The following is a 502,477-nucleotide window of genomic DNA, read 5'->3' as shown; positions in this document are numbered from 1 at the left end:
CATGACTGATAGCATGCTTCCTGGCCTGTGAAATGCGCAGGCGCACAAAAGTTCTTCCCCTGTCACAACATTAGCTTCATTCATTCATTAACTGCATTTATCACAACAGCACTCTTTTTTTGAAGACTATGACAAGATACAGTATGTGCAAATTCACCATTTTTAGACTGAATAATGATTCTATCCATTGCATCCTAACCAGTCTGTAATAAAGAATGAGGAGGAGAAATGTGCATTGGGAACATACAGTATGTGACAAAATCATTAAAAACACAAAATGCATGACAGTAACTTTCTCATGCATTTACTAAGTACATTTGTATCAAATAATACTATCCAATGTATTTATAATGCATTCTAACCCTAACTCTTACCACTGGTTTGTGTGACATCCTCCATGCGGCTCAGAGTCACATGTCAGGTATTTGGGAATCACAGCAACCACGACTGCATTTCTATTAAAGGCTGGTTTGGACATCCAGAGTTCATCATCTATCATGTAAAGCAAGTGTCATTCATGTTGCTTCCTTGACTCACATTATTTGTAAATATTTCCAAGGGAAAGCAAAACACAAAAAGGTACTGAGCAGTGAGGTCAAAATCATTTTAATAATAGCCTACACTGTATTCATAACTTTAACTCATACGTAAGGTCAAATAGTTTGACTCGATCTTCTCTGTATGAACCAGGCCAATGTTCCATTTCTGTAGCTGCCATGTGCTAATGCAATGCTCATGTGATGCATTTGGTGTTGTTACAGCTTTTTAACATCTATAATTAATTACCACAAATTCATTTTGGCATGGAGCTACTGAATACTGCAAACAGTTAAGAAGACTGTCATCCCCACTGGCATCTACAGCTCATTTTTCAGCTTCAGATTAAACAAACCAGATATAACATTCCTGAGCTTCAGAGTGTATTTTGACTTTACAGAGCAAGGCTAGTTGTTTCCCCCGCTTCCAGTCTTCATTCTAAGCTAGGCTAACCTATCCTGATTCCAGCTCTATAACACACAGACATGAGATTGATTCAATCTTCTCATCCCACTCTTGGAGCAAATACGTGTATTTTCCAAAATGTTGAATTATTCTGACAGAGTTTCCCTTTTGCACCAGTCCACACAGCTGCTGATTTGGGTGTGTCATATCTGCCCACAGTGTTCATCTTGTATGTTATTACTTCTGACAGCCAATTCTGTCTGGAAGTCTGTACTGGTTAAATCCATCTGAAACGTGTTTTTAGCCATGCCAGAGGCATGGCTCTAGGATGGCAATGTCTGTCTTTTGGTCAGTTGGTCCACCACTTTGGCCCAGACTGAAAGCTCTCAGCACCATGAACTTTGGTACAAACATACGTGGTCAGAGAATGAATCTTAATGATTCTGGTGACTCAGTGAATAACCAGGTCAGCGTTTTAACTTATTCTATGAAATATCTCTACACCCACTCATTTCCACCATGAGGTTGAGATTTGTGTGTTTTAGTGAAATGTAATTTTTTTTGTTGGATGGATTATCATGAAATTAGGTTCCGAAATTCATATTTTCCTCAGGATGAATTGATGATCCCACGTCTTTTCATGCAGCAGAATCATCACGTAAACATTTCAATGAACAAATAGCCTAAATCAGTCACATCTGTACTTTCTGTTTAGTGCTATTTTGCAAATGTTACGATGTCAACACTCTGGAGAACATGGTAAATATCACTCCATTGCATTGTGAACATGTTAACATGTTGATAGCGTGGCTGTAGAATCGTAGTCTATAGATCAATAGATTTTCTGTTGTTTGATGACTTATTTACAGCCCATAATTATCTTGGGTTCACTGGATGACACAGCTAAAGAGTCCTATGGCCATGCTAGCACAATGAGAAGCATTGCTCCTTCCAAATCAGTTTGGTAGTGCCATTCTTCAGTGCTCTGTGTTCTAATGAACTAAGTCTGACAGTAACACAATGTTACCGAGATCAGGGAGCATTTTACATCCGTGTGCTGAGCTCAGACATCAACCTGCTGAGGCCACCAGCAGGCCAGCCGGCATGGGAGGGCAGGACGTTGAAAGGCAGACCACCAACTCTCATATGTCTGTACACTAACAAGCCTACAATGGCTTGACAAACCCAGACATAGCATTATATTGATTTCTTTCTTCAGGCTGATGTTTTCACTGACAGCTACCAAAGGCTGATGGATGTCTCAGCTGCTGCAGGAGGAAAGGAGGACCATGCAGGTTACATGAGGGGAAGCACTATTTTGTGTTTCAGGAGAGCTTTTGTTCTTTATGGCATTATTGTATTGTATTCTATATTTCTATAAATCTGTATTTAATCTCATTTTAACTAGAGTCACTATGAAACAAGATGCCCTTAAAACACCCTTTGCTAAACCCCTCCTCCTACAGCAACTGTCCAATCATAGTTTAGTAAGAGTAACCAGGCACAGCAGGCCTGTCAGTCTTTGCATTTCTCTACGTTAATGTGGTGTGAGGCTCTAAGGAGAGCAATACTTAGTATCTCAAGAGATTGGAAGGTGGCGTCTATTTCGTTGTCTTTTAAAAACCTAAAACACAAGAGCAAACGTGAAGAATAGATTAAACTGTCTTTATCTGCTTCAACGTAAGATGCAAACTTTAGCATGTCTGGCTGACTAGCTTAGTAATTTAATTTAAGACTCTTTTACAGAGTTCTCATTGCCACTGTCATCAGCTAGAAATGAGAAGCTGGGGTTTGTTTACGTCTGTGAGAAATTGAAGAAGCAGCGTTGTAAATATTATTGTGATTGTTGATGGTGCATGGCTTAGCAAAAGGGTTGATTATTCTTTAATTTACCCATGAAAACATATCAGCACCTTTGACTAGATTAAAGTGTTTGGTATGATGGCCAGAGATCCCTTAATTTGGCCAATAATTTGAAAATGTAAAAACTTAACCCCTAATTACAAAAGTCCTGACTTTTTCCCCTTTATTTACACATTATATTTGAAGTCTTTGACAAATCCGTCAATTGTCACCTCTCAAAAGGCCAAAATGAAAGCACTAAATGGTAAATGGATTGTATTTATATAGCAATTTTCTAGTCTGGCGACCACTCAAACTGCTTTTTACAACACAAGTCTGTATTCCCCCATTCACACACACATTTGTACAATGGTGGCCATCTGCTCATTATGAACATAAAACATTCACACACAGTCACACAATGATGGCACAGCATTGGGAGCAATTTGTTGTTCAGTATCTTGTCCAAGGATACATGTAGGTTGCCAAGGCCAGCAATCAAACCACAACCTTCTGATAAATGGATGACCGTACTACCTGCTGACCCACAGGCACCCTTGCATATAAAAAAAACCCCTTAATTGACAACTTGGCAGATTTGAGGTTTTTTAATTCATAAATGACACTTCCCTTAATTAACAATTATGTTAAGGGATTAATAGTTTAATTCTTAATTCTTAAGAAACAAAACATTGTCAATTTACCCCTGAAAACACAAAAAAATATTTTATTCATATTACCGTATTTAGGATATTGATTTAATTGAGTCAATTGCAGGGTTAAAATAATATTACACTGTGCAGAAAACAGATTACAATCTATTGTATAATCCATTATGTCCCCTGTTAAAATCCAATTTAAAAAAACAATTGAAGGTCAAAAATTAGGGGACTGAGTTTCAGTTGGTGTGAAAAATGATCACAAATAAATAAAATAATTAAATATTGATGCTTTTTGTATGTTGTTTATCATTAAAAAAACAACAGACACCACACCTGTAATGACTTGTCTCAGTTAATTTTCACATATTTTAGGAATATTAAGTGTGCACAGACTATGTAGGTGTGTCCAAGCACACCTGCGGTTTTGGTTCATGTGTTTACTGCTGTGCAAAGTGCTAAGGGGCTAAACAGTTCAGTGTGTGGTGTGTGGCATGGTGATTAATAAATACGCACTCAGCCAGTCACATCCCTGCTTTCACAGCTCTGCAGCAGTTGAGCCAAAGACAGAGGCACATGACAGCATCTCAACAAATGCAGCTTCTTCAAGACATCATATTGTTGTCTGGATGGTGCAGAGCAGCACAATGTGAACACACAGGATTACAAATCTGTTGCCACTGTTAATTAGTACAAGGACGATAAAAATAAATAATGTACATGAATGTTGATATATGACTGCACCAGTCCAGTACCATTTCAGTTTTAAATCTCATGTCATAATTAGACATAATATATGACAACAGCATCTGCACTGTGACGCATGTCAAGAATAAAATCTGAAACCCTACTTTTACCTAAAGAATGTTTAGTAAGGAAGCAATGTTGCACAGGACTACTTAGCTGTCTGATTAGAGCCTGCATAATTTGATGTCTCACGCATAAATTTTAATGGACTACTCGAATGTTTGTGTGGAGAAGGAAATAATTATTGGGTGCACATCAGTGAGCCTTTTCACCCTGGCCATGAATATGCCGGACAAATCAGCAGAGGCAGGGTGCATAGGTCCCTTGTCCAGATCTGTTGTCCGCCAGCCACCAATACGTGCATTTATTGACAATCTTGCGGTGACGACTACATCAGTCCCAGGTTGTAGATGGCTGCTGAGAGGTCTGGTGAAACTCATCTTATGGCCACAGATAAGCTTCAGACTAGCAAAATCCAGGCCCTTAGTGTTGGGGAAAGGAAAGGTGGTTAACCGGGGCACTCCAGTTCCATCTCAGAGCCTGTAAAGAACCTGGGTAAGGTATTCAACAATTCATTGAATGTTAACTAAATCCATCAAGGCAACAAGAACTGGAGAACCGTTGTGTCAGAGTATCTTTATTGATACCTTCCCTTTTCAGGTACGAAATTAGTGTTAATGCTCTCAAACTTTGAAACATGTTTGCTAAGTTGTTTTGTGTGTGTTTTGTTGAGGTGCTGCCGAAATGTTCAGTGTTTTAGAAGCATTATTCCGATGTTTAGAGTCTTAATTGGTTCTAACTAACTAAACTCCATTCCTCCAGTGGCTGACAGAGAGCGGCATGAGGCTAGCATATGCAATGCAATACACAGCATGTGCATCTTAAACATGTTTAGACCAAAAAAAACAAATGCAGAATATAAGGTTACAAATGTACATGTGTGGTTAACTTTTACTGTCTTTGTCTGTGTTTAATAATTTCTTATGAATTTGTGCAATTGCTAAAATAATTGTTTATGATAAAAAACAACAAATACAACAAATAGAAGAGGCACATCACGATTAATGTTGTACATATTTTTATTATTTATTTAATATATTTCATGTTTGATCATGTGAGTTTGTTTATTGATTAATGGACAATTTTCTTAAATACTTACCTGTAAAAGAAAAGTATATTTAAATTGACTGAAATTGAGAGAAAATATATGTTTGTTTTGAAATATTGTATATTGAAAGAAATTTTGTACCTATGCAAATAATTTTGGAAATAACTCATTCTCAATGAAGTTGCCAGAGAGGAAGCACTGTATCCAAGCATCCTTATTGATAACTTCCTTTATCTGGGTATAACACATGCAATCCATGTCCCATGGATCCTGTGGCCCTTATTTGTATATGATAACCCGTTGTCAACAGTTGGCTTTGAGTGGAGGATTAGCCTTTACCTTCGCAGGTGGCTGGGGCTTCCCATGTGTCTAAGCTGCACATCTCTCTAAAGGGTGGAAGAACAAGCTCATACTTTGATTTAGCAGTGTGACGGAGGGTCACTTGGACAAAAGAGGTGCTGCAGTATAAACAGTCTAGGGACCCCAAAGTATCTGATATTGAAATCAGGTCATGAAGGAAGTGGAATGCTCAAGCTGCGGTGGAGCAGGCCTGACTTTGACACAGGACGATTGTGAGCCAGGTGGTGTCTGAACGGGCTGTGTTAGGCTGCAACCCAACAACGAGCTGTAACAAAGCTAGCAACAGGAGTAGAGCCAGATGGCACTGGGTACAAAGGAAGTGAGAGCAAGTGTGGAGGAGCTGTGCATCACAGGAACTATAGGGGTGTGTCAACAAGGAGCTTGGATGTAATGGGACCAAGCACTAAACAGAAAGACATCTTGGTCCAAGCTATGGCGAGCCGAACCTCAATGTATAGGGTTCCTTGTCAAGTCAGTCTTTGACTGACTCCCAACTCCATCAAACCTCTTCTTTGAGTTGAGACTCCTGCTTGCTCGCTGTGTTCTCAGGCTGGGACACTAGAACACATTCTCAGCTGCTGCCCAAAAGTCCTGGTAGAGGACCGCTATAGTTGGCGGCATGACCAGGTGCTGAAGACCATAGCTGAAACCATCTGCTCCGCCATTGCCCATTCCAGACAGCAAAAACCACCACAGCGATTCAGTTGTTTCATTAAGGCTGGGGAGAGACCTAAGGCATGCCAAAGGGCACCGCCAGGGCTCCTGGCATTGGTCTAGGACTTACAGCTGTTAGTTGACCAGGGAAGCAGCTCTGCTTTCTGAGTCCACTACAATGGACCACTATTGTTCCCTATCCTTAACAAGGTGTTTATTATTGTCACCGTGATGACGAAGGTCCCCTAACCTTAACAAAGTAATCATTTCAACCCAAACAATAATGCTAACTTAAACCAAGTTATGTTTGTACCCTAATGAAACCTTAGGAATAGTGTTTTCACGTCATTAAACAAATGTACTTTTTAACAGTGGTTTGTGACAGTTTGTAACAGGTGATGTTGTCCTGCCGATGGGGAGGATGACACAACTGAATCGGAGTGGTATTTGAGATAATGTATATCTGTGATAGTGCATATACAGCACGCACACAGGGATTTTGCATTTACAGTGAATATTACCTGTAAATATTCAATGTGGCAATATTTGGCCTCTAGTTGAAACTGTCATCAGAGGCAGATTTCCATTTGAAATGTGGTGCTGAACTGTCAGATAGGTGAGCCGTTTTAGGTTGCCACTTCCAGGTGTCCAGAGTCACTGCTGGCGTCATTATCTCTGAGCAAACAGCCCTGCTGACTTAGTCTAATGTATGCAAATGCTAACATTGTTGCACCTCTGACAACAGCTGATAATGATGGTTTTAGCTGCTGTTGTGTCATTTACACTGGCATCCTCTGGCTGTGAAAGAACCCTGTGAATTCACTGCACTCCAAGGCAGATACACTACTGCAAAAAACAAAATTAAGTTAGCGCCTGTTGAGAGGCTTGTGTCTTTTTCATAAACTCACATATTCACGAGTGTGTGTCAGCAAAACATTTTGCCACAGGCTTCATCAGGCTCACCCTACAGTAACAGACACAAAGAACAATACATACTCTTGATCGAACATCCAACCCACATCAGTAAATTACAGAGGAATACAATGATGAGGTAGGTGAAAAGGGGCTGCTACTATTTTTCTGACCACTATGTGGTGCTCAGAACAAGATTTCTACACAAATTTAGCAATGAATATACTGCTGTTTCAAAGAGGTCACTATATTGTTATTGTATGTCCCTCAAATTGTCTATAAATAAAACTATGAAGTGAGTGGTAATTCAGTGATCACCTATCTTAGAAAGCCAGATATTTAACCTCTCAACCATAGATAATCCATTGTGAGGCAGAAATGTGTGCTTCAACACTGGACTACTTTGATGCAGTGCTGATGCAACCGGTCGTACATAAAATACAGTCATATCTGTATTACTTACAAAATATGGCAAGAAATGACTAAATACATTACTAAAATATAGATTTTTTTTAAGCACAGTGCAAAAACTCTAAAAAGCTATCAATGTGCTGAAATGCTGAAAATAACATTTTAAGGGTAATTTGCTAAATAAAAGAAGAAGCCCTGTAGAGCTGAGGGGTCATCACTACAAGCATCCAGCTTGATTAATTGTTATTACAGTACTTGGTGCAGCATTTGTTTAATTTCCAACAGTAATTTCCAACTTGTCTTTGTTAGGCTTTTGCCACAAAATTTGTTTGAACCAAAGGATGCAGACCCGGACACAGGACTTACGAGAAACAATGATTTATTAACAAGAAGGAACAACAGAAAGCACACTCGTACGAGTGGATAACAACAAAACTAAAGGCGCACTCAAAAGGAGTGGAAATAAAAAAAGGAGCTCCGACGAGGCGGGTTTGAAGGCAACGCACACGTGGAAGTGGCAGGTAGGCACTGAAACAAAGGAGCACACTATAAGTGGCAATACTAGACCATGGAACATTAGCTGAGACTCTGGAGGAGAGGAGGAAAAGAGACATAGTACTCACGCTAAAACGACCAGACACCGTCATGGAAGGATAAGGAATAAACCAGCACAGGTAGGAGAGGGCTCTCTCCTTAAATACTGTGCCAATCAGGAACAATGCCTCTCAGGTGAGCCCCTGAAGGGGCGGAGCTGACTGGGAGTAGGGAAACGCCCAGTTGCACAGACAGGGGAGAACAGACAGACAACAGATACTAGGAAAAAGGGCAAGGAGACACATTAGGAGAGACAGGTAAGCAGGAACCTAGCAGACTGGATTTTTGCATTATATTATTCTATTTGTTTTACTTGCTTTAACAAAATGTTTGTCAAATGTCTGAATTTTTATGCCTTCCATAATGAAAATGAAGGCATAGTGTACTATAACAGTGCTTTGTGTCTTGTGCCCACAAAGTCAACATGAGGGTAAGTGTTTATAATAATATTTGGTCTAGATAATGGAAAATGTGGCCTCAAAGTATATTTCTGTTGTTTTTTTCTAATCTCTCTCTATTTGTCTTTTTGTTAGTCCACACCCAACCTCCACCCATCCCTCATGTATCAGCAAATCCCAAGAAAACACTGCTAAGAGGAAGTTAACCACCATTATTAAATATAGTCAAAGTGAAATATAAATATCCTGACAGAAGCAGGTTATGCTGTAAAGTAAAACAGCAAGTGCCTCTGGAGGCTCTGCACCGCACGACCCAAGGGGATTAGTATTCTGCCAGCACACCATAAACGCTGTCACACACTGAGTATAGCAAGAGGGAGGAATCATATTAGATTTCACAGAAAGCATAGAAATGCCTGTATGAGAAACAGCTTGTCTTTGACCCTCCACAAATCTGATCTGATTTTGACAAGAATGTGATCATCTGAAAGCTATCTTCTTGTTTGTTCACTCTCTTGTGTATTCCACTGATAACAGAAACCAAATAATGTATTTGGAAATCTGAGTGTGGATAAAACTTTTGGTGACAATCTGCCTTTTGTTTGTAAAAAATTACACAATACACTTCGGTTTGCACAGGAGGATCCAGGAGTAGTCATTTGGCTGTTGTTTTACATGTTATACAAGTTTTGGCTATGATAAGTTTATAATTATCTGTTCACAAAAGTGCTGAAACTTGTGCCTTAATATTCCAAAAAGTTACAGTGTATTTAATGTTTTCCCTGATCAACTGCACTGAGCCTTCACAAAGATGAACAATATCATTTGAGCGAGTTCAGTTTTGTTTAAACAAGCAGTGAGACCCATCACGTCATCATCATGCTTGTTTCAACATCACAAAACCTGCAGTGCTTTGATAACTGCACTCAAAGTTCCGTCATTCCTCCCTTCATCAGAAGTAAAGGAAACTCTGTGTGTATGTTCGTTCAGGAGACAGGGTGAAACGTCTCCAAAGAGTTTAATCAGGATTGCTCAAATTAAGTTATGCTCAAGTATGTGATAGGCCACGCTCACTTGCACCAATCAATATGATACTTCAGGTTTTGGTTAATACCTGTTCTAAGAAGATGCACAGCTAAATTGATCAAATTTTGTCTACTGTGTTTTGAGGTACACTGTATTTTTTTTGTATGTGTGTGTGGTGCCCCCTATTGGTTGGGCTCAATATGCCTCTGTAGGTCTATTTCCAAACACAGCCTGAAAATTTGAATGATGATGACTGGACAAATCGCTAATGAATTATAACCATTTTCCTGCTAAGCCCCGCCTCTTGCAATTTGTTTTGGTTGATGGCCATGTTTTTCAACTGATCTTGATCATTTATAATAGAAATGTGTATCTCCTGCAATGCTGTATACCCATTTTGGTGTTGATACAGTCAAAATCCAAAAGGTAGATGTCACTGTACTGTTTTTCAGTTTATGCTATTTAGAAAATAATCACACAATAATCACATTGAGCTGGACAAGTGTTTCTGATTTCAAGTTCATTGGACTTAGTGATGTGAGGGGAGTGGCCTTTCCTAAATTGAATTTTTGGGCCTTAATTGACTTAGACTTAGACTGCTTCTTTATCGATCCCAATTTGGGATATTATTTTGTTGCAGTAGCAATTAAGGCAAACACAGGATGTATACAGAATTATTTAGAAAAAGTAACAAAAAATATAAACAGGAATAAAAATAAAAATATAACTAAGTAAAACTAAGTATATGGTTATATAATATGTATTATTATGTATAATACATATTATATAATATTCTAATAATACAATAAAAAATGCAATATAACAAAGTATATAAACAGTATTTACAGCAAAAAACAGCAAAAAATTTGTGCAGTTTCAGATGATAAGTAAGTGTAAACCGTAGACCTTATGTGCATATGTAAAAACAAGTGTTTGTGAGGTTGGTGGATTAACTGTTTAAGTTACTGTTGTACAGTGCGATGGCTCTAGGCAGGAATGATTTCCTGAAGCGGTCCTTGTGACAGCGGAGCTAGAGCAGTCTATTGGAGAAGGAGCTCCGCTGTCTGTCCACGAGGTGGTGAAGAGGATGTTCAGGGTTATCCATGATGGATAACAGTCTGTCCAGTGTCCTCCTCTCCACCACCTCCTCAGAAGTGTCTAGTTTGCAGCCAATAATGGAGCCAGCCTTCCTGATCAGTTTGTTCAGTCTGTTGGTGCTTCTTGCTCCAGCACACTGCAGCAAGAAGAGTGCATTAGCAACAACAGACTGGTAGAAGATCTGCAACATCTTGCTGCACACGTTGAATGATCTGAGCCACCTCAGGAAATAGAGTCTGCTCATCCCCTTCTTATACACAGTGTTGATGTTAGTTTTCCAGTTCAGTCTGTTGTCGAGGTGCACTCTGAGGTATTTGTAATCCTCAACCACTGCGACATTCTCCCCCAGAATACACAGTGGTTGTGTGGTTGTCCTGTTCCGTCTGAAATCAATCATCATCTCCTTGCTCTTGGCCACGTTAAGCAGCAGGTGATTTGTACCAGACAATTCCACAAAATCCTCCACCACTGCTCTGTATTCCTCCTCTCGTCCATCCTTTATACACCCCACCACCATTGAGTTGTCTGAAAACTTCCGTAGGTGGCACGATGAAGAGTTGTACCGAAAGTCTGAGGTGTACAAGATGAAGAGAAAGGGAGACAGAACAGTTCCCTGTGGTGCTCCTGTACTACTTTCCACGGTCTCACACAGAATGTTGCCCAGTCAGACGAACTGTGGTCTGTCTGTATGGTAGTTAGTAATCCAGGATTTAGTGGGTGCGTCGACTCCCATCACTCCCAGCTTCTCACCCAGGAGCAGCGGCTGAATGGTATTAAATGCACTGGAGAAATCAAAGAAAGTGATCCTCACAGTGCTGCCGCTACAATCTAAGTGGGAGTGAGCATGCTGCAGCAGGTGTATGATGGCGTCGTCCACACCCAGATGGGGTTGGTAGGTAAACTGTAGAGGGTCCAGTGATGATTTCACTTGCAGTCGGAGGTGGGCCAGGACCAGCCTCTCCAGCAGCTTCATCATGAATGATGTTAGGGCAATGGGTAGTCGTTGGGGCCAGATGGAGATTTCTTCTTTGGAACAGGAACCACACTGGATGTCTTAAACAGCACCGGGACTATCTGCAGGCTCAGGCTCAGGTTGAAGAGGTGTCCCAGGATCACGGACAGCTGGTTGGCACAAGTCCTCAGGACTAATGCCATCAGGGCCAGCAGGTGCAGCATCTCCAGCTCTCCTCTTACCTGGCCCGCAGTCAGGCAGGGGATGGGGGGGAATGTGGGAGTTGAGTCCAAGGGAGGGATCACCAGGGAGGGTTGAGGGTTGAAGGGAGAAAGCTTGGGCAGAGGGGGGTTGTGGAGGCCATTGTGGATCGTGGAGAGGTGTGAAGGGGCGGAGAACTGTAGGGCCACTCCTGGTTGTGAGCTAAACCTGTTGAAAAAGTGGTTTAGCTCATTGGCCTTCTCAAGGCTGCTGGCTGCTGGTCTGTCTCTTGCCTTGAGCCCTGTGATCTCCTTCATTCCTGTCCACATTCCTTCACTCTGTTCTGCTGGAGTTTTGCCTCCAGCTTCGTCTTATAGGCATCTCTGCTCTGCCTCAGCTTCTCCCTCAGTTCTTGTTGAACACTCCTCAGTTCTTTTTTTGTCCCCTGACCTGAAAGCTTGTTTCTTCTTGTTCAGCAGACTTTTCAGTTCACTTGTGATCCAGGACTTGTTGTTGGGAAAGCATCGTACAGTCCTGGTTGGCAGTATGGTCTGTTCACAGAATTTGATGTACTCTGTGATACACTCAGTCAGTCTGTTGATGTCCTCCCCATGTGGCTCACACAACACATTCCAGTCTGTTGTCTCAAAGCAGTCCTGCAGTGACTAATTAGCCTCCTGAGTCCACCTCTTTTCTGTTCTTGTGGACACAGGCTGCCTCTGGACAATAGGGACATACCGAGATGTTAACAACACCAGGCAGATTACACCACTTCTCATTCACAAACAGCGCTATCCCTCCTCTCTTCCTCTTACCGCTCCGAGCCACGTCTCTGTCCGCCCGCACACAGCTGAAGCTGTGTACCTCCATGCTCTGGTCTGGGATGTCTGAATGCAACCTCGACTCTGTGAAGGCCATTAGGCTGCACTGTCGGTAATCCCATTGAGTCCCAACCAGCGCGACAAGCTCGTCCGCCTTATTTGCTAAGGACCTCACATTCCCCGTGATGGTCACCGGAACGGATGGTCTGTATCTCCATGCCTTTGCCCTCCGTTTGGCTCCAGCTCTGCAACCCTGATTGTCGTCTCTTCAGCTCGTCCAGGGCCACAATCCTCTCTCCGGGCAGCAGCGTGGGTTTACACAACTCGATCCGCTGCTTGCATGTGTAGACAATGCCCCCACTCCCAACTGTATGGCGCTCCCTTACAAAGAGTGTAAAAAGTAACAGAAAGGCCATGAAAAAAGTTGTAAAACTGGACATGAACATTGCAACACATTTACCAAAAACACATTTAAGAAATAGAAGTTAAAGAGATGGAAAAAACACACTAAATTAACAAAAAATGAACGAAAACGACAGAGTTACTGCAACAGGCTGCCACCTAGCACAGCGCCATCTTGCAGCACCACCATCTGGCTGATTGTTTTCATATTTCTTGGGAAAGATTGTTTTTTTTGTCATTTCCAGTTACTGCTGCGAGTTTCATGATTCTGGCTCAACCCAGCTGACAGCAAGTGGCAATTGCCATTGATTGAACCCCAGTGACAGTGAAGGTGAAAGCTTGTGTAAAATATTTAGTTATCTCCAGTGAGATAACATATGTGAAAGTGACAAGTGCAAGGATTAGATAGGATTAGATGAAAGATGTGCAACCAATATGACAATATCACAGTGGAAGTGAAATGTAATGTGCAGTGCAGTCCTGTTTGTTAACAACAGTTCAGCTTTTTGCAGGACAACTGCTTCTGTGTCTGCTTGTGGAAGTTTTTATGGGTCTCAGTATTTTGCCTGGGAGCAGAAGATCAAAGAGTCTGTGATCATGGTGGGAAGGGTCGGAGACAATCTTGTCTGCACATTTCTTGGCCCTGGTGGTGTGCAGTCAATCAATGGGGATCAGTTTACAGCCAGTGATGTTTTAGGGTGAATGAATGATGCACTGCAGCCTCTGAATGCCCTGTTTGTTTGTAGCACTGTACCACACAGTGATGAATGATGTGGGGATGCGCTCAGTGCTGGAACTGGATAAACATTGCCTGTCGATCCTGGAGTCTATTGTCATCTCTCATACTGGCTTGATATTGGGGATGTTATGTGTTTCTGAAACGAAAAACAAAAGCCCTAAAAAAAAGAAAAAAAATTCTTGAAAGATTGCAGGACTGCAGAAAAGGAATAATTTAAAAACACTGTACTCTACTGTGTACTTTACTAGAATGATTTTTCCCTGCAGCAGAAAGAGAAGCCTGTCGAGATTATAAGACATCATTTGTACCCATAGATGAGGAGCAATGCTGGGCATGCACAGAGACAGCTCTCTGTGTTCATGTCAGCGGGGTTTCATTTTCAAGATAGCTCTGTAATGGTAAGTATATGTGTTATTGCCTGGTAAAGGCCTTTGGAAAGGTTGGCAAAATGGCCCTATCATTAGCTCCCAGGATGCTGTTCAGGAGACTCATTTCAAGTGCTGACAGTGTTCTTTCTCTTGCAATATTTGCAAGCATGTACATGTAGACTTTTCTGCTTTCTTTCGAGAACACCATGCTTCACATTCATACTATTACTATTCATACTATCCTTAGAACTGCCCAGTGTGACCACCTATTTCTTCTGCTTCTGTGTTGCAGAAGCAGTAGGTCAGGGCTGGATGGGAGGATCAATAAAATATGGGACTTTAACATCACAGTAACATTTCACTTCCTGCTACCCCTTACAGTCAACATTGTTTTGTACCAATGATGAAGCCTGTAACCTTAACAAGACAGCAACTTTAACTACAATATTTCCCTTGAACAAGTAGAAGAAGAATCGGGGGGAGACATTCCCCTTTATTTGGACACTGCACACGAGGTGAAATTTGACTTCCGCCTTTAACCCATCCTGGTCGTCCCTCCTCCGCAGCAGACCAGGAGCGGTGGGCAGCCAGACCGGCGCCCAGGGACCCATCTTCGGCGTCACCATTGGTCAGGTGGTGATCTTCTTGCATGTTTTTAGTGGGGGTATATTTTTAACGGAGGACACTTGAACACTTGAATTTTTGCCATTAAATGTGATTGAGACATCATTCTTTTTTAGCATTAGCTGTGCTTTCATGTATTGAAAGAAACAATGAAACTAAATGCTAGTCAGATTCAAATTCAAGAAAAGGCTTAAAGTGATCGGGTGTAGAATGCTTTTTAAGTTTGCCTTAAGGCTGCTGCCCTCAGATAACACTTTTGTGGTGGAATGTGGTGTCATAAACTTTACAGCTTCTATGGATCAAGTGGGAATTTACACTTTGAGCCTTCTGCTTACCAAACTGAAGTATGATATATTTAATTCAGTTACACATACTGTCATGGGGATGCCCGGTGCCCTATAGTAATATCGGCAAACATTACATGTACTAACTGTCGTGTCTTACCATAAGAATACATCTGGGCGCCACTAGACGCTAGTTAATTCAGTGTTACTGTTTTGGTTTTGATTCTTTCATTTTTCATTGTAGTCTGTCTCTATGCGGTGTTTTCAGCCATACTGGGAGACCTACTGGCATTGGCGTTGTTTAACATTCCCGCCGGCATTGATGACATGAGACGTAACCATTTACACATAATATAATTCATCCAAAACATTAAATAAGGAAGCTGAGACATTTTATAGTTTAACACATTTAATGAATTATTTGCATGTTAATGTTTACCCCCTTGTATTTTTGTCTTCTCCTACTCTTAGTAATTCAGTCCTAGCTTGTGAAACTGAGGTGGAGGAGTCCATCCTCATTTATGGAGAGGGGACTGTGCCAAGTATGGTTGAGAGAAGGGGGGTCCAAATAGAATAGTGTATATATGTATTCTTTTATGCACCTAACAGCTCACAGGGTCATTGCAATTTATTATGTTTTGTTAGATGTTTTTAGTAACGTCATTATGGTTATATTGAATTGGACCTATGATGTATTGGGGTATTAATTGAGAATTAATTATGTTTTGTCTCTGTAGGAGGGGCTATGAGTATATAGGTGGCCAGCACCCATGGATGCAGGCCCACTCTGCCTAACTCCAGCCAGTTGTTACTAGGGCCAGGACTGCTGGCCTAGTGCATAGGGCCCCTCCAAGGGCTTAGCCTATGCTTTGGTTTCTAGCTTAGTTCTGTTTTTGTCATTGTTTATGTTGTTTTCTTGAGCCATTATTTAATCCTTTATTTTTCTTTTCTTATCTTCTTTTTTGAAGACATTTTTTGCATTTTAGTATATATTTTTTTTACAACCTGTAAATAGTCCTGGTTTCTGTACAATAAATTACCACGTGGAGATACTACAGCCTGCATCAGCCTATGCCTAACACATACATGGCACTTATTGTGTTCTCATAGGAGTGAGATGACTGCACATCAGTTCAAGCGATCAGCTGTTTTTCTGTGAGCAACGTGCTTGACATAATGATATATAATCGCAGTATTTTAAGTAAAGCAATGAGACTTTCATTTTTCCAGTTTAAATACTTAAAGTTTTATGATTCAGAGGAATGACTTACAACACTGGGTTTCTCTATGAGTCTCAGTTTCTTTTAAGAATTGAAGAGCTTTTGATCCCTGAACAGCAGATAGGCTTTAAGACAGGAATGATAAAACGAGAAGTATTTCACAGGGAGGACACAGTGTGTGCAAAGTTTTGAAGCTGTAATCTGTGAGCCAAGTCACTGGACAGTTAATTTAGAGCTAAGGTCAACTGCAGGTTGAATATTCAATATTCTTCATGCTACTAGGAAAGAAAGACGAGTAAAGGCTTATAATGGAATATTCTGATTAATGATGTAATTAATGATCAGCATGAAAAACTCTGAAAATAATGGATTATCTTTGTATGTAAGAAGTTGTTAAAAAGATATTCTATAACACTTTGGATTACAGCCCACAATATACAGCGTATTGACTTCAGAGCTAGGGTGTGATCTTTTGTATTAATGGTGTACCAGTACAGTACGTACCAAAACATATATGTAGGTACTGGGGAACAAGATGTGAAGTTATGGAATAAGGCACAACCTATTCAGCTGTCGCTTTTCAGGCTGTGATCTTGAAATTATAGGGGGTTACCTTGAGTGTTGCAATATTTGTTCATTCATTAAATCTGGAAGTTTTATATGGTCTGAGGTTGAATTGAATTGTACTGTATTACTACTGTACTGTATTACTATTATATAAAAAAAACAATTTTACCATATTAGTGTTATTAAAGATATGTATATTAGATAAAATATTTGATGTAATTATAATAAAGCATTTGTTCAACCCCCCAAACTTAAAGAGTCCTTTTTCAGTCCATGAAATGGTAGCACTGAAACAGTCTTCAATCCAAGGCAATGATTGTCTCTTCATTAGGAATCCATTAATAGTCTTTAATTGAGAAATGAAATACCGGCCAGAAAAGCAAAACTGTATATATCAAGAGCTTTGTATGGGAAAATGTAGATATTAGTATTTTGTTAGCAATTCTCAAGAAGGTCCAGGAGGTTGTGAAGCAGCAGTTGTTACGTCCTCTCCAGTAGCCACAGGACAACAGCAGCACTGACTCTTCATCAAAAATACACCTCAAAGCTGGCAGGAAAATATCACACAAGCAGGCAGTTTGAGACTAGTGAGTACAGAGAGTGGACAACTGGCTCTCAGCTCCAACCACCTAAGCTTGCTTTTTAGCGCAACAATAAACTGTGCTCTAGGTTTAATACACAATACAAACTATAACTGACTCTTTATTAAATGTAAGACACATGTTACTTCTTAAAATAAAGAGTAATCTAAAACAACATATTCCTATGGCAATTACGTTAAAACAGCCTAAACCATGTCAGTTTACATTCTGAACAGAGGTAACTTGTACAGGCAGAATGCTCACCAACAAGAGATTATCTCACAACAAGGTGATTTGAGGCTAGTGAGTGCAGAAAGTGGGCAACTGGCTCTCACAGGCTGCCATATCTCGAGCCTGTGATCTGTTAAGATCCCAAGTTACCCCTGTACAGGAACTACTGGACCTGTTCTCTGTCTAAAGGGTCAGTTTTACCCTAATGAGAACTATTTAAGCTGGTGGCAAGGAGATATGTCTAGCTTCTAATTACCTACATACTACCCTGCATCCTCTGATACTGATACTACACACCTGACTGAATAGTCCTTGTGTCAGGAACGAGATATCAGCCACACCTCTTAATGGCAACTCTCCTCTAAATGATCTGGGCTCTTGGTATGGTGCTATGATAAAAGTAAGTGGCTAGGAATAAGCCCCAAGGGTCTGTAAATTTCTTTTGGCTAGAGTGATCTTTATGAACCTTTAAGATGTAAGTCACACAACCAACTGCATTTTGCTACCATCAGAGAACTATGAAATTAAAGGATTGTCCAACACTTATATTTTGTATTGTATTATATCACGCTTTTCTAGTCTGACAACATCTGCATTCACCTATTCACACACACATTCATGTGGTGGTGGTTAGGCCACCTGCTCATTATGAGCTTTAACAATTCACACTCACACACAGATGGCACAGCATCAGGAGCAATTTGGGGTTCAGTATCTTGCCCTAAGATACTTCGACATGTAGACTGCTGAGGCCAGGGATTGAACCACTGACCTACTGAGAAGAGGATGACCCCTCTGCCTTCTGAGCCGCAGCCGGCCCAAGCAGAGAAAGTCAACAAAGAGCCTTTCACCAGAGTCCACAAAGACTCAGATATTTTTCTTTTGCCCTGTCCCACCACTAGAGCAGAGCCTAGCTACCATACTTCTTTCCAATCCAACTTTCTTTGGCAAGCACAAGCCTCTATGGCCACTAAACCTGGGGCTTTTTCCCAGGAAGGCTATGACAACTCGATGGTTGCATCCAGAATTATGATGGACCAGATTATGATACAGAGAAAACATGCTTCCTCTTCTCATGCTGAATGGCCCCATATCCCCCATTGTACTGTTTGGAACACTCCAAAATGCCACATCTCACCTGCATTAAACAACGGAGGAAGCGGAGAGGGTGAGGAAGCACACTTTCTGGGGCACAACCACACCTCAGCCTTGTCAGCAGTGCCAACATGCTCGCTCCAGGAAGAGAAATCAGTTACAGATTGCATTGATCTAATCAAAAGTTGTTAAGGAGAGCTACACTACATTCAGAAATACAGAAAATAACTTTGATAAAGTAATGACTGAAAAGTGTTTATGAGAATTTCTGCTGCTTGCTTGCCTCAGTCAAACACCTTTGTTGAGAGGGCAGTGCACAGCCTGCCTGCACACTGTTTTTCATTGCTGTGGAAGATAGGGAACATTAACTGTTTATACAGCAGCTGAAGAGAAGGTCACAGCAGACTGGGTCTTTCCATCATTTGTTGAGGTATTCCATGAATGCCCCGGTGACATGTTTCACGAAATGAATCATCTCCTACAGGAGAACTGACTGAATCATTGGACTGTAATAAAATAATTTCAGTGTTGAACACTAAGCCCCATTGTTTCCTGCTGTAATCATAAAAGATAAGCTAATTTTTAATTTTGGATTGTAGTAGCCTATTCCCCATTTCAGTATAATTGTTTATTGAGTATAGATTTGTTGGTTATACAATTGGATTTTATGCTATGTTGCTGCGTCTGCAATCTGTGTGTGTGTGTGTGCATGCGTGCATGTGTGTGTGGTTTATGTCATGCTGTGCCAGGCTATGTTCAAGTGTGATTTTTAACATACCTGAGCATGTTGGTGTACCTCTATTTATACATTTGATTAATGATTGTAACAGGGATGGTAAGGACCCAAATGACATGAGACTGTCAATGTTCTGTCCAGAACAATGGTGAGGCTCAGGAATTGTTTGGTGGACCAAACAGGTCACAATCACTAGCAGGATTAGATCCAGGAAATGCAGGGCAACAGAAGCAGTCAAACTCATAAGGCTAAGGTATTTACCAGGGAGCAGGCAATTAGGGGAAGTCAAAGGCAGGCAGGTCCTGTAACGTGAAATCAGTCCGATATCAAACGCCTGAGAGTCTTGCATGCTGCAAAGAACAATCTGGCACTGATTGTGTGTGGGAGAGCCGCTTAAGTACTGGGTCGATTACAATGAGCTTCAGGTGCGTGATCAGGTGAGTGGACAGGTAGGCATGGTTGAGTATGGAAAACTACTGGCAGAGCAGGTGATAGATGAGATGACACTGGCTGAGGCTGAGTGAATGTGACAAACGATGCTGTTATGTCAGTCACCTGTGTGAGCGCAGTTTACTTTGGAATGCAGCTGTCAAGGCTTTCGTCATACCAAAGTCACCATGGTTTCATCTGCAACATGAGAACCACTTGCAGTCTGTCCTCTGTTCCTCTGTTTCTGCTGGCTACTCTACCTCTTTCACATCTTTGGCCGCAAGGAAGGGGAATTACACCATGGAAGTAATGGAACATGAATAACATTGGAGATGTTACCTTGCCAACTTGCTATGAAAATAAACAGACCTCACATTCTTTCCCTTGGAGTTGCACATCCTTGTGTTACATTACTGATTGAGGCTAACTTTCCCTTGGGCAGCAGATGCTCTGGATTCTACCATATGTCTCTTTTGGTCAGCTAGTCCAGTTGTTAGTGTTGTTGCCTTGTGGGGCATAGCTCCTGAAGGAGGACTGAAGGGAGAAGTCAATTTGTTTAGCCGTTGAGTTCAAATATCAACAGTCTTTCCCCAGAATCATTTACTCCACTTTTAAAGGAATGGTGAAACATTGTCAGAGAGGTAAATTAAAAACACACAAAAAAATTGAACCTCTGTACCATACCTGCCAAGCATGCATTGATAAGGAGAAAAAAATATTCCCTTTTCTTTCGTGGAGAAAATTTGCAAAATATCAACATCTATTACCCTGAAAATGTCTTCTTATCACTCTGCAGTGTAACGATGGCTGCTTATTACACTGTTCAAACACTAACTTTTTGACAGCCAACATGAAAGACATGTTGCTATCTGGGATTAAGTAACTTATCTTTCCAGCTCTGCTGTAGTAAGGGATGGTACATTTAGGACTTAGCAGCCTAATATTAAAGAACTCTTCAGGGCAAAGAATGAATGTCACAGTGGTTAATCAGGGGCATCATGCAAAAAACTGGGGCACAACATTACAACTCAATGGCTGTGTGATCACGGTGTTGGAGAAGGGGTCACAATGTCCTACACTGTATATTGTCCAGTTGCTTGTGAATTAAAAGATAAGACTGGCTAGATCAGAGGTGCCCAAACTTTTTTCCCTCAAAAGGAGCAGAACTGAAGCTTAATGGGGGGCCACTGTCCAAAAGCTATCATCTATTGTATTGTAGTGTTCAGATGCAAAATGGTAGTCCCTGCACAAAGTGTCGCTCTGCCCACCATCCTCAGAAAATAAAAATAATAAGTAATTAGATACAAGATATTTAAAGTGCATTTTACGACACTAAAACTAAAATTAAAACTATGATAATTGTATTGATAATTTATTTATTTTTTCACTAGAACCTTGTGGCAGGCCATGGGTTAGATTCTAAATATTTCTTATTGTTAACAACCATCAGTCAATACTTTATGACTTTGATTTCCTTGCATTGGTTTCTACTAAAGATGTATATATTCAAAAAACAACAAATAATATATGGCTTCATTTTTTTTTTAATGTCTGAAAAAGCTGATCACTGTAGTTTTTTAGCAAACATTACTCAAACAGAAGGAAATAGTGTGTTTATGGGGCATTATTTTCAGCAGGTATAACATTACACTAATGCAATTAGTGGGAGGCCCTGAATCTGGAGACCGGGAATGGGCAAATGAACTGAACCTGTTTTTCAACAGATTTGGTTCTACCCTTCTCCCCCTGTTCCTCCCCCCACCCACCTGAGCCCAGACCTCACGCCATGACTTCTCCACACCCCCTCCCTCCCCCTCACAGCACTCCTAACACCAACAGCACCCTCTTCCCACCACTTGGTGGGCATCAGCTCCAGACTGCTCAGGGACTGCGCAGATCTGCTCTGCGGGGTCCACCTGCACATCCTCAACATGAGCCTCAGTCTGCAGAGAGTTCTGACCCTTTGGAAAACTTCCTGTGTGGTTCTAGTCCCAAAGACCGCGCATCCCAGGGAGCCCACATCCAGAAGTTCTCAGACGATACAGCCATTGTTGGACGCGTATCACAGGGGAATGAATTGGAATACAGGGAAGTTGTAACCAACTTCGTTGACTGGTGTGGACTGAACCACCGGCGCATAAATGCCAGCAAGACGAAGGAGATGGTAATTGATTTCCAAAGGAATATACCACAGGCTACACCAGTGAAAATCCAGGGCTTCAACATTGAGATCGTGAGGGATTACAAATACCTAGGTGTTCACCTCAACAACAAACTGGACTGGACAAATAACACAGATGTCCTGTACAGGAGAGGCCAAAGTCGTGTGCACCTGCTAAGAACACTGAGGTCCTTTGGAGTATGTAGGGCACTGTTTTTTCACATTTTATGACTCTGTGGTGGCACCTGCAATTTTCTACGCAGTGGTCTGCTGGGGCTGTGGAAGTTCTGAGAGGGACAGGAAAAGACTTAACAAACTGGTTAGGAGAGCTGGCTCTGTCCTGGACTGCCCTCTGGACACCATCTAGGAGGTGGGTGAGAGCAGGATGTTAGCCAAGCTGACATCGACAATGGAGAACCCATCCCATCCCCTGCATGAGACGGTGGGGGACTGAAGCAGCTGATTCAGTAACAGACTGCTGCATCTAGTCTGTAAGAAAGAACGCTAGACCGCAGGTCCTTCATCTCAACAGCTGTCAGACGATAACTCCAGCATCATGTAAAGTAGCACTGTGTTGATGCTGTCTTTCTTAATTCTACATCATAAACCCACTTTTGTTTTGCACTACTGTTATCAAGGATAATATCTGATCACATTTATCCATTTCACCTGGTGCAATTTTTAAGTTGTATATTTCTCTCAACTGTGCAATAACACTATTGATTATCCATATTGGCAACTGTATTTTTATAAATTGTATATATTGTGCATATACATAGACCTAGTATTTCTTAAGTGAAATAGCATTTTCTCAGGTGCAATGCAATATATGTCATGTCAGTAGTTAGTTTTCTCATAATACTTCTAGCAACAGTACTTTTTTATGGCAGTAGGATTCATTGACATTTACATTTTTATAATCTGTACAAATGTACATATACATAGTTATTTTTTTCTATTCTGTATCTGGTATATTTTTCATATTTTCATTTTGATCTCTTTATGCCACTGTGCTTGCTTTTTGTAACTTGCTGGCTATAACAACTAAATTTACCCGGTGTGGGATCAATAAGGTCCTATCTTAACTTATCTTATCTTAATTAGTAAATAGAATGTTTACGATATTCACCAACTTAGTTTGGCATTGTAGCATACTAATGTTAATTAACACTAAACATAATCCTGCTGAAAGGGCAAAAACTGACTTGCAGTCATAAATAGCTTGTGGATGATACTATGGCATTCTGAATTGTATTAATGACCCCCTGTGATAGCCCAGCATGTCTCATTCCCATTCCTGCAAAGTTAAATGGAAATGCCTATCCAAGGCACACCCAAAGTCAATTGAAAGCTGTTCTTGAACCATTTGGAGTACATGCATGGTTTTGGTTTCTTTTGAAATGTAACACTCTGAAGTTTTATCACCGGCAGTCAGAATCACTGTAAGTGCTACTGGCACTGAGTAATAGTGTTAAGCTTTTGCTTTGAAAATTTGACTGGACTCAATAATGCAGACCAGCCGGCAGAATGAGAGTAAAAAAAAGGAAACAGTTTATTAACAGATACTTCAACTAAAGGCGAACTCTTGGTGAGCCGTTCAAATAAAAAGCTGGGAGCAGAGGCAGAGCAGGATACTGAGGCTGGACGTGGCAGGCAGGCACTGTAAGAAAAAAAAAAACACACAGGAAAGTCCTAAAGCAAAAAAAGGCAAAACACCAGCACTGTCCAGGCTGCACTGACTAGGCAAGGTCCAACTATAACAGATTATCATTATTAGGTGTGCAGGTGATTAGGCAGGAGACAGATGAGAATAGGGAGACCCCAGCCTCAGACAGGCAAGGGAACAGACAGACAGACAGACAGACAAAAAGCACAAAGGGAAAGGGGAAAAGGAAAACACTAGGGACAGACATGTGAGCAGATCCTAACAAGTAGATGTATTTAATCGAACAGTCTGAAGTAGAAGGGTTTGCATTTTTCGCCTGAATATATATATATTTTTTTGCAAATAGATGCCTGCAGATGACTAAATTTGGGCCTTATTAGCTGGAAAACACAATGGGACCACAGTGTGAAGCCTTACCCTAGTGTCCATGTTCAGTAAATATTTATTACATACCACAGAAAATTAATTATTTAGATGTTTTTTTTTTCTAATAGTATGTCTTGGCATTCTCTTATTATATTTATCTAGAGAAATGTCTGTATTTGTATTCAGGCAATCTATATTTAAGTCACCTATATTCATTTTTAGGTATACTTTTAGGTATGCAGTGTAGGCACTCACATTTAAGTTATTTATCTTTCCTTGGTTTGACTGTAAACCCACTTTTGTTGTTGTGTTATCATGTGTTATCGGTTGTTGCATCACTATGAGACTTTATCACTGAGTTGCCTCAATTTTATAATCAGCTGTTTGTTGGATGTTGGTGTTGATTGTACCTGCTGTTTTAATTATATTTTGAAACGATTTACATCAATCAAATCACAAGAATCTTGGCTTTCCAACGATGTATGGCATGAGTACACAATACCTAAACATAGGCACTGTGAGACAATCAGAACACTGAACACGCTGACAGCCTGTTGATGGGCTTTGGAGTGTTATGAGGTTTTAAATTAAACCACTCACAGGCAAGAACCATAGGGCAAGACAACCTGGGTGGAGGTGAAATATCTGCCGATGTGCCTGAGAGAGAAGGTCCCTGCGCAACAGGAGGGGCCACAGATGACCACAGAGGAGCTGCTTCACTTCCAATGTATGCATGGCTGGTAAGGAGCGATTAAAATAAGGGACAGCCGATTCCCCCACACCCTGAACAGTGTCAGGGGACACTATATAAAGTTGTAGTGACAGTAAAGAATGTCTTTAGGGTCCAGCCAATTAAAAACAATGATATCTTTATTTTTATTCTGTATTTCTCCCTTCAACATGTTCCTAACTGTTTGTTACATAACTGAAGCAGTATTTGTGAGTGGATGACTATAGTCAAAGTGAAACTGACAGTCTTGACTGAGGTATGAGACCTTAAGTTACAGAATGTGGAGAGGGCCAGCAGTTTAAGGACAGCATACTCACAGAAGCTTTTCTACTGTATGCTGTGCAATGTTGTGTCTATCTGCTGGAGGATTATGGGTGAAGGGGTCACTGATGGCTGCCAGGACTGGAATACAGTGTTCTGGGCCTCAGAAGTGTAATAGTTTTTAATGCTTTTTCAACACTGAACTCCAATTCATTTCTGTCCTGATAAAATGTGAGGGAACCTGATCATATCTGGTAATTGCTTCTTGACTGTTTTTCAAACCCTGCCTTTTAAGCAGGAAGCTATTGTTTGCCAGGAACATGTTCATAAGGTGCTTGAGCATTTATGTTCTGAAAAAAGATGATTACGTCTTAAATGCAGCACACTGTTGCTGTTTTTTTGGAATGGTTGGAAAGGCCTCTGGTTTTCTGCTCAGCTCTGGAGTTTAGGTTTGTTTGTGTTGCTGTTGTATTGAACTGCATTGTAAAGTTTGCACAGCAAACATTGACAAAATGACAGAGGGATGCAGTATTTACTGTGTGGCTGTTTCATTGAAGAGCATTAAATACTCACTGAACAGCAGAACAGAAACCTCTCTATACTGTCATGCAATGAATGAACATTTAGTAGTCCTTTGTTATACTTATTTTCTATGGAACTGGGGAAATTTACACGTAAAGCCTCACATTTTATTTGTGGGGTCTTCATTTCTTGTTAGGCCAGAATTGTTTCTATAGTTGTTTTCCCCAATACTTTCTGCAGTATTTTAAGAAAACTAATGACAAATCCTCCAATTTAAATGAACCATTGCACACTGGATATCAGAGAGGTCTTGCAACATTTTTTTGAAGCTGAAGTTTAAATCTAATATCTTTATTTTATTTCTCACTCCAGGAAAAGCGTACCAAAGTCTCAACAGATAAATACCCAAATGTCCCAGATGTAAAATGAAAGAGGAAACCTTTCTGCACCTATTTAGCGATGTGAAAAATTAAGTGTTTTTAGAAAGCTAGTCCACCAAGTCAGTGACAGTGAGCGAGTCTATGTCTGTATCTTTTAACCTTTCCTTATCTTACTCTAGATAACAGAAATGTACATCACTAACTGTGATTAATTTGCAATGAGACGTGTTTTGTTGTCTGGGGAGGAAAATGGTCATCTTAAGTAATTTCTTCATCCATATTTACAATTCTTACCATACATACAACCAGATAGAGACCAGCAGAGCTGTGGGGATGTTTTTGAAGAACTTAAGCCTTGTTTTCTTTCATACTTAGTTCATTTTCAGTTATGACGACTTTAATTGTGGAGGGGATGTTAAATTGTACTACTACTATTCATACTGAGTATGATGTCAGATTGAGTATGTAGTGTGTTTTAACTGCATGGTATATGCATTTTGTGTATGATTCATATTAGATAAGCAAGAATTCCTGAGTCTGCAGTGTGAGTATGCAGGATGTTTGGACATACCCAAAATGCATTGCGTCTCTTCAGACTGTCCAATGGCAGGCTGCGAAGTAGACATTTCTTGCACAACACTTTTGTTGTTTTTTGCAATATTTGTATGCTATGTCATCTCTAATTTCATTACTGAGTATTTTTGTGACAAAAAATCATCTGTGTAGATTTATGTTTGACAAAAATGGCAAATGGAAGAATGTGCTGCATGTACTTTCATAGTTGAATAGCTCCACCACCTATGGGGTTAGCTCAGTCACACACTGCTACAGCCACCGCAGCAGATTACTTCAGCAACATTTCTATCCACTGTATCATATTTATTCCTTATATTTCTTTATTATTAAAGCACAGCTTTAAGTAAACTTTATAAGATAAGACACCGCTAAGATAAGGCCTCCTCCTCAATATCATCATCCCTTCTTGTCTCACTTGCAGTTACCTTCTCCTCTGCTTCTCAGTAAAGAATACCAACAGTAGCTGCTAACATTGCATGCTCCAGCTTTGATCTTAATAGTTATTTTACCCCAATTCTTTATTCTTCTTTAAATCAAACACGAACCAAAACAGTAGCCTTTATCAGTGGTTTCCTCTGTTTCTCTAATTTGCATTAAAATAATATTGGAAAATGTTGCATTGAGTGTAAGTGGTAATATTAAATTACATTAGTGATTTTAGTAATTTTCATTCAACAGTAGCTGTAGGAGCCTGTGATGTTGTGATCAATACAGTCGTGATGCAGAAAAGATTGTTGCTGGAGTATACCTTTCTCTGGGCTAAAACTGTTTACCCTTGTGCTCCACATTTGCCCTCAGTAGCCGGCTCTCATTCAGCCCAGCAGCCACCTGCTTACCTTCACTCTCTGCTGCCATACCCTACTCATCATTCCTGCCCACCTCCATCCTCTGGAGCTCACAACCTCAAGTCCCCATCTGCCATCATACACCCTTCTGAGTCTCAGTTTTACAATAAATCTTTCAGACTTCCTGAGTCAGTGTGCTGTGTTTTCCGTTACTTACTCACAGCAGATGAGTACATGGACAGATGTAGGGTATGCATTGGTAGACAGATTGGTTTTTCAATGGTTGATTTGTAATCTTCGTGTGACAGTTTAATATTTCAACTCAATATTCATTGATTGCTGTCTGTTTTTCTTTTTAGAGGATTTTGTACAAGAAAGAATCAGTTTTATCCCTAAATATACAGTGGTTATGCTTACCTGGCAGCTTGTGTTTCTTTCCCCATCATACTTAGTTGTTATTATATTACTGAGTTCCCAGAATCTCAGTAAATACCATGCTAAATACACTGGTATCATTACTGATAGACCTGTTTGCCAAACCAACAAAAATAAGAAGATAAATCAGAATGATCCTTTAAGCCAAAAACGTGGGAGAAAGTGACACATAACCATTTTTGACTGTCTCATTCTATCCATACCTACTCCTATTTTTTGCTACCTCAAACTTTTACAAGTCCAAAAAGCAATGATCTGTATTAGACACCAGGAGAAGTATTCTCCCCATCTTCTCCTCTCATCTCAGACACCTCCACATATACTCTGCCTCATCTTTTTGCAGGTGATTTTGTCACCTATTCCTGTGAAGAAAGCTGATGACATCCAAGGGTTTTTCTCTGAGCTCCTCTCAAGCTCTTCCTTCAAGCCACTCACTCCCTCCTCGTGTCATCTCTGTGATGCCGGCTCACAGTAATGTCTGCCTCCTCAGTTCACATGTGCAGTTGATTCTGCAGATCTTGAACTCAGCTTTGACAACAAGGCTGAGCTGCTCTTTTTTCTCAGTAAAGTGTCACTATTCCAAGACCTCTCTGACAAGATCAAGGGGACTTATGCTCAGGCCATTAAGAGTCTTGAGGTGCTTCCTCTTTTCCTGGCTACTTCTTTCTTTTGTGACTGTCTTATTTTAGTGCTTTCATCCTGTCCTTTTACAAAAGCAATTAAGCTGTGTTCCCTGCACTCCTAAAGCAGATACAGAGAGCATATAATATTATATTAGATTTAATATTGATGTCAACTGCAGTGTCACTGTGGATACCAAATCAAATCAAAGTGAGCTTTCAAAGTGTGCCACCTAAAGTGTCAGATTCCTACCATCACAACACACTGCTTTAAACAGCTAATCGTTTAGTCTGAAAAACATCAGAAAATTGTGAAAAATGTACATCACAAGTTCCAAAAGGCCAAGGTGACATCTTCAAATGTCATGTTCAGTCCAATCAACAGCCCGAAAGCCAAAGCCATTCAATTGACTGTAAAGTAAGATGAGGAAAAGCCACAACTTTTCACATTGGAGAGGGTGAAACCAGTGAGTGTTTGGCATTCTGTCTTGAAAACTGACTTTAACAATTATTATTTATTATTATTGTTGTAGGAGCTGTATTTAAGTTTTTTATGGTGTACATTGTTCACTTACATTTGTTCTATTTTATGGAATTGCGTGAGTGTGCACCCTCTACAGGTGGTGACGGTGCCACCCTTTAATTGGCTGCTGGTAGAGCATGACAGGGAGAAGGCGGGCCAGCAGATACCGTCACTGACTGGCCGGTCTGTGAACTGACCCGTGCGTGGCGTTTGGGCCTGAAACCTGCTGCGGCCTGTTCCCTTTGTCTTGCCCATAAAACAACAAATCTTTATTTTTGTATTTTATTCAATTTACAATAAATGACCGGCAACTCTCTCTGGTTGTGCAGGGGAAAAAACAGACTCTCTCCCATTGGATTCTTTTTGGACACAAACTGCGAGTCTGACACTATATCACCTGCTTTCTCCGTCTGGTACAAACAGGGTTCTAAATTAACTTTTTTGATCACCAGCCAATGTGGCTGGTGACCTTTTAAAGTTACCAGCCAATCAGAATTTCCACTAGCCAAATTTTTTCCCGGTGAAAACAAGAGAGATTATGAGTGCCACTGAATGCATTTGATCATTTTATTTACATTGTTGGCATGAAAAATGCACAGAAAGTACAACACATGAAACAAAATATACACAGAAAGTGCAAACATTTAATTTATACAAACAAAAAATGCTGTCAGATTTATTATTTTATAAAAGACATTTTTCCAGTATTTAGTATCATTACATTCCTAATAAAATGTATTTTTCCTTTCAACTTAAAGTGTTTCTGCTTTCCTTCTTTAATAAGAAATATATATAAGTAACAGCCATGACTTAAACACTTGCAAAAAATTGCAGTGGTAATAAATTGAATTATGTATGTACAACTAGAAAACACAAATAGTGCAGCAGTCAGTACTGCAGACTCCTTAGGCTCTCCTGATGACTTCGGGCACTCTCATGGTCCTTTACTGCCTCGACTTTAAAATTATTAGTCCCCACCACAAAATTATTTGTCTTGTTTTTTTCTTTCGTGTACATGCGGCAATCCTTACAAAACATGACGGCATTTTCGTGATCAAACACAAGCCATTCACGACCTGTCAGCCATTTAGCGTTAAACTTTCTTTTCTTCGTTTCGCACGCTTTGTCGACATTCTCATCCCCTGCCTCCTTCCTCTTCTCGCCCCCAGACGTCTGTCCCAACCACGCATTTAGTTTAACTTTACTTTTTACTTTTAGCTAGCTCAGTCTCCTTTTTTACAGTTTATACGCCGCCGTTCATTCTTCTTCTTCTTCTTTGTGTTTGCGTTTCCGTGGTTTCCGTGGAAATGTAGGACGGACTGTCCGGGGGACAAATGACCAAGAACTGTAGAGCGGCTCTGACTGACATGATTGCCTAATGCATTACCGGCCAAATTGGCTAGTAAGTTTTTATTTACACCCGCCAATATGAATTTTAACCCGCATTTGGCGGGTTGGCGGGTGTTAATTTAGAACCCTGGGTACAAACATATAGGAAAATAGGATTTAGGGGTTAAAGGAAAAACCAAAAACTGTTTTTACCACTACAGTTATTAATAATAAACAAAATAGTTGCTGATTTGTTTTCTGTCAGTCGATTTAGTAATTATTCAACTAGTTGTCGCAGCTGCAGACAGATGTATGTGAGAGTGGTGATTGACATGAGCAGGGGGCTTGCAATGGAGGTGGCTTTGTTCGATGTGTGTCACTTATCAGTCTTTGTTCCCACCAAACGCGATCTTGCGACATCGCGTTTGGTGGGAGTTTGTTGACTTCTGAGAAGACTTACCTGTCTTGCTCTTACCATCATTAAATGGGAGCCTATGACCACAGTCCAAGAGTTGGATAATAAACTAACTTTTGGGGCCAACACTGGTTGTATTTATAAAAAGGCAAAGCATAGATTATTTTTCTCAGTTTTAGTGTTATCAAGTCTTCTATACTTGTTGGGGTAGTTCTAACATAGTTGCTATGATTTGTAGGTTTGCTATCTCAGTGTGACAAACACTTGCTGTTAGAAGTTGAGTGTGCTTAAAATCACAGGTATAAATTAAAATGATCTCTGTCTTCTACCAAGTCAGATACTGTAGACATAAAGCTCTGGCCATCTTAATTGGATTCCCATTGCCCTCTACACAGTGAGTTTAATTTGCCAGGTTGTCAGGTTGGAGGTTTTAGCTGTCTTCAGGTGCCACAGACAGATACATAAGGTCAGCTATTGACTTTTTAAACAAAATGTGATTTGGCCTGTCACAGCTGCAGATGTGACAGGTTGTCTGGTGGTTTCTGGCTTCTTCTTCTGGCTGCTTATTTCTCTGAAGCTTTGGGTGACAGGTGACAATGACAACTGTGCTGCTGCTAAATTGTGTGTACTTGTGTATTTTCTTGTATGGAATACTGCATTTATTCATTGTTGCATTCTCCTGTATTCTTGACTGCTGTCTGTAAGCCAAATTGCCCCACCGGGACTTTAAAGCTTTACTCAGCCTGCTTCAGTCTTTAAAAACTACAGTCTCCACAGGCACTGGACATTTGTGGGATAAAACACAGGCTGCCCAAGCTACACAAGCTAGTTCTTGTTGTCTGTTGCTACATTTTTGAGGATTTGCACATCCGTAATGCACATGTGTATGTGCTCTGAAGCCATTCCTCTCTGCAGTCATTAGTTAGGGGTCAGTGGATACCAAAGACCATCTTTGAACAGAAGCTAGTGTTACAATCTCCAGTCCACAGTAAGCTTTTTTCTTAGCAGACATTTTGACTTGTCATAGTAAGAAAAAGCATAGGTGTTACTAATAACGTTACCAATGACTCTGTTCTATTCCAGTGTCCCAGTAAACCATGACAGTGTTACAGTGATCCAGCGTGAACATACCAGGATCCTGAAGGTGAAGCAGTAGAATGAGATTCAGCCATCATTCATTTTATTATTCCCACCTGCTTTTCCTACTGTGATGCGAGAATGTCTGCTGTATTAAAGTTGGCAAACCCCTTATCCCAAGATCAAGAGTGATCTTAACACTCGGTTTAAGTCTAATTTTGCCAATCTTAATCTTGTCAAGAGTAATTTAACTGATCTGTGAATTGTGGATCCACCTGCATGGTGAACCTGAAGTAGCTCAGCTTGAATGCAATTGTTGGGTGAAAGCCTCAGAACATGAAAACAACACTTTACCCATTCCTGGAGTTCACTTCCCATCACAGACCTGCAAATAATGTTAAGAAATACTGTCATTGTATGTAATCCAGGGTTCCAGTGATATCAATGATGATCATAGGGTAGGTTTGAAGACATGAAAAAAAAAAAAAAAAGCTCAACATATTCCAGATGAAGTGACAAATCTGATGGCATAAAGCTTCTTCGGTCTGTTTTAGATCCAAAGTGTGACTGTTTTAGGGGAATTAGGTCATTAAAACTTTGGGTTTAATGTTTGCACTCATTAATATAAAAAGGGGCACCAACCTTCCTCAGCTTAGAAGGATTTTGTTTATTCTTTTTCTTTTAATGCTGATTTAATAATAATTAATGAATTAATGGTCTCATCATCTGAATCGTAAGCTCTTGTACAGTGATCGTCTATTTCCAGCTCAAAAGGACACTGTTGGACAATGACTTAAATGAAAAGCATTATTTATTTGGCATAATAATGAGAATGGATATGAATAATGAATGATATGATGAATAATATGGATTATATGATGTAACACAAACAACTGGATGAAGAAGCTATAAAAGAGATGGGTTTGGCTATAGTGAGAAGTAGTTTTGAAGAGAATGAGGACGCAAATGTAGTGTTAATTTCTTTAAATAATAACTAAGCGAGGCTAATGAAAATTGAGATTGTTATAGCCTACGACACCAAGTCTTATTTCAAATGCAGCATGGAAAAATTCCTACTTCTGTGCCAGCAGCACTCCGATGATGGCCTGTCCTGAATGGACACAAAGGGGGGGCCCCAGGTTGTCGCTCGTGGCTCTGATCTGCGCTGCGGTCCAACAGGGAGAACCAGTTGAACTGCGGTGGAGAGCCAGAGTTGGGCAGAGATGCTTAAGGGGCTGGAAGGCCTTTGGTGTTGGTAACAGACGAGGAGCGGCTCTTTCGGTGGCTACTTGTCCCAGACCGATGGGTTGAGGCTGGCTGCAGGACTTTGGTCCAAAGAGGTTGACGACCGTATGGCAAAACTTCTTGGTTGATAATAAAGTTGAGAGTACTTTTGATGGCCGGTCGAAAATATCTACAAAAATTATTATTATGTGATTCGGCTTTAATGGTTAAGAAAAAGAAGACTTCGGCTTTAACTCTGAAAAAGTTATGCAGTTTAACGTGATGAGCAAAAGTAGACAAAAGATTACAATAACGTGCCAATAGGCGGGCAAAAGACAACCGACAAGCAAAAATTGAAGCCGCAAGAACTAAAGAAAACGAAATTGCTGAAGAATTGGCATGAGTAAAGAACTAGTAAAGAGTGAGTATATAACAAAGGAGAAGAGACAAAAGAAGTCAGCGCTTGCCACCGGGAGTATACCCTCTGGCGCTCCGGGGCGTGTCTGTGACAAGCAGGCCTTCACTCGCTTTAGAATGATTTACAGGTGTACACTGTTATTTCGTCCTAAAATAAAAAAAAAAACAAAAATGCATTAACTAACGATTGTGTGCGATGGACTCATCTGCTTCTCGCTATGGTCAATCACAGAGTTTAAATGATCGATTTTCAATCACATTTCAACATTCTTTACAGCATGTATCTTGACACCGATATACATGCATCAGACACATTTCATTGATTAATGGCAACATTCCTCAATACTAATACTAACATATATAGTATAACTAACTAATAGAACAAAGGAGAGGCAGATTATATTTGCCGAATTATACCCTACTAATTATAATTGTCTCATGTCACGTATCTGAAACCTAACTGCTACTAGTCTCTAGGTGGCAGTATGGTTCAATGGTAGAAACCCGGATGAAACTGCTTATGAGAATTAAGATCATAGTTTTGTCATTTTACAAACTAGAAACACGGGAAAAACATTGATGCCATACAAATTGTGATTTTAGTGCTGTGGGAACATCCAAAGTTGAATCAAACATATCGTTTGCATTATCCTGATGTGGTCGAAAAGAAGGCACACAGACACACACAAAACAGTTTGCTCCAGGAATGGCTGAGTTACAACTTGACTGAGTCTGGGGGCCTCTTGAGACCTGTTGATTGTCCATTCAGACGGTTTATCTGGTGTGGAGCTATAAAGAAAACATTAGCATCTCCATGAAAACAGTTTAGCTGATAGGTAACCCTTTGTAGCTGAAATGTCTGTCCACCCCAGCCCTCCTGAAGGAATGCAAGAGGGAAGGGTGAGATAAAGGGTGGATAGAGGCCTCTTGTTCTCCTACACTATATTTTTGTGTATGTTGGGGTTCATAGAAAAGCAGATGATACATATCATCGTGCGACTGACACAGGAGAGAAAGCATAGCTCGTCAGTGATCTCATTTTACTTGGATTTTTCATACAGAGCTGAGAAATGAGTGGGGAGGGATGATAACACAACAGTTTGCGTGGAAGAACAGAAGCCACGTTTCGGCTATGACCCTTGAGGCTGCTTGAGGGACATGTTGACAGGATGATTTCAAGCCAGTGAACTCTGTCAGGCATGTCATCTATTGGCACTGCCACATCACTCCTCTAGAAAAAATAAATGAGTGCATATTCATTCTGACGCTACAGAACTGCTCAGCTCGGACATTTTACAGTGCACTAATGTCCACACGTCACTGGAAGGCTGTTGTGTTAGAGTGTGTTCATTAAACTTTCGGCTGATTACTCTCACAACAGTCCTGCTTATGGGCAAGTGGGGGACATTCGCTTTTACACAGACTGCGTCCCCTTCCCTTTGCATGTGAAATGAGATTGGGCATCCAGCTGATGGCCTAACAGTCTGTTGGCTGTAAGCAGTGCGGCCTGGGGACAGCAGGGGGAGGCCTCCATGGGCACTGAAGCAAAAGGAACACAGCCGCAGTTGTTCGCTGCTGTGCACAGCTGTAAATGACATGTCACTAGGCCCTCAAACAGAACAAGGTGTCGCTGTTTGTGGCTTTGTGGTTCGGCAGCAGCTTTTCATTCAAACCTTTGTTTAAAACACAGGGAATCAATGCACAATGACATCAAACAAACAATCAAAAGCCAAACAGTTCTAACAAATTAATATAAAGATACAATAAGTGCACCAGTTGAAACAGAAATCCAAACAAACCAAAAGACAACAGCATCAGTTCAAACACTTACAGGCAGGTCGTCCATCTCACATCATCAGCTGACTTGTGACATACAGCAAGTGAGTTTATTTGATTACTAAAATACATGATAATGACACCCATCAAGGATTAAAGCACAATATTTCATCAGCCATACAATGACAACACAACATAACAGAAAACCTTAACACGTATTCCTAATATAAATTAGGCTACAAATTACTGGGAAAAAGAAAAAGCATTTGTTGTGCACCCTCTTGTAGAAAAAAAAAATCTATAAATAGAGTGACACAGCATTCAAAATATTTGATAAGAAAGCCAAATGTTAAAAACATTGACCCTCTTCTCAAATGTTAACCAGTTAAGCTTAATAAAATGCTCACAGACAGTTAGAACAGAATTAGCTTGGCTCCCGACGCTGTGCTGTTGGTGTGCTTGTGTGTGTGAGTGTTTCATCTACGCTAGCCCTGCTTAATGTTTATTCATCCTATAACTCTGGTTTCTGTGAGTGGCACTTGGTTGCCAATTCCTATTTTGTTCTCCCCCAGTTTAAATAGGAAAAGAAGAATAGTCCACTAAGTAAATGGACTTGATTTGTATAACACTTCTCTAGTTTGACGACCACTCAAAACGCTTTCACAACACAAGTCTGCATTCACCTGTTCACACACACATTCGTACAGTGGCTAAGCCACCTGCTCATTACGAGCGTTACCAATTCAAACACACAGTTTTTGGGGTTCACTATCTAATCTAATTTGCAACTGACTCATCAACATCCTCCTGACAGAAGTGTCATGCTTCAAGGAGTGAATTCACTTGTTAACCCTGCCAGTCTGCAGAGCACTGAGCTGTGCCTAACTGTGAACCCAGAGAAGCATTTGGTTAATGGAACGTCCACTCCTGGGAACCACAGTCTGCTGAAAACTAACTTCTCCAGACCACAAGTAGGCTGCAGGCAGCATCTGCTGTTCTGTCTTACCAACCCCACAGCCACATGTAGTGTGCACCCCTTTCATCATCACTGCAGTGTTGTGAACAGCGACAGAATCAGAACTGTAGTTTCTATCAACATAGAAAAAACACATTATGATGACACTGATTATTCTGTTAGCAGTTTAAAAAAGAATTACTGGCCCCTACTGAAATTACCTATAGTGGGAAACCTGACGTGTACGTTGTATATACAGCTTTCCTAAACACAGCATTATTTTTCAATGCTAACATCTTTACAGGAGGACACTACAGAATAATTACACAATGGCACCTGTAAATCAAATCTGATATAAAATCTGAATTTGGAAATTGAGGTCGGCATGCTCTCACCCACAGTGGAAATTACATCCTGTGAACAGTAGCTCCTTAACAAATCAGATTGATTAAAACATATGCAACAGTTCTCCTGTCCATTTTGGTATTTTTTTAAACTGATTTTACCCCCTGTTCCAGGTGGACATAGGTCTCTATGTAGGCGGCCTGGCCTGACACTGTTTTGCTATGAATTCTGCGTTGTGTTTGTAGTTGGTGAGGTTTGAGACAAGGGCAACTGCTGCCTTGCCAGCTGATGGGGATTTATTCTGTGTAAAACACAATAACATCAGTGCAGCAGCTCCACCAGGCTTCTACATGCACATCCTCTCCCCAGCAGGGCCTGCAGCTGACTGAGTGTGCCACTACATTTACAACATTGACTCTTCCATTAAATCAATAAATTCTGATCGCACAGTTACAATTACAATATTTGTTTATCTTTTTTTTTCTTCCCCCACCAGCAGCATATTTTATATCTTATGAATTGATATGAATTGATATTAAATGTGAACAAAACATACGTAGAAATATACAGCGCATAATAAAAAAATCTAAATTATCAATAAAAAACAAATTCACATGACAAAATACTAAAGGGAGAGCTCTTTCACACATACCTGTGGAAAACACAATAACATCAGTACAGCAGCTCGACCAGACTTCGACATGCACATCCTTTAACGAGAACAGGAGAGAACGGCAGACTGCATCACAAACCATCACTATGCTCCGCTAGTCTAGTTTAGCCAAGCTTGAGATTGGTAAAGTAGCATATTACACAATTAAAAATACATATACACGATAAATAAACACTATGACAACAAGGAACATTATTTGTGACCTGCATAAAATAAGATTTGCGCCACTTATGGAATATTTTTGCCATGTTTTAACTTGCGAACAATGGGAGCACTCGTGTGGTCTTACCCCTCCTCCTGAGGAGAACGCGCAAATCCAGTGACATCGCCGAAATGTCAAAGGTCACACAGCAAACATACAATTAACAAAATTAAAGCTCCCCCAAAGTATAACAAGAACAGAAATAAAAAAAATTGATTATTGGTGAAATATAAACCTATGACATCAGTTACATCTATGCATTTGAGAATGGCATGAAAACCAATTAGCACACTAACTGAAAGATGCTTCTTGGTGAAAACAAAACAAAAACAAAAAAAAATCACAAAATAGTATCGTTTAACTGCCATTCTAGAAAGGGGTCATGCTAACGCAAAAATACATAATTTGGCTAACAAAACTATAAGGGGTTAAAGAACTGGGATCAACCGTGTGCCATTTGTATAACAGTGGTATTTCACATTATAATGACTCACCTGTCAGTGATGGAGAAATGAGAGGAAGCATGTCTTAGGAAAGTTCAATTAGACCCAGAATGCTACTTAATCAGCCTGTACTTACAAAACTTTCTTTGTGACAAGTACCAGTGAAACCATTCAAGGCTGCCTCCCATGCAGTGGATGAGATGGTCCCTTTTGGGGCTAACAGCTGCTAAAATGGTTTGTAGAGTTGAGAGAAATTGCAGAGTTCATGTAAAACATGGATTAGTGCAAGTTTCAAATTAGTATTTACCCCCAAATTCTTAGAAGTATTTCATTCCTCTGATAAATATTATTAGTGAGCATGATGTCAAATATCTCTGTTACTGTTGCAAACAAATTGAACCATATGAGCGAAAAATCTCTTTTAATTTGGGATAATCTAACTTTGTCAGCTCTTAAGCATTTATCTTTGCTATCTATATCAATTCCAGTTGGTTATATTGGTATAATTTTTAAAGTTTAATTGTATTGTTACTGCTTTTTTTGTTATTGTTTTTGTACATTTTTTGTTTTGACCTAGCATTCCATTTAATCTTGTTTTGCAGAGCTCTCTTAGGCTGCATCTCTGCTTGTAAGCTGCTATACAAATAGTTATTATCATTGTTGCAGATGCTTTTTCACAAAAACAGTATGAAAACCATTGTGTAGCAGAGAATGAATCAGCTCGCGAGCCAGATTTCAAACAACAATGAGAATTCAGAGCCCACTGGGAGGAAATCAGTTTTGCAGAGTGGTACAAAGAGAACAACTTACTGCTCAATGTCAACAAAACCAAGGAACTGTTCCAAAGGCACAGCCCTCTGTCTACATCAGTGAGCCTGTTGTTGTTGTTCCTTGTTGGGTGGTGGGTTTAAGGTTACAGGGGATGGCCCCAAATGCAGATGACAGAGGCAGATCTGGTGCAGTGCAGTGATCATTAAAAACATAAACTGAGGAACATACGACAAATGGAAAAAGAGTGACAGGCAGAAGGCAGTCCAACACAAGCAAATAAATCCAACAAGGAGCAGGCAGGAATCCAAAGTCCAATAAACAGGCGAAAGGTCAAACACTAAAGTCAGGCAAGAACAGATACAGGTAGCTAGGCAACAGAAGCACATGGAACTGGCAAGGAACAAATGAAGTAGAACAATACATAGAGCGAGTGGCTGATGATGGAATGAGTTGCAGGTGAGGAAGTGGGCTGGGAAGTCGAGGCAACTACAGAGTGGATGAGGGAACGAGAACGGGTGTGAGGTTGGAAGGGGCAAGTCAGGTGATGGAGAAACGAGAGAGTCCAGGGGCATCTGGTGGATGAGTGAGAATACCTCTGAAGGGAAAGACAGGAGACAGGAAGGAGGTCAAGACTTTTACTATATTTAACAGTATTGTCATCTCGTCATCTCACGTCCAGAAAAAAAGAAGCCAATAAGAGAACTATTCCTTTACCTCTAACACTTGAACAGTGTGTGACTGTGCTGGCATGTAGAGCACATTAGTGTTGTGATTAAAAGTTTAGCCAACAAGTCAGGCAACATGACCCCTGGTTAACAATCATCCGTCTTTATGGGGCACAGCGTAAAATATAAACATTGGACATTAGATGTTAGCTACTTTGGAGCGATTCAGGTCTATTTCTGTGTGAGCTGTTAAGCATTTTTTGGTATTGTTATGATTCCGTAGAATCGGACTTTAGTTGGACCAATGTAGCGGAAGAAGCAGCCGGAAAAACAAGGAGTCGAAATCAACAATGACTTTAATAATAATAATGCAAAGAAAACCCCGAACACAAAATCAGCCCAATAAAACAAAAGCGTCACTACACCGTGGCGAGCGGGTAGGAGAAAACAATCACTCTCGCAAGTGCAAAGAAAATACTAATTGCTCAAAGAACACAAAATCAGCCAAACTAACAAAGAAATCACTACACTGTGGCGAGCGGGTAGGAGAGCTAAGAACAACGAACAACCAAGAGTATAAATACCAGAATACAGACACAAACTAAACAAGTGCAACTAGGCAATAATCAAATAACGACAAGACAGGTCTAGGGAAACAGGTTAAGGCACAACGACAAGGAACAGAATGGCTGGAGAGTCTCAGCGAAAAGCATCGACAATCTGGCAGCGTGGCAACGCTGCCAAGCTGCTTAAGTGTAGGCGCAATCAGTGGAGATCTGCCCCAGGTGTGTTCGAGACCCGCAGCACCACCAGGCCACACCTCCACTGCAGGCGAGGAGAGAGAGAGAGAGAGAGAGAGAGAGAGAGAGAGAGAGAGAGAGAGAGAGAGCCATTAGCCAACATGCAATAGAAACACACAAGGGAACAAGTACAAACTATGACAGGTATGTTTATTTTTCCTCATTGTTTTTTCTGTTGTAATGAAAACTAATTAAAATATGCTCAAAAATAATGAGCAGGACTTTCTGTTTAAAAGTTGTTGAACTGAAATTCAATATGCTTTTTTGATGCTCTGTGCAGCTGCAGCTGCACCCATTTGATTTATGGACCAATGAATCATGATTATGATTTAACTTTGAACTGCTTGATTTAACTGCTTTAATCTATATATCTGTATCTGTTTAGCTATTATTTGCTATTCAAATCACATTACTAAGAAGTCTCATACAACCAAACACAAGAACTATCACACTTGAAAGGAAGTGGATCAGCTGCATATTATGAAACTGGTTAAATTTGCTGTTTACAGACTTCCTCATTGCTGCCATGTTTTATTCATTTGCAAAGCTTTATTCTCATGACAGTGTGACAAAATTCAACAGTCTGACCAGTAATTAGTGAGTGAACGTCAGGCCAATGTTGCGTCTGGGTAGTGGATAATTAGCGGCACAGTAAAACTGCAAAAGGACAAATCTGGTTAGTATGAAATATATATTGAAACCAGGAACAAGTAGTGTTTATTCTGAGGTAGTTACTCTATAGTAGCATATGTACAAATGTCATTTTCGTTTGTGAGACTTTGATGTTGTTGATAAGCAATTTATGCCTGCTTTTAATGTATCACATGCCTTTATCCCTTAGCATGGTGTGACAAGGCTGTAGCCACAAGGATGACTGGAAAGGTAAAAAGCATGGACAGAGCAATTCCAAGGCTTTGACCAGTGTTGATTGATCTTTCACTTTAATTTGGCTTTTAAGGTGTGGAATGAACAGATAACCATGTGTGCCTGAAGGACAGCAGCACTTAGATAAAAAGCTGTTCCTGACTATATACACCCTAAGAATCAACTGGAGGAAATCACCTCAAAGTCACACTGAACAAAGTCCTTGACGGTTATGGGAAAAAATGTTCTTTTGTTGTAGATGATATTTAACCAGTGTTTCCTGCTGTTTTCATCATTTAATGTGAATGTTTATCCTGAATTCAAGTGGCAAATAATTATTGCCACAAAGTTCTTCACTGTGTACTTTGATTAAATGTTGTGGCCATGCATTAAAGTCTTTATTGCAAAAATATCTTTGTAAAATTAGAAAAGTGTCACCAGCTCAGACATTCACCTAAAGCCTCAAAGGCTTCTCCCACAGGAACTGTTGTCACTGATTTGGAGCCACAATCTCAATGTTTTTTTTTTGTGGTTTGTAAGGCAGTGACATGCTGCAACAAATTGTTCCCAGTATCAACACATCAACTCTCACGAAAACAATATTTTCATCTCATCCAGTTCCCACATCAGAAGATCCTGATCATTGTACCTTGACTCTTTCTTTGGTTCTACATGGTCAGTGTGTACTACAGATGTCACCATATGAGGCTCTGTAACATGGTCGACTTGTGTTGCTCTTACCATGCATAACACCATTGCTACACAGTTAATGGTTTAAGAGAGTGTTGTTAATGACTACCATGCCAGTGAGCCTATGTAAGTGCATCTCAGGCTGTACAGTCATTTGCCAACTTTGGATTTACAGTTGAAGTGATGCTGAGCGCTAGGCTCTAGGGTCAGTCAATGGCAGTTGGTTGGTTGATTGCTCCGTCACTTTGGCCTAGACTGAATATCTCAACAACTATCAAATAGATTGTCACCAAATCTTACTCAGACATTGGTGCTCACTGAAGAATGACACCTACAGACTTGTCATCAGATCAGGTTTTTAATCTCCCCAATACTTTGTTTTATGACCAAATACCTGCAAAACTTCCCATCAGCCTCTCTCTGTTTAGAACTAATTAGCAAATGTCAACATTCAAACGTGCCAAACAAATACGGTAAAAATGACCTGTTAAAGATCAGCATGTCAGCATTGTCACTGAGCCTAAGCAATCAATTTTAGTCCCGTGCCCAAACATTGAACAAAATATTTAACTTAGCAATATAAGTTACATTTCCTTAAGCGTTACACTCATACTCTAACTACTCTACTCTACTCTAACGCCAACTAAACAAAGGCTGGGCTCAGCTGCTGTCTCTCAGGTATGTCTCAATGCATGTAGAAAGCACTGCAGGAACTTTCAGCCCCTTTTTATCATCTATCCTTTGCCTAGTCCTAATGCTAAACCACATTACCTTTCCCTCCACACACCTTTTAAATGTGATAGCAGGTAGAGCACTGGTGCTAAATACATGCTATCACTGTTTTAATTTTACTGAAATATCCACAAACCCTAGTATTTTTTGCACTTTTGATAACCATCTTCAGAATTACTTCAAGGACAAGCTTAATTAATTTCCCTAAGTCTTTTAATATAAGAAGCCTTTTCATTTACCAGACAGGATTTCAGTGTCTGTATAATAATGTTTTGGCCCACTGCACTCAATTGTTCCATTTTTCCTTGTCTTGACGGGGATAATATGCATGCCCTTCATGTAATAGCCCTCATTCTGAGTGATGGGTTTGTCATGGTGGCTGTGTGGATGAGTTAAGGTCACAAAACATGAGCACAAATCATACACATGAATTCTTCTGAGAAACTGGCAATTGTGGCTCATCAGTAAATAAATAAAATTAAAAATCATACAATATACTGAACTATTTTGCGGGTTGTGGATATTCCAATTTAACTACTGCAGATTTTACTATTAGCTTGACTGTAGTAGTTTCAATATTCAGATAATGTTATTATAGAGAACTAATAAAGAAGTCTGAGGCACTCAAGAAGGTATCCCCAAACTGAAGAGTACCAGAAGAACACCATCCCCCCCCCCCCCCGAGCAATTCTCCTTGTACAACATGCAACATAGTCTACTGATCTCCCCACAGCACGTGTGGCAGCACCAGAGACCCAAAATAACACCCCAAATCCCAGAACAAGTGAGTTTTTCATGATATGGGACCTTTAACGACAAGTGGTTGTCGCATGGATCATTGAAATGGGATCTCTTCCGCACAGAAAACATGGTGACCAGTGGATCTTCATCATAAGGAGACATCATCTGCTCTTGGCTATATATTTGAGCTTCTATGTTCATATTGAAATCTCTGCATGTCCCAGACAACAACATATTTCTTCTGAGGAAAACTCTCTACATGATTCCCAAACTGTCAGTGCATAGTGGCAGGGTGAGGCCTGTGTGTAAACAGGATGAAAGCAGTGATTGGCCATGATTGTCACAGCCTCTAATGTACCACCTACTGTAATGTCTGATGATGTGTTCTTGCTGATCCAACCCTGTGCCCAAGTCTGCCACAGGTGTGCCACGTGTGTTTGGCACACTCCTTTGTGCTTGGCAGGGCACGCCAATCTGCCCTCACTGCTGGGTTCACCGAAATGTAGCCAGCAATGTACACAGAGCAGCAACCAACCCTCTAGTGACTGAAAACTGAAAAGACATTCCTTCTGAGTGTATGTTGTGTGTGTAGATTAATAGTGCTTTGCGTATCTCTTGGACTTCATTATCTTACTGCTGAAAACTATAGTAAACATTTCCTGATAGAGAGATGTTTTATTCCATAAAGATCATCCCCTGTGCAACATATAATGGTGGCACTGGACTTACACATACATCCCTACATCACTAAAAGTGGGCCATGATTCTACACTGTCAAACTTTGCTGTCATTTTGTAAATTAATAAATAAATAATATAAGGTCTTTCTTGCCAAGAGCAAAAATTTCTTTAAAAAAAAAAAAAAAAAAAAAATGCCTAGAGGGGTCCTGTAACCCTGACTGATGTCTAAGTTTCAAAGAGGGGACCTCCATGGCCTGCAGTGGAACTATGTGCGGTGAACACAGAAAAAGGAAGTGAATAACTACAAATACTTTTTTTTTTATTTGTAAATCATCAGTTACTTTGCTACAGGCACTAATACCATAAACTAATGAAGAAATCAGTATCAGAACATATACTTATACAGTACACGTATCTTAAATATTTTAATTTTATGAAGATTATTATTTCAATTCGTATATATTATTATTAGTATTATTTCAATTCATAAATGATATCACACCTCTGACCTTATTTTCTTTTCTATTCACATTTTGATGTGTGTACAAAAGTGTGTATGTGTGTATGTGTGTATATTATGGCTTGTTTGGAGTAAAGGAGCATTCATTTTAAAGCTGCAATAGGTAACTTGTATAAAAGTAATTTTTTGTCATATTTGCTAAAACTGTCCCTATGCCCAGACAGCACTACATGAAACATGTAATCTGTGAAAAAACCCGGCTCCTGCTGCGATTTGCAAGAATCCACCGTGCCCGACAAAAAACAACCAATCAGAGTCAGAGGAGCTTCTCAGGGCGTGTCTGACATCTGTCAATCACTACTCACACACACCGCCCCCTCCCTCCCCTCATGCTGCCGGCTGTCACTCAGTCAAACAGCTCTGTGAGCAGCATCAGGAGGCTAGTGAAAGCTATGGTGGAGCAACAGACACCCGCAAAGGACAAACTGTCCATACCGCCACTGCCAACAACAGCATGTACGGCTAAGACAACAAATAACTGAGTGATTGTTACAGTAACACCCCGCAGAGCATACGGTATGTTAGCGACTGCAATGTAGCGGCTGGGCAGACTTAGCTTGTTTCCGATGCTAAGGCTAACATTACTGGTTTTCATGGCAGCCGTGTAGACGCCGAGGAGAGGCTTGAAGGCAGGACATGAGTGCAGCGGGAGGGGGAGTGATGTGGAACTTGTGTTGGTTCAAATTTTCAGGCTAAGTCTGCTCTCTTCTCCATCTCACCTACTGCAGCTTTAAGTAGGACAGCGTTCACCCTGTGATTATCTTTAATTCTCAAAATCAAAAAACATTTCCCTGGTCTCAGGGTATGTTTTGACTCATGCTTGAACTCAAGTTTATTGTGGTTGCTTGAGCATCTTTAGAGTATTCATTTTAAAGTTGTAGTGTGAATCAACATGGATGCTGATGAACATCAGAAATTTTTTTATTGATCAAATTATTAGCCCCTGCACTTGTCATTGATGTAGCCTCTGAGTGGAGGAGCAGGCAAGATTCATAGAGGATGAGCAGAGGAATAATGAGCGCCAGAGTGTGGGAGAAGCTAAGCCATTTTATTAATTTATGAGCTGCTTTCACAGATCGGCCATAGCGCTGACCTGCAATTGACCCTTGTCAGAGTCAGTATGCCATGATCTAGACTTCATCAGTGACTCACACAAGGAAGCATGGACAAAGACTTTGCAATGCAGAGCTACATGTATATCAGTTCATACATATGTTTCATTCACCTCATGAAAGGAAAGTATAAAGTTTTGATCCAACATGCTGACATTGGATGCAGAGACAAAAAAATCTGTGAACTAACTGGAACTGTTTCCTTATAAACCTATTTTTCAATAACATTGTTGATGATTTGGGAAACAGTTTCATTAGCATAGACTCTTGCGTCAACTCTAATGACATTATTTCAAAGAATATTTTTAAACAGTTTCCTCTTAACTTGCTGCTCCTGGGTGAGTTGCTGGGAGTGTTGGAAGTCGACGCGCCCACAATCTCCTGGATTACTGACTACCTGACAGACAGACAAGAGTTTGTCCGACTGAGCAATGCTCTGTCTGAGACTGTGGAAAGTAGTACAGGAGCGTCACAGGGGACTGTTTTATCCCCCTTTCTCTTCATCTTGTACACCTCAGACTTTCAGTACAACTCTTCATCGTGCCACCTACAGAAGTTTTCAAACAACAACTCCATGTGAACGACAACTCAACGGTGGTGGGGTGTATAAAGGATGGACGAGAGGAGGGATACAGAGCAGTGGTGGAGGATATTGTGAAATGATCTGGTAGAAATCACCTGCTGCTTAATGTGGCCAAAACCAAGGAGATGGTTGTTGATTTTAGAAGGAACAGGACGACCACACAACCACTGTGCATTCTGGGGGAGAATGTCACAGTGGTGGAGGATTACAAATACCTCAGAGTGCACCTCGACAACAGATTGAACTGGAAAACTAACATCAACACTTTTTACAAGAAAGGGATGAGCAGACTCAGGCTCAGATCATTCAACGTGTGCAGGAAGATGTTGGAGATCTTCTACCAGTCTGTTGTTGCCAGTGCACTCTTCTTTGCTGCAGTGTGCTGGGGGAGCAGCATCGGAGCCAGCGACACCAACAGACTGAGCAAACTGATCAGGAAGACTGGCTCCATTATAGGCTGGAAACTAGACACTGCTGAGGAGGTGGTGGAGAGGAGGACACCGGACAGATTGTTATCCATTATGGATAATCCCAAACATCCTCTTCACCACCTCGTGGACAGACAGCGGAGCTCCTTCTCCAATAGACTGCTCCAGCTCCGCTGTCACAAGGACCGCTTCAGGAAATCATTCCTGCCAAGAGCCATCGCACTGTACAATAGCAACCTAAACAGTTAATCTACCAACCTCACAAACCTCAATATTTCAGCGTTATATATGATGCAAATTGGGCACTATTGCACAATACTGTTTATTGTTTTTATTTATCATTTGCAACTTGCACATATTTTTTCTGGTATATAGTTTGTAGCTCTGGCTCGCTCTCTCTGTTAAAAACTGCTGTTAATACTTGTTTATATACTTAGTTATATTGTATTTTTATAAAACTATCATAATATCATATAATACGTAATATATATTATAGTATGTTTTATATAACTATATACTTAGTTAAATTATTTTTATATTTATATTCTGTTTATATACTTAGTTATGATTTTTTAAGAACATTCTTTTTCTCTTAGTTTCATTCTCATCCTTATTCTTCTTTATTGTATATATTTTATGTTTATGTGTATGTTTAACCTGCTGCTGCAACAAAAGAATTTCCCAAATTGGGATCAATAAAGTAAAAGTCTGAGTCTGGAGAGCATTGACAGATCCTCGCTCCCTGGAAGACTGAAGCTCTGGAGGTTTCAATTTGGCCTCCTGCCCTGACTGATGTGACCACTAGCCATCTATGAGGTCCCCTTGTGCAGAGTTGAAAGGCTGGAAAGGCTGATCAACTCATATGCCAAGAAGTGGTTGGGCATCATCATATCACCTTACCAGCAAAAAGTTTGTCTGTGAGGGTGCAAAGCAAGCCAGGGCCCGTCCAATAAGTTCAGACCGTGGCTACCTAGGGGAGGCATGAGATTGGACCTTGTTGGTTGACCTAGACAAGAAGTTGCATTTTCCACCAGAGATCGGCAACACAAATCTTAGGCCAGATCTTGTGCTTTGGTCTGCCTCGCTTCGCAGAGTGCACATGATTGAGCTTACTGTGCCCTGGGAGGATGCAGTGGAAGAGACCTATGAAAGGAAGTCCCTCAAGTATGCTGAATTAGCAGCTGGATAAAAAGGCTAGACCCCAACTGGGCCACCAGGTGACCCCGGTGCCAGCAGGAAGAGCTGGTGGTAAGGCAGAGGGGGGCGCACCTGGGACGCCAGGTGTTGCAGATGAGCCCTCTAGAGGTGTTGTGGGCCTACCATCGAAACACCAGTGAAGGAGGGCACCCACCTGATGAGCCCAATGATGCTAAGACACACCTTAGCCCCCAAGGACATCTTCTGTTTTCCCATCAGAATACAGGATCATCCCCAACTCGTCTCATTAGGTGTAGATAAGGGATTGTATCATCTAGTCCTATGCAGAACTAAATGTTCATTGATATCATTATGATGTGTATGATAAGTTCATTATGTCCTCAATCCAGTTATTACTGCTTAGATTGTGTGTGTAGACTCTTTTTGTAGATAATGAGGTGAAAATTGACCACAGCCCGTAACACAAGCTAAGATAAAGGTGCAAGCAGCTTTTTTCCCTCAATTGTTTAAAAAAATAAATAAATAAATAAATAAATAAATCCATGTTATTGAGCACTTATCCTTTGTCAAAACAATCCATCTACCTAACAGGTATGGACTGTCAAGATGTGAATTAAACAGCATGATTATTACATAGGTATGCCGTGAGCCAGTCACAATAAAAAGTCAAAGTCTAAAATTTGTAGTTTCATCACACAGCACAATGTCATATATGATGTAAGTTCTGAGGGAGTGTGTGATTGACATGGTAATTGCTGGAATGTAGCTGTTGCCTGCAAATTGAATGTTCATTTCATAAGCCGTCTTGACTTATGGTGTTGGGTGTACAAGCAGTTTGCTCATGTCAACAGTGTGAACAGACTGCCCCATGGTGGCAGTGGGGTTATGCTATTGACAGGCATAAGCTGTGGACAACTAACACAAGAGCATTTTACTGACGGCAATTTGAATACACAGAGAAACCGCGATGAGATCCTGAGGCCCATTGTTGTGCCACTCATTCAAAGCCATCACGTCACGTTGCAGAATGACAATATGTGGCCCCATGTTGTTCCTGAAAACATCCTAGGTCTTGCATGGCCTGGCCTGCATACTCAAAAAACATGCCAGCCATTGAGCGTGTCTGGAATGCTCTGGATGACAGTGTACCTGTAGCTCTAGTCATGCTCAGTCCATAGTTCAGTGCCTACTAAGCACCTTTTCGTTGTGACTGGTCTGAGACACACCTGTGTATAATCATGCACAGACACCTCTCAGGCGAATGGATTATCGTTGCAAAGGAGAATCACTCACTAACATGGATTTAAACAAATGTGTGAACAAAATTTGGAGGATGCAAGCGTTTTGTGCACAGGAAAAATCTGAGAGCTTTTCATTCACCTCATGTAAAATTTGAGCTGTTTGCGTTGCATTTATATTTTTGTTCAATGTATAAAGTAGCATAAAGTTAAGGAACTCAAATACAGGTATCTCAAAAGTGTACTTAAATACAGTACTTGAGTAAAGTGTATTAAATACAGTATATTGTACTTATTTACTGAATAGTTGAACAATTAATTACTCTACATGAACCTTTGATGCCAATACTGAGAATAAATTATGTGGTGTGTATATTCAGAATCAGAATCAGAATCAGATGCCTTTATTAGTCTCCCGAAGGAGAAATTCCATTTCAGTTACATCCCGTCCAAGAAACACAAAAAAAGACAGTGACACATAACAGGGGAGGACAGGAGCGGGAGAACTGTGGGTCGCACACATGGAGAGCGCCCCGTTTACTTAGATGTGAAAGAGGAAAAAACAAGAGGGAAGAAGAGCGTAAAAAAAAAGCAACTCCCAAACTAAGCTCCTGTGGGGGGGGGGCACAGTGTGGGATTAGGAAAAAAAAACACCTTGGCACATAAGCAACATAGTAAGACATTACAACAAAATCTCAAGGACTTGCACATGTGGGAAGGGTGGGGGGAGTTGGGGAGGGTAGGTGTCGCCGTACAGACACTGGGGGCAGAGCTGGTTTAACACAATTTCCAGTTGTGTAGAACATGGGCATGAAGGGGAGCACTTTGACCTCCTCCAGAGCCTCACAGGAGGGAGAACTTCAGCAGCATTTTGACAGAAATCATACAAATTGATTCATATTTATTTTGATAGTTTAGAAAAAAAAAAAAAGAGAGCAGTGGTGAGTTAAAGAATTCTGAGAGTGAGGAAAAAGGGTGTTTTCTGTCTCATAGGCTGCATCACTGATGGACTGTAAAACTTATTTTGCTGTTAAAACCTTAATGACCATTGCAAGTGTGAAGGAAACTACAGATTGATTTTCATAATGTTATTTGAAAGCGAATTCCGCTATAATATAAATGATATAAATAACAATAATAATAATATAAATTATGTTAAACTGGGACTTTTATTTAACTGCACATGCAAATCCACACAGTTGCATGAATGAACGGTGGAAGTACATGGATCGCTGTTGGTAGGACTACGATTGTAAGATGGGTTTTCAACCTCTTCTCCCCTAGTCTCACTGCCAGGGGGAAATAGTTTTCATAGACTGATCTGATGTGATTACAGGTTGATTTAGGACCCAATTGCAGCACCACCAGTACACGGAAGTCGCTTTCACTGACTTCGATCTCAGGCGTGACAGAGACAGATAAGCTGTAGTACAGATCAATGATCGTTCGGAACTACTGTTTCACGTAGTACGAGATGCAGCAAGATCAATGTTCTGTTCTGAAATGTTTGGTGAACCAAACATCCAACAGTCACAAACAGGCAGAGATCCAGGAAGGGCAGGGCAACACTCTTAGTCAGGAATTGAAGGCAGAGGTATTTACCAGAGAATGGAGGATCAGACACAGTCAAAGGCGGGCAGTCCGGTAATGACAAATCAGTGCGATAACGAACGCTGGAGAGTCTTGCATGATGTGAAGAACAATCTGGCAAAGAGTCAGTGTGAGAGTTGATTTGTAATGAGAATCAGGTGAGGATCAGGTGAGTGGGCAGGTGGGCATGGCTGGCAAGGGAAGTGAGGGTGGAGAAGTACTGGCTGGTCAGGTGAACAGATGAGGAAATGGTAGCAGGTAAGAGACTGAGAGGTAGGGTTAGACTGTGACAGGTATACAACATTACCATACCTGATACCCAGTTTGCACATATAGTCACTGTGATGTCTGCAAAAAATTGTGAAATCTACAACTGGTCGTGCTCAATTGTGAAGCGTTGTCTATTATGCTTCTTAATCTGTGACTGTGTGAAGAAATCCTATATGCCCCATTATTTAAGACTGATGTAGAGGTGATGTAATCCCGGTTTAAGGTTGCGCTCACATTGTCTTTTTTATTCTTGTTCAAACAGGACTGACTTCTTAACTGAACCCTAATCCTGACCCATTAAATGGGCATCTGCTTGTTTTTCGCAGGGCTGACTAACTGAAAAAATGAGCTAGCATTGTAAATAAGTCTGTTATTAGATTAGGAGCTATGCATGCAGACCAAGGAGACTGGACAACTGACTAATGTCATGGCCCAGCACTGGGATTCTACAGGAGATGAAAAATTTAGAACCATATATTTGAGCAATTTAAAAAGAAGAGTTAAGTCTTCAGTAGCTCAGATTGTTGCAGATTAATGTCGTTTGTACCAACATGTATCAAACACTTTGATGATGTGGGATGCTTATCCAGCAGGTTGGAGATTTTATCAACTAGACACTGATGGTTGCTTCAGGAAAACAGTAGGTTTTCACCACCTTTGCATGGAAATTCCTTTTTATGGAATCCTCGATGATCTACATTGTTGGACTTGGAGATGGAAAAACTGCATATTGTGTGAGGTGGTCTGGGGAGTTACCTGTGCTTTTCCCTGAGGAGGAGCAGGTGTCACTGGAGAAATGCCGCCTAGAGACTCAGTTACTAGATGTGTGTGGCAGCTTGCCCTCCGTGCTCAATTATAGTAATGCTAATCTCACGCGAGACAACAGTTCTGGGTCTCCCACCTCTCATCAGTATTCCAACACACATACTCCTCCTCATTCTCTGGGCCACTGTTCCTCATCTGTCCAGCATCTCTGTGTCTGGCCAGGTCCATGTTTATTGACAAAAAATAAATCCAAACATACACTGCGCATATGGCATAAAAATGAGAAGCATAATCACTGTGGTAGATACTCAGCTAGATGGGGATTCAACTGTGGTTGGTCTTAGTATCTGGTTCCCTTTCCTTTTTTGCCTGCAGCAAAGCTGGGCCAGCCACATAAATGTAAATGTATGTCCCTGACTCAGTGGGTGAGTGATGAAACTGCATCGGTGGTTGGTCGAGTGTTGGAGGTTCTTCATTGACCATTGCTCTTTCAAAATTGGTCTAAGGCTCTTTGAGTATAATTAAAATAGCTACAGCTGGAATAAGTTCTCTTTCAAATAAAAAGATCTAAAGGTAGTGGAAACTGCATTCATAACATGTTTTGACTCAAACATAGTGTCATGTGATATGCTACTTCAGTACACTTTAAGAACAAATATTACTAAGATCACTACAGAAAAAAGAAGATGAACATTTAATATTTCACTGATTATTCAATTAACACATTAACCTTACACAGTTCAGCCATACCGGGCTTCGACCTAGTTTTGTTTTAAGAAGTAAATGTAGCAAATTGTAGAAAAGTTGTGACATGCTAGGTTTTGAACAGAAATTGCTAAAATAGTGCGAAAACATACAAAATGTAGTGTAAATGCATAGGGGATTTGGTGGTGGCTGAGTTTCAGTGAGATAAATGTGATCTATTTTCAGAGGTGTGAAAAGTGACCAGCAGTAATATACGGAATGTCAGTGCGTGCCAATATAATACGGGATAATACAGGAAAAATAATTAAAAGTGGAATAATAATAAATAGCAGGACAGGCTTTATTTACAAAAGACTTTTTGACACATCATAGCAGGAACAGCACAAGGCGATAATAATAACAAGGGATGCATTCTACTTCCACCTCCACGGCTCTGGTATTGTGCATGTTGGCTTACTGTATACTTACTGGCTTAATGACTCACCTAAAAGTAATGGAGCCACCATTAATCTGAATGTCCATGTCTATTGCAGACCATATTGTGTAATTTTCTGATAGTTAAAAGGCTGTTCAAAATGATGAGTTCAATTACTGAGGAGCACAGTGAAGATTTCATTCCCCATCTCCACCTGTAAGTTAATAAAGAGGAAACAAAAGGGGAAAACTGGATGTTAAGAGGTTACATAACAACTGCTAGAACTAATTCTAATCAATAATACCAAATTATATTGGGAAAAGAATGTTATATCATTTCATTTCTCATTAATTTAAACCTTCGTATGATTCAGACTTACACTGTTTGTAGGGTTATTTAAATCAGAGTTTAAATCTGTCTGGAGACTGAACACATGTCAGGCTAATTACAGCTTACTGAAATTAATTAGTTGGAGCAATTTATTGGCTAAAAGCCTTTAAGAATAACTGACAGCTAGCTAATTTCTCTGATATCCTGATGTGGCTTCCAATCAAAACAGAGGGGCTATAGAGTTCCACAGCCAATTAACTAAAGACCAGACTGACAGTAATAAAACAGAAAATGGAGCCAAAGGAGCCTTAGTTGAGGAACAGGAACTAAGATTAGGAAATTATTTAGCCAGTTTTTAATATTACACCTTCTTCCCTAATTTTCTGTTATCTTTTTTAATCACATTTTTGGAACATACATATGGCATGTGAGCAACTACTCCAGACCCCAAACGTCTCAAAGTCACTGAGTGATAATTGATTGTAAATTTTTGTTAGAGAATATGAACCTAATGAAGGTGGGTCCTGCATGTAGCCCCTTTATGCAGAGGGGCTCTCAGATAAAATATTGTTGTAATAGCATTATGTTAAGAAGATTTCCAGTGTTTCCTTGTGCGTTTCTGTCCCTGTGTTCCCAGTGCTCCCATGTCTGTTTCTGTCTTTTTTATGTTTTGTCTTTGTGTGTTATCATTAAGCCCATCATTGTCTGTGAAGCTCCCCTCTCACATGAAGACCTCCACCTCACCTTCCATGTTTCCTTTGTTAACTGTTCTCTCTTTGTGTCTCAAGGTCACCACTCATCACCCAAAACCCTAACTCCTCTGCCAACCTGCCTACAACCTCCAAGCCTCCATGCCATGCTTAATCCACTGCCTCTGGACCTCATTCCTCACCACTATCCCCTCAGCCTTATTCCCAGTTACAATAAAAGCTCTTTTACCACCCAACCCACCTGTCATCTGTGTCCTACACTTGGATCCCACTTGTGGTCATAACAACATGGACTGAATACAGCACATAAATAAATAAATGAGCCATTTAAATGTAAGAGTACATATACTGTATAGATCTCCATGCATGTATACATTAAACAAATAATACCTAAATTTACCTGTGTTCTATCTATGTTTTGTCATTCTGCAAGCACTTTGAATTTCTTTTGTATGAGATTGTGCACTTAAAATGAACTTCACCTGACCTGACTGCCATAAATTCTCAAATATTTATTTACTTCATTGGCCTTATTTCTTCTCTTTCTGAGTTTATGTAGACAGTTCCTCCATGTTTGCCTGGTGTCTTGATAAATTTAGTAGAGTGTCCATTTCCGCAGCACTAATTCCATCAGTAAGAGTCATGTGTTCATAGTCAAAGTGGCCTGAAAGATCATTGATAATTAAGTCAGTCCGTCTCTATTTAAGAGAGCAATTTCAAAACCTGAATCATTTCACAGTAGTCCTCGTCATCTGCTGTATGGAGAGTTTGAGAATCTCCTAATCGTGATTGTTAAACATACAGTATTCAAGGTTTGATGTTGTCGCTTGATTTATACATGTTTTATATATTACATTACATTTCTGTACATTAGTCTCTGTGCCTAAGTATCTGTACATTTTACCTTGCTGCAAAACAAATGCTTCGATCCACTTCATCTTTTTAATGATGATACATTTGCATGAATTAAACTTAACACCTCCTTCAGAATTTACACATTAGAAGTCTTGCAGCCTTCCCTGTTGTCCCTGCTAATAATGTGATGTAATGTGCAAAGAAGAAACAACTGAATTAATTTGTTATTGATTAATTAATTAATTTCGGCTGAAAAAGAGAAACTCACATCAGCAGAGTGGTGAGAATGACATGACACTGTTGTTGTACTGATAGAATTAGTGCTGTGGATAGTTGTAGGTAATTCCAAACTGCTCAGTTTTTTTTTTTTTTTTTTTTTACACTGCCTTGATTAGTGACCAGCCTTTATCTGAAGACCAGCTTTTATAAGAGAATTTATAGAATTTAGTAAGGATTGACAGTTAGGTTAACTGTAATATATCACTAAAATGGTATTATAAAACCAGACTCCCCTGTCCAAAAATCTGGGGGTTGTCTGTGCAAGCTGTTTGTTAGGACCCATATTTACATTTATTGGCAGGTAATCATGACAGTAGCAAAGAGGAAGTCAGGCCACACAGTATAAACAGTAACAAAGTCCGATAGTGACTGAGCCCTTTCGAGGATGGCCCTTTCATACACAAACATGAGACTTCATGCCTTGTTACCAGTGAACCTGTTTACCAGTGGAATGTTCCAAACTGGTGTTTTTTGAGCCTTCCAAATCTTTCCCAGTCTTTTCATTTTTGTTTGACATGTGTTGCTGGCAGCAAATATAGAATAAGCAATGAAGTTGATGAGGTAAAATATTTAACGTATTGTCTTAGTTATCACATTCTGTGTTACTTATGCTTTACACAGTGTCCATCTTTTTAAGAATCAGGTTTGGATACTCCATTTCGAAATGCTCAGTATTGCATACTGATCAACTGTACTTAAGCTTAAGATGTCACGTACAGTAAGTTTAAGTTACATAAAGCTTTAATCCCAACACATGCACATTATCGCTGTGAAATCAGTGAAACACCACAAACAAATAATTAAGTAAAGAATTGAACAAAATATGCTTTTTAGTGGTAACACATATTACATTCTATTATATTTATGTTTTACACAGCATCCCAACTTTTTGGAATTAAGGTTGTATTCTTGGCAGGCATATAAACTAGCATTAAGAACTGAAAGTGTGGCACATCTACAAACCATGGATAGCACAATGATCCAGCAAGGATTTGCCTTTGGTGCAGGGTTCTTGTAGTGACAGCCTGATGGTGGGCAGGTGTGTTGAGAGAGACAGAGGACAGGGGTTAGAGCAGACAGACAGACAAACACCAATCCCACCCCAATCACACTAAAAAGACTGATAATAACAAAAACATTCAACAAGCAGCTATATGTCACAGGCAGTTGTCACAGAAGGTGGACAACTCAAGGCGTTCCACTGGGCTTGTCTGGATTCTGATCGTGGACATCCCAGATGAGGGCAGGGTCCAGGATGAGGTGACGATATATCCAACATAGTCTCCTCTCCAGTTAATGAGTCCACAGTCATAGTAATAAATTAATCTCCTTTGGAAAATGGTAAAATCTAGGAATCTCTGAAGTTGCTTACATCGGGTAGGGTTTTGCCACTTACAGGCCTCTTCTATCTTGCCGGGTGTATCTTTACCTGTCCTTCAGCAATGAAGAAGGGAGCAGAGGGGGAAACTCACATCTCTCCGCCCTCACAAACAGGCAGTTCTCTAGATGCTGTTGGAGGACATGGCAGACGTGCTGAACATGCTCAGACAGATATTTGAAAAAGATCATGATATCATCCAGGGAAACAAACAAAATGATCCAACATGTCCCGGAGGACATTGTCTACTAGATTGGTGAGCACAAATGGCATAACTAAATATGCAAAGTGGCCCAGGGGAGTGTTGAAGCTGGTCTTCCAGTCATAGATCCATGACTCCCTGATATATTTCTCTATAGCCTCCCGTTAAGGCAGTTGTGGCGACAGGGGGAGGGCTTGCTGTTTTCCAAACACAGTCTGAAGGTCATAATATGCAAAGGGGACCAGGGACACGTTAAGGATCTAAGGACTTGAAGCCTGACTGGGGGCCATTTCTCAGGAGGTGTCTGACACTAATTTCTAATTAACTCACTTAGACAGAGAGAAAAGCTTGGAACAACTCCTCTGTCTCCCCTGTCAGGAAGTCAGTGGTGTACTCCGCAACACTCCAGGGACCCTGGTGGAGAGAGGAGTCTCTCAGAGCCATCCTTAACCCATACTGAATGATTAAACACCATCTCTGCAGTGAAGTCAAAATAAAACATGTCACTGTTGCCCTGGCCAGAGCCTTTCCCTGGCGGAGACCCATAAGGAAAGTGATTTTTTTCCCCACCAGTGCATTAAGACCAGGACTGCTAATCAAAAACAAAGCCACATTGAATTATAAATGATCATCCTAAGCCAAAATCACCATCATAACATTCAATGATATGTTCATGATGTCCATGATGTCCCGAAGAGCTTGGCTATGGTGGGCAAGGAGAGCTGCCTGTGTGGCTACTACCTGGCAGACACCGTCATCTCTGCTGGGGTCATAGAGGCATAGAGGCTGGGTTGCACTGTCAGGAATCAAGGCTGAACACAAATGCAGAAACTGCGGCTAAGCAGGTATGGTGCAAATATAACACTTCTTTTTTGTCAATTAGGGGCCTTGGCAGAGGGGAGTGCAAGGAGGTGAGCTGGCTGGTGGGCTGATGGGCTGGCAGGCTGGTGAGGCAGGTAGACAGACAGAGGCAGACAGGTAATCCTGAGACAAGGAAAAGAGGTGTAAGACTAACAGATACATGTGGCAGACAGTTAAATTCACATAAGTGCTAGAAGCATGGCAACAAACTGTGGGTGGCATAATTTGGCAGAGACTGGCTTTTGGTGCACTGTTCTTGTTGAGAAGTGGTGATGATGGCAGGTAGGTGTGTTGATTCTCAATGATGAGCAGGTGTGCAGAGAGAGACAGACAGCGCAGAGGGTGGTATTTCAAAGACCACTGCATATGGTGAGGGAAGCTCAGTACGACTGGTGTTATGGGCTTGTTTGGGATTAATATCAGCAGGATACTTGTTCCTTTGGGCTCTATTGTGTGAGCAACTGGGACAAGTTGACTTTGACCAAAGGTAAAAATACAATTTCAACAAGATAGTCAAATCTAGGTGCACCTTTTTTACATCTGACATGTTACAGTAGAAGTAGTACAAGCATGAATGATAACGCAATAATGACATCTGAATTCCATTTAGCTGCTTAAGATTTAGGGTCCTGGTGTTATTTACTCTGGCTTGCTCACTGTCACACTGACATGGCCCAATAGTCAAAATATCTGCTATAAAAAATGCCTTTAATGGGGAACTAGGAAATGTAGGCTGCTGTAAATGTAGTTTTTAGCATATATTTTTTCAATGTTGCCTGATTAGCTAGAGTCCTGCATCTTTACTCTCTTTATACCAAGAACCAAAATGGAAGAAATTAGCCTTGGACTTAATTGAGTGAACATATACATATTAGCCAGTGCAGATTAGTTTTATATTGATAATTTGTAGCAGTTTGCAGGAGAAGGATATGTTTGTGATAAGAAATTGGGACTGCTTCAGTATAACATTCTAAATGTGTCCCATGGGGAACAGCCTTCTGCTGAGCTGGTGGTACTTTACCCAGGCAACTGAACATCAAGGTGAATCCACTAATACATACATACATACTTTTTTTCATAAAGAATGCCATACATTTTTTTCACTGTCAAATCACAACCTTCATTCACATTCCTTTACATAAGAAATTGGTTGCATATCTGCACCAATGTTAATTTGTGTATAATCATTCCATTTCCTGTTCTAGTAGCTCCAGGGTCAGGGGTGTCCCTGCCCAGGAGATATGCCTTATAATTAACTCCCACCGCAAACCTCTGTTGTGCAGAAACACATATTACTATTCAAAGCAAGCACACCAAACTCAGTTCAAAGGGGAATTAAGCTCAATTTCCTGTTGCTGGTGACCCCACAGAGATTACTGTGACACTGTAGTGGCAAGATATGTGCAGTGTGCTGCTAACAGCTGCATTTCCACAGAGATTAGTTCAACATGCTCCAGTGACCAGGCCTGAACAGATACAGATACTGTTCTATCTAGGTGATCTGTGCAGAATGACAGGAAACAGAAAGGTAGGATTTAGAAAAAAAAAAATCACATTTTGTTACTCTCTCAACATACAGTACAAGTAAAACACATTATTGCTCAAACGTGTTGATGCAGTCTTATTGATGTGAATGTTTTTACACACAGTTAATGTTTCTAAAAATATCAGATTTTTCATAAGGTAGAACAAATAATGAATTATGTTATAATATCAGTAACAGACAACAGTCAGTATTTTTAACCTAGACTAAGAAGTGAATACTGTTGATATTGCAATAATAATATCCATCTTGACCAACATGAGCTTTGGTAAAAATTCAAATAACAGTTAGTAAATAACAGTTAGTAAAAGAAAAGATAGTTAAACAATTTGGCAAATAGACTTGTTGACTTTATTCTCTTGTAGGATGTGAAGATGGATCTCTGCCTGGTGTCTGTGTTAAGTGTGGAGTCAGGATGTGCTCAGTTCAGCTGGGCTTAAAAACTGGTAGCAGGAGGAAACAGCTAGCGTGGCGCCTGCAAACATGCACCTGCAAATGCCTCTAAAGCTCTCTGATTAGCATGCTATACACTGTTTGCTTAATCCATACTCAGTGGTTTTCGGAAGAGTTATGTGCTTAAACTATTTCTTGTGAAACAACACCAGCTGAGCGCAGTACCTTTGTGCAGCTTACTTAAGTGGTCACAGTGAGGATGTCAGGTTTGGTACTTTACAGAGACCAAAACCAAAACCTGGCAAACTATGCTATAGGTAAAGACGACACACAGTGCTGATAAATGTCATTTCTACATTTCTGTTTGTGTACGGATTAAAGAAAAGAAGGATCAGTGACACAGATAATGCTTCCACAGATGGAGCTCTGTCAGCAGAAGCTGATCAGTGTGTAGTATCCAGTACCTCAATTCCCAAAGAATTAAATAGCAACAGAATGCAATCATTTGCAAATGTACTACAGTTTTATGAAGTGTTTCTTAGCCCATGTAGTAATATTCTTTACACAATCATGTGTTCATGAAGGCTGAACCTCGCTTATGAATGACTGAGCCTTTCTAGGACGCCCCTTTCATACCCAATCATGATACTATCACCTGTTATCAATAAACCTTTATACCTGTGGAATGTTCCAAACAGGTGTTTTTGGAGCATTCCACATCTTTCCCAGTCTTTAGTGGCTCCTGTCCCAACTTGTTTGAAATGTGTTGCTGCATCAAATTCAGAATCAGCAGATATTTACAAAAATCAATGAAGCTGATGAGGTCAAATATTGAATATATTGTCTCTGTAGTTTTTCAACTAAGTACATGTTAAAAAAGATTGAAAAATTGTCACATTCTCTTCTATTTATGTTTTCTAGCTGTTCAGTATCACATTATATGTATCAGTCTACCACAGTATTATATTTCATATAACACTTTTCTTATGGAAACTTCTGCACGATTTTACGTCTCATGTCTTGTTGAAGGAAGCCTGAGAACAAGAATTTCATGGCTAACAAGTGCTTCACTGTGATTATGACAAATAAAACACTTGAACTTGAACCATATCATTGCTGACTGATCACAGTGGCCATGGAAATCGTGCCTGAGAAAAACAGTGCCTGTTTAAAAATTGTAGAATTTGCAAAACTGTTCCACCGGGCACACATGGGATAGAGACTGTAGCAAGACAGAAGGAGAAAGAGACGGTGAGTGATTAGTCAACTTTCTCCAGAAATAGTTCAGATAATTGACAGCAGCAATGAATGTTACTACAAATTCAGTGTCACTTTACTGGAGCTCTCTGTTCAGCATGGTACTCATTCAACATGTAACAGATTGTTATTTTTCACATGATTTCATGTTCCATCTGTTTCTTTCCGTGGCCTCCTCCTTAAATATGCATTTTTCCTGACTTCTAAAAGCTAACAACAACTCCAGTCTACTGCATTGTGATTGAAGCAGCCAATTAAAAACATCTTAACACATATGTTTTCAGCAAAAAGCGAGTCAAAGGAGTTTAAAAGTTTTAAGACATACCAAAACACTCCCACATTCATTTGTGGTGGGCTTGATGAGCATCGGTGTGTGAAACGGCCCTGCTTGTCACACTCATCATCTGAATTTTGGGGATGTTGACTCAGCCGTGCAGTTTAGAGTGAACCAAAGAGATTTCCCTGTGTTCAACAGCATGTGAGCACACTTCAACATACAGTTAAAATCCAGTTAATGAGGGCTGTGAATTAGTGGAGTACAGTCACATGGTGAAGCCAAGACCAAATAATGCCTTCAACAAGCTAAACTGTGTCAACAGACTCATGATCAAACATACTGCAGAGCCTGATGTCTTACTGCCTGTGATCCAATAGTGTGTCATTGAATATTAGATTTTAGTCCCAAAGAAAGCTCTTGTCAGACTGACACGGACTTTCATTACAAGGACTTCACATAAAGGCTAAACTTCTCCCCATTTTTCAAACCTTATGTGGACCATCCCCATGCTTATCCTCCTAGGACCTGGCGTACACATATGTGGACATCACATTTTAGGTTGTTTAAATTGTACAAAATTTTGCTCTACAAATTTAAAATGAATGTCTTCATATGTGGACATCATTTTTCTCAGAAACTACATCATGTAAAAAGATAATTCTTTGTTTTTACACTCATCAGGTCCCAATCAGCCCAAATAGCAGAAAGAAATTAAAAATACATGCCACGCATGAGTTTGGGTCTTAGGAGGTTAAATGTTGTATTTTACCATGATTTGATATCATATGAGACATTTGGTCGAATCATATGACAGGCAAGACCCCTTCACATCCAAGAAAACAAGAATGATGCATGAGGCACACAGCACCTGACTGCTGTTTGCTAAGCATGACTTACAGTAATTAAATCTTCATATTACACTGAAAGGTCAGCCAGTTTTACTGTAGCTTGCTGTCACTCCTGCCTCCAAAGCTTATCCATGAACAGGAAAAGAGCTGCAAAACACACATTTAAGTACAGACTTCTTCAGTTAGTTATTGAAAATGTCATGGCTCATCAAAAATGTGTTTCTCATGCTGCTCTGTACTTTGTACTTTGATGAATACTTGTCATTTTAAAAATGTATATGGTCTGAATCACTTCAGCCGATGTTTATGAACTTCACTTCTGGATACAAGACAACTAATGTGGGATATACCGTATGATAATATGATGAAGACCCATAACTCCAACCTGGAACTGATTTCTAAAGCATGAACAGAGAAGGGTGAGCTCAGGGCTTAGGGGTCAGCATACTCTGTCAGAAGTGCTTGTCCACACTCTTCTGAATGAGGAAAAGGGCTTTGTCTGACCATTTATCCAACTTTCTGAAACTCAAGTTCACACTCACTTCACTCTGTGATTGGCCAGCTGTGTGAAGGTGAGAAATGAACCAGATCTTTCCTCTTGCTCTGTTTTCTTGATACTGGAGAGACTCTGAAAATGTGCTTGGTTATTCCCATATTTAAATAATATCCCACCTCCCCAGTCTCTATGACAGCCAGCGTTCCACCCTGCCTTCAAGTTAGTAAATCTGATCAGTGTCATTGAGTCAATAGCCATTGTGATTGGATGTCTAATGTTACATGTCATAAAGGCATGCAGAAAAAAACACAACATTGTGCCCAGTAGTGATGGGAATTCCGGCTCTTTTGGCTCCCAAGAGGCTCCTCAGATATTTTGTTGCTTAAATTAATTTATTACCAAAATAATGTTAAATTATGTGTAAAATTAATTACTAATGTACAAAACTTATACTTTATATCAAACTTTACTGCATTTCCTGCAGTCACTCATTTTCTCACCTTTCCAGCATTTTGTCTCTGTCACGGCTGTGTGCGTGTGTGTGTGTGTGTGTGTGTGTGTGTGTGTGTGTGTGTGTGTGTGTGTGTGCGCGCGCTGTGTCTGTAACCCCCACCCCTCCCCCTCCTGCTCAGTGTGTACACACAGTAGCCACCTCACAGCATGTAGCTGACCAATCACGTATGGCTTAAACAAAAAAAAAGTTGAGAAAAAAACAAACAAAAAAAACCCACTTCACACATCACAGGTGCCCAGAGATAAGACTCATTGATTTTTTTTTTTTAACAAGTTGCTTATCTGAACAGATAACTAAGTATAATTTGGTTTGCTTTGTTAGCTAGCCAGTGCAGCTGACTTGTATCTGCTCGTCAGTGAGTCCACTCGTGTATCCTCTCTTCACCACCATGTGGATGGATAACCTACAGCTGTGGCAAACATGGTGTGGCTTGCAGAACCACAGGTAAAGGGACAGAAATATCCTAAATGGATGATTGTCAGGCTAGTTAGAACAGAGGATGTACTCTTACTACCACTACATCCCAATAAGTCAGATTTCCCACTAAATACCCCAATTAAAGAGCCCCTGTGAGAGAAGGGCTGAAGTAGTGTAGGACATCATCATGACATCACATGTGACAGCTGTGGGGAATATGCCATCAGTGAAACAGTGAAGACCCTGGACAAGAGACTGAATGAACACCAGAAACATTGACATAGTCACATTGACATAGATACAACCCTATGTGTTACATTAACGCTCAGCTTGGACTTTTTTTCTGAAAAAACAGACTGTGTTTCCAGAAAATAACAAACAAACAAAAAACAGACTTGTGTATATATATTTATATTGTTATATTTTGTACTCTTATTTTTTAGTAGATGTGTCATACACCAACTTCACCACAACAAATTCCTCGTATGTGTAAAATCGTACTTGGCAATAAAGCTTTTTCTGATTCTGATTCTGAAATACAAATCAGCTTTCTCAAGGACCACTGTGGAGAGGTCAAAGGTCATTAAGCAGGTGTCAGTGGATGATGGAGACAGATTAAGCAGGACAAACACATCTGACACCAGAGACCATTTTTGAGGAAAGACAGAGGTTACCACCTCCACTCATATACAGCCACCAATAAACCTGTCTGAATTTAAAACGAATGACGGTGATGACAGCCACATCATCTCCATGACAGCTGAGTAAACTTCACTGATGAGGATCGTCAGATGCAGCTGGGGAAGCTTAGGGAAAAGCTAGTAAATAGAGCTTATGTAAACATTATTTTGTCAAGTATGACTTGAAATATGACCCTACTAACACCTATTTTCCAAATAGGAAGCACACAAAAAAAGAAAACACCGGTACCGGTCCATGGGCCATTTGGTACTGGGCCGCACAGAGAGACTGAACAAAAATATTTAATTGATCATCAGAGTCTGAAAGAAGTTTTATTTTGAAAATCACGTGCATCCGCTCGTCTGAGTCACGTGACACAGTAGTAAAAAAAGTAAGCCCACAAGCTAGCAAAAATGAGTCAAAAACAAAAGTCTTTGGAGAGCTTCTTCAGAAAGAGGAAAAGGCCAAATGATGAGACAGAAGAAGAAGAGCCTACAACTTCCAAGAAAAAGAAAGCTGCATTTAAGAGACAATATCAGCAATCCTACTTAAAATACGGGTTTATCGCTTCAGGTTATTCTCACGTACCAAGCTCGCTCTGCATAATATGTCAGGCTTGCAAATGAGGCAATGAAGCCTTCTCGTTGAAGAGAAACAAGTGCAGGGCTCTCACTAATTACAACAACTACATTCAGGGTAATGGTGAGTTGTATTTTTAATTATTTGTTTTTATTTGTTTCTATGCCGGTCTGTCAAAATATTGCTTTACATAAAACCGGTCCGTGGTGCAAAAAAGGTTGGGGACCACTGAGTTAGAGGCACGAATTACCGAGGTGGAGACCAGGAAAAATGTATTGTTTGGTGGTTTGTCCATCGGCATTAGAAGCAAATATCACAATGGCAGACAATGCAGTCGGCTCAGACAGATGGTTAAAATCTTGAAGAATGGTCCGATATCAAAATGGATGTGAAATTACACTTTACACATTAATTAATTACTCCTCATCCCCATATCAGTTACGCATCACAGATGACTTATTCCAAGTGCATTTGCCCAGTCAACACTGTGTTTTCCTCCCAGGGGAGATAAATCTGAGCACCTTGCCTCCAATGCATCATGGATGTCTGTGTGCCTGGGCAACTGTACAGTCCCTGATGTGTATTAACGTCTTCATGTCACATGAACAGAAAAAAAAACTGTCCCATTTAACGGCAATCTTGTTTTTGGCACAATGAGAAAGGCATGTCATCTGTGGGAAATTAGTTTCATTGGGTTTATCATTGTACTTCAATAAGCCAGACCTACTTGATGCAAGGCCGAGGACACACAAAGCATTGCAGCAATATAGAGGATGCCTGTACCTGTACCTACCTCTCTCTCTCTCTCTCTCTCTCTCTCTCTCTCTGTCTCACTCTCTTTCTTTCACCCAACCGTTTGAGGCAGATGGCCGTCCATCCAGAGCCTGGTTCTGCCTGAGGTTTGTGTCTGTTAAAAGGAAGTTTTTCCTCGCCACTGTCACCAAGTGCTTGCTCATGAGGGAATTGTTGGGTTTCTGTAGCTAAAAGAGCTCGTCCTGTACCAGCTCTATATGGAAAGTGTGATTTGGCACTATACAAATAAAACTGAAATTAATTGAATTGAAAAATTTAATTGTACCTACTTCCTGAGTGACTTTTTAAATTCATTTGACACCTTTATATGCAGGACAAGTTAGGGAGAGTAGAATTGGAAATGCTGATGCCAATTGGGTTTTGACAATTGCAACGTTAAACATTATGAACATAAATGATCACATAATTGGTTTGCTGTTTGTGGTTTGTCATAGACTACTTCATAGACATAGCACAGTAACTGGAGTGGAAATGTTATTTTGAAACATTAGGCGAGTTTCAGTACTTTGTAGTTTGGTGTCCCAAAGTGACAGACGAGGGTTTGCAGGACAGGCTGCACATTCTTAAGTCACATTCATTTTTATACATCTGTATCTTTTGTTGAACTGCTGAACAAAATTAACATTATTAAACATTCATAACATTGCTATTATTTTTCCTAACAAAAAGTTTAACTGAATTCTGACTCCAATTTATGATTCCTGACATGTTCATAAACAAGAAAATATATTATTACCATAGTTAAAAAAACAATATCTTAACAATATTTTACTTACCTCTTCTCTTTTCCTGGCATTCGTGTTTTGCTGCGGTCTCCATTTTGTCTCAGCATGAAAACAAAAGTTCCCCTCATCCCACCCAAACACGTGAGATATCATTGGAAAGGCCAGGATGTCCTCTACTGAACACGCCAGGACCTAGTAGGATAGCTCAAATGAGTCAAAAGATATAGACCAAAACCAAATGTCCACTACAGAGGACACAAATGAATAGGCTGGGTCTCAGGAGGATAAGGCTAAATCTCAGGGGTCATCATGGGTGCAGAGGTAATAAAAACCAGGAAGAGACATTTGACTCCAGGCCGGTGTTAATTTTGTCAATGAAAATTCCCACAATAAGTATTTGTTTATGTCATTTTATTGCATGACTAAATTGTAACGACAGTGTAAATAAATATAACATATATGTGAATCAATATAAAAAAAATATTCATAACAAAAATGATCTCTGTTCATTCTGCCCTGAAGAGTGAAGACGCCAGACGAAAAAATTGTCTGTGTTCGGGCGGACAACCTGGTTGTTATTTTCATTTTTAACCAAACACTTCTGCAAGTGCAAGTCAGATTCTCTCACTGCCCCGTCTCATTGGATGTTTTTTGCCCCCTGCTCGGCAAGCTAATGTTCATGTCGTCCAAACTAGCTGTCTTAACGCCGAAAGAAACTATTTTAGCTGCTGCTGGTCACTCAAAGATGAGTGCCTCATCTTCAGCATGTCAGGTGGGAAGGAAGAGGAGAGATGACCTATAAAAATATTTCTGTTATATTCCACCTGAAAAAAAAAAAAAAAAAAAAAAAGACTATGTGTATCGTTTCCAATGAGTGGAAATTTGGTAATAATTTGTATTTCAGGGGAGTCCTGAATGCAAATGACGAGGGCAATGTGCCATGTCTACAGGGTCTGCTTCACTTTTACTGTACATCCAGTCACAGTGCCATGTTTACAGAATATAAATAGGATGACCTGTGAGGAAACATAACTGTTTTATTTCACTTTTAACTGTCTGAGAAAATTATGACTACAACATTTTGACTAAAATTAAACTGAAATTTTGATGAAAACAAAATAAAAGGCTAAACTCATTTTTCATTAAAAAAATATATGGCAGTAGGCTGAAAAGAAAAAAGTTATAATCCAGAGAAATAGAAGCACCCAAATGCAACGAGTGGATTCAGGACCAAAGGTCTCAGTGTGTTCAGTGAAAACACAAAAATATCTTAGAGCTGAAGCAGTGGGCAGAAGAAATCAGGAATAATATAACCTGGATTTCGTGATCAGGATAAGGCTCTGCTTCCTGTTTTACTTCCATAAGGAATTCTAATATGCAGTTAAAGTACTCATAGTATTTTGTCTCTGTGCACAGCTCAGATCTCATAGAACTTCATGATAGGGGAATTCAATGACAGGAGAAAAGCCTGTAAAATGAATTATTTTTTGAATTATTTTTATTTCTGTACTCATCAGTCCGAATTCTAATCTTGCACTACCATGTTGTTGGTAAGAGAGAAATGTAAAAACACCCAACACCTGTACAATGTAATATAATGCAAATGGATCTGCAACAAATACCAGTTGCCTGACTTATTAGTGTTCAGTTTTGTTGATAATAATACTACATAGTTATTGTTTGTGACTCTTTGTATGTTGTTGTAATTTGAGAATGTATTTTGGTGTGGTGGTGTTGCAGTTTTTACTTGGTCTGCCTCACAACTTCATAAATACAGCAATGACTCACCGTAGATTCTGAAATGACACAGTATACTGCACAATATAAATCAACAACCAATCTGACATCAGCTGTATCATTGCTGGTGTACCTCCAGGTGAGTTTTGGTGGCCTGGTCCAGTTTTAATTTTGGCAAGAATTTTAAATTTAGTTTTAGTCTTAGTCGCTTAACTGAAAATTATAGTTGGTTTGCAACACTCAGCTCAACTGCCAGCTTGGCCAGATTCTACATGATGTAAATGATGCTTCTACAGAAATTGTTTAAGGGAGCTGGGCTATAGGACCCTGCCAAGTAACCAAATGTGGAGACAACAAGTATTTAAGAGGATGACAGCCATCCAGAAGCACAAGCCTCTGTCTCTCTGCCTTCTCTCTCTATCTCAGTTGTGTTGTTTTTTTTTTTTCTTTTTTCAATGTATCGAAATAAAGAGGCATCACCCTCTGGAAAGCATGAATGTGTTGAGTGAATTTCATGTTGTCTTGCCCAGTAGATTTTAGTATTTGTAAGGTATTTGTAAACATTGCCTTGTGTACATATTTTAGTCTGGCAGCGGTACTAAAGGAAGAAATCTGTCTTTCGAGTAGTTGACAAAATTTCTTACTTGAGAGCTTTTGTTCTTTGCATACACAATGGAAACATTTCAAATGCTGTAGTAATATGTTTGTTGCACACAGTTGGATCTCTAGCCTTGGACATAGAGTGCTGTGAATATGGCTTTGTGTGGTTAGATTTCATTCACATTGTGCTGTGAGTCAGAGATGCTTTTATGCCATCTGTTGGTGTAAGTACCTTGAGAAATGCTCTAATATGTCTAATATTAGCTGCTTTTCCCAACGTACATCCCCTCAGTGGCTGTATCCTGGGGGAGACCATCTGGTGGCTTGTTTAAGGACAAGGGGGGTGGGGGGATCCAACACTTTTAGGACACTAAAACTCTCACTACACATCTATAGCTTGCATTCTGAGTGCATACAAAACCACTGTACACATTTGTTGTGCATATATAAAAATATATATTTTTCCATTGTCTGATCAAGCCTTTTAGGTAAAAAATAGATGCATTTGCTCCTGTTTCTTCAACAACATTCATGAATCTATATCACTTAGCATTTAATGTATTGTGAATCTTTGTGTACAAGGGTAGACTGGGTGAGCAAACATCCTAAATTTCCATAAATCTGTTGAAACGCCTAACAAACTATGTTTGTTAGGCGCTTCAACAGATTTAAAAGGCTCAGAAATTTCCTAAAGCACAAGCAGGCCAATGTCGTCTTCAGCAAATGTTACTCCAACAGGAGGAAGTAGTATATTTGTTGGGAACCATGTGTTTGCACATGATATTTGTTGATGGTAAATGGCACATTTCATCTTTCATTGTCTGACCATAATAAGCAATACAACATTTGAAGATGTCATTTGGATTTATTTGGGTTTGTGTGATTTCAATCAAACCTGGTGTCAACTCTAGGTATGCAAGTTTAAAACATTTCTAAATACACTGTTAAGAGGCCACAAACTGCATTTTATATCCAGAGCATGAATGTATCTTCTTTTAGAGTATGGTGCATGTCATCCAGCCTCTTGTTTACAATGTATTTGACACAATCTGTCACTGGAACCAAAGAGTAAAATCCAGCAGCACAAAATAAAGCTCTAATTGAGATGTTAGTGTCTAACGATAGAAACCCCAGAAACTAATTCACTTCTCTTTGCATATTTGTCAGTGAAATATTTCACATTTAACATCAACTCTTGTAAACTTAATGACAACCTGCAGATAATATCTCAGTGCACCTGGTGCCATATGATGTTCATTTGTGCTGGCATATGGTCTGCTTTATCTAATTTACATAACGCCTCCTCTGATTCCAGCAAGTTAGTTCTGCTTCCAGAGAGGATTACACCTCAGCAATCAATATGGCATGAAGAAGTTTATTTTAAGAGAGAATATACATACACTAGCATGTATGACTAGAGATTTATAGATACATGTGAAGTGCAAAAAGAGCATACCTACTATGTAGCTAATATATAGAAGGCATAGGGAATATTAGAACACTGCACTATTGCACATACATTTTCATTTATGTTCGATGAGCTGGGGTAATCTTCTTTATACAGTGCTCTAATCTGATTTATTTGTTAGTTGCATTTTTATTTTTCCTATCTGGATTCTGTTTCAGCCTGTCTGTCTGGTTTGTTTGCTGTAATACTTATCTCACAGCCGATAAAAACATTGGATAAATTATTCATAAAGACAAAATTCGGAACATAGTCGAGTAAAAGTCTTCATGGATCCACTTGTATCCTACTAGAGTTGGAACAAGTAGTTGATTAATCAGCAGCGATTTTTAAAACTAAATTATTTTTCATTCATTTTTCAAGCAAAAACACTAAACATTTGCTGGTTCTCAGATGTGATTTTTTTTTTTTTTTTTTTTTAATTTCCTTCACTTTCTTAAAAAATACATTTTCTTTGAAAGACCTCAGTTAGTTCATAACTTAAAATACTGAATGTGACACAGTCCAGTTAAGACTGCTGTCTTCGAAGAACAACAGCATCAGTCATGTTAGGGCACGCCCCAGAATGACATCTAAGTTCAAGTGCCATTGCAAAGGAGGAAGTCAGGTGTGGATCTCCAAACCTTAACCATATAGTCTCCAATTCATTGTTGCTACAATATCGGTGTTTGCTGTTTAGAGCCCTGATAAAGAGCTAGTCATCGAAACATCTTAGTTTTTCAATGATTTGCCTTTTTCCAACATTTCTTTCCTTGTTTCTTATATTTGCTGTACCTGGATTGCCTTGTCTGCTTTTTTAAAGTGCTTATTTTAACCCAAACCACTATCTTTGCCGAAACCTAACCAAACCTTAGAGTGTTGTCAGATCATAAAATGGATTCATTTTTCAACAGTAATTTGTAAAAATTTTGGAATGCAGTGAGTGATTTCATGTGTGGTTGGAGAGAACATGGACAAAGGACGTATTTTGTCATTTAACTTATAGGTAACAATGTGTGTAAAGTAATGTAACTCTGTAACAATATATATCCAACAGGCTCTCCAAATTAAATGTCATAATGCATTGTTTGCTCATTCCCTCTCGAAAGAAAAAAAGTGTTGATGTGAAACCCCTATCAGCAGGACCACATCACTGTTTAAAAAATACAACTGTGCCGTAACCTTACACCATTGTGAAGGTTTGATCAGGTTTAGGCACAGAATAACCATGGTTTGGGTTAAAATGATTAATTCTTTATGGTGAGGAAAACCAAATGAAGACAATGAACATGTACTTGGGGGAATTAATCATGATTAAAAGAGTCTAATGATGACTATGGTTAAAGTCTGAAATTTTGTTGACTCATTCATCCACCTTCTGTCCCTGTGGACTTTGCAGCTCCGTAGCAACATCACTAAATTTTCCTCGTTCCCCCTTGTTACTTGAGGGCTTCATCACTTGGACATAAAAATATGTCATTCTGGGGCATTTGCTAAATTGACTGCTGGTCTTGTAATTCTTGGGTGGACAGTCTCGACCAATGTGAAGCCATCCAAACATGTCCAGTTCACTAAAGTGGAACTAACAGTGTCAAAGTGGTTTTCAACTTTCAGGACAACATATAAGGTAAAATTGAACTGGTATGTACTGAAACTTAGAAATACATTTCAGCTTCAACTTATGTAAAACACTGGAATTAAAATATAAAATGCCTGTTAAACGTTTTATGGAATATTTTTTCAGATTGCAGTTTACATTTACATTTGAGTTAACAGGGTTTACTCTGCACAATCAGCCACTGCTCTACTCTGTGTTTTGATGTATCCTTCTAACAGTTTGAAAAAACACAATTTCCATACATTGCCTTTACCCCGACAATGCATGCTCCAGTGGGAGAGAATTAGCATGTGAGTGAGATTTTAATGCATCAACTGTGGGGATGTAAAGTGGTCCCAGAGCAGCCTGCGGTGCCTGCAGCACAGCCGGGCAGGCTATCTGAATACAGCAATGCTTTGTGCAGGGCAAACAGGTTCATTCATGGAGAAGCAGAAGTTAACTTTAATTGCTGCTTCTGTTTTCCAGCAGTAACTCTCTGACTTTTAGTTGAGTTAATATGCGTCAAGGTTTAGAAGTCAGACACTTTTGTGTGTCAATAGAAACTGGTTTCTTAATTCACTTTCATGATTGTTCTCATTTAGATGGCAGATCTAAATAAATATTAAAGATTGGACACTTGCAGTACTGCATTTAGCATTCATAAATAGTCTCTTTACTTTTCATCTTTAGATTCACTGAAGAGGAAAATTCTGAATTTCACTAGCTGTTTTTTTTTTTTTTTTTGCCACATACTGACAGAAAGCTCTGTTTGGTGTCAGAAACGTGGATGAAAAAGGCTCATGGTAAGATGAAGTTTCTTCTTCAAGAATGGTTTGTCCTTCCTCCTTTCCTTTCTGACTGCAAGATTAAAATGTCTTTGTGCTGATGTCAATAGTAATATGAAGCTAGGGGTAAATACTGGAAAATGAGATCCCAGGTATTCTTCATCTATCTTCATTTTTTTCCAGGGAAAATGTCACATTATTATTGTATGTACTGAATCAAAGACTTCTCCAAAACAAGTGGCGTAAAGGACAAGTCTTTGATTTTCCTTATTTTTCTTGGGCAAAACCAAACCAACACTGAATGTATCTGCAAACTAAAAAGTATTGTGTCTGTTTCAGAGCCAGATATATCTTCTTCTGTGCTGTAGAGCTCCACTGTAGTCCAAGAGCTATTAAAAACACATCAATGAGCCGCACTGTTGCACTGGGTGCCATGTTCCTTCATTACCATAAACACATAGACTTTACAATTGTAGTTCATGTTGATTAATCCCATGAATGTGGATTAATCTGCGGCTGAAAATACTCCCCAATAAATGCACTCTTCCTTCTGATTGAGTAACGTTTCCCATATCAGCCTCACTCTTGTATTACACATGCCGGCCTCAGAGAGCAGAACAGCAACTGAAAGATGTCACGGAAGCTGCGTTTGATGCATTTTGTTCCCCACCACTGCAGCAGTAGCAGCCTGAGATCAGTGTTATAAAGATGGTCATATGCTCTCATAGAACCCCCTGAACTTTTAAAACTGATGAGGATATTATATATATATATATAAAAAAAGAAAAGCAGTTCTCTGTAGCATTGTGTTTTTTTCCACCTCAAAACCTGTACCTTTAAAAAAAGATTCTTGTTCTGCTAAAACATATACCTCATAATCTGATTTTTATGAAATAAAATTACACATTTGTAATGAGTATATTATATATATATATATATATATATATATATATATATATATATATATATATATATATATATATATACTTGTAATTTCATGAATTACTTACAATTCACTGATTATAGTATAGTATATAGTATAGTATTATAGTCAAAAGCAGTCTGAAAAGCAGTGTTCCTGGTTTGAAAGATTTTAAAGCTGTTACACGTTTGAACACGTGCAGTGTGGGTGTGGTCCAAGGCTCTTTGCAGCACCTACAGGGACACATCCAACCTCTCTTCAAGTACATCTGCTGTTCAGAGTGCATAGTAATGAGCACACTGTCTGAACAGCCTGGTAAACATTTCCAAACTGGAACTAGAAGCGGCCAACAGAGAGGACATTTTCCACCAAAAGGCTTGTTTTGCAGTGAAATGGAGTCTGGTGATACTGTACCCACCAGAGAGCAGCCCATCTCCACACCCTTACCCTTCCACTGAAGTCTGCAAGGGGATATCTTATCAGAGCCATTAGGATGCCACCTAACAGAGCATGGATCTGCTTTCAAGTAATTAAAAATTAACCAGGTCATTGTCTTATTTTGTGCTGTCTGCTGAATAATAGGTTGAAAAAATTCCCTCTGTGAACTGAGATAGAAAGAAAGACGTTGACAATAGAAAATAAAACTTTAGACTGACTGTAAAGGAAGGGATAATAAGTAAGGCATAAAGCCAATTATAATTATAGAAAAATCTAGGGTGACAACAAGTCAGTTTCAAATTTAGTAGAAAATGAGGGCACATTAATGTACTGTGAAAAATGGACAATAGTGGTTGCCAACAGCTACTAAAGGTATAGGTTGTAGTATTATTTCTGTTCACTGTAGGTCTACAGAGTGGTAGCAGGCTGTGCAGAGCATGTAGTCTCCGGTATGTTTATCCAATCTCTGATCTCTTCCAATTAGCACCAGAAAGCCACCATGGGATGTGTGCTCGCACCACAACTAAGCATTTGTTGACTTTTGTCCCCTGTCAGGGGGCGATGCCCTGCTGTTTTTCTCAGCTCACTTACTCATTGATCGTGCTAGGTTCAGTATCAACTCATGTTAAGGGTCACTTTTATTGCAGAACACACTTTAGTGTGCTTTTTGTTTAATCTTTCTGTACACTTCTTTGCTCAAGTAATTCTCTTGTCTTACTCACCGTCTCACCTGGCTGTGGTGAGTGCTTCTGGTTAGGAGGTGGATTGCGGATCTGGAAGAAAAGTGTCCATTCTATGCCAGATCAAAGTTGATGAATAGTTAATTGACTCTGTGATAAATGTGAGCCACTGGTGGTGGTAGCAGCACTTGACTGTACCATGGCCCATTCCTGCCAGTGCTTTTCCTGCCTCTGGAGAAAGCAATCACATCATACTCTGCCAAGTGCATAACCAGATAGTGCCTGGGTACGTCTGGGGCCAAATTCAAGGCCCCAGTCTGTTCTACCCCATCCGAAAACTGGTCCTTGGTCTGCAGAGACAAATCAGGTAGACTTCATCCACCTCGGCCTTCTCCAGCTGTTAAAGAGATTTGACATCCTGGACATTGACAAACCAAGGTCCAATGTCAGCTGTCCATCTTCCCTAGTTTTTGTCTCTTGCTAATTTCACCCCATGTCCACTGTGCAATTTGGATCAGGTTGCAACCCTATTTGTATCCTGATGTGTTTCTGTTGGGGCTGAAATTTGTTAACCCAGTGCCCAGGTATCTCATATAAACTCACTGCTCGCAAACATTTTTCACAATCATCCCGCTGCATCTACAGTTCCAACTCATATTGGATCAAACATCTCAAATTACAGCTGTTGGAGTGGTTATGTTTTACAAATTACAAATTAGGACAGGATACAAATTATGACAGGAGGCGAAAAAGAGTTTTAATGATGACTGATAACTGAGATCTTGGAGGGGGAGTAGACAAGATGAGTGCAGATCCAACCCTCTCCAAAGACACAGACAGGCAGGGCATGGACGGAGACATGTGAGGGAAAGGCACCTGAGCACACACAAAAAGAGTAAGGAAGGCAGGCAAGCAAGCAAAATATTTAGGTGTTCTTCAGAAATCTCAGTCGTTACCACGTGGATGAACACATGAACACATGAGCACATGAACACATGTTCACCTGTCCATGCTCACAGCCAGCAAAGGTTTTGGTCTTGGGCCGATGACTGAATGCCTCATCAAGTGATACAGAGTTGCTGGGGTTGCTCTTACTGAAGTACTATGGCTGTATTCAAAACCAACTGCTATGCTATCTGTGAGTACAATTTTACCACTGAGTTATAATATCCAATACATTATTTTATTGATTTTTAGATGAGCTTATTGGAGTGGAATATCTTTATCAGCAAACCTGTAAAATTCTGCAGGACTATAAGCTGGTGTTTGAAAATTCAGAGACCACTGATGAATTTATGGTGAATGAAGGTTAAACTGAACTTTCAAAAAAAAATAAAAAATAAAAAAATAATTCAAAACATCGCTTTTCTCACCTTGGACACAGAATGAACACCTACTGCCTCCTTGCAAGCATTGGTGCCCCAGTGGGTGAGAAAAGAAAATAGGTCAGGAGCAATAGACTCTATAAGGTGAGGGGGGATAGGGCCAATAAAGCAGGTCATTGGGGGCTGGGAGGTAAAGTTACTATCTCATTGGGAGAGAGGGGTAAAGTAAAACATGAGGAAGGGGATATAGGGCAGGTGGCGTTGGCTGGTGGGTGGGGAAATGAAGAGCATATGTCATTTATCTTTTTTAATATTCAGCAGTTACTGGGTAGAATGGACAAGGGAGTTGGGAGAGTGGGAGGATCAAGGAGTGTAGAGAGAGTTTTCGAGAGAGTTTTTTGTGGTTAGATGAAGAATTTATTTTGGTTTGAAAGCAGGAGTGTTTAGCTGCAGATAATACAGAAAAAGTCAGGAATGGACAAGAGATGATGTATTACATAACCTTAACCACAACCACAATCTTTCCCTAATCTTGTCCAACTTACTCTTGCTGGCTAAACTTTAAACTCAAGACAGTGGTGTCAAGGCCTAAACTTTGTGTTCTTAGCATCCATCCACATCACCTCCCTGCTTTTGCACTAGAAAAAAAGGTTGAATATGAGTTTAATCCAGTCAGCAACACATTTGAAATGTAAATGGAAAACACATTAGTACTATATAAACATCATTTTGTTGAGACAGCGCTACATTCTACACTCTCCTTCTCTCCACTGGGACCCATTCATATCCAGTGACAGCAACTGGAATAATAGTTCCACACTAACGACACACTTGGCCTTATGTAACTACTTCCAGATTAGTGTTATAATTTAATCAATTTCAATTAAAGTTTTGTTCACTTTGCTTGCTTCAATACAAACATAATAAAGCCTTAGATTATCAGAGTGAATTGAAAGCATCTCAAATTAGTCACAGTGATTCAATTAGAGACCGGGATTGTTGTCACTGTGACCTTACTGAAAAGGCAGGATTTTGTTGGTAAGAAGACTCTGACACCATTTGTCAACGATTACATTTTAAATTAGCAGTGTGAAACAGAAATGTGGTTTTAAACAAGAGGAGTATTGACTGTGTTATCAGTTAGTGGAAATGACCCCTTCTTCACATAAAAATTGTCCTGTTTTAAAAAGAAAGTGCTAATAACAAAAGAAAAAACAAATTGTGTTCAAATGGAAGTCAGTGACTGTGTCTTCAGCCATTAAAAGTACATAAATTAGTTCTTTCTTTCTTTCTGCCTTTCTTGGTCACACACTCTGTTTGTAAGGTAATTTTTTTTTCAAAAAGGTTAATAGAATGTCGAATAAAATAAACAATACTGACACATTTTAGCTAGTACCATGTACATTTTGTTGTTCAAACTGTGTTTGTGACATCATTTAAAATTCATCTGAAGATTTTTTTTTCTGCCAACAGCAGGTCAAAGGGTTGATGATGTAGGTCAGTGGGCCTTGCCTTTCATCTGCTGTCCAGATCGCCATAGGAAGAATGATTCATAACAAGACTGGTGACCTCTACACCTTTCCTGGAGTGGCACCATCACACAGAAGCACCCACATTTCCAAAAGAAATGTCTAAATGTAATGAGAAAACTTACATTAAATTTATTTAGTATATAGAAATTTAGTATTTTTAACATCTCATGTGTTTCTATTTGTAGTAAACACATTTAGTTAATTTAGTACAGTCAGTTAAGCTTGCTTGGTCCTGACCTAGTGAAGCCCCATTGTCGACTACTCAGATAATTCAACACCGACATACGCACTACACACAAAATGAGGCTTGATGAGAAACATTTCAGGTGATGGTTAAAGTTTGCCTATTCTGTGATGTTTCAGCACAAAACTACTTGGTCAGGTTTATTGAAAGATCATGATTTGCATCCAGTCTGTAAGAAAAGAACACCACTGCAGGTCCTTCATCCCATCCTTCAGCTGTCAGACTGTTTAACTCCAGCATCATGTAATGTAGCACTGTGTTGATACCCCCCCTTCCCCCCCATTTGTTTTTGCACTACTGCTATATACTACTAATATATATATATGCTCACATTATCCATTACATCTTGTGCAATTTTTTCCCTGGTGTGGGATCAATAAAGTCTTATATCATATCTTAAAACAACAATTTTCTTAAAACAACCAACAGTGACTATTGGTTCAGACAGGAATGGAACCATAGTCTACTGTGCGACCACCATTCCACCCCAACCTCCACCCATAGGTGGATTTTGTTGACCTTTGTATTATACTTGTCCTTCGTACATGTCATCATCGCCCCCTGCTGGTACTGCACCTTCATACACACGTGTAATTATCACCCATAGGCAAGGCAAACCGTCACACTGACATGCTATCTTGGAATGGATTGGTGGGTCTGTTACATGCATTGACAAGACTAGGCTGCTTCAATAGTTGTGCATACCCCAAATCTGTCCCACATATCATTCAATTTCCTGCAGACATGGCAACACCTAGCAATGGGAAGATTGGGGTCAAAGACCTCTCCCTTAAGAAGTGCACTGTCATGCACACCAAGTCACCATAAGAACACTTACAACATCAGTTCTTTGGTATCTTTCCATGCAAAGTTGGTACAGTATTTATAGAATGTGGTGGTTGACATATCTCACACAAGTACATTTTTGTGCCTTCATCTGGTCAGAAAACTGTAGTAGCCTGAAGATCTAAAATTTAATGTCATTCATAGATCACTGCATAAAACATAAAAATATACATATGCATGACTGTTTTCAAGTAATAACTTAGTAGGAGAATGTTTACATGCTGTCCGTCAAACTGTACATTAACATGCCAGGTAGAGGAACACTGGACTAGACAGTAAACACCTATATGTCTGTAACATACATTATACCTACTAATGGTGTGAGTCAGCACTAAAATTCCAACACTGAGCAGTAATCACTCCGTTAAGGTCGAGTCGGTACAGTACATGCCAAACAAAACCAACTGAACACAGACGTCTGTTAGTCTAGTCATTATCAGTGCTTTTTAACATTCCGCTTCTTTTTTGAAGTTGAGTTTTACTTAGTTTATAAGTCCCTCAGGCCAAATACCCTACAGCAGGAACATTAATGTAAGCAGCTTGTTTGACATGGTGTCAGACAGAGAAAGAGAGAGAGAACAGAGCGATAACAAGTCAGAGAGACAGAGGCAAGATGGACGAATATGAAACATGACACAGCACAACATTTGCATTCAGTGTGTTCTAAAATATGAAAATACTTAGAGTATAAATAAATTCATCTTAAAATGACAAATGTCATGGACTTGAAAACACTGTGGTTCTTTGGCTCTTTGGCTGTTGAGATTTAAATCAACAATTAAAGTAATTTGTGTGACAGTTGTTTTTAGAAAAAAAAAAAAAAAAAGAAAGAAATCCCACCTGTGGGGAGTACATTGTTATCATACCTGACAAAAGTGATGGACAAAACTACATAAACACTAAAAATGTAATAACTGGAATTATCTGTTAAAGTTGCAATAGTTTATGAAGATTGTATTTCATCAGTATCCAGTTACAGTATCCATGCATTGGTATTACTATCAGTGAGTAATTAATACCACCCAATGTCAAATTAAAACTGCAATATCCAACAATTACCTCACAATCACCATAAATGTGTCAAGTCAGCAGAGTCAAATGTTCGTGACTTGCTTATGACTGACCTTTCCTCAGTGCACCTAGCTTCTTATCCAATATATGTTTGATTATATAGATCCAGCATGATAAGAAACAATAAAAAGACTGGGTGCTAGATCAAAGAAATATCTAGCAGAGTTGAATCCACAGAATGAAAGGAGGCAGAGCATGGGTGGAGCTGAGGTGGGCTGAGTGAAGCGTGGTTGCTGAAACTTGTTATTGGTTATTTGGTTTATGCAGATGACACTATTACAGGACACAATTACAGTGGAATACTTCTCATCTGATTCAAGGTGGGAGGCTCCAGTGTGCCTCTCATGACAGGTATCCAAGAGGTGCAGGTTGTAAAACGCGTAATGACTGAGGTGATATCATTTCACGTTGCATATCTGAGAGGTTGTGTTTTGCCAGTCTTGTCCCTGGTCACACCAGACTGAAGTTCCGTGCTAATGATTCCTTCCAATCCCAGTCCGAGGATAACAAACTGACCTGTATTTGGAGGAAGGCAATAGAGATTGCACCACAAATTTCCAAACCAATAACATGTCTGATGCTGAGACAGATGACTCTGAAGTTGTCTTTCAGAATATTCAGAGTAGGTAGTACTGACTATTCTAAACAAGTGTGGCAATGGGTGGGACAGTGATAATGGGCAGAAAGTTGGCAGTGGCCAACAGTAGCACCGCAGAGATGAAACAGAGGGGGTGTGATTACTGACCAAAAACAGATTGATGTGATTGTAGCATTTTTAGGATGTAGCAGAATATGTGTTAAAGTTTGCTTTTGATGTCAAGATGGAAATGTTTGGCGATAAGATGTTGGTCCCCAAACCTGTTGTTCTGGGGCAGCATGAGGAGTTGATACTTGGAACAAATGTTACAAAGCACACCCTGCATCAGTCTAAGCTATGTTAGTCCTATTGGAAGACAGTGTTCATCTCCTGCCTAACCAGAGACCCAGAAATTGAACATTTCCTGTCTATGCTATCTGGTCTGAGCCACTGGAAAGTCATAGATGTTCCTGACAAGGTAGGTACACTTAGGTGTAACTCTCCTACCTGCCTCAAACCATGCTGTGAATATCTAATATGGGGAAAACTGCCCAAAAACACTTTTGCTATATACATCTATATACTGCTATTTCCCCAGGAAGCACCATCATGACAGAGCCCGCATCATCCTGCCTAGCTCCCAGAGGTGTTTTGGCTGTAAAGATTTTAACTCCACTCTGAGGAGACAGATGGGTCCCACCAAAGCTCATTGATACATGTGACAGGCCTGTGCTATTTAGATGCAATACAAAGCTGGTTGATGTGTGTCTTGTGTAGTGCTTGAGGACATGGATATTGCTGGAGAGGTTTCCTTGGTCATCTACACAAATCAGCAGTGTCACTAACTACTGATGCGAATTCTTCTAAAAAAAGATAAGCTGAGTTGAGTTGGGTTCAGTACCATTGATACCAAGCCATATGAATTGTAGACTGTAAGAGGAGGATGGCTGACCTTGTTTTGCAATGTGAAGGCTTCTTTTCATGCCACTATTTTGACCATGGGGAGGTGAAGGGCTCTGTGCACTGCAGTCACTTGTCAGACCCCAGATCATTCTGGCTTCCATGCAGAAATGTGCCTGCTTGCCAGTACCAATAGCTAGGTAAGGTACTGGCAAGGTACTGAGTGAGATAGAGGAAATGGATATTGTCAGGAAATCGACCAGTGAATATGCATCACAGTGGGGGCTTGTGGAAAAAAAAATTTGTGATCTCCACATCTGTATAGATTTTCACTGGTTGAACCGCCTCTTCAGCACAACAGATCTGACTTCCATGTTCCTCAATACGTCACTTTATGAGGACGACAGGAAGTACTCTGCCTTTACCCGTCCTTGGGCCCATATGAGTGCTTTTTGTGCATGATGACCACCATTTTCTTGGGATCCAAAACTATTTGAGTCTGCTATGCCATTTGGATGGTTTGTTGGTGTTTGCATCTGATGAAGAGAATGCTTTGCCGTGCCTGGAGATGATGTTTGACAGACTGTGGCCATAACTTGAAGTTTGTTCCTAAAAAGACTCCAATAAGGTTGACAACACCACAAACATGTAATGTGCTGACCTCATGTCAGCAATGCATCATCAGCAAGATAGTGGAGTCTGCTGGAAGGACTTTCCTGGACAGCATAGCATCACCTAGACCAATGGAGCTGGTAATGAATGCTTGTCAGCTAAAAACTCTAGAAACCGAGGTGGCACACCACAGCCCAAAGGGAGATCTGGGGCCCGTTTCACAAAGCAGGTTTAGTGAAAACTCCGAGTTTGTTAAGCCTGAAATGAAGGAAACTCTGAGTTTTCCGTTTCACAAAGGGAGGTAACTCAAACCAGAGAAAGAGGGGTAACTCTAGCCTGTTTCACAGAGAGAGGTAACTTAAGCTCTCGTTCAGTTACCATAGTAACAGACTCTATGAACCTAACCTGGTCGGGACCAGGTTTTTCTCAATGAACCTCGAGTTTCTCTCTGTCTCCGCCCTCTCCGCACACGGTATTTGATTTCCTCATTCATTCGTCAGCAGGCGAGTTTTGGGATAACATAGTTCTGCCGTCAGTAGGCACTTTTTTTCACTAATATGTCCTTTTGACAACGATCCCGTGGATGAAGGTGCAGCATTACTGCGCAGGGAATTAAATATTCGTCGGGAGATGGTTATCAGACCGCGCATAGATGTTCTGGCATTTCCAGACAATTATGTTTTTGAACGGTACCGTTTCACGTCACAGTCCATCATCTACATACACAACCTAATCCGTCCTTACATTTGCAACATTACCAGCCGGAGTCATGCTCTCACATCCCAGCAGATATTGTGTGTTGCGCTGCGTTTCTTTGCGCAGCATTATGTTGGTGATAAAACAACTACACAGTCAAACAGCCACTTAATATTTACTTTACAATATAACACATGATCAAAATGAGGTACCCCCATTAAATTATGCCGTGTCTTACCTGTTTGAACAATGTTTTTATGTTTTATCTTGAGCTGCTACCAAGTGCACTTCTCCCCCGCGGGATTGCACCTACATGAAATAAATTAATGGGCTACCATTCAAGCAGTTTTCCCCTGTAATATTATTGTGATTGCAAAGGACTACATTTAAACTTACGCATTGACCCGAGCAGCAATGTTCCCCCACGCCGCCTCCCTCTCTTTTGCAGCTGCAGCGGTGTTACACTTTTTTCTAAAAACATGCTCAAATTCGTCGTATGAGCGCATTAAGAGTTCGAGTTCCAGTGTGGTAAAAAACGCAGCCCTCCTCTTCCCCGTCGCCATGGTGACTCGTCGAATCGGGGCTCCATTGATGTTGGCTTTTTATAGTCATGGTGCACGCGCTTAATTCTGAGTTAACCTACTCTGAGTTGACTGAACTAACTCAAATCGGAGTTTGTTGAACCTCCTTTGTGAAACGGGCCCCTGGTTAGGAAGGGAGTTTTTCCACAACTGCCTTTCACTTCCTCTAACTGCTTCATGTTCCTAATGGATATGACCTGGCCCATCTTGGTAATGTCTATTGGACCTGTATTGGCCTCTCTACACATGGTTGCCCACAGAATGCAGAATTGATTTTGAAATACATTTATTCAACTACAAAGCACTTCACAGGATGGCTTCACTTTATATTCCAAGTTACTGTGTGCCCTGGCCATGGTCATATTACTGAGGTCTTCTGACCAAGGACTATTAGCTGTCCTGAAATCTAGGCTTTGAACCAAAGGTGACCAAGCTTTTGCAGTTGTTGTCCCCCCCTTCTGGAAACACCATTTTAAAAATGGCAGAATCAGTTGATAGTTTTAAGAAGCTGTTAAAAACACACTAATTTCAAAAGCACTTCATCCTCTAATGTGTGCTTGCCTTCTTTGTAGTTTTTCCATTGATGGTTTGTGTGTTGGCTATTGTGTTTTCCTCTTTTCCGGTGTACTTTTGTGTTTTGTTTTTTTTTTAATTTAATTTGTTTTTCTGCTTTAACTACTGACTGTTTCTTCAATGTTTACATTATGCAGCACCGTGTAAATCTGGTTTTAAAAGGCACTTTAAAAAGTTAACTTACTCACTGTACAGATTGATGACACCTGTGAGGAAATGGATGTCGTACAGTGGAAGAGAAGATGATGATAGCTGACACATTTGAGGGAGTGTTCATGAGAGAGAGGACAGACATACAGAAAAGTGTGTCAAGAAGAATGTGTCTGAGCCAAATTGAAAATAAAAGCCAAGCAAGTTTGAATCCTTTTTGTCTACAGATGCTAAGATAATTGTAGCCAGTGTGTTTGATTGTGCTTTTTGACCTTCTGGCTCCTGTTATGTGGAGAATCATATTACTGGATCTTCATTCTGAAGTGCTGGCTTGCACTGTTTTCTAATGCTAAAGACTACCCTCTTTAAAATTTCTCAACTGCCAACCAAGAAATAATCTTTTTCCTTTTTCTCTTTCTTTCTCAAGAAAGTTAACCCCTCTCTGCTCTCCCCCCTTCAAGAACACAGGCATGTCTCATATTTACCTCTACTCTCAGACATTAACTTTTTTCCCAGCCTGCATTCTCCTCTATCATATACATTCTTGTCTCATCGATTTGAGAGTGGATTCCCCATTGACCTGGTCATTTTCTTACTTTTGGGGTTGTCTGTTAGACTTATCTTTCAGACCTATCAACCTTCCCCTTTTCCCCAGGATTCTCCTGTATGTTACTCTTTTATTATGAGTGAGCTTCTTATTTGAGTGACCTCAAGTAAGAAGCTGTTGTCTGGGCAGAGATACTTTAATGACAGTCTGTTACTGTAAGCTTCAATGTTGTATAAGCTTTACTTTATTGTTGTTGCTGTTTGAAATACTTCAACCATTGTTCTTGCTGCTTCTTTCTGTGTGCCTAACACATTGCTTTCATTGTGTTGTCCCAGGATGTTGGGCTTTGCCTGAGCTAGCTTCTGCCACTGTGCGTAAAGCCACTAAAATACCTCTTATTTGGTGAAAAAACAGTGCCACAGCTGACAAATCCCAGTTCACATGCATGAGTGATGAAATGACAGTTATTGTGGCTTTCCACAGTGGTTAGAATCTTCTTTGTCTAGCTTTGAGGACTTTTTTTGTCTCTATCCTTTAAGAACCCATGCACCTACATACCTTTACATGCATCCACATACACCTTAAATACACAGCTAACTTGGTAGCATAACTCAGCTTTGCTCCATGCCATCTTATTGTCAGAAACGTGTAAATCCCCTCCCCCATCTTGCTTCTCATTTCATATATGTTCACCTTGTAAATGTAAGATATGCCTCAAATTCAACATTTAAAGTAAACACCCCATAGTCAGATTGCATTGATGGTTCAGTTATTAGTCCCTCAAGTGAGAACAAAAGAATCAGATCACCATCGGGTCAGAAGGCTTAAAATGAAAGTGATGTTCTGCATTGGTTTCTATGCTGAAGTGGCAGTGTTTGTATATGAACATTGTTCTGCCTTCAGTCAATACCCTAACATTAGAAGATCGACTGCTACAAAACTTACATTAGGTTGAGTTTTATTTATAAAACTGGCCATTCCCACCCTGTCCAGCAGTACTCCTTACTGTGTTCCTGCTTGCAACACCTGCCCTTTGGCCATAGCTTTTTGCCAGACCTAGATAGCTTTGTTCCATCCCAGCTTTAGTGTTCCAGCCTTCTTGTCCTTCTCCTGCTTGCCTTTTTTGACTTTTGCCTGCATGCTTATGCCCTTTTGAACACAGTTGCCTATTCTAGCACTGGCCTTTGTCAAATAAGTTTGTCTTTACTTTTCTTGTTCTGTCTGTGAGTTGTGCTGTTGAGTCCATACTCTGTGTTACATTTGTACATATTGAAACTTGTATATTGTGGCTTCCTTATGAAAACCTATGCTTACATGTTGTATTACAGCTTACCAAATAAACAAAACACAATTTTAAAGGTCCGATATTATGAAAAATTCACTTTTTCTGGGATTTGGGGTGTTATTTTGGGTCTCTGGTGCTGTCACACCCATACAAACTGTGAAATAAGACTGTCCATGCTTTTTGAGTGAGATACGGCTTTCTGAAAGCACCCTTCCTGCAGCTTCCAAACGAGTGAATTCGGCACCAACTCTTACGTAAGAAGCCAGCACATTTGCATATTCTCATCCACCAGCCACCACCCCCCTCCCCATCTCCCTGGTGTCTCTCCACCCACCAGATACAGCCCTACCTTCTCACAGATCCATCCGCCATTTCGTTATCGAAAGCACCGTGTTGGGACTCATCACGTCAAGGCGCCACACTCTGTGTTCTGTTGTTGGCTATAAAGATGAGTACAAATCGCTCCATCGGCTCCCAGCCGCAGAGGACAAAAGAGCAGTGTGGATTGAATTCATTTTTTTAGGGAACATCCCTGCTACAGTTGGCAAAAACCTGTTGGTGTGTGCTAGCCAGTGCAAGGCAGGATTGCCAGTGAAGACTGAGGCCACATTCGTAAGTGTTAACTTCTTTTTTTTGCACAGGGTATATTGATGATTTGATGGAAATGATCATGGAGAAGGTCTTTGTCAACCTATCGTCGTACAGAGCTGAGATTCTGAAGATAAATATCCCGCCGGACGTGTCTTCACAATATGAGCATCCAGACAATGATGAGGTCATCGCCAGCTTCATGGGGGATGGGGTGGTTGAAGCCTCCGTATTATCCCTGGGCATCAGGAAACTACATCGTACATGATGGGATGACTACACATATCTTCCGCCCAAGGAAACCCCAGCACCAGCTCATAAAACTCATGTCAGCTAAATGCCTGTAACGACTGAGAAAATTGAACATTATGTTAATCAACAGGTTCTATAATGCCAACATCTGTATTCACATTTTTCTAATTTGGATTCAGTGAATCCTTCACTTGTACTGTATTTCCATGTACAAATATTCATGACTGCAGTCAGTTAATATTTATTGTATATCTGTATAATGTTTCACATGAATAAATGTGTAATATACAGTATTTGCTTGGGAAAACTATCCTCCATAGCTGTAAAGGACCGCAGTCAGCCCCGTAAATGTTGTATGTGTTCTGCAGTGAGAACACATTTAGGCAAACAGGTTCTTAACCTGGATGGTTGATCATGCATGGAGACCTTTCATCCAGCTGCTGCAGCCGTCTTGTAACCTATTATGCATAACATAAGGTGAATATCTGCAGTGACATGTTGTCTGCAATCATACACTGCGATCATAAGTGCAGGTAAAGATAATGTGACCTGTGGCACCTCCTGGCACCATATGTTCTCAGGCTCTGACTGCATTGTTGCACAATTTCCACATGTGCACTGATAGAAACAAATAAAAAAAATCATGCATGTATAAAGCTAAAGAAAAAAGAAACATTGCACACCAGTATTTACAACCAATAATAGCACAGACGTTTTAGATTTGAATGTGCCTGCTCTAGCTAGCTGCTTTTTCTCAGCCTGAGGTGAATGGCCAGTAGTGCTGGTCAGCAGTGTGTCTGTGTGCGCTCTGTCCATTCATGTGTAAATGAGAAGGAGCGCTGAAACTAACAGCGCAGTTAGATCGGTCAATGTCTCAACCCTGTGGTCGCATTTGATGATTGACACCTCTATTGACCAGTCGAGAGATTAGACGGGCAGCACCCAAGTTCACCATAGAAACACCAATGACGATCCAGAAGGAAGTAACCCCAAAGACAGTATATCCCATGAAGAGCGCTCCCTCCACTCTAGAAACCCCCTCCTCTTTATGTAAACAGCCAGGACCTTCGGACTCTCCGCTTTCATATGATACCAGGCTTGTGTGGTTTGCGGGACATGGTGTTAGCCCTGATTCTTTTGTTGGAAGCTCAAGAACAGACCGGAGAAATCTTCAGTTCACAGCCGAAGTATTTATTGAAGTCACAGGTAAAAGCATAGCAACGCTGGTCTCAGAATGACAGAGCTCTCGCAGGATCTCCGTCAGAATGAGCAACAGATTTCTGATAAAAGTTCACATTTATCTTCTTGGGTTTGACCCAACCCCGTACAATAAACAGACATACATTACTGAATGTAATTGGCCAGTTTCTAAGACCATGCTTTGTCCATGCCTTATCCTTGACATGTAATAAACAACCTGTGCGTGTGTGTGTTGTCTTAAGCTTGGTTTACGCTTCGGCGTCGCGGCGACGCCGTACCTACGGCGTACACCCTACGCCGTCACTGAGCGTTCATAGTTCTGCGTCGAGGGAACGCGTTGCTCTGCAATTCACCATCAAGCCGCTAGGGGGGTGTGGCTGTGTCTTTGTATGGTTTCGGGGGCTCTTGCTGCCGCGAAGAGGAGTTGTAGAGGTGGTCGTACTTGCGTACCTCCTCGATAATTCTTTCTTCGGCTTGGTCCAGTTTTTCTTGTAGGTCTCACCACAGAAACTTTGAAAATGGCGGTGTTGTTGTGCTGCGACCATAGGGCTGCGACTGAACTGAAAATTACGTTCTGAACGGACCAATCACAGTCCTCGACGTTCACGTCACTACGCGTCGATGCGACGCGTAGTCAGGATTTTTTGGAGGTGCGCGTCAGGCTACGGCGTAGGGTCCGCGTAGGGGTCTGCGTCGACGGCGTAGGTACGTCGTCGACGCGACGCAGAAGCGTAAACCAGGCTTTAGGTGTGGACCTAATGCAGTGAGTCATCACAGAGGTGTCATCTGTCTCCTGTTATCCTAACTTGTTTTTGCCAGTTCTGTTATCTTACAACGCTGACCAAGGACAAGGACATTCAGTGGGTTACACAAGTGCAAGAAAAGATCACAGGATGAGAACACATAAAATCACTTGAAAGGACCAAATCGTTACCGTGGTGAAATCAGCAGACCAGTAAAGTGGACATACGCTTTCTGTGTTTTCGTTACATGCCCAGATAATTTCTTGGGGTATGAATTATGTTTCATTTGGGTGGCAGTGTTTGGTAGAGGCTTTTAGCTGAGTTTGGATTGGTGCTTCCTAGTGTGAGCATTGACCATCTGAACTGCGGGCATCTCATGCTGCCCCCCGTACAGGGGGCTCTCTTATTGAAGAGAAAAAAGACGTTTTTAGACTAATCTTTCAGAAGTGTCCTACTGAATTCTCTGAGTCTGGAGTTCTGTAGGAGTCTCACCTCCCTTCAGGATCCGATTCAGGTTCGAACATGTACGGTTGAACTACTGAAGTACTTCCTGTTCACTGCCGCCATGTCCGCTACTTTCACACGGGTAGTGCTACGTGAGTCTACGCTCTCTCCGTTACCATGGTAACATGGGTTGGACAGCAGCAGCTCATTTGCATTTAAAGCTGCAGACACCAGAAACAGCCCATTCTGAAAGGGACTGAAACAGAGGGAAATAGAGGGGGGCGAGAATCTTTTCCTAAAAGCTATTTCCAGCAAACAGCTTCAAAAACATGTTTTATGGAAATCATAGACCTATGTAACTTATTGAAAAAGCTTCATAATATGGGACCTTTAAGAAAAGGCATGTAGTTTTCATTCAGCAGCTTTACAAATTACAGGTTTTTTCTTATGAATATTTCTTTGGTCACATTTAAACATCATTCAGACCAACACACTCACTGCCAACCCATAATTAACACTGGATTCACATATGCTTCAAACTCTGTTTTACTTTTCCATCAAAGAGGACAACCTCAGTTTCAACCTGGTAATGACTGGTTCTGTAGCTCCAGGCTGTGCTGCAAAAGATTTATGTTAATGCTAGGAAGCTGTACTGTTTCCAACGCTAAATATGAATCTCAAATAGAGTATAATCAGCCAACATGTGTCTTCTTTATTTTTCTCCCTAAGGCAATACCATTATTATCCCCAAGAGCACAGCATACTTTCTTTTATTAGGGTCTGTTAATCTTAAACATCCTGCTGTCTAATCAGAATCCCCTGAGTCTGATTAAGAAAACCCTTCAACCAATACCAAATTAATCACACTCATAAAACCAGTATAGTTTACTTTTATGTCCAATGTAATCAATATTCTATACACAATATTATTCAACATTTTAGGTTGCTATAATAGGTAAGATATGTAATATAAAATGTGTATCCATTGATCCTTCTCATGAACACTTATTTTATACATCTTAATGTCTGAACCTTGGAATTAACATTTGATATCATAATTGCTCAAATATTGTTTGGTTTCCAATTTTTTTGTCCACTCTCTCTATATATACTGCATGTTTATATGTAGTACAAAATTGAAATGACTGAGGATACTCAGAACCATTTTCTTAAATGACAAGTCAATGTCTTATGCTCTTCACACTTTACTTATTTATTTACTATCATTTACTTTGAGTAGGTTCAAGGTTTTTTACCGGCACATTGTCCAGTGCGGTGTACACCACAATGACAGGCAGGCTCTAACAATTATATAAAAAGACAACTCAAGGAATAAGATTAGCATAAAGATCAGAATAAAACACACATTAAAAATAAACTCTGTAGTGTAGTTGTGTAATTGCATATTATAAAGGTGCATGTCATCTAGGTACACATAGGCTCTTCCACTGCACTATAACCCTTAAACAAACAGTGTGTTAGCATTGTAAAATACCTCAGAGTTGTATGTCTTTCTCTGAGGAGTCAAAATGCTGGAGAGGATGAAAAATGAAAAAAGTGCATTTTGAAATAAATATGAAGTCTTCAGCACTGTTATTATGAAAATATAACAATTGAATTTTAATAACTTCTCAGATTTCTTCACAAATCTTTGTCATTATCTATGTTCCACAATTTATTCATATTTATTTATTTATTTTTTTTCAGAATTATTTATTTAATATTGAACACTTTGGAGCTCCGTACTCTACTCCATACGGGACAACAACATAGTAGTAATTATTGCAAGCCTGTCCTGTGGACCAATTCTATTTCATTTGCTCAAAGGCACCGCAGGGTGAGGGTGCCCTGCTCAATGCTGGAATCGAACCTCTGTCACAGCCTTATATCTTTTACAGTTCGTGTAAATTATTTTTGCACCATTTTCTATCAGTGCAGAATACACAGCCTTTTTTCGAACATGTAAAACATGATCAAAAAGCAGCCTGCTCGTTGCTGACAGTCTATCGCCACACTGGAGTCCTTCCGGAAACAGTCGAACGTGACCGACACTTCCCGAATGTGTATATGGACGAACTGTTGGGGATGTTGCTCCTTCAGAGAGAAGACACCGCGGACGGGCAGGGAGCAGACGGATACCAGTGGCTTACCGGGAGCACGAATCGGCACTGAGTGAGAACAACTCCACAGTCCCAGCAGCTGAGCGGAGGATTTACCTGACACTGCTCACGGTGCTTTTACGGACCTTTTTTACTCTTCATCTCGAGGGATTAGAGCAAGTGTTGCGGGACTGGAGGAATTGCGAGACTCTTTTCTAAAGTGCGTCTGACCAGGGGACCCCCTGCTCTTCTTGTCCTCAGCATCCTTTCCGAAATGCAAACATCCAGGAAATCCTAGAAAATGGTAAGTTCCCACATCATTTTTATAACTGCTTTGCTGTGTCAGAAATGGCAGCGCTGACATCTGTGCCGTTAGAGGAGCGTCCTGCAGACTGGACACGCAGTCATTTAATCCTAAATTTCTATGAAGAAAAGTCAACTTCTATGGGATTTATAGGCTTGCCGATGACCTGTTCTGCTGACACAGCTGTTAGAGCTTGTGATAATGAGTCAGAAACCCACTTGGGTCACAGTTTTTCTTTTGGTTATGCCTTTGTGATTATCAAACATTTCGTTAATCTATCAGATATTTAAAGGCAGTTTGTTAGAGCCTCCCTCCGTGCAAGACATAACGGCTTGTGCTGTGCATTGGAAAATCAAAGCGCTCCCCATGTCTTTTTACTTGCAATGGCATTTGTGGATCAAAGCTGTGCAGAACCGAGACACTTGCTTCATTTATTTATTCATTGCTTCTTTGACAAGACTCAAGTCTGAGCTTTCTATTCAGACTCCGCGATCACGTTATGCTGTTCACATATCCACTGTGCATGTACATTGGTCAAAATCCTTCAAAATGCTTGTTGCCTGTTTGATGCATTTATTAAATCTTAAATGCATTTGTGACATTTGTGAAAATAGTAGGACTTGTGGTCTGCAGAATATTCTGTAATACAGCCTATTCATGCTTTAAGAATGTAAGCCTAACGTTACAGTATCTGCAACACCAACAACACATCAGGTTAATGGCACCTTTTATTTTTTTTTTAGAATTAACACTATATATCTGGAATGCAGTACTTGTGTATACTATATGTGGGTTGCTGTCATGAAAAATATCAGACTATTGCTGCTCAAGTGTTTCAGCATTCTCCTCTGGACTCAGATTTATTCCCTGTTGTGTTGTCTGTGTGCCAGCCAATGTGTTTTCATTCTTATTATTGGCCATGTTGCACGCCTTAGTAGTCAGCGCTTTATTCTTCTGGCAGTTTTCTGGACAGCGAGCTGTCCTGTTCATGCTCTGGGTGCAAAAATCCCAATTCTTTAATACTAAATAAAGCAGAGGAAGAGGAAGAAGAGTGCATGACTTTGTGTGACTTAATTGGCTGTCACTATACCTGGATTTGACAGAGCCCCAATTAGGTTGGATGGAGAAAACAGAAGGAGTGAGACAGGTAGAGTGAAGGAGTGCAACAGATGGAGAGAAGAGGAGTGAGGGCATGGAGGCTGGAGATGAGGTGGAGTCAGAAGACAAGATGCAGACAGAGAGGAGGTGGAAGGAGTGTGGACTGTTGTATGTGTTCATCCACCTTGATAAGTGCATCAGCTGAATGTCAGCACTGTGAATGTATGATGGAAAGAGCAGTGTGTGTGTGTGTGTGTGTGTGTGTGTGTGTGAGAGAGAGAGAGAGAGAGAGGTTTGCTCTTCTCATCCTGCATGAGACTCACCCAAATGCTGAATGTATCACTGACACACACACACACACACACACACACACACACACACACACACACACGATGTTTTCATCACTTGTGGGGACATTACATAGACTTACATTCATTTCCTGGAGACTTACCCTAACCCTAACCACTATTTGCCTATTCCTAACCCTTTACCTACCCTAACCTTACCTAACCTGTAACCCTATCCTCAGTCTTTACCCTAAAATGTAATGATTTAAATTGTGGGGACCTGTATTTTGTCCCCACTAGTAAGGTGAGTCCCCCCAGTGTGACTGTGTAAACAGGTTTTTGTCCCCACAATGTGAGTAATACATGGCCACACATTACACACACACACACACACACACACACACACACACACACACACACACACTGCTGATGCTGCACCCTGGCAGTCAACTGTATTTTAACACACAGGATTATTCTCCAGTGACATCCACTCAAACATATTCTGGTAGCCTATTGGTTAAAGGGTCGGTTCACCCAAATGACTAAAACGTTTTCTCTCTTCTCTCTAATTAGATCCATCCAGACAGCTTCATTTGTCCTCGACAGTGACATACAGTATGTTTCTGTCAGTCTGTTTCTTCCTTGCTTTCAATCCAGTGGAGGTGAATGGAATTTATAATTAAAAATGTAAACAACGACAACAACAACAAAATACTACGCTGCCATTAGAGACTTCGGTTGATTTAGCACAGGTCTGGTTCCTATATTGAGCCTTATCATCAATCACATCAGCATGTACACATCAAAGTAGTTGCATAAAAATCTCAGATGTCACCTAAGTATCAATCAGTAGTGAGCAACTCAGTACATCACACCCTAATATGAACATAGTGATAAAGTGAATAGGCTTTCACCATTTTTCAACAGGTAATTTAAAAAAAAATCTACAAATGCACATGAGGAAACAAATGTACTAAACAATAATCAATCATTTACCTTCAGTAATCTGTGTCCTGTACCAACATTCAGTGAGTGGTCAGTGAATCTAATCTGGGGTATTATTGTATTTTCCAAAAATAATTACTTAGACCAATTTTAATCTTCATCAATTTATATCTGGATTTAATTTCTTGTAATACCTAGATCCACATTGGATGTACAGTAGTCATGCAGTGTTATTTTATATAGAAAATCCACATGTGGTGCAGCTGCTGGTCAAAGTACTGGCACCTGTTTTAATCCACTTCAAGAACAGGTTCACAGTGAGGTCTATGGATTATCCACAAGTGCTGTTACTTTGTGTCGGGAACAAATGCTGCTGCTGAATTTTCTAAATGTCAATTCTCAATGCTGTTAGCACCAAAAACAAAAAAATCCATCCGCCGCTATTGTATTGGGGTGGAGGCAGAGATAGAAATCTCAAAACCTGGACACATGAATAACAAAATGTATCTCCAGTGTACATTTATGTATCTCTAGATATAGGTGAGGGGATATATATATATATATATATATATATATATATATATATATATATATATATATGTGTGTGTGTGTGTGTGTGTGTGTGTGTGTGTTTAATAATGCCTGATGAATCTATCACTAATGTTTGCACACATGTTTACTACAACTTTTACTTTAACAGGATTAAGAAAGAATTAAATGTGCAAAAAGGAGTGTGACTTAATGTGTATTTTTGTTTAACTTATCCTTCACACTTTTCCTCCCCGTACCTTAGAATCTTACACCAGTACGGTGCAGTATGTTTATTTTCCGTTTGCTGAACCAGAGATGTTTGATAGATGTAATTTAATGACTGCAGGTATTTGACTGTAAACTTGTGCTTGTTTGTGTTGATCACAGTTCCCTTGAAGGCTCTGGCTGCTGTTATCATAGCGGTATGTGGGCTGGCTTCCCTTCATCTCTGCTCACACTCAGGTGTCCTCTCCACATTGATAAATTGTGTGTAATTTCAGGGATGAACAAGCATGAAAACATATGGGTGGACAGGACTGCTATATTTTTGCATTCTGTGTATACAGCATTTTTATCCAGGTTCTAGTCTGCGCATTGAGACAAGTGCACTACTACTGGAACCAGTCCCTTGCTCACATGGTTCTACACCGGACCTTAATAGTTCTATAATTAGCCCTGTTAGAAAGGTTCCATAATATCACGTAGATTGTGGCTGCTTCAATGGAATTTTGAGGCTGATGCGATAACTGAGAATAAGAAAAATCTGCTGATAATATCTTAAAGATAATCTTTTTTTGTTTATGTCAACATGTAACATAAAGCTTTAGTGACAGATATATCTGTGCCAAAGTTACCGTCATGTTAAATATCTTGCAGTTAAAATGTGTGGAGTTCATATAATCTTAAACGATAACTGGAAAGTTGAACTGAAATTAAGCTGCATTCTTTTGTCTGCTACAGCATACCAGACCATTCTCATTCCCAGGTCATCGAATGAAGACATTTTGTCATGCCCCTTGGCATCTCATACAGACGCACAAGGTATCCTTCAGCATCTGTATGGGAAGCACTAGGCTTTTAATTCATTCCAGTGTAAGCCCATCCATGGCAATAGTAGACACTCAGAGCAAGGTAACCAAATATAAAGAGCAAAAAAATACACGTAAGGAAGAGGTTGGGGTGGATAGATGGATAAAACACAGGACTTTCCCCCAGGTTTCTGTCCCATTTGAAACCAAAAATCATTGTAGTTTTACACAAGTACATGAGGTAATCTACATAACATACTTAAGTTAGGTCACATGCGCAATGTCACATAGGTTATGTTCTTAACTTGTGCCATGCATGCAAGTGTACTCAGGTAGGCTGTGGCATTTAATCGATGCTCAGTTGGTACTAAGGGGCCCAAAGTGTGCCAAGAAAATATCCCCCACACCATTACACCACCACCACCAGCCTGAACCGTTGATACAAGGCAGGAACCATGCTTTCTTGTTGTTTATACGAAATTCTGACCCCATCATCTGAATGTCACAGCTGAAATCATGAGACTTATCAGACCGGGCAACGTTTTTCCAATCTTCTATTGTCCAATTTTGGTGAGTCTATGCGAATTGTAGCCTTACTTTCCTGATCTTCGCTGACAGGAGTGACATCCGGTGTGGTCTTTTGCGGCTGCAGCCCTATCTGCTTCAAGGTTTGATGTGTTGTGCATTCAGAGATGGTATTCTGCATACCTTGGTCGTAACGAGTGGTTATTTGAGTTACTGTTGCCTTTCTATCATCTTGAACCAGTCTGCCCATTCTCCTCTGACATCTGACATCAACAAGGCATTTTCATCCACACAACTGCCGCTCACTGGATATTTTCTTTTTTTCGGACCATTCTCTGTAAACCCTGAAGATGGTTGTCTTTCTGAAATACTCAGATCAGCCCGTCTGGTACCAACAACCATGCCACGTTGAAAGTCACTTAAATCCCCTTTCTTACCCATTCTGATGCTTGGTTTGAACTTCAGCAAGTTGTCCTGACCACGTCTACATGCTCAAATGCATTGAGTTGCTACCATGTGATGTGTGGCTGGTTAGCTCTTTGTGTTAAGAAGCAGCTGAACAGGTGTACCTCATAAAATGGCCAGTGAGTGTATATATCAGGGAGGTGGAAAACACATGAATTGAAATGACTGAAAATACAATATGCACAAATTAGCAGGATGAAAACATGTGAAAGACATGTTGACATTGTTATTGAGTACAAAAAGGAGGTGAAACAATTAGTCGATTATCAAAAGAAAATTAATTATTGTAATAGTCAATTAACTGTAGAGTTGTTTTTTAGCCAAAAACACCAAACAATTTGCTGCTTTTCTTTGTCTTTTGATAATAAATTGAAGATCTTTGGGTTTTTTTAACTGTGGTAGCACCATCCACTGTCCACCTACAACTGCAAGAACAAGCAGCGATTAGCACAAGCAACTACAATAACGAGCATAAAAACAGCAAGCAAGCATGTGGCATCTGTGACTGTGTGTGTGTGTGTGTGTGTGTGTGTGTGTGTGTGTGTGTGTGACAGAGAGAGAGAGAGCGAGAGAGAGAGAGAGAGAGAGAGAGAGAGAGAGAGAGAGAGAGAGAAACAGAGAAATAGAGAAGGAGGAGAGAGAGAGAAAAGTGGATATTTAGGATAGATGTAGAGCCAAGCTGAGTTATGCTACCATGCTTTCAGTGCATTTCAGGTGTGTGTGCAGATACATGTAAAGGCAAGTGGATCTGTGCTTGTGAGGTTTAGTGAAAGAGAAAGAGAGGGACAGGCCCTCAAAGCAAAGCAAATGAGATCCTAATGGCTACAGAGACGCACAATAAGACTCCCTTAGACTCTTTTAACTGATGAAGCGCAGTTTACTGGCTTAAAACCCAGTAGCAGAAACCAACACAGCCCAACAGTGTGAGACAACACAATCAATGCAATATGTTAGACACACAGACTCAAGCAGCAAGCACATTGATTGAGGTATTTCAAACAGCAACAATAGTATTTGGTAGTCCATTAATTTCACAACAATAAAAAACAAAAAAACAAAAAAACAAAAAACTTGTAATGTATGTAAATATAAACATGTATAACATTATCTTTCTTTTGCAAGGTGAAATTGCTGTTTATGTGGTAATCTTTCCCATTATCCAAACGTTTTCACTGAACACAAGTTCTTGTCCAGTGAACTGGGGATCTGTTGCCTAGGCTACTTATAGTATGTTAAAGCTCTGTCGCAGGGATTCCTGAGAGTCCTGGTGGAGCTTGTCCAATATGAAACCAGGATTTGGATTCAAAGTGAATGTTGCACTTAGGTGAGACTTGCAAGGCCTGATGGGATTGTGGTGCTGTTTCATTTTTCAGGCTTTTGCATTTACATTTGGGCCTTTTTGTTTACCCACATGATGAGGCCCCAACATGCTGAACATCTATTTTAGTTTTAAAGGAATAAACTACGTTATTTGCATTCTCTCTGAGTGAGATGAGAAGACTGAATTAATCTCATGTCTCTGTGTAGATGTGCCCTCTGTACAGAGCTGGAGTCAGGATGTGGTTAGCATAGCTTAGCATAAACACTAGAAGCAGGGGAATATAGCCTGGCTCTGTCAAAGTTTAAACCATACACAACTAGAAATGTAAAATACAGTTTAAGGGAATTATGTTCTCAGATTTTGGCCTTAGTGTCTGTACAGGTGCAGTAGTATCAAGACTGCACCGACTGTTTATCACCAAGAAATAATTGCAGTATTAAGAGTAGTAACTAGTAGTAACTAGAGCTGTTTTTGTTCAGTAGTTTTTGATGCCTGTACCAATACCATGACTTCAATGCCAGAACAATACTTTTTTCCAATACCAATTTTATAAAATCCATTTTAACATAAAGACAATTACTTCACATTACAGTGCAATTACTCTTTTCAAAAGAGGAAACTGTTCAAAGACCTGGGAGTAGATGGATAAACTGTTTTTACTATGCATACTTTATTCAACCTGGATAATTGGATTCAAATGATGAATCTGATTGAATGTCTGTATAGTGTTGGGCTACATAGAAAATAGAACTATGAAAGGGAACATTAATAACGAACAGTACGTCAGGAATACACCATTGTAGCATCTCGTCTACCAAATCAGAGAAAAAATGGAAAGACTCTGAGTGACATTTGTGATATGGGGAAATAGTGAGACATCTTACTTTCTCAGTGCTAAAGAGCAGCTAGCCTGGGTCTGACAACTGTCCACCATGTCAATTTTATGTACATTCCTCTCCTTTTACCTGTTGATCTGTAAAGCAGTATTCAAACATGCTACCCTGAACTTTTCTGGAAATCAGCGTTATTTGTGAACGCAAGTGTATGAATGAGTTGAACCAGACATTAAGTAGACTTTACTGCTACTTCTGTGTAATGTTTTGCACAGAGTGTAGCTTCTTCTTACTACTCCTGCTGCTGAAAAAGCTGTAAAATGCTCAGTGGGATCATAAGCAGAGGAGAAACTGTTCTTTAGAGAAAAATGGTAGGCCCTGAGGAGGGCATTTGTGTGTCCTTTGCTCAGCTGGACTGAGACACACTTTCCCTGTATCCTGTCATTGGCACTCACATTCTTGTTTGTTAGGTGGCTCTGTGGGTTGGCTGGGCCAAGAGGATGCTGGCTGAAGGCTGTTGTCGCAAGGGGTGGAGCTTGTTGGACTGTAGCTGATGAAGGAGGATATAGCAGCGACACAGGGGCAGGTGAATGTGGAAGTGGAGCATTGTAGTTTGCCGGTGTCAGAACAATGCTGCCTCCATGAAAGTCCGGAGCTCCCTGGAGTGAGTCAGCAACAAGGGGCGTCTGATCTTTGGCTCCTGGTGGTAGCCAGTAGTAGATGTCCATGCCTAAGAGGCCACGAGCAAGTGCATGTTGTTCCGCTAACATTGCTCTGGCCCTGAGATTTGATGCCTTTCTGATGATGTCCAGCCAGTTGATGATGAAATTGATTATGTCTAGCACATGGCTGGCAGACTGATGTGGAGAAGACTCCAGGTCACCTAATGGAGAAAGAAGAAGAACCTGGAGGAGAGCCAGAGATGGCCAGAGAAGAGTCTTCTTACATGTGCCTACGGTCCTGAGGTCATGGCTGAAGATTAGCTGGAACCTCTGGAGGCTTGCTGCCATGCTCAGCCCTGCTTCTATTATCACCACCGTCCGGAAGGAGCTACATGTGTCTGCTCACCTGGAGTTCATCCGCAGGTAGATGTATATAGTACTGACAGGTGACCCACGGTGTAAGAGCCAGCCTGGGGTGCTAAGCACCAAGGCAAGATCTGCTGCCATGATGTAGCTCGTTTGACAGGTGGGGCACAATCATACAGATTCAGAGCAGCTGAACGTCTTCTCTTCTGTTCTTCACTTGTTGCTGTTGATGAAGAAGATTTGATTTGCGATTATGTTATATACTTTGCATGAGAACGGTAAAGAAAATTTTTGTAATTGCGCAATAGTGACAGCTCTTAGAGGGCCTGTACGAAATAGAACATGCTGACCTGGAAATGTTGAAATCCTTAACTGTTGACCAAAACACAAAACTTGAAGGGAATTTTTACCCTGGGGACCACTGCTTTTGACATTTTCGACAACCCAGTATCATAGGAATTATGTTCATGTTGGACTATTTTGCAGTGCCAGTGCTGATGCAAGACATAGTGTTCCCACTAAGCAGGCAGTAAAGTAAGCATGTGGAGGCTGTGGTGGATCTAACCACAGAGTTCACATTTGTTCACAATTTAACAGTTTAGGTAACCTTTTTTAAAGCATTATCTTTCCCTAATCTAAACCAATGGTTGTCACATGCAAGTATTGTAAGAAGAAATTATTTTTAAAATTAAAAAGAACAATTTATCATTATTCAGGGTTTTGCACAATATGAACATTCTGTCTGGTGTTGTTCCTGGCTTGATTGACCTATCTGCAGAACAGTCCAGCTCATCTCCTTTCATTCCCACAATGCATCAGGACTATAATAGCCAGATTTTCACTGAGACTGTCTATTGTTTGCTGTTCAGAGTGATGTTGTTTCATCTTACCTCAGAGTTAGGGCAAGATCCTATCATCACTGACAAGACATGTGATTTCAGCACTGTGACACTGTGTATCAAAAATTATCTCTGCGATGGGTATTTGGCCCATACAGGTTTTGATAGTGTCATAATGTAATGCATTTGTAGTTGAAACAGGATGTTTTGGTGGTACACAACTTGCTGAAGAACTGTTCAATATCAGAGGTATTTGACTAGAACACAGTGCTATATCAAGTACACCCAGTTTCCACAAGCAGTTCAGCCCTGTGTAGTTTGATTGGTTCCTGAAAACATATTCTAGATAAAGTGAGAGGCTTGAGTGTATTACCCTGTTTGGACGCCCTAAGGCAAACCTGAGAAAGTTTAAATCCACATATACTGTATGTATGTAAACTCTTGTATGAATTTAACTGCTCAAGACAGAAAAAAACAATATGGAGAACATGTTTGAACCTTGTACGTGGTGCAAATCACTATCAGAAATAAGAATGAGAAATGGAAAAATGCATGTCAGAAAAGCTCATTGGTCCATATTCATGATGTTTCTTTATATAGGAGGGTGTGCAGGCCTAGATTAATACAAAGGCTTAGTTTCCATGTGTCTATTATTGAAAAGTGAGAAAGCTATTGACTGTTGTGCCATAATAGCTTCTTCTTCTTCTTCTTCTTCTTTTTTTTTGGCTATTTGAGTTATTGAGTGATTTGATTAGATAAAAACAAAACTGCCATGCTAAAGGCTGCTAAAAACTGAAATATTTAATCAACAAAAAAAAAAAAGGAAGAAGAAATGACCATCTCTGTAAGACATATTGAATGAACTACAACAATACTGTAGAAGAAGGTTTAGAGCTGCAGTGATTAGTTAATGAATCGATTAGTCAACCAACTGAAAATCAAACTCTATGGAAACCATTGTGGTCAATTAACCGTTAATGGAATATTTTGTGCAAAAATAAAGGAAGATGATTCCAGCTTCTGTGAAGGGAATTTTTGTTTTTTTTAAGAGACAAAATAATAAATCAATTAATTGATAATGAAAGCAATCTTTAGTGGCAGGCCTAGTAAGGTTATGTTCCAAGGCTTTTCTGGAAGAGAATGTTGATTTTCTAATGAGGCTGTACCCATTTTCATCCCTCACCCATCAGACACTTTGGTCACACACTTTCCCTCCTTTCTTTCCTCAGTGTAAAGACAGTGTAGACTGATTTTTTTATTTGTTTGGCTCAATCTTCCCACAGTGTGTGGTCATGTTACAGTTACTGTACACCTGTTGAAGCTACAGTATTTAAACTGTATTTCAAGTTGCTGAACTGTGTCTCCATCACACGGCTCTCCTGCTCGCTTCCCTGTCAGAATTATAAGTGTGCTATTTACTGCAGTGCATCATTTGATAAGACTTCAGAGCAGAATGCTGATAGCTGAGCTGTGGGCTGATGCCAGATATACTTTGCAGATGATTAAAGGCAACATTTGCTGATATTTGAAATCACTGGAAGAAATGAGGTGTAAAGTTTAGAGCACATAGAGAAGTGAAGTGATTACCGAAAGAACCACCACCACTCCTTGTGCATCTCCTCTGTGAAGTCTCCCTTCCACTCTGCTCCAAATGGCTACATGTTACGGATGAATAGATTCCAGTGTTAAAAGAATGAAAAGCCAATATTTCTATCATTGCTTCCCCCACAGTTGTTTTTCTGGTCAGTGCATGAGTACCTTTTAAAAAACCATTGGGCAATTAAGCTCTCTATTAGAATTTTAAAGAAAAAAAATAATCAAACATATACATTTATGTGGAATCTAAATTAAGCGTCTCATTGGATTAAATTTGTCTTTATTTTGTGTAACATTGCTAGCTCAAGGTCCACTGACTCATTCTACACTTTTGCCTGCATCTCATGGTGCATTGATTCATTGATCTTCACTTATGTAGATAGTAACAGTACTATTTCTGTAGTATTTAGAATGAACATACCCAACATAGTATATTCCTTTTTCCTTGATGCATGGAAAATAGCTGCCATGATACAATTTTATTTATAATTTTGTAATGCTTTAATTCATAAAACATGACATAATTATCACAAACCCTAAAGTTAAAATATTAAGTACAGTTCTGCCAGGCTCCACAGTTCTATATTATTGTATTTTATACTTGTGCTGCACTTTTCTTGGCCCATGCTACAAAAGTTTCAACCTCTGTAGTACCTATGTGCAAAAAAGTACAGCCCTGTATGGGTCCTTGAAAAGTCATGGAAGAGTTTTGTGTGGGAACCCTTTAGTGGCTGTTGAAATATTTTGTTCTGAAGCAGTGGGTTGGACAGATAGAAGGACAGACACACATTTTGCACCGTATTCGGCTGTTCACATGGTGACGACAGTGTAAGCTGTGCTATCATTATTTACCTTTGCCTTTCTGGATGGAAGGTTAAACAATATCCTTCATAACAACTTGCCACTTATTTGCACTTGAATCCTCAAGTTCTGAATGAGGGCTGGAGTCCAACCACAAAACAGTCCTGCTGCTTTAGCTGTGTTCTAGCACTCTGCAGGGAAACAAATTCTTCTGACAAGCAAACATGGTCACCAGCAGCTTTTAGAGAGTCAGAGCTCTCCTCTTGTGGAAACACCAGAGGAAGATTAATTTACATAAATGGAGCATTGCATGAATAATTTACATGTTTCCTTTTTTGGGGTGGAATACTGTTGATGTCTAATTACACAAAATTGTTTTTTTAAGATGCTTCATTTTCTTTCTTGTATCAAATAGGGAATTGAGGAAATCTCTCTTGATTTGTGAAATGTCTAATGTTTCATTTAAAATTGAATGACTAAAGTTTATCTCACTTGGGTGGGGCTGATATAGATATTAAATGCCAATATTTAGTATGAACTAAAACCTCTTCATGCTAAAAATAACTGTCATTCACTGTGCTCCTAGAATGTTATTTTCTTATCTAAAAGAGCATTTAGGCCACCCTGGAACATAAAAACTAAATAAACAAATAACATGTCAGATTTTCCAGCCTGTGGTCAAGGAGGATGTTGCATCGTAGTACTAGGCTTGATTGATTAGTTGAGACTGATCCACTGGAATGGTAATGGTAACTGGTACAAGGTCTGAGGTAATCAAAGAATAAGTAAATAGCTGAAAGTTAAGGCAAAAGATAAGTGTGTAGGATTTAGTGGCATGTAATGGTGAGATTGCAGATTGCGACCAGCTGAATACCCCTCACCTCACTCCTCCCTCTCCAAGTATGTAGGAGAACATACAGTGGCCACAAAACTCACTAAAGGCCATCTTTTGAGCCAGTGTTTGGCTTTTCCATTCAGGGCTACTGTAGACACATGGTGATACAACATGGTGGGCTCAGTGGAAGAGGACCCACTCCCTCTGTAGATGAAAAGAGCTCATTCTAAGACAACACGACAATTCTTATTTTCATGTGATTCTACACTAATGAAAACATGTTATGATTATATTACATTTCTGCCATATTCTGGCAATAGATCCCTGAAATCTAACACACTGGCCCTTTTAAACACATCAAAACCTTGGATTGGGTCTAATTATCCCCAGGTTAATTCTGGATAGGTCTGACTGTTCTCAGATAATTGTGGATCAGTTACAAAATGAATCTGTGCTTGTTGGTTGGGTCTGACCTGACCCTAATCAGACACATGGAAAATCTCTCAGATGAAAATCAAACATATGTGCTGGATGAGCCACTTCCATGAGAATTAATTGCGTGCCATCTTTGTGAAAAAAAGAAACAAAACAAAACAACAACTTGAAAATAAGCTCCAATTTGTAATAAGCTGTACAAAGTAAATTGACAACTGTTTCTGTCATCAAAATCTGCTTTTGGGTTGCATTATGAGGAGTGTAGGATTTTTGAGTTTTTTCAGTTTCACCCATACTGGGTATCAAATGTGGCCCCACTGCCACTGATTTTCATAATTCTCTGTATAATTACTTTTTATGGAAGTGCTATACTAAACTGGAGTAACCCTTTGATAAAACATTTATATTGTAAATGTGCTGTATTCAACTATGATTATGTTGACAATACGAACTTAACAGGACTTTGCTTAGGGACTCCTACTATGAGCTCTACAGCTGTGTCAGAAGACATGAAACATAGTGTAATGCTACATGTGGTATATCATGCTGGGCTCTAGTGACTCTAGTTCTCTAGCACCAATCTTACTAATTGCATTAGATGCCTCATGAAGAATATTTCAAGTAAAGCATTACCCAGTCACTCACAGAGACACAGTCCATTTTCAAGGACTTGTTATATAATAAGGATTGATATTTATGAATGTGCAGTACATACCCAATGGTAGCAGTATGAAAGCTGTAAAGGCAAGTGAATGGAGTGTCTTTTATAGGGCATTTATGGTGCCTCTCTCTAACAGGACGCAGATAGGTGTTGGAGTGGCCAGTTGTAAAGGAGAGAAAGGACAGAGCGCTCTATCAGGCCTTGACATGGCCACTAGATTGGAGCTGAGGTGACAGACTGTTAAAAACAATATTCTGTCATTGCCACAGAGAAGCTCATGCAGTTTGTTTTCTGGACAGACGATCCGATTAGTGACCCAGTCATATTCAGCTAACTTGAAGAACTTCAAACCTTCAAAAGTAGTGAGCCCATCACAACAAATTGCTTTGATGTCAGCCCGTTTCATGTGATGCAGGGATTAAAGTGGTTTGAGTGGGCTTTACTTTTTGAAACAGTGGAAATCTCATATTAAGAAGGTTTTATAATAGCTTGTCTTGTTTTCAGAAGGACAGAATAGAGTAACTTCAGAAATAATTTCATGGAGGTCACATCTGATTGGGATTCTCTGCTTTGACATAACAAACAGTCCACAACATTCTCATGGATTATAGAAAGGTAGGAATCCATCTGAAAAAACATTTCATAATGTCATTATTGTCTTTAAGCACAAACTGTACTTTAAATGTATTTTTATATATATATATATATATATATATATATATATACATATATGTATACACACACACATATATATAGTTAAATACTGTATACCATAACACAATAGAAGTATAATTTGAAAGTATTTTTAAGTATAAGTATAGTTTGTCACATTTTAGTAAGAAGCCTCCCTGTTTTATAATCTCCCAAATTTCAGTATGTTGAGTCTTTCTATTGTCAATGGAGACAGAATCAAGAATTAAGAGACATACATTCTTTGGTGGAAGTTAAGCAATCACAGAGGAGGACAGTTGATTCAGATTATTGGGTTCAGCAGACAAATAGACTGTATGACACATCTTGAAAGCAGCTAAACGAGTGACCCAGAGGACGCATATACAATAAAAAAAAAGATTGGTGCTAGGAATGGCTTGACTTGGACATTAAAATATCTATATGTCAAATAGGAATGAAACCATTTTAAAGCTATACCAGACATGCCAACGCAGTCAACTATCAAGTAAAATGATGTGATTGGTGTGACAACGGCAGCTGTCAGATATAGTAAGATCAGAATGGAGTAATTACTGTGCATGCATAAGAAAATCATTGAATACTCTCAGTAAAGCCAAATTGAAATTTGTCAAAGGTTTTATGACCCTCAACCAACTTTAGAAGTTTTTCAAGGATTTTGGATAAAAAGGGTAGCTCGGACATTGATCTGTAGTTGTGGCTGAAAAGTGACTATTTTAAAATAGTCAGAGACAGACCTGGATCTGAGAGAGTGGACGAAATAGGGAGCAAGCAGGGACCTAAGACAGAAAAGATGGATATTAGGAATTTTGTAGGAATTCTATCTCATGGACGACAGGTGGGACACATATGAGATACAGAGCTCTATTTTGGTTTCCGCCATCGGTGTGGCGGAGGCGCGGCACAAAGTCAGGTCCGCTTTGCCGATGGGGCGTGGTGGCGCAGACTTTGGAATTGTCGTGCACTGCGCTGCGGGCACAACTACTCCCCCTTCTCATCTCAGTCCCACCCAGCGGCGCAACTTGGAAGGAGGGAGGGGAGAAGGCGTGGAGTGGGTGTGACACAGCCGAGTCCAATGTTCACCAATCACACCAGCTCCTCGCCTCACCTTTAAAAACGCCGCTGGCGAGGCGCATGGCAAGTTTCGAGGATGACTGAGCCCGTAGCCGGGAGAGCGCAGCCAGGGTGGTCATCGGAGGCCACGATGTGCGCTACCACGTTGATGACCTCCCTTGGCAGATGTAATTTGTTCCTGTGACATGCAAAAGAATAGATGATTAAAGAATATTGCATAGCCTACAGAGTTGAAGGCGTTATTCTCGTGGCCCACCTGCACTCCTGCTCATTCATTCATTCATTCATCTTCTTTACCCGCGCATCCCATTTCGGGGTTGCGGGGGGCTGGAGCCTATCCCAGCTAGCAATGGGCGAGAGGCGGGGTACACCCTGAACCGGTCGCCAGCCGATCGCAGGGCTACATATACAGACACACAGACAGACAACTCACACACTCACACTCACACCTATGGACAATTTAGAGACCAATTAACCTAACGAGCATGTTTTTGGTCTGTGGGAGGAAGCCGGAGTGCCCGGAGAGAACCCACGCATGCACGGGAAGAACATGCAAACTTCACACAGAAAGGCCCAGAAAGGTTGTTCGAACCAGCAACCTTCTTGCTGTGAGCCACGCGCACTACCTGCTGCGCCACCGTGCCGCCCCACTCCTGCTCACTCCTGTCTAAATATGAGGTCCTTAGATGGTAAATCCTCGGCCTCCTCCTCCTCCTCCTCCTCCTCAAAGCAGTGATGTACTCCATCTTTGTAGATAACGTTAAGCATTACAATGATAACATTTGTACTTGGAATGAAATGACGCGGGTAATAGCGGACGACAATCATCACTTACGTTTTTTCCGTGTGTCTGTCTCTCTCTGTCTCTCGAGTGCTCTGAGATGCAGTACATATGCTCTGTAGGATGCCACTGTTTCTGGTTGGCACAGCGACATTAATTGATTAGTTTGCATCCGTGTTTCACCTGTGTACATTTGGTCAGGTTGAGTGACCATTACGCATGCCGAACACGCTTACGATGTGGTCAGATGAGATACTGATCAAAATACATAAATTTAGGTCTGACTGTATGTGCTGACTCAGATAGTTGCATTGAATCGTGGCTTTTGCTAATTATTGATCGCATGCCAGACACTGTGGAAACCTGCCTGTGAGGTATTGGTGACATGGGCGCACGACTCCACCGGTTTACGAAAATCCACTTGCCCAGCGGCAAGTTGACCAGGTCTGGGGTGGCACACCCGTCTGTGCTGCACGAAAATACCACTGCGCGGGGTTCGCACCCTGTGCTCTGCCAGCGGCAGGGACAAAAATAGAGCCCACAGAGTTTATAAGGATCTGCAGGGAGATACGAGCTGATTCAGACAGTAAAGTAGCCTGAATGGTGTGGATGGTAAAACTGGGAAATTGGACCTCAGGCCATCAATCTCACCTACAAAAACAGTCTACATGTTCACAGTCAACAGAACAGGAAGAAGGGGATTTAGAAGCTTGTTAATAGCGTGTGTATTTTACTATTAATTAATTACTCTTAATTAAACCAGGAAAGTAGGCAGCTTGTGTATCTTTAATAGCCTGGTGCAGTTTAAGAAATGGCTCCTTCATACAGAGCTGATGAACTTCAAGTTTAGATTTTTTGCGTCTGTGTTTGGCCTTCCTATATTCACTTCTTTGCTGTCTGATGTCTGTATTATTGTAGTAGGTAGTAAGAAATGTTTTAAAAATCTGTGGCAAAAGAGTTAGAAGTGTTGTCAATGTGAATCAAATTTAAGCACAACAGAGGACAGTAACTCAGAGAATGCATTGAGAAAACCCATATTTGATTTGGGAGTAGATAAATAATTGCACAATAAACTGGATTCTTAGACATAATTTTAAATTTCAAATGTCAAAACTGAAAAAAAAAAACATAACTAAAAGGATGACAAGTAATATGATTCTTAACAGCTGCGAAACCCGCACCATGGCTCAGAAAATTGTAATTGGGTGGACAGAGCTCCATTAGAGGGGAACCCTTCCTGGGTTTCAGACAGGTCTCAGTAAGGAATAGGAGGTCCAGGTTATGGGATGTAATTAGATCATTATAGACTGTTGATCACTGAGGATAAAAGATTTATTTGACATAGACTCAGTTTAAAAGAGCAAAGACAACTGGAATTACCTGGACTGGAATTACTACAGAAGATCAGATATTCTGACCTAGAAACTGAAAAAACAGAATGTATAGCGTAGTGGGTTTTAGAGTGAGGCATAATCCCAACAAGAATATTGTATAAGGCCAGGAAGATACCGTCGGGTGGTCAGGTCAGTACGTAGGTAAACATCACAGGAGTGCAAGTCAGTTCAATGCTTGATAAAAGGCGTGAACCTTCCTGGGATGGATGGAGGTCATCTGGTCTGAAAAAGTCCTGTTTAAAAATGCAGCAAAATTGTCAACAAAGAGGATATCTCAGTTCCTGCACTAACCCTTTCTCCAGATGTGGATATGGAGTTGGCATTCACATCACCAACATAAGGAGAGGTGAGTGGAATGGGAATAATTACTTTCTTTCCACTCACCAGCAGAGTGAGGTGCACAAAATCATTTTTGAGAAATTCTGTATGAGCTGTGAGTTCTAATCAGCTGCAGAGTGGTGGGTGTAATGTCCTTCATGCAGACACCTGGATAGCAGAAGGTTCAGCCACCACGTACCACTACATGCCGGACCATAAAGGCACTGACAACAAGGAATGTGCGCTCAGGGGGACAAAGGCAGTGGGTTCCTGCGACCTGGCCGAGCTGCGGAAAAGACTGAGACTCCTCCATTCATTCTCCACAGTCCACGATAAAAAGTATTTTTTCTTGTGTCACATAAAGGGACTGTAACCTGAATTTTGTTATGCAACCCTGTGTTATAGGGTACAAATAATGAATCTTGAATCATATTAAGTCAATCTCATGTGGCCTCCTGAACTCCTGATGCTGTGTTTGGGCTTATTATGTGGCACAGCTGGCTAGTAGTGCAATAATTATAATGGCCTTTGTATTATAATGACCCATGAGTTCCACTCTATGTTGTAACTTTACAGTACACCGTCCTGGTTGTAGGTAGGCAGTTACGGGGGGAAACTTGATTGTGAAAATGGGTGGGAAACATATGGATATAAAGAGTGTAAGTACAGTCATTGGTGGATCATCTTGTCTGTGCCTCTTGGGCACGTCCACGCTTGATTTGTAGCTTGTACTGTGTGACATTTAACAAAAAACTTGACTTTGACTTTGCTCTTCATTCATCAGAGGGGTATGTAACACATTAAAAAGGCGGTTATGCCAAATAGGATGAAATTCACAAATACAATGTGGCTCGCAAACTGACACAAAGTAATCTGCAAATAGGCAAAACCTGTTTCATGTATGCAAATCAATACACAAATGTGTTTATATCACTTTTTTACATGTATTTTTTTTTGTAGTGGAACTAGTTACATTTGTAAAACGTGTCATTTTATGTGAAATTACTCTTGTTCACAGAGTAAGTTATGCATATTTGCACTTCGCTCTGTATTTTTGTGGAAAGTCCAATAAAAACATCCATATAACTGCTTTTTAAGTTATCAGTAGCACCAGATCCATTTGAGTTGGTGATGATAAGATAGTTGACATGTCTTGTATGTGGTCGCCCACAGCTGATGTGTACATGAGAAAGAACATAACTTTTTATCACATGATGGAAGTCTCAAACTCTTTTGATATCATGTGAAAAACAGTCTTTCTCCATCATCTTTAATGGCCAATATCCTGCACTGTTTTCCTGACACTTAGCGGCCAGCTGAGGGCTTCAGCTGGAGGACAGAGCAGGTCTGCTTATTCATGAGGGATCTGGCTGTGGCCCCTGGAGGCCTGCTGGAGCAGCAGCCATTATCACTGGTAAATGCATCTGAAAAGGCTTTGGCCAAGACAGGCTCACCACTGCCTGATTTATGGCTGGTGATGCAACAAACAGTTAGCCATGTTAGCGGCTCAGATATAAGCATTTTCATGGCCACAGTTCAAGTTTATTTCAACTATAAATTCTGAAAGATATGGAAGAAAAACAACAAGCCAATTTATGACACAGAGGGTGTTGTTTGTGAGCTGCTAGGAGAAAGCTGTGTTTTAATACCCTGTGGACAAGGATGAACGGTCATTCTGCTCTCTTATCTCTGCTTTTTGTACAATGGAATCAAAATAAATATTCTTATCCTACAATGCAGCACAAAGTAAAACGTCTTTGTGTCAAAAGAATGGTGTTCTCACATTTACGTCTAAGGTTTTCCAACATGAACCTTTTAAAGCTGATATCAATAAGAAGGTATGTTAAAATACAAATGTGAGAGTAAGTTAGTCTCTGTTGTACTTATTCATCCATTCATTCACTTATCTTCCCCCCTCAGCCCATTAGAGGTCATTACGCATTTGGACATCTACATGTCAGTCTGCACCAGCATCATTGCCTCACTTCTTTTCTACATTATTATAACTAGAGATGCAGTGTTACTTTTTTTGCACTGGTTTTTGTGCCAGAGATGCTCTGTATTTTTAGCAAGATGGCCATTCATGTCAAGATGCAAAAGAGAACAAGCCTAAGTCTGGGATGTGTTGGTGACCAAAGGGTCAGGGACCAAAGTAATCCTCTGAACCCAAAGCTCTTCACCGTGGTTTTCACTTCCTTTATTCACAGGCTTATTCGATTACATTTTCAATTTCATAGGCAGTTATGTTGTATCATAATAAAAGACAATTTTAGGGAATGAAATGTAAAAATTATTGTGATATACAATATTACTTAATAGAATAAAGTTGATAATGAAGAAAATGAATAAATTCAGACAGACAGACAGACAGACAGACAGACAGACAGACACACACACACACAGTTTAACCTGCAGGAGCTTTTAAAGGCTCATGTAACCTGTTTTGCTGCCACAGAAGAAAGAAACAAATCCAAAGTGTCTCCTGATGTCTTTACTGCAGAAGCAGACCGTGGAATGAATCATATGTCAAGAAACAAAGAATTACCACTGTCACAGATAGTGAGGAGCTGAAAAAGATGCTAAAGGCTGGACAAAATACTTCTGACCATTTCCAAGAGCCTGACAGGAGAGTGTGTGGGTGACTTACCATTTGACTGATAGAGAATCTATAAGAACGTGGGATTTCTGGCCTGCTTTAGTGATATGATATCATGTTTCACTTTTAGGAGAGAAATGGCTTTCAGGATGAATATTTTCTTTGACTAATAATATTTCAAGGAAACTTTCTGAACAGGATGACTGTGAAAGTGTGTTATCCTCAAGAACTCTTCTTCCAAAAAGAGATATTGGTGGACAGAATATGCTAATACTACTTGATCACTGTCTAATGCTTTTGTTTATGAACAAATAGCAGCAGAACTAATGACATTCAAATGGTCCTCAGCTATAGTCTACTTTGTGATTAAAGTTATTTAATTTAAAATGCTAAACCTTACTGATTGGTCAGCATTACTGACATCTACACATTAATGTCATTGTGAGCATGTTAGCATGCTGACATTAGCATTCAGCTCAAAGCTAAGTGCAGCTGCACAGAGCTGCAGGCGTCCCTGTAGCCTCTTAGTCTCATTATACTGAAAAAGAATCAATGGAGGGGAGTGTCAGTACTCCAGGGATAGGGACTATGGACTAAGGACTATGTCAGTGATTTTTAGCATTAGTCTTTACCGAAGTGCTTAATTAAACATTTGTAATAATCATGAATTTTATCACTCCTATTGTTTTTTTTTTTTTTTTTTTTTTTAATTTTGTTTCCATTTTGCATGAATATGTTTTGAATTTTGGCACTACAGTTCCCATGCTGAACCTGAACGGGTGGTTTTCCAGGATATTTTTCTGTGGCTCTGTTTAGAAAGGTATCTGTATAATACACTGACTTTCTCACTAAGAACTCAACTCAAACCAGCAGGTGTCTGTTTTATAATCAAAGCTTAGCTTGGATACTGAATGCTTCAGCTGTTGTATAATTTAGTGTATCTGATGAGGGGACACAGTGAATATTCTGTGTTTCAGGAGCTGCTGGGTCTGGTGGAGTGTTTTCGACCTTCCCTGTGGAGAAGCAGTAGATCAACGAAAGTGGTTAGCCTCAGTGTGTATGACAAACAACAGGCTGGATAAAGGGAAGTGTCAGGGTCTGAATTCAGCATCCCTGTGCTCTCTCTTACCACTCATTTGGGACCACAGACTGTAATCAGTTCCTGACATTAATTGACCACTGCACAGTCTGCTGGACAGGATCACATTTGTGCTCAGATTTCCAGTATCCCTGAGGTCTGGTGAGGTGGATGGAGTGAGGCACTTGTTCCACATTAGACAGGAAAATGAATTGTTTAATTAGTTTTCCTTCACCTCGTTCAGTGTGCCAGGCAGTAGAGACAGCCACCTGGATCTCCTCTGAGAAGAGTGCTTCCGATTGGGTTTGTGCTGTTCTACGTCAGTGATGAACGCATTCCAATGTCCAAACTGTGCCCTTTGTCATCACATTTTTTTCATTTACCCAGATAGCTGCATGGATAACAGCGCCATACTGGTCACTAGTTAAACATTCTCGCAGACATGTATTCTTGTCAAGGTGGGAAAACCTTTGGTAAATTTTACACAGTGGGACTCTGCTGTCTCACTGTCCACCAATCTAGCCGGTGACTGGAGTGTCTCACTCACTGCTCAGTGGTTCTTTTCCACGCACTGCTATCTTTACATGTTGGGTCTATTTTTATTGGAGCAGCTCACTTCTGAAGCATGAAATTCACTTGTGTTATATATAATTACCTGCATTTATTGGCAATTAACTTAAAAATCAATTCAGCTGACATTTGGCTCCAGAAGAACATATGCTCCACTTCTGAAACATTTTTGTTGTAGCTTGAAACTGCAGTGGAGCCATGGCTGAGCCAGCTGGAACAAGGCACCACTGGATGCTGTGTTCATCAGACTCCCAAGAAAAGGAGAACACAGTACACTGATTTTTCAGCGAGGACGTCACGTGACTGCAAACAACCTATTCACTGTTGTAACCAGGGATGATGATGGACACGGTTCGTGTTAATGATATAAATCACAGACAAATATGAAACCTAAATAGTTACAGGAACACAATGGAACCCAAGCAGGCATACAACAGCTTTGCATCAGTACAATACAAGCTGCTTCACTCATTTATGAATCACTTATAAACACTGATTAATCATAAAATAAATATTTATTGTGTCAAATTTCAGCATGTCTATATTAGACATAGAAAGAAGGGCTATATCTATTCCATATGTTACCATAAGCGCACTGTGTATTCAAATAGTCTCTGCTGTGGAGACCAGACAGTGAAGAACACAAAACACAAGCAGTTTTAGGTTTGATATGTCTGTGATTCTGTCTGTGATAAAGGCTGCTCCGCAGGTAGCAGGGCTGTGGCTGCTCATGGTTGAATCGTTGAATTTTCTTAAGAGGAAGCTGACAGTTGTTGTGAGCCTGTTCGTGACTGATAGCACACTATTGAGCTCTGAAAGCTCTGTACAGAAACAGGCCCAAATGTCTCCCTGTTGCTGCCAAATATTATGTTCCTGCAAAGTGACAGCTCCCCCAGAACAGAGGCACCCTGAATGTATCGCAAAAGAAAGGAATCTCCCGGCAGAGCTCACGCCTCTCATTTTCACTGCTGCTTCTCTGCAATTTCTTCATTTATTTTTGGTGATTTGGCTGATACTCAGCACTGTTCTGTCTGTCGGGCCAAAACGTGTTTCTCCTGGGGATTGCCTTGACTTCATGCCAAGCAAAGTAAAACATAACGCTATTGTTTTCAGTTTTTTTCATTTCAAATGTGGTGTCAGCAGAGAAACGATGCAGCTGTACATCTTGCCTGAAGTTGCCCCAAGTTTGAATTACTCTTTTAGCTCGTAGGCTATACATTAGTTTGAGCGCTTGATGTCATGAAAGTGTATGTGTACACGTTATAACATCTTGTTGAAAACTGTCATTTTCTTGGCTGCAGGATTTCCTCAGGCTTCTGACTACTGATGGAAATGGCCATTTCATCTTCATGAGAAATTACCCAATTCATGACATAATTCAAATGCAAACTGACAGTTGGTTTATATTAGTTTAGTTCAAGCTTAGATTGCACCAGGCTCTCAAGTCACTTTCACCATAAATGTCATTATCATTAGCAAAGGCTTATGCTTAGGGGCTGAGTCTTCAGATTAAGTTTAGTTTTGGAAGTAATGATGATGATCTCTGATATGATGATGAAAGAATTGATTTTCAAATGTAAATTTTGTAATAAATCATGCACACATAAATGAATTTCAGTTTTGTTAAAATATATCATTTTGATATTCGTAGCTGCAGAGTTAACACCAGATGTTAAGAACAGTAAAGGAAAATGTATCCTAATCTTCAGTATTATTTTTTACACTTATGCCACAATTTATATGTTTAATCATCGTAAAAATTATAGATTAGAAGTACAATAAATAATTAAATAAACCTGCTGTTAACATAGCTTATATCAGTGCAGCATCATTAAACTGGAGATAAAATTGTGCTCATATTGTGCTCATAGCAACACTGTACAGTGCTGTTGGATTAAAGTGACCCAGCTGTCCTTGTTATCTCCCTGACAGCTCCCCCACACCAGCATTACAGGAATTGATAATGCTAAAGAGCATTATCAGACCCTATTTACCTGGAGTGTACTATGACATCATGATGCATTACATTTATATTGCAGAGCTATGTGAGTTATAATCTGCTTTTACAATTGAGTTATCTGATAAACAAAAACACGACATTCACTTCATGTCATCATGTATGTGATTGTACCGTAGAGATTTCAACCTCCTACATTTTTACAGAATGTAAAAATGAATGTCAGTCAGATGCCAGTATTCAATGCGTTACACTTTTGGTACTCAAACTAACTTTAGCTTGTTGTCTGTTTACCAGTAAGTGTTTTTTTTCACACACCAGCATTGGACGGTGACTTGTAAAAACTCAGAGGGACTTTTCTCCCAACATTGACATATCTTGCTCTGATAAATATCCACAAAGCAAAAGTACAATGTGAGTGTTGATTAATTGTTGTCACACACTGAGCTGTATCAGACAGATCCTGACACATCTTGTTTATCTCAATGGAAAGTTTAAATAGTCTCCTCAATTATTGAATAGTTGACCTTTGCTGTATGAAGTTGCTACTGAATTGCTGAAGCATAAAAGTGTAAGAATGTCTTGCTGCAGGCGATGCAGTGCACCTCCAGTATAAAACGCTGCAAGAATCCCTATTACAGTGTACCAAAAAAAGAATGGACATTTAATACCAATGTAACTGGTAGCGGGCAAAAATATCTTTGTTCCATGTGAACCAAATGTCTTGAAAAGGTTAAAGTGATCATTAATGATTTTTTGGCCATTCGGTGGCAGCATGCCAAAATGTAAACACTGATATTACATTGGCATATTATCACCCTATAAAGTTGATATACATACAAAGTTAACTTTATGGACATATTAATGAAGCATTGTTTATTTTTACATGTAGCAGACATGCAGTCATGTTTGTGTGGTCTATATTCACTTTCAGGTTCAGGTTTGGTTTTCACCAACTCTTGAAGATATCTTCCTCTTCAGCTGCTAGGTGCTCCGCTATGTTCACCAGCTAATCTCTAACTGTTGCTGGGCATGTAGTGTACAGTGGGCTTATCAGAGCTTTTTCTCTGAAAACAGAATCCTGCTGCTGCAGGAAACTCAGCTGATGAAAGTGGCAAGACTGAACCAAAACAGTCAAGTATGGGCCATAAAACCAAAACAATGAGCTGAAAGATGCTAAAACGCACCATAGTGCTGAGGGGAACTGCCAAGTTGCTGATAATTGTAAGCTGCAACTGCAAGCAACACATTTCACATTATTCATCCATGATCCATTGTCAATATAAAAATATTGATTAATGCAGCCTGAAAGAAAATGCTATTCAATTCACTTTTTATGACAAGCAAGAGCTACAAAAGGACACAAAGAGGCACAGATCTCTTCAGTACTTTTTCTATTGTAGCATCTCTGTCAGATGACATACTGTGGGAAAGATGGAGAGATAATGAAGGGTCTATAGCAGAGACAAGAAAGAAGGCATTTGGTATTTCAGCACCTGAGCTCACCTTAACAGCACCAAAGACCTTTGATTGAATCATTTTATTTTCATATCTATCAAAACCTAAAGCCTCAGATGTTGATGGTTTTAGAGCTTCATCTGTCAGCAGCAGTAACAGGCTGCTGTGAAAGCTGCTTGATCGGCGGATCTTTATCTTTGAGTGCTGCAACACATGGAAGTGTGAGCGGCTGTGTTGTTGAATACTGATGAGTCTCTGTTGCTTTCTGTCCAGATTTGTTTTTAATTAATGTTTAACTCTTCTGGCTTGAATAAGAGGCTCACTAATAACTCTCAATGGATTTATTTGCTCTGTGTTGAAATATATTTCAAAGTTCACACAGTACAGTGTATGTTTTCATCAGCAACTCTTTTCATCAGCATTCAAATGGAGGAGGGGAGCAGGCAAACAACACTTTGCTGTGGATTTGAGAATAACTAATTGGTCATTTTATATTCTAAAGAGCATTTATTTCTTTCTTGTTTCTACAGTCACAGTGCTGGTGCTGGGTTTGTTTAACAAACTGCTTAAAGTTTTATGAGAGGCTGTGTTAATAGCAGTGGTGGTGGATCATGTTATTCCTGAATAAAATGCTGTGGGTGACATGACAGACAGACACTGACATTCCTCTGCATATTAAATGCTCCCTAAAGGGACATTTAGGTTGGCTTGTCTTGATTTCAAATGGATTTGCAGTGTCATCCTAGCAGCCTCCATTACCACCTTTACTTCAGCAGTTGTTGTCTCCATTAGTCACTTGGACACAAAAGCATGGGCAAAGAGGGTCCATAAACACAGATAATATCTGACTGGAATTTGTCCCATTTGTGTGGGACACTGTAATTTTTCAAAGGGAAAGTCAGAGATGCAGTCTCAAAATCAACCAGTTAGTTCCTAAAGGGTGTCAGGGTACTGAAAGCAAAATTAAACCAAAATCCCATTTTTCATTATGTTTAAGAGTGAGGTTGGACAGAGTGTTGGCAACATAGAACTCAGTGGAGGAGGTGTGGTCACACCCACCAGCAGAAGAAACCACAATATTAATATCTATGAAATTTCATATTTCAAGTATGAGGCAAAAAACTACTTACTTTTCTCTGAATAGCGGAGGTCAGCAGGTTTGGTCTAAGAGGATTAACTAGTTTACTATTGTGTTTGTACTTTCACTCTTACCACATTCCTCCAAGGTGCTATTGTTTTACCAGAAATTAACCTTTTGTACTTGCAATATCATCTATAATTTGTGTCACTGAAAAGTTATCAAACCAGACCAAAATCAGACTCTTTGTATATGCACAAGTGCAAGGCAGGAGGTCTCAGGTGGACAGACTGCGGGTGTCTCCCTATGTGATTTGGTTCATGCATGTGCAGCAGTGCAATGTGAAGTTCAAAAGGGGTGGGCAAAGTGGAATACAGATCAGAGGGTGTGGTGATTAATAAATATACTCTCAATTAATCACATTACTAATGTCATCTGGCTGGTTGCCCCAACAGGGGTTACACCTGGTCTTGACCTAAGCCGTGATTTAGCCCAGGGAATGGTGTTTTCAACTTCACTGGTGCAGAAGTAGCGATGCAGTGCATCCACCAACACATAAAAAGCTTAGAAAAGAGTTGAGAAGCAGAATGGCTTGTTGACCATTGCAGGGATATGCTCTTCTTCATATGTCATTTGTACTTTATAGCGAGCAGCCATTTAGCAAGACAGTGGGAGATTATTAACCATGTATCCTAGCAACACATGCTGATAGGCAATACCCATAGGCACATGGACGCACATCACTAAGGCCAGACATAGTTAAGACTAGGCTAAAGTTTGATTAGTGACTGGTCTAAACAAAGACTGATCAGTTAGGGCCAGGCTGAGGAAAGACCATCCAAGGCTGTTCGTTTGAGTGCAGAAACAGGGAGGCACTGACTATTGGCATCTTGTCAGATTCATATTTTTGTTTACCTTTTCTTTAATCAGCTGAGTTCTACCGCAAATATAAAGGCAGATGGTGTGTTTTCATTTAATTTGCGCAGTGATGACAGAAATAAACAATAAAGAATGTTGTTGAAACTGTTTATAAGACCACATCAATCCAATGCTATTTCAATTTGTCACAAATGGTAACATCATATTGTAATCCATGTAACAAACCAACATTTTCATCATAATGCATTTCAAGAATAAAACATGAAATACCAGGTTTGATTAAAAAAAGAAAAAGAAAAGAAAAGGTGGCAATCACACACAGGATTAATGAGTTGCTGTAATCTGGTGTATCGAGTCACAACTGCTCAGTGAGATGTGTGTGGAATTGTATGGGATTATTCTGTAGCAGCCTGGTGTCACTTGCATGTGATTTAATGAAGGTAAACAGTGCACAGACGTGTGTGATGGCACTGAGCTGTGGCACAGCACCTCTCTAATGAGAAGCTGCAGATTTATCAACATATGTATCGTGCTGCCTTCAGATGGCTGCAGGGATGTATGAACTGAAGGAGAAGCTTTTCATACAGTATAAATCAGCTGTGGAGAACAGATACAAGAAGAATCACTCATATTCATTTATAGATAAATGCAGACTGATTCAGTGCCGTTCCAGCTTTAACCACATGAAAAATGAAATCTTTCTTGCCCATTTAAATGCATCTTCCAGTAGGAGATTGATTAACTGAAATAGCGTATTTAAATTTTTAGCATTATGCCGACATTGCTGCACATTTGCTCCAAGTATTTTGTTTGACACAGCAGACTGACTGAGGGAAATCAAACCAGAAAATTAAAAAGATCTAAAAATAAGATGAAACAATACCCAACAATAAAGAGAAGAATAACAACAGCAATAAATAAAACTGATTAGACATGTAGGAAATAAAACATAGTAGTAGAGTAGTAGCCATAAGAAAAGGCTTTTTAAGTTTTGAGAAGTGATTTAAATGATGTCACAGATTCTTCAGGTAGGGATGGAGGAGCTGAGTGGCCTTGACTGTCTGGGACTTCAGAGCTGCCAGCAGAGCCCTGCCTGAAGTTCTGAGGCTGAGCTCTGGCTAACAGGGGAGCTAAACCATGAAGTGAATTCAAGGATAATCAGTCAAATCTTGAAATCAATTGTAGCACTTACAGGTAACCAGTGGAGAGGCTTACATGGGGCTGAAATGTATGATCTTATTTGTCAAAAGCAGAGCAGTGTTTTGTATCAGTGTTTTTTTTTTTTTTTTTTTTCTAACTTAACCCTGAGTACAGTGAGTTGCAGTAATGTGACCAAGATGAAATAACAGAATGGACAGGCTTCTCAAAATCAGGCTTAGAAAGAAAAGACCAAACCAAAATGGCAACAAATCTCTTTGCTTTGCCTCATTTGAATAAACCACCATGCTGTTCCTCTCCTACCACCTGCGCACTGTGTGCTGGCCACCAAAATGCTATAAAGACAGGCAAATGATTGGTGATTGGTGAATGATTAATCTCGAACACCTGTACAGAGGTTGTTTCACTGATGATGAACAAGCCAGACGACAAACTCTTGTCAAATAGCTTCATATAATGATCCTGGGGAAAGTGGATGCAAGTAGTGAATCAGCCTGAATAAACTTCAGCCTGTCACCTAGACTCTTGTTATCTAGCACTTCATCCAAAGACTGCTTGGGTAATTTTAAAGGATGGAAATATTATGAGAAGAGGTGATATAACTATCTCTTTTTTGGTAATGGAAAGACAAATGGGATTTTAATATGTATGCTGAAACAAATTGAATGCCACAGTCTGGAAGTGAGATAGATGTCAGTGCCAGGTTTATAGGGAACTTATTCTGACTGAATTTTTCTGTCGTGATCAGGTGTGAGCTACATTCCCCTCCGGTACAGCAGGTGGCAGTATGTAGAACATTAGCCATAACTATATACTGTATCTATTGATAAGGAGTCATTTTAACTGTAATGGCACTCACCAATGAAACAAGAACAAGAAGGATGAATGTGAGAGGAATGGAGTACCTACCAAAACAGTTCAAAGAATCTTACCAAATGGGAGTGGGCTTAAGTCATGCATTTTGTAAAATATGTCACGCGCATTTTAGTGTATCACACAGAAGGAAAAGCAATGTGAGCCAGTATGACAAAACTGCCAAGCAACAGAACCCTCAAGAGGCTCAGAAACATACTCCCCCAACACTGTATTTATACTATGTCAACCTCCCATTGTCATAATCACCCTCTCATACCAATCGTCTCACTCTCCAGTAGCCTCTCTCAAAGTCACAACTGAAGCATAATGTGTAAGTGATGTGTTCATATCCTTCAAGTAATACATAAAATAACTAAGCAGCATTTCAACCAGGTGTCTGATTTTGACCACCTAACTGTAGTCACTTAATGTAGGAACAAGTTAACTGAATCGTTGTTGCTCTGAAATTTTAGGATTCACAGTGTGTAGTCTTGTCTAAATTTAAGGGGTATGTGGACAGTGGCAAGGGTGGTGGAACAGCCCAGGGTGGGGCACCAGAAAATTTCCCTTACATTTCATCAAACATTTTATATCTCCATCTTCTTTTTTAGGGAATAGAAGAATGTACAAAATACTCAAGTGAAATGAGCAGGGTTTGGCTGCACTGACCACTGCGTGCACCGGTTCAAATGACGCAAGACTGCTAGCAGACTCCATCAGCGGTCGCTAATCTTCCAGTTAAACTTTATTTTTTATCAATAACTATCATAAATCAAGACCTCCAGTATTTGAAGCGTCTTGTGAAAAATAAGGTGTGCAAAGTGCGTAGACCTCAGGTGTTACCCCTGTTATGTTTCAGATACATATTTAATCAACATTTCATATCGTCTGCTGCTCATCTCATTTCCTGGTTGTAGCTACAGGTTGGGAGCCTTAATTAGGCTGCTGTTTCTGCCTTCTCAGTCAATTAAAGGCAATTACAGATGTAAACAGAATCTTTGAGTTTTAGTGATGAATTTAGTGACTAGTAAGTGTTGAAAGCTAAACCTAATTAGATTTAATCAGCGTATTCAAGTTGCATTGAATTGATAAAATACTGTACTATCAACCCCTAATCGTAGCCATAACAGGCTTTCTAGTCAATTTGCTTACATGTACATGCACTGATTTGTAATTTCCAAAGAAAACATCAGTTTTTTAGATGTTTGAAATGAAAGCAATGACTGTCTGCTATCAAAATCCAAATTGTGTCAATTTAAATTTGAGCCCAGTTGCCAGTAGCTCTCAAATTTACAGTAAGATACAAATATAGACATGCAACTTAACAAAGACAACAACGGCAAAGAAAAATAAGCTGACAAGTTGTCAGGCAAGAGGGAATGTGGATTAATGAGTTGCAGAAGATGGAACTAATAAACAGAGAGAAACAGTTTCTTGCATAGAGGCAAAGCAGCCATCTTGGCTTAAAAGAGAAAAATATCAAAAACTGAGGGAAAATTGTCCATGGTAAGAATTAGCTGTATTCTTAAAATGTTAGAATATGAAAAAACACCTTTAATTTGAATTTACTAATCAGTAAAATCAATTCTTCTTACTTGTTTCGTTATCATCTCTCATTTTCCAACTCCCCAAAACCAAAGAGCACCTTCAACAAATTTCTCCAAGCACATGAAGCTAATAGAGTCCACCTTCTGCCCCCTCCTCCTTGAATTAGTGACATGTCAGCTTGGATGCTCCTTTATTGGCTCACAGCATTGACCTCTTCTTTGTCCTAACCTTGCTTTACCTTTAACTGTGCTCCCCTGGATTTGGCTCCCCCTCAAATCTGTATGTGGAAGTCAAGCCAAGTGATTGTGGCTCAGGCTAAGATCACTGCCAGCCATTTTGATTCTTGTGCCCATTTTTAGACATTCTGTGCCTTAAGCAAAACTATTATTGGTGTAATGCTTATTCACATTTGAAACTGACAGGCCCCTGTGAAAGGTAATTTTTCTCAGATCCTTCCTGAAATCAGCTGTATGCCACATATTCTCTCTGTATGGTTGTGGCATTGTTCGTAAACTGTTGAGGATTTTTATTGATTCAAAATCATTTTAAAAACTTGTTCTATCTCACACAGGCTCCCCCTTTACTGAACCCTTTGGGTAATACCCACTTTCACTAGCAATTGTGTATTTGCCCACTGAAATTTACATGTGTATAGATGGCCAATCATGCCTATCAAATATGTCTGTCCCGCACAGAATAAAAGGCAACCAGCCCTTTTTCCTTCAGCGATGGCAAACCTTGCCCACTGCTCCACAGCTGGTTGCTATTCTGCTGACGCATTTTTACAGGAAGTGGAAGCGCAGCTGCACGCTGACAGAATGGATGGACAGGACACTGTGACTGAGAGATGCTCTCTTCTGCTGTGCTCTGACTAAAAGATGTGTACTTTCACTTTGAGCAAAAGCAGCATGTAGAGAGTATTGTCACATCGAACTCTGCAATTATTTTCACCTGACATTATGAGAGATTTAAATTTAAGGGACAATTACTGGATATTGGAAACTCTGTGTTGTGTGACTCTTGTCTGTCATACAGTACATTCAGTGCAACAGCCCAGCTCCAGTCACAAGTTAAAGGTGTCTCTGAAGATGTCCACGACACCTTTATTTTATGCCCCTGTGCCGGCGACTAGCTAATCAGTTTTCCGACGTGTATTTCCAGGTTTCCAGGTACTCTGTAGGTACTCTCTTTAGCTCATAACTCACTACTACTACTCCTGGACCAAGCAGCATCCTCCTCCAGCCTCCTGTTGTCCACACGACACACATCCACACACTGACTGGATGCAGAGGGGGAGAGAGATGACAGTGTATTTCATTTGTCCCTCTAGACGTAGTCTACCTGTTGCGTTGCTTCTTGGGAGTTCTTTGTACTATTCTGTTGATTGAACAGACTAAGTAAAAGCATGTTGTTGACAAAATAAGAAACCAAAAAGATCATTGGTGTAGTGCTGCCAGAGTACAAAAGCTACTGGCAGCTACTAGCAGCTTTTAAGCAGAACAGTGAATTAAATTAGTTTCTCTCCAGTCTATAGCTAACTAATGCTAAATAGTAAAGATTAAATGGCAGCAAAACATCCATTCATTCATCATCCCCTCTCTGACAGTTTGTTCTTTTTGATGCATTTGCAAAGACACATTATAAAGCCAGCCTGTTACACTTGACCAGCTTGTGCCGCGTATACAACACCTGCAGGAAATGAAAGCCTGTGTAACTACGTTTTCATAGTCTGTTAGATGATATTGACATTTGCAGCCTTCCCTCAGAATAAATGTTTCAAATGCAGCTTTATTTGCTCAGCACAAGCATATTTCACATTTGCTCAAATGTTGAATTGGTTGAAGATGTGTGGGAGCTTCAGGTTTTGCACTGTGTGATTAGAGTTTCTCACTGGAAATCATACATGTCAATATACAGCAAAAAATACATTTAATACTTTTCATTAAATTCTGCAGCTTGTCTGGTTGGCAGAGGCATACTGCTGCATACTGCAGACTGGAGCTGCTATCCTGCTGTAACCTCCCACATTGTCACCAATGACTTCCAACCCTTTGTCTTGCAGAGCTCATTCTCATGGGTCACTGTTGTCTTGTTCCTCGCTGTCTTTACTTGAGGTTTTCCAGCTTATTTTGTCACATGAGCGATTCCTTCAGCGGATATGAATCATGCCCATATGTCCAGTACATGATGTGCCCGTACGGTCAGCTGTGAGCTGAATAAGGAGAGGAATGGCAGGGTGCTGGCTCTGTTTCTCTGGGAGCGTGACGTCCCCGGTGGCAGGAGGTTTGGCTTCTGGCTTGACGGCAGCCTGGCCTGGGCTCTGAGGGGATGTGACCCACTGAGCCTGGCAGAGCCCTGGGCCCCGGCAATCTGCTAGTCCCCTGGATCCTGCTGGGCAAGGCTGTAGAGCAACGCCTTATATGTTCCAGAATCAGGAGAAAAAACAGATAAACAAAACATTACAATGTTAAATTTGACTCCAACTGGGTTAAAATCCGCATAAGTCTGTGTGATTTTATTAGGCCGCACCCTCGTTAATTTAAGATTTTTTGATAGTTTTGAACAACTGCCTCGGTGCCATATCACTATTTTTAACCTTTTTCAACTCCAAATTTCACTGACAAATAAACTTTTTAGGTGCTGTAGTCCAGATTCTCTCTCGTTAACTCATTAGATCCACAGAATGTAGAATAACATAATCATACTGTAGATGGACAAAGAAGATGACATCACCTTCAAGTTTCTAAAACTATAGTTTTAAGATTGGCAGTTGCTACAAAAGAAAACAAAACAAAAAAACAAGTCCGGTCAGGACCATTTCAGTCAGAATTAATTTATTAATACAGCATACATGAATACAGCATACATTACATTTGGCGGTTTGGCTCTGAACTGGGAGCTCCCTGCCCTTTCACACACACATCAGCACGGAGAGCAGCATTTTAAGCACTTCTGGAAGGGTTTCTTGACACAGTGCAATATTACTTTGTTCATTTAGCCAGGTAAAAAATATATCTCAACATTTAGTGGCAGCTTATTAAGAAATTGGCCCCTCACCCACACCAAAACCTTAGTAGCTCACCTGGTAGTGTGTGTCTAACCATAACCCTAACCCTCATATATTAAGGGTAAATAAGGCTGAGCCCTAACCACAGCATCTTGGGTTCGATTACAACCTGGGCCCTTTGTGGCAGGTTATGTCCACTCTCTCCCATTTCCCATCTCTCTTTGACTGCTCTATCAAATAAGGTGATGGTACAGCTGATTACACACCACACACACACACACACACACACACACACACACACACACACACACAGTAACTTGTGACTACAGCGGCATCAGAGTAATGATTACAGTGACCGGCCTGACTGGAAGGTTGCCAGATTATCCTCGGGCTATTGTGTTTTCTCTGCCTCTGACAGAGCTACTGAAACTCGGTTTGCTCACGTTTCAGTTCTCAAATTCTACCTTTTGAACTTCTCTCTCAAAATGGTTAAGAACCACAGCAAAGAAATGTGATGGGTTGCTCATTCTTCAGCGTTAAAAGCACATGATCTTAAACCTTGAACTGACTCTGACCTGGCTGAGGTTGGAGATTTAGAAGATAAAGATGAGCTGCATAATTACCAGGTGTGACTGAGATCAGTGTGTGATCAGGGACAGCAATGCAGCCAATTTATTGGAAAAGGTCAATCCAAAAACTATGTGGACTCCTGCAGCAGCCTTAGTTTAGAACCAATATGATACAGTACTTCATGGTATAGTGCAGCACAAGTGTCACTAGTGTGTTTTGACCCAGTGTTGTTGCCATTTTTACATTACTCATCAGTTATTAGATCAAAACAATCCATCTGTTGGATGGTTTTCCATCCATTGCTGCTGGGTAAAATTAAACCACTTTGGTGTTCGTGACCAGTGTCATTTTGCTACTTTTACTTAGATAAATGATCACAATAGTTCTTTCACCACTGCCTATATAAGGGTTTTTCCTCAAATTTGCCATTTCTGACGTTATACTTAAGAACCCTTTTAATATTGTACTAGCTGCTATTTGTACAATAGCAAGTTTGTAAAATTAAGCTTATGACTGGAGGTCTTTACAATGACTACATTTCTGATTGACACCTTAAACTGAACTACAAAATTCCAATTTTATGGAATGTCAAATGAACAGTGACACAAGAGGGAGCGCTTACACTGTGACACACGTACTACAGCTCACACTGAATGTTGCTATTACACACTTTCACTAAACCTTTTGTATTTCAACTGTATTCAACTTCAATTTCCAAGTCTCATACTGATCGCAGCAGTGAGTCCAGAGTCATACTGATATTTGTATCATTACTTTGGATCTTTTTGTACCTTTGAATCTACCTTTTGAAACAGTTCATGAAATCTCAGTAGAGTAAATCTTTGTGTTGTTGTGTTATTAATGTAGAATTTCTGTGTTGGAGGGGAGAAGTACATGTTGTATGCTGTCATTTATAAAAAGAAAGCAGTTCTAAGATTATAAAAGCCCAGTAAAAATAGATGTTAGTAAGACATAGTACTTCCCATGTGTAATTGCATCTGACAGTTCCCCAGATCAATGGGTGGCACCGTACTCCCAGGTGCCAACAAAACACACAAGTACTGGAGAGGAAACACTGTGTGCTCAACCATTTTTTGCTAATCCAGCAAATCAATTACGCTACAGGTTGAGGTACTTTACCAGAAACATATGCTACAAACATAGAAAGCATACATAAACTAGTTTTAGGACATGTCTGTCAGAAAACGTTAAATACATTGGTTAAAGCTGCACTGATCAATTTTTGGCTACTAGGGGGCAGAAGAACTCTAAAATGAACTGACCAACACACAGTGGGATTACCAAATATCTCAGCTTCTGCTTGAAACATAGTGAATATACCACAGATGAAGGAGCAGCAGTTACTAGAGGTAGACAAAGGCAAGGAATCCTATTAACACAGGACAGCTTTTACTTTTAGCACTGAACTTGTCTCTTAGTTTTCACAGAGATTTGAACTGGGATTGCTGAACTCAAAGTCCAGAGTGGTAACCAATATCCCATTGAACCACTGCTCAGAATTGACAAACTGTTGTGGAACAGTGTATCACATAACATCACGGTGCACTGTCCGCACTAATTACATTGTCTTTCACAAAACTGAGCTCAATTATATAAACAGTATTTAAGGGACACAAATTCCAAGTGACGATAAATGAGCAGACCCAAACCAGGCATAGTAGCTAATGTAGTGTTCACAAACAAGAAAAGCAGTGACCACAAAGGATTCATCATTAAAATGTGTGTGAGTTGTACACTGTGGGAAAACCACCTACCTTCATCAGATTTTGTCAGAGTGGAATCTCTGATGTAAGTGAGTTTGTATTTGCAAACAGCTGCCTCTGCTTCCTGACTTTCTTGTCTGTGAACGCATCATTAGCCAGCTATTTCGGATTTGTGTGTGCTCCTCTGTGGTCACTTGGTCACAATGTTTTCCAATTCAGGGTCTAATTAAAGCTGGGACTGAAAACTGCTGGGAAAATCAATGATCACCTCCCAGTAAATATTCTCTGCTTGTGTCACTGTGCACTGTGAATTCTAAACATTACACAACACTAATTTAATTCATTTAAGACACTATTCTGAGAAGGCCACATAGTTTATATCTCAAATTTAGTCAACTGTCTCTATGCGGCAACATTTTTAAAAAGATGAATAAAATCATTTTGTCTTGAGGTGGACACATTTTTTTTATATCTCCAGCCGTATAGGGATATGCAGTGTGCTTACAATCACCTTGGAGCTCGTTTAAAAATAATTATTATATTCATTTAATGTATTTTAAATTCCTACACAGGCTTCATTGGAGTTTTTCTATTTGTCCTTTTGTTATTCTGCCTTCTATTGTCAAACATATGTTTATGCATAACCATTTTGTTTTCCTTTCTTATTTATTTATTTAAGAAAAAAATGGATGAGTAATAATTTCTTGAAGGTAAACGAGGACAAAACTGAAATCATACTAGCTCGCTCTGAAACAAATAGAGAAATGGTGTTTAATAATCTGGGGAAACTAACTCCCTGGATTAAATCTGATGTTACAAGTCTTGATTTTATCCTAGACTGAGATCTTAGCTTCACATCAACAAGGTGACTAAAAATGCATTTCTTTTCAACTTAGAAACATAGCTGAACAAAAAAAAGATGCTGAGAACTGATTCATGCCTTTATTTCAAGCAGACTTGGTAACTCTAACGCATTATTTACTGGCCTCCTGAAAAGAAAAAAAAAACAAACAAACAAACAAAAAACACTGAGAGACTTCAGCTCATTCAAATCTCTGCAGCTCATCTATTAACCAGAACCAAGAGGAGAGAACACATTCATCCAGTTTTAGCTGCTCTGCACTGACTTCCTGTAACATTCAGGATTGATTTTAAGGTCTTCCTTCTCGTATATGAAGTCCTTAATGGACTAGAACCAAGTTACATCACTAACTCCCTCATTTATTATTTGCCTTCAAGAACACTGTGATCATCTGCTGCTGGTTTATTGGAGGTTTCCAGCAACAGTTTAAAGATAACTGGGGACACAGCCTTTGTCCATTACACTCCAAAGCTCTGGAACAAAATAGCTACAGATATCAGGGAAGCAGCTCACTGAATATTTTCAAAAGAAAGCAAAAACTTCTCTTTTCACTTTTAGCTATGACCTCCTGATATAGGTCTGAAACGTTTATGCTTTGCCTTGATCTTACACACTGTTGCATTTCTTTTTAAATGTTGCTTGGTTTTATGCATTGTCTTTATTCCTTCTTATTTTACATTCACTTTTTACCTGTTTTTATGTCCTTCCTGTTATCTTTATTCCACTCTATTTTTACCCACATTTTGATATTTTATTGGGTGGTTTTATGCATTGACTTTATGTTCATTTTCATCCTAATTTCAATCTTATTTTGCAATCATTTTTATCTGTTTTTATGTCCATCCTGTCTTTTTTATGTAAAGCACCCACTTGGTGCATGTGATTTCATCTATCTATCTATCTATCTATCTATCTATCTATCTATCTATCTATCTATCTATCTATCTATCTATCCATGTTTGTTTCCGAAAACAATCGTCTTAGTTGTGTGGTGGTCCCATGGTGTAATGGTTAGCACTCTGGACTCTGAATCCAGCAATCTGAGTTCAAATCTCAGTGGGACCTAGTTTAAGATAGATGAAGTAATACGTCTACAAGTTGTTAAATATTATTATGAATGAGAACCGACATTCAATCAATTCAGTCTGTATGATTAATGAAAGTCTCTAATGAACATTTCAAGCACTTTGTTCAATTTTTTGGACTATATATATACTATACTTGAAAATATTTTCTCAAGCAATTCAATTGCTCTCATCAAATTGCAGAATTAATAAAAATGCCACCAAAGCAGTCAGGATGGCTGAGTGGTCTAAGGTGTTGCAGCCAGGTTGCAGTCCCCTCTGGAAGTGTGGGACTGAATCCCACCTCTGACATGCAATCCTTTTCAGTGGAGCAATACCTGCATTGTGCTGCTAATGTGGGGCCAGATAGGTTCAGGTAACTTAGCAACGCTTCAGTAATTACCAGTAGTCCAAGAGTCTGATGTGGAAGGTTTTTTTGGGGAATTTTTGAACAGTGCACAAAATGCTGAGCTGGTCCTGGGAGCAACTGAATCATAAACAGAAATTACACTGATTTACACATACTTCTACTTCTCCAAATGTGGAGCTCACAATCTAAGGCCATTCCCATCAATATTTACTTCTGGTTTGTCATTTCAAAGTGCTTTACAAAGGCAACTGGACTTGCTTGAAGTTCTAGAAAATAAAGAGGTTCTCCAGTTCTGACTGGTCAGGAGGGATCTCAGGACTGCATTACAAGTGGCTGATAAATGGTGTCATAGACCACCTCCTCTGTTCAGTGATGGTTGTTCCAGTTTGACATGGATGCCTTTTTTCACTCCTGTCAAACTATCAGTCTTCCTTGGCCCAAATATGTGCATTATTGTCCTTAAATGAGTGTCCCTTGCCCTTAAGATGTAGGTGGACTGCTGCGTCTTGACCTGAGCTGTTGGCTTTCGTGTTGTGCCGGGCACTTGTGAAGCGGTTGTTTTGTTTTGTTTCGCTATTGTTTCACTGTCAGTACTTTCACTGCCCTTTGAAATTTATTGGCGTCAGCTTTCCCCAATATGTGGTACTGCCATGGTAGTGAATCAAACACACTCCTTTACTAGGTACGAAATACCACTGTAGTCGAAGGCACACTCACAGTATCACACATTTTTCAGTCTGCTACATTCTGCAGTTCACTTAAGGTCACAACAGAATGAATAAATACATAAAGAAACTGCATAATACATAATAGTTTATATCCACATTATTTCAGTTGCCTGGACCCCGGCTGCCTGCAGTCTTGTCAGAGGAAAACACAAAAGTATTTCAACTGCTAGTGAATTTTAGTAACCGAAACATGAGTACACATGGCTTATAACACAAGGTGCATACAGGAAATTTTCAAAATATTGTGCAGGACTGTGATTTACCTGAACCCCAGTCTGTATTGGAGACAGGCTGAGAATAGTAATAGTGATAGTTGTTGAGTTAATTTACTCTAGACAGACCAACATTATTGCTGGCATGCTTGGCTAAATACTGCCAATTGTAGAGCAGCCTGTTCCAACGCCATGATAAAGAGGTGTGAAATGCATCACATCTGGCTAATTTTTGGCTTTTGAACACAGGATGCTGAGATTTAAAATGTTGTTTCATGGGACTAAACTCCTAAGCAAAAATATTGATACTGAACATATCAGTAAAATGTTTACTGATGACGCATTTCATTTGTTTTCCTCCAAAAAAGGCAATCTTGTAGTGGACTATCCACACGTCATGACTACAGCATTGTTCAAATTTTATGTATGTTTAGGCGCTGACAGCACTTGGTTAACATTAGGAAAAGATCATAGTCTGTTCTAACCCAGAAGAGGTGACATGATCTTTCCCTAAATTTAACCAAAGTGCTTTTGTTGTCTAAACCTAACCACAGTCTGTGCGTGAACTGCACTTCATACACCCGCCATGCACCCCAACCACCTCCCTGTGACTCCAGCACAGCACATGAAATGTAATATTTAACTCACTTAAACAAACGTTGACTCTGAACATTTTCAAAGCCGTGATTGCATTTGTCACCACAGCCCAACTATGAATACAAATTAGTTGTATGTAAATGTTATTTCTAGAAGACAGTGTTGTTTAGAAGGTTTACAGTGGGTAATATTTCTGTTACTGTGAATAAACAAGTAAAAGATGACCTGATTTCCAAACAGCATAAAGTTAACAATGATTTTTAATAATCAAAGCAAGAGTTCTTTTTTTATTTTTATCTTTAACAACTTTGAAATAACAAGAATGGAAAAGACCTGAAGCAAAAGTTTGGGCACCCTCCATGGTCACTACTTGGTAACATCCCCATTGGCACAGCTTGTAAGGTTTTTGTAGCCAACTAGGAGTCTTTCACTTCTTGTTTGGGGGATTTTCATCTATTTTTCCCCAATTCTGTCTCATTCATAGCCATCTTGCATGCACTGCTCTTTTGAGTTCTATCCACAGATTTTTGAGGAGGTTTAGGTCGGAGGACTGTGAAAGCCTCTGCAATGCCTCTTGAGGCAGAAGCCATCGTCTTTTCATCATTGTTTTTACTGATGGTGAGATGCTTGATTGCAGAATGTGCTGGTATTTCATTGAATCCATTCTTCCCTCTACCAGTGAAATGTTTCCATTGCCACTGGCTGCAACACAAGCCCAAAGCATGATTGATCCACCCCTGTGCTTGACAGTTTGAGTGATCTTATCATGAAATTCAGGCTAACATATCTTTGCTCATTATGGCCAAAGAGTTGTATTTTAAATTCATCAGTGTACAGGACTTCTTTACAAAATGCATCAGGCTTGTTGAGATGTGATGTGCAAACTTCTAACTCTAATTTTGTGGTGATGATGCTGGAAAGGAAAGGTTTTCTTCTGATGACTTTTCCATGAAGGTCTTATTTGTGCAGGTTTTGCTCCACAGTAGAACAGTGCACCACCACTCCAAAGTCTGCCAAACCTTCATGAAGCTCTTTTGCAGTCAAACAGTCCAGTTTCCCCCCCCCCCCCCCCCCCAGAATCAAAAAGCTTTGACATCAGACTAGCAGGATTGATCATTTCTAATGATTGTTCTGCAGCATCATAATTACATGTGATATCAGATCATGCTTGTTACAAAAGCTTCAGCAATAATGAATCTTTATGTTTGTGCTCTGATTCAAATGGACAGAAGTGGCTTTACCAGACCTATATAGCACATACTTCATCTCTGTTTGAGGCTTCATAGCTAGCTGATTCAGTTGATTTGCATTGTGGGGAATGTAGGCTGGGTTTTGACAAGAAAGAAAAACGCACGGAATAAAAAAAGACAATATCTCTGGCTGTGCTGCATCATGTAAATAGTGTTCATGTCAACTTCCAAGTTGTAATTACAAAAACAGAACTTCTCTAAAAACTGATATATCCAACTTGGCCCTTAATAACTTGGAAATCCTTGAAGTAACAAACAAATACTGATTTTTCACATAAGCCAAAAAATGTCTTTCAGTGTAATCAAACTACGCATATGGTGTAATATTGTTAATGCACATTATTCTAATCCTCAAACACCAGCTCAGTAGTGCAACTGTCTTGATGACGTGAACACTGGCATGACATTGGAATCTTTTCCATCTTTGCCATCTGTCACATATGATGTGAACGTGGCATAAGGTGCCAGCTAGGCAGGTGTTAATTTCATCACTAATGAGATACACAACAAAACATGATTCAAGTTATTGTTCATGATGAATCTCAGGTGAACATGTGTAGCCTGTCACAGGCGATTAACCTCAACTATCACAAAAAATATGAGTATATTCCAAACCTTACCTTTAAACTGGCAAAAATAACAGTATGCTGCACTTTGGACATTGAATTGTGATGCGTTTTAGATCTTTTAATTAAGTAAAACTATTATTACCACAGTGTAAAAATCATACTGTGTTGCACATGTTTTTATGGTTCACTTGCACTACCTGCACCTACCTCATACCGTTTATACTGTTTATACTTCATGCCACTTGCATTACTGACATGTATTTCTTTTTTTCTTTTTTCTTTTTTTTTGATATTATAACTATTTGCACTTCTAGTTAGATGCTAAACTGCATTTTGTTGTCTCTTGCACTCTGACGATGACAATAAAGTTGAATCTAATCTATCTAATCTAATCTAATCTAATGCATTGAAAATGTTACACAAGTAACAGTATGTAAGTACAATCAGGAAAATATGTTAAAAATATTAAAAGAACTCCGTCATGCATTAATGTAAAAGAAAGATCACACATGTTGATATAACGATAGCTTCCAACTTCTATTCTACTAAATACTTTTTTATTAAATTTCTTCAGTCTTCACTGCATATATTTTATGAGTCTGAACAGACATGGACATCAGTGTAACTTGATGTTTCAGGGAGGCAGACAACTGCAAGGTGTTAACTATAGTTTTCACTCTGGAATAATTTGCTGGTTATTTTCTCCATTAATTGAGTGATTGCTTTGTATTAATTCTGAAAATAGTGAGAAATGCCATCACCATCATGCAGAGACCAAACTGACACATTCAAATGATTGATCTTCTAAAATAAGGTGTTGGAATCCAAAAGATGAACTAAGGCAGTGCACCTGCAGCTGGACATATTCGTCTTTGAGGAGCGGGATGTCCTCTTTCTTCTCTGCTTCATCATAGTTTCAGATCTTTTGCTTTATGAGCAGCACCTCCTTCAGCTCTCTCTGTTCTGTCAGCCACTGCAGTGGTCTCCTTTCCCAGCTCTCAGAGAGTTTAGAGAGCGCTTCCAGAAAGCACTCTCCTTTATCAGTGAGCTGCCTTCCTCATGCTCTCTTCACTGTCAGAGAGCTCCTTCTTGAAGCTCTCTGCTCTCTCCGAGAGCTCTTTCTTCTCACTTTCCTCTGTCTCAGCCAGTTGTTTAAAGAGCTTTTCCTCGAGGGCCTCACACTTCAGTTGGCTCTCTTTCAGAGCCGACTGTGTGCTGCTCAGCAGGGCCAAGGTGAGTTCTGGATCAAGCTTCTCTTTTCTTATTGGTTCTGCTGATCTCCTCATGTTTGTCACTGAGGAGCTCTTTAAGCTGGCTGGTGTCTTTCTTCCACCTCTCTTTTTCACCATACTTTTCATTCTGAGGGAGTCTATCCTTTCATGGACATAGGTTGTCTTCATTTTCTCACTCTGACCACGGTGGCTCTGATTAAGAGAAATGATCTGCTCATGCTCTTTTTTCAACTCTCTGCAATAAACTAAGGCTTTGGCATATTTTTCCTCCAGAGCAAGGAGACGTTGGTGAAGAGAGTCCATCTCTTCTTCACTCCATCCAATCGCCTCTTTTGCCTTGTGGAGTTCAGCTTTCAGCCTTCTGTTTTCCTCTTCAGGCACTGACAGCTTCTTCTGCATGTTCTGTGTTTCGTCAAGAAACACCTCTCTGTCAATTCTGAAAGACTCTCCTCTCCTTCTGGACCACAATGTTCACTGTGGTCCTTATATTTTCCTCCATATCTTTGCTTTCATCCTCTGTCTCTTTACGTCCTCAACCTGTGTTTCATATCCAGTGATGGAGAACCACATTACTGTAATTCCACTAATTTTGACTCAGTACAGCACTTAGCATGCTCGATGGGAAATGTTTCATTTGGATGATGCTTCGCGTTCTTTACATGTTATGGATGCAAGCAGGAAAGACTTGGAAATGACCTGCAGCAGGATGTGAGAATTTGGTCATATGGCACAGCACTATTGGCAATGGCTGCATTTCAAAGTCGATCTTTAAAAAGTAGGTAAAAAGTTACTTATCACAGTGATACATTACTTTTGGATGGAAATAATAAAGTAATGTTGTTAATTTTTAATGAAGTAACTAATAACTAACTAATTACTATTTTTCATAATAGCACAAATAAGACAACTGTTGGTGTGTTTTCCTTACAGGAGAAGATTCATGTTTTAAGAATACTGAGTGGAAATATTTCACATTCACATACAGGTCTGAATACAAAGTTTACTTAACCATTAAACAAATCCTTTATTTATTGTATATGAGATAAAATGCTGTAAATCATGAATTAAATAATGAATATCTGATATATTAGTTGTCTGTTGGAACAAAGCTAGTCTTCACTCTGTAAGTGCAGTGGTGTGTAAAATGTGTCCAGTGTCTCCTGGTTTGAACATCTGACCCTGCTGGCTCTGCTCTCTCTTCTTGTCATCGTTGTTGATGATATTCACAGTAGGTCCAAGATGAAATAACTGAACACAGATATTGTGTAAATGTGACACATTTTCTTTGCTTACACAAATGTTTCTCAAATCAGCTGGTGGGTCATTGAGAAGTGTCTCTGGGTTATTGGCTCTGGGCAACATAATATACAGACGGTTCATATTGTAGAATAGATTTGTCATCAGTTATTACCATCATGACAGCCTCACATTCATCTGAGGAATGTCAGTCATGAAGCAAAATGGCTGAATGGATTTTATTGATCGTGGTCGTTTGACAGTGAAAATAACTGGAGCCTAAAGAAATACTGCAGGGAATGTTGATCTTTAGTTAGCTTATAGAATCTGGCCGGACTTCTGCTCCTGTTCTTGAGCTTGCAGACAGAATGCAACATACACATGTCTCTAATGAAGTTTTCATTATCATTATTAATGATATTATCATTTATAGCATTACAACCACACTGATAGAAAATGAAAAAGGTTTCCTAATCACAACCATGAGTTCATTCTGTATTTATATTAATGATTCTGGTGTTACCCACTCCTTGTATGTAATGTAACCAGGGAGGCCCAGCTTTCATCTACTGCACACGGTTGTTCCTACTTAAAGATCCTTATAGTCTAAAATATGGATGCTTCTGGATTAAACCAGATCGGACAGCTAAAGCTATCAGCAGCAATATGTGTGTGTGTGTGTGTGTGTGTGTGTGTGTGTGTGTGTGTGTGTGTGTACATATTTGTGACAGAAAAAGCAGAAAAAGGTGATTGAAAGTGGTTGAAATTACCCTTTAGGGCTTTCAGTGTGACTACTACTAATGTAGTCTAAACATGCAACTTTTTGCTGCTCACACTGACTAGAAACCATCAGCTGTGTGTCTGCAGTGAGAGGAATATCCAATCAGGATGCCCTGTGTAAACAGAAGACAGGGTTGAACCTGCTAATGATTTAATGTGCTGCCCTGTGAACCGCTGGCAAGATAATTTGTAGCAATTAGGAACTGGTTTTCCCATTAAACCTGAGATAAAGAGTTGTAAATAATGAGCCAGTCATTGTCCTCCCTGTACCCTTCAGTCCTGTTGCCACTTACTGTTACTTTGAGCTTTACCTTTAGCCCTCCTGTGCCTTTCTGACTGTCTCTCTGTCCTTTTAGTTTGATGTAGGTTTTAAGAGGCTCTCCTGGGAGTCTCAGCTGAAGATATTATACTTTTACATCTTATCAACTGGGTTGCACATGGGTTACAGTTGTTGAACTCTTGCATTTTGGCAGTCCCCTGTAGTACAATTGAATAAGTGTACAACATAATCTAATGCAATTGTCCTATAATTAATACTGCCTTACATGCAATGTTTAGTTTTTGTTGAGATGAGGGACTCTATTTTCATGCAGTCAAGTGCACCCGGCCCAGTGTGTAGGGGGCATGCCAAACACCCTTTTGGTAAATTGGTTGCAGGGTTTGCTGCTGCGCCAGTGTAGCACATGGATATGGAGGGGGACCAGGAGGAAAGCATAACCATACATTACAGGTGGGCATGTTAGGGGCTGTGACAGTCATGGCCAGTCACATTCCTTACTTTTGTGCAACTTAAACACAGGGTTCTGCCCGTCATGATCCACTGATAGTTTTGATCATTTTTCTCAGAGGAAACTTGTGGTCATGGATCCGCAGGGCTTTGGATATAAATACAGCAGCTTACATAAACTCTCTATATGAGCAGATTATGTCGCTTTTAGTTGCATTCACCTGTTCCAATGGTCACCATGTTTTCTCTGCACATTATTTTGTGAACCAATAAACTCATGCATACTGTCAATGACTATAAACGGCAGTAGAAAAACTGAAAGTACAAAATCATACAGTGTAGACAATATCCAATTGCTTCCGGGGTTGACCCTGATAAAGTTATTTATGTGAAATAAACAAAAATACATAGTTGCTTTGCATTATATCCTCAGTGGGCAGCTGATGTACAGTATGTTGGTGCACACTAAGCCACAAGTTACAGGTGAAACACACACCCTGCTGCCTTCAGAATCCTGGGAGAATTTCATCAGTTCAAAGAGAAGCAGTCTGAATGACCCTAGAAGAAGCTGTTGAAGCAGCTTTTAAATTGCAGCATTATAGCAGTGAGACATATGTTTGCCTTGTTTGGGTAAGGGTGTGGGGGTGTTAGCCACTTTCAATCCCTGAAGGATTTAAGGTTTCTTCTCTAAATGAATACAGCAGGGGGAGAATTGGTCGCTGGCTTTGAAGGTCTTAAGCTTGAAATTGTTTCCGGCGGGATGTTGCCATTCAAACACCTGCATCTCTGTTTGTTTTGTTATTTGTGCTGACAAAAGGAATAATTTTGCACTCATCTTACATACAGTATACTGGAAAATGACTACTACAGCTGATGAAGCAGTAAATCTAGCCTCACTCTAGCAAACACAAACCAGAAGTCATGTTTCTGAGTGCACTGCAACACAAGAAAGAGCAGTTTAGTCGTTGTGTTTCAGCGGTCCCCAAGCACTGGGCCACGGACTGCCTGTGGACCATTTGGTACCAGGTCGCACAGAAAGACTGAACAAAAAATATTTTTTTGATCATCAGAGTCTGAAAGAAGTGCCTCTGTACACATGTCAAACCGCTCGGTCACGTGATACAGTAGTAAAAAAGTAAGCCCACAAGCTAGCAAAAATGAGTAAAAAAAAAAAGTCTTTGGAGAGCTTCTTCGGAAAGGGGAAAAGGCCAAATGATGAGAAAGGAGAAGAAAAGCCTACATCTTCCAAGAAAAAGAAAACTGCATTTAAGAAACAATATCAGCAGTCCTACTTAAAATACAGGTTTATCGCTTCAAGTGAGTCTCAAGCACCAAGCTTGCTCTGCGTAATATGTGGCGAGAGGATCGCAAATCTATGCTGGTCCGTCAAAATATTGCTTTACGTAAAACCGTTCCGTGGTACAAAAGAAGTTGGGGAGCGCTGTCTTAAATGATAAATTTCAACCCATTTGGCCATTTAGCAGTGATCCAGGATTATGGATCTGGATCAGTCAATCAGCCTGTAATAAATAGGTTTCCAATAGTAATGGTACCTTGAAGGTGGTCATCAGTATCCATCTTGCAACACCTCAAGGTATGTGACGTTAGCGAAGAACGGCCAGGAAGGACAGTGTGTTTTGCTGTGTGGAATGAATCAGAGCATTATTAAACACAGCTGAGTGTTCCCCAAATGTTCTTCTTCCTAGTTAAGTGTCAAGCAGGCATTACATGGTGTCGAAGTGGTGTGGGTAACAGGAACAAATAGACATGTTGACGTTTAATCCTCAGGAGGAGTTTGAGTTCACCTGCCTGGGAGAATGGCCAGAGTGGAGCCATGAAACTCAACAGAGTGGAGGGGGTAATCCAGGTCCGCTCGGTCATTTATGGCATGGGTAGCAAAGCCCAACCCATCAGAACTGCAGGAGGCTAATGTTAACATTGATTGATGGTGAGACAGTGACACTGGGAGGGAAACACAGCACAAGAAGCGACAAGCTTTGCTAAAAATGTCCAGAGCTGTGGCAGGTGTGGCACGCAGAACTACAATAATAAGAAACAGGAGTTTCTGGGGAAGTCGGTGGGGTAACAAGCCCTGAAAATGGATTGTTACTGTCAACATTGGAAATACATCCTTAACCTTTAAGATAGATACAGGGACAGTTGTGACTGTCATTACTGAAAAGACATTCCTGGCTCTTCTTGAAGCCTATAGACTGGATCCTGCAGACACACGTGTTGTTGGCCCAGGGGCGAGTTCGGATGCACTGGCTGGTTCAGAACTAAATGGTCTACCTCTCTGTAAAATAAAGAAGAGAAGAGGGAAGGGTTTTTCCACACCAAATGACATTGACACTCCAATTCAGACCTGTCTCAAAATGAATTACACCCAGTGATACTATATGGAAGTGAGGGGTCTACTAACCAGCCAAGACCCCCCAAACTGGGAACAACATCCGCTGGAATCCCTGCAGAATTGTGCAAAATCATAGAGGTCACTGACACATTGCCAATAATGCATGCAGGGCATATCTTGGCTAATAGCCTTTAATAACTAAAATTCAAAAGTGAGTCATCAAATTTTATGAACACCTTCCATCCCACTCCTAGGAAAACAAGGAACCGTCAGTGCCAAGAGTTGAAAAAAGCTGAGAGTCCTCTCTGCCAGCTGATCCTGAAGCTCTGCACACACAGACCAGGGCTTAGGACAGACAACAATTTGGCCAAACCAAATCATCTCAAAACCAAAAAAATATACAGCAAATATTGGACCAAAAAGATCAAATCACAAAGTAAATTGGAATTCTGTTTGATCCTAAACAGAGAATACACGGTGGCAGAATACATGACTGATAGAAAACTAAGGAAATCTCTGACAATGTACAACTTGAGGGGACACAGGTAGAACAGGCTACCCAGGGAGGCCAGGCTGTGTTCACTTTGTCATAAGTGAGAAGTTGAGACACAATCTCACTTCTTGTTATAGGGTGAGAAATATAAGCATTTGAGATTTGAGGTTTTCCTTGACAAAATAATTAATGTATATCCTGGGTTTATCCCTATGTGGAGAGAACTTCTGTGAGCAGTACTATTTGCAAAATATGTTCACTGCTGTCATACAATAAGAGAAACAAGCTTTGTAGTAAGCGATTGAAGTGAGTGATTACATCTGGAAAAGAGTGTGAGTTTAAAATGTATTTGGTATTATGTGTTCATTTATTTAGTTTTCTTATGTGTGGCAAGATTAGATGAGATTACATGATGATGAGATGTGATCTGTGTCTGGATATGGATGAATATGGTATTAACACGTGTTCTTGTTATCTGGATTCTGTTGAAAGCAAAGGGATCTCAACATGCAAATTAGGCAGGCAGTATGGTGGACTTGAAAAATCGCACATCTTAGCTTGCATTGATGCTATTTGTGGCTTACTCTGCAATTCAAATAATATAAAATCCTAATATATCTGCTATGTGTTCATAGTTCCTTCTAATAATCTATTTGTCTTGTCTCTGAAATGACAAAAAAGGGTATTACTGATGTATTTTAAGAAATACTCCTGATCTAGAGTCATAAGAAATACTCAACTGCTAGACTGTACTTACAGTACAGACTGTACAGTCTGTACTGTAAGTACAGTCTAGCACAGCACCCACTCCAGACCAAGACATACACCTACGGTATTGTAGCACTCATGTAATATCTCTCATTTTAGTGCCTTCACTGGCATCTAACAGTATTGTTGTCTACCAAGTGAACATGCCAGCTTTCCCCACAGCCTCACACTGGATGGCAGCAGTCTGTAGTTGTTTGGCAGTTGTTAACCTGACCCCACTAGCATTCAGGTTACACACCAGCAACATGCAGAGAGGTTTGTCTTGTCTCACTCACTGTGATGCAGCAGCGTTCTCTACACAGTGACTTTGTGGGGAAATAAACCAAAGAAAAAACAAATCTGGACTCTCCCTGGATGTATTTGGGGCTGTCAACACCAACATGGCACAGCTTGCTTAAGAAAGGAGGAAGAGGCAGAGTTAGGTGGTTAGTCAGGCTGATGTTTTGTTTGTTTGTGGACAAACTGGACAGGTGCTGTTTACATGGGGCTGAAATTAAACCACCTCTAGATGTAGTCTGGCCAATCTGGTTGTATACTGATTGCAATCAGTACAAAGTTCTTTGTACATGTGTACCTGCATTAACCTGATTTTCCTGATCCAAATGAGACATCTAGATACAGATTGCATGTTAATATGAGGTGCAAATGGGGCCAGTAAGTGAAAATATTGTGCCTCTATTAGTGGAGATGAGGCTGTCTTGTCTGTTGCAGCCTGGCATTTGAGATTTGCTGATTGAGAGAAAATTCTTTGACTATTTTGATCAAATTCCTCATTTAAGTCATTCCATCAGTCAAACAACTCACAGCTTCTCTAATCCAAAGATTTTCGTGCTTTTCTCTTCTCAAACTGAACACAATAGTGCCATCAATTGATGAGCTGGAATAAGCAATGTTAAGGACTTGCTATGGTCTTCATTAGTGTGTAATGTGTGTGTCCATATTAGTGACATTTGACTGAATGAGTCAATTTCTCAAAAAAAAAAAAAAAAAAAAAAAAAGTTATCAGTTCTTATGTTTAAAAAGCTCCTTAATCAGTTCTTTACACTCATTATAGATGTGCTTCCTTATAATGCTCTTTATTGTTTGTCACATCTTTTGTGTTCCTGTTTGTTTTATGTGCTTATTAAGGAAAGTAGAGTTATTATGAAAATAACAGATTATGAAAGACACACTGCAATTTCCAGATGTCTGATATGCCTGTCAGCAGATACAGCATACACACCAGAACTGTGGAAAGTTTCCATGTATGTCTGATCACAGTCAGTAAATTCTTTTGATGACAAGTTGTTTCACATATTGCTGTACTGTTAAATGTTCTTTAACAGTTATACTTGTTATGTTTGACATTTAAAAAAAGAACCAAAATGCAGGACACCCAGGCAGGCAAGCAAGAGACAAAAACACAAGCTTTGACAACAACTGATTCCTATAAAAAAAAAAAAAATAATAAATCATTCTGGGTCAAAGGCCAAGAATAAGGAAAAATACAGATTACTAAACAAAGATCCAGTATGGCACAAGGAACACTAACAGACACAGGACAAGGGGAAAACACATGCTGACAACTGAAGGAAAGAAAACACACTGATAAGAAGGAAGACTAATGAGGGACAGATGAAACTAACCTGGGGTGGGAAAGAGACGACAGGAAGTAAAACTACAGATAACATGGAGAAATTCTTTCAACATAAATCTGTTAAGAGTTTTGTACAGAAGTAAACGGACCCAAACGCTGAAACTCAGACTTGGATACAAAGGATATGTAAAAAGGCAATATTTTAATGGACAGTTCAAAAATGGGCAACAGACGAGCTTAGGACATCCACACAAAGAGGCTGGAGAGTCAACTGAGAGTGAACAGGCAGGGAGAGAGTCCAGAGAGTTCCAAATGACTCATGACAACAGGCTGACAGGGCATCGTCAGGAGCACGAGGGTGAGCACCTGGGCGCAAGAAGACAGCAGTCAGGAAGGCAAAAATAGTCACTGTAACAGGTAGATCTCAGGAGTCACAGTGTTGCTACGAAGGTAAATGGACAATTCGACAAATACTGGGTGAAAGGCTGGCGTTTTTCTACTGTGTCAACAGATGGGTCTTGATTGAATAATTGTATCAGGTGTGTTCATGTTATGGGCGCAGCAGGTAGTGCGCGTGCCTCACAGCAAGAAGGTTGCTGGTTCGAACCCTGGGTTGGGCAGGGCCTTTCTGTGTGAAGTTTGCATGTTCTTCCCGTGCATGTGTGGGTTCTCTCCGGGCACTCCGGCTTCCTCCCACAGACCAAAAACACGCTCGTTAGGTTAATTGGTCTCTAAATTGTCCGTAGGTGTGAGTGTGAGTGTGTGAGTTGTCTGTCTGTGTGTCTGTGTATGTGGCCCTGCGATCGGCTGGCGACCGGTTCAGGGTGTACCCCGCCTCTCGCCCATTGCTAGCTGGGATAGGCTCCAGCCCCCCGCAACCCCGAATTGGGATGCACGGGTAAAGAAGATGAATGAATGAATGAATGTTCATGTTATGACCCCTAGCTCATGGTGGAAAAAGGGAAGCAACATAGACCAGTTAGAATTGGTTAAAGCAAAGTTATTTATTATAAAGGTAAGGAAAATGATGATTACAGACACGACCTGAGCCAACCCTAAAAGGAACTGGGCCAGCGAGTGCTGACGAATCAAAAAACAATCAAAACCAAAAAAAGGACTTTGAAACTAAAGCTAATTAACGAGAAACAATCCAAAACAAAACCCTCTCTGATTAACTATAATTTAACATAAACAACAAATCAGCACCCCTTATTCCTAATGTGGCTAAACACTACCTCCATGTACAATATCAGGATCAGAGTTGAAACTGGCCCTGGCCCAGTGCCCCTCACACCAACAATACAGTCACACACAAAAGACACGTCTGCCGCGCTGCTCTACAGCCGCCCCGACTGCCGGTCTGCTCGAGCCTTTCTGCATCCAGTCCTCGATTGGCGCCTGGGGATTGGTGAACGGGCCCCGACCTTGCACCAATCCAGTGAGCGGACAGCCAGGTGGGAGGAGGAGGGAAACCACGCCTCCATGATGAGCCAATCTCCGATGCACGGCAGGTTAGATGAGAGGGGGGAACGTCGGTAGCTGTAACAGTTCAGGAGAGGAGGTGTCGGATCAGGCACACACACACACACACACACACACACACACACACACACACACACACACAGGGGAGAGACAGACACGCGACAGAGGGGAAGGGAAACACAAAGACACAATAGGAAATTGAAAATGAAATGTAATGTTTTCTCAATGAAGGACATAAAGTGTTTGAAGATACATCTTAATAAGGTAATTGGCAGACATTTTTAATAAAAACAAGAATCATCTAAAAAAAATTAAGTTTATACTGTCGTGTTACTTTTGACCCACCCATGTGTTACTTTCGTGGGGGTCAAAAGTAACAATGTGTTCAGCGTTTGTACAAAATAGCGCCTGGTATTGATGGAACACATGAGCTGTACACAGATCACAGCGACTCTCTGTCTGTAATATTATCTCTTAAAATCTTTTAAACTGAAAGTGTAGCTTGTAAAGCGCCTCAATGCATCAGGTTGACTCAAAGCAGTGTTCTTCCACAATGCTATTTTTTCCACCTTGTCCTTGTTTCTGTCCCTCTGTTCTCTCTGGTATTTGTCATGGGGATGTCTCAGTCAAGAGGGGCCCTGGTGCTCAGCCCATTACTCAAAGCTGTTGATAGCAGTTCAGAGTTCAGCTCCAGCCAGCCTATATCATCACTGTGAATCTCTGTGATACTTCTTTGGAGCTTGAGATACAGACCAAAAACACTGTTGTGTTCTTTGTATCTTTTGTGAACTACAGCCAAGTTAAACATCACAGCACACAGACTTCTGTACCACCTGTATGATAGCTAAGCCAAACACAGGGGAAAACAGCGGATCGGAAAGATAAGTTCCCTCTTGGCTACGTGCCGGAGCCACAGTTTAATACAGTGGCTGCTGAGCGGAAACTGATGCTGAAATTTGAATTAACGAGCCTCACAGTTCACCTCCAGGCTTCATGCCCCTCAACAAAGAGAAACATTGAAGTTACAATTCAAGATCAATTCATAGACATGGTTGTGTGGTTGACGTCTCCTCCAATGATTTTGTTAAACATAAGTTTACAAGGACTCACCTGCACTGCTGTACTATACCTCTGCAATCTGTAATATAGGATTCAACAAGTAACCAACATGACAGGTCTGTGAACAGTTTCTTCAAGGTCAAACACGAGTCCTCGGGAGTTTGAAGTAATCAAACGCCCATGGACGGGGGGCTGCTGTACAATCAGCTGCTCAAGCTCAGGTGAATATGTGCCGCAACCACTGAACACCCATCATGTTATGTGGACCTTTGAGCTGTGTTTTGCCCCAGAAGAGGGTCCTCAAATCTCAGTAAATGTCTGAGCAAATTTTCTATCAGTCATCATCTTGATAAATCAACCTCATGTTCAAATCAAGTATAATCTGGAGTAGTCCAGTTCCAGAATTGTTGCCTCATTCTTATCAAGACAAAGAGCTGAAACAGTCTACAAAACAGTCTGTTTCCCTCACCTCATCTGTTTTGTTTGTTTGTTTGTTTGTTTGTTTTTCCCGCTAAGATCGCACAGTTAAAATGGACACAATTTGCTGCTCCTCTGGACTTGAGAGGAGCTCTTCACAGACAGTATTGCTGGTTGAATTGTGCTGGTTAATGGCATGTGGGCAAACAACCTTTGCAGTGGCAGATTTAGAGAGATGCTGTTGGTCTGGTGTGCCTTCTCTACCGTGCACCCAGAGGACCTCTCTGTATTAGCAAAGCTGCCTTCATGAATATAAATGCATCGCCGCTATTATAACACACTAACACCTGATGTCATACACAGAAGCATTGCTGAGTCCAAGCTAGTAGCACCAGGCTCACTGGATGACATCCAGGAAATGAAGGTGTACTACACTGTCCAGTTGTTACGCCCGGCCTAGGGGTGCACAGACACAACACGAAAAGCGCCCCCATCTTCCTCAGGTCCCAAGTAGCCACAGATCCAGAGCACAAGTGTGACAAAGAATTACTACATTTATTTACAAAAGAAAATGAATGAACAAAAGGTTCAAGGCAATAATGGCTTCAGGGTGGCCAAAGGCCAAAACAACAAACAAAACAATTCTAACTGGGGAGGATATAACTTACCTAACAAAAACAAAGGAACCAAAAGACATGAGACTTACCTCCCTAACCTAGCAAAAACAGAAGAATTGGTTTAACACAACTGGCAGTCCACCCCTACTAAAAGAACATCACTAGATTTACTAGAAAAGCAAAGCAAAGTGTGGCTGGATGGGAGAAAAGTGAGATGAGGAATGCCTGCTGCTGTCCAGCTGCCGACCGCCATCTTGGACCCTTCTATAGCAGGTACCCTCCAGAAACAGCCAATCCACCAGCCAGGATCGAAAACAATTGACCAATCACCTCTCAGCAATGACACACTCTAATCTGCATAAAGAAAACTACATAAACACAGACAAGGAAACACAGAACATTCCAAAACTAACAAAAATTACGACTGCAGTTGTAACACCCCCACGTCCAAGAATTAACATCTCCCCATAATGTTTAATATTCATTGGCTTAGAGAAATCTAGACAAAGCGTCCGCTATCACATTTTCTGTGCCTTTATGAACAATCTGCAGGTTAAAATCCTGCAGGGGAAGGCACCAACGCATGAGTCGCTGGGTTAGGGTCAGTGAAAACTTTGACAGGCTGTGAACTGGAACCGAGATACGCTTTCAAAATATTGCAAAGCAAGCAGAAGAGCGAGGGCCTCCTTCTCAATTGTGCTATAGTTTTTGATGTTTCCGTGGTCATATTCTGTCGTTCTGTTTTCTGATGTGCTCTTGTTTTCATTTTTTTGGTTTTTGCTCATGGCTTATTTCAATGTTCTAATTTATTTATGAAAATTACAATTTCAGTCTTTGTCAGGGATAAAAAGATAAAGTCTTTAGTGCCCATGGTCTTTACACAGTCCACCAACATTTGTCCAGAGAGAGACACTGGTTCAATGTCTAAAGATAGATTAGGAAATAACAGCAAAACAAAACCAAATCATGTGAATAATAATGAACAGGTAACCTTGTTTTACGCAGGTAAAACAAGGTTCAGATGCACTTTAATATTTATGAAAAAGAAAAAAGGAACATGGAACCAGTATACAGAATGGGATGATTTGCTGCAGTAGCCCTGGATTTCCCCCACCTTCTGTGGAATCCTAAAAGCAATTTTTAATTGAATATGATGAGCTTGGTCCTTCACTGGAAGCCAGTAAAGCCATAAGCACCGATACCTGCCAACAAGACTCCAGGCTCAGGCCTGAGGATGACTCTCACCAGTTGGTTGAAGTCAAAGCAGACTAATAGTTTCAGACCACCTTTGTCCAACAAGTCTACCTTGGCATTTATCTTGCTTATCCAGTTTACCTGTTGTCGTGATCACTCAGGTTATATTCACCATCTGCTGCTCTCACTTTCCCTTCCGTGAAAGAAATGTTTTCACTCACTATTTAATTCCAACTCTAACATTAGCATCATGTCATTTAAACAGCTTTTAACAGGATACTTATAATTTGAAGTATCTGTGCAGTGTCACTGACAGTTTTAACAGCAGTCAAAGCAGTTTTTTGTTAGAGAAGAGAAACTCAGAGAAGCAGCGTGGTGAGGTTCACATGACTTTGTTGTTCTAATGGAATTTGTGCTGTGGAAACCATGATTGCACAGATAATTCCACCCTTCCACTGCATCCTCAGTGTGTTTTACCCAGATCTTACTTGTAATCGGCCTGTATTTGTTCTTGCTACCAACACCTGGCTATTTAAGAAATTACATTAAGTGAATGGATCATAATCGCAAACATAGAAAATGCTAACAACAAAAAAAAAAGTTAGTGATGTTAATGAAAGTAAATATAACTAACTTGCATACTCAGCAACTGTTTAGGAATTAAATAAAGTGAAACACCCAGTGAGGACCATTTGTGTTTAAATATTAAGCATACTATTATACATACACATGAGAATTTACAAACCAGCTGTGTAGGTTTTTAGAAAACATATAAGCACATGTTTGAACAAGGTCTGGATGATATAACCAGTTGAGCAAAAAGTCCCAAATCATTAAATGGCTGGTGCACAGGTACACATTTTAAGGTGATGGTGGCACAAGAGGAAAAGTATGGTGTCAGCAAGATTGTTAATAAGATTGTTAGGTTAGGAAAGTTTTTAAGGGAAAGACCAACTGAATGACCAAAAGCTCTGCTCTCACCCTCCCACAGTAAATATAATGTGTTGCTCACTCTAGGAAATGACATGTGATGTGATGTGAGGAGCAGCAGAGCAGAGATAGTCATGTTCTGAGTGAGAAAGAGACACCTTTGTGCATATAGAAACAACACAGCACTGCAGAGCTTTTGAGTCACTCATAATGTGCGCAGATAAAGAGAGAATATGGCAGCTTTTTTCCCAGGAGGAGGTTTGGTATGTTGCTGTGAGCAGTGATATGGTTGATTGTTACGGCTGACTCTGCACTTCTATGACAGCACCTAGGGACAGTATCCTTGCACACACACACCTCAACATGATGCTGGATCATTCAACAGGCCTGGTGAGAACACACACAAGCATACAAGCAGTAACGCGAGCCAGGACATGTCATGCACACACATGGATGCACAAATAATGCAAATCTTGGCACAGCATTGCATTTAGCATCACTAAATAATTGGAGTAACAAAACAAAAAGAAAAGATTCTTAGAAGCCAATATGAAAATTCTACTAAATACAAAATATGAAATGTAAAAATAGAAGATAGCTGTGATTAGTTAAGCATGTTGAAGGGAGGGCTGAGCAGTGTCACGTTACAGCAATGAGATGTGTTTTGTATTGGGGCTGGAGATCGATGAGGGCAGCAGGAACACATCCCTCATCAGGTGCTGTTGGGTGAGTTTATTGAGCGGCTCGTGGCAGAGGACATTAATTTGACAGGTGTTGGCCTCCTGGCCACGCGGCTCTCTCCTCATACCTGTCTGCTCTCAGTCAGCTGCCTTGTTAGACACATCACCGATGATAGATCACAGGAGGTGACATGACCAACCCCAGTACAATGACCCTGTCTGCATTCTCTTTGATTTTATCTCAGCCACCTCACCCCAGCTGTGTCTACAGGAAGGGACTGGTTTCAGGTCTGGGTCCAATTAGTTTGAAATCCATCAACAGCAAAAACAAGATGTCCTTGCACTGCTGATATACTGCCCAGTGTGTGAATACTGGATATGAGCTAGGATAAATATACAGTTTACTCTCATCTACTATTACTATTGTTTTGTCTCACACTGGGTTATCTGGGGTAAACATTTGAAAAGACTAACTATACAGCAGAGAAACGCATGATTACGGGTTCAAATTAAAAAAAAAAAATGTAATGCACAGAAATGCCTTCGATTTGTTTTCTCTCCATTTTGTTAAAGCCATTTTAAAGCTGACAGCCCTGATAAAGCTTGATCCATCACAAAAGGAAAATGAAACAGATGGAAGGTATGTCTGTCCATTACATTTGTTTTTAAATTCACCTGTAATCTTGTATTTGTGCATCAAAACAGACACAAATCTCCCGAAAACAGCAGATTTGGCTAACATTAATTAACCAAAATTAGGTCGGAGATTTTGGGTTATAAAGAAACTTAATGGAGCTTTTTGGAATATTTCATGCCATTAGTCAGACAGTCTAAAGTGAAAATTACTAGAACAAGTTGGCAGCTGAACTAATGCTGAACCTGAAATATAACTTAACGTCATATGACAAATTTAACTTAACTGTTGTTTGATTTCAGTTAAGATGCTGACTAAAGTGAAGTTACTATAAGTTATTGAAATTGATGCTTACAAATGGACATACTGGTCCTATCATCACTCTAACAGGAAACAGTTTGTCACCAGCCCTAGTCAACCAAGGCATGCCCTAAGGCTCTGTGCCTGCACTAACTGTAACCCAAAGCCCTCCATTTTACCATCTTCATGCTCCCTCTCAGTCAGATCTTCCGCCACCACGGTCTAAGATTCTACTGCTTTGCTGATGACACCCAGTTTCTGCTTCAGGGTTAACTCTCTTAACTTTACCCAGTAGTAGTTGGGAAAAGGGGAAATAACATGCGGGAACCATGCAGAGTTCTTGAGGAGTTCTAAACTTTATTCTCCATGAAGTATGGCCTACACTGTTCATCAGATGCTAATCTAACCCTTCTCTGCTCTGCTCTGCTCTGCTTTTCACTCACACACTTCTCTCGCTCCTTGAGCATCAGGCTGAGAGATGAGTCTGTGACAGACAAGATCTGTACTTGGTTTTATTATGTTGAGAGTGAATATCCCCTCTCACAGGCCACACTGCTCAAAGGCAGTGTAAGAGATAACTGAACCACCTTGATGATGTGTAACATTTTGGATTGGTTGTATTTACTTTTTGGACCAAGTCATACATAGAGGTAGCTGCCGTGTGCTTTTCTGCTTCCTTCAAGTGCATCCATTCTGTAAGGTGGTTTTGTGATATTGTCTGATTCATCAAAGAGCAGCAACATTCTGTGGACTACACCTTTGCATTACATTACATCTCACATTAACTCCCCACTTATAGTTTGTACAATGTTCTGCATTGTCTGTGTTCCCCCTTCACATCAGTATGCACCTCTGACATTCACTCCCAAGTGCTTCAGTAAAGCAAAATCCTTATCATAGGAAGACATATAACATCCATGGTTAGTCCTATGAAATGCTAGGATATAAACATTATGCAGTGCTTGCTATTGTTCTACATTCAACGTGCTTTTAGCAAGTGGTTGGACTTTTCAACTTAACTAGCTTGTTTGTTAGCTGCTAGCTAGCTACAATCCCCAATTACATACTTCATGCAGCCCATTTCCTCGTGTATTGTAGTCTGCAAAACAAGCAACTGTATCATGAAACCAGGTGATAGATTTAAATTCTTCATACTAAATTTGGTGCAGTATCAGCTTAAAGGTGGCTCTATAGCAGCACAACAACTTTAAATGACCATACAGTAAATTCTTGTCTGATTGATTTGAAATCTTCCACCAGTCTCTGGCTTTAGTCACAGATTCTTGAGATTTATACCTGGACAGCGTGATGCCATTGTCCTTCATGGAATACGTTAACATCTGCTGTCTCTAACTCGAAGTACAACTTCTGTTCATCTTATGATAATTAAAGGTCTGTCTAAAGGTTTCCTGGTAACTCTCAAGCAGCCACACACTATGCTCTATGTGCTGCGGTTGGATCTAGGGAGGCTTGACAATCTGTCCAATCACACCTGTTTTCCCAACTCTATGTTTCCCAGAGACCGTAGTTCTACAAAAATTTGTTGGAGACAGAGCTGCTCTGGACAAGAAATCTGAACACATAACATGCACATAAGAATATGATGATTCTGAGTGGTCTATAACTATTTGAAATGGACGTGTACTAAGCTTGTGGTAATTGTTAATCATATATCAATGACTGAAGGGATGATCAATAATTGGTTGATAAGGCAATTTTAACTAACTACCAGAACTAAGATGTAAAACTAATCTGTAGTATCTGCACCCTACTGTGCATTCAGCAATTTTTCTGGTAGAGTGACATGTCCACCTGCTGAGCCCCATCAATCAGCATGAGTAACGAGTGAAATTTTAAATCCTTATTTACAAATCAGTTTCTCATCTCATTTCCATGGAGAGTAATTAAGGTTATGGATATGATTTGGATTTTGACAATAAAGACAATGTTAAATGGAACATGATGCTGTGATATTTTTGCACCGAGACAGACACAGAGTTTTACTTTGTTTGCAGAGGTGTAATATCCTTCGACTCAAAAAAAAAAACACTGCCTCATCAGGTCATGCAGCTTACACCAGCTGCATGACCTGAGTGTAAACTGTGTCTTTCAGCAGACGAAGCTTATGCTTGTGATGTGATCCTGACTACTGTTTTAGACAGTGAATACCTCGAGGTATGTTTATAACAGCAACTCATTTACAACTCCAATCAGCATCAGCCATTTTCTGTCCAGCAAAAACCAGCGGGGCCCATCCAAACCCAGCTTAGACTACTGTACACAGCAACAACAGATTTCCTCCTGCAAGGCAATTATTCCCTAATGTACACTTCAGCATGTGCCATAAGATACTAACCTGATATTAAGAATCTCTGTGCTCCATGCGTGTTAGCTATGTGTATTACTATTTAGAAATTTGACATGTCAGCAAATGTGAGGGGCAGTGAAGCCCACAGAATCAGATGGCCATAAGCGTGATGATAGCCCTGATGGGTAGAGAGGACGCAGCAGACTGACGATGTGCTCCACTGCTAATGCTCACAATCTAAGCTTATAAACTGCCACATGACTGACACAGTGGGCCCCTGTGTAATTCTTCTCACACGGTCAAAAGCACTCCTAATATCCACAGGAATCCGAATGTGTTCATCAGTGGCAATCAGCAGACCCTTCTACACAATATGCCTCATGATCTGTGCTGATGATGTTTTCTAGTGCTTCATAACACCCACATACTCCATGGATGTGCCATCCTCAGGGGTCACAATAATGAGGTGATAATAACCCACATATTTGTACGAGCTGATGCTGCAGGTGGGCAAAGTCACAGTGAGCTCCACATCTACACACACCTGTCTTGGCTATCTGCCACACCATGAGAGGAACTGTGTTTATTCACCAACGAAATGAGGTCTGTTGACAAGAGCAGCTGCAGCAGTAAAGCATATTCTGAGGGATGTTCCTCTTCTGATGCTGATTGCTGACTCATAATGCTGTGATTAGCTGATCATTGGTTTCATAGCTGTACCCAAGGTCAGAAGAAACCATACATTGTCATTGTAAATAAATAATTAATAATAATAATAATTATAATAATATTTTACTGTGTGACTGATGAGGATGCCTTTTGTTAAAGTTGAACAGGCTCGATTGCACCTTCTGTTTTGTTTCTGTTTTCCTCACACAACAAAATAACATAAAATAAAATAAAATAAAATAAGAAGGGCAGAGGCACTGTCTGATGCATGTCAGAACCAACGCAGCCTTTGTTTTCTTTGTAAGCATCTTCAGTTGACATGCATCAATACTCTACAAAAGTAGTAAACTCTAGAAAAATCCCCAGATTGGCACATCTCAGCTACTGTATCTGCTGCTACGGCTTCTGCTTGCATGCTGCAGGTGTCAGTTGATGGTACAGCACTATATGAAGTGGCAGTGTGTTGCACTTGAAGAGTATTTTGCTGCATTTTCAGCTCTGTGAGGCTCTAATACTCACTGTTAAAGAACCCATTGCTAAAATGGCAGGAGAGTGGCAGGTCACACACTGGCAGTGAAAACTCACATGAACACAATCTTGCCATGTCTGTGTTAAGGTCTCAAGAATGAACAGACAAAAACAGATGCTTTTATTATTGCACATTTCCAAAAGTGATAAGTTGTAACCATTAAATTTGTTGCATGGACTGTAGTTTAGTGAAATAAAAATGCTTGAATCAGATTCTTTCCAATTAAATTAAATTGACTTTTATTTTCTGGGCCTGTGGGGAGCTTGACAGAAGCCTGCAGGTTGTCTGTATCAGCAGTTTTAGAATGGATATTGATGTCTAAAAGAAATGCAATACATCACTGTATTGATATTTTTTACCAGGGCCTAAAATGCTTTATGTCATATTTATGTGACAGTCTTCCAGAGCAAATAGAGACAGTCAATACATAGTGGATCTAAATGTCTGCTGTGCTGTACTAATACAACAGGCTACATTAAGGAATATCAAGTCGCAATGAAAGCACTCATGCTAAAAAATAGAGAGCAGCCAAGCTGAATGAAAATGTAAGGCAAATAGATTATAGCTACTTTATGGCAATTTGAAAGACTTGATGACAAACTATTAGAGGGTAAAGTTGCTAGTGATCCCATATCAATGAACTGTCACAATCAATGGATTATGCAGAGTGGAACGGACTGTCAGACTCTCCTCTCCTTCGAGCTCTACTGAATCATGCTAAATTACGAAAGCAGCGTTCAACATTCATGCATGTTCAGCAAATTCCCTGATTAGTATTGTTCAGTCTGGTATTTCAAGCTGTTTTCGAATTCATTTCTAATTCTGGAATTTAGTTACTAAATACTGGCAAATGTTACAGGGGTTCAAATAAGGCACAAAGAGACAGAGCAAGTACAGTAAAAATCAGCATAGATTGATTGGTTTCTGTAATATATATATTTTAAAATAAATAGGAAACTGCAATCTTGCATCTTGTGTAATCCATCTCAGCAAACATCAGTCTTATTTTGTCATTACAACAAATTGAACACTTACACATACTACTGGCAGCAGCATAAACTACTTTTAACAGTAATAGCAGTATTTCTGATGTCCATTGAGGGTAAAAGTCCACAATTCACTTAGAAACTCTATCAAAAGAAGGGGCCCAGATCTTGCCTAATAATCATGAAATTTTCTGTATCAAAATTAATCCAGTGACTGTATTCTATACATCCATGGTTACAGTGCAAACATGAAAAGATAGTAGCTACTGCAGCATGACTTTCCATGGTGCATATTCAACAAAATGTTGACAATAGTAATAAAAGAAATCATTACATGTCCATTTTTTTAAAGCAAGACATGAAAGATTGCTGGTGGTAAAATTATAACCTCAAATGGAAATAAGAAAAAGAATCAGCTAGTTTAAAGGAACAAAAAACGAAGAAGTTTTCCAATGAATATCATGAAGGAGATTGTGTTGAATGTGGGTGTGATTTTCATGGTATATGAAGGCTGGGAGGAGGGAAGGCGTAAATGGCATCATCTGTGAATCTGTTGGCTCTGAATACAAACTGGTGAGGGTCAAGGCTTGCTGGGATGTTTTGATGTGCTGGAAAGCCAGTTTTTCAAAGCACTTCATCAGAATGGCGGTGAGGGCCACAGGGCAGTAGTTGTTTAGACTAGACACTGCTAGACTACACGTTGTTAAAATCCTCATCAGCTACAGTGAAAATATCAAAAGAACATATATTACAATCCCAAAACAACATAAATGACCGTTGGAGAGTACAAGAGATGTTCTGGACCTTCATTAGGTTTGCCAGTGAACCTACTTGGTTAGATTTAGGAAAAGTCATGGTTTGGGTTAAAATAAGTATGTTACTATTACATATGTGATGTAACGTATGTACATCATGTAAGTTAAAATGAGTCAATGTTGACTTTCGGCTTTGCACATGAGCAGTGATCTCCTGGGTGAAAGTCCTATGTTTGCTTGACACATCCATCCACTCCACTCTGTCCGTATGCTGACTTTCTTTGTCTTCATACTACATTGCCTGACTTTATCCTTTTCTCCTGTCATGATTACTGCAGCCACTAGAGGTCACCACCTAACAATAATTGTAAATACGAGTCATAACAACCTACTTGCACAGACAACTTGTACGGTTGTTTTTCTGGTAAGGATGGGCTGGTTCTGCTGGCACAGAACATGGTCCAGGGTACTATGATTGAGCCAGGTTTCAGTAAAATGTGGGCACCACAGTCTCTGCTTTCCCATAGCTAAGTTAGCCTAAATTGTATTTCATCCATTTCGTTTTCCTGCAGCCAATCATTAACCAGGAGTATGCTGGGTAGTGGAATAGCCTGAGGGTTGCTGGGTAGCTGGGTTGGCTTAGCTCTTATCTTGGCTTACTTCCCTCCCTTCCTGTGGTTGTCACACTGCTTGTGGCATTTAGTCTGGCTCATCTGGCTGGGTGGTTGGAAGGTGCCATTGGCAGGGATTGTGTCAAGGTCCACTGTACTTAATCCAGTCCCTGTAGTTAGTTTTCTTATGTTGGTTTCTATCATATTGAAGCACCCATCTTCATCGTGCTTCAATAATAAAGATAAAATGATAATAAATTGAAACCACAATGTAGCAGCATTCATGGGAGCTACTGCCGTCTTCATGCACCACCATCACCATGAAGGAAAGTTAGTTAACCACTAAGAATTCTGGTCCAGTAACAACCAGAGCTTTTTGAGAACTGTGTAGGATGTTGTGCAGCAGAACCCAGAGATTGCTTAATGTGCCATGCCTAATAGGTTAAACCCCCTCAAGATGCTAAGGACACTTGTTCTTGCCTTACATCTGTAAAAGACCATTTGGTCACTTCTAAGTACACACCAAGACAAAGACTGGTATTGACATCTAAGAAGATCAAAGCTCTGCTGGAAGAGACAGAAGAGAAGAGTGATTAGTTACTGACTGTTAGTGGCCCGTGCTAAAGTTACACATGACTCGCTGACAGCAGAAGAATTAGACCACTTCTGTTCCCAGCTCCTAACAACTAAGACTTTGTTTCTGACCCACATGGAATTTCTCAGACAGAACAATGGAGGATTTTTCAAAATGAGATTCAAAAGAAAAAAAAATCCAATATTACTGCTGAAATAGAATCAAACTGAAACTGAAACACTGGAACACACAACCTCATGGCCATTCTTGGACTATTCCTTTTGACACCTAAAGAACTCCCTCTGTCTTCTCTTTTCTTAAAACATTCATACTTTCACAGTGGTTGTAATGATTTTTGCCTTATTGCTTTTCTCAGTGTTTGAATCTGTCCCTTTGTATTCTTGAATATTTTAGAAGTTTTCTATCATGTATAACCAATTGCTCCAAGTTAAATTTATGATGACTTATGTATGGACTGTTACAGATGTATACAGCATGTCCATATTTTTCTTTGAGCATCAAATTCTGAGATCTGTAGTCAGATCTGTAGATCTGTTTGTTTAGCAATGAGGTATTATAATACATTTGAATACATTGTCTTGAAAGTAAATTCAAAAGGAAATTCAAAAGAAAGGTGGCTAGCACCCACTTGGTGCATGTGATTTCTTTATGTAAAGCACTTTGATTTTTATTATTATTATTATTATTATTATTATTATTATTATTATTATTATTATTATTACTCAGACAGGGCAGAGAGTTTTTGAATCTCCTTGCTATGCTTTCTGTAATAAAGTCTGTCACAAAACAGGCAAACACTCCACTTGTCTATACATCCATGAGTGCATCACAGGATGCAAATTAAAAATGCCATCAATATTGCCTACAAAATGACTTCTTCTGCCTCCCCACCAGCAATAGCTATGGCCAGAGGCATTGTATTTTTCTTTTTCTTTTAATTAGGCACAACCACTCGCTTGGACTCAAGGATGAACTGTTTAAATTTTAAAAGATTAAGGTCAAAGGTCAAGGTCACTGTGATCTCAACTGGTGACTTCACTTGGTTGACTTGGTTGTTGGAGGGATAAAATAGCAAGTTCTAGTCTTCCATTGTTGGGCCAAATAGTGGTGTGCAAGACTTAAACATCAATTTTGACCTAATGGAAATTTCATTTCTTAGATGTAAAAAGGACATAGGTAGAAGCTGTAAAGACTTCAGTCAGGTGATACCAGCAACACCATTAGTGTGGTAACTGTGTTTGAGTACCTGGATCAAATATGCTTTATGGTTGATTGCATTACTTAGCTTCAAATGTCCTGATCCGAGAATTTGTGTATGTGGTAGGCATGTGCAGGCTCATGTGTAATGGTATGTGTGTGTGTGCATGTGTGTATATGTAATATACCTGTACCTGGCTATGTGTAAGTTTGGTGAAATGGACAAAATTTAGATTTTTTTTTAAATTTTATTTTGTTCTTATTTTTGTGGAGTTTTTTGGTATTGATTTGACTGGTTTGGCAATAGTTTGGTCTATAGCCAGACCAACAGAGTTATTATTCTGGTGCTCTCTGGCGGACAAACTAACTGGAGTTTAAATTACTTCAAACCCAGTTTAGCATCCCTTTACCAGCATTTTGTGTTACTTACCAGCCAACATATACACCGACACATATATATCTGTGACAAGCTAATGTCGGCCTGGATATCGGATGGATCACTCAAACTGTAGTTTGGTTATCTATTGTTATGTGGTGATGAGGCGGTTCTTTTGAATAATAAACTGATTAACCTAACGTTATATGCTGATTGCTGGTTTTTGTTCAGTTTGTTTGCTTTATATATTCATATGTTTCAGGAATTCCTGGACAAAAATTGTTATGCCATATATGGAATTTAGAAGTAGCCCAACTTATCAATATATGGCAATTTTAGCTAGTGACTACGCCGTAGCATAGTGTATATACAGGAAGTGAAAACAAAGCAATAACAGCCATTGTTTCAAAAGGGTCAGATATAATCACCAGAAAGAAATGTACACTTTAATCACATGCTGACTTAAATTGTCAACAGCCATACAAAGAATAGATGAATACAGTTAGAAAAGTGCAACCCTCAATCAATCAAACAAACAAGCAAACAAACAAACAAAAAACAGTGAAATGAAATCTTGCTTGCAAGTTGAGTGTTGACCACCGATCAATACATAGAGCAGGTACACTCAGCCCATTAAGCAGCGTGGAGAGTGGAGACTGCTACTACCCTCAGGTTTTCGGTTCAGCTTTGGGATTTAAACAAAGAACCTTGCACTCACAAATGTACTTCTCACAGAATTTTTTGTGGAGCAGTCCTGCAGAAAAGCAGCATTATTCTGTGAACAATGTGCTCATTTCTGAGAGTAAAAGTGTTTTGCTGGAAAGTGCATGTGTGTTCTTAGCATTCACTGAGAAGTTTTATATGAGCAGCTTGCCCCTAAAGGGTGTGTTAAAAAGTGATGCATTGTGCCCTGCAGCAACAATGCATCAAGCCTCAATGTTTCCTCAAGAATCTTTCTAACCAATTTTTTTGAAGTTCAGGAATTAGTTCTCTCCAGTATTACTCACTTTCAGCCTGACAAATTTTGTCTCTGAATCTATGGCTTCAGAGGGTTGTTAACAGGAAGCTCACGTCACTAATCAGACACCAAGGGGCTCTTTGTAACTGAATGAAGGGAAAGGAATTACAGCCAGTTTCCTGGCCGCTCACTTTCTAGGGGAACTACAGCCTGTTTGATGTGTCTTTTGACCCTGTGAAATTGCAGGATTTAATTTTGCTGAAATGATAAATCTTTATGAGAAACATGAGCTGGAAGGCTTTTGAAAATGTGCCCTGTGATGTTAAGTTGAAATAGATACCCCCTGTCATAGCAGCCACAGCATAAGTAAAGAGAGAGTTCTTTGTGCAAATAGATTTCAATGCCATTGACTTGCTTGTCTGTCTTGAACTAAGCAGATGGAAGGTTCAGCCTTATTCATAGTTTGTTAGCACTAATAAATAAATAGGAGGTTGTTTTTCTTTAAATTGCACTCAAGTTCCTTTTACCAGTGCTCAACTGAAGCGCCATGGAAGAAGTGGACTGAGTACATGTGATGCCATCCATCAAATCAATCAAATCCTGATAAAAAAAAAAGTTTAATTCTGGACCAGATCAATACCAAAACTAACTAACTATTATTGTAAGAAATCCTACCAACCTGGTTGATCCTCTGATCAGCTGTCTCCATCCACAGGTCAACAGCTGGCTTTGGGTCAAATGTCCCTGTTATCTTTGACAGGTGAATATGCGTCATGGCTGAGACACAAATATGTAATATACACCTCTGACATTCACTCCTTGCTGTGTCTATCAAGCAAAATTGTCAGCATGGGAAGACATAGGATGTGCATGTTTAGCCTTAAGACATGCTCGGAAGAGGAAACAAAAACAAAACATTTGAAAAAGAAACAACACAAAGCTTTGACTTGTTTTTTATTATCAAGGAGGACTGAATCAAGGGCAGCCCTTTGGCCTCTCATCCAAAGGGCTTCTTCAGTTCTACCTGGCTGTTGCGTAGTCCCAGGGATGTAACCTCTGCGGGTTCATTATCATGGTCATTGAAACCACTTGGGTGTGGCTGTCTGTGTAAATGACTGTTGTTAAGGTTGTCACATGAGGCCAATTGTGAATAGTTATTAAATCTCCTGGGAAGAGATGAAAGGACATTGCTGTAGGTGTGGGAAAGTGGTGTTGTAGTCGCAAATAGCCTCCTTTACTCCTCTGTCAAACCATCTGTCCTCCCTGTCCAAAATATGCATGTTGCTGTCCTTAAATGAGTGTTTCATCTAAATATCTCTCGGGTACTTACTCTTTCTGTTTTGTTTATCAAATAATGGTTGATTTTAGCCTGAACTAAATGCACCTGTTTTTTAGCCTGTACAAAATGCACCTGTTTTTACATGTGGATGTGAATGACATATCTTGCACCTTGCTGTGATCATCATTATCTTCATGGCACATCTTGGAGCCACTTTTCAGAGACAAGTCTTGTGCTTGAGTTCAGTGTGATGTTCCTCTGTGGGTGCTACAACACCAAAGCAGCCACTTGATGTCCACTGTTTTCTGGACATCTCCCACAGTATGTTACTTCCTTGGGTCAATGAGCAATTCATTTTGTTGATTTGTTTCAAATGAAAATAAATAAAGCATAGATGCAGACAGACAACAACAGACACAAAGACGGACACACACATAACAACACTTGGAGTCTAAGTGAGATTGAAATGTGTTGTATTGATAACATGAAGCATGTCAGACATGAGTCTCATTATGAACAATTTTTTAAACCAGGAGGAGAGTCAGCTCAACTGGAGTGATTGAATGATGACACAATTTGGTTTTGTTCTGAGTCAAGTTAATTTAAATATTGCGTTAATCATTCAAGTGTGTAACAACATAACAACACTAATATTCTATTCTATATTTGGAACATACACTGTATTGAAAACTCTGTATCCAATAAATTGAGTTCATATACAACATAAAATCAGTGACAACACTTCAGCGCTAATGTTTTCTTCCAGGGAGTGATATTTTCTAGAATCTAATGCCCATGAATGATTCTGTAACTTTCTGTAGTGCCAGATTTGCTTCAGTTATTGGTTATGGTCGTGTCTGCCTGACAAGCAGTGCTCAAAACATGCTGGCTAGTCTGATTTATTCAAAAAATGTGTTTCAAAAGCATGAAAATTAGTTTCAAAAACAAGTGTCCATCCACATTTGACTATGTACTGGAAGAAACTTCAGATGTGACAAATGCAAAACGGTTGAAAGGGTAAAGTTGTAATAAACTCCAATTGGTGTAATAAACCAGCAGCACAGTATCAACAGTGTAATAATAGTGTGGATAACACAGTGCTAGTAATCCTGTTAAAAGGAAACAAGTTCACAAGTGTTTTAATTTGTATTTGAGAAGGTTATAGGTGATGCATTTTACTGATACCTTCTACCTAATCTTAATAAAACAATCATGATAAAAATTAATAAGGATTATAGCGGAAATAGACAACTTTTCACTCCCCCCAAGAGCCTGACCACCAACAACACAGGGCGCATATTTGTTTCCAATTTTCTGTGAACAAATTATCAATGCCAATTTGAAAATAAGAGAGAAGGAAGAAGCACATGTAAGAAAGTGTAAGTTCACTCATTCCTTTAGTCTATTATGGAGACATGAAAGCAGATAGAAATGCTGCCAGCTGGACTCCATCACCAGTCAGCCTTCACAGAAATATTAATTTGTCAATATTAATTGTCAGTCTGACCTTCTCATCAGTCATGATGACTCCTCACAACCCTGACTAACATGCAAATATGCATTCACATATCTTTAAGTCTTCTACCTCCCATAGTGATCTAGTAGACATGCAGTTTGAAACAGTTTTAGATTTTTAATGTGAGATTTTATCTTACATTTGTAGCTGAGACATGAGGTAAAAAGTCATCTGTATTTGTGTTCTATTCTTGATCTCTTCCTTTCACATTCCGAGTTAATGGAGGTACTTGTAGCTCATTTATATCGTAAGCACTGGACGTTCAAAGGTCAGGAAAATATGTGTCCATACTGTGCCCCTTCTTTAAACCCCCCACGACTCCAAACTCACTGCTTTTTTCTTTTTTCTTCGAAATTTGACTGCATGCATGTTGCTCCATTTGTGGAGCAAAGGTTGTGACCCAAGGAAAGGCATTAAAACCACTCTATAAACTCAAAAATAGGAAAAGTTAGAGCAATGCTCATGCTTTAGATATTTTGCAGTTTTTATGATGCATTCATGAAAAATTCTTTCTTTCTCTATTGATATAATTGTTTCTTTCAAAACATTTTTGTATGTTTCAAATTAGTAGTGTGTAAACACCTCTTTCAGAAGAGAGGGTCGTTGTTTGTAATGTAGGGGGAAAGACGTTTCATTCAACAACTTCTAACTTTTTCTGACAAATGTGTCACTACAGTGTATTTCCCGTGGTCTGGGTGCTTGTTCACAAACAATTCTAAAAACACTTTTCTAACCCTATTAAGTACATAGATTTTTTTTGAAAACCAAGATTTAGAGATTTTATTCAAGAAGCATTTAAATATAAATATATATATATAAAGTATTCAGGTACATTGAGGGGCTCTTAAGTGCAATTTACAATCAGAGGCTTAGTCTTTTTCCTCCTACTGCTCCCCTCTGATCATGCCAGGTAAGGCATGTGGGAGGGGTCTGTCTTACCTGTGCTGGGTTAAACCTTCAGCATAGTTTGTCTCCAGAGCAAAGCCCGCCTCTCAGCCTCCAGCTGAAACCCAACACCTGTGACATCATCCATGTAGACATTGCCTGGCTGGCAGGCACTGCTCACAGAGCTGCAGGCTGTTCACTGCTCTTCACTCCCAGTAGAGATCAGCAGCTCTTACCTCCACTACCAGCCACAAGGAGCTGATCTGCATTCAGATCAATCACACTGTTGCAGAGCTCTGAAGCCTCCACCTGTCACTTACCCTGGTAGCTGCAAACCTCTCCCAGGCTCATTGCTCCTTGGACTTGCAGAGGAATTGTTTTATGGCCTTTGTAGGGGAATTGTTTACTTCTGAGGAACAACACTGAAGACTGCCAACACTAACTCTCCTCATGATACCCTTGTTTTCTCCATGGAGCTTGATGCAGGTAAGTGCTCGCTGAGTGTGGCCACCTGCTCACAGGCCTTTTGAAACTTTTTTTTTTTTTTCATTTTAACTTTGTAAGTGACTCTCAAATCTTATCTTTTCATGGTCTCTTTGAATGTCATCCTGTCACTGCTTTTATTGTAGGATTCATGGATTGCACTTAACAACAAAAGACCCTGATGAGTATTTTGCTACAAATGAGGGTCTGTGCACTTACACACACATGCACACTCACAAATAGCAAGCAAGGGAGGCAGGGAGACGAGAATGAACAAACAAGACAGAGTGCAGACTTTGCCTGTGGCATCAAACTTTGAGTCCAGTGTGATTCAGTGCGGAAACATAAAGAGTTCTACTCGCGGTCCTTGTTTGATGCTTGCCTTCCTACATGTTTCATGCAGCCTCTACTCTAAGAGTTCAGCTAAAGCAAATTGAACAAAGCCAAGTGGTAGTAGTTATATATATATTTTTAGAGTATCATTCCAAATAAAATTAAAGTGCTTCAAGAAAAATTTGATCCACAAATAATTAAGATGCACATTACGTGAAGCCTGCGAGCAAAAATCTAGATGATAATGTAATATGGTGTTAATCAGTGTTAATCAGTCATTCAGGTAAATCATTCAGTCTGTAAAATGTCAGAGAATGGCGAAACATGTCCATCACAATTTTCCTAGTCAATGGTGCCAAATGTCTGACCAATGTCTGACCAACTGTCCAAACCACAAAGATATCTGGTTCAAAATACAATACAGAAAAAATAAAAAAAATCCTCACAAATCATTGATTGATTATTGGCGGATTATTGGTGGCGCAGCAGGTAGTGCGCGTGCCTCACAGCAAGAAGGTTGCTGGTTCGAACCCTGGGCAGGGCCTTTCTGTGTGAAGTTTGCATGTTCTTCCCGTGCATGCGTGGGTTCTCTCCGGGCACTCCGGCTTCCTCCCACAGACCAAAAACATGCTCGTTAGGTTAATTGGTCTCTAAATTGTCCGTAGGTGTGAGTGTGAGTGTGTGAGTTGTCTGTCTGTGTGTCTGTGTATGTAGCCCTGCGATCGGCTGGCGACCGGTTCAGGGTGTACCCTGCCTCTCGCCCATTGCTAGCTGGGATAGGCTCCAGCCCCCCGCAACCCCAAAATGGGATGCACGGGTAAAGAAGATGAATGAATGATTGATTATCATTTATAATTGTAATTAATTTCAGTTGATAGGTCAATTAATGGACTAAAGTTCAGTCAGTGTGCCATGCAGGGCCATAGCCAGAAGTTTAGAAATACCAAGGTCACGAGTCCACTGAACACACTCCCCAGCACTGACCACAGACAACTTTCTCCAGATAATCAAAACAATTCTGTAAGATTTTTCATATTTTATTTATTCAGTTAACTGTTTTGGCAAATTTTATTTCCCAACATGAACTCTTGGTAGTGTTTTAAATTATTTAATAATCAATTAAAATAGCAATTCGTTATCTATTTTTTGTTTTGTTTATTTAAGAATTAGCCTAAAAAGCTGCCAATAGCTTATATAATAATTACAATGACTATGATTTTACTTAGAATACACAAACTCCCCTCTGGTTACAAATTCACAAAGAATCATGCGGTGGATGAATAAAATTTCAATCAATCAATAAGAATGTATACAAAATTTAATGAATATCAATTAATTTGATGTAACACAACATTGCACGATATTTCATCAAACAGATGTTCTGCAGGACAGTGTAACGGTGTGTCATCCACATAACAGTGATATGGCACATCTTGAAAACAGCTAAACAATTGACAGAGGAAGGATGTACAATAAAAAAATTAATTAGTCCAAGGACTGAATCCTGAGGGACACCACATGGCAGGGAAGTTGAGGACACATGGTTGTAGATACAGACATTAAAATATCTATATGTCAAATGAGAATGAAACCATTTTAAAGTTGTACCAGACATGCCAACACAGTTACGTAGTAAAATGGCGTGATCAGTGAGGCAGCTGTCAGGTCTAGTAGTATGAGAATAGAGTACTCACCTTTGCCTGCATGCATAAGAATATCATTAATTACTCTCAATAAAAGCAGTCTCAGTACTATGCTTGTGACAAAAGGTGGATTGAAATTTGAGGGTTTTATGACCCTCAACCAACTCTGCTCTGTTGGACTAGTTTTTGAGTCATTAATGCCGACGTTTACAACAACTCCAGAGGGAGAGTTGTGAGTTTTAATCAGCTGCAGAGCAGTTGGTGTAATGTCCTTCATGCAGGCACCTGGATAGCAGAAGGTTTGGCCACTACGTACCACTACATGCTGGATTATAGAGATCACGACAAGTACTACAGGTAGACACTGCTCCAGGTGCTGGCAGAAGGCAAGACACCGGGTGGAGCAGCAGCAGTGGTGTTCTGGCAAATAATAGCAGCAGCCAAGCTGGAGGAGCACAGACCCCCCCTGAAAGAGGAGCAGACAGACGGTTGAAAAGAATAGCAAGAGGTCGTTCTGGAGAGGCAGCACTCCCCTGGTGGTGTGGAAAGCAGATAGTGGCTGGTTCAAGGTGAGGTCTGTGGCCAGCCAGCTTGAGAGTAGAGACCTAGACAGAAGATGGATGATTGCTCAGCTGGTGCCTGACTAGAAAGCACAGTCCCTCCCCATTATCCAGTGCCTGGAGTTTATTGTTTAGCTGAAGAGGTTTCAGATGAGAATGGTGGAGCATTTAGCATGATCCTGCCACTCTTGACTAAGACCCTCGACTCTGAGTTGATGGGAATGGAACAAGCTTTACACTTGGGTTTAACCCAGAGGAGGGGCCACATGTTGTTGCCCAAAGCCATGACCTTAGCTGAAAGGGTTGCCTCTTCTCCAGTGTTGGCAGAATCAGACCATAGAAGAGTGACATTATTGGGTGTGTTTGGCTTGGGCAGTATAGCAATGGATGAAATGGATGAAAACCCTGGATTAGCTCATCCTTGTATGTGAGATCCCCCTTCAGCCATCTGATGTTGTCTTGTAACTGTACTTATGGCGGGTCGCAGTGTCTACAAACTGCTGTGGTGAAGTTAAGCTGTTTCAGAGAACAGGAAGCATTTAACAGTAGCAACTAAAAACAAACCTAGCTAAGATAGCTGGGCAAAGTAGCAGTCACTCACTCGTAGTCACACAATGAAGGCTTCAGGAGCAAATTGGGCTGGTGTCAGTGGCAGGTAGTATATGAGTAAATGCAAAGGTGCCAGTCCACAAGCAGCAATTGTTATTGCCGATCATTGCAGATTTCTGACTTGAATAAAAAGTGTGAACATGCCCTCAGTTCTAGTGTTTTAAAGAAACCAAGAGAAAGCATGGGAAATGAACACATGGAGCAGTGGAATGGGAATAGGAAAAGTAAACTCCCCTCTTCCACTGGGTTCATGTGGGCCAGCATTAGCTGTTGCAAGAGGTCATCACCTCATCACTGCTTTCTGCTTTGCTTTTGACCCCAGCATTGAGAGCTTTCAAGAAGTACACCCCCACCACCCCATCCTCCCCCATCACTCGTCCTCCCTGTCATCCTCCTGGTCGTCCTCCCATTCTGCACCATATGCTGGAATCTGAGAAAGGGCTTTGCTTATGGCAGGTTAATTGCCTGTGCTAATGGAGCTAATCCCACCATTGTGTACTTTGCACTCTGGATTTGAGTTTGTTTACCAGGTTATTGTGTGAGGTTACATGCATTAATTGAATAGCACTGCGGCTCTGTGTGCTCTTGTCTTTCTGATGAATTCTTCACAAGGAGCTCAGGGATGTGTCGTGTTTTCACCAAGACACAAGTCTACTACTGAAGACAGACTCGAGGAAAATGTATTCTTAGAAACACACAAAATACTATGTGAAACCTTTCACCACAGTTGGATAGAGATCAAGCTGAAGTTGCCATTAACACGGGTAAATTCTTTGCCTTATGAAGAGAGCTGTTCTCCTTCCCTCTTTGATCGAGGAATTCAAACTCCCTTTTCTCTCCCACAAGCCTCAAAAGAGTTCAGAAAAGATGGAATTTATTACCATTTTATTTTCCTGCCTCATTTATTTAGGGTGTCATCCATAACTGGGATCTGTGTGGAACCCTCACATGTCTTGCTCTTTGTGGAATGACATCATCACGTTAAATAGATTTGTTTGTTTGCCTTGTCCCGTTTCAATTTCTTTATATAATGTTAGAAGTGACTTATGTGTTGCCAATAGGAAGTGATCCATATCTGATCATGAATAAGAAATGTAAATATTCTGCTTTGGGGTTACTTTTATTAAATGAGCCTGAAGTAATCCTCTTTTCCTGTGGAGCAGTCGGTGATATACTGCCTTTAGAGGCCAGTAACAGACTCCCTGCTGCTTCTTCTCAGAGTCTACTGCTCATCAAGGGGCCTCCCTGATTCTGAAGCTGCAAAGAAAATCCTTAAAGGGATTTTTCTGGGTTTTATAAAGTCTATCTGATTCATAATGAACTTCAGATTCTTTCAAAGAGCTGCTGAACCCTTGTCATTTTTAGTGTTATGTCAACTGTGATGAAAACCATTTCTTGTACAATACTTAACCAAGTCTGTCATTATGTTGTGGCACATTGGATTTCTACGCACATGTATTTCAATCAAAAATCAATTACCAGATGTTGCCTCTACTAGCACATAGCACAACAGAATGCAACTGAACTGCTTGGTCACACCAGAAAAGTGGCACAGCAACATGCTACTTCTGTTCATGGAAATTGGATTTGAAGTGGGCAACCCTGTTGATGTTGTGTCTCATTCAGTAGAGATTGCACCATTTTGGACTCTGTTGTCTGCTCCCTCAAATGTTAGCACTTTAAAGATAGTTTGCAACTTCTCCATTGTACAAAAAAAAAAAAAAAAAAATCCTCAGCGTTGAACATACAACAACATGACATTGATCATAATCAGAGTTTTGCAAAGTGTCCAGTATCAGGTTCTTGTCCGGCAATAGGGTTGGAAATTTTGCCATTTTAAATGCCGGTGTGACCGAGCCCTAAGAGCATGAATGATGAATGAGACAGAGCTCTTTTTAAAGCCCATCACCGTAACATTGTTGAAGCAGTGAGCGCAGGTATGACTGTGCAGCCTGTGGACCTCCAAAGCAGCTTCACAACGCTGCTTGTGTGTGAAGTCAGCAGGAAAGGATGAGTCCCGACATGCCTGTTGAATGCAACAGAGGGAGTCCACCTGACTGGCTGTTATGACAAGAGTTATGGTCTAAGACAACCACTCTTTGCCTTCATTTCCATAAGCCAGGCTGAATGGGACAATAAAATGGAAAGTAGGGGAGGGCTAGGATTCTTTGAATATATGTCATCATTCATTCACGAAGGGGAATATTTATTATCAGACAGAGCTGAGGGGCCGCCCTCGTCTCAGCCAGCCTGTCTGTCTGCAGATACATTAGTATGCTGATGACTGATGCAGGGGGGAAATGATGAGTGGCTCAGTGATACTGCTGGGTATGGGCAGATATTTGAACTCTGTAAACCTGGATTTGTATTTCCTAGTATGAATGTGTGTTAAAAATAGAAATCCAGTGAAGTCAAATTTGTTTTCGACATACAAAGTTTGTAATGGACTGTAAAAAACATTGTATTGCCACGTCAGCACACGAGATCCCATCAGCACTAGTCTGTAATACACTTAGACTTTTATTGTTATTATTCTTTCACATGTAGATTATTGTGCAAGTTTTTGGTCATACACAGTTTCTACTGTAATCAAGCCTCTGAAGATTATAGGGAAGTTTAAAAAGAATTTGTTAATCTTGGACTGGTCCATGAATGCCTAAATAAATGTGCTCCTAAGGTGCTCACAGTTTCCGGCTCAGTAACACAGGTTACATCTATGGGGAATTTTGATGTGCCCTTTAAAGAAACCTCCACTCGATGGACTCACTGATTGTCTGTCCAGGGAATCAATATGTGGAACTCCTCATCCAGAGAACTCAGAAAGAATCCTGACTGGTATCACTGTGTTCTCAGGTAGTGATCGTTTATAATCATGTCCTCATGAATAAGTAGGAGATTATCTGTACTTTTTAATGGTATTTCTGTTCAGTGTTTGCATTCATAATGCATTTTCCTTTTGAATTTTCTGTATATGTATAAAATACCATCTACACTAGTAAATTTAATCTGGAATCCAAAGAATGCTATAAACAGTCAGCTTCAGGTGGTCGTTATTGCATAACCGATTCTAAATTACATATTCAAAATCACAAAAATGGTAGTATTAGCATTTGTGTGAGAATTAGTGTGATCGCTGTGTAACTACAAAAGCTGTCTTGCATACTTCTTATTGCTGTTCTTTCTGTCTTACTCAAAAACATTTATGAAACATAAACCATTCATATATTGATAAGCATATAATTTAATGTAGTTTCCTCAGTTTCCGTACAATTTTTGCTAATTTTCATAATTAATAGAAAACATTTACTGACTTTTTAAGGACACAGCTCCTTAAGTTTTTTTTTGTTGTTGTGCTACTAATAAAACGATTCATATGTCAAGTAGCTTTACAGTCACAAACATTCAATATCTTACTCATTAAATACAATAAAACCCATACTATTTCACATTCGTGCATTATCTGAGACATGCAGTGTGTGTATGTATAATGCATTAAAGTCATTGTAACTCAACACATGCATACAGTACATTTATACATATATACAGTCATTTATAATCATATCAACATTTATAAATCGAAATGTTCTGTATGCCACACCAATCAGCTGTGAATACAATAATTATGATGACATATACAGTTAGTTACACAGTGCATTTTTATGCCCTACTCCCACTGCTTTAGTACCTCAGCCAATATCAACGTCAGAGGCTCAGTACTTGCAGCATTTGCGCACATTTTAATGAAATGCTTCTGTAATTAGTCTTATTATTTTTAGTCTCTCAACTACAATTAAAATCAGTTGCAGGTTCTTGTAACCAAATTGTTAACAAACACTAATGTGAGGCTAAGCATGATTTGAAAATAAATTTCTTTATTTTATTTTGGCGATAATGTGTAATGAAATAAATATTGACCATAGACTAAATGAAGTGAAGCTATTATTATAAATACAAACTGTCAGCAGAATATCTGTAACGCACACATACACACACACACACACACACACACACACACACACACACACACACACACATTCTGTTCATGCCATTTCATTGCGTTTCTCTATACCAGTTCACCACTGTCAAACAACAGATCTGAATCTTTTGTGGTTGGTTGTTCAGCATTCATTCAGCCATGGTCATCCTCCACAGACATAGTCTTATTGACCTGTCTGCTGACACACTTTTGTCTCCAGTAGTGAAGGCGTGAGGGAATGTGACTATCTGTCCACGCAGCCTGCACACATGACGGATCAGTAGTGTTCATATTTAATGGTGTTTATGAAGGCAGTCAGTGCGCAGCTGTCCTGTCAGGAAGTGTCACCTTAAAAGCTCCAGTTTGTCTGTGGCCTTGTGGTGACATGTGAGGAGACAACAGCTCCTGTCTTGCTGATGGTTTGACTCACACACATTGGAATCTAACAAAAATTCCTTTTGCTGCCATTGCAAAATCTCTGAAATCTCAATGAGAGGCTTCACTGTCGTTGAGATCTTAGAAATCAGCAACAGAACGTATAGACAAATAATCTGTTTTTTTTCCTCTGTGCAGCTTTGGTTGATTCACTGACTCGTCATTTGTTACAATATAATGTATTGTTGCTGTCCAATTACACCATAATTATAAAAAATAGGAAGTTGTAATTCAAAGGCCCACCCCAAAATGTAACCAGCAGCTTTTCTGCTAAAGGAACATTTTGATTTTATCCTTTCTAACAGTAATACCAACCTATCTTAGTGTCAGTTCAAAGGCTTTCATTTTGCTTTAATTCATTTCATTCAGTTTCATTAAAAATAATTGCATTTTCTGTTTCAAAGGAAGTGAAATGGAAATAATGTTGATGGCTTCATATGGCTGGAATTGTGATGTACAGTATAATGATAGAAATGTAACAAAAGATGTTAGCAGCAATAGGCATGTACTGTGCAGGCATCTGAGATTAGAGAGGATATATTTAGGTTCAGGCTGCTCAATCACTTTGGTTAAGGTTCAGAAAAGCTTATGTTTTGGTTAAATTTAAAAAAATAGAAATGTCCTGCCTCATGTCACTGTTAACATTTTCAATACTAAGACAACTATCTTTCCAAGTGATGAAACATTACTGTTATTACTATCATTAGCATTAATCATGTTTTAGTTGTTACATACAGATAATGTAGGAAAACAAACTAAATACATTGTCAATGGATTCAGCTCGTGCATTCAGAATGAATTTTGAAACTTTTCAGATTCCTATATCTTGCTAACGTTTGCAGGTTCATCACAAACATTTCTTCATCATGTTGATTCAAAAATGTTCAGATGCCATTATGTGTCTTTGAAAATATATTTAGCATTTGGAGCAACAAATGTATCTATTCTAATGAAACAATGCTTGAATGTCCTGTAAACAGTTTGATACTGTCTTGTTTGGAAACACTTATAATTAAGATTGCTTCATGCTACTCAGGAAACTTGAGTTTTATTGGCTTAGGGTGAAAAAATGTTTTGTTTTGTTTCTGTGGTACCTGATGCCATGGAAACTTGTAATTTGTAATTTATTACTGCATTTGGTCATTAACAACTGAAATATGTGAATACAAGTCAGGACCTGTTAAGGCGTATTGTGCACAACGAGCTGCAGTTATGATGGGCCCCAGTAGAGATTTTTATATTGGTAGACACTATGTTGGATTTTATAGGCTACATTTGAGAACAGTGGACCAACTCAAACATACAGTCACAAAGACAAACAACAAACTGAGATTACGCTCGCATCAGTAACACAGGATCAGTTCATCAGACTCAGAGATGCACACAAGTCGTAACCCCAACCTCTAACCCTAAACGTAACCTTAACCCAGTATTTTAAACACCAGCTGTATTGGTATGTTGGACCATAATGCTGTGTTTGGGTTCCTGGAGATACTAGGCATCTGTAACAGCCCAGAGCTCAAACATCTTGATACTTTATGTCCTCTGGAATCAAACTCCAAAACCAAGTAAGATAACCTTCATCAAATCTATAAGCCCAGGTTGTGGCAAAGAGAAGAGATATCATTCCAACACTTATTGGGTTTCAGTGAGGTCATGGAGGGAAACGGTATTTAAAGGGGGACAGAATATTGATTGTTATTTTTTTTATACATAGAGCAGTGGGGTCCATGAATAGGTTTAGAGTGTGAAAAGTCATTCTTGACCTCTCTCTTTCTTTTGTCATGGAACAGTAGTGTGACTCAGTAATATTAGCTCAACTTGTTTTTGTTTTTCAAAGCTTTCAATCACATCTCTTGGTCTTTATCAGCAAGTGGAGTTTGCTCACTTGTCACGGAATTGATTTAGACCTAAGAAGGGAAATTAGGCCACTTGATAGCATGAAACCTCCAGAAAGAGGTTGCAAATGGACCTTGAGTTAACATTTGTTTCGATTTGTTGTCCCTCTTCTGTTGTAGTTGTGTGGCAGATGTTAATTTTCCAGCTTACTTAACGTGGTCATAATTCTCAGGAGGACAGCCTGCTGTTCGTACTGGGCCCTGCGAGGTCCCAGGCCCCACTTGCTTTTCCCACCCCTGTTTCCGTATGTCAAGGGTGGCATGCTCTGTAGGTTATCACTAAAGGACTTCAGAGGTTTTGGGTGAAAGCACACAGGCTGTTGATGAAATTGGGCTGCTCTGGCAGTAATTGTCTGAGAGATGGCTTTTAGAAGGACATAAATTATTCACCCGAGCCATCTCTCCATCCTCAACACACATGCAGGAAATTGACTGATGTTGTACTGAAAAACTGTTCTGTTTGTTCTTCCAACTTTTCACAGTGCGATATGTTCTTACTTATTTCTTTTTTCCGCCTTTTTTTAAGCTTTTTATCAGCATAAAATTTGTCTCTATGATGTTATTTTTTGGCTACAACAGAAAGCCCTACAATCACTGACGAGGCGGTTGTTTTTCACTATAATTGATTAGGGCAATGGAAATCAGATGTGTGGATTAATGGAAAGACTGAAATGATTGGCGATTGACGAGTTCAGTTTTTCATCTCACCGCATTGATATATCAAAGCTCTCTGAAGGTTGCTTCTCATCTATGTGCCTCGGCTGTCAGTTGACAGCCAGTCTTTCTTCCTGCCAGCTGCCTGGGTCGTGAGTGAATAACCTCTTCGACAAATAGCCTGTATAGTATGTCTGAGTCCCCACACAGTGTCGAGGGGAACTAATCAGTGTCTGCAGAGGAGCATTGTGTGGCTGCAGGGAGAGCCATGACAGGAGATAGGTTGGGTATTGACTGTCGGCTCATCTCCCTTCTTATATCACATCTCATTTAACAGCTGACAGTGGCTACAGTGAATTCTTATTTGGGGTGAATCACCACACTATGATGCTTTGCTGTCTGTGAAGTTATTGCTTGTTGACATTTGATATAAAATGTATTATTGGTATTTTCTTATGCAGATTAGTTGTGTTTTATTACTCCTGGGACATTCTAGCAGTCTTAATTTTCACCAATGCAATGGGTAAATCTCTCTCTCTTGTTTATGCATTCTTAGATAGACTATTGTACCGCAGAAGTCTAAAAGTGCGACCTGAACCAGGACCCGTATTCACAAAGCTTTTTAGAGTCCTCTAAGAGAGGTCCAAACTTAGCCTTAAAATTCCTGGCAAGGAATCTTAGCTTAAGAGTGAGTCAGGAAGTGTCTGAGAGCAACTCTGAGCGAGGAGGGTACAGAAACTTTTATCTTAGTGAGGAGGTGTGGTTGACCCCGTTGCTAGGTATGACACAGTCTTCTAAAAGCTGTGATTGGTTGTTTCAAAAAGGGAAAAAGACAAAAAAAAAAAAAAAAGAAAGTGCTCCGTGCTCCTAGTAATGAATGGACAGTAAAATCAACCGATCATACAACTTGGACTGTATTAAGAAATGTGTAATCGTGACATTAATTTTATGTCATGATGATGAAACTCAGCAAAATTAAATGAATTGTGACACAGCTTGTTTGAACATACCTCATTCACATGCTGATTATATTGATTTGCTTATTGTTTTGTTTACTGTCCATGCTGGTAATTTTACTACTTAATGTATTTGATATTAATGGTGGACGCAGACTCAGCTGTCAGCAATTCCTGTGATTGCTGGCGTCCTTATAAAAAGCAGTTTGATTTGGCAGAATGACCAAAACAAAGAACGAAATGGATAAAAAGAGAACAAGAAAGCCAAACTGGACACAAGAGCAGTGTCTGCTGCTGGCACAGCTCGTGGATGAAAATAAAACAGTATTAAGAGGGAAACTGGGTCCCAGGATCACAGCCCAAGGGAAGAGGCAGACTTGGGAGCACATTGCCCAGCAGATCAATGCGTCGTTCCCTCTCCTTTTACGCACGAGCGAACTAACTAAAGGCACATCAGATTAGGCCAGGGTTGCAAAACTCCTACCTTGAACATTACAAGTGAGACAGATGGAAGGAAAAATGAGTAGGTGAAGTTTCAAATATTTAATTTTGCTCAAATATAATGCACAATTGTAGGCTTGGAAAATTGAAGTTTGCACTAACTACTTAGCTAGCAAGTTCACTACTGTGATGCCAGTAACATCCAACAGTTTGTGTTGCATGTTACATTGTGGATCTCAGTCATATGCCATGTTATGTTTTGCATTCTGTTATTCACTTCTTTTAGATAATGAATGATCAGCTGTTCAATTGCATGTGTGTAACTGGCTTAAAGGACACCAGTCAGCTCAGCGCACTCACAGCTTTCAGCTTTGTTTAGTCCAGCTCGTGATTTTGGCACCTACACCAGTACCTCCTTCCTCCATCCTGCCGAGATGACTGCAGTCTTATCTCTGTGGACTTTGGATTTGAAGGAGAGAGGCCAGACTAAGACACAATAAAAGAAAGCTTTTAGCAGTACACCAAGGCTGGGGATGTAGACCTCAAACCAACTACTGAATACTCCTTTATATGTTGTAGAGAAGAGCTCATTACCATTGCACAATGAAGGCATTCAGAAACCACTCTCTTTTCAACCTCTTTTTGTCTCTGAGGTATCAAGGCTGAGGTCAGTTATATTACTAGGTTCTAATATCGAGTCCCAACACTGTTGGTGCTGATCTGATAACAAGATTTAAAGAAACTACTTAGGAATTCAATTACAGCAAAACTAGCCTCAGAAATCTGGGTGAAGTTACAACTAAGTAATAGAAATATTGATTATCTTCTGTTCTTTACGGTATATAAACAGTCACTGCAACAGTACCAATGATTTAGCAGAAACTGAGCTGAATAGTTGCTGTGTTGGCCAAGCAAGCTGACACCTCACATTACTGACGACAATAATAATAATAATAATAAGAAGAAGAAGAAGAAGAAGAAGAAGAAGAAGAAGAAGAAAAAGAAGAAGAAGAAGAAGAAGAATGACACATATTTCATGAGCATTTTCCCTTCCTTTTAGGTGTCTGTTGGCTCATTTTAGTATCTGTGGAAATCAAGTCACAGAGACATTAATGTCCTTGTGTTTTTAAGACAGTTTAAAGCACTGTGATCAAAAAAATCTTTCTTGTGCTGCATTCACATGCTGGGGTGACACCACAGCTTTGAGGTTCAACTGCCAGTCAGCAGCCAAATATGTCAGTTCTTTGTTAAAGCTTTTCCAGTGTCTTGATGATGCCATTGTACAGCACGTTTGTTGTTTTCCATGTGCTTTTTTGTTCTTCTCATTTTGGGACAGGCATTGTTTTCTAATTGACTTAGGAGGTACAGATGACCAAAGAATTTTTTTTATTTGGTTTCGTCTATTAAATTAGTTTTTAGATTGATTCTGAATTCACCCACATCTCAAACCACAGTTTGACCAAACTCCCTTTGAACCATGACAGTTCATTACCCACTCTTTCCTTACTTTCTCTGAGACTGAACACATCATTTCCCATTTAAAGCTGATTGCATTGAATGTATATTAACCCAAATGAAACCCATTTCTGTGATTTACCACTGCTGGTTTTAGCATAATTACTGAAAGAGTACAATAGCAGTCCTGGAGTACTTTATGTGAAGTAATAGAAAGACAAATCCAGAAACTCTTGGTAATTAACTCTTATTCAGAATCAGAAGGGATTGATAGAACAAAGCTTTAGACAATGTCTCATCAAGAAAAAATCCCTGAAGTTCCAAACCTGTCCTAAATTATCTTGCTCTTGTTCTTCTGTACTAAAGGGATTTTTTTAAAACATGCACAGTCAGTCAGGTTTGCCTGATCTATTGTTTAGTATTTTGTTGAAGTCTTCTCTTCTCCTCATGAATGGAATGAAAGGAGTTCGCCCCTTGTCTTAATCTGCACCTGGCTATATGACACTAGCTGGCTCACCTGGAGGAAAGGGGGTTGTTTCCTTATCACAAAGTAAATCTTTAAGGTGTCTGCTCTCCATTGGCTCTGCATGTTTGTTGATGATCTCATGTGACACATACATATGAATAACCGTATACGAAGTGACAGTATTAGAAGTGTTCATTCCCTGGTGGGAGGAGAGGCACAGTAGAGGATGTGGTGATGTTAGTCCAGGAAGATACTGCAATCTCACAAAAAAGAGCGAGCAGTCGACTACCTGTTCACAGCAGGTTGACAGCTCAGTGCACCTGTGTTCAGAATATTTTGGCCACATTGTTTTGTGAATGCACACTCACATCTCATGTTTTTATCTTTCTACTGTCATTCTATGGTTTGCAACCAGCTGATAAGTGATCTGCTTCACCGCTTTAGGATTGTGGGCGGTACTTCTGTCTCACATGCGGGAAGCTGGGGTTCGCCTCAACGTAGCTCAGAAAGTCCCCAGGGACTGGTGACTCTAATAAAAACAGTGGGTGGCTGTAGCTCAGGAGGTAGAGCGGTCATCTGCCAATCAGGAGGTCGGTGGTTCGATCCTCGGCGTTGGCAGTCCACATGCCAAGTATCCTTGGGCAAGATATTGAATCCTGCCCCTGATGCTGTGCCATTGCTGTGTGAATATGTACGTCGCTTTGGATAAAAGTGTCTGCCAAATGACTGTAATTGATCACATAAACCGTTTTATCTTTCAACTATAGCATTAATGCCAGCACATAATTAGGGCTTGTTCGCTCTTTTTACAGGCATCTGAAGGCAGCAGGTATCTCGTCAACCTGCACTCTCTGATTCGAGTGCGCGACCAGACTGTTGTAAAATAATCACATAAACCTCCATGCTCATGTGCACATCAAACTTGTCATTTTGATCAGTTTCTGTACTACAAATCAGGCATTTTGGATATTGATACAGCAATAACTGTGCACAGTCTGCATTTTTAATTGCAATACAGTTAAAGATGTGGCTATGATGACCTTGTTCAGACTTTGTTCAGATTAAATTTTATAGTTGTGTTCCCAGAAACAAGAGAGCATAATTTTTTAAATCCAATTTATGCCACAACATGACAATTTTGGCATTTTTTTCCTTCCCAGACTGCCAGCCATTATTTATTATGTAACAGCCAAACCTACCTGAATAAAAAACAGGAATGGAATTGTACAATATTTCCAGGAACTGTCTTATGACATTTACTTCAAGTCTCTTCAGAGACTTTCAAAACAACACAGGAAAAGTTCATAGTTTCTGTGGAGATGAACTCCATGTGAATTTAACATTTTCACAGCAGTTTGTGGGCTTACCTCGTGGATTCAGAACATCGTATTAGAAAAAAGAAGAATAAATATCCAAGTGAAATATTTCAAACAGACTTTATTTCAACTGATGTATCTTAGCAGTGTCTGGTTTTAAATTGAATGTGAGAGCTTATTTGTGAGAATCTCACTAAATTAGTTCTATTTTGTCCATCCAGTAGTTATGTGTCTCTCATTCATTTCCACTGCATCACTCTGAACAGGTATGTGCTGGAATGTGTGATATCGTTTGGCTTACTGTTACATATGGCTGTCGGTGGCAGGCTTGCTGGGCTGACTTTGGATGACTGGTGGTAGAGCCACCCCCCAGCTCTCCCCCTGTCGAACTTCATGGTTATAGATACAATGAGATGAGATGAGATCTCTGGAAGTTGCACCAAAATTCAAAAAAATGTGTTTAATTAAAATGTTAATTTTTATCAAGGATAATGATCGTAAACAGTAGGTGTTATATAAACTTAAAACAAAATTATATTGAAAAAAAAAATCACATCTAAATCATGTTAAACAAAAAAAAAAGTAAGGTAAAGTTCTCTAAGATTTAAGTTAAAATAAGGCACTACTTTACTTAAAAACATCTGTTTATTCACAAAAATTTGTAGATTTTTAATTTATAGACAGGCTATTCAATAGTTTTGGTATTTGATCATTTGATGACTTCATCTAAATAAAATCAGATCATTTGTGTACACCTTTTGTTCTCCTAAAATCAATTTTTGACATTTGTGGTACTTTCCTTGTCTGTCTATCTAGCTCCAACTACATATTGAATTTAATAGAAATCAAGCAAAAGTTATTTAGTAATTAGTTTTGGCACTTTTTCCATGTGTGTTCTGTATTGGTTCTGATGCTGTTGTAAGCTGTCAGTAGTAGTTGGATTACTGTTATGAATAAGCTATCACTTTGACTCTTTTATGTTTGCTTTGTGTTTAATTTTACAAGATGCGATTTGTATTTTTATTATTTATTTATTTATTTTAGTTAAAAACGAAACTTCTACATAAATACAATCAATTAAAAATCTACACCGCTGTCATAATGTGTCAAGGAGAAACATGGGATGGAACCCAAATGCAGACCAAACAAGAGGCAGAGCTACTGCAGTTCAGTAAATTTATTCAGCTAACGTGCCAAACAAACAAAGAGTGGTGGAAGGTTGAGGCTGGTCAGTGTCAAAACCCAAGTAATAAATCCAAAAGCAAATGAAATCCAACGAAACAGGGAAAAGAGTCCATAAATCCAACAAAAGCAAGCAAGCTCCAGAGAAACAAACAGAACAAAAAATCCAAAATACTGAAAAGACCATAAAATTCACAGGAAGGGTAGGAATGCTTGACAGAGGAAGAATAATGGATGAACTGACAAAGACTGAGGAAAACACGCAGACTTCAATACACTGGGAGGAAAGACTAACGAGGCACAGGTGAAAACAAATGAGGGACAGGTGACACAATCAAACGATTGCAACTGTGGGAAAACACAGGAAGTGAAACAAAAGATGACATATGAGTTAAACTTTCAACATAAAGCAGGAAATAACAAAACTAACACTCAAAACCATGACAGCTGCACTATTCAAATAAAATGTTTATCTTATTATCGTATAAGCTAACTAGCCTGAAGAGGTTGAGAACTGGTAGTAGAACTAAAACACAACTTTTAACGAAACTCAATGTTAATTTATCTCAGCCTTCAAACCCCACTGCTTAAATCAGTGGTGGTCCTGTTTCCTGCTGGATTTTATACAAATGTGACATGTCATAACTGCTTAGATAGATAAGTCTCTTAATTGATTTGTCCTGACAGCTTGATGAGAGGACTGTAAATGCAGTCAACACATCCAGTAATCAATATGGTGGCCCTTGATGCTTTAGGATTGCACAGCATTTATTGGTTTCCGTTTTACAGTCCAAACATTCAGGAGTCTGGAGACTTGTAAAGCAGTTACAACATGTAGTCATGTTATCTCATACATAGTTGCCCTCAACGCTTCACACTTTGAACATTTTGTTTTGTTACTGAAACTGTATTATCATAAAAATACTATAGTACTATAAAAGTACTATAAAACATAAAACTCTGCTGTACAGTCTAGCTGTCTGCATTAGGTGTGTCTGATACTGTGTTTAATGTGTATTACTTAGTCACTCAGACTATTTAGCTGTGGGACTTTGCTTTGATTACCTCAGTTACACAGTAAACATTGTATTATTTTCTTGGCCAAGTATTTGAGTCTTAATAAGGTATGTGTATGCAGCACTTCTCTTGTCATACTGTGACTGTTGTCAAACAGGGCTTACAAGGACTAAAAATGGCAAATTGGTTCTTTTTTTTTTTTGGTTACTTCTCAAAAAAATGAAATACTAATCCAGCAATAATGGATTTTTTTGTCCACTTGGGGGCAGTGGAAACACCTTGTCACACAACATTGACCTATCATCACGTTGACATGGTGGGCTTTGCAAGCAGTTAGGTTAGCAGGCAATTGGCAATTAACACATCCAGCAGTTACGGAGCAATATTATCAGTCATTTGGAGTTTTGTCCATCTGATGAATGTAAATTCAATATTTACCCTCTAGCTAAGAAATGCTTCATGACATTCACCTGCTGCTCTCTGTGGCTGTCTGCTGTTTGTTGTTTTACTTATTTTCCCCGGTGTGGGAACAATAAAGTCCTATCTTATCTTACCTTATCTTTAAAGCTTTTACACTGAAAACAGCTTCCTGCTCTGGACAAACACAACACTATGACAGCGTTGAGAGTGAACCAAAACAATTAAATTTGTGGACCAGACAGCTATACAATGAGCTCAAACTCAGTATAAAGCTCCATAAAGTCAAGGGGAATTGCAGGGACACGTTCCATACTGTCACATTGTCATTTGATACATTATTAAAAACACATAAAATGTAGGCTACAAGATAAATTCTGCTGCAACCCCATATGTCCAACAGAAATATATGTCAGGCGTGCCTTGATCCTGAATTTGCGTGTGGTGCTGACAAGCAATCTTTCTGTTTGTATGAGTTAGCTGTTATAGATGACTTAGATTACCCGGCCACAATTTTTGTTATTGACCAATCCTTCATTTCCTTTTGTTTGTTTGTTTTCAACTATCCAACAATTGTGCCTACTTTACCCAGGGATTGGCAACATGAACCGTGGAGTGAAAGTATTGTGGGTTTGAAAGAAAGGGAAAATGATACCACAAAGCTGAAGAGAAAATATGTTGTTATTGACAAACTAAATAAACTGGAAACATTTCGGTTGTCTTATCAGGGAGTTGGATTTTTGAGTGTGATCATAATTGGTTTACTCCATTTAATTTAGTTTAATCCACCATTTTACACTAGGAAGGTTAATAACTGATTTTTTTAAAAAATGCGAGCATTTATCTGATATGAACAGTTTTTGCAAGGAGTGGACAGCATTGCAAAGATATTTGGATGTATCTGTTTGGTTAAGTCAAGGTCTGGTCACTTCACAACAGAGAATTATTAGTATCCGCACAGTGTACCAAACAGCTACAGTAATAGCTCCAAGAGTCATTCTGTGTGACATAGCCAGTGTGTGTGCCCATATAATATTGTTGCTTTCCACACAAATCAGGTCTAAGTGTATCTAAAGTCTCTAAAATGAAGCTGACGTGTCCCAGTTTGCATATGGCTGTTGCATACTATAGCTGCCAAAGCAGGACTTACATGTCATTAAGTATAATGGATGACGGCACCCATAGCGTCTGCTGGATGTGTCCACTGCACACACTGCCAAGGAGGTGTTTGAACGCATAGGTGAATGCCTGCATGCTCCTGAGGCGGGAGGTGCTCCGCTTCCCAGCTCCTCAGTGCTGCTCTGTCTTCAAGGATACTCAAAATAGGGTTACACACCCCATTTTCATGCTATACTGTAGTATGAAAATTGAGCTGTACATTTGCTTATCCATGGTAGTGAAATCAAACGTATTAGTGCTATTGAAAAGATATTTAACTCTACCTTGTAACCATGACAACAGCAGGGACCACATCAAGTGTGCTTAATTAAAAGACACCTTCTCATTATTGTACATATATCAATTTCAAAAATCTGTCATTATATATTTTGTCTCAGCTTTTACTGACTGCATCTATACCCATATTGGAGTGAGATCTCTGTGAGATAAACAAGTCAAGTGCAGTTAAATGCAGTCAGTTATCTGAATTTGCTTTTTTTTTAGATATACATTAATTCCTTCCATCAAATAAATTCAAGTAACAATCACAGGTTACATTTCACACAGAGCAATGCAAGCTGTTTACCTTGTTAAATCGGCCCCAAAATATACTGAGTTTTGAAAGATGCATAACCTGAAATAGCCCTTTTTCACAGCATGTATTTGACTTGTCACAGCAAGAAGAGCACAGGTGGAACTAATACCATTAACCATGCCTCTTTTCAGCTGAACTCTCCTAGGAAGCCTTACGCACAATACAAAAGCCATGGGACTGGCAAAACTAAGGGATAGAGCTCTTAACAATGTTTTCAATTACACCTGTGCCCAAGCACATTGGATGATGTTTTAAGTAAGGGCAACTGAACATACAAATGTGACAACATGTATTTTTAGTGCAGAATAGGGGCTCTGTGGCAATGTCACTTGTGACAGTAACAATGACAATGGCAACAACACACACAACAACAACAAGGCTCAAGTGCAGCTTCTTCCCAGAGCCTGTTAGGCTTATGAACTGTGACTTTTTTGGTTTATTACTTTTTTAGGTTTATTATCTATTGTGAATATATTTATTATTGTGTTTTTAATATTTTATTATTGTGTTTGCTGCTGGTCCGGAGAGACAACTTTCGTTCCTTCATGTCAAACATGTTGAAATGACAATTGAAGAACCTTGAACCTTGAACACAACCACTCGTTAAGCTTGCAACCAAACACCATGCACACACTCGCTCACACAAAACAATGATTGTGTTATCATTTGGAAGTCTGTGTAACCTATTAGCCATTGCGTTCTGCATCAAGTTCTGATGGTATCAAGTTCTAAAGCAATGTCAAATGTGAACAATTGAGAAATTATTTCCTGTTGGCCATTGGCTCATGGGCATGTGCTTTTCCTGCTATGCCACATTGTCTTTGGAAAAGGTCTGCACCTCAACTGATCTGAACTGATCAGCAAACTTATCAGGTATCTTCATTTTGTACTATGTTATGAGGCAGAAAAAGTCTTGATTTCCACTTAAAAAGCTTAACTGGTTTTATTTCTGTCAAATTGAAATCTTGCAAAGAAGGGATGTGACGCAGCAAATTTTCATGCTATGATTATTATGGCCAAAAGAAAATCATGGTAAACAGTATTAAGATATTATCAAACTCTACTGAAACACTACCATTAGATCTAAACTTGAGACGTATATTGTAGCTCTGCAAAATAACTACTATATTCGTTTAAAACAGCATAAACAAAAGAAAAAACAAACAAAAGGTTGTTAAAAGTTTAGGACAGTGGACAGGAAATTACTTAAAACGAAGCGCACTGTACTCACACTCTCTCTCTCTCATGAATGTTGACACACAGCACATATATGCTAGCCGCACTTCAGTTGATTAAACAGATAATGTTAGCATAACAAGACTAGCTAGAGACAGATGATAAACCAGGTTCTCTGGCCCTGCTGCTCATGCTGTCTTTGACCAGTAGAAAGGCAAAATAAGCTGCTACTGGTAACTGTGCTGTGTTCATCATGCCCTCTAAGAATAATGAGAGAGTTGCAGAGGTTGTTATTGTCTAATGCAAAGTTGATTTTGGTCCCACAACTTTTAAGCTGTTGTTGTTACCTATGCTGAGGATGGTTTACACTTGTTGATGTTGTACACTCAACTTTTGAACAAAAAAATAAATCCTATTACATATATGCTAAAACACTGCAGAGCTGCAATGTAAATTGTAACCAAGGCTGAGAGAATGAAACGGAATCCCTCTGATCGATCAGTTGAAAAGATCAAAGTGCTGTAGAATGGATTCGTTGTGATCTGTATGATGGGACAGTGCACATGGAAGTGCAACCGTCTCTACAGAAGAAAACTGTGATCCAGCACTTAGTCTCCTCCCTGCCTTCCTGTCACAGCACACCTAATGACATGTCAAGATTTAGAAAATTGCCCCCAAACTTTCTCTGAACCATTTCTGTCAGACTTTCTGTAATTGTTCAACTTTCAGACTGAACGTTGAAAGTGGATTTTCAGTCACACTGTGTGGAAACATTCAAAGCTTCCATTAATTGTGCATGTTTCCTTTTCTTTGAAATCTATTCCACAAGATAAAGTTTTTAGGTGTCAAGTTGATTTCACCTACAGTATATTGAAAGGCAGATAAATTGAATGAATGTGTCCAGTTCGAACTGTCGACTGTGTGCATCTGCGCGAATGGCGAAGTTGATGGGATTCATATTGCTCTGGGTTTCATTCCAGAAGGCAGGGAAATCCAGGGGAAGTACAACCTGACCACTGCTCTTTTTGTAATTTGCTTGTGTACTGAAGCAGAAGGGAGTGGTTTGTATCGCTCTGATCCCTGAACTCACACCGTTCTATCTCAGCACATATTCTGCCTTGATGTGCAATCAGTGAAGTTGTGAAGCCTGGGCTGGACTTGCGTTCCAGGTGCATGCATTTCAGTAACCACATCGAATCAGTGGAAACCACAAGAATAATGAAAGGAATAATCCACAACGAGTCACAGCTTATTGTGAAATAATGCAGCAGGCAGAGTTGCCTGTGGAGTGCATTACTTTTGATAACCACAGGGGTTGGAATGAAGAAATCTTTTTATATCTGTTCAAATACTGTTAAGACATATTTTGGGTATATTCTGTTGAGATGTCCCCAGGGCCCAGTAGTGTAAGACGCTTACCATGTAAACACAATTTCCCTTTGATAACCATGACCTGGATGAGCGTTTTCACAGATATCCCCAGTTCATTTTGAGTCTTTGTTGCATGTCCCTTGCCCGTCTGTACTCTCAAATGTGAAGTAAAAGCAAAATTAGCAAAAACAAATGAATTGATTAAAATTAGAATTAGAAAAAAAAATGGGTCGACCATATATTGTATCCATATATACATAAAACCAAAATACTGAGCTTAATAAGTCGCTCCAGTTGAGGTTGATAATTCTCTGTGTTTGATCGACATCTTTGGCATTGGACACAGACATTTGAATTGAATATATAAACATCTTCATGCAGCTTTAAAATCTATAAACAATAGTAGAAAATGAAGAAAATTTTGTGAATTCCCTTGGGGATGAATAAAGTATCTATCTATCTATCTATCTATCTATCTATCTATCTATCTATCTATCTAAAAGCTGCTTTCTCGCTCCACCAGAGCTGTGCAGTTATCTGGAAATAATGTAACCTCCCTATCAAATCAAAATCACATATTCCCCATGTATCAATGTAAGCATTCCATTTCTGAAATATTACTAAATCTGTTAATGCTAATCAAAAATGGACATTCATGGACTGGGGGATGATTTAATACAATTGAAAGCTGTAAATGATTGCATGCCTTATTTTATCCTTAAGAATTCTACAGAGCTGGTATTGAAATGCCACAGCAGAAACATGAATGTGCCATCTGGCTCAACTCTGTGACAATCATGTTACATTTTCTCCAAGCTGTGGTTTAGCAGTGATGTGTGTGGAACTAAATCACAGTCTATGTTTGAATGAATCAAAAGTAATGTTTTGACTTATCAGCCTATGATGGTTGTGTCCAGGGGCCAGTGCTCCTGTTGTAATATGCCTGGATGCCCTTGTGCTCCCACTAAAATTCAGTAGGATTTTCTGTGAGGAACACTGAGTTTGTTAAAAAATATTTCAGCCAGTGTGTGAGTATGATACTGGACCACAGACTCCAGGTGTGAGGAAAGGTGAAAACATTTCACAAAAAGGAGTTGAAGGAAAGAGTTAGCTTGTTCTTCAGTGTTGCTAATGATACCAGTTCTGTGGTTTGTGAAAGACTTGTTAGTTGACATTAGCAGTGATCTGTCACCCCCCCCCCCCCCCCGAATATCTTCAGGCTGTGTCTGTAACCTGCTATAGGTTGTGTGCCCAAAAACTGAAGGTGTCCGTGGACTCGGCCTATAAGTTGCTTGTAGGGAGGGGGAGTTTCAGTATTCAGAACTGATCAGTACCTGTGTCCTCAGTTTAGTTTCACAGTAGGGTTTAACTGGCCCCTCTAAAACAACAGCTGGTCCCATTTGGCGCCGGCGATTTACATGAGCCAGAACTGCCACTGAGTGTTGCTGGTTTAGGAGGTCATGTTTGGCTCAGGTTGATGTAGACAAATAGCAGGAAAGTGAGAGTGGAAGCAGGTGCTATGTGTTACTGCAGGTCCACTTCATTTCTGAGTAATTCTCCCAAGATATTACTCTCGCTGAAAATGAAAGTAACAATCATAATTGCAATGTTTTTGTCTCAGACATCAGGTCCCCACATATACTCAGTTTCCATTATGGCTGCTGGTTATTTAGTCAGTTCAGGTAATGAGTTTAGAGTGTGCCTCATTTGGCATGCTGAGTGCATGTCATTTAATTCTTTAATTTTATAAGAAACTTGATTCAGGATCTAATTTCTTCTGCAACTACAATACATATAATACATATGATGTACTGTGTAAAGCATTTAAAGTTACAGCAACCATTAAATAACAAAAAATCGCCAGTGAGTGTTTAAGTAGTATTTCAGTAAGGTGCAGCTAAAATCACTGATGGTGTGTTTAATATTTAGTTTACCATTACTGATAAAAAGGGATAGGACAGAATACTTGCTATATACAATGCAATATAATTCAACAGCAGTGTAACTGTAGCCGCTAAAATGATCATACAGTTGAAACAAAACCTCTCTGAAACAGAACAAAAATGGAAGATTCTAACTTTCATGGAGGAAGGATTTATCGCAGGGCTGTTGCATTCGACTGCATTATGACCAAATAAACTGGCAACTGTTTATATTTTCACACTGCAGGTGAGACGAGTGTGGGGCAATTGCTCTGCAGCTGTGCTAGACGTCACTATAATTGGGCAGAGGCACTGAATAATATAGGTAGAGTGTGAGGAAGAAAAAACATCAGTAATAAAATTGAGTATTTAAAAAAAAAATAAACATATCTATAAACATATCATCAAGTTAGACATAACAAAAGCCATAAGTGCTTGACAAATGGAAATATCACAGTCAACCTGTCAACCCAACCAGATGTTTAGAGCAGCAAGTAGGGATGCTTCGATAAACTTTGCTGAAGTGTGTATTCACAGGTGTCACATGACCACGCACCCAAAACAATGCACAACCTCGATCATTAACATCAGCTCTCTTGTCCTTTTGCAGGTGTCACTCTTTGATTTTGTGAGGTCGTAGCCAATCAGCAGCAGTGTCAGGACCAGAGGAGAGTGTACCAACAGCCAGAGGATGGACCTTAGATTCAGACGGCTGTCGCCTCTCACCAGGGGAGCTCTTCATCTCCTGCTGCTGGCCAGACTGGTTCTGCCTTCTCACACAGAGAGTGAGTACTAATATTATACAGACATTGTTAACACTTTAACAGTTTCACAAGATCCATTAGCTGCCACTGAGTCTGCAGAGACAGCTTTTAAATTGGGTTTTGTTATGTGACTGAAACACTGCACTGCTCTTAAGGTTTTATGCAAAAAAAAAAGTTATCTCAATACATCATCATTGTTGTCAGATTAATTGCTGTTTATTAATTACAAGAGCATCACTGAGGAAGTTGGTAACCCCTTCTTCTGTTTTGATGATTCAAAGATGCATTTGGAAGTTTTAGCAAGCTAAATTGGAATGTCGAGGTTTACAGAGATGTTTGTTGAGTAGTATTAGTATTTTGAAAGTTATGCAGAGCATTCCTTGCTGCTCATTGGTTTGGGTTGTTCAGCAGCCTCACCCTTAATTTTGATCTGAGTATCTCCACAGGAGTCCCATTCAGAGACAAAAGATTCTCATCACACTGTTGTTTCACTGCATTGTCACCCAGTCTGTCCCATTGTAGTGTTACACATTGTACAAGACCTCCTCCAGTTACAGTTTCTTTTACAGTATCTTTTACAGCATTAACACTCCAGACATTGTTCCTACTGCCCTTTATTATACACATAAACTGTAAATTCATATTTTCACATTGTATCACCAAATCAAGAGTCAAAGTGAAACCAGAACTTCTGGGGTGTGTTCCAGAAATAAGAAAACCTCATTCAAAATGACACTAAACTTTTCACTAAAACTCCAGCGCTACAACATAGTCTTAGGAGTATGCCATGTAGTTCACTCCATTTCTCTTGACAGGGATATAACATTTATGAAAAACAATGTAACGCCTATGTGTGTTTAATGTTTCTCGTTTTAGCTGCCTTAAATGAACACCATTCCTGTCATGGGTTGAATGTCACCAGCTTGACTCCGGCTGAGGCCAGTCGAATACAGTACTGGCTACAGTGTAATAATGGCTGGAGAGGGCCCACGGGCATAGATGTTTTTTTAAAGAGTTACTTAACACCAGCTTATCTGGTGGAAAGTTACAGGTACGCTTGACCAGCATCAGTAGTGGGTATGGTTGGAAGGGGTCAGAAGTATATTTCCTTGCACCTGTAACCATACAGATGTCATGGGGTCCTTAAGACAACATGTATTACTGATTATGTCAACACATTGTCAGCCAAGCAATCTCCTAACCATGGCTGGATGCAGAGAAGAAGGTTCTGGTTTGATGAACAGGTATTATCACTTGCAGATTAATTCAATGTTATCCATGTATGAGTAGAGTATGAAAAATAAAAGAACAGGTGCTGCAGAAAAGTTGCCACTGTGAGTGATGTGTTATTATTATATACTGTGAAACAGTGTTAGATAAAAACTATATTATGTCTTGACTCAAAAACTCGAGCCCTCATGCTTGCACAACCATTCAACTTGCTTTTGTTACATTAACCAAATGTTTTTCATATGAACTTGATTATGCATGGGGATTTTGAGGGACCTAGAGGCACGAGACCCTGTGCAATAACACCCTTTCACCCCCCTTGCAAGAGCTCTGATTGCAGCTGAGAAGTTAGAAACATGTCTGAGAGTGTTGGTAGATATCATGAATAAGAGGGAAATAAAGGTTCATGTTCTTATAGCCAGTGCTGTAGCAGACACTTATAGATGGTAAAACATGGATAGTAAAACCTAGACACTTGCTGTTGCTAAAAAACAATAAAAAGAACAATAGAAGAAACCCTAAAAATGACTTTTATTGAGAGATGCTAGTGATCAGAGGCTGGCCCAACAAAGAATAAACTGACCCAAGGTTTGGTCATGGCTGCTAGATCTGTCTAGCAACTGTGCCTTTTAGTTACACTAGTCTATTTGTCATGCCCTGCATCTGTAATGTGAAGAGAACACTAAAAACAACATGCAGCCACCATTATGAGCACTGACTCAGAAAGCGGGTCATCCCTGGGTTTAGCGACTAAAAAAATGATCTGCATGCATTGACCAGACCCTAGTTAATACAATGATGGTTCTGTGGTTCTCTCATGAGAATTCCATTGAACCAAATCAGCCATGTGTAATGAGTACAACATTACATTTGGGGAGGGGATTGCAGGTAGAAGTGAAAGGTTGAGTAGGATCATTAAGAAAATGGAATTTCATATTAGTGTAGCCAGAAAGGGAAATGAGATTGACATATACAGCAGGAGTTAGTTAATCAAGTCTGCGACTGAGAAGCCAAACAGTCAAACATGATAACACAAAGAAAAGAAAGAAATAGCATTTATTTAGTCATAGCATTCCATACAGCAACATCAGATCTTAATTATCTGTGTTGGTGTCATCGCTGACTGCTTTTATGCAGGTACGGGTAAACTCAGTTTAGGAGAATATGGTGCATCAGTTTCCTCAGCATAGTTTACCAGATGTTACGCCCCAGTCTAGGGGAGCCAAGACGCAACATAAAAGAGTGACAAAAAAAACAAACTTTGTCTCCAAATCAACAAATATTCTACGACCAAACCCAGGTTCAATAGTAAACAATCAATTTATTGGTATTAACAAAAAGAGACCTGATGTACAGGTAAAAAAAAAGGCCACAGCCAAAACAAAACAAAATAGTGCTAACTATATACAGTGTTACAAACGACCAACCAAAACCTGAAGAAGATCCAAAACCCACCACCAGAAACCACACTACCAAAACTAACTCTACCACAATACACAACGGAGATCTGGGGACAAAGTTCTTTAGTTCAAAACGCCAGAAACATAGGAGCCACTGCTGTCAAGCCGAGTCCCCCGGCGAATGAGAAATCCCTGGTTTAAGAGAGCTGGATGCTGCAGCAGGGACCAGTCGGAGAGCGACACCACTTGGCTTACGGAGGAGGGCAGGACCAGCACAGCTGCTCAAAAAAAAAGAAGAGCACACACTCACACACAAAAACATGAACCGGACAAAAAGACGCCACAGGACCACACAGGAACAAACACATAGCACAATACGGCCAGGGCCGTAACACCCCCCTTCCTAAATATCAGACATTCCCCTACTATGTCTGATACCTCAGGAAGAGACACGAGACAGAGCATCAGCTAACACATTTTCTGTGCCTTTTTTATGTTTAATTTCCAGGTTAAAATCCTGGAGCAACAGGGACCACCTCATGAGTCTCTGGTTTCCGTTTCTCATCCGGGCCAGAAACACGAGGGGATTGTGGTCAGTGTAGACCATCACAGGCACAGGACTGGAGCCTACATAGACTTCAAAGTGCTGCAAAGCTAACAGCAATGAAAGGGCTTCCTTTTCAATGGTACTATACTGTACCTGATGCCTATTGAACTTCTTGGAGAAGTAGCAAATAGGGTGGTCAATACTGCGGTCATCTTCCTGCAGCAGCACCGCACCTGCACCGCTGGCGCTTCCGTCCACCTCCATCTTGAAGGGGCGCTCAAAGTTAGGAGCAGCTAGAACAGGTGTGCTACAGAGGAGGGCTTTGGCTGCCTGGAAGGCTTTTGTGCAGCCAGAGGACCATTCGAATGGGCGGGAGGTACTGGTTAAACTAGTGAGTGGAGCCACAACATCAGAGAAATTCCTACAGAACCCGCGATAATAGCCAGCCATCCCTAAGAAACGGCGAAGCTCGCGCCGCGTCTGAGGCACAGGGAAGTCGAGGATGGCCTGGACTTTATCAGCAAGGGCCCGCACCTGACCCTGACCTACCTGCCATAACACCAGACACGTAGTGTTTGACGTAACATTTGAGTTGTCAGATGACTTGTCCAATCAAATTGTACATATTTTATCATTCCATCAGAAACAATGAGTCATTTACAAATGGACAAAAAGACAAAATCACCTCTAGTGTCCCCTAGAGGCTGCAATGTTCACTGAAAAGAAACTGTTACTTGGTATTAAATGTTGGTCAGAATAAAAATCGTATAAATGATTTTGCATTCATTAGCTTTAAAGAGTTTGTTGCCCCATTGGACAGCAATTTGGTGAGTACAATGTTGTCATAACCAATAGAACTGCTGGTCAGAGCCATGAAAGTTACAAGGTTGTTTTACTTGAAAGGTAATTGAAATGAAAAGCATTCTTCCACCAGCCCTGTCTCCTAGCAGTTATGTTTATATACAACTAATTTAACTAATTTGCAGCAGTAAATACATCTTGAGGGAAACTATCCATTCATAATGACTCCAGCATTATTCAGCTTTTTTATGATTATGTTTAGGCAGTCTGCACCTGGTTAAGATAAAGAAAAGATCAGGGTCTGTTTTAATACAGAAAAGTCAGCAGTGACTTAAGACGTAACATTTTTTATTAACATTTAACTGAAATTCCAATCTTTCTCTAACCCTAACCAAGATGCCTAAACCCAACCACAGGCAGGAGTCTGGACATGAACACTGGATTCTGGTGTCACTGTCATGCACCAAGAATACCCTCCATCTACTGCAACTACCTCCCTGTGACTCCAGCGCAGTACATAAATGTAGAGTTTCAGTTGGAGCCTGAATGTGTTCATCACATTAGAAATCCTGCCTATAAACATCCCTGACAGACAAAGCCAAACTAAAAGGAGCACCAATAAAGGTTTTGCATCATCTCACATCACCTGACACTTTGAACAAACAAACTCTTTACCCAGTGATTGCCCAGGTCTGCAGAGGTGTGAAAGAAGGCAGGGCTTGAAATCTTTTTTTTAAATGTCGCACAAGTTCTCCTCACGCTTTTCTTATGATCAACCAAGTGCAAGGTCTCCCAGGAGACTGTCTGAGGGTGAGTATGCGGGATAAATATTTTCCAGAAAATTTTCTAGAAAAGGCATTTTCTATCCTGGTAACAGGAACACACTACACTGGGAATTCCAGGAACTGCACTTGTTTTTAAGAAGTAACTACAATCAAAATGCACATCATATTTCAAGCAACCGTTAATGCAACAAGGAGAAATATGCATAAACCTGTGGGCTCCTGACCTGCCCACTTCAGTGTATTATTTGTTTATGTTAATAATTATTAAGTCAAAAGAATTCTATTTCTGTTAATCAACATTAGAATGAACATAAAATAGACTTTGTATGCAGTTTGAACTTCACTATAGCTGTGAGGAAACTATTCTGTTGGCATTGAGAGGATGCTGGTGTGAGCCATCTGTAACAGCCAAACAATGTCAGATGCAGTAATAAAACCACTGATCACTCAAAGTTAAAAAGCCATGCTCTCAAAAAGCTTTCAGATGGATTCTTTGAGAGATTATGGTTGTCCATATTCAGTGTTGCTCTGAGACACATTTCACTATGCTGTTGCATATCATTAATTACAATAAACTCTCAGTGTGTTCCACTGGCGCATGCACACAGCTGTTGCCTATGTTTTAAGACAGTCAACTGTAGCCTACATATTATCTAAAAATACAATATATTGTATTTTTTGTAAGTTTTTCCTGTTTCCAGTTGGAAATGGTTCAGATGAGCATTCCTGGGAGTCTTATTTCCTGGGACGAGACCCTAGTGTGCACTGCTACCCCCATTTGAACAGTTATTGTCTCCTAACACTCACCGGGATGGCTGCCTTTGCGCCCCACTTTGAAGTGTGGCTGTTCAGAATAGCTATACAATACATTTGCCTTGGAATAGCATGTTATTTGAAATAATTCCTTGAAGCATACCAAGACCTTCATCCCTCTATGCATCACTGACACATGTCTTTTGATAGCAAGAAGTTATTTCTTCAAGGCACACATTTGGCACAGAATTGTAGAACTGTCTGCTCAAGGATATATAATTCACTGCTTATTCACTTTTAATAAAAGAGGGATCCTAGAAGTTGTCATAGAGTGTTACATAGCAACAATATGCACAAATCAAGATGCTACGCAGTCCAGAACAGGTTCCATTTGAGGTATGGTGAAATGAAATGTGAGAATAGCCTGAAACATGTAAGACAAGAAGCAGAGCAGGAAATGGATAGTCCATTGCCTGCTTTGCATGTACTGTATGTAGCTGTTGCTGATGCAGGATTTAATTTTACTTTGTACGAGCTGTGTGCCCCCAAGTGTAGTAACTGAACTCCCAAATGTACCATTAGATCACAGAAAAGGTAATAAAATATAGGCCTATAAAACATGAGTTAAATTTTGTGGCAGAATCAGAAGCTTGCAGTACGTTGCTCTATGGGTATCTGTCCATCTGAAAGTGAACACTACTTCAACATCTGTCAGTCATTTGAAACACTGTTATGCAATATTTTTAAAGCACATTTTTATAGTACATTACTAATGTGCTGTCAATAGCAAAATATTAGTCTCTCACAAGTCCGGGAGGAGGCCTCTAATCCACAGAAGTGGAGGTCCTCGGAGTGCAATGTTTCTGATCAACAGGTTCATTATCGGGACTAGTAGCTTTATGGCTGCAATGAACACATTTTGTTGTAGAATAGGAGCAGATAGGAATTCATCGGGGGGGACTGTGTTAGCAATTAACTTCCAATGTGAGCACTCTGCACTTTGTTGAAAATGAGAATCATTAATTCCTCAGTCAGTGTTGAGATTTTCACAGATTCTTATAGAAAACCCAGCTAATCCCTTTGAACTTGATTGTTTTTGTCAAAAATTGTCTCCTTTTCCTCAGAATTATTGCTCAGTTAAATTAGAATATGTAGTTTCTTTTCGGAATGTATGAGTATCGTTATTGTCCCCTGGCAATGAAAGTCTATAAATCTACTGAGAAATCAGTTAAGAAAGGCACTCCTTATTGCCACCTAATCAAAAAATGTTGATGTTTTGTTTAGTATCTAGGTAATCGAGTGGTCGCTGTGTGTATATCCATGTGCAAACAGAAATTGCTACCAGCTAAAGCAGCATGACTTTCCATGGTGCAGATTTCCCATCTCTGCCAAAGATGGCATAAGCAAAAAGCAAAACAAAACATAACAAGAAAAATCCAAATGATGGGAATTCTTGGAACCCAGGTGGTTAAAACAATAGCACAGACAACAGAAAATAAGTGAAAATGATAGCAGTGGCAAAGTCTGTGAAAATAAACATTTTTTTCATTCTACACTATCTACCTTACAAATGTTTATGACAATACTAAGGCTCAGAATGTCCCATCAACATGGTTCTTATATCCCTGGAACACTGACACTGTCATCTATCAACTTATATCCACTGGACATAGAGGCAAATAACTGAACAATGTCAAGTTGTTTGAAACATGTTTTTCTTTCTTTCTTTCTTTCTTTCTTTCTTTCTTTCTTTCTTTCTTTCTTTCTTTCTTTCTTTCTTTTTATTTTTGACCTGCCCTTGATCATTTTATAGTACCACTAGCATGCCCAACCTATAATAACAATATATGGCATTTCTAGCTAACCCATGTAGTGACTATGTCATGAGTCTGTCAATAAAGGAAGAGAAAGCTTAACAAAAATACTGTAGCATTCTGCTGTGGACGTTTGGTGGTTGGCTCGCAGGCAGTTATTTGTAATGTTCATGCCTTGATTGCTTCTTCATACTATATTTTTTGGTGATGTTTCTGTCCACGCACAGTTCATCATGCAGTGTGATGCAGAAAAGTGAAACTGAAAGTGATAATTGTTTGATGTAATTCAGTGTAATTCTCTATTTTATCAGTGAAGTGTATCGAACTACACGACAGACTGGAGTCTCAGCTTACAGTAAGGAGCAGGGTGACACTTGTCTCATATGAATGGAAGAAATGATTACCACTTGATTTGATGCAATGAATCTCCCTGCTGATGCAAATATGGCAATGTGAGACGTTGTGAATGAGATGAGTGAATGTAAGTGATAATTTTGATGCAATTAATCATGAAGCATCCATCAAACGCTTAAATGTCCCCCACATGTACTGATGGAAATGACATCTTCAGAATATAAAAATAATTAACGAAGTGAACTTATGTGTCTATGTGAACTGGTTACATGTCAAATGCCAGCTCTCCACAGGGAAGTTGTTATCTGTCAGAGGGGGTGCTTTCCAGTCGTCACCTCTCTGTAGCTCAGCTGTCACATAATGCGGTAGAGGAGAATTCTTTTGAGTCAACTCATCACATAAAAATAATCCCTTTTCAGATATTTTTTGGACAAAGGACAGATTAACACTGGTCTAATGTCCATTCCTTGTGTTTCTTGACCCAAACAATTCTCTTCTTCTTCTTGTTTTTCCTAAGAAGTGGTTTCTTTGCAGCAATTCGACCATGAAGCCCTGATTCACACAGTCTACTCTGAACAGATGATGTTGAGATGTGTCCACTACTTTATATGGGCTCTAATCTGAGGTGCTGTAATTTTGCAGTTTCTGAGGCTGGTAACTCTGATGAACTTATCCTCTGCAGCAGAGGTAACTCTTGGTCTTCCTTTCCTGTGGCAGTCCTGATGAGAGTCAGTTTCATCATAGCGTTTGATGGACTGCACTTTAGGATACATTCAAAGTTCTTGAAATTTTCCAGATTGACTGGCCTTCATGTCATAAAGTAATGATGGACTGTCATTTCTCTTTACTTAGTTGAGTGGTTCTTGCCATAATATGGATTAGAACAGTAGTCAAATAGGGCTGTTCGCTGTAAAGACCTTTATACCAACCCTACCTCTGCACAACACAATTGATAGTCTCAAACACATTAAGAAGACAAGAAATTGCGGAAATTAACTCTTGATAAGGCACACCTGTTAATTGAAAACTAATTTGAAGAATCTAAAATATAAAACGTTCTGGTTTGTTTAATACTTTTTTGTTTGCTACATAATTCCATATGTGTTCCTTCATAGTTTGGATGTCTTCCGTATTAATCAAAATGTAGAAAAAAAAAAAAGAAAGAAAGAAAGAAAAAACATTGAATGAGAAGGTGTGTCCAAACTTTTGACCGGTACTGTATATATATATACACGATTGGTTTTGCCTGAGATTTTCAGATTTTTCCTACTTACTTTCCTACGTCTCACACAACAGATGCACTCATTTTAATCTCATGTTTCAGCTGCAGCCTAGTCTCAAGGGTGTAACAGTGACCTGGGCACTAGTGTCCACACTTCTTATATTTGATTTGTCAAACTCAAAATTCAAATAGTTGTCATGCACAAATGGCTATTATGGATGATAGATTCTTATCAAGGCTGTCAGATATAATGCAATCTGGGTGGCTGTGGCTCAGGAGCTAGAGCGGTCGTTCAATCTCTGGCCTCAGCAGTCCACATTCCAAGTATCCTTGGGCAAGATGCTGAGCCCCAAAACTGCCCCTGATGCTGTGCCATTGGTGTGTGAATTCATATGTACGTCACTTTCGATATAAGCATCTGCCAAATGACTAATTGTAATTGTAATTGCAATTGTGACCCAAACATGAGGCAGAGGTAACCAAATTAATGTATCTACTATCTCTGTGTAGTCTTACATGACCAGCACTTACCTCCCACAGTAATTACAAGATAAAAAGAATCAGATTGGCGTTCATTCTGGAGAGCCAAGTATAAATGAAGCACTAAGCATTTCCAGTGATCCATCAAGTCCTCAGAGTTTTGAGTGTAGTTCCTATTTAGGATTCATTACCTCTAATGTTGGGATCACTCACCTTTTATTGTGTCCAATAAGGCCGTCATAGTGCCCCAAATTATTGGCTTGACTTATTTTAGAGACATGGCAGGCTACATGTTACATCTGGCCAATCAGACCTTGCCATCTTTCCCAATATGCATGGTGTGCTAATGTATTGTTCATAGAAAACCATGGTGATGGAGGCGCATGCAGATGCAGTAGCAAGTACCTCCTCAAACCTTGCTATGTTTTTGTTTTAATTTGGTAATTTTTCACCTTTATTACTGAAACACACATTACTTACCAGACCAGCCAGACTAAATGCCACCGCAAGTATTGTGATCACCTCAAGAAGAGAGCTGAGATCAAAGCTAAAATAATCCATCATGGAACAAAGGCTATTCCACTACCCAGCATACTTCTGGCTAATGTCCGGTTGCAAGAAAATAAACTGGGTGAAATAACACTCGGGCTAATTCAGCAATGGGAAATCAGAGACTTGTTCCTCTCTGTCTGACCATTGTTCTTCTATACAGACACCTGGCTCCATCACAAAATTAAGCTATTAAGCTATTAGGATTAAGCTATTGCACTCTGTGGGTGTCAATCAGACAACTGGTTCAGGCTCAGAGGTGCCACCACCCAGGAGAACCATATCAATCTTGAGAAATATACACCAACAATGAGATCCAAAACAGCTGCCTTTCGGTCATGTGAAAAGGAAGCACACAACACTGCTAGAGCGAGACTGAAAGCTGGTATCAAAGAGGCAAAGTTGAGACATCAGGAGAAACTGAAGAGAAACCTCAAAATCACTGGCTACAAAAACAGGTGTGAGGCCACGTTGCCAGATAAGCTTAAGACATGACTTAAACCCAGAATTTTCTTTGACGGTTTAAATCCTGTTGTAAATGAGCTATTTCTTCACTGTTCTACTGAGCCAGTTAATAGTTTAATTTGAGGACACAAAAATGTGTATTCAAGCACTCACAATGTTCTGATTCAGTCAGGGCTCACATTATGGCTAGTATGCTATAACCTTCCATTTCCCCTACCCAGCTTGTCTCTGGATTTGTAAGTCACCAGGGTCTCATACACATAATGATCTGAAAAATTGAAAATTGAATCAGTTTATTCCTGTTTCTTTGCCTCCCTCCTTCCAGCTTTCAGGCATTTTGTGGGTACTGCTACAATACTTGTGGGGGAGGCAATTTTGCGGGTCATGAGCAAGGAGCAGGAGAGAACAATGCATTATTTATAAGAACAAACACAAGTGGCAGCAGTGTCTCTGCATCTAGCTCTCCAAACAGAAGTTAAGACTACTGGGTCTCTGCAAGGCTGACTGGCTGTTTGTTTGTATAAAATGATAAGGGAAAACAGGAATTTAACATTGTCTGTAAAGTCTACACTATTCAGTTGGGCTGTTTGGACTTAAATACATATCTTAATGGTGTCTGTCATCCAATGTCTGAGCGATTATGCTTAGTCAGTCAAGATTTCCATTTGAGGCTGTACTGAGGGCAGCTAAAAGAGTCTACCATTACTTAATATCTAAGCTAAGCTGAGCTAAACATGGATGGCACTGGTAATGGCGACAGGTAGCAGCAGTGGTGTAATGTCTGCATAGTATCATAAATGAGTGTAGCAAGATTGCTGAGGCTACCTTAAATGACCTGCCATCCATCCATAAGAACAGAGCCATTAAGAAGGCATGGTCCATCCTGGATGATCCCAGTCACCCCCCTGCATCCAGAGTTCAAACTGCTTCCGTCTGGCCGTAGATTTGTGTCCAAGAGATGTAAGACCAACAGATAGAAGAACTCTTTTATACCCACTGTCCCTAGTTTTTTAAACACTATCACATGAGTGTTTCAGCTAGTTCTATTTATTGTTTTTGTTGTTTTATTGTATCATGTTTTTTATATTGTATTATTATGTCCACTGTCTGGTGAGTTTTCATGTCATATTTAAGTCTATGTATGTATGAATGTGTTCTCTCTACTGGCTGCATAACAAATTGCCCCATTGGGGATAATAAAGACACCGTGATACCTTGATCATACAAACAAAAGGCATAGAAGAACACCTCAAAGCAAAACTCCACCAGTAGATTTGGGAACATCGTCTCCAATCATTCATGTTGAATTAATTTCATAAATGATTTTGTGATGACTTGTTGAATTGTTGTCATCTACTATTCAGCTGTTCATAGCTCCATTCAGCCAACTACTCTGGCTCAGCTGAATATATTGGAATTGCAGTGTCTGTGCTGGCAGACTGCTATTGACAAGTGCATAAATTGATTGGCCCGTGAGAATGTAAAGCTTCAGTTTGATTAAGATGAGCTGTTCTTTGCAGAGGTTTGACATATGGATTATCATGTCATGAAGTGGAATTGGAGAATGATTTGTTTTTCTCTTTCGGAAAAATGTATTTTTGAGTCTAGATGTGACTGTAAATATACAGTGAGCTAGTTTGTTCATCATAAAAGGATTGAAAGGACTCTGTGGTTTCATGTCACTGACTTATGAAATTTGTAAAAAGGCTTTTTGGTTTTTGGAGGGCAACATTAGAATTTCTGCCTTTCATTAAAAATATACAGGAACAGGATTTCGTACATTTGTGTCAATCTGTGTGTATATGTCCGAGTATGTTCTTGCATTGTAAGTGTGAGAAAGAGTCTCTCTCCTTGTATAGAGGAGATTTTATGAATATGGTTTTTTTTTTTTTTGTTAAATTAACTCTTGATTTGTTTGTGGGTTGACACCATAATAACCTCTCCACATTCTCAAAACAAGAAAGTACTGAATGTGTCAGGGATAAAAAGATACTTTCAAGGCCAGAGGCCACCCTTCTCAGTAAGAGCCTGTATTGTTCATTGTATAGGTGTACTTAATGAAGTGGCCAACACGTGTATTTCACATGCTGCTTTTCAGATGTTTCTGTGCTGTGGTCATCTGATCACGACAGTTTTGCTCATTGATGTCCTCCTCCCATTTTATTTATTAGTTTATTGTCAATAGATCATTGAGTGAAATTTAACAGTCATTTTTTCCCCCTGATGTGTGTTCTTAGCTGGCTTGCTAGCATTAGTCCTAGGCAGTTTCTAAACTTCTAAAGAGCTTTGTGTGGTTAAGATGCTGCTGGATGGTCAGTGAATCTATTCAAACTGTAGGAGCACAATACATCGTTTTAAACCACAGTTTGTTTTCTTTGTTGACATAAACACTTGTTAAATAGAAAAAATGAGACGTGGTGTGGAGGATTTGGAATTATTTTAAGCCACCTTTGATTGAGTTGGCCTGAGTAATGAGAGTAAAGTAATGAGTAAAGTAATGAGTAATGAGTAATTGATTACAGTTTTCACATAACTTGCCCAACAGTAGTCACCATAACCTGAAATAACTTGCCCCCACTGAGTAACAGTTGGTGGCGATAATGCACCTCCTAATGCATCTCTGTTGTTCTCATTTAGAAACTTTCAGTCTGAAAGAAAGTTAGTCTTTTAAATTAAGTGTTGTCTCATGTGAGGCAGTTGTATGGAAGCTCAAATAAAAGAAGAAAATAATCACATGTACAGTATGGTTGTCTCAAACCATTTCTTAATTGAATTTACAGAACAATTCCTATATCATGATATATTCTGTTACAATGATATAAACTTGCACCACCCCCATTGTCTGATATGGTCAAACCATTTATCCTGTTGAGTATTGGATGCTTGGCCTAACTGGCTGACTAGTGGTTTGAATAACAATAATAATTGGAAAAGGGGAAAACAAAAAAAAAAAAAAAAAACGCTGGCTGCAGAGCTAACTAGCTTTAGAGTTTACCGAAGACCTAATACCAAAAGTATTTCCACAAATTGCCTGATAACAAAAATGAGAAGTATAAAATCTGAAATGTCACAGTGCTTTGTAGGATCGTCTAGTTCAGTCCCACTGCGTATCTGAGCTGTGAATGCAGTGAGCTACCTCTTCAGAGACACTTTCACTCTTCCCTCTGTGCAGCCATGTATCAGCCTTCTGCCTGCTCTCTCTGTTACACCATGGAAGCAAGAAGTTACCAGCGGCGCACGGCTGACAGTTTATCCTGACAGGCCCGTCAGAGAGCAGCACTGGGGAACTGGCAGGATTTTCTGTATTAGAGGGCAGGAGAGTTGTGCTGTGAAACTCAATGAGCAAACCTTTGCTCTTCCCTCTACTCTCTATAATGTGTTTTCACTTGTTAGGCCATGTAAATATGCTATTCTATACATAGAATTACTTTTCCTAGTTTGTGGAATGGCATCATTGTAAAACACTTGGGAAAATCATTGTATTTAGTGTACAAGGAAATAGTGCATTACGAGCATTTTACTCTACCTGGATGAGTATTGATGACCACTATTTCATTCCTGTTAGAGGAAACCTTATTGACCTCCGCATGACGAAATAGATTCCTTTTTCCATGTAAGCCTCTCTTGTTCTGAATTAGAAGCTCTCCACTCCTCGGTGGAAGGCTAGTAAGAGAAGTGTGAAAGGCCCTGCAGTGTTTCTACCTCGGGTGTCCAGGAATAGGGAGCCAGATTGTTTATATGTCACTTTGACTGATCAGAGGTTGATTTGCATGGCTGCTCCCTCTCAACTCCACAGCCTAATGAGTCTCTGTGAGGAGAAGACACTTTGTGTGAAACTGTTGTCACTTGTCATTGTGAATTGCCTCTGAAACACAGCTTTATTCCACCTCACACAACATTTGACTGCTTGGCTGCATGCCTAGACACCATTAAATTCTAGAGTCCAAATGAGAAATAGGGCTTTAAGACAAGTGTGCTGCAGTGGGTGACAACATGATGGGAAACAATAGGTGCAGGAGTTGAAAAATGAGTTTGTTGAAAAATAGTTGTGACCTAGGAATAGAATTAAGGCCAAGTCATTTTTGGAATGTCCTTTACTACAGTCATTTTACACCTTTTTACCCTTCATCAAAGTTAGACTATCTACAAAACTCTAAACACTTGCCTGCAAAGATGTTTTTATGAAGTCGGTAGTTACTTTAAAACACTAGTTGGTGACATGAACACATGGAAATTCAGCAAGTGAGTTTCCAGTTGTCTTCTTTTCACAGAATGATTATTTTTGGTGACTAAAATACCAATACAGCTTCCAACAGGTAGTTGAAATGGAACTAGTTGAAATGTTATCAATAGGTAATTAGCAGTAATTACCTTGAACAGACACTGTAGTTATTTTGATTCAATTCCACATGCACTGTCCTTTTGCTCCAAATACTCACTACAGAACCAAATGTAGATTAATCGACTGCTGAAAGTATTCCCCAACAAATGCAAAAGTTTTACTCATTTGCATGAAATAATCCCAGTCAGTCCTATCCAGTCACATAGTTTTACAATGCCCTTGACAGAACTGTATGCCATTGTTTTGAAAGACTTGAAAACTAATAATTTCCACAATATCTGAGGTGCTGTAACAGCAATGACAGTTTCATTTATTCATGTCAAAACTGTGATTCATGAGAGACTGAAATCATGCTGATGGGTTTGAGGCTACATATTGCTCAGTTGTGTCAGGATAACACCTGCTATAAGATCTGCTCAACTAAGTTATCATTATGAGTGACGTTTAATTGCCATCATGGTGTACATGCTGTTTCATGGGCTTTTCAACCGGATAACACGTAAATTCTGGAGAAAACCTGTGGTATTGTATATTTTATTAACTAGCATACAAACGGTCAAATTTAAATATAACAATTTAACACAAAATATGGTGTGTCAGCAGCTGTAGCTCAAACCTCATAATGCCTGAATTCATATCCTTGAGTATAAGACTTGAGAAACCCAGTATAAAGTGAGACTGGTATGAAGAGTGACAAGCACCAGTACAAGGCAGTTAGTGTTGCATGTAAGCAGCTTAAAGCGCTGTGTGGATGGATTCCCGGGCTGGTGTCAGGCAGCCGTCAGAGTGGAAGAGGCTGTGCTGCCACAGGTCTCTGCAGCATGTGTTGAAAATCAGCATCTCCTGTTTACTGTGGCATCATTTACCAGAATAATTGAATGAAGGAAACGCTCTGTTCCTTGGGGCTAAACCACCCATGAAGAGATGCTCTCATAAGCTATGCACCAATTATTCAGTAGCCTGGAGGACAAGGATATACAAGGCTGGTCTGAGAAATACATTCTGAGTTGGTGGGCTTCCAGAGCACACATACTGTAACCAGGTTACCATGCTTAGAGCATCACAGACTGCTCCTTTGATGTGTGATTGACAGTCATTAGGCAAATTGGTGACAAGACTGTTTTGCTGTGTTGAACAGTGTTTGGTGGCTGTTACAGCAGAAGCTTGTACATTTGACGGATATTTTACTATAATAATGTGAAGGAGCTTATGGTAATTATCAAAGAACATTATTTGTGTGCAGCAATGAATTATGGCCAGACTTGGATATGAGGCAAACTAATAAACAAGATTTAGTGCAAATAGCTTTAAGGCTTAGCTGTGAGTTTTTCTCCTATTTCACAATGAAATTGTAGCAATGTATATTTCATACCTGCGTGTTTAAAACTGATTTATTGTGCTTTGTGTTTTTGCTGTGTGTTTCTTTATTTGTGTTTTCTGACTGCAGTGCTTTTTGTTTAATTTTAAATGATATGCACGTAGTGTCACATTCATAATGTTTTTTTTTTGTTTTTTTTTGGTATTATTGGCTTGTGTTTTATCTAGTTGCATGTCCTTTCTTAAGTTGCAGTGTGTCAAGCTCTCAGGGCCACTGCACAACAAAGCTGTCTGGAATCCTTAAAGCCCCTGAAAATGTTTTTGTCCGTTCCATTGATTATTCAAGACTAAAAAAAGCAACAATCACAGTTTGATCAAACTTGGTTGGTAGTGCTGGCAACAAACAAAAACCCCACCAACTTTCAGACTGTGTACTGTACTGTACATTGAAACACTGCCAACCTCTTTGGTGTGGTGAAATACATGGTACACCTTTTTCCTAACTGAGCTTCAGCCACTTCAAAAGTGAGAGAGGAAAGTACAAAAATACAGATACAGAAATTTCTAGTGTCAAATAACCAAAATGTTGGAACATTGGAAGAAAGTGTCCATGTATGAGTCCATCCTTCATACTGACAAGCAGAGTAGCAGATTAGACACACACTGAAATACAGAGCTTGTTTTATCATTCATAGGGTTACTGAGGTTGTTTAGGTGATTTTATGTGATGCAGAAACTTGTCTCAGTCCTCAGGTTATCAATATTTTGTGAGTGTCCAGCACAAGCCAAATTTCCATTAAGGCCACTTTTCCAACAAGGAGTCTGGATCAGTTCAGTTTTTTATATACAGTATTAGAATGGTTATTTTTAGTTTGCAATGCCAGAAGTTGAGGATGATACCACTGGAATCATTCAATTCTATCCTGCTTTTTTCATAACTCCTCTGTTGAGGTACCTTGCACACTGATCCAGTACTATAACAGAATAACTAGCAACACTGCAGTCTGTCTATTGGTCAGAGAGAATCAGAGCAGCCAGAGTCATCTCATCATCTGTGCTCTGATGAAGGATTTCCCATGTCTCTTGTTTTTGTCACCTTCTGTCTTGCTGCCTGCAGCCCCTTCTCAAACCGAGCTTGTCTACTTGTTGCAATAAACAGCCACATACTGTGAAGAAAGAACATGAAACATTTAATGTCCTCCATTATGTTCCTGTTATCAGAGTAGTCTAGCTCAGTGCTTAATGTGTGTGTGTGTGTGTGTGTGTGTGTGTGTGTGTGTGTGTGTGTGTGTGTGTGTGTGCTGACAGTCTGTGGTTGAGCGGGTAAGAGAGCGAGGAGCAGAAAAGTGACGGTAAATGCAAGCAGAGCAGAGAAAAAGGTTAGCAGTAAATGTACAGTATAGGTTACAGTGTGTCAGTTAATAAATGCTGCAGTTTCACAAGACCAAGAAGGGTCAAGAACCCTGCCTGCATTAAAGAGTACCGTCTGTGTAGGAAACACTAACAGATCTAGGGTTTAGGTACATGTAGGTATGTATGGGTTAGTTACAGGTTTCAAGGGTATTATACGTAAAGACTGCTTACTTTCACAGAATGCTATGTTTGTGTATTGCCATACAAAAGCGCGGCACATTTCTTTGCTGGTTTTTTTTTCCACATCTAATAGAAACACTTATACTACCATTGTGTCTGGATTTCTGTGCAAGAAGTCAGAATAAAAATGTATCATTTTTAGCTTTAGATATTGATGATGTGCGTATGCATACATATAGATAAGGTAAAAACATGAAATAATTACGTGCTTCTTAATTTTATTGATGGAAGTAGATCCATTAATGCAGAAATACTCATCTATTCATTTTTTAATTTTCAAGCAAGCAAATAAAAGCCCTTAATTGCAGAATATTAACCTCAGTATAATTATTCACTAAACAGTTAGGATAACACAGTGAACTGTCAGGTTTTTAAATCTATTTTGCCTCCGTTAATTTCCCTACTTTTATTTATTCATTTATTTTTTGTTAAAAAAGATAAAAGCAGCAACATGACCCAAACAGCATAACAGTCAGAAAGGAGTCAAATATGTATTCAATTATGACTAACTGCTGTAATTTTCGGCATTTTATCAGGTAATGGTATTTGCTGAATTTCTGTTCCTCCACATACTACAAACCACTTTAATGGTTATAATTCTTAATAAATACATGTAGAATGAGTATGAAGAAATTTAAGTGGCCTTTCCATTATTAATGAGAACAAACTGGGCTAACCCCAGTCTATTTGTTGATTTCTGCTTTAAATTGCCTCTTGTGCTTGCTGTAAGTAAAATATAGTTTCTAATTCAGTTTTAATACAACTATTATTTCCCCTCAGTGTCTATGAACTTAACAAACAAGCAACAGTCAGCTGAAAAGAAATCTCTTACAGCCTGCTATCCTCCCTAGTATGCTGTAGACCATGCAAGAATTTGCATATAGAAACTACCATGACATGTGTTGGTGAAAATGATGAGTCCACCAATGTTGTGGATCATTGTAGGACACTGGAAAAGTTGTAAATGGCGTGCAGAATTCTAAGTACTTTCACAATTAACACAGCTTTGACAAAAAGATGTTCAAGTGCAGTATCATGTAAATGGTCCACAAGACCTTCAGGCTTTAGTTAAGACTTCCTTTAATAAGAATTGAGACTCTGACTTGTCTCAGATGACTTGAGACTTCACTCAAGCTTGTTTCCATTGTCTTGACACGTGACTTAAATTTGCTCTAATTGACTTAAATAGCCACCCTGGAAGAATATGATTAGTGTTCGTATAAAGCTGGGCTTCTCAAAGTATACAGTCTCTACAAATAGTAAAAATGTCGTTAGTCAGACATAAATATGGACTGCCTCTGATCTTCAATTAAAATCAGACGTGTCCTTTGAGTACTGAGTTTGAAAACCTCTGATATAGAAGGTGTGTATGAATTATGTCAGTTAAAAACTTTTTTAAAAAACTTTTATATATAATTTGATGTCTGTTATATTCATGCCCTTTGGTGGCACGGTGGAACAGTGGTAACACTGTCGCCTCACAGCTAGGAGGTCCCAGGTTCAATTCCCGTCTGGGGCACTGTGGGCATTGGGGACCATGCCTTCGGTGCCTGCTGCCCATTAGGGGGGGCCTTTCTGTGTGGAGTTTGCATGTTCTCCCCGTGTTCACCTGGGGTATCCTCCATTAAAAAAAAACCCAATAAAAACATGCAAGAAGATCACCACCACCGAATGGCGATAAAAGGAAACTGGGTCCCCGGGCGCTGCTGTCGGCTGGCAGCCCACCGCTCCTTGCCTGCCACGGAGGAAGGACTAATTTCACTAGGCATAGCGTGTGTGCAGTCTCCCCCTGTAGCATGTGTGTGTTGTGATTAATAAAAGTATGTCTTCTTCTTCTTCTTCTTCTTCTTGCCAAATGAGTTGTGTATGAAATGTGGTGTCTCTGGTGACATTCCAGTGCTGGTACAATGTTAGTGATGCCTTTCATGTCAACAATGATTGGTTTGCCAGAGCTGAAGTGGGACCACCTGTAATACTACCCTGAATACTGTTTACGTTATAATCATCTCATATTTGTCCATTGTACAAAAGAAGATTTATGAAACCAAACTGCATCTTAATTAATCCTAACATTCATCAACAAATTCTTTACCCTTTCTCAGTGAACAGAAAGTCTTCTACCTGGAGGATTTGAATACATCATAATTCCCATAGAAGCATGAATAGAGAACCAGTTTATGTCTTCTGAGGGCTGCTGCTTCTCTCTACCTCCTTCCTGACTAAACAACATCCCCACTGTGGCTCCAGCCGTGCATGTCCTCTGTGAGAATGGCTTAATGCAATGAGCAGCCACTAAATGAGCATAGAGGAGTGTTTGGCCTTTAGCACATGCTAAGTCATATTGTATAATATTCAAACTGATAATTATTTTTGCGTGTCAGTCAATGTTGAATTTCTCACCTACAGATGACATGACATACTGGCTGTCCAAACATCATGAGTTACGTGATGTATGAGGTTTTCAGCAGATACTGTGCCTTTGCTTCCTGCTGCTGCATTTTGATCTCCAGTCAACATGATCCAACGTTAAAGGTTTTTGGTAGACTTTTACTTAACCGAGTACCCACCAGATTCTTCTTTTGTGGAAGATCATTAGTGTCTCCATGTAAACTTTAACTAATTTGGAGGTGGCTCAAGATGTAACTCTTTAACTCTTTAAATCAACAAACATTTTTTCCCTAGAAATCAGTACACTACTACTGCTACTACTCATACTACTACTACTACGACTAATAATAATAATAATAATAATAATAATAATAATAATAATAATAATAATACACTCTTTCCCTGATGCAAGGTTTTCTTCTGTTTGAAGGATAAATGCCTATCCTTCTGGATTATATGTTAAAGGTGACATGGACACATTTCTAAGGAAATCTTTTCAAGAGAAATGGCAAACACAGGGTCAGAGAAGCATGCAGTGAGTGACAATTCACAGCTGCCAGTGAAGTGAGGCAAGTGCTCCAGCTTGTTCAATGTCAAACCTCGAGGTCAGCCAACAGCAGCCATGGGAAATAAATAGCTTAATAATGGTACGATCCACTCACTTCTTCTCCACCCACCTCCTCTGCCTGCTTGAAACCTCTGATAAAACCCTCTGTGTTGGCTTGACTCACACACACTAATTTCTTTTTGCGTCATGTGGTATAGGGCAGTATTTCCCTGCTGTACACTGACCATCTTCAAGACCCTACTGTAACTTATGGTACAACTTGTATGACTGAATTTCCATGCAAATGTACCTGGGGAGCAACTCTTGGTTCCTACTGTACAAATGGGTTTGGAATCACATTGAACTTTAAAGAGCAGACTTATCAGTTGCCAAAAGTTACTGTGAAAATGTTATCCCTTTACTGAAAAAAAAAAAAAAAACACGTTTTCCTGCTGGAAAAAATAGAATTTAACCCATCTGGAACCTCTTTATAGCCTGCCATTTTGAAAACACTGCTGCCATATCATACCATCAATCAGTGTTGAGAATTGATCAAGTCAACACATTCCATTTTGCACTTAAAGTCAGTAGGACCATCCTGAAATACTTTGTAGAATAAAGGTCGTGCACATCTGTAGTGTCTCTGCCTCATTAATGATGCAGTACGGCAATTGGGTTTAAAAAGTCAGCAGCAGTTTCCCAAATCTGCTGTATGATCCAAAATGTTTCCATGTATTACTTCTCAGATGGTTTGATATCATGATTATCTGTTCAGCATGGCTGACTAGTTTTCTCCATTTTGCGAAGGGAAGAAAAGAACAATTGCGTAGTTCACTGATATGAAAACAAGTCATGCAATGGATTATACAGACAATCTGCTGCTCTTATCATAGTCCGCATTAGTATTATTGTAGTATTCTGAAATAGGACAGGCAATTAGAGTTGGAATATCTCTTTTGTGTGTTTGAACAATAGTGTGGATTTCACATCTCTAGCCCTAACCATAACTGAGTGCTTTGAGTTGCCCCAAGAGCACAGTGTCAAGAGCCCATTAGACTGATACTAGACTTAAATGATTGTATGAAGAAATGACTGTACACATAATATAAGTATAATGTAATATCAGTCTGGATTTAGTTTGAAGTTTGGCTTTAACCAGGGTAGTTTCGTTTTCGTAATTTTCTTTTTCACACATATCCTGCCTCCCCCTGACACAGTTGCACACACTCACACCTGAAGCTCCCCAGCACAACCACAATCTGATGAGTTGGCCACTGAACAGTTTGGGACTCAAAGGTTCAAGAGGGAGGGTCAAGTCATTGAAACCAGCAAACTCCCTGCCAGAAGCCAGCTTCTCAAAGCTCTCTAACTCCAACATGTATGTCTGTGTCTGTGTAGCTGCCTGAATCGAATTTCACGCTAATTTGTAAGTGTGGGTGGCCTGCCACAATATGCATGTTTTTTGGATATTGTATGGAACAGAGCCATGAACCACAAACCACACAAGAAGAGGGGAAGGCAAGCAGCAGCCTGCGAAAAAAAAATGATCTTTGGGTTCTTCTGCTTTTCAAAGTTACAAGAGAGAAACAAGCTCTTATTGAAGGACAAGTTCTAACAGGGGACAATTTCAAGGTAGCAAATAGGCAGGTGCAGAACTGCTGGATGACAGTACTTTGATGCCTTCAACCATCAACATTTTAAGTGTCATCCACTTGTCTCAGCCTGTGACCTTTCCATTTTTGTTGTCTGTGGAGCTCCTACATTGAATATTAAATTATTTGTCTAACCCTCCTAGGTTCAGTAATGGTAAATGGACTATATTTATATAGCACTTTTTTTAGTCTTAACAACCACTCAAAACGCTTTTACAGCACTAGTCAGCATTCACCCATTCACATACACATTGATACGTAGCCACCAGTGAACACTCATTGTGAACAGTAACCATTCACACGCACACTCACACACTGATAAACACTGCATTGGAGACAATTTTGAGTTCACTATCTTGCCTATGGGTACTTCCACATACAGACTACAACTACAGGACTCAGACTCTACCTCCTGAGCCACAGTTGCTCAAGCAAGTCAATTTTATTTATAATAGCGTCAAATCTTAATTGTGTTTGCAGCATAGCGTAAATGCATGATCTGATATTGCTGTATTGGTGTTATTCCTATAACATCATAATTATGTTACTCGAGGACCATCATTGCAACTAAGCAATCATGCTGTTTTGATGTCAAAGCTTTGTGACTTGGGCAAAAAGTCCAAAAAAAATATGTGTATGGGAAAAGTTAGCCTGTTCTAGCACTGGTTCCCAAACCTAACCAAGTTGCTTTGTTGATAAACCTAACAAACTAGTTGTGATGCCTAAACCTAACCGAGTAATGTTGTTACCTATACCTAACCAAACTGCCACAGAAAAATGGAAATTGAAAAAACAAAACAAACAAACAAATAAACACTGGAAATCACAACTGAACTAAGTCGAAAAAAATTCAACAATGTAACAATATGTTCCACACGGGACACAACCCCCAGCCTGAAAGTCATGTGCTTGACCCATTCATCCACTGTGACCTGCTCCCTATGCGACGTTGCCGCTTTTGGGTCAGTTACAATGATGGTCCTGCAACAGCATTAATTATGATGTTGAAGGAACAACACCAACATGACGATGGCAGATAAGCCAGTAGTAATGCAAGGTGCTGAGCATCTATTCTGCACTGAGTGCTGCATGTTTGGTGTTTTTTACCAATTGCTGTGAGTTGCACAATGTTCAATTTTGAATGAAGTGCCTTACTCACCACTATCACTTTTTACCTGGTTGTCCAAACACAGTGGAGGATGGGCATGACAAGTACCACAAAGACAATCATCAAATCCTACATGTACAAGGGCTGAGCAGTGATGGAGGATAAATTAATACTGCTGTACTAATACTGTTTTTGCATTAAATTTCATCTCCATAACAATTACTTCCACAGATATTCATATCATAGCAACCAAAGCTGAAAAAACCCTGTGCCTCTAAGGCACTATCTAGTGCTACCAGCTCAGGGCCCCTGAGGAGAAATAAAAAACTGTTCACTGTAACACCCCCTGGTGATGTAACAGTTCGTGCTGATTCATTTTGAAAGAGTAACGGCCAATGAGGAAACTAATACACGGCCAACTGCACCCGTGCTGTAACTTCATCACTCAGCTATGCAGTCACTCAGTCATAGATAAGCTGGCAGCGCTGTTGCAGTCCAGTCACATCATCTTTCATGTTAATTATGGAGTTGACTTTGAATATAAGAAATACACGTTTCATCACACTATTTATGCTTTTCTGAACAACATTCAGAATCAGGTACATCCCAGATAAATAACACCACAGATAACAAGCTTATTAAACTAGACCAATTATCTTTTGGAGCAGTAATGAATAGAAAAATTAAATTTAACTGTGATTTCAAGAGAAATACAATTGATCCACATTTGTTATTAACATTTCCTGACATTAATATAGCAACACAGTGAGAGGATGAGTAAATAATGAACTCACCTACATTTTTTTTTTTGTTGGTTTGTTTGTTTGTTTGTTCACAAAAATGGTCTTTTTGTCAATGAATTACAACATGGGCCTTATTTTTGAAGTTCTGTTCATCATTCTTATGTCTAATTCCTATTACTAGTCCAGCCACTTTGTTTACCAAAGTCACTGATGGATCCGGAAATGTAGCAAAATTGACAAGAGGATGTTTTGCAGGGCAAGAAACACAGACAGACAGTCACGCAAGTTTTAAACAAGCCTCCTTATTTGGTAGAAAGAGGTCAAACATGTCAAATATAACTTGACCTCTCCTGTAAACGTGTTACAGTTTATCACGTCATCACACAAGTTCACTAGTCAGTACTACTGAGCCTGTGAAAACATACTGTGCAGTGTCTGAGCCACTGCTGCTTTGATTTTGACTATTCTTTGTTTAATGTGTCTCTAAGAAGTCCCCCAACATTTTGAAAATGCAATACTGAATAAGCGGAGTAGTCCTTTAAACACACATTTATTTAATAATCACATTTATATCGGCAAGCAGTCTTTAACTAGCACAGTGCTACATTTCTTATCAAGTTATACCCATCAAATGTTGATCAGTGAAACTGTGATATTGAGGAATGCTTCGAAGTTCTACTTTACATTACCATCCTCTGCAGTTGGTAGGGATATGTATTGAGTCATCTATGTGTTTGTGAGTATATATGTACATGCAACCTTGTGCCTTTGCTAGTAGAGCACCACATATAACAAAACAGTGGCCTGCTCATCAAAACCACCACCAGTGGCCAAAACCACACAGGGTACCTTTAACGTAAGCTTGACCATGACATGACAAGTAAATATGACTTCTTTGTTAAGCAACATTACTATACATGCGCAACACTTGTTTCAGGTTTTTATTTTGTGATTATGTTACAGTGATTGTTATTTTGGTTCCAGTGCACATCTTTTGTGAATGTACACCTCAGTGTAGGTTTATGATGCATGTTTATTCATGCATTCAAACTGAGTTTTCAAGGTTTCTCTGTTCATTCACATCTGCCAGCTCCCTGCCACTGTTAATAAGACTGACAGGCACTGCTTATTATCAGGGTAAGGATGTGCTCAGCTGTTTTTACTGGCATTGCATTTGACTAGGTGTGGCTACAGGCATGAGACAGACTTTGAAAGAGAACATTGTTATTGCAAGAAGTACAGCAGATGTAGTGTGGTAAAATCCCTGTAACTTGCCTGTAGCTGTTTCTCTGTCAGGGCACTTCATCTGATACTGGTTATCTTCTCTTCCCTCCTCTTGCCTCTTCCTTTCCTCACATTTGTCTCACTGTCTCTCTCCCTTAGGCATGCCCAGCTTCATCAAGTCCCCTGACGATCAGACAGGGATTTCAGGAGGAGTGGCCTCGTTCGTATGCCAGGCAGTGGGTGAGCCCAAACCTCGCATCACCTGGATGAAGAAGGGAAAGAAAGTCAGCTCTCAGCGCTTTGAGGTACAACTCGGTAGCAGACCTCAAAGCTCCCTGTCTGATGTGTTAGAATGTGCAGAACCTTCCTTTCTCACACCATCACAGCTCATTAGCTCTTTGCGTGAGACACAGTAGGATAGGTTGGGTGCTGTAATTCTATACTTGCAGTTACAATGTGTCAACATACCTTCTCAGGCAGATGAGTGTTTAGCAGCAGTGAGGCTAAGATGTATGCTGGGGTTGTATTTGCTAATTGGCATCATGCTCAAAAAGCTATACAGCAACTCCATTTAGTGTCTGTTTGAAGACCACTGAATACAAATCAGGTTATGTGCAATATTGTAAAAGGAATACCTGAGGATCAGCATCACAGTGAGTGCAGAGTTCAGAGTCTGCAGGTTAAAGAGTAGCACTGACAGGTTAGAGAGCAAAACTGTGATAACACACTGTCACTGAGCCAGAGGCCAGCACATGATACGCTGTCAGGTTTATTCAGTGTTTGTGTAAGAGCAAGTTTATTGAGGTGCACCATGACACCATTACTTACATTTTTTAAATGATAAACAATTGCTATTAAAATACAAAAACCAACATTGAATGTGTCCAAATTCTATCGACAAAAACACATGAAGAAAAACACGGGCTATTGTTTCAATGAGACATGCTCCTTTATTGTGATGTACATTAATGTGCAGTCAAACAAGCAAAGCTGGGAAAATATAAAACATGCACAGTGATGTCTGCCTGACAGCACAGAGATAGAAAAGGCAGTTGTGAAATGTTGTAGAATACATTACACTGATGATGGTCAGGCACATGTCACCCAATAAAACAGTATAGTTCAGTTGTTGAAGTAAGGCAATAGCCTAACCAGGTCACAAGGTATGCTGTCTACCCCCCACAATTCAGCAATTATTGCTGTTTGTCCCTCACAGGACACTGTAGTCCTGAAAAGCTTTCTGTGTGTGATGGAATGCTTTTCTTATTTCACTTGTCCTACTTCAGAAGGTAACCCTGGCACCCTACAACATCCTACAATATTCAAATTAAAAGCACCCATTCAGTCCATCTGTTCAACTAATGTGTTGATTAAGGTGATGTCTTACACTGTGGGTGTGAGAAGTTATGGACCAGTGGCAGAGGTATCAGCTGTCATTTTGAGCAAAGAAGGAACCCCCAGGTCTCAACCACAATCCAGAACTCCTGTCTGCTGCTTTCTTCTCTCAGCACATTGCCCCATCACACACTAAGAAACATAACACAGTCTGAGGATATGTAGAGAAACTCCAGCTCTTATGGGTTACATTTCCTTTCAAAAGTATCTGATGGCAAGTTTATCAGGCTATGGCCACACAGACAATGCATATTAGTAGCACAAACTGTATTGTTGGTTTTGGGATTGCAACAGCATTATCCTTTAATAACTCACTGTTGCTGCTTTTAAAGTACTTTATTTGCAGCATGTGGGGGCAACCGCTCAGGCCAGTGACATGTTAGAGATGTTAGTTAAGACTTCCGTCACCTGTCCAGCACATGCCCTGAGTTTGCATTTAGGGATGCCAGGAGGGCCTGCAACCCTACATGTATGAATCCTGCTCACTGGTGGGGGCTGGTTGTTTGTAGTCTATGATGGCCTGGACACCTTGCTACATGCGTTGGGGGTCAGCGTTGTTGAAATGCTCTTCAGACCTTAGCTTTTGGTTATGCTTGGCCCTTTTGATGCTCCCAAATGAACTGTTCATCCACAGCTTCTGATTTGGGACAGCTGTAATCTTTTTGAGGGCAATTTTTGAGGGCAACACAATCCAGTCTATCTGCTTAAAGAGGTGCTGTAGTACAGTATCTGGTCCGTTTGGCCACACCTTAACTATTCTCACTAAAAGTTTAAGTGTTTGATAAGTGGTGTGTAGAGACCAGAATCCTGCAACTGGGTCGGATACCAGCCAGCTAACCCACAAAAAATTTGTTTGACAGGTAAAACGTATCTTTATATGAATTCATAGGTATGAGTGCAGGTAAAAATGGACAGACAGGCAGCTGGTTGGAAGAGGGTGAGAACGAAAGTATGTTTGTTGTTTGTTTGTTTATTTGTTTGCTTCTGGAGAAATCAGAAATGAAAACGATTGTGCAGTATTACCAACATGTTTTTTTTATTGTGAAGGCCAACAACACAACCTTTGTCCCCTAAATTCACCTCTGACCATATAATTGATGAAAATGACTTTGAGTGAAATTGTTCCATTTCTGGCATGATTCAAGGACACCAAGGCATCTAAAACCCCAACCATTCACCTGACCATGGTGTGATTGGAGTGCTTCAGACGTTACCTGTAACAGCACGATATCTTGTCCAAAGTATCATGTGTGCTTGTAATAATATTTCTGTTTAGAAACATATATTAGAAAATGAAAAAATAACTATATACATACTTTCTATACAAAAAAGAGCGGGAGGGGTATTGAAAATTAATATTGCTGGGAAAAATTTTAAATTGCACAAGGATTGAAAATTGCACATGGTTTAAGTACAGTGTTTTCACTATTGCACATTAGATAAAACAATATGTAGCACAGTGTATGAAAAGAAAATATGTACAGTATTTGCATAGACTGGATACAAATAAGATAAATATGTAATATTGTATGAGATATTGCATGGATGTAATGGCAAGATGATGAAACATAAAAATCATACAGCTGTGCAAACACAGTGCTACATTGAACAGTTGTAGAGTTGAACAGTCTGATCGCAGTTGAATGAAGGACCTGTGGTAGCGTTCCTTCTTACAGAGTGGATGCAATTGTCGGCTGCTGAAGGTGCTGCTTAGGGCCCCCACCGTCTCATGCAGGGAGTGGGATGGGTTGTCAATGATTGGTGTCAGCTTGGCTAACATCCCTCTCCCAGAGGCAGTCCAGGACAGAGCCAGGTCTCTTGACCAGTTTGTTCAGTTTTTATCTGTCCCTCCCAGAGGTTCTGCAGCTCCAGCAGACAACTGCGTAGAAAATTGTTGTAAAACATTTTTAACAATGTCCTACATACTCCAAAGGACCTCAGTCTTCTTAGCAGATGGAGACGACAGGCCCTTCCTGTACAGGAAATCTGTTTTGTTTGTCCAGTCCAGTTTGTTGTTGAGGTGAGGTGGACCCCAGGTATTTGTATTCCCTCATGATCTCAATGTCCAAGGCCTGGATGTTCACCAATGTAGTCTGTGGTACCTTCCTTCAGAACTCAATCACCATCTCCTTTGTCTTGCTAGCGTTTATGTGCAGGTGGTTCAGTTCACACTATTTGACAAAGTTGGTGATGACCTTCTTGTATACCAATTTGTTCCCCTGTGATACACGTCCAACAATGGCTGAATGATCAGAGAATTTCTGGGTGTTACAACTGTCAGTGTTGTGTCTGAAGTCCGATGTGTAGAGGGTGAAGAGGAAATGGTATAACACTGCCCCCTGCAGAGCCCCCATGCTGTAAACTACTTAATAATGTATAGTGTGATGTTTGCTAATAGCAGCATGTAATTCTTTAATTGCCAATTTTAGCATCAACATCCAGGAAGGATATATGCTGCCACAGCACTACATGTAAACTCTCTGGGCACATAGATATTTCTACACTTTACCATGAGATATTCTAGGCTAGCAGAGGAGTGAGTCATGATCATAGCAGTGTCCATGCACCAAGCTTTGATTACATAAATGAACAGTCCCCCACCTCTGGTTTTACTGAAACTATTTCCTGTTCCATTTTCTCTGAGGATGTAGAGTCTCGTTAGCTCACTAGTGTTATCTGAACATGAATGTGGAAAAACATTGAGCCTTGCTTTGTGAACATTCTGCAGCAGTCTGGACTCTCAAGTTCAACTGGCAAAGTTTGAATGCCCAAGAACATGAGTGTGAGTGGGGCATACTGTGCTCTGACAAAGGCCTAAGTGGTTCCTTACAACAAAAAAAAATCAAAATTAATATCTGCAGGTGAGGAGCATTTTTAAAAGTCTCCTTGATGGTCCATTCTCTGGTCTGTTCCTAGAAAGTGTTGCTTTGGATTACATTGTTGAAACCTTTAGTACAATGTGAACTTAATTATTTAATTCAATGTTGCTGGTACAAAATATTCAGTGGGATGGATTATCTAATATAAATTCTAAGTAATACAAATGCATTGGCCCAGATCTTCTCAGAGTCACCTGCTGAGTCTCATCTACATTTGAATGTGCAGAATCTTTGTGCACTGTGATAAGATGGCCAGAATCTAGACATTTTATGCATACAGCTGCAGTAATATACACTGCAACTGCTTAGTAATTAAGATGACTGTATGAGCCTTCCTGCAGGACTCTGGAGCAGTAGGAATGCTCATTAGCTGCCAGCCAGCCCAGATGATTTCAAGTGAAGTGACTCAACATGAGTCCTGTGTGGATGGAAACACTTGGTTCATGTCATCGTGAGTAATAGGAATTATCTTCCACCTGTCTGCTCAGCATTACTCAAAGTGATGGCTACCCTGTGTGTGGGGTGGGTGTAACTCCTCTCAATGCAGGGTGACAGTCCAGCTCTCTCCTTCCTTCTTAACTACCCTTTTATTGAATTTTATCCAGTTGAACACGGCTAGAAAGAGAATCTTTAATACTACAAAGCATCCATGTCATATGTCAGTGCAATATTCCTTATATGCCTATGCTTGAATTAGTCTCGTTCAGTGTAGAAGGGATGTTACATATATGTTCCATATATTTTGCTGTTACAGTTAAATGTCTATTGATTGATAATAATTTTAGGTTTTAGATGCACAGGAAATCTCGTGTATATCTCTTCAGGGATAGAAAATGATTCTGAAATACAATTAGCACCTGATATCAACATGTCATCTGTGTCTGTATACATTATCTGGATAATGTCATGTGACCATGTGTTTAACCAGGCTAACACTGTGAAGTCAATTTACACTGTCACTGCCACTCTCCTCCTGAGCATCAATAAAGTGCAATCTTATTGTCAATGCATATGACTGTAACTTATAGAAAATATGGTTGCATGGGCAGGATTAATACTATTTACTCCTCTCAGTTTTTTTCTCTGCATAACACTGAGCTTCTTGTGAAAATTGCTCTTTTGATGGTAAATTCTTCATCATGCAAGGTTTCTCCTGGAATTAACTTGAAATGGATCAGGGTTATGGTTATCCCAAACCTGGCTCTGTTTTGACATGAACTTAACTAGTTGAACTTAACCCTAGTGTGATGTTTGGTGTGAAGATAAGATAAGATAAGAATTTATTGATCCCACACTGGGGAAATTTAGTTGTTACAGCCAGCAAGTATTACAAAGAGCAAGCACAGTGGCAAAAAGAGGTCAAAATAAAAAGTGTACAGGATACAGAATAGAAAAACAACTATGTATGTGTACATTTGTACAAATTATCTATATCTATATCTATATCTATATATATATATATATCTATATATATATATATAAATGCCATAAAAAAAAGGTCATAAGGTTTTCCACAGTCTTGGTCCTTTTTCTATTCCCAAGCTTCTTTACAATGGCTAGTTCCTGTCATTCTGAGTAGGAGGTTTCTCCTGTGTTCTTCAAACTCATAGCTTCCCTGTTTGCTGGGTTGGTTGACCTCCTACTATGGCAGGAAGAGAGTGCAGCTCTGCACCTCTTTCATTAGAGCAAGAATGTGCTTCTTGCCAGTCAGCTTGTTGAGTCACACAGTGCAGTGGAGCAGAAGTGTAAGGCCCAGTGTCCTGACCTTTTAGTCTTTACCCCCCTAAACATTCCTAAAGCCCCTCACATACCTGTTATCCAGTCAAGCTCATCACTTTATACATCCTCCTTCAGCTGCTCTGAGGTCAGTACTCAGGTCTCTCCAAGCAGCATGATCAAACTTGGTGAGAACTTTTACTTTCACCATCTCAGTTGCTGTAAATTTGAATAATTTGTCATGATTTTTGTACAAAGTGGGTCATTTTCATGGTTTTGGCAAAAATTCCTATCCATATATTCTACTCAACATAATTGAAGAAATTAGGGGGAAAAAATCATCAAAATGATTTCCCAGTCTGGGTTGTGTGGATTCATTTAACTTTCTCAGCTGTACATTAAACAAGGCAGCAACTGTTGCAGACAGAGTCATTACTCTGAGCTATGAAGTGTAAGAGAGAGATGATATTCAATAATGACCATGTCCACTTATTAAACTAAGCACCCACATACTATAGTTGTGCACCTTCACAGATTTTCTGTGCTGTGTGTGGGACTATTTGTGGCATCTCAGCTGTGCCAAGTTTCAGTTTGACCTAAAAAAAAAAAAGTGGCTAAAATAATCTGGGTAACAGATCTCAACAGGGCAATCATCTGTATTTTCAGATAGTCCGATTGTTTTTGGATTTGATTACCTCTGTAGTGTGGTGCTGTACATGTACTTATACAAGCAAATGACAAGAGACAGCAAGAGCAATGGAGACTGACAACAGTTAAGCCTATAAATGACAGCACAGTCTCAGCTGGAATAAAGTGATGCAGAGTCTAATGTAATGAAAATTTTTAACATCTCAAAATGTCAGAAACAGAAGATTTAACTCGTTTACCTTGCAGCTCTGGATAAAGCTCTGGATAACACAAATTCCTTTGCAGTCCCTCACACAAAGCAAGGCTTTCCCGTCTTTATTGATTTTTTTTCCCAAAGTTAATTTTACAAAACCAAGAGGACAAATCACAGTTACGTAAATTACACCAACACAATGTTAAAGAAACAGAACAACTATACAAATGAAGAAACACACAGACACTATTGCTGCAAAATAAACAGTATTTCTTATCATTCTCTTACATTATGCCATGTCTTTATTGACTAATTAAGTTAAGCAAAAGCAATATGTGGAGTGGCTAATGCTGATTAATATGACGTTCATCTTGCTTTTCAGCCTTGTAAGGATTTTCTTTCCCAAAAAATGACCTCAAAGCAGTTTGTAGAATTTGTAGAGCAGACAGAGCTGAGTGATAGCTGGTCACTCTATCGGATGTACCAAAACAACAATTTTAGTTATAAAACAACACATTTAGTAAATTACCATTAGGCATTATTTCCACATAATACAAAAAAAGCTACCAATTATTACAGCAGACTGATTCAGATTTTTTTGCAGTTCATCAAAACATTACACCACATTAGCCCCAAAACTAAAAACTTGCTGCTTGATATGATCATCAATCAGTACAAGAACAGATATCAGCCACCTGAGTGCTGAGTACAGTGTTGATGGGGGTGATGGACAAAACCTCAGAAATCATGACTGGAATTATCCTTTAAACAGTCTTGTGTGTAAAATCGGTCCTCTGCTGAGTGATCAAATCAAAAAGTCTACTGTCAGAGACATATTTAGAATTGCACTGATCAAAGACCAAAGAGTTGTAGGCCCAGCTGTTATTAGAGTAAACTGCACACTATGGGTGAGTGAATGACTGTCTAAAGTTGGTGGAGTAGCTTACAATAATTACATTCTAATTAAATTCATGTGGTTGATATGATTGATTCATGTGTAGCATGCATGTGCATTGTTTTTACAATTATGATATTGCAGCAACATTTGCACAAAAGGACAATGACAGGTGCATCATTTGCAGTGGCTCACACCAGATTTATAATGCAGAATAATGCATGACAGATGCCTGTGGGACCCTGTGCTCTTTGCAGAACCCTTCATGGACTGCTGAAAAGTTACATAAATATGAACATGTCATGTAATATGGATATTTGGTATCTTCTTCTTAATCACTGCCGTTAATGTTACAGTAATTCATATACAATGCATGGCTGAGGAACAAAAGAATATTCAACATTTGGAAAATATGTTTCTTTTTTTGCTTTCTCTCCAAGAGTACAAGTGAAGCTGTCAGGACATGGTTAGCATAGCTTAGCATAAAGACTGGAAGGTAGAAACAACTAGCCCTCTCTCCAGAGTTCAAAACTACACTTACCTGCTCGTACACTTGTATGAGAGGGGTCATTGTGTGTGTTGTAATTTTTATCTATCTGGACCACATTCAAGTTGATGGGTGGTAAAGGGTTAGAATAGGAATAATTCTGATATATAGGCTTTCTATATACATTCATACGAAGATGTTCTTGAAAGTCCTTTGTTCTTTTAGCAAATGGAAAGCTTTATCAAAGTTAAAATGAAACACTGCTGTGTTAAAGGGGTCAGTAACAGAGAGTAGCAAAACAGAAATAAATTTGAATGGAAATGTCACAGATGATTACTTTAATCCTCCTCTCCTGTTGTCTGACCAGGTCATTGAGTTCGATGATGGCTCGGGCTCAGTGCTGCGTATCCAGCCTTTGAGGACCCACCGCGATGAAGCCATCTATGAATGCACAGCCACCAACAGTGTAGGAGAGATCAACACCAGTGCCAAGCTCACTGTCTTGGAGGGTAAGACCTGACTCCCTGTCTCACTAATCATCCACACATGCCACATGCCTTAGCTGTTTTACTTCTACAAACGCCCTTCCCCGGCCTGTCCTCACCCCTCTGACTCTCTGCCAACTGAAGGGGTTTTCATGTTCATGTGTCCCTGTGTTGCCCTTACATTAGATCTGGTCCTCATGAGTACGGACAACACATTAGGCACTGTTCTTGCTTTACTCCCACATGCCTGTCTGTGTTCATTGTTAACCATTTATAGTTCAACTGAGAACTGTTGCCTGGTCCCACAGCAGGGCGTAACAGTCTGTCTGTCTGTCTGGATAGCTAGATAGATAGATAGATAGATAGATAGATAGATAGATAGATAGATAGATAGATAGATATTTCTCTTACTTCTTCACTGACTCTTATGAGTCTTGTTACAACATGCAGGGCTTGACGATCAAGGCACCAATAATAAATATGCAATGTTCAGCTAGCGATGTCTGGTTAGACTTTCAAAATAAAGCTTGCTGAGAATAATAATGAACACAGGTTTAGGCACAAAAATTACTTGGTTAGATTTAGGAAAAGATCATAGTTTGGCTTAAAATAAGCATGTTAGTTATATTACTTCACTTACAGAATAAATCCACCTTCATTTTTGGTTCCCCATGGGACAAGAACCCCTGTCTCCTGTGTGAAGGTCCTGTGCTTGACCCATCCAATCACTCCAACCTCCTACAGAGGTGAACTTCATATGTGATGAGTTTGGAGGAAGAATGACTTGGTGCTTGGTCGTCTTAGTGAAGAGGAGAATGCATTGCAAGTTTGAGACATAGCCTGCTGATTTGTTTCTGCTAATTTGCTGGATCCTGGATTCAGTTCTATTATTTTGGTTTATAGGTACCAACCATTTACCTATTTGGAATGTCCAATCAAAAAAAAAGTCAAAATCAATAGAAGCAATTGCATGTCTATAGGCTCTTAAAATCCTCTCTTGGAATTTTAGCTTGATCTTGCTGTTTCAGGGATATCAAATAACACTGTTTTTTCATCTAGGAGCCATTATAAGGTGGCTTTGTTGATTTCACTGCTTAAATTACCTCAAAAAAGTAAAAGTCTTTTTGATAAATTGAATGTTTACTAAGCCAGCGATGCACAGAGGTTTCTATTGCACTGTACAGTACTGTATGTACTGTATGTCTGGAGACAACTGTGATGGGGTTTGTGGGAACATTGTAAACCAAGTATGACATCTTTTGAAGGCAGTGAGAAGAAAATCAGCTCTTATCAACAGTGTCCTACTGACATCAGGTCTGTCTAAATTACATCAGCCAGCATGAGTAAAAAGCCGTCAGCTGTAAAATGCATAGCTATGTATCACATTGTTCTTGTGGTGTAAATGATTGAGGAGCTGCATGTGGCCTCTGCTGCTCTCAGCTGAGGCAGTGCCGTCCCAGTGGGTCTCACGTGGAAGCAGTTTGCAGCTTTGGAAGCACTGATGTTACTTTGAACATCTTCACACATGGTAATTGTAATTGTTACTGGACAAGCGTTGCTTCACTTGCATTGCCACTTCTGCTCAAGACACTCAAAATGCACAAACTAGAGGACTGAACACCTGTGGGTGCAGCTTTATTAATCAGGTTAACAAACCACAGACTCTTGTTGCAAAGTTTCATGCTTTGCTGAACGACTTAGTGTTTCTGATCTGGTGTCCCTACTGACAGAACAACATTGTTTGTCATGGCCTGATATTATAATGATGGTGATGATGATATAATGATATGTCTGCCATGGCTATGGTTGAGGTTTGGTTAGGTTCAGGTAGAATTTTTATTTGTTTTAATTTGTCATGTGCTGATGGTTCCTGCTTTTTCTTCTATGTATACAAAATGCATTTGTCATTATCAGTGATGCTCTTTTCTTCAATACACCTCACCTACAAATACAAGAAATATTTTATTCATGGCCTCTGCCCAGTTACCTGGTCCCCCCAACAATCTGTATGTGGGGAGGCAAAGGCAGCGGGTGCCTGTGACTACCCCGGCTGCTGAACAGCTGCCCCACACTGACAAACACAAGTGCCAAATAACACAGTTCCTTGATTAGCCACTTGGGGCTGGCTCTAAAAATGAGTCCATCTCCATCTCCATAAACATGTTTACAGCCTGTCACAAAAAAAGGGTTTTGGTCTCCATAGCTAATTTCCCCATTCATGACATCTGTTGGGGGTTGAATTTTTATATAACTTACTCAAATAGATTATATTAAGGTTTAAAGTTACACATTATTAAGGGCGGGGCAGCTTTGAGTGACAGCTAGCAACTAGGTTTCTGTAACCACATTTCATGCCGCAGCTCCACCCACGCTCCACCTTGTTAGTTATTTTTGGAGTTTGACAGATGGCTGTTCAGAAACCTATGGGTGATGTCATGGAGACTACGTCCATGTTTTATACAGTCTATGCTTTGAACTAAGCCCCCTGTTTGATGGAACAAAATGTCAGAATGTTGTTTGGCTGTTAGAGATGTCTGAGTCTCAAATTGAGCCGAGTATTTCTGTGTGATGGTGTTTTCTGAGCAGGAATGTGTTGAAAGTGATTTTGGCTGGGAACCACCTTTAGGTGTGTCTCTAGACAGCTCTGTTCTTTGCCAACGGCAAGATGGAGCCCAAACACATTTATTTAATCGACACTCTAATTGGTAGACAAACAGCCACACACAAAAAAGGGCTGTCTCTCTGGCAGCCTTTTCCAAATCACTCAGGAACCCATTATACTTATTCTGCTATGTAGATATTGTCAGCAGTAAACACAGCCTGAGGCTCCAGAGCCTGTTGCACCAAACAAATAGGCCTTTTCTCTGGAAAACCACTCAGGGTCTTGTTAAAGGAGAGTGACAGGCCAGACTGATAATCACTGTTAACAGACTAATATTTAATGAACAAAGCTGTGAAATACAGAATAAGCTTTGCCCTGATGTGCATATCAGTCAGAAATAAATTTTAATTTGTTTTGGCATCATATTTTTGCATAATAACTTTGTTATTTTTCTCCTATTCATAGACATATTCAAATTTGACCACTACTTAATATGAATATACTGAAAACTACAACACATTCTGATAACCACTACTTTGTGGCTTCATAAAACAGCAACCTGACACTGTCTCCTGACACTATTCATTCTTCTTGTTGAAAGTCAGTGTTGTAGGCTTCATAAATAATTCTTAGTCCTTCTGTGAGGTAGTAGTGTTTTAGTTAGATAGTTTAGTTTTAGTTAAGTTAGTTTCAGCACGATTCCCAGGAGTGATTCTGAGATGTCTGAGGAATTACATGAAAACACATTACGGGAGCTATGCTAACAGTTTCCCCCTGCTTCTAATCTTTGTCTATAGTGAGCTAGTTAAAAGTTGTACTGAGGCCATCTTTGTACAGAAATTAACTTCACTCTTCTCGTCTGACTCGTATGACAACAAACAACTGCATTTCCCCAGTAGTAGTAGTAGACTATTACTTTAACACCTTAAGTCTTCTGTGTAAATTAGATTTTCCCTTAAAGGTTGTAATGTTGCTGTACCATTGAATGTGAGTAGGTTGTGGATGTTGCTCTTTGTTAACGAACTTGTTAGTTTTCAATGAGGCTTTACTGCCCACATAGAAATTACATTCTGGGAGAAATATGATATTTAAGAGAGACTGTAAAGCTGCTTCATCCCCAAAAAAAATATTTCTGTCAGTAGTCAGAATTCATAAGTCATAGTGGGCCATACCTGTCAACAATCGGATTTTAAAATAGGGTAAATTTTCTGGTGCCACACATTGGACAGTCCCACCACCTTCCCCACTGTCCACATACCCCAGTGATGTGCAGTCAGGGAGGCGGGGGAGGCAGTGCCTCACCTGTTAAAATATAATAAAAAAAAAATAAAAAAAAAACTTGCTGTGGTTTATAAATTCAGTAAGAGGAGGAAATTCAGCCTTAAGCTCATGACTGTTCCATAAATTTGTTTTCTGTATGATTTCAACATTTCTATGGTCAAAATCGCTAAGTTTACGCATTGCCTGTTCGTATACGTGGGAGAAGGTGAGGTGAGGCAGCAATGAGCTGTGCCTCATTTCTGACGGCTCTGTGCCACACACACTGACTGACGCAGGCAGTTGGCGCATGCCCATTGCTGTCTTTCTTTATATCAGTCATGAATGTGCAGTGAAAATGCTGCGGGTGAGGCAGAAAGTACCGTGCCGCACTGATAGGCAGTGCTGAGCTCCATCGGCACAATGCACGTTGCTGCGTGCTCTCCTACGCAGAGGGTGATAGTGAGTGTTCAATTTTAATTAAAAAAAGAGAGATCAGCCAAAAAAAAAACCATTTAAATTTTAAAAAATTGAATTTCACCTTATATTAAATATTCTTTTGTTTTTCTTGCTATCGTATTGTGAACAGTGTGGAATTGATTAAAGCATAATTAAAAGCTTTTAAAACAACTAAATGTTTCAATTAAGGTCAAAATTGAAATTTAAGCTTCCATTTTGGGTTCATATATTTTTACATCTGACTTCAGAGGAGTCAGTGCCTCACCAGTCATGAACCTCACTGCACGTCACTGACATACCCATTGCATTTAGACAATGCTATACACAGTAAAACACCACCACAAGGCAACCACTTACTTTAAAATATCAGAGCTGTGAATATCCCTGTCTTATATAAATTGGCATGTCTCACATTCATCGTTCTTCTTGTTGTTGTTTTATCCTTTGAGTGAATGACTTCTCGTCACTACCAGCTTATGTTCTATATACTGCCACCTGCGTTACCACAGGGGAATGTAGCAAACACATTAAATATGTTTAATGGTTATGCTTCCCGTTAACATTACAGCAAACTGTTTTGAGGTTTTTTTTCTATAGAAAGGATAAAGATATTTAAATGGGAGGTCACCAAGAAAGAAGAGGAGAATATGTTGGAATCCCAGGAAAAACAGGAGGCTTGACAGGTTTGTGGCTTACAAGTGATATGCTGGTTACATGAATACGTGTAAATCGTATCAATGTGCTCCACAAAGCTGCATATCCATCTCATTCTTTTGCAAGTTTAAATGGTTTTATCCTCCAAATAGTAAAAGCTGAAGAAACTGCAAAGCTTTCAGTATATTTCATAATGATATCCACTTCCATTCCAGTCACCATTTTGTGTCACAATTTTCAAAATGTGAGTTTGTCTTTTTTGAAACAAAACTCCTCAGTGATGCATGAGAGCTAAAGAGAGAATAGAAATACAAAACAGCAAAAGCAATAAGAGAGAGTGGGCAGAAATGAGAGATGAGAGAGTGAGGGGGAGAGGAAGAGGATGAAGACGCGGCAGAGTCGACAGCAGGACTCTGGGTAATGAGAGTGCAGCATTAGTCATGAAGTGAACCGACAGAGAAAGCTTAAGGGGATGAAGGGAGGGAGACGGTGAAGACAGCTGGAGCTGAAGCCAGTGCAATGCAGACAGAGATGAGAGGTACTTCTCACGCATGGGAGTTATATGCCGTTCTACAGAAAACATCATATACTTTTCTCTTTTCGTTGATTGTGACACTCAAGCGGCACATCACTCAAAACAAGCCTCCTGCACTTGTAATGGCCATGAGTGGTAGTGCTGGTTGCACTGAATCAACATCAGTATCTTTTAAAGTGCTAGATTTCTTTCCTGCTGTTTCCCTGTCTGCTGCTTGCTCTGTGTCAGCAATAGAGAATCTCTCTGTGGTGACTTGAATTTTCTTGTTTTTTAATATATTTTCCCCTAAGATGCGCTGCCTAAGAGCACTTTGACAGTGAATGTGGGGAGTGTAGATAGAGCTCTCCGTCTGCTCTGGCTGAATGCATATTTGTGTGCATGATGGAGACAACACTGACTAGAAATGGCTATGTACAAAATCATAAACCCTGTGAAGTCACAACTTTCAGTGACAACTTCTTCACATGATACGGTATTTATGAATAAGTCATCACTTATTCATCCATCTGGCAACCTTGTGTCTGAGAATGTATGTTCATATACAATTAATCAGCAACAGCACGTAAGTTTTGAAACAAACTTAAATTACATTCATTATATTTCAACACAAATAGAAAACGTTGTTAATTAACATATAAGAAACACAAATGAAAGATCAAACCATCAAGAGTGGTGTAACTTTGGAATCGAATTGGAAGATGGGATTAGCAGCTGAACTGGGAACCCCCGGGAATGACTGTGCTCCGACAGAGTGCATGCTCTCTGAAAATCCCTGTCATATTTTGGCACTAATAGGTTAGACAGCAGATAACAGTTGTATGACTCAGCAACTTAAACCAGCAGATTCTCAAACCTAAACTGCTTAATAGGTCGATTGCCAATGCTCCCAAAATTACACACACTCACACACACACACACACACACACACACATATATATATATATATATATATATAAATACTGTTGGAGGGCACTAGCAACAAGGTGGTATATCCTTTGTCTTCACACCTCTTAACATTGTAAAACAGTTGTAGCTTGCTTAGGTTTAAGCAACAAAACTAGTTGATTAGGTTGAGGAAAACATCACGGGTCACAAGTAATGTATGCAATGTGTGACGGCCTGTTTAATATGTTGCCTTGTTTCTCTCCAGTTGACCCTTTCCTGGAGTGACAGCAGTCCAGGGGCCGTCAGAGCTGCTTGGTTACACCTCTAGTAGGTGTGGCATTAGTTATAAAAGGGGCTGGAGGAGTACATCCCTTTCTCTTCTTCCTGATGAATGAGCAGCATGCTGTCCCCAGGGCATGCAATCTGGTTTCTTGGTTTTGTATTTTCTTTATAATTTAACATGCATACACCCTACTCACCCATACATGCAGTACATGACTGACAAGCCACATAATTTTTCCTTCAGTTGTCTTTATATTGAGTTAAATAAACGCTGAAAATGACTGACAGAATGGTTGGCTCTCTCCTTTGTTACAAACTTTGAGCCAGGTTTGTAACAAATGTAATGTAAGTATATTACTTAATGTAATTTTAAAAGGGTCAATGTTTACTTTTGGTTTCCCATGGGATGCAAACAGTGGTTTCCTGGGTGAATGTCCTGTATTTGTTTGACCCATCCATCCACCACACCTTCCTCCAAATACAGATTTCCTCCTTTGCTCCCATCATAATCACTGCAGCCACTAGAAATTGTCACTTAACAATAAATGCAAATATCGGTTGTAATAACCTACTTGAAAAGTAGGAACAGCTCATCTTTACTATGTATTTCCTCTAATTATCCGCATTGGATCTGAGTGGCCATAGATCTGTTCTCTCAGAGAGTCTTTCTTAATTTCTGCTGTCATGCTCAGGTGTGTTTTCCATGGCTTAGTTTCAGATTGAAACATGAAGACCACTACCAAATAGCTATCCACACTTACTCAGCAATGTCAGTAGGTCTGGCACTGTGCTCAGCAGCTATCACAGCAAGAGCTGGAGTAGAAAAACAACCATAAAAATGGCCACAAGTGTTAATGAGATCAGTGCAGCTGTAAAGACTATTGGAAGATAACTCACGGAAACTATAAGAAAATCAAGCCATATTATCTCTCTTTTATTCTTTGCTGGCTGTAGATGTTACCTTGGTAACTACAGTATGTCACTGTATAAAATATTACAGGAAAAGTCAAATCCTTGAATGCAATTTAGTTCTTTTTTTTTTTTTTTTTTTACCTCTGTTTACTGCTTCAGATTATCTTGAGAGTCCTTGGGGAGGTCATAGACCTCATGCTGGGAACCACTGACTAAAAACACTAGAGGGCATCAACAAAATAACTAAGCAATTTTGAAATTGCATATCTTAAAACTGGTCAATTAGGTAAGAACTGAATCATATCAGGGATCAGTTCCACTGTATATGTGAGATACTCACAGTGGATCATCTGGAATCAATTGTTGAAATCACTGATATTAATGACTTCCTGGCCTCCAATGTTACTTGCTGATCCATATGATCCACTGTGAATCAATATACCAATGGTTATGTACATATTCTTGTTCATCAGTTTTGGAGGGATTCCAATGGGAACGGCTGTGTCACATTCTGGCTGCAATGTGGTTATGTTCCATCCTCCACACAGGTTCAAACCCCACCAAGAGTGCTTCAGAAGTAGAGCATTTTACCTGCATGGTTTTGCTGACTTGCTTAGATTTTGTTGATTTTGTTAGTTTGGGACAATTGCTTCACACAGTTCCCAATTTGAGTGTGTCATATGTTGTTGAGATTTTTAGTTATATGACCAATGCAAACCCTGCAATTTAGCCAAATGACATGATAAATGATGAGTCTTTGCTAGATTTATCCTGTTGGTTTGAAATTGCTCAATGACATACCACATGCCACTGGTAGTGTCCAATAGGTTTGGATGGTTCAGATTGAAAATAATTATGCCACACTTTCAACGTGTGACTTTTTTTCATTATTATTCCATATTAGCATTATTCAGTATTATTACTGACAATGGGTGGGGTAATTCTGCTTCTGAGACAGGTAGAGGTTCAGTATTTTGCTCAAAGATACTTTGGCAAATATTGTCTAATGGGGGATTAAACCCAGGATGACTTCATTAAGCAGGAGTCCACCCTGTGGCCCTGAGACCTGATATGACTAATTAGTTTTCTTATGTTCTGTTCCTGCACTCTCCATCTCCTACATGGAGTCCATCTTTCCCTTTGGTCATTTAAGCACCAAAGAGGCTCCAAAAGTATTTAGAGCAGAGAGAGAGAGGGGGAGACAGTGGAAGAATGCTGTCTGAGAGGAGTGAGATGAATTGGCAGTGATAAATGACACATTATATAAGATGAATGTTAGGTGCACTGCTGCCACACACCCAGCAAGTTTATGAAGCTGAGCCTTTGATCTACAGGGACTGTTGCACCATGACTCAAGCAGGGAAAAATGAGACAGCGTCATGGCAAAGTTACTTTGAAAATGTCATAAATCTTTCACTTACAGATGTAATTACTGATATTTAAATTACTTCACCTTAGAAGTCCTTAAAAGAGTGATTTATTCACACTAGACTGAAATTTAGGAATCCACAATCAGAATGTAAATTTTAGAACTTATCAATGCCCCAAATATTTGGGGAATTTGAAGAACATAGCCATCATGGATATGCCCAACTGTGGACTGTGATCATTAGTTTTCTTTAGATAATTTCACTTTATATTATGTGATATCAAGTGATGTTATCAACATCTAAAGTTTCACTGTCATGTTGGCTGAAAAGTTGAGGTTTGGAATACATTTTTGACCGGTTTCCAGGGTCAAGAAAGAATTATGAGCCTTTGTCGTGGAAGGACTGTCTTTGCCAGCAGTAGCACACTCGGCGGCACCTCTCTGTGTTGTTGTAGGGATGAGGGTCAATTATCAGGATGAAGACATATGACAGAAGTTCCAAACTTCCAAATGTGCATATGCCTTTTTGCAGCTGTTTAATGCGATGCAGAACCAACGTCATACACTGTGTTTTCACCTTCACTGGCTGTAGTTTTAATGGCTTGTCTGACCTTATTATGGTGAATACTGCTGGTATAGAAACAGCTAACTAAAGCAGGAATAGCAAAATTATGTTTTCATTTGCGGTCATCCAGTTGTAGAACTGCCCTTTGATGCATCAGGGTACTCAAAAGCAACACAAGCAGTAGACTATTGGTCTAGATGTAAACAGAAAGAATTCTGATTTTTCAGATTCTCAAACAGTATGATGGATACTGTGTCATACTTTTTATGAAATTGTACAACACAGTCAGCTGTCATATTGAAAGCAATCAATTTATGATAATGGAAACATTTTGGTTTACTTGCACACATGTAGACATTATCATTCAAACTTATATACTGGATTTTCTTGTCTAGCTTTTATTTTGTCATGAATCTGTGAAAGTTAAAGTTGAAATATTGAATATTATAAAGATACAATTTTATTAAATCACTGCCAGGAAAATTAGGGTGTTACAGACCGCAGGCAATAAAGGGGACATAGAAGGGAATAAAAAAAATACAAAATACAACTTAAAAAATCAAGTATATGTAGTTGTAGAAGGGTTGTCTGGTGTGAGTTTGTTTAACCACATCTCCGTGCGGCACATGATACTACACTCCTACTTCTCCCTCTGCAGTCTGGTTAGCGGCGTTATTAGGGAGACATCTCATGTTCCCCGTAATAAAAGACAATATGGATGGTTTATACCATCTTTTCTTGTCATGGCACACCTTCTTCTCTTTATTTCCAAGTTGATCTCCAGTCTTTCCACTGGGAGTACATTCGTGTTGCACAGCACTAACAGCTGTTCCCAAGTGTGAGCCATGGCTGAATGGATCTCATGATGTTGTTTTAAATAGTCCAGGAAAGCAAATCACTAGTCTCACTGGTTGTACACGCATACATGCGCACAATCAACTGAGACTAGTGGTGGAAGAAACACAAGAATAACATAAGAACACACTAAAATATAGAAAAGTGATCGGAGCTGGTGTAACTAGCTGCCACTCTTGCAGCGCCATCTTGAATACAGTATAATTAGAGCAACAAGTCTAAGAAAACCTATGCTGGACAACCAGCATCTTGGGCAGCTGGGATATTTTCATGTTTATGCAGAGATGGATTTCTGAATATGGTCAAAACATGAGGAAATCATTCAATTAATTCATAGCTGTCCAAGTGACATAAATCTGCGTGCCCAAGTTTAAGTAGGTCCACATGGAACATACACATGAAGCTCAAACTTCACAACATTCACCCATGTTCTTTGAGCTGTATAGTTGTATGAGCTTCATGCATAGGTTCCATGTGGACCTTCATAAGATGACTGATCACGTGGTAATGTTAAGGAGAGTACTTGGGTAATGAACCAATATCTAACTGGGATTTTAGTGTTCTCCCTACTTAAATGACTGCAAATTTATGCACTGTGATGTGCATTTTAATATTGACTATATGAATGTGGAAAGCAAGCAGGTTAGATTCAAAGCATATCTTACCTTAGTAACTGACCCACAGGTAAGGTGATCTCTGTTTCTGAATTGAAAAAACTCTGAGTTTCCCCTCAACACAGGGTTAATATACTCAGAATTTTCACTAAACCTGCTTTCTGGAACAGACGCCTGGAGGAGTGTTGTCAAGTGTGACAAATAACCCTGATGTTCTCATCAGTTATCTCTGTTTGGTCTTGGCTACAAGGCTACAATTTTTTAACAGAAGTCTGCATTACAAAGTTGGAGCCTTAGTTAGACGGGGTTGTTTATCAGGCATGGGTGGCCTAACAAAAAGATGCTGTTCATTTATATTATGGGAAGAGAGAGATGTCTTTTGTTGGAGAAACTGTACACTTGCAATATGGGATTTGCAGGATCCAGGATTTTGAGAACTTGGCCCATACTAGGTACTACAAGTCAGTATATGATTGCCTCTGCTGCTATGATTTTGACTGCCTTTTTCCATCTGTCTCTCATAAGTCACCTAACTTCCTGAACCTGTGATACAAAAGCTAGTCCTAAAGAAAAATATCGTCTGGGCCTGAGCAGGTCATAATTACATGCTGGAATAATGCCGTTGAAATATTGTGTGAAATTTCAACAAACAAAAAAATATCACTTCTTCTGCGAGACACCATCCTCATCTGCTGTATGTAGAGATCTGCAGGTCTCTTTCTTGCTGCAGTGTTGAGTGATAGTCCAGCACACAGGTAACTCGGTTGTTCTTCACTGAGCTACATCATGACTGAAAAGTGTGACGAGGTGATGCACAGCACCTGTGTGTTCTAGCTGACGGTGATGAAAGCTGCATGATTGGTTGTGTGAGTGAGGACTACAGCATGGCTGCCTGCTGCAGCAACTGTCTCTGCTCCCTGCAGATATCCTGCCCTTTCTGTGTCTGCAGCTATATCTTGACTCCACATACACAAAGAAGATCCGTCTCATATGCTGCCCTCTGGCTTTGAGTAAAGAGGAGGCTAATAGAAATTATCCTCGAAAACAAAAGTCAAAAAAGTGTGATATTCCAAATTGTTTCTGTCTCTGAATTTGCCTCTTGATGACTATGGTGCTACGGCAGATATCACAAAAAGTCAAGAAGGAAAAACTGTGAATTTGACATGGTGCCACATCCCTGCTGTGTGGACTAACAACATTAGACTGCTTAACATCTTCAGTGGTGGAGCTTATCAGCCATGCATAAAAAGCTTTTTTTGCAAACAGTGCAGTTAACCATTATTGGGGAAATCAATTGTCAAGCCAGTGTTGTGAGCCAGCCAGCATGCCTGTCACAACTTCAAACACTGAAAAGGAGTTGAAATGGTGTAAAATGAGAGCAGGAAATCTCTGGAATTACTCTGTAGTGGAGCAGAACAGTCTAAAAGGTCTCTCATTTCTCAGGCTGCGTGAATGTGGCACTTAATGTTACAGCATTACAAGGATATAGAACAGAGCTGTGCAAGTGACCTGTGACCCTGCAGTTCTTTGGGTAAGAAGGAGGTCAGTAGGGTAGGGCGCCTGACCTGACCCTGGCTCAGTAGTCGGGTCATTTGTTGGCTTTACACACCTGTTTCCGGAGGAGGACGTGATCTAATGGCCATAACTGTCAGTTTCAGTGCAAGTCAGATGCTCCTGTGCATGCTTTCACGCACTGCAACCTTTTGTCACTGAGCTTAAGCTGAGAGAAAAGTTACTCCCTCTGAGACACTGAAAAGAAAACCAAATAAAATAATCAACATAAAATGGGCTTATATTAGGTTTATTTGATCCAAACAGTCAGACTTTTCAATCCTACCGTTATTCTCAGGATTCTCCCATATTTTACTCTTCTCTCCCACTGTCTTACATGTATGGTGATAAAGTTTACTTAGTTTGTTTTGCAATTAATTACAGCAATGTTTGAAGACTGCCAGTTTCATTTATTTATTCATTCATTTTAACATAAAAACTGAATTGAAACATTCTTAGAATCCCTTACATTTGTGTTTTAAAGAATTGTGACTAAAATGCTTGGTCAAGATTAGGGAAAGATGGTGGTCAATGATAAAAAGAACCCAGTTGACAGACTGTTGTTAGGAGACATGATCTGGTCTCCAGTGTGACACTTTGAATGCTGAAACCTTGGTGCCAACAAGCAGCTTTGCAGTGCTACAAAGTCACAACACTTTGCCTTTTACTTCTGGGAGAGAAAAGACAATTTACATGACCACAAGAGGTCACTTTTCAGGAAAATGTAAACCTTGTCATTTTAAGTATTTGAATAAATCACCTATGCTGTTGCTCTTCTGGTGAGGATAGTCTTGTTTTTACTCTTCGTACTCTCAAATAAGTTGAAAGTTCCAGCATGTCAACTAACTTCACCATTCAAAGAAAATTCAGTGTGAGGTTTTAACCTGTCTCCATTTATTAAAGCCTGTATAGAGGTGTGTAAGTATGCAGGGTGCATGCGTCTGTTTACATATGAGCTGGTCAAATTGTGTGAAAAGCGTGTGTTTATGCATATGGTCTCAAAAACAAGCTTGAGAAGGCCTTGTTTTTAATCTTGATCTGTTGTGTTTTTTTTACAAACATTTCCTTCATCTTTAAGCCCATCATCACATTACCTGACTTGATTGCTTGTGTCCATGATTAGATTTCAGTGGTTCCCTGTAGTTAACACTCTTATGTTGGCTCTCCCATCTCTATGTGGACTACTTTCAGACATGCAGCAGACAGTGCTGAATGCCACAGATAAATGTGATGGAATTCAATGCAGTGTTTTGAAGTTCTCCCCCGCCTTATGGTCTTGTTTTCCTGCCTAAGTACAGGCTATTATGTTACAGATGGGATTACATAAATGGGGACCATGATACACCAGGGCCTCATGTTCACACACTGACAATATATTATGAAACTTTAGACAGAGCAGCCTTCGAGTCTGTGGTTCTCCCACGACCTAGGCCACTGAGGTGAATGGACACACAAGTCATTAGAGAGTTGTCTTGGTGTTTTTCAATGCCAGGGGGGTGTTTCCTCACCAGCTCCTTGTTTAAATCAGGAAGTTTTTGTCACGTCCTTGGGTTGAGTAGAAAATGGCAACCTGATGCCCTGTTAGGATTCCTAAGTGGAGAGTGACAGGCACTGCCAGCAGCTGGCTGGCTCATTGGTTTCTGTCTAAGCTGTGACTACTGGATTGAATACGAAATACTGGCACTAACAAGCTGTCTCATGAGTAGCCAGAGAACAAATGCAGTAACGTTTCCTTACACTGTAAGGTCAAGAAGTAAAATTGAATGAAATTCAGATTTCTCAGTTATATCTAACTAAAATGACATTTCAGAGTGTACAATTTCTGGAGTCCTGGCACTTTCTGTGTAACAAGACATGTTGGTGTGAATGTGAGCTCCATCAGAAGCCTTAATTATCAGTGTCATAGAGGAGAGGTGAGCAGCCCAGTGAGAGACCACAAAGTGTGGAAAACTTGTGTCCATGCTCAGGGGAATTCTCTTTATAGACCCAAATCTGACATTTGCAAATTTTCTGGTGTTATATTTCTTCACACAGAACTTTAAACAAGAAAAACAGCCAATAGAAGAGCTTCCATCCTTCTTACTGCTGCACAAAAGTGTCCTGTCAGACCAAACCGTGGCATGGCAAAAGTAGTCTGCCCATCTTCACAAAACAGATGCTTGGTGACTATTCACTACTTGAAAGGCTAGTTGGCAACCTTTGTAGGTGTCTGGCTACCTGGTGTCATGCTAGCTAGCTGATCCATGCCAGCCCTAGTGAGAGAAAATAGCCCTCCAAGCCCTCCATCTGGCTTACTAACTGCCGGTTACAAATCTAGCTTTGGGAGCAAAGCAGACGAAAAGTTGAAAGTTTATTTAAGAGACTATTTGCATTATCATATCCTGGTATTTTTGACATTTTTAACATTACATACATAAATTGTGCAATACAGCTATTATGATGGTGTCTTCCATTTCATCTGTATCTCAAGATGGTTTGCTATTGGTCAACAACCCAAATTTGTGTGTCAACCTTCTCTGAAGTTGTACTCCAAAGTTTCGTGCTGATTTGCAAATCGACTAATTACAGTGATTGAAAGTGAAATTTATTGATTTTGCTGCAAAATTTTGATTTAAATGCTAAGTCCCTAAAATTATACTCTCTAATTTGGCTGATGAGATCTGGGAACACAACTGCACTGGTAAGAAGAAGTCAGATCGTGTTAGGAACACCAGGAGATGATCAGAGAGACTATAAACAAACCTCCAGGTTAGTCAGACTTATTTGGAAGACAAAGACACAGGTGAGCCATGAAGCAATTACCCAAACTGTCAGTTGTAAACATTCACTGCAGTTTACAGAATGACTGTTTGCTTCAACTTTGACCTACTGCACGACAACACAGATGACAGATTATTAAAGCCATTTCAGGTGAGCTCACATCAAGTCTGACCTCCATAATAAAGTACTTACTGATAATCTGGATAAATGCTCGATTTGTTTACGACCTGTCTGACTGCTCATGTTTTCTGCCTCCTCAGACTTCATTATAGTAACGTCGCTGTGTTGCCAAACCTCAGCAATTACTTTGTTGAGTACAATGTTGCTCGCATGATAACTGATAGTAATGATGGTCAAATGTACAAAGTTAAACAGTGGTCAAGTAGTCAGAGTAATCAAAATCTGGAGCCACCATTTAGTGAGAAAAGGTTGTGTGATTTGGTTAAGGGAAAAATTGTGATGCTTAGAAGTGGTAATCAGAAAGGGATAGAACATTTGTTCCTTGCATATCAAGAGATCTTGATACCAATGTGAACTCTTAATATATTCTCAATACTTTTGATGAGATATTGAAGCCACTGAGTGGGAAAAAAAACACCACAGCCTGACCATGTACTGTGTCAATGTCACATAATTGAGATTTGGGTGAATATATAAATCTCTGATGACATTATAGAGAAAAACATGACAAAGCCTTTCTGAGGTAGGTCCCTAGTTCAGTGTGTATCAAGATGCCCTGGCACAAACATCACCAGCTCTAATTATGAGTGTTTTGAGAGAAAAGGCAGAGGGAGAAGCCCTGTCTGTCTGGCAGGGATAGACCTGCTGCCTGCATACCGCAGCCAAGCCTACAGCTTTCAACAACTCTGATCTCCAAGGACAGGGTGCAGCAGGCTGCTCCAGGTCAGGCCAGGTCAGGCCAGGGAGGTGGGAATGTATGAGCAATGAGATCAGAGTTTAATGGTCAAGTTGACATCGTTCACAGGTTTATCATTGTCACTAAACATACAGCAACCCAGACACGATGGCTAGTAAAACAGACTTATTGAGACTGATTGAAAGTTGGGAAAACGTCAGCTGGATTGAGCTGAGGTGGGAGGAGCAAGCCACAACCACCACAGCTGATTTTCATAAGGTGGAATATCTGTCCACCCAAGCCAGATGTACTTTCTCCAGCAGCCTAAAATTTGTCAAGTATTATTTTAGCAAAAAAAAAAAAAAAACATTTTTGAAGAGTAACTAATTCAGTAATTCTGTCTGCTAGTTCCCCAAAATATCTGGGAAAAGTCTATGATGTTCATTGAGACCTTCCTTCCTTCCTTGATATGTTTAAAGATATGTTTAAAGTCTTTTATTTTATTTTATTTTTTTATTTTCTTTTAAAACATTTCCTACTTTAGCAGCCTTTAACAAACATCATGTCCAATAAGATACAAATTTCATGGGTCAGCAGAAGAATCTGGTCCATGCAGCTATAGGAGAGAAGTGCAGGATTTAGATGAAAACACACCCAGTGTTTGTCTTTGGAATTTTGTTTCATCTGGAAACTGCATGCGGTGACATGTAAACTTCACTGATTTGATATAATAGAATGTTGAGCTGTGATAAAGGTTCATGACATCAATAGCTGCTACACAGACAACACATGCAGCTCTTTAGTTTTAATTAGCTCCACGTCTTCACTTCGTTGGCAGCAGCTGGACCGAAACTGATTTCCTACCGAGCTTTAGTAATATCAATTAGCATTAATGTTTCCTGCCTTCAAACTCCAGACCCTGGTGTCAGTTAAGACTTTCCAAATGTAATGGCAAAGAGAGAGCAGTGTGTTTGTGCCATTCATACAAATATCTTTAGAGATGAAGGAATGCGTCTCCTTCAGAAACTGAAGAAAGTGAAGACTAGACAGCAAATAAGGAAGCAAAAGAAAAGGAGGAACTTGTAGATCATCACTTAAATTCCTGCAAGAAAATAATAGAAATAAAAAAAAAAAAATGTAAATCCCATTTCAAGAGTGGTTCAAAATTCTTCCAATTGAATAGACAGTGGGTGGAGGATGTTGAGGTTTGCAGGGCTGTTATGATAGTCTTTTACCCCTGAAGAGGCAGTGATGACACCTATAGACAGCAGATATTGTCCTGTCTGCTGTCTGTCTGCTGCCCTCTCTGCCAAAGAAAACAGCCAGACAACCACTCGCAAAAAAATAAAATATGTTATATACTATGAAATATTTATTAATATTTTACTTTTTAATCTTTTTTTTCAATACGTCATTTTCTTAGAATCCATGAGTCTATCTTTCGTGAAATTGTCATCATTTGACCATGATGAGTCTTGTGTTTGGTTTGTTGTGTCATTATGTCTTAGAACTAAATTTTTAAAAAATGAAGTACAAATTACATGCATATACGAACATACTCCTTCAAGTCAGAAAGTCTTGGTAAAAATTCATTTTCGTTCACTTGATTCTACAGTTTACACACATATAAGCCCAAAACACAGACATGCACACACTGGACTAGGTATTAATATTTATCCCACAAATGAGATAATTTCTATTCTGGGATCAGAAACACACTATCCCAGGAATCCCAGTAACTGCTGTTGTTTTCAAGGTATGACTTCAGCTACAGTCAGAACACACTGGTCATATTAAAAGCAACCCTTAATGCAACAAGAAGAAATGTGCATAAACCTCTGGGTTCCCAACCTGAGTTCTTTAGTCTATAATTTGATGGTATTAATGATTATTAATGGAAAAAAATTACATTATGTTAATCAGCATTAGAACAAACAATATAATCTTTGCATGCAGCTTGAACTTCATTATAGCTGTGAGGACCAAGAAATGCCAGGTTCATGGATGATGATCTGTCTGCTCAGAAAAGCCTTGTGGAAGTAATATTTAACAAGTCTTCATTGTGTAGACCTAAACAAATGAAATTCATTACAGCAGTGTCATTCTACTAACCTCAGATGGATCCCATACAGAGTTTCTGCTCCAAAAAGTCCACATGTCCTTGAAGATTTCAATGTTAAACAACAAACATCAAATATCATTGTGTTTATGGACCCTATTTGACAATGTTTTTTGGTCCAAGTGACTAATGGAGACAGCAATTTTTGAAACTAGTCCAGTATTGAGTGACAGACTGCAATGTAATCCGTCCATCCGTTTTAGCACTGTCAGTGTATGTCCATCAAAAGTGTTTTGGCAACAGACTGTTATTCTATGTGTCTGACACCATTATGGAAAGGATCCCTACCGTCACACTTTTTTTGTTAAAGAGTAAGATGCTTTTTGTTTAATAAGAGACAGCAGCTATATTGGTCTCACTAAAGCCACCAGACTCCATTTACAGAAACAATAATTTTATCATCATAAACACAATTAATTAAATTAAACACATTAAAAAAAATAAATAAATAACTGTAATTACTGGACAATGTAGTGCATTCAGTTGAATCACTGTGGCAGTGCTGCATTTTTTCCCCACAACCAAATATTAATTTTCATAATCAAGTTAGTTGGATTTTTTTTGCAACTCAATTATATATTTGAATTTAGAATATTCATTGACAGCCCTAAGTTGTGGTAGTAGTTGTCAGTGTAATGCCTGAACCATACTAGAGATTCTAATTTCATTACACCAGTCAGTGTCAGCATTTCCTGCTAATTTCATGTCCTTATTACAGGCAACACTTTGGCCAGCTGCCCTGCTTTCCCGCAAGCCCGAAGGCTGATGTTGCTGAACTGTATTGTATTAAAGCCAGGCCTTGCTCTGGGGCCAGGACCCCGCCTCCTGTAGATGGCTAAAGGATTGGAGACTGAGGGCAGTGGTGGTGCGGGGTGATGGAGTGGACTGGGTCCCAGAAATGAACAGGCATGCTTCACTGTTATTATATCACATGAACACCAGTCTCCACCCCACGCTACCTCTGCACAGGCCCCCTTCACCGCACAGCTCATGCCATACAAGTAGATGTTCCACGTAATTATTCTCATCCATCACCAATACAGGCCAGGCAGAGCCCAGCTGCCATCAGACGCTCTCACTCAGTTGCAGGAAGCACACACCTTTCTTCTCTCTCTGTCACATAGATGTGATGGCAGTGCTGGAGGAAACCAGCAGTTCTCATTGTGCTGCATCCCTCAATTTTGACCTCCATGTCAGTACGGGCACCATCACGTTACTTTAGCACCAAGTCAAATACGACAAACCATGAGTGTCACATGACAAAATGAAATCCCCTAACACCACAAGCCACTTACAGTATGTCCTGTGCTGAGCTTGTTGCAATCTAAATTTTGTTCGGTGTACACTTGCTGTCTACTGAATGACAATAAAGTTTGTCTAAAGTCTAAAATCTAAAGTTATGGCTTTCCATATTGCATTAACATCCCATAAAATTGGGACACTGTGTAAAACATATATAAAAACAGAATGTTGTGATTTGGAAGCAAACTGTGTTTACTGGCAAAGGTTTTACAAAGTGATCCTGAGAGATATCCTTTATACAGTCATGTGTTCACAAAGTGGTGAACCTCACTCCATCCTTGCTTGTGAATGACTGAGCCTTTCCAGGATGCCCCTTTCAAACCCAATCATGACACTGTCACCTATTACCAATGAACCTGTTTACCTGTGGAATGTTCCAGACAGGTGGAGCATTCCACAACTTTCCCAGTCTTTAGTTGCTCCTGTCCCAAATTCTTTAAATCATCAAATTCCAAATATTCGTATACAAAAGTCAATGAAGTTGATGAGGTAAAGCATTAAATATAATATATTGATATACATATATTGAATATATGTCAAACACATTTTTATAGTACTACTTGTAGTGATCTTCAAATTTAATTTTTATTTTTTATTTTTTATTTTGCCTCTTACATTTGCTAGTTCTCTACAGACAAAATCAGAAATTATTTAGCAGAGTGTGTGATTAGGTAAGATTTTAACCAACAGTGTGCAGTTCTGCACACCTTAAGCTGCAAAGGCAATTTTTTGTCTCATGTTAAAGAAGAGAGCACAATTTAAAAAATAAATAAATAAAAAACAATGTGGAATGTGTTTGTAATGGCTGAAGTTAAAGGAATTAAGTTTTACCTGAAATTATAAGCACTAAAAGCTAAAATGGAAGGATTGAAAAGAACTGATAAGTGTAAGTGCTACTTGATGAAGGAACTGTGGAAGTTGGATCCCACAAAAATAACAGGTAAAATAAGTGTTCCTGTATGAAAAGAGAAATGGACATCCATCAAAAACATTGTTCACAGCCTTTAGCAGTGGTGGGCTTCCGCCACTGTGCCTTGATACTACCTTTGAAAATATGTTTGAATTTTGGTGAAATAGAGGTGACTGACCTGCTAATGAGATATCCCTCCTGTGACTCTTTTTAGAAAGGTTATTAAGAACTGAGAGGCTTTGAATTGCTGCAATCAGCTTCCCCATTTTGCAGCTGTGTTATTTGGTCCTGAGGGTTATGTGGTGACACATGGGCATGGGTCTCTATGGAGTGATCTGCCACCAGCTAAGCCGTTTAACTCCCTGGCTTTCATTAAGAACTTGGTTGGAGGTTGATGCTTCTTTATCATGCATCTCAGACTTATGGCCTCACTGGGGGGTTGTTTTAGCCTTGGGCTCTGGGTCTGGGTGCTTTCTGTCACTGCTTTGTCAAATGGCCACCCCTTACTCCTTCTAATTACAACCCTGTCTTCCATGTTTATCTGCATTACAGAAGGCTTCATCAACCAATAGTGCCCCAGTGTGTTCAGTGTGTTCAACACTTGTAGTCTTAATATACTTGGGAACTATTGGCAATTAATGTAAATGTGTAACAGAAGTAGGCACCTGGATAAGCATAAAGACTGCTTGGTCATAGCAGAGAGCAAGTTTAACTTCCCAAATCTAGATACCTCCTAAAGCATACTTACATACCATTTTCCCAGTACCTATTTTTCACACTTAGTTCTTAGCTTTGTGATATATTCAGCAAATTTGTACATGGCATCTGTATTTGCACTGTTTGTATCTAGACTATCATTAGACTGGTTCAAATTCACTCTCAACTTCTCTGATTTGTCCAAAAATTCAAAAAGGTCTGATTTTGTGCTCACTGACTAATGCTTGAGGTTACATATGGGTTGGTCATCTTCCTACATAGCAAGCTAACTGCACACCACACAAAAATGGCAACATGAAAGAGGCAGACACAGCTGTAAAGGCAAGTTAATTTCTCCAAGCAACTACTTTCACAGCTTCTGTATGGTCCATAATGGGCAGAACTGATGAATCACTGATTGAACTCAGTTGAATCCAGTCTGATCATTTGGCTAGGTTATTGTTTGAAACTTCTCGATATTAGTGCCGAAACGATACCTGAGTTCAGTATTGATACTAAAACAATACTTTTTAAAACAATCCCCTTTTTTCAAAAAAGCCATCATTCATAAATGTCAAATGCCAAAACACAAGAAGCAATACAAACATTTTGCCTGAATGAGGGTAAATTTAAAAAAAGAGAAAGAAAATCAAATCAGACCATCTTATCAAATAACAAGCAATCATCAACACAAATCTGACCAGATGTTCCATGACACCTTTCAGTATTTTATTCTGTGCTATGGGTACATTTTGGTTGGTGCCAGAAATGTATTAATACCCAATATATTTATATTCTGTTTGTTTGAACAACTGAACATGAGCCCAAATCACAACTCACATGTTGTCCCTTTCTTACATCAAATCCAGCTGTAGGATTATCCCTCACTCCTTTTTGGGATGGGATTTCTAGTGCAGTGGTCATCCTTCAGTCTTTATTGGCTTCTGGGGATTTTGAAAATCATTTTAACTCCTCTTTTTGGCTTCAAGTCATCCAGTTAATGGACTATAGACTCACAGGAGATGCTCTGGGCTATTTGCAAGCTGCTCAAGCACTTCAACCCAATCAAGTCCTCTAGCTTTGTCAGTAGGAGTTCCATCAGTTAACCATGGGACACAGCGCAAACATGCTCAACAATAGGAGACATAGACAGGGTTTAATCATTAATTTTTTTGTGAAACAAAGAAAGGAAATAAGATCAACTGTTGATGGCCCTTACCTGTTGCAAGTTTACTTTGACCAATGTCAATCAGCTGATAAACTTCTACACACACGGGGGGGGGGACTTGACAGCCCTGCTCAACACTGCAGTATTTGTAACGCAGAATGAAAAACTGGCTAGGGATACACATCTAACCTAATCTATATCTAAAAACTGAAGTGTGTACCGTCTTTGATCGCCTGAAAGCCAAGTCCCCTGCAGCAGCTAACATTACTATGCCTGCCACTGAAGAGGTTGAATTAATTAGCCTTTTGGATAAGTTGCAGTTTTTCCTTTTACCTTATTCACTGTCTTTGTTGAGGATAGCTCACCATTTTCACTAGCGTTAGCCAACCCAGTCACTGTGTCCAAAATTCCTTACCAACTTGCTATTTAGTACACTAAAACAGTGTGTGAGATTTTATAGTACATGCGAAACCTTAGTATGACACCAATAATATGTGAATTGCAAACTGCATAAAAGGAGATTTTGCAGTATGCAAGCACTTTGGTAGAGATGACAACAACAACATAATACTTTTACAACAGAAATTACCTTTTTGTTATTACAGATAGAATAAAGTACAGAAAAAGGTACCATTGGTTATGGCTTCAAATGTGAACGGTAGTCGTGGGTGTACAACATGAACAAGAAGGAGCTTAGCTCATGGGACCTCCGATTCAACACTAGCATGGAGGAAGTGCGACTGCCAGTCCAGACTGTCTAGGGTCCCTTTATGAGGAAGTCCTGCATCCCATTGTGGACTGTGGTACTCAAGTACAGAGTGCCAAATTTACATTTTCGTGGAGGAGTTTCCATGCCAAGTTTTCCAGACAAACAGGCAATTTTACTTGAGCTAGCAGCTTAGCAGCTTCACAAATTCTGAATTTTGAGCTTGTTAGCTATTTTCTAATTAGCTCACTGACCACAAAACTTGCCTGCATAATATTATCTCCATCAGAGTGTGATCCTGTGAAAGCTGCCTGTTAGGCATCCAAACTCTGCTGAAGAGCATTAATTTTATCCAAACACATTTATCCTGGCACCTCATCCAGTTTAGTGTGTTTGTAACAGTACTGACACTCGAGATTACCCTTTTTCCATTGCTGCAAACACATGCTCACAAACTAAACAAAAATTTCCTCCGTGTATGAACATCACATTCTGTCTACGACGCATATGATGGTGCTGATTGCTGCCAGTCTAGTCAATGAGTGCATTTCCACTGGGCACGTAGCATCTCTGTTTCACAAACGTCCCGACGTCCCAATGAGAACACTCTCCTGTGACAATGATATGTTAAAAATGTCAAACATGACATCGCTGATTGGCACATTCTTAGTACATGGCCAGGGATGTCAACAGGCCCAGCATCTTTACTCACATTCACGTTCTGCAGGGGTTTTCTTAGATCTGGTGTGGATATGGCAAAGGATGGTCTTCTGGAGGCAGAGTAAACTTGACAGCTGCCTTCTTTTTTTTTTTTTTTTTTTAAGAGATCAAGGCAAGCATAAAATTTGTTAGGCTTATCTGGCAACATGGCCTCACACATCATAGAGTCTCTCCTGCTTTTGTAGCCTGTGCTGAGCTGAATTGCCTACCACATATCTTTGGTGTTGATGATGAGGTTTCTCTTCAGTCTCTCCTGATGTCTCCACTTTACCATCTTGATGCCAGTTTTCAGTCTTGCTCTGGCAAGTTGGATGCTTCCTTGTAACCTGACCAAAAGGCAGGTTTTTTGGCCCTGGATAGATCCCTCACCTCTCCATTCCTCCAGGCTTTCTGGTTGGGGAATGATTTTATCTGTGTGGTAAACTCATTATCAACACATTTGCTTATGTACAGCCCAGATTTTAAAAAATAAACAAATAAACAAACAAAAAAATTCTCTGGGAAATTTGTGGAATGCTCCAAAAGCACCTATTTGGAACATTCAACAACATCCATAGGTTCACCACAGTAACAGCTGATAGTATCATAACTGGGTATGAAAGGGGCATCCTTGAAGGGCTCAGACATTCACAAGCAAGGATGGAGTGTTCACCACTTTGTGAAACACATGACTCTATAAAGGATATTGCTGCATGGGCTGAGGAACACTTTTTAAATCTGTTGTCAGTAAATAGTTTGGTTGGAAATGATTGTAGTCTGTTTTTATTTACAGTGTCCCAACTTCTTTGGAATTGGGGTTGTATGTTGTTACTGTTGTATATTCCTCAAGATTGATAAGGTTCTCCTGGGTGGCAGCGTCTCTGAGCAAGTGCTAGTATGCACACTAAAAACAATCCTCTGAAGCTGCTGTAGCCTCATCTATGCCTCATCTATCTAAACGTTTATTTTTTTGATGATCTGAGCCTTTGTATCAGCTGGGAATGAGTAAGAAGCAGGAAAATATGGTCTGACAGACCAAATTGGGATGGGGAAGGACTTTTGCTGCGAATGTTCATGTAAACATGGTCCAGGGTATTGCTTCCCCTGGTGGGGATATGGACATGCTTGTGGAATATAAGTAAAACAGTTGTGGGGTCTGTTTGATTATGCCAAGAAACATTAGTTTGAGGATTTTGTGTGCAGTGATCGTCCTAAAATGTACTGCACTTAATCCAATCACAGTGCTTGTCTGATGTTTATGAGTAAATTTCTGCAATAGACAGTATGTGCTTAGGTAATAAAGACGAACTAAAACAAAAATGTTTTAGGCACTGCAGGCGCCCGTATCTGCATGCACTGCCATCATCATTGTATAAATAAATGCCCTCTGGTCATGATGGAGAAATGGAATTTGAACTTGAAAAATATATTTATTCAAACTATAGATGTGAATTTCACCCTTTAGTGATTCTATGACAAGTGGATTTAATTGTTATAGTGACAAGTTTCAGGGGCTAAGAGAGACAAGCAGCCTGGGTAAATACTGCAGCTGGAGGTTTATCAGCAGCACACTATGCTAATGATGTGTGTGAGTAAACTTGTGTATGTGGGGACTCGCCTTCCTCATGGGGCTAAACGCAAGTCCCCATAATGTAAATCAAGTTTTAGGCTTAAAACTTTAGTTAAGGTAAGGGCAAGATTAGATGTAGGTTAAGGTTAGGGTCAGTGTTAAGCCAGGCAAGCAGTGGTTGTGATTATGATTTGGGTAAGTCTCCATGAATGACAGTCTATGTAATGTCACCAAATGGAATGGAAACATGACTGTGTGTGCGTGCGTGTGTGCATTTATGTGTGTGTGTGTGTGTGTGTGTGTGTGTGTGTGTGTGTGTGTGAGTTATCCGTCAGCCCTGGCAGCTGTTCTGTGTTTGGACAGAGGTGCCTGGTGTAGCAGTTGGCTGTGATGGGAATCCTGTGGGAGCTGCTGTGGGTTCCCTCTCCTTGGTAATTAGAGTGGGCAGGATGCTGGTGTAAACACACACAAAAACACAAAAAACACACCCGCATGCACGCGCATGAACACACTCGCAAACACACACACACACACACACACACACACACACACACATGCTTACAACACATCCTACACGAGGATAATTTGGTTAAATTGTAATCTCACTGCTGAAAGTAGGGTAATACTATGAGCCGTACCCTCCTGTTTCAATGATTAAGACTGATACAAACAGTGATTTACTTATTCCAAGATGGAGGAGATTCCTGAAGGGAAGACATGCAGATCTGCAACAGCACTGCTGGAGATTTCTTACAACTGGAATTTTATATTTCATTTATTGATTTATTTATTTTAAGACTGTCAACATACCAAGTCACATGCTGGTAGCATATTAACTAAATCAATTCATGAAAATGCACTCACATGCAGTGGTTCAGAATATAAAGTCATGGTGCTTATAGTAAGTAAGGTTTAAGTAAGGTTTATGCTAAAAGTAATTTTAGTGGATCAGCATCAGGGGTTAACAGATTTCAGGATTTCATTTTCTGATAGTTTTATGTCCTTCATCTCATGACACATGCAGGTCATCAGTTAGATCAGCACACAATACTTTTTAGACAACAGATGTCAAATCCATACTCTGTTTAATGTGTGTGTGTGTATGTGTGTGTGTGTGTGTGTACATATATATATAGTGTAGAGGTGGCAGCCTTGATATGAGAAACTCATTGTAAAATGAACAAAAGAATAAACAAAAAGACTAAATGCCCATGTCTGCTTTTAGTGGTCTTCATAAAACATCACAATACAACAAGTTCAGAATAAACTTGCTGACGAGTTTAGTGTGACTGTGCCCTGAGGGTCACATTAGAGGGTCATTAAAATCAGAGTTCATCCTCCTGCAACCATGAAATTTTCATTATCACTGCCCTTTAAATTGTGATTGAAAAGTTTTGCTTTATAGTGCCAATAGAAGAAAGGTCAGGGGATCACTAAAAAAGTTTGCAATCATTCTCTGGGAATCAAATATTCACAGAAAATGTCAAATATATCTTTTTTGTTTCTTTGTTTGTTCAGATACATTGTCATGCACAAAAGGATTGGTCAAAGACACCAATCTTCCATGGAAAACAACAACATAGGTTGTTTGATGAAATGCCTAAATATGTTTACTTGTAAATGACTTGAGGTAATGTGAGTTATGACAGTGATATGAAGGGCTGTATATATTCAAAACCTGATGCAGATGTCCTTATAGACAGACATGTCCACAGGCGCAGCTGAAGACAGGTGATGGGAATTACATCTCACTGGGATGCCCTGGTTGTCCAGGTGTTAAAGTGCAAAAAATATTATGTCCTTGTTTCCCGTATGACTGAGGAATTCAGTTGCATGTCAATCCTGATGTCTGTCCCTTTTCAATTCCTGCTATCTCCCTACTGTCTTCTGTGTCATGAAGAAATAAAAAATGCCTCGAAAACTAATAATAAAAAAGACAAGTCATTGTTGCATTGGTCTCTTGTTCATCGTAAATACTCATCCCGGGAGTCATTAATATCAAATTTCAACATTTCTTTGAAAACCTTGGCCATAGTGTTTTTAGCTCAAACTATCCATCTCAAGTGACTCATTTAGTAGCATTTCAAGGGGCAAATATATATGATGCTGATGTCACTGCCTAACCTACCAAAGACACTAAAGTCAAGCCCAGAAGTCACATGAATGCACCATTTAGTCTTCTGTCAAGACTCTAATTATCTTCTGTGGTTGTGTAGCTGGCTGCAGGGCTGTGTGCACAGGCCTGCTGTGCTGAGCCTCACTGAGGTTGAATAAAAGGAGATATCCTGTTCTATCTGTCAAAACCACCTCGCTCAGAATGATGGATAGCAGCTCCATCAGGCGCATAATGCTCTCTAAAGAGGAAAAATCCTCCTTCATTTTAAAGCAGCAATACCAATTACAGCTACAGCTCTGGTCTGCTGGCCCACCCTCCTCTGCACAGAGCTGTGGTTCTGGAACACTGAGCACTGAAACCCCCCGACTGAATGCATTCAGATTGGAGGTTTACCTCACATATTCATGCCCTTCAGGAAACCCAATCTCACACCAATGCACACACATATGCGTGGACACAGGTAGTTCTCAAGTGAAACATTGCAACCTGTGAGTGAGCAGTGGTCTGCAGAGGAGGTTGCTGTCTTGGGAGTGTGTTGACATTTTCTGGCAATCAAAACTTTGAACCACTATTGAAAGACAGAAAGTAAACTGCAAAGCAGGCATTAATTTCACTAGATGAATCTTACTTTTAGATCTGTGCGGAATGCATGCTTATTTCAGTCCTTAGACCCAAATAAGCACAGATTAAAGTGTTAGGGATTGCTTCTCCTTCGTCAGTCTAGTGTATGTTCTTGTAAGAGGGCATATTCAGTATAGGGTTGATGTAGTGGCTTCTGCAGTAAAGAGATTTCAGACTCAACTATCTGCCATCTTCTGCCGCTGTTTATCACCCCACAACAGGCCCAAGACTGAGCTTCCAGGCTCATAAGCTCATACTGGCAAATATAGCCTAAGTACACAGAGGGACAGGGAGATACAATGACAGAGACACACACACACATACACACTCGTGCAAGATATACAGTGCCTGGGTGTTGCAGGCTGATAAAGAAGCAATTAAAGCCATCAAATTTCAGTTTTGTGTAAGACTAGCTGTTTATTTAATTATTAGCCCTCCCGTCTGCCTAGATCTCTGCCTTACGTGCGAGTGACATTGAGAATTACTTTACTTATCTACTTAGGCTAAGTTCTTAGTCAGAACTTCACAGAGGATTCGAAGCACACTCCTATCTGTATTCAGTAATGTCATCTCTAACATGTGGAGACTTTAACTTTCTTGTCATGCTGTGAAGGCCATCTGTCAGAAAGTGCCTGCAGTGGTATCAGAAGAAAGGATATGGACTTTCAGCAGTGATGTTAGAGGGACAGCCATGGCTATGTCTGCAATACTTCCTGCTGGGTTACCAAAGTAGTGGAAATTGAATATATCTAAGCAACATTGTAACTCTCACAGTGGCTGTTTTGCAGAAACCAACATCACTCTGAACATTATTTTGGTTGCAATATGTTTCTTAAAATCACCTGAGATCACTTGGTATATACTTAAACTCTAGGACAATTTAACTCTATGATGTGAGCAGGTCCAGCAATTTAGATTTGCTATACTCTGTAGATGATACACCTTTTAACTCTTGCAGAGTTTTGTGTGAGGAAAAATGATGTACCACTGTTGGCGCAGGCCTTGGCGTATCTGAAAAGTCTGCAAACAGAGAAGTGTGGTGGCTGGCACAGAGGTGCCACACCAGGATGTGCAATAGGCATGAGTGATGTGCAATAGGCCCAAAAGACTACAGAGTTTGACGTTCCAGACAGTAGCAATTTCAAATGGCTAATTGACAATCTACATCACCATTGGCTAAGTTATATATAATTAGGACTCATGTGACATTAATGTCACGTTACAAAAAAACCATGATCATTATTTAAAAAAAAAAAAAAAATGTGTTGTAGAGGGAAGGAAACATGATTCTGGGTCGTAAGAAATGGACTCACTGGACTGTATGGCCTTCAGAAATCAATTTTATTCAATTTGAATTCTCCACATATTTTGGGGATATTTTTCATGAGTTATTCACTCTCTATCAAGTACATATTGTAGCTACCAAGTGCTGCAAAGCTGTAGCCTTAACCCACAAGTTCTATACACATTTAATAATAATAATAAACTTGATTTGTATTGCATCTTTCATACAGGAGTTGCAGCTCAAAGGGCTTTACAAGAAAAGAATCACATGCACCAAGTGAGTCCTTTCCATAAAAAGGCAGGATGGACATAAAAACAGATGAAAATGAATGAAATAGACAATTAAGGATGAAATAAAACCAGCATAAAACCAAACAACATTTTAAAATGCAGCAGTGTGTAAGATCGAGGCAAAGAACAACAGTTTCAGACCTCTATCAGGAGGTCACAGCTAGTGAAAGGCTAAAGTGAAAAGAGAAGTTTTAGCTTTCATTTCAAAATATTCAGTGAGCTGCTTCCCTGATATCTGTAGCTAGTTTGTTCCAGAGCTTTGGAGTGTAATGGACAAAGGCTGTGTCCCCACTTTTCTGTTGCTGGAAACCTCCAATAAACCAGCAGCAGATGATTGCAGTGTTCTTGAGGGCAATTAATAAACAAGTGAGTTAGTGATGTAGCCTGGTTGTAGTCCAATCAGTTTTAAGCATCTTTTTGGTTTAGAAATGGTCGTACTTTAGCTATGAAAAAGATGAAAAAATGCAGTTTAAGTAACCTTGTTGATGTGGGACTTGAAGCTAAGATCTGAGTCTAGGATAAAATCAAGATTTGTAACCTCAGATTTAATCCAGGGAGTTAATTTCCCCAGATTACTAAACACCATTTCTCTCTTTGTTTCAGAGCCAACTAGTGGGATTTCAGTTTTGTCCTCATTTACCTTAAAAAAATTATTGCTCATCCATTTATTTATTGCCAAGAGACAGTTGGTGATGGAGTCTATTCCTGCATCATCATTTGGTTCAGCACAGATGTACATTTGTGTGTCTTCTGCGTAACTATGGAAACATACTTTGCGTTCTCTAATGTTACCCAGTGGCAGCATGTATAATGAGAACAGTAATGGACCAAGGCAGCTCCTTTGTGCAACCCCGAGACAGATGTCATGTTTCTCAGAGCAGATCTCCAAGACTGACAAAGACTGACCTTTGACACATGTTTTAAACCACTTTAACACACACAGAATAACTAACCGAAGGTTCAAAACGATTGATTAAGATTCACGATCAATCATATCAACTGCTGCACTTAGATCTAAGCGGACAAGAACTGAGTTTCAGTGCTGTGGTGTGTTCTAAAGTCTGACTGAAGTTCTTCAGAATGTCATTTTCTTTAAGATAAGCGTTAATTTGAACTGAAACTATCTTTTCCAGTATCTTACTGATGAATGAGAGGTTGGATATCAGCCTATAGTTTGTGAGTGCATTAGTATCTAGGTTGGGCTTCTTTCATAATGGTTTTACAACAGCTGTTTTAAATGCATTGGGGAGGTGCCTGTTTGCAGAGATGTAGATTGGACATTTGACATTTTTATGGTGTTACTGTCAACAAATATAATGTGTTATATATGTGTTAGTTTTAATGCAGAGATGTTACAGCAGCAAGATAGTATGAAGATCTCACTTGTAATAAAAAAAGGCATGCATTATATTTTCGTTTATTATTTCATTTTGGACAGAAAACATTAAAACATTGAACATCTCAACATCTCTCATCTCAACTTTCATTAATAAGTTCTCCAATTACAGCAAGCAATGCTTGCCTTCGCTGCCGCTGCTGCTGCTGCTGCTGAAGGAGCATGGCTTGGCTGGCCTGCATTTGGGCATGCTGTTGCTGCATCATTTGCATGATCTTGGCCATCTGCTGCTGTGGCTGTTGTGCCCTCCTCACTTGCTCCTCCATCTCTGGCTGTCTTGACTCTAACCCTGCATCTCTCAGCTCTGTGTCAGTTTGGCTTCTCTCCTTCAAAAATGAAACTGTCATTACTACTTCTAAGCTTGTTGGCCCAGTCCACCCTCCCTCTGTTGTCATTACATCCTCCCATTTCTTCACATTCCTTCTCCCTTTCTGTTATTTCCTCAAAGAATTGATCAGTTTGGTTACTTCCATGGATTTTCCACCACTCCTCTCAACTTTACAATTTTTCGTCTTCTATTTCTCCTGGATCAGGGCAAACCTCTCCACAAACTTTTGAGACACTTTTAATTTAAGGTCAGGGGAACTATTCAAGGTGTCTACAGTAGTATACCAGACCTACCCCCTGTCCACACTCCCCTTATTTTACCTGTAAATCTCAGACGCCAGGATTTGTGTAGCAACTCCACTCCATGGAGGCTCTAGATATGTATGGGGAAACCAGTCAGCCAAGCTTCAACATGGTACATAGTTTTGGATTTAAAGTAGGCTACACCTTTACCAGTGCCACCTTTAATCTTATAGTGCCTTAATCTATCAATTTTTATATTATAATCCAATAACATACATCATTCTGAAGTAGGACATTTATTTTTGGTGCTTTAAGTATATTTACATCCCAATTATTTAGACTTTTACTTGAATGAAGTTTTGAATGCAGTAATTCTACACTGTTATATTAGTACTTCTACTTGCCTAAATTATCTGAATACTTCTTCTACCACTGAGAATAGCCTATTTGTTAGCTGTAACCAGCAGGCAATTTTTGGGTTCTTTTTTCAACAGAAGGGCAGGACTGATAGAAACACAATCACAAATCTGTCTGCTAGTTCAGCACCACGGACAGCACCGTAAATTTATCAATGCACAGCACAGTTAGACTATGGGGTGGAGAGGGAAATGGCAGTTTAACAACAGTGTGTGCATTTATTCTCCATTTTGGTTATTTTGCTAATCATGGGAACGTTTTCCCCCCTTATCCCCGTCAGCTTGATTACTGGAACACAAGCCTGGCTAGTTACTTACTGTGGGTGCCAAGCTATGAACAAACAGGAAAATCGGAAATCAAATTGGAAAACGTCTTTAACAAATATAACAGTGTCAAATACCATCAAAATACACACTACAATACACACAAAATACACCTCCTTACACTGTCACATGTTGCTGGGTATGGCTAACCAGTTGTTCTCCCACTGTAGACAGTTGGGCTACAACTTCAGGCAAGGTAGAATCATGTTGTGGCACACATGTATAACATCCTCTTATTTTGTTATTGGCAGTAAAGATTACACTGAGCAGAAGCTTTACCTTGTAAATGACTTTGTCACAAAATACTAATTTCTAGTGTTACTGAGTAAGAGATTTTCCACAACACAACACAGGCTTCATGTTGTGTTACCTATCAGCTACATCATATCATAAACCTCTGCTTGTCTCCACATAACCCATCTAGACTTAAGATGTAGTTACACTTTTCAGGAAGTGCTTGTCAACCATAGTGGGACCATCAAACCCAATCCTGAATTACCAGCTGTGAGAACTGGGCCCCGTGTTCACTGTGTTCACTGTGTTCACTGTCTGCAGTCTTAGTCATACACTATAGTTTTGGGGTTTTTTTAAACTTCACAGCATTTTCACCTCTAAGGTACAACGTCAACTAAGGTGGGCCTATCTGAAGGGCTGTACCTGCAGTTATCGGGACAGGGCCTTCAGGTCAGATGACTGATGATGATGACTGTTATTCAGATAAATTTTGCTCTGTTGTCGAGATGCCTACTGTTATCTGGCATGATAGCCTTTTTTACAATCTGGCATGGTAAACTTCATGCCAGATTGGAAGCACTGAGCCTTACTGTTCTTTTGAATAGCAAATGTCGATCAGCTTAATCCTATACATCCAAGAACACTCCTTTTTATCACGTTTCACAGATTTTTTATCATCTATCATGAAGCCAGACAAGGTCCTTATGCTTTGGGAATTCAGTCTTCATACTGATGGCACTACATGTCATACTGCACCTGAATTTCTCAATCTCAATAAACCCTGCAATTTTCAGCAACATGTATTTGGCTCTACACTCTAGACTTACTTTTTACACAAGGTGTAGACACTGACTTTGTTGGTTCTGAGGATTCATGTGTCAGCAACCACAAATGTATTTTATTTGACATTTGCTTTAAATTGGAGTCTCAGCTCAATGCAATCATGTCACAAAGTGGTGAACCTCGCTCTATCCTCGCTTATGAATGACTAAGCCTTTCAAGGACTCCCCTTTCATACCCAATAATGACACTATCACCTGTTACCAGTTAACCTCTTTACCTGTGGAAGGATCCAAACAGTTGTTTTTGGAGCATTCCACATCTTTCCCAGTCTTTAGTTGCTCCTGTCCAAACTTGTTTGAAATGTGTTGCTGCAACAAATTCAGAATAAGCAGATATTTACAAAAATCAATGAAGTTGATAAACTAAAACATTAAATAAATTGTCTTTCACTGTTTTCAACTGAGTAGAAAAGGATTAGCAAATTACCGCTACCAATGGCAATTTCTCTTTTTTAAATTCTTAAACTTGGATTTAAGCCCAAAATTACCTTTCAAATTTGTAAGACATTTGTTGTGGCCCAAAACACTTGCAAAAGATTTTTTTTCATGCCTATATACATCACATAGTTATACTTAAGAACAAAGTCATACAATAAAAAATAAAACTGCTGATTGTTTTTGTTTTTTTCTTCAGCAACTCAGATCTATATTTGAATATGTCAATGAAATGATGACAGGCCAGGATCACTGGCTTTTGCATTGCCACCAAATATTAATAAATGTTCTCATTATCTTGATTCTGTCTACATTGGACTGGACTTACATGCAAATTAGTGGACAGGGCTCTGTCAACTAACATGGTATGTTATGGGAAGTAATGTTGAACACTCTGAAGAAACGGTTATAGCATGCAAGGCTGAGAAAACCAAGTGTATCTGTAGGCCACTTTTCAGTACTTTCCATTAGACTAATACTTTTTTACTGTGTGAAGGTGAGAAATGAGCCAGGGTTCGAACTTTGTTCAAAATTGTTTGTGTCATTTTTCATTTCACAGCTGAGTGCAACAGTGTGAATGCCTTTCAGCAGACACTATCTGTCTTAAGATGTCTGCCTTTATTCCCTCTTTTGTTGTGTGCTCCCCATCCTTGGATGTTGTGTTTTCACTCACCTTCCAGTGTTTCTGACATGGTCAGGAAACACGCTGTACAAACTAATTATTTTCAAGCATAACACAACACTTACTTTTCACTTTGCTATAAATCAGGTACAGTATGTCCTGCTTGGCATTAAAATGTTGCCGTTGAATGTTGTTCCATATCATGAGGTTTGGAATCGTCCAGTGTGGAATTCCACCAGATATAGGGCTAGTATACACATAGAGATTGCAAGTTGATGCCAAGTGTACATGAAGCTGACTGTTTTTCTGCAATCAGATCACTATGCTTCTGCTGTGTAAATTCTCTTTAATTCCCTAGTGATGATAGAATTGTGACATCTCTTTACAACATCACTAATATTATCGTGGATTCTGTGCAATTGCCAGCGGAATTGACTTGGTAATGAATCATCACATACTGGCTCCTGGTCTTTTGGTGCCCTGGCTGTGTATGTGGATGGAGGGTATGAGGTTTGGACAGGCTTTGCATTACACACAAATAAAAATGCAAACATTTGATTGGTAATTGTGCAGATGGGCTGAAGCTGTAGAACAGTGCTCTATGAGCAAACTCTAAAGGCCTGTGAGGTGCTCAGGGAATGTGTCTTCAAAGGCTCTGCTTCAAAAGCTCCTCAGCTTAATAGGAAATGTGTATGTTGGGGAGTGGGGGAAATGTCTGTATATTCAATTATTTGTATTCATGTACATGTGTGTAATAGCAGAGGCAGGCAGAGATAAATGAGAAATGCAAATTGAAATGCAAAGTCTTGCATCTATTTTCTGTTGATAAAAACTGTTGAAGGTCAGTCCTCTGGCAGGACTGTTTGCTGATACCTGGAGAGAAAGCACTGAACAGGTCATGGAGGGTGTGAATATCCATCTCCATCCAGGCCAAAATCACACAGTGTTTAGGGTGTTTACTTCTATCACCAGACCACCACCTGGGTGAGGGAAGGTCTTTTGGGAGTTCACTCCAGCTGAGTTGAGACTTGTCAAATCTCTGCAGGCCTTCAGAAGCTGTTCTGGAGACTGAAATTTGCTGTGGATATTGATGATGAGGATGAATCTTGTTTCTCCACTTGTTTACAACAACTGTCAAAATCTTACTACCAGATCACCTTGAAATGTGCACTCATTCAAGTACAGCCATGCTGCCAGGAGGATGACCACTTTGTTTTAAAGTATTCTACTTTAGATTATTGGAAACATATTATTTTGTATAGAATACACATGGGTGCATGGGTGGATATGATTTTGTAAATAAAGTGTCTTCTTTGGTATATAATTAATCTCTCTTTGGTTATAAATCAAGAATTTGGGCATTTTCCTCTAATCAATAGCAGTGTGCCACAAGTTCAACAGCAGAATAAGTAGACATTTCCAGAGCATCAATTGTCAGTTCTTTTCCTCTTCCTGCTGGACTAAATGTCTGCCCATTAGAAAGGTGCACAGCACATATGGGAGTTGCTTGTTGCATTTAATTGGTGCTGCTCTGGGCAAAAGCACCCCGCCAAATCTCTCCCTCTCTGCCTCGTCCTGCCCAACCTCTCCTGCCCTCCTCTCTGCTCATATTGAGACGCTCTCTGGCTGTTTTAATTTGCCAGGAAGATCTTATTAAGAGCATATAGCTCCTCTAGAGAGGCAGTCGGGCATCTGCTTGATTAAATTGATAGATAGAGATGGGGAAAGGCAGTCCTTGAGAAATTATAAGGCTCAGAGAGGCGTGTTGTATTTTGTTCCAAGCCTCTCAGGTCACCCTCTGTCTGCCCACTCCACACTGATGAAATGTTGGCATTACTGAAAGCATCCTTGGCCTGTGGCAAATGTTGTGGCATTGCTTGAATTGCCAAAATGCTGCTCAGTGATTGGTTGGACTCTAATGGCTGTCAAGTCTGACACTGGCTAACTGCTCCGAAAGCTGATAATTGTTTTCAAGCAGCTTTGAGGTCAAGAAAGCAGAGCTGCAGTAAATAACAAAGGGAGTGCTCCTACACTCTCTCAGTCTGACAGCAGGAATCATAAGGGACTACAGAGAATAACCAAATTGAGAAATCTGCTCTTTTATCTTCATTCAAACTCATCATTTAAATAAATAATTCATTCCACACATAAAGTGATACTCAGGGCGGAATGTTTTGATCTTTTTCCCAGCATCCCTTGTCACCACTGGAGTATACCACCACGAGTGCATGTCTGAAACATGTCAGTCAGAAGATGTTTAAAGCCACTGAAACTGAAGAGATTAGCATAAAATCAAGCAAATGCATTTAGGCTTCAGCAAAATTTTTCCCTGTATTTGAAGACTGACTAGGGAATGATGTAAGGCAGTAATCGGTGACATTTCCTTAATCTCACCATTTTATTAGACATGCATGGATTTTATCTAAATTCATTTCATGAAATTTTGGGTTCATTGTTCTAAACACCCACATCCAGACCCATAATGTGTGTAGATTCTCCATTAACTTGCATACACACAAACACAAGTCATGTACACAAGTCTGATTTCTACTTGCACAGTGTGAGGTATTCATATAGTGAGCTTATGCCTATGGGTGTCAGCTCTCAGCAAAAAGCGCATGAAAGCAACAGTGCAAATTCACTGGACTGCTCTGGAAAGGTTTCTGTCTGATTTGAGACATGTGAGTCACAGCTGATATCTCTGATTTCCTCAGTTACTCTGATGCTGTGCTCTTTGATGGCTGTTTCCCATGTTAGAGAAACCATCTTACATGAAAATCTCTGTTGGTTGATTAGGAACTACAGCAGCAGCCTACATAGCTAGCTTAGCTACCTTCAGTAGCTACATACTTGAAAAATGCCAACAGAAAAGGGGCTCAAAAATGGTGACAAATGTGGGTGAGATCAACTCAGTTGGACAGGCCACTTCCAGAAATCACAACTCTTAAATTGAGTTTTCTTTTCTTTTCTTTTCTTTTTTTTTTTTGATCATCATGACAACATTCATTTAACCACTCCTAGCAAATACAAAAAGAATACCTTCTCCCAATGATTGTCAGACACTCCTTTTGTTACTCTTCTGTATTAAACCTGGTAAGAGGATAGTTTGAAAGACAAAACTATTCTGGAAGGTTGGCATTGTGTTTTTTCCACCACAAACACACTGAAGTGTGATTTGTTTTTCTACAAAAAATATATAAAATAAATAATAAAAAATCTGCAATTTTATGATGAATAATTCACTGTATCAGATCAAACTTAATTTTTTTTGTGCAAATTCATAGTTTTCACATGATCAGTATAAATTTGTGGAAGAGGTGAGCAGTGTATACAGGTGCATCCTGTTTTCTTTGTATTTTGACATAGTTGCACTTTAAGTGATATCAGCTTATTACATGTGATTCATCATGGGATGTGTAAATGCTGTGTGCCCTACTATGGGGAAAATGAAACAGTATAGCCTTTCTACTAAAATCCTGTATCATGAGCACAACTGTTTCATGTTCAAAGTATTCCCTCGCAGCCACAGCCAGTCTGGGAAAGTCCTGAGTGTAAGTGATCCTCATCTGCCATGTCAGGCTGCAGAGAGGCCCGTCTGTGTGCACCAGGACCAGGGGAATTCTCTTTCCCTGACTGTTCCCAAACGTCCACTGCACCAACATCAGCAGGAAAGTTGGTAAATGATGCCCAAGACCCCTGGTGTGCTACAGCAACTTTTTCCTGAACAATTTTAAAGACTCAGTGGCTATGCCCTCTTTTTCCCAAAAGGAACCTGGTTCTCAATTTGGTTCTATGACTATACTTCATACCCATGTTTTTTTAAAGGTCTGCAAACTCTTGACCAACAGAATGAGGTTAACCTGCTATTTTCTATATTTTTAAGTGACGGGATTTGGATTGTTTGAGGTGGTCACCAAAATGAAACAGTTAACACAGCCTTTAGCAATTATTCCAAATTCGTGGTGGTCCTGGTTTGGGATCCTTTCATGTTTCATGTCATTCCCCTTGCTCATTCCCCATCTTTTCAGTCATTGTTCTCTGAAACCACTGATAATGTTTTCTGATCTAGTGCCTCGATCAGCAGAACCACATTGTTTGTCAGTGGTTTCCAAAATCCACTTGATTGCATTTTCATATTATCATTTTCTGATGTGCTATGATTAAGGTTTATTTCAGATTTTTTTAAGTTTTGGATGTTTCTCTGTAGGAGTTTAAGTAAAAATAAGTAATGATTAGTTTTTACAAATCATTATAACTAATGAAGCTCTCATACAGACTTTGTGCAGATGTGTTTGCATTAAGATATAAATAGGAACCTGTCTGACCTTGAGTTGATTGGTTTCCTCCAGATTGCATCAGGCTGAAGTCAAGTCGACCTGCTCATGTTGGTGTGACAGCTCAGATTCTATTAGTAGAGCCACAGTCTCATTTCCCAGATCAGCAACATTGACCATTGCTGCTTCATTTTAATTTGCTGGTACCTGTTCCTTGTCTTAACACTAAATCCCTGTAAATAATTTGTTGATGTTGTTTTTTTTCTGTTGATGAAAGTCTCTTCCTGTCTGTGTGTACTGTCATCAATTGAATGGATAAAAGATTTGAGTTGTAGTAAAGTTTTGGACAAGTTTTAGGCCTGTACTGTAAGGGTTCGACTCAACACACAGAATCTCCTGATGAAACTCTCTCCTGTGGGTTTCACGTTTGTGAGTTTCAGATTGTGTCTGTGTGTTTGCACACGCAGCTCCCTGACAGCCCTCAGGCCTGTAAATCTAGCCTGCTTGTATTAAGACCTATTTTCTGTATACACCTCGACCCCACACCCCACCCCCACCCCACCTGTCATCACCAGGCCTGATCAGGTTTCCCTCTGTGCTCACAAAGCTGTGGCTGCAGAATTACAGCCAAAAGCCAAAACACCCTGTCACAGCAGAACAATGAGCTCAGTGTGCAGTCTATTGGTCTGCGTGCTGCTTTACACCATTACACTGAGTGGAGATGTACCCAACACTCTCAGAAGACTGCCCAAAAGACTGTATTAAATGTTAGCTCAACTTAAAGAGGCAATAAGTGAGATCTGAATGACCATCATCCTGTGAGGGATTGATTGGACTAATGATCGATACCAGTCGATACCAGGTACTTGACTAACTGCTGAAAACTCACTGTCTAACCTCTGTGTTCGAGTTTACCCGCCCACGGATCAAAACAATCACCTGTAGAGGCCTGGTCTCCCTTTGGTCTCACTTTGTCACACCCCTCAGCATCTCATACAGACTCACAAGGTATCCTTGAGTGTCTCTATACTTCACCCACGAGACAGGCTTTGTGTCCCATAGGAGACCAAACGTGAACAATCCCAAATCTAGCCAAGTAGTTTTGATGCCTAAATCCTAACTTCATAACATTAACCACATGTTAGAAAAGCTGTCTGGCAGGAAAGCTTTGTGTTCTGCTGGGATGAGAATGCGTTGCACGCCATTGAAGGGTTTACATTGGAGTAAGTTGAAATCCCAGTGCATCAGTATTTGACACCGTGAATGAGACAACACATAACTACAGCTTCTCATCCCTGTTATGAAACTGTAGCTTTGTCTTGGTCAGTTGCAGCTCACTATACCATGAGAGGATGAAAGACATGGAATGGAAACCTTTGCCAGAGACTTACCAGAAAAAAATAAGCTCTATAAATGTTATAGCACCTACTGATGAGAAACAGATGCCGAAAGAGGTCCCAGATTAATTATTACCACTTTGTAAAATAAAAATAAAGCACTCTTTCTAGGTTTATAAATTTCAACTAATGGCTTTATAAGAGGGTAATAAATCATTTGCTAGTGCTGTACAGATCAGCTATACACTATGTGTGGAATGTGAATGTGGAATGTCGAAAATGGCTCACCAAACAAAAAGAGTTCACACTGGCCTCTTCAAATTGGAAGATATCACCATGAATCTGCAGCCAAAGACAGATTATGTGTCTGTGTAACTTGAATTTATGCTTGTTGTTGTGGAGAAATATAAAGTCCACTCACCATGCATTCTATGACAAGTGATGAGGAAGCACATTACTGCCACATGTTCACCCACATAATAGTTCTGTTGCACAAGAAGATCTGTACAAAAAATATACACATAAAAATATATTGCTTCATTTTGCTGCTTCCCTTCAGTTTGTCTTCGTTGATCAATAAAACAATCAAATAAAATGTTGCAAAACACAGAAGCTGAGACGTTTGTCATCTCAATCTCATATTTTCTCTCCCTCACCATTTCCTCACTTTTAGTTATCAGGTACCAGTGCAGTTTGCACGGCAGTTTAGAGGTATCAATAAAACCACCAAGCCTGCTCCTCATCCCTGCTTGAGGCTCGAGATACAATAGCCTAACATAACAAACCGAAAAATGTTTTTTTAAAAAACAGTACTGTGTTGAATGTTGGATCAAACATCATAGCACCTCTTTGGTATGTAGGAGCTATGGCATGCTAAAAATGGTAGACTTCAGGTAAAAGTATTAGGCATTTTTCACCAGACCTGGTGCAGGTAGTCATTTCTTTTGATCTCTTTACTGTATGTGATAGCTGCCGTGCTGAGCAGTTCTTTTCAACAGCTACAAGGATTGCCAGAGGACTACTTTTTGTTTTTATTTTCAGCTGGACATGTTTGAGATTTTTGTTTGTTCAAGTTTTTTTGGAAAGCTGCAGGATATCTTTGACACTTTGTGCAAACAAAGAAACATTGTCCAGGGAAGAGCAGCATTCCATGTTTGAACATATTTCCTTTTTTTAAAAAAGCACAAACCACGAAACAAATATGATCACATTTTGCAATTGGTTGCATTTCTAAGACAGAGACAACCAACATGAATACTGTCTTAGTTACTAATATTTAGTTACAACTTTGAGTTTGTTGTACCTTTTCAATATTTGATTCACCATCTGCTAGGTTGGCTTGTAGCTTGACAGCCTTACCTGCCAGAATAAATTAGTCACCACCTTAGGAACGTTGGAGGGTGTTAATATCAAGCAGAAATCTAAAAAAAAAAAATTCCATGCTTTGATTGTTGACATGCCTTTGTTAGAGATATTAATATTTAATATTTTAGCCTGCCATGGGTATCGAGTTCCAGTATATTGGTGTCAATGTAGTGCTAACGTTGAAGCTGTTCTGCCTCAGCTGTCAGCAAAACCTTACCAGACTCAACAGGGGCACAGCTCTGGGACTCACCTCTGGATCCATTCACTTTACAGTTGACTCAATTCAAAGTGTAAATTGAAAATGCAGTTCTCATAATAATGGAGCAGTCTACCTTCTCATTAAATTCTCCATGGATTTGATATAAAACGCCTTTTAAGGCAAAGTACATCCTTTTTGAGTGTGAAGAAAATCCACTTCCTCAACTGAATGAAGGGAAAGTGAATTACTCAAGTGCTCACTGAAGAGTCTGAGCTGAGCTGAATATTAGAGGTTGTCTGAGGTGGTGTTTGTGAAGCTTGCTCAAAGTGATGGACTGTCTTATTAAAAAAAAATCTAGCATGCTTTGAGAGCTCAGAGTTCCAAACCAGCATGGAATTTTTAAATCAGGTTTGTAGTTTAGCACTAGAAGTTCCATGAGCTTGTTTTTTCTGATTATATTTTCAAATCAGGAAAACTGGTATTTTGAACAGCAGACTGTAGTTGTGACTGTGATGTCTGTGCATGGGTCCATATTCCCTGAAGAGAACAGAGGAGGGTTGGGTTACCTTTTCTCCTCCCAGACACCTGAAAAAAGGCAGGGCAGGGCACACTGACTGCCAGGATTGGACATGTCAGTACACCATCATTGTGCATGTAAACACTCTTTAACAGACAGCCAATCAGCTGCAGAATGACTGCTCTCTTTGAGTTTCAGCATTGCTTACAAACTTTAAGGGCCACTTTCAGCTTTTTTCTTTGTGAGTCACAGTGGATTAAGTTAAGGAGATTCTACTAGAGTCTCCTTTAAAAAGCATGGAAATTCTCCCCTCTCAAGTGTGTGCCTGTGTAATCTTGGTACATTTACTATGAAGTCCTTTCATTTACTATGCTCTCAGAGCAACTGCATGAATATCAGGTGTCTTGGGAGGGGCACAAAATCGTACATGCGTACCCAGCATTGCTCTGTTGTCATGGAGCATGATGAAGATTCATGGCGGGTAGTATACTTGTGGTGATGCATTGGGCAGTGCATACAAACCATAAAACTTTGACGTCAGAAACCAGGGTTCACATCCTGACTCCTGTCTTTGGACTCAAGGTCAAGGCTTATTTATTTGTCTTTTACAGCAGAGCACAGTGAAATGTAAGTTGTAGACCCTCAGGGTATAAACACACAGAACAGAAAGTATACACATATTTAAATTAGAGTTGAATAAAACAAAATAAAACAAAATTTTCAGTTACTTGTATGCATAAAGTGTACCTTTACATGTACACACACTGAAAGTATGTACATTATGTGCAATGCTGGTGTAAATTTCCATGTAATTTATTTCTAGAGTGTGGAGGATGGGTTGAGGAGTCTCACAGTCTGAGGAAAAGAAGCTGCTCATTGGTCTGCTGGTACGGCAGCGGATACTTCTGTATTGCTTGCTAGACAGTAGCAGAGTGAACAAGCTCGATATATCTGTGCCCTAATGGGACACTTTGTTTTACCCTTGTGTCACACCAGAGGGACAGTTGTGTGGCCCTTCGGTCAGCCCCTTCTTCGTTTTTGCTCCTGTGCACGACAATGTCAGCAGGAACAATGACAAATGACTGCTCTCATTTGCTTTCTGGGTGGAGTAGGGGCTGTTTTTTAACACTGGGAGTATTTCACCAGCTTTCAGCCAGCCTGGCTGTCACCTCTCTTTTGTTCCCTGGAGTGTCATTTTTTTTATCTGTCAGCACTGGATCTTTCCTCCTCTCCTCATAGCCTATTCACTGCTCTTTATTAGAGGTTTTCCCTGTGTGGCACAGGGAGCTTGTCACAGTGCATGTTGAAATTTGTGAAAAATCTGTTATTGTGGTGTTAAGGAGAAGTTTGTTTTACTTCACTGCAGGAAAAAAGAACAATAATATTGATATCAACCAGTACAATTTTGAAATTGCAAGGTCTGTATCCATTAATCGGCAATGTTAAACACCAATGTAGAAAGCAATTCATCCTTCATTTAGTACAGGGGAAAAAAAGAGACTCTGGGTTCATATCTTGTTGCCAATTTTAAATCAGCTGCCTCCAAAATAATGTTGAAACCTGACATTCGGTTGCTTTTCAAACGCCTGAATACATCTGAATACATCTACCTTGAAGTGATAGATCCCTCTAGTGGCTGTAGTAATGCTGATGGGGTTCAGTCCATGAAAATGGGGGCAAATGAACAAAAATGAAGCAGAATTTTTTTTTTTTTTTTTTTACAAAGACTGGCCAGAAACACCATTAGGTCTACACAGCACCACAGCCCTTCTCTGACTGACTAGGCAGTGTAGATCCCCTTCATTTAAAGGCTAGGCCCCTCCCACTGGACCATACCATCTTTAATTGGAATTGAAAATAGATTATAGCAACATATTACCTTTCCTCAGTGACAAGGTAATATAAGACATTGCTAACATTATGGTAATACTACTACAAATAACACGTGTTATGCAGCAGCGAACAATGATAGCAAAAAAAAAAAATGACAACTACCAACATAACCACCATGTTCTGAGTGCACACATAACAAACACTGTTGTATGAGCATTTTCATTTTGGAATATATTTTGGAATATTTTCCTCCTAGGCTGCAAAATTTAGCTAAATACTGGATTCTTCCATATGCTCAAAGTACCCTTTAGTGTCTGTATGAAAGACACCATGTTATGCTTTTGCATAGGAGAAAACAAAGAATACAAGGTCTAGGACCCAACTGCAGACTATGATGGTGGAGGTGGTGCAGTTCAAATGATTTATCACAAAAATGGCAATAAACAAAAAGCTTACAGGATGGTGAGGCAGGGAAAGGTCAAATCCAAAGAAAGCATTCAAACAAGCAAACAAATCCAACAGGGTGCAGGCTACAAAAAGAAATCCAATAAAAAGCAAAGTCCAGGAAAACAATGCAAAGATCCGAAAACACAGGAAAGGGCTGAAACACTGGACCCACAAGGTTCTAAGACAAACTGCCACTGAGATTAGGGAAAACAAAGACTTAAATACAGTAGGGAGGGAAGGCTAATAAGGGACAGGTGAAACCAATCAACAATCACAGAGTCGGGAAAGCAGACAGGAAAATAAGAGGTAAGTAAAGCAAAAAGATGACAGATGAGGAGACACTCCACAACATAAAACCGGAAATAGCTAAAATCAAACCCAAAACCATCAACTAACTCGAATGTAAATCCATCCATGGCAATATTTGACTCCCAGAGCAAATGGCATACACAGAGATTTCCTCCCAGAAAGCTTGTCTAACTTGTGATTAATGTTGGGATTGGTTGCAGTTCGGTTAGCTTTAGGCAAAGATCATACACTTTTGGTTTCACTTTTGCTTTCTCATGGGACACAAACTTCGGTCTCCTGGGTGAATGTCATGTGTTTGTTTGACCCATCCATCCACCCCACTGTCCTCCATTTGTGGAAGGTGGGGTGGATGGATTGGTCTTTATACTACATCACCTTGCTCTTGGTGTCTAATATTGGATGGGTTTACAGTGGAGTTAGTTGAAAGCCTGGTGTGTCCCATACAGAAGCTCAAGGGTACCTTGTGCTTCTGAATGAGATGCAGAGGGATGTGACAAAGCAGTGATATTTGATGCTCTGGGAATCAGACCAGGCCCAAGCAATGTATTTTGTTATTCAAGTTGTTTGACTTATCTTTGCCTAACCTTAACCTCAAGTTGCTGCAAATAGTTACTTAGTAGTACTTAGTTATTATTCTTGAGAGAAAGGGCTGTTCATGATATCAATTTGCTGTAAAGCTCTAAATATGCATAGCAGTACAGTAAAATAGCATCTATTATTTACTGTTTTCTGTCCATTGTCTTCTTTTTTCAGTGGCAGTCAGTTCTGTTAATAATAAACAGCATAATCTATGACAATATATGAGTATACAAGGACTGTACCATGGTCATGATGTTGCTAAGAGAGAGTGAGGCAGACATAGATCCTCTGTAGGTAAGGATATGTCATGGATATTAAAAGCAAAGCACAGTAAATCTAATGTTTGAATCTTCTTTGTTGTATTATCAAACTTTTTTAATAATTCGGAGTAATTTTAGATTTTAAAAATGTTATTTTACTTTCACATTGTTTATTGAATAGGTCTGCCCATCCTTTCTCTCATCACTATCCCTGATGTCTCTTAGAAATTTAAATATAAATGTGCATATTCATCTACAAGTACCTGACTGACTATATAAAATATAAGCTAATAACATGGCAAGGTATTCAAGTTAAAATCAAAGTATAGATATAGACAATGCCCTTCATGTTTTGACAAGTGTCTGGAGAATGAAAATCTAAGAATGAATTTAAGATATCATGCTGTCATCTTCCTCAGAATTCCCCATGTTTATAGCAGAGGATAATTATTTCTTGTAGCCATGTAATCATTACCATCTTTTCTAATGATAGCAGTCATTTTCAGGAATGAGTCAAAAATGTGACATCCTGTCTGCTTTGTATGTAGATCATAAAACCCCTATTCTCAGCTGTCGTTTCATCACATCTGACAGCAGCCTGCTGTTCTGCAGAACTCCCAGGGATCACATCACCTTGACACTGACAGTAGGGTTCTTTTTTAAGATCACAATGCAGAAACAAAAATACGGATTTGTTTCACAGCAATAAAACTTTCAGGTGCAGCTGTGACACAACATACGCAGTAGGCTGATGTTGCAGTTTGTGTAATTTGTGTGAGTGCGATGGAAGGTGTGCGTCTCCTTATTACATATGCATTTCAGGGACGATCATGCAAATAATAGGAAGAGACATGTTGACACATTCATATGTCATGTGAAGTTCTCCACTTGTGAAGACCAGGTGTAAACATAGCACAGATGAGATTTACAATTTGCCATGAAGGTTATAATAGGGGAATAAATATGCATTAAATATAGGCCAGCATGTAATAGTTGAAACAAAAACCAAGCAGGGTATTATTAATGGATAGAATATCTGAATACTATACCACAAAAGGGTGTTGTGGTTTGTGCTCATCAAACTTCAATTTGATCTTGAACATCAATGAACTGCAAAATTACTACAGTACAGGCTGCAGGCTATCTGTACAAAATTTCATGGCAATCAACCCAACAGTTGTGAAGATAATTCAGTTATTGAAGACAAAAATGTAAACCAGCTGGTGCAACTAGAGGAAAAGTTAGGGGATCATGAAAATCAGAATCATCCTACTTGACATATTTCATTCTGGACCAAATTTCAGACCAAGAGACAGACTGACATTGCTGTCCCCAGAGCTGTGCCCCTAGCACGGCTAACAACAGAAAACAGGAATGCACCAATCCAACATTTATTTTGATATTGATTCTGAAACCTCAACTCAAGGTATCTGCATTACTGAGTACCAATCTGATACTGGTGCCCTCTTTTCCCCCCAGTACTGTATACCTCACTGTGTGGAATTTCTAAGTAAAGTAACATGTGGTCAGAGGTTGCTCTGGCACTAAAAACTCAATCAGGGGCGCACTGTGACTGATGGCTGAAACAACTGACATTGACAAAGAAACTGTATTTAATGGGAATTGGTGACTTTGTCTGAGCTGAGTCTAAATAAAGGCTGTGTGCCCGTTTATAATCCATCATTTTGCATGACCTTTTAAGAGCTTTGACTTCAACTTCCCAGTGTCATTTCTACAGTCATAATGTGAGTGTAGAAATGACATGAATGGTAAAATTGATGATCTCATTCAAAAATTAGATTGAGCTCATGGAACGTCTACATCTGTATGGCTTTACATTTTGGCAACTGGCACCATGAAAAGTCATGTTCAGTTCACTGTGAGCAGCTAGCAGTTCCTGATTGCACTGTAACCATTTGTGTACACACAGCTATCACTGCATTCATTTTGATGTTGAAAATACAGTCTGAATCCTGTCACAGCTGAAGCTGTGAGGAGTACCTTTTTGAGAATACTGCTGCTGTTACTGGAAAACAGAGTTGTTCTGTGTTCCCATTACATGTATATGATGTATGTGTCTTTAGATTTGACTGACTTATGACACTGAGAAGGAATATGAGTTTTCAGTCAAATTGTGTCAACTGGGTGAGAAGTCATTTTAGGTTTCGGTAATTTTTAATTTGGTACATATTAGGTCTGCAGTGGTATGTACTGCTTCAGGAAATAGCCACCGCCTCATACTTAAAATCAAACACTGACAAATGCTCTGACCGTCTCCCGCCCAGTGCCCACTTGATTTTTAAATGTCAACAAACAAATACCAGCAATCAAAATGGAAGCATCACAGTCTTCCAAAGAGTTAAGTCACTTGAGTAGTGCATGACGAAGTTAAGCATGCTTTAAGTAGTGTGAGTGGTGACTGACTGAATGATGTGTTCCCCTCGGGTCTTTCTGTGGCTGTATGCGCTCACTGTGGAGACTCTTCAGTCCTACAAACCTGAAAACTTGACTCGACCTGATTTGACTCAGCTGCTGCTGATACAGGCCCCAAGTTATTCCTGTTACCTGCAGAGTTTGTTGCTGCTGCAATTTGATAGACGGTTAAGACCATTTTAGTGCCTGTTAGGGTAGTAAATGTTATTTATTTATTTGATTTAAATTCTTTTATTGTCCTCAGGTTTATTTACTGTAAAATAATACACTAGTAGTATTAACGCAGTTATCACAATAAGCAAAGTAAAATACTGAATCACTTAATCGCTTAATATGTTGGAAGCTGCATTACTTCCACTCAATACCAACACATCCTTACTGTGCCCCCACGCTCTTGTGGTCTGAAAGATTTGTGAGACCTAATATTCCAATTACCTAAAGAATTCTAAGGTCCAAAGTTAGATAAACTGAGGCAACACAACACTCCTGGCACTAGTGTCCCACAGTTTACCTGTTAACTGGGGCTGAACAGCCTGTTTGGCTGTGGTCTATCACTAAGGGTTGGTTGTTCACTTAGTTGTCTGCCCACATCTGTGAATAGCTGAATGAGAGAATGATTATAAAGCACTAAAGCAACATTACAATACAGTATAAAATAATTTACAGTAGATTCACAGTGTGATTTACACTAATGTGAATCTTATGTAGATGTAAATGCCACGTATTAGAGTGTTTGTATAAATATTTATTGATTTTAATACACCTAGTATTCATGGATTAATGGATGTGACAGCTACAAATAAGTCAAGTATAATATTGGAGAGAGGGTTGGAGTGGCATGTAAAGCTCTGGCTGCTGTGGTGTCTGTCATCAGCAGCATGTGAAGAAGTGTGGAATGGGATTTTCAGACCATGATTTTATTATGTTTCATCCATAATTTGGCAAGACTGGCATTTGACCGCACTGTGTGCTTCAGATTATGTGAACATTCTTTTCGAATGTTTTTTGCACTTGGGATGAAATTGCATTGCCCTCACTCACACAGATCCATGACAAGAAATTCCATAGAAGGATTAGTCATGCAGAGGCCCAGCAATATTTACATTAGAGCTGGGCTTTACTGCTTAAAATTCAAGGGGGGACCTCACAAGCTCAGGCTTGTGGGATGGGCAGGGAAGTCTCACCACAGGGTCTAGGCTAAAGAACACATCTGATGGTTGATTTAGGTCTTAACTGTCATCCACTCTTCATCTCCAGCTGTCAGAGTGCCATGTTTGTTTGTTTTTGTCCTTGTCATAGAGGACCAGATCCCACATGGTTTCCCTACCATAGACATGGGACCCCAACTGAAGGTGGTGGAGAGAACGCGTACTGCTACAATGCTGTGTGCAGCCAGTGGCAATCCTGACCCAGAGATCTACTGGTTCAAAGACTTCCTACCTGTGGACATCAGCAGCAGCAACGGGCGCATTAAACAGCTGCGTTCAGGTAAAGCAACCACCTCAACATGTTCATACACAGGTCTCTCTTCAGCAAACAGCGACACGTTATTTGGAACTTTACAGAAAATGTAATTAGTGTCACTCTCAGATATCTTTGAGCCACACAATCGTTGTATATGTTCAATATAACACAAATATGTGAAGGCTGATGGTTCTGTCTGGAAGACAGTACTTTATATTTAAATTCTTTTGTTGAATAAAAATGTTCATTTTCAAATATTTCTGTTGGAACTGCAACAAACTTTGCATTATTATTATTATTATTATTATTATTATTAGCAATTACTATCATTTGTATTATTCATTAACCTTACTTATTTACATTATTTATTTATTTTTAAAATGAAACCCAAACTCACTCACTTTACAATGAAAACTCTCACATTTGAGAGGTTTGAACAAATAATATGTTTGATATTTCAACTTGATAAATTACTTAAACAATTATGTGATCATTAAAATTGTTATTAATATTTTTTTGTTTATCAAAGAAATGTTTTCACTGCCAAAAATCAGCGTGGCACTCATGGCCACAGCACATATGAAGCTAAATGATCATGTTCTCTACAGAAGACTGTACGCTCACTTGACGGGTTGAGTGGTATCAGTACAAAAAATAAATAAAGAAATGACAGCACTTAAATTAAAATAAAAATGAATAGAAGATTTCTGAAAGTGTAAGATCTGATGGTTGATCAATTTTGAAAAAACAAAATCCATAATATGCTTATAATGGAAATAAATGACTTCTTCTTTGAGCAGAACATCATAGATTTCAGTAATTACCTGAGCGGGAATATTGGCATGCCAACAGTGTTTAACACACCACAGACAGTGATGAATGTTAAAACAGAGGCAGCTGTGTGAGCAGCTCTGTGAGGAGGTGGCCAGGCTCCAGAGGAGCAGATAGGGCATCTTTCTCCACAACCGAGCTCTGTGCAACCTGTCAACTGCCCTTTCGCTCACTTCCTGTGAGAAAATAGAATTTTTTGTTTGTTGCCAAAAATTACATGCACCTACACAGTGTTGGAATGGCAGTCCAGGGCCACACTTTCTTGCCAGCCCTTGCAGCAAGAATAAGAAGCAGATTTCCCATCACTGAGGGCCTTAGGCTCCTCCTGTGGCTTCTCTCATCTCAACACAGGCAGAGAGGAAAGGCTGAGAGACAGGCTCTAGGATATCATTGGCTTTGAAGTCCACTCTGAGGATTTTCCCAAGTCACAGTTGGGGCCTTAGGTAAGGACAAACATGCCATGTATTATTAACGGAACAGCATGGCAATTTGTTTCAATTTGGTTCATAGGGCCCAGTCGTCACATGCAGTCCCACAGCAGCCAGGCACAGATGGCTGTTATCCTGTGCCACACAAGGCAAGTGAAATATATAGCAAAGTCAGTACTCTGCAAATACTCAATTTATTTGTGTCAATGCAGTTCCTTATAACGAAGAGTGATTAGATTTGTTCATGAATTAGTTAGTCTTAATAAATTACATCTATCCATTAAGAAGCACCAATAGCTTCATTTTTCAATTTGAGACCTTTACTCTTGGAAAAGGTAAAAAAGTCCTCTGTCTTCTGTAAGGGCCATTGCAGACACAGTGTGATTTGAGCTGCACACGCTCAGGGTTCAGCAGTTCATTGTGAGCTTGTGCCCAAAGTTTTGCCTGATGCAGCAAAAAGCCATCATGGCATTAGCCATTGGAAGGGGCGGGGCTTGTGGACAGGCAAGCCAGGCAGTTGCTTGGACCCCCCAGCCACTAGGGGGGCCCTGGCCACTCATTTACAACAACGATTATTGATAGGCCTGGGCTTTCAGGGACCTCTGTTGGTCCCTGGACCTCAATTTGAGAACAACTAATCTATTTTTTCAGTATTCATCTCAAGTGTCTGAGAAATTGTGCATTTATGTGTGCAAAAACCAAATTTTTGCGGCGTGCACGGGTGGGGTGGGGGCCTCAGGGATTTCTTGCTTGGAGCCCCAAGAGACCCTAGCAACGCCACTGGCTATTTGAAATAATGGGTTTGTGCAGTGGTGGTGTTGTTGTGTTGTGTCTGAAAGGGCCTTAAGGCTTCCTCTGGTGTTCCAAAACCCAATGCTGTCTGCCAGTAATTAGAAACAAAGCCTGCCCATTAAAGAGTAATGTGACAGAGACCAGTGAGCACTGTGACGTCTGGCCACAGGATCTGATAGTCCAGAAGGACTGGGAAAGAAGAGGATTAGTGTGACAGGACAAAGCTCTTCGATGGTAAGCATACTGGAGTGAAACATCAAAATCCTGCAGCTCCAAAACGGCAATAGCTGTGTGTTCACAACACCTGTCATTAAAGACTACTCATTTTTAAGATTTTATTTTTTGTGAGTTCAGAAAGAAGAAAACTCCAGTGGCCAATGTGTGGACAAAGCTTGATTAAGATGAGTCCAGTTGAATTAGTTTGCAGTTTTTTGTTGTTAAAGGTGCACTCCAGTGATGGAATATTGCAGTTTCAGAATGTTCCAGCACTTTCAAGAGATTGATGAAAAGAATGATCAAACTCGAAAACAGCAGAGAAAGAGATATTGTGACTTTTATTCCCCAGCTTGGGCAACATGTAATTGTCCTGAAACATTTGGTATAGGATGTTGACCTCAGTACACAATTTTCATCTGTTTAATGCACCCTATGAAGCAAATAAGTCAAGTCACATTATCCTAATATACTCTAAGTCTGAATCTCAGAATGTGTGCAACATATCTTCAAAACTATGAATACCACCCAGGAAGCCATGACAGTGGGACAGTTTCTGTAAACCATGTTAGCCAGCTCAACCAATGTATGACTCATAGTGACTCGCTGATATGGCAAACGCCAGTGAGAAAGCAGATCTTGAAGAGCCTCTGATGTTATATGGATCTGCTGGTTGGAAGTGTTAAGGTTTTCCCAGTTACAATGACACTGGACAAAGTCTGGTGGAAAAGATGGAAACTGTGTCTCTGAGATACAAATAATCCAACAAAACTATTCTTGGCACTAAGTCTTGACTGAGTATGAATGCCAGATTTTGAACTGAAAGCTGAAAGTGAATCGATGGCTCTAATGGTTGATTATCTTCTGTTTTGCCAAAGACGTAGCAACTGCAACCCCACAACCATGACACGCACCAAACCATGGATTTTATACTCCAAAAAACACTGGATCCTATCCCATAATGCAAACATGAAAGTTACTAATTAGGCCATTCCTACATGGTAAGTGTTTCATGGATCTTTCAAACTCCATGTCTCCAGTTTGTGACAAAGGCCTTCTTCGAAAAGCCCAACATATAATCTTGATGACGTCACTGTGACATTGGTGAGATATTGGTGAGATATTGGTGAAGATATTTTCTCAGATTTGACAAAGCTCCTCCAGTGCTATGGAAGACAGTGTAGAGTTTTCACTGGCTGAGTAGTACTCCCCATGGTGAGAGCGATGTATAAAATCGATAGAAGTCCCCTTTAACAGCCAGTCAGATTAACATGTGATAGGATTTTGTCTTGATTTAATCAGGTCTGCGTGGAAAGGACAAAATGGACAAAAGCTGTCTCCCACCAAGCACCAGTTCAATACAATGACTCACTTACAAAGTTGCTATTCTTTCAATCCAGACATTGTGAAAATATAATAAAGTCCTATTATTTTTCACAATGGAACCCTGAAACCTGCCATGAGACCCTGATTTCATGCTGAAGTGGTGTGGGATTCTTTTAGCTGTCAGACAGCTATGGGTGGAAGCCATGGCAGGTCTCATGCCCAGCCTGGCCCTCTGAAAGCTGCTGATGACCCCTTCATCAAACCCCAGGGGTCACACAGCTTCCAGGGCCTCCCTCATCACATATCTGACACTTCTTTTTATTCCTGTCGGCTCAACAGTGGCTTGGTTTATTATCCAGATCGCTGCATCTGCATATTAACCATCCCTCTCTCACCGTTTGCTGCATATGACCTGATATGCCCAAATGGTGCCAGTTAGTAATGATGACTGACAAAAGGGATATGCAAGATCAAAGGAGGAAATGTTACTGCTGTGTCTCTAGAATGGATAGTACATGGGCTGAACAATTAATGCATTTGCACTGCACAATTTGAGTGTGATTTTAAAATTACTGGAGCTGCAATTCTAATTATAGAAATTCTATAATTAAGTGTCTTAACAAGCTATAGGAGGTGAAAGGTTTACTTGGTGACCCCAGACTATAATGACAACTGTTGCCAGCAAATTTACTCAACTGTAGCTAACTAAGGTTCCCATTTCTTTTAATGATACTGTCAGTGTCACTTAGCATAATCAACTTTCTTTCTGAGAAATCAGGGTTTTTCCATCAATTTAGCAGAACTCTCATATAATGCAATACCCATGAGGCTTTGGGGCTGTTGCTTTGGCAGAGACATGTTGTAATTCAGTTGTTCATCTTTTTTTTTTACTGATGATTTAACCAGGAGAGTTATATGCCCATCTAAGCTATAGAAGTGCTTCAACTGCCTTGAAAGGAATGGAACTTTTACTTCAAGCTTTCAAGCACATGATGTCATTTTTTTAATCTCATCTTAAAACGTCTGAAATCTGACCATACATAGAACGATACGGTTGTGATAACACTTGCCACACTTATAACCTGTTTAAAACTGTTTACAGCAAATATCAGCATAATTCTTAATTGTTCATAATTAGATATTTTTCTCAATTTGTTCAGCCTTAAATAGTGCAAAGCAAAATGCTGGTCAGAGATCAGATGACCCAGATCAAATAACTGTTGTAAAAATACATCTATAGTATGCTAATTTTGGAGCTTGATAGTACAATTCCCCACCATGAAGGCAGTAACATCATAGAGTATTCCAGGACATGAGTGCAGGTTTCTTTGAATTGCATCAGAAGACAGCTTGTGTTCTTATCTGCCTTGTTACGGCAGGATGCAGGAGACAAAAAATGCCTTTGGGTTAGAACCAAAACAGGCCTGTTGTCAGTGAATGGGGGGTCAAGTGCTTGATAGTCAGGTGCTGTCAGGGAAAGAAGCAGGTGTGGAGAATAGGGAGCTTTATTATCACAACGGGATGCCAGCCCTGTGGAGAAAATAGGCAGGTATATAACACAAGTAAGCACCATGTGAAAGTAAATAACCACTTGCACAAATGACAGACTGGCAGTTGTAGCTGGAGTATGAATACGTACATTATTGACACAATTTTGTGCTTTTCAAGAGCTTATGTGGAATATTTTGTGCACAATGGCTTTTACCAGGAATATGTTTTTGCCATTTATAAAATTGATTTTGGTTGAAGATTTTAGGCCTACATTTTTCTGGATTTTTTTTTTCTTTTTTTTGAATGGGGTGAGAGTAGCAGTCGCTTCTAATCTCTTCTCTTTTTTCTCTCCTTGCTCTCCTGCCATTCTTGTTTGTTTTACTTTTTCTCTGTCTTCTTTTTATACTAATGGTTATCTCTAATCTTATTTGCATTCAAATTACCTCACCAGGTGGTACACCAATCAGAGGTAAGAATGCTGGGTACAGAAAATGTCTACTCAGCCTCCTCCTCTCCTCACTGCCCCCTCTTCTCCATCGCCTCCATCCTCCTCCTCCTGTCACCTCAGTGTGTCTCCATTTCCAGGTCTATGTCCTTTTCACTTGCTCTAACACTTTCTCTGCCTTCACCACATAACCATTCCGAAGTGTGTTTACTTCAACAACTTCCCAATTGTTGTTACAGCTGATTTATAGGCAGCAGTGGGCTAATGCAGGGTGAGCATTAGCTAACAGAAATACTATTTACAATGAAGAATGAAATCTAGATCAAAAAAGCCTTCTCTTCACAAACTAGGGATCATAAATTATGTCTAGTATCGAGTCACACTTAAGTCATTTTGTGTTGTCCTTACATCTAACATGTTTGGTGCAGTTTGTTCAGTTTGCCAAACCCTGGCTTCCAGCTCAGAAAAGTGGTGTCTGGTTCACCTCCAAATGGTGGTCTGTGGTTCCCCAGCAGCAGAAAAATGTGATTTTGGTTGAATTTGTCACATTAGGTATATCCAACATAACTTTCCATACACATACAGTATCAGTATAAGCCTACAGACACTACAAACTTACACAAAGGAAGTGCTCATCTTCACAGTGTGAATGCAGCACTAAGGAGACAGTGTGAAACCCATTTTGCCTAATACCCACATTCTTATGAACAGCTTTAAAGGACAAACTGCTGCTACATTTTGATATGTTCTTTTTGCATGGTTTCAGGACAAAAGTAACAAGTTTGAATAAAATAATGTGAAAATAATGAAACATGATTGTTACAGCTTCAAAACTACCAGAGGAGACAAAGAAAACCTTCAAGTGATGGTAGATGTTAGATGTGTTACAGATCTGCATGTTTGCAGTTTCCATGATGGACTAGATAATAGGTTAGCACTTGAATTCCCTCTTAAGTTACATTTTTCAAGGAAATCAACCATGTAATTGTCACACAGTTGATAAGAAATCATATTAGAAACTCAGACCCATGTGTTCAGGTGGTCTTAGTCCATTTTTTGATTGACAGCTTTCAACCAGCCTTAACAAACTGAAACAAAAGGGTAAACTGCACCAGGCAGGTTAGGTTTAGCACCTTAAACCAACCCAAATTCCACTTGTGAACACAGCCTTAAAGTCCATCAGCTGTCCATGAAGGTTTCTACCACAAGCAACATGGAAGTCCAACAGTGCCAACAGGCTGTTAAAGACATCAGTGCATGGCCATGATGAGCCTTATCATGGCCATGCACGCATAAATAAAGGTCCTGTATATAGATCAAATATCCTGTAGCACCACATTCTTCTCTACTTAAATGATCAACTGAACATCTCACTGTCACTTCTCCCATATTTCACAGCCTAGGTCATGCCAGTGAGTCAGGTTATGGGAGTGAGCCATTAGCATACGTGATAACTTATTGCACCACTTGAATCATTAGTAGTCCAGAAACTGCTTTATCCATCATTAAGGTGTGATGGTTTGACCTCTGTCTGCACACTGTCTGTGGAAATGACAGACAGAGAGAGAGAGAGAGAGAGAGAGAGAGAGAGAGAGAGAGAGAGAGAGAGAGAGAGAGAGAGCAGGTGCTCCATTATTGAGGGTCTAAAGGGCAGAGGAAGTTTTGGCAACATCTAACAATTTGTTGGGACTTCAAAGTCACATCTTCTATGGTGGTACTGATGAGGCTTTTTCACACCAAGAGGTAAAAGCAAATGCCCATCAGCATCCATTTTTCTCCTAAAAAGTCTCTGCTATCTAGAGGTGCTGAATGTGCAATGAGGTAGACATTCATCACCGAATGGAGAGTTGGAGATAGATACGTTGAGAAATAGATTCAGCTGCTGCACATACTCCTCTTCACACTTCAGTAACAGTGTGATTTCATCATCATTTTGACATGATTTTGTGATATGTAGGATAAAGATTTACCTACATACTGTGTGTGTATGTGTATGTATGTGTGTGTGTGTGTGCATGTGTGTGCATGTATGTTTGAGTGCGAGAGAGAGAGAGAGAGAGAGAGAGAGAGAGAGAGAGAGAGATCTCAAGCGGAATGTCCCTGCTGGCTGCATGCCAGATGAAGGTTGTTCCTCCTCCATCTCTGGGCTGGCTGTTGCACCAGATCCACCAAGGATGTGGTTACACACACATTATTCTAAGCACTGATTTTTGTTCTTTTCTTAATCAATTTCTTAACATCGTGTTACAAACCCATCCCATGTTGCATTTCAGGATCGTATTCTGAAACATGTACATCTTTAACTTTTTAAATTTTCACATTTCTTACTGCAGAACTGCATGATGTATGTCACATTCACAGCCACTACATAATGTTGCACTGTTGCCAAAAATACATTCATGTTTTCTATGTCAAGCCTAAACGTTCTACTGACAACTTAACATTAAATGTTTCTATAAATGTTCTGAAATTGTTAGGAAATGTTTTTGGAATTAATGGATGTTATGGATGTAAATTGTGGTATCAGGTAAGTTACAACTTACATTTTACTTGTTCTTTCCGTAAAATTAAAGCTCTCAGCAAGAACTTTAGCATATATAAGTAAAGTGGAGGTTAGGATTGGGGAAGAAAGGGTTTATCCATTGGAAACATAAGAATATAGCACAAGTGTTAAAGGCTTGGACCAATCAGGGTTTTGAAGTTATTGCTGCTCATTTTGGATTAAAATAAACCAACCATCTTAAATTAGATCAACATTACATGTTATGTTCCAAAACTGGCAGGTGTTGCATGTTTCTCTCTGCTCGACAAAGGTGTGGAAGGTCTTTTGACTGACATTCGAAATGACCAACCACAGATTGCTGTTAATAACTATTTAGGGAATAAGTTATGAACTACACTGCCCCTGATCATGGTAATGAATGAATAGTGCAAGAGCAAGAACAAGAAACTATTGCCAGCCTTATCCTTATAAGCTCCTGCAGCCAATGGAGAGGAGCTATTTTATATGGCTTTGAATTGCAACCTCATTGCTTTCATGACTTTATCACTGACAGTATTAGTATGACATTACAGCAAGTAATGAGCAAATTCAAAGCCCTGGGTTATCTCAAACAAGCCTTATAGGATTTAGTCATTGCCATAAATTATTAGATATAGTGTAGGCCTCCAAATAGTAAACCTAAAAAAGAAATATATTTCCTGAATGCTTTTCTTATAGGTATGGAATGAAGAAATTACAGGATCAAATATGGGTTCATTGAGGCAAGGATATGGAAAGTCTGTGTAAGACTAATATTTGTGTGTCTGAATCAGATATTTTCAAAGCCTGTCTGTCTGTGTGTATTTGTGTGTGTTGTTTAAATGTGCATGGTGCAGACCTGAACTGTGACACTTTGGCCTCCCTCCTCAGGAGCGCTTCAGATTGAGAACAGCGAAGAGTCAGACCAGGGCAAGTACGAGTGCGTGGCAGTCAACAGCGCCGGGACTCGCTACTCTGCTCCGGCTAACCTTTATGTTCGAGGTAAGATCCCTCTTGACCCAAGCAATTCCTTACCTCTGCCATTCAGGTCGCTGCAATGTCCTCTCTCGTCGTGTCCTCTGCACTGATGCTCTGCCTACTGACTGCTAATAGGAAGCTAGGTCCCTGGATTCAACCGCAGTGAAAGTCAACCTGTTGATTCCTGTCCGGTCTCTGCTCACACTGTCATTTCCTGCTCTCTCTATCTACCTTCCTTTTTTGTTTTTGCTCCAATGCCGTGTTGTTAGTTTGCTTGACCCCCCTAACCTCACGGTGATGGGGGGATGTTTTGACTCGTCAGGGGTGAAAGAGAGTTTGGCTGCGGTTCTGCCTCTTTGTTTTGAGGAGGTAGAGGTGTACGTGTGGAGTCTTGCCTCAAAGAGAAGCTGACACCTTTGCTGTTGTTCTACCTCCCATGTGGGAAAAGACAGGCAGGAAATTCCCCCGAAAGTGGGCTCCAGTCAGTGTGCTGCAACAAAGCCAGCAGGCTGAAAGCAAGTCGGGGGGTTCTCAGAAGTAGGCCTTGTCAACAAGTAACTCAATTAGCCTCAACCAATATCCGAATCTCAAAGGCAATTTTCAAAGCATGGGGGTGTTTCATTACTGCTTTAGTCTCTTGTTAATTCAGCGTTTCCATTGACGATATTCTTTGATGCAGTTTGCCTTCAAAGCCTCTGCATACTTAATACAGTTACCACCTAATCTTCAGTACCGTTGTACCAGAGCCGTTTTATAATATTTTGCACTATTTTGAACATTTCTTCATAATTCAGACTTAGACCCAGTATCACACATTTCATTATATCTCCTTGTGTGGGGGTTTTAATCATTCCCTCTGTTCAATCTAACCATGAAGTGATAACTTGGGGGTCCTTCCCAGGAAAAAAAGAAAATACAAAATACTGATGCAATTCTTCTGCAATTGACATGTAGCATATATTCTTTATAGGCTTTGGGGACATTATTTTAAAACTTCACTAAATTAGTCACTTATTCACTCACTTCTACACTGCTGCCACTATTTTTGATAAGGAGCAAAATCTTTAAGGGGCATAAATTCACATAAAAAGACAAAATATACAAGTTCATTTAGAGAACATAGATTTAAAAAAAAAAAAAAAGCCACCTGCCAACATGGTAATAACTGTATTTTCAAACACAATGCATAGGAAGCAGCATGATACCAGATGAGACTGTGCTGATGTCATATAACAGTGGCTGCACTGTAGCCAATCAAAGCTGCAGCAGTAGTGACCTACTTTCCAACCTGCTCAGCCTCCTTCAGAGATCCATCATCACCAACTAGCCTAAGTACATATAACCTGTAACCACAACTACGCCGACTGACAGAACTAGAGAGGGAGGAGAAGCAATGACAGCCAAGTGAAGGATTTTCATGCCTACCATCTGTCTGCAAGACTCCACAAAGAATCCCTCACTTTCTCCAAGTTCACTTCCTGGATGCTCTCTGCCTCAACTGCAATGACCATCTATCACCAGTGCCAATTAGCCAGAAGGCTAATCAACTGGACTGAGGCATGGCTCCTAACTTTAGCTGGTACTTCTACACATGGCTGATTTGTGACTGAAAAGTACTGCAATTGTCAAAAACAGAAATTGTACATATTTCATCTTCTTTTGTATGAGGCATCCTCCACCAACCCCAACAGAGCTGCAGCCAACAAAGTCAGATTGTGAAGTATGTGATTTCTGCCTTTTCTTTTCAAAGTTCCTGTCTGTAATGCTTTAATCTTTGACTTCTACAGGTGTGCTGGTAGCTCATGTTTCCATTTTCATCTCACAGTGTGGCTTCTGAGCAAACACTGCAACATGCCATATGTTGCTGAAGTGTGTATGTGTTTTTCATTTTGTTATCTCTATTTCTCTTCATCTTTTTGTGATTGTTCATGTATTTTTCCTTTTGGTGGTATTCACAGACTGTATGTTTCCTTTCATATCTCAGATGCTTATCCTTGTATCAACACATGAAAAGAGCTCTTTTTAATTGTTATGTGCTGTGTTTGCTTCTATTGGACAAGTGAGGGAGTATGTGCAGTTTTCTCTGCTGTGTGTGTGAAAGAATATGTTTGTGGATGTTGTTGCTCATATACAAGTCTATACTTGGAACAGAGAGATGGTCCCTTGGTCCACTTAGTCATTAATAGATAAGAATATACACACTGTAGCTAGTTGGCTCCAGTGCTCCATGATAATGCCTCAATGCTCTTTACTGAAGGTGTAACGGGGTTGAAACCCCTAATTGTTTTCCTTACAGCTCTACTGGGGAGCAATCTGCTAATCAGCACACAGAGGAAGCCTTAGTAGGAACATTTATTTAATTTAAAACACATAAAAAAATTGTTAAAATAGTCCAGGGCTAGAGCCTCCCGAAAAGCCCACAGTTCACCGGCCGCTAGGAGTTCAGGGTCCTGGGGGGCCTCGTCTTGCAAGACAGCTAGCCTTGTGGCTGCATCCACAGGTATGGCAGCGAGGAGCCTATGTGAAAAAGGGCTGAATTACTTCAGAGTCTGATAACCCCTGTACAGCAGGTCCATCCCATGAACAGGAGTACAGTCATAGTGTCTCTTCCCCCTCCAAAACAAACATCAAAAGAAATTCCAAACAAACAAGAAAACACTCTTGGATAAATATTCACACCAACCAAACTAATAAAGACAGATTAATTAAATAAATTATGATAAAGGGAGGGGGGAAGGAAGACACAACTATGAATGCCCCCCTTGTATAGGTTGTGGGAATCAGCGCGCCCCTGACGTCATGAAGATAAAGAGAGGTTACTTAGCTGAGAAGAGGAGTGAAGCGTGCCTCACTCCTCCACCATCCTTACGGCGCCTCCTCTCTTTCTCTCCCTCTCTCGCTCGCCGGTTCCTCTTTCGGGTCCTGCCGCACGGATCTTTCGGGTCCACCACGCGCTGGTCCCTCTACCTGCGGTGTGTCGTCACTATGTCCTCCCGCTGCCACCGTTCAGCTCCGTTTCTCTCGCCCCGGTGCGCTCCTTCTTGGCTCCGCGGCTGCCTATCGCCCTGTGGTCTGACTTCCCTTCTTTCCAATACAACACACCTGTGTCTTTTAAGGGAAAAACTAACCACCCCCCGTGCACCAATCACAGTCGCTGCCGTTTTTGTGGACAGGTGTACCTAATCACTGCAATTCAATCAGTGCCCTTAGTAACAACTGGGGAGCAGGAGCAGACGCGCAACCCAGCCACCGGCACGCACGCACACACGCACACACACACACACACACACACACACACACACGCCCTGTGACAAAGGCTCAGTGATAATGTTTTACTATCTACTCATTTATGGAGTGTATAAAAAGAGAAAATAACATCAAAATGCAAACATCTTTAAAACTAAATGGTAAACAAATGGAGAGAGAGACTATGACTCAATTGTGTGACAAATTAATTTCAACAAAGTCCAATTAGTAGCTTTTGTGGAGCTTTCAACATCACAGATCTTTCTTCACAAAGCTGTCAAAGAAACCCTCTGTATGGAACTGAAACTCAACTCGTGTAAGTTTTGAATTGCTGGAATTGCTATGGCCTAAATCAGACGGACCTACATGTGACTGTCAGGCAGTATCTATTTGGCCACTTGCGACTGCTGAAGCCTGACTAAGCTTTGGTTTCATATGTTAGTTTATCTGATACTGTGAGATTGAGGACAGTAAATCACACACGACAACAAACATGTAAAGCATGACAAAATAAGGTCCAACAATATTTCCAAGGACATTTTTCACATTTGACTTGTCATAGCAGGAAAAGCACAGGTGAAAGAAATTTTGCTAAGTTCCATTAAAGCTCCATTAAGTGTTCCAGGCAATTACACCTGTGCTTGGCACTGCTATAACGAGCCAAAATGTCTGTTGTGAAGAAGGTTAACTATGTTCCTTATGTTCCAGTATCAAACTAACACAGTAGTACTTACTAAAAGTCAAAAAACCAAGTAATAAAAAATAAATTATGAAAATGAGGATAATAAGCTGACACTTCCTAGATTCCCATTATCCATCATTTGGCCTCCTTTTTAAATTGTTTTACTTATTTTTTTAATGTGCAAAGGTAGCTTATGTCAGTTGCTCTCACCACAGAGCACAAGATTTAGATTAGATTAGATTCAACTTTATTGTCATCATCAGAGTGCAGCACAGAGACAACGAAATGCAGTTTAGTATCTAACCAAAAGTGCAAATAGTCATAATATCCAAAATATAAATACATGCAAGATATAAATACATAAAGGTGTGTTCTTTGAAACCTTATGTTGCACAACTTAGCAGTTGTTGCTCTGGTCTGGTGGGACTGACTTCCTCCAACCCTGAAATGGTGGTCTTTGAGATATCCAGGCTCTGCTGTTATGTTCCACATTGAGTAGCAGTTGTACATCTCCGTCTGTACAATGTCAGACCACTCAGCTCCATTCACTCCAGCAGAAAATGTTTGACTTCTTGAAAACTTCAAGGACATTTACTGTTTACTGAGTATCAAAGTACTGTGATTTTCAGTGAGGAGCAGAACAATAGATAAAACATTCAGCAGCATAAAGTCTCAGCGCAGGCTTGTGCAGACAGCTCTTGCCGAGATGCTGTGGTCTCTTGATGTGGTTGGGAACAGGACTTCTGCTACGTCACCAGTCAGGCTCAGGATACTTTCTTTTGACAAACAAAAACTGATGAGTCCTCACTGCTGTATATTTCCAACAGGTTACTATGATCTCTCAGAACTCAGGTTAGGTACAACCCTTGAAAAGAATAACTTAATCAACAGCAAAATTCTGCACACTACTACATCACTATACTCAAGACATAAAAATCTGGTTTGATACTGAACACTGGAGGGGAACTCAGACATCTTCACTCATTAATCAGGATCTGCTTTGGAGCACGGAAATTGGAATATGAGTAGATACGATAACTTTCAAACAGCTTAATGGAAATAGAGTACTGTGTGGTAGATCACACATCAGTCACTTTAATGCCTGCGTTCTCATCAGTTAGTGGGTAAGTGGACCAACAGGACAGACTCCGAAGCTTGTCAAATATTCCTCCATAGAACTTCTGAATCTGTTCTCAGTTATGACTGGGCACATGGATAAAGAAGTACAAATTTCCAAGGTGAGTGTATGATTAATTCTGTCAGGGGCCATGTTTATGTGCTCATTGATTTCAGGGCTCGCTGTCAATGGGCAGAATAAATGTGAGCTGTAATACATTGTCTGCTTTGTGTGCTTAATGGAGTCTGGTTGTCAGCAAGTGTTGGCCTCTTCGCTGCTGTCTTAATTCACAGTGTGAAGGGCTCAAACACTGCAGTAAAGTGTAGGTTGAGGAGGGCAATGTGGATGTCTGCATCTGTGTAGGTGCTCACTGGAAACACTGGAATTGTATTGTTTGTTCCAGTCAGTGAATTAGCAATGCTGATCTTAGAATGTGTCTATGGGTTTGCCCTGCTTTTGTACGTGTGTGTGTGTGTGTGTGTGTGTGTGTGTGTGTGTGTGTGTGTGTGTGTGTGTGTGTGTGTGTCTGTGTGTGTGTGTGTGTGTCACTGCACTGCACAGGCTATTGTCTTTACTGTGACTTTCTCACTCGTTAATGGATAAGCAGATATTTGCCTGTTTTACTCTCTTTGTTTCTCCTTGTCTTCTTCCTCCTACTTTTTATTTTGCCCCTCTTGTTGTTTATTTTTTCTTTTTCACTTTATCTTAAATCCCTCCATCATCATTGCACCCCGCCATCCAAAAATACAATCCAAATCTCACCACTCAGATCAACGGGAAGGTTGGTTTTTTCACTCTTTACCCTCTTAAAGCCAAGGCCTGGCTGACTGGAGCCGTGCTGCGCCGGCATCTCGCTAGGCGCCTCAGGCCCGTCCCGGCCTGTCTCTCAGGACCCCAGTCCCACAGTGCATCCCCCCATCCCTGACACCAACCCAAACCCCTGCTGTCACAGTGTATGCTGCCTTGCACCACATCACATACTGCTCTGTGCAGCCTGCTCCTCAGAAATTTTGTGAAATGAGCATGGCCTAAAAGCCAATAATGTTCCCTCTGCACAAAAAGTGAGACAAATTTTTACATGGAGGATGTGACCCTGAATGACAGAAGTATTAACTGTGTTAAGTGAACTTTCCTCTTTGTTTTTGTTTTTCAAAACAGTGACCTCAGATATTACAACTACTATACTAAAGTACTTATTCGACTAATTGGCTAATATTATGGCTAAAATTACCTGACTAATTAATAATCAGTAGTTGCTGTCCTATAAAAATGTATATATTAGTATAACTATAATATATAATATGATATAGGGACAGTTTTCTGCATGAAGTATTTTTCTTTTAATAATCTGAGTACATTTCCTTGATTATACGTACATACCTTTATTAAAGTAACATTTTCAATGCAGTCAGAGTATTTTTAGAGTGCACAAAAATGATATATATGAATATTTATTCCTGTTGTCTTAATTATGGAAGTTGACTTACAGTTGACGAAGTCTTGAAACTGAAGGCCAAGGGAGTTTTCAACTCTTTGGGATGTTTTCTAAATGTAAAAGACATTTCACTGGCATAAACCAAAAATATTTCAGCATAGTGCTGACAGCGTACACTGTTGTTTTGAATGTGAAGATTGGCCTGGACTGACGTTAGATTCCGGATTCTGGAAATATTTAAATAATCCAAATTCACACATAAAGTATGCAAAACAACAGCAACAGGATTTGGACTGTACTTGGCTACATGATATAAGACTTACTGAGTTGGGACAGCACTTCACATTTCACAAGAACACGAGAGCAGACAAGTACAGACTTTATAGTTGAGGAACATTCATTGTTGTTTTGGCCCCTTGAGGCCTGGTTTAGCCTGGTTCCAGACCTCTGAGTCATCCTCCCAAATTTTTCAGCAAATCAAAGATTTGGTTTAAATCTGGTCAGATCTGGTTTTGTGCCCATTCACTCTGTTTCCCCAGTTGAAGAAAACTAAATAATAAGGGCTTTGTAGGCAGGATTAATGATTTACATAGGTGCATCCCACAGAATGGTAAACCAGTATGGAGGAGATGGATGCAGCCGCACAAATTATTTTAAATCAGCTTAGAGAAATATGTCTTAAATCAGCATTTTTTCCTTTAGTCATTGTGAAAAACTGCACTTAGCAGCCACTACCACAGCGTCTGTGTTGACTGACAGTGACCTGCTGCTGTTTAGTGCCCTGATTAGGACTGGAAGAAATACTTCCAAGATCAATTGCTCCTTCAACTTTGCAAGTCAGTAAGTAGTAGTAGTAGTAGCATTCTGTTTCACCTTTACATGTAAACTCATGCATGCATTTGTTAAGGATGGTTACTCTTTAACAAAAGCAAATTTAAACTTTGTTTCTTTCTCTAACAAAAGCTTTCAATATTCTTTATATCTGACAAAGAGATTGGAATGATGTACTGTTGTTACACACCTCACACCTTTCTTGGTGGGGGAACACAATCTTTACATTATTTATGCCTACGACATAATCTGAGTGTGCTCATTTCACAAAATTTTGTGACTGTTAGTCCTATGATGTCCTCTGCAGCATGCTGATCAAATTTTATTGTCTTGGTTAGGCATGGCTTGTCCCAGCTGTCATCTGATGTCTGACCATCATTGCACTGAGCAGCAGGCTCTGATCTTACACTGCTTTTACCATGCTCTCCTAACAAAATAGCCTCAAACACGTTTATAGCGTTCTCCAAGACTTTCCGCTGGATCATTGATAAGAGAACATGGAGGAGCTCAGAAGTTGAGGGAGAGTGAAAAGCTATTGGAGAGAATACATAGAGCGATGCAATCTTAATTGTCGTTTCAAATTTCAGTTACAATACTTTGGTAGTTTGATCAAAAGTGATCAAAACCAAGGTTTAAAACCCAATAGTAGAATTCTGGCTGAATGGGTAAGTATGTACTTATTGTATTGACATCATACTTTGTTTAACTAAACATTTGTAAGCTTAATGTAAGTAGAGTAACATAACTTAATTTCACTTAATTCAGAACCATGAACATTAAAAAAAACAGAACAGAGACTGAGAAATTAAAGGGAAACGGTGTAATCCCACCAAAAACTCCAGTGCACAGTGCAGGACAGAATAAAGGCTCGGTCATTTTCTCGTAAGCTCCAGGATCAAATGCATCGTTCATAAAATAGGCATCCAAATTTGTCAGAATAAGAAGTCACTCTGAAGTCACCTTTGTCTTCGAAGACTCCATCACCTTAATGCTGCATGCAGATGTTGCAATTTTCATCACATTTTGTCATTTCCATTTTGATTGATGCTTTGGACAGCATGTACATATGTACAGCAGCAAAACCTTTTCATCAGTTCAGATCTATTCTGACTTCTGCTTTCCATGCTCAGTTGCTAGCTAAAGAACACCTCATGCTATGCTGTGCTGCAAGCTCCTCACCTATACAAACTCACTTCACTTGAAACAGGAAGTGAAAAAAATTCAAATGTCTTTATTTTTGACCATATGATATTGATCACTTTTAATGAAACTGAAGATGAAATGGATGAAAGACAATGAATTGGATTAGGGATTATTTAAGTCAAGTGGAAATTGAAATTAACCAAGTTTATCTGGAAGTTAGCTCTTCTGTGAAACAAATTGCTCTGCCTAGAGTGAAGTTGCATCATCTTGTTCCAAACATCTCCTTCCACAGACTTTGATTGCTTTCATGTTGCCCAAATGTTTAGTGTGTCTCTGGGAAACTATTATTTGAAAGTGTTAAATGAAGATTTGGACCTGTGTGGTCCAAACATTATTTTACAACATAAACAATTCTGTTACAAATCTGTCACCACAAATTATGCTGCATGCAAAACATCAGAGAAAGTCAGAAATTCCAGCTTGTGAAACAATAATGTAAACGTTCTTCCAAATTGGACTAGAACTGAATTAGAAAGATTACTGCGATGTTCAACGTTGTTTTTTTTTTTTCCTGATGTCATGACAACATCATAAATTCGAAATGCCATAGAGTGGAATATGACATAAAATAATTTAGTAATGTGCATAACATGCTGCAAATGTTACATCAATCCAAAAGATTAAACAAAACAAAACATTCTAGGTCTTACAGTCCGTTTAGGTCTGGTCATGTGCTCATTGTTTGCCCCTGTCTGGAGAAACAATAAACCAATCAGAGCTTCATAGATGGGACTAAGAATGGAGACGTCATCTCCTTACATAGTTAGCTACTGCACCCAGCTATATCCATGACAAACTACAGTGAAAGTGAGACAAAAACAGCTGAAGGCATGGGTGTGATAATCGCAGCAGTACTGGTTGTACTGTGTCCTCTTACAGAAACTCTTATATTGTCATATTTCTTATGTTGTCTTGAAGACATCAGGTTAATAGCTCCTAGCCTACCACACTTCCCATGTCAACTGAGAATGCTGGCAGGATGATAACATCACTTGCCACTCTTTGATTAGATGGAAAAATAAACCCCTCCCTCAAATAGAAACAAGAGTATGAAGTCATTCTGAATGGTTTGAGTGATCTGAAATAACAATTCAGTCTGATTACCAGGTTAGAGTTATACTGAGTGAAGAGGTGTTCATATCAAATTTACTCTGGGTACACTTCAAGCACCCCAAGCCAATTGTCATTTAGCTCCACTATATAACTTCAAGCTAGCTATAGAGCTGATAACTTCAACCTCCACAAAAATCGCACCTAGTCTAGCTTGACAGATACACAGAACTCCAGGGTTTTCTTGTTTCGTTCTTTGCCTTAATTGGGCAGTGACAATTGGGCAGAGGAAACAAGAAAGAGAGTGGGGTGTGACATTGGAGTGCACTGTCTCTTTTGATTTTTGATTTGATTTATGACATTGCACCAAATCTATCAAAAATATATATGTAAATAAACAATAAGTATTAATAATATAATAATATAATATGCTGAATATAAAATGATGTGGTGAATTGTGAAAGAAAAACTTCCAGACTTGTATCTATATTTCTGTGTTTTGCAACCACATATGCTGTGTGAATTTTTAATGTATAGTTAAAAGATTCTGACTGATTATTGTGGAATTTAAAGAAAATGCTTCATGAACTTTAGGCTTGAAGCCGATATGTCATTTTGAAGAAAAGAGCTGCTTCTACTTGAATGCCATTCACATAATTTTGCAATTCAATATGCTTAATAATGAATCCTGCTGTTAGCATGCTGTTTCCTGCCCACATGCACTGCTGCATGACTTCCCTGGCAATTCATACAGATGTTTGCTTCCCCAATCATCTTAGCTTCTCCTACAGCCCCACCTTTTTCTTTACCAGGATTTTGCTTTCCAAATATTCACTCTGCCCTCCTTCCCTACCCCTCCTCTACCCATCTTTTTTCTCCGGCATGCCAATAAAGATACAAGTTTGTCTGCATTCTAACTGTGTGCTGCTCCTAATGTGTATCTGTGACTCTTAAATGTCATCATGATGACGGAGTGGCAAATTCAGTCTCTCCCTGGTGTCAGTGCCACAGTCATCCACCCATCAGGTCATTGTCCAGACCATAGGTAGCACTAATAACAGAGCTTTTAACTTCAATAAATCATTGTCATTGCATCGTGACATCGTCCATGTCCACAGGTAATGCCGTGGCTTCTAATTCACTAATAAAAGAACATGATGATTCCCTCAGTGCTGGCCAGCACAGTGATACCATCCAGCATCAGAACTGTTGTATTATCAGCAAACAAGCATGTCAGTGTTACCTGACTGTAGCCAAACTAAAGGCCACATAGTGCAAATTAATCAGTTTACATATTCATACATACACACACACAGCACTCTATTAATCTATTGTGCAGGGTGGTAGATGAGCCAGGACCACTTCATAGTGGGAGTGAGAGCGATACTTGAACAGTCCCCCACCTGTGGTCTTACTGGAATTATTCACCGTTCTGAAAACATAATGTCTCGTTAGCTGACTGGTGTTATTGGGAAAGCCGCAGCTGAGCAATTTTTTTGTAAAAATCACAACATTCAGTCCAGAATCCTTTTATGAGTGATTTGTTTGCCAGAGACTACGATAGCCAGGAAAATGCTGGGTAGAGATGGCTGATAAGGAGCTTGGCCTTTGGTCCTTCTTTCTTCCTCCACCTTTGTTTAGGGTTAGGGTTAAGTTCTCGACACCACCTGCGAGAACTTACCGCCAGCAGAGCGGGGTTGTTACTCTCTGATGTCCTGATGATCTCTGAAGTGAGCCAGAGATTGTCAATAAAATTATCTGAGCTGTAAAATCGAATGTGAACAGACTTTAAACACATATGGAAACTTCTAATTCACAGAATCTGAAGAGACGCTGAGCCTTGCAGAGAGCACACTCCTCCATCCTGCTGACCTGACAGAAACAAAAAAGCCTTTAACTAGACGTTGACTTAGCTTTTTTGATGCTAATGACTCATGACTTGACATTTCCCTGACACATGATTGTAATTGTCACAGGACACGAAAAAGGCACACTGGGTTATGGTACTTTTAAATGGTATGAAGGCTAATTGAAAGTATTAAGCTAAAAATTAAGAATGAAGCATATATTATTTGTGTAAATTTACTGTACAAACTCTCACCATGTTTGAAATTTATAAATGCCATCACATTTGATAGCGGGTGCATCATGACTTGGTTTGGGCTTAATACAAAGTCTACGACTTGACAGGGACTTCTTGGTCTTCACTTGAACCTTAATTAAGGATTTTTTCAATTATTTCTTGTAAATAGTTGTAAAACAATGACTTCTTTTAGTCTCTGGCTTCTTTTTAAATTGTTGACTTTAGTGCGCATTCATGGACAAACAGTAGATGGTACAGAGTCAAAAAAGCTGTACTTTTATTTCTAGCTGAAGACAACAAGTTTCTGCATGTGAATCATATTCAACACCACAACAGGCTGGACAGCTCCACCTAATTCTGACCAGGGTTTACTCTCAGCCCAAGATTAAATAAACATGAATGGATTTCAAGTTAATTCCTGGTATACCTGTTCAAGTGCAAAACAACAGACAGTATGGTAGCATTAGTTGTAAACATTACTGTTATTACACTTTGGTAATATATAGGTACAATATATATAATACTATGTAAGATAAAATTTATCTAGGATCTCAGAACATCACTGTCAAATGGCAGGTCCTGCGTTAAGGGATAATAAAGAATACAAATGATTTTGAAGGAATCAACATTCATTAATAACAATTACTAAACAAAAATTAAGGTTTCCGTGACCTTTTAGGGGCTCTGCAGATAATAGACCACAGGTATAAAAATATGGAGGATATTAGCACCACTCCACAATCTGGCACCTTTCATGATGCATTACTACTATGTTATGCTTACAGTCCTGTGAGGATAAATAGTATGGCTACAAACCACACACCTTATATTGCATTCATGTCATGTAAAATTGAAATGTTTGCTGAAGATTGGCTAGTTTTAACCCAGTATTCAGATTCAGTTCTTTGGGGAAGCTACTGATGTAACTGCTGGCCAGCTGAGGCTAACACATTCTTTTTTTAGTGCCCTACTAGCCCAACTTTGCTGTGGTAAGGATATAAACAGGTAATTCCAATGTTATGATGTTTATCAATAAGATTTCTGATGGTTCACTGGCTCTAGTGTTTCCACTTACCAACACACATGCAGAGCTTTGTCACCCCTCTCTGTTGACATCAGAATTTCATTTTGGTTTGCAGCCTTCCCTGGTACATCAACATTAAAATTAAAAGCTTATTTATAGTTGTCAGAGTCAATCTTGCTTGAAATGATTCAGAGTTATAAGCAAAAGTGACTCAGAAACACTTCCCACATGGCAACATTAGAGCCAGGCCACTTGTGTGTGTTGGAAGCTCAATGGGGAACTTATATGTCAAGGTCTGGCTTTTGCTGTGCACCTGTTGAAAAGTTAGTACCACCATTAGATTACTGTCCCATATACTGTCATGCAGCTTGACATGAGAGATTCAGGTTCCCCAATAATTTTAGAGTTAGAACCAAACTCTAATCCAATATGTTTTGCAAAAGACACCCAGTAGTCCATCCACTGAAAGTTTTGGTATATATCTTTAAACAGATTAGATAACCATTTTTAGCATTTAATGTACCACATTATCAGTTAACAAAAACTCATCACATAATGACATTTAGGAGAAAAAGAAAAAAAAAAAAAAAGGAAAAGATATTAAATAGTCTGTGACTTTTATTAATCTGTGTGGCAACTGTCTTAAAGATTTTAATGTTGATAATGCTAATTTTAGAAGTAAATATGACTATAACTTGAGGAAGCACAAGAACACTGAAAATATGCTAATATTATATCATCATTACATTATATCAATCACCAAGATATTCATCAGTATTTTTGCAGGAATTCTCAGAGCTGATCACACTTAGTATAACTAAATATGACAAATTAACCCTGACTGGAGACTATATTGATATCAACAAAAAGAATGACTCCAAAGCCATGGAGCTTATGAAGTTACTGGACAGCTTTGAACTTATCCAACATGTAATTGAAGCCACTCATCAGCACGGTAACACTCTGAAGTTAGTAATAACAACAGGGTTAAACATTGACAATGTTTCAGTATTAGAATTACCTATTTATGACCATCACTGTGTGTTTATTGATACCAAACTAATCTTTGCATAGAGTAAAAGGGAATTTCTGGTTCAAAGACAATTCCTTGATGCCAAGGCTGAAACAAGGTTTTGTAATATTATGAGGTCATTTGAGTCACACAGCTATGACCGCTTTGTAAATGACATGGTTAAACATTTCAACAATGCCATCTGTTTTAAATGCTGCTGCTGCACTAAAGGTTAAAAAGAGGTCAAGTGTCAGAATCTCCCCATGGTTAATCAACAGCAGTGTTATTGAGAGGAAGAGAATTTGTCAAGCATCTGAAAGAAAATGGAGGAAAACTTGACTCATTGTTCACTGTACTATATTCAAAGAAGCCATGACTGTCTATAACAAAGCAATACATCTGTCAAGAAAGGATTATTTTTCTAAAATTATTACAGACAATGCTGGGAACTCAAGAATGTTATTCTCCACTGTTGACCAGCTGCTCAGTACTGCCCCCACCCGCCCACAGCTCTCTGCATCTGTTATGATTAGTAATCAGTATAACTTTTAGTAGGACCCAAGGGGCAGACACAAAGCACAGAAATGAAGGGAGCCGTTACAACACACAACAGTTTATTAACGAGAACAAAAAATGGTGCAAACGCGAACCAACAAAACACAATCTCCAAAGATGCAAAAACAGCCCTAAACAAAAACATCAACTACTTGGTGGCAAGCGGGTAGGAACAAAACACTCCACTAAAGCAAGGAAACACAAAGGGGAAAACACACTATGGAAAACAAAGCTAATAGAAACGAGATTACGCTCACAGACCACTATGAACATGATAAGATTTTAGGACAAGGAAATGGCTGGAATGTCTAGCATGAAGCTCGAACAATCTGGCAGCAAGATATCTCCGCCACACAGCTTAAATAGGAAGAGAAATCAGTGGATGAGCATCAGGTGCGCCGTCTGCACTCTGAACAGCCAGGCCACACCTCCACTGCAAAAATGGAAGGAAACTCACACACAACACATAACACAGTAAAACATAATTAACATAATAACAACGCACAGTATAATAGCATCAAACTGTGAGGATGCAACTTGCATCTTCTTCACTAACAAAGTAACCTCACACAGAGCTAGCATTGCTGCTGATGTGAACACAGATGAGCTCAATCAACCCTGTAAAGACATGTAGCCATGGGAAATTTCACCTGTATTACATTAGCTGAGCTCTGTAAGACTGTCAATGAGTCCTACAGCATTTTTAAAACGGGTGTTTGACAGCGTGTAAGATACTGGAAGAGATAGTTTCAGTGCATATTAATACTTTTCTTAAAGCTGCAGTAGGTAACTTGTATAAAAGTAAATTTTTTTTTTCATATTTGCTAAAACTGACCCTATGGCCAGACAGCAGTACATGAAACATGTAATCTGTGAAAAAAAAAAAAAAAAAAAAAAACACGACTCAATTGGTCCCACCTACTGCTCCTACGGCAATTTGCAAGAATTCGCCCTGCACAAAACAACCAATCAGAGCCAGAGGAGCGTCTGAAGGAGTGTCTGACAGCTGTCAATCACTACTCACGCACGCTGCGAACAGCCAGCTCCCTCCACTCATGCTGCTGGCTGCCGCTCAGTCAAACAGCTCTGTGAGCGGCGTCAGGAGGCTACTGAAAGCTATGGCGGAGCAACAGCCACCAGCAAAGGAGAAACTGTCCATACCACCACTGCCAACAACAGCATATACAGCTAAGATAACAAATAACCATAAAGCTAATATGGTGATTGTTACAGTAACACTCCGCAGCGCGTACGGTATGTTAGTGACTGTGATGTAGCGGCTGGGCAGACTTAGCTTGTTTCTGGTGCTAAGGCTAACGTTACTGGTTGTCACGGCAGCCGCGCAGACGCCGCAGGGAGGAGGGGCTTGGAGGCAGGGCATGAGTGCAGCGGAGAGGGAGGGGGAGTGACGTGGAACTCGTGCTGGTTCAAATCTTCAGGCTAAGTCTGCTCTCTTCTTGATCTTATCTACTGCAGCAGAAAATAACATTTTGGAGGAATTTCAGTCAGACTTTAGAACACACCACAGTACTGAAACTGCTCTGACTAAAATAATCACCGACCTCAGCCTCAATTCTGATGAAAGTAAGGTCTCTTCTCTTCCTCTCAGATCTAAGTGCAGTGTTTGATACAACTGACCATGATATCTTAATCAGTCATCAGGAACAGTTGGTTGGTTTTTCTGACTGTGTTTAACTGGTTTAAAACAAACATCAAAGGGAGAAAGTTTTTCTTCAGTCTTGCAGATCTTGTCTAAGAAACATGACATCTGTCTTGGGGTTGCACAAAGGAGTTGCCTTGGTCCATTACTGGTCTCATTATACATGCTGCCACTTGGTAATGTCATCAGAGAACACAATGCATGTTTCCTTTGACACACAACTGTAAATCTGTGCTGAACCAATTGATGCTGCAGGAATAGACTCTATCACCAACTGTCTCTTGGCAATAATTTTTTGAAAGTAAACAAGGACAAAACTGAAATCTGACTAGTTGGCTCTGAAACAAAGAGAGAAATGGTGTTTAATAATCTGGGGAAATTGACTCCCTGGTTTGAATCTGAGGCTACAAATCTTGATTTTATCCTAGACTCAGATCTTAGCTTCAAGTCCCACATCAACAAGGTGACTAAAACTGCATTTTTTAATCCTAGAAACATAGTTAGTACGACCATTTCTGAACCAACGACCATTTCTAAACCAAAAAGATGCTGAACTGATTCATGCCTTCATATCAAGCAGACTTGGTTACTGTAACGCATTATTTACTGGCCTCCTGAAAAAAACACTGAGAGACTTCAGCTCATTCAAATCTCTGCTGCTCTTCGATTAACCAGAACCAAGAGGAGAGAGCACATTCATCCAGTTTTAGCTGCTCTGCACTGACTTCCTGTAACATTCAGGATTGATTTTAAGGTCCTTCTCCTCATAAACAAAGCCCTTAATGGACTAGGAGCAAGATACATCACTAACTCCCTTATTTGCTAACATCATTGTCTTCAAGAAAACTGTGACCATCTGCTGCTGGTTTATTGGAGGTTTCCAACAACAGTTTAAAGAAAAGTGGGGACACAGCCTTTGTCCATTACACTCCAAAGCTCTGGAACAAACTAGCTACAGATATCAGGGAAGCAGCTCACTGAATATTTTCAAATGAAAGCTAAAAACTTCTCTCTTCACTTTAGCATTTGACTAACTAGTTGTGACTTCCTGCGATTTCCTGTGCTTTTCTTTGTGCTTATGCACTGCTGCACTTCTTTTAAAATGCTGTATTTGACTTGATTTTATGCATCCTATGTAATCTATTTTAACCTCCTAACTTTTTAACCTTTAAAATCTATAGCTATCATTTTATGCCTTATTCTACTCTATTTTTACCTAGATTTTAATATTTTATTGTATGGTTTTATGCATTGTCTTTCGTCCATCCTGTTTTATTAATATCATCACAAGCCTCACCCTCACTGCACAGCAGGCCAGTGGTGTTGAATTTGTGCAATAACACCATTTCTTTTCCATACATAGCTATATTGTTACCTTCAGAGAATGTCTTCCAAGTGAATTTTCAAATTTAACAGCAACACACACGCACATACAGGTGAGGCAGGCTGAGCAAGCGCTGCGGTACAAACACAACAACATTTGCCAGCACCAAACCTACTCCTCTCATTATTTAGGTCGCTACAAATGAAGCTTAACATTCACACAGGTTCAGTTGACTGTTACAAAATTAGTACAACATCACTCCCAGTCTGTGGAAGAAGCCACATTAGCTAATGGTAGCTGAGTGGTGGAATGGTCATTTAGGTGGAGGATGGTCACCGAGTTTGAGGCTCTGTGTTACACAGATACGTAGACCAGCAATAGATGAAAAGGCTGGACTACTGACAGGGCAGCAGTGTTTTCTGTGGAAGAGAATAGCTCCCTTTGGCGAGGACTTTGGACTTTGTAAATTTTCAGACATTATACATGCTCAAGCTATATACTTAACACGCTAGAGGACAGAGAATAACCCAGGCATGATATGACCTCTTTAAAGTCAGAATTGTGTGTGTGAATTAGCACAGTCACTAGTATTGATCAATAATAGTACTGACAATGAAAGTAAATGTCTTTGCTGTTGGGTTGTAAAAATCTTATTTGACCTTATTGAAATTTTAATCAAAACTCAAAATAGGTATCCTGCAGCATCAAATACATGACCAGGCTCTGTAACAAAAAAAAAAAAAAAAAAAAAGAACATTTCCCCTGAGCCCACACCTAACTCATCTTAGAATTTGCCCCTAAATCTTGCCTGCCCACCAGTTTTCCTCTTCCTCCTCCTTTCTCAGCCCTCTGCCTCCTCTCCCCTCCTCCTCCTCTTCCTCCGCATCATGTTCTCCAGTGCTCCTGCAAGGGTATTTGTCTTAATGCCAGCCATCTGCATTCCACAGCCCGCCACTTCCCATGCCAACAGACAATGCTGTTCTTGTATGAACAGCGCCTAAAAAACTGTGTTCTCTCCTCTATCACAGTAACATTTAGCCCACGCATGTACTCCAAAACTTTCTGAATGTTGTCAGTCATTGTTCAGCCAAACATACTGTATGTACTACTAGTGCCACTACCAAGGCCTCAGCTCCAGCTCCACTTCTCACATTACATGAGATTTTTCTGCACCAAGAGGCAGAGTGATAGAATTTGTAACTTGCTCTTCCCCCTCTGTAGTTAAACCAAGACAAAACCCGTAGAAAAGCCTCTGATCCACAGTGTAAGCTCCTCACACCCATACGTCAGCCTGCAGCCTAAATTACACTCTGTGAGTCAGGTTTTCATGACTCTGTGCTCAGCTAAGTCAGGAGAGCTTCACTTATGCAACAGAGCTGTCTACATATTTAATGCTCACACAGTACTGTTGCACTAATTCAAATGTAGTGTAATGAGGAAGCAGATCACAGGGGAGATTTCTAAGGAAGAGAGCTAACAATAGGGGAGAATCCTTCAGTATTCTCTCCACACATTCTGTGCCTCAGCACCAGGATATGATGGAAGTGCTCTCAACTCTCCGTGCATTTTAATCCCTGCAGCCCAGCAGGAAACCTTCGATACTCCAGAGAAATCCAGCTGCATGCCTTTGGCAATTTTCCCCATTTCCAAGTGAAGATGGTGCACCCTAATTTAACATCTTGTAGAGAAAAGTTTGCACAATATCAGTTAATACCATATCAACATCATGGGGCTCTGGGAGGGCAAGCCAAACTAATCCTTTGGTCCCAGACTGCAGTAAAGAGTTCCTGCAAGAAGGCTTTCACTGATGAGACCAAGGGCAGTTCAAACATGATAGGCACGAAGTGTAATCTTAATATATCTAAAGGCAAAGAAGACCAGATCTATAGTGCATTACGGGGGTATTTATAGTGAATTATAGTGCATTCATAATACTTAATGACTACACTCAAAACATACCTAGGACTAACATATGCAATAATAGTCCATGCAGTGTGGTAAGTTATCGTTGTATGTGTTAAGTAAAGTTAAGTACATATTGATGCGTGCCTGTACTACTGTACAGATATGCAGAGATTTGTTTTTTGTGCTTTATTTCAGAAACTAGACAATAATTTACCACCAACTACAATGAAACATTATGATGAAGCATGAATTATTATAGATGTATTTGACTTTACTAAATACTTATAATGACAACTTATGATACTGTATTGACTACTATAGCATACAGTGAGTCCTTACCACAGTTGATTGTTGAGGTGTGTAGAGGTGAGTATTGTTAACCATAACGCATTATAAACATCCCTCAACCTCCAGTTCATAACTAGTCCAAGAGCATCCATAAGCACTTGAAATTCTTATTAATTTTAAGTCACATCAGTAATGACTGTTGATATACTACATTAAAAAGCATTATGTGTGTTAATGAGTGTAGTCATAAAGCATTATGAGTGCCCTCATAACACACTGTAGGTGAGCTCTTCATTAGTGTTGTGTCGTTCGCGAACGATTCGTTCAAAAGAACGAATCTTTTAAGTGAACGTACTGAACCGAATCACTTCCTCAAGTGATTCGTTCGTTTCTCAGCCAGTTCAGTTGAACTGTCAGCAGCACCGGGCAGGCAGCGAGGGAGGGAGGGACCACGCGCTAGTGTTGTGTCGTTGTGTTCAAGTGTACCTCGGAGAAAACTAACTTTTTTTTAAACTCTGCTAAATTTGCCACCGCAACAACTCACATACAGTAGGACACAGCATGTAACAAGTAGTGTATAAAACCTGCAGTTTGAGAAAATGCGTGACTGTCTGATCATCTCATTGCGACAATTTGCGAGGGAACGGTGCATATTCAGTGTGAATCCTTCACTGAATGTACTGTGGGGTATACGTTCACTGAGCGGATCATGCTCACTGAGCCCAATTTGCCGAGTAGACCAGTTAAATAGCATACCATAGGACAGGACACTTAAAACATCATGATTTATAATATAGTTATATATAGTTTTATATTTACAAATGTGTTTGTCAAAGCAACACAGTCACAACACTCTCGTCTCCCGGTCCTGGAAGCTGTGAACTGAACTGAAACTTAAACCGTTCAGCCGTATATCAATTCAGGAGTCGCAGGCTCCTCCTGCCAAGCACTGAATGATTCGGTGATTCGGTGAACGAATCTTTTGAACGAATCTTTCTAGTGAACTGATTCTAGAGATTCAGTACATCTAAAAGAACTGCCGTGCCCATCACTACTCTTCATAGATAGTGTTAACAAATCGTATCGTCGTGTTCATATCTGAACATTTGAAAGAGAGCCATCATTGAAAGGGATGAGATACAATGAATCATTAACAAAGGGTTAAAGGTGTATACCATAATGTGTTTGGCTGATTAAGTAATATGTTTTTATTAAGTTAAGTGGTCACAACAAATGAGCTGTGTAGATTTTAAATATTGGTAGATTTACCAAAATTAATGAGGAATAGAACAAGTGTTCCAAAGTTTTCAGAGTTGAAACACCGGAAAGCGTGGTAGCTAAATAATAGATTTTTGACACATTTTATTGAAATTAGGCAGCTATTGCCAAGGGGAAATGTTCACAACATGACCAAACCAGTATTAGCATTGACAAGAAATAAAATACCATAAATTAACAAGTTTTATGAAAAAGCACCCAGTTTGATTGAAGCAAGGATAACAGAGATAACACTACACTTCCAAAGCAACAGAAATACCAGGAGGACAAGCTCCAACTTGTCTTACATCCGTGGGGAAATAATACACCGAAACGATCAATGAAATTGGTCCCTTCCAATTGTCACACAGGCAATATGCACAGTATTAAGATATGGATATCATGAAAAACTACTGATGCTCTGTTCTGAAACTCTTTAAGGTTATTTAATGCAAGTTTGGATTTCTACAACGATGATATTTCATCAGTTTGTTACCACACAGTCCAGCCAAAATTTTTGTATGGGTCAGACTTTAGACACAGGTGCACACATTCTCCCATCAAATTTGTTTTATAGATCACATTTTTTGTGGGGGAGGTGGCATACAACTCTTTCAGGCTCAGTTTTGTGCATACACAAAGGTTATAAATGAGACCCCAATTGCTAAATATCAATGTAGAATAACATTAATTACATTCTCTAAATTAACATGTAAGCCAAAGGAATAAAAATCTCAACTGAACCCAGATGTAATGAGGAGTATTTAGGTAGCAGCAGAAAAACACTGCCTATAAATTGGTTTTAAACTGACTTAAGCAGAAAAACACGCAGTCTTTCAATTAAATAGTCTAAAACAGAGTTTAGATTGTGATGGGACAGTAAAACTGTAACAGGCCAAAACTAATGTTAATCAGGCTCATTAGCCCTGACAAGTTCACACACACACTGTTGCACAGTACGACCCAGGCCAGTCAAGCAGGAAGTCAGCCCAGTGGTCCAGTGATCCTCCACACCTCCTCCTCCTGTGTCCTCTCACGCTCCCTCTCTTTACCCCTGCAGTTCGTCGTGTGCCTCCCCGTTTCTCCATCCCTCCCAACAATCATGAGGTGATGCCCGGCGGAAGCGTCAACCTGACCTGCGTTGCGGTTGGTGCTCCCATGCCTTATGTCAAGTGGATGAGTGGAGAAGTGGAGCTGACCAGGGAGGAAGAGATGCCAATTGGCCGCAATGTCCTGGAGCTGACCAACATCCGGCAGTCTGCAAACTACACCTGTGTGGCCATATCTTCCCTTGGCATGATTGAGACCACAGCTCAGATCGCTGTCAAAGGTCAGAAACACTCTGTGGAGTTTGGTGCATCTGGATAGAATGTGAGCTCACATAGGACAGTGGTGAAAGTGGAAGCAGAAAAAAAAAACATTACTGAATAATTACATTGAATTGAAGAGAAATAGTAGGCGCAACCATGATCCGCAATCCAGGTGTAGCCATGAGATGAGCTTGATACCTGAAGGCTCTGTCTCCCATTCTGCTTTTGGAGACTTTGGGAACCACAGGTAAGCATGCATTCTGGGAGCACAGTGTTCTAGTGGATTGTAATAAGGTACTATGAGCTGTTTGAGATAGGATGGTGCTTGACCATTTAGGGCTTTGTAGGTAAGGAGAAGGATTTTAAATTCTACTCTAAATTTTACAGGGAGCCAGTGCAGAAATATGATCTCTTTTCTTAGTTTTTGTCAGAATGGGTGCTGCAGCATTCTGAATCAGCTGGAGAATATTTAGCAATTTGTTGGGGAAGCTGATAGCATGGATTTGCAATAATTCAGCCTGGAAGTATCAAATGCAGAACATTACATAGGTGAAAAAAGGCATTCCTTGAAATTTGTTTGACTTTGGAGTTAAAGGACATGTCCTGATCAAAGATAACTCCCAAATTCCTTATGGTGGTGTTGGAGGTGGTGCAGGTCATCTAGCTCTTTATGATCCTTAAGACATGTTTGAAGTATAGGTAACTGATTGGTTGCATATGGCTTCCATGATATATATAACCAGATATCATCTGCATAGCAAACATTTAGTTCAGTGTTTAAAGGGCATGGCTCAATAGAGTTTTTACTCTCTGTCGCTGAAATGAAACCTGAGGTTGTTCTTGTTTTCCTCTATTAATGATGAATAATAGGCTGCCCTGGCCTTCCTGTATGTTCTAAGACTACCTTGCCAGGCTAAATGAAATTCTTACATGTTGGTGGATCGCCATTTCCTTTGTTTTCATGATGCTTACTTTAATTTGTCGGTTTGGGGTGTATACCATGGAGCTAACCTCCTGCGCTGTATTATCTTCTTTTTTAGAGGGGCAAGACTAAGAACAAAGCTTCTGAATACATTTTATTGGCTTAGGTTTAGGGTTGATTAATAGGCTTGAGTCCAAAATCCCTCAAAGGCAGTATTAATTTGACCGGGGGGAGTAGCTTCATTGAGGCTAACATACTAACAGAGGTTAGTATTTCATGCTCCTGAATGATTCATTTGTGCATGCAGATTACTAAATTGTGCTTTCAGATTCTTTTTTTTTTTTGTTCCTGAATTATTGGGCAACTTAAACACTGCTTGGTAGGTTAATTACTGGAGTCCAATATCAGACTGAAGCTGCATTTAGATTAGATTGTCCTAGATGTGACAGCTGTCACTGGTTATCACAGGCTGATTTTTTAATAATAAAAGGAAGTAGTAGTTTTCACTGGATGATGTAATATGAAAGAGAAACCAGGGTTTAATGTTTTGATTTTGAACACACATACATCAATAGACATATTTAGGTTTTGCTTATTAATAACGTTGTATTATCTGTGACATCCCTTAATGATAAGATAAGATAAGATAAAACTTTATTGATTCCACGCCAGGGAAATGGACGTGAGCGTACATTAGCGTATATAACAGTAGTGTAAAAACAGTAGGTTTTTGATGCTGAAATGGAAAACAGCATCAATGCAGTGCTATATTACATGATGCTGGAGTTAACAGTCTGACGGCTGTTGGAATGAGGTAGAGTTCTGTCTTACACAATAGATGCAGCAGTGTGTTGTTGAAGGAGCTGAATAAGCATTAAACATAATTAAACGTTAACCAAATGTCAACGTTCATGTTATGTTAACTTGTACACACAAACTATGTACTGTAATTGAAGGGTGCATATTAAGAGAACTGTGTCCACAATTAATTCCTTGTTTATTCCTTGCTGTGTGCATGAATGAGTAATGTTTTGCTCCATGACACCATGGGCTCCATATCAAACTGATAAATAGTTTTGTTATACTTATTAGCACTTGAGGACAGTATCTCTGCTGCGTGGATACCTCAAATATATGCACTTGCCATAGGTAGACTACAGATGGATTTACATAAGAGTACATGCACCCCTCTGACTGGCAACATAAAACATGATCTCAGCATGCTTGCCCTGTGTAGACTAAGAGAGCACAGAGAAAGGCTCCTGAATGATAATTAACAGTTAGACTGACAGTGTTGAAGAGCTCCATGTATCCAGGCTGCAGCAGGTGTTCCTTCTGCCAGACCTTCATGTCAGAGAGAGATGAGAAACAGGAGACTATATGGACTTGTTTTTCTGACTCTCTTGTATGTTTCCACTTTCTAACAGCCCTACCCAAGCAGCCCAGCTCCCTCATTGTGACAGAAACCACAGCTACCAGTGTAACCCTGACTTGGGACTCTGGCAACCCAGAACCGGTGTCCTACTATGTCATCCAGTACCGTGCCAAACTGTCTGAAAATGGCTTCCAGGAAGTAGACGGAGTGGCCACAACCCGATACAGCATTGGTGGCCTCAGCCCCTTCTCTGAATATGAGTTTCGTGTCATGGCTGTCAACAATGTCGGCCGGGGGCCTCCCAGCAATATTGTGGACACCCGTACAAGCGAGCAAGCACCCTCATCACCTCCTATTCACGTCCAGGCACGCATGTTGAGCTCCAGCACCATGCTGGTCCAGTGGGAACCTCCAGAGGAATCCAACGGCCAAATCCGGGGCTACAGAGTCTACTACAGCCCCGACCACGATGCTCCACTTAGCACCTGGCAGATACACAACACAGACGACAGCCAGCTCACTACCATCTCGGGCCTCACCACAGATATCACCTACAGTCTGAGGGTGCTGGGCTTCACATCTGTGGGAGACGGGCCTCCCTCTGATGTTCTGCAGATCAAGACTCAGCAGGGAGGTAAGAACATGCTCAACATGTCACTGCCAAGTAACAGTAACAAGAAAACTCTGGAATTGTTACATTACATTGTTACATTGCATTTGCCAGGGGTCAGATTGCTTTGTGGCAACAGGAGAGGTGTCACACAGTGATAGAAGAATTATTCACATCATTTACTTAAGTAACATAAGCAATTACACAATGTAAAGACACTCCCATAAAAATCCTGCATTCACAATATTACTCATTAATTGATTATTTGGTCACTTGAATCACCTTATAAAGTGGCAGATGTGTTAGCAGTTGTCAATTTACTCATCCAGCAGACACAGAGCAACATTATCATTAATTTGGAGCTGTGTTGCTGTCAACATGATGAATTTAAGTTCAAATTTCATTATCTTTTTAACTTCTGCAACTTCTCCTGAGAACATTATCTGCCTCTTTAACATTCTTCACCACCTCGTGCTAACTTTAGCTGTGTCCTAGTTCCATATTAAACATTAATTGTGAGCAAGTTTTGAGTATGTAGTTTAATGTAATATATTCACATTTGAAAGTGACGAAAGTATATTCCAGTCAGTATGCATACTCCAAACGCTTTCGGACTATGCTGTTGATACATAGAATGCCCTGCATTGTAATGCTTAAAGGAAACTAAAGGACGGCTCTCAGCTTAAAATTGTACACAAATTATGGATAGTAGTGTGACAACTACAAACGGATCAAAGAAAATGGACTGTGAATGATAAATGGACTTTATTTTATATAGCACCGACCACTCACAGCACTTTTGCAACACAAGTCTGCATTCACCCACTCAAACACACATTCATAAAGTGGCCAAGCCACCTGCTCATTACAAGCGTTATCCATTCTCACACACTCGACATGTAGACTGCCGAGGTCAAGGATGGAAACACCGACCTTCTTTGTAGATTGAAGATGTAGATTGTCTGGTGCACTAACTGCAAAAGCAATATACTATAACAAATAGCTTCAAGTAATGGCACTTACATTACATTGCAGCTGTGGTGCTGGGGATGTTGAAACACTAACACCTAAAAAACAGCAGTGTGACAGCTAAGGATCACTGCTACATGTAGCACCTCTAAATTACACCTCCATGACTTCAATAATTAATTAAGCAATTAGAGAGTGGTGTAATTTAGATTGACACCTGGCTGTTTGCATCAAGCTACCCATGTACTTATGTTCAATACTAAATGCATACATGCAAGAACTTATTGCTAGTAGCAGAAATGACTGGAATAAATGCAGTCATGCTATGTTACACTGATTTCAAATTGCAGAAAAACAGAGCTGTAATGTGAAACATTAGTCTGTCAAATATTCACCAGCTGAGATGAACACAGTAAGTAATTTATTGTACAAGGATACTCAGGAGCATATATTGTATATGTGGGTGTGTGTGTAATATGAAGGTCTGACACACTTGATCCTCAAGGACAAAGTGGCTGCATGGATGCAGAGGAATAATAATAGTGTTTCATTCACAGAGAGCCTATTTTATGATGTTCTCAGCTTACAGTGCTGCAATAGGAAAAAAAGCTACCGGAGCGACCCACACAATTTATGGAAATCAATACCCTTACAGACTGAGAAAATAAACAGAAATATGATAATATATAATAATGACTAATAATTAATTTTATAAATACTATATAAGAATAAATACATAAATCAATCATATATATATATTCAATTTCAATTCAATTTTATTTGTATAGCACCAAATCACAACAAAAGTTGTCTCAGGACACTTAACTTAGTCTGCCTGCTGTTTGGTGCCAGTTTTCATGCTATTTTAGAGCGAGGAAACATTTGCAGAATAACCATCAAACACAAGTCACAAGTTATTTTTATCTTGAAACATGTCTGGAGGGCATCTTCAATATAAAAAAATTGCAGCTTTAACTTTTTAAAAAAGTTGCCTCACCTCAGCTCCACCATATTTTGTTGTAATTAGGATTTTAGGGTCCAATAATGGAAAAACATGGTTGCAAGCAGTAAAGCCAAGACCAAGCTTCAACCATCCAGAAAACACTGTATGACATCACAGTGTGGCTGTAAAAATGGCGTTTAAAGATGCTGTGGCCTCCCATATTTGCATAACATGCCTCAGTAAATTCCTGGCAGTCATGGACATGAAACACCTGTTGGTAAACTTCTTAGTTTACTGACATCACCTCAGAGGATTTTACCTAATATCTGGCTTCACTTCACCTCCTGATGCCCTTACTTTGTATTTCCACCGTTGAATATACCCCTCACTGCTTGTTTCTTTCTTTTCATCTGTTTCATCTCTTTGTTTCTGCCTGCAGTTCCTGCTCAGCCATCTGGTTTTGATGCAGAGGCCGAGCTAGACTCACGCATCATGCTCTCATGGCTTTGGCCTGTCCAAGACCCCATCGTTAGTTTTGAACTACTCTACTGGGAGGCCAGCAATCCCACAGACAAGGTAAATGCCACCTTAAAAACACTTACTTTCCAATGAGGTCATTTGATGGGATGGACTTTACACTTAATACATGTGAAATATGCTGCATTTGTTTTGGTTTTCTTTGTTTGTTTCGTTGTTTGTGAATTTAAAGCCTTTATGTTGATGCCTGTGGCAAATGGCAAATGTAGTATGTGTGTGTCTTATGTACTATATGTATATATGATCTACAGCTGATTTGCATGTTTATGTTGATATATCTAATTTTATAAATGATTGTATTAACACCTATAACATTCTTTAGAGTATACAGTTTCAGGCTCCATTTAAAACTGCTTGAGCTGCATTTATTTGCTGTTATTTGCTCCTCCGGCAACCCTAGTGTCCCTGCAGGAATCATTTAAGAATAGTTTTAAATGGTTCCAGCTTTAATTGACTGCAGTTTCATTTTGCCCACATGAAATGATTAGATGACCTGTCCGCCAAGATCCAATAACAACCTCTGAGCTAGCAGCGGACGCACTAAAAATGCCAAGTTACCCTAATCTGGTTGCTAATGGTATGAATGTCAAAAAGCTAGCAGCTGTTACCTTTTCTTTTATGGGTATTTAGCTATTTAATATCAGGGCTCACCTCCCTCCGTACAAATGTTCCACCAAAAAACACATTTGTGTGTGTACCATGACCTTCATGATTTCATGGTTTTCGTCTCTCCACAGCATCATGTCGTTTTTGACCCAGCAGGCTCCTATGCAGTTGATGGTCTAAAGCCAGATACAATCTACATGTTTTGCCTGGCAGCAAGATCTGACATGGGTTTAGGAGTTTTTACTCAACCTATAAAGGCCAGGACTGCCCAATCCAGTAAGTACTGCAGCCTACTGATGTAAACTTTGGTTCAGTTTATTTTGTTCAGATGAAAAGAAGTCTATTGTTGGCTTTTAGTTCTTGTTCATTTTATGTTTATAATAACTTATTACAAGTGAACCAAGAGGAGTAAACATCAGGTCATATGGACTGACAGGTAAGTTCACTGGACAGTGGTGGTGATGTCATATATCATCAGTGATACATGGACACCATGAGCAGGTCATGCTGCACTTTAACATAGGGCCATAGTAGTCAAGCGCGTGTGTTTGTGTGTGTGCGTGTACGACCCATCCCCCCAATGTTTTACCAGCCAACCAAAACAAGATCTGTAAAAAATTTTATCTTGTCAAATTATATTCATTTATTCAACATATAGCATGGTGCATAGACATTCTCCAAGAAATATAACTCGAAACCCACCCTGTACATTTTGTAAGTAGAAAATGATTCAAAATAGTATTTCCCCATCCCTGAAACAAGTAGGATACAAGCACAACACCACTTTGTTGGTACTGCTTTTCACTTTCTGTAAAAGGCAGTGGATCCCCAGAATGATGTCTAAACTTAGAAAATTATATAACAGCTCTAGAAAATGTTAAATCTGTTTCTGTTTATGCAATTTAGGATGAGATATGAGGCTTGTTTTACCCAATATGAGCTGTTCTGAGGACAGACACCACAAAGAGGCAGCTTAACAGCAGCAGTACACTAGAGCATTGGGCTAGAACAGTGACTTTAAATAAACTGTGGCACTGAAAACATTACCTGAACTAAAAAAAAAAAGAGGAAACACTGGCATTGAAAACACTACTGGAAAAAGTATTGGCAGCGAAAAATGTTCCATGGAAAAATTACATTTTGATATTTTTTGTATGTTGATGTTTTTTCAGAGACAATCATCTGTTTTTTTCCTCACATCTTTTTGAAGTCTGTTGATCTGTTGTTTTTCAAACATAACTTAATATTAGCTATGATAGCTAACATAAGCTAATGTTAGCACTTGTTCCAGCAAACCTCCACCAGACCAGCTTATGCATACAAGCAGAACAATGAAGTAAGGGGCTGGACCCATGTGTAGGACAGCAAGTCAGAGTTTGTGCAGTTCAAACAATTTATTAACAGAAATGCACTAACAAAGTCTTACAGATGTGGTGAAGCAGGCAAAGGGCAAATCCAGAGAAATAAGTCCAAACAGACCAACCAATCAAAAAAAGGGAGCAGAAATCCAAAAACAGTCAAGGTCCAGGGAAAAAAAAGAAAACAATAGTCCATTTTAGCCTCACAATAGTTTTCATTTGTTTTTGCATTTGGCCCAGTATAATGTGTCAGAAGTATGAAGCTACATACAAAAGACATTACTGGAGACTGTGTCTGGAATGGCCACAAAACAGGTCTAAACAATGTCTAAACAATGTTCCCCAGATGTCAAATTTGTCATTTTTAATGTTGAAGATTCTGACCATAATACTTGCAAAATGATGATAAATTAATATTGATATTTTATTGTTAAAAAATAAGAATTGACATGAATTTTCACTTTATTTCAATGTGTTTTGTAAACAGGCAATATTATTTCAGTTTAGTTTTCCTGAAAAGATGTTTTCATTTAATTTGGTTGATGACATTTTATTTATTTGGCTTTTTTTTTTTTTTTTTTTTTTTTTTTTCAATTTCAGTTTACAATAATAACCTTGTTGGTGGTTTGAGAGTTTCAAGTGAACATGTTGGTGGTCATGTCAGAGGCTTCAGAGCAGAACATTCTCAAATCTCACTCTCCTTGCCTCTCCCCTCAAATCCCTCCTCTTCATGCTGAAACAGTGACAGAATGTTCAAACTGAAAACTTGTGACACTGGAAAACGACTGACATGAAAAATTCTGAAGATCATCGTTGAAAAACACATCAAAATACAAACAATATCAGCATGAAATAAAGGTTTTATTTTTCAGTAGAACATTCTTAAGTGCCAGGATATGTTTCAATGCCAGTGTCTCCTTTTCAGTTCAGGTTTTGTTTACAATGCCAAATTTTATTTTTGATGCCAACATTGAAAGTCATTGTTCTAGCCCCATACTGCAGCAGCTTCAGTCCCCTGGCTACACAGGATGAGTTCAGGCTAAACTTGTGATTGGATCACCCAGGACACATCATGCTACCATCACTCAATCCAGAAGACAATAGAAAACAGAACAGTAAAATCAGGTTGACATGCTGCTGGACTGTTTAAAATGAGATTGTATCTGTTCCATCAGACACATGTGGGACAGACAACTGAAAGACTTGGCTGAAATTCCTCCTGTGTAGACACACTGTGTGGCCGTTGATTTTCAACCAAAGGCCATTCTTATAAGAATGGCCCGTTACTAGCTGGTACAGCCGGGCTGCATGGCTTAGCGATGGTTAAATCCCCTAGACTACATTCATTTTACAAGTACTATTTGTGCTGTGACAGCCAATGTGAAAATTAGGTTGTAGTGCCTTTAGCATACCAGCTACCAGGAGTGCTTGATGTTCCAAAATGAAGGATTTTCTTTTGTGGTCTTTCTGATGGAGTGGAGATGCATGATGGTAGATTGTGCGTCTAAGATGGCTTTTTTGAATCCGAAAATGTTTTGTCATATTTGGGCTTTTTTGTGCTTTTCCATTTAGGTTTTGTCTGTGGACCAACTCATAATGTGCATGTAAAGAGGTGAATGGAAAGCTTTTAGTATTCTACATTAAATTGCCTGTGAAGTAGGAACCAGAGTAGTGACTGCAGTGGAGTGAAAGCTCTCGTGATTTTGTTGTTGCATTTAGGTCATTCCAGCATATACACATTAAATGCTGTGTGGAATTGTCATTTACAGTATGATGAATTCAGAGAGTATTAATTTATACAGAGGCATATTTCAAAGAGAGATTGGAGGTTTTGGGACTAACACCCATTTTCTAAATGTAAGAAGAGATTTGCTTTTATACAGAGCTTTTGTCACTTCTTGCACATGAATACGGCAGTAGAACCTCCTATTCTGAACCAGCCTTTTGTGTGTGCTCAAACTATTAGAACATACTAATAGTAGCAGCAGACAGGCTGTGTAGCTCACAGAACTGTGTTATTGCAATCTCTATGTGTTTTGTCAGGTGTAAAATCATACCTGTTAACACTGGGATTTTAAAGTACAGGAAATTTCCCAGCAAGTGATCATGTAAAACATGACATAGAGTGTGCTGATATGCAGGACTTTGAATTCTGCTGTTCGATCTCTGTTCCCACACTTGCACCTGCAGTATTTATGACAGCTCCCAGAAGGAGTCAAAGCCCTCTCTCAACTACTTGTTTTACCTGTGAAATATCTGAGCCAGCAGTCACATTGCAAACCAAAGAGTTTCAAACTACTTGCTTTGATTTCCAGTTTCTCATCACTGCACTGGCAGCCAAACCCATTATGTCAGGAAACTTCCTAACTGGTCTAAAACACCAACCACATCTGTCACTCACTGCTTATCTAACTCCCTCCTCTTACCATCTTGCCAACCCAGTTGTCTTTGTCCTGTTTATTTACTGTATATATCTGGAGCCTGTCAGAGTATAATTTTTAAAACTGACTGGCCAACAGGGGCGATAAATAGGTGATCTCATCACTCAAGAGCGTACCCTCGTTGTTTACTGCCTGCCAAGGCTAAATATCTTTTTTTTCCTGTGGTTATAGTCCAGCATTGACTGTTGAGATGTTAAACAAACCATCCTGTTTTAATCTTCTGTTCTTGGTTCAGATAGTGATGAAAAGTTATTTTCCTCTCAATAAATACAACTTTGCCATAAGTGGCTGTTTTTCGTATAAATTGCATTTTCTCACAATTTGCTAATTTATTGAGATGATGGAAATCTTTTTTTAACTTGGGAAATTATCTCAAATTAATATTCTGAGCAACAGTTTTTGGATTTTTTTGTAATTAGTCAGTTAATGATGGGATGATGGGACTGGTGCAGCAAACATGTAGGATACGCATGTAAAAAGGGAGCATCGGTACAGTCCTTCACCTCATGTTAGACTATTCTGTTTTTGTTTGAAATGAAAATTAATCAGCCAAATGAAGCCGGCAGAAGCAGCTGTGACTTGGACTGTTTAACGCATGAGTCAAGGTGACACAGTTTTAAAAAAGTTCAAAGAACAGGCCACGGCAATGGCAGTCAACATGGCACCTCTGTCTTTTAATCCCAATAACAAAAGCTTCTCTAGGATCATTGTTTTTTGCCCAAATTTTTTATTAATTTTCTTTTACATCCACCCTCCTTTGTTATTATCCATAACCCCATTTCTATTTGCAACTTTAATCGACGGCAGCGGTTCTTCCACACATGGATCTCTGTCTTTGATCTATTGCACCCTGCATGGATGTCTTCAAAGGTTGTTGTATGTGTGATGGAATTACAGCTGTTTTTGCGCATCTCTTTCAACTCCTTAAGAGCACCTCTGCTGCAGGCGAAACCAGCCTCCAACACTGTTCAAACAGTAACCTCACTGGGTCCATACACTCTTCTGGGGCTGCCAAACCACAGGCGAGCGTGATAACAGTCCCCTGTGTTATCTCCTCCACCTGCTCCACACTCATTTCAACTCTTGGTTTTGCTGTTGCATTTTGTTATATTCTGCTCTTGTGTATGATTGTGCAGAAATTCATTCATTCATTCAGTTGGTGAAACTTCACACTGTGTTAGGTAATGTATATTTCTATGTCAAAATCACCATTGCTTCAGGGAGCCACAGTGTGAAGTATCACCCTTGTTTTTGTCTGCCCTCTGGACTGTGAAGATGATTTATAGAAGTCTAACTATCAGTTCACCAAAAATGTGTTTTGTTTAGCATTGTGCTCACTTCATCAAGAAATCAGAACATATTACATACATACATATATATATTAAATCCTAACAATTAACCATTTGGTTTCAACTGTGTCTTCTAAAGGTTATATTTATATACAACTAATTAGATTATCACTGAGATCTGAGAACACTGCGACATTGCTAAAAACAAGTCAGATGGATCAAGAAACACAAGCAGTCAGATGATTAGACAGACTGGAAAAAAATTTTTAGGCTTGTCAGATTTTTCTGGAGGAGAAAATGAAGGTGAATGGTCCGTGTAAACAATTTTCCTGATACAACTATTTAGCTCCTGTGTTTACTATGATTTTGCAAGCCAGCACTTTTTAAGTGCAGTGAGGGACAATAACCAACATTTCAAGCTCACTTTAAGTTTGACCTCCAAATAATAATCAATAATCAATCAATCAATAATTGAACATTGTGTGGGCTGCAATTGGGCTGTCTTCTAAACATAACGGTAAATCAAATTAGTACAATGTAAACAACATTTGTAGGACAGAGGCTAGTCAGTTTACATTGTCAAACCCAGCTCGTCTGTTTGTGTAACACATGCCTGAAGCACTTTATCTCTCAGCAGTCCAGAGGGTCAGTTGCTCTGTCTTCCATTATCCACCCTGCTTGACCATGACCCTCCCTCCTCCTCCTCCTATCAGCCCCTTCAGCCCCTCCCCAGGAGGTTCGCTTACTCAGCCTCAGCTCCACCAGCATCAAGGTGAGTTGGGTGGCACCTCCCACAGACAGCCGCCATGGGGAGATAGTGTGCTACTCCCTTGCCTACCAAGCAGTCACAGGGGAGGATGTGGAGCGCCACCAGGTGTCAGGGATTGCTGCTGATGTCACCAGCTATGTGCTGGAGGACCTGGAGAAGTGGACTGAATATTTGGTGTGGGTGAGGGCTCACACTAACGTGGGGCCCAGCCCAGAGAGCCTCACTGCCAACATCAGAACCAAGGAAGATGGTATGTTGACTACTCTGGTCCTCTCTTGCTGCTGCAGTTCAATTTCACAAACTCTTAACTAAATTTGTGATAACTTAGAAAAAGCAAGACATTATTTTAAGTCAACAGAATTACAAGACTGCCCATCCCAAGACTATTGGTATTAGCAGTAAGTAGTGGTTGCTGGGGCCTGGGTAAATGATATACATGTGAGTCAGACATCCAGTGCTGCAACTTGGCCTGGTCCTACAGAATGTGCCTCTGCCTCTGAAGCAGGGAGGTTATGGGATAATGGCCCTGAAGCTCAGGTACCAAAACTAAATCTAAGGTTCCAAGGTTAGTGACTAAAACACAGATGAAGTTAGTCAGTTGCTAAAAAGGTTCCTGGTGCCTTGGAAGAGTTCAAAAAGCAAATATGTGGCAATAAACTGCAGCGGTTTTCACTTGAATTGTTTAATTTTGTATAAACAAAGCTTTACATTAATTAATAAAATTCTACAATCCAAACCATTATCCCTTAGGAATTAAATTGTGTGAAATTAGCCATACTAGATTATTATTCAACACATTATTTAAATCCAATGCCAACATTTAGTTTCAGTGCAGGAAGTAGTATAACAAAGTGAAGAGGTCAGTGTGGTGGATGTAGTGCATCCAGCCTTTATGTGGAAGTCAGAGTTATTCTGTTCATTCACTGACCTTAACCAAGTGTTCTGGTTGGAACGTTGACCACACCATAACCAGAGTTTATTTACCATAGCCATAATCTTTGGTATTGGTTTGTATAAAAACAGAAAATTCTGAAGGAGGGCCAATGTTTTACTTGTCAATTTCACAAATTTACCCTTTCTGGAATCAAATATTACAGTATGTAGTTTAACTTGTATACATGCTATGCTATGGTTTCTTTACATTTCATGGTGGAGATATGTAATTATAAGCCACAGTACAAGCTTGTGCTCATTTCACAACACTGTAAGACTTTAGCTGCCACTGATCTTCTGCCTGCCTCTCTCTGCCAGTCTGCCTGTCTTTTTCCCAGCATGATGGCATGGGTCTAGCCTGCTGGACTGCTGCCTTGTTAGGATAACTGTCTGGGGAATTGCCGGAGTGGCAACATGACATGCTCTTTCTCTCTTCAGGCAGACAGCAGGTCTGAGGCGTGAGCTAAATGGCCACTATGATTCAGTTTATAGAGAGGCTGTGCCATTCGTGCTTCACATTCATTATTGCTGTCACTGAAGACAGCTTCGAAGCAGAACGCAACAATGCCCAATGCTCATAGCTTTAAAGGACCAGTGTAAAAGATTTAGGGGGCTCTATTGGCAGAAAATTTCAGAAATTGAATATGATATTCAAAAGAATGGACAAACCAAACAAATTGGACAATGTCATGGAAGTTTAGAAAGTATGGCAGCATACTATGGAAGCTCTCCTCTGTTAAAGCTCACTGTTCTGACCAGCTCCGGCCTCTGACTGCTTACAAATGAACTCCAGCTCTGCCTTTGCCATCGTCTTGATTCCTTCCTTTCATTTTACCCTAATCAAATTAGTTGTAGCAATTTCTGCATTAATTGGACTACATCATGCTCTTATTGTATTCAAACTGTCTGTATGCATGTAAGTATGAGAGGAAAATAGAAAGAGTGATCGTGCTTGTGTGCATGTGTGTATTTTTATGGCATTAAAAGCAGATCTGTCTGCTCTCTGTTCATTGAGTAATCAAAGCTGTTTGATTTGATAAGCAGTGCACTGATTCATTAGTTAATCCCAAAATCCTGCGATGACAGAAACATCCAAATAGTGTTTACTTTCCCACACCAAAGCACTGTGGAGGTCAGTGGTGGGTGGATGGTCACGTGCTTTTCATTTAACTACAATGACAAGTTCAATTACCAACTTACTACAAGACATTGTTTACTGGGCAAAGTTCATTTGAGCAAACTTTATTGTTATTTAACCACAACCTTATGCTTGATCTTGACCCAGTTATTTAAAGGAATACTTTTAACACTTTCTTTTTGAGAGATGTTCAAGTTGAGATAAACAGTTTGTGTGAAGTACAGAACTGAAGTCAGAGCATGGTTAGCCTAGCTTTGCATAAAGACTGGAAGCACAAGGGAACAGCTAACCCGACTTGGTAAAAACTTCAAACATTCACTGAGCAAGATCTCACAAACTAGCTAACACTGATCAACATGTTACACCTGGTTTGTTTATTCTCTACCCAAAGAGAAATGTAAAAAGGTGTGGTTTTAGATGAAGTTAAGGGGAGGTGTTAGTAGCACTATGGAGCTGTTTTTCAATGACTGAGGGACCCCTTTTTGTTCATCTGTACACATGGTTGATATGATACACATCCCTGTCAATGCTCTGACACTATTCTGCTGATTTACAGTAACATGCAAAGAAATGCTACATTATACCAGTAAAGGCAAAGAAGAAAAAACTGCTTTCATTGTTTACCATGGATGTAAACAATGAAGAATTTGAAATACTCAATTTATGAGGAGAAAAATCCACCCAACACATTTGTTAGAGCTGTATGTAAACAAAACTTTTATTTGTTCACAAGAAGAGACTTCAGGAAGCTGCACCCAGTTGAAATAATGCTATACATATAGAGTTTCTTATTATTCTAATTATTATTCCTGCACTTAACTCCCCCTAAAAACACATACTATGGTTTTTACTCTTTTTGTACAGATTAAGTAAGCAAGAGCTGTTGGTAGGTATCACCTTGAAGTGTGAACAGAACCAGGCTAGCTGTTTCCCCCTGCTCCCAGTGTTTATGCGAAGGCAGGCTGATCATGTCCTGACTCTAGTGCATGGTGTTGTTCACATGCATGATATGTCACAGACATGATGGCTTGATATCAATTTTCCCATCTCACCTTTTCGACAAAGGCAATAAGTAGATTTCCCAAAACTGTGAGTTATTCTTTTTAAGCATATGTAGTACCCTTAGTGGTATCATTGAAGATGTTGTGGCAGACAGCAATGGCCACTGCTACATGTATCCTGTCAAATTCTACAAATATGTATGCCATTCAAATAATTCAAATGTTGCTGTAATTACATAGCACTTCCACTGTGCCTATAGTCTGTTGAAGCCGAACATAATATCTTTCTAAAATGAACCCAAATGTTGCCTTATTTTATTAAAACTTTTTTTTTTTTTTTTTTTTTCTGTTTTCTGGACGGCACTGTCTTATGTGTAAAACCCTATGAATTTTAATCTCACACTCTTTTCATCTCTTTCCATCTCTCTCCCTGCACACCATTTGAATTTGAGCTCCCACCTCTGACTCAATTTTTGCAGCATCTGTCCATTTTCCACACAGAGTGCTGCGTCTTTCACTGTGCTCTGCCCACGTACAGTGTCAGCCTGTTGCCACGTTCTCATTTTGCTCCCTGACACTACAGAGGTTTACAGCTCTGCTCTTAAGGCTGTTGGCTCACTATTCGTGTACTAACAGTTAATTAAAACACTTATATGAAGCCAGCCCTTTGTAATCAGTCAGCTTCAACGTTTTTGTCAGTGCTGTTGTTGGTCTTGATAGTATAGGCAAGTAGCAGTAATTTTCTCTCCTTGCCTCCACTTTCACACTTTTCATGACATCTCAACGGGATGTGATTTGTAAACACCTCTTTTGAGACGTGTCAAATTAGTGTTCAATCATTCCCTGCTGCCCTGAGCCATGCCTATTACTATGTGTTGGGTTCTCAACACAGGACTTCAGTCAAAATGATGAGGATAACGATCCATATGAGGCAAACAGATTTGGCCTATTAAAGCAAACTGACAGGCATCACTATTCGCCCTTTGCTACTGCAGGACTTAAAAAAAATAACATAAAATAAAACAATGCCTGTAGCTATTGTCACAGGTCCTGCTTTTCTTTTTGCTGCTGTCCACTTTGGAATGTGGTGCTGAAATTAAATTTGGGCTCATGCTCAGGAGGTGAATCACGCTTCCGAGTACTTTTGGGGTTTGTTAGCAGTGCTGCCAGTTTTGATTGGTCAAGCAGATGTGTCATCACATAACAACAGCACAACAACAGTAACCACCATTTTACTACTTTGTCCACTTATCAAGACAATGAAAGACTTTAATCCTTTAAAAGACAACGGTGGAGAATGCTTGTTAGACATAATATGGCTAATATGGTACTCATTAGAATTTGGGGAGGCCATTGTAAGCATTCTGAGGGAGCTGCAATCGGAACACACACCCATTTTCAGGCATCAACAGGCTTCAGTGAGTCCCAGCAGGCACCTAGATTCAGCACAGTCATGAATGAAAATACATCAAGGCAATATCAATCACATTCCTGCTGTACTATGTGTCTATACTACAGCAGCCTTCCACTCAAGCTATCCATCAGTAGTAACTGTCACCAGCATCATTTTACCAAGCTCAATATCTTATGTGCTTTTTGACATTCTCTTGTTCCTTCTTTAGCTAGTTACAAAATCTTCAGCTGATATGGGCTCACAGTAGTGTTCTGTGAAAGTCTCAGTCTCTGTGCTTACTTTCACTCACCCAACAAACTTTGGTCGAGCTTTTGCCTTCGTAATGGTGCAAACCACAGTGAAAGCACAAGCAGAAAGTTGTAAAAAAGCCTCACAAGGTTTTGTTTGTTTGTTTGTTTGTTTGTTTGTTTGTTTGTTTGTTTTTAAAGTTATGGGAATCCCCAAGTTATGAGTTATTAAGTTCCTGCAGTGGAAAAGTACAGGGCACCCAGTGTTTTGAAAGATGATTCCTTTGGTTTTATCTTTGTTCACAAGATATGGATCTTGTTTGCATATGATAATATGTTGTGCCCACAATATAGTTTTATATTCAAGCTAGAATACAGAGAAAACAACAGTCAGTCAGGCTATTAAAAGGCTGTTAAAACTAAAAAGGAAAACTTTGAAATACCAAAGTTGCCAAAGTGTCATACTGTATATACATAATATCTCCTGCAAGCTTTAGAGTGGGTGGTGCTCAAAGATAGTAAGGGTAAGTAAATGGCAGTGTATCACAGCAGCATGTTGAGGTCATTCAGGTTGTGGATTTCTTTAATCTAAAGTAGGCAGAAGGTAGAGAATGCAGGCAGACGCACACACACTGGACACAGTGAGAGAGATACAAAGGAGACAATTAGTGTCTGCATGAGCATTTGACAGCTGCTGCAGAGAATCCAGATCACCCACAGACACATGAGCCAGCCTCATGCTGTCAGCAGGATGGCCCTAAAATTGGATTCACTAACTCTACATTAAGCATGACATATCACCACATTACAGTAGGAATTCATAACAAACAGATGTGTGTACATTGATTGTATGAAGCATGGATGATAGGTTTCTGAAGAGCCATCGTGAAGCTCAGTGGCTCTGGCTGTCGCCATTTTGGCAGTGCCTGACTGCACCAAACTCCTGGCTAATCCAAAAATGGGCAATGTGATGGAGCATGGGTGGAGCTGAGGCAGGCCAAATGAAGCCTGGTTGCTAAAACCTAGCAGCAAGTTGTCATTCAAAGTGGCCATAATTATGCATAACTTTAAGCCAGAATGCATCACAAACGTTTTGCTGGCCATCAGTAGCACTCACATATGCAGTCCCTTATCCAAACAGATCACTCTGCTTTCTAGAACAAATGCACAAACATGCTTATCTGTCACTTTCTTAGTCTTATTTCAGAGTCCACGTTGAGCCAGCAAAAATTTGAAAATGTGGGGGGAAAATGTGCAATCACACTTACATTTAGAATGTTTTTTGTAAAGATCTCTGTCCAGGCTGAAACATGTAAGAATATGGTTTAGCCTGTTCTTTTCCCTCTTCTTTCAGTTCAGTTCTTCCAGTGCACAAACTACTGCAGTGTGCATCACAGTCAGCATGTGTTAACATGCTGGCCTGGCCCAGCTGGGGTACTTTCCCAGTTGTTTAAGCCATTCTGTCCCAAACCTGCTGCTCATGCTCACCTCAGCACGGTAACATTTATTGTCAATTCACGATATAAAATGTCCATTATTAGTGAGGAGGATAGTAATTCCTTATCGGAATTGGATGGAGGAGACTGTCACAGAACTTCAATTAACAGTCGCATTTTTATTAACCGCAATGTCTCTCTAACCTTAACCAAGTGTTTTAGTTTCCTAACACACAACTGCCCCTCACCAGTTTGTTTACCATAAGATATATTTCCCAATACAAATGATGTGTAAATGGGCTATCTCTGTAATGGAACCACTACCAAAGTGACTACAGCAGCACTGAACATCTAGAATTCTGATGTCTGCTACATCTTCTTCCACACTGCACAGGATATGGCTTTGTATTTTGCTGTTAACGCAGAAGTTTATTGATATTTTTCTCCAAGGCTTCAAGCTTCATTCTGGAAGCTTGCTATTACTGAGTGATATTAAATGATTCTACTTGCATAGTGCATAGTGCTGACACCAAGTTCTAGAGCTTTTCTTTGCCCGCTGTGCCACATGATACTTGAGCTGCTTTAACACTTTCTCTCCATGTCTTAATCTCTTAAGGTGGGGCATTTCAACCTTTAACACTACCTTTCCTCTAATTTTCTGTCTTGAATTTGATTCATATTTACATGACGTCATTCAAATCAAGTCAAATTTGTATGCATTTACATCTCCCTCTGAAGCTGACCAAGCAGTCTAGATTAATCTTCATAAGCTCATTTCAATGTTCTGCAAAGTCATATAAAACCTCCTCCCAGTATTCTCCTGGGGCTCTTTGTGACAAGCTTTGATGTGTATAACCTGCAAAAATAGCTAGCAACCTTCACATTACCTTGGAACTTCTCATCAAGTCATGAGAATTTTCAAACTCTGATGTGACAGAGATGGGTAGAGACAAACCACCAGACTGTATGCGAGAGAACAGCTGGAGCTTCTATCCAACACTTTTGCTGCTGGTTGGATGTGTTTTTTTCTGTCTGTTTTCAAGAAAGGTTCAATTGAAATCAATTGATTTCAATTCCCCCAGATATGGATAGATTTTTTGATCTATGTATGGCTAGGTATCTGCTGATGACCCTTTTAATTTAAAAGTGCAATTAATCATTTATCCAGATGATCTACGCTGTGCCAAAACATTTCCCTCACAATAAAATGACAGCTGAGACTTAAAGTGCCTATTCAACTAAGTTCAATTAATGTTGAAACTTGTTAGTGGTTAAGCTTCAATAAATGAATATGCAGTTTGCATCGTATATGTTATAGCTAAGGTGGATTAAACTGACTTGACTATTTCACAAAAGGACAATGGTAACAAATGTATTCATCAGTCCTTTTTAAACCCTAAATAGATTTACAAGCCATCAGAGTCTACTGGGAATTTTCTGAGCCCATATCCAGAATCAAGTTAATCATATTGAAAGCCAGATCCTTTTCTGATCCTTTGCTTACTGTAACCCATATAAAATTAATAGAACCATTTCCTAACACAAGATGCTGCCAGCAAAGTGGGCCATAAGATGACATAAAGGAATAAATGCCAGCAAGTAGTTCCAGTCAATGATATCCATAGAAACAATGGGCATCAGTGCACAGTTTGAGAAGAACAGACATTGTGATATTTTGCACCTCTGTTTTGTTCAAGCTGGAGATGAAGAGAGGCTCTTCAAATCCTGTCTAAACCATCCTGCAACTGAAACTTCTTTCTCTGTGGTTATTAGAGAAAATACTTTAGGATACTGTACAAAATGTTGTAGGAGACTGGGAAAGCTTTTATGCATGATTTATTTTTTATAATGTTAAGTTATTCAACTGTCAGACTGGTCTAAACATTGACAGATAATCTGGACCTAGATCAACACTTCATCAGGACATCTTTGGAACACTTTGCAGTGCCCACAGTGTGAGTGAATGTTAATTGTAACCAAAACGTAAAGGGAGGTCCAAAGAAGAAACATTCGATTTTCTCTAAAAACTAAGGTAAGGTTGTGTGCTGTGTTGTGTTGCAGTGCCTGGAGCTCCTCCCAGGAAAGTGGAGGCAAATGCAATGAACTCCACTGCCCTCAGGGTGACCTGGAAGCCTCCCCTGTCTGTGAAGCAGCATGGCCAGATCAGAGGCTACCAGCTGGTCTACTCTCGGCTTGAGAAAGGAGAGCCTCATGGCCAGCCAGTCATCATGGACGTTTCCTTCCCTGAAGCTCAGGTACTGTCACATTCTTTCAGTTGAGTCTCATGACACATTAAGAGAGTTTGACTTAAATCCCAGGAATCCCTGGGAAATGTTCTTCCTCAAAATGGTAACTTTTCATATGGTTGATTAAAAAAAAACAAAAAACAAAAAAAACAAAACACATCAGTCTGAAATGGAACAAAACATATAAAAGCTACAAAGTAATGATAAAAAACACTCACGTGTTCCTCACTTTTGAAAATCATGTTTTCGCACTGCCACTAGATTTTCTCAAAACATTATCTTCTCACTCTCCAACTGCCATTAACAAAATTCTTAGTTGATTAAAATGTTAATTCACTCATCTTGGTCTTCAATTATTACTCTGCACACAAGCTGTAACTTTAGAGCTTTTGTGTTTGTTGTCCATTTTCCCTGGATTTTGCCTCTCAGGCTCTATACAGGCTAACCTACCTTTGGATTCATGGAGGGTGTTGTTGTTATGCCTGACAGGATGATTTATAGGCACTTCTTAGATCTGGAAAAAGTACAGCCTCATCCTCTGCATGAGCAGCTGTGCTCACAGCCTTGTGTGCATCCTTTGGACGCACACACTCAGAAAGTAGACTTTCTTCATCTTTGCTTGATCTTTACAAAAGTTTTACATTTGAGCAAACTGTAAAATATTTATGGGCCACATGGAAACACATTAACTATGCACAGATCCATATTTTCTTCTTTTTGCTCATAAGGGAAAAAAACAAATTATTGCAATGGACATAGCTCCAATAGCATTTTTCATTATTCCAGTAAAAAGCTAGTTTTGGCAATCTTTGCTGTTTTTTGATCTGTTCTCCTTCACCTTTTCTTTCTCAGAGTAGCTATAATTTGTTTTGTCCCTCCTACCTACAAGAGTGACAAGTCGTGCATTAGTTGTAACTAGTATTATCACCATTCCCTGTGGCTGTTTTACGTTTAAGTCGTCCCACTGCCTTAAAACATCAGCATTAAAACACATGCAAGATGCAAAGCGCCAAAGTCACATTTACACAAAAATCAAGATGTCAGTCTTACTAGGTCAAATCTGTAACACACACATCTGAATTTCAATGTTACATGTCAGAGAAGGGCTAATGCAAGATAATGCAATATTCAGACATACATACAGAAACATATAAAATTATCTGAAAGTATCAGGTCTCAAGAACACAAAAGATTTTAAGTAGGATTAGTTCATTCAATATTCAACCATTTACACATGAACACCATTATTAGGGATATTCTTACATCGAAATAAATTCAAGAAAGAGATTTCATCAACTAGGTTTTTTTTATTATTATACTTATTTTCTTTTATTTATATGTTGTTGCAAAAAAAAAAATAGATTGAAGCAGATAGATCAGAAAACATAAGCTTGAAAGAAGAAATGAATAAAGGAACAAGATTTTTAAAAAAAACACAACATAAGAGGGAATTAGGGCATTAAATATTAATAACATTAAACTTAGAAACTGACTGCACTATATGCCCATTAGAACAAGGGTTTGATGCACAATATAATGATCAGATGAGGATTTTTCTGAAAATCTCTTTCCTTGGGATCTGCACAGCATGTGCCTACAACCTAATATTTGCAAATGATTATGTATCTTTTTCTGAACTAGTAAATGGATGAAACAGATTAAAATAAACTGTGTGGTCTGCTGTACCTTATTAGGATGCATTTGCGATTTGATCCAAATGCGATGACATTTTTATGATGAGAAGGCACATACAAGGCCTTACTGTTTCATCAAAATAATTGCATTTCATGTTTGTTGGGGTTATTTTTAATCCAGCCTACATCAGTGGAAAACAGCCACATAAGTGTGAATAATAGAAAAACCTAGATAATCCTATTTAGGAATGTAAAAGCAAGTTTGTGCATGTGTTTGTGTTTGAGATGGACATTTAATATTAAGGAATGGCAGTGAATGGTAAAAAAAAAAAAAAGATAAAAAAAAAGAGCCAGTGACCATAAGATAGGACCATTTTAAGCAGTGATGTATTCATCCTTTCAGACTCTGGGCTCCAGGCTCTGGGGCTGAGTTTTCAACCCAACTGCATGTCTGTCTCGGTTTTCAGCATTCTGAACAAACATCCGTACTGCATATGAACTGATAGAGGAACGTGTCAGTGTCGCAGGGACATAAAAACAATTCTGAGTCTGAATAATGTGAAAATTGTATTGAAAGGGCTAAATTAAAAAAAAAAAAAAAATCAAGGTACAGAGGCATTGAGGTAGAAATGAACTATAACTCAAGGTGCATTTCAAGAAGAAACATCCAATCACAGAGCTTCAAATGTTACTTGCAGAAACTCAAGATTACTGTGCTGAGAGCACTAAGAAGACAGTCTGGGTCAATTACCACATTTTGTTTACAACTGCAAAGATAAAGCACTTGTTTCTTCTCTTTCTTTCGCCTGATTCATTTAGGGTTCGCCACAGCAGATAATCTCTTTCCATCTCTTCCTGTCCTCTGTCATGTCCTCACCACCACCACATCCGTAATCCTCCTCTTTGGCCTTGCCTCTTTCCTCTTGCCTGGCAGATCCTTCTCTGTACATGTCCTAACCATCATCATTTTGTCAGTGCCACCACCTCCAAACCATACAACATAGCTGGTCTCACTACCAATTTGTAAATTCTTTCCCTTTACTCTTGCTGGTACCCTTCAATTGTAAATCACTCCTGACACTCCTCTCCACCCACTCCATCCTGCTGTTTTCCTCACTCCCCATTTTTTGAACAGATGACTCCAAGTATTTGAAGTGATCCACCTTTGTCACCTCTACGCCTTGCATTGTCATCGTTCTGTTGTCTCCCCTCTCATTCACTCACATGTATTCCATTTTGCTCCTGCCGACATTCGTTCCTCATCTCTTCATTTTATACCTCAATCTCTCCTCAACCTGCTCCATGCTCTAACTGTGTTCCTCAAAGTTTTCAGTGTCAGTTCAGAGCTCAATGATGCTCTGCATCAACAGCAGAAACACACATGTCACTGAAGGTTAATTTTCCTCAGTGACTGAGTATGCTAGCATTTAGTACTGAGCCAGAACCAGTGTGCACCTGTTGGTCAGGCAACATCATGGATGTAACCCTAACCCTTTGATTTGGGTCACTTAGTGTGCTAACTGAGTGGTGCACTAAATCAGTGATTTATTTTTTTAACAATGCTGAAGACATGATCCTTAATTTTGCTGTGGTCTTGTGCTCTGTTGTACTGTTCACTTACTGCTAGGCCTGGCCCAGGTGTGACCCCACTCTGACACTCAGCCAGTGAACATGTACATTCAGCATTCTTGTAAAAGCAGATACACCAGCAGCAGCATCTTCTCTGCTGCAGGTGTTGATTACGTGACCCTCGTCTGCTCCATTCTCACACAGTTTGGCAGGACTTTTTCATTTGACTTTTGTTTTCACTGATGTGACTTGAAATGAGTAAAGTACAATACTTGTGTAAAGCGTTTTTAAGTACACAAAAAATGACTTCAGTAATAAGAGAAAATTCATGACTTCCACCCCTGGCACACAAGTTTTACACAAGGGAGTGCCTAGTTCACTCAGCTGATTTGTCTTGCAAGTGATGACTGTTAGGTTGGTTTGATTCATCGTATTAGCAGGAGTAGGAGTGAGCTCTTGTGAGCCTGCTGAAGCAGAAGTCGAAGGATGGATGTTTATAGGCACATAGGTGGTGGTCAGCTCATTTCCTCTCAGCTTGTTTTGTTCTCTAGGAGGAGCATATCACTGTATTTTCTTTATAAGCAGCATTCCTGTCTTATCTGTGCAAGGCAGGAGGCCTGATAAAGGGCCTACATCTCACAACTCATCTACAGCTTCTCTTTCTCAACACACACACACACACACACAGAGAGAGAGAGAGAGAGAGAGAGAGAGAGAGAGAGAGAGAGAGAGAGAGAGAGAGAGAGACTCCCTCAGCCATTTCACATGCCTCCTTTTTCTTTAAGGAACTGTCTTCAGACTAGACTTTATGATAAGTCTAGTCTCTGCCCCTGGCATCAGTGATGGTGACGAGTCAGCACAGCGACTGTGGGGCCTTTGGACCCCTTAGACAAAGTCTTGTAAACCACACACACACACACACACACACACACACACACACACACACACACACACACACACACACACACACGGCAAAGGCAAAACTCACACTGGCCTATCCACTTACTGATGTGTCTACATCTGGACAAGTTGCACTTTGCACCAGCTCTCTTGTCCTTTTCCTTTCTTTTACTTTTTCTTAACTCTGTCCACACCAGTGGATTGTTTTGTGTTAGAAAAGACCTTTGAAAAGTCCAGAGCTTGGTCCTTATCCAGACCTAACAGCAAGTCAATCCAGACGCAGCCAATATTTTCAACTGGTGGCTCACATCACATCCAGCCCCCTACATTCCATCCTCACCCACAGAATATTAATAAATTCAGAAAATGCGAGCATCTATCTTCACCAGAGGAAAAGGTCCAGTCTGTCCTGAGAGTAGTGGTCAATCAGCTTGTTAAAGTCCAGCCTAAACTGGAAAATTCTGGCCCTTGGACAAATTTAGTTGAGGACCCCTGTCACCTTGTGTTATGAATAGGCTGCAATACATTATGAAGTGTAATGTTTTCTATTTTGAAAAACAAAATCTATTCATCAATAATTTGTCAGTGATATTGCACACACAGTGTAGCTGGAGATCCTGCCCCAGACGAATGTGGTCTTAATGTGGCTTATTTCCCTATCATTGGCATCGTTGTCATAGTGACAGTAACTGCTAGAGAGAGTGAGTGTTGTGTGTTGTTGCTGCTGAGTTCAGATGTTTTTGTTACACCAGAGAATTTGCCATCATCTCCTAAATCACAGAAACAGAATGTGTTTCCTTTTCCCTAGAATGCAATTTCTACAACTGCTGTAAATGTAGTTGTAAGAATATGTATGAGGCTGAAATAAATATGGATTCACTGCTGAGCCTTTTCTGCCTTGTTTTGTGTTGTCCCAGTCACAAGCGATGTGGTATTAATTAACTGATTAAATATTATTTTGTTATCAGCAATCATTACGGACCTCTGACTTTGAAGAAAAGTCAGATGCGGCCTTTTGACTAATAAGTTCGAGAACCTCCGGATTCAAATAATCCTATCCATATCCATATTCATGGTTATGTCACATTTGTGTATGCAGGGTACGGAAAAATAGGGGGTTGGACCCAAATGCAATACATCAGGCAGGCAGCTTAAATACACAAAAACTGAGCTTGAATAAAAAAGCTGACACCAGTAACCAAAAGAGACAGGTAACAAAAACTTCTCAGGATCAGGCTGAGGAAAAACCAAAGAAGAAATATCAAGATTAAAATGAGAACAAACCAGTGAGGCTCAAGGATGACAGGCAGGAAAAGGGACACAAGCAATAAAAGCAGTGAGTGGAGATCAGAGCCTGGTGGCTGAGGTGTGGGACCAGAGACCAGCAGCTGGAGATTTGAGCAGGAGGCCATTGACATGGCGACAGGGCTGCTAAACCAGAGACCAAGGACAGGGCAACAGGACTGGAGTCCAATGGATGGGAAGCTGGTAGGGGAGCCTGTGAGGCAAGGGACACAGAGGGCTGCAATACAAATGACTGCTGAAGCTCAAGAACATAAAACCGCTGCAGTACAAGAACTGGAGACAGCTTCCAGCCTTCCAGCTGCTGCAACTCCTTTTGAGCAGGTGCTGCTGCAGTTCAGCACAAACAGGAAATAGCTGTAGCACAGCAGCAAAGACCGCTGCAACGCTGGAACTGGAGGCTGCTGCAGCATGGGAACTAGAAACAGCTGCTGGTCAGCAGGAGCAGGGTATTGCAGCAGCTCACCAGAAACATGGGATTGAGGAATCCAGAACGGCCAGCAATTCTAAGGCAGGGTTAAAGTTGATTGTGATTTCAAAAGATATTCTGACCTTCAGCTTATCCTCGATGTCCACTGCACTGCTAATAAAAAAAAAGAGAAATTATCCATGGCAGATCTCGCCTGCTCCTCAGATCATCTGTTGGGAAACTGATGTCCGCTGGATCCATTTCAGGTCAGGTTGTACTGCCACACTTGTGTATCCAGGGTACAGGAAACAAGGGATTGGACCCAAATACAGAACAGTAAGCAAGTATATTGAAAAAACAAAAAACTAGCTTAAATAACATAAAGCTGATACCAGTAAACAACACAGGCAGGCAACAAAAACTGAGGGAGCAAGCTGAGGAAAATCCAAGAACAAAGGAGAAATAGCAAAACTAAACCAAGAACCACATGCAGGAAAACTGACGAGGGACACATGCAACAAGCACAGAACTTGGGAACAGATGCAGACGACCTGACAACTGAAAGAGGGAAAGCATGTGGACTAAAGACAAGAGGCTAATTAACTAATGAAACACAGGTGACACAGAAAACAAGCAGGAAAACACAAAGATAGGCAGTAAAACAAAACATAACATATAAGGAAAGTAAACTTTCAACATAAAACAGGAAACAGCTAAAGTAAAACTCAGTGGTCATGTTGATGAAATACAGTACGTTCTCTGTGCACTTAAAAGATCTTACTGTGAATTCATACAGAGTTTGCTTAGATTTCAAAATAACTTGATAGAAAGCACCTGAAAACTTTGTCTGAATTAAAACCCCTTAACAAGCAGCAGATTCAGTACGTTGAACCTGGCCTTGAACTTTTGCTTCAGTGCGACATCATCCTGCGAGGCACTGCATTGGTCAGTCACATATATGCAAGTGCACATTCCTGCTGGAGTACACTGTAACATGAGTACAGTATTTCTACTGTTCATCCTGATTTTCATGACCAAAGATAAAGTAGTTGCTGCTGTGAAAACTTCCAGAGTTGAAAAGTCGTGGCAGGAAGGACAGAAGGTGTCTGCTGAGCAGAATGTAAAGCATTGGGAAATTGTTTTTTTGATTCTGGTCTATAGAAATAAAATTGGCTTCACTTGTCTTGACTTAAAGTCCTGTTTTTTTCCAGTATTATAAACAACTGCACATTGTTTTGGCATCAGAAAAAACTTCTGAATGATGATCATTTGAGTGCTGAAATGATGTACTGAAAAATGTTTTTAAGTAATTCTCTTAACATTAACGATCTGGCAACCTCTGTGAATGGATTTGCTAAGTTCTCATAGGGATGGTTTTATCCCGAAGTGTGGAATTTTGGTCACAAGGCAAGTGGTTATACATGAGACACTATCAATGTGAAAACTGAGCAACTCCATCCACTGTGAATGCCATGATATGTTATTGAAAGACACATGAGAAGAATTTTTTTTGTTAACCTGCTCGTGCATGTTTAAGAATGAACCATAACGCTCAATAAATTGTTTGCTGTACCACTGTTAGCCACATGAATGTGGTGGGTAAACTCAGAACATCTTTCCCAGTCCTCAGCCTGCTCTTGTGTAGTGTCGTAAGTGAGAATGTTGGCTCAAATATTAATATAGAGGCAAATAAAATGAGTATCCTTTTCACATGGTGCTTCATCTGGAGAAATCTGGACTGTAGAACTCTGAGCCGTGGAGCTGCTGGTGAAGACTGCAGAGAGTACCAGGACATTGCATTTCAATGACCTTCAACTGGATGTGCTCCTATACTCTGTCTATATCAACAGAAACGGATTTCAGGTTCAAGTTCCTTGAATGCAGCAAAATCTTGAAAGTGATGGTTAAATTGTTGATCAGTGATGTCAGTTATAGTCACACTGTGAAACTGGGGATATTTTCCTGAAGACTTGGGGTCTTCCTCAAAAAGTTAAAGCTTCACAACAAATGATTGCATTTGTGCATACATTTATGAGACAAGCCCATCTTCCTTACAGGCTTTTGTTCAACGTGTTTAGATGACCATTAGAATCAACTAAAAAAGTGAGGTCAGGTTAACACCCAGGATTGCTCAGTTCAACAAGGCTGTGACCCTTTTCTCTCAAAAAACCCTCAATTTCATAGAGAATTGAACCACTCCAGAAATGTCCCACAACGCCAGCATACATCAGCATCATCAGTGCTTCCTATAACTAATATTCTTATATGGTCATAGTGACACCTAGTGGAACTGTAATTTAATATACCCAGTATACCAAGTATAATTTAAAATTTTAAAATAACTCACCTTCTTCAAAGCCTTCTTCAAATCTTTTTAAGAAGCTACTCTTTAGCAATGAGAATCTTTTATACAGCAAATCAGCCCATTGGGTAGCAGAACTATTTGAACCTGCTGCCGCAAAATATAAAAGATAGATGGATAACAATAGAGTACAATCACCCGACTTAGTTTTGCATTCACAGATTAATGTGAAATTGTCAACATTTAAGTATCAAGATTAATTTGGTGATGTGATCTCCATTTTCCCTTGTACAGTAAATCTTTGTCCTCCAGGTATTGCCATTCTACAGAGTTCTAATCTGGAGGCAGGACTTTATTAGATCTGATGATGACTTTCAGTGTTGAAGAAGTGTGTACACGTGTTTGTTAAATGGTGATATGAGATGTTTAAAGTCATTGCAAGTAGCCATAGGTAAAGTGTTGGTGGAGTGAAAAGCCAGCCGTCATTGCTAGGCAGAGAAATTGTTTAAATATAAGAATAAGGCACATATGATCGGACAGTCCCTTCTGGATAACATTCATAGTGTTGTGCTTGATTGTTCACATTAAAACTGACAGAAATATTTTGGGGAAAATATTAAATAAAAGAATTGTCTCTGTCTCACCTCTGCACAGCTGGCAAATTATGATGTAAAGTCAGTATGATTGTTGGTTTTAGAAATAAATGGTCAATCCAATGTCAGAAAGGATGTATTTGGAAGGAGTTCAGCCAACATGCAGTTCTGAAGGAGTGTACTGGCCCCTTAATGGTAAAGCAGCAAGGACTTGTAGATTAGATTGTGTGATGTGCTTTTTGTTTTGACAGCACACATTCTCTGTCATGAATGGATTCAGTCTGTGGTGTGCTGATGAGTCATTTCAGAAGGAGACTCAGATCTCTGTGCCAGCAGAACCAGTTGAAGCCTGGCTGCTTGTGTCCAGTAATGTTTACAGTCCATTGTCAAGGTAATGGACAGCTGCCTCAGCTCTGCTGATGAGGTTCTGTAGTCCATCACCAGTTCCACAGCTTAAGTGTGAGTGTGATGTCACTAAAGCAAAGACCAAAAAGCAGTATTTTTTGAAAATCACTGAGCTGGGCTGTGAGTACTGAGCTGTGTGTCTCCAATGAAGCTGCCTGAAAATCCCTCAGTTGTTTCACTTTGGCTTGGCAACAGTCAGCACAGATTACTGCTTTTTTGTTACAAAAAAGACCTTGACAAAATAAAGTCAGTTTTGCCAAATTATCAGAGCTTTCAGGCAGGGAGCAAAGCTTTAATTGCCTGCTTGTTCCCAGTCTTGGCTTTCTGATGCCTTCACTGTTTGCTATAGACTCGACTCTCTACATCTCTATTGCTTTTCTGCTGGCAAGCTCACAGGTTTTAAGATCCCAGTAAGGCACATTTTTGGATAGCTGAGGAATGCTTCAAGGATCCTCTTATCCCTCTCAGCATTGATGGCTGTGAAGCATGAGCATCATTTGATCTGATAAGATATGGCAACCACTCTGTGGCTCATCTCTCTTTGTTGTTGCCCAGAAAAATATACCCAGCACTTGGCAGAACACCAAGGGAGGTGCCATTGTCTTCATTTTCTGACTTTTTGGGCATGTAGCATCAGAGTTTTTCATATGTGCCTTGGTGAGCCATCAAGGTGTAGATTGGAAATTTGAACATATTGATTGGTGGCTAAATATGCACCCAAATGAGGTCAGACAATGTCAGAACCAATTTGTATCATTTACCTGATGTATAACAACATTGTGAAGGTAAAAACTGGGTTACTGCAGTCTGCTTCACCAACATGTTTCCTCTATGTATACATTGCAAGATGGCTGAATTTCCAAATGAGATTTGATCCTATTAGGCATATACATACCTACCTCCAACACCTCCACCTCCAGAAATTTACAAAAGTGCACAACAACATGTTACCAAAACAGCAAAGGTCATTGTACCATCACAAAATACTATTTGTGAGTGTATGTGAAATTTATGTAGTCCAAAAAATTATTCTTTTGGGCATGACACAGTGTTCGCTTGCAGTTCTGTTCCATTTTGTGTTCCAGTTGAGAGCTGTAAGGATGAAGTCATATGGACTGACACGTAAATCAGTGACAGGACAGTTTTGGCAACTGTCATCCTGCATTATCAGCACTACATAGACCCATGTGAGAAATCAAACTTCAGAGCACTTTACTTATATATTCATGTTTATGCTTGACTGTCTGATTTATTGGGGAATATCCCTACACTCCTACTAATGCATGGTTACCAAATGATTTACATAAATATATACCATTCTTTTGCAGATTGAATATTACTTCCTGAACAGTTAAGTCAGCAGATGGGTTTAATAGTTTTGATTCTGAAATGTGCTATCATAAAATTCTGTGGTTGGTCTACTTTTTGCTGGTCCTTTTGGGTGTAGGACCAGATGTTCTTAGTAATATAAGACAAAATATAATTTTAATTGTTATTTTATTGTGCAGTTGTAAATGTTGGATATAGTACCAAGCAGACCTAATCGTTCAACATTGTCTTTATAAAAGATAAAGGCCGCTCATTAACTTCAGCAATACAGTTCATCTGAGGTATAAGTTTAAAACACTCAAATCAACATAATCAACATACCTGAACTACTGAATATTTATATTTCTACATGTTAATACCACATCATGACATGGAGACATCTAAAATATGTAGCTGTGCAGAGGGTTTCAGTGTGCAACAAGTTGTTTTCACTGTTCTAATTGAAAAGGATGCAACACCTACTGATTACAGTTCGAAGCACTCCAGTATTCATTGATTAATTCTCCCCAGTTAATATAAACTCAAAACATCCTACATAGATTTAGGATTATGTACATTCTCACAGCATTATTCTATCAGTTCTATCAGCAACAGATTCGTGTCATAGTCACCATTCTGCTTCTCTGAGGTTCTGTTGTTTAGCAGAAATATTTCAATTCAGTAGTTATTTCCACTTTGCTCTATTTCTCGGTCAATAAATGAAGCATGCAGATTTTTCACATTAAAAGTCTTCCAGCCAAAATAGAACAGTATGTATTGCATCTCCGGGCAGCTGTGGCTCAGGAGGTAGAGTGGTCCACCTGTCAGAAGGTTGGTGGTTCGATCCATGGCTTCAGCAGTCAACATGTCTAAGTATCCTTGGGCAAGATACTGAACTCCGAATTGCTCCTGATGCTGCGCGTCGGGGTGTGTGTTAATGCTCGTAAAGAGTAGGTGACCCAGCCACCATTAGTGGGTGAAGGCAGACTTGTAAAAGTGCTTTGCGTGGCTGTCAGACTAGGAAAGCGCTATGTAAACAGTCCATTTACCAACTCTGCTTTTTGCACATGATTTAGTTCTGTTGGTTTCATCAGACTATGACCTTTTGGGCACACTGGTATGATTTAGAGCCCAGTGTGAAGCAGTAGGGATGAGAGGCAGTAGCTTGAAGTCTGTGTGGATTGCATAGTCTGGGATGGGACCGAGTCACTCAATAGATGGAGTTCAAGCATCTTGGGGCCTTGTTTATATGTTATTGTAAGATGGAGTCTAAGATTGACAAGCAGGGGGTTATGGTGTCAGCAGTAATGTGGGCACAGTACCAGTTCATATTCCCATTATGAGCTTTATGTAATAGCTGAAAGAAAGAAGAAAGAGACAAATGGCAAATGGCTGACATGAGTTTCTTCTATGCAGTGTCTGGGCTATATATTATATTTCACCCCTAGTTGGCTATAGCAAAAAAAATGGTTCATTGAATATCAAACATTGTCTCCGTTTCACAAGAAGAAACGAAACTGGCACTTGCCCAAGAAAAGAAATTGTCATTGGTCCGGGAAGATATTTGGATCCTTTGGCTTGTCTTTGTCTTTAAGAGATAAAGATTTCTCTGAGTGCTGCTATTAAATTGTTAGTTCGGTGAGTGATACCTACTGAAAGAAGTGATCAAACAAGTAGTTTAATAGGAGGCTGCAATACACACAGCTGGTACCTGTAGGCTTTTTGTGAGAGCTTCAAATTGTTTTGGGTGTTCATGGCAGTCAGGTAAGGTAGTCACTGATGTTGGTGCCTGACCATAGATCGTTTCACCCCAAAAATGGTTCATTGTGTGAATCAATCTTTTAAACAGAATCCTACTTCTGGTGGTTTAAAGGTGGTTTACTTCATGGTCCATTTTTTTTTTAACTTTACAATGTTGTGATGTACTATTTTTGTTAGGTGTAAGTTGTAGTCATCTGGTTTTGCTTTTATCAGAAGTGTGAGATCCAACTGCTGTATATGCATCTATCTGTCATTTGTGATTGCATCCAAATCATTCATAGTAATAAGTGAAATAACAATGGTAAAATTACCATCTGAATCTGATCCTGTATGTACATTATTTACCATCTGTAGTGGTCCTTTGTCAGACTTTTTCACTTTCTTCAATGCTTTTACTATGCCCAGATAGTTTTGCTATTTTTACTAGAGAGTCCTCCATCTAGACCAACAAGGAACTTTGATAGGTAGTATAGCAGTGTGGCCAGTCATCATCAGTTCAGAGAAATCCATCCTCATAATGTACAAGTTCAGTGACAATGACACATTAAGGTGCAGAGCCCAGTAGTGCTTCAGTTACTGTATGAAAGAACGATGGTTACTCAACACTGCAGTCACTTTTAGTGTCCCAGCTGATTTATATAATGGATCTTTTTTGATTTAGAGCATGAGCTGCACTTTTGCCAAGGAATATACCTGATTTCCACTTCACCGTTAGCAGCTCACATTGTTTATGATAATGGACTTTATTTATTTCTTCTATGAAGATGAGGAAGCAATGCCCTTTGTCTTTTATTTCTGCTTAGTCAGCAAGGTCATGGAGCAGAATACAAATGCCGTGTACCTCTGAATAACTGCTGTTGAAGCTGCTCATGTGTGGGAGTGAAAATGTATTTTGGCCAGTAAAGCAACACTAAATTAACAATGAGGGTTCTTTACCATATATCCTCAAATAAGTGACATATATTTACCTCAACTGAACTAGGTAAAAGACCTTTTTGAAGCAGGCTTGTATTAAAGACAGGCCTTTATTTTTAATTCACTCTGATAAGTATAATTGGTTACATTGGAGTAGGAAACCCCTGATTCAGCCCTGTTTACTCTGCAAAAGTTACTGTTACATTCTTAATACAAATGCAGCACTCTCTGTATGCGTTTCAAATTAAAAGCCCTCTAGCATTTCAGTTGACAGATTCCTTCCATTTCTTAACAAGGCTTTTGCTATAAAACATTTGCAGGAAGGTATTGCAGAAAACTCATTGATGTGCAGTGTTCCCTTTAGAAAATCTGTATGTGTCCAAACTTTTGACTCGTAACGTACATTATGCCTAGTTAACATACACAAAATATGACAGCCACCTGGAGTTTACACTCTTATTTTGCTTTTGGGTTTTTTTCCCTATGGTCTCTATTAGAGGCCTGTCCTTTACTTAGCTGTCATTTTTTATTTGAGGAAATACAGTAGAACTGTGTAAACCCTTAGCATAAAAAAGATTATCTTTAACAATCATAATTCAATCAAACCAGCACACACAGATCTCATATACATACTGCTGGAATCAGCACAACTTAATTGTCCAGTTATTGCGTGTTTTTTTTTTTTTTTTTTTTTTTTTAATCTTTGATGTCCATTGTGGAAATCTGCTTAAAATCACAAAAAAATGACTTAGCAGATTTATATTTTTTTCTATTTTCATGCAAACTGTTGTTGAAATTCTGACCTTAATCCTTTTAAATATACTTACCATTATGAATAATGATAACAATAGTAATAATAATAATCCTTAAGGATAATTTTGTTTTATTTCAACATGGATCTTATTTTGTACATTTGTCCATTGTTCCTGTCTGTCACAGAAAAACATTGCAATAAGTTAATAGCTGTTAAAAAGAAGCCAGAAACATTAAAAAAAAAGAGCAGGCAGATGTTATGTGGCTGCTTTTTGTAAGTGATTGAAGCATGCATGAAGGAGAAAAGCAGTGGTACCCACAGACCACCCAAACACCAAATCAGTCCTGGAGAAGTAAAGGCGCTCTAACATCTGAAGGCACAATGTAATGACTTTACAACAGTACAAATTCTGAGTATGCTGCAATACTTTATCTTCTTCTTCTTCCTCGTCCCTCTCTCTACTGCTTTATCTTTCTTTCTTTATATCTGTCAGTCTCTGTCTTTTCTTTCTGTTTCTGAACACAGCCTGAGGGAAAAGAGCTATGACATCTAAAGAGAAGATGAGAAACTGAAAATATGATTCTATGCTCTGCTCACTGAATACTGAATATGAATAGATCATAGTGAAAGAAGACATACAGGGCAAATAAGTAATCAAAGGACATTTTTCTTTGTTTCTCTCTGTTGACTGTATCACAGTGCATCATCAGTTTTCACTCATTAGATTCAAACTCACTGCATTATACAGATGGAATAACAATGTGTTTTACTCAAAAATTGTAATTTGTTTGCTTGACTTAATGGAAATGTTGATTCGATAAGGAATAAACAACACGTCTTAAACAAGTGAATAGGTTGATTGTGACTCCCAAACTCGCATATATCATATCATCATTGGAGAGTACAAGCAACAAGTCAGTACAGTGAAGGTATTTGCTCAGATTTGGACACCAAAACTACTTGGTTAGACTCAGCCAATAAAATTTCTTGTTGTGGTTTATCCATAGATTCCATTCCAACCCATATGGATCAGCTTACTTGCAAAGACAATCTATGTGGCTGTTTTTCTGGTGGGGCAGGCTTCAAATCAAGAAGGTTTTCTTTGATAAACACTGAAATTACTAATGGTATTTGACAGGTGAAGAACGGGTAATGAATATTTCAGATGAATATACTGTAGTTTATTTGGACTCAATCAATCAATGATTTTTGTGCTTCTGTCTTGGGTAAGTACACTACACTATGTATTTAACTGATTTCTTTTTTTGTGTGTTTTTATGGTTGGGAGTATGCACAGGGTCTTTTACATTGAAAATTGTTCTATGCTGTTCCTGTGTTGTCTGACATCTTGCACAGCTCCATCTGCTCTGTGTAGCTTGTTGTGGCTTCTCTCAAAACTAGACTAGGTGCGTAATTTAAGTAGAGTAGAGCAGAGCGCTGCTTTTTAGGAACGTTTCTGGAAGGTGCTATGGCATGCATACATGTCCAATCTCCTGTTTTTTCTTGGTTATTTTACCCTCTTCTGTCGCTGTCCTCCCATTTAAAAATTGTCCTGTATTTTTAATGTTGATGGGGGACAATTTGATATGCTACATTCCCCTTAGCAAACACTCTGCTCTCTCTCTCCCTCTCTCTCTCTGTCTCGGGTCAAAAACCAAGCAGTTCTCATCAGTGCTCCTCCTAGAGGCCTGGAGAACTTCTATCGCGTTGACTGCATATGCAGCGTTTTTCTGTTGCATTGTTTTCAGAGTTTGTGAGTTTAAGACTTTGTTTTTGATTCTGTGTTTGCAGTGTTTACTGTTCATGTATTTGTTTTGGCTTTCGGCAGCATGCTTTTCATTCGCTGCACGTTTCTGTTGTATTTAGTTTTTATTTTCATATGTGTTTTTGAATTGACATCATTTCTGAAGCTGTTGCTCTGATATTTTAAAGCAAGTGTTTACCTAGTGGTGACTTAAGGATTTACTGTGTCCCCTTGTCTAAATTTAAGGGGTTTGTGGTCAGTGGTGGGGCAGCCCAGGCCAGGGCAGTGGAACACTTCCCTCATTTTCAAATTCTTAATGTTGACAGGAATGGTGGTGCATTTGGTAGAATCACAAACATTGTTGTAGGCATACCGTGGTGCAGCAGTGCTCAGAGGATTCAAGCCATTCTGATCTTTCTACCTGGACTGTCTGAAACCACCCTCATGTCAGTGACTTGAGAGTGACCATAAAGGTTTTTAGTTATTCAACAGGCCATACACATAAACATATGCAATAATTTTCTACCACATCAGTTTCAGAAAATTACTGAGCTTTTTTTGGAAATCAAACTATATAATTATGAGCCATTTTTGAAGATTTACATATTTAGCAGAGCCGCTCGGCTTGGTGCTGACAGTTGCAAACAGAGTAGTGGTCACTGGTGATTGGGCAGCACCTGAGAAGCTTATTATGCACATGCGATGAGGAGGAGGAGGAGGAGGAGGAGGGAGCTCTATTGTGGGGGGCAGCAAAGCACATTTGTCCTTGCAGCTCATCCAGTTTAACATGTTTGTAGCTGCAATGACTTGCCTCCATATTTGGTTATGTTGCAGCGTGATGTCTACTGCTCCGTGTGTGTTGTGTTCAGGGACCACAGAGAAGAACGTGTTAGTCTGCTACTTTATTCTTGACCCTGAAAAAAGTAACTGTTTTTTTCTTCTTCTTTTTTTTCTTTTTTTTGTATGAATTACCTTGCAGCAAATCAAATGGTCTCACATAGGCCGGAGGTTCCTCACCCCTGTATTACAGGATAGTATCTTAAATCCATCTGCAGAGAAATACTGTATATCGATTGAAATGGTAATATTAAAGATAAATAATTTGTAATCAATGGGCTGAAACATACCAAAACACACAAATATCCTTTATAGTCTTCCCACGTGGAAGCCCATGTGCAATATAGCCATGGACTCTAGTTAGGGAAATTTATTTACATTTTTGTTATCTATCAAAAATCTAGAAAATATCATGTATTTTAATCCTCAAGTATTCTCCAACCCATTTCAGATAGTCATTGTTAAGGACAGTTTTTCACCCCACCAGAGGGAACTGGCCCAAGAAAAAAGAATACTGAGGAATGTTTCAAGTCATGGAGGCACGACAGATTTTTATGTAGCGTCTTTGAAAAGGAGAATTTTTCATCAGGGTAACAGTGAGTCATGACTCCGGTTGAAGCAAAAGGGTTCCTGTTGCAGGTGAGTCAGTGGTCTGGGCTCCAGACCCTCTCAATGTGCTGACTGGAGGCATGGAGGGCCCTGGCAGCCATATCCTTTCATTTTTGAATTCCTCCCTGCCGAGTCACCCAGCAGGGAACTCTCATCAGCATGGACCAGACTTGTCTCACCAGGTGACACTATGTACACACAGACACATGGGTATACACACATACACACATTCACACGTTACCTCCATTACCACATTGTCACCTTCTTAAAATAATTCAGACAAAAATGATATTTTTTTTTCCTTAATCAACTCCTTATGATGCTGCCCACCTCTGGTAAAAGTTTTTGAAAAACTTGAAAAAGTGATTTAGGCGATTATTTTAAGAATGAGACGACATGCAATTTAAAGCAGCCCCTCTCTAGGCAGCTCTTCCTCTCCTTCAGTCACTAATCACTGCAGTCATTCAGCATGCTGATCAGCTCAGAATGGCCTCAAGTAAATTCTATTAAGTTCACTCTGTTTTTTATGACTCTTCTCCCTCGTTTGTCCTTTTCATCAGTGGACTGATGAGGACTCAACAGACTACGTGAGTAGCCACAGTGTGTGTTGGGTGGACAGGGGTTATGGGGAGTGTGTTTTCTGTCATAACATCTCTCCATTCTCTGCGTGGCGACTAACACAGTTGTTATCCTCCTCTCTTCTGATCACTCTAAAATGAGAAACCTGACAAAGTGTGCATCAGCTATTCAAACAAGTCGTATTTATAACTACAGATACACTCATCCTACCTGCATTTCCGCCCGATACTAGCATAATAGCATCTCTATCTGGATACATTTACTGCATAATGATATCTGATTTTTGCATTTATCACTACCAGTGCCACTACCACATGTAAGGTTGGAGGACCCCACCAGATTACCTCCAGATGAAACTGTGTTCATTTAAACCAGATGAAATATCCAGATACAGGTCGCATGTTATTCCAAGTGAAAATGCTTATTCTAGCTTCTAACTTTCATCAGTATATGTTCTGTACCATTGTTACCAATAATAATAATAAGAAGAAGAATGCACAATAGAGTGCGCAATGTTATCATAACCAATAGAAATAGTGGCCCAAGCTATGAAAATAAGACCCAGGATGTAAGAAACCAAAACTACCTTTTAAAATAACATGGTAGCAAAATCTTATAGGAAAAAACAAACATACATAATAAAGGAATAAAATTGCACAGCAGTTGTTCAGTAACCGTCTCCCTTCACTTTTATTCCTCGTCCTTCCATCCCTATCCCCATTTGTCTTACAAGAAGATTGTTCAGGTTTCAAGAGAGCTGACAGCTCCTCAAAAAACAAGGGGAAAGGCCTTTTTAAACTCTTCTCCCTGAGTGCCAGGCTTGTTTCTAGAGTGGCTTTTGATGGTATGAAGGGTGTGTGCATGTGTATTTTATTTTTATTTTATTGGGCGGGGCATGGTGTCGTCCAGTGGGCTTTGAACACAGTGACATAAGACTTCACTGCTGAAGACCAGGATGACAACTGCGACAACTGGATACAGTGTGTGTGTGTGTGTGTGTGTGTGTGTGTGTGTGTGTGCGTGTGTGTGTGTGCGTGTGTGTGCGTGCGTGTGTGTGTGCATGTGTGTGTGGATGCTGTGTGTTGGTGTGTATCTTCACAGCCTCCTCGGATCACAGCCTCCCAGTCTCTGAGGAGTTGCAGCTATAAACGCTCTTTTGATTTTATGCTGGAAGTAAAGTGTCTGTTGGTCTGGGCCCAGGGATGAATATCTGTTTACCTGCCGTGGTATTACAGTATGTGTGAGTGAGTGTATATACACACACAGATGTATTCCAGACTACATGGTAAATGGTATTTGTCCAATAAGTGTAGAGACGCTAGTTCAGTGTCCTGCTGCCACCTCTCTAACATCACTTGAGTCCCTGCGATTATATTATTTTATTAAAGCTGATGTTTGTTTTGTGGTATCTTACATGCCCATGCAATAAAGCCAGCTTGTTGAATCTACCTGAGTCCAGCTCCTGTTGGTTTATTTGCCAATGAAAATCCACAGACCCTGGCAGTGTACAGTACAGTTATTTTCATGTATGTATGTATTTATATGTGTATATATGTGTATCATTTTTATATCTATATATAATCCATCTGTGTATCCTCTCTCAATTTTTTTCAATTATTTATCTATTCATTCAGCTGTTCCTTTATATATTATTTTAAGTTTTATTCATATTGAGAAGATATTTCAAGGACCTGCTTAATAATACCAGAAAACATGCTGCTTATGTTCATTGGCAACTCTAATTTGACTAATTGTGAATGGCTGGGCCAGGGACATTCCCCAGACCCCCACCCAACAACCACTATCCTACTTCAACCCTGCACAGGATAAGTGGATAATAATAATTGTGATAGTCCACCCATCTGGCTTCCTCTGCCGCTCTGTTTTCTTCTTATAGGAGCCTGGATGGGTCATTAGGGCAGTAAGACACAACAGAGCTGCTCTCCTAATCTCTCTGTTGATGGACAGCTTCAGTATCTCCTCATGGTTACCACATCTTTGTAGTTTAATTTAGCATGTGTGTGTGTGTGTGTGTGTGTGTGTGTGTGTGTGTGTGTGTGTGTGTGTGTCCGGACTCCCACTTGTTACATGCCTGAAAGTTTCTAACAGTATGAATGGATGAATGCATTGGATGGGGGACAAAAATCGCTGATAACCTAGGGGAGTAAATCAAATGTTACCTGCATCAGATACCACTGGAAGGGAGTCTGAAGAAATGCTCCTCTATAAATTGGGTGAAGTGACCCAGACTAGACTTTAGGCCCTTAATCTATGGTCTAATCTATCTCTTAACCTATATGCAAGCCTAAAGACATAGCTCACTAGCTTACAGAACTTCAAGATATTAGCCCAGCTTTCCTGGCTGCCATTTATGTCACATTGAGTGAAATTTTCAAGTTTAACATGTGGAATGTGACTGTGGTTGAAACTTGGTGTCCAACACTCAAGTATCTCTCAGAGTGTCCCTCTCTTAATGTTGGTCTCAGTGGGGATGAATCAGCACCGTGGGGTAACTGCTAATGAGCTTTTGTAGGGGAGGTGTTCCCACATTAGTAGAACCTCCCCGCTGACTGTGAAGGTTGGAAAGGGAGGGATGTGGAGGACAGCAGCAATTGATGTCTGACACAGTGGAAGTCACTGCTAATTGACTGGATCCTGTTAAACCAGACTTTGCCCTCACAGGAGTGATGTCTTCTATGTTAATGTAAAATGTTTCATCTGTTTAGTACTCTGAAATTCATCCCCACAACCAGCATTAAAAAGACAGATGAAAGCCCAATTGGATTTTTTTGTCTGTCCAAATCCATGAAAGTCTCTGGCAACAAAAATGAAAAGGAATACCACCAGATTAAAATAATGAGCCTTTTAGAGGAGTTCGGTAGCTTCACATTAGTCACATTTCTCTTTTATCTTGCACCTTCTTTGCTCTGCAGAGAAGACAGAAAGGAGGGAAATATCTCTTAAAGCCCCATCTGAATTTTGCTCTGTAGATGTCTGTTTTTAAATTAGCAAAAGAAAAACCTTTTAAACATCCTGTGATATAAAATTGCCAGCCATAAAATAATAATTAGTGCTTTGGTTGTTTCGGAACCCCTGACTGCTTTGGCAGGACCTTGTTAATTTGCACTGTCATCTTCATGGCACAGCAAGCCCTGGGCTTTAGGCAGAAGTGCCGGTCTGATGAGGGAAATGGAACCCACTGGGTATTCTCTGCTGGAACTATCATCCCTCTGCACACACTCACACCTCCACCTCCACCCTGCTGCCATTATTCTGTCATCACTAGCTGCTTCATCTCTGCTGCTCCTCCACTCATCACTCAGGAGCAGCAGTAGAATGGAATCTGCAGCTATCTGAGACTAGTAGGCCTTTTTCAAGCCTTTTAATGGACTCCTAACAGCTGACAGACGGTACATGTTGCTATATTAACAAGAACAGTGGAGGAGCATGTATGAACATGGGCTCTCTGATGTGTGTGGGCAGAAAAAAGGGAACTACTCTTATAACAGAGGCTATGGAAGGGATGGTGTTCTTGATACTTGAAACAGGCTGCCAATTTTTAAATCTGGGTCAAGTGCATAAAAAAATGCAGTTGCTATGGATTGTGGCTTGGTTGTTTAAACATGTCAGGCTTGTGGAGGATGTCCTGTGTTACATGAGTGATGATACCCTCTGGCCAACCAGCGGTCTGCAGTGTTTTCACGTCACTGTTTAGTATCAGCTCAGCTCACTTGGAACCTCAACCGAGGTGATACCAAAAAAAGTGCCAGGTAACAGATACTAGCCACAAAGGAAAAAGAAGAAACAGCAAACAGGAGCAGTCAGATTGTGTAAATAAACATCCAGGTTAGTTAAACTTAGAGAAGAGAAAATAAAATAAAATAAAATAAAAACTGCCCATTAGGTCATAATCAGTCATAGTTTAAAGACCCACCTTACATTATAACATATATATATAAACACACACACACACACACACACACACACACATATATAGTATATAAATTCTATCTACTTTATATCTACTTCCAGGGACTGAAGTAGATATTGCAATGTAACAATGCAATATGCTCTTTTTCCATTCATAGTCAATGTTCCAAGGACCTTATACACTAACACTCTAGTCAACAACCAGGAACCATGATCTTGATGTAGGACTTCATCTAGACGCACTCCAGGATTCCATCCATGGACCTCACTTGACTTTTTCCTAAAAAGAGCAGTTTACATAAATGATCTGGAGTGTTGGAAATGTGAAGCATGTTGTGTGGCTGTTATAGTAAACTGGCTGACAGCACGCCAATTCAACTGAGGCCATTGTCTCAACCTGAATGTTGTTGCCCTTTTCTCTCTGTCTTTTTCTTTCTTTTCCACCCTGTCTCCATTTCTCTGTGTCTCTTTCTTGTCTGTCTCTCGCCCCATCTCCCTCCCTCCCTCTTTCTTCTTGTCTGTATTTCTCTACCACACAGGAGGCCATTATAACAGGTCTGCTTCCAGAGACTACCTACTCTGTGACTGTGGCTGCGTACACCACCAAGGGCGATGGAGCTCGCAGCAAGGCCAGAGTGGTAACCACAACAGGAGCAGGTATGTGCACTCAGTCTATTTTTGAAATGAATATTTTTGCAATCATAACAAAACACTGTTACCAACAGGATATGCATGATTTCCTAATCTGCCACCGCTATGGTCAAGGGTGTGGTTAGGTTTAGACTAAAAGCCACTAAGGGTTAAGGAAAGATCATGGTTTGGGTTAAAAACAACAACTTTATCAAGTTAAGGGAATCCTTTTCATCATGGTTAAACGGTTACAGTTGTTGTTTATGTTGTTATTTGTATTTTCATCGTCCCAGTCATTGATTGTATTAATTATGATAACACTGTACTTAACAAAGTAATAATTGAGATGGGTGCATCAGGGGAAACAAGCAAGCAGTCGGACTCAGGCAGGTTAAACAAATCCCCAGGCTGGCCAGACCTATTTTGAGGAGGAAATAAAGGTTCATTTTAAAATTACAACTCAAGCTGTCAGTTCTAAACATCTGTTGGAGGATACAGAGCAAATTCCAAGTTCAACTTTGACCAAACATACTTTCCCCAGATGTTTCCATACAGTGTTCCTGTGCAGAGAGTAATTGTTTGTGGCATTATGGGTGCTTTCATTTTCAGTTCTATCTTCAAAGTATTCTGGCAAAACGTTTGGTTTGTTAATCAGCTATATGATTGTTGGGCTGCTTGTGCTTGTTGCTGTGCCTGACTTATTTTCAAAGATGTCAGCATGTACTTTGGTGACTACAAGGTATGCAGCCAGTATTCTAACCTTGCAATTATGAGATATTTAATTAGTTCCAGCACTACTATTAGACAGTGATGAAAAGGTCTGTAGTGAAAACTGGGACAGATAAGAATAATGTGCTTTGTTTTCAAGCAATCAAGATATGGGAATGTTGGAGAGTGGTTTCTGTCTTCCAGTGCCTGGCAAGCCCACTATGATGATCAGCACAACCATAGGGAACACCGCCCTGATCCAGTGGCAGCCCCCTAAGGAGATGGTGGGGGAGCATATAGGATACCAGCTGCAGTACAAGAGAGCAGAGGAAGAAGCTTTCATTGTCAAAGACTTCAGACAGACAGATGATCATTTCACAGTCACCGGCCTCCACAAGGGAGCCACCTACATCTTTAAACTGTGCGCCAAAAACCGAGCAGGCAATGGGGAAGAATACATGAAGGAGATCAGCACCCCTGAAGACATTCCCAGCAGCTACTCCCAGAATCTGAGTGTGGTAGGTCTGACCGCCACCTCCACCAAGCTGGCCTGGGACCCCCCTCCTCTGGCAGAGAGGAATGGGAAGATTGTCAAGTATGTGGTGGTGTATCGAGATATCAATAGCCAGCACAACAACACCAACAGTACCACAGACACACAGATGACCATCCAAGATTTGCAGCCTGACACAACCTACGACATCAGAGTCCAAGCTTTCACCAGCAAGGGGGGAGGACCCATCAGCCCCAGCATTCAGAGCAGAACCATGTCCACCTCCATGCCAGGTGAGGATATTTATTAGTGCTGCATTGTGCTTGTAAACAGCATACTGTAGCTTCATCTAACATCAGCACATACAGGACTCCCTTATTTGGACATTTAGGGCTCTATTTTCCTGAGTGCAAACACAAATACAACATCCAGGCTTAGACACACATGGGCATGACCACAGACAGCAACAAGTGAAATAGGCTGAGAGGCTCTGAGAGAGGTCATTGCATAATATCAGCCCTTATTCATTAACTGCATGCAAAAGATATGACATTCTTCAAGTTGTTGTATCGGCTCATAAAACAGAACATCAGCTGATTTATCTATGGAACTCCAGTTCAGTGGATTACACTCATATGGGTGATGTTATTGGTAAAACTCTCCCTCATTCACCTTAAAACTTGTGTTATAAAGCACATATCAATCTGCTGTACATATGAAAATAAATGTGGAGATAACAGAAAGAGGCCTAACTTCCATGAACAGGGCATTGTGGTTTTGGAAAGGTCTCTGTCAACTCAAGCCATCAAAATTGACCTGTGTTTGGGATTAGATGTTTTTCTGCCAAAACAAGCACCCAAATTGGTGCAAACATGTGCATTTGGAGGCCAGGGAATTACCAAACAGGTATAGACAGAAAAACATGTGGGAAATTGCATAAAAACTGTGTTTGCCCTACAGGCTCGCTTTGTGCCAGTGGGATTATAGAGCCCTTAGTATTTCCAATGAAAGGAGAGAAAAGGGAGAGAGGGAAAAAATCTGACCTTTTCTTTTCTTGTTATCCTGCAGCAGGTTACATTATCATTAGAATTTTATTGATCTTACCAATGTCTACAGCAAGGAGAATTCAGTATTTCCACAGACTGCAACTACAGTCATGGCTTCACTCTTCTTTTCTTCAGTGTATGCTGTGCCAGTGCCAGGGCTAGCTCCATCTGGCACTGTCTCACCCACTACGGGGGAGACGTCTCAGATGCCTGCTCAAGAAAAGTTTAGGGAGGGGGCTGTATAATGCTCTTTATCAGAGGTGGGGAAGTTAATAAGATATGTGTTTGTCAAACCAACCAGTTAGTGCCCATCCTTGAAGTATTTTCTCTTGTAAACCCAAACCACACTGTTTGAAATCGCCTCAGATTAAACTTTTCATCATTGTGTTGATTGTCCAACTAAGTTTCGAGGCTGTAGGATGGAAAACACCTACTGTAAGTACAGTTGGTGAGAACCACTGCCACAAGGAGCAGCACTGAAACCATTCCAGACTTGAAAACAAAGATTGGCCACACAAAGATGAGATTTTTTGGGGGCCTTATATTAAGCATTTTCAACAGGATGTTTGGTTATACAAGAGAGAAGATTTGAAGAATGAGGACACCTTAACCTGTTTTGTTAAAGAGTATCACACAACAGCTCCTCAAAGCTTTTCTGTGGAAAGCATCTGGGTCTCTTACCCAGTGGATGAAAAAGTCCCAGACTGGACAATGGCCAGGCCTGCCTAGGGCAGCAGATTTAGCATACATCCAGCAAATGTCATGCAGTCAGTGAAACTCTATTCCAACTTTATAACCTGTGTGTTGTATGCCAGCTTGTATGGGTTTTGTAGTTTCAGCAAACTAAACAAGGTGGTCTATGTCATAGGTTAGTTCTGTCTCATTTTAAACAGTTTAACCAACAGATGGCTAGTTCTTTTTTCTCACAGACCCAGGTTGGTAAAGGCGTGTAAACCCAGTTTTTTATTTTCTGTTAGTGCTTATTTTAAGGCATTTAAGGTTGCATTTTTAGAGCTGATATAATTGGATTGAAAAAATGTGACAGCCAGAATTGACATGTTATGTATAGCAAATTTATATTCTAGTTGTTTGTTTGTTTGTTTATTTGTATGTTTGTTCATTTCATGTTATTAGGCAAAAAAAAATCAGACACCAAAGGTGTTTCTTAACAGGATCACATCATATAAAATTGTGCATATTAATCAAGTTCCATTTATATTTAAAGAAAGTCAAATCAGTCTTCAAAATTGGATAATGTTATCATCCACTACCATTTTTTACATTTCTACTATCAACTATTCCATGCCATTCTGTGGCATCAGTCAGTTTATCCCACCATACCATATCTCTTCTTAATCTTACCGTGGACTTTTTCAGTGTGCTTTAGCTAATTAAGCAATGAACAAGTAATATATATCAACATTCAAAATGTCAGGTGTGAGACTGAACCAAAAGAGTACAGTTGAGGGCTGTAAAATGAAATGTCTTAATCGAACATTAGATGAGCTGTAAGATGCTGAAAATCTCAGTAGAGCTAAAAGGAAGGTGGTAATAATTATCTGTAGAATCATCAGTATGAGTGAGACCTTTCATCTAACACATATTCATTTGATCCATTATTGATTAAGAACAGGAAATAATGATGATTAGTGCATTGTTCTATCAGTTTAGTTAAAATATAACTTAATTTTCTTCCTTTCGTGCACCACCTCCTCAACTCTGAATCATCTCAGTCATATACGCAATTAAATTAACCACCTAATAATCATCTAGACCTTCCCTCAGTGTTCACCAAGAACTTTGGTGTGAAGGCTGTGATGAAAACCTCTGTCCTGCTGACCTGGGAAGTGCCAGAAACCTACAAATCTCAAGTGCCTCTCAAGGTAAGATCAGCCTTTGCTTACACTCAAACATCAGCTGCAGCCCTGAAACAGACAACACAGCCATTGAATTTACTTTAACAACTAAAAGTGGTTTCTAGGTTTTAATATCAAAGGAGTAGCAACAGAATGAAAACTATAGTCTGATTTTATAGTCTCAGACAATAATATGGATGACCAGGTGGAGACCAAATAATAACCTTATAGACCCAAAAGGGTACCTGAAAGAGCGCTGAATAAAAAGAAACATCCATAGTTTGTAGTTTCATGGTAATCAATGATGGTAGTTATTGCAGAGTATGAACCATATATGAAGACATGAAGTGGCATCATTAACACAATACAATGTGACTGCTGTAATATTTTTGGAATTTCTGAGACATTTTAAGTTACATAATCACCAAATGGCACGGTGGCGCAGCAGGTAGTGCGCGTGCCTCACAGCAAGAAGGTTGCTGGTTCGAACCCTGGGTCGGGCAGGGCCTTTCTGTGTGAAGTTTGCATGTTCTTCCCGTGCATGCGTGGGTTCTCTCCGGGCACTCCGGCTTCCTCCCACAGACCAAAAACATGCTCATTAGGTTAATTGGTTTCTAAATTGTCCGTAGGTGTGAGTGTGAGTGTGTGTCTGTGTGTCTGTGTATGTTGCCCTGCGATCGGCTGGCGACCGGTTCAGGGTGTACCCCGCCTCTCGCCCATTGCTAGCTGGGATAGGCTCCAGCCCCCTGCAACCCCGAAATGGGATGCGCGGGTAAAGAAGATGAATGAATGAATGAATGAATAATCACCAAATGAGATACACACTTTGTGGAAGTTCTTCTTCTTTTGTCGTCCTTAACTGAACAGCTGCTCCATAAATCATGAAGAAAATCAATTCACACCATATTAAATTCTCCCTCTAACTACTTTGTGACTGGCTATTTGTTAAGGGGAATGCTTTCTTGTCATTTGGTCTTGGGCAGAGTGTAGCTCTGAGGAAAAGCTAAAGCACAAAAACCAAGGTTTATGACCACAGATCAGCAACTAAATTAATAATACGTAAGTAAATCATACTTTATTTATATGACACCTTGTAACGCAAAACAGTGGATCAAAAGCAGAACACAGGAATCAGTAATGTAAGACAACTACAATAATGCAACAAACTGCACTGGAGCAATGAAAAACAATGTTATCATGTAATGCACCAATAATTACTGTACTAAGAATGGATTTATAAAAAGTCAGAGAAAATAAAAAATTGAGACACGTTTTAAAAGTTAGATTGGATTCTTATAGGAAGGTCCTTTCACAGCCATCTCTATTGACAAAATACTGTAATATTTTTGGGAATGCACTCAATTACTGTCTTGTCCTAGGGTGAGTTTGAAGTCAAGCAGCGTGTCTATTCAGTACATACCTGACATGATGACATAATTAGCTTAGCATCAAAAAACAGTTGCTTATTAAATGTCTTGTAAAAGAGAATATGCATTCCACACTTCTTATAGGCCTCAAAGAGACATCCTCCCCATACAACAAGATTTAGATTTTAATTGTCTTAATGGCACAAAACTGTTGTAGATCGCCTGTATCAGCCTTAGTATAAAGAGTGGAAGCAGGTGGAAGCAGCTAGCCTGACTCTGTGCAAAGTGAGTATAGTTGTTGGCAAACAAGTTCCAGAAGTCGTGACTGTAAGCAGCTTCTGGGGGCAAATTGTTGATATAGTTCTTGCAAATAAAATCACAAAGTGTCATTTTTAATTTCTGGTGTGTACAGTTTAAACAAACAAAGTACAACATTTTAGTCAGTGAGCTTTGGAAGTGTTGATGGGTGTATTCATCCACTTAGCACAGAGTCAGGCTAACTTACTGCAATTTTTTTTTTGTCAAGGCAATTTAGACATCAGGAAGTTAACTTTGATCAGTTCCGACTTGCAGTAGTAACAATCTTCATTCTGGCTTCAGATCCTGTACAACCAGCAAAGTGTGGAGGTTCAAGGCAGCCTGAAGAGGAAGCTGATCACACAGCTACAGCCAGATACTGATTATTCCTTTGTGCTAATGAGCCGGGGGAACAGTGCCGGCGGCCTACAGCAGCAAGTTTCCATTCGAACAGCTCCAGACTTGTTGAAGATGAAACCAACTCAATACCAACATGATATGGAGGAGAGTGGTAAAGTGACCATCAGGCTTCCCAGGGCCCCTGCTGGAGTCCCTGTCAGGTCTGTGCAAAAGAAAATAGGCATGACTCATGAGGTCAGAGTTGTAGTTGCATAGTGTTAAGTATGAAAGTAATGACTATATTGTATTGGTCTATAAAATGAGCAGTTTGAAGACCTGTGAGAATGACGCATAGGTGTGTTCCAGTCTCATGAATGCAATAGCTCAGTGAATGCAATATCTCCTCCTCAGTGCTTTTAGGAGGAGATGTTGCATTTGCCTCAACAGTGGAATTACATGTACATTTAAACCGTAGGATGCATTTGCCACAAACATCCATTTGGATTCAAGTATGAAATGACTAGAATTTGGTGTTCAAAGGTCACTGTAACCTCACAAAATGTGTTTTTGGCCACAGCTCAAGAATTTTACACAGTAATTATGACTCAATTTCACACATATGTCTAATGGGAGACAATGATGAAGTGATGATATTTTATATTGAAAAGGTCAAAGTTCAACTTCACTGTGACATCATAATGATCTTCAAAAACACTTTTCTGGCCATTATTCAGCACGCTAACTCAGGAACAGAAGGAGAGATTGTGACCATATTTTACATTTGGTCAGATACTGAATTGGTGACATTAACCTTGTGCGTCCACCTTAAAACTGTGCTCACTGTAGAGATGTTCTGTGCTGCCAGTTTGAAAATGTGTGTCAAGCATCCACATTTTGAATTTTTTTGCAGTAGCATCCATATTTGAAGCAGTGTATTCCACCATAAGCTCAATGGTTCTCGTGATATTAAGCTTCAGATGATTGTTGTTGCACCATGTGATGAAGCTCTCTATCAGTCCTCTGAACTCCTCTGGAAAAATAGTCTCTAAGTGAAGACAGCATGTTTCTCAGTGGAAATCGTTTACTGGGATCATATATGTCAATGTAGTGCTTTAGTGATACTTCCATTTCAGCAAAAGTATACTTATTACCTTTTATTAAATTCCTTCAAAGTCGTTACTACATTATGAGTAGGGACAGACATGAATCTGAAGTACAGCTTGACTGTTTGGTGAAGGCATACAACCACGAGGTGGTAACTCTAGCTTTCTATTAAATCAACAGTTCAGATACTAACTGGTTTATGAGGGGGTCTATTCAACAGCCAATACAAGCCTGGTATATTTATTTCTTGTCCTGTTCCTGCCCCTTAATAACCAGGCAATTATCAGCTGCAGCAGAGAAATCCTTTAAGGGCAGAGTAGTTTCGAGAGCAAACAAAACAACCCAAAAATGCCATGATTACAATTTACAACAACATGGCCATATTAACAGTAACTCCACTGCTGCTCTCAAGCTCTCTCTGACACCAGAAAGCACTTTATTAAAGAGCTGAGCTTTAAAACCACAGTTGATCCACAAAAAGAATCCCAATGCGAAGGCTGCAGTTCAGTAAAAGTTCATTTTTTAATATTAACCAGCCAAGTCAAAAAGAAAGATACAATGAATTACTTGGACTTAATTATGTTTCAAGTGTTTGGTTCTCTAAAGAGATTGCCCACAAGTAAGCTGCAGTGAAGGCTGATGGAGAATAAAAGAAAACTAATGCCATCTCTGTATGCCCGGCCCAGACCCTTTCATCAGCCCCAGAGCCATACTTCAGTCTTAAGTTTTAAGAAAAGGAGATGAGATGTGAAATATTAATTGTTTAGAACAAATATGGGTGCATAACGAAGTTGCATCTCTGTGTTTGATACAGATGGTACTACATAGTGGTTGTCCCTGTCACCCCGGCTTCTTTGAGAAGATGGGAGAACCCTGAAGACATGGATATATATGAGGTGAGTCAACATGTACTTGCATGAGTCATATAAAGGTGACAAATTTGGTTCACACTGTCACTTTTTAGGAACTCACCATTCATGTCAGGTGAGTCCTTAAAAGTTTCTTCCATAAAGGTAAACCATTCCATTTTAAAATGTCTTTTTTAAGACTTGGTTTGTGGTTGAGCTCAAGATTAGGCTCAGGGTTAGGTAAGTAGTGGTTATAGCTAAAGGTTCATTTTCCTTGTTTCAAACTGTTTAAATTCAGTGTTTCTCACCAAAATACACTGGGACCTCATGCAACAACCACGTGAATGTTTACAGTTCTTCTTCTTCTCTTTTCTTGCAGCGTGAACTTCTTCTTTTCACTTAAATTACATTTGACATTAATCTAAATGAAATTCCACAAATGCAGTAAGGCAGGTTGCCGTTTGTGGAGCTTTGGGGCTGTTGATTAGTCAAATCACTAAACTTCAATAATGTGCAGCTGTTCATAACAAGTATTTATCAGCATGAAACAAGCAATTTACACAAGTTTGAGCCATTAAGACAGTTTCCTGAATTCAACTTTAACCTCTCCTGCAAGCAAAACTGATAGAACTAATGATAAATCTTTTTGCATTGGCCCATTGTGTGTGTCCTTGAGGCCTAATAAAAGTGTTGAATTCCTTTTCCATTTTTCATTTATGAACGTTTTCTAGCTAGCAGTGTAAGTGCTACATTAAAGGCACTAGTGTCTGTTAAGTGTAAAATCAAAGGATATATCCACTTAACATGTATTACCAGCCTCTGCATTGGACCAGATTGTGCGTAGTGACGCCCACATGCGTCGTGCATACCTCATTGTGTGCATGCTGGTAGAGCTCATGAAAACAAAAAGAGAAGTGGAGGTATTACTAATAGCATTAATTTTGGCTCTGTTCAATCCATGTATCCATGACAGCGTGACAGTGAGCCAGCATGGACGAGACCAGGACCCTGAAACTGAACCAACTAAATGGAATTCAAACATTATCAGCTGGGTACTTAGGGCACTTATTCTTGTTGTTCTCCCCCATCTAGATCCTTGCTTGTGTTGTATGAAAATCTCATATGTACATTGCTTTGGATAAAAGCATCTGCCAAATGACAAATTGTTAATTGTAATTGTAATTGTAATGTACTATATAGAGGGAAAGGCAATGAGATCCATGCCAAAAGGTGCAGAAACATGCTCCACCATGCTGTCAAGACTAAAAAAAAAAAAAAGTTGCAGATGTGGTCTCTGGTCTAAGTGTGGTTGAAGCTTTGCCAGTGAGTGTAGTGACAATTTTCCCTCTATGTCAGTGTCACCTTGAACACTGATGAGTGGCAGGTAAGTCCGGCCTAAAGATAGAAGATAGGAAGCAGGTGATGGAGAAAGATGTCTTACACACAAACAGACACAAAGGAATAGAAACAGCTGAGCATCTATAATGAAGCCATGATCCTCTGGCCTCCTTTCAAAGGTCACAACAGCCTGTCAAACTCTACAAATTCAGTCATGTCTAATCATAAAGTGTCTGGTATCCTCCAATGTGCACCTTTCCTTGAACTAGGATAATACTTTAAACACACAGTTTTATAAGCTACAAATGTTTTTACCTCAGAAAAACACACTGTTACCTCAAATATTTCAAACTACAATGTGAAAAGTTTTGTTTTACAAATAGGATACCAAACAAGAGTTTTTGGATTGAACTACAATAATTGTCTTGAGTCAGTACACTGATGTATGAGGAGAAAGGGATTTAACCTAATCTTCATTAATAGTATTGAAAGGCTTTATATATAGTTGTCCATGATTCTGTTCCATTCATGCAGTAGTTACACTATACAGAAGTAAAAGGTCAAAACCAAGAAAAACAGCCCCAGAGCAAAAGTACTGGAAAAATGTGTCCACCTACCTATGGCCACAGCCACAGCCATACTCACAGAGGTACCAATTGGTTCACTTAACAGTTCAGTGAATGTGATTATTCGCTGGACTCATCCTCAATAGTGGAATTACATGTACGTACAGAACCATAGGATGGATTTGAAACATCAATGAATACCATTAATACTCATGAACATACCATGATGTCCATGATGTGAATCAGTATATTCAGTTTTCTTTTTCTGTCAAGACTCAGGAATAGACAAGAGTTGAGGGGAATTTCTATCATCTGGTTATTCTTATATTGTTAACTAAATTCATGTTGTCATAATACTGTTTATGGTCTCACTATAGATTCTGAAAATTACCAATACATAAGACTATTTTCACAAATTGGAGCTTTGATCAGACTGCTCGGAGAACTTTAATGCAGATGTATCAACCGAATAATATTTGACATTTAACTGTTCTATTGTATTCAGATGAATGAAGGTTCTGTGGAGACATTACTCAGCAGAAAAAGAATAGCATGAGTTGTATGCTCAAACAGCCTACATAATATTATGTTTATGGTAAGAAACAAAGTATGAAGTTTTGTGACATATATAAGCCTTGTATTAAAGTGCAATGTGCAAGATATGTCCAGAGTTTTAGTTTAAAAGTTTGAAAAATGAACATTATTAACAATAACAATTTCAACAGAATGTGAAGAAGAAACAGCTCTGATTGTATTGCAGAGATATCTACTGAAGCCAGCATGCTACCCAGCTAGCCTCAACCCTTCCTGTCTCGTAATACCACTTTATACTTGAAGAGGTAATAGACTATAGCTCAAGCCTCCCCCCATTGTCTCAGCTTGGAGATGTAGAGGGAGCAGCACGTTTGCTATGTTTTACAAGCCCTCTTAGCTTTTATAGTCTAATAAATAACAAAATGAACTCAAGAAGAGGAAAGTCCGTAAAGGAAATATTCTTACGCCTGTTTTCAAAAATACAACCCTACACCTTCTAAATTCAAGTGTCTCTCTTTTAACAAAACAAGACAAACTTAGTTGCCAAGTTAACTCCATGTAAAACATGTCATTCAAACTTGAACAAAATAAAATAAAACTCACCAAAACCTTACTATCTTTCCACTGTTACAACAATCACCAACTCTGGTTTGATTTTCTGTGTTAGATGTGAAAATATTCCCACTCTAGACGTTGCATTTTCACGCTGGTGATGACCGATCTTCCTCTTGCTCCTCTCCTGCTTCCCGGTTCTCCCATCCCCACCTGCCATGTCTTCATTGTCCCCAGGTCAGAGGCATTGATCAGCTTGGCACTGCTTTCCTTGTTGTGAGACTGGCCTCCATCTGAGAGGTCTAGAAGGCTGTGTTCAGTCCCCACCTGACCATATTCACAGGGAGGCTGCTGAGTCCATCTCTGTTACCCATAGTGTAAACACAAACAATCCCCCAGTGTTCTGAGCTCTTGTACGGGACTGACTTAATCAGCTAATTGGGCCACTAGCTGCGTGAGTAACTGAGCTAACTAGCAAATGGCAGCCAGTAGCTACAAAGATAACTACAGTAAAGAGTATAGTGTGCAGCAGGTCGTGGTTACTCCAGTGATATACTGCTGCCTATGTTTGGAGCAACCCTTGACAGGTGGCCAATTGTCACATGTTATACCTTTAAAGGACTTCAACATTAAAAAAAAAAAAAAAAAAAAAAGATAAGAAAATAATGTTCTTTTTAAATATTCCTGTCAGTTAACAGTAATTTCTTTGCTTTAAAAACACATTTTTAAAATGCATAAGTGTTGGCTGCTGAAACTTGCAGGAAAGTTTGTCGTATGGATGGGGGAGACACATCAGCTACACACTGGAGCACAGGGATCACTGTAGAGTGCAGTGACAAACCACTGGAAATGTCATTTTTGTATAAGAACCTTTTTTGTTGAAGAACTGTAATACTCAACATGGGAATGAATTAGTATTGAAAGTGGATTAGAATTTAAAGTCACATATTTTCATAGGATTATAATCAACAAAACAACCCAGAACACAACAAAACAACCACTCTACTTCCAGAGGTACAGCTGCCCCCACTGTGGGGGCACTGTGTGAAAAAAGGAATAGAAATAATGTAGAACGAATGTCAGAGTCCTCAGACCTCTGTGCGGAGGAGGCACGAGAAAAAACACCCTTTCCTTCAGAGATCAATTGCATTGTGTCATATTATTATGTTCCATTGTCATGCCATTTCATGATATGCCCATTCCAACGTCTCTTGTTGTGTCGTCTCTCTGGCAGCTCCTGGAGGCTGGTGCTGACAGCAGTCTTCAGAGAAAGAGGAGACAGAGCCAGGACTTCCTGAATCCTTACATCGCTGCCAAGCTGGAAACTCTGCCTGAGATCTTCACCCTGGGTGATGAAAACAAATACAACGATTACTACAACAAACCCCTCCCTGGCCAGCAGCAGTATCGTTGCTTTGTTCTGGCTGACCTGATGGACCACGAGTCTGTGAGTGACCTCTATGTATTTATGAAGTTATGAACATGTTCAGCAATTTTATACATATTAATGGTTCAATGGTGGAGCTCAGGGTGCTGAGCCTTAGTAACTTCATTGCAAGTTTTAAAAACACAGCAACCCTTCCTCTCTAAGAGTGTATGGACATGTACAGTACAGAACCTTATGCAGAGGATGATGCATTTTTGGTCAGTCACAAGTCTCTTTGACTTATTGGCCTGCAAACACAAGGTAATCATCAGAGCCAGTGTTAAACGGAGAAGGTGGACATAGCAAAAGCAAGAAGACGTTTTCGATAAAGAGGTAGAAAATAAATGAGCTGAAATTAAGCTCATGAAAATTTTTCTGCACAGCTTAAACCCTGATGTCATTTATTTCTTCCAGAACAACCAGATGTACAATGCAATATAATACAAATCATACAGAAATAAATAAGTACATTAAACAAAAATGATTAATATATTTATACAAAACCAGAATTGGTTATTATACCCCATGATAGACTGCACTTTCATTTTTTGTACTTTTTTGCATATTTGACTCACCTTTATTTTATCCTCTATCCTTTAGGTAGCATTAGTTTGATTTTTATAACCGACATGGAGGCATTATGGTTTCAGGTTATCCATCTGTATGTATGTCAATCCGTCCTGTTCTCTTAAACATGAAATCTCAGGAGCGCCTGGAGGGAATTTCATCACATCTGACACAAATGTCCACTTGGACTCAAGGATGAACTGATTAGATTTTGGTAGTCAAAGGTCACTGAGACCACACACAACACATTTTTGGCCACAAGACAAGAATTCATATGTTAAGTATGACAATTTCACACAAATGTCTCAGAGGATAAAATGATGAAGTGATGATATTTTATATCCAAAAGGTCAAAGGTCACTGTGAGATCAGAACGATCTTCGAAACCACTTTTCTGGCCATTATGTAACACCATAACTTAGGAGGAGAAGGGGAGATTGTGACCATATTTCACATTTGGTCAGATACTCAGTTGGTGACACTAATCTTGAAACTGTGCTGATTGTAAAGATCTTCTGTGCTGCTGGGTTGAAGATGTGTGTGGTCATCCATGTTTTGTAATTTGTAGATTCTTTGCAGCAACGCAAAGAATCATTGAAGCATTATTGAAGCATTGTTGTCCACCATAAGCTCATTGGTGTTTCTGATATTGAGGGATGCAAATGCAACTTGACTGGGTGGTAGAGGCATACAACCATGAGGCGGCAAATCTAGCTCTATAATTTTCACTGAATTATTTTTCTTTTCTCATGGTCTGATCTTATATTTATCTAATTATGTTTTGTACTCATTTATACTCACTATGCCGACGAACCCTGTAATGTTTGCTTTTCATTTCAATGTGCTTTTTCCCCCTATGATTATATGTGAGTTTATTTATACTTATTCTGCTTTCAGCAGAGGGGGAACTCTAACCCAGAATGTGTTACCAGACTACTGATAAATGTTCAAATGATGCAAGACACATTACCTCAATGCTCAAGCTCTATTGCTCGATCGATCTGGCACAACGCGGTGCTCTCACTGAATGTAAACATGAAACGTCCTATCAGTTCGCTCCATTGAAAACTGTTCAGTGGGGTTCAGTTTGGCTTCTTATTGGTATCACAACATAATCTCAACCCCAAATACTACACCAAATTATACTGAAATGATCTCACTCCGGTTCATGACAGATCTGACAGCAGCCATGTGGTAAATCACAACTGCTCAAGTTGCAGACAGACCATAATTTCTGACCTGCTCTAAATCAGACTGATCATTCAAAAGCCAGATTGTTGATCTTTCAGGGAATTAAACAGATGTGAATGTCCTCAAACTTAACATCAAACAGCAGCCAGCCAATTGTAAAATTAGTTGGGGAGAACCAATACACAATGAAAAACCTTGCTTAATTCATAGAGTATCTATGTGTTTTTACAACAACCTGTTTATCTGCGTGTTGTTGAGATACAGGGAGATGTTTCATATATATAGCCTTGCAATTAATACATTTGTGAAACTTGTACTCACTGTTTGCAGAACTTGTTTTGTGGTTCAACTCTATGGCAAGGCCACAGCCTATGCTAATGTTGTACAGGACTGCATTATATATAATAGCATTCTTTTATTATTTTATTTTTTTCATGCTATAATGTTTTGGCACCCTTGATCAATGGCACCTGGGCAGAACCATGTTGTTGTAATAATACAAATAGAATCCCAGAGGGGGTTCAACTACCCTAGCACAAATTGTTTTATGTAATTTACTCCTGCACTGCTGCAGCAGTAGAATACACAGGCCCCAGTGAGCAGTTACCATGTGAGAGAGCAAAGGTGAGTATTAGACTGGATTAGGTTTACAGTCTGCCTTGTATGCAGCAGTGCAGCATCAGGAAAAGTTCACCAAGACCAAGACTACACTTGACACCTCTTGCCCTTTAATAAATCATCAAATTATACCAAAGGATGATGGGATGGCTGAGGCAACATGGATAGGTTTTCAATAGGCGATCGATTGTCTAGATTTGTGGCCTTTTAAAAAAGTCAGTTGAACAATTGTCATAAAACTATGTAAACACTTTTCTAGCCTGTTAGTCACATTACAGTGCTGAAAACTGCAATGAGTGCACTACATTTTTCGAAGACCTTTGCTGAATAAACAGCAATTTTTCTGAATGGCATTTTTTTTTCCTTCTCAGTGTTTTGTATCTGTGGAACAAAAGAGTGGCTCCCCAGGCAGTGGTGCACACACACCTGGCACGTCGCTGTGACAATAATCACGTCCTTGAGTCATGCCTGCATCTGTGGGTTATCTCTCAGCCGCGATCCCTGCCATCACTCACAGGCATCTTGCTTCCAGAGCATAGCATCTTCAGACTGCCTCTCTAATTTCAAGTGCTTTTGTGCCTCAGATTAGTTATTTGCCCTTGTGGTATCATGCTGGATCTGAGGGAAGGGTTTTGGTCCAGAATGGCAGATGTGACTTCTGGCTTACTACCTTTATCAGTGTTAGTGTAGTTATACTGTTTATAGAACAGCTACGCAACTAAACTGTGTTGACAGAGTAGAGTTCTCCTCAAAGCAGCAAACGCCAATGTAGCATGTTTTTTTTGTTGTCTGTTAGTGCATTCATAGGTAACTTGCTCATGCACAATACAAAACAACCACACAAATCAAAATAGAAAAGAAGAAAAAGTGTTTGCAACACTGTCATGAATAACCGCTTACTAATGTAACTGTTGTGCAAAAGCAAAAAGGAATGAGCAGAACAGGCTTTCAGTTCCTTGTTTAGCTTCCTGGAACTTGATCAAAGAGGGTTGGTAATTTATCAGATGAATAGGTCTCTTAATTTGAATACCTCTTTTTATACCTTTTAACATGACCAGTCAGGTTACTATGTTCAGTTTGAATTAATTAAATTAAACTAACATTAAATGTCATTCAAACACACAACACAGCAATTGTGTGCAGCTTATGTCATGAACGTGTGGCCAAGGACAACACTTATTGTGTTTAGAATAAAGGAGCAGAGCCCAGATTCAATAAATGACACTCAGTGGAACATCATACAAGCCAGTGCAAAAAAAAAGAAATCTAATCACATTCATTGAAAACAGGAGAAGTAAGCTTAGAGTTTATTGCTCTTGCGAAGCTGCTGGCAGGGTTGAGGCAAGAGGAGAAGGGGATAGTAGGAATGAAAAGGGGGGGGGGGCTGGAGACTGAAGCAAAAGGGCACTGCGGCTTTCTGTGGCCCGAAATGCTGGTAAACAAGCTGGGACGTGTGAAATTGGATAAAAGAAAAAGGCCACATAAACAGTGTGATCACTTACAGCAGAGGAAGGTGGGGGGATAGTGAGCAGTGAATAGCAGGGTGAATGCAGAGCCCTGTGGGAGTGACAGAGAGGTGAGAAGAAGAGTGAGAGGTGGAGAGAGAAAAGAGGGATCTTAATGGGGGGGATAAGATTGGTGGGGGGGATGCACAGACGTACTTGAGAAGGCGAGAAATGCTGCTATCATTGGATAGAGAATGGCTCAGATGCTGGAATGAGTCTCTGATGTAGGAGGGAGAGAGCTGCTGAACTTTCAGGAGAAAAGACGGGGAGGAAGAGAGAAGGATGGCAGTGCAAAGAGAACAGGGATTGTGGGAAACACACTGAGCTTACTGGATAACATCCAGTTTGTCACAGATATGAGCTGTGAGTGGAAGGCTCCAGCTGAGGTGGAAACCTTTGGAGTTCTGGGAAATAACAGAGCTGTCAAAATGCATTACGATCACACATTGTTTCTGCTTATTTTGTCACTGCTTATTTGATTTTTTTTTTTTTTTTTTTTTTGGGGGGGGGGGGGGCAGTTATGGACAATAGAAACAATAGTAAAAAAATCACCCTCCTCTTGCTATTATTTTCTGCTTTGCACAGCCTACCTCCTCTCTCCAGCTTGCAGATGTAGCAGCAGTACATTTTTCAAAGGATTACCATCTATCGCGTTGTGCCACTGAGACTGATCACTTCCAAAGTCCCCCACGAGATTATCTAAATGTCCTTCAGAATGAGCTTCTGTGCCATCTAAAAGATGTGAGAACTGCCATTTTGTCAGAAAAAGTAATCCAGAGAAAAGACTGAAAGTGATGAGGAGACAGTTGAGCTGAACGTGTTGTCAAGCTCCTCACCTTTTACCTGTTAAGGTCTCTTCAGGACTATTTGTAATGGAGTTGGAGAAGTTCACTGCACTCAGCCTTCTTAAAGAAATGCTGCAGTTTGTCAGAAGTTAGGAGGCTGCATGGCAGTGTGTATGACCAGGGAGGGACTCATGTTTATGACAGAGCAAATTCAATTTATCATGGTTATTCAAAGTCCACCTTGTTTTAGTGGAGGAATTTCACTTTAACCTGGGTTTACATGACCTCATTCTGCTTTAGTTTCTCCAGAAGCATAATAACTTACTCTAAATAAACTAAATCTGAATATGTGTGTGGCAGATTTTGTTCTTTCATGGTGTTAAGTTATAAAGTGAAGCCATAAACCCTGTCTGTAGGCAAGAATGTCAATATTGAAGATTTTCACATGTGTTTTTAAATCGCTCCCTTTCAACAATTTGCACATTACCATATGGTATTAAAGAAATATCATGGTTATGGCAAATAAAGTATGATTAAGGTATGGTTAGTGTTCAGCAACTGAAATACTTTCAGGTTACAAAACAGTTTGGGTTAAAATTGCTTCAGGTTTGGGGAAAAACTGAGCTGCTAAAACAGTCCCATAAATGCACAGAACACCAATATTATAATCCAGAACTAAATATGTGTTATTAGTGTGGCCATGCAAAAAACAGTAAGTGAACCCAAGGCAACCAAGGACTTACAGTAGGTGACGCTGGTGCAAAGTCGACCTAATCAAAATGTCCACACAACCAGCAAACTGCAAACCAAAAAAGGGAACCAGTGTCCAACAGTCCAAATATCAAGAAAACAAAAGCAGCTATGGGGGAACACGACAAAGAAACCAGGACACAGCTGAAAACAATTATACAATCACTAGGGTGGGAAAACACAGGAAATAAAGGAAACTCTGACACATGAGGAACGGCTACAAAATAAAACAGGAAATAACAAAACTAAATGGACCAGACCATAACAATATCTGTAAGTTATTCAATGAAGGAAATACAGATTTTTTTTGTGCTTTACCACACTCCACTATACAGATGGTTCTGACATCTTTACATAACATTAAACTAAAATGAAACACTTTACATACTTCCCCATCAAAAAGAATCCCTATATCAGTTTCTCACAAAAAACAGATTGCATGTCTCCTTGATGGCATTTTACTAGAAACAGCTGTGGATCAGAGTAAAAGAGTGAAACCAGCGTCAGGAATGTGTGTGTCCATATAAAGTACATTTGTGTCCCTGTGGCTAATAGAGCACGAGATACAAACAAAACAGCCCGCTCATTAAGATGTTGCTCTAGAGCAGTGGTTATCAACTGGTCTGGCATTGGGACACACCATCACCCCTTAAGGACAAGCCAAGACCCAAATTTAGGAAAACAGGTGGCACTCCACTGCATAAAAAAATCCCCTTCAAAATAAAAGCACAGGATTTTTTTTTTCTGCCAAGGCAAATTACAATTATTACAATTACATTACAATTAGTAACTGGGAGACGCTTTTATCCAAAGCGATGTATATATGATTTCACACACCGATGGCACAGCATCGGGGGCAATTTTGGGCTTCAGTATCTTGACCAAGGATACTTCCGCATGTGGACTGCCGAGGCCAGGGTTTGACCCACCAACCTCCTGATCGGTGGATGACTGCTCTACCTCCTGAGCCTGAGCCTGTGACCCACTGAAAACGGGTCCATGACCCATTTTGAGAAACGCTGCTCTAGAGCACTATTTGAGATAATGAAATATCCACAGGACACCTCTAAAATATATGTTAACCGGCAAATGTCCTCCTCTTGATTCTGAAAAACTATTTCATCAAGTCAATTCTTCTTCCTCCACTACTTCATCAACTTTTGACATTATTCCACTTGATTTAATGCTTAATTTTCCTCACCACTACACTAGTTAATACAAAAAGAAAATAAGCAAAGCTATCCAGGTGGAATGCAAAAAAGGAGAAGAAAATTAAAGCTTTGTTAGCAATTTTTTTACTCAAGAGGATGCGTGTCTGCTAATGTGTTTTACCTGTGCCTGCGGTGTGACATGATTTCCTTGTTGCCAGTGCTGTTTCCAGTGTGCCAGGAATTGACTTCTTTTCTGTTTTCATTTGAATATGTCTAAACAAATTGGTGCACTGTAATTTCAATTCCAAAAAAAAAACAAACTGAAGATTAATAAGAATGGGCATTAGAAAAAATAAGAGAAGTTGGGACCAGAATCATCAATAACCAATCAAATCACCAGAACCTCCTCCCGACTTCCCCTCTTTAATGCAGCTCTAGTTTTTCGGTGATGGAAGACACAGGACACAGCTGATCTACCACAAAAGGCACTAACAACAGCAACTTTCAAACACCAAGGAAATAAATAAAATAAGACATTTGGCTGCCATGTGGTTCTTGGAGAGTGATTGTAGAAAACGGTGCAGTAATATCAGAGGAAGGAGCTGAGACAGTTTGGATGTGGGAGGATAAGCCTGGAGCAAACCGGCTGCCAATGGTGCACACTGACTCACTAATGTGGATTTCAGTTACTCACAGACTAGCTACACCCATATAGTATTAAGACATTACGAAAACCAGAATTACTACCACATGGTTGTATGCCTCCGCTAACCAGTCAAGTTGTATTTGCACCCATGTCTGTCCAGACTTACATAATAAATGTAGTGAAAACTTTGAAGGAATTTCAGGGGAAAAAAAAAAAACTTTATTTTTTGAACTTTAATTTGGTGAAATTGAAGCAATCACTACATTGACTGTTTTTACAGAGGAATACAGAGGACGGATGGAGAGCTTCATCACATGGTGCAACGACAATCGTGAAGAAATTCTCATAATCGCTTTAAACAAAGTTTAAGATAAAGCTTTACCTATTATGAATAAATAAGTTAATTTGCTCAAACTTTTTGGAGTGATTCCTTCAAAACAAAGCAGTGCTGATAAACTGCTGTAGTATTTGTGAGGCCTGGATAGCAGAGGACAAAAATGATGTCAGCTTCACTGAGAATGACCTGGGGAAAAATGATAAGATAAGACTTTATTGATCCCACACCAGGGAAATTTAGTCGTTACAGCCAGCAAGTATTACAAAGAGCAAGCATAGTGGCATAAAGAGGTCAAAATAGAAAGGTACTGTATTTCATTTTTTTGTGTAATTTCAAGTGCAATGGATTTGCACTGCACATCACATGTATTCCTATAGATATGAAAATATATTTCAAAGTCATCTTTACATTACAGCTGGAATACATCAATTATATCTAGTAAATTGGTTTTTTGAGCCAAAGTATGGAAGATACAATCAGAAGTAAATGCTTGGTTTTTGGTTATTCGGAAATATTATGACACTGAATTCCATATGGAAAGTGAAGTAAACCTACACACCCATCCAAATACCAATAATAATAACAATAACCAGATGTATGGTACTGTATGTACATGCAGAGTTGGGTGTGTTTGTCTCATGTCTAAGACTGTAATATGTCAGAATGCATTTGTGTCATTGAAGCATTCTACAGCATGACAAATATTCAACAAATCTCTTACAGTCACAACGTTCATGTATAATTCATGTCTAGCTGTCAGTTGAGATATTGCAAACCCCCACATTGAATGTTAGAGTGAAAAAGTGTGTGAAAAATGCTTTGAAATTAATGAATCAAAAAGAGAGCAGAGCCAGTCGTGGGGTGACAGTGTTTTAACAAGCAGCAGTCTTCAATTGTTGCACTGTTACAGCTTTCACCCAGAGCTGCAGCCAGTGCTGGAGCTGTGGTCGCCTTGTCGAGCCAGAGCCCCATCACACTTACACGAATATTTATAGTCTCATTCTTTAACACAGTCCAACTTGCTGCACTTGTCTCAGAGAACGTAAAGTGACAAGCAGCACAGTTACTTAAAGTGAATTATGCCTTGCAAATTGATCCATGTAACTCCCATTTAATGTTTATTATGTTGCCAATACCCAACTGCTTACAAATGTGCAACTAACTAGTCAGAGTAGATTGATTTTTCATGGACATGAACTAAAATTGCTTTCTTTGAAAGTTAATGATGTCATATTTTTCATAGCTTCTAATGATGTGATGTTCTGTGCGCGCGCACACACACACACATTGCACGAGAAGACTTTTTCAAGCCAAAAGGCCCTTACTTACAAACAACAAATGTTGAAATACAAATGTAGCGCTTATCTTCATTTGTTGACTGATAGTCAGGCATTTATTTGTATTAGAAGGGGTACTGCAGTAATTTTACTTGTCAAAGGCAATTTACTACTCAGGGATGGTACAACTCAGCCTGTGAAATCAGTTGTATAATGTGCTCTGTGGCTCTGGATGACTTTGAGAAAATGACTTGAGAAGCCTTGGCTTTGACAGAGGCTACATGTCAGCATAGACAGTCTGCATTACAAACTAGACAGACAGAAACATATTGATGCTTATTTTGTGTTGATTACTGAATGGCCATAATTTTGACATCTTTATCTTACATACTATGCTGCTGTTGGAAAAGAATAGGCAGCAAACAAAATGTTGCACTGTGACCAGTGGTCACAGTAGTCAAGACATTTCTGTCATCCAAATTGCTGGTGCTGCACCTTCAAGTAACATAAGATAACAATTTTACACAGCATATATATAGCAAAATTTCAGACAAAACAAGTTCAACAAACAAGCAGACAGACAACATCGGCCCAGCACACTGGCTTTGTCAAAATCAGAATCAGAAATACTTAATTGATCCCTGAAGGGAAATTCTTTTGTTACAGGTGCTACTTATAAGAATAGAAGAGATAGAAGAGATTTACATGTATTTACAAAAATAAGTTATATAACAGTGTAAAAAATAAATAAATGTATGATAGAATAAATGTACAACAGTGGATATTACACAAGTTGAATTATTGCACAGAGTAATCACGCTGTTGGTTATTGCACATGATGCACATGTTGCATATGATTATTATATTAAGTCAGCAGTGAACTGCAGTATAGATATGAATGATCTGACGGGGAGTGAAAAAGTCCAAAGGCCATTCAGAGGGAGGAGTTGTACAGTTTGATGGCCACAGGCAGGAATGATTTCCTGTGGCGTTCAGTCGTGCATGTTCATCACAGTGGGGGAATATGTCGCTCTTCTTCATTGTTCTTCAGTGTTTCTGAAAGACAATGCAACTTTATGGCACTATGCTGTAAGATGAAGTAAGCTGTGGCTACAACAATAATACTTATAAGATGATACTTATTGTAGTTTGATCTTATCGATGTAGGATGAATTGATTGGGTTTCAGATCTTCCCTGGATTTGTTTATGGTAATTCAAAGATAAAATAATGCCAATCTTGTCTTTTAATTGCTTGATGCTGAAGGGAGCATAGAACTGAGAAACTAATCCAAGGCTAGAGCAACCCTGTAAGCTGTCAATTAATTGATTTGTTGAAATTCTTAATTGATTATTAATGTACAATGCACAAACACCTGGAACATCATCAACCATGTGAATGTGTCATCACAGCACAAAGCTCCAGCCTCTGAGCAGAGAGCCACCAAACTGTCCAAACCCTGCTGCTTCCAAGTTTAAGTCTAAACTGTTAAGCTCTACTTTGTTCTTATTTTTCTAAGACTAAGGTTAAATATCTGGGCCTCTAGTAGAGCAATGGGGCAGTTTATTTTTTTTGTGAGTGGGCCCCATTTTTGTCTCATGCTCATTTATGCTTGTATAAGTGATACAATAGACAGTCAAAGGTTTCACACTGTTCCACTGATCCGTAGGTGGCATTAATAGACCAAGAAACACAGCAATCCTCCAACAAAGTCAGCAAAGAAGGAGACAACATCTATTAAAATACAAAAAAAATCCACAGGGCCCCTTAAATTATACCCTTTGGCTCTTGGAACATTCTACAAATACTGGCTTAATCTAGCCTAATTACTTAAAAAGGAAATGCTCCTCTTAACTGGATAGGTGCTTAAAACTGTGCAGCTAGCTGTATTGTGTGGAGCAACACCACCCCCTTCTGACACTGTAGCCATGACTGGCTGAAATGACAGATGACAGATGACAGCAGTCACACAACCACCAGTGGGAACCCTTTGCTTTTCCCTTCAAATAAGTGACTTCTGGCTCATGTTGTATTAAAAACATTGTGTTGCTTCTTAAATAAAATTCAAGTCTAATCTGGACACCTCTGCTGTCTGTCACGGAGCCATAAGCAGACAGATTCTTTGATTTTTCAGTTACTGCGACAGTGAAATTACAGAAGTTTTCTTGGAGAAACATCATATTGGTAACACAGTAGTAGATGCCACTCAGCCATGGAAGAGAGTGAAAATTGGCTCGTTAAATCAGTTATCATCCATCACAAAGTGTGTGTGTGTGTGTGTGTGTGTGTGTGCATGGTTAAAAAGGTTATTTCTTAATAATTGATCATTTTCTCATTTTCCAAGGAGTGAAGTGTGGCATTATCACATTTTATGTCAGTTTGATGATATTGATTGTTTAGCCAGGTGGGTGACAAACACAGAAACCTCACATTTCATTATATTTACCTGTATGGTGTGAGTATGGTGTCCTGATCTACCCTATGTTGTGTATAACTGAGTGACTGTGAATTGATTGTGCATCATTCTCTGGTCATTTGAAGCAGAGGACGTTTGCGGCCAGCCCCTTCTCCGAGCCCATCATGGTGAAGCTCCACAGTGGGATGACCCGACAAACTGAAGACCCAGAGATGCTGTGGGTGATGGGTCCAGTGCTGGCTGTCATTCTCATCATCGTCATCGTCATTGCTATTTTACTCTTCAAGAGGTGAGCCTGTCAGACATGCTTCTTAATAGGAACTTCCATTGAAAACCAATGACAAGGGACTGTAGGAAAGTGATTACGGTGCCAAAGGGTGTTTCGCCTTTTAAAACAAAGGCCTCCCCAGTATTACTCATATTTCCTTTGGACCCTATCCTTGACCAGAAAAAACTGCAACACACCCTCTAATATTTTGATGTCAAAAGTGAAAGTGGGGGCCACTGTTGACTCCAACAAAAGCCTTTTTGATCCAACTATTTCACCGTGAAATTTTTGCCCAATGAATCTCACAAGGCAAGGCAGAAATAAAACATATGTACTTCCAAAAAAGTGAGACTACTCCCTCTCAGACTATTTCTTTAAGCAAAAAGGAAAAAGAAAAGGGAAAAGGTAAAAGACATAACCCTCCCCCTTTTCTGACCCCTTTCCCTCTAATATTTTTGTACAACCCTTAAATAAGATAAAACCACATACATGTAGTGTATGCTTTTGTTGATTTTAATCAAAACTGCATTAGAATGAGCTCAAGTTGCAGGAAAAATATTGGGTATGGGTAAATATTTAATCGACAGTTGATTCACAGTTAAGATGTGCCATGGATAAAGATTAGTGGGAGCTGTAAACATTTTTACACTCCCTCTGTCAGTGGCTACATTTACATGGACACTAATAATGTGATTATGTGTTAACATGATTTGGCAGTTCTTTGAAATCCTCTTTACATGCTACTGGTTGTTATTTGGCTTTTGTGTGGAATTATGGGTGCCATTAATTTCTACATCCATCGACGGCAAGTTTTACTTCCGTTATTAGCAAAAAGGGCGAAGAAGAAGACAAAAATGAAACGGGCATGCTAGGGTCAACTACGCTGCACTCTCTCAGCATGAATTCCTTTCCCTCTGCTGACCAAAAATGCAGTTTTTTCAGTCCCGCTGCCATCTTTCATGTGACGTTTATGATGGATGTCACTTCCTGTACATGCACAATGTGATCAGAGAGAAAGAAATGCAATTAAGGTGTATGCATGCACTGATTATGAGCTTAATCACATTAGCATAATCACATGATGTTGTTTACATGGACTCCACCATACTCACATTAAGGCCTTAATCATATTACAATCGCATTATTAGTGTCCATGTTAATGTAGCCACTGCAAGTGAAATACCATTTCAACAATAATGTTAGTATACAAATGTTCCTTTTGTCTCATCTGTTATGAAAATAATAGGAATAGTTTCAGTGTACCTTGAAGGCAGTGAATGTTAATTGTCTGCATCCTCATATCATCTAGCTGAGTGATCATTTTAGCACAGTCCAGAGAGAGACCTGAAGCATTTTCTTCAGGACAGCAGATGACAAGAACATTTTACAAGGGTCGGGCACCAAGAATTAGTCGGTGAAGTATTTGAGAGTACAAACAGACCTTCACTGGCCACAGGGCAAAGGTCCTCCATGGCATATGGGAAGAAGGCGCGATGAGTTGCCCCACAGCCCTGCTCTTCCAGGATCACAGTTGGTTTGTGCTTCCTGTGCATGGGTCAAACATCTGGAGCTGCTGACTGGGCTGAAGGGGGCTTCCATATGGCTGCTGCTCTACTCAAATCCACAACATTAATTTTTTGTCTTATTCTCATTCCTCCTTTTGCTCTTGTTCTCTCTTGATGTGTCTGGATTAGCTCAGTAATATTTGCACTGGAGAGTCCATTAGGAAACCATCTCAAACTGAAATTGTTTGCTCTTCCAAGACCAGGCTGACCAGTTAGAATTTGAACTAAAAGAATTTAGAAAGAAAAGACTGAGAGTAAATGACAGTTGTTGATTAGCATTAGCATGTGAGAGAAACCCAACACGCCGCCAATGTAGACAGCTGTGTTGATTATCTGAACATGATGACTGAAAAAGTGGGGTAACACAATGGAATGCTGGAGCAATGTCAGTGGATGAGAAGAGATTTGCACTTTGCATTGGAATGCATTTTTCTGCCACTGCACCGGCGACAGTCATGGGTTGGAGATGTTTGTGAAGTATCCACATTTTATAGTTTCCTTGCAGCAACATCCATTATTGAAGCATTGTAGTCCACCACAAGCTCGTTGGTTCCGCTGATATTGAGCTTCAGGTGATCGTCTGATATCCAATAACTCTTACTGACCATATATTCCTAAATCACACATTAGGTATGGAGTTTTTGATGAGACAGCTTGCCACCGGTCTGTCACATCACACTCCAGCTATGTGAAAGCTGTATTAGACTCAGGTCAGTAGCAGGGCCATGAAGTCAGGTTTATTCCAGGTCACTGGAGTTGTCTAAAAAATATGTAAATCAGTATAAATAGATTCATAACAGTGTCCCGCGTGTCCTCTTGTGTGTTCAAGGGAACTGCACTACAATTCATTTGAAGATACTTATGTATCAAACTGAAGGATGTAGCACTTTAAACAGAAGTGAAAGATGAGTGAACGCTGAAATTCTCACAAGCTGGAAGGAGATGCTGCTCAGCTGGCTGCGGATCAGGTACAGAGCACAGGGAGGAGTAGGAGTAGTCAGAAAGGTGCTGTCAGGCGCACTTCCTGTTCAATGTGTCACTGGCATTCCCGCTGCTGACAACTTGTAAATGAATCCTTTCTTTTTCTGCTCCTTTCTTCCTCTATCTGCCTGCTTTCTGTGGACACAGCAAACAAGAAAGGTTAGTGCCTCTGTCTGTTCATACGCCGCTTCACCCCCACCTTCCTCTTTAGCTGTCGGCCTGCCTCCACACTCCTTCCTGTGGGAAAACATGCTGTTTGGTTGAACACGTCCATGTATTCTGACAGTGATGATGTGAAGTGACAGATGCTCATTGTTTCTGTTACACTTTCAGCATCACGCCGCCATGCCAGCTTCTCTGAGCTGTCTTCAAGCTTTTTTACTCAGACATGTCAGCTTCAACTGACAGCAGCCTTGTGTGTCAGGGTGTTAAATTATGTTTTAGCATGTTTGTTTCTTTGTGTGTGTTTTCTGCTGTTCAGTTCTGAGTGCTGAGTTCACAAATCCTGTTGATCTTCCCCTCAGAATAATCCTCCCTCAATTCTTTCTTCACCTCTCAAACACTCAAATGCACCTGCAGCTTTGCCAGCAAAACAAAGGCCAGACCTGAAAAATCCAATCCTGATATCACCTCGAGGCAATAACTGACTTCACTGTGACCTTTTCTCCCCTCTGTGTTGTCTGCCTGGCCTGTATAATACATATTGACTGTCTTTATGACTAATACTTAGAGAGTTGTGATGTGTGTGTGTGTGTGTGTGTGTGTGTGTGTGTGTGTGTGTGTATGTGTTTGTGTGTGTGAGTCATGCATATCGAAACATTTAATTACATTAATATACATCTATCCATCTACATGTACATGCATAACATCGCTCAGACGTTTAGCCCATTTCATTTTGAAACATTCATTCAGTTTCTTCATGCTTTTAATTTGGTTGGGCTTGGGCTTTCCTTTTGCCACCAAATTCTTTGCTACACTATTTTTTGAAATATCTGAGTGACATTTGCATAGAATTCTCCAATTTCCATCCAACACTCAGAAGATGCAGACAAATTATATCTAGTAGGGCTAAGAGATTCTTTTTGTTGTTGTTTTTGTTTTTTTGTTCTTTTTTTTAAATACCTGAATCGATTCCTGAACTGATTTTATATGTGTATAAATATCTTAGTCTGTCAGTTCAATGCTAACCTATAATGAGAATTACCATTAACAGAACTTGCGACTGCAATAATACTATCTGAACAAATGATCCATTTTACTTCACATGAAACTACGTGTGTGCTCAGTACTTACTGGCATGTATTTCCTGTGCTTCATAAAGACAATGATAGCTGGTGACCTCACATTGCTAACTCAGTCTGCTACGGTGCAGCTGAAGCACTACACACTGACCAGCTACAGCAACCTCAAAGGGTCAAAACTCAAACTCAAAATGGGTTTAAAATGCAGCCATCACTAAGTGGAGCCATTCTGTGCCAAGAGAGGGCAGCACACAGATATTTACAGTATTTAGCACTTTTATATGTCAAGTTTTGAAAGTGCAATTTTCAAGTTCAGTTCCATACGTGAAGGATGTAATTTAAAGTCATATGAAATGAATGATTCAACTTCTCCCAAAGTGTTAAAATAGCAAAAAAAAAACAAAAAAAAAACACAATAAATCATAATATTGGCACTTTATTATATAATTCATTATATACATTCGAATAAGCGAATGTATGACATCCATTCCTTTCACGTTGGGAACACTGTGGCATGCCATACATAGCTTAACAGCATAGTGTGAATGAAGCAAATCATGTTTTAAGTTTTTCAAATGGCTTTATGCCTTTATTATCTATGAATTTTCCAAATATATCTAATCCCTTTGAGACCATATCTGACATATTTTATGATCCATGCTTGGTATAATGTCAGGATTTTATTTATATCACTGAACAACACCATTTCTTCATCTAGATTAAACTGACACCTGACTGTCTTCCAAGTTTTCAATGTATTTTTCACAAACATGTGGTATTATTAACAGGTTACCAGCAGAAATCTGTGCGGACATATTAATTTGGCAAAAATTAGGAAGAGCTAATCCACGTGTAGATTTACTTTATTTCAGAACCTTCTTTTTTGTTCTTGGCTTTCACTCATTCCAGAGGAATTAACATTGTTTTAACATTGTAAAATGTAGCAGAGCTGCATTTATTAACACTAAAACAAAAAGCGAGGTAACACAATTTAACATTTGAAAATATTCCCTAATTTGACATTAAGTGCTACCTTTTAGTCACCTTGGCCTGTCCTTACATCATCACACGGTTACCGTCTCTCATTAAGCCACTTTCTTTCCTCCAGGAAACGAACATCTCCAGCCAAGGACGAGCACAAGGCAGGGGTTAAGGACTCACTGCTGGCCCATTCCTCAGATCCTGTGGAGATGAGGAGACTCAACTATCAGACACAAGGTATGGACACACACACACACACACACACACACACACACACACACACACACACACACACACACACACACTGTCCCCATGCCTGCAAGTTGACCCTTACTGAGGTCCAAATTATCTCTCTGTTGTGTCTTTTAAGTATGCGAGAGAGACCATTCTGTGTAATTTCCCTGTTTTAAGTATTTTATCACATTTTGATTTGCTGTCGATGCCATTAACTGTTAGTACAAACCCAAAACTTCCCCTGGGGTTATGTGTTGTCTGAATACATTTTGTTCGCCATTTACTTCACAGTTGCTTCCATTTGGTCATGTTTCCAATTGCTCTTAAGCAACTGCCAATGAAACTCAATACTTTTGTCACATTAAAAGCCTTCCAGTGGCTTCAAGGGCTTCATTTCTCCCACTGTCATGGTAGGCTTTTAATGGCAAGCATGTGTTCAGTGTCACAGATGGCAAATCAACAGTGATATGTGTGTGTGTGTGTGTGTGTGTGTGTGTGTGTGTGTGTGTGTGTGTGTGTATTTATATATATATATATATATATATATATATATGCAAAGTAAAAGCAAAGAATTAGATAGTGAATGAAAGCAGTGTTTCTGTTATAAAGAGAATGTCAGAGTGGTGAGTGTGACTCTGTTGTTGTACTGAGGGGATTAGAGCTGTGGAAATGGACATTAAACTGATTTACCACAGGAGCTGTTTGAGTAGAGGTAATTCCAACCCCCCACTGCTTTTTATCTCAGTCATAATTCAAATAATAAATAATGATAAATAAAAATTTACCAGCTTTTATTTGTCAATTCATGGTGACCATCAACTGTTGGTATGGTGTAGATTTCTAACAACTCAAAGACAAATTGTGTTGACTCTCATGGTGACTTTTTAAAAGTTTAATCATTCAAGTGGCAAAAAACGAGCACAACCTACTGTAAAAAATTCAATTTGTGGACATCCATCTTGAGGTGCTCTGAATTTGAAAGCATTTTTTAAATATGTAAAGGCTGTGTTCAGGTTAAAACAGGGTTGTAAGTTGTTCTTTAATAACTTCAATTTCATTAATCATAACTGTCTTAATAAAAATAAGTTTTAGAAAGTGTTAAGATTATGCTATACAACATTTACTTGTTGAGTGTTTTTGCAATGTCATTTTGTAGCTTGAGTGAATTCTTTTTCCATTACTTTTAAAATGATACCAAGAGTTACAAGTCCCACAAATTAAGTGACAGAAAATGGAGTTTGTCCAGGCCCTCCAGAACATAGACATACTACACATTCTATAGAGCTGTTTCTGATCTGACAGCCCCTGTTGGTGGGATAATCATTCTTCCCTGCACAGACATTTTTGCCCTATAAGTTCTCCTGTCTTCCTTCTTTGCTCCCATCATAATCACTTTTAGTATGGTGAACCCTGAAACCTGTTTCTTGGTTTTAATTCTGTCTATAACTCTCTTTCTCAGTTTTACATTAGTTTTTCTTTGTCACTCTGCTGTCTGTTTCACTGATTGTTACTTTTTCTCCTCCTCTGCAAACATCCAACTACTTCACTTATCTCTTTCTCCCATTTGTCTTTCAGTGGGAGGTTTTAAACTCACAGTTTGTCATTGTTTTTCGACCATGTTCCTCTCTCAATCAAACGGGTGACATTTACCTCTGGCAGCAGTGGGAGGGAATTTGGCAGATGTTGTTTACACCAACATGAATTCATCAACTCATTTCGCTGCCAACCTTTGTTCCCCCTTCATTGAAAACTCACTGGGTGGCCTAGAAGCCTCAGAAACTTCCAGTTTATTCACAAACACAAACAAACACAAACAAACTGACAGATGATATCATGTATTCTTATGAGGCTGTTAAAGAAGCTTCACTGTCCTTGAGTATGTCCATTTTATGCTTCTTTATTCCACTATAAGGCAAACAATTCACTTCACAACATTTATTTGACAGTTATGGTTAGTACCAAGTAACTATGAGTTAGCCACGTTTTCCCTTCAAACTTTAACTTGCGAATTTCATACATGTTAATACATGTTCAACTGAAAATATATTTTGGTAATATCTGAAAATACATTTTATTGTCATTTCCACGTAAAGTAGCAGTAATGGAACGCATACATACTCGAGGTCTAAATTCAAGATGTGTTATAAAAGACTGCATTATCTGTAATTCTAAACACCTGTAAATTTGACACAAAGCTATTATGCTGTTCGTCAGGTGTGATAAAATAAGTTAGCCTCTTGTTCTGTTTTTAGAAGGTGATATCTTAATTTTGCTGTGCTGATCAGTAAAGACTCACATGGAAGTTTTCTCTTTTTTAAAGTATTTTAAACAGCAGTTACTTGTAATGGAGTACTTCTACAGTGTTGTATTGCAAATATACAGTGTTTATCGATTGGTTAGCTTCACTTTACATTAATCATCATTCTTCTATTTCATCCTACAACCTGCTCTATTTGGTTATGATTTGGTTGATTAGAATATGTGAATGTCAGCAACCAGTAGCATATAGTACAGGTTGATAGAAGGATCAGAGGTACTGTAGTTGGTTGCCTTGGTGGCAGATTGCTTACTGTCTCAGAGAGCCTCAAATGACCAGTGGTTGTGTTGTGTTTTAGCATATTCACTTCAAATCCTGTGTACTTTAAATTACTTCTTAGTGCTTTACAGAGACAGCTGACTGGTGTAATTAATGTAATGTAATGCTGACTTAAAACTGACCAACAAAAACATGTGAAATAATTTGTAGGTAAGGACCTAAAAGTAACAAATGTGGTGATATGGTCCTTTAAGTGTTCACTTTCCTTGGGGTTGCAATGCTCATGGTGAGTAAAAGCACATTGTAAAATAGATAAAAGTTAAGGATCTGCAGCTTGTTTTTGAACCCTCGCAGATGTGGTGAAGAAAATGTACAAGATGTTAAGCTTTTTTTTTTTGTTTGTTTGTTTTACCATGTTCACCATCTTAGTTTAGCCTAGCATGTTAACATGCAAATAAGCACAAAGCACAGTTGAGGCTGATGGGAATGTCATTAGTTTTGCAGGGATTTGATCTTAAACCAAAGTATTGCTGAAATCGCTTGTGTTCAACAGAGCAGATGTGCTCATTGGCCAATAGAAACAATGGTGCACTGTTTGGAGATGGAGAAGTTATTATTCCAGTGTTTCATATATTTATTATATTATCATACTACTACTAATCATACAAAGATAAAGTTTATGACCACTGATCAATATTTATTCATTACGTGCATCAGAAATGTGACATCACGTCATTTTTTGAGGCCAAGTGTGTTTAAATTTTGTTGAACTGAAACACAATGTCATTATGCCTTCAGGTGTTGGACTGACCAATTGACCAACAACACATGCATAAAGCTGCTGAACAGAGCAGATGATAAAACAGACATGCAGCTCCCCTGTTAAAGCTCCCTGTGTTCTTTTCTTTTCTGTCTTCTCCTAACTGAGCCCTGTACTGTGTGTTTTGCCTGATCTTTTCCCCCACAGGTTCCAGTGCCCCGAGTTGCCCGAACACTCCAAGTTAGTCTTCATTCCTTTTGTGTTTTACTAATGTTTCCTACCATTCCTGCCTTCTTCCCTTTCTGTTTCACTCAGCAGTCATTTTAACTAGAGCCCTCTTATTTAACCCATCACCTTCTCTTCTCATGGTCTGTCATGACAGCCATTTACACCAAATGGTTGTCATCAAAACTTAGAGATGACAATAAATACAGTAGAAAGACAATATTAGATGATAAATTATGTATCAAAACAAATATCAGTGTAAGATGCTGTGGGTACTCTCACATTCCAACCACCCCTGTGACACCTTCCCACTCACCAATTGCTTTCTGAGATTTCTTTAATGAATCAGCATTTGTAGATGCTTACATCACCAGTGTAGTTACAGCATGCTGTTGAAGAGCTGCACAGTCGGACACCATCCCTCTGCTCACCACACAGCATTCTCACTGCTGTGACCAGTTAGCTCTGAGCCTTCAACATGCATCTCACCCTGGTTACACTGTCCAGTGTGTGTGTGTGTGTGTGTGTGTGTGTGTGTGTGTGTGTGTGTGTGTGTGTGTGTGTGTGATGGACTGTACTTACCACTTCATCTCTCCCTGTAGGAATGAGGGAACATCCTCCCATTGCTACCTGTGACCTAGCAGACCACATAGAAAGACTGAAGGCCAATGATGGTCTGCACTTCTCTCAGGAGTACGAGGTAACTCTTCCTGCTCTTCGACATGGTTTTTAAGTGAAGCAACTTACACTTACAATTTCTTTCTTTTTCTATTCCTGTGGTGTTTGAGAACGGAATCTTAAATACATGATTGTCTGATTATCAGATTTTGTAGTTTTGTAGTTGTCCACACTGTACAAGTTGAAGAAGCTATGCTGTTTGTTTAAACAAACTTCTATTTGAGGTTTTATCAAATTTACAATTGCAAGTTCTGTCAGTGTCACTTGATTATAACTTGAAAGTTTTAAGGAGACAAACTCAAGAAGTTCCATTCTCCCACTGACAGTGTTGTGTAATCACTATAGTTTTTGCTGCACTGTAAGAAGCCAGTGGATCAGGGACTGACATTTTGTGGTTGTAATGTTTTATGAAGATATAGTGAGTGCAGTGGTTCAAGTGGACACTTGTCTTCATTGTGATTGCATTGTTTTGATCAGTGTAACTCATCAGAGACACATTCATAAAGTGACAAAGAAACCCCCATTCCATCATTTGTCAAATTAGTAAAAAGAAGGTTTTCTGGAGAATTTTAAATACAAATCATGCTGCGAGTTGCAATAACAAGCTAACAGAGTTTCTAATCAACTTGATGAGTTAACATTTAGTTGGACATATAATGAGTTGCCTTCACAACTAAAGAACACAAGTCATCAGCTGGGGCACAAAAAGTGTTTTGTTTTGTTTTGTTTTTCAAAGTCAGTATTTAGATTTTTTTTGATTCATTAAAGCTGATGATAATATAAACTTCTATTCAACTATTGTTTTTCTTCTTTTTATGGGAGCAGCATTTTAGTGAAAAATATATAATATAATATAATATAATATAATATAATATAATATAATATAATATAATACATTTATTTCCTCTTGTCAGGGTAAAATGCCTCTGAAATAGCAACTGAGGGACTATAAAACTGTCCACTTAAAGCCAGACTTAAGAAATAGTTAAATGTGGGTGAGCAGTTCCTGTGTTTTTGAACTTCAAATGAGTTTGGACAGAAAATGTTTCCTGTTTTAACTCAAAATTAAATAGAGTATACAGTCCTTGACGTATTCAGGTAACCCTACGGGTTTCTTTGTCTTGTTAGACCAGGGATAAATATATGCAGTATTTACCCATGCCTATATGCCTATTTTTTTCCAGAGATGTTTTTACGTATGTATAGAGCTGGCATAACATTGTAAAGTCAAAGTTTTGGTTATGCATACATCAGCTGCATGCTGATGTATGCATACAAGAATAATATCTCACTGCTTTTACCTACTGTAAAAGCCAGTGAGGGTTTATGGCTTGTTGATGTCCTACAAAGGAAGGTAATTTAAATTTAAAGTGGTAAATTTCCAAGTGGATAAAGCAGGACAGATGGGTGCACTGTTTATGCACAGCAGAAGGAAGGGGGCATAGAAATTATGAAACAGCAACTGAATCAACATTTCTACCTTTCCCAGTTTTTTCTTCCTACACAATGTGGTGAAATGGAGGGAACTTTTTAGGGACAGACTGTTGTTTTTTCCAGTGAATGAAACAGTCAATTCAGATTAGTATACTTTGGTGAGCCTTGCTTCAGATGTGAGCATTTGTTCAAAATATGCTTAATTCAGTTCAATCCAATTCAATTCAATATTCCTTTATTAGTCCCGCGAGGGGAAATTCCAAAGAGGAGAATTCAGGTGAAACGAATGAAATGTCAGGGATTGGATGATACTAACACACATTTCTAAAGATTAGCATGCTTAATGTTATTTACCACTCTAATGATGAAAAATTTCATCAGATTATGAAAACACAGATGGTGTGCAGCTTTTGCTGCTGACAGATAAATTGACTGTATTTATACACAAGTGTGCATTCACTCACTCACACATACATTCACACATACTTCGACTCGTAGACTGCAAGGCCAGGGATCGAGCCACTAACCTTCTGATAAATGGACTACCGCTCTACCTCCCCACTGTGACACATGCTCACCTTATTCAGTTAAAGACATTGTTGCACATTTGTTCAGCAGGAATGTTTTAGTTTGGTTGACATTATAAGGAAGGGTATATATATATATATATGTGTGTGTGTGTGTGTGTGTGTGTGTGTGTATAGTTGTTACAAAGCAAACGCATGACAGTGATATATTGGTGTAAACTCATATAAGGCATTACTAATAGAATAGAACTTCTTAAATTGTGAATTAAGTAAAAATATTAATCCAATATTGTACATTAATAATAATAATAATAATAACAATAATAATAATAATAATAATAATAATAATAATAATAATAATAATAATAATAATAATAATAATAGCCAATTAAATAACAAGTTATACTGTTTAACTTGTAATATGCACACAATGACCAAACCTTTTCTCTTATGCATGCTTGGAAGCCCTTTTGACGCTCTGGTTCTGGTCACCTCACAGAGCAAACTAAAACAAAGCAACAAATTACAAGCAAATAGCTGACATCACATTATTGGCTGAGGACCTTGAGCTGTGTGGCTCCACTTTTAAAAACATCTCAAACACAATTTGTACAATTAGCACAAGTAGTATACTGCATTTGTCTGTAATCTTGCCAAACAAGGTTCCACGGGCATTATAATTATGGATGGCGTACATGCAAACCAACAAAGGCAAGCAGTATGACCAAATGATTTGTGAATTAACTTTACTTTAATTTTTCAATATTTTGAACTTTATTATTGAAGTTGAAGTTGAAAGTTACTGTGTGTATGTGTCATGTTTTGTTTTTACTTGCTTTAGCCTGTGTTTTTGCCTTACTCCTTGCCAGTTTTTCTTCGTACCATGTGTGTCCAGCATTCTAGCTTTTTTCTTGTGTTTTTGCTCCTCGTTTTTTTCTAGCGTTCATTCCCCAGTCTTTTTGGGTTTTGCTGTGTTTCCCTGGACTCTGCCTGTATTATTGGACTTTGATTCTTGCGTGCTCCCCTTTCGGGTCTGTATGCCTGTTTGGACTGCCTTACCTGGCTTTGACCCTTGCCTGCCTCACCATCCTGTAAGCCTGTGCAATTTTTGGATTTTTGAGCTAATACATTTATTGAACTGCCTTTACTCTGCCTCAAGCGTGTGCATTTGGGCCATACCTTTTGTACTCCTTGTTTCCCCATATCCACAAGCATGACATTCCTGCTTTACTTATACCATGGCTAGTAGTCAAGAAAACGCCATCAGCTATTAGCGAAGACGTTACAAAAACCAGTCTGTAACAATGAGTCAGCATATAAGTATATCCAGTAGGCTTCTGATAGAATGCAGCAATGACTACTTGCACAAACATGGAGAAATTTTGTATCATTTTAACCCTTGGTTTTTGGATTTTGACATGACATAACCCATTCAATCAGAATCATAATTCTTATTTTAGCCAATCTAAGCACACAAAGAATTGACATTTGCTTCCACAAATGCAACATTGTAGAGTAAAAATAGACAAAAGTAAGTTCATAAAAATAATGAAATAAAATCACATTGATATTACATTTTAAAATCTATTTAATAGAAAAGTAATAGGTTAATGTGACAGGCCTATAAAATTTGATATGAAATCTTGACTGTATAAAGGAAGTATGGACAAAGAAATCACATGTATGTAGGTGAAAAAAAAAAAAGTAATGTGATGTGCATAAATAATTTAAATTATGTAACAGTGATGGTTGATTACAATGCACAATGTAAAGTCCACTTTGATTAAATATATAAAAATACATAATTCCAGCAAGTGTGCCAGGTTTTGAAGCCAATTTGACACATTAAAAGCATCATCAAACAGGTACAGAAGTACATACACTGTCTTTTCAACCGATCCATGAAAGACTAATAAGAAAAGCAGGAGAGGTGTATGAAGAAGATGAAACAAAGATGTAAATTCAGGATTTAGGTTTGCAAACAATTTTCGCCCTTCCTTCACAGTTATATATACTCTCCAATGACAACATGATTTCTGGAGACAAATTCACCTTCTGGTCTGCAATTTAGTTTACTTAATTATACCGCAACACAAAAGTGCATTCCCACACAAAACATAACTGACTGGTTTTCATATGCTGGTTTATTATTCAACATCTCCACACAGCTGCTTGCATCAACAGCAGAATCAGTCATTTCAGCAAGTGCTCCAGAATGACATACTGTATGTTTAATTTGAAGTGAGCCGTCAGGCAGCCATAGTAATTATGCACAGAGCACAGAGGAGTTCCACATAAGGAGGAGGTCAGGGTGCATGCATCAACAAAATGTTTGCTTGAACATGGTGGGTTTATTTTAACCATGACCATGATCGTCCCCAAACCACAACCAGGCAGTTATGACAACAAAGGTCCAATAACCTCAACATAGTTACTTTAACACAAAGTACCTCCCTTAACCCAAACCGTGATCTTTTCCAAAACCGGACCATTTCATTTTTATGCCTAATCCTAACCAGTGATTTGTTAGAGTTCTGGAAGGCACATCCTAGGTGAAAAATGATTGTACTTAAATTATACTTTTTGAAGAATACACATACAAGTAGATTTTGTTCTATTTTTCCTCAAGTAGTCCTTGGGTAACACTTCAGTAATACTTGAAGTGTAAATAGAATGGTTAATTGGCACAACTGAAGTACACCAGTGAAAATCATGATTCATGAGTATTCAAAACACACTTGGCAGTACAATTGGATTATTTCACAGATGCATTGGAAACATACGTAAATATACATAAAATGGAGGGAATTAAAGTACACTTTAATGAAGCATGCTAAAAATAAATATGCTTTTTCAGAAGTACACTTTATAGTACCCTAGTACAGGCTGGTAGCCTTCACTTCTCACCTGATGATGAAGAGGGGATCATACTGAACCACCTCTGTCACCTGCTGAACTGTGCATAGATCAGGCTTTGGTGTGGTGTGATCTACCTGCCTCACTGCTCTTTTTCCCATGTGGAGGACACTGGGAGCACGGTGAGGGTCATGTTTTTTGACTTCCTCAGTGCTTTCAACACACTCCAACGGAGCTGGAGCAAACTGCCACCTGGCTGGGTGGACCATCAGCTACCTCACCAACAGATCACCGTATGTGAGGCTTCGCAACTGCAACTGTCTATCTAACGTGGTGGTTTGCAGCATGGGGGCTGTGCAGGATACAGCGCTCTCTCCTTTCCTCCTCACCCTCTACACAACTTCAGATACAACACTGACAGCTGTCACATCCAGAAGTTCTCCAATGATACAGCCATCGTTGGATGTGTATCACAGGGGAACAAACTGTATTACAGGGAGGTCATCACCAACTTTGTCAGCTGGTGTAGACTGAACCACCTGCACATAAACCCCAGCAAGACAACAAGACAACAACAAGGAGGTGGTGATAGACTTCCTTAGGAAGGTGCCACAGGTCTCTTTCCTGGACTGCCCTCTGGACACCATTGCGGAGGTGGGTGAGAGGAGGATGTTAGCCAAGCTGGCATTAATCATGTAGAACCCCTCTCACCCCCTGCATGACATGATGGGGGCCCCAAGCAGCCCCTTCAGCCACAGATCAGAAAATGCTTCTGTTTGTTGTTTTAAAGGGAATGGACAAACAACACTCTTTTTCTTTTTTTTTTTCATTTGGAAGACTCACTGGGTTTTATGGTACCAGCAAGCAAATAGCACACACATACTTATATTCTGTTAATTTCTATTTAAGTTACGGGAAAACCTGATGAAAGTCACCTTTGTTTGTTTTTATGTTAATTCAAACAATATTCACCAAAATTAATGTGATTCTGTCACTGTAAATAAAGACAGAGTAAAATGGGTGCCCGTGTAGTGACTGAGGTTTAGTATGAAGCGCAGCGAATCCAGTCAGTCTGTGCTCCTGTAATGGGTATTAAAGCTAAGTTAATTGTTATTCTTAACTCTGTGTATGTAGCAGCAGAGTGCAAGATGACAGGCTTGAACCACAGAAAGGAATGCAGTCACTGTTGTAATAAATGGTTACCTGCTCTCTCTCCCTCCCATCTCCATATATCCCTCTCTCCTCTGCGTGTCAGTCCATTGATCCAGGACAGCAGTTCACCTGGGAGCACTCCAACCTGGAAGTCAACAAGCCAAAGAACCGCTATGCAAATGTTATTGCCTACGACCACTCAAGGGTCATCCTCATGCCTGTGGATGGTGAGAGACATGTATTCACAAATCACAGCAGAGGGGACTTTGCATACTGTAATTCTCAAATTACAGGACTTTGGTTTACCTCAACTGCAGAAAAAAACAGGCCTTTATAACCTTCATGACTGATTTACACTGTTTTATCAATGCATTTCATCATTTTTTAGCAAGAAGCCGGTTGTTTTCTTCTCCCATTTTATTTATTTATTCATTTTTTGTCTGCTAACTTTGTCTAACTCGCTCCTTGCTGCAGGCGTTCCAGGTAGTGAATACATCAATGCCAACTACATTGATGGCTACAGGAAGCAAAATGCTTACATTGCCACTCAGGGGCCACTGCCAGAGACACTGAGTGACTTCTGGAGGATGGTGTGGGAGCAGAGGACCTGCACCATTGTTATGATGACCCGCCTAGAGGAGAAGTCGCGGGTAAGCCTCTCATGTTGAGAAATAGACTTGGTTTACAGTGTACTTATCAAAGTACATTCACAGAGCACTAAATAAGTGCATAAATATTTGAAGCAAGCTCAGTTTTCTGTAGTAGTAGTATTTGACAGTTCATCAGTATGATTCATTTAATATAATTCAGCAACGCCATCCATCTTCTGTCATACAAAGGTCACCTTTTTTGAGCACAAACTTAGGTCAGGCCCTATTGACATCCACTTAAGCTAAGGCCAGTAGTCCTCATGGGGTGGGAGCACTGTAGGGGGCCAGGCTTGTTGGGCTTGATGATGCAGGATGTGTTTCCATTGCAAAAGGTGAGGCCTTTCTCCAGAAGGGGTGAGGGCAGTGGCCAGCGCTTTTTGCTGTCACAGGGGAGAGGCTTGTTACTGGCATTAACAAGGAGGAACCAATACCAAAGTCACAAATGGGTGTATTCCATTGTTTCATGTGTCACAGTGGGAGGGGCTTTTGTCCATTTGTGCAGCAGGAGGCAGATGAAGTGAGATGTTTCTGATGAAAAGTGGCAGGACACCCTGTCAACACAGGGATTTGTCCCTTCTCTTACCACTGTCATCACATCACTTACATATTATGCTTCAGTTGTGACTTTAAGAGACACAATTGTGAGATAATTGGTATGGGATGGTGATTATGACAATGGGCTGTAGACATAGTATAAATACAGTTGTTGGTGGAGCTTGTTTCTGAGCCTCTTGGGTGTGTTTTGCTTTGCGGTTTTGTCATGCTGACTCACATTGCTTGTCCTTCTCTGTGATACACTAAAATCTGTTTATCTGTGCATATTTTACAAAAAGCATGACTTTGACCAATGTTGCTCTTCATTAAGTAAGCCCGCTCCCATTTGGTGAGATACTTGCATAAACTCTTAGACTCCAACTCCCTCACATTCATCCTTCTTGTTCTTGCTCTTGTTTTTTGTTGTTGCTGTTCCTGTTTTATTGGGGAGTGCTGTTTGAGTGAATGTCTTCTCAACAGATGTTACAGCTAATGTTCTGCTTACTGCCACCTGCTGCACCTGCTGAGGGGAATTTAGAAAACTCATTAAAGAGGCAGTTACGCTTCCCATCAATGTTATAGCCACTTTTTTTTTTTCTTTTTTTTCTTTTTTTTGGAGAACAGTGGCTGAGAAGGGTAAAATACAGAAGAATCTCACAAAAAACAGGGTTGACAGGTCTGCATCATGTTTTTGCAATGGCTTATGTTGAAAGAGGCAGAGCACAATGTTGTATGCATGAGGAATGGGGGCTCATCAAAGTTAGAGGGGCAGGGCATGTTACAGCTTGGGGAATGAGACACTGGACTCACAAGAGGTGGAGGCTGCAGTTACATTTGGGCAGGCAGGGCAGAGGTGGTTGCCATTTCAGGGGCGAGACGGGAGCAATTACAGCAATGGGCAGGGCTTATGGAAGTAGTGGGTGCTTGTAACACTTGACTATGAATGTTATTATCACAAAGGGCAACTTGCAATAATAGCAAATGGGTTGAGACAAATATATATCCCTGAAATTACATCATCAACCACTGTCTGTAAAACCTCAGCACCCGCCCTGGGACTGAAACAGTGGTCACCCAGTGTTTTTAATTACACACTATTCTTGCCTCCAGTGTGGCTAGCCTATATTTTTTACTGACCACCTAAAATTCTAAATGAGTGTTTTAATACCATGGTCTACCATTTTGGTTGGCTGCTTTTGTTTCTTTTCCTTCTTTTTTTTTTTTTTTTAACTTAATCTCTCGTCATTCACTGTGTATGTATGTGAGACTTGATTGGAAGATAACATCACAAGGGTCAATCTCACAAATTTTAATACTGTATGTCCTTTTATACATACATGAAGATTTGTACACATGGTCAGCCACTCTTGCTGCAACTCACAATTTGACAATCTACAAGCTACAAGTTACACTTTTGAACAACTATGAATCTTTTCCAGTACAGGACCTAACCATGAAATTTCTGTTCTGACAGTGACACTAGAGAAAAGGTCACAGGGTCATTAAAATAAAAAGGGTTCATACTCTGGGGAGCACAAATGTCAACAAGTCCTCTAACCTTACCAACAAAGCACATTCTTGTTGTCTTCTTTGATGACTTACAGCATAAAAACATTTTCTGATGTGACGCCCCTATCAAAGGACAAAACAGTTTCATAGTGTGCTCTGAAACTGTTACAAATAACCATCACAAAAACAATGCTTTTTAACATTTTGTTATTTGTCACTTCTGTGGTTATGGTTTGATTAAGTTTAGAGACCAAAATTACTTATGCTTGGGGAAAGATCATGCTTTGGGTTAAAATACCAACTTTATCAATATCAGGCACCCCTTGCTGTGACAGTTAAGACAAGAACAACTGAGTTATGGTTAAAGAACCTTTGTGGTCAAGGTTAATTGACATCAATGGTGATTGTTGGTAGGAATCTGGAAGAGAACAACTGTCTCCTGTATTAAAGTCACATGCTTTGGTAACACTTCTACGCACACTAAATTTCCACCCTGCAAAGTTTTGTGGCTGTAAAACATTGTCACACTCTGCAAAGTGATGTTGGAGAACGTCCTGACTTTGTTGTTTTAAGGCATTTTAACAAACAAATGACACTGTTGTTTTTCTTGATAGTAATCTAGAATGCAGTGAGGACTCAAGTGCTGTGAAAGGCAGGAGACTGAGAAACGTTTCAGAATGTCTTTACAAAATAGGAAGCACTTGGAAACTTGGTAACCATCAATCTACAGCACAGGAAACAACAAACAGAGCTAAGATACACTCTTTTTTTTCTTCTTTTTTGGTACTCACACCTGGAAGTGGAGATGTGGTGTATAACTATGTGAGGGAAATAATGAGATAAGGAAGTTATTGTCTGGAAGTTCCCATCCTGTTGTCAGTTTGATCTTCCATGAGCATGAGTGTAAATTTTGGGTGGCACTGGGTGAATGGTCAGGGGCATCATGAATATCCAATTTTATGGAATTGTATGGAAATCTGACCTGTAGCTGTCAATCTGTTCTGCACTGAACCTAAGTGTTGAACAGACCAACAACTTAATTAAACAGTGATGTTGAGCATTGATCAGTATTTCAATTGAAATAAATTATTTGATGGACAGTAGTTACTTAACTGCTTAATTTTGTCGAATCAAGAGAAAAGTAGTAATTTTCAAAAGGTGATACATAGTCAGCAATTTGCGTTACAGCATTATCAGCATGCCAGCATTGTATATTACCTGCTTGAAATGTAAATTAATACTGTTAAAGATTTCTATGAAAATAATTTCTGCAATCCATGGAGAGAAAACTCAGACAAGAGCACTTTGATTCCTGAGCTAAATCCCTATTCTTCTTCTTCTATATCTATATAGATATAGATATAATAATTATTTGTTTTGTATCTCTAGCCATTTTTAGGTAGGTATATGGTAACCTCTCTGACTAAAGGTGGAAATATACTGAATACCTGCATATACATTACATATACTCTGCATATGGCTTGTGAATGTTGTATAGATAGACTTAAAAAAGTTGAGGCAACTACAACAACATGGTTAACATTTGGGGAAAAGAGTCTTAACGTCTTAAAGTCAGATGTGACTCATGGAGACTGGGGCCAAAAGTCAAACACTTCTTCCCAAACAGATTTTGCAGCACTTAAACAACATCACACGAGGACATGCCAGAAATCAGCTTCTGTTTGTCGGGTAAGGGCAGACTCTCAGGACTCTGGCTAATTTTGTATTTACCTGTAAGACTTAATGAGCTGTGTGTGATTTGTCCACACTTAAATCAAAGGCCACGTGGCCCTGTGCTCAGGCACAGGCCTTGCCAAACAACCTCCACCCCCCACTCTGACACCAGCACCCGGGTCTATGAAGCATAATCTCCCCATCTGTTATGCCAAGCTCCTGTGGCCTGCAGCCATCAGTCCCCTCGAGTCAGCACTGATGTCCAAATGTATGTTCCTTCCCCCATCATTCTCTGCGTCCATCTCTCCCACAGGCAGGAGAGGAATAACAATGCCAACAGTAACAGGGGACACACTGATTACACCAATTTGTTCTGTGACTCAAGAACCCTGTTTGACTGGCTTACTCTGTCCTTTGCATTTCAATGCTCTGAGAGTTTACACATATCTTTGACTTTTAATAGATTTTAAACTTGGCACTTAAATTGAATCCAATCACATGTATTGTATTGCTTTTACTTACCCCAGAACTCTAGATTCTCAATGTTAGTGAGGGATGTCCAAAAGAGCTCTTTTAGAAACCAGTGGGTGCTATATAATTGCTAATTTATATTCACTTTCTCTGTGAAGTGCTTAAAACAGCTGTAATCTATATTTTAAGAATAAGAATTTATCAAATGATAATATGAAAACAACGTGACAGAAAGGGGTTATAGTGACAAACCTATGGAGAATTATCAGCTGAATCTGCAGTTGTCCTCTGCTTTACAGAGCATTATTATTTAGCTGTTTGTTCTGCTTCACTCTCATCGCTCATCGCAAAACCCACTGTACACTGTACCTGCTTAACACCAAACAGATACATTACTAGCCACTGAACATAGTGGAGTATTTAGCAGTTAAAGGCACCAGACATTTCCCAAAGAGACTAAAAACAGAAGCATGGATTAGTTATTTTCAGTGTACTGTAGTCTGTGTATAGACAGTGTTTTAGAAACAAGGTTACTGCAGAGAGGTGATAGTAACCTGGTTGTTTAAGAGTAAACACGCTAAATCCCTGACACGGTGAAGCCCCATTAGAGGCTGATTTATACATTCCACCCCACAATACTGAAGTTATGGAAAAAAAAAACAGTGGTTGCTGGTGGTTATTTACTTGGTTCAGGCAACAGGCAATGAGGGCGTCTGCTTGTACACTAGCAAAGTTTAGTTCTGGCATAGTGCACTTCGACTCCAATCATAAAGTACTTATAGGTTCACTCAAATACAGATTGATTCAGACACGCAAACACACTCCATTCAACAGTCAACACATCAAAGTGTGCACTCAGGTTTTGGGGAGTAGTGTTGCATCTATGAAAGAAGTTCTATAAAGCCAGTGTTTCTTGACTTGGTTGTCATATGCTGCTTTTCTGCTCTATAGTTAAAAGCCTCCTATTTCTATGATAGCTACAACAATGTCAGTATTCAACAGTGCACATAAAAGTGCCAACAGCTGACAGTTTAGAATACCATGCTATCTCGTGATATATTTCTGCCATCTGGACTGGAGAAGTGGAGCTGGAAATGGCTAATATTAGATCTAATATAATTTGTTATTTCATAAAAGAGTGGCATAGACTGGCTGAAAATCTGTGCTTCTCTTAATAGTAATTGAAAGAGGAGATAACAACACATAAATTTCATATGGTATAACTTCACCTGAAGGACTAAAAACTAAACTATTTGCTCAGTTCAAATACTTTAGAATGATATTTTAATCTTTCTGTCTGAATTAAGCTTCTATTGACAAGCCACTGCTGCTGACAACTCTGATCTTGTCAGAGCTTTGCCAGGAGTGGTAATAAAAAAAAGTTTGTACTGAGTGACACAAAATGGTGTCTTAAACTCAAAATATTTCATCTTATGAGTGCAAGAGTGTGTCTGCCTAGTAAATTTCATGGCAATCTGAGATTTCTTGTTTTCCAGCTGACCACAGGATGGTATTAAAGCAAAGGCAAGGGGTTTAGCAAAATCATTAGGAATCATCCTCTGGAGACCTTGAATGTCCGCAGTAATATGCCAGTTTAATGAATGATTGTCAACATATTCCACCCTGGATCAAAGTATTAAATGGATGTGTGGACAGATGGATGATCAGATGATCTGACCAACATCACTGACCCTGAATAGCAGGCCAGAGAATGTGAAAGTTCAGAACAGTAAACACAGATACAAATCCTTCTCATTACTCAGTTCTTTTCTATTGTTTGTTTGTGAAAAAAACACACATTTTGGTGTATGTATGTGTGCAGGTGAAGTGTGACCAGTATTGGCCCAGTCGAGGAACAGAAACATATGGGATGATTCAGGTGACTATGCTGGACACCGTGGAGCTGGCTACGTACAGCGTACGCACATTTGCCCTCTATAAGGTAAGAACTCTTTATATATACTGTGTATAAGGAGTATTACTATGTTTGACAGCAAAGAAAGTCTTAACTCATAGACAGCAGAGAGCTTTGATGGTTTGTTCTGAAAGAGCACTAAGGCCCCTTTTAGACATACACCTTGTTAATCTGATGGCAATTTGGCGTGCCTTTGTCATGTCTCAGTAAAACCCCTCTTTGCTTTCACATAAAAGTCAACACGATGATCATACTAGGTTGGACCTGTAATATTTCCATTACACTCTCAACACGTACTGTAATAAGTCTGAACCAAATGCTGTCAGATTAATGTGAAGGCTGCAGCAGCAGCACAAGGTGAAACATGCTGAGAAGCGGATTAAATGCATGTCTTGTTCAGGCTTTTAGGATCACTGTAATAAGTGTATTGTATCAATCACTATCTGTAATGCATAAAATCAGTTTAATAAACCAGAGCCAATTTGAATGTTTTTTCAACAACAAAGATGGTCAGTAAGGTATGAATGTTAATCAGTGATGCAGCCTGTGAGAGAACGAAAAGCAGTCATCTTTGACACTATCATAGCATTTTTAATCTCTCTCTCTCTCTCTCTCTCTCTCTCTCTCTCTCGGTTTCTTTTTCTGTCATGTCTGAATAAAGCCATCGGAACATTAGTGTAAAAAAAACACCTCTGTCTGAAAAACCAGAAGCATCACTTTAATAGACAGATGAAGCCAGCAATGTGATGGATTTCCTGTTTGAGAATGGCTTAAGAGTGCTCGAGGAGTGTAAATATGAAAAAAAAATGTGGCTTACTGAAAGTTTCCATGGATTTATTGTAGATTTGATGAAAAATGCTTTGCCATTGATCGTGCTATACCTGTGTACAGAATGTTACCATTCATCAAGGGATCTTTATTCATGTTTTTGAGCGGTGCTTAGAATGTATTTGTTATGTTTGATAATTTCAACATGAGAGATTCTCACATTAATCAGTCTGATGATTGATCAGTTAATTATTGCAATGGATTTGTTAATTAATGTTTCTGCTGATGGCTACATAATCAAGTCATGGAATTTTCAGTGTGCTGAATCACATTTTCAGGACTGACAAAACTTATGTGTGCATGTGGGTCCTAACAGAATGGTTCAAGTGAGAAAAGAGAGGTTCGACAGTTCCAGTTTATGGCGTGGCCTGACCATGGAGTGCCTGAGTATCCCACCCCAACACTGGCCTTTCTACGCAGAGTCAAGGCCTGTAATCCACCAGACACTGGACCCATGGTGGTCCACTGCAGGTAAACTACCTTTTATATGAATACAAAGGTCTCAGTATGTCTCAAACAAGGTGTGTGTCAGATCTAGTGTAGTCAAACCACATTTCCAGTGCTGTCCATTGTCACATGAAGATGAATCGACGACTAGACACACTGTCAGAGCTGGAAATTTTGACTCTGAGCTAAATCTGCACTCTATGTTTAACTTAACTGTTTAACTTAACTGTTTAACTCTTGGTATCATCTGTCTTGAGTCTTTGAGCACTCAGTGGTTTCATATGTTATGATATACATATTGTATATAAACCATGTAATTTTGCATCACCTTGTGAACCAAACATTGGTCCTGATTGGCTTCAGGGGAAAGCATGCTAAACAAGCACACAAAAACTTGCATTTTAATAACCTAAAAAAACAGAGATAGAAGCTATAGCCACTTGCAATGACTAGTCTTGGCACTCGCAGTGTCAGTCAACAGACACTTGTGAGTAAGCCTGTAATGGTAACTGCATTGTATTTTGTATGTCTTTTAAGAGAGTCTGTCTAACGTGTGTGCCATTATCCCTATTCATACAATTCACTGATACACAAAAACACAGAATTCTGGGAGGTAAATCAGGGTGGTAGTGGGATGTAGCCAGGAGGAGGAGGCTATGAAAGCAGACTTTCCACCCATCTTGTGTGTGTGGTAATTTATTTACCTTGAAAAGTGGTTCAATGATACATCACAGTCTAGGTCATTTGAAGCATATTGAGGTCTTAAGGAACCAGAGCAAAGAGAATCTAGACATTACCCACAATGATGTAGAAATACTCATGCTTCGCATAAACTGTTTAATATTATTCACACTAAAGTTATCAAAGTAAATGTATTATTCCAAAAGAAAACAGCAAATCACCCAGAAATGCTTGAAAGTATTATTTGTATATTGTACACAGCGCACTCATGTTTACCAGCCCAACTGGTCTGTGAAGTTTTATACCCACATGTCAAAGGCACAAGAGAGGCAAAGATCTGAAAATCCAGTCCAGTTTTCTTGAGGCAGAGTGCTCCCTCCCTGCTGTTTAAGAGAACTTCACATCACTTCTTCTGTGGAGTAGAGAGGGCAGCTGTGTCACAGTCTATCACCCCAGGCCATAATGAAGCACTGAGATAATGCACTGGTATTCAGTACACAGCATGTGACACGTTTGATATGGTACAAATGTACAAGGAGTCAAATGTACTTTTTCATATACAGTGGACACTATCGACGCAAGTGTGGATCAATGGTATAAAGCGGCCTGCAACGTGAATGTTTTTATTCTGTTTACCTGTGCAAGCCACATCAAAGACAATCACATTTTTCTTATTCTGAGACATTGTGGGTGTGTTCAGACTAGCAAAGCAAATTTTTACTTCACCCTGTTTATAGGAATTTGACTGCTAGAATGTTTTTACCCATTTGTCGCAATTTGCCCTCAAACAGTTCATACATGTGTACAGACATTAGCTGTTCATAGCTAGCAACAAGTGTTTGTGTTGACTGCTCAGCCTCCGAGCTGAGAACTCACTACAAATTCTTGACAGAATATATCTGACAAGCACATATTTTTGCTCAGTCTGAGACAACCTGAGTGAATATGTCTTAACTTCAATCCAATCGGCAATGAGTGAAATTGTGTCCATTTCCTGTTCAAAATGAGGACACAGGAAGGCAGGTTGAAGAAAAAAAGCTGATAGCAGTCAATAGAACAGGGGAGCAAAATTTAGGGAGCAGTCTGAGGCAAATCCAAGAACAAAGGAGAAATACAAAAAAATAGAATAAGAACAAAAAAAATTAACCAATGAAACAGAGGTAACAGAAAACGTGAAAAAAAGACAAATGCAGGAAGTAAAACAAAACATGACACATGTGGAGAGTGAACTTTCAAAATAAGACAGGAAAGAGACCACAAGCAACTCCCAGGACCATGACAGTTGCATGTTTGCACTGACATTACATACAATCCCTATCTAAAATTTGCCCTACACTCAGTCTGAACACACCTTATTAGTAACAAGCATCACAGTAACAGGACAGGAAAGTTAGCAAACTGACTCAGTATTTATTGTAGAGCAATATCTATCCAATTTCAAAGGTTGCCAACATCAGGCACCGTAAATTCCTGGTCACACCAGACCAACCAAAGCTTTAGCAGCCTATGAATTCAACTTTTCATCTCTAAGAGGAAGATGTTGTTATGGCTGCGACGAAGGCGAGGACCCAGAATGCAGAGGGAGATTTAACACAGTTTATTGATCAAAAATTAACAACAGCCAAAAATCACCACCAGGGAAAAATGCAGCACATGCAGGCAAAAAAACGAAGATCACTGCTGGGGGGGAAAAAACTCAGCAACCAAAAAATGAAGAGAACAAAAATCACCGTTAGGAAAAAATGCAGGTCAGGCAGGCAAAAAAACAAAAATCACCGCTGGGGGAAAAACTCAGCACACAAAAGAGAACAACAGATCACTGTTAGGGAAGATTAATACAACTCACATGAGCGAACCAAAAGCACAGGGAAAGACTACAGCATCGGCTGGAGGAGCGTGGCAGGGACCAGGAGATAACTCTGTGACACAATGGGCAAGAGCAAGAATCATCTAGCACAGGAGTGTGGGAGAAGCCAGCTTAAAAAGGAGAGTCTTGATGAGCGAGGATTAGAGTCAGGTGTGTCTAGAAGCCACTCGCTTCAGAGGAGATGGGCCCCGCCCCTGCCACACTCCAGCCCTGCAGAGGAAACAGAAGCAGAACCAGAGCAGACAGAAAACACAGCCGTAACAGATGTGTGTTTTCCCTCTCTCAAAACTTACACTGTCTCCCTTTAACTAACTCTCATTCAAATAAAATACGTGAGTAACTAGAGATTATATGGCATTTTGTTGTGCTATAACTCAACATGTAATACAATAAGAGCAGGTTATGGTTGTAAACAGCAAGTCTTGTGCATCATCTTGGTCTGCATCATTTTTTTTGCCAAACAGGGGCTACAAATTTCACTTCTAAATATATTGTAATGTCCTGCTATGGACTGATATGATGAAACACCAGCAAAGAAGATTATCTTGCAATTCATTGCATTTGTTGGGCTGAACTCGGCCACTGTTGGCCCGCGACCGGTCCATACAGAAAGCCATCAAAAACATTCCCTGACACCTGTCACCACCACAACATAAAGAAAACAGTGACCTCCTCCTCTCCTCTCCTTCCTGTCCTTCTCACCAACCACAGTAACGTTCAGTTCTCTTTACACTGGTTCATAATAATGAACATCATTAATGAATGTAAACATCTCCCCTGACTGGCAGCAAGAATAATCACATAACATCTGAACATTTTTGTTACACTATGTAGCCTTAAAAGTAGAATTCATGAGGTTGCTTAATTATGAGAATTTACACATACTTGCCATTTTAGAAACACATTTAGATATATTAGTGGGTGGTAATGAAATTGCAGTGTCAGTGTTACTGCATTCATGGAAAGATAGATGTAGCTATGGCAGTGGTGTTGAGAGACAGCTTCATGAATTCATTAATTGAGGTGCTCTAGATGATTCATTGGCCTCATAGCATCTGCTTTACTGCCAAAAGCAGATGTTCAGTATTTGGAGAATATGTTTAATACAGGTTTCCACATCACACTTATGTATGCTGAATATTGGACCAGGATTGGCTTCCAAACCATTTGTAATGTCACAAAGTTTACATTTTCAGCAATGAATGTGAAAACAGCCTTCTTGTGTCAAAGTCCACACATACATCATTCTACACAGTGACACTCAAACATTCAACTGTAGGAACAAAAAGAAAGAAAAATATTGGGTCACTACTGGGTCTAACCCCACGTGTATGGACAGTCGTGATGATTTTCTTTCCCACCACTGTACACTTTACAATTTCACCTGTCAAGTCCTCATGTACAGTGTATCTGAGCTCTGCTTCCAAAAACCAGTATTTTCTTCAGCTAATGCCAGTGGAGCAGGGGGAATATGTCTGAGAGAGCTACGCCTATACCCGTACAATCTGGAGTTACACCTAACTAATGTTCTATTTCATATAGGGTCCGCCCTCTAAGAGCTGTTACTACTGGGTTCACCGCAGAGCTGATATAGTCAGTGCCCACTGTGACACCAAGGCCCACAAGCAATTAACATACATGAGTTCACAACCCCATTAATGTGAAGTGTAATAAGACTGGACTCACTGGCTGTGCCACGGATGTCAGTCCTGTGTGGAAAAAAGGGGCCAAGTGATATAAAACATGGGACATGGATTACGTAGGAAATTGGTCCCCATGCAGCCCACTAATCTGGGATGATGGGATTAGAGGTGCATCTTTTGGTAAGTGCGTAAAAGTGCAAGATCTGAAAGTACATCATCTTCCATGTAGCATGTTTAAAACTTAACAACTCAAGAAGGACCCAGACACATTGCGCAAATAGAAACCAATGAAAGGGCATGAGGTACCCCATGATGCCTCTGCGCAGATGTCTGCCACTGCTATTCCTCTAAGGAGGTCTGTGGAGCGTCTGTGGACGTAATCTGCAGCCAGCTCACAGCCCTCATAGCTACCGTGTGAAACGATTTCTCATACATTACTACCAAAGAGGAAGGCTGTCTCTAAGAAGCTAGTGCTGGCCATGGACGGCCATGGCCATCTCCCTGATGATGAGTCCTGAAAAGTCCTTTGGAGGCCAGCAGAAAAGACAGTGTCTCTAACTTTCAACCAGTTAATGTTGAATTGGAACATAAACCTCTAAAGATCTTGAATAAAGAAAAACCATCAGGACTAGATATTCTGGTCCCATCAAGGTATAATTAGCCTCTGGCTACATTTCATTTAAAATTTTAGGATTATGGATACCTCAATAGACTGAGACTGTTAGTGTTGTTTTGTTCTGTTTTGTTTTACAATAGATTTAATATGTTCTGTAGATGCATGGTTTTGAATTTATCTATATTTAACAACACATGTACACTGAGGTATAAGTGCAAATTGTTGACTGTATGTGTTTTAGTTGAACATGAACCCCAGAAAAGTAGTTGTTGCCCAAGCTACAACAAATGGGGATCCTAAAAAACAATAAACAATGGTTTCAACATTGTTTTCTCTTTGTACTCTGTCAGCGCTGGTGTGGGCCGGACTGGCTGCTTCATTGTGATTGAAGCCATGCTGGAGAGGATGAAACATGAGAAGTCGGTCGACATTTATGGTCATGTGACGTGTATGCGTGCCCAGAGGAACTATATGGTGCAGACAGAGGATCAGTACATATTCATTCACGAGGCCCTGCTGGAAGCTGCAACATGTGGCAACACAGAGGTCCCTGCCCGAAACCTGTATGCCCACATCCAGAAGCTCACCCAGATCCCTCCTGGAGAGACTGTCACCGCCATGGAACTGGAGTTCAAGGTAGGTGCCTTTTGCTTTGTGATTGTGGTTTTGTTGTTGTTGTTGTTGTTGTTGTTGTTGTTTGTTTGTTTGTTTGTTTGTTTGTTTGTTTGTTTTTTGAGTGCATGGTGAGTTTGTAAAGCTTCATATTCAAGGGACACAAATCACATATCTGGCTTTGTGTTTGTCTTGCTGGACAGACCCAGTGAAACAAGTAGTGAAAGGAGTTGAAATTTTATTTAAATGACATTATTTAGAATATGGACTGTGGTTTTTGTGTGTGTGTGTGTGTGTGTGTGTGTGTGTGTGTGTGTGTGTGTGTGTTTCACATTTCTGTTGCACAAATGAAGAATGCAAGTTGAATTTTGGAATGAAATGTGTTTGCTTGATGATCATCACCTGTTTTACTGTCCCCCCTGTCAAAACTGTCTTATACTTTACATTGCATTTTTCTTTCTCAGTTAAATTTTGGTAACCTGTTCCTGGTAGCCTTGCTAACATCAGAGACGTTTTTCACAGCAGACATTTTGATTCATAATAATAATAACATAATGGTGCTTGCTTATCGCTTATATTAATTACACTTCTGTTTGACAATTAAAAAAAGGGATAATGCATGTATACGTTTTACTGTATCTACCTGAGACAAGAAGCCCCTCCTCTCTCCAGATCCATATATATGTGTGTGTGTGTGTGTGTGTGTGTGTGTGTGTGTGTGTGTCTGTCTGTCTGTCTGTCTGTCTGTGTGTGTGTGGAAATGCAATACTAAGTGGCTGGAGTGCCCCTTGCCGTGGGAGCTAGGGAAAAGGAAGGATTTTCATCCTCAGCCTGTGTAACAAAGATGAACTTTTCAGAGGAGGAGCAGTGACAGCTTAACTTCTGAGCCTCAGATGACAGGCTGAAGAGAGGCAGAGTCATAGAGTGAAGGAGAGAGGGCCAGGAGCAACATGTCTGTCAGCCTAAAGATAAGGTCCTACTGGGTTGGTGGTCTTACATTGGATGAGCTGCAGCACTGCACCATCCTTAACTGCTCACTCCACACGTGATTTAACCAGCCCCATCCTTTGTTGTTTGTTTGTTTGTTTTGTTTTTGTTTTTGTTTTGGTTTTTTTTTGGGGGGGGGGTGTTGTCACAACACAACCCAAATTACTCTGCTTGTTCAATAAAGCAGGGTGGACAGGCAATATCCAGACCGAGCATTATTATGCTTTGATCTTCAGCTCACTGCAATTTTCGGGCAGTGCAGAACATTAAGGCCTGTCAGCAAAGGCAGCCCCCCCCCCCCAAAAAAAAAAAAAGAAATTGGGATTGGGATGTCACTTTCAAAAGTTTTATTCTCCTTGGTTTGATGTGCATTGACACAGGCCGCACTACTTCGGCTCATAGTAAACGTGTATCAGTTTGTTTTGACTTTTCAACATCTTCAGGATGAGTTTTAACACGCATCCATCAGGCTTTTATTTGAAGTCAGAGAACAAAGAGGATCAGCTCAAAGTGCATCATTTTCATGCATCAATAAGAGTGTTAGCTCACTGTGCCCTTTGACATCCTTGTTCACACACCACATTCCACCAGGACTGCTTGTATTAGCACTTTAAAAGACCCGAGGCAGACAGTGTAGACGGTGGGTGTAGTTGTGAAGCTGCAGTGAGTGCAGTCACCTCTGGGCTGAGGATCAGATGTCTGAGGAGCATCAGAGACACACATTTTTTCTCTCTCTCTGCAGAAACTGGCCAACTCCAAAGCACATACCTCAAGATTCATCAGTGCCAACCTGCCGTGTAACAAATTCAAGAACCGCCTGGTGAACATCATGCCTTTCGAGTCTACCCGCGTCTGCCTGCTGCCAATCAGAGGGGTGGAAGGTTCTGATTACATCAACGCCAGCTTCATTGACGGATATAGGTGAGTACATAGAAATAATTTCACTGCAGATTGTGAAACACACAGACACAGAAAGAGGAGGGTATTCTGTAAAAGTCTAGAGATGGCAGAACTGCTACAAAACAGGATCTGTTCAGCAGCTGCACCAGTGGAGGTGGACCTTTTCTCAGCATCTGACAGCAGTAAATTACAGGCTGACATGGAATCCACTGTTTCACTCCCTGCTATCCTTTTGTTGTGGCAGTTGTCAAAACAAATTGGTCTCATTGGCAAGTCAGTTAATTCTATCCTGTGTTTTTCCCTCTTGGAAATGGATAGCCTGTTTGAGATAGGTGACATGCCAGAGAAATGAACTCATTACTCCAATATTTCAGTGGCATTGCTCCTGTCTTTGTCCACAAGACTTTTTCACTTATGTGGCTCAGGATATAGACATCAGAGTCTCCTTTGTACAGAGTGAAATAATGGCTTCTTTTTTTAGATTCAATAATGCTAATATTTACTGTTTAATGAGTTAAAACACCTTACCGCATTACCACGTTACAGCTCAATTTAGCACACTTCATGGTAGTACATTTTGTAGTACATACTTTTGTACACTCTCAGCTTATTTCAACATAATACTGTAAAAATATCCATTTTTCCCCAACAAATGCTGCAGGCTGGATCATTTGTGTACAGTGTTCCCAGGTCCATGTACTTCTGAGCCTTTCCAGGATGTCCCTTTCATACCCAATCATGATACTATCACCTGTTACCAATGAACCTGTTTACCCGTGGAATGTTCCAAGCAGGTGTTTTTGGAGCATCCCATAAGTTTCCCAGTCTTTTCTTGCTCCCGTCCCAATTTGTTTGAAATTTGTTGCTGGCATCAATTTCCAAATAAGAATATGTTTCCAAAAATCAATGTCAGTGATGTCAAACATTAAATATATTGTGCTTGTACTGTTTTCAGTTGAGTATATGTTTTTGAATCTGGTTTGATTTGGGTTTTACATAACCCTAACTGGACGTACTTGCTGGACCTTTAAGGACTAGTTCAACATTTTAGACTTTTCACTCTGTATCTAAGAGTGCAATGAGAAGATAGATATCAATCTCATACCTATTATTTAAGTTTGAAGCTGGAATCAGGATGTGGTTAGCCTAGCTTAGCATAAAGAGTGGCACTGTCGAAAGGTCAAAAATGAGCTTGCCTAAAGCTTATTGATTAACTTTTTTTTTTTTTTTTTTTTTTTTTTTTGCTTACTAGCACATACCTACGGGAATTGCAGTTGCTCCAAGGAGCCACTCAAAAGTCTAGTGAAAAGCCAACATCACAGAGAAGGGGGAGACATGATATGAAATATGGGGATAATGGCGCACTTTCTGTCCTGCAAGGCATTCACAGTGTTGCACTCAGTTATTCAGAAGTGACAGAAACAGTGGGTAATGAACAAGAAACAGAGAGCTTGAGAGAGAAGTACTCACCTCTACACAACCAACCAAATACAGTGTGATGTGTGTGTGAATATCCGATTGTCAGTTTCAGAAAGTTACAGAAATTGCTGGACACAGTCCCCCAATCTCGACATTGCATGTGAGGGAAGGGGGTTTCTGAAACTGTTTGACCATGCGGCATGAGCATACTGGCAGCTTCACTGGCTGTTGTTCACCAAAAATTAGTTTCACCACATACCTCTCTCTAAAACCACAGTTTCTGTCGGTGTTGATTCCTTGTGTTTTTGTTGGAGACTTTTTTCAATGGGGGATTGTTAATAGGATTCATTCATTGTTGGTTTGGCTCTGCACATGGGACTTGTTAACAAAAATAACAGTATGCTGTAGAATAGGCAATACCATATAACGACAACAAACACAAATACAAATACAAGTAGCGACATTTGAGTGCAGCCAGCTGTTGCTAAAGTTGCACTGAACCTGGACTGTCTCTGGCTTTCTATGAAGCAAATCTTCAAGGTTTAATTGTCTTATAAAGCAAATGATCATGTAAAACGCTCTGGTAACACACCCATACATACAGTATTAGATGCCATCACTGATGTTGTCACAGGCCTCTCAGAAAAATCATATCTTGTAAGGAAGTGCATGTAGACAGTAAATACTTTCTAGTGCACTAGCAGAGTAAAGCATAGGATGGTGAATCTTGAATTTTAGTTTAGTTATTTTCTTTCTTTTTGGTATTTGGACTAACTGTTCCTGTTTTCATTGGATTTTTGTTTGCTTTATGGACATTTTGCTTTGGTTTTGACTTTCACCAGACTCACCTGCCCGTAAGTCCTTGGTTGCCTTATTTTGTAATTAATTATTTGAACTGCATCCGCCCTGCCTTTTGTTTGTTTTTGGTCTTTTTATTTGGGGTTCATGTCCTGTTTTTCCTTGAATTTCATTACAACAGAATCAGGACTTCCCATTTTACTTGCAGCCAGGGTGGCAGTATTTTTTTCTTGTCGGTCAGCACCTAATAAAGTCCCCTGGGCACCCCCACCTAAGGGAGGGCAGGAAAGGAAGCAGGGGTGTCCTGTAATTCCTCTCTAATTCCTGTTGCAGTAATTAAGAGTGGAGTGAGATATATGGAGCTCCAACTCCTCTCTGAGCTCAACCTTTAAAGCACACTGTGTGGATTAGGATAGATTAAGGTGAGGGGATAGACATGAGTATGATGATTAGTAGAGGTGTCAGGTGACCTCTAGTGTATCAGCTGTAGTCATTCACCTCTGCTTGTCCATGGTGACGAAAGATACAAAGTCAGACAGCGGGCCTACACTAGAATATGATTATTTCTGCTTTAGAGAAGATTTAAATAGAATGGGCTCCCTTCTTAAACCATTATCCTTTAATAGCACATTGTTGTGGTTCCCTAGAATAACCTATTACCTGTGTAACTGTTGGTTGTGAGATTACTAATATTAAAGGAAAATTCTATTATCTGTTACAACTTGCATCTTATTTTTGTTGGTTCAGCCATCATTTCTATCAGTTATCAATGTATCCAGATTATCTAAACCATTATTTTGAGTACAATAGGTCAATATTGAAGCAAGAAGCTCCTCCAAATTATGGTTAACCTGCAAAATTTGCTGGAAAAGAGGCCAAATAACTCCTGCTTCTCTAGAGGGAGAGTCTTTTACATGTGTGTGACCAGGAGCCCATTATCTCATAATTACTCCAAACCCGTCAGACTTATAGATCCAAGATTTCATCAGGATGGAAATGCATTTGTATGTTAACTGGATCCACACAGAAACTGGTTGCGAGTAGAATGTGTTTTTTCTACCCCTCACTAGAAAAATATAACATACCATGCAACATGCCAATTTAAAACATATTAGTTAGAGGGGGCGTTTTTGCTCAATCCCAGTTTGTTATGTGACACCAGGTGAACATGGCTACCCACACAGTCAGCAGTAAACACAGGTATTCTGTGTTTTTCTTGTCATCAATAAATCCCATGTGCAAACCCAAACCAACAATGCATTGATTCTACTTACAAGTACTGTATGTTTATCAAAGCCTCATATTTTTTGTTCCCCTGCTGTGCTGTATAGAGCTCCATATAGAGCACTGCTGTCCAAACACTATCAAGAACACATCAGTGAGCCACACTGGTGATTGTGGCTCAGGGGTGGGTTGTCCACTAATTGCTGGCTTGATGCTGGTTCCTCCTGACCACATGCTGAAGTGTCCTTGACCAATTCATTGCACACCAAGTTGGTCTCAGGCACATGCCTTGCATGGCAGCTCTGTCACCATCAGTGTGTGAATAGCTGAAGGCAAATTGTAAGGGGCTTTTTCCATTAAGATAGAATAGCACTATATAAGAGCAGTCCATTTAGTGTTGCTCCGTTCCTTCATTATCATGAACACACACTGTCATTTATTTTAACTCAATCCGACATACACCTCCCTGCTGCCTGAAATGCTTACTAGAGTACCAACTGTTGATTAATCTGCCACTGAGTATTGTCCCCAATAAATGTACCATTTCCTCTGGCCACAGTCAGGAGTGGAGTCAAAAAGCACTGGGAAATGGACAAACATTGTTACTTTTTTGGTATTTTCACATTTTTTGTTAAAAATAAGAAAAATATGGCCAGCCATACTTCTGAGTTTGATTTTTAGATAACAGTTTTTATTATTTTTTATTATTATTATTCATATTGTGACATTAGTTGCTTAAGACTGTTTAAAATTATGGGTGCTCATTTGTTTGAATGTGCAGAGGACCAATAATGTAATTCTCATACAACCTCCCACACCTGACCTTTAACAAACCCAGCGAAACATCCAAGATCAACTGCATTTGTTTAAGTTTCCTGTAATCATTCAGCAGCGGTGAGCCACAACAGCTTCCACCATACTGTTCACTAAGCGCATATTTGGTTGTTGTGTTATGAAGTATTCAAATAATTGTATGGACAAAAAACAACAGTGCTCCCACACACAAATGAGAGCACTGCTGTGTACTACAGACTCAGCATGTGTGATGCACCGACACTCTGGCACACAAGCTTGAGAGAATCCCCACCCCTAGCACCCCATGTATGCTTCAACACTGCCCTCCAGTGGATCACCCAGAGCCTGGCTGAGCAGCTGGGATGGCATCTGCTATGTTAACAGTGCTGTTAAAGGGTCTGTGTTCAAGCAAAACAATTTAAATATCAGTGCACACATTGGCAATGGCTGACTCATCAAATTTACTTCAAGGGGGTGTGTTAAATATAATTTAATACCTGAGAGGTTCATTTAACAGTTGTGCAATGTCCTTGCCTGGAACTAGAAGCTAATAAAGGAATGTTGTGATGGGTAAATCTAGCTAAACTATTTTAATTTAAAAAAGGATGTTTATATTATAAATTGATATTTTTTTGCAGTACTATTGGAGGCAAGTGCACCAACAGCCTAAGAATCTGTTGTTTTCGAGATTTTGGATAATTGCAGATTTACTAGGGAATATGCACCACTCAAGTACGTTACCAAGTTACATGGCAAGGACCTTAAAGACCTTCCATGTGGAGCTTTTGACTTCCAGAAGCGCAATGAAGCTGTTTTTATTCAGTCCCTGTTGTGATTATCTGCATGAGGGTAGTGTATTGCTGCCAATGGTTTCACACTATTTATCAACAATCAACACTAACACTAAGATATACTGCAATGTGCCAGTAAAGTCAGACAAGATGACTGCAAGCAAGTAAAAATGGATGTAAAAAATACTGGATAACAAAAAGTGGCTTTTCAAATGTTTTATTGACTTGCTAATGAAGAAAACTCCACAGGGCCTGTATGTGGGTCCTGTGTTATTTGTTGTAGAGGGAAAGTTTATTTGAAGTTTTTATTTTATGTATACAAAATGAACAGGGGAATCAAAACTGCATTTCAGTGGAATCAGTGGCGATCAACCAGTTAATGCATTGATTAAAGCTGCAGTAGGTAACTTGTATAAAAGTAATTTTTTGTCATTTGCCATTTGCTAAAACTGACCCCACGCCCAGACAGCAGTACACGAAACATCTAATCTGTAGGGAAAAAAAACAAAAAAAAAAAACGCTAAGAAAATCGGCTCCATTGATCCCACCTACTGCTCCTACTGAGATTTGCAAGAATCCACTGCGCCCGACACAAAACAACCAATCAGAGCCAGAGGAGTGTCTGAGGGAGTGTCTGACATCTGTCAATCACAACTCACACATGCTGTGAACCGCCCCCTCCCTCCACTCATGCTGCCGGCTGCCACTCAGTCAAACAGCTCTGTGAGCGGCATCAGGAGGCTACTGAAAGCTATGGCGAAGCAACAGACACCCGCAAAGGAGAAACTGTCCATACCACCACTGCCAACAACAGCATATACAGCTAAGACAACAAATAACCATAAAGCTAATATGGTGATTGTTACAGTAACACTCCGCAGCATGTACAGTATGTTAGCGACTGTGATGTGGCGGCTGGGCAGTGTTAGCTAAGGCTAACGTTACTGGTTGTCACGGCAGCCGCGCAGACGCCGCAGGGAGGAGGGGCTTGGAGGCAGGGCATGAGTGCAGCAGAGAGGGAGGGGGAGTGACGTGGAACTTGTGTTGGTTCAAATTTTCAGGCAAAGTCTGCTCTCTTCTCGATCTTACCAACTGCAGCTTTAAAAAGGCAAATAAAAAAAAAATCTGTCTTGTTATCTTGGTCGGTATTGTGTGAAGACGTGCATATTTTGAATTTTGTATTTAGTTAAAACACAACTGCAGAGGTGCCAGGTAGTTTTCTACTATAATTGTAGTGCTGTGGCTGAAATGACATGATTGACAATGCACATGCACTGTATTCTATCGCATTCATTGAATTGACAGGTACTTGTGAGCACTAGTGCATAGAGGCCAGTGTTGCCAGATTGGGCAGTGTTGCTTTGAGTCTGACTGTTTTGTATTTGCTTGGGCAGGTAAAGACTTGGGCAGCTTGTGATAGTCAGGGCTACATTTTGGGTGGTTTCCCCCAGTGAAAAGTTAGAGGCTACACGTATTAGTATCAAATAAATCAAACTTTATTTATATAGCACTTTTCATACATGATAAAATTCAACACAAAGTGCTTTACAACAGTTAAAAACATTATAAAGGAAAACATAAAAACAGAGAAAACCCATCCCTCCCACCCTCCGTATGTACATATGCACGCCCACAACTACACACACACACACACACACACACACACACACACACACAGTAGTGAGACATGGCAAGGAACTGAGGATCGAGGAAAATGGCACCTTTCGGGCCATCCACACTGAGAGGAGTTGTCGCAGATTATGACCGCAGGGGGTACTGGCTCCCGGTCTGCTGCTGGGGGAACAGCACCCCCAGCAGTAGACCGGACACAGCTCTCAGTGTGGAGGACCCCCCTGAGGAAACACTGGAGTTACAAGTAAAAGGCATGATATAAGATAACTAAAATAAATTAAACAGTTAAAGGAAGAAAAATACATAAGATAATAAATAAAGTAGATTAATTAGGATAAAATACTACAAAATATAAAACAGCAAAATAAAAGGCATCAACATAAGATAAATGATAAAAATGTAAGAAGAATTTAAAGGTCAGTTAAAAGCCTGATTAAAAAGGTGTGTCTTTAACCTTCTCTTAAAAATATCAACAGTCTCTGCAGTCCTGAGGCCCTCCGGCAGGCTGTTCCACAGCTGTGGAGCATAGTGGCTAAATGCCGCCTCACCGTGGGTTTTTATTCTGGTTTTTGGTATGGATAAAAGGCCGGTGCCGGAGGACCTCAGGGTCCGCGAGGGTTGATATGGTAAAAGCAGGTCAGATAAGTAAGAGGGCGCAAGGCAGTTAAGACATTTAAAAACTAGTAAAAGAACCTTAAAATCGATCCTGAAGCGGACAAGGAGCCAATGCAGCGACTCTACAACTGGTGTAATGTGGGCCCACCCTCTGGTCTTCGTCAGCACACATGCAGCTGAGTTTTGAAGTAATTGGAGGTTTGAAATAATCTTTTTGGGAAGACCTGAGACCATGGAGCCATCTTTGGTGCTCCCCCCCGACTCTGACAGACAGGTGGACCCCCACACCAAGTGTGTGTGTGTGTGTGTGTGTGTGTGTGTGTGTGTAGTTGTGGGTGTGCATATGTACATATGGAGGGTGGGAGGGATGGGTTTTCTCTGTTTTTATGTTTTCCTTTATAATGTTTTTAACTGTTGTAAAGCACTTTGTGTTGCATTTAATCATGTATGAAAAATGCTATAATATTAGTATCATGGTATACCTTGATTTGTATCATATAGACTAAAAATCTCCCTCCAGAAAAGGAAGTATTGAAAAATTGGGCTACTTCTACAAGAATTGGCCATGCTTGAGTCTCTGACCAGCCTGTGTGATGTTAGTCAAATCTGGCAACACTGACAAAGAGCAGGAGGAAAAGGGAGGAAAAGGGGCCCTAAGCTCATTTTTGCCTTCGGACTCCCTAGCAGGTTCATCTGGCTATGCATGTTCTCAAACATAACTCATCCAATCACAGCCTGGGCAAAACAAACTAAACAACAGTAAGTTAAAGGTTTTTGATGACTGTTCATGATGACATAGGTATGACTGGACACCATCATACCATCATCATTATAAAATTTAATTTTGCACTAGAACCACAGCTAGAGCTGAAGAGGAAGAATGGTGAAATTTAATCCAAGTAACAGCACTGCTGCCAGAACACTGAGAGGTAAACACAGACATGTCTTTGTTCCAATTTGCAGGCAGCAGAAAGCGTACATGGCCACCCAGGGCCCATTAGCTGAGACCACAGAGGACTTCTGGAGGATGTTGTGGGAACACAACTCAACCATTGTAGTCATGCTCACCAAACTCCGCGAGATGGGACGGGTAACACATCACAATCACACCTTATGTCATGTCATTAAGTATAAAACAGTATTATATCAAATTAACTAAAATCAAAGCCTTAAATCATATCACACAGTTAAAACATCTGGTTTTAGGTATGCTACACTTCAAATTAAAAAACAAGAGTTCTCTGAATGTGCAAACTCAGAGTAAAATTGTTTGGGCAAAAAATCTGGCTTGAAATCTAAAAATTTTGAATGTATTTCAAGATTTGAACAAATTTGAATTTAGTATTTTGGCATGATTGATCATGATTTTTAAGTTGATATTGAGTGTATCTTGCTGTTTGCTCGAATCTAGCATTTAAAATGGTCTTAAAAAGCTCAACAATTTTCCCAGTACCTGCAGATTACACGTTGGTACTGTTTTTCTTGTATAAAAGATGAGTAACTTAATACCAGCAATTCTTCTATATAGTAATGATATATGTAATTAATGCCACTTAGCATAACAGTATACTTGAATATACTTAAATGCATTTGACTGTGCTGTTTTGACAACATTCAGTTTTAATTAAGTATAGTTAAATGTAGCCTGCACTTTATGTAAACCTAAATTATATTACCTCATAACTTTTGATAATTATTAATATACATTTAGAATATTTGTTTAACACACTTTAAATATGTAAATATGTTAAAAAAGTGATTTTTTTTTTTTTCAGTGTCTAACTTACAAAATAGTGTATTTAAATAACTAATAATGGGGTGTCTGAAAATAACTTGTGATGTTAAGTATATTTAGAGTTTTATTTCTTTCATTAATACTATAACTACAAAAATGAGCATGTTGAAAATCAGTTTAAGTACAGAAATCACAGCACACTTGGGAACAATCAAAATACATTTATATGTGGCATTTAATTTGTGTCTCCATACCTGTCAGGCTCATTATATGAATAGATACCTGCATATGCTTATGTCTCACATGAATGATATACAGATGCAAACAATGAGCATGTGGTCAAAAATACACATATTTAATCTTGCCCCTATATCTCCATGTGAAATTACACAGACATGTAGGGACACACAGTATATACATACTTGTGCATAGTGTTCAACTGTGTATATTTTAGAATGTAATTTCAAATATGATCCACAGTTACATTCATTCAACTTGGGAACTCTTTCAACCTCACTCTGACCGTCACCACAGTCTCAATAGGATGACTCAAACCAAAAGGGGTGTGAGGAACAAAAAAATCTCATTATCCAAACCTTGTGGGGCAATAGACATCAGAACAGCACTGCTTACTGGTTACAGGTCACATCCACTCTGTAAAATTTTACAAATGTACATGATGTGGACCATGAGGGGCAACACAAATGTCTCCCAAAGAGCAAGCCCTTCTGTACAGCCCATGAGGTTGTTACACTGGTTAAGTGGGCTTGTATACCTGTCGGAACTGGAAACCGCTGTCCCTGTAAGCATGAGAAATTACATCAACCAACCATTGTGACAAATGCTGCTATGAAAGTAGCAGCATTTGTAGCTGACTCACCTCTGATAGTTGATTCATAAACTGGGGATTAAGTGCTTTATTTAAAAAAGCAGGGTTAGGCCAAAGTGATACCCCTAGAGAGGGAACACAGGTTTCAGAAAAGCTCTCTTGAGAGACAAAGCTTTTAACTCTGTCAGCAATAGGCTCATATCTGGCATGAGTGAGAGACTTCTATATGAGAGGCAAGTCACAGTTTTGTGCCTGCAAGGTATGGCCTGTGCACAAGTGACAGGTTCCCTTCAGAAAGTGACTCACTGAAGCAGCAGTGGGGAACCCACAGCATTTGATCTAGCCTGCAAGGGAATTCATAAATACAAAAAAGCAGTGAAATTTTTTCCGCAATAAAGAAAATAGTATAGCAACACTTTCTTCTGAGTCATCCCTGAACCCAAACGCACATGTGTCGGTTGATATCACGTCAATGCATCATGGTGACTGTCAAGAAAACACAAGTAGATGTGAAGTGTTGTGCTCTCCAAGAGAAATGGACTTTTTTTTATTGAAGTAAAAGACAACCATTGTGTCTAAGTTGGCTTGTGAAGACATACTCACATTGATGAAAAAGGCCATGCTAAACTGGATGAGCTGCAAGGACAAATGTGCTTGGACTAAGGGTGCTGTTTGGGTGCCCAACAAGCAGCTTTCACAAGACCACATTGTGATAGAGACAGTGTTATGCAGGTATGTTTGCATGTCAAGCAGAAGGAGAAATTACGAGGGAGTGCCTTGGTGCAGCTGCAGAACTGCTAGCACTGGACAAAGTAAAAGAGTCAGTTTGTCTCAAATAATTCATAGAGATGAACAGAAAACCTTTTGTGGAACTCAGTGATAGTGTCTGTGTAATTTGGCCTTCATGGTGGACATGACCAAGTCCCCCTCAGAGCTGAACCTCAAGCTTGTAGGTCCCAAACAGCTTCTCAGTTCTCTGTTTTCAAATGTGAAATAATTTGAAGTGAAATTTTAGCTGTGGCAAATGCGACTGTGAAGGGGTAACACTGCATTTTCCTACTCTGCAAAAGCAAAAGCCTCTGTGACATCTATATGCAGATGAGTGTGCAAAACTCCTTCAAGCATTTGGTGAGAGGTGTCAGGACATAAAAATTAAACAAAAAGAACTGATATTTGCTGCGCTGTTTAATATGGAACCAGCTGATGTGCCTGACAACCAACAATGGAAAATCATTGTGCTTCAAACCATCAACCTACTAATGAGGGCAGTTCTTTTCAAAGCTGACTTTTGCAAAGACTTGGTTTTGACTGACTGACCCAAACCTGGAAAACCAGCTGAGAGTAGCACCATCATCACCACCATCTGACATCAGACACCTCACCAAAGAGAAGAAGTTCCAGCCATAGTAGAGTATGGTGTGATATGAGTTCAGTAATTCAGTCTGGCCCCCGAAGGATGTTATAGAGATAGGGAAAAAGGTTCCCCACCCCTGCACTAAAGGATGCCAACCCAATGGCAAGCCATGACATACTGAAACTGCTGAGACAAAAATACTAATCGTGCTGGCTGCCTTGCCTTGGTCCAACTGAGACTGCAGGAAGTGAAGGACAAGCAACATAGACCAGGATACCGGGTCAAGATCAATGCCCAAACACCAGTCTAAAAGACTATCAGAGTTATGGAGTAACTGGCTTAAGTAGATGGACCCCCAGCATAGCTCAACGTCTCACATACAGTCTCGTCTAACTGTTGAGAGACTGACCCCAGCAAGCATTGGTCAGACGACAATAACTGCAACATGGTTATGAGGTCCTCTCTCTCCCTCAAAAGAGCCATTTCATCCTCACATCTGTTTTTTCCTGTGGACTAGTTTTATTTGAAAATATTGAAATATTGGAAAATGATCAGAATGTCAGTAATGTCAGAATATGTTATCATATGTTATCAATCAAAATTGCAGATGTATTGGTTATCCTGTTTGTGTTATAGATGAGTGGGTAAAGGTAAGATGGACAAAAAATAGTCAGAAACTCTAACACATTTTCATCCCAAGTTATGAAATACTGACACTGCTTTGTCATGTTCCTCGGCATTTTATACAGGTCCACAAAATACCCTTTAATGTACTTAAAATTGCAAAATGGTCACAGTTATGACACAGTCTTAGTTTTGAAAGATTCACAGTTTGGTTAGGCTTAGGCACCAAAACTACTTGCAGCCTGAGATGAGCAGCCTCATCCTCCTGTCCTTTTTTTTTGGCCAGAGATGAAACATCTTGAACAATCACTGTATGACACGCACCCTCACCAGGCCCAAGGGTATCAGCACAGATGCTGCTGCCATCAATACCCTGTGAGCAGTAATAAGTTTCCCAAGTTGGAAGTGACTTATTGCTTTCTCCAAACTGTCTATAATCTGGAGAGTGAGACGTGCAACCATTGGTCCACCCATCCATCTCCAGTGGAGTGGGGACCAAGAAAGGCTGCTTGCTGCAGAGGCCACAGATTTCTACTCTTCCAGTTCACTGTGAACCCTTAGGACTGAACATGAGCCAGCACAATCTCTGTGTCGTGGATTACTTGATATAGAGTGGGGAACAGATTATCGTGTCATCCAGATATCGCAAGATCTAGATGTTGATGTGTCAGGCTTGCCAAGTTTTCAGAAATCAGGCAAGCAATAAGATTACACCCTTCGACCCCAAGCCCCTCCCTACCTAGTTTATGTCAGAGCTGCCAACTGTCACGCATTGACCAGGAGAATCACGTGGTTGACGCTTTTCACATGTACATTTTTGTCTAACCCAACACGGTTGCTAAAACACTCTCACGCTGCCTGAACATGACTCACATAAAATAAGAGGGAGCCTCAAAGCCACTGCTTCATGAAAAAAGATAATCATAAATATTGAATAGGCTTTCTCTGCACACAGGACAAAATCTGAACATCAAACTTTTGTCCAGAGCCCTAAGGACACCGTTTGTATGGCTTTAGTCGACAAAGGCCCATACTTATACCACTCCAAAATCAAAAAACAGCTTTCATGTAGAGTATGTAGGGTTTTGCCTTACTTTGATCTTCAATTTCACATCAATGACAAATTGAAATGCTTATAAAAAATACAACTTATAGCACAATCAAGACAGGTTAGGTTAAATTATTTAGCCCTCGTCTTCTCAAATCCACATTTTCAACAACAGAATTACTCTGTGCATTCACCAGGATACAGTCTCTGAAATTAACAATGAACTGATGGTAGATCCTCAGACCCTGGTTAGGTCTGGCCTTCTGACTTACGCCATGATGTCTGGAGGTTGGCAAGAGTATGCTTGTCAACCATACTTATTCATCATTGACCATGGTTATTGATTTGGCTGAACTGTTAATTTGGCTGCTAAATTTGTAGAAGGAACATTCCTTGGGCCTGAATAGTGATGACTGGGTCATCTGTGGTGTGTAAAAAATGGCCCAACTTTACTGATACCAGATCTCACTCCATAGTAAATGAAATATTGGCAGCCCGGGTTACCATTGCTACGCATGTTAAGTTTTCCATTCTCGCACTGCACATATGGATTTACCATTGAAATTCACAGTAATTTTTGAACAAGTAAACAAAAGCCAGCTTCTCATTTCTAGCTGATGACAGTGGATTTTGTCAGCTAAATGATGATTTTAAAGGTGTAACTAGCTAATGTAATCTAATGCTAATGCTTAGACTCTGTCAGCTGAGAAGAATGTCTCCAGTTGACGTTTCCCTGTGAAAGAGTCTTAAATATGTACTTGATGGCTGCATACAGGATGCAACATTAAAAGACTACATGTTCCAGGTATAACATCATCATCCTCACCAGCTGTTGATCCATGTCATGTACTGAGGGAGCAGCATTATTGGTGTATTTCAGTGTAGAGCTAGTTCACCCCAGAGCGAGCTATTCAAGATAAAATGTAAAAGTAAAAAAGTGTAGGCTATTTGAAAAGTTATTCAGTCCAACATACCCTTTTAATTGTTTGGATGCAATGGATGGAATAGCAACCATCACCACTGTCACACTCATGTAGGTAATCTCAAACTGTTTAATATAACTTGTCACCCCACAAAATAATGAAGAAAGCCACTAACATGCTATTTGCCTTTGGACATAATGTTTGGTTACCACTGTAGGTACTAAGCTAGTTAGCCAGACATGCTAAAGTTTGCATCTTACGATGGACTAGATAAAGACAGTTTAATCTATTCTTCACAAGTTTGCTCTTGTGTTTTAGGTTTTTAAAAGACAAGAAAATAGACGCCACCCTCCAAACTCTTGAGATACTGAGTATCACTCTCCTTAGAGCCTCACACCACATTAATGTAGAGAAATGCAAAGACTGACAGGCCTGCTGTGCCTGGTTACTCTTATTACAACTTCTTACTCAACCTGGTAATTAATACCTTATTTTATGGTATACCTCCTTTGCCCATATACACATATACATCTATCTCAAGTTTAGACTACCACCAAAACAAAATGGACAGATGCCCTGCGGTTTCTTGAGGCAGTCTGCCCATTTCAGAACATTAATCTGTCACTTATGTTTCCAAGCCTTATATTTATAGTAATTTTACATTGATATCATTGGCTATTCCAGGTAAAACTCAAACAGACAGATATTCTGATTACATGCACCACATTTGTGATACATGTCCTCTCTCCATTCTTTAGGAAAAGTGCCATCAGTACTGGCCTGCCGAGCGCTCTGCACGCTACCAGTACTTTGTTGTGGACCCCATGGCTGAGTACAACATGCCTCAGTACATCCTGAGAGAGTTCAAAGTCACAGATGCCAGGGTAGGTTCTCCTCAGTGAAGCTTTGCTGTTGTTGCTGAGGCAGCAGCAGGAAGATGGTGTCAGCTCAGTTCACTGTAATTGGAAAGGTCATCAATGTCTCTTTGGATGATATTTTTGTAACAGAGCATGCAGACAGAGTGGCATTTTCTTTGCATAAAGGGCTTTTTTTTTATCCATCTTTTTAGCATTTGTGAATTTCACTGCTCCAATCCAATTTTGCTTTGAGACACTATATATTAGTAAGAAACAGGATTGTTCTTCATGGCTTTGAAACTAATACATGTAAATTTTTTTAATTAAAAGTAAAAATGTGTTTCCAAGGAGTTCCATGAAAAGAGAAACTCAGATTGACAGAAAAAATAGCTTTTGTTGTGAGACACATTAGACTGAGACTTGGACTGCTTCTTTATTGATCCCAATTTGGGAAAATATTTAAATTTAAATTATTAAGCTTGAAAGTTAATTAGATGAGTTCCATGATACAAAAGGTTATTTCTTGTATGGTCTAGAGGGAGTAAGGAATATTGGACTGGTAAATATTAATTTATGTATGCTTTTTTTTTCTTTTTTCTTTTTTTTTTGAGTATTTGATTATTTTTTTTTACATTCTGACTATTTTCTCAACTTTACTTTGAAATTGTACCTGCTATATTCTTGCTTGTGTGTCAGTATTTTCAAAATAAAAACAAAATTTTAAATAAGATAGTTTGTGGTAAAAGAAAACTCTGAAGTCTGTATTAAATAAAGTGAAAGTAATTGTAGTAATTTCTTTATCCTTGATAATGTGTTACCCCACTAATCTGGTGTGTACCGCAGCTAACAGGAGTGGGCTGTAGATTTGAGTGTGAGTTACTTACGATATCTATCTCATTTTCCTGTGTTGTTTGTTAGGATGGTCAGTCAAGGACCATCAGACAGTTTCAGTTCACTGACTGGCCAGAACAAGGAGTGCCAAAAACTGGGGAGGGATTCATCGACTTCATCGGCCAAGTCCATAAAACTAAGGAGCAATTTGGACAAGATGGACCAATCACTGTGCACTGCAGGTGGGTGGGTGTTGGTCTGTGTGTGTGTGTGTGTGTGTATGTGGGCCCATGTATTACTTATGTTGTGGGGACATAAATCTGTTTACATAGTCACATTGTGGGGACTCGCTGCAATGCAGGTTACCACAATGTAAATCATTCAATTTTAGGATGAAGACTTGGGTTAAGGTTAGAGTAAAGGTTAGGGTTAAGTTAAGGTTAGGTTAAGGGTTTGGGTTAGGCAAGTAATGGTTAGAATTATGGTGTGGGGGTTTTTTTGTTTTTTTCCTAATGTGAAGTTGACTTTGTAGCATGTAGGCATGTATGTCTGCAGTGGTGATGGAGGACTGCATGATATTGAAGCATGTTCCCAACATTTTGTCCACTTCATTTACATGTATGAAGGAGCTAAAATATTAGAAATTATACAAATCAATTATGAGATCTTAAATCCAAGCAGAATCTCTAGGCTTAAGCCAAGTAATAATATCTGTATGTCTTGGTATTGTTATAAAGACATCTGAGTGTTGTTGAAATGCTACTTGATCGTGAGAAGGGTATGGAAAAAAGATTTAAGGGGAAAAAAGACGTCTTTTGTAAATTAGCTGTATGTTTGTTCCCTGACTAAGAACACAACTCTGTGTGTCATTTGTTGGATGTATGGATTAATTATGACACAATGGCAATCAGTCACAGCTTTAGAATTTCTTAAGTAATATTTTCATTTTATATTCCATCTGAGTCTCAAGACGTGAAGACCCATTTCAAAACATGGATCCCGTTCTTTGACCGCATTAACAACAGATAGTGACATTAAATGAGTTTAAGTTTGTTTTGCAGCCTTATATTCACTGTACCTATATGATAGAAATCTCAGTTAATGCATGTGCATACTGATTAACTGACCAATTCTTCTCTACCTTTATTTGATTAATGCTGTTTTGTTAAACAAGTGTGGGTGTCAGTGGGTGTCAAAACATTATTCTTATGTGTTAATATTTCAGATAAATACTGTATATAAGTATTATTAAAAGAAAAAGAAACATCTTACTATAATGCAATCCAATATAACAACATCACAACCTGCAGCCTCAAAAATTACTATAGATCTCAAGACCTCTTTGACACAATGTTTCTCAAAGGTAGAATTTATATTTAAACTCATATATTGGATCATCTACAGGGGATTCTGTTTGCAAGGCTCACCAGGCATGAGTGACTGCTGGCTATTAGGGTTCAACATCCAACTCCTTATTCCTATAATCCGTTTTGTTTTGAGCTCACTCGTGGGGGCGTGGTGGCGTGATTACTGTCAGGTTCCTGTGTTCTGGCATGATTTTATTTGGCCTTCAGATGAAAAGAAAAAGGTTCTTGTTTAGTTTCATTTGAAACTTGTTCTTGGCAGCTTTGTCTGTTGAGCTCCCATCGCTTTGATTTTATTCAACTTTATTGGAATACTTTATTTACTTTTTCTGATAGAGTTGTTAATATTTAAATGTTGCTATTATAGTATAGTAGTTCCTAGTAAAGTACAGATGTCACAAAAATTATTTATCACTTATTTATCACTTATTTCCCCATTAGCATTAGTTCTCACTAATGCTAAGTATTTGATGTAGGCTCTATATACCTACACAGATACACTATGAAACTGTGCTTATCTTGACCTGTTAACATCTGTTTTTGCTTGGTATTTTCATAATTAAAGAATCATTACTGTACATTCAGTAGTGAACGTGTGCCAATCTAACTTCCAGTCAACTAAAATACATACAAAATGTATGTGTGTGATCAACTTTATGATGTGTAATGAGTGTAAAGAGTTTCATAATGTGTGTATCCACCAGTGCTGGTGTTGGGCGGACGGGTGTGTTCATCACCCTGAGCATCGTCCTGGAGAGGATGAGGTACGAGGGAGTGGTCGACCTCTTCCAGACCGTCAAGACACTCCGAACTCAGAGGCCGGCCATGGTGCAGACAGAGGTATGATATACTGCTGCTGGAGTGCATGAGGGGCAGGACATAAAAGACGACAGAGGAAAATGTCATATCAGTAAGAAAAGAGCATAGAGGGGTAAACAAAACACATTACAGCATGTTAAATTGATTCATTAAAAGTTCATAATATAGCAGTGCATGTTCACAGCTTTATTCCAATGCCCTCACACTGTGAAAAACATTGCTTTTAACTAAATCTACTGAAGTTACATTTCACCACCACACTTTGATGTTTGACACACCATTTTTACATTAGCAGCTGCTGTAGCCCTTATTATTTATTACTGCTTAACTTATGGCTTCCCACTTTTGTCACTAGGACCAGTACCAACTGTGCTACCGGGCTGCTCTGGAGTACCTGGGAAGCTTTGATCACTATGCAACATAACCCCACCCTGAGGGACACCCTCAGAAGAGTTCAGTGTCTCCTCTGAGCCATATCCACTCAGTTCCATCAGTCCCTGCGGCCTGATGAGGAGGCTACAAGGAGAACTGATGAGGTTATCACAGCAGGAAACAGGGGAGATTGGAGGGAAGAGGAGAGGGGGAAGGACAACCTCCTCCTGGACTGGTGCCATGATTCTGCCACAGACCCCTCACCAAAACGTCCCAAAAACAAACCCTGAAAGACTTGTAGTCATGCCTCGTTCTGATTCTTGACTGAATACTCCTGTCACTCCCCAATTTCTGCCTCCTCCTAATAGCAAAAACTATTTTTCTGCTATTTTCATTTATATTTATCATTACAATGTTATGAATATTTAGAATTTATTTTGTATTCACTTACACTGGTTATTATATGTCTTAATGGGTCTTTTTTAAATGTGCTTATCTTTTTTTTATTTTATTAGCACAAAGGACATGTATTTTCAACATCCTCTGAATTATTAATACTGGAGAGCGTATAGTCACAGCTGCTAATAATTGTTTTTTGTTCCATAGATATATTATAATGTTACCATTACTCAGTTTGTCTTATTTAGGGGGAAATGTGGGTTTTGACTTCCTGTCTTCACATTCAACTGACTGATGATAATGATATGGATGATGATGATGATGATGATGATATTTACCACACAGAGAAAATAAACAGATAAAGTTTGTGAACTGCAGTATGAAATAAACCAATTATACATGCAAAGACTATTCACATCTCAACAACTGCTAGCATGTTAGAGTTTCTTGTCCTCTTAAAACCTTCAGAAATATGGAGACTTCCAACAAAAGAAATATAGAGCTGTTGAAAAGGTTGTGTGCACCATAGTTTTCACATGCCTTCTGAATGTGCACTCGGGATGACTAAGCACAGACAGCGAGTGTGTGTGTGTGATGATGTCAAATGCTGATCACATGCTCCATCCATGAAAAAAAAAGAAATCCATTATGGCATCAGGGAAGAATTCCAACACTCCAAATTATGACAAGGTGTAACTGAGAGCATTAGACCAAGACCCAATGCTGAATTTTAGTTAAAGTGGTTTAGCTGCTCAACCTTAAAGGATAAAACTGACTTTATTATATGATTTCTTATTGTTAACAAATTCCATGAACACATCAGACCCAACAATGTGTTAGTCTGTCTCTCAATACTTTCTGACTTCCTTGTCTGTGACTCTCAGCACCAGGCCCATTGGTCCCTCCTGAAGACATGTATTTTTAAAAAATGACTCACAAATATATAGTTTAAGTTTAAAAGAATACTGAGTAATTGTCCTGTTAGGTTGACACTGGTAAGTTTTTGGGGCAGCAGAATAGTGTTGAATTGATTCAAAATAGTGTGTGTGTGTGTGTGTGTGTGTGTGTGTGTGTGTGTGTTTAGGGTAATGAAGGAACACATCATCTAATGTGACAGTGTGGTTCACTGATGTACTTTGGTCGTTTTTGGACCACAGTATGGCACAGATGAACAAGATGTGTCAGGCTTCTATACACACATGATTCTTGTTAGTAGATACATTCATTGTTGGTCCAGGTCTGCACATGGGATTTCTTGACAATGGAAAAATTTAGAGGATGATAAGAATTTACCTTTAAACAGGCTGTTTTTAAACCCAACACAGTTCACAGCTGAATTTAAAAAAAAAAATATCATGGATTTGGAAGAATGCTCGGGCACAATTAGATCATATGGAAGAAATCTGAAAGTATGATGAGGCTGTTCAACACAATCACACATTTCCCTCAGTTGCTTTTAGCCAAAGTTACTTTAAGTAAGTTTAGCTTAGCCGAAAATACCTACCGTACAATTTACCGTACAATCTAATTTTCAGTGTTTCTAATCATCTCACAAAATTGGCAGACATAATGGTAATATAGCCCTAATTTCAAAAAAAAGTTGGGATGCTGTGTAAAATGTAAACAAAAACAGAATGCAATAATTTGCATATGACCTGTGTTTACCAATAGACCTTACGGTTATACATAGTAAACAGCTTTATGAAATGTTCCCAACTCCATGTCCTTTCTACAGTCATGTGTTCACAAAGTGAACATCCTCGCTTGTGAACGACTGAGCCTTTCTAGGATGCCCCTTTCATACCCAATCATGATACTATCACCTGTTACCAATGAACCTTTTTACCTGTGGAATGTTCCAAACAGGTGTTTTTGGAGCATTCCACAACTGTTATGGTGAAGAAAAGTCAGTATGGACAGTGTACCATTACATCGTGGACGACATGCTGCATGCAACACAACTTTGACATCATACAGGGAAGTGATGTAGTGGTCCTCACACTTTTCTGACTTTCCCACTCATCTTATGACCTGCGCCTTTCTGTTCACATCCATGACTTTACACAGACAGGATACATAAGCAGATGCACTGGATCCCCATTCATGATATATCACAGCTCAACTATTTTCTCACTGAGTTGCAGACGGACAGAGGACTGAATGCAACATCGGTGTTCATCGGTGGATCTCTGTAGTTTTCAGTTGAGATGACAAAGTGGGGTGGACCATATGACAAATTCATTTCACAGAGTAAAACTGAAGGGGTCTTATCTGTTGTATATATGATCTGTTTTCTATTTGTTAATACGAAGCAGAGAAAAATGTCTTGAAAACCTTGATGTTAATAAAGTTGAATAATTGGGTTTTTAAAATAGAAGTTGTTGATTTTTTTCACTTCTCAGCTCGTGAAAACATGGTGTGTGGTGACACTCTGTGTCAGCCCTTTCTGCTTCTCTGAGGAGGACAGATGTTAAAAATAATGCAGAGTTACAAAATACACTTCCACACTCTTCTTTCCTTCTCTTTTTCTCCCCCTCTTTCACGTCACTCTCTTCTTTTTTCCTGTTGAGTAGTGTTTCAGCCCAGATTAGCAGTGTGTCACAGTGATAAAGATGGTGATCAGACTGAATTAGTATCAGGAGATTACATTTATGAATTCTGAAGTGGCTCTTTGATTGTCAAGAGCTTTGCATGAAAAACATTTTATTGAGTTAGAAAATAATTTTTACAAAGAAGTCATAGAGGACTATTTATTTTAATTCCTACAAGGCTCCATCAAAACCGGAACAAGTTCCCGAGGGATGTTTTATATTCCTGAAATTTTTGTAACGAAAATCAGTGGAATGTGATATTTTCTTAAATAAAAGCAGCAATATCTGACTAAAAATAAAAAACATAAAATTAAAATAATAAAAAAACATTCTCCATTAAGTGGGTTGAGATCTTGTGCCCATGACCTGTCTTGAGATATATTCGGGTTTTTCCATTAATCCATCACCTACATGTGTACATATCATCCCAGCATCTGTGAACTGAGGTAGCCATTTTCATTACAAACTATGACAGGAGGTGTTAAGTGTTTGAACAACAGATTTCTGTTGGGAATGCAGACCTGTAAGGAATACACTGCTGTACATTTCTTACAGCGGACTTACAACAGACCTGGATGGCTGTCTCCATTCTCTGTGTTTAACACAGGGATGATTATCACAGTAGATTTTTCCTACAGTCCATTTTTGGACAGTAGGTGATTTATGGGTGAATTTAATAATTGGAGGTCTGGGTGCTGATTTAAATTGCTGTGTATAATGGTATTGGTACTGTACGGCTTTCTATGTACATACACTATATGAATTCAGAAAAAGTAAAATAACATGTTTGTATTTCTTCCAAAGTGTGTTTTTAAATCTCTGACAGGTTAGGAATCCCTGGTGCAGCACTATTTATCAGCTGAGGTCTCTACAATTGAAACACAAGAGGCATGTTCTGGAAAAGAGGGCGTTGTGATTGGTTGAGGAAGTACGGAAGCCCCACCTGCTGAGCTCCATGTAAACAAACGCACACTGGGCATGCGTCACTGGAATAATGGAGGACTGTCTTTTCTACCCGGACTGATGATGTCTGTATTTCTACTCTACTACCCGTGATCTCAGAAAATAACAACTCGTCAACATTTCAGTGCGTGTAAGTTAATGTGTGCCACTTCAAAATGAGTTTGCTTGTCGGAAAGTAGTAGTAACTCTAAGTTTGTGCACAAGAAACTGAGGGTCAGCAACAAGCCATGTTTGCTAACGATAGTTGGTGAACGTTAGCTGAGAGCGGAGGCAGCTGTCAGATCTCTTGAGTCCGCTAACGCTACTATGCTTTCAAGAAATTATTGTCCGTGGTTACAGGGCGATTTGCATTATCTGTAAATGTCGGTTACTTGCCGTTTACTCCTGAATATGTCAGTGGTTTGCTTTTTGTTGACTACACTTTTAATTCCCGAGGCGCAGAGTAAGCTACCCTGTAGTTAGCATGTTAGCTAGCGAACTAGCTAAATATATATATTTTTTTTCTCGAGAAGCAGCGCTGTCAGTGGGCCACTGTGTGTAACAGGCGCCGTATTGACCCAACCACAGTCTGACCATCAGAATTAACGAGGATCGTTTCCAATCCCGATTACACGGCGGACCCCCAGGTCTTCAGGGGTTTCATAGTGATGTCCGTAATGCTGGAGTTAAGGGCATGTTGCCTGTTAGCTTAAAGTAAAGCATCGTCTCGGTTGGTCGATTCCTGTAATGCACATCGCATAACTTCTGTGGTCAAACTGGACCCTCTTGGGATTTTGAGCTCTTTTAAGTCTTAAATATCATAGCTAACTTGGGCGAATGCATAAAAGTAGTGACTATTTTTCTAATACAACATTAGTGTTATCTTTGGATACAGTTTGGACTTTTTTTTAATGTATTTATTTATTTTATTTATTTTTTATTTTTCCCCCCACAATCTGAATAAAGGTTTCGCAGATCTGAAACACAATAATAAGTTTGTTTTTGGTTTTGAGCACAGTAGTTTTTGATCAGGTCTAATGTGGTTCTGTAATTTTGCCCTTTTTGTAGTTCCAACAAAGCGAATAGTTTCCACAAACCTGAAATAAGGTTTTAACTGTTAACAGTCTCTGAAGTTGACTTGTTAACTGAGTCCAGCTTTGATACGTCTAACTATAGTGGTTTTTGTCTTGTGGTCTGGATGTAGAAAAAGAAGTGAAATCACTCCTTTTTGTCTTCTCTCAAACCAAATTACAGTTTCACTAAGCTGCCATGGAGTCTAACAGCATCAAGCCTGTTACTAGGATTTACTGGTACTCTTTTATTAACCTTAAGTGGTGTAACAACAGAGAATTGGCCAAGTAATACTCTCCCTTTACTTTTCCTGTAATTGGAGAACAACTCAAGATGGTCTGTTACTGTCAAGTGATGGCACAGAACTGATGCACGTTTTGTCACAAGCTGAAAAGAGTTGAAGAAAGTGCTTTAAAGTGAGCCAAACACTGTCAAACATGAGTGTCAGACATGTAACCTACATGTTTCCACGATCATGTCCATATTCTCCACTAATCAGAGCGGAGGTCAGAGTAACAATCCCAGGATGACCACAGACACGCCAGCCCAGAGTGTGGGCTCCAGGATAATGACGTTCACCCCCTCCAAAGAGGAGTTCAAGGACTTCAGCCGGTACATTGCCTATATGGAGTCACAAGGAGCACATAAAGCTGGAATGGCAAAAGTAAGTCGGGTCAATACTGATTTGTAGTTTGTAGGGCTAATCTGCTGTCATATAAAATAATAGGACTTCATTATTAACCATGCTGCTTGCCTCAGTAATTAGTAATTAGTAGTTTGCAGTGAACAGGACTAGAGCTGCAGCGATTAGTCGAGTAATCGATTAGTCAATCTAAAGAAAATAAATTGGCAACTATTTTAATGATCAGTTGATTCAGTAATTTTTTGAGAAAAAACATCAAATGTCATCATATGTGTTGGTTCCAGCTTCTTACATGTAAAGGTTTGCTGCTTTCCTTTGTTATTTCTGATGAACAGTTCTTAGGCAGGTCTGAAGACATTGTTTTGGGCTCAGGGAAATTGTGATGAGCATTTTTCACAATTTTTTTGACATTTTATAGACTTAACAATAATCAATTGATAACATAATTGGCAGATTAATCGATAATCGAAATAATAATTGTAACCCAAAACAGGACATGCAGTGCAGAAATGGACTCAAGCTGAAAATACATTTAACCCAACACATCACCTGAACCAAAGCCCTACCTAAGAAGGAGAGCAGCAGACATTTGTTTGGAATCTTAGTACGGCGTTGATGCACATTTAACAGTTCTTGTGGCTGCTTCACAATAGAGGAAGAGTTTTTATTATATCTTTTAACAGCAGAGTATTAAGGTACAGTCACTTGGGGAAGCTCTGCACAGGTTTTAACTGAATCAATCCACATTCCCATGTTGTATCAGTGTATCAGTGCAATTACATGTACTCTAATAGTTCACATGTAAATTTGGCATAATTTAAATTTTTACAGCACCGAGTCATTATAACAGTAATTAATTCCAGTCATATCTACTTTGCCATTTGTTTGATCACTGTTAAACTACCATCAGTGACACTGAGCTTCAGTGACGATAGCAAAGTTGACACAAGTAGAAACAATCAGTGAGCGATACATCTTGTCTTGATATATTTAGGATAATATTTCCACATCAGTCTGCGCTTGGAGTTTCTCTTCTCTTTTCATTCTTTTTCTGTTCTCTTATTTTCTTGCAGATTATTCCACCTAAAGGCTGGAAACCTAGAAGGACCTATGATGATATTGATGACCTGGTGATTCCTGCACCCATTCAGCAGGTGGTGACTGGCCAGTCAGGACTGTTTACACAGTACAACATCCAGAAGAAGCCAATGACCGTCTATGAGTTCCGCAAGACCTCCAACATGGACAAGTCAGTTTACATAGTGAATTGTGAACTCGAGTTGATCAGTAAATGTTTTTCACACAATGACTCTAAGATTATGATGCAGACAACCTGATAGAGTGGGTGACTTCCCGAAAACTATCACTTTGATTATCAAAGTTTTTTCCCTGGACATCAAATACTTTTCACTGAATATCTCAAAACATTTCTCATTGTAGGTTCTGCAATCCCCGATACGGGGATTTTGATGAGCTGGAGAGGAAGTTTTGGAAGAACCTGACCTTCAATCCACCCCTTTATGGGGCTGATGTCAGTGGAACACTGTATGATCCAGTGAGTGGTCATGGGTTGGGTACTGCCACCAAATGGAACTTACATCACTTCATCATGTTAATCAGACCGTTCAATTTCATGTTCACACATTCAGCCATCTCCAGTAATTTCTTATTTCCCTGATCAGGTAAAGGTGCCACATGTTGTACTTTTACACATCAGTGTCATTGTGATTTGCAGCCTCTGCTGAATCCCTCCTTTGTAGGATGTGACCGAATGGAACATCGGCCGTCTCAACACCATTCTGGACACTGTGGAGAGCGAGAGTGGAATCAAGATCAAAGGAGTCAACACACCTTACCTCTATTTTGGCATGTGGAAGAGTGCTTTTGCTTGGCACACAGAGGACATGGATCTGTACAGCATCAACTACCTGCACTTTGGAGAACCAAAATCCTGGTACAGCACAGTCAGGGACACGCCCTCACACTGCTGGACATAGACGTGTTACACATTGTTTCTGCTTTTCAGCTTGTTTTTAACAACAAAATTGCTATTAGAGAGACAATAAACTGTATGTGAAAGTAGCACTGGGAGGATGAGAACAGTCAGCTAATGGGTGTATACGTATCTAAGAATTACTGATAAATATGTATATTTTTATTCTTATTTTAAATGAACACAGTTTATGTGTTCAAATAATGAATATTCACATACATCTGCAGCTCTTATATTTACCAGAAGAGATCATTAGGCTTGGGAGCTAGAAATAATTCAAAAGAAAAAGCTTCTTTAACAGTAAACCGTATTCTTTTCAGCTAAGTAACGTAGTTTACAAATAATGATGAATTAGCTTTGTTTTTGCTGGAGGAGGTGCAGAAACAAAAAGTGGTTTCAGCGCAGTAACTGGTGTATTCAGGATCACTCTGCTCTGATACAGTAAACGTTTTTTTTTGAAAGATGAACATATTCTCTTTATCTGTTTCTTTGTACAATTGTGGGTGAATTTGTTGGTGAACGCAGCAAATTACAGTAACCCAGCAATAAACGGTGACCTTTGTGAGCATGGGAATCTTCAGGTGTTGTTGAGGAGTTATTCCATTGTTATTACTTAGTCTTGGTTCTCCAAATCAACGAACAACCTTAAATAAGCAGATCATTCAAAGTAAAACAAGCTTTACTGACATCACAGGCACCATTGTATTTAATATAACTGTATTTTTGTTGTTCTTCAGGTATGTTGTTCCACCAGAGCACGGGAAAAGACTGGAACGACTTGCCAAAGGTATGTGATTGGTTGTAGCCGAGCTCCAAAATGGATTTTAATATGTTCCAACAGGCACTCATCACATTTTTCTCTAATCTTCCTTTGACCGCTGGGTGCTACAAGTCACTTCAGCTTGTCGTGCTCAGGTTGTTTTAATGAGAAAGTCAGAATTGCTTTCAGTGAACCTCCACACTGTATGGACTAGGGCTGTATGTTTCAGCATCAATGGCACGATGTGTGCATGTGCAGTAGTCCCTCAAAGGCAAGTTAACTCAAACATGTCATGCCACAACTTTTTTGCTGCTAGACACAAGAGGAAAACATAAGGTTCTCATTGTTCATGACGAAATGACAAGAAAAATCTGTCTGATATTATAATTTAATCTGATTTATACATAAACAGAGTTTGTGTACCACACTTCCTGATATGCTCTAGTGAAGGGGTGAACTTCATCAGTTTATCAAACAATCAAAGCAGACCCCACTCGTCACCTATCATAACATGAAAATGAGCACTGCCTGTTTTGGTCTGCTCAGTTGCACCCTGTGAATAGAGCACATAGTGAACTGATAGGTGAATACTAGAGGCAAGTGTTCACTTACACGCTTTCATGATAATGGTAATAACAATAATAATAGTAATAATAATAATAATAAACAAACTGTTGCAAAGCTTAACAAAGATGGAGAAAGACAAAAGTTCAGGTCCACTGTGATATCTTAAAAAAACTCATGGCAGAATATAGTAACAGCAGTTGAAATGCTAGACGATCCTATTTCTCTGAACTTAGACATAAAAATTGTAACAATCAAACAAACAAGTTTTTTTCTCAGCTGTTGATAGTCTCATGAATCCTGCCAGTAACTACTACTCAGTAGTAGTAGTACACTACACCAGAGCACAACAAAATGCAATGAATTCTCTGCCTATTTTAAAGATAAGACTGCAGCCATCAGAGCGAACACTACTCAGATCGACAATGAACCTCACAGTATTACTCCAAAATCCAAATACAACATGCACTGGACTTGGAAATGATGAAGACAGTTGTCTGTGAGTTAAAATCCTCTACCTGTCTTAGGTCCAGCTCTTTTCAGTCTCTATGTACTACCTCTTGGCTATGTTATTAGACATTGTAAATGAATTTCCATAATTACACAGACAGTACCCAGCTTTATATGTCTGTAAGCTCAAATGACTACAGTTCTATCAACAGCTTAATTGTGTGTATCTCAGACATCATTTTGCACACTCTTGACTATCTGCAGCTATATCAGGATAAAACTGAGATCTTTGTTATCGAAGCAAAAAGCTAAGAGAGAAACTGCCTAAGTGCTGTCCGGGTTTTTAAATCACTGAATGGCTTTGCCCCATCTTATCTGTCTGACATTAGGTCACTTAGATCGCCTGACTCAAACCTCTTGATTGTTCCTTAATCCAGAACTAAAAGGCACAGAGAGCAGCCTTTGTTAATTATGCCACAAAACTCTGGAGCAGCCTCCCTGAAGGTCTTTGGGGTTCAAAATCTATTGACACCTTTAAATGAGATCTTAAGACACATCTTTTTCTTCGCTTTCTCCTGAAGTGTTGGCTGTTTTTTTTTTTTTTGCCTTATCTGGTTGTTTTAATTCTACATTATGTTTTGTTGTTCTATTTATTGATTTTTCTCTAGTTTTCATTGTTTTATCACACATGTTGTTATTATTTGCTTTTATTTGAAGCACTTTGTGTTGCATTTTATGCATGAATTGTGCTGTACAGATAAAATTTATTCATATTATTAAAAGTCAAATAAAATCAGGAAAGGCTCTGATAAAAGTATGTTTTAAGAAGGGACCTACAGTAGATCACTCAGCACTCAGCTGAGTCAGCTGACCTGAGTTCCTCTGGCAGTTTAGGGCTTAACTTGGTTGTGTGTATTCTGGTTATCAGTGGCATCTCGTCTCAATGCTGGTTAAAAGTGAAAAAGGTCCTGTCATGGGGCTGGTCTGTGTCCTATTGTAAGAAACACTTAACACAAGACTTGCACTGTCCATATCTCTAGATCTGTGTTTTCATCTTGCTGGCATATAGATATTAATCTGTATGCAAATAGAATAAAGTGGTAGCCCAGATCAGACAAACCAAACACTGGCTGTAGAGAGGACCTTCTGTGTTTTTTTGCATTTTTAGTAGGAGGGTGTGCCAAGGGGTATTCAGTTGGTTGTAATATGCAGCATCACCACTAGATGCCACTAAATCCCACACACCTTTATGGACCTTTAAGCATAAATTAAGCATACATTTGAACACTGTTAGAAAGGGTAGATGACATGTAAATAACACAACTGTGTGTGGGGGTGGGGGGGTGGTAATAATGTATCTGCTCATGAATAGCACACTGCATGTATCTAGTGAAATGTTTTTATTTTTTCATATTGTAATATCTGTATCGCAGAAAGAAGCAAGAGATTGCAGTTTCAGCTCTGTACAATATTTTGCAGCCCTATTAAGGACGGTACCTCAGAGACCGTAACCACAATGCATTTACATGTCCCATTTAAGAGTTTTACTTAAAATGCTTTACTTAAAAGACAACCAGAGAGGGTCACCATCACTGATTTTGTTGATGGCTTCCTGTATTTCCAGGGTTCTTTCCAGGGAATGCTCAGAGCTGTGAAGCCTTCCTGCGCCACAAGATGACTTTAATTTCACCCTCAATCCTGAAGAAATATGGCATACCATTTGAGAAGGTGACCTTATATTTACATTGTGCTGCTGACTTTATGACATTGTAGAGAAAAATAAACATGTCTGTGCGCGCAGATTTAATAATATAGCTGTGGAACAGCATATTGCTGAACAAACAGACCCTTAATGATTAAATAATTATGCAATGAAAATATAGTGGAAAGCTGGTAAAAGTAAAAGCATTTATCAGCTCCTTCTTTCTCTGTTGTTCTAATATTCAGGTCACCCAAGAGGCTGGGCAGTTCATCGTGACATTCCCATTTGGTTATCATGCTGGTTTCAACCATGGATTCAACTGTGCTGAGTCGACCAACTTTGCCACCCAGCGATGGATTGATTATGGCAAACAGGCAACACTGGTACGCAGAAACATATTTTAAACAGCTGTGAATCTTAATCTAGTGATTAATCCAGCTGCATCTGTGTAGCAGTGTTCTGCTTTGTTGATCATTATGTGTTTTCTTAACACACCTAGCAAATGTTTGGATCTGGTAGGAGCGGATTTGGTTATTAGCAGATATGAAGGATCGTTATTGATAACAATAACAGAATTAATATCAATAAATTATCCATTATGAATTATTAATTACAGGGCAGTGCTGTCACTGAGTTTCCATGTCAGGTTTTTCTTCATCTCTATGAATTATTACAGACAAACTGGCATTTTGGAAGAGCTTTACTTTGCCTGGTGCTAGCAGCAACAAGGCACTTCCCAAAATCATTGTCTGTGAACACAGTTCATTTGCAAAAAATTGCATTCTTTTTTTCCTTTTTAGAATCAGGGTGGTAGATTGAAATGCTGATCTGTGTTTTCCTTCCAGTGTTCATGTCGTCAGGACATGGTGAAGATCTCCATGGATGTATTTGTACGCAAGTTTCAACCTGATCGTTACAAGCTGTGGAAAGCAGGGAAAGACAACACTCCCATCAACCACTCCAAACCCACACCAGAGGCTGCTGAGTTTCTGAAAGAAGACAAGATCGAGCCTCCAGAGAGCCCCAGAAAAGCTGAGTCTGAGGAGTCCACTGTTTCTGTCCCGGATGACAAAAGGTCTTGAATTGCACTTGCAAACTCACACATCTCTTGTGATATTCAGTGGTTATTTGTGAATTGCTGGCCATGCTGATTCAAATAGTTTCATTCAGGTCACTGTAAAGATTCATGGTCACTGACCATGTGGTTTTTTCACTTTTTTTTTCTAAGCTAAGCGATCACTTCTCTGTTCAGATGCAGTGAAGTATGTCCAACAGTAAGCATTGATGTCCACGGAAACATTCACTGCTAAGTCTGACAGTCTTCACTAGTACAGTACGATCGATCTTTTGCCAGTTTGAGCTGTTGCATTCACTTCAGAACAAAACTAACCAGCACTGTAAAGCACTGTTAGTAAGGTTAAAGGCTCAGTAGCCAATTATTTGCGACAGTTATCACATTATGATTATTTCTGTGGTTTTTGCAGTCTTTTAAAACCGTGTAGCGAGGAAGTCACGTACTGTGAATCATGACTGAACTGATGCTTTCTTGGTGTTTTCAGTCTCTAGTGAGGAGCTGCACTGCTAAAAGCTGCTGATTCAGTCAGTGACAGTGTTCATTCAGTGTAGTCAGTTCAGTCGGTTTAAGATTTTATTTTTTAAAAATTTGTTAGCACATCAACATCACGCACCTGAACTCCTCTCAGAGTTGTTTCTTTGCTGTCATTAATCTGTTTGACATGTCTTCACTGATGTCTCCTATGCATCAGTCCAAAGCCTCAGACTGGGAAAAAGCGTCAGCTGGAATCTGTTGAAGATTCTGAAGACATCAAACCTGAGCCAACCGTGAGGGAGACTGAGGTGGAGCCAAAGAAGCCCAAGCTGTCGGGCACGGAGTCTCCACCTAAAGTCCCTGTCAAGCCAGATCAAGGTAGCACACAGCCTGTGGGGATCTTTTTGTCAGGTTTTGGAGTAGTAAAACTAAATTCAGCCTATGAGAAGAAACCAATGTTTAAAGCTTAAGAAAACATTTTTTTTCTGCATAATCATAGCTCAGGCCTTTTGACCTGATTGTTTTTTTTTTTTTTTCCTTGAAATGAAACATTTTTGGTGTGATATCTTTTGGAGTTAGAATTGGCCCTACAGATGTACACTGGAGAACTGACACGGGTAAATAAGGCGCAGATTATTGTACAGTGTACCAAAGGACAGTTTTTTTTTGGAAAAGAAAAAGTGTAAAAATGTAAAATATCAAAACTCCCCCCATTTTGCTATTAAGTCACTGAACACACGACTAAAAGCATCTTCTGTTTCACACTTGCTCTGCCTTCTGTTGAGCTTCATTGTTGGTGAGTGTAACCAGTAACAGTGCCAGCTAGAAGGCTAAGCACACATTCTAAAAACTCGAGTTGCTACAGGTAACTACTATTTAATGAATTTCAAAAGTCAAAGCCAGATCTGTCTGGATGGAATTTTCACTTAAAAATGAGTGTTTCGCACCAACATGTCAACCTAATTACAGTGTGTTAGGCTAATTCCACAGTTCCATAGGATGTAACAAGCGACATACTGAACAAACCTCCAGTAATGGTTCAGGTTGATCTTGAAGCATCAGTAGTTGCAATAATGTGTATCGTTGCTGTATTGTTCTTTCAGACATAGTGAAAGTCAAGCTGGAGACTAAGGAGAAAGACACCAAGCTGCAGACGAAATCTCAGTCCAAAGGCAGTACGAAGAAAGCTTCAAACAGGCGAAGCCCTTCAAAAAAAGAGAAGAACGGCGTGTTGGCTGCAGACATCTGTCCTCCTGAGCAAATTGAAAGCCATGTGCTGGCTCTGTGCTCTGAGGAGGTGGGGACCACTAAAGAGCCTCAGCTAAGCAGCAGCTGCAGCCCAGCACACAAACTGTTTCAGAGGACGCTGAGCCCCGCAGATGTCCTGCATGTCCACAGCTACGCCAAAGGAGACTATGGAGAGGGAGAAGCCCCGTCCAAGGAGGAGAAGAAGAGTGAGGCCAGTGACAATGAGACGGACAAAGACGGCAGACATGTTAGCAAAGAAGTGAGTAGACACAGATCTTACAAATATTTAATACTGTTCTTACAGCCTCAGCTGTAACTTGTGAACAGTTTAGGCATAGATGTTGTAAAGCAGTTGAGACAGTGGTCGGGAAAAAATGTTAACAATAGTGGAAAGACTTGAGATTTGAATCCGTCACTGTAATTAGCTCAATGCCTTCATGTACTTTTTGGCTTGGTATTGCTTTCAAGGATGCTCAGATTATTATTGTAAATATGAGTCATCAGATCCGAAAAACATTTAAGAATGTTTCTCACCAGCCAGCTCTTTCAGAGTTCATACAATGCTTTTTATTCAGGTTCATACCTTTATTTTAGGTGTCAGGTTTACATGCTTTGATGTTCAAAAAACACATTATTTTTCTTATACTGTCCATTGCTGCAACACTGATATTGCCTCTGTCTGAAATGTTCAGTTTTAGCTCCATTACTTCTTGAGGACCCCGTCTTGAAAAGCACAGTCTGCTCTGATCGCACAGGCCTGAGCCAGCACTGCTTACCGTGTGTCTGCTCAGCTCTGCCTGTGTTTTTAGCCTTCAGCTAGCTGCATTTCCACTGTGAATATCACCACAATAATAGCTTCTAAAATAAAACTTCACCGCTGTGCATTTGATCAGCAATCTGAACTGTATGAACCTCGGCCTCACTGCCCAGCAGGCCTCTACCGTCGCAGTAGTGTTACCAAGAAAATTAATTCCTGCCCGCTGACCAATTCTTTCACATGTAGGTAGAATATTATCTTTTAGGTATGTCTATCAAGTAAATTTACGTACAGCAGCGACGCATGCTCACATACGTTTTAGAGCAGAACGGGCTTTGTTTGACAACAAACTAGCACTGCAGTAGAAACACAAAAAAAGCAACATTAAAAAACAACTTCAATTATTTCAACACTAGTCCAACATCTCTCCCAGTCTGCAGGAGTAGCCACGTTAGGTGGGCAACATGCTAGTGGCAAGCTAAACGGGCTAAGGCTAACCAACAAAATAAACAGTAAAATAACATAAAACATGGAAAAACTTGGAGCTTCCAAGTTTGAAGTCAGTTCACAGATAGCTGGTATCAATCTGTCCTCGAGCTTCTACTGTTACCGGCCCTTGTTGACAAAGCAGTCTAGTGCAGTAATGTTAAAATGCACACACAGTTTTTCTGGCATTGTGGGGACATTTCTGTCACATTTCCATCACAAATAGTAGTTAATCCACTGTGTCTATCCTCAGATGGTGGGAGGACATGAAGACTTTTGTGTTGGCTTTTTGCAGCCAGCAACAGATAAATTGGCTGCCTTGCTCATAACGTCATCTTCCATATTTTCGTATAACAATCGCAGACAGTGTCACCTAGGCGTAGGATGGTAAAGGACACTAAAGGAAAGGGAGAAGCTCAAAAGCATAATATGGCATAATACAGAACATCCTTGAACACAGCAGTCCCTGCTGCATGGAAACACTGCAGAAACACGGCCGATACACAAAAAAAGATGATGAATATTGACTGATGGATTACATATACAGAAAAACTACCAGGGTGGTCTTTTGAAAACCCTCCTGCCTGCTTGCCTGGATGTTGGTGCTAACAGTAGCTTTGTCTCTCCAGCAGGTGGCAGAAGAGGTGGCTGGAGATGGAGAGCTGGAGAGTGATCTTGGGCAGCTGCCAGGCCACCATCCACTTATAAAGGATGGCATGAGTGATGAAGGTTTGTCACATCAACTGCAACACTTTAACAGGGCTGTTTCACCATCACACTTCATATTGGCTGAATGTAATTGTCCAATATGCGCAAATGTGTTTAAGGTCTCTAAAAGCCTCCCTTGTTATTTGATAGTTGTTATTTGATCTGAATGTCTCTGCTGACTTTGCTGTTGTGCTTGCATTTCCCTCAGAGGCTCCACAGGAGGCGCCCCCTGTAGAGGAGGGTGGTCTGGAAGGGGAGAGCTGGGCTAAACCTCTGGCTCACCTGTGGCAGAGCAGACCTCCCAACCTGAAGAAAGAGAGGGAGTACAACCAGCGCATGTGCTCCAAACCTCCATACTGCTCCATCTGTATGCTGTTCCACACATATCAGCAGGTAATCTGCACCAGAGCAGACTCCAATCACCAGTCATGTGTTGAACTATACAGACATACAGTATAGATCATGTACTACGGAGACGAGCAGGTGTCATGGACAAAATAAGTCCTTTGTAACTTAACTCAGTTTGTGATTGAAACTATACACAACAACAAACAACAACAAAAGCCTTATGTTACTAAAGGTCTGTAAGAAAAAAACTTTGGAAAAGTGACCATTGGAGAGACAGGGAGTGTCTGAAGAAAGAAACAGTCCAATTTCATTATTGGAAATACACGAATCAGTGTTTTTGGAGCCTGACCCTCACAAGAGGCCAAGCATTATATATACGTACAGTATATGTTAGGACTGCACAATCCATATGATGTTTTGTTGTTTCAGCCATGTGTACATGTGCAATAGTCATATTGCAGTATGCGCAATGTCAAGTGAGGCAAATTAACTCAAACACGTCATGCTACAACTTTTTTGCTGCTTGACACGAGGAAAACTTCTCAAGGTTCTCTGGTCTGTGTCCTAATGTAAGAAATGCCTCACACACAAAACTTGGAGTATCTGAATCTGTCTGTGCTCTGTGCTCCTGTAAAAATCTCTAAGTGAAGACATCACAGTCTGATTCGTGGCTGCCAGATGCAGCGCTCTCACTCAATACTGAAAAAACTTCAAGAGTTTTGAAAGAGCGGGGGGGGGGGGGGGGGGGGGGGTAAATAGTGAATTACATTAATTGAGTTAGTTACAAATAAAGGCAAGAATCAATTTTCCAGCATCTTTTTGATTTTTAAATGGTCATACTTTAGCTATGTTTCTAAAGTGGGAAAATGATGTTTTTGTCACCTTGTTGATGTGGAACGTGAATCTAGGATAACACCAATACTTGTACATGACTCAGTGACAGTCTTACAGGTGAATTTTCCTTGCTGAGTAGCTGGTCAGTAGTGGAGAATAATATTCTAGATCTTCCAGCATTTTCTGTAATAGTCTTGGAAAAGTAATAATTTCTTGCCAGACAGCCATGGCTTCTTTCTATATGTTACAGTGGACTGTGAGCCCAGTTTTCCCCCATTTTCCCTCAGCTGCTCAGAAGATTCTCTTAATCTTATTAACACCACTATTTGACCTGACTTTATGTCTAGTGATACCGGTTGTGATCAGTGCTTGGTATCACCTCTCATATATCGTAAAAAATATAATTTTACTTTATATTCTGTTAATTCTTGCACACAAATGCTTATTTCAAAAGCATTATTCACTAAACTGTGCACATGAATTAGGTGCATTTTTTTTTTTTTACCAATGATGCCTGCTGGTCTGCTGAATTACATTTTGGTTGGTAAAAAACTTGATGTTTCATTAATGTGGCTGACAATACTATAACAATTTTTTGTATCATTTTGTGTGTACGTATTAAGGTTGTATTACATTACAGCACTGTACATCTTGGAGTTGTAATCAGATTTCCAGTCTGCTAATAAGTATACAAATGCATCAGATTTTGCCTCTGGCTTTATGTCCAGAGGCACCAGCTGATATTATGGAGGATGATAGGTGGAATGCAAGAAAGTAAGCTCTATAATTCAGTCAACATGACAGATATGACTGTCTGAACCAGTAATTGTTAAAGGGGAAAAGTTGCAGTTTTCGGAAATTTCCATATTTAAAATAGGATATTGTTTGTTGCACAGAGTTGTAAGTGCCATGCTTATGTGTGCTGTGCCTGCTGTCAGACTGAATGTGCGAACAGTGTCGACAGTGCTGTCATGCTGGCTGGTGGGCGGATGCGGACCAAACCTCTGATCCCAGAGATGTGTTTCACCACCACCACAGAGGAGGACTCTGAGTGTGAGGAGCAGCCTGTCACACCTCATCTCGAGGAAGATGGAACCAGCCTCCTTATCAGCTGCTCTCAGTGCAGCGTGCGAGTTCACACCAGTCAGTACACACACTCTTGAATATTGGTTGCAAATATGTAGCACAGCTTGTGTGTACATGAATCTTGCACGTCGTATTTTCTCAATCTTCATGCCCCCAATTTTGTCATAGCACAGAAATATGTTACTATAGAACTGAGACAGCAACATTTGATGACAGATATTTGACTCAGTGCAACCACACTGCACTGATTAAACACGTCTATGGGTGGCAGCACATGCTAACAGATTTTCATCAAAAACACATTCCATCAGTATGTGTCAGACTGTGTCTTTGGGTTTTGCATATTCCAGGCTGTTACGGTGTGGATCCAACCAGTGTGAGCAAGGAGTGGAAATGTGCACGCTGCAAGGCCAATGCAATGACTGAGGTCAGTGAGCTCTCCAGGGCGGATTTAACACTTGATAGTCAGAGACGGCACATGAATCCATTAAGTTGACTAGCTACAATAAAGGAAGATTTTGCTCCTCCTTGTCAGTCTGGACAGTTGATCACATGTTGTTTTTACAGAATTGCTGTTTGTGTTCACTGAGAGGCGGAGCCTTGCAGAAAGCCAACAACAACAAGTAAGTTCTCTGAGTCTTTAGGAATGTGAAACTTCATCTGGCTATTTTAGAACATCTGCACTTTGATAATGGTACTTTATCACTGAATTTGATAACATTTAGTTATTCAAATGAAACTGGTTTAAAGTGCTGAACACCTCAACTGTCAACAACATGAGAGTTTCTGAGTCAAAAAACTGCAATAGTCTTGGTCCAACTAATACAACTAATACTAAAACAGTATGTCGGAGGCTCGTATAGTATTGACTGATAGATAGTTTAAGGTAGTCTATACAGGCTCTCTGTATCTAGGTATTGGCCACAAAATAAACGTATTTATTGGATATCGTTATCTCCCCTGTAATGCATATCAGTGCACATCGCATGGTATTTGTCATACTCATTTGTGTGTGTGTTTGTGTATGTGTGTGTGTGTGTGTGTGTGTGTGTGTGTGTGTGTGTGTGTGTATGTGTGTGTGTGTGTGTGTGTGTGTGTGTGTGTGTGTGTGTTTTACAGGTGGGTGCATGTCCTGTGTGCAGTGGCTGTGCTGGAGGCACGCTTTGTCAACATCACTGAAAGAAGTCCTGTGGATTTAAGTGGAATCCCTTTGCAGAGATTTAAACTGGTGAGTTTAAATAGCAGTCACACTGTTCTGTTCTCAACTGTAACATAATGTCTCGTCAACATGAACAAATAGAGGCAGATTGCTAATAAAGGCAAGGGGAAGTAAAATCACCTGACCGTAGATTTAAGATATCATACATTTCCACAGTCTCGTCTCTCTCTTTAACAGAAATATCATTTTACTTCAGTACTTGCCTAAATGTTGATTACATATTTACTGTATCTTACACACTGAAATAGAAGGTGTAGCCTACTAGATATGGCATACGTTCTTTTTCACAAGCTTGTTGAGCCAAATACTCAAGGTTGTGGGTAAAAATGACTATTACAACCCTGATTCCATGAAAGACTGGGAAGGTTGTGTAATGCTCCAAAAACACCCGTTCAGAATACTCCACACAGGTTAGTTTGTACAAGTTGTAGTTACATGGAATTGATCTTGGAGGTTAATTTCTCAGTTTACATCTTAAGTTACAGATTTGATATGAATGAAATTTCTACGGGAGAATGACTCCTGACATTGATGTAACACAATCAGCTTTTTATTTTGTTAGAGATGACATGTCGTTTTGTTTTTGGAACTACAGAAACGGTGCAACTGCTTGGAACTCAGTGTACTGAATTGTACTGTGGTCTTGATGGAAAACTTTGATTTTGTTTGGCCATCAAGTTACTCATGAAGTTGAGAGTAATTAGCAGCAGCTCATGTGACCTGCCACGTTGATATTTGTCATTTTAACTGGAGAAAGTGACAGTCAGCACTGGCTAAAAATCAGAAGCTGCTACCTGAATGTTTTTAGACGTTTGCTAATAAGAACAAGAGAGTAGAAATAAGAGATTCACCCGTGTCAGACTTTTGTATGGATTATGGAATCTGTGCATTTTACTGGTTCAGGTGTCAGAAGTCAGGATCAGTTGCAGTGGTGCGCCACAAGACTTTTTCACACTCTCACACTGTAGGCTGTTGTAAAGGAGAGCAGCACTGCAACACAAGCAGGTTTTGCTGAACAAAACACAGTTAAGTACGGTACCAACACATTATCAACACATCAAGATATGGCAGGATTGTCCCTGATACCAATCCTTAAAATTGGCTTGGGACATCTCTAGTTTTCAGCAGAGTGGTCAGTATGACATGACTCACGGGTAAACATAGAGACAGTGTGGAGTTTGCATCAACAGCAAAGTACAAGAGAACTATTCAGTAATCAGTAGGTCTAAAGTTGGTTGTATCTGTTTGTGAGGTAAATAAAGGCTGCTATTTGAGGATTTACAGAATGTCTAAGCCCCAAACTTTGGTCCTCTAAGTCATGCAGCAGCCCACAGAATTAAGATGAGGATCGACTGAAAACTGACAGAATATCCAGCCCTCTGTACAGTATAAAGGCTTCAACTGCACTCAAACTAATACTGGTCCTTGTGTATTATGTTCACCTTCACTGAGTCCAAATCCACTGCACTTTCCTGAGCTCCTGTGTTTTAATCTCTGACAGAAATGTTACTACTGCAAGAAGCGGATGAAGAAGGCGTCTGGCTGCTGCGTGCAGTGCTCTCATGGACGTTGTCCCACTGCCTACCACCCAACATGTGCCCAGGCTGCTGGAGTACTCATGCAGCCAGATGAATGGCCATTTGTGGTCCATGTTACCTGCTGTCGACACAAAGGCCCCACTCAGATTGAGGTAAGGAGTTGCTGAGGATCTGGTAAGCTCTTCTTTAAAGTCTTAACTGGGAATTAGAGATACACTATTTCTTATTTCTACTTTTTTTTTTTTTTTACTTTTTACATTTTACCTTTATAATTTTACTTTTTTGCTGTACAGTAGTGAAAGCAGTGTCCAGTACTGTTACATTTAAATGTCAGAATAATGAAGGAGTTTCCAGTCAACATTAGTATGTCATAAAAATGTCATGCCCTGTATCTCCTCTGACAGCGCAATAAAGCAGCCATGCATGAGCTGACTGTGGGACAGAAGGTGATATGCAAGCACAAGAATGGCCGCTACTACCAGTGTGATGTGGTGCAGCTTTCGAAAGAGACGTTCTATGAAGTCAACTTTGATGACGGCTCCTTCAGTGACAATCTCTTCCCTGAAGACATCGTGGTAGGACTCACTAGTTTTTCTCATCCTGTTATTTTAAAAAACTAAGAAACAAGAAAAGAAAAAAATGGCACACAGGCAGCAAAAATCTTATCCCTCATATTACAGTTTGTAGTTTGGCCAATTTTGACCGATAATGACAGATTGTCCATGCAATCGTTTGCAAATGAACTGTGTTTACCAACAACAGTTTTACTAACTGTTCCTGGCCCATATCGTAATATTCTTTATATAATCATGTGTTCACAAAGTGGTGAACCTCGCTCCATCCTTGCTTGTGAACGACTGAGCCTTTAAAGGATGCCCCTTTCATACCCAATCATGATACTATCACCTGTTACCAATGAACCTGTTTACCTGTGTAATGTTCCAAACAGGTGTTTTTGGAGCATTCCACATCTTTCCCAGTCTTTAGTAGCTCTTGTCCCAACTTGTTTCAATGAATCTGATGAGGTCAAACATTAAATATATTGTCTTTGTACTGTTTTCAATTTAGTATTCAAAAATGATTAGCAAATTGTCACATTCGGTTTACTTTATGTTGTACACAACCTCCCAACTTTGAATCTGTGTTGTATTATTATACGTTCAAAACCCATCAAACAGTGTTGACAGAATAGAGGAGTAATGAGTGATGCAAAGAAATTTCGAAATACAAAAAAGCAACTCAGGAATACAAATGTTCCGCGATAGAAGAAAACAACATAAAATAGTAGACTAACACGTCTGTCTGGTAGGTAACTGAATGCAACACGCATATGGCATTGACACATCATCAATGACATGCATGGTGTGTCAAGTAAAGAAAAATAGAATGCAGAATGTTGTTCCTTCCAGACATTGACAGACAATCTTCTGCTGAAAAGGAAAGCCAGTGTGCATAATTTAGTTTGTGAGGACATGAAAAAGCTCATCTTGAGTGCCCTTACATCTTGGAGCATTCTAAGGTGGATGAGTTGCAAGGACAAATTTGTTTGGATAAATTCAATGCTCTGTGGCAGAGTTTGGGTGCTCACCAAGCAGCTTTTACAGGACTGCATTCTGACAGAGACAGTTTTGTCTTGGCAAGCTTTATGGTGAGTGAGCTAAATTCAGAAGGAGACTTTGGTTGGACTGCCTTGTTGCCGCTGCAGAGACAAAATAAAATTGTTCCAGAGTGCCAATTTGTCTAAATGATTTCATGGAGATGAAGGGGAAACCTGTCATGGAACTCGGTGGCTGACTCAGTGAACTCAGAGGTGACTCAAGTGTCTGTGTGATTTAGTCTTTATGGTGGACATTACCAAGAACCTCTCAGAGCTGAACCTCAAACTTCAGCCAGTTTTTGAGCACTGCTTTCAAATGTGAAATCATCTGAAATGAAATTAAACTCTGAAAGAACCAAAGTGAAAACTCCTTCATGCATGTGGTAACAGATTTCAGCACATGAAAAGTAAAATGAAAAGTGGTACTGAACATAATTTGCTATGCTGTGAAACCAGCTCATCTGCCTGGCAACTAACAACATGAAGTCATTCAGCATGAAAGCAACAACGAGCTCAAAGCTGGGTACAGCAGCTTCCCTCTGCTGGAGTTCTAGAAACTGTATGTTTCCTGAGGGGTTTCCCATCCTGAGGAGACGTGCTCTGAAGTTTGCATCTCTGTTTGGGACGACCTACTGCTGTGAGCAGCTCTTTTTAACACTGACTCTGCAAAGACTTGGCTCCACTCAAGACTGACTGACCCAAACCTGGAAAACCAGCTACGATCAGCATCATCATCATCACTACCATCTGACTTCAAATACCTCTCCAAAGAGAAGCGGTTCAAGCCCCATCGCATTAGAGGTTAGGGTGATGTATGCGTTCAATAATTTAGAATGACTCTTGAAGGATGTTATAAAAAATTGAAACAGTCCTTGAAAGGAAAAAGGTTCCTCCACACTGCTCTTGTTGATTGAAATATTTAGGTGTCAACATCTTACGTTCTCTTAGCTCACTTCACAAGGACAATTTCACAAAATTGACTGAGTAGATTAAACTTGACCTTCAGTGATGGACCATGATACCTCCAGACAGACTTTTTCTCACCATATCTTTAACTCACCTAACATCACTGTGCTATCTTACATTTGGGCTGCTAAGTCCCCTAGGATCCAAAAAAGTCCAAACATGATGGGCCTTTGCCTTACCCAACATGCAGCTGTATTATTTGGCTGCCAAAATACAATAGAAAATACAAAAAACCCTCTACTCTTGATCCAGCTTTTACAAAATGAAAAAAGGGACCAGTCTCTCAACATTGACAAAATTTGAAATGACTTATCGAATAAAAGTATTCAACCAGCCTTCGGAAACATCCACAAGTGAATGATGTAACAAATGATTAACAAAGGGTAAGACCACAAGCCACCAGCTGTAAAGTCCCTCCACTTCCCAGGCAGACTCGCAGTGTCTCGTAAAGGACCAGTTACCTTTGTTTTCCAACAAGTAGACACAGCTTAGATTACATTGTAGGAAATCTGCAGCCTTTGCAGCTCATTTAAAAAACCATCAGCTTCATTAGGGCATCCTCGAAAGGCTCAGTCGTTTACAAGCAAGAATGGAATGAGGTTCACCACTTTGTCAACACATGACTGTATAAAGGGTATGAATACCTGAGCTCAGGAACACTTCGTAAATCTGTTGGCGGTGAACACAGCTCATTTGCAAATAAAATGTTTTTATTTACGTTTTACACAGTGTCTCATTATTTTTTGGATTGGGGTTGTGTTTCACTCTCTGTACCACAAATAAAACAGTTCAGATTTTTATTTGGCACGTGCAGTCTCATTGGGCGTTTCATATTCGCCTCAAGCATGGGAAGTGATACATTTATATTTCCGTTTGACTTTTGGAAGCACGAGGGGACACAAAGTTTTTGTCTTAGGGAATGTTTCAAACATTGTTACAGTATACACATGTAATAATGCACATGACCTGTGCTTTTGTTCAGTTTGTTCAGAATACTGCAATGTGTTTTGTCTGTTAGAACCGAGACTGTGCTCAGCTTGGACCCCCGCCTCAGGGTGAAGTGGTTCAGGTGCGGTGGACTGACGGCCTGGTGTATGGGGCCAAATTTGTGGCAGCACATGCCATCCACATGTACCTGGTAAGATTTTTCTTTGTTTTGTGTCACATGACAAAGTTTGACTTGCTTTAATTAATATCACAATAGGCAAACAGTATTCCTAAGAATACATTTTTCAGGATAGTATATTTGATCAAAACTCCTAGCAAAATGTATTCTCATGGCTCCTTTTGAACTTGGAATGTGTGTGTGTTTTTACCTAATGCAGCTTATATTTTGTGTCAAATTTTGAGTTGGAAGTGGAAATTGAAGTAATCGAAAAAACTGAAAATGAACGACTGAAAAGGTGTTTTCACTTAATATTTCTAGGCCATTCCCCAAAGCAGTCTTTCTGTTTTTGAAGAGTTGCCCCTTTTAAGGGAACAGTGTGACCAGTCTTGGCAGAATATGGCTGAAATTGAATATTCAATTCAATTCAGTATTCCTTTATTTGTCCCGCGAGGGGAAATTCATATTATACACAGACACACACACACACACACACACACACACACACACACACACACATACATACATACATACATATACATTTTCACTTTTCATACAGGAATTGCAGCTCAAAGTGCTTTACAGCAAAGAAATCACATGCACCAAGTGAGTGCTTCACATAGAAAAGAGAGACTGCACATAAAAAAGATTTAAAAAAAAAAAAAAAAAAAAAGCATGTAAAATAAGATGGAGAATAACTTAGTAAAAGGAAGAATAAGGATGAAAATAAAATTGAAGACTGCATAAAACCACAGGGTAAAATAATAAAATATATGTAAAAAATAGATGACACAGAATGCATAAAATCAAGTAAAATACATTTTAAAAGAAATGCAGCAGTGTGTAAGCATGAGGCAAAGAACAAAAGTTTTAAACCTGTATCAGGAAGTCACAGCTAGTGAAAGGCTAAAATGCAGAGAGAAGTTTTTGGCTTTCTTTTGAAAATATTCAGTGAGCTGCTTCCCTGATATCTGTAGCTAGTTTGTTCCAGAGCTTTGGAGTGTAATGGACAAAGGCTGCATTCCCAATTTTCTTTGAACTGTTGCTGGAAACCTCCAATAAACCAGCAGCAGATTATCACAGTGTTCATGAAGGCAAATAATAAATGAGGGAGTTAGTGATGTAACTTGGTTCTAGTCCATTAAGGGCTTTGTATATGAGGAGGAAGACCTTAAAATCAATCCTGAACGTTACAGGAAGTCAGTGCAGAGCAGCTCTCATGTTCTCAGACACATGATCTCCAATACTAATATAAGACTTTGTCCCTTTGGTGTTTGTTTTAAACCACTTAGAAAGACCAGTCAACTGTTCAAGAGGATTGATTGAGATAACATGGTCGATCGTATCAAATGCATGAAATATGAGTGCATAATCACCTCAAAATAAAAATTGTTGTCTTCTTGTCACCTTAGAGAGTAACCTTAGAAAGAGAGGGAGCGGATCGTCTGACATGGAGTCTGCCATGTTGCACCAGAATGTTTCTACAGTAGCCCAGAACAGACAAACCAAACACTGGTTCTGGAGAGCACCTTCTGCATTTTGCGTCAATTTCACAGTCACACAGTCTTTTACACATTTGGAAAAGGAGAGGTGAGGTGAGGAGAGAAGGATTCAGTTTGCTGCAATCTGTAGCCTCACTGTTAGATGCCACTAAACCCTGCACACTGGGCCTTTAAGATGGACATATTCATTTTAAGGACCTTATAGTATTAGCTCTGTGGGTGGCCTTGCAATCTAAGTTGGCGTTTACACAGAAAACAGCCCTGCATTAAAAACAATTCCTGTTGGTGGGGGCATGTTGTTTCAGCTACTGGTGAGACAATGAAACTGGATCCAGGAAGTCCAGTCTGAGTAACAGATCCATGAGATTGAATCAGACACCAAAACACTGCTCAGCAGTTTCTGATATTACAAGGAAGGATTTCACTACTCTTGCAAATTCTTGTAAATACACAGTGGCAATTGTTTTATCTTTCATCAGGACAATTGCCAGGTTAACAGTAGAAATACAGCATTTGTCTAAGAGAGTAGTCCACAAGGAGTGTGCACTTACAGTATTCGATGGCCGAGTGCCTTGCCAGATGTTTGCCAGATGACCCTCTGTTTTATTTTTGCTGGAGGCCCCTCTGTGTGCACCCCCAGGATCAACAGAGTACTAGTGCCTGTCTGAACATGGCCTCAGGCATCTACAATGAGAGACTGAAATAAATCTTTTTTTCATTGAACATATTGCCAATGCCGATATTGACATGAAATGTAGACCAAACATTGGTTTTCTCTCAGTAGAACTTTACCTGTCATTCCACTTTATTGCACATATCTTTTTTAATGGATAGGAAAGTTTTGATTTCTTTATCTGTGTAGTTTAGAGCAGGAACTAAAAAATGGAACTGAGAGAATTCCTAAGATAAAACAAGGGGATGGGTTGGTGATTGACAGGCAAGCTGTCTGTGTCAGTCAGTGTCAAATAATCATCAAAACACAGGAGCTCAAAGAACATGGATAGGTACAGTGGCATGCAGACGTTTGGGCATCCCAGGTCAATATTTCTGTCACTGTGAATAGCTATACATGTAAAAGATGAGCTGACTTCCAAACAGCATGAAGTTATAGATCACACATCTCTTTAATATTTCATGGAAGATGCCTTTTTCATTTCCATCTTTTACAGTTTTAAAATAACAAAAATGGAAAATGGCCTGAAGCAAAAGTTTGGGCACCCTTCGTGGTCAGTGCTTGGTACTTTGGGTGGCTGTGGCTCTCAGTGGTCATGTAGAGTGGTCGTCCACTTATCAGAAGGTTGGTGGTTCAGTTCCTGGCCTCAGAAGACTACATGTCGAAGTGTCCTTGGGCAAGATACTGAACGCCAAATTGCTCCCAATGCTGTGCCATCGATTTATGAATGTGTGCAAATTAATAACGCTCGTGATTAGCAGATGGCTTGGCAGCTGTACGAATGTGTGTGAGAATGGGTGAATTCAAGCTTGTGTTGTGAAAGTGCTTTGAGTTGTCGTCTAGAAAACTAAACTAGAAGACTAGAAAAGCGTTATATAAATACAGTCCATTTCCCATTTAGCACCCCCCACTGGCAGGTATCACAGCTTGTAAAGGCTTTTTGTCGCCATCTAGGACTCTTTCAGTTTTTGTTTAGGTGATGTTCAACCAATTTTCTTGTCAAAACACTTCTTGTTCTGTGAGATTCTAGAGCCATCTTGTATGTACCGCTCTTTTGAGTTCTATCCTTTGATGATGCCTAGGTTGGGGGACTGTGAGGGGCCACTGCAAAACCTTCAGCTTGAGCCTCTTGAGGTAGTCCATTGTGGATTTTGAGGTGTGTTTAGGATTATCACCCAGCTGTCAAAGCCATCCTCTTTTGATCTTCAGCTTTTTTACAGATGGTGAGATGCTTGATTGCAGAATGTGCTGGTATTCCATGAATCCATTCTTCCCTCTACCAGTGAAATGTTCCCAGTGCCACTGGCTGCAACACAAGCCCAAAGCATGATTGATGCCTCGTGCCTCGTGCTGAACAGTTGGGGAGGTGTTCTTTTCATGAAATTCTGCAACCGTTATTCCAGGGTATCCGCAGGGTAGTAAAGGCAGTAAAAGGTAGTAAATGAAATGAGCTCAAATTAAGGCCATTGAAAGGTAGTAAAAGGTAACAAACACAACTTGACTTGGTAGTAAATTTTTCGTCACCCCTTCAATATATGCTGTTTTTTTGTTTTAAGTTCGTTTAACTAAAAAAAAAAAACTTATATATATATATATATAAGTTTGTGTGTGTATATATATATATATATATATACACACACACACACACACACATATATACACACACACACACACATATGTGTATATATATGTGTATATGTATATATACACATATATACATATATACGTGTGTGTGTGTGTATATATATATATACACACATATGTATATATATATGTGTGTGTGTGTGTGTATGTGTATGTATATGTATGTATATGTATATATGTATGTATATATATATGTATACACACACACCCACGTGCGAGCAGGACGGCGGGACCTGGGCCGGCGTTGATAGCCTCGATTGTTTCTGCTGTCCGATCTGTTGTGCGCATGCATGGTGTTGGAACAGCGCAAGTATGTTGGTACTAGCAAGCCACTTTCCGCCTCACAATGGGAAAATGTAAGTTTTCACAACTTCGGCTCGATGACCCAGCATTTAAAGACTGGTTTAAGCCGGTCATGGGGAATGCTCGGGAGGCTTTTTGAAAAGTGTGCAGAAAAACCATAAATGTGACCTGGAACATTGTTACAGCGATCAAATCACACGGAGCATCCACCGTTCACCAGCAGCGGATTCGTGCGCGGGGGGAGCAGCTCCCTATTTCTTTTTTTGGTGCTACACAGAGCAGTGCAACTGCAAACACAAGCTCAGCTACGAGCACAAGTATTGCCGACACACCTCAGCGGCAAACTAGTATCACCAGCACCACGACAGTTGCAGCAGACAGGCAGCAGACCTCAGCTCAGAGCTGAGGTTCTCTGGTGCCTGAACACCGCAGCCAAGCATCACTCATGCTCTTCAAATGACGGTATCAGGGAGCTATTCCAAAACTTGTTTACAAACATAGCCAAAAGTTTCGCATGCGGCAAGGATAAGACTGCATACATCATTCGATTCGGCATTGCACCACATTTTAAGAAGTTGCTTGTAGATAGTGTTAACAATGAGGGGCCATTTGTACTCATGCTCCCTCTCTCACCCCCGTCTCCTCCTCCTTGTCCATTTGTCTCTTGCTTCCCTTGTCTCCTATCTCTGTCTTTTTTCTCTCTGACTGTATTTGTGTGTTTCACACTCTGTGTGTGTGTGTGTCTGTCTGTGTGAGAGGGAGAGTGTGTGTTTCTCTGTCCATATTTTCTCTTTTCTCCCTCTCTCTACATATGTCTGTATCTCTCTCCTTTCCTCTGCCATCTCACTCCCCACAGCTCTCTCTCTCTCACTCTTTCTCAATCTGACTGACATTAAATTGTATTATTATTTAATAATATTTATTTATTATGTGTGTGATGTCTTAGTCAAGACAGCGTCATACTTATACCTTCAAATAAGTGGGATAACGTTTTGTCTTGGGTGAGGGGTGGGCCATCATCATGCATGGGTCAGTGCTGCGCATCCACCCCTCCCCCCAAAAAAGGCCGCTCCTTGATGTCGTGTTAGTAGTAAAAAATATTGTAGAGGTAGCAAAAAGGTAGTAAAAGATAGTAAATTCAACTCTAGGATTCCTGTATTAACCCTGTATTCTCCAAACATATCTTTGCTCATTGCAACCGAAAAGTTCAATCTTAACTTCATCAGTCCACAGAACTTGTTTCCCAAATGCATCAGGCTTGTTCAGATATTCCTATACAAACTTCTGATGCTGAATTTTGTGATGAGGATGCAGGAAAGGTTTTCTTCTGATGACTCTTCAGTGATGGTCGTATTTGCACAGGTTTTGCTCCACAGTAGAACAGTGTACCTCCTCTTCAGAGTGCTATGGCTTCATGAAGGGATTTTGCAATCAGACAGAGTTTTGATTTGCCTTTCTAGCTATCCTGCAAGCAGTTCTCTCTGAAAGTTTTCTTGATCTTCCAGACAGTCAACTTGACTTCCTCTGTTCCTATTAACTGCCACTTCTTAATTACATTACAAACTGAGGAAACAGCTACCTGAGGAGATTGTTGGGACGGGGTTTGAGAAATATTTATAAAGCTTTGAAATTTGCATCACTTGGCCTTTCACAATGATGACTGAACAAACCATAGCCTGAGCAAGCTTGTGTTCAGGTGTTCACTGTGCCCTTATTCTGTGAGATTATGTTTAAATAGATACTGTATGTTATAGCCTAAACTTTAAAAATGACACTTTACACAGAGATAAATGAAATGCTGAGGCCTACTGTATATTCATTCATTCATTCATCTTCTTTACCCGCGCATCCCATTTCGGGGTTGCGGGGGGCTGGAGCCTATCCCAGCTAGCAATGGGCGAGAGGCGGGGTACACCCTGAACCGGTCGCCAGCCGATCGCAGGGCAACATACACAGACACACAGACAGACAACTCACACACTCACACTTACGGACAATTTAGAGACCAATTAACCTAATGAGCATGTTTTTGGTCTGTGGGAGGAAGCCGGAGTGCCCGGAGAGAACCCACACATGCACGGGAAGAACATGCAAACTTCACACAGAAAGGCCCTGCCCGACCCAGGGTTCGAACCAGCAACCCTCTTGCTGTGAGGCACACGCACTACCTGCTGCGCCACCGTGCCGCCCCCTACTGTATATTTTTAAATATAATAATAAGAAAGCTTTGGTGTGACCCCAAGTGGGGGTCAAGACCACCAGGTTGTGACTCAGTATTTTAAAGGACATTCAAGCTTAATCCTTCTTTCCACTATTGTTCCTAAGTTTTTATGTGGTGTTGGCTGCTGTCTACTTTTTTTCTTCTTATTATCAAACACTTATTAAGCTTTGTTTATGAAAAGTATTAACTGGTATGATATGACCGCATGTTAGAAACTGCACAGTTAAGCTGTATTTGTATCCTGACAATATTGTTTACTGCATTTCTGGAACATAGGTGGAATTCGAGGATGGGTCACAGCTTACAGCCAAGAGAGATGATGTCTACACTCTGGATGAGGAACTCCCCAAGAGAGTCAAATCCAGACTGGTAAGTGCAACCCATACCATGCATATGGACCATATATTGCACCAAATATATCAAGTGTTCACTTAACAAATACTTGTTGGAACTGGAAATGGGTTGGAACTTGGAATTTCTAAAAAGCCACACTGAAAAGATGTGGCAGTGTTGTCATACAGTATTTTGTTTGTCTCTGCAGTCTAAAGCATCAGACATGAGATTTGATGGGATCTTTGAAGAAAAGGAGATCATCAAGGAGTCAAAGAGACAGAGAGTGATCAACTCACGTTACAGAGGGGACTACATAGAGCCTGTGATTTACAGAGCCATCATGGAGTAACCCTCAGTATCTGTCTGTTCACCAACAAACCACCAGCACTGACAGACTGAACTGTGCTCACTGTACCTTAACTTAGCAGCTAGCCACTGACAGAGTGTAGCTCTAGATGACTTCCTTCAGGACCCACTTTGGACTGTTGTCTATTTTTTACTTCTCATTCATCCATCTTTGTTAAATCAAAGAGAGTTCTGTGTGACTGCTATCAAGGAAACAGCAGTGTTTTTGTTTTTATTTTTTTAATTTTAGGCTGACATCAAGCCCTGGCAGTACATAACAATAGGAAGCAATGTAAAATGGCATTTGTTCAATAAAGGAGTTAGTAAGGCACCTTGTAATAAAAGATAAGGCTTGAGTTAAACTTAAAACTACAGTTATGTTAAATTAATTGCTCTTCACAAAACATTTCAATGAACTCTGCTACTTCAGTGTTTACCTAAGTTAAAACGATATGCTGCCGTTAGTGCCTATGATACAGAGCTTGGCTGGTATCGGAGGTAAGAGTTTTGCTTCATTTGTACCCTCATATTTAGAATGAGGTATTTGTGCCCTCAAATGACTGAACTCATTCTTTCAAATTAACGGCCCATAGTTATTCCTTTAGTTCCTGTCTTCTTCACACCATATTATTAATTTCAGGGTATGATTTACTAAATTGTGTCCTGGAATTTTCAAAAATGTTTAGGGCCTTAACTAACAAATATTTTCATTCTACATTAATCTGACAATTATTTTCTCAAACAATCGACTCTTGGTTTTGTCTACATTCAGGTTTTCTTGACCACTGTCATTATTCATTTATTTGGTTTAGAATAACATAAAGCAGAGAAAGCCAGCAAGCCTCCCATTGGAGAAGCTGGAACCAGTAAATATTTTGCTTGGAAAATGACCTAAATGATTAATGTTGATACATTTTCTCTCAATTGAGTAATCAATGAGTCAACTTGTCATTTCAGCACTAAAAATGTTACCCCTGGTACCTGCCAGGGGTACCGACCATACTTTGAAGAAGCTGGAGTTCTGCCCTGCTAGTTTGATTGAACCCAACTTCATTGAGGAATATGTAAATGTGAACGTAACGTAAACTAAAATCATTTAGGTCTTAAAACTAGACTTGACTTCGAGCCACTCTCCAAGACAAGGCTACATTATAGAATAATGCAGGACCCAACTCTATATAGTACTTTTTGCTGCACTTCATTGATTACTGTTAGCCGTCTCCTGTCTCTTTTGCTCTTTCTGCTGGGCATTGCATATCTACTTACAACAAAGATAATTTGCACAGCCCTATCTTACAATGATGGAAAAGGTCCTTTATTCAACCTGAAAGGTGCCGAATGGGTCACGTAGCAGTGCTTTAGGCTAGACCCTTCAATGAGCGCTTCAGTGATCAGATCCATTTACTTGCTGGAAATCTTATTGCCTTTACATCTGCAGTTTAATAAGACATTATTGAAACAGGTATTTTAACTTCAGTTTTTAAAGTCAGAGTCTTTGGAATCTGTTGACATGGATTCTACAGGCAGAAACCAGAATTCAAAATTGCACCGGTGTTATCCTTTAATTACAGAAATACTTCACACAAGAAGCTTAGTCAGTCAGCTACTTACCTCTGATAGCCTGGAATGATGCAGAGAATGTTTGTACTTGCAAACTTTCATGAAAAACAAAAGTTGTGGCCATTTCTTGAAATGGTGAGGTTACAGGTAGATTATTTTTAACAACAAACAAACACACAAAGAAAACATTAAATATTCTCTAAACAGAAGTAGAAGGTTGCCTAAATCACATCATCTAAAACTGGCAAAAAGTGATTTTGTAATCAGGAACTATCTGATCATTGAGTAAGTAAACAAGATTCCACATCTGACCAGATATCCAATGATAGCTTATTGATGCTTTTCATTACCCAGCAATATGAACTCATTTTGCTCAGTGTCAGACAGGTATTGAGTACAGTGTGCATTTTGAGGTGGATAGCAGTATTTGAGAATTAAAAGAATTCAAAAAAGATTTTTTCTAAATATCTGGTTGATGGTTGGGGAACATGGTTGACCATAGCATTCATTTGTGACCTCAGTTACTTGTCGTGTGACAGAATAATCTTAGTTTAGAATCCTCATAAGGTCCACTTACTTTTTTCTTGGCTTTCAACTGCAGTTTGAAACTGAAAAATCTAGTCATTGGTCTTTGAGTTGAGATAATTCTGTAATGCACTAATATTTGATATTTAAAGTGTGACCAATATATGTATCGAGCAAACACTGAAGTTTTATAGTGTAAATATAAATTTGGTTTCATACGCAGTTTTGGACACATTGAGCACACACAGACAGAAAACTGCAAACTCAATATGTCAGCATTCAACTTTCCAAACTACATGACATAACAAATGAATACAAAAATAAGAATATTTGTGTGAAGTATTTCTCTGAGTGGGAGCAATGCCATTTAAACCACTGATTATGCCTCTTTCACTAACTATGAACTGCATTCCTTTACATTTAATGTAGTAGAACTGAATATAGCTTTTACGTTTTCACTTGTTTTTACCAGCCTATTTATTAAGGTGCTTTGAGAAAGTAACCTCTGCATTTCAGACAGGAGTCTGCAGTAATACTGTGGAGGTTGAAGTTGATGTATGTTATATTTTTTCTACAGTATATAGATGAATTATATAGCAGAACCCATTCAGATTTTTGATGCGCTTTGTCTACCCAGTTGTTTCCTAACTCTTCTACTGAAAGTTGTGCATTGCACTTTTATTTAAGTCCAGTTGTGAGGACATTTGAATAGTCGTGTGCTGCCATTGCTAATTTGTTACAAAACTGTTTTAGAATGTTAATTGTACATTTATAAAATGTCTTATGGATTGTGCACCCCTCTCTCTTGGCCAAGCTCATTGATCACATTGCACTTGTTATGGGAACAAGGTGGCCTTCAGATGTCATCATTTGCCTGAGAACTTATTCTTTTGGTGTGAGACTGCAGACAGAGGGACATTTGTTTTCTAGTTAGTGGTTGCCAATTCAAAGACTCTGCTTTCATCAGTCCAGTGGAGAATGAATTTATTTTATTCATAAAGTATCAATAGAGTTGTACATGGGGAGGGGGAATTTTCTATTCTATTTTATTGCGTTTTTTGTAAAACATGTCCTATGTGTATTTTCACAGAAACCTGTGAAGTGTAAATGTGTAGTCTATTTTAAGATGTTACCTGTTGACTTAGGAGATGAGCTGTCTGTTCTTGTTGCCTCCTCCTGAAGAGAAATAACTGAACTTCCAGATTATCATTCAAGCATTTTGTAAAATTCATTTGCTTGTTTCAGTAAAGAAATTTGCTTCAGCGCTATATGTCAGTCTTCGTTCCACAGTCTCACGTCTTGTATTTCTTTACACTAGTTTTTCTGATGAGGTACCCTTTATGAAGGGTGTGGGAGTTGTAAATACAGTATGTTACAAGCCTGATAAATCACTATGACATCAGGGGTGTGTCCAGAGTGGCCTGGGGTGGCTGTGGGCCACCCCTGAAGCCTGACAGGCCATCCTATTATTCTTCACTGTGACTGACGATCTGCACAGTCAGGAGCATGGTCTGAAATGACTGACAGGTAAAGCAGATCGTCATTTATAGGTGCATTTAAGTGTGCCAGAGTAGTGCCTAGCTAACATTTTGGAAGATGTGAGTAGTGGTGACAGAAATTGTAAATTATTCTATTTGTGTGTGTGTGTCCGTGTCTGTCCCTCCATGTATTGCTCACATTGTGGGGACTCGTCTTACTTGGGATGTGATAAACTGCAGGTGCCCATTAACACAAATCATTGAATTTTCAGGGTGAAGACGTTCTTCATGCCACCCCTGCATAAATTAGTGCCCCACTTGGTCACCACAGTAAAAGGACATGCCACTGTAAGCCATTAATAAGAACAACTTTTCATCATATCATATGATGATTTGGACCAATCAACTACCTAGCAAAGCATAATATATGTGATATATAAGTGGGTTGGGCTCATTTTCGTGCTGTCCAGTAAGTGCAAAACGCACTGGAACACATAAAAAAGGGGCACATAATCATACATTATAGGTGTGTGTGTGTGTGTGTGTGTGTGTGTGTGTGTGTGTGTGTGTGTGTCTTCGCTCCTGCTCCCGTTCGAACACACACCTTATCTTGACTCGCTGATCGTTTGGAGACTTTTCTCCATGTGCTGGAGATCCGACGGTCACCATGTTTTGTTTGTGTACTAGTGCACAGTTTTAATTGTCATTACAATGATCCGTACAGTGCATTCATCTTGGACCTTGGTGCTATAAATAAAATGAAAGTAAAATTAAATTGTGATATATGCTGTGCCTTAAAGAGGTAACTTTTTTAACCATTGTAAAATTCAATTCGATTGGACTGTTTTACATGCTTATGAGTTCATTACACTTTGTGGGGAAGACTGTAATCTACCCTATGTCTCCGTTTCAATGAGCTGTTACTCTGTGTTCTATGTCATTAAATTGCTATTAATCTGTGGTTTTAGTTTATTATGGGTTAGGGGAAATGAGTGAAACTATTTATAAAGTTAACATTTAATCGAAAACTGTTGGAGCTTTGCAACTGACTTGCCGTTTTTTCCTGTATTATTAAGGATACTTAACATACTGTACAGCATTATTCCATACGTGGACATTTCCCAGTGCGCTAAGCGCAATTAAATAGCAGCTTTTTAAATGGGGTTTGGCGTGACGTGCTCTCCTGACAGAGCTGGACGTATCGGGTACCCCCACTGAGCAGCCTGCCTGGAGCATATACGGAGAAGAGGGGGCTCCGAGTCTGTCCCTCAAGTGGGTTAATAAAATGCGGAGCTAGTTATGAGTATTTGGATGTTTCCACATATGTAAACGCTAATGTTTTCTAATGCATATCGGCATCTCGGTATCCAGCGCCGCGGCGGCAGGAAAGTCCGACACATTTGAGGTCAACTTGCAAATTAATGCTGTCCGTCTGGTAAGAATATGTTAATGGCTCGCTGGCTAGCGTAGCCAGCTAGTCATGCTTATTAGCTACATTTCGCCAGTTCTCCTGATAATCCTGTTGTCATATTCATGTCGTGTGTTGAAGGGCAGCGAATTTTACATGTGTCATCACCAGTTTAACGGACTAGCGGTGGTAGTAAAGGTAGCTACAGTCGCTAATACTGTCATTACTGGGGCAACAGCTAACGTTTAACATGGTTAATGAGCTAACAACTTAGCCGCTAGCTGCAGCTGCAATAACATCACTGTACTTCATCTTGCTTTTACCGTCCTTATTTTCCACAGTGTCTCCGACGTTACACTGTTATTTCCTCTCCAGTTCAGAAACCCCGTCACTTAATAATAGTCCACTTAACTTCAGTGCTAATTCAGTTACCTCCCCTCTCATTAGTGGTTCAGCCCATTCCCCCAGTGACTCCCCTCCGCTCGAACTTTTCATCAGTGAGTTCAACATTAACGTTCCATTGAATTATTGGGTCTGTCTACATTGAAGAATATGATCTTCCCCTGTTCTATGGAAAGTGTCATGAGATAACTTTTGTTGTGACTTGGCACCAAATAGATAGAAATGAATATTAATTAACATTATACATCATAATAGATTGCACCACGACAACTGGTCGCAGACACATTGTCATGTGAAATTAGACTGGTCTCCCACGCACAACTGAAAGCATTGGAGCAGCTTCACAGTGTGGCTATGTCCAGTATTAGGTTAAGCCTGAAATGCCAGAAAGTCACATTCATTAACCTCTGCTTGACCTCTCCAGCCAGCTCTGACTCGCCAAGCATCCCCACAAAATCTGCTTTGTATGAAAGGAATGTCCTGAATTTAAAGTGTTGCTTGCTTAGTGGCAAATGCACACAGCTATGTATTTCCGTCCAATTAAACATAAAATTATAGTTCGGCACATGTTTGCAAAAATCTTAATTTCTCAAGTACATAGTTACTGAAGTTGTCAAATAAATGTAGTGGAGTAAACAGTCCAATATTTCCCTCTGAACTGTAGTGTAGTAGCAGTAGAAAGTGGGATAAAAATAGAAACTCAAGTACATTTGCACTTAAACCTAACTATATAACGTACTAAGAAGTGACGTTCAATTCCGAAGTGTTATTGTAAATTAGATTATGATAAGTTCCTATAGCAAATGTTACTCTAACATAAGCAACTGGGATTTAACAAAATTTATTGTTAGGTGAATGAGACATACACAGTATTGAGCAGAACAGTTTGATTAAGTATACACCGAAGTAAAAGAACTTAATTTGCTTCACTATCTCCTCTAAAACTGTGTGTATGGAATCAAACACACTGACACACGTTGCCACGTGACATTGTCTGGTTCACTGTTTAATATTTAAATATCACTAACGCAGCAAATATTAAAACAAAGCTTTATTTTGGGTTTTGCTGTTTGCTGTCCCTATTTTTGATACGTTAAGAAGTGGTTGTCACTGATGGCAAGTAAAGGCCAAGAATAGGTTGTTTGCAGTCACGTCACGTTAAATTCAGACAGAGGGTCTGGAATTGAAAAATGCAATGGATGAGATGATGGAAAGTTCTTACTGTCCTAGATTAGATGAAATTATGAGAGAAAGGTACAAACAGAAAATCAGACTACCTGCTCATTCAGACATCGTTCTACTCTAGAAAACAAATGAAAGTATACAAAAATATGGAGGCATACAACTTTCTTGTTATTGGTTGGGTCCACAACCTTGGTACCAAAGTGCTCCAGGATCACTGTCGTTTTGTTTTTGCTTGGGTGTGTAGCTTTTATTGTCCTGTGGATTAAGAAAGCAACAAACTTTCAGCACCGCAGTGCTGGAAGTGATGTAATGCAGCCCCCTAGTCCATATGATGGATATGTTGCAGCCCAATATTGTAGTATTTAATAAAGGGAAAAATTCTACTATTATAAAGACTTAAATGAGAAGAAGCTTGGACGAAAGAATAAACTTTTCTCAATATACCAAGCATTCTCATGGACCTCTTGTATATGTGATCAATATGATTTTTCTCATTTAATCTTTCATCTATAATGTTTCTTAAGAGGTTTCTCATGAAGTTACATTTATCAATATTGAGAGAATGCTTTTTCAGCTGAAACCATTTGAAATCAGCAGACATTCTATCATTTACGTTACTACCAGTACAACACCACGTTACTAGTGTTTTGAAGTCATTCTGTGAAGCTATAAGATTTGTGTCATCTGCCATTAATACAGGGAGAAGATTTTTACAAGTCATAGCTGAGTAATGTATATCAAAAATAATAAAGGGCTGAGGGTAGGACCCTGGGGTACCCCAAAAAGTATTTTTAACTTCTTAGACAAGCAACCATTAAAAGGTAGAATTTTATTATGCAGTTTTTAACATGATAAATGTTTTAATGCATTAAAAATAATGTGCTTTAGTGCGGCTGCTATAAGATGCAGGTGGAGGGCTACACACATACTCATAGAACTGGAGTAACATCCACTAACTGCTATTTTACTCACCATAATGGCGACTCCAGTAACATGACGATGTAGAAGGTAACATTATGAGCAGCACACACCAATTTCTCTGTTGTTGGCTGCAAGAATCAAGACTAAAATATTCATCTACTCCCACCATCTGAGGAAGTGAAGACCCCACAACAACAACAACAACAACAACAACTGCAAAACTCTTAAGCTATATGTATTTACTAATTATTTTACTTCAGAATGCTTTTGAGAGCCAACACAAAGCAGGGTTTGCTTCAAAGCTGAAGCTCAAGGATGGATTGATACTGACTTCATTCTTCGAACATCAAAATTTGTATGTTGCTTGTTGCTTTACTGTTTATTTTGTTGGGTAGCCTGTTGAAATTGGTGTTGCCATGTTCAATGGGGTAATGTGCCAATGAGTAATGTGCCTAGTAGCATCTATTGTAGACCCACACACTTGAGCATTGTTGTTGTTTTGTTTTTTTTTAATAAATAGGGTTAGAAGCTGCTCTGCCTTTGTTTTGTGATGAGACACAACCACACTGTCTTGATCATTGCTCAATGCCATTGTTGACAATACTTTTTAAATTTTATTTGCAAATGTAGAAATTAGACAAATGAGTCAGCTGAAACCATCTAAGCAATGTCAACATATGATTCAATTTAAATTTTATTAGAGTGGCAAAAATGTTTTCACCTCATCAAATCATTTTTATATTCATTTAGATTGTGTGTATATATATATATAGATATAGATATAGATATAGATATATATAGATATATAGATATAGATATATATAGATATATAGATATATAGATATATACACACACACACACACACACACACACCATGTATCATATTTTACTGAAGTAGAAATTTAATTACTGGCATAAATTGCACTCACATGAAGGCAAGTAGTTCAGTTTTGCAGTAAACTGCATTCATTTTTTAAAAAAGGGAAAGTGATGATAGAACACATTTAAGATACAAAATGCAAACCATCAACATGTCAGCATAAACATTGTTGAAACAATATCATGCCTCAGAGCCATTGTGTCTATACCAACAACAATAGATTCCATTTGCAGCTAGTGCATACTAGCATACAAGTGATTATCATCCATAAATATACAACCCGCCTTTGTATATTAATAGTAAAGCCTAAGTATAATAACTGAAAAACAGGCAAAAATTCAGTTACACATAGACACCATAGTGGGAGCAATAAGCATCATTAGAGTGCAGACGTGAACAACAGAATGAAATATCACCAAGGCAGACAACAAAGAGATGTACAAACAACATAACCTCTCATGCAGCTACCATCAGCAAACACATATGAAAGCAAAACGAACACATCACCACATTTCTTGGCACACGGTTGTTTTTGACATTTTACTACTTACATTGTACTTGCTGTACCACGATAGGCATGACAAAGTGAAATGACAGTTTAATGTGTTCATAATGCATGGCAAGCTTTTCGTTATCCAGTAATTACTGTTTTTCTGTTGAAGTCCAACATATTTAAATCTCTCCAGTCACAATGTCCAGTGAAAATGATTCCCGATTTAGACGTGAAAATATTCTGGCTCTTCACGCTGATTTCCCCTACTGCTTCTCTGATGTCCACTCTCTCTTTCACTCCTCTCCAGATTCGGTGAATTAAAGGTTTATTTCAGCCAAACCGGAGTTGGCAGTGATTGTTGAAACAGTGGAAAGATGAACCCAGAAGGGTTTGGTGAGTTTTATTTTGAGTCTGTCAAGTTTGAATTCTTTTTTTTTTTTTTTTTTTGGACAGTTTTAATCTTACAAGGTTAAACTTAGCCCGATTGACTAGTCAAAGTGAACTTCCATTTAAACTGCTTACTGCTAATGCTAGCTAGTTAGCATCACTTGTCAGACAGGTTGGGTTGCTCCAGTACACACTGCAGAACATTACCTCTTCCTGTTTGTTGCAACAGCCTGAGTCACTCTTCATCATAACATATGACTACATAAAACTGGAACATTCAGTTGCATTTTCTGTATCCTTTGACACTGTTCATCATAATGTCTTACTCCACAAACGTTTTGAATTTTGGTTGAATTCAGTACAGTTATCAAGTGGCTCAGACCATACTTACAAGACAGGAGCTTTTTTTGTGACCATTGGAAACTATACTTAAACCCCAACATCCTTCACCTGTGCTGTCCCCCAGGGATTGATTTAGGGCCTTTATTTTTCAGCTTTTATATAGTCCTGCATACATCATTTTCAGAGTATATTAATAGTCTTATCATAGCTGTGCTGATGTCACCCAGATTTACCCCCCTAGAATCTTTTTGTCAATGCACCAAATTAACAGCAGGATGTCTCAAAATGTTCTTTGCCTGAATAAGTATAAACCTGAAATAATCTTATTTGGGAAAAATTAGGAAAGACTTCGGATTGCCACTTATCTTGACACAGAAGCACTTAATGAAAAGGACACTGTTAAAAACCTTGGTATCTTAATTAATTGTTGTTATTGAGCTTGTAATGTAGACATGCCTGATGCCAAGCCTCCATCCCACCTTCCAGGGTGGAACACTGAAAATCAAGTCTCTTCCTCAAGGAAACAGTCTATTAATTTGATACTTCTGTCGGCTGATGTAGAGTGTTGGGCTTTCAGCCTCTGTGACCGATTGTATTAATAATAAGATGCTGTATGTGAGTGCAGGCTAACCTGTTTATTTCTTGCTCAAACAGGCTCCAGTCCAGAATGTACCATGTATGCTAGCTGGAGATGAGAATGAAACAAAGCCGCAGCTTCCGCCTGGGCCTGTGCTCCATGCTGGCCCTAGGATTCCTCTACTACTTGTCAGGGAGGATGAGCTTACGAGGCTGGGGCCATAAATCATGTGAGTCTTCTGCTGAGAAGTTGCCATAATGTAACATACAGTACAAACTTCATGAACTTATGCAACTCATGCAAACGCACCAATAGTAACAGAAAGTATCTCCTTTACTCACGTCATAACAAGTTCAGTGGTTAAGAACATTTACTGTAAGTGTTTACTTAAATATCAAAATCTAAACTAAAATATGCTATATTTCACATTTGTTGTGACTAATAAAAAATAATAATATCACAATAGATCTTAGTAATACTACTGAGTATTTGATTTCATCAGCGGGAGGTTTTAGGGTGTGGAGAGAAATTCATCTGAAGCAACCTGCCTGAGCCTCCAGACTGACGTCAGGAAGCACAGAGCAACTCCTCTGTAGCACATGGCTGAAGTTGTAGCTCACTTCAGGCTGTAACTTTCAGAAGAGCTGTAGTTCATGGCGAACATAGAAGTATAGAGCAAGAGCCCATAGCATAGCAGGAACTTCAAGCCTATTAGATTTAGACTGTCCATTATTGGAATACTGTTGTATTTAGTGCATAAACATTAATCTAGTAATCAGCCAATAGAAAAATAATTAATAAGCGACAAGTTTTATTCAATTAATCTTTGCCATTTCAATCATTTGTCAAGGAAGCATTCATAGGTGCTTCCAATGTGAGGATTTGCTGCTGTTCTGTTTTAATATCATTGTCATCTGGGGTTGGAGTTGCGTCCAGCTACTCCTCAGGGATGAGGATGTAAACCTATCCTTGTAACATTCAATGTACCATTCATTTTTTTCAGTAATGCATTATTTAGTATTTTTCAGTTACTCGGATCAAAATGACCACATGCAAAGTCTTATTGCTATGCTGTCCTTCAGTCAGGGAAACTGGGAATCCACCTTTGATATTCCGCTGCTCTTCTTGTAGCTACAACCTATTATAGGTGGCCGTGGCTCAGGAGGTAGAGCGGTTGTCCACTTATCAGAAGGTCGGTGGTTTGATCCCTGGCAGTCTAAATGTCGAAGTGTCCTAGGGCAAGATACTGAACCCCAAATTGCTCCCAATGCTGTGTCATCTGTGTGTGAATGGTTAGTGCTCATAATGAGAAGATGGCCTAGCTGCCATCGTGTGAATGGGTGAATGTGGTCTTGTGTTGTAAAAAGTGCATGGAGTGGTCATCAGACCAGAAGAGCACTATATAAAATACAGTCCATTCACTATTCACCAGTCCATAAAAAGCTGAAGTCTGAATCTTGGTTGCTACATTGCTTTTAGCACAAAAAGTTTTTGACCAGTCCATGCAGAAAAGCATTGAGCATTCGTCATACGGGCTTATTACTGATGTTAAGTGATGTGATAATTTAAATGTTTCAGAATGTGTCCACTTAAGAAACATTTAAGTCACTGTGAGGTGCTGATATTGATACTATGCTCTGAATATTTGCCTGATACCAGTTAAACAAAGTTCCTCATATTGAACACATTAGTTATGTTTACCAACTGACTTTTTTGTACCTTTTGATTGGTTGGTATTGTGCTTAGACTTAAAGGTTGAGTGTTTCAATCTGTGTGATACATACATTTCTAACCCTAACCCTGGTGCTGAGGATAAAGCCACTGTTAAAGTGACTTTTTCTTTCAACGACAGGACTAAAATCTATGGAAAATATATTCACGGTTAAATATATGTTTTAAAATAATCATGTCAATACATATAAAATATATAAACTATGGAATTATGAAATGTTTCGAAAAATTATGGAGTAATTCATCTTGCTTATTTTCACAACAAGACTAATGCATTTCTTCTTTCTAGCAGTTTTTTTTGTTTGTTATTACAAAATGTTATTTCATACTCCCACTTTTCATTAGTCTTTGTCTTTTAATTAAGACAGACAGGGCAGAGCAAGTTATAGAAGCAGTTGCTGGCTCATTCAAACCAAAGAAAACTCCATACTAAAGCCAGGTAAAGGAAGGCAAGGTGTGATTCTGCTGCGCTGATGCAGTACCAGTGTGTGATATGCTGTTGAGGTTTTCTCAGACTGAACATCCTTTTCATCTCGTCAGTCTATTGGCTGCAATTTAAACTTTACCACTTTAAAATTAGGGGTGCTCCTAACGTCTAATTTCCCAGACATTTAAATGGAAGTTTTATCTTAGACTAGTCAACTGTCTAAAAGTTAGAAAACACTGAGAAAGCTTTCAAAATTGACTACATTTTTATCCATAAGGTTAAACATTGTGTATATTAAGAGCCATTTGAAACCATTCATCACATTATTCAATTAAAAAAAATGTAATTTAAATGCCACTGAAATGTATGGCAATTTGCACTGTGCATTATGTTCTTCATATTCTGTGCACAGTCTATTGTTCTGCTCCCCCAGTCCAGTAGGTGGCTGTTAAACTTCATGAACCAAGACTGGACTCAGTATGAAAAGCTCCCCTGCTCTGAGTGATGAGTACACGACAAGTGAACCACCTCAAAAGACGTTTACTTTCCTGTTCTTACTACAGCCTGACACCACCAAACACCAGAGCCATTGCGTATTTGGACATAAAGTAAAATGCTCCTTTTAGCACTTTGGAGCTAGCTGAGCTAAAGCTAATGTTGTTTGCTAACATTGTTGCATTTAGAGAATTTTCTTTACTTCCCATTATGATTTCAATGTTCATGCAGCACCAACCTCAGGTAGCCAGCTGGAGGGAAAAAACAGGAAGCGAACCAAATTATGCAGGCTAAACAAAAAGGCAGGGCGGAAGCAGTTTAAAAATGTATTTTACAAAATAAGGCAACAAAGGACTTACAGGTAGGTGTTCAATCGGCAAAACCTCCAAAGAAAAAAAGAGGACCAAAAAAACTAAATCAAGGTCCAGGGGAACAACAAGGTGCAGATCCACAAACAGATAAACTAAGAATACCCTTACAGGAAATACTCTACACACTAACAAGGAACAGATAGACCACATACAAGGAATGAACCAGCAAGGACAAAGGGAAACACACTCACTTAAATAGACAAGGGAAGAGAACAAATCAATCAAGACAATCACAAGGTTGGGAAAACACAGGACGTAAATAAAATCTGACACATGAGGGAAGACTTCATAATAAAACAAGAAGTAGCAAAACTGAACAGACCAGATTATAAGAGTCAAAGTCAAGACAAAGTACAGTGACTAGTCTTTCTGGTGCCAACTAGTGAGGGTAGTAACATTTAATCAATTAGTGGACTAGTTGCACACATCTCTACTGAAAATAAAACTGTTTCAGAAGAGAAGAGAGGCAAGGCTCCACTTAAACCTTTGGCAGACAGAAAAGAGAATGTGCCACACTATTCAGTTGTATGTTTTATCTTTTCAAATCAAACTTGTAATAGCTTGTAAATACAAATAAAAGTAAATACCATCTTACAAATAAGGAAAAACATATCTAAATATTTGTCAATCTTAGTCTCATTAAGCTGCTGCTTTGCAGAGCTCCAGTAGTTGAAGTTCACCTTACTTAAGTGTTGTATAAGTGTGTTCAGAGTGTGGTCAGTTCACCCTGCCTGACATCTCTATTGAATGTCTTTACAGGTATGACAGGGCAATAATTTTATAATGTTCAACTTTAAGGGGAATTGTTTTTGTGCTTTGTATTTGTGTGTGTGTGTATATATATAGACAAAGTTTACATTAGGCATCTGCTTTGTGTGTGACTCAAGTAATTTTTTTACACATAGATTGTTTCACTTATAATTCATCATATAACAATTCCAGTAAGTAAGAAGCTAACATACACTAAGTTTACTGTGTCTTTAATGTCATAGCTTTAGAAGCTCCTGATAGCAACTTGACATCAATTGAGACAACTGGAGGTGTGTCTTTGAATATATGTTAAGGCCGACCTTCAAACTCAGTGCCTCTGTTTTTTGACATCTTGACAAGATCAAAAGAAATCAACCACAGTCTCAGAAAAAACAAAAAAAACAAAAACCTGGACCTCTGCAAGTTTGTTTCATCTTTGGGAGCAATTTCCAAACTCCTGAAGCTACCTCGTTCATCTGAACAAAAAATAGCATGCAAGTATAAACACCTTGGGACTACACAGCTGTCAAACCGCTCAGGAAGGAGATGCATTCTAGAGAATGGAATAAGAATTCTCTTAGAACTTAACCTACTTTAGTGTGAAAAGTGCAAATCAGTCCCAGAACAGCAAAGCACTCTTTGAAGATGCTGGACGAAACAGGTACAAAAGTGTCTATATCTGCAGTAAATCAAGTCCTGTATCAACACAACCTGAGAGGCTGCTCAGCAAGGAAGAAGCCACTGCTCCAGAACCGCCATAAAAAAAGGCAGACTAGCATTTGCAACTGCACATGGGGACAAAGGTCTTACTTTTTGGAGAAATGTCCTCTGGTCTGATGAAACAGAAATGAAATTGTTTGGCCATAATTACCATTGTTATGTTTGCAGGAAGAAGGGGGAGGCTTGCAAGCCGAAGAACACCATCACAACCCGTGAAGCATGAGGGTGGCAGCATCATGTTTTGGGGGTGCTTTGCTGCAGGAGGCACTGGTGCACTCCATAAAATAGATGGCATCGTGAGGAAGGAAAATGATCTGGATATATTTAAGCAACATCTGAAGATAACAGCGAGGAAATTAAAGCTTAGTTGCAAATAAGACATGGACAGCGACCATAAGCATACTTTTAATGTTGTAGCAAAATGACTTAAGGATAACAAAGTCAAGTATTGAAGTGGCCATCACAAAGCCCTGACCTGAATCCAATAGAGAATTTGCAGGCTTGCGAACGGAAAACTGATACTTGGCCTACAAAATCTTTGTAAGCTGCTATTGGGGCTTTCTGGGCCAGAGAATCAGGGTGGTACTGCCCACCAGCATTGTGCTACACATACGAGCAGAGTTCCCTGCGCTCAAGGAAGGTACATGGATTTCAGACCTTTCCTTGATTGAACCTCAACATGTAGTCACTTCCTGCTTCTTTGGTCTTTCACATGAGGTAGAGTGGTCCTCAGGGATGGGGACCTTCAGCACCTCATCCATATATGGGCCAGGGTCCTGGAAAACCTTCTCAAAGATGAGGTCCAACAGTTTTTCTACATAATCTGTAATACAGAAAGAAAAAGATTATGCGTAGCCTGTGGATAACCCAATAGTCCTGTGGCAATGTCACATGTTTGTTTGTTTGTCAATTTATTTATTACATCTGTTTATTAAAGACTACGGTTATGTTGTTTGCTTTTTATTTTTTTAAGTTGTAAATATGCCTTTTTGCACATTTTTGACTTGGTGGGATTTTTAATAAAAAAAGGTCTCTTACATGGTCTCTTTATTGGTCTTGATGTCAAGAATGGTTTCAAAGCTGTGAGGGCAACAGTTGAAGTGCCAACACCAGCATCACTGTAGGATGCTTTTGCCTGCACCTTTGATACATAGAAACAGATATTCTCTATGAGGGATGCCAAATTTCAAAATAATAAGCAATTTCAATTTAGAAAACAACAGAAACATAATGAATGACATCACATAATAAAGTCACTCTAGGTCAGCAAACCCAGTAGAGATTTAATCGAAACTTGTTTGCCAACTGTGTATGTCTGTGGTGGGTCCTTCTGGCAGACCACATGATGTACCACACATAAGTATTTGAAGAAGCTATTGCATTAGACTTTTAATGTTCTTACCGTTTTCTGTTATTGAGCCAGTGCAAGCTTTAGTGGTTGGTAAAGTAAGATGTTCATAGTCCATTTCAAGTTTTATCTTAGTGATGTATGTGCACAAGCACTTAAAAGGTGAGTTTTTCATAATATGCCCCCTTTAATTGACCTGAGGCCAGAGTATGGAATTAGCAGGTCAGACCTATGGTATGGTTGGGACTAGCCTCCTTTTTGTAATTAAATGATTTCGTTCTCATAAAAATAAGCCATCATTCTAAATATTCAGACATATAATTGAATTATATTTACCTCCCCTTTCTTTGTCTAGTGTATGACAAACAAGGATTCCTTTTGAAGCTGGATGGTAGTTTGTGAGTATACATTTTACTACTTTTATAAACTTTACCTCTCATTCAAAGTCTGGGAACATATTCTTTGGGGGCATGTTTTCAGTATTTATGTAAGGTGTACTGTATATAACATTTGTGTGTGAATATTTAATCATTGCTTAACTTCATTCCTCCATGTCTACAGGCCGCTGGACCTCATGTACAAGTATGGCAATCTTAGTGAGGGTGCCTGTAAGCCTGGTTTTGCAGCTGCCAAGATGACTACCATTTATCCAAAGTAAGAATACTATACTATATGTTTGTAAACATTTGAACTGAGCTTGTAGCATTTTAGACATCAAACACACATGTTGATCAGTGTCACTTCTAGAAAATCATGCAACCTCCAGTTCACTTCATACGTGTGGTGTTCTTGGTGCTTGTGTTGTTCCAGAGAATTATGTATTAATTCAGTTTAGCAACTGATTTAGTCTTTACAAACATCCCTGCAGTGCATTATAGCAGCAGTGTAAAACAGGTTACAAAATGAGACTACTGCCAGACCATCATTGCTGCTTTCTTCACACAGTGCTGTTACATTTCTGATTACAATAATTGCACATTCTGGGGTGGTTGTCTTTTAGTTATTTAGATCTACAGGAGAATTCTTTATTTTTGCTTACCTTGGCAATGCCTTTATAATTTGACTGTGGGTAGTCAACAAATCACACAAAATGTTTTAAGGGCAATAACATTTAAAAAAAAAAAAAGTAATAGTTCATTGACACTTCATATGTGAAAGCACAATATGTACAAGTATAAAAAGATAAATTGTTACTAAAAGGTGCTTTTATGGTTTTGTCCACTCTGGTCATATCAGTGAGGGTAGCTTAATACACTAGCAGAAACAGTAAAATGTAGAGACTGTTTACACTGCATTAGGTTTAGCAAGGTGTACCTAATGAACTGGCAACTGTTTGTATTTGCATTAAAGGAATATTTACATATTTGTTAAAATCACAGTTGACTTGATATTGCATTTATGAGATGTTTCATTTTTTCAGCTTTGGTCTTCCATCACTGTTGGGGAAGTGATGCCACAAAAACTGGCTTCACAGTACACTCACTTCTTACTACCAGTTACTGTAGTTCAGTTATTTGGTATGACCAACACACAAAGGGGAGGAATACAGGTACAGCACAAGTTGCGATGAGACTGGACACAAAGCAACTTTTAGAGACAGCTTGATCACATACAAAGTCAGTAAAATGATCTAAGTGGATGCAGCTTTTGGTCCAGGAAGAACTGAAAAAAAAATGCATGAATATACAGAAAATGAGGGAATGAAGAAATGTTGGAAATGTTGAGCATAGTGATAGAAAGAACTGGAGCTTATCCTAAGTTTTTAAAATAGACTCTGACCTGTCACAGAACAGTGCTGAGTGGAAGTGGTATGTTTTTTTCCCCAACAAGCCATGTCAAGCTAGAAAGGGCTCACCACGCTCTAGTGCCCAAGCTGGGCCTGACTACCAATAGTGCCCAATGATTATGTGGTTCCAAGCACTTCCCTAAAGGCAGAAGATGCTTTGGAGGTGGAAAGAGTTTAATGAAGCTAAGCAACGACTCATAGAAATCGGGGCGCAATACTCCATGCTTTTCCCTGCAAAGATACAGGTATTGTTTAACGGTTCAGTCTTTTGTGACAAGTTTACCAAGCCAGGGTTAATAAATATGCATGCAAGAGAGCTGCATGCAATTACAATTTGTCATTTGGCAGACACTTTTATCCAAAGCGACGTACATATGAGATTTTCATAAATCACATGCAAGGTTCTAGATGGGAAAGAACAGCAAGAGTAAGAGTAAGTGCCCTAATGCAACTTTCTGGTCCAACTGGACATACAGTCGGCGTTTTTTTTTTTTTAAGAAAGAAGGTGCTCAGTAAAGAGTCTTTTTCTAAAGATCAAGAGGGTCTCTGCAGAACAAAAGGAGTTTGATAACACATTCCACCACCGGGCAATCACAGAAGAAAAGAGTCTAGCTTGAGACTTAGGGCCTTTTTGAGCTGGCAGCACCAGGCGTTGTAGTGAGCAGGAGGGAGCATAAACCTGACTGAGGGAGTTCAGGTAGGTCGGTGTGGTTTTGGTGGCAATTTTGTAGGCAAACATCAATGACTTGATGCGGGCAGCAACTGGGAGCCAGTGGAGGGATATGAACAGCGGAGTGACATGCACTCGTTTGGGCTGGTTAAAGACCAGGTGAGCCGCCGCATTCTGTATCATCTGCAAGGGTTTTAATGAGCATGCTGGGAGCCCTGTCAATAAGGAATTACAGTAGTTGAGGCGTGAGGTGCTTGTAGTAGGAGTTGTGTTGCATGCTTAGGCAGGTAGGGTCTGATCTTCCTGATGTTGTACAGGGCAAATCGGCATGACCAAGCAACAGAGGCCACATGCTCTTTAAAAGTTAGTTGGTCATCAATCATGAAACCCAAGTTTCTGGCAGATTTTGCGGGAGTGAGTGGAACTGAGTCAAGCTGGATACTGATCTGTTGTTGTATAGAGGGACCGACCAAGAATACACAGAGCTCAGCCTTTGACAGGTTAAGCTGAAGGTGTCATACCCCTGTGGACAAACAGTGGGATTTATACACTTCTCCCCTCCAAGATACTGCAAAGCATCTCCCTGAGAGGTAGGACTCAAACCAGTGGAGAGCAGATCCTGAGAAGCTGAGCTCAGTGAGTGTGGAGAGGAGGATTTGGTGTTTAACTGTGTCAAAGGCAGCTGAGTCGAGCAATACTAGAACAGAGGATTGACCAGTATCCCTAGCTGATCGTAGTGTTTCCACTACAGATAAGAGCACAGACTCCGTAGAGTGTCTGTTTTTGAAACCGGATTGGCTGGGATCATGCAGGTTGTTCTCAGAAAGGAATTCAGAGACCTGATTAAAAACTGTGCGCTCAAGACAAGTCTTGAAAAGGAAAGCTGGGTCGAGTGTAGGTTTCTTTAGCAGTGGGGTGACTGGCTTGTTCAAAGCAGTGGTGAACACACCTGTTGTAAGTGGAGATTGGAGATTTGATATTCTTCTTTTGAAGGATGAAAAATTTACTTGCTAACTGAAAAGCAATTTTAGATATTTCTCACCATTAATTCTCAGTCTACCAATTCCTCCTCCCTAATATGGGAAACATCCAAAGCCTATATCATGGCCTTAATTAAAGCTTATTCACTTTCAAAAGGCAGAAGCTATTTAGACAACTTAAAACTTGAAAAAGAATTGATGGACATTAAGAGAGCGCTAGGACACATCTGTTATTAAAAAGCAAGTGTTCCATGCAGGCTGCCTTGAATGCCTTAATAACACAACAAGTCAAAAGTGCAATTCTTTTTTGATAGTGATAAGCCTAGGAGGTGCTTCTCTCGCTAACTAAAATTAAGATGGATCTACAAGTTATATCTTCAATTTTACATTAAAATTGAACCCATCACTTTTCTAAAAATCTAATAACACTTTCAGACAGTTCACGTTCAGTTATACAAAACAGACAAATCACTAAATCTTGTTTTTTGTTTGTTATAAAAACTGTCACTATTACTCAGGTCAATTGTACAGACAAAGGTTGTGCTGAGTCATATGTTATTATTATGTGGTTCCCAAAAAAAAGAACAAAACTTAATAAACATACTTGGGGGTGGGAGAGGGTGGGCTGTTAGTTATTACTGTCAGTGAAAATAGCTACATTCATTTATATAATCAATTATGAATTGTTACAGAATATCACCCATTTAGTCTGAACAAAAAATCTGAGTTGTATGTCTTTATTCATTCTGTAGTTCACACTATTCATATGAAGTTTTATTTAGTTAGCGTGGTTGAAATGTAAATGATGAATTTATCAAAAGGGATTAATCACATACAATACACTGCATTTTTCAATTTCAAATCCCTCTATGTTTTAATGTGGCAACATTTGGTACTTGACATAAAGCTGAATAGAATTTACTAAATGCTTCTATCTTTGCAGGGCCTTGCCTCCATGACATATGGAAGCATGTATGTGCATGTATAGTTAGCTCATGCATGTCAGAAGATAGGTGGTTATTTTGCTTTTAAACAAAACTGTACTTTGCCAATGTTGTATTTTAACATTTTCATTTGCACTCGGACGGCCTAGATGTTAAGACACATATCATATATTGTGATTGCAACATCCCCCAGGAGAGAGAGAGAGAGAGAGAGAGAGAGAGAGAGAGAGAGAGAGAGAGATATCTCTCTCTCTCTCTCTCTCTCTATATATATATATATATATATATATATATATATATATACACACACACATATATATACATATATACACACATACATATATATATTTGATATTTGAATATTGACATATTTTTATGTTTAACATATAAACATAGTAATGAATCTATAGCTGTTAGGAACTCTTGTAGTTAGCAGTAGCATACCTACCTTAATGTTAAAGTCCTCCCCTGCACTTGTCGTGCTCTGAAGAACCATCTAATTCACCTACTGTATGCCTAAAAACTGGCCTAAATTAAGTATTCTCAGTCAAACAGTCCCATTTTATGGAAAGCTCTCTGAGTTCAGAGTGGTATGATAGAGGAACGATCCCATTTCTGCCTCTGCATTATTAAAGACGGAAGAATTCCCCACACCGTGAAAGCCCTTCACCTGCTTATGTTTTTAGCACCATGTATAAAATGAGTCAGAAGATGCAGTGGTCTGAATAGGCCCATTTGTTGTGTAGATCTATTTTTGTCCTCTTCTGCTCTGCTGTTGTCCCAGTGCGTGAGAAAATCCAGGCCGGTTCACTTACCCACTTACTCTCTGAGCATCAGAGACACGCAACCCTCAAACCCGCCAGGGCCTTCAGACAGCAGCGTTAATGAAAAGTGCTCACAGAGTCCAGATTGTAACCTGGTAAAATAACACAGGAGGGTTTTTCTCAGGATAATAGACTGGCAAGAATGCCAAGGGCATCCTTGACCCATTTATTCTTCTGTCTTTGTTCAGCTGGTCCCTCTGCTGCAGTGGTGCAGGTGGGAGAACTGGCCAGAAGCTCAAATAGACATGGAATTGTTCATAAACTCCTGCTACTTCATAAGGAAGTATCCTTATCTCGTATCCTCCATGGCTTTATGGATGGCAATGTCTGTTTTGCGATCAGTGCATCTGTCAGTCAGTTGCTCTATTACTTTGGTCAAGACTGAAATACCACAACAAATTTGTGATGGATTGCCATGAAATTTTGCACATTTTTGGTCGTTAGAGGATGAATTCTGATAATTGTGTTGATCCCCTTAATGTGTTGATGTCAACTTGGAATGGACTATTTATACATATATTTTTAACACTAAAACTGTTGCTTAATTGTGAACATATCTGTAATTTTGCAGACTTAAACTCTGTTTTCCTCCCGGGCCTTTCTGCTTTTAATGCACTTCCTCTCAGCTTCACCTTTCCTCTTTCTCCTGCACTGTCCATTTTTTTCTCCACAGTGCTTGGCCACGTGTACTCCATACACTGACTAACAATTTATGTTGAAACCTTCAGATTAGAAGCAGGTGGGGCGCTGATGGTCTATAGCAAGCCTTCTGAAAGTCTGGACGTGAATGGCAAATCAATCAATCAATCAAGGGACCCAGCCCATATTGTTGACTGGCAGCCTGCAGGTCACATCCAGCCCACCACATTCCCATCCGGCCCGTAGAGTATTATGAATTCAGAAAATGTTTGTATCTAATGTTAGTCACTAGTGAAAGAGGTCCAGTACATCCTGAGAGTGATCATTGAACGGCTTGCCCACCCCTGACAACAAGCCAAAAAGTCTGCAATTCATAGTTCACACACTCCACAGATAATCACAGAGAATCACATTGCTTGTCTGATAGATGCATGAGGTGCAAGTTACTTAGGTTGATTTTCATTGACCAACTGTTGTATTGAGTCTCAGTCTGTGTAGTTTTGTTTGCTTCCTGGGATCCTGAAGAGGAGTTTTTTGTTGAGATTAGGATTCATTAATCGGTGTTGAGTACTGAGTGCTGACTGCAGAGAGTGTTGTGTGTTGTTGCTGCTGAGTTCATACATTAACACTACACCAGAACAGAGAGAATGTGCTATCAGCTGTAAACCACTGATACAGAATGTGTCTCCTTTCTACAAGAAGGACGCAGTTTCTACAATTTGTGTAACTACTTGTGTAAATATAGTTATAAGAATGTCTGAATCAGAAATAAATATGAACTAACTGAGCCTTGTCTGCCTCAGTTGGGTGCTGGCCCAATCACAAGAGATGTTATGTTAAGTACCTGATTAAATATTATTTTGTTGTTCCAGACCTCTGATCTTGAATAACAATCAGCTTCGGAATCTCTGGTCTCCAGTTTTGAGTGACTCTAGCTGCCTCTTGTTGTTTTCACTTTGATTTATCAATTTCATATTTGCAGTTTTAACACTAGACTGACATGGGACAGGCAGCTAGCCAGACCACTGGGATTTCTGCTGGTGTTCCCAATAGCCAGGTCAATTAATTATGCGTATGTGGTGCAACTTTTTGGTATTATTGACATGTAATGGTTAGTGCCATAAGTATGTGTGTTGGGTATTAAGACCCAAAAAAAATTGAGTAGTAGCGAAAGTAGAGCACAGCCAATGGAAAACAGCACTAGCATGCAACTTGAATTTTCAAAATGTGTTTTTCCAATTTCCCTCAACAGATTATGCAATTATGCGTTTTGCTGATTTATAGATAGGTTTCCATTCTTATGTCACTTACATCTTTCATCTAAAGCAATTTCAAATCACAGGGCCATAATGTGTGGAGGTGTACCTCTGTCATTTCATTTATATGCAAGCAGGAAAAATACACAAGAACACACCATCAGACACTACTACAATATGGAAACAGAAAAGCAAGATGCATCATTAGTAGCTTATTTCCGAACTGTTTTTAAGTGTTTTCAAGATAATTTTCCTTCCTATTATTTTGTAGACCTTCCAGCATTCACTGATTAGCAGTTGTTTTGTTTTGCCAAATCAGAGCTCATTAATGGTTCATTAAGTGATATTATACATGAAAGGAAAGAAGCTGCCAAAGCTGCAGGGGCTGACTCAGTTAAGGAAACACTTTTCCCTAGACTGTTTTAGTACTCCCAAAGCAAATTCCTGTTTGGCTTTATGTACGTTACCTTTCGTACAACCCTGATTCCAAAAAAGTTGGGATGCTGTGTAAACCATAAAAACAGAAAGCAATAATTTACAACGAACTGTGTTTACCGACAGCAGGCTTCCAGAGCCCATGTGATAATCTCCTTTATGCAGTCATGTGTTCACACAGTGGTGAACCTCGCTCCATCCTCGCTTGTGAACGACTGAGCCTTTAAAGGATGCCCCTTTCATACCCAATCAAGACACTGTCACCTGTTACCAATGAACCTGTTTACCTGTGGAATGCTCCAAACAGGTGTTTTTGGACATTTCACAATTTTCCCAGTCTTCAGTTGCTCCTGTCCCAACTTTTTTTGATGCTGCATTAAATTCACAACGAGCATATAAAAAAAAATAAATAAATAAAATAAAATTGGCAAATCATCATATTCTGCTGTATTTATGTTTTACACAGCGCCATCATGGAGGGTGTAGGGTGTAGGTTTTCAAATTGTTAAAAACTCTTCAGCAGTTTGCTTTTCCAATCAGTCCCCTGACAGAGCCTGTCCTTAGTTGCCCTCCAGTATTCCAGGGAATTCTGTTTAGCTTTAGCTGGAGCTGTCTAAGTACCTAGTTTGTATTTTCTGTTTTTGTCACTGACCATTTTGAGATTTTTGCCCAAATGTTTTACATCAGTTAGGGTGTAAATTAAACTTTATGTCACATGGGATATGGGTTGGTCAGTGGAAGTCTGAGGACACTCAAAAATATTATGTTAAACATTTATTTGGTTATGAATTCATGTGTGTTTTGTCAGCTCTCACCCAGGGATCTTTATGTATACACACATAAACATACTGAACATAGAGTGCATGTCCAGTTATGCTTAAACAAAAAGCTCAACTGTGTCTGCATTCATTAAAGACTAATCCCCCAAAGTGGAGACAGATGTGAGGATTAAATAGAGCATAACATGTTTAATGCTCTGAAGCAACAAACTAACAGAATACATTTAACTGTGTTGTTTTTGTTTTAGTGTTGACCATACCTTCATTATGAATGCAGTGTCGATGGTAACCAGTAACACTATGTTCACATAGAGTAAATCATCATCTTTTTATATCATATATTGTTTACATACCTCTTCATATCATTATTATTACTGCCGCTGTAGCTATGTGTATAAAAGACAATGGTTTAAAGCTTATCCATGCTCATATATATCGGACATAAATGCTGAACACTTAACAAGGGTATGCAGCACACAGCCAAAAATGCTTACTTTTGCCACTAGTGTTGGCCAACAAATGGGGTCAACTCTTTGGTGGTATTTTTTAAATATTTTGAACGTAACATCTTGACAAGGCCCAGCAGAACCCACCATTTGTTTTGGCTGATGTGACCTAATTTACACTTGCCATGCCAAGTGTCTAAAAGATTAAACCCATATGCAATATAATGTACTTTTGCTTTCAGTTAGCCACAGTTGCAGTTAGTTAATGAGAAAGTGAATGTACCATGCTTGTCTGCCACCCAATTGCCACTTTATAGGTGCCCTTAAGCAAGGCACAAACTAATCCCTTGTGGCTGCTTGGTCATAGGTCAGACCGAACATCTGCTCTCAGCCTCACTGTGTGAAATGTACTAACTCTGTCCTCTCCGTCACACTTGTCTCTGAGTTTGTTTTGGTGAAGGTAAATTCATACAGACTGGATTAGCTGGAAACACGATGCTCTAAATCCTCTTAAGTGCTCTGCCGTTAATCAGTCCATCTAAACACATGTGGGCTGCACGGGCATGTACAGATATTGCATTTCTTCTGTGTTCTTATTTGTTGTAACGTGTCTTTCATATCCACAGGTTCACCAAACTGGCGCCCATGTTCCTTGATCCAAATTACAAACGATTCTCCAAGATTGGTGATTATTCCCCTCCGTTTGGTGTAAAATCACAAGGTGATTACATATTTCTGTCTTTCTAATTGAAGTAATACAGATCAAATCAATGTAAGCGGCACTGCATTTCTCACCAGTTCAGACACAATTTTCCTAACCATTAGCTGCAAAAAGTTCCTAGCACTGTCAATTCAGTATGTTTCAGATAAACTAGTTTGTTCAGCACGACAAAAGTGTTTTAGCACTTCTGAATGGCCACATTTGAAAGCAGGTGAAAAGACTGCTGTCATACTATCCTCCTGGCTGCACCTCACTTCTCCTCTGATATACAAATGAAGATTACAGAGAAAAGAGGTTTGAGAGAGAATCTTAAACCCTACCTGCTTTCACAACTCCTAACACCTGATCAATCACTGCATGAATTGGGCATAACTGTCAAATTCAGACAGTTACAAGAATTGTGGGGTGTCAGATGCTGTTCAACAATCTGACAAGCACTTCATTTGCAGTGTAGTGAAGCCTTAAACACTCATTCTAGCACCCTGGTGCTCAGTTAATCATCCCTGAGTGAATTAGTGACCATTAGTGTCTTTATGTCTTAGACTTCTAACAAATTTTAGCCACAGTAACAAAGCTATCACCTCAGGCTTAGCCAGGGGGAGAGGTGGTTAACTTTCCTACCTCAAATTAACTCAGGCTCAATATTAATATTTATGCAACAGAAAGGCTTAATTAAACTAGTCTAACCTGACAACTTAAGACCAGATTAAGGGCAAGACTTGACTACTGAAAGTTAACAGCAACACATGATGTGTTATTTAGAGAATAGGCCATTCAAACTTGGGAGAAAATAGTGGTTTTTGTGTATAGAGCTCATCCTTTGCTGTCCAGGAATTTTTGAAAGTAAATGATTTGTCACATGCTGGGTAGATTTCTTTGACTACACAGATATCAACATTGCAGACAACTTTTTAAAATAAAAATAATAATATCTACCAAATAGGAAATTATTCCAGAATAATCACCTCAAAGCCACACTTTTTTAACATTTCTGTTTGTGTATGGATTAAGCCAACAAAATACATCATGTTAAGTTGTAAGATATAGAGGTAGGTAGGTTTTTTCCACTTTGGACCATTCAGATTTACACTGAATGGTGAAAAATGGTAGATGATCACACTCAATTTTGGAGTACCATGCAATCTCTATTTTTTTATTTTATTTGGAACAATTCTCAGAGATGGTTGAATGGATTCAAAGAGTGATGTAGGTATTTCTTAAGTCTAGTGTGGACTTTTCACTGATCAGAGCTTAATGAATCAAACTTGACAACAACAAGGTTTTTATTCCAAAACTGGGACTTGACTGTGACATAACCTCTCTCTCATTTGGCTTCCATCAGGCAGAGAGTGTGTTGTTTAAAAAGGCTGTTCCCTCAGCTGGCTGTTTCTGTACAGTGTCTCACACACGTCACTCCCTGGAAGAAGCAAGCGGAGTGCCTACGAGCCCCTACCTTTCTACGACACCTATCTTTAATAGTTGTTTAACATTGCAAGAGGAAGAATTGTCTACCCACCCAGCTGCGGGTCCTGGCCTTCTTCATTATCACAGCTCATCTAGTTGTGCTGGAGATGAGGGCATCATGGCTGGTTGGACTGTGGAGTGAAGAATTACTTCACATTAATATTTATCTCACTTTGTTTTCTATTTCTGTCCATTTCTCTCTCTTGTATCTACAGAGAAGATCATAGATATTCTTCTATCAGCCACTAAGAGCTATGGCCTTGGGGAAGAAGTCGCCAGGTAAGCTGGTACAAATTGTCTTGTCATGCTCTGATCCACACAGTCCAGTCATTGCAATATGTCCTTCTTACAAAATCTGTATTTAAAGCTATGATGTGAATTTGTGAACTGTCGATGGAGTCAGTTTTTATGCCAGTCCATTAAATGAAAGACACTTTAATCACCAAGGGTGTAGGCCGTCTTGCGTTCGTCATTCGTCATGTCTGTGGGTATTTAAAGTTTATTTATATTGGGTCGATCAATTAGTCATCTGATGATTAATTCGCCATAAATATTAGGGACAGAAAACTACACTACAATCATGTTTTAAGAAAAGAGTATATAAACACCAATAAATGCAAAAGATATAGCAATAATTTTAAATAAAGCAAAACATTTCATCTGAACTCATCAATGGATATAAAGGTTGAATCTCTATTTTTCTATGGAAAATAACAAAATCTATACTTTTTTCAAGTGGAATTTTCAAAATACAACATAATTAAATCTCCTTCACGTACTGTTGTCAGACTTGTGCATATGAGAAAACAAAGGCAAGAAAGGCAAGAATCCAAAAGTCCAAAAACAGGCAAGGTCCAGAAGCAATGGTCTGAAAATATTGGAAAGGGGCTGGAACACTTGGCACACCAGGTACAAAAAATTCTGAATCTGAATCTGAATCAAAGGGCGAACTGGCTCTGACTGAGGGAAAACACATTACAGTAGGAAGGGAAGGCTAATAAGGGACAGGTGAAACTAATCATCAATCGCAAAGGTTGGAAACACACGAGGACAGGAAGTAAAGACAAAAAAAAGACAAAAAAAAAAAGAACTCTTTTAACATAAAACAGGAAATAACAAACAACAAGGAGGCTGTCAAGGGAGGCGGTGGGGGCCAAAGAAACAGGAGGCTGATGAAACACCACCACAGAAGACTGCAGGTCAGCAGGATGAGGAGATTTCTGCAGGTCAACAGGATTACGAGATGCAGCACTGACACTAAAGATTGCTGCAGCTCTGGAGCTGGTAACAGCTGAAGTTACTGCTCAGTGGATCGCTGAAGCGCAGGTTCACAAGATTGTTGCCGCAGTGCCTCAGGTGTGGGTGTGGGTGGGCGTGGCTCGACTGTGGATTGAGAACCAGGAGCACTTGATGCTAGCCGACTGGTCAATAGTCCCAAGGCTAGTAGTCTGGAGGCTGTCTGGCTCCACAGCAAGTTCTAGCAGAAAAGAGACCAGGGAGCTGGACAACACAGAGCTTCGACATCCTCAGGAGCCTTGCTTTCTCGTTAGGGCTGTCTTAAAAGTCAGGTGGGTTGTCAGAAGTGGACTCCGGCAGCCCCCTAATGCAGAAACGTGGCATGGCTGGAGGCAAGGAGGCTGGTTGGTAGCTAACTCGAGAACAGAAGCTGGAAGGCAGCTAGCCAACCCAGGAACTGGGGCTGGCAGGAGACTAGCAGGCTGGGTGTCCGTCTCATGAGCTGAAGCCTATTTTTTCAATATCTTCTGCAATATCAGTAATCCGCTCTGCAGTGGTTCTTGGAGACAAACTGACATTTTGGAACAATTTTAATTTGTCTGGTGCTTGCAACTCTGCAGTGGCAACAAGGCACTCCTTCACAAATTCTTCTTCTGAATGAGGTTTCAGCTTCTAAGCTATTAGCTCGCTCACCGCAAAACTTGCCTGCATAACACTGTCTCAGTCAGAATGTGGTCTTGTCAAAGCTGCTTGTTGAGCATCCAAACTCTGCCAAAGAGCTTTATCTTGATCCAAGTGCATTTGCAGCTCATCCAGTTTAGTGTGTTTAGAGCTTTTATGATGCTCAAGGCTGTTTGTCATCATCATGACTGCATCCTCACAAATAAAGCACACTGGCTTGCCTTTTGCCTCAACAAAAAATAATAATTTGTCCATTGCTCTTGGAAAGCCTGACACTCCGCCTCTACTATCTTTTTCTCGACAGTCGCCATGATGCACGTTATTAATAACAGAAATGCTGCATGCGTGTTCACTTCCTTCAAAATAACACCTCTTAGTGAAGAAGACTTTCAACAACCTAAAAACATGAAATAGCATTCTAAAATGTAGAATAGTCCTCTCAGCCATCTGACTATACCTAATCAAGCTTTTGTGGGAGGCAATTTCAAACTTTTGAATGGTTGTTTCTTTGAAGGGTTCTTGGCTTTTAAAAATATTGGACCTAATGGTTCAGTTCCCTCCATGTATTCTCTAAAAACCAAAACGTCATATGTTACATATTAACGTTTCTTTTTCCATCTAAGTCTGCCCATTTATCCTGACACTGTTCCCAGATCAGTTATGGAAGTAATTATGTTATTTAATTCCACTTTGGATTGAAGTTTTTGTCTTAATATGGGTCTCATCAGTTTCGCAGACACCGTGTACTGACGCTGTTTCATCAGCCAGCTAAGACAATTAGGAATGTGTTTATTTTTCCAACCAGAATTAAGCGGCACAGATTAAACACATGTTGCACAGAGTCTACAGTATGTACACACTTTATAATCAGAATTTTAAATAAAGTGTGACACAGTGACTTGTGTTAACCGTCCCACTTCTGCTCTTAATCCCGTAGAGAGTACTTTACTTGAGAATAAATACTAGATAAATGATAGAGTGTAGAAGCCTCCTCAGAACTCATAGTTGCAACAAAAGAATGTCTAGAATTTTTGTTATCACTGACACTGATCAACAGAGAAACTGCTTTATTGTGATATTCCAACATGATCAGTGAGGTGGGAATTATTTTCTCCAATTGTGCAGAGTTTTCCCCTGCTTATTTTCACTTATTTTACTTTTCATTCAAGTTCCCACCTCCACTGGTTAAAATCAGTAAGACATAATTGTCCTTCAAATAACATATGGACTAAATATTGAAGTGCTGTTGTACCACATCATAATGGTGCTTTTTTTTGTGTGTGACAGTATGAACTGTAAGACGTGCATCATCATAGGGAATGGAGGAATCCTCACCAACAAGTCTCTGGGACAGAAGATTGATGAGTTTGATGTGGTGGTCAGGTACGTTTTGACACAGAAGTATTCTACAGACAGCACATACTGTACTGCCCCTTTTTCTGTTCCTTGAACTAATAGTCTGAGTATGAAAAACTAGATGTGGCATAATGCTACTGATAAAAGAGACACTAAAATAAACAAATCAACTAGTAAATGAATAGAATTAAATACACATTTGAGTTATTTGATAACTCGGTCGCCTCCCTCTCAGTCTGGTCAGTCTCCTCTGGCCACTCTAATAAATACAGAATTTTTGCCCACAAAACTGCTCCTCACTGATGTTTTTCGTTTTTAGCAGCATTCTCTGTAAACCCCAGAGACTGTGTGACCTTGAAAATTGCGTTTCTGAGATTCTCAAACCACCCTCCCTCGCCCCAACAATCATTCACAGTCAGAGACACTTAGATCACATTTCTTCCTCATTCGGATGTTTGGTTTGAGCAACAGCTGAACCTCTTGACCATGTCTGCATGCATTTATGCTACGAGTTGCTGCTACATGATTGGCCAATTATTTGCATCAACAAATGAATGTACAGATTGAATGTATGTCTAATTAAATAAGTATCACTGAAACACAAAAATGTCCATTACGATAAAACTCCATTCCATCTCTATACTATGTCTTTTAATGTATTCATGTCTTTTAATACAGCCAGAGTATATTGATTTAAATTTTTTTTCAGGATGACACTTGCTTGTCAGTCATCCTTTGAGGGCAGAATCAACAATGATGATTGGTTGCTCTGTGTCTTAGCAGAGATGCAGGGAAAAGCAGGTCTGGTCAGTGAAATACTGTTGCAAATGAAAGAACAGAGGAGTCTTGAAACAACTTCATGTGTATTGCGGATCTTTATGTTTTACACAGTGTCGTAACTTTTTTGGAATCAGGGTTCTATTGGTGTGACTTGATAGCTGTCAGTTGTGTTTATACTGTCTGTATCTCTATTAAGCTATGAAAAAAAGAGGCCTTCACAGGAGAGGAAATAAAAATGTAGTGAAATAAATGTAAAAACCAGCCTTCAAATAGATACTCTGAATACATAAAAACATATAGATTAGAGCTGGAATGGAGTTTTCTAATTCTAAACATATTTATCTCAGTGGATGCCAATTTATATTTGTATCTATTTATTTTATTTCTTAGTCATATTTATTTAATTATTTCATTGTCTCTTTATGTGTTCATTTGGTTAATATAAGATAAGATAAGATAAGATAAGATAAGACTTTATTGGGAAATGTAGTCATTACAGCCGGCAGGTATTACAAAGAGCAAGCACAGTGGCTTAAAGAGGTATAATGGAATACAGGGCAAAATATTATACAGGGTACAGAATAGAAAAAACAACTATGTACATTTGTACAGATTCTAAAAAAAAGAATTGTAAATGCCATAAAAAATGCTACTGCCAACAGTACTGTTGCTAATATTCTTACGAGAAAACTAACTAATGACATGTATTGCACGTGAGAAGTACTAGGTCTATGTATATGCACAATATACACAGTTTATAAAAGTACTGTTGCCAATATGGATAAGAAATAGTGTTATTGCACAGTTGAGAGAAATATACAACTTAACAATTGCACCAGATGAAATGGATAAATGTGAGCAGATATTAGCCTTGATAACAGTAGTGCAAAACAAAAGTGGGTTTATGATGTAGAATTAAGAAAGACAGCATCAACACAGTGCTACTTTACACGATGCTGGAGTTATCGTCTGACAGCTGTTGAGATGAAGGACCTGCGGTCTAGCGTTCTTTCTTACGGACTGGATGCAGCAGTCTGTTAATGAAGGAGCTGCTTAAGCCCCCCACCGTCTCATGCAGGGGATGGGATGGGTTCTCCATGATCAATGTCAGCTTGCCCCCCCCCCAGTTCAGCTCCCACTGCACACTCCTCAGCTCATCTTTGTTCCCTGATTGAAAGACCCTCTTCTTCTCGTTGAGTTGAGTTGAGTTGAGTTCAGTTCAGTTGAGTTCAGTTCAGTTCAATTCAGTTCAGTTCAGTTCAGTTCAGTTCAGTTCAGTTCTGGGAACTGAAAGCCTGGATGTTTTTGTTTTTTGATGATAGTATAGCCCATCCCATAACTACTGTCACCATATTGATTCCAAGTTCACTCTGTTGTTGGTCTCAGACTCTTTGTATGAACTGGTCTCATATGTAATTGGGGTTTAAGGTTTGTAGTTTTTTTTCCTTTTCTTTTTTTTTCTTGGTAATCTGTGAGTATGAATATCAAAAACAAATTGAGATTTACATTTTTTTTTCTTCAAGAGAGACCTTGCAAGGAAGGCAACGTGAAGACATTGTTACAGCAGTAAATACGATACAAACAAATTGCTTTAGCTAAGACATGTCAGCGCACTATAAAAGAGCATTAGGACTCTGACATCCTGATAATGTGATCTGATTTATCCTGTAAGCTTTTGTATTTAGTAATTTGATAATGTACAATTACAGATTTAAAAAAAAAATTACCTGTTTTGATTATTTTGGACACCGTATTTTATGATTGATTGATTGTGCAGCTGTGTCATACAGGTTAAATGAGGCCCCAGTGAAAGGCTTTGAGAAAGATGTCGGCTCCAAGACCACCATGAGGATCACCTATCCCGAGGGTGCCATCCAGAAGACGGAACGCTACGAGACTCAGTCTCTGTTTGTACTCTCTGCCTTTAAAGCTCTGGACTTTAAGTGGCTCCGACACATGGTCTTCAACCAGAGGCTGGTAAGTCAGCTGAAAACTGCTTATTTCGCAACTGCACCAGCGAATGTACCTGTTGCCAGACACTTGATGATATGGGTGACTGACTCACTCAGTTTTGTGGCATGGACGGTGAGAATGTTTCTATCCAGTTGTTTTTATGCACAATTGTTTTTGATTTGCACATTGAAAATCCTTAGTGGAAACACCAGATAAACTACACAAATATCAAAAAAAGTCAGAAACAGAAGATGTGATAAACTCTGACGGAAACAGCCAGGCTAGCAGTGTGGTTCTATTGATGGCACTCGCATCTGCAGGATAGAGGAAATCCTCGCTCATTCCAGTGTTATTTTGAGGAGAGGGCAACTACTCATGATGCACAGCTACTCTGGGAGCCTCCTCTCTCCTTGTCTCCAGTGACACATATTCAAGGGATTGGAACACCCTTGATGATGGCAGACCTCAATCAGTTTCCAAGTCAGGACAAAAGGACAGAGTGAAAAAGATGGGAGGAAGCATATTTAGCAGAATGTAAAGCACCCATCGTGATCCCCTGACACCATTAGGTAGACATTTGTGTTTTTGAACTATTATATATATTGTAACTACTATAGCACGTGGATCAGAAGAGATCCAATTATTCATTCAAAGAGACACAAATGATGGGAAGCAATGATAAAAAGTTCTGATGTTGCTATTATTTGATAATTATTTGATTATCAAATAATTATTACACTCTCTTGAATATATTCACATACTGTAGGTTGATAGAAACGCATATATTACTCAATAAAATAATACTAATAAACTTTTGTCGCACCTTTCATACAAGACATGCAGCTCAAAGTGCTTTACAGCAAAGAAATCCCATGCACCACGTGCTTCTCATAAAAAAGACATAGAATGAACATAAAAACAGAGATAGAAAATAAATGTAAAATAAGATGGAGAGTAAAACCCACTTCATAATAATAGTAAAAGTAAGATGCATAGCACATGCATAACACAAGATGGAAAATAAAACCACTGAATAATAGTAATAAGCAATAATCAGAAGCAGGAACAGGTCATTACTGGTCTAATACTGAAAAATTGTCAGTGTTTAACCCTGTTGTTATCACCAGGTCCATAATGTTACTATGCTGATGAGTGGCTTCATTTATATTACAAGTCAAAGCTGTCCAGTAAATTCACGTGCTGTAGCTTTGGAGTCATTCTTTCTGTTGATATAAATATTTAGGTCTCTCCATTGAAGATTAATCTGTCATATCTAGAGATACCAAGTATGATCAGATCTGAGAATTCCTACATAAACACTGATGAATATCTTGGTGATAATTACAATGTGATGATGAGCACTGATAATTCTGCTTAAAGCTCAAGAGCAAGATAGTTAAATGATAGACATTCACCCAGGTCAACGTAATTACACACAAACTATGTGGAAAAATGGCTGTAATCCCTCATCCTTTCTTTTTTGTTTGACTGACTGATAAAAAATATAATTTGGAGGCCAAGCCTCTATCATTGTCGCCACACCAGTGGTGCTGTTTAGCTAAGTCTCAATTAAAAGCATAAAGTGCTAATTCTTTTCAGTTAACAGATCATTAACCAGAAAGGGTTTGTTAGTAATGATCTGACTTTGAAAAGAGTTAATTTCAACTGCAGGGATTCTATGACGAGACAGGAGACTGACTGTGGCTGAACATTGACAAATTTAAGAGACAGCTACCAGATGGTCTGTGATTGCCATGATGTGTTTGACCATGCCGCCAACTGTTTAAGATCACTGGTATATTTATGGAAGTGGCATGGTGTCTGTCTCATTTCTGATAGACATAGATAGAGTGATGATGTCTGTGTTTACTGTTGTTTAGTAGTTCACCAGTTTGATTGAGCCTCATTGTGGCATCTTAAACTAAGTCCTTGATTAGTGAATGTTGTGGAGGTGGGGAAGGGGGATGTCGGGTCCCTGGATAAATGTGATGAAGGGGAGGATTTGAATGTGATGAAGGGGAGGCATTGAATAGCTGACTGGATAGAGACACCCTCTGAATAGCTTGGGTGATTTGCAGCAGAGGATCAGGTCAGTCTTACCCGCCTGTGCAGGCTGACTGTGCATTCTTATTTTGGTACAGCATGCTAAGAGCATGAGAAGGTTGGTACCGCGCAGTCTGCAACAAGTGAGGTTTAGATGCACTCCCATCAGGTCTAAAGCGGTCTTAACAGTTTCAAAAGATACTGAAATTGTCAATTAAAATTTATCCCATGAGTTGAAAGATTCAATTCCTTTCCCCAAGGTTGGAATGGGGCCTGATATAAATATGTACATATATAATACAAAAAAGCAAAAGTCTTTTTCAGGATCTCAGCCAGTTTTCCTTCACAGAATTAAAAATTGTGTAACATCTAAATGGAAATATAACTGTGTATGAGCTTCATCAGCCTGCAGTCAGCACTCTTTCCCTCTGCCATTTTTTTCACAGCACACACAACTCCTCACCCTCAGACTCACTCACACTCACACTTCTGCCTTCATTTAATTCTTACTGTTGAATTTCTATATTCATTCATTCATTCATCTTCTATACCCGCGCATTCGATTTCGGGGGGCTGGGGCTGCGGGTTGCGGGGGGCTGGAACCTAACCCAGCTAGCAATGGGCGAGAGGCGGGGTACACCCTGAACCGGTCGCCAGCCGATCGCAGGGTTACATACACAGACACACAGACAGACAACTCACACACTCACACTCACACCTACGGACAATTTAGAGTGAATTTAGAGTGAGTAAGGAGCATGTTTTTGGTCCGGAGTGCCCGGAGAGAACCCACGCATGCACGGGAAGAACATGCAAACTTCACACAGAAAGGCCCTGCCCGACCCAGGGTTCGAACCAGCAACCTTCTTGCTGTGAGGCACGCGCACTACCTACCTACTACCGTGCCGCCCTGAATTTCTATATTCTATGATAAAATAACATCTTAATTTTTCAAACTAAATGAAAAATATTATGCAAATATATATTATGTGTAAAAGTAATCCCTGAGAGTGTGTGCTTCTTCACTCTAACTACAGTAGCAGTAATAGTAGCAGTTGTTTGTAGAAATAAAGTTAGGTGATTTAAAATGTAATAAGGAACGAGGAAAACAACACCAACTGAGATTTTGTATGTAGAGGGGTCTGTCTTGATCACTTGATACTCACTGTTCAATACCTGAAATTGTAGTGGAGAGGGACAGTTACCTGAGCATATATGAGGGTAATAATTCCAGTAATTATATCTGCATATCAATATTGTCCCTCTGTTTAGGCTTTTAGATAGTTTTTATAAGTGTCAACATCATCCCAACATACCAAGGCTACCTCCTCTGCTGTCATATCTTTCAACAACTAGCTTTAAGTACAGTCTTTATGTTTGTGCATGCTTGAGTGGGAATGTAACACATTCCTGCAACCAAACTCACAACATGCCTGCTTTGTACTCCCGCTCCATTCCTCTTTCCTGACAGTAGAGCAAATCAGGTCAAATGCTCATAGACCTCATAGATAAAAATGGGAGAATAAAAACAAGTACTGTGATGACTGCTGCCGTACATCTGTGTAGGAGACTCCTCACTCTGTTGTCCTCACTCATGCTCTGTGTAGGAGACTCCTCACTCTGGGCGTTGTCAGAGAGTGATGCTCCTTCTGCCTCACAATCTTTTGCCCTGACAGACTCAGATTTGCACAAACACAATCTACAGCTGACATAAAAGCAATGGTCAGCACTGGCTAAAAAGGATAAAATGCTACCAGAAAGTTGCCCTTTGCTAATAAGATTCTAGGTTAAGAGATTTGTTATTGTGATAAAACACTGACAGATCTGACAAAGATATATTTGTTTTAATCTCATTAATGCCGACGTAAGGAGAGTAAATATAACATAATACAATTCAACAGCAAAACAAACTGCAGCCTCCAAAGTGAGCATAAAGTTGAATCATCACCTCAAGAAAAACCTTCATGAAGGCAGGATTTAGTGGTGGACTGTTACACTATATTGCCAAAAGTATTCACTCACCTATCCAAATAATTGAAATCAGGTGTTCCAATCACTTCCATGGCCACAGGTGTATAAAATCAAGCACCAAAGTATGCAGATTGTTTCTACAAACACTTGTGAAAGAATGGGTCGCTCTCAGGAGCTCAGTGAATTCCAGCGTGGTACTGTGATAGGATGCCACCTGTGCAACAAGTCCAGTCATGAAATTTCCTCGCTCCTAAATATTCCAGTCAACTGCCAGTGGGATTATAACAAAGTGGAAGTGATTGGGAAGGACAGCAACTCAGCCACGAAGTGGTAGGCCACGTAAAATGATGGAGCAGGGTCAGTGGATGCTGAGGCGCATAGTGCACAGAGGCTACCAACTTTCTGCAAAGTCAATTGCTACAGACCTCCAAACTTCATGTGGCCTTCAGATTAGCTCAAGAATAGTGCGTAGAGAGCTTCATGGAATGGGTTTCCATGGCCGAGCAGCTGCATCCAAGCCACACATCACCAAGTGCAATGCAAATCGTTAAATGCAGTGGTGTAAAGGACCCTGCCACTGGACTCTAGAGCAGTGGAGACACGTTCTCTGGAGTGACGAATCACGCTTCACCATCTGGCGATCTGATGGACAAGTCTGGGTTTGGCAGTTGCCAAGAGAACGGTACTTGTCTGACTGCATTGCGCCAAGTGTAAAGTTGGATGGAGGGGGATTATGGTGTGGGGTTGCTTTTTAGGAGTTGGGCTTGGCCCCTTAGTTCCAGTGAAAGGAATTCTGAATGCTTCAGGATACCAAGAGATTTTGGACAATTCCATGCTCCCAACTTTGTGGGAACAGTTTGGGGATGGCCCCTTCCAGTTCCAACATGAATGTGCACCAGTGCACAAAGCAAGGTCCATAAAGACATGGATAAGAGAGTTTGGTGTGGATGAACTTGACTGGCCTGCACAGAGTCCTGACCTCAACCCGATAGAACACCTTTGGGATGAATTAGAGCGGAGACTGAGAGCCAGGACTTCTCATCTAACATCAGTGTGTGACCTTACAAATGCGCCTCTGGAAGAATGGTCAAAAATTCCCATAAACACACTCCTAAATCTTGTGGAAAGCCTTCCCAGAAGAGTTGAAGCTGTTATAGCTGCAAAGGGTGGGCCAATGTCATATTAAACCCTATGGATTAAGAATGGGATGTCACTTAAGTTCATATGCAAGTCAAGGCAGGTGAGCTAATACTTTTGGCAATATAGTGTATATTGAGCTGCAAGCTAGGCTGACTTAATAAAATGGCAGCCAAGTGTATATGAGACTGGCATAAGAATATTGGCAATAGTACTTTTTATGGCAGTAGGATGTTATGGCATTTACTATTTTTTGTAATCTGTACAAATGTACGTATACATAGTTGTTTTTCTATTCTGTTTCCTGTACACTTCTTTATGCCACTGTGTTTGTTCTTTGTAATGCTTGCTGGCTGTAACGACTGATTACGGTGTGGGATCAATAAAGTCTTATCTTATTCTGAACAACCTTCTTGGGAATCAGTATTTAAAAAGAAAACCACCATTACTATTATCTGTGATAGGAGGTACCATTGCGTAATTGTTGCTAATAGCACTTACCAGCTTATTTGGTAGGCGAATACAAGTGTTTAAGATATGTCAATCAAGGCACTATTTTTATCCACTTGAAGGACACCTAAGCAAGACAGAAGAGATCAAAAAGAGTTAGTGCAAATGCAAAATTCTGGTCCAATTGGACATAGGTGCTATGAGGCAGTGCTACGAAGTAATGTATAGACTGCATAGAGTGAACAGAGAGTTTTTTGGGGTTTTTCTTAAGAAAGTAGGTGTTCAGTAACGAGCTTGGTTTTTAGTTTTTTTCTAAAGATTGAGAGGGACTCTGCTGAACAAATGGAGTTTGGTAACTCGTTCCACCACCAGAGAACTACCAAAGAAAACAGTCTAGCTATAGACTTAGGGCATTTTTGAGCTGGGAACACCAGGCAGCTTTCCAGAGCAGAGCATAGTGAGCAGGAGGGAGCATAAACCTGAGTGAGGGAGTTCAGGTAGGTCGGAGCGGTTTTGGTGGCAATTTTGTAGGCGAGCATCAACGGCTTATACTTGATGCGTGCAGCAACTGGGAGCCAGTGGAGGGATATGAACAGCGGAGTGACATGCACTCGTTTGGGCTGGTTAAAGACCAGGCAAGCCGCTGCATTCTGGATCATCTGCAAGGGTTTTAATGAACGTGCTGGGAGCCCTGTCAATAAGGAATTAGAATAGTAAAGGCGTGATAGTACTGGCACTTGTACTAGGAGTTGTGTTGCATGCTTAGACAGGTAGGATCTGATCTTCCTGATGTTGTACAGGGCAAATCAGCATGACCGAGCAACAGAGGCCACATGCTCTTTCAAAGTTAGTTGGTCATCAATCATGAAACCCAAGTTTCTGGCAGATTTTGCGGGAGTGAGCAGAGCTGAGTCAGTGCTGACTCTGTAGTTAAATTCTGTGATGCTTTTAAGTTACTCTTTTATTCAACTGTATCACATCTCAATCCAGAGCCACTGGTAAAGTAATTAAATGATCCTTACCTATCTATCCTCGACCAAATTGCACCATTTAAAATCAGTAAACTAAAATCAAATACCCTACCCTGGCTGAATGATCGCACTCAAGCCCCAAAGAGACTGAAAATCTGAACAACGATGGAAAGTCAAAAAGTTTGAAATAACACATGACTCCCTAAAAAGCCAAATGGGAGTTTATCAGAAAGCAGTTAAGGATACAAGATAGGATTCATTTTCCGAACTGATGTGTAAAAACAAACATAATCATGAAGTTCTCTTTAAGATGACTCATTCTGTTATTAGTGATCCCTCCACTTCTGGTCCTTCATCCAATATTGAGCTGTCCAAAAAAAGTCCTCACTTATTTTGTAACGAAGGTGTAGAATATGAGATCCCATATCCCGCCTGACCTTTGCATTCTTTCCATTCCCTATGTCTATTCTGCTGTTTTTATCCAGTTTCAACACATCAGAATTTCAGTGTTAGGCAGTACACTCTCCCATTTAACAACTGTCTGACCTCTTGTTCTTTTCCAGAAAGTTTTAAGCATGCCCAGTGTTCAGAAAACCCGATTTGGACCCCCTGTCTTCTAAGTAACTACAGACCAATCTCCAAACTGTCTCCAGGTTATCTAAAATTCTGGAGAAAGTATTTTTATCCCATCTCATATCTTTTTTGAATAATAATAGTATCGAGACAGCACTTGTTAATGTTACTAATGACCTACCATTAACTGTAGACAGAGGCGACTGCTCGATTTAAGTTTTCTTACATTTAAGTGCTACTTTTGACGCAGTCAATCTCAGTATCCTTTTACATCATTTGGAGACCTAGGTAGGCATCAAGGGCTCCCCTCTTAGCATATTACACACAAGCTTCTCCATCAGAACTTTTTCTGTCACTCTTCTTTCTCAATGGTTCAGTTGAATTTTGGTGTTCCTCAAGGCTCAGTTCTTGGTCCCCTTCTTTGCCAGGTTATGCAAAATCGTGATGTGTTTTACCATTTTTATGCCGATGACAGTTATACATGCTGGTAAAACCTTCAGATTATAGCAACCTTACAATCACACATTGATGAGTGTTGTTTTGTCATGTTTTTTCCAGCTGAAGTTAATGTCTAAAATTAGGTCATTTTATTCAATTGCCAATCAACAAAAAGTTGTGCATGTATCTATTCACAGTTTGATTACTGCAATGCATTGTACTCTATACACTGGTATCAGCCAGGGCTCCCTCCACTGTCTCCAGCTGGTACAAAATGCTGCTGTTCGACTCAGTACCAGAAATTTAAATGGTCTTAAATACATCTCTGATTTTCTGTGTCCTCTCGACCACTAAGATCCACAGATAGAGCCCTGCTGGTTAAGCCAAGGTCACAGTTTGTGACTCAGGGTGATTTTTGGTATTACATTATGGAACAATCTGTCCAGTGAACTCAGACAGACTAAATCTCTGACTTCTTTTAAATCTCTTCTTAAAACTTTTTGTCAAAGGCTTGGGAAATGTTTGATATATGTTTTATCTATACTGTTTTTATCCCTATTTATTTGATCTTATTCATTGCATTGTCTTTACTTCCTTCGTGCTCATGGCCCTGGCCTTTTCCTTATTTTATCTGCCTTGTCTGGTTATATGTTTTCTTGCATGCTCATGGTGCCACAAGAGGAAAATCAGGTGATCACTTAAGTTGTTAGGATACAGCCTGGGAACCATAATTTAAATTGTCTATACAAAATGTTTGTCAGTATATCTAGTAGATGTAGAAATATTGGATCGGATGTTTGACAATATCTTTGACACTTAAATTACTTAGTTATAATTATATGGTATACCTCTTATTCATATGCTAATAACACCATGCTTATGACGCTTGATATGGATTTGTCTGGAGTGAGTGTATGTAAACACACTGATACTGTTATTAAAAGGATGTGAGAATTGCTTGTCATTTGATCCTGTCTGCTCTGTGCAGATGACTGTTGTGTTCTTCCAGTGCTGCCAGCAAAGTAGAGGTGTTGGGTTTCCAACTCAGATAGACGAGCAGAATGGTCTTATTCAGACAGGATTACCATCTTATCTGTCAGTGAGGAGCTTACAGTCTAACAGGGTAACAGTGCAATGGTAGTAAGCTCATATCATTGCTGTTTGGTGTCTCCTTGCCCTCCCCTTCAGCATACCTCAGCGAACTCAGTGGCAGGTATCCCAGTAACTGCTCATAAAGAGGCATCAGGATTGCTGAGCAGCCTGCTGATGATTAGTGTAATGACCCCAGGTATACTGATACAGGGGCTTCCTCCTCTGACTGGCTTCGTTTGCTCCACTTGTTTTTCATCAGTGATTTAATGGTGTTGACCGGAGAGGCTTCAGCTCAGGGTATTGCTTTCACAAAGTTGCTTAAGCGCCATCATGTTTTCCACCTTACATCTCACCCCACCAGGTGATTGTTGTAAAAACTGACCACTATTCACTGTGTCAATGTAAATAGAAATTATCCAGCATTAACATTTCAGATTACCACTACTACCAGTAGTGCCACTTTCTTAAAGAAACGGAAATTGTGTATATTGCTACTGCAGTAAACAGAAGGATAGAAAGAATTTTAAATCTTTTGAAAATTACAATTCTGAATTCTGAAAAAAACATTTGTAACACAACAAAGCCTTTTTGTGTTTTATAAATAAATCATACAGACCAACATATTGGATATTATTATCTTATAAGAGATAAATCAGTATTGGTATGTGAGTCACACTTAAGTTAATAGTAAACGTCAGTACAGAAATGTGACTTTTTCAACTATACAATGTCACACTTATTACATATATCAACTTTAAGGGATTTTAACTCAAAGCTTTTCTTTATGTTACATGTTTATGCCTCAAAAATCCAGTATCATGAAAATTTAGGTTCTTAGGTAGTTGTAGTTTCAGTTTCAAAATAATAGATAAAAAGCCCCCCTTTATGCACCGTGTGGCACTTAAAGCTGCATTAATTGGGTTTTGACCAGAAGAACTCAATGAAAGTTGACAGTCACATAGCCCTGACAAATTATGAGACTCTAATAGCTAACATCTTGGCAAACATTGCCCTATTTATACATTGCACAGAGCAACATTACCACCCCACTTGAGTTGTGTTTGTGTTTGATGAATGTGAGTTCAGCATTTAGCTTTAGCTCTGGTTTTATCTCCATCAGCTCCTTTGAAAAATATCTGGCTCATCCACTAAATGTTCCAATGTGCTCACTAGCTATTCTCTAACAGCATCTGCTGTTTGGTGCTGGGCAAGGAGTGTACAGTGGGTTTATTAGAGCTTTTTCACTGAAAACATCTCCCTGTCACTGCTAGAAACCAGCCCACAAAACCAAAACAATGAGCTGAAAGAAGCTCTGTCAAGCTACAGAGCTTGGTGATATGTAAGCCTCTGTGGGTTCATCCTGAGTGACAGCTTTGACATTAAATGTCATCATTAAATTTAATGTTTCAGATTTTTATTCCATTTAAAAACATATTAATTGAAGCAGCTTTAAGCTAATTTTCTTGAAATTAAATCACTTCAGTAAGGAGACAGCATTGAAATCTGATTTCTTGACAAGGCCACAAACTTGAGTTGAAACAAATAGATCTGTACACCAAGCAGTTCCCATTAGAAGGATTTTGATGCTGTGTGACATTTTGGGCACAAGGCCCCATTCTTTGATCTATCACCCATCCCCATCCCATCAGGCACCTGGACATATGTATCTTTTTTACCATTTCTTATAACAACAACAAGCTTGTTCACCATTGATACATTGGCAGTCTTTCTGTTATTCTGCTGCTATTTAGTTAATTATTTAGTTATCTATTCTGCTATCTAGTTTAACTTTTTTTTAAAAAGGAATTGGTATGTAGTAGGCAAACTGTAAACTGTATTTGATTATATTATTTGTGTATTTGTTTTGTGTCTATGATTTGATTGTATGCACATTTTGTTCAGCATGAGGGTCACACTAAGCACACTATTTAATTTCTTTACTGTTTATCTCTCAGCGCAGCACTGATGGGTTCTGGAAGTCAGTGGCCAGGCACGTTCCAAGGGAGCCCAGTGACATGCGCATCCTAAACCCCTACTTCATCCAAGAGGCCTCCTTCAAGCTGATTGGCTTACCTCACAACAATGGACAGATGGGCAGAGGGGTGAGAGAGCTGTTGTTTTCCTAGCAGTCAGTTTCTGTTGACTTCTAGGTAGAGATGTAGCAAGAACAGTGAGCTGTTTCACATACAGCAGTGAGTTAATGGTAAGGACCTGTGGTAGCTGACTCCAATGTCTGTTTGCATTATGAAGGCCTCTGTGAACACACAGCAGATGCTGCAGGGAGCCTGAACACAGTCTGAAAACAAACAGTGTTACCATTAGGCTGTTATAAATAGAACCATGCTTCAGATTTCACATCTGTAAGAGATCCACACAATAACCATACAGTCTAGGTAAGGCTCCCTTGCAATAGATTCACATGTACACTACACATGTTCTCTGATACAGGTCATGGCTCGGCTGCCGTGCAAACTCTTTATATGTTTTTCAGAATATCCCAACCCTGGGGACAGTTGCCATAACAATGGCCCTTCATAACTGTGATGAAGTAGCTGTGGCTGGATTTGGCTACAACATGAGCACCCCCCATGCCCCTCTACATTATTATGAGAAGATCAGGATGTCGGCCATCAAAGAGGTAACTAAAGACCTGATTTGGTAAGATACCACAATGTTAGTACTGTAATTTGTTTGGTGCAATATCTTAATGGCAGGAAACTAGAAATAGTGTGCTATCTCACTTCAGTTTCAAACAGCCTAACAGAGGGCTGACATTTTAAATGTTGCCCGGACAAACGTGTGACCTCAGCACTCTGTATGGATTAACTGCCTTTTACTGTGACTTTTGAAAGGTCTGGTTATTCAGAATCAGAAAAACATTTGTTGATGCCTGAAGATAACTTTCTTATTGCTTATTTTGTTATTACCACTAGTTAGCCGCCTCCTTTAATAATACAGGAGAAACCCAGCACTGAGTGGACCTGAGCTTCCTATGACTCACATCTGACTTTTGGAGGATTGTGGTGTGAGACCAACACCATTATGAGTTTTTTTTTTTATTCTGAGTGGTTGAAAATTACACGGTCCGAATTCACAATCAATTATTTAAATTGCGAGAGCCACAGTTTTAATCAGAACTTAAATGATTAACACTTAATAAGCTGAAAGAGGGGAAATTCTTAATTGCTGCCCATTCACTAAGCTTTAGCTAGTTATTGCTAATTCCATAAGGTGGCCAAACAACAAAGAAGAAACTATTGTCTGCTTAGTAATATGTTCACAAACACCAGCAGAGTTGTGGGTCGCTCTAAATAACTGATCTAAGTGATCACCTCTCCTCATTTCGCAGAGGCAGCTGGCAGGTAACGTGGTAGTTGCCAAGCTGGTAAAAAGAGCTTTCTTTGTTTTCCTTTAAACTCTCCGACATCATATCAGCACTTTAAACTGATCACTGTAAGAACTCTGAATCTGAATTTTCCATATAATTGTCAGTGTAAAGCACCTTTAATGGATCCTTGAATCCAATCCTCACCTGAAGAAAGAGCCAGTACTCGCCAGCATGTGGTAGGTAGTATATTTATGGCGTCATTTGGAAAACATTCCATAATATCCTTTCAGCTTATTGTAATTCAAGTGGTCTGAGAGAAAACTAGACTCCTTAACCTCCTCATGGCTCTGTTTTCAGGCTTTAGAAAATCTAGCCCTTGACGGTAGACTTTAGCCACAGGTCACAGGTCATTTCAGAGTGCATCCCCATTCACTGTTGCCACATACAGGTGCACATGCACATTCGTGCAGATGGTGAAAGCTTTGTGTCATAGAGCCAGATCTATCTCTGCACTTTCAGCGCCGTGCCAGTACTAGAAAAAGTAAAAGTGAAAGTCCTGCAACTTGTGCTAAATTTCCATTTCCTCCTTTTCCTACAACATATATTACATAACACAGGTGTGAACACATCCCGGCTCATTCAGCATTAGGCTCATATTTTCTCTAAACTTTTACAGCTCTTGTGCGTAAAGAGAGCTCAAAATGTGCCACTGAAAACATTAGGATTCATAGGTATTCAAAGAGTAACATGAGAAGATCAATGTCACTCTCATGTCTGTGCAAGTATGGAGTTAGCATCTGGTCTAGACCAATCAAAGCCCGAAACATTTCATCTCTGCTGTCCAGACAAGCTTAGAGTGCAGAGGAAAGAATTCTGTCTAACTTTAATTCTGTCTTTATTTTTGCTTTACTATAATCATTTGGGGTTTTTTTATCCCCCTTTCAGTTTTTCTCTCTTTCTCATTCTGTCTCTCTGTCCTTCTCCACTTAGCTTTTTCTGCCCTTGCAGGCTTCAAACAAGAACCAGCTATGCCTGTGATAATGCAGAAGGCAGTTATCCTCTTGAAAACGCAACACTGTCAATTAACTGTCAGTCAGAGGATATCAACAGGGAAATTCACCCTAAAGTAACACATTCCAAATGTTGGTATGTGCATTTCAGACTCATGTCTGTTTGTGCACAGCAAAACTCTTCGATGATGTAATTTAGGACAGAAACTCACAACAGTTTTTGTTATAGATTAATCTGCCATTTATTTTTTTTAGTGACTCAGTTAGTCCAAGGTCACATTTTAATTTTTGTCTTGTTTTGTCTGACCAACAGTCCAGAACCCAGATATTAATGAGAGAAATCGAGTTGAAAATGATAGAAAAATTTACTTGAAAAATGACTTAAGCCATTAATGATGCAACAACAACAATAATAAACTTATTTGTACAGAATCACAATGACAGTAACAATGACAGCTCTAATAATAATAAAATAGTATATAGATATATATATAAAATGCAGCACATCTACATATTAGTAACAGATAATGTGTGCACATGCAACACTACGGATGTAACAATAATGAAAGAATGACTAATACTGGGAGCAATTGCAGTGGATGTCAGGCAGGACCATGGCAGGAGACGTAGCTGTAATTCACAATCCAGGTTTAACCACGATCCATGGGAACTTGTGAGACGACAGAGCACAAAGACTCTTTGGAAGAAGCTAAGTTAGTAGCATGTCTTGGTATGACATGAAAGGGAGCAGATAAAGAGGGAGAGAAAAATAGAGAAACGCAGTGTATCATTGGAAGTCCCCCGCCAGTCTAGTCCTGTAGCAGCATAACTGGGTGCTGGTCCAAGGCAATTTGAGCCAGCCCTAATTGTAAGCTTGTTGAAAAGGAAAGTTTTAAGACAACTGTTAAACATAGAGAGGATGTCTCTCCCCTGGAACAAGACTGAAAGATGGTTCCTCAGGAGAGGAGCTTGATAGCTGAAGACTCTGGCAGTAGGAATTTGTAGGAATTGTCAGTAAGGAGAAGGATTTTAAGTTCTATTATTGATTTTACAGGGATCCAGTGCAGAGTGAACAATATTGGAGAAATACGATCTCTTTGTCTTGCTTTTGTCAGAACATGTGCTGCAGCCTTCTGGATCAGCTGGAGGGTATTCTAAGAGAAAGTACTCTGAATCCTGACTTGAAATCCTCAAATTTCTCTCTTTTCCGTGTCTGACTCCGGCAATATTCCTTAAGTGGGGGGTTTTGGGAATGAATGGGTTTAGAGCTTTGGTAAGGCTTAAGTTATCGCTCAGATATTGACATTTGACAACTAATGTTAGGAATCTTCTCCATTGGCTCTGATTACCTTCTTACAGTATAAAATTTGTCAGTTAACAAGGTTACTGAAAAGTAGCCAACAGATGGCTTCAGCTGTCTCTGGCTGTCACGTGACCCTCACCTTACATACTGAGATCGGATTACAATGTGAAGAGAAACAAGACTGTAAGTGTTCTCATTCAGTATTAATACCAGGTGGAAATGCAAAGGCCTGTGATCAGATGTCATTATCCAGATGAAGTATTTAAAAACAGATCATATGTTAATGGAGATGGATGATGTGTTTGTGTTTTATATGACGGCAGCCATGCTAACTCTCCAGGAATATGGGGTGATCCCACTGGTCCTGTGCCTCAACTTGCTGGAATGATTGTAACCATAATAGCTCATTATTTGATCAGAGCCTTTCATTGTAATTTCATTATGTAATTTTTCCTCACTCCCTCCCAATGTTTCCTGTCTTGACTGTCAGACTGCCAGAAAAAAAAAAAATAAAAAAAAAATATATATATATATACACACATACAGAAATTGCATTTCTGTCCACCCCTTCACCTCTCTCTCTCTCTCTCTCTCTCTCTCTCTCTCTCTCTCTCTCTCTCTCTCTATCAGCTCTTCAACTTCTTATGTGATTTGTAGTTTTATAAATAACATTTAGTTAAACTGAATGACTGGCACTTTGTATAGCAAATGAAATTCTGAAAATGAAGATGTGCTGACTCAGTGGGTAATTTACAGCCAAATCAAGGAATTCAGTGGAAATGGGGATATCACACAGGAGTTTAAATGAAATATAAACAGAATTAAATATATTAGATTAGATGTTTACCATGACTATAAATAAATAGAACGCCTAAGCATGCTGTTACAAAAACAGGTAAAAAGTGAATTTTCTGTGGTATTGTTAGCAATTTTTATTGAACTTGGGCTACGGTAAGGCTTCATACTGTGGTCCCATTATGTTTTCCAGCTAATAAGTCCCAGATACAGTCATCTGGAGGCAACTCTTGGCAAAAATATATTCAGGCGGAAATGAAAAAAGGGTGATTGTGACTGCTGGGGATTAAACTTCAGAGTGTTACATTTCAAAAGAAAAAGAAAAAGAAAAATATGCATGTACTCCAGATGATTCAAGAACAGCTTTCAATTTTCTTTGGGTATGCCTTGGACAGGCCTTTTAGGCTAATTTTACAGGAATGGGAAGGGGTCAAGACGTCCAACAAGAGGTTCATTAATGTGAGTTTTGTAAAGTCAAATATTTTGTTGAAGTGGAACTTTACGAGAAACTCTAACCTGGCCAGTTGTCATCAGTTGTTACAGGCACGAGTGTTTCAACATCTTTTTTTATTTTTCTTATTGTAGTATTTCACAGCATTGTAAATATCAACTCCGCTGGAAAAAAACCAACAAACTCTTCTTCTATGGAAAAGCGATTAAACACAATCAGATTGAAGACGGCGAGCTGGTTCAGATCACTGGATCAACTGACTAATCATACTGGATGGAAAACTATTTAAACCTGCCCATGTCTCATTTTAGCTGCTCCACTAAATCCACAGACAGCACTGACACTCTCCTTGCCACAGCCTGATCCCACCCTTGGTGAAGGGCTTTTTGAGCTCCAGTAGGTTGGGATATATCAAAAAACATCTCCACCAACACTAAGATACGCCTCTTCAATTCCAACATCAAACAAATAATGCTGTATGGATCCGAAACATGGAGAACAATAAAACACACAACACACAGACTGCAAACATTCATCAACACCTGCCTCAGAAGGATATTAAACATCTGGTGGAAAGACAACAACGTGGACCTGTGGAAAAGAACAAACCAAGAACCCAGGTCGCCCCAGGAACAGCTGGAGAAGAAGTGTAGAGGCAGAAATGTCGGAGAATGGGCTCAACTGGAGAGAGCTTGAGCGAAAAGCCACAAACAGAGTGAAATGGAAGATATTTGTCAATGGCCTGTGCACCCAAGAGGAGCAAAGGGCTTAACTCGAATAGGTTGAGATATACGCCACGTAAAATAAACCCTTTGTTGCTGCGTTGGCCTTCTTTGTTTGTTTAGTAAGCACATAGAGCACTATCACCCTGTAAAAACTTGCTGCTGACTGGTGAAGTGGCACTCCATGGTACATATTTTATCAACTGACACACTCAATGAAACACACAGGTGTCCTTCACATTCATGAAAAAAAAATCATATTCCTCATGGAAATAGTATATTTTCATTTTCTATTTTCTGCAGCCATTGTCACACCTGGTGTGTGCTTGCTAGCATGCTAACATTTCCTAAAGTTTGTTTGTGTCTCTGACATAAGCAAAGTTGACAACCATGTAACTCATTTAATTGGCAAATGATCATTTATTGTGAGAAGGGAATAGATGTTGCGGCATTACAAGATAGAAATTTAAACAGGTTTACCAAGTGACTTTGTGTTATGAAATGTATGTACATATTCTTTGAACCTTTAGTGAGCCACTCATAAACAGGTAGCAAGCTACTGGTAGCGTCTGAGCAAAGTAAAGTACAATATGTGAGATAAAAAAATACAAGAGTAGATGTAAGTCGTTACTACCACCCTGTCTCACAGGCCTCACAGTTTGAATACCAGCTCTAGACCAGTGTTGTGCAGACACATGGACCATCTTAGATCACATCCAAAGCCTCGATTCTTTTTGGGAAAAATGCTAACCATTCTCAGAAATATGTCTATCAATTCCCATGATAGGCTGCAACAGTTGTGCTCAGTTTGGTGTAAATGTAAATTGTATTTTTTATTTTATTTTTTTATGAGATGTTGATCTAAAATGCATGTACTGTGTACTGTGCTGTCTACATCAAACCCCTTGTCCTGTGTGTCTCTGTCCTCTCTGCAGTCCTGGACTCACAACATATCTAAAGAGAAGGAGTTCTTGGTGAAGCTGGTGAAGGCTGGAGTTATCCAGGACTGGACCAGTGGGATCTGTGGTGCAGAATGCTGATGGAGTGCATTCAGCTTCAGCACTCCTGGATGTAGCACTGTGCTCACCTCCACCTGCTCCAACACTGAAGAGGGAAACTCAATGCTCTTTAAGGCATATTCTCAGCAGAGAGCAGCAGCTGTCACACAAAGTGGCCAGTGGTCAGACTGTGAGTATATGAGGCTTATTGACAAGGACACATGGCCCCAGTGTTGCAGATTGACATTTTTAAGCAATTGGCCTCTGCATTGTATTGCATTATTTAGCTTGTCCTAGTTGCAGGTGGATTTGGTATCCAGGCTCAGGGGTATGTCAGCACCATCAAACCAGCACCCAGATTAGGCTGCCCTCCTACTAGAACTGCTACAGGCTGGAGAGGTGAGAAGAGGATGAAGATTTTGTGTTTAAATATTGAGCCTGTGCCAAGAATACCTCAACAAGTGTCCTTCTGCTCACATATCTGAATGTAATCTGCATCAAACTTATAGTCACTTATTTATATCTTCCTCTTTCAGTGTTAAACAGGGTGTACACTACATGACTCATAACTGAACCGTCCCTGACCAGTATCTGACATCTATCCCTCCTATCAGAGCAACATGGCCATCAAAGCATGTTTAGATGAGTGGGTCAGAGTCAGTATGACGCTAGAAAGCTGTGGAACACAAGCAAGCTTCCTCAGCAGCAGCAGCAGCATAAACATCACACTGATTAGAGTGATGCAGAGTCGCATCATTTTTGTTTTGTATGGCAGCAAAATGCTATAATCCCTCAAGACTCATCCCCAATGTCCACTGTATGTGGCAGAGTCACATTTTGTCTCCAAGGCAGCCAGAGCAGCCTTTGTCTCTAAATAATGAAATTCACGTATGAATGTATGTAAATGTCTATGTTTAGGGAAAATTGATTCAACCTAATTTTCAATGATGTATTTCATTTCTTAGTGACTTTGTCTTATGTACAAGCAGTAAAACAGTTTTTCTTGTTTGTTTCTGTCACTTTTCCTTTGAAGTCTGTGAAGAAGGTGAAAGAATACTTCAGGTTTCCTCCTGCTAATATTTACAGTTCAGGAAATACAGATACAAATTAGAGATAAAACCAGCAAAGCACTACCACAATGTATATGTTACAGACCATAAATGAGCTGCAAACATGTTTTCAATCTTCTAGAAATCGCTAAAATATTATTGAAATGTGTCTGGTGAAGAAAAAACACTGTTCCTCTGAAAAGCGAACATCCAAATTTCAGTAGAGACGTGACCAAGCTGTGGTGCAACCAGAATGCACCATTGCCACATCCAGTGGGCATGAGGGGTGTACATCACCGAGTCTTTAAAATCTGATTTTCAATGTGTGACCTGCATCTACGTTCATACTTTTGAGTGTCACTATTGTGACGGCCAGATGAGTTAGTACAGGAAACGAAATGTTAAAACAATACAAGCTCTGGGTTTTTCCAATGTAGTGTGCTCTCTTTTGTAAACATTTCTGTCTTGGAAAAATCCAATTTAACAGGCAATCTGTGATTTTACTTTAGGATTAAATCAGGATTAAATTAGGTCTTTCCTCCTGGATCTCTGGTTCCTCCAGTCATGCCTGTTGAAGTGTCCTTGGGTAACATATTGAACCCTGAATTGCACCCAGTGGCTGTGCCATCAGTGTGTGTGGGTGAATGGTTCGACATGGTGTGTGTTTTAAAGCATTTTTAATGGTCGGTAGACTAGAAAAGTACTATATAAACACAGTAGCTGTGTCCCAATTCAGGGGCATTCAGGAGGATGGATTTGAAGGCCGATTACGTCATAACGCTGCGCGAAGGCTGTCCCAATTCGTCCAAATTTGAAGGATCCTCCAAATGCAGCCGACAAATGCGTCCTCCTTTTCCCTGTATTCGGAGGACGCATCGCTACTATCCTTCGCGGCCTCCCATATCCCAAGATGCTTTACGCACCGATTGTTTTTTTTTTAATAATGGTGACCTGTTGATATGAGGAGCTCAGTTAACTGTTAGCCTTATTAAAACCCTTCACTTACTAATGTTACAAGCTCGCATGTCAACTAATATCTTATTGTAACTGTGAAGATATTCACATCAGGTGAATTTGTAAGTTGTATAATAGGCTACATTTCGCTCCTCTTACAAGCGATAGGAGCTGTACGGGCGCATCTCTGCACCCCGTACATGTGTTTTTCCCAGGTTAGGAGGGAAGAAGTTATGACGTCGTGACGCAATCACGAAATGCTCCGAAGGCTAGACTGTTTCATTTACCGATAGTTGATGCGGCCGACGGAGGAGCCTCCGAAGGGCCCAGCCTCCGGAGACCGGGTAGGCTGGGTCCTCCGAAGGATGCAGCCGCTGAATTGGGACACAGCTAGTGTATTTACTAGTCTTACCTCATCAGTCAGTGTTGTCAGTGAACATTGACATTATTTGTCCATCCCACTCAAAGAAGTCAGTGTCTCCTTCTTTCACAGTATTATAAGAATGTTGAGTAATGGAGATCATATATGCAAGCCTGGATTTTTTACTTCTTCAAAACTGGCAGGAAGTGCATTTCCAGCAGCAAGTCCTTCAGCTTTAACCTGCAGAAGTGCATCTTATTTGCAGGTAGCTGCATTACAAGACCCTTTAAGGTGAACCCCAAACACGAGGCAGTTCAGACACAGATGACCATTTTCATTATGGTCATCAGTATAAAAATATAGGTATAATTGTGAGGAAGTAAGGAAGGAAATGAAACCAATCCAAATGTAGTTTGGTTGGTGTGTGTGTGTGTGTGTGTGTGTGTGTGTGTGTGTGTGTATATATATATATATATATACACTGAACAAAAATATAAACGCAACACTTTTGTTTTTGCTCCCATTTTTCATGAGCTGAACTCAAAGATCTAAAACGTTTTCAATATACACACACAAAAAAACATTTCTCTCAAATATTGTTCACAAATCTGTCTAAATCTGTGTTAGTGAGCACTTCTCCTTTCTCTGAGGCAGGAGATATAGCAACTACCTGCTCATTCAAATGTCATTTTACTCTAGAAAACAAATGAAAGCATACAAAAGTATAGAAGCATACAACTTTCTTGTTAGCGGTTAGGGTCATGACCTGGGTACCAAAATGCTCTGGGATGACTGTCGTCTGGTTTTTGCTTGGGCACATAGCTTTTACTTTCCTGTGGATTAACTGAGCAGCAACCATACGGTTGTTAGCTAGGTTAATTACTCACAAAGGTCCGGTGAAACGCCACTAAAGATGTTGATCGTTGCTAAACGACAGGGTACATTGTTTACGTCCAGCTGTCTTATAGGAAACCGTTACGGCTTATTTAACAAGTGTTAGTTGTGTTGGTTGTAGCTATTACTTTAAATCTATCACCATAGATTTAAAACAATAGTTAATGTTACATGTTAACAGCTGAACACCTCTTGATTGAGTCTCAGTGGAACACTAAAACCGTCATCTCAATCACTTCACTCAGACCTGCCAAAGGCTGCTATCTCAAGCCCCCAGAAATCAGTCATGATTATTGTTGCTATCGAACACATAACTGAATCTATCTCACTTTATTTACCAAGATTAACTGTATTGTGAAGTCTATATGTGTGATGCTTTATATGATCCAGCCTGCATGGTTTGTGCTCACCTCAATAGGAGTTCTTGGACGTGATGCCGGTCAGATGCTCAAGCCAAAGTTTTCATATATTGTATTTATTGTAGGCCGTGCACAAGAACACATTTAAAAAAAATGAAATAAAGATATAAGGATGCTGAATTTTCTGTCTGTTGTTTTGTTGCATTTGAAGGGAACTGAAAATCATCATGCTGAACTGTTTTTGGTTAAAAAAAAAAGAAGAAGAAGAAGAAGAAGAAACTTTTGAAGGAATTTTAAAATCATTGTGGATTTATCATCCGTTAATCCAAATAGAAATGTGTACGGACATTAATAGCACAGCAGGGATTGTTTTCTAATTATTGTGATTTTCAAAGAGGCGTAAGTATTACACAAAATGGTTCAAGCACAGAATTTTCGACAAGTGAAAAAAACAGCTGATTTCACTCAGAGTAAAATCTGAACTTGGGTTCTCGAAGATTTTTGAATAATCAAAGAATAGGATCTACTAGAACACATACATTCAGCCATGGATTCCTGCATTTAATAACTGTCAGCAATGATCAGTGCTACAAACAAAGAAATGCGCGTTCTCAACAAATCTACCAATGTGCCACTGAATCATGTATTTCTAAGAGCAAGGACAGCAAACTTCAAAGGAAAAAAGGACAGGAACACTGATTTGCATTATTAAATAATTCTCACCAGAACTAAAATGAGAAACACATCTCTAATTCAACAATCGCCTGCACCCTAATCTTCAAAGCTTAAAATGACTCTTTATTTTTGTACTACTGTCTTATAGAATCTTAAAAACCTTTGAAAAGTTGGTTTGTATTGGAAATAGATGAAACATTGTTGGTTTTTTCAGATTTTTAGACCCAGCAAAGGACCAAATGACTTGTAACACAGAGATGTTTGTGCAGTGTTGACACCTACAGTTGGACCAACGTGCTGCAGTCAGCCTGTGTTGTCCTGTTGTACACACTGTCACTGATCATCTGAGCTCCAGTCACAGTATCCAGGTGCTGTTTTATACAAAGGGTTGAGCACTAGGCAGATGTTTATGAGTGAATGGAGGTAAACGTGAAGGCTGCAGTGAGTCATTGTGTGCTCAGTCAAGTTAAAGCAGAACTGTTTATAAGTCAACTGTGTTACACTCAGAGTAATTACCATTTAGAGAGGACAAGCAAGCTAAGGGAAACCATTTGTCATTATGTTAGTATTTCTCATTGCAGAGGCCCCATTGATGTGTGAAAGAAGAATACTGAGGACTTCTTTATTTTCTTAAAGAATGATTGACTGTTTCAATGAACACTTTGTTTCTTCTGGATTTGTTTGAGTCTTTCAACCCAGTCTGTTAATAGTGATTCAGTTAAGCTTCAAGTCAGTAATCAGATATTTAACTTAATAAACTCTGCAAAGGTTTTGAATAAAAGTCTGAATAAAAGTCTGAGATCATGCTGACTTAGAGAAGAGATGCT

The 502,477-nt window shown here is 39.6% G+C and overlaps 3 protein-coding genes and 1 non-coding gene across 13 annotated transcripts; all 4 read left to right on the top strand.

Annotated features, from left to right (window-relative positions):
- Positions 1 to 89,951: 89,951 nt before the first annotated feature.
- On the top strand, positions 89,952 to 418,325 carry ptprfa (protein tyrosine phosphatase receptor type Fa). Of its 8 annotated transcripts, XM_076722951.1 has the most exons (36): positions 93,528 to 98,191; positions 98,228 to 98,657; positions 185,970 to 186,144; positions 211,597 to 211,742; positions 220,018 to 220,159; positions 269,465 to 269,653; positions 275,162 to 275,179; positions 278,568 to 278,678; positions 284,469 to 284,480; positions 300,387 to 300,656; positions 302,986 to 303,567; positions 305,895 to 306,031; positions 306,730 to 306,874; positions 320,666 to 320,859; positions 342,941 to 343,058; positions 343,944 to 344,525; positions 347,052 to 347,161; positions 349,102 to 349,358; positions 351,056 to 351,137; positions 355,314 to 355,526; positions 366,873 to 367,036; positions 369,709 to 369,720; positions 371,911 to 372,020; positions 375,521 to 375,553; positions 376,141 to 376,238; positions 382,289 to 382,412; positions 382,660 to 382,835; positions 388,846 to 388,965; positions 390,083 to 390,237; positions 395,371 to 395,656; positions 397,362 to 397,540; positions 405,757 to 405,883; positions 412,065 to 412,190; positions 413,082 to 413,236; positions 415,063 to 415,198; positions 415,533 to 418,325. In XM_076722951.1, exons 3-36 carry the CDS (start codon positions 186,051 to 186,053, stop codon positions 415,599 to 415,601), a joined length of 5,472 nt encoding a protein of 1,823 aa, XP_076579066.1. In that variant the 5' UTR covers positions 93,528 to 98,191; positions 98,228 to 98,657; positions 185,970 to 186,050; the 3' UTR covers positions 415,602 to 418,325. The 8 variants fall into 8 exon arrangements, with proteins under 8 accessions (XP_076579069.1, XP_076579067.1, XP_076579064.1 ...); XM_076722954.1 differs by lacking the exons at positions 93,528 to 98,191; positions 98,228 to 98,657 and adding an exon at positions 89,952 to 90,539 and having other exon boundaries at positions 347,064 to 347,161; XM_076722952.1 differs by lacking the exons at positions 93,528 to 98,191; positions 98,228 to 98,657 and adding an exon at positions 89,952 to 90,539 and having other exon boundaries at positions 366,876 to 367,036.
- On the top strand, positions 128,358 to 128,429 carry trnaq-cug (transfer RNA glutamine (anticodon CUG)). The gene has a single exon. It is a non-coding gene; the product is annotated as a tRNA-Gln (tRNA).
- A 1,177-nt stretch (positions 418,326 to 419,502) lies between the features above and the next one.
- Positions 419,503 to 450,486, top strand: kdm4aa (lysine (K)-specific demethylase 4A, genome duplicate a). Of its 3 annotated transcripts, none has more exons than XM_076722960.1 (22): positions 419,503 to 419,632; positions 421,052 to 421,216; positions 422,269 to 422,444; positions 422,636 to 422,750; positions 422,956 to 423,149; positions 423,926 to 423,975; positions 426,587 to 426,690; positions 426,910 to 427,047; positions 427,510 to 427,739; positions 428,431 to 428,591; positions 429,317 to 429,720; positions 431,337 to 431,433; positions 431,621 to 431,805; positions 433,533 to 433,737; positions 434,031 to 434,107; positions 434,248 to 434,303; positions 434,800 to 434,908; positions 436,401 to 436,589; positions 436,842 to 437,012; positions 440,019 to 440,138; positions 446,725 to 446,817; positions 446,990 to 450,486. In XM_076722960.1, exons 2-22 carry the CDS (start codon positions 421,079 to 421,081, stop codon positions 447,128 to 447,130), a joined length of 3,153 nt encoding a protein of 1,050 aa, XP_076579075.1. In that variant the 5' UTR covers positions 419,503 to 419,632; positions 421,052 to 421,078; the 3' UTR covers positions 447,131 to 450,486. The 3 variants fall into 3 exon arrangements, with proteins under 3 accessions (XP_076579075.1, XP_076579073.1, XP_076579074.1); XM_076722958.1 differs by having other exon boundaries at positions 431,334 to 431,433; XM_076722959.1 differs by having other exon boundaries at positions 419,527 to 419,626; positions 431,334 to 431,433.
- A 1,416-nt stretch (positions 450,487 to 451,902) lies between these two features.
- Positions 451,903 to 501,155, top strand: st3gal3a (ST3 beta-galactoside alpha-2,3-sialyltransferase 3a). The gene is made up of 12 exons (XM_076722963.1): positions 451,903 to 452,124; positions 456,286 to 456,371; positions 457,362 to 457,513; positions 463,482 to 463,524; positions 463,688 to 463,780; positions 472,512 to 472,606; positions 474,286 to 474,349; positions 477,275 to 477,370; positions 479,914 to 480,100; positions 490,707 to 490,853; positions 491,243 to 491,389; positions 497,296 to 501,155. Exons 3-12 carry the CDS (start codon positions 457,399 to 457,401, stop codon positions 497,398 to 497,400), a joined length of 1,092 nt encoding a protein of 363 aa, XP_076579078.1. The 5' UTR covers positions 451,903 to 452,124; positions 456,286 to 456,371; positions 457,362 to 457,398; the 3' UTR covers positions 497,401 to 501,155.
- The last annotated feature ends 1,322 nt before the right edge of the window (positions 501,156 to 502,477 follow it).

Source organism: Chaetodon auriga, chromosome 3, assembly GCF_051107435.1.
Source record: "Chaetodon auriga isolate fChaAug3 chromosome 3, fChaAug3.hap1, whole genome shotgun sequence".
Classification (NCBI taxonomy): Eukaryota; Metazoa; Chordata; class Actinopteri; order Chaetodontiformes; family Chaetodontidae; genus Chaetodon; species Chaetodon auriga.
The sequence above is the reverse complement of the archived record's forward strand: the minus strand, read 5'-3'. Positions and strand labels throughout refer to the sequence as shown.

Excerpts from the sequence above, each read along its gene's own strand:
- kdm4aa (XM_076722958.1), top strand. The coding sequence starts at position 421,079 with ATGACCACAGACACGCCAGCCCAGAGTGTGGGCTCCAGGATAATGACG. Across the intron at positions 422,445-422,635 it reads AAGACCTCCAACATGGACAA|GTTCTGCAATCCCCGATACG; the intron begins GTCAGTTTACAT and ends TTCTCATTGTAG. Across the intron at positions 431,806-433,532 it reads TGTTCCACACATATCAGCAG|ACTGAATGTGCGAACAGTGT; the intron begins GTAATCTGCACC and ends GCCTGCTGTCAG.
- st3gal3a (XM_076722963.1), top strand. The coding sequence starts at position 457,399 with ATGAGAATGAAACAAAGCCGCAGCTTCCGCCTGGGCCTGTGCTCCATG. Across the intron at positions 472,607-474,285 it reads GTTTGGTGTAAAATCACAAG|AGAAGATCATAGATATTCTT; the intron begins GTGATTACATAT and ends TTGTATCTACAG. Across the intron at positions 491,390-497,295 it reads GGATGTCGGCCATCAAAGAG|TCCTGGACTCACAACATATC; the intron begins GTAACTAAAGAC and ends TCCTCTCTGCAG.
- ptprfa (XM_076722949.1), top strand. The coding sequence starts at position 186,051 with ATGGACCTTAGATTCAGACGGCTGTCGCCTCTCACCAGGGGAGCTCTT. Across the intron at positions 186,145-211,596 it reads TCTGCCTTCTCACACAGAGA|GCATGCCCAGCTTCATCAAG; the intron begins GTGAGTACTAAT and ends TCTCTCCCTTAG. Across the intron at positions 372,021-375,520 it reads ACTCAACTATCAGACACAAG|GTTCCAGTGCCCCGAGTTGC; the intron begins GTATGGACACAC and ends TTTCCCCCACAG.